This window comes from Eurosta solidaginis, chromosome 5 (genome assembly GCF_040869045.1).
Source record: "Eurosta solidaginis isolate ZX-2024a chromosome 5, ASM4086904v1, whole genome shotgun sequence".
Classification (NCBI taxonomy): domain Eukaryota; kingdom Metazoa; phylum Arthropoda; class Insecta; order Diptera; family Tephritidae; genus Eurosta; species Eurosta solidaginis.
In genome coordinates, this window is record NC_090323.1 from 116,031,471 (window position 1) to 116,608,186 (window position 576,716).

The 576,716-nt window shown below is 39.6% G+C and overlaps 1 protein-coding gene and 4 pseudogenes across 2 annotated transcripts; all 5 read left to right on the plus strand.

Annotated features, from left to right (window-relative positions):
• Positions 1-14,993: 14,993 nt before the first annotated feature.
• eIF2A (eukaryotic translation initiation factor 2A) lies at positions 14,994-323,674 on the plus strand. Of its 2 annotated transcripts, none has more exons than XM_067791560.1 (6): positions 14,994-15,202; positions 15,306-16,106; positions 16,284-16,453; positions 16,540-16,715; positions 135,188-135,462; positions 323,523-323,674. In XM_067791560.1, the coding sequence occupies exons 1-6, from the start codon at positions 15,157-15,159 to the stop codon at positions 323,624-323,626; spliced, it is 1,572 nt and encodes a 523-aa protein (XP_067647661.1). In that variant the 5' UTR covers positions 14,994-15,156; the 3' UTR covers positions 323,627-323,674. The 2 variants fall into 2 exon arrangements, with proteins under 2 accessions (XP_067647661.1, XP_067647660.1); XM_067791559.1 differs by lacking the exon at positions 323,523-323,674 and adding an exon at positions 247,238-248,305 and having other exon boundaries at positions 14,995-15,202.
• On the plus strand, positions 274,599-276,678 carry LOC137252839 (kinesin-like protein Klp68D; annotated as a pseudogene).
• LOC137252841 (kinesin-like protein Klp68D) lies at positions 288,330-289,416 on the plus strand (annotated as a pseudogene).
• LOC137253856 (kinesin-like protein Klp68D) lies at positions 300,845-302,033 on the plus strand (annotated as a pseudogene).
• LOC137253359 (kinesin-like protein Klp68D) lies at positions 313,838-315,504 on the plus strand (annotated as a pseudogene).
• Positions 323,675-576,716: the final 253,042 nt, after the last annotated feature.

Consider the following 576,716-nt stretch of genomic DNA (forward strand, 5'->3'; position numbering starts at 1 on the left):
TTTAAACAAATCCTAGCTATTCAATCGAATATTGAAAAACTAGAGCCAGAGGATAATGCACGGGGTGAAATTGAAGATTTGTATGTGTCAATTAAACTCGAAATTCAATCGCAGTTAGGGGAAGATGTGCACAACATCACTGTATCAGATACAACCTTTTCATATCCTGTGCCACATGCAAAAAAATTACCTCCCTTAGAATTACCGACTTTCGACGGAAAATACTCTAATTACAAAAATTTCATCACTTCATTCAAGCAAATTATCGATCGTGAGATTAGTTTGTCAAATGTCTAGAAATTCAACCACTTGCGCAAGTGCCTCAAAGGTGCAGCTTTAGAGACTTTCAACGCTTTCCAAGTAACTAATGAAAATTATCCAAAGGCTCTTGAAATACTAAGGGTTCGATATGACAACAAAACTTTAATTTTCATGGAAAATATCACTTCATTATTTCAACTCAGTTCAATGTCAAAGCCAAATGCCAGTGAACTACGAAGTCTTCTCGACAATGTCTCTGCGCTCTATAGTTCACTATTATCTTTGGGAAATCATACAGATATATGCAATGCAATGCTTATCTACTTAGCTATGGAAAAGGTAGATGAAGAGTCTCAATGCAAATGGAAGGAGTCTTTGGATTTCCAAAAACGACCCTCCTGGTAAAGCTGCGCAAAAGTGTTAGAAAGTCGCTGTCAGTTTTTAGAGTCAATTGATACATCTCATTCTCTTTGCTGCTAAAATCGTAAAACCGATAATAAAAAAGGTAGCAGCAAAATCAAAATGCAAGAACATAGCTTTTCAATTTCTTGCTCAAAGCGTGTATGCTCTCTCTGCTCTAAGGCTAAGCACACTCTAAACCAATGTCCCCGTTTTAAACAAATGGATGTCGCTGAACGTTTTGCATTTGCTAAGCGCGTCGCTCTATGCATAAACTGCCTATCGAAAAATCATAAGGTAACAAACTGCACTTCCACATTCAAGTGCAAGCTGTGCGCTCAGGCTCACCAAACACTCTTACATCGCAATCAATCACTTGTTGCTGCACCACCCTCTTCGTTGTCATCGTCATCACCGTTCGTCGCACCAAATGAAGTCAGTGCCAGTACCGCCGCTACAGTTCACACTCATTGTGAGCAATCCTCGGCGGAACAAGTGATTCTCGCAACAGCACTTGTACTCGTGAGAGATTCAGCTGGTGGTTATCAACAGTGTTGCCAGGTGATGCAAAAAAAAGAAGCTAGATTGGCAAAAAAAAAGGTTAGAAAAGGCTAAATTTTGAAAAAAAGAAGCTAAAAAAAGGCCAGTAATTTTTGGTTAATTCATTAAATTTTTTTTATATTTTAGTTTACACATTTGTAAATAAAAACTTATAAACATAACTTAAGCATAACTTCCTGTTTCAAAACATATCAGGCACATTTTCTTTGAACAGCACATTGAATTACTTTAAATGATTGCATATGTGTATATACATAAAAAAAATATTACAAACTAATTATTTATATAAAGTATTCCCCATCTGAAGAATCAGAAGAGCTTATGTCTGGGTATAAATTTTCGCTATTTACCATAGATATGAGATCATAGGTAATATCAAAGTCATTACAACATTTAGATAAGCGTTTTAACGAGCATCTAATATTAAGCTGCGCATTAAGCATTTTAATTTTTAGTTTGTTCCTTAATTTAGTTTTCAGAATTTTCATGCCACTAAAAAGTCTTTCAACCTCCGCGTTACTGAGTGGTAATACTAAAAAACTAAATATGAATTCGACAAGTTCTAAAAAAGGAGGTTCGTTTAATGCATTTTTATGTTCTCGGACTTCCGACCAAAATCCCATGGCGGAGTGTACATTTTTCCATTGTATAGTTATAAGTTTTCGCCACTGCAGCTCTATTAATGCTATTTGACTTGAAGAATAAATATACTTCTCTTTTTCAAAGTAAGAAAATACATCTGGCTTTGAAATTTTCAACGAACTTTCAGCAGAAAAAGAATTAATCTTTTGCAGAGAATTCATATTATTAGGTATTAGGTGTTCACAGGAACTATTGAAATTATTTTATTTTAGAAATTTTTAAAAATACATTCGGAGTAAAAAAGGCTAGAAAAAAGTCACGAAGCTAAACACAAAATTTCGAGGCTAAAGGCAAAAAACAAAGGCTAAATCTGGCCTCGAAAAGGCTAACCTGGCAACACTGGTTATCAATTAGGCAGGGCATTGCTCGATTCTCCTTCTCAAATTAATCTCATTACTGAGAAATTTGCACAGAAGTTGAGCTTGCCAAGAGAACAACACTCTATACAAATTAGTAGCATAGGGGAGTCACGGACAAACATTAAGCATAAAATATCTACTTCAGTCAAATCTCGCTTCAATCAGTTACAACTACAACTTTCCTTTTGCGTTACTTCCCATATCTCGTATCAGCCTGAATCTCAAATTGACACTTCTACGTGGAATTTGTCTCCAAATAACCAACTGGCCGATGAAGAATTTTTCAAGTCAAAACGCATTAATCTTTTGCTAGGAACAGAAAGATTCTTTGAAATCTTGTCAGTTGGCCAAATTAAGCTCGGAGAAAATTTGCCGTCCCTACAAAAGACTCTGTTAGGGTGTGTCGTTTCTGGCCGATACGAACCTTCAGTTCCACGCAAATCATCTACGCCAACATGCTTACTCACATATGAAGAAAGAGTTGACCGTAACTTGGAGTATCTTTGGGAAATTGAAGAGACAGATGATAAATCAAACAGAATGACAGGTGAGCAGACAGTCTGTGAAAAAATTTATTTGGAAACAGTTTCTCGAGACACTGATGGTAGAGTTATTGTAAGATTACCCTTTAAGGATAACCCTTCTTCTCTCGGCTTCTCATATCATACTGCATTGAGGAGATTGAAAACAATGGAGCGCTCTTTATCTAAAGATTTGCAAATTATATACCAATATGCGTCATTTTTGAAGGAATACGAAGAGTTAGGACATATGAGCATAGTGAAGTCACCGAAGCTTGATGAACCGCATTATTACATTCCTCATCATTGTGTGCTAAAACCTACAAGCACGTCAACAAAATTAAGAGTTGTTTTTGACGCATCGTGTCCAACAACATCTCAAAAATTTCTAAATGATTATTATTGTTGGTATGGCCAACAGATGATTATTGTTGGTAGGGCCAACTATTCAAACCGAGTTATACATGTTACTCGTTCAGTTTCGCCTTTTTCGCTACGCTATCACAGCTGACATTGTCAAAATGTACCGCCAAGTGCTTGTAGATCCACGCGATCATTGTTTTCAATATATTCTTTGGAACAACTCTGAGGATGAACCAGTTAAAACCTTTAAGTTAAATACTGTGACGTATGGTACAGCAGCTGCACCTTTCCTTGCAGTGCGGAGTCTTCAGTACCTAGCTGATCAATACGAATCGCAGTTCGGTCTTGGGTCGAAGGTTATAAAATCTTCGTTTTATGTCGATGATTTCCTGGGTGGGGCGGAAACCCCGAAGCAACTAGCTCAAATTAAGAAGGAGGTTACTGCAATTGTAAAAGGCGGTTGTATGGAATTAGCGAAATGGCATTCCAATCATCAAAGCTTCAGAGAGGAGAACACCGTCAAGGATTTAAACATAGAGGAATCCTTCGTAACAAGCGCCCCAGGCATACAATGGGATCAAGGCAGTGATTTGTTTATGTTTTCGTTCAACGCGAAATCGACTGTGGATAACAAACGTACGAAAAGAAAAATCTTATCGCTAGCATCGTCACTTTTTGACCCTCTTGGTTTGTTATCGTCTCCCCTTTCGTAGCAAAAACTATTCTGCAAGAACTTTCGCTATTAAAGATTGATTGGGATGAATCTATTCCCCAAAACTTGCATACCGCATAGGAAAAATTTGTACAGGATTTAGCACTACTTTCGTCATTGAAAGTCCCTCGATACTGTTTGGCAGCGAATGCAGTTTCCGCACAGGTACACGGATTCTGTGATGCCTCCATGCGGGCATACGGCTGTTGTCTTTACCTACGAGTAGTCAATTCTCATAACGTCACTTGCGTTAACTTCTCGCAGCAAAATCCAGAGTTGCCCCTACTAAAAAGAAGTCATTGCCAAAGCTTGAACTTTGTGGAGCACATCTGCTATCGCAACTTTACAATAAAATCAAATCTTGCTCTGGTAAATATACGACAGAAGTGTACTTATGGACAGATTCCCAAATAGTTCACTACTGGTTAAAGCAACATTCGTCTACATTATCGGCATTTGTTGGTAATAGGATATCAGATATTCAAGATCTCACAGCGGCATGCCACTGGAGGCATGTCCCAACAAGTAGCAGCCCGGCTGACATTGTTTCGAGAGGCTCAACTTGCGCAGAGCTCGCTAATTCAATATGGTATCAGGGTCCGCCATTTTTATCCCATAGTAAGGAGCACTGCGCACTGGCCCCAAAACAAGATCGATAAGGTTGACTACGCAGAAGTAGATAAAGAAAAAAGAAAGTCGGTGTTCCAAATAGCGACAAGGTTCAACTACATCCTGGAGGTTATAAAAAGATATAGCTCGCATATGAAAATTGTACGCATCGTTGCGGGGATGTTTCGATTTTATTCAAAGGTACATAGAATGGGCTTACGTAAACTAAATGATTCTGACATGCACTCTCTCGCCCCTCAGGAATTGGAAACGACGTTTTTATGCATTGTGTGGAATTTGCAGCAACATTATTTTGAAGAGGATATCCGACAAATACAAAAGAAGTTAGATCTCCAAAGCTCATTAAAATTTCTAAACCCATTTTTGGAGCCTACTGACGACTTTGATTTATTGCGGGTGGGTGGTCGCCTTGAACTTGCAGGAGTCAAGTATGATCAAAAACATCCAATACTCTTACCTAGCACTATCGAGTTTGTTGAAGGATATGTTCGTCATTTGCACATTACGAATTACCATGCCGGTGCAAAGGCTTTAGTGGCACTTATTCGACTGCGATTTTGGATTGCCAACGCAAGAAATCTCACACGCCGTATCGCAAGATCATGCACTCATTGCGTTCGCTACAAACCCCGCCTGTTGTAACAGTTGATGGGCAACCTTCCGGTCGAACGTCTCAACCCTGCTCGCCCATTCTCTCGATGCGCAGTTGATTTTTGTGGACCAATTAATACCTATTTGCGAATTCGTGGCAAGATACCTTACTAAACTTATGTTGCGATTTTCGTGTGTCTATCGTCCAAAGCTGTACATATTGAGGTCGTCTCGGACTTGACCACTGAAGCTTTTATTGCATCGTTGAAACACCTTATCGGTAGAAGAGGTCTTCCAACTGAAATTTTTTCGACAATGGCACTAATTTCGTTGGTGCTTGTAACCAGTTGGCAGAACTAAAGTCTTTTCTTCTCAATCCGAAGAATAAGGACTACATAACTCAATTTTGTTCCAATGAATTCATCAACTTTCGTTTCATACCACCGCGGGCACCTCATTTTGGCGGCTTGTGAGAGGCCGCGGTAAAGCCTGCTAAGGGCCATTTAATTCGCACTGTTAGGAATGCACGTCTAACCTTTGAGGAGGTGACAACAGCCATGATTGAAATAGAAGCCATACTCAATTCGCGACCCATATCGCCGCTCTCTTCCGATCCTAGCGACATGGAAGCACTTACGCCTGGTCACTTCTTTATTGGTAGCTCACTTAAGTCTCTTCCAGAGCGTCAAACAACAAGCAAAGAAATCAGCCAACTAGACCATTATGTTCGAATCAGTGCCATTAAACAGCGATTTTGGCAGCAATGGTCAACCGACTACTTAAATGAGCTACAAAGGCGCAATAAGTGGACCACTGCAAGCGGTGATATCGTTAAAGGCGCACTTGTCTTAGTACGTGAAGAAAATGTCCCTCCTCAACGTTGGGTAATGGGACGAGTAACTGAAGCAATTCCAGGAAAGGATCAACGTGTACGAGTCGTCAACGTAAAAACTGCAAGGGGTTTCATCCGTCGGCTCATACACCAACTTGCACTATTACTATCTTGAAAGGGATCTTTCAAGGTGGCCAGGATGTTCAGTCAGATACTTAAGCTGAGATATATTTACTTTCATTTTTATCCTTACAGATACATATGTACATACAATGTTAAATATCTTGATTATCTTTATTTGAATTTGTAATACTATAGATTAGTGTAAACTTAGCATTAGCATAGTTGCTCAATTTCTACTGAATTTCATTACACCTCTGTATTAACTAAGTTAGCTGTTAATTAAGCTCTCTACATTTTGTATGAAAAGATCTGAATAATAAACTCTCTCGCTCATTTTTCTTTCCACCATTTTTGGATACATAACTTTTTTATAAATTTGGTAATACGTTCTTTGCACTCGCCCTTAAGTATTTTAAGATAATAAGAAAAAAGCTTCTTATCGAACAGTGTCTTCGAAAGTTCTCATAATTAGCTTATCTTTGGGGTTCTGGTTGATTCGTCTTTGGTAGCTAGTGGTTTTTTCAGCTATACTGCTTCTTATTGCGTCCTTACTTTTTTCGTCTTCGATCTTATGTAAACCTTGTTCCAGTTGCGCGATAAGATGTATTGGAGAAAAATTATCTTTTGTGACCGGTAGTGCAAACTTTGTGCCAAGCGAGAGTAATAAGCAGCTTTCTTGAGGTACGTCGATATTCGTTTTGTTTATGAACCAGTCTTCGTTGAATCGTATGCCAAATTTGTCGATGTTTTTTGTTATTTGTGTTTGGATCTTCTTTTGGTGTGTTTTTACCGTGGCTGCTATAGTGACGGGGCTTTGACACTAACCAATGGATCCATTGTGGATCAGTAAAAGTGTGTTGATTTCGTTCTGACAGGCACTCGCTTAAGTTATCATTACGGGAAAATCTGGGTTGCCATTGTTATTTCGGTTGAAAACGGTCAATTAGGGTTCTGTGCAGGGACGTAAAATATTGAAGTAGGGTTTATGTAGTCACAAAAGTGTTGCTCCTGTTCCTCAGCATTATAATTTTTTTCATGGCGAAAATTGTTCAGTTCAGAGTTATTAACATTTATTAAAAATTTAATTTATTATACAAGGTCACTTCTCTAAGTGTAAAAAGCATAGAAAATATAGTTTTTCAAATTATGGGAAAATGACTGGTAACTTATAATAAATCGAATAATAAGTAGATAAAATGTGTTATTGACAAAATACTTTAATTTTATTTTTTTCAAAAAAGGCTTAATTATAAATGCACAGTAATTCTGCGTAGAACGCCCTTAGCCGATCCAACACCGGCTGCGCCATGCACAGTAATTCTACGCAGAACACCTTTCTGCATAGGCGGCCTTCGGCCGCGCTTATAAAAAATAACCCTGGGCCACGCATTGCCAAGTCCGCGTGTGTGGTATAACCGTGGCTACCGCCACGGTGATGTTCTTCTACGTATTAGTGTGGGTGTGTGTACAACAAATCTGACAAACAACAACGGGTTGGCTTTTATATAAGGTACCACGATTTTCAAACTTTTGTTGCCGGGTGTGTGTTATAACCGTGGCTACCGCCACGGTGATGTCCTTCTGCGTATTAGTGTGGGTGTGTATACAACAAATCTGACAAACAACAATGGGTTGGCTTTTATATAAGGTTCCACGATTTTCAAACTTTTGTCGATTTGTAGGGGTAGAGGGGGTCCTAAAAATCACAAAATTATCATCCGCACCTCTAGGAAACTCTTAGTTTATGAACTATAAGCTTTTTAATTTCCCAATTTAGTAAAATTTCAACTTAAGTCCTGCACTTAAAATTCGGGTCGCATATGTCGATAGCGGTATCAACAGACGCGTGTTTGCGTCAAGATTCAAAATCCGAAAGCAGAAACTATATTTTTTATCTCGTTTAAAGGTTATTCGCGAAAAACCCGTCGGTACTATTGTCGATTTTTTCGTTGTCGCAATTAAACAAACGAAAACAATTGAAGGTGGTGAATATAGTTGCCAGCTCTGCAACAATGTCTTTTTATCTTGGTAGAACATTATAAGGTGGGGGCACGTGATGCCTTTCTGCGTAGCACACTTCTGGGCTTAAGTGCAGAATACATACAATTCTTAAATTAAAAAAATTTATATGAGTATCGGTAGTGGTGTTTATGGTGAGTTCAACCGTATAATTTTTTTTGGTGCAAATAATAACTATAGGAGTAATTCCACGTCAAAAGGTACGCAGAAGGGTGTACTACGCAGGACATCACCGTGGCGGTAGCCACGGTTATAACACACCCGGACTTGGCATGGCGTAGCCCAGGGTTATTTTTTATAAACGCGGCCGAAGGCCGCCTATGCATAAAGGTGTTCTGCGCAGAATTAAAATTTAAAAAATTTCCACCAAAAAAGAGCTTTTTAATTGTTTGGTAAATAAAGACTAGAAAAGTTAAAGATATATATACATGAGGTGAAACGTATTTTTATAAGTTATTTTTGGACTTTTTAATTTTTGAAATCCATCCACTAGTTTCCGAGATATTTTGATTTGAAAAATTTTTAATTTCGCCTTTTGACATGGAATTACCCCTAAACCTTTCATTTCACCCAAAAAAGAAATCTACCGTTGGAATCAGCGTAAAAATCTCTATAAAACCCGATTTTTTATTTTTTTTTTTGACAAATGCATGTATTCTGCACTTAAGCCAAAAAATTTTAATATTTACTTAAAAATCTCGCGTTTCGCTAAATTAAATACATTAATTTAAAATTATTCAGAGAATTACAAAAACAAAATACATTGATAGTATATGTTTGTTTGCATTTATGTCGACGTGCCACCACCTTATAATGTTCTACCATGATAAAAAGATATTGTTGCGGAGCTGGCAACACTATTCACCATCTTCATATGTTTCCGTTTGTTTAACTGCAACAACGAAAAAAGCGACAGTAGTACCGACGGGTTTTCCGCGAATAACTTTTAGGCCCGCATTATGTATGTCACCGTGAATATTTGCTTCGCATTCACTCACATTCACATTCACTCAGAATTCGTATTTTATAACTTCTTACGTATTCGCGTTTGTCTTCTTAGGTAGTCACTAAGTATTCACTGAGACTGTCAAACGCAATACGTAGCCAGTATAGCCACTTATTACTTTTGCTATTTCGGAAAACTTTGCAGTGCAATTTTTTCGGAATAACATCGTTTCAACGAGCTGGCAATATTGCAGCGAAGCAGCTGACACCTTGTTTATTTTTCAATATGCTCTTTTATATTGAGCTGTTTTGCATAACTATAGTTTATATATAGTTTTAAATATGGAAAATTCCGTGGGAATTCGAGGCCTTTCAAGTGTGTGTACTTAAACTGGATACGAGTAGCAAATAAGCGGTGGAATTTTGTATGTTTCTTTATCTTCTTCCCAAGAACTGCCGGCAAGCGATTTGTTGATTTTGTTACGACCTTGCACTACAGCTGCAATTTTGGTATCACGCATCCCTAGGCACAGCCTCGGTGCAGTTGTTAACGCTAAACTGTTTGTAACGTTAACCTGTTCTTTCTCATAATATAAAAGCGAAATTTTTTACGACAAACAAAATTTCTGGTAAACATCCAGAACAGGGGTCGACTGCTAATACGCGTCCAAAAATATAGAGAGAGGTGTCAAAAGACGCGTATTGACCTCGACAACAATAATCCGAAGGCGGAAAATAAAATGTTTATCTCTGTCCGTAGATATTTGCAGTTGAAGTTGGCAATTTTCATGTGGTTGTTGTAATTTTGTGTACTGAAAAAAATTGTGTGTACAAAGGGATTTAGCACGCATTTAATTTTGATCCCACCCCATGGGTGGACCGGCCAGAGTAATTTTTTATAAGCGCGTCCGAAGACCGCCAACGCAGAAAGGTGGATGCCATCCCCGGTTTTGGAGGGACCCGGGGCCATGTTTCGATTTTTCGGTAATAACTTTTGAACGAGTTAATATTTTTATTTTCGTTTGACACCTCTCACGATATTTTTGGACGCGTAATAGCAGTCGACCTCTATTCTAGAGTATTACCATTATTATATTATTATAAAATTCGCTCAATGTTCTTTCAAGTTGTATGTCGGGGTTAATTCTAGATACGTAGAGTTTACCCTGTTACAGTACCCAGATCGAAGTTTAGCTAGAGAAACCCGCATTTCCCTAGGAAGAGTGAGTTCCTCCTCTGCTAGTTCTGGGAATTTTTCTTTGAATACTGGATTTGCTGGGCAATTCCTGGCATACAGGTCCGACGCCTGTTTGTCGATATCATGCAGGAGCTGTTTGTGCTTTTTTGCTTCATACGGGTGTGTTCTCAGGAGCCGTATTTCCCCATAATGCTTACGGAGATGACGCTTTAAGCCCCTGGGCGGTATAGACTCACCAATCAGATGTCTGTTGGGATGCCCAGGTTTCTGGGTATTCAACAGGAACTGTTTGGTTAGCATTTTATTTCTCTTCCTAATGGGGAGTACTCTCGCCTCATTATGTAGATGGTGTTCTGGGGACATAATAATACAGCCCGTATCGGGGACACGTAGCGTACACTCGACCGGTCAATTGCTTTGTAAGTGGCAATGAGTGTTTGTCTTTACCACAAATGCTGCCGGAAAGAGAATTCAGGATTTGTATTACGACTCTGTCCTAGATCCTGATCGAACGTCTCACCTAAGATTTTTGGGTGTAAGGCAGTCGGTAGCGTGATGCCATCGACGTGGATGTTCAATATAGTAGACATTTAGCGCATCCATGTTGTAATAAGGAGATGGTTGTTTTTTTTATTACCTAGCTCATCGATGTGTGGCCCGGGACGTGTAGTCATTGGCGTAGGATAGAATGGTAACTCTTTCTAATGGCGAAAGAAGCTTCGATATGTAGAAGTTAAACAGAAGCGAGGATAGGACACCGCCCTGTGGTACCCTTGTTTAATTCTTCTGGGCTTAGATGTTGCGTTCCCGAATTGTACCGATGTTTGCCGATGAGACAGATAACGTGCGATACACCTTTGAGGCTTAATTTACTACATTGTTCGGCAATCAGCAGAATCACTGATTTATAAGAAAATTAAAAAAAAGTAGCACGGAGGTATAATTAGATATTATAATAAAATTATAATTTTTATTTTTCTATTACTCAGAAATAGTTTTTGACATAAATCCAAGAAAATAAGGATCGTGACGAAAGACAGTGACAAAACTATAGTATAACTATTGGTTATAATCAGCGACTCATTTTAATAGGCTTTTTTTTTTTGTTGACTCGTAAAAGTCAGGTGAAAAACTTTTCCTTGGTGAAAGAGTATGGGATTCCGGGGATACCCATAGCATTGTCATGACGAATCATGCACCCTTTTTCATAAAAATCCACACACACAAAAAAAAAATTCGGCCATTTATTTTATAAGGCCGAAAATAAAAGTTATATCCGGACTTCTATTTCTTAAGAACAAAATAAAAGTGCAACCCCATAACTAAGATACTGTAACGAATTTGCTGCAAATCCTCTTATTTGCCCTTCTGCTAAGTTCGAATCACTAAACTGTTGAATAAATAACTCCAATATTGAATAATGGAAAAGTGGCCTTTATTAAAGTACTTCACAATAACACATACTTTGCTACTCGCTGGCTTAATAACCAAACTGATTGATAACTCAAATCAAACTCTACTACTGGCCGCCAGATCGCGTGCTTAATCAATAACTGATTGAGTGCTCAACTCAAACTGAATTACAGCGCCTCTACATCTGTCGCCTTTTATACTCTTTGGTTTCCTCGTTCGCATTTTTCTAGAATCTACTAGCATTGTCCATGAGCTCTCAAACTTCTCAGCTATAACTAAAATTGCACAATTTTATACATCTTTTAGGCGCTTCCAGAATCTACTAATCCAGTAGCTCTCAAACTTCTCAGATATATGCATGTGTTAGTCCATTGACTCTCCGCTGCTCGTATTCGTACATGGTACATATATGCAGACGCAGTTATTGGTTCGCTTATGTAGATACATAATGCTTGAATTCTTGATGTGCATTCACGTCACTGCTTAGCACTGCTTAGAGACGATAGCATCGCTCAGTGCTGCTAACATTCGTGACAATACGGTTCGTTCAAATGAAACGAATTTTTTACCAATCCATTCTCGTAAATATCTGGATTTGAAACCTGTTGGGACACTACAATTTTTCTTACTAACACTAGAATCTTCTTATCAAAAAACCATAACCAATTGCTGTTGTTGTTGTAGCGATAAAGAAACTCCCCTAAGGTTTCGGGGAGTGTTATCGACGTTGATGGTCCTTTACCGGATATATATCCGGTATGTTTCGAAAACAAGCACCATTAAGGTACAAGTTCGACCATCTCGGAAACGATTTAATATGACCACATTGAACCACCAATAATTTTTCCAGAAGGACTTTTATTACAATGGAATAACAGTTTGGGTCCCTGGCTATAATTTTTATAGGTTTCGCTTTTTTTGTATTCCTGTAAAATTTAACGAAATATGCATCCACATTGAATGAAGCTCTAAACATAACCTTTATCGGCTGTCTATGGAAAATTTCAATCTTTTTTTCCACGAAGTGTTAAGATTCTTCAATTTACTCAAAAATGATAAAAAACGATAATAAAAAAGCGAAGTGAATGAAGCAAACGCGACCCAGAAGCAAGTGAATATTTTGACAGCAAAAATGAGTGTTCGTGACACTTTGCGTCGCTATATAATACGAAAAAACGTAAGACAATCACCTGCAGTCACCGATAGTCACTGAAGTGAATGAATGGTCTTATATGATACGAATTTGGTTTCACTTGGGTGAAAGTGACTCCTCGCGTCGCTTTGCGTTATACATAATAACGCCGTTAAAAGATGAAAAATATAGTTTCTGCTTTCGGATTCTGAATCTTGACGCAAATACGCGTCCTTTGATGCCGCTATCGACATATGCGACTCGAATTTTAAGTGTAGGACTTAAGTTGAAATTTTACTAAATTTGGAAATTAAAAAGCTTTATTTCATAAACTAAGAGTTTCCTAGAGTTGCGGATGAGGTAATAGTCTAGTTGAGCGGTCGACTGCTAATACGCTGCCAAAAATATCGAGAGAGGTGTCAAACGACGCGTCTTGACATCAGTATTAATAATCCGAAGGCGGAAAATAAAAATATTAACTCGTTCAAAAGATAACGAAAAACCGAAAAAATACCCGCGGGTACCTCCGAAACCGGGGGTGTGATCCATAGTGTGTTTGCGCAGAACACCTTTCTTTCAGTTTAGGGGCCCCACCCTAAAGTTGGGCCAAGATTTTCGAGTGAAGTATCAAAACACGCGTATTAATCTAGAGAAAAGACAAATTTTATCTCTGTCTGGAGATATTTGCAGTTGAAGTTGGCGATTTTCATGCGGTTGTTGTTGTGTTTGTACCCACAAAAAATGTGTGCATCACCCTGGCGGTAGCCACGGTTATACCACACACCCGGACTTGGCATGGCGTAGCCCAAGGTTATTTTTTATAAGCGCGGCCGAAGGCTGCCAACGCAGAAAGGTATTCTGCGCAAAAATACTATGGATCCCACCCGCGGGCCTTTTTTCGGTTTTTCGTTAATATCTTTTGAACGGGAAAAAAGGTAACTTCCGCTTTCGGATTCTTGATCTAGACGTGAATACACGTCTTTTGATACCTCACTCAAAAAAAAGGCCCTATTTTAGGGTGGGGCCCCTAAACTGCACAATTACCATAAAAAATAACCCTGCGGTACGCCATGCCAAGTCCGGTGGTGTGGTATAACCGTGGCTACCGCCACGGTGACGCACAATCACTATTGGCGATATTCTGCCAGAGGTGATTGTCATTCAAAAGAATCGAATAAAGGAAAATCGCCAATCACTGATATATTTGGGTAGTAGTGCAGTTTACGGTACCCACCGAAATTTGGGCCAAAATTTTCGAGTGAGGTATCAAAAGACGCGAATTAATCTCGAGAACAATACTCCGAAGGCGGAAAAGAAAATTTTAATTTCTGTCCGGACATATTTGCAGTTGAAGTTGGCGATTTTAATGTGGTTGTTGTTGTGTTTATACCCACAAAAAAAATTGTGCATCACCGTGGCGGTAGCCACGGTTACACCACACACCCGGACTTGGCATGGCGTAGCCCAGGGTTATTTTTGGTAATAGTCTAGTTTAGGGGTCGACTGCTAATACGCTACCAAAAATATCGAGAGAGGTGTCAAACGACGCGTCTTGACATCAGTATTAATGATCCGAAGGCGGAAAATACAAGTTTTAACGCGTTCAAAAGATATTAACGAAAAACCGAAAAAAGACCCGCGGGTACCTCCGAAACCGAGGGTCGGATCCATAGTATTTTTGCGCAGAACACCTTTCTGCGCTGGCGGCCTTCGGCCGCGCTTATAAAAAATAACCCTGGGCTACGCCATGCCAAGTCCGGGTGTGTGGTATAACCGTGGCTACCGCCACGGTGATGCACAATTTTTTTGGGGGGTACTAACACAACAACAACCACATGAAAATCGCCAACTTCAACTGCAAATATCTCCGGACACAGACAAAAATTTTTTAATACGCGTCTATTGACACCTCACTCGATATTTTTGGTAGCGTATTAGCAGTCGACCACTTAACTAGACTATTACCTTATTTTTTATTAGCGCGGCCGAAGGCCTCCAACGCCGAAAGGTGTTCTGCGCAAAAATACTATGGATCCCACCCCGGGTGTCGGAGGGACCCGCGGGTCTTTTTTCGGTTTTTCGTTAATATCTTTTGAACGGGAAAAAAGGTAACTTCCGCTTTCGGATTCTTGATCTAGACGTGAATACGCGTCTTTTGATACCTCACTCGAAAATTTTGGCCCAAATTTGGGTGGGTACCGTAAACTGCACTATTACCTATATTTGGATTGCAATAGCTATAGCTATTAGCGATTGTCAATAGCGGCGATGCAATCACCAATAGCGAAATATCGTTCCATCACTATCTATCAATCAATTGACGGAAACATATTTTCAACCAATCCGCCCATTATGTTTGCAGCTTAAAGCAGTTGATCAACAGTTTCTTTGTCTGAATGCGTCCATTATTACCAAGAAAGTCTATGTAGATATTTGATCAGGTTAGGATTTGGTAATGGATCTGGAAGGTTGTACTTTTAGTGTTTCTCCCGCGCTCGCAGGTATGTAAAGAAAGGTTTAATGGGAAGTATACAATACCATTTAATGTTGTCTAAAAAACAAAATTATAAGTAATATTTATATTATTTTTTAACTGTATTTCAGTCCGTTCCAGCGTTGGTGTCGAGGTATGGGCTTGTGAGAAAACGAATTTGCAATATCAGTACAAATCGTTCCTTCCAAAGGAAGAGACTCGCAATTGTCGATCCTTATCATTCAGTTCGAACGGTCGGTATTTCGCATACTCAAATGGAAACGAAATAAAAGTATTTCAAACTTTGGATTGGAAGATCAGATGTACCTTGCACCGTCCTAAAGCTTTTTACCTCAGATTCTCACCCCTTGGAAAGTACCTATGTACATGGGAATTGTACGCTGTTACCAAAGAAAAACCTGAAGGTTCCTCAAATATGTTTGTTTATGAATTGAATTCGGGATCACTAGTGTTTGATATTGTTCAAAAGAATCAAACTGATTGGGAGCCCTCATGGTCATCAGGCGAATCACTTTTCGCTATCGTTGTTGGTGGCGAGGCTTTGTTTTATGATATTTCCGAGGATAGCAAAAATTTCAAACATACTTCCCGTAAGATTGGAGGAAGCCGAGGTGCAGTGGTTTCTTTATCTCCTGGAGCTTATCCGCCGTGGGTTGCAGTAAACACTCCTGGAACTAAAGGGGGGCCGTCAATGTGTAAACTTTTTAAGTATCCCGCACTTTCACAAAACCAAGCGATAGCTTGTAAAAGCTTTTTCCAAGCCGATAGAGTTGACTTATTGTGGAACAATCGCGGTTCAGGAATATTATTGCTGACTTCCACAGACGTAGATAAAAGTGGTGCATCTTATTATGGAAATCAAGCCCTACATTTTATGGCGATAAGAGGGGACACGTGCTCTGTTCCATTGTGTAAGTATTTCGTTCATATATCGATGTATATATAATTTGAGTACCTTATGGACATATCAACAAATTTGTATTGCTTGCGTTCACTTTTCCCATAATCGTTAAGGAACTCGCTTCGCCAATTGTATCAGCTTTGCAAATGCCAATACATGGTTATTTTCCGTTTTTATTAAATTACAGCAAAGGAGGGACCTGTCCACTGTGTTAAATGGAGCCCAAAAGCAACGGAATTCGTAGTTGTTTACGGATTCATGCCATCTAAAGCAGCTTTGTACAACTTGAAGTGTGATGTAATATTTGACTTTGGGGAAGGTCCGCGGAATTCTGTTTACTTTAATGATTTCGGAAATCATATCCTTTTTGAAAATGCATTATTTAATGGAATATTTATCCAAACCTTTATTTATAATTTTGTTATTTCCTTAACAGCAGTTTACTTTTAGCATTAGCAGGATTTGGTAATTTGCCAGGAAATGTTGAAATATGGGATATTAAGAAGAAGGAGAAGTTGACTAATATAAAATGTCCTGACACAACATACTTTGAATGGAATCCTAATGGAGCATATTTCGTTGCAGCAACAACTGCACCAAGACTGCGTATTGGAAACGGGTAGGTAATGTTTTTTACAGATAACCCTTACTCAAGTGAAATTCGAATCGGCATATACAAGCTCGCACCGAGAGGTATTTTGGAAAATGTTATTGAAACAAAATTTCTCAGAAACGATTGGTAAAAGTATAGAACGGCGGTCGGCTGCTACTGTGTTTCCAAGAATTGACCTCACTATCAATAATCCGAAGGCGGAAAACAATGTCTCGTATGTCAAAAGACACTTCGTGTTGTAACGTCGTCGCGTCAAGTTCGTTTCCCCACAACTCAACCGCGTGCTATAAAAGGACGCTATTCATGCGGTTGAGAACAAAATGGCGGATAGTGAGGGCATCGAAATGACAAAAAATGATTAAAAATAGTTGAAAAACTTAAAATTTATCATACTTGGAGTAAACCATTAAATCTAAATATATAATAACCTTAATTACGCAGAAACCTACGCACATGGTTCTGGCCTTAGTGTATTACCTGTGTGTTGGTGGAGCAACTGTACAATTTAAAGACATTAAATTTTGAATATATAACATGGTGTTATGGATTAACACCAATGGAGGGATAACCTGGTGTTTTATAAGCTTAAGCTTTAACCAAGAAACTAATAATCCAAAAAAAAAAAAATATTTCAAAAGATTTTACAAAAAACCGAAAAATTACCCCGGATCTCTTAGAAAGGGTATATTCATGCGCAGGGCACCTTTCTGCATTGACAGCTTGGTTGTTGTTGTTGTTGTTGTTGTTGTTGTAGCAATGCTTGCTTGGTGGATATTATAAAACCGATTTGGATTCAAAAGTAAATCAGCGGAAAACAAATTACAGACAAACACTGTTTCCGCCTTCGGATTAAAGTTGTCGAGATCAAAACAACCCTCCCTGATATATTAAACGCGTTTTAGCAAGAGACCGCTGCCCAAGACTTACGGTTAAAACTAAATCGATGAAACAAAATTAGGCAATTCACAAGAGTGTCGTATTCATGTAAAATTATAAGATTTGAGTTTTTTAGATGGTTTCCAACATAAAATTTGAATACAGCAAATCAAATACGGAAATAGGACACCTAGTGAAACGCCTAAATGCACTTGAAAGTTGCTGCTGTTGTGTTAACAGTGCTTCGTCATCAAAGTTCTCTAACGGAACCCGAAGGATACTGCAGTATCAACAGGGGCAGATCATAGCGAGACTGGTGTTAGAAGCTTCCCAAGGCAGTCGGTTCTACATACCGGAGCGACTCGGTATTTTTCCCGACCACGGACGGGTCCGTCTCCTGACCCCGGTCCTGAGAAATGGTTCTGCTGCGCCTGCCAGAAAAGAATCTTTTTAGGACGCTCATACTCTCGTCAGTGTGTCTCGTGCAAGGGATGGTTGCATCGGACAGGTTGTTCTGGGCTAGATCCCGACGTCCACGTAACTTCTATAATTCTATTGTGGCTCCTTGCTGGGGTTGGATTTTATATAAGGTGCCACGATTTTCAAATTTTGTTGATTTGTAGGGGTAGAGAAGGTCCTAAAAATCACAAAATTATTACCCGCAACTCTAGGAAACTCTTTGTTTATGAACTATAAGCTTTTTAATTTCCAAATTTAGTAAAATTTCAGCTTAAGTCCTGCACTTAAAATTCGGGTCGCATATGTCGATAGCGGTATCAACAGACGCGTGTTTGCCTCAAGATTCAAAATCCGAAAGCAGAAACTATATTTTTTATCTCATTTAAAAGTTAATCGCGGAAAACCCGTCGATACTATTGTCGCTTTTTTCGTTGTTGCAATTAAACAAACGACAACATATGAAGGTGGTGAATAGTGTTGCCATCTCTGCAACAATGTCTTTTTATCTTGGTAGAACATTATAAGGTGGTGGCACGTCGACATAAATGCAAACAAACATACCCTATCAATGTATTTTGATTTTGTAAAACTCTTTGACATGTTTGTTTGGAGGTGAATTTTTATGTTAGTTTTCTTGTTGCCATTGTCGGGTCGGTTAAGGGTAATTTTTTTAAAGGTGTTCTACGCAGAATTACTGTGCATGGCGTAGCCGGTGTTGGATCGGCTAAGAGTTGTTTTTTTAAAGTGCGGCCGAAGGCCGCCTACGCAGAAGGGTGTACTACGCAGAAGGACATTTGCATTTTGAGGAAATACGGCACCTGAGAACCCAACCGTATGAAGCGAAAAAACACAAGCAGGTCCTTGGTGAACTCCATAAACAGGCGTCGGACCTTTATGCCGGGGGTTGCCCGGTGAATCCAGAAGAAAACTATCCAAAACTCGCGGAAGAGGAGCGCATACTCCCCAGGGAAACGCGTGTCACTCCTGCTCAAGTTCGTTCTGGATACTGTAACAGGTTAAATTCTTACCTATCCAGAATCAACCCCGACATACAAAATGTATGCCCCGCTTGCAATGTGTTCGCACATGACACCAACCATCTCTTTAATTGTAATGTGGAACCAACGCCTCTAACACCCCTTTCCTTATGGTCCACCCCAGTTGAAACGGCAAGTTTCCTTTGACTGCCGTTAGAGGATATTGATGACAATTTGTGATCGGTCGCGGCTGTTGGGTGGGGCGAAGCATTGCTACAACAACAACAACGCAGAAGGACATCACCGTGGCGGTAGCCAAGGTTATACCACACACCCGGACTTGGCATGGCGTAGCCCATATACATGATATATATACATCAGATGAAATATATTTTTATAAGTTATTTTTCGATTTTTTAATTTTTGAAATCCATCCACTAGTTTCGGAGATATTTTGATTTGAAAATTCATAATTTCGCCTTTTGAAATGGAATTACCCCCAAACCTTTCATTTGCATCAACACAGAAATATACCGTTGGAATCAGCATAAAAATCTCTGTAAAGTCCAATTTTTTATTTTTTTTTGACATATGTATGTATTCTGCACTTAAGCCCCTTTTTCTAAATTCTTATCACAAAAATTTTAATATTTAAAAATCTCGTGTTCCGGTAAATTAAATACATTAATTTCAAATTATTCAGAGAATTACAAAAACCAAATCAACGTGGCCGCCAGAAAATTGCTTTGTAGAATGAAAGCAGGCAACTCCGGCGGATTTGTGTTATCCCGCCATCTTCTTATTATGCTCCTCTGATGTTGCTGTGACACCAATTCATTACTCATTTCAGTGAATACCACATGAAATGCAATAATGTGCAATGTTTATACCTTATATCTTAATTTCAAACAAATTCTCAACAATAATTAAACTTTTCAATTTTTTAAACAAAATAAGAAATGCGCAACGAAATTTCAATTGACAAAACAGCTGACTTCGAAAATTCGAAATTCCTATTCCCCAATTTTTCTTCTCCCTAGGAGAAAAGAATTGGAGGAATTTTTCTGCGGGAATAAAAAAATCCGCGAGAACAAAATTCCGCGAGAATATTTAGAATTGGTCTGAATATATATATGTATAATTAACTTCAAAAAAAATTTCGGAAGGTCCAGGAAATTGAAAGAGCACAGACACAAATTGTAAATATGAACTTTTCAAGTTTAATAAATGTAATAATTAGTTTCTTACAAAACATGGTTTTCATAAATAGTCCATACATATATTGTTGCAGGGTTGAGTCGTTTTGAAATGAAACAAATCAAAATAAAAAATTATTCATCATTTTAAATTTTTTGATTGATGAATAAAAAGTTATTTTTTATTCAAGCATTTCTTGAATAATGAATAACATTTTCTCGTTATTCAAAATATTCTAATTGATGATAAACGCCCATTCTTATTTTTGCAAATTTTGAATAAAGAGTTGAGTTATTATCCATTATTTACAAAATATGGAATAACAATAAAATTTTAGTTTTTATTCAGTTATTCAAAAATAAAAAAATAAACCATAGAGATGCCCTGAAAATATACCCATATGCGTAACCAGTTGTAGTACCGAAGCTTCTTAGGGTAATATTGAGATGATTTTGGGAGTCTTCGCGGGGTTTTTTGGGGGCCGTTTGGGGGTAATTTCTGGGACACTTTGGCATGGTTTAGGGGAGTACCTCGGGGTCCTCCCGGGGTCATTCCGTGACCTTTTTGGCACTCCCTCGGGGTCATTTGGGGGTCATTCCGGGATGATTTTGGGGACTTCCTCGTGGTCATTTCGGGGTCATTCCGGGATGATCTCGGGGTCATTTGGGGTCATTCCGGAATCTTTTTGGGGACTCCCTTGGGGTCATTTGGTGGTCATTCGTGGGTCATTCCGGGATCTTTTTGGGGACTACCTCCGGGTCATTTGGGGGTCATTCCGGGATGGTTTTGGGGACTCCTTCGGTGTCATTTCGGGGTCATTTGGGGGTCATTTCGGGATGGTTTTGGGGACTCCTTCGGTGTCATTTGGGGGTCATTTCGGGATGATTTTGGGGACTCCCTCGGGGTCATTTCGGGATGGTTTTGGGGACTCCCTCGGGGTTATTTGCGGTCATTCCGGGATCTTTTTGGGGACTCCCTCGGGGTCATTTCGGGATGGTTTTGGGGACTACTTCGGGGTCATTTGGGGGTCATTTCGGGATGGTTTTAGGGACTCCCTCGGGGTCCTCCCGGGGTCATTCCTGGGTCATTCAGGGATCTTTTTGGGGACTCCCTCGGGGTCATTTGGGGGTCATTTCGGGATGGTTTTTGGGACTCCCTCGGGGTCCTCTCGGGGTCATTTGGGGGTCATTCCGGGGTCTTTTTTGGGGCTCCCTCGGGGTCATTTGGGGGTCATTCTTGGGTCATTCCGGGATCTTTTTGGGGACTCTCTCGGGGTAATTTCGGGACAAGTAGACTCGATCACCTGATTTTAAAGGTACTATAACGGTCTCATCCCGCGTCTCTATCACCCACTGAAGATAGCCGTATGATACGACCTACATAACATTAAAAAAGTCTCAAGTGACATAACTTAGATATCTGCGTATTAAGAAAAAATTTTGTTTTAATTTGCATGTTTTCTTCTAGACAGTGCACGCAGAAGCTTATGAAAATCAATATAAGCCATATGTGCAGAAAAAACGGGAAAAGCTGGAGAACAGTACATCTGGTGCTGGAAAAAAATTGAACCGTTCGAGCCGTCAGAAAAAATATGAAGACAATGTTGTTACCTATGTGCTCGAAAGTATGAGTCCCCTTTCCACAGTTGAAATGCCGTCATTGAGAAAATTAATAGATGGTGAATAACTTTAATTGGGAGCGTGTCATTATTCTGTATTACAAAATTCTGGGTGACAAAATTCTGTGAATTGCAAAAAAATTCTGCTTGAACAAAATTCTGCTTTCTAAAATTCTGCTTTTTCAAAATTCTGCATGTCTAATGCGAAAAATTCTGCTTTACTCAAGTTTTGTGATTTTCGTCATACGCAGAAGGGTGTATTACGCAGAAGGACATCACCGTGGCGGTAGCCACGGGTATACCACACACCCGGACTTGGCATGGCGTAGCCCAGGGTTATTTTTTATAATCGCGGCCGAAGGCCGCCTATGCAGAAAGGTGTTATACGCAGAATTTCTGTGCATGGCGCAGCCGTTGTGGATCGGCTTTTTCCAGAATATTGACTTCAATAATATTGATTTCCGGTGTTTCGACTTTCGGAATTATGAATGCATGACCTCTTTAACATTGTTAACATTATATTTTAATACAGAATTTTGCAATACAGAATTTTATAATACAGAATTTTGAAAGCAGAATTTTAGAAAGCAGAATTTTAAAAACGCAGAATTTTAAAAAGCAGAATTTTGTTTTTAGAATTTTGTACATACAGAATTTCGACACCAACCCACTTTAATTCACTTATACTGAGTGTTAAATACTTTTTATTTAATTATTGTTCACAGATATTTTATCAAAAGATGAAAGTGCGCATATGAAGCACTTATCTAGAAGAACCTTGGGAAAGCACATACAAAACAGATTTATTGAAAATATGGATGAACTTCATACCATATTAAAAAATTTTGATTACGTTTGTACAACGGCTGATGTTTGGTCGAGTAGTACCAGTCGATTTTTGGGAGTTACTGCCCATTGGGTAAAATTTCAGAAAATTAAAGCGATTTCAACAACTATACTATTTATGAAATTCCCTTTTAGATTGATTCCAAAACTTTTACAATAAAATCAGCTGCTATAGCGTGTCGAAGATTTTCAGGAAATCATACTTACTTACGACTTACGGCTGAGCTTCTTCACGAAATTCATTTGTCATTTGTCTTGGACAGCAAAAAGTTAGTTTCAACAGTAACAGAAAACGGGTCTAATTTTGTGAAGGCTTTTAATGAGTTTGGAATTAAAATTCCTCTTCTGACGCATGACGGTAGATATTTTTAACATGAAATTAGAAATGAGCGCGTGTATGTATGTGTGTGTGTTTTTCTTTTATAAGCGTTCTTGTGATCACTCGACACACTATAGTCTGAGATATATTTTGAAAAAGTAGGCCGAGTCACGCCCTTCCATAGGAAAAGGCTAAATTCGCTTCAAGGAGCTGTACATATTTGGTGTAGAGGAGTGGGGGTGTGAGAAGGAAATCGGGATAAAGTACGAGATAGAAAAATGTGATGATGTCCTTCTGCGTAGTACACCTTTCTGCGTATGACGAAAATCACAAAACTTGAATAAAGCAGAATTTTTCGCATTAGACATGCAGAATTTTGAAAAAGCGGAATTTTAGAAAGCAGAATTTTTTTGCAATTCACAGAATTTTGTCACCCAGAATTTTGTAATACAGAATAATGACACGCTCCCAATTAAAGTTATTCACCATCTATTAGTTTTCTCAATGACGGCATTTCAACTGTGGAAAGGGGACTCATACTCTCGAGCACATAGGTAACAACATTGTCTTCATTATTTTTCTGACGGCTCGAACGGTTCAATTTTTTTCCAGCACCAGATGTACTGTTCTCCAGCTTTTCCCGTTTTTTCTGCACATTGGCTTATATTGACTTTCATAAGCTTCTGCGTGCACTCTCTAGAAGAAAACATGCAAATTAAAACAACATTTTTTCTTAATACGCAGATATCGAAGTTATGTCACTTGAGACTTTTTTAATGTTATGTGGGTCGTATCATACGGCTATTTTAAGCGGGTGATAGAGACGCAGGATGAGACCTATAGTACCTTTAAAATCAGGTGATCGAGTCTATTTGTCCCGAAATGACCCCGAGAGAGTCCCCAAAACGATCCCGGAATGACCCACGAATGACCCCCAAATGACCCCGACGGAGACCCCAAAAATATCCCTGAATGACCCAGGAATGACCCCGAGGGAGTCCCCAAAACCATCCAGAAAGGACCCCCAGATGACCCCGAAGGAGTCCCCAAAACCATCCCGGAATGACCCACGAATGATCCCCAAATGACCCCGAGGGAGTCCCCAAACAGATCCCGGAATGACGCCCAAATGACGCCGAGGGAGTCCCCTAAAAGATCCCGGAATGACCCCGAGGGAGTCCCCAAAACCATCCCCAAATTACCCCTAAATGACCCCGAGGAGTCCCCAAAACCATCCCGAAATGACCCCCAAATGACACCGAGGGAGTCCCCAAATCCATCCCGAAATGACCCCCAAATGACCCCGAAGGAGTCCCCAAAACCATCCCGAAATGACCCCGAGGGAGCCCCCAAAAAGATCCCGGAATGACCCACGAATGACCCCCAAATGACACCGAGGGAGTCCCCAAAAAGATCCCGGAATGACCCCAAATGACCTCGAGGGAGTCCCCAAAACCATCCCGAAATGACCCCCAAATGACCCCGAGGGAGTCCCCAAAAATATCCCGGAATGACCCACGAATGACCCCCAAATGACCCCGAGGGAGTCCCCAAAAAGATCCCGAAATGACCCCCAAATGACCCCGAGGGAGTCCCCAAAATATCCCGGAATGACCCACGAATGACCCCGAGGGAGTCCCCAAAAAGATCCCGGAATGACCCCAAATGACCCCGAGGGAGTCCCCAAAACCATCCCTGAATGACCCCGAGGGTGTCCCCAAAATCATCCCGGAATGACCCCCAAATGACCCCGAGGGAGTTTCAAAAAGGTCACGGAATGACCCCGGGAGGACCCCGAGGTACTCCCCTAAACCATGCCAAAGTGTCCCAGAAATTACCCCCAAACGGCCCCCAAAAAACCCGGCGAATACTCCCCAAAATCATCTCAATATTACCCTAAGAAGCTTCAGAACTACACGCGAACTGGTTATGCATATGGGTATATTTTCAGGGCATCTCGATGGTTTATTTTTTTTATTTTTGAACAACTGAATAAAAACTAAAATTTTATTGTTATTCCAAATTTTGTAAATAATGAATAATAACTCAACTCTTTTTTCAAAATTTGCAAAAATAAGAATGGGCGTTTATCATCAATTAGAATATTTTGAATAACGAGAAAATGTTATTCATTATTCAAGAAATGCTTGAATAAAAAATACCATGTTATTCATCACTCAAGTTTTCTTGAATAATGAATAAAAATTTATTTTTTATTTTTTGGTCAATGGTTATTCAAATTTGTTGATAACGCCCATCCCTGTATTGTTGTAGCAGTGCCACACACAAAGATGACCACACATATCTTTAGTGTAAGTTGCATCATCGACATTCGTGCTCACTGTGAATTTCTGCGAATGTATGTATGTATGAATTTACAGTGTTCGCGAACGAGAAGAGAGAAAGAATAACATTAGATTAAACGAACTAAAAGAACAAATGAACTAAAAGAACAAAAAGAACCGAAATGGAAGATCTAGTTCACTTGTTCAGTTGAGAGACCCGGTCAATTGAACAAGTTCAGAACGAAACGACCCAACTCTAGAAACTCTTAGTTTATGAAATATAAGCTTTTTAATTTCCAAATTTAGAAAAATTTCAACTTAAGTCCTGCACTTAAAATTCGGGTCGTACATGTCGGTAGCGGTATCAAAAGACGCGTATTTGCGTCAAGATTCAGAATCCGAAAGCAGAAACTATATTTTTCATCTCGTTTAAAAGTTATTCGCGGAAAACGCGTCGGTACTATTGTCGCTTTTTTCGTTGTTGCAGTTAAACAAACGAAAACATATGAAGGTGGTGAATAGTGTTGCCAGCTCCGCAACAATATCTTTTCATCATGGTAGAACATTATAAGGTGGTGGCACGTCGACATAAATGCAAACAAACATACACTATCAATGTATTTTGTTTTTGTAATTCTCTGAATAATTTTTAATTAATGTATTTAATTTAGCGAAACGCGAGATTTTTAAGTAAATATTAAAATTTTTTAGGCTTATGTGCAGAATACATACATTTGTAAAAAACAAAAAAAATCGGGTTTTATAGAGATTTTTATGCTGATTCCAACGGTATATTTCTTTTTTGGGTCAAAAGAAAGGCCTGGGGGTAATTCCATGTCCAAAGGCGAAATTATGAATTTTTTAAATCAAAATATCTCGGAAACTAGTGGATGGATTTCAAAAATTAAAAAGTCCAAAAATAACTTATAAAAATACCTTTCATCTCATTTATATATATCTTTAACTTTTCTAGTCTTTATTTACCAAAAATTTGAAAAAGCTCTTTTTGGTGGAAATTTATAAATTTTAATTCTGCGTAGAACACCTTTCTGCATAGGCGGCCTTCGGCCGCGTTTATAAAAAATAACCCTGGGCTTCGCCATGCCAAGTCCGGGTGTGTGGTATAACTGGCAACACTATTCACCACCTTCATATGTTTTCGTTTGTTTAATTGCAACAACGAAAAAATCGACAATAGTACCGACGGGTTTTCCGCGAATAACCTATAAACGAGATAAAAAATATAGTTTCTGCTTTCGGATTTTGAATCTTGACGCAAACACGCGTCTGTTGATACCGCTATCGACATATGCGACCCGAATTTTAAGTGCAGGACTTAAGTTGAAATTTTACTAAATTTGGAAATTAAAAAGCTTATAGTTCATAAACTAAGAGTTTCCTAGAGTTGCGGATGATAATTTGTGATTTTTAGGACCCCCTCTACCCCTACAAATCGACAAAAGTTTGAAAATCGTAGCACCTTATATAAAAGCCAACCCGTTGTTGTTTGTCAGATTTGTTGTACACACACCCACACCAATACGCAGAAGGACATCACCGTGGCGGTAGCCACGGTTATACCACACACCCGGACTTGGCATGGCGTAGCCCAGGGTAATTTTTTATAAGCGTGGCCGAAGGCCGCCAACGCAAAAAGGTGTTCTATACAAAAAAAACTATGGATCGGGCCCCATATTTCAGACCGTCTCGGGGTCATTTTATGGTTTTTTGTGAATAACTTTCGACAGAAATAAAATTTTAGATTTGCGCTTTCGGATTCTTAAAGCGGAGGTCGAGACGCGTCTTTTGATACCACCTTTGATAATTTCCGATTAAATTAGGTGGTGCACCGTTTTTTTTAAACGTTACCCGAAAAAATTATGTTAAATTTCACTAATTTACTTATAACATATCAACACAAATATTGCAAAAAATTTCTGTCCAAATGACCAGCTCAGCAGGTAATAAAACAAGGTTTTGTTTGATATATAAAACATCTATATTTAGAAGAAATTTCAAAATAAAATTATCTTTTTATGGGAAAATGATTGCTAACTTATCATAAATCGAATAATAAGTCGAAAAAATGTGTTATTGACAAAATACTTTAATTTAATTTTTTTAAAAAAAGGCTTAACTAAACATGCACAGTATTTCTGCGTAGAACACCCTTAGCCGATCCAACACCGGCTGCGCCATGCGTAGTACACCCTTCTGCGTAGAAGGACACCACGGTTATACCACACACCCCGACTTGGCATGGCGTAGCCCAGGGTTATTTTTTATAAGCGCGGCCGAAGGCCGCCTATGCAGAAAGGTGTTCTACGCAGAATTACTGTGCATGGCGCAGCCGGTGTTTGATCGGCTAAGGGTGTTCTACGCAGATGACTTGAGAAAAGCAAGAGTAATTTCTTGTTCAGTTTATTTCTATTATTGCTCATCTGGGAGCACTCTTCACCATCAGGTGTTTTTCTTCAACAACGAATCAAGTGATTGGAGTGTATTTTCTATTTTTATTACCTAATTGCATATTAATTAGAGAAATTAGACAAATTTTTTTCACTAATTCGTGAATATGAAATTGTATTAATCTATCGAAAAACAAATCAGGATGTGATTTGTGCGTTTAAAATATTGTACATGTGCGGGAACAATATTGTGACGACTATGAGTGACACTAAGTGATACTCACATCCCTAGTCTGATGCTAAGTAAATAAAGTCACAACAACAATAAAGCAGACAGTCACTTGTATCTACATAAACGAATCAATCATTATGTCTACACATATGTAGGTACACGCAGCTGAGAAGCAAAACACAACCATATGCAGACATCTTATTTGAGATGCTCCTAAATGTAGGCAATTATAATTGTGGAAGTGTCGCTCACACATACAAGCATGGGGTATGAGAGAAGCTATAAAATCGTGCAATTTTAGTTATAGCTGAGAAGTTTGAGAGCTCATGTACAATGCTAGTAGATTCTAGAAGATGCGAACGGGGAAACCAGAGAGTATAAAAGGCCGCAGATGTAGAGGCGCTGGAATTCAGTTTGATTTGAGTTGTCAAGCAGTTTCGATTAAGACGATATCTAGCGAGCAATAGCAGTATTATTTTGAAAGTCAGTTTCATTTAAGCTATCAGTTTGGTTATTAAGCCAGCTAATTGCAAAGTATAAGTCTTATTGTGAAGTACTTTAATAAAGGCCATTTTTCCATTATTCAATATTGGAGTTATTTATTCAACAGTTTAGTGATACGAACTTAGCAAAAAAGGCAAATAAGAGGATTTGCAAGTAAAATTCGTTACAATATGTACAAGACGAACCAGTTTTTCGCGCATAACTTTTAAACGGGTAAAAAAAGGTCACTTCCGCTTTCCGATTCTTGATCTAGACGTGAATACGCGTCTTTTGATACCTCACTCAAAAAAAGGCCAAATTTTAGGGTGGGGCCCCTAAACTACACAATTACCTAAAAAAGTTTATTGGATACAAAAAAGAATAATTTTCTCGAAAATTGGAAAAAATAGCTAATATCGAAAAATCGGAATAGTTGTCTTGAAGCGGATTCATTGGTGCCGTGCTGTAGTCGCAACCCTAAAGTAATCAGCTGTTTATTGTTACGGCGGAAAACTAAAAACCAACTGGTTGGCTACGATACGGTTACGACCTTAAAGCGGAATCATTGGTACCTTTTGTTGTATCGCTGTAGTCGTATCCCTAACGTAATCAGCTGTTTATCGTTACGACGATAAACCAAAACACAATTGGTTGGCTACGATATGGTTACGACATTAGCGGCACCAATAATCGATTGCATTGATTCCCATAAGGTTGGTCGAATCAGCTGTTGTAAGGACCGATACGATTACCGATAACACACCAATCTCTGCACAACGAAAAAATTTCTCGTCAACAGATAGTGGTAAATAAGGGCTGCTTTTTGTTTTTTTTTTATTATTATTATGTTACTTCATTGCGCGTATATAATAATACCGGATGAAGGTCGAATAAAATTAAAATTATTTGGCAAGCTCGAAAGCTACAACGCCAACGCCAATTCTTTAATGTCCTTTTATAATTAAAGTTTCAATTTTCTTTAAGGAAAATTCGAGAATTTCCTTCTATATAAATTTGTATTGTTCTCCTTATGTCAAAGAGTTTATATTTGTTAAGAGGCGTCACTACTTTGTTGCTGCCAAAGCAACTGTCATGTCGAATGTGATTCTCAAGGAAGTTTTGTTTAGTTTTTTTTAATTGAATCCTATATATTTATGCGGTAAAGTGACTTTGCATAATTACGATTTTTGGAAAGAATTAATTAATTTAATACAATCAATAAAATAAACACAAATACCCCACGAAAATGTATAGAAGGCGTTTTTATAAATACATCTGACAAAAAAAAAACCAACGGCTACCTTGAGAAAACATCGAGTAATTTGCTTTGGCAACAACAAAAGTATCGAGTGACGCCTCTTAACAAATATATACTCTTTGCTTATGTGGCCAACCGCCATGTTTTTTCACTTCGTGTATTGTTCTCCATATGTGGCTAGACGCCATGTTTTTTCATTTTCCCGTTATGTTAAATTTCGAGAATTTTCATTGTATAAATTTATGTTGTTTTCCATATGTGGCTAGACGCCATGTTTTTACAATTTTTTGATTCCTGTTAGGTATGCAAGAATACCACCCTAACTCCGCATCTCCCAACTCCGCCAAAACGCCCGAGGGTAGCACCGAAACCAACCTTGAGGCCTATTTTTATTTTCCACTCAACGCAAAAAAGTCCGAAAATTGACGTTGAGCCGAGGATGACACCGTACAACCGCTCGCGAGAAAAGACAAGATCGGAATACCAGGGCTGTTTTTGTGCAGAGAAATTATGGAAACGGCGAACGGAACAAAGCAAACTTGTGCAACAACAATTTCGACCACGAATAATTGCAAAAAATGGTTTTGCAATGGTCGTGGAAGCACATCTGGATCTCATTCGGTGAGGGCTAAATATAGGGAAGTCACCCTACATTCTGAAGGTCCACTTGGAGAAACAGTACTAAAATGTTACTCGTGTGGCGTACGTAATGTATTTGTATTAGGATTCATTCCAGCACAGGCTGATTCTGTTGTAATGTTGTTATGCCGGTAAGCTGAAAATGGAGTAAATATTAAAAAGTGTATTTAAACGAATAAATTTAAATTTTAGTGAACCATGTGTAGCGCAAAACTTTTCGAAAGATATAAATTGCGATCAGGAACAATGGAAGCCACTTATAACTGGGGCCCTATTCAGTAACTATGAGTTTTGAAATACATATAAATCATACAAATTATATGAAGAAAAAGTGTACATTTTAAAACACAGTTACTGAATAGGGCCCCTGATCGTTCGTTTTTGCCGTGGTTGGTTAAGGTGCCTACCGAGCAAGAGCAGTTGCGTGCACGACAAATATCAGCAGCACAAATAAACAAATTGGAGGAATTATGGAAGGAAAATATTGATGCAACATTTCAGGATTTAGAGAAGCCAGGTATAGATACTGAACCATCACAAGTGCTATTGCGTTATGAAGATGGTTATCAATACGAGAAAGTTTTTGGTCCACTTGTGCGCCTAGAAACAGAATACGATAAAAATTTAAAATAATCGCAAACACAGGAGGGAATAGAAATAAGATGGGATGTTGGCTTAAACAAAAAACAATAGCAGAGCTTGCTAAAACTTATTCGGATATGAAACTAAGGTAACGTTTTACAAGACCTAATTTTTCTCGCTTCACAAGGCCGTCGGTTCTATGTACCGGAGCGACTCGGGATTTTTCCCGACCAAGGACTGCCATTTCAGTGTAACCCCATTTAATTTGTTACGTCCCTCCCACAAATTGCCGTCCTCCCAGCAGCTCCTTGCAGCGGGACTGCTCCATATTCTCTTGCTCCGGGAAGGTATCGAACCCAATCCGGGTCCGTCTCCTGACCGCGGTCCTGAGAAATGGTTTTGCTGCATCTGCCGGAAAAGAATCTTTTTAGGACGGTCATACTCTTGTCAGTGTGTCTCGTGTAAGGGATGGTTGCATCGAACAGGTTGTTCTGGGATAGACCCCAAAACCAGACGTCCACGTAACTTTTATAAATCTTTTGTGGCTCCTTGCTGTTCACGTCCTAGGACGTTCCGTAGTCTGCGCTGTTGCACGCGCCCCACGGCGCTACCAACTCACATGGCTGCTCCCACTAATACCTACAATCTCCGTAGTAGAGTTGGGAAAAATGCCGAGCATCAGCCCCTGCCCCCGTCTTCTTCCCCCCTCTTTTCCGGCAGCAATATGGGGAGGTCAGGGAAACAGACTCTTAGTCCCTACCTCCCTTTGCACCGTTTGCCAGCACAGAATATATACGTTTGCGACATCCGTCCAATGCAGCTCCTGCCATGGACGGTGCCACTTTCCTAGTTCTGGTCTCCGCGGCGGCAACCCCCCGATGGGTTTCATTGCGCCATGTTGCCAGGCCGCATACCCAATTCACCGGGTACCCCAATGCCTACCCAAGGACGTCTGGTCCCAGAGCCTCAACAGCAATCGCGTTCTGGCCTTCCACAACCCAGGAGTAGTCACCCGTCATTTACTCCCAGAGTGACGACGTCTCTCCCTATCCACTTCAGAATTCTGCAGTTAAACTGTAATGGATAACTGGGAAGATCACGGAGATAGTCGACTTCATGAAGCGGCACAACATCCGCATTGCTGCGATTCAAGAGACTAAACTCACAGCAAGATCTGCATTGCAGACATGTTCTGGGTATAATGTCCACAGAAAAGATCGCGAGAGCGGAAATGGAGGCGGCCTCGCGTTTATCATACACCACACTGTGCAATATCATATATTTGATCCCCGACATCGAGTGTCTTAGAACGCCAAGGATTATCTGTCCGGTCAGGCGATCCAAATCTAGAAATCATCAACATCTACATCCCTCCTGTCACCTGTTGCCCCAGTGGATACCGCCCTGATATCAGCGGCGTACTCACTGGAAACAATCGCATTATCTTAGGCGATTCCAATGCCCATCACGATCTATGGCATTCAAACTTGCGGGTGGACAGTAGGGGTGAGATGTTAGCGGATCAAATAGAAGAAACGACGTTCTGCACTATAAACGGAGACGCCCCCACACGTATGGTAGGAAGCTGTCACAGTTCGCCAGATATTTCACTTTCATTAACTTTAAAAAAGGAAAGTGGGACGAATACAAATCCTTTACAGACAGCCGCTTTGCGCTTTGAGCGTGCTTTCCACAAGGTCATTGAATCCGCCTCGGCTCGTTTCATTCCCGCCGGTAGAATTCCCGAAATTCGGCCCCACTTCCCGGCGGAGGCCGCAAGTTTAGCGAGAGAACGTGATCTTATAAGACAGCTCGATCCCGACGACCCCTAAATAAGGGATATAAACCCAATAGACATGCACATAAACACAAATTCAGCGCGTCACCAATCACCATCACCGCTAAAGAGGTTTAGGACGCCATTGGTCGTGCTAAACCATCCAAAGCAGTGGGCCCAGACGGCATAGCCATGCCGATGCTTAAAAGCCTAGGGAAAGAGGGTTTCAAATATTTAGCGCATATCTTCAACCTGTCTCTTTCCACCTTTGTCATACCCGAAAAATGGAAAATGGCCATGGTGGTACCGCTACTAAAGCCTGGGAAACCAGCTAACATAGGAGAGTCATATCGCCCGATATCTCTCCTATCGCCAGTAGCCAAGACGCTTGAAGCCATTTTGCACCCCCACTTCAAAGCAAATTTGCAGCTAGCCTGTCATCAGCATGGCTTTAGAAAACTCCATAGCACCACCACCGCGCTGAATGCCATTAACACCCAAATAAATTGTGGTTTAAATCAGAAGCCCCACCATAGAACAGTACTCGTAGCGCTAGACCTATCAAAAGCTTTTGATACGGCCAACCATGGCACGTTACTGCAAGACTTGGAAGGGTCTACCCTTCCCCCATGTCTTAAAAGGTGGACCGCAAATTATCTGGGTGGTCGGCAGGCATCGGTGCAATTCAGAAACGAAATATCAAAGCCAAGAAGAATTAAACAAGGGGTGTGTCAGGGTGGTGTCCTATCCCCACTTTTGTTTAATTTTTACATATCAAAACCACCTTCGCCACCAGAAGGAGTTACTATCGTTTCTTACGCCGATGTCTGCACAATAATGGCCACAGGCCCGGGCCCAAAGATAGATGAGCTTTGCAACAAAATAAACGGCTACCTCCCTGATCTCTCCAGTTTTTTCGCCCCGCGAAACCTGGCATTATCACCGACTAAATCATACGCGACCCTATTTACAACCTGGACGTCCCAAATGTCGACCATTTTGAACATCCACGTCGATGGCACTACGCTACCGACTGTCCTAAACCCCAAAATATTGGGTGTGACGTTTGATCAGGATCTACATTTTGGTGAGCACGCAGCCGCAATTGTTCCGAAAATCCAGAGCCGTAATAAAATCCTCAAATCCCTTGCTGGCAGTACTTGGGGAAAAGACAAGAAAACGCTCATTACCACATACAAAGCAATTGGCCAGCCGTTTGCGTGCTACGCGTCCCCTATATGGTCGCCAAGCCTAAAAACTACCCACTGGAAGAAGCTACAGGCCTGCCAAAATACTGCGCTGAGAACCGCCACGGGCTGTCTTCTCATGTCCCCAGAACACCATCTACATAATGAGGCGAGAATACTCCCCATCAGGGAGAGAAATGAGATGCTAACCAAACAGTTCCTGTTGAATACCCAGAAATCTGGGCATCCCAACAGACATCTGATTGATGAGCCAGCTCCGCCTAGGGACTTAAGGAGTCATCTCCGTAAGCATTTTGAGGAAATACGGCACCTGAGAACTCAGCCGTATGAAGCAAGAAAACAAAAGCAGGTCCTTGGTGAACTCCACAAACAGGCGTCGGACCTTTATGCCAGAAATTGCCCGGTGAATCCAGTACTCAAAGAACAGTACCCAAAACTTGCGGAAGAGGAACGCATACTCCCCAGGGAAACGCGAGTCACTCTAGCTCAACTTCGTTCTGGATACTGTAACAGATTAAACCCCTACCTATCCAGAATCAACCCCGACATACAAAATGTATGCCCCGCTTGCAATGTGTCCCCACATGACACCAACCATCTCTTTAATTGAAATGTGGAACCAACCCCTCTAACACCCCTGTCGAAACAGCAAGTTTCCTTGGACTCCCGTTAGAGGATATTGATGACAATTTGTGATCGGTCGCAGCTATTAGGTGGGGCGAAACATTGCTACAACAACAACAACCTAATTTTTATCGAAATTTCTCAAAGGTGGTATCAAAAGTCCAGTCTAGACCTCCGTTTTAAGAATCCGAAAGCGAAAATCAAAAATTTTATTTCGGTCAAAAGTTATTTTTTAAAAAATACGTAAAACGACCCCGGGAGGGTCCGTAATATGGGGCCCGATCCACAATTTTTTTGCATAGAACACCTTTCTGGGTTGGCGGCCTTCGTCCGCGCTTATAGAAAAATAATCCCTGGGTGGATCCGACACCGGTTTGGGGATCAAAACTAAATGCGCGCAGAACACCTTTCTGCATTAGTGTGTGTGTGTGTGTACATCAAATGTGGCAAAAAGCAACAACCACATGGAAATTTGAACCGACTTTTTGCTTATATCTCTTGACAGAAATACAAATTTAATTTTCGCTTTCGGATTCTTAAAACGGAGGTCGAGAAGCGTCTTTTGATACGACCTTTGATAAATTTCCATAAAAATTAGGTGGTGCTCCGTCAGGGCCGTAGAGAGAAAATCCGGGCCGGGGACTAAACAATTTACGGGCCCCCTATAAAAAATCCACTAATACATTTGATTCACTTGTGATCGGTCGCAGCTGTTAGTTGGGGCGAAGCACTGCTACAACAACAACAACATTAACTGGAATTAATGACGTCTCATTGATGAATCATTATTGATAGATTACATCAAAAAAATTTTTACCACATCAACTAAATGATTTTTGGACTAAAGATGTCAATAAAATTAACACAGAATATTTTCTATTTATACTATTTTATTGTAACGTAGAAATAAAACTCTTTTTTAACAGCCACATATTGTTTCAAATAATCTTTTCTAATTATTTGGTAACATTTTAAAACATTTCTGATAAATTTAATGATGATTAAAAATTTTAATGCCATAATTCTATACCAAATACGAAAAAAGGGATGAAACATGGTATTTGGATTGGTTTATTGACACAAAATATAACTTTAGAAAAAAACTTTGTAAAATGGGTGTGACACCTACCATATTAAGTAGAATGAAATGCAAAAGTTATGCAGGGCGGAATAAAAAAACCCTTGAAATCTTGGCAGGAATAATCGTGGTATTATATATATAAATAAATTAGCGGTATCCAACATAAGATGTTCTGGGTCACCCTGGACCACATTGTGGTCGATATCTGGAAAACGCCTTCACATATACAACTACCACCCACTCCCTTTTAAAAGCCTCATTAATACCTTTAATTTGATACCCATATCGTACAAACACATTCCAGAGTCACCCCTGGTCCACCTTTATGACGATATCTCGAAAAGGCGTCCACCTATAGAACTAAGCCCCACGCCCTTTTGAAATACTCATTAACACCTTTCGTTTGATACTCATATTGTACAAACGCATTCTAGAGTCACCCCTGGTCCACCTTTATGGCGATATCTCGAAAAGGCGTCCACCTATAGAACTAAGGCCCACTCCCTTTTAAAATGCTCATTAACCCCTTTCATTTGATACCCATATCGTACAAACAAATTCTAGAGTCACCCCTGGTCCACCTTCATGGCGATATCTCGAAAAGGCGTCCACCTATAGAACTAAACCCCACGTCCTTTTGAAATACTCATTAACACCTTTCGTTTGATACCCATATTGTACAAACGCATTCTAGAGTCACCCCTGGTCCACCTTTATGGCGATATCTCGAAAAGGCGTCCACCTATAGAACTAAGGCCCACTCCCTTTTAAAATGCTCATTAACCCCTTTCATTTGATACCCATATCGTACAAACAAATTCTGGGTCACCCCTGGTCCACTTTTATGGCGATATCTCGAAACGGCGTCCACCTATGGAACTAAGGATCACTCCCTTTTAAAACACTCATTAACACCTTTCATTTGATACCCATATCGTACAAACAAATTCTAGAGTCACCCCTGGTCCACCTTTATGCCGATATCTCGAAAAGGCGAACACCTATACAACTACCACTACTCCCTTTTAAAACCCTCATTAATACCTTTAATTTGATACCCATATCGTATAAACACATTCTAGAGTCACCCATGGTCCACTTTTATGGCGATATCTCGAAAAGGCGTCCACCTATAGAACTAAGGCCCACTCCCTTTTAAAATACTCATTAACACTTTTCGTTTGATACCCATATTGTACAAACGCATTCTAGAGTCACCCCTGGTCCACCTTTAAGCCGATATCTCGAAAAGGCGACCACCTATACAACTACCACCACTCCCTTTTAAAACCCTCATTAATACCTTTAAATTGATACCCATATCGTACAAACACATTCTAGAGTCACCCCTGGTCCACCTTTATGGCGATATCTCGAAAAGGCGTCCACCTATAGAACTAAGCCCTACGCCCTTTTAAAATACTCGTTAACACCTTTCGTTTGATACCCATATTGTACAAACTCATTCTAGAGTCACCCCTGGTCCACCTTTATGCCGATATCTCGAAAAGGCGACCTCCTATACAACTACCACCACTCCCTTTTAAAACCCTCATTAATACCTTTAATTTGATACCCATATCGTACAAACACATTCTAGAGTCACCCCTGGTCCACCTTCATGGCGATATCTCGAAAAGGCGTCCACCTATAGAACTAAACCCCACGTCCTTTTGAAATACTCATTAACACCTTTCGTTTGATACCCATATTGTACAAACGCATTCTAGAGTCACCCCTGGTCCACCTTTATGGCGATATCTCGAAAAGGCGTCCACCTATAGAACTAAGGCCCACTCCCTTTTAAAATGTTCATTAACCCCTTTCATTTGATACTCATATCGTACAAACAAATTCTAGGGTCACCCCTGGTCCACCTTTATGGCGATATCTCGAAACGGCGTCCACCTATGGAATTAAGGGTCACTCCCTTTTCAAATACTCATTAACACCTTTCATTTGATACCCATATCGTACAAACAAATTCTAGAGTCAACCCTTATCCACCTTTATGGCGATATCCCTAAATGGCGTCCACCTATAGAACTATGGCCCACTCCCTCATAAAATACTATTTAGTACCTTTCATTTGATACACATGTTATACAAACACATTCCAGGGTTACCCTAGGTTCATTTTCCTACATGGTGATTTTCCCTTATTTTGTCTCCATAGCTCTCAACTGAGTATGTAATGTTCGGTTACACCCGAACTTAACCTTCCTTACTTGTTTTTATACTCAGTTGAGCAGAGTTCACAGAGTATAATAACTTTGATTGGATAATGGTTGGTTGTACAGGTATAAAGGAATCGATATAGATATAGACTTCCATATATCAAAATCATCAGTATCGAAAAAAAATTTGATTGAGCCATGTCCGTCCGTCCGTTAAAACGATAACTTGAATAAATTTTGAGGTATCTGAGGCAACTGTTTTGCATTCGTTTAAAATTGTTTCCCATTGGTTCCTGATCAACTTTAAACCAGCTAATAAGGCATCTAGATGTCGGACCTCAACATCTGTGGTGGCGTCTGTAGCTTGGAGGACCACGTTTCTTTCATTAATGGTAGTCAGTGTTTTGAACCAAATTGAGGACAGCAAGATACATTGGAACTTGTTGATGTACTTGAAAATGCCGGTAATATCGCCGTATGCTTGCGCAGTCAAATTTGGCATTTTGCTATGAAGAGAGCTCGGTACATTTTTTTTTGAGGATATCCCATCGTTGTGGACTGCTGCTGAAAATAGTAAAACATTTTTGTACAACTCCGAAGAAAGTAATTGCAGCCGTACAACATTCTGCAGCATCAACACCACATACATTGAGGCTGTGGGTTGCACAAGGCGAGTAATCAGCATTCAAGTTTTTGTCGAGAATGTGACGTAGTGCTCCGTTGTAAGCTCCTTTCATATTGGCGCCGTTATCGTACCCTTGTGCACGACAATCTTCAATCAAGTATGGCAAATTAGATCAGCGATTTTCTGGCCAGTGTTTTGGTTACAATTCACGAAAGCCAAAAACCGTTCTTGAATTGTAAAATTTGTTGCTTTCAAATTGAAATGGAGTTCGCGCAAAATGAACGTAGTCAACGTGACTAGCATCAGGCATAGCATCAACGATAATAGCAAAATACTTGGCTTTCTTGCCTTGATCTATATAGTTTCCCTCACGTGCTTTGCACAAATTTCTATAAACTCGTTCTGAATGTCTGGGGAAAGATAGTGAACTTGTAAACGTGTGTGCTGCTGTTGTGAAATCCTAACTTTCTCGAAATGATCTCTAAGTATCGGATCATATTGGCTTATGAGATCTTAGATGCCCAAAAAATGCCCATCGTTTCGTTCACTAAGATATATACCTTCGCCTTGAAAGCTAGATCTCTTTTACCCAAAAATAAAATAGTTTCCAAAATTCTATATAAAATTTCTTTCCACTTTTAGGGTTTCAGTGATTAGCTGTTCATTGATAAGTGTATCAATTGTAGTCTCCTTTTGAATTAGATTCTGTAAAAATCGCCTTGAATATAACATTTAATGTGATCTTGAGTATTTTCGTGTGATGGCAGTTTATCGTATAGCTCCTTCCATACCTGGAATTTCGAATATCCGCACAACAAATTTTAGGTCGATTTAAAGTATTGGTGCTTAACAGACGACATGGTAGGCCATAAAAAGCATTGCTACTTCCACTCCACACTAACCAGTCACGCTCCACTTTCTCTCCATTTGGCAAGATTCTGTTTAACAACGAGGTAGGACATGCCTCGTCATGACAATCACGTGGAAAAATGACAGGACACTTTTGATGACCTCGACGAATTATTTCGTTGACTTCTTCAGATCGCAAAAACTCATTATTCACGGTACCGATATCGAAGTCGTTTAAATAGTCTGGATTTTGATACAGAGTTGGTGGTATTGTTGGAAGACTTTTTGAAGATGAACCTTCATCAGTATCACTACGAAAACTTTACGATTTCGGTTTCATGTAAACATAAATTTTTGTTTGATGTTTTTATTGTCTCCTCAGGCCGAGGCAAACAATTATTATCAATATTCGTTGATTTTAAAATTCGGCTTAAAATTTGCACATGGAACAACTAAAGACTCGCCTGAATTAAAAAAAAATGTCTTAGTACCTCTAAATCGGGGGCCCCCAGAGAAACACATTTTTGTTTGATGTTTTTATTGTCTCCTCAGGCCCAGGCAAAAAATCATTATCAATATTCCTTGCTTTTGAAATTTGGCTTAAAATTTGCACACGGAACAACTAAAGACTGTCCTGAATTAAAAAAAAAGTCTTAGTACTTCTAAATCGTGGGCCCCTGAGAAACACATTTTTGTTTGATGTTTTTATTGTCTCCTCAAGCACAGGCAAAAAATTATTATAAATATTCGTCGCTTTTGAAACTCGGCTTAAAATTTGCACATGGAACCACTAAAGACTCTCCTGAATTTAAAAAAATGTCTTAGTACCTCTAAATCGCGGGCCCCTGAGAACAGAAAAATATATCACTCGTCTTATTGTTAACAGATTAACTCAAAATTTAAGTTTTTTGGGATAATGCAATTCAAGCTTTGTCATATGGTTTGTATATGGTTGAATTCTCCGGCTAATTTCTAGTGCACTGAAGTGGGTGGCCAATTTTCTGCTAAAGAATATTTTTATAATAGTTTGAAGAATTTGCTATATTTTTCCTCTGTATTTTTCATTAAAAATTGATTCACTTTACTATACAAATATTATGCAGCCAAATACAACTTTCAGAATAAATTCATACGGAGTATTTCTGAATACATCGGGTTGAATTATCTTACATTTAAAAATCAAAGCATTTTCAATTACTTACTTACTTAATTGGCGCTTAACCGTCTAAACGGTTATGGCCGTCCAACAAGGCGCGCCAGTCGCTCCTTCGCTCCGCCAACCGGCGCCAATTGGTCACACCAAGGGAGTTTAAATCTTTTTCCACCTGGTCCTTCCAACGGAGTGGGGGCCGCCCTCTACCTCTGCTTCCATAGGCGGGTTCCGATAGAAACACTTTCTTGGCCGGAGCATCATCATTCATTCGCATAACATGGCCTAGCCAGCGCAGCCGCTGCGTTTTAATTCGCTGGACTATGTTGATGTCTGCGTATAGATCGTACAGCTCATCATTAAATCTTCTTCGGTACTCGCCATCGCCAACGCGTAGAGGTCCATAAATCTTTCGAAGAACTTTTCTCTCAAACACTCCCAAAGCCGCTTCATCTGCTGTTGTCATGGTCCATGCTTCTGCCCCATATAGCAGGACGGGTACGATAAGTGACTTGTAGAGTATGATTTTCGTTCGCCGAAAGAGGACTGTTTAACCATTGCACTAGACACTTGATTAATAAAAGGAGGGCACACGGGTTTAAGCTATATATACGCGTTTTATTTAAAATTTATACCTTTATAATATTAAACCAAGCTGTATAAAAATTAATTAATTTAAATATTTGACACAAAGTAAAAATGCAATAGTTGCGCGACGGCAGGCGGGCGTTAATAAAAATGAAACGGGCGATGCGATGTGGGAACGATCGATGCGTGTGGGCGATTCGGTAGTTTATGATAAACTAATAAAACTGAGAGTGAGCGCGGTGGTGGTTGGCAAGCCACAGCTGAGCTGCACTGCCTGCGCTTGGCCGCACTGGCCGGGTGTTGCCAGACGGAGGGGGGCGGACTTAGTCCGAAAATTGGATCATGTCTTCAACATGCTCCCCCCCCGCCCGACGCGTTGATGGGTTCAGGGCGGCATCAACCCTATCTAAGGCTGCTCGTGCCTCGGCTACTAATTTACGAAGTTTGTCGTCGCGCTGTCTAGCCGACCGGCTTTGAGTTGCCCGTTGGCGATGTTGGGCTGTTGTTGCGCGCTGTGGGCCGCTGTCAGTGCGACGCTGGTTGGTGGGCGTGCGTCGAGCTCTGTGTAGGAGCGTGTGATGGCCGAGGGAGCATTTTCGGCAGCTGGACGGGGAGTCACATGCCCCGGTGCTGTGTGACACTGCCAGGCAGTTGATGCAGTACCGGTGGTTCCTCGCGCACTCGTAGCGCTCCTCAGGCTTCATTGCGAGGAACGCCCGGCACTGCCTTAGCGCGTGTCGCTGCCCACATAGCCGGCATTTCTGGGTCCCCATAGATTTGCGGGTCCTGTAAAGACAAGAAAAGAAAAAATACGTATTTCTCAAAAAATGGGTTAGAAAAATACGTTGGGGAGAGTAGCTTATATGTAGATTGCTGGGGGCATGAAGCAGAGGGTACCAGAGGTAGGGTTGGAACTGCTAGGCAGTTGGTAGCACGCACAGTTTGGCAATATTTCGGGTTATTAGTCCGTTTTGTGTTTTGAGTTCCACAACTCGAACATGGTTATCCGATCCAGGGTGTAAAGTGATTACCCGTCCCAAACGCCATTCGTTCGGGGGTAGTAAATCATCCTTTACCACGACTAAATCTCCAACTTGAATATTGCGTTGAGGGCATTTCCATTTGTACCGCTTATGCAGCTCCTTGAGGTACTCGTTCTTCCATCGTGTGCTGAACTGGTGGTGAAGCGTTTTTAGTTTCTGCCATTTGTTGACCAGGGTGAGATGCTCTGCAGTTGGCTCCGGCAGTGATAAGAGTGGCGCGCCTCGTAGGAAATGCCCTGGGGTTAGGACTAGGGGATCCATTGGATCTTCGGACATAGGGGAGAGCGGTCGGGAGTTGAGGACCGCCTCTATGCGTACTAAGAGGGTAGTAAGCTCTTCGAAGGAGAACTTCTGGTTTCCTGCTACTTTCGTAAAGTGTATCTTGAAACTTTTCACGGCCGCTTCCCATAGCCCACCCATGTGTGGAGCGTATGGTGGGATGAATTTCCATGAGAATCCGTGAGTTGCATATTTTTCTGCGACGTCTGTAGCGACTTCCTTGAGAAATGTGGTGAATTCCCTTTGAAATACGCGTTGTGCGCCGACGAACGTCTTTCCGTTGTCAGAAAATATCTGATGGGGTAGGCCACGGCGACCAGTGAATCGGGCAAAGGCTGCGTTGAAGGCATTCGTGGTGAGATCAGAGCACACTTCTAAATGAACAGCCTTTGTGGAAAAACAGACGAACACACAAACGTAAGCTTTGACATACGAAGCTCGGCGAAGGGGAGAAGTTTTTACCATAAATGGTCCAGCAAAGTCGACTCCTGTTGTATGAAAGGGTAGGGAATACGTTGACCTCTCGGGTGGCAAGGCTGCCATTATCTGCGTTTTCATCTGCTGTTTATAGATGGTGCAGGTTTTGCAGTGGAAGACGAGCTTTTTGACCTTTTGCTTCAAACGTGGAATGTAGTACTGTTGCTGTACCATTCGGATCATCAGCTGTTTGTCGGCGTGCAGCAAGTTCGAATGGAGGAAGTCTAACAGAAGAGAACAAAATCGAGAGTTTTCGGGTATGATAATTGGGTGCCGCTCATTAAAGCTATAGGTGGCATATGCTAATCTTCCAGAAACTCGCATGATTCCTGAGTCATCTAGCATGGGGTTTAATGTCAGAAGGGTGTTCTTTTTGGGTAAGGGTCCTGACGTTTGAAGCAGCTCTATCGTGTCTCCGTAATGATTCCGTTGAGTTTGAATGATGATTTTGATTTTGGCATCATTCACTTCGGCGTGGGTGAGGTTAAGCGTGGCTGGAACTTCTAGTTTTCTTGCTCTTCGGATAAACCGCAACATATAGGCCACGACTCTAAGTGCTCGAGAAAACGACGAAAACCGGTCGAGTATGTCTATATTTTCTTCCTGCAGGGTGTGGAATACGTCCACATGTCGTTGTTCGGGGGGAGTTGGGTGATGAGAAATATCCTTTGGCCACGAAGTTGATGGGTTGATAAGCCAATTAGGTCCTTCCCACCATAATGGACATTGGACTAAATCCTGAGGCTTGCAACCTCGAGTGCCCAAATCCGCTGGGTTATCCTTACTGGAAACGTGCCTCCAAGTGGCGTTGTCGACGTTCTTAAGAATTTCAGAGGTTCTGTTGGCGACATACGTTTTCCAGGTATGGGGTGGTTTTTCTAACCAGGCCAGTACGATGGCAGAATCGCACCAGAGAATGAGTTCGTGTTGGGGTAGATTCAGCTCACTTCGCAGCTGTTTCACTAACTTGGAGAGTAAAACTGCTCCACAGAGTTCCAACCGTGGAAGACTCACGGTTTGGAGGGGTGCTACTTTGCTTTTAGCAGCTAGCAAATGGGATGAAAACTTATTTTCATGGGTTTGTACTCGTAAATATATACAGGCACAAAATGCTTTTTCTGAAGCATCTGAGAATCCATGCAGCTGGATTAGTTTATCGGGGGAATACTGTACCCACCTAGGGATTTTAATGTCTCTGATATGAGGTAAATTTTCATAAATTGAGGTCCATTTTTGGAGAGCTCCGGGCTTCACGTCTTCGTCCCAATCCGTTCCTTCCATCCAGAGTTGTTGCAGCAACATTTTGGCAAGAATCATTATTGGTGAAAGCCATCCTGCGGGGTCAAACAGTTTTGCAACTGCTGATAAAATCTGCCTTTTTGTAGTCGTGTTTTCTGCTGATGGTGGATCATACGTGTAGGTGAAGGTGTCGGTTAGCGCGTTCCACTGAATTCCAAGGGTTTTTGTGGAACTCGAATCATGGAATTTAAGGAAATCGACGTCTAGCAAATCAGGTTCGGGAACGGGTTTTAAAATTTCAGGGTGATTTGCCGACATCTTCCTCAAAGGGAACCCTGCCGATTTTAAGGCTTCGATAACTTGAGTCATAGAGTTCAAAGTGGACTGTATATTATGACCGCCTGACAAAATATCGTCAACATATGTTTCGTTTAATAAAATGTTTTTAGCGAGCGGATATTCGTCTTGACAATCGTGGGCGAGTTGGTGTAGGGTTCGAATCGCCAAATACGGCGCGCAATTTACACCAAAGGTAACTGTTTTTAGTCGAAAATCTTCTATCGGCAGAGTTGGGTGTTTTCGAAAAACGATTCGGTGAAAATCTTTATCTTCTTCGTGGATGAGTATTTGGCGATACATTTTCTCAATATCGCCGTTGAAAACAAACTTATAAAGTCGCCATTTGAGTATGACGAGCATTAAGTCATTTTGTAGAATGGGGCCTGTATGAAGCACGTCGTTCAACGAGTTGCCAGAATGCGACGTTTTTGATGCGTTGAAGACGACTCGCACTTTTGTGGTTTTGCTGTCGGGTTTTATGACAGCATGATGGGGTAGATAAAATGATAAATATTTACCATCTCTAATTATCTCTTGTTGGGAGGCGGGTTCCATATGATCCATGGTTAAATATTCATTAAGGACTTCAAAATATTTGTCTCTTAATTCGGGTTTTCTTTCGAGGGTTCGTTCGATGCTGATATACTGCTGTTGTGCTGCGGGTCGTGAATGACCGAGTGCCAGATTGGCTGGAAATTCCGATTTGAAAGGTAGTTTTACTCTGTAGCGTCCATCTTCCTCACGAATTGTGGTTGTCCGGTAGAGTGCTTCGCAGTATTCATCCTCTGCTGATCGTTGTTGGGTTTGGTGAACTTCTTCCTGTTCCCAAAATTGTCTCAAAAGTTGATTGATGGGGTCATCGGTGCATTCCGTGACATGAGTGCTGAAGGTTGATACCTTTTCAGCTACAGGGCCGCTTAATATCCATCCGAATATTGTGTTTTGGGCAAGTAATGTTCCACTCACATTTCGTAGGAGCCCCTCGGTGAGTATTTGCGGGGTGATATCGCTGCCGATTACCACATCGATTTTCGATGGTATCGAATACTGTGGATCGGCTAACGGTAAATGGGACAGTTCTTCGAGATCGATGCTTGAAACTCTGACTGTGGGCAAGAACTTAGTTAGCTTCGGCAAAATTATTGCTTGTGCGTCTATCATTTGGGTTAAGTCTGCTGAACAGAATGTTATCTGGCAGACTTTATTGGCATTTTTCACAACCGTTCCACCCATTCCAGATATCTGGTGGAGAGACTCTTTTGTGGGTAGACCAAGAACCTTTTGTATACGGGATGATACAAAAGTTTTTTGTGAACCTTGGTCTATTAGGGCACGAATTTTATGAAATTCGCCAGCAAAGTATACTGATACTATTGCTGTGGGTAATAGGGTGGTTCCATGATTACTCGAGAAGAGTGAAGAAACCGGGTTTTTGTCTTGAGACTGTTGGGAGGAGGTGGGTCTTGCGGCGGCTTTTGACGTTGAGGCTCGCTCGTCGTCCGTTCTCCTAGGGGTGCCGGCTTGGGCATTTTGAGCTCTGGGGTTTGGTTGTGATTGTTGGGGTTTGGGCTGCAAATGCAGTAGCGAATGATGACGCTTTTGGCAATAAACGCACGTGAAACTACTTTTACATTCGTTCTTGGGGTGTGACGTAGACAAACAGTTTTCGCAATAACTATTTTCTCTCACAAATTTGATTCGGTCTGATACCGATAAATTTCTAAACCTAACGCAAGATTTGACTGCGTGGTATTGGTTGCACAATCTACACGAAGCCGTTTTATTGAACTCGGTGTGATATGCATGGGTTTTATTATTGTTGAGTTGGGTCGAGTTTTGATTCACCGTTCGTGGTGTAAAACTCGAAAATTGGGATTTCGCCTTGCCTGGTCTATAGGTACTTATTCTCTCTACTACCTCGTATCTGCTGGTCAAAAATTTATTCATATCCTCCCAAAGTGGGAGTTCTTTTCGGGAGCTGAGGGATTGTTCCCATAGTGAAAGGCTTTCACTTGGCAGCTTGGATGAGCAGAGGTAAACGAGGATTGGGTCCCAGTCCGTTGTCGGGATTCCTTGGGTGTTAAGGGTTGACATGCAGTTGTTGATTGTTGTCTGCATCTTCTGTATTTGTTCTCCGCTTTCTGCGAATATTGTGGGTAGGTTGAACAGCGTCTTCAGTTGGTTGTCGACGAGTATCCTTTTGTTCTCGTACCTAGATCTGAGCGCTTCCCAGGCAAGCTCGAAATTATTATCGCTCAGTGGGTATTGTTTTACAATAAGCCCAGCTTGTCCTTTTGTTTTCAGGCGTAGGTGGTATAATTTTTGAGCGGGTGATAATTTAGGGTGGTTTTTATAGACTGCCGTGAACATATCTCTAAAGGATGGCCAGTCTTCGTATCCACCATGAAATACTTCGGTGTCGCATGGTGGTACTTTTAAATAAAAACCGTTTGCGTCTGAATTGTTTATTGGGTGGGCGGGTATTTGTTGTTGGTTGGTGCTAGCAGTATTAAAAAGCTGTAAAGCTTCTAAAATTCCTGATTTGCATGTTTGGTAAGTTTCCAAGCATTTAGCGAATTTTTGCTCAACCGAGCCGCTAACATCTGTGTAATTATCTGAGAAACTTACTTCTCGATGGGACTCTAGCACCTTTGCCCATATTTTATCAAGGTCTTCTAATTTGACCTTAAGCATACACTCTGATAAATCGGTAGCTTGGGAGGGTGACCATCTTGAGCAGTAAACCTCTACTTGGTTACCGTCATATATGAATTTCTGCAGGCATTTATCTGCAGGGGTCAATTTTTGGGTTTCGTCCGACGATTTCGGCATTATAAATTAGTTTGGTTTCTTAATAGAAATGGGAGCTTTTATTAAGCTGTGAAAATCGAAAAAAAAAAAAAAATTTTTTTTTTTTTTTGAAACCAGCCTAATGTACGCTTGGTTCGTTATACGGGCTTGTCTCAGCGCTTCTGAGTGCAAGTAATGTGGGTATATAATAATTTAAATATTATAATTTTTGTGTTCACTGGGATTTTATTTTTTTTATTTTTTGAGACCGGCCTAATGTGTACCGGCTTTTTGCTTTGTTATATGTACTTGTCTCAGCGCGTCTGAGCACAAGTAATATGGGTATATAGTACGTATGTAATTATTTATATATATAGGTGAAATATATTTGCCGACAAACTGTGGTGTACCAACAACCTTTTGTTTGCCGTGCCAATGCACTTGATCTATTGTTAACAAAGTAAATGTATGCAATATGTGATCGATGATCTTTTTTTGCTTCCTTCTATTATGTAGTTACATATGGTCATGCAATTACTTTGTTGAGGGTGGGTTTTTGGCTTATGCAAAAAGATATACAAGTGCGTGTGGGTATTATGGGTGCATATAATTGTATGTTTGTATGCAAAATTAATTTTGGGTGCACCGGTAAAATAAACTTTAGGAAAAGTGACAAAAATTTGGCAAAGTTTGTTGCTATGGGTTTTTTATAAAATATATATTATGTAATATATGTATATAAGGGTAAACTGGGCAGCGGTGCTTTTCACGCTGGAGAAATATGTAGCTCGGGTAATATTACCGAGCTAAGTGGGTATATACATATATTACATATATACGTATATATTTTTATAATTAAGTAGGTATTTTGCGCAACGAACTTATTGGATATATAGAACCGGGCAATAGATTTTCCGTTGGTACGGGAATGCAAATTTATTTGTTGAAAAATATATGTGTTTTTTGAAGGGACTGTACCTGTTGGTAACAGTGAGTCAGCAAATGGTAATTTTGCCGTTTAGGCTTTTGATGTGGGTTATATACCCAGGGTCCGGATCTTAAGATCGGAGGGGTATATAAATTTTGGGATTTTTTGAATTTGGGTCCGTACTTTAGACGGAGGGAATATATATGGGGGTATATATTGGGTATGTTTATAATGAAGGGGTCCGGATTCTAAGATCGGAGGGATATATATGTATGTATATATATGGGTAACAAAGTACTCACTCTGACATGTTATTTCTTCTTACGTGTTTGTGTCCTGGTTTTTGTAAAAATTCCTCTTTGTTTGTGTAGTTATTTAATGATATTGTAGTATATTTTTTGATGATCTTTGTCTTTGTTGTAGTGTTGTGTTTAAAAAAAATTTCCAAACAAACTTTTTCCAAACTAATTTTTATTTTCTTTTCAAATTTCTATACATATATATATGTATATATTTTTCAAATTTTCAATTTTCAACTTTTTCTTAAAATTTCCGCTTTTTTTCCAAAATTTTCAATTATTCTTTTTTCTGTTTTTCTTTTCCAAGTTTTTATTTGCTTTTTCTCAAAATTATTTCAAAAAACGTTATTTAATTTTGAATGTTACCACAAGAATATTAAATTGCTTCTCTTTTTTTTCAGAACTTAATTTTGTTTAATTCTTTTTTTGTATTTTTGGTAATTCGTATTTTTATTCACTCTAACTTAGCACTTCTTATCAAGTTTTGTTTGTTTGTAAACTTTTTTGTTTAATAAAATTAAATTGTTTCTTTTCTTCCTTTATGTTGGATTTTAGTTTTTTTTCTCAAAAACAACTCCCTTTTTATCAAATAATTAAATTTTTCCAAAATTTATTCTTCTTCTTCTTAAACAATTTTTGTTTATAAAATAAATTTTTCCTTTTTTGTCACACTTAAGTACTTTTTTGTGGCCGTACCGAGCGCGTATTATTTTTTATGTTTTATTTATCATGTAGAATGTATATCACTTTAAATAATTTTTGTTTTATGTTTTTGTCGCTGGTTGCCTTTTTAGCACATAAGGACCATGTTTAACCATTGCACTAGACACTTGATTAATAAAAGGAGGGCACACGGGTTTAAGCTATATATACGCGTTTTATTTAAAATTTATACCTTTATAATATTAAACCAAGCTGTATAAAAATTAATTAATTTAAATATTTGACACAAAGTAAAAATGCAATAGTTGCGCGACGGCAGGCGGGCGTTAATAAAAATGAAACGGGCGATGCGATGTGGGAACGATCGATGCGTGTGGGCGATTCGGTAGTTTATGATAAACTAATAAAACTGAGAGTGAGCGCGGTGGTGGTTGGCAAGCCACAGCTGAGCTGCACTGCCTGCGCTTGGCCGCACTGGCCGGGTGTTGCCAGACGGAGGGGGGCGGACTTAGTCCGAAAATTGGATCATGTCTTCAACAAGGACTTTACTTTTCAATTGCCTACTTAGTCCAAAGTAGCATTTATTGGCAAGATTGATTCTTCGCTGGATTTCAGTGCTGATGTTGTTGCTAGTGTTGATGCTGGTTCCCAAATAAACGAAGTCTTTTACTATTTCGAAATTATGGCTGCCAAGTAGCGTGGTTGCCAAGTAGCGTGGTTGCCAAGGCGCGTATACGCTGACTCTTTGCTGGATGACAGCAGGTACTTCGTTTTGTCCTCATTCACCATCAAACCCATCTTTACCGCTTCTTTTTCCAGTTTGGAGTAAGCAGAACAAAAGCGCGGGTGTTTAGGCCGATGATATCAATGTCATCAGCGTATGCCAGTAATTGCACGCTTTTGTAGTATATTGTTCCAGTGCGGTCAAGTTCTGCAGCTAGTATAATTTTCTCCAGCATCAAATTAAAGAAATCACACGATAGGGGGTCGCCCTGTCTGAAACCTCGTTTAGTTTCGAACGGCTCGGATAAGTTTTGTGGGGAAACCAAATTCAGACAGCGGCATATAGGCAACTCCTTTTCGAAGGCGGCTTTAAAGTCGACGAAGAGGTGATGTGTGTCAATTCTCCTTTCACGGGTTTTTTCCAAGATTTGGCGCATTGTGAAAATCTGGTCGATCGAAGATTTACCAGGTCTGAAGCCGCACTGATAAGGTCCAATCAGCCGGTTCACGGTGGGCTTCAATCTTTCGCACAATACACTTGAAAGGACCTTATATGTGATATTGAGAAGGCTGATTCCACGATAGTTGGTGCATTTTGCAGTATCCCCCTTCTTGTGGACTGGGCAAAGAACACTTAGATTCCAACCGTCGGACATGCACTCGTCCGCCCATATTTTGCTAAGAAGCTGCTGCATGCGCCTTACCAACTCCTCGCTGCCGTACTTGAATAGCTCCGCAGGCAATCCATCAGCGCCCACGGCCTTGTTGTTTTTCAATATGGTTATTGCTATTCTACCTTCGTCATAATCGGGCGGGCGGACATATATTCCATCATCATCGATTGCGGGATCGGGTTCTTCATCTCTGCGCGGTGAATTGCTGCCTCCATTTATGAGAGCAGAGAAGTATCTGACGCAGATGAATGATATATTAAAAAATTTTGCTTTTATTCGGATAGCGGCGAGACGCTCGTCCACAGGCGTGAACGCCAGCACTTGGCGACAAAGTCTCTCCCCCACAACGAATTCGACGCCGAAACTGCGCTTATTCGTATGGCCACTCCAATAGATGTCACAATTTTTGATCTTCTTTCTTCCTTGCTTCGTCCAACGCATTTCTTGGATGGCGGTCATGTCAGATTTTGCTTTGACGAAGACATCAACCAGCCGGGCATCTGCACCAATCCCATTCAGGGAGCGGACGCTCATGCCCTCAATTCATTGTCCTTCAAACATTTGCCATGGTCGTCACCAATAGAGAGTGTATTCATCCGAGGTTTGTTGTTATATTTCATTGGAGTATGGTTTTACGTGGCGGGTCCCAAGCCCAGCGCACAACCCGCTCAGCGGGGGTGAAAATGTTACTTGCACGTTTATATAGCGAGCCGCTTGCTCCAAGACAGACGCCCGCTTGCAGCCGCACCTAGAGGTGTACAGACGCTGCCGATGAGATCTCCCCCGGCTAGCCCTTAAACCGATTATGTTAGAGTGGCCTAGTCAGGTTGTCGCCTTCTCACATTAGCTCACCGCTAAATGGATGTTTAGCGGCTACCCAGAGGATACTTGGCCGCAAGCGACCGGCAGTAGTGAACTGCTTGAACCCCATGCAAAAGAATCGCTCTGGCCATTCCCAGGTGAATGGCGGTCAGAAGCTTTCCCCACTTTCGTGGACCTCTACACACGGCTCCACCCTCCTTGCATTTTCAATTAGCAAAATTTATAAAACAAAGATGCATAGACATCTATTTCAGCTAGTTTCATCTCATTGAGTGTAATACGAGTCTGAACATATTGTCGTCAGCTAGTTAATAATATTGTCACGGATATTAGCATCACTAAGTTATCCCATCACTAAGGCCATGCCAAGCAGTATTTACGTTAATAATCAAATCAAGTATACACATATATAAAGCAGCCCAGAGAGATGTCACACACAGATGCATTTACTTATACGCCTATGTGCGCGCGAGAGACTGTAAACTACAAACATTCACATCAATAATTCAATCTTTATGTATCTACATAAACGAATAAATAATTGCGTCTACACATATGTACCATGTCCGAATACGAGCAGCGGAGAGTCAATGCGCAAACACATGCATATATCTGAGAAGTTCGAGAGCTCATGGACAATGCTAGTACATTCTGGAAAAATGCGAACGAGGAAACCAAAGGGTATAAAAGGCAACAGATGTAGAGGCGCTGCAATTCAGTTTGAGTTGAGCAATCAATAAGTTATTGATTAAGCACGCGATCTGGCGGCCAATAGTAGAGTTTAATTTGAGTTATCAATCAGTTTGGTTATTAAGCCAGCGAGTAGCAAAGTATAAGTGTTATTGTGAAGTACTTTAATAAAGGCCATTTTTCCATTATTCAATATTGGAGTTATTTATTCAACAGTTTAGTGATTCGAACTTAGCAGAGGATTGCAAATAAGAGGATTTGCAAGTAAATTCGTTACAATTGGTGTCAGAAGAGGAATTGTTGAATAAATTACGAAGATTGGGAATACAACTTGGACATGGCAAAGTTCAGTGAATTGAAGATCCAGCAACTGAAAAAGGAGTTGGAGAACCATGGATTAAATACAACCGGCAATAAGATCGAACTTCAAGCACGGCTACGAGAGGTAATGGAGTCGCAAGGAATTGATGTGGACGAGTTTGTCTTTTATCCTGATGGGGACGAAACAACAACAAAAATTGAAGAGAAAAACGAAACATCGCAGACAGTTACAAACACAGACTTGAACATGATATTGGCTGCAATATCGGCACAAATGTCCGAAATGTCATCACAAATATCCACCAAAATGTCATCACAACTGGAAGAACAAAAGACAAATATAACATCCCAACTGGAAGAACAAAAGACAAATATAACATCCCAACTGGAAGAACAAAAGACAAATATAACATCCCAACTGGAGTCACAGAAGACATATATGGCATCCCAACTGGAATCACAGGAGGCACGTATTTCAGAAATGACGTCGCAAGTGTCATCTCAACTGGAAGACCAAAAGACATATATGGCATCTCAATTGGAAGCGCAAGAGGCACGTATATCTGAAATGTCGGCAGAAATTTTTGAACAGGTATCATCAAAACTGGAAGCGCAGGATGCAAAAATGGCTCAATTTCAGGCAGAAGTAGATGATTTAAAAGGTCGTATGGAGCAGTTACAACTAAATCGCCCAGCTGTTTCAGCGAGTAAACCAAAGGTAAAGACACCATCCTTTGACGGTTCTGTTCCTTTTCAGGTCTTTAAGCTACAGTTTGAGAAGACCGCAGCAGTGAACCAATGGAATGCTGAAGATAAAGTTGCAGCTCTGTTCGTGGCACTGAAAGGGCCTGCCGCGGAAATCTTACAGACCATCCCAGAGTACGAGCGGAACCATTACGAAACATTGATGAGCGCTTTATAGAGACGTTACGGAAGCGAGCATAGAAAACAGATATTCCAAATTGAGTTGCAAAACCGCTACCAAAAAGCAAATGAGTCATTGCAGGAGTTTGCTTCAGATATTGAAAGATTGGCTCATTTTGCAAATGCGGACGCACCCGTGGAATACACTGAAAGGGTAAAAATCCATAGTTTCATAAATGGCATACGGGACGTGGAAACGAAGCGAGCTACATACGCAAACCCAAAGCTGACATTTGCTGAAACGGTATCACATGCATTGACTCAGGAAACGGCCTCACTATTGAGTAAGCCAGCATACAAAGCTCATCGTGTAGAAGTAGAAAGGCCAGAGTGGGTAGACACAATTTTGGAAGCACTGAAGGGATCTCAACAGAAGAATGCCGGAGTTATTAAATGTTTCAAGTGCAGCAACCCAGGTCACATTGCACGTCATTGCGATCTTGGTCTTAATAGTTCCAACAATGTGGGTGGCCGTAAACGCAAAGCTGGAGGAGATGAGCAAGAGCGAGTAAGAGGTAGAGAGCTAGATCCGGCTATTGAACGTCCTGTGATATCTGTGTCGCAGATTGGAAGGAAATCAAGCAGTCTTACCATCAGAGGGAATGTGGATGGTAAAGAGCGTGTACTGACTGTAGATACGGGGGCATCTCATTCCTTGATCCGATCTGATTTGGTCTACAGGAGAGTAAAGTCGTTACCTGGAGCAAGGTTGCGTACGGTCACAGGCGAGTTTAATCAAGTCCAATGCGAAGTGGTATGTGAGGTATTAATTGGAAAGGTCGTGGTTCTACACAAATTTGTTGTGGCGGAGATTGTTGATGAAGTTATATTGGGAGTGGATTTCTTGCTTGACCATGACATCAAGATCGATATGCAGAGAAGGGTGATGCATTATGAGAACCAAGATGTGCCACTTAACTTCAGTTTGGAAAAAGAGTTCAGCAGTAAGCGAGTGCTGGTGGAGGAGGTTCGACAGAGACCACGAAAGTCAAGGAAAGTAGATCGAGCAAAGGTTGATGGATCGAATGGGCCAAATAAAGCGAAATCAAAAGGACCTGCGAGAAAAACACTGGCATTGACAAACCCTAATGGACGCACTAAAACGACTGAAAGAATTTTCCAGAAAGAATGCAAGGGTGGTTTCAAGCCAGCGCGTACTACTGTTGTGAAACGTCAAGACGATACTGATGATGCAAAGTCAATACGTCAAGATCAAGCTCTGCGAAGTAGTTCTTCATTGGCCAAGCAACACAGTGCGAGGGAACAATCCAGGATAATGAGTAGTAAGATGAAATACAGGTACGACAACAAGAATAATTCGGAGGGTTTCTTGGAGGGAGATTTGGTACTGTTGTACAACCCTCGCCGGCGGAAAGGTGTTCCTTCCAAATTTTGGTGCAGTTGGGAAGGCCCGTACAAAGTTGTAAAAAGGATCAGTGATGCCATCTACCGCATACAAACAATTGGGAAACCACGAAATAGAAGGGTGGTTCATTTGGAGAGCTTAGCAGCGTTTAGATCGAGAGATTTGTCTGATCGGGACGATCAGACTTAGCTGGAGGGCAGTGTCACGGATATTAGCATCACTAAGTTATCCCATCACTAAGGCGATGCTAAGGCCATGCCAAGCAGTATTTACGTTAATATTCAAATCAAGTATACACATATATAAAGCAGCCCAGAGAGATGCCACACACAGATGCATTTACTTATACGCCTATGTGCGCGCGAGAGACTGTAACCTACAAACATTCACATCAATAATTCAATCTTTATGTATCTACATAAACGAATAAATAATTGCGTCTACACATATGTACCATGTACGAATACGAGCAGCGGAGAGTCAATGCGCAAACACATGCATATATCTGAGAAGTTTGAGAGCTCATGGACAATGCTAGTACATTCTGGAAAAATGCGAACGAGGAAACCAAAGGGTATAAAAGGCAACAGATGTAGAGGCGCTGCAATTCAGTTTGGGTTGAGCAATCAATCAGTTATTGATTAAGCACGCGATCTGGCGGCCAATAGTAGAGTTTAATTTGAGTTATCAATCAGTTTGGTTATTAAGCCAGCGAGTAGCAAAGTATAAGTGTTATTGTGAAGTACTTTAATAAAGGCCATTTTTCCATTATTCAATATTGGAGTTATTTATTCAACAGTTTAGTGATTCGAACTTAGCAGAGGATTGCAAATAAGAGGATTTGCAAGTAAATTCGTTACAATATATATCATAACATCTCAGAAAATTAGAATTTCACATTACATCAGTTTACAATAAAAGGTACATATTTTTTTCTTTTTATTCCAGTTTTGGTTCATATATTCTGTATGTATACTAAATTAAATTAATGTATAACATTCAATCTACTCCGCTAAACAAACTTAAACATTCATTTTTTATATCCAAGTATACAAATAATTGCAGATTCGCTTATTAAAGATAAATTAAAGCGATCGCCATAGCTGTAATTTGGCAGTCGTTGAAGATATCATGATGAAATTTGGCAAGAACGTTACTCCTATTACTATATGTATGCTTAATAAAAATTAGCAAAATCGGAGAACGACCACGCCCACTTTAAAAAAAAGGGATGAAACATGGTAATTGGATTAGTTTATTGACGCAAAATATAACTTTAGAAAAAAACTTTGTAAAATAGGTGTGACACGTACCATATTAAGTAGAAAATGAAAAAGTTCTGCAGGGCGAAATCAAAAGCCCTTGGAATCATGTTAGGAATACTGTTCGTGGTATTACTTATATAAATAAATTAGCCGTACCCGACAGATGATGTTCTGGGTCACCCTGGTCCACATTCTGGTCAATATCTCGAAAACGCCTTCCCATATACAACTACCACCACTCGCGTTTTAAAACCCTCATTAATACCTTTAATTTGATACCCATATCATACGAACACATTCTAGAGTCACCCCTGGCCCACCTTTATGGCCATATCTCGAAAAGGCGTCCACCTATAGAACTAAACCCCATGCCCTTTTGAAATACTCATTAACACCTTTCGTTTGATACCCATATTGTACAAACGCATTCTAGAGTCACCCCTGGTCCACCTTTATGGCGATATCTCGAAAAGGCGTCCACCTATAGAACTAAGGCCCACTCCCTTTTAAAACACTCAACACCTTTCATTTGATACCCATATCGTACAAACAAATTCTAGAGTCACCCCTGGCCCACCTTTATGGCGATATCTCGAAAAGGCGTCCACCCATAGAACTAAGGCCCACTCCCTTTTAAAATACTCAACACCTTTCATTTGATACCCATATCGTACAAACAAATTCTAGAGTCACCCCTGGCCCACCTTTATGGCGATATCTCGAAAAGGCGTCCACCCATAGAACTAAGGCCCACTCCCTTTTAAAATACTCATTAACACCTTTCATTTGATACCCATACCCTACAAACAAATTCTAGAGTCACCCCTGGTCCACCTTTATGGCGATATCTCGAAAAGGCGTCCACCTATAGAACATGGCCCACTCCCTCTTAAAATACTCTTTAATACATTCCATTTGATACACATGCCATACAAACACATTTCAGGGTTACCCTAGGTTCATTTTCCTACATGGTGATTTTCCCTTATTTTGTCTCCATAGCTCTCAGCTGAGTATGTAATGTTCGGTTACACCCGAACTTAGCCTTCCTTACTTGTTTTGTATACTTTCATTGCCCCCAGATATGTTAAATCAATTTAGGAGTTGGGTACAAAATGGCGTAAAACTGGTCAATAGAAATAATAGCCCCTTCTAATTATTCAAGTAGTTTATTATAAAACTATAAAGTCTTAAATCATCTTCATGGTGTTCAAACATAAGATATACAAGAAATAGTACTCCATAGCAGATTTTGTATACATTATAATTGGCTTGATTTTTCTTTCATTAATCGTGTAAGATAAAAAAATTGTAGGCTCTTGTGGGTTGACTGGTTTCCTTTTTACGTATATCTTGCGGATAACTTGCTTATATAAAAGCATAGGGCTCTTGATTATGTAAAGTATTCCAAAAACATGAAGATATAGTCGAATTTTGCTGAAACTTCGCAAATACAATCTATTGCTTTCTTGCTATGTGTCAAAATTTTACTATATGTCCTACTTATTTTGCTATTGTTGTAAAATAGATTATGTAAATGAACACATTGTGCATTGACCAAATAGAGTAAATTGTGAATATTTTTTGTCGATAATATAACAAAACCAGATATTTGAGTTGTAAGTCATTTGTTTTTTTTTTAGCATCCAATATATTTTGCCAACTGTATACATAGAATACATCTAACAAATTTGTAATTTTTTTTAAAGTAATTCATAATTAATTAAACTTAATAAACTTGATGGGCATGGATGGATTGCTATCAGTAGACCATCCATTTTTTAAGAATTCATCAGTGTTGAAGATCTGTGATTGACTTTCTTTTCAGGCGCGTGAAATTAGTTGGTCTTACTGACAGGATTAGAATGAATGGGTTGGGTTGAGCTAGAAGCCTCGTGTTGTATGAAATAGCATACTTTTTGATTTCTTCAGCCATTATTGGGCCTTTAGATCCCGGTGTAGCTGGTTGTTAGTCACATAGTAGGTTGCGTTTACAATCATTCTAAGGGTTTTCGATTGGAATCTTTGGAGAATTTCTATGTTTGAGTTTGCTGCAGTTCCCCACAGTTGTATTCCATATGTCCAAATGGGTTTTATGATGGCTGAGTAAAGCAGGACTTTGTTACCAACTGATAATTGTGAATTTCGATTCATAAGCCAATACAGATTTCTTAGTTTGATACCAAGGGCTTTGCTTTGGTTGAATATGTGGGTCCCCCAGGTTAATTTTCTGTCGAGGTGCATACCAAGGTACTTTGTTTCGTCGCTTTGTGGTATATTAATATCGTTGAGTTTATCGGGTGGGCAAGTGTTACGTCGGGTAGTAAACGTCACTTGAACGGATTTTGATTCATTGGATTTGATCCTCCATTCTTTCAGCCAACGGGTAATTTTATTTAAACTTCCTTGGAGCTTGAATGAAGCCACGCTAGGGTTACGGTCAACGGCCAGCACCGCAGTATCATCAACAAACGTGCCTAAAGTGACGCCTTCTGCTATTGGGAGGTCATTTAAATTTAAATACATCAAAGTACATAGTCTATCGGCGATTTCGTTAGAGCTTCCTAATTCCGAAAATTTCGATAAAATTATGTCTATTTCCATGGCATCGTCCTACAGCGATTCTGGCTTTTTCTATTCACCTCAGTCACCTCCCCAGTTTTCCTTCATATGTGCCACAAAAAAAAATGTTTCATTGGGAGAAACTCTTCAGAGGTTATTAATTTCCCTCCCCACAAAGAGATTGACTGGCTCCATCGGACAACAGTTTTTTAAAGCTGATGTTTGGACAGTGTTTGACGGGATATAAATATAGGACCCGAGTGATTAAGAAGGACCATTAGTCTATATGCCTATTTGCACGGCATTGGTAAAAGATCGAAATTGCTTTGGATGGTTGAATCATATATGTAATACTCCTATATTGCTAATAGAAAATGCACGCAATGTGTTTTGAATTCGAAAACAAAACAAGACAGCCTATAAAATTTTTGTGATTGTAGCAGCATAAGTGTGACAGGCAAAAATTTAAATTTAGGTACATTCGATTATTGAATACAAAAAAAAAAAAAAATGTTTGAACAGCAATATATCGGCACTCTGATGTTTGGGAATGTACCTAGCCTTTTGCAGCAATATAGGAGTATTACATATGTAGAGTTATCTACTTGTAACAAATGTACTAGTTATATTTTAAATTTATTCTTATTATATTATTTATTTTTTATTATCAAAAAATGAAAATATTTGAAGTCATCAAAAATATTTTTTTAAAAAATAAAGTTTAAGTATATTAATCAAAATTAAATAGAAAATTATTATTTTCTATATTGGCGATTCTACCAACGGACCTAAATTTATATAAGTCTATATTTGATACAATTGCTAAATGTGGCGCTTTACGTATCGCAGAGCTACTGACCAATACAATACCGCAAATAGAAGCGCCGCTAAGTGACGTGCTACCAAAGAAAAGTTTTATTAAGTTGCCTGAACCAATTGCAGACTATCTACCGGTTTCGACAAATGTGCACACGTAAAAAAGGTACCTACAAGAACTAGTGAAGAATAAATAGTGAATTCTAAAACGAAATTTATCTAAAATAACTCTGTAGTTGTGCACAAATGTCATGATATATTTATATGAAGTGAACTAAAGAAGTTATTATACTAAAACAAGCATCCAAATTAAAAAATTTATTATACAAAGATATAAATTATCAACTACATATATTTATATATATACAAATATAAATAAACTATCTACGTAAATATGTACAAAAATTCAAAAACTTTATTATCGATATTTAAAACTTAAAATTAAACTACTTACTTAAAAATTAAACACTTTTACAATTGAATATCTACAACAAATAAATTTAAATAACAACAATCAACATTTCTTTGACTACAACAACAAGAATTTGGAACATCATACAATACAATTATTATTATTAACAACAATCAAATTTTTGTTGACACATTTACAACAATCAATTTTTCAAAATTTGGAGTTCGCAGCAAGTGTTAAACATGGTTTATTTATTTGTATTCATTGATTTTTCAGATTATATCTTTTATATTTTCAAATTAAATAATTTACTTTTTAATGATTTAATTTTCAACAATATTTTCATTCTTTAAACAATTTGTTTCTTTACAAAAACAAAGAGATCTATGTATTTGATAAAAATAAAAATGAAATTTAATTGTAAAACAAAAAAAAATCCTATAAATCCTATAAAATTCCGAAATCTTTCGTGAAATCGTTATAGGAGTGAAATGATTAAAATAGTTTACTTACTAATTATTCTTAATTATAAGAACATTAAGTATATTTTAATTTTGTACACCCCTTCTCCAGTTTTTAATATCTATAGTTTATACATATAAGAAATTCAAAAATAAAAAATAGGGCATACAAATTCGAAATAACACAATAACCACAAACCACTACAGAATAAATAAAGTAACAAATAACTTTAAACTTTAGAAATCAAACATATTTCTACAATTTTATAAAAAATTTCCAAAGATTTCTTAAGATAAATTTTAACAGCAAAACTCAAAAATATACTTATTAACATGACAGGAATCAGTAACAATTTCATATCACCCTCAAACAAATAAAGGAATCAACTTTTGATTCCTTACCAACAACTTGGACATACATTATGCAGATTACAATTATATATTGAACATATGTTCTGCATAATACAAATTTTTAATTTTTGAATGATTGCAGGGCCGCCGAGAGAAAATCCGGGTCCGGGGGCAAAAAAAATACGGGCCCCCATACTAAAATGAACATATTCTCAAAATCAAAATTACCATCTTTTACATATTTATATGCATTTGTATATACATGTATATTTAAGCGTTACATGCATACATGTATATTATATTCAATGAATATATAGTTACGAACTTTAATTTATCTACACATTCATACAGAACAACATATGTGTTAGCGTTAAAATGCGGGTTGCGGGTTGTAAGTTTTACTTACGCGAGGATTATAGACGATTATAAAGAACACTTCCACTTGTTTTTCTTTGTTTAATTACTTTGAAGATAAACGGAAGTACCCATTGACAGCTGACAGTCAGTGCTGCCAATCCCACTAATTGACGTTTGATATGATTACATATAGAGATGCCAATTAGGCGCAAACATGCCGGCCGCCCTGAACGACCGTTCAAAATTAGAAAAAGGTACAAAGTATTTAAAGTTTACATCAATAAAATTCAAAGTGAAAAAATGTCTGTTTCTGTTGGTAATAATGATAGCATCGCAATAGGTCTTAACAGCTCTCCTTCGGATGTTCGTAGGTTGACAATTCGTACGCAATCATCTGAGCCGGTGTAGCTGTCGAGAACTCGACCAAGTTTCCATTTAGTGGACGGAGCGTTGTTGTCGTGTATAACTACGACATCATCTCGTTGTAGGTTTTGCGTTGGACGAACTCACTTCGATCGTCGCTGAAGATTCGCGAGATATTCGTTTCGCCATCGCTCCCAGAAGTGCTGCCTTATTGCTGTGATTGCTTGCCACCGCTGATGAAGGTTGCCCTTGAAAGGTTCTGTGTCAAGCTCCGGTAACCCCTTTATTGGTTCGCCGATCATAAAGTGCCCAGGTGTTAGCACTTCGAAGTCTTGTATGTCAGAAGGTATCCAGCAGAGTGGCCGAGAATTGACGCATGCTTCCACCTCGGTTAGGACTGTTGAAAACTCTTCGTAAGATAGTAACGCGGAGTCTAGTACGCGTTTTAAATGATGCTTTATGCGCTTAATTCTAGCCTCCCAATAGCCACCCATGTGTGGAGCGCTTGGAGGGTTAAAATGCCAGGTGACTTGGGTGTTTGCGAAGTAAGATGCCAACTTGTCGTCGTTAACGCACCTTTCAAACGCGGCACGTAGCTCCTTTTCGGCACCGACAAGTTCGTGCCATTGTCGGAGAACATATGCTGACAATGTCCTCTTCGGTTGGTGAAACGTTTGATTGCGGCGATAAAGCTTGCAGACGTAAGGTCTCCGGCCAATTCTAGGTGCATGGCGCCTGTGCTCATACATATAAATGAGCAAATGTACGCCTTTGTTGATTTCGCGCCTCTACAATGAGTAAATTTTACGTTATATGGGCCGGCAAAATCGACCGCACTTTGAAGGAAGCATCGCGCACTCGTAACGCGACTAGGTGGTAGATCGGACATCTGCTGCTGTAGCGGTTTGCGGTTCAAGCGTTTGCATCGTACGCAATGGCGATATGTACCCCGAGCTAAATTGCGAATGCCAGGGATCCAAAATTTACGTTGTATAGCAGCTTGCATCATTTGCGGGCCAGCGTGCAACATACCGATGTGAGTTTCAGCGGCTATTGCTTTAGCGAGCGGTGAATTTTTAGGCAAAATAATCGGATGTTTTATATCGTTCGTGCACGATGCGTTCTTAATTCGACCTCCTACTCGTAAAATGCCTGCGTCGTCTAAAAACGGCTGATGACGAACGAGGCTACTACGTATCGGTATTGGCTTCCCTGACCTGCAATTAGAAATTTCTTGTTGGAAAACGTTAGCTTGGGAATACCTTACCAAGGATAATTCTGCTTTGCGGATTTCAGAGCATGTTAACGGTCCGGACAGCCGTTCGTGTGCACTCGACTTCTGAGCAGATATGCGAGCGTTGTTTATGAAGCGAAGTATATGTGCGGTCACACGTTTGAGTTTGTTGTAAGAGTGAAATTTCGTTAGTAAATCCCAATCTTCGTGCGTTTGCGTTACATGAGAACTAGCTTTGATTGATTTCAGTTCCAAATTCGTAGTATGTTTCGTTATGTGCTGCGTCCAAAAACGATCGGTTTCGGATAACCAGTGTGGCCCCTGCCACCATATCATCATGTCATCGAGGAGTTGTGCAGCTGTGAGACCCCGAGAAGCGCAATCCGCAGGGTTATGCTCTGAGATGACGTGTCTCCAATGCGATGACGGCAAGACTTCTTGTACATCGGCTACACGATTTGCAATGAACGTTGCCCAACGATTTGGATTTGATTGCAGCCATGCCAACGTTATCGTTGAGTCTGACCACGCGTACAGCTTTTCAAGTTTGTGACCAAAACTTTGTTGAATTATGCGGACGAGTTTAGCGCCTAGATGAGCTGCGCAGAGTTCCAGACGAGGTAACGAAGTTGGTTTTAGCGGAGCTACTTTAGTTTTCGCAGCAATGAGCACGACGTTTATCTCGTCGTCCGATGACTGAGTGCGGCAGTAGATAGTGGCTGCATAGGCAGCCTCTGATGCGTCAGTGAAAACATGGAACTCTGTGTCGGCGTTTGGACTAGTACCAAGCAAGCGATTTAGCTTCAGCGATGAAAGCATGGCCAGCTCTTTTCTATGCGTTAACCAATCTGTAGCTATCTCAGGCGGAACTAACTCATCCCAATCGATATTAGAATGCCAAATTCTTTGCAACCAAATTTTTGAGCGAATGGTGCATGGAGATATGAGGCCGAGAGGGTCGAAAATCTTGCTGGTATCGGAGAGAGCGTTTTGTTAATTCGCACTGGAGTGGCTCTATATTGAAGGTTATCGCAGGAGAGTCGGTATCCGTGTTCCAAATACATCCTAGAGTTCGGATATCGCTTCCATCAGCCAAGAGATGGGACACCTGTGTAGACGCATGCGGCATCTGTTGTCTCAATGGCTTGCAATTTGTTGCCCACTTCCGGAGCTCGAATCCACACTGAGATAAGACGTGTGAGATGTTTCGTTGAAGCGCTGTCAGTTCTTGGAAAAAGTCGGAGCCAGAGAGCAAGTCATCCATGTAAAAATCTGACGTAACGATATTTGCGATATTTTGATATAACGCGCCAGCTTGTTGTGCCGCACGATGCAACGATTTGACAGCGAGATGAGAAGCGTATGCTACCCCATCGGTAACCCTTAATAGACGATAGTCGCGTATTGGCTGCGATGAATGCTCACGCCATACAATGCGTTGATAGTCGACGTCCCGTTTATCGACGTAGACCTGTCGATACATTTTCCCGATGTCTGCAATTATACCATAGCGATGGGTGCGGAAGCGGACTAAAATCGGGAAGAGATTTTGTTGGAGCTGAGGGCCAACCATTAGCGCGTCGTTTAACGAATGCCCTGACGACGTCTTCATTGACGCGTTGAATACGACCCTAAGCTTAGTAGTGGAACTTGTTTCTTTTACCACGGCGTGATGTGGCATATAGTATGAGGTTTGCGTTGTTGGAGTAGCTAGCTCCATATGACCCAAGTCAAGAAGCTCCTTCATAAATTTGCAGTACTCTTCATGAAGGTCTTTGTTGGTGGCGAACCTGCTTTACATTCGCAACAATGCCCGAACGGCAGCGTTACGCGACTCACCAATCAACACCTCGGGTTTTAGCGGTAAACGTACAATAAATCGGCCGTCAGGTGCGCGCTGTGTTGTATCGTCGAACAACTTCTCACAATATAACTCTTCGGGCGTGTAAAACTTTCTAGGTGGTAGCTCTTCCAGCTCCCAAAACTTAGCGAGGAGGTCAGTTAGTTGCATATTACAATAATGCGTTGAGATTACGCGTGGTTTTATTTGTGAGGGAGTCGCGTTCCCAAACAGCACCCACCCAAACACGGTATTCTGTGCCATCGGAGTGCCATTTTCACCCTTTTTTAGGCCGTCGAGTAAAAACTTGTCCATTTCGTCCATGCCAATCAAGACATCTATCGGACCAGGTTTGAAATAGTTAGGGTCAGCAAGCGGTAAGCCACCGACATGCGGCCACCGTGATTCGGACGAGGCGTTTGTTGGTAGGTTGTTAGTAATTTTAGATAAAATAAGCGTACTCACGTGAAATTTAGAGTTTAGTAACTTTGGCGCTATGGATAACTTGACCTCACCCTTTGTTCGACCTCCTTGTACGGACCCAATACCCGTGACGCAAGCTGATGACGTATTTCGTGGTAAACGAAGTCGTTGAACGCAGGGCTCCGTGATGAACGAAGCATGTGAGCCGTTGTCGAACAGTGCCCTGGCTGGCTGCCAGCGGCCGGAGTTATCTTGCAATAAAATGTCAGCAGTAGCTAGTAATACTACGCGTTCAGCATCGGCGTAGTGCGACGTTACGTTGTTTTGGACGGCATTTTGCATAGCAGGAGCTGCCTCGTTTGTATTGAGACCAGCATGAAGAAGCGTGTGGTGGCGGCGTTGGCATATGCGGCACGATGACGAGCTGCGGCAGTTAGCGAAAACGTGTCCTTTATTAAGGCAGTTTAGACATGCACCATCTGATTTGATTGTGGATAGCTTTGCTCCCGCGTCGAGTTGGTTGAATTTTTCGCAAGGTTAGATTCGATGCTCACCTTTGCAGTATGTACACGATGTGGTTTTAGCGGTTTTTGATGATGGATGATTTTTTGGTACTAATTGGTTGCATGTTGTATGCAAAACGTTCTTTGCAGTTGTACGTGCGTTTGCGGCAGCGGGCACCATCTCCAAAGAGCGGGCTCGCGTTTCCAAAAAATCTCGAAGCGATGTAAACGATGGCACATCGTCGGCTACAAGCGATAATTCCCACTGTTTTCGCGTTTCATAGGCTAATTTCGAAACAGTCAAATGGACAAGCCAGTCGTCCCAAAATTCAACCGGGCGTTTGAGGGCACGTAGCGCACCAACGTGCAATGTTAAATTTAAAACGTGTTTAATTGTTTTTGCGGAGTCTTTCGATGCCTTTTCGATCGATGATAATGCTTTTATATGGCTGTCCACTATGATACGCATAACTTTATAGCGTGCTGTCAGCATATCCCAAGCTTCACTGTAGTAGTTGTCGCTTACAGCAAAACTACTAACTAATTCTAATGCTTCACCAATTAAACAATTGCGCAAGTATTGCAACTTCTGTCCGTCCGACAAACTTGCATTGGAATTCACTAGTGAACAGAATGCGTCATGAAAAGTGATCCATTTTGTTGGATCGCCACTAAAGGATGGTAACTGCAGCTTCGGTAGCGGCATGCGTGCAGGTGCAGTTGGAGTTACTGTAGGGGTTGGTTGCTTTTGTGGCGCAAAAGTGCGCTTAAAATTTGATTTAGCGATCAAATACCACTCCTCACCTTGAATTCGTGCCTGCTCTTCTACTGCTGTGTTTTCGTCGCCACACGAAACCTCGACTTCTTCTTGTGCCTTGCAGAAACGTTCCCACTGCTCCTCTAGCAATTGCAAATATGTGGTTGCGGCCTCTACACCGACTGCAAGCGAATCGGCTTTGCTCGAACTTTCAAAGAAGACATTTTTTTTTGCGGGTTTTTATGAAATGTTTTAATTAAAGCGATGTGGACTGTATTTTGCGGAAATATTGCGCGATCTGGGTCGATGGACCAAAATGTTAGCGTTAAAATGCGGGTTGCGGGTTGTAAGTTTTACTTGCGCGAGGATTATAGCCGATTATAAAGAACACTTCCACTTGTTTTTCTTTGTTTAATTACTTTGAAGATAAACGGAAGTAGACATTGACAGCTGACAGTCAGTGCTGCCAATGCCACTAATTGACGTTTGATATGATTACATATACAGATGCCAATTAGGCGCAAACAATATGAGTAAATATGTTTACATATATACATGTTCTTCATAAAATACTAATATATTTGTAGAATATAAATTATTATATTGATTGCGAGAAATATTACACTTTAAAAATCGGTGAGGTGTGAAAACTAATAAAAAAATAAGTACAGTTTATTACTTATAGAGTTTTATTTAAATATTGCATTAATTGTATGAAATAAATTTCTTTAAATCGCTGTTTATATACATACACACATACATGTATATCACTGTATAAGAATTTGCATCATACCGAATTTTTCTGCTGCAACAGAAAACGAATTCAACTTTATAAAATTTGTTGAAATTTAAAATGATTGCTATCTACGAAATGTGATTAAAGGTGTGGTTTCTTTATTTTCTGTAAGCAAAAGGCTTGGATAGCATTTTGAGATTCCCGGGCCCCTCCGAAACCCGGGCCCGGGGTAATGACCCCTCAGCCTCTCTCTCGACGGGCCTGAATGATTGTGCACACAAAGTTGCCATCTACTATCATTCAACCTCATTCTAGGTTCTTCAAACGCATCATTATAATTGACAATATTTCACAAACAGCTATTAAGATATTTAAAACCTTTAACAATATAGCAATAACACAACCAAATATTAATCTATATATATAAAAAGATGTGTACATTTTGATTGTCACTCCATAACTCGAGAACGGCTCGACAGATTGCCATGAAATTTTTAGGAAAGATACCGGAATGAGAGATGATGGTTAGTTGATTTTGAAATCCCAAATCGGTTTAGCCATTCTTGAGTTATGATTTTTTTTAGAAAAAATTCAAAATTTGAAAAAAAAGTTTACATTTGGGTCGGACCTAACGAAAAAAATCGATCCAACCTATTACAAGTTAATTTCATTGACAGCATACAAATAAAATAGGATGTATGTATGTATGTTTATATGTTTGTATGTTTGTCTGAGGCTTATGGACTCCGAAACTACCACGCCGATTTTATTCAAATTTTCAGGATAACTTAGTAGGAACCCGGAGAGTGTTCGTGAAAAGTTTTTTTTCTGGGAAGTGGACCAGGGACCGATTTATTCTAAACTATCGTATATATGGCTCGATGTGCCTGAAATTTGGTATGTAGGTAGCGTTATATCTAGAATAAAATGTCGGATAATTTTTCTTCCGGGAAGTGGGCAAGGATACATATTGGTGACTAGGGTCTCGAGATATAGAGCAAAAAGTGGACCCGGGAACCCCTAGAATGTGTATACAGTATGGATATCAAATGAAAGCTGTTGATGAGTGCTTTAGTACAGGGTAGTTTTCATACCTATAGGTGACTAGGGTCTCGAGATATAGGCCAAAACGTGGATCCGGGCACCCCTAGAATGTGTTTAAGTAATTTTCATTGTGATATTCGAATTAGTCGCATCAACCTGGCAAAACTGATAAATATGCATGCGAAGCCGAAATAAAGACATGAATTAATAATACCCACATACCTATTTACATACGTCGTATTCGATTTGCCTGAAATTTGGTATATAAATTTCCCTATATTAGTATTTACGATGCTTTTTCCGGGAAGTAGACCAGAGACGGACTGGGACTGGGACTGAGACTGAGACTCGGAATGGGACTGGAACAAAATACATACCACCTGGGACTGGCAATAAGATATGAAGAAGAATTAGAAAAACCTGAGAGAAGAGAAAAGAGAGAAGGAGACTGAAAAAGAGATATAATGAGATGAAGATGGAGATAGATGAAGCGAAAAATACGGAGGGAGGAGTGAATACAAAGATTAGGAAAAAGTGTAGAGGGACGATGGCAGAGTTAGACGGAAAAAGCTTATTAAAATGTATGCAGATATACCAAATTTAGGGCAGAACAACGTCTGCCGGGTCTCCTAGTATACATATAAATATTAATACAATAAATAAATAATAACAACACTTACCAAAATTTAAAAAATAAAATAAGCTATTAAGTACATCGAATCATCAAAAGATTGAGTACTTACATCAATACCACATTAACTTAACACAATTACATAAACACTTTCTGACATTTAAAAACAAAAAAGTTACAATATATTTACAACACAAAATTCCAACATTTTTCAAACTACAACACAAAATTCTTACAGTAATCAATATACACTGTAAATTAACATTAAAAAAATTAAACTGTTTAATAAATTTTTCGTTTCACTGGAGGGGGAGTATATGTATGTAGAGTTAGTTATCTACTTGTAACAAATATACTTGCTATATTTTAAATTTATTCTTATTATATTATTTATTTTTTATTATCAAAAATTGAAAATATTTGAAGTCATCAAAAATATTTTTTTAAAAAATAAACTTTAAATATATTAATCAAAATTAAATAGCAAATTATTATTTTCTATAACATATATGGGTTGAATTCTATCTTACTTGAGCAGATTTGTATTCAAAGTAAATTCTCTTTGCTATCAAAAAAGCTACAACTACCAATACAGGCTAGGTTAGTTGATTGTAATTTGTAATGTACCATGTCGGTTCGCTAGATGTTACAGCGGCAGTGCAGGTTAGTCCTTTTTCATGCAAGTACCTTTTATGTGGCACATTGGCAACACTTATTTGAAAAGATGACAATTTTCGGAACAGAGATGTTGAAATATTTGTCATTTGCTTTGTTTATTATTAAATTTTTAGAAAAAATTCAGTAAGAATACTTTTCAGTTAACTTCTTTGTGCTTTATTAACATTTAATTATCGAAAAAACTGGTTATAACGGACAATAATTAAGTTTTTGTGTTGATATTTTGAACTGGCTTGAATTAAATGCAACCATGTGATATTTGAAAGGGTTTTGTGCATATACGACATTTTTCATAATTGATTGGTAATAGAAAAGTGTGTGTGCACACTCAGCAAAGGCTGAATTCATTTGAATGCTTATTCTGTGTTGAAAAATGATTGTGTTTCATTCAATACTTCATTCTTTCCTCGAATGAGTTCAGGAATGCAGTCTTTTCTTCTACTACTGAATGAAGAATGGGTTGACTTTTAAGCCACATTCCTTAACAAGGAATGAATGAATGAAGCGCAAGCATTCTTAAATCAATTATTTAAAATTTCAAACGATTGCACACTTTTACAACTCTGCAATGCATTAATCGAAGCAGATCCGGAAACGTTCCAAAAGACTATTGCCGCCGAAAAAGTAAATATAGATTGGGAAAAATGTAGAGTTTTTGATGGCCTTGAGAAACAACAGTGCTATAAATAAAGAGGATTCAACCACAAAGCCGCACAATGTAGAAATGAAGAAATCTGTGTGAAATGTTGAGAAAAACATAGTTCAAGGGATTGCAACCGGGAATTAACAAATAAATCAGATGTAAATATTCTCGCGGATTTTTTTATTCCCGCGGAAAAATTCCTCCAATTATGTTCTCCTAGGGAGAAGAATAATTGGGGAATAGGATTTTCGAATTTTCGAAGTCAGCTGTTTTGTCAATTGAAATTTCGTTGCGCACTTCTTATTTTGTTTAAAAAGTTGTAAAGTTTAATTATTGTTGCCAATTTGTTTGAAATTAAGAAATTAGGTATAAACAATGCACACAATTGCATTTCGTGTGGTATTCACTGAAATGAGTAATGAATTGGTGCCACAGCAACATCAACAGAGGAGCATAAGAAGAAGACCGGCGGGATAACACAAATCCGCCGGAGTTGCCTGCATTCATTCTGCAAAGAAATTTTCTGGCGGCCAAGTCATATGCCAAAATTTATTTAAGCCTTCTTAAAAAATCCTTGCGCAATTTCTGGATGGCTGCATCAAATATGCGAAGAGCTCTTTCGTTGCTTATGATATACTTTTCGACTTAAAATAAAGAATATTGTGGTTGTTGTTGTTGTATTAACAGTGAGAATATTGTGGTATAATGTAAATACATATTTTAGCACAAATTTGTACAAATAAGTGTTCTTTCTTAAAATAACCAATTTCCTTCAACTATTTTGATGCATTCCCTTTAATTTAACTAGTGAAAAAACTCCTATGAAATGGCAGAGAAATCTCCCTCTCCCTCACATTCATAATACCTACTTTTCTCCCATAACCGGTTTCCGCTTTTTCGAACATTGTTCAGAATAGGAGGAAAGGGAGAAGTGAAAAAACTCACAAGGAATTTTTATTTAGAATACGAGGAATGGGAGAAGGGAAAAAACTCGCACGGAATTTTCGTTTAGAATTGGGCTGAATGTATTAACTGCATACGTGCGAAAGAAAGACTAAATATCGATGTGGACATTAATCACGTGACATTTAGTAAAAGTTGTCCACTTTATGTGAATAAACTGGAAGCTAAAAGGAGAAAAAATGGTTACTAGTGTAAATGATAATAATATAAGTCATGCCTGAGTAGAGGCTGATCAACCAAAGTTAACATATGAATCACCTTGTAACGATGGGAGAACAGGCACTTGAATCACCCTGTAAAAAAGGCACGAAGCAGTTGTTGCTGAGTCGTCATCGTGTTAACGTTTTAACAAAATGTAATTGAAATTATCAATCTAATTAAATATCTTTAAATATCCTTTATTACTTTTTAAAAAACAACTATTCAATACAACAATTAAAGAAAGTGAATTAATGTCCATTTAAACTCTAACTAAACGTGTTTGATTTAAACTCGACCATCCGACCACGCCTAATCGTAAGTAATGGACACATTAATCCCTCTTTCAGTTCAGAAGCTGGGAAAATGTATTAGAATATTGTCCACGGGTATCGCGAAAGTTTAAACAAAAAAATCTGCTATGTTAAATATGCAAATTCATACATAATTTGTGCAAAAAAGACATAATTCTGCTAATGCACGTGCCGGAGCGCTAGGGCTCCAAAAAGCAGCGACGCCAACATTGCGAAATATATATATACGTAAAGCCGCAAGTTTAAATAGCTTTGCGCATATATTTGCAAATTCAACGTATGTGAGAGCGAGAAGAAAATATACAACGAGAAATATACGTATACATGAATTGAGGGTTGAAATTCAAATTTCAACAGCGACATCAAGTGGGTAACGGAAGAAAATGAAGTACGAAAACGTCAACGATAAGTAAGAACGAGCAACGTCGAAAACGTAGTAACGAATATAAACGTCAACGAAGTAACGACCAGCGAATGTAAACAAACTTAAACGAGTTTTGAAGTATGAAATCAAAACAAAAACGACAAACGATACGAGCTGTGAAATACATGTATGAGCGTTAGTGTGTGCATTGTTGTGCATATAAAAACGAAAGCGAAGTATTAACAAATACATAAAATAAAACACGAATTTTAGTAAAGAAGAATTTTAAAAATGCCGAAAATAACTGAATTGAAAATTGAACAGCTAAAAGCCATTCTACGTGAAAAAGGGTTAAGCACACTAGGAACCAAAGCGGAGCTAGTAACGCGATTAGGAGATGCAGTTGGCTCAGATGAAGTTGATGTACCAATACCAGTAAATGCTGGGCTACAAGAACAAATGAATGATCTTCGAAGTATGATGGAAAGTGTTATGAGTATGATTGAGCAACGCACAAATAGTACAAATACAAATCAGCCAAACAGAAATGAAAATGAAAATAGTAACAATAACGTAGTAACACCAAGCTACAAGCCAGCTTATAGTTTTCGGTCGATTAAAGAGATTGCGGATATGATACCGGAATTTGACCCTACAAATACTCAAACGTTAACAGTAGAGCAATTTATTGCGCGTATTGGAAGCGTAATGAATGCTTATCAGATAGAAGAAAAGTGTATTTTACTAGCGGTCTCTAGTCGGTTAAGAGGAGCAGCGCGTGTATGGTTGGATTCGTTGCCAACCGTACATACCAGTTGGAATGATTTTTCTGCAGAATTAAAAAGAGAGTTTAGTGTATCTTATGATGAAGCTCAAGTACATCGTATTATGCATGAGTCTGTGCGCAAAACAAGCGAGCGCATATCTGATTATTGTTTCAGAGTATATGCCCTGGGTAAACGTTTTCAATTAAGTGAATCAGCTATCATGCAATACACGCGACAAGGGTTGAATCACCGTGATTTACAAATGGCTATAGCCGCCCAAAGATTTGATAGTGCTAAACAAATGCGTGAAGTAATAGAAGAGTGGTTAACTTACCGTGCTAGATCTACAAATTTTAAGCCAAATGTTGATAGTAAAACTGATTTCAAGAAGATAACGCATCCAAGTGCTAGTAATAGTGAAGTAAAGAAAATTGTATGCTACAATTGTGGTGAAGTAGGCCATATTTCAAGCAAATGTACGAAAGAGCAAAAACGGATAAGATGTGCTGATTGTGGTAAAGTTCACAAACGTGAGGAATCGGTTAATTGTGGTCATAAGCAAACTGCACACAGTGTTCGAAAAGCAGATATGTTACAAAGAGATAAATGTTTTGTAAAGAAAATTAACGTCAATGGCAAAATATTAGCAGCATTAATTGATACAGGAAGCGAGTGTTGTTTAGTGCGTGAATCAATGGCAAATATGTTGAACGTTAAATCAGAAGAGTGCTCTACATATTTAAATGGAATAAGTGGAGGCAGGTACATGATGCGAAAGAAATGTATGCTTGAAATTGCAATTGGTGAAACGAAGTTCAATATGCCAGTGTATATCGTTGCCGATAATATGTTAGATACAGATGTTTTACTTGGTCAAGATTTGATATCGCATAAAGACGTAGTGTTAAAAGTGGAGTATGGGCAATCAAAACTTGAAGCTAAGTGCCGCCGTGGTAATGTAACGCCTGATGATGAATGTTTCAAAAAGTTAACGTGTAATGTAAAAAACGATGATCAACGAAAAGTGCTCGAAGGGTTGCTGTGCGAATACAAAGATGTGTTTTCAGATGGTTTGAACGGCATTGGTAAGTCACATTTGATTGAAATGCAAATTGTTTTAAATTCGAAGAAAGTTGTTTCACAAGCACCGTATAGAGTGCCGGCTCCAAAGCGAGCTATAGTAACGCAAATGATTAGTAGTCTTGAAGAAAACGATATCATAGAAAAATCATCATCGGAGTTTGCGAGTCCTATCGTATTGGTTAGAAAGAAAGATGGTAGTGATAGGCTTTGCGTGGACTATCGCCGATTGAATTTGATTGTAGAAAAAGAAAACTTTCCAGTTCCAAATATCGAGGAACAACTACACCAGGCTAAAAGATATAAATTTTTCACAATATTAGATTTGAATAGTGGGTATTATCAAATCCCTATTGCACCTGAGAGTAGAAAATATACTGCGTTTATAACTCCTGATGGGTTATATGAATTTAAGCGTATGCCGTTTGGTTTAAAAAACGCACCCATAGTTTTTCAACGCCTGATGGCAAAACTTAAAGAGCAAGTTCACGCAGAAGCTTTTATGGTATACATGGATGACATGTTAATAGGTGCTCAAACGTTTGAAGATATGACTGAAAAACTGAAGCTAGTTTTACAAGCCTTACATAATGCGGGCTTAACGTTGAATATAAGAAAATGCGAATTCATGAAAGAAACTATTACATTTCTTGGTCACGAGTTAACACCAGAAGGTATTTTACCTGGAAAAATAAAAACGCAAGCTGTATGTAATTTTGCAACACCGACAAACGTTGCGGATGTACGTAGATTTTTAGGGCTAAGCGGTTATTTTAGAAAATTTGTTCCCGGATACGCTATTATTTCTGAGCCACTTCGCAAATTGTTACGCAAAAATTACAAATTTGAGTGGACCAAGGCACAAGAAGCTGCATTTCAACAATTAAAGTCCAAATTAGTATCACGACCAATATTAGTAGCATATCGAGTAGACACAGATCATGAGATCCACACAGATGCAAGCTCACTTGGTTTAGCAGGTGTGCTGATGCAGCGCGAAAAAGATGTTTTGCAACCTGTAGCGTACTATAGTAGAGCAACAAGCGTGGATGAAAAAAAGTTTCATAGCTACGAGCTTGAGACGTTGGCTGTTGTCGAGTCTCTTGAACGATTTAGATATTATATCTACGGCAAAAAAGTCAAAGTTAAAACAGACTGTAGCGCACTCAAAACGACCATGCAGAAAAGAGAACTCATACCACGAATCGCCAGATGGTGGTTACGAGTCCAAGACTACGATATCGAAATAGGGCATAGACCTGGTAATCATATGGAGCACGTTGATGCTTTGAGTCGGATTCCATATGAAGAAGCACAAACGATTGAGGAAGCAAGTTTACGTACGGATAAAGCTGTTATAGCAAAAGATGACTTTCTTTTCAGTATGCAACTACAAGATGAGCGAATTAAAGAAATTGTAAATGACATTAAAACGAGTAAAGAAATCAATGAAAAGGACTACGTATTAGAACATGGAAGACTTTTCCGAAAAGTTGACGACAAATTACTTTGGGTTGTACCACGAGCATTGCGTAATAAAGTGGTAGAAGATTGTCATGCACAAGCTGGACACATGGGTGTCGAAAAGACATTGCAACGAATAAAAGAGTATATGTGGTTTCCACGAATGCGTAATTTCGTTAAGAGTTTTATTCTGTCTTGCGTGGACTGCGCGTATTACAAACGTAAAGGTGGTAAGCCTGAGATACGTTACCATTACGATGACAGTGAATCGATCCCGTTTAGAACTATCCACATGGATCATTTGGGTCCATTTCCGAAAAGCACTAAAGGTAAAGAACACTTACTGGTAATTGTCGATTCTTTCACGAAATTCACGATGTTGTATCCCGTTAAAAGTACATCAACGAAATATGTGATCGAGGCATTGAACGAAGCAAGCAGTTATGTTGGGATGCCAATACGTGTGGTAACAGACAGAGGGTCAGCGTTTACATCTCACGAATTTGAAAAGTATTGTTTCGAAAACGATGTAAAACACGTACTCACAGCAGTACGAACACCGAGAGCTAATGGTCATGCGGAACGAACAAACCGTACGATTCTATCAATGTTATTGCCGACGAACTCCAACGACAAGAAATGGGACGAAAATATTCGATGTGTACAGTGGTGCATAAATACGATGAAAAATAGTACCACTGGTTGCACACCCCATGAACTTTTGTATGGATATAAGCCTCGCGATATTCTGCGTAATAGAATTATTTTAAGTCTTCAAGCAAATGATGAAGCACTTGACAACGAGCAATTAACTAACTTACGTGAGACAGCCGCGAAAAGAATAAATGAAAAACGAGCAGCAGCAAAATCGCGTTTTGACACAAAATATGCAGCACCGAAGAAGTTTCAAGAAGGTGACTTAGTTTTAGTGGAATACGAAGCACCAAGTACGGGTACGTCTAGAAAATTAGAGCAACGATATAAAGGTCCTTTTGTAATCACCAAAGTCCTTGATAACGATCGATATGTTATCGAAGACTTGCCACAGACCAGACGAACACGAAATCACTATATATCAGTTTATGCAATCGACAAATTGAAACGTTGGTGTTTATTACCGGAAGACGATAGTAATAATGAAGATGCTGAAAACTATAACGAGTTGAGCGAGGGCGCTCAAGGTCGTTAGGAGAGGCCGACTGTAAATGATAATAATATAAGTCATGCCTGAGTAGAGGCTGATCAACCAAAGTTAACATATGAATCACCTTGTAACGATGGGAGAACAGGCACTTGAATCACCCTGTATGATGAAATTACAAAAAGGCACGAAGCAGTTGTTGCTGAGTCGTCATCGTGTTAACGTTTTAACAAAATGTAATTGAAATTATCAATCTAATTAAATATCTTTAAATATCCTTTATTACTTTTTAAAAAACAACTATTCAATACAACAATTAAAGAAAGTGAATTAATGTCCATTTAAACTCTAACTAAACGTGTTTGATTTAAACTCGACCATCCGACCACGCCTAATCGTAAGTAATGGACACATTAATCCCTCTTTCACTAGCAATCAAAGTTATTAATACTTTTTTATGCAAATACAAAAGGACTTATAAATAATAAAGCGGAGTTAGAGCACATTATAGAAGAGCATCAATACGATATAATAATTCTATCGGAAACTCATGTAACTGAAGACATAGAACTTAGTGAAATAAAACTACAAAATTTCAATAGTTTTCAGTGTGTATCAAGCTCTCGAAGAACAGGTGGCGTGATTATATACACGCGTAAAGAAATTAAAGCGAATATTGTAGACTGTCTAGTCAGTGATATGAAAATATGGACATGAACAATAAAGTGCATCGTTGATAACAATGAGCTGTACATTATGGGGCTTTATAGATCGCCACTTAGCTCGCAACGTGAATTTTGCAATACATTTCAACATAAACTGGAACAATAACGGAAATAAGTAAATATTTTATAATAGCAGGCGACTTTAACATTGACTGGTCAAAAGATAGTTTGTATAAGCGGGAATTAGAAAAAATAACAAATGATAATGGTACAATGCAGAAAATGAACGAGAGTACTAGAATAACAAGAAACTCTAAAACCTTGATCGATTATGTTTTAACGAATATACACAATCTAAGAGTAACAGTAACAGCGGCCACCGTGGTGTGATGGTAGCGTGCTCCGCCTATCACACCGTATGCCCTGGGTTCAACTCCCGGGCAAAGCAACATCAAAATTTTAGAAATAAGGTTTTTCAATTAGAAGAAAATTTTTCTAAGCGGGGTCGCCCCTCGGCAGTGTCTGGCAAGCGCTCCGAGTGTATTTCTGCCATAAAAGCTCTCAGTGAAAACTCATCTGCCTTGCAGATGCCGTTCGGAGTCGGCATAAAACATGTAGGTCCCGTCCGGCCAATTTCTAGGGAAAAATCAAGAGGAGCACGACGAAAATTGGAAGAGAAGCTCGGCCTTAGATCTCTTCGGAGGTTATCGCGCCTTACATTTATTTTTTTTTATCAGATCATGAGTCGATAATTATAGAAAAACCTACTCGCGAAAGTGTAATAAAACCTAGGCACAAAGTAATTGAACAATTCCACTACAACCAGCGTGAATTTAATAGAATGCTTATAAATAAAATCCTAAAACATAGTAACGTATATGATGTAAATCAAAACACTGTTATTCTAGAAAAGTGCATACAAGATTTGGTGGTAGCTAATACGAGAAGTAGAACGATTAGAAATAGCTGAAGTCGCAACAAATGGTTTAACTCAACGTTAAAGAAGCTAAAAATAAATAAAATTAGAGCATACCAAGCTGCAAGAGTAAAGGACGATAGTAATTCATGGTTCAATTATAACAGTGCATGTAAAACATACAAACAAGAGATAATAAAGGCAAAAATAAATGCTTTAAGCTAAAAATCAATAGCGCAACAAATCAAAAAGAAATGTGGAGAATACTCAAAAATTTAATACTTAGCAAAGATGTAAACGAAATATGCTCTATAATTTATAAAAACGAAAAAATAAGTGACGAAAACGAAATAGATGATAAGCTCAATAAAGACTTCATTGAGAGCATAGAATTAATAGATCATTCAATTGAAAAAGAAATATATATTAACAATATTGATCATCGTCCTAAAAATTTTCATTCGAAAGAAATACCAATTTGTGAACAACTTAAAAATAAAAAAGATTGGAATAATGTGAGCCCAAATATTATTTTGGAGAACTGGAATGTGCTTGGTCCTATCTTAACAAATTTAATAAATCATTCATTAATGAGCGGAGTATTCCCAAATGAATGGAAGGACTCATTGGTAGTGCCGGTTGAAAAAATCGCTAAAACAAAAAAATTTGAAGAGTTTCGTCCAATAAATACTCTTAATATAATTGAAAAAATAATGGAAATTGTTGTGAAAAATCAACTACAAACGTACCTTGAAACTAATAATACAGTATATTATAAAACCAGTCCGGATTTTGTAAGAATCATTCATGTGAAAGTGCAATAAAGTTCGTTGTAAGTGGGTGGAAGAAGCGGCCACGAAAAACAATAGTAGCAGCGCTGTTTTTTGATTTTAAAAGAGCATTTGAAACAATAGACAGGGGTATTCTTATAAAAAAGCTGTATATGTATGGAATAAGAGGAAAAGAGCTACTTTGGTTTAAGGACTACCTTACAAATCGTAGACAGCAAACAAAAATAAAATCCACAAAAATTAAGTTTTTCATATGTGAATACAAGGGTGCCCCAAGGATCGATTCTGTTTATACTTTATTTTTTATTTATTTATTTACTTGTATGTCTAATATACAGCAGACACTTAAGAATATAGTACAACTAATGTTAATTAAGTATTACTTAAAAAATAGGTTTTTAGTTTGAACTGTATAACCGATTTGGTATACGTTAAATCTAAATCCAGAAAATTTGAGAAATAGTTGTAATTTGACATAATTCTATTCAAGGGAGCGTTAGCGCCATAGACTGTTCTGTTAAGTCCAACACGAAAAACAACAAAATTCTGTAAATTTCTGCCGGGCACATTAAAGTTAACTAGCTGAAGTAAGGAATATATCCTGCTAGAGACAAGATCAATAATAAATGTAACCGATAACAGCATTCTCCTATCGGATAACGATACCAAACTTAATTAATCGACAACGAGCAACGTACGGCGGAATCGGTTCAGTTAAGTTAAGAGAGCGTAAAGCAAAACGAACAAAGCACTTTTGGACTTTCTTCAGACGATTTATATGGACTGAATGGTATGGTCTCCAAATGACAGCTGCGTATTCCAGTTTGGAACGGACAAAGGCCGAGTACAAAAGCTTATAGGTATATGGGTCTGAAAAATTAGAAAGGTGGCGTTTCACAACGGCAAGTGTTCCAAAAGAATTTGTAACTATGTAGTTTAAATGAGTAGTAAAATTTAGTTTACTATCAAAATACGCGTCAAGATCTTTCATTAACCTCAGAAAGGCACGAGTCCGCCAACCAATAGCAAGTATCCAAAGGCTTGACCATTTTAGAGTAAGTTACTTTGAAACACTTGTTAATATTTATATAAAGCCTGTTCATAGCGCAATAATCGAAGAATTTATTAAGTTCACTTTGATGCGCCGATGAATCACGCGAGTCTCCTATTTCAGAATATATTTGAAGATCATCGGCATATAAAAATCCAGACGAGTTGAAACAAAAAGAAATATCATTAATAAACAAGATGAATAATAAGACCTAATATGCTACCTTGAGGCACACCAAATGCAGCAATGAATGGATCCGAGAATACCCCATCTATAGCAACCATGCAATTCCTGTTATGTAAATAAGATTTTATCCATTTGAGGATACTGGAATGAAAACCCAGGAATGCAAGTTTCTCAAAGAGGATTAAGTGAGAAGTTTTGGCAAACGCCTTAGAAAAATCAGTATAAATCGTATCAAGCTGAAGACCATTACGAAAGCACGAATGGCAATCCTCAGTAAAGACTGAATGATTGGTAACTGTCGAGCGTGCTGCCACAAATCCATGCTGGTTTGCGCAAATTAGATGTTTCACATGAAAATAAAGTTTCTCTTTTACAATGCATTCAAATACCTTGGCAACAGACGACAACTTGGTTATGGGCCTATACCTCAAAATATCATTTTTATTGCCACTTTTAAAGATAGAGGTAATAGAAGTGCTTTCCCAATCATCTGTGAAAACCCCTGAAGCTAGGGACAGATTAAAAATAAGCATGAGAGGTTTTACCAGCGAGATACAATTTTTCAAAAGTTTCATGGAAAGCCCGTCAACATGAGTCTGAGAAGAGTCTTTGACACTCTTTAAACCTTCGATGACATCCACTTCAGATAATACCAAAGATATATAGAAGAACACGGTGTATCGTTGAGGCTAACAAGTAACGCATCTAGGTCGTTTTCAGTCAAGTCCTCATCTTATACAAAGTTCGATGAAAAGAAGTTCGCAAATAGATTGGCAGCCTCACTGATTGATGAAGCTGAGACATTGTTGCAGTACACTGTTTTGGGAATACTCGATACATTTTTTAGACTTAACATAAGTCCAGAACTTTTTAGGATTATTAGTGTTTTTTTCAAAGTTATTCAGCCCTATTCTGCATTTCGACTTGGATTGGAATTTTTTCGATTTGGCAATTTTGGTATTCTGTGTTCCAATCTCTTTCGATCCAACTTCGAATCGTTCGATTTTTTGTATTCTGCATTTCGATCGTAGTTCCGTTTTTCGAAGTTGCAAATTAGTTGGCGGAAAAATATTTTCTTTTAATTTTTTTATTAATTTATAACAGAATTTTAACAAAAATGTAAGTAAAACTTGTTAAGAGACGTAAAAGGTTTGATGATGATTGTTTTTTGTATGTTTCCAGGTCAAAAACAACATGTCGATGTCGAAGTCCTTGGACGTATTTGCCCCGCAAAAGTATCTAACACATACTTGAATGCATCCTTGTTAAGTCGAAAGTTTTTTTGAACCTAAATAAGGAAATAAGTCATTAAACTTTACCACTTTTAAGTTCAATTTCTTACAATTCGTCACTCATCTCAAATGGATTACACAAATCTCGCAATATTTGCCTTTCCATTCTCGCCTGGCAATTTTCGTATGCGTTGCTTTCCAACTCAATAAATAATGCCGCGGCTATTGATTCCATTATAATAGACAGCTATAATTTGTGTCTGTTCCTTGGGTCCAGTTATATGCCAAAGCAAGCTGCCGGCGTAGAGGAAGGTGAAGCGAAAACGTAAACAATCCTTGCGGAAAGAATAAATAAACCTTTATAAAGTTTTTTAGGCCAGTGCAATGAAATTAGCATCCTTAAAATTCAGAAAATGTCAACTATATTCGTGCAGGAATCCGTTTTAACAAAACTTGGTGGCCACGGCAGGGAATTGGCCAAAAGAACGACAAAAACACACAATTATGAAACCACTTCACTCAAAAAAATATAAGACTGCGGCAATATATTCTATTGCTTTTTTTTGTACAAAATGGCGTGGATAATATATAATCGTTTTCAGTGTTTTTTACAAATTTTCTTAAATTTATTTTGTTCCAATGTTCACACATTCCGTACCAATAGCTGATTTCGAAAAATCATTTGCTCTTCCTCTTCTCTTTACGATTCCGTCGTAATGCAGAATACCAAACTTCGATTAAAGCGGAGCGTAGAACGGGAGCATAATCGAAATGCAGAATAGGGGTGGTTAATATAATTGTCATAAAAGTTTATTCAAATCATTAAATTTTTTATTATAATAAGCATGCAACTCAAAAAAGTTTACATAAATGATATAGAAAAAGTGATATCAAAATCCAAAGTGGTAATGTATGCTGACGATACATTGGTATATCCAGAAGCAGAAACAGTGGAAGAATGTAAACGAAAGTTAGAATGTGATATAGATGAAATTATGAAATGGCTTAAAATGAATAGGCTCAAATTGAATGAACAGAAAACAAAAGTAATGGTGATGAATACAAATAGCGAAATAAATTTAGTGATAAATAATACTAGTATTGAACAAGTAACCAATATGAAATACTTAGGTGTAATAATAGAAAATGAGCTCAAATTTAACAATCACGTGGACTATTTGTGTAAAAAAGCTGCAAAAAAGATTAACTTCTTTAGAAGAATACGAAATAAATTAGACACAGCAATAAAAATATACAATACAATCATAAAGCCACATTCAGAGTACAGTTCCACAATTCTGTACACATCTTGTAACCAATCACAAATAGGAAGAAAACAGAAATTACAAAACAAATGTATGAGATCCATAATAAAATGCTACAAATACACCCCAATAAGTCTCATGCTTGAAACATTGAAGTGGCTTAATATTGAGCAAAAACTGAAGCTCAATACGCTAATAATGATTTTATAAGCTTTTATTTAGTTTCACTTTTGTTGTCTGTAATGGAATCTTGCAAGTTAAATTTGATACACTTCCCGGTGTCCGATTGAGCTGAAATTTTGCACACATGTATAACTCCGATGACAATGCAATATTACTTTGTTAGAATTCGATAAATTAATCGATAACACAGTTACCGGTAAAGATTTGTATTTACTTTGGCATAACAGCCTAAGTCCCATACAAACCCGCCGGTACCTATCCGTGGATTGTGATATTTGGACGTGGTGAATCACGCGTGTCACGCGTGGTGAACCTCAACGCTTGCGAAAAGCGGAGACACAACCCTCTGTTGTATTTCTGTGTATAACCAACATAGCTGAATTTTTAAGGCTGTTTAACTCTGTAATCTTTTCTGTAATTATTTTGCTTTTGGAAAAATTACGTATTTGAAAAAAACTGGCAGAAAAATATTGGCATAACAGCTTAAGTTAAATCAAGAATGGAAAAACTTGGGAAAATTTGAGCAGATGTGGCAATTACGCGTGCCCGTTGAACGAAATATTGACAATCTATTGATAATCGCTAGGAAATTAGCGACATTCCATCAACTTAGCAGCACTTTAGCAATACTACTGTTATTATTTGGCCGCTCAAACACACCCATATTAATTGTGCATTAAATTTAAAATATACAACTCAAAAGCTGAACTACCAGCGCTACCGCCATCAGCTCTTTGTCATCATTGCCAGTAGCGCCAATAACACCAAACTCGTGCCTGACACACAAAAGTCGTTTCACTCAATAGCGCAAGTGAAATGTACTACGCACTCACTACTAAGTAACGTCAAATATTCGATTGGAGTCATTTCGTCAATGAGCTACCATTGAGCTGGCACCGCATTGGCGCTGGCGCCATGCAATTTAAATCACTAAAATTGCACGAATGTCCACGCTCATGACTTTGTTAATCCAGATGGTGAAAACGAAGACTCAGAGGAATGCAACCTTGCAAACAACAGCCGTCATTTTCAAAGTGTAAAAATTCTGTGATACAACGAACGCTAACGCGGTTAGGCTGTTATCGGTAAGTGTTGCATACTTTTCTGCGCACTTGATTTTGTTTTACAGATTTTTGGCGATGGAATTTTAGCTAAGCGAAAGTAGAATTTTATTTTAAAACAGATTTAACCCACAGATGAGAGATCTGCAATAAGTAGTTGTAAACTGAACGCGGCATAGGCAAAGTTAAGTTATTTAACACTGTTTGACATAATTTTATATGTGCTCTCTGTCAAAAATGCTTCAACTAACTTAGTCACATTTTATTTCGATTATGAATATGCCCCAATATATTCGGATTATGATATAATAAAATTAAAGAAAAAAAACTTTTTTAAAAATAAGCTTTTATTATTGGCTAATAAAATTAACTAAAAAGTATGTTGAAACATTAAAAGAAATGGATATAATGAGAAACGTTACAAATAACTAAGTAAAGATTACGTAACTAATTTAAACAATATTTTACCCTACTAAAAATTTAAAAAAATTCCTATTTAAATTAAATTTAAGAAAACGGCCTTTCTAACAACAAGCTTCTATTACTTGTTAATAAAACGAACTAAAAAGTAAAAAATAAAATTAAAGAAAAAAAAACTTTTTTAAAAATAAGCTTTTATTATTGGTTAATAAAATTAACTAAAAAGTAAACAATAAATTGACTCTAAAGAAATATAACACTTTATAAGTTCATTGTAAGCTTTAACGATAATTAGGCTTTTTCGTCTGCGACAAAAGAATTCTATATTGTACATAATTATATATTTTTAACATTAAAACTTTACACCTAAATTATTAAACCTTACAGTTTATATCACAGTCCTAATTGTTCTAATAAAAGCGTGTTATATTGCGATAGCAAGAAAAGGAGATCCTAAATGTTCTTAATTATACCATCAAAATTCAACACGTTTTTTATTAGAACAATTAGAACTGTGATATAAACTGTAAGGTTTAATAATTTAGGTGTAAAGTTTTAATGTTAAAAATATATATTTATGTACAATATAGAATTCTTTTGTCGCAGACGAAAAAGCCTAATTATCGTTAAAGCTTACAATGAACTTATAAAGTGTTATATTTCTTTAGAGTCAATTTATTGTTTACTTTTTAGTTAATTTTATTAACCAATAATAAAAGCTTATTTTTAAAAAAGTTTTTTTTTCTTTAATTTTATTTAAAATTAAACACAAAATGGCGCCGATGTATTTAACAAGATGCATTCAGTATGCTAGAGATTCACACCAATATGCTGTCCGGAATGTGAATGACTTTCGACTAGGATTACAGCGGACTACTGCAGCCCAAAACACATTATTATATAAGGGCCTTAACATATTTGACCCGTTACCTGATTATATCAAAGGAGAGAATAATATTTTGAATTTTAAACGACTTCGCATAGGTTTTATTCGAGGCTAAAATACTTTTTTATTACATAATATATATACTTTTTTATTACTTAATATATATATATAAATATATTAGGGCGGGTCGACTTGTGGGTAGGCAAAAAAATCGCCCATTCCTCTGTGAAAATCATATTCTAGGGATCCAAATAAGAAACTTTGCCGAAGGAACCATCCCCCCCCCCCCCCCCCCCCCCCCCCCCCCCCCCCCCCACCCATCGAACTTTTGGGTAGGGGAAAATTTTGAAAAATCTCACTTTGACCCATTTAGAGTGCTCCAATCGAGTCCAAATGTATGACCGACCCCACTAACTTTGGAGGCCCCCACTAGCTTTTTTACAACCCTTTTAAAACCAAGGCATCACTGTGATGCATTTGCATGTCGTAAACATGGTTGTGTTGGTTTTTTATTCAACCGTTTTAAAGAATGAAGGTATCACTGTGACAAAATTGCAGATCGTAAAATTGCTTGTGTTGTTTTTTTTAAGCCACCACAAGACACAGCAGGTAGAATTGAAATTACCATTTCATTCTTATTACCTCGTCTCGTAGACCATATATAACGCAACAGTTTTTGTGAATGCATTAAGTCATTGTGAAGAACTCAAAGTGTGAAGTGCTAATTTGAGATAAAACAAGTAAGGAAGGCTAAGTTCGAACATTACATACTCAGTTGAGAGCTGTGGAGACAAAGTAAGGGAAAATCACCATGTTGTAAAAAGAATCTAGGGTAACCCTGGAATGTGTTTGTATGACATGCGTATCAAATGGAAGGTATTAAAGAGTATTTTAAGAGGAAGTGGGCCATAGTTCTATAGATGGACGCCATTTAGAGATATCGCCATAAAGGTGGAACAGGCCTGACTCTAGAATTTGTTTGTACGACATGGGTGTCAAATGAAATGTGTTAATGATAATTTTAAAAGGGAGTGGGCCTAAGTTCTATAGGTGGACGCCTTTTCGAGATATCGCCAGGGGTGACTCTAGAATTTGTTTGTACGATATGGGTATCAAATGAAAGGTGTTAATGACTATTTTAAAAGGGAGTGGGCCTTAGTTCTATAGGTGGATGCCTTTTCGAGATACCGCCATAAAGGTGGGCCAGGGGTGACTAGAATTTTTTTGTACGATATGGGTATCAAATGAAAGGTGTTAGTGAGTATTTTAAAAAGGAGTGGGCCTTAGTTCTATATGTGGACACCTTTTCGAGATATTGCCATAAACGTGGACTAGGGGTGACTCTAAAATGTGTTTATACGATATGGGTATCAAATTAAAGGTATTAATGAGGGTTTTAAAAGGGAGTGACCCTTAGTTGTATATGTGAAGGCGTTTCGAGATATCGACCAAAATGTGGACCAGAGTGATCCAGAACATCATCTGTCGGGTATCGCTAATTTACTTCTAAATGTAATACCACGAACAGTATTCCTTCCAAGATTCCAAGGGCTTTTGATTTCGCCCTGCAAAACTTTTTCATTTTCTTGTACTTAATATGGTAGGTGTCACACCCATTTTACCAAGTTTTTTTCTAAAGTTATATTTTGCGTCAACAGACCAATACAATTAATTACCATGTTTCATCCCTTTTTTCGTATTTGGTATATAATTATGGCATTTTTTTCATTTTTCGTAATTTTCGATATCGAAAAAGTGGGCGTGGTCATAGTCGGATTTCGGCCATTTTTTACACCAATACAAAGTGAGTTCAGATAAGTACGTGAACTGAGTTTAGTAAAGATATATCGATTTTTGATCAAGTTATCGTGTTAACGGCCGAGCGGAAGGACAGACGGTCGATTGTGTATAAAAACTGGGCGTGGCTTCAACCGATTTCGCCCTTTTTCACAGAAAACAGTTATCGTCCTAGAATCTAAGCCTCTACCAAATTTCACAAGGATTGGTAAATTTTTGTTCGACTTATGGCATTAAAAGTATCCTAGACAAATTAAATGAAAAGGGGCGGAGCCACGCCCATTTTTAAATTTTCTTTTATTTTTGTATTTTGTTGCACCATATTGACATAATTTACTTATATACTGTAAAGATATTAACTTTTCTTTTAAAATTTGAATTTGAAAAAAATTTTTTTTAAAAAGTGGGCGTGGTCGTTCCCCGATTTTGCTAATTTTTATTAAGCGTACATATAATATTAGGAGTAACGTTCCTGCCAAATTTCTTCATGATATCTTCAACGACTGCCAAATTACAGCTTGCAAAACTTCTAAATTACCTTTTAAAAGTGGGCGGTGCCACGCCCATTGTCCAAAATTTTACCAGTTTTCTATTCTGCGTCATAAGTTCAACTCACCTACCAAGTTTCATCGGTTAATCCGTATTTGGTAATGAATTATCGCACTTTTTCGATTTTTCGAAATTTTCGATATCGAAAAAGTGGGCGTGGTTATTGTCCGATATCGTTCATTTTAAATAGCGATCTGAGATGAGTGCCCAGGAACCTACATACCAAATTTCATCAAGATACCTCAAAATTTACTCAAGTGATCGTGTTAACGGACAGACGGACGGACATGGCCCAATCGAATTTTTTTTCGATACTGATGATTTTGATATATGGAAGTTTATATCTATCTCTATTCCTTTATACCTGTACAACCAACCGTTATCCAATCAAAGTTAATATACTCTGTGAGCTCTGCTCAACTGAGTTTAAAAATATTTCAAAAAAAATAATAAGTGAAGTGACCATTCCAAATCAAAAATTTTACAATGAATCCACCATCCTCTACACCGCAAGAAGAAGCAACTACATCAACAACTATCGAAAACCCAATGAGTCATATACCCAAGCATGATGTTACTGTTTTTGGTGTGTCTACTGATTTAACTGATCTTAATTTACCAACCCATCTGGATATCTTCAGATATTATTTTTACTTAAGCGAACGTGCTAAAACAGAACAAAAAAAGTTTTCCCATAAATCATTCACTATTCAAGTACAAGATAAGTTGATTGGAATTTGGGAAAAACTTGGTATGGAAATAATGCTGAAAAAAAGTGTATTTAATAAATTGAATAAATTGCTTGACAAGTATCAAGAGAAGAAACAACACCAAACAATTTACAGAGCATGTAAAATCTCTGGAAACAATTTTTTACTTTGGAGCATGTAAATGCGATTTGAAGGCAGCTCCATGTGCATGCGGCTTCCCGAACGCCTCAAAGAGTTCATCCACGATCAACATAATCAGAGAAGACTTACAATGGATGCATTGGATGGAAACTGAAGAGCAAGGAGCAACGTCTATATCATCAATGCCAACATACCAAGATCCCGATGATTCAACATACGCACCGCCACCGGTTCAAGAAGATATGGATAGAAGCACAAGTTCACAATACACAGAGAGATACGATTGTTTTATCTTTGCCTTGGTATGTGACAGATTTGGTGTGCCTGACAGAGTAGCGCCAGCATTGGGAACCGCTCTTTTGCAAGATTTTAAAATTAAAGATAAGCATGGGAAACCTCTCATCATGGATAAATCGAAAGTTCGCAGAGAAAAAGAGAAATGCAGACAAAAAGTGCTCCGCAAACGGTTAGATGATACCAATTTGTTAGCGTTTTCATTCGATGGCAGAAACGATGATACTTTAACGATAGATAAAATTGATGAGAAGCATCATACTAGAATGGTAAAAGAACCTCATCTTGTAGAGAACGCAATTCTGAATTGATTGGTTACGTAAGACTGGAACATGAAACCGCTGAATACAAAACAACCAAATTAAATGGTTTTTTCAACGATAAAAATATATCACTGGATGCATTAATTGGAATATGCACTGACGGTGAGCCAACAAACACTGGCCCACACGGTGGAATTATACGACGATTCGAATTGCTGTTAAAAAGACCATTGGATTGGTTCGTTTGCCTTCTGCACTTCAACGAACTTCCGTTTCGACATTTGTTTGAAGCTTTGGATTAATCAACCAGCACTGGCCCAAGATCGGCAACCGGAAAACTGAGCCGTCAAATCGAAACTTGTGAAACTCTTCCGGTAAGTTATTGCTATCACTCATTTATTATAATTGTCAACCATTTTTAATTATTTTATTATTATATATTTTCAGGTTGTGGACGGCATCCAGAAAATTGAGTTGCAAAATATGCCCCCTGCTCCAGAAAAAATTGAATTTTCCACCGATTTGAAGTACTTATACGACATGGCCCATGCAATTTCCAGCGGCGTGGTTCCGGTGGATCTGGCTAACATCAAACCAGGTAAATTTGTACATTCTCGGTGGCTCACCAAGGCCGCTAGATTATTGCGATTATATGTGACAACGGAAAATCCAGATGCAAATTTAAGAATTCTGGTTGAATTTATAAATAAATGTTATGTGCCAATGTACTTCAATATCAAGTATTACAGCTCTGTCGTGTACGGCAGTGCATTATTTTTCAAGTTCATTGGTTGGTCACGATTTCTAGAACCTCGTTTACGAAAAATTGTCAATGAAGTAATTAAAGATAATTCATATTATGCGCATTCGGAAAATATCTTGTTATCAATGTTGTTTGGTGATAGCAAAGAAAAGCGCGACTGTGCCATCAAGAAAATTCTACGCTATCGAACCGATGTTGACGAGCCAATGGAACTTAGAGTTTATAAAAAACCAGATATAAACTTGAATTGCACAAGTTATACGGTAAGTTAATGATCAATTTGAATGATATAAATATCGTATTTGAACCACCATTCACGCGAAGCATTCCGTACGATACATTGAAACAAAGATGATCCACCGTTTAATGATCCAAAAATTCCATCACACATACAAGGAACGGAACGACATGTTCAATTGCTAGCTAGCGTTTCCAAACGGGTTATACCGGAAAATGTAGAGGCTGTTTTGGCGACGACATTAGAGAGCCGTGCGAAATTGCCCAGACTTGAAAGTAAAAAAGACTTCAAACAATAATTTTTTTTAGTTTCTTTTCTATAACTCACTTAAATAAATTTTTTCATTTACATATGCTCCGACTAAATAAATTTCTTAAGAGAAAAAATAGATATTATTATAAATAAATAATAAATATTATTATAAATAAATAAATAAAAATAAAGAAAAAACATAGCCATTTAGCTGATTTTTTCATGTAAAGTGCAAAACCGGCGATTTTTTGAAATGTTTGTATGGTGAACCCCCAGGGGGTTCCAGGGGGTGTGCCACTGGCATCGGTGGGTCGGGCCTCCAAAGTTAGTGGGGGTCGGTCATACATTTGGACTCGATTGGAGCACTCTAAATGGGTTAAAGTGGGATTTTTCAAAATTTGCCCCTACCCAAAAGTTCGAACCAAAATGGTGGGGCGGGGGGGGAGGGGTATCAGAACTCATTTTAGAGGTATGGTTCCTTCGGCAAAGTTTCTTATTTTGATCCCTAGAATATGATTTTCACAGAGCAATGAGCGATTTTTAAATCGACCCGCCCTAGTATATATCATACACGTTTGTGAAATGAAAATGAAATTGTGATATCTTAAATTTAGTTTGAAATCAAAAAATATGTAAACATATTAATAATAAATATCAATCTAATCTAAAAAAAAAATGCAACGCCCATCACGATCTATGGCATTCAAACTTGCAGGCAGACAGTAGGGGTGAGATGTTGGCGGATGAACACGGTATGGTAGGAAGCTGTCACAGTCGCCGGATATATCAATCGCGCAGGACTCGCAAACTGCGTCAACTGGCAGTCGATGGTAACATTGGCATCCGACCACCTGCCTATACTTATTTCGCTCGAGCGTACCGCCGACTTCATCGTCACAGAAAAACGCACTTTCATAAACTTTAAAGAAGGAAAGTGGGATGAATACAAATCCTTTACAGACAACCACTTTGCTGCCCTCCCTATCCCGACTGATGCTCGCTAAGGGGAACGTGCTTTCCGCAAGGTCATTGAATCCGCCTCGGCTCGCTTCATTCCCGCCGGTAGAATTCCCGAAATTCGGCCTCACTTTCCGGCGGAGGCCGCAAATTTAGCGAAAGAACGTGACCTTATAAGACAGCTCGATCCCGGCGACCCCCAAATAAGGGATATAAACCAACGCATCAGATTGCTTGTGGACAGATTGCTTAACACAAGCGGGCGAAATGGGAGGAGCACCTAAGCAGTTGTAACCTCTCTGCAGGTAACCTCTCTCTGTAACCTCTCTCAGTAAAGTCCCTATCGAATCCGTCCAAGCACAATGACAAAATTTCCATCGCCTTTGGCGATAAAGTGCTGTCGGATACGAAAAAATGCGCGAGCACTTTCTGCCGACAATATATAATGCATTCTACGGTCGATAAAGATAGACGGAGGGCCAACAGACACGCATAAAAATAAAAATATGTGTAGGGCGCGATAACCTCCGAAGAGATCTAAGGCCGAGCTTCTCTTCCAATTTGCTCGTGCTCCTATTTTTTTCTACAAATTGGCGGGATGGTACCTTCTTTATTTAATGCCGACTCCGATCGGCATCTGCAATGCAGGTGAGTTTTCACTGAGAGCTTTTCATGGCAGAAATACACTCGGAGTGCTTGCCAAACACTGGCGGGGGCGACCCCGCTTAGAAAAATGTGCTTCTAATTGAAAGAACTTGTTCTAAAGTTTTTGATGTTGCCGCCAATTCCAACAGACACGCACATAAACATAAATTCAGCGCGTCTCCAATTACCATCACCGCCAAAGAGGTTGAGAATGCCATCGGTCATGCTAAACCATCCAAAGCAGTGGGCCCAGACGGCATAGCCATGCCGATGCTTAAAAGCCTAGGGAAAGAGGGTTTAAAATATTTAGCGCATGTCTTCAATCTGTCTCTTTCCACCTTCGTCATTCCCGAAAAATGGAAAATGGCCAAGGTGGTCCCGCTACTAAAGTTCAAAGTTTATTAATAAATTTGTACATGTGAGACTATTGTCTCTTAACGTACATCAACATTCGGATATTTATCAACAATACAATATTTTTAATTTCTAAATATTTTTAATTTCTAAATTTATTTTTAATATACATTATATTAAATAAATAGATTATGAAAACTAATTCAATCAAAACACTATGAACTATTCTATGTATGTATATTTGTATGAATGCTCAAGAAGGTCTTTGACTAGTTTAGTGAAAAGAAAAATAATAACAAAAATAAAAGAATGAATCTTATTAAAAAAAAAAATAAGAAAAACTATTATGTATGTACATTTTGCAGAAATTCAAATAAAGCCAATTTAAAGCGCCTGGTATTGCGTTAATTTTTAATGTTATTTGGTAGTGAGTTCCATAATTTGATAGCTCTGACATGGAATGTTCTGGAAGATGTAAGATACTTATAATGTGGAACAATAAGGTTGCCAGTTCTGTCTGATTTTGAAAAACATAAATTTCTAAATAGGTATTCCGGTTGCCTTTTATGGATTAAATCGTGTAGGAACCCCAAATTGCGATAATTCAGAAAGCTAACGAGACTGCAGTTAAGTATCTTGGAGGAAAACTCCGATATATGATCAAATTTACGCCTAAAAAATATATATCGAGCGCAGTTGTTTAAAGCCAGGTAGGTAGGTTGAACTGGCCGGTCCATGAGGACCTCACATAGACTGATTGAGTCCGTAGTGTTACCAGAAGTTTGTTTTAACGACCAAACTGAAAAACCCTATCAAAAACCAGGACCTATGTTATAAAATAACTCCGTCCTCTTGGCAAATACTAGAAGCTTCCTAGGACTTAAGCCACTTGCTGCTTCTAGATCTGACAGCTGTATCACTCCTAATAGCTGGAGTCTTAGCCTGGCAAGTGCAGGGCACGAGCACAGAACGTGCTCGATCGTTTCCTCCTCCAACCCGCACTTCCTACACCTGCTATCACTGACCAAGCCTAATTTAAAGGCATGTGACGCCAGAAGGCAGTGTCCAGTCAGAATACCCGTCATGAGTCTACAGTCCTCTCTTTTTAATGATAGAAGCAACTGTGTTAGTCTAAGGTTGTAAGACCTACACATAATCTTCGACACTTTACAGCCCCGCGCTTGAACCCACGCCTTCTCTGCTTGGTCGATCATGTGCACCTCTCGCCTTCGCTTAATCTCGCCCAATCTAATTGGGACGTCTACGGAGCAAGCTTCAAGGGATGCGCCCTTTTTAGCTAATTCGTCCGCTTTTTCATTCCCATCTATTCCCATATGCCCTGGGACCCAATATAGATGTATGCTTCTCCCTGTCCCGATTCTCTCCAGAGACTGCTTACACTCTAACACGCATTTAGATGCTGTGCTATGCGAGATTATTGCCTTAATTGCTGCTTGACTGTCAATATAAAAGTTAACACGGTTGCAGCTTAAGCTATTCTCTTCCAGGGTTTCTACTGCTTTGGTTACGGCTAATATTTCCGCTTGGAAAACGCTACAGTAATCCGGCAGCCTGTAGGATCTGCTTAATTCCGGATCAGCGCAGTATACCGCAGACCCTACTCCTTCCACTATTTTGGAACCATCGGTGTACACATGTATCGCCTCGTCCGCCATTTGCGCACCCTTGCGCCAACCGTCCACCTCTATTGTGGCCTTAAGATCTCCCTCAAAGTGCAGGTAGGGAATCATGTAGTCTGTTCGTCTTGTGACTGAGGACGCTATACTACTATGGCCATATGGTCGGCGCTCAAGCTGCCCCGAAGCACCGAGCCTGGTTGCGGTCGTTAATGCTTTGTTCTTTGCTACCAGGTCTACAGGTGGAATGTGCAGAATGGCATACAGTGCAGCCGTCGGGGTTGTTTTCAGGGCTCCCGTAATGCAAAGCATCGATAGTCTGCATACCCCCTCTAATTTTTTGAGGTATGTTGTTTTTTGTGTGGCTTTCCACCAAACAAGAACTCCATAGTATAGAATAGGGCTTACAATCGCTGTAAAAACCCAATGAGAAAGAGAGGGCGATAGGCCCCACGTACACCCCAGCATTCTTTTACATGCATAGAGTGCCGTTGAGGCTTTCTTGACCCTCTCCTCCACGTTGAGCTTCCATGACAGCTTACTGTCTAGGATGATTCCTAGATATTTTGTGCAAGGTTTCTCCTGTAAGGTCACCGCTCCTAACTTAGGCCTGGTCCAATTTGGGACCTTGTACCTCTTTGTAAACAAGACCATATCCGTCTTCTCCGCATTGACTTTCAGCCCGACATTAGATGCCCAGGTATGAATATCCCGAAGCGCCCGATCCATCAAAGAACTAATCGTTGGAAGGCATTTTCCACTTATGACAATTGCAACGTCATCTGCGTAAGCCGTAAGTTTTACGGGTCCCTCATCGAATTGCCTGAGCAGTTGGTTGATGACCAGTGTCCACAGCAGAGGTGATAGCACCCCTCCCTGCGGCGTGCCCCTGTCCACTGATTTCGTGGCCTCGTACAATCCCCATTGTGATGTAATCTTTCTGCAATTTAACATGCAGCCGATCCATCTGATTAAGGCAGGATGTACTTTAATGTAATTAAGACCATCCATAATCGCCCATTTTGCAACATTATTGAAAGCCCCGGCAATGTCCAAGAATACTCCTAGAGCATACTCCTTATATTCCAGGGATTTCTCTATGCTTATTACCACCCTATGCAATGCGGTGTCTACCGACTTGCCTTTGGTGTACGCATGCTGTGTTGTGGAGAGCAGCTTTCCATCCACGTTGGACTTTATGTACACATCTATCAGCCTCTCAAAGGTTTTGAGCAGAAATGATGTTAAGCTAATGGGTCTATAGTCTTTGGGATACACGTGACCGATCTTCCCCGCCTTTGGTAGAAAAGCTACACGAGCAGTTCTCCAAGAGTGCGGAACATGATTCAGTCTTATGCACCCATCGAATATTATTTTAAGCCATTCCACGACCGCCCTGCTTGAGAATTGTAGCATGGCCGGGAATATACCATCTGGGCCCGGCGATTTAAACTTAGAAAACGTCTTCACTGCCCATTCGATCTTGGTATCGGTCACCAAGCCCGGCACCACTAGCTCCGTGATCGAAGTGTGAGTGATGTCTGCTGGTTCTTCTAAACCGTCTCCCGATGGGAAATGTGTATCGAGAAGCACCTCAAGGGATTCCTCACTATCACGTGACCATTCCCCGTTCTCTTTCTTTATTAGTCCCTGGACTATGTTTCCCTTTGCTAGGACTTTTTTCAACCGTGCTGTTTCACTGGAGCACTCTATGTCCGTACAGAAACTTTTCCATGAGTTTCTCTTCGCCCTGGTAATTTCACGCTTGTAGATCCTCAGTAGATCCCTGTACTCGTCCCGACACGCTTCGCTTTCCGCGGTCTTTGCGAGTTTAAACATTTCTTTTACCTGTCTTCTTAGAAGACTCAGCTCATTGCTCCACCATGGCGGCTTTGCTTTTCCTCTGAATCTTCTTAGAGGGCAAGCTTTGTTATACGCAGTCATAAGCGTCCTTGTTAGGAATTCATTCGACTCCTCCAGTTCCTCTACATTAGCAACCTCTTTGGGTTGTCCCAGTTTCGTTTCTACATGTTTCTGGAATTTAGTCCAATTCGTTGCCCTAGGGTTTCTAAAGGTTCCTCCCTTCTCTACCCTCTTTAGTGGGATGCTGAAGCTTATATACGCATGGTCGGAGAAGGATGGTCTATCGAGAACCATCCAATCATACCTTGATATATCACGCTCGGAGCTCAATGTAATATCCAGAACATTGCTGGATGTTGGACCAATGTATGTAGGAACATTTCCCCTGTTGGCTATCTGCAAATTGGTTTGCAGGATGTAACAAAATAGAGATCCGCCTCTCTCGTTCGTATCTGCTCCTCCCCACGCATTGTGGTGCGCATTTGCATCTGCGCCTATGACCAACCGCCCTTTGCGCCCTTCCTCCTGTACTAGCCTTTTGCACTCCATCGGTGGAACCTCCGCAGCATGGGCCATGTAGCAGGACGCCAGGATAAATGCCTGCTTATTCTTTTGCTCAACGGCCACCGCTACGAGATCCTCGGTGGTGTAATTAGGCAGCATATATGAATGCAGCTGTTTCCTTACCATTACTACAGCTCGCACCCGTCCTTCCGTTTGTGCGTAGTAAACGCCAAACCCGCGCGCGCTAAGTCCAGAAACCTTTCCTCCCGATGAGAGCCACGGCTCCTGGATCAGCGCCACGTCAAACGAACCCTCCTCAAGGGTTAGGAGGAGTTCGCTCGACGCCACTTTACTGTGTTGGAGGTTTATCTGTAGGACTCGCAGCACCATTGGGCTGTTTGTCCCCCTCCAGCACCTTCGTCTTGACGTCGTCGTCCTCCTCTTGCCCTTTTGGTTTAGAGTATTCGAGGCCCCCTTCAGCCCCTCGTGAATGTTGTGCCGTGTGTTCCTCTGTGCGAGTCACAGCACCATTTAGCGGTTGGTCCTCTTCTAGCACGTTCGTGGTGACGTCGGGGACCTCCACCTGTCTTTTTTCCCTTAGGCTTCTGAGGTCCTTTTCGACTTCGCCCACTTCCAGCGTGTTAGGATTTTTATCCTCGGGACTTCTTTTCCTGAGTCGCATGTAAATTTTGCCAGTGCCAAAGGACATTTTGCCAAGCTGCGTGTACAAAATATCCTCCGCCTGCTTGTTTATTTGGAAGATGTAGAACTGACCATCCTCGGTAGGCCGAGATACAGTAAGTACCTTCCAATCCTGTGTCGGTATGTTCGGATTCTGATTCTGCAGAAGTCGCAGTGTATCCTCCGACTTCATCACGCATGGTATCCATACCTTAACTTTTGGTACCGTGGGGATTTGCGCTTTATCCACCACCTCAAACCGCGCGTTCGTGCCTTGCCTTTGGAGGTTTGGAACGACTTCCTCCAGCCACCGCAAGCTCGCGATGTTGTCGCACGCTATCATCTTCACACCATTATACCATCCCCCCGAATCATAGGTTGGAAGGGGCTTACTTGGTTGTTCCCGCATCATCTTAAGCATTAAGCTAATAAGCTCCCTTTCCACAGATCTCCACCTTTCAGTAGTCATTTGTCCGAACGGACTGCTACGATCAACCAGCGCCACAGTCAGTGACTGCTTTGCCACATCACTCATCTTCTCGGGAAAAGCAGGAGTCTTAGTGTTATCTCCCTTTAGAACCTCCGAGAACACCGGAGTCTTCGCGTTAACTCCCTTTAGCGCCTCCGAGAAAGCCGGAGTCTTAGCGTTATCTCCCTTTGGCTTATCTCCTACTTCCGTAGTTGGAACTTCCCTCTGACTGGCAGCTTTCGAGGTAGTTGCTACCTCGCTATTGGAACCCATCTGTCTTACAGCTTTGGGCCTACTTGTCTTGTCTATGCGACTGCCCTGCCTCGCGGCTCTAGGACTGGGTCCTTTCTGCCTCTTGAAAGCAGGCTTGTCGCCTTCTGCCGAACGTTGCCTCTTCATTCTGCCATTCGACGCTTCTTCCTCCTCGTACCGGTTGCAGAACCGAGGGTTTCTCGCAGCAAACCTTTTGAACTGCCTTCGACCTACTTCTACCGCTTCATGGGCCCATTCCAAGCGCTCGATCTCCACTTCTGTTGGGTCGACCACTGCTATGTTTAAAGCCAGCTGCAACTTTTTCTGTGACTCACTGTCGATATTGCCGAAAACGATCCCCCCAAAGGAGATCAGTGGAACTATAAGAGTTCTCACCAATTTCAGTTTCACATTAATTGGAATTAAATCTGCTGTCTGCCACAACTTCTTAGTACGAAGTATATTTTGCTTAAAGGATAGTTTACATGGTCCTTGCATCCGAGGTATGAGTTCAACTTAAATCCAAGGCTAGTAACCACAGACCAGGATTTGAAAATGCTGAACTAATGTTCAGTATTACAAAATTGCTTGAATTTAAATTTGGAAAATATTTCAGCAACAGAAAAAAGCAAAGCAAACAAATTTTTTTTTTCATTTTACTTCAGATATTACTTGAAGGGATGCGAGCTGTCGTCGTCAGCAGAAAAAAAAACATGAATATTTTACTGTGCTTTGAAGCTATAAGTATTTCATGATCAACTATATTTAAGTAAATATTTTTCAGTTTTTTAACAGCCGAAATTCTAGTTTCGAATTACTTGCTGAAAATAAGTAAAAGTAAATTTTTTTATACTATTTCAGCAGAACTATTTGATTTTCAAAGGGACATACAAACAATTGTACGAAGTTTTGATCGTAATAGCCTTCATCTACGAGTAGGTATTTCTTGTTTTTATGTTGTTTTAACCCGCGGCACACATATATACGCATGCTTCTACTGAAAAAAAGACAAATACGTACGTGCAAAATCTGCACCTCCGCCGGTAGCTTGGTATATGTACTGGAGTCACTCGGGGTTTTTTCCAAGACCAAAGCATGGTATTTCAATGTAGCATGGCTCAATTTCTCTCGGATCGTTCAAAATTTGTCACACAATGAGTAGCTCCTTGTGGAGAGACTGTCCTTCGTTCGGTCCTAGAGACTAGCACTGCCCCATCTACCGAAGAAATACATATTTATAAAACGGGCACATATATGTCACATGCAAAACGCGATGTTTTAGGCTAACCCCTAATACTTGTTGTCGACACGATTTCTTTAAAACATGTATGGCTCCTTTCTGTTAACAACCAAGAGCGATTCACACCGCGTTTAAGCGCACCGTTCCTTCCTCATCTATTAGTACCAAAGCTGGTCCGATAGCCAGACAAAATTTTCGTTTGTTGTAGCAAAAAAATTTATCCAGGGACCCATGCAGTTTTAGCGTAAATAAGTGCACCGACCACCTAAGGATTAACTATTTTGACCCGTGAGTTACGCAATGATATCCACTTAACCAGCTTATGGTTTTGAAATAGTTATTCTCTAAGGTATTAAGGCGTTTCTACGGTTATTCGTTTAATCTCTGGAAACCTACGTAGATCGGTAGCATTACGCTGAAGTGGGATTCAAGGGGTTGATAAGCAAAGCTTTACAGATTCAAAGCTTCCGCAACCAAATTGTCAACCTCACCTACGCGAGGGTAATCCTGTTACAAATATGAGTGTATCATACACGTATTTAACAGGCGAGGCACTGGCTACCCCAAGTTCCTCATGGAACCAGGGGGTGGGGAGGGCGGAATGGCCTAGAAGGTTTAATGTTCTTCGGTATACATATGTATGTACACATGTACATCTGTATATGCAAAAGAGAGTTATTATACAATCTTCTACCTTTGATTTTCATATTGCAAATTATGTATCCTTAGCTGAATACCTTGAAATAAAGTTCGTTGTGAAATAGAACTCGGCATGTGCGTTTGAATAGTGAGTACTCTACAAATGTGGTCATATTAATCGTTCCCGAGATGGTCGGGCTAGTACCTTAATGATTCTTTGTTACCGGAACGTACCGAATCTATTTCCGGCAAAGGACCATCAAAATCGATAGCACTCCCCAAAGCCTTCGGGGAGTGTCTATCGTTGACATACGGTGCACACGGTGTGAGTAATCTTATGATCTTGTCTCATGAATGTTGGTGGTCGGGCATTTCGAGCTTGTGAGATTGTATCTCTTAACTTCAGGCGCCTTTTAGCGCTACAACAAACGAGACTTTTGTCTGGCTATCAGACCAGCTTTGGTACTAATAGATGGGGAATGAACGGAGGTGCGCTTAAACGCGGTGTGAATCGCTCTTGGTTGTGAACAGAAAGGAGCCATACATGTTTTAAAGAAATCGCGTCGACATTAAGTATTAAGGGTTCCCCTAAAACTTCGCGTTTTGCATGTGACATATATGTGCCCGTTTTATAAATATGTATTTATTCGGTAGATGGGGCAGTGCTAGTCTCTAGGACCGAACGAAGGACGGTCTCTCCACAAGGAGCTACTCATTGTGTGACAAATTTTGAACGATTCGAGAGAAATTGAGCCATGCTACATTGAAATGCCATGCTTTGGTCCCGGAAAAAACCCCGAGTGACTCCAGTATATATATCAAGCTACCGGTGGAGGCGCAGATTTTGTACGTATTTGTCTTTTTCAGTAGAAGCATGCGTATATATGTGTGTCGGGGGTTAAAACAACATAAAAACAAGAAATACCTACTCGTAGATGAAGGCTATTACGATCAATACATCGTACAATTGTTTGTATGCCCCTTTCAAATAGTTCTGCTGAAATAGTAAACAAAAATTTACTTTTAGTTATTTTCAGCAAGTAATTCGAAACCAGAATTTCGGCTGTTAAAAAACTGAAAAATGTTTACTTAAAAATAGTTGATCTTGAAATATTTATAGCTTCAAAGCACAGTAAAATATTCAAGTTTTTTTCTGCTGACGACGTCAGCTCGCATCCATTCAAGTAATATCTGAAGTAAAATGAAAAAAAAAAATTTGTTTGCTTTGTTTTTTACTGTTGCTGAAATATTTTTCAAATACAAATGTAAGCTGTATACATATATGTAATACTCCTATATTGCTAATAGAAAATGCTGGCAATGTGTTTTGGATGCGAAATCAAAGCAAGACAGCCTATAAAATTTTTGTGATTATAGCAGCATAAGTTTGACAAGGAAAAACTTAAATTTTGATACATTCGATTATTGAATACAAAAACAAAAACATGTAAACAGCAATATATCGGCACTCTGATGTTGGGGAATGTACTTAGCTTTTTGTACCAATATAGAAGTATTATATATATGGCTGTATACAAAAATTCCAAACCGACAAAAAACTCATTGCTGGTAAAACCAAAAATTTGTAAATTTTACTATTTTTCAGTAAGCAATTCAAACCCTGCCACAGACTCATAATTGATAGCAATGCCTACCTGCCGGGAATACGCCAAACACATGGCCTTGGTGTTAGAAGCATTTAGATTTAATTTATTGTCACTTGCCCATGAAGATATGCGCTGGAGGTCTTCATTCATTCTGCACACCAGATCCTCTGATAGGATAGGCCAATCGGGCGAGAAAAATATACTTGAGCATCATCGGCATACAATTTTGAGCATGGCATTGTTACAACTATGGAAGGCTCTGTAACCAGACTTAAATTCGCTCAAGGTTTGTATTAAGATATTCCGTAATTTGGGCAGCAGCTAATTTCTCCCAGACTTTTGACAAGACTGGCAACGATAATCTGTTGAGACAGCAGCCGACGGTTTTTTAGCAACAGGAATGACTTTTGCTATTTTCCAAGCATCGGGTTGACGTTGTAATTGAAAAATTAATTATGTGAGTCAGAGGTGGCAGTATGTATTGTATTATCAGTTCCAAAAACCTAAGACTAACACCATCCTCACTAATTGCATTCGATTTTATTGCAATCATACTTCTCATGACATCGACCTCTGTTACTGCGTTGAACTGAAATTCATTTTCTGGTATATGAAGTAAATTTTCATCAATCTTGAAGTTCCCATAATTTTTTGTTTTGCATGACTGTAGAAAGAAATTGTTCATATCATCTGGATTTAAATGGCATTCTGAATTAATTTTTGCCCCGATACCTAGGGATCTTAAATTTTGCCACAGATTTTTTACCGGCAAATCAGTATCAAGCTGCGTTTTATAAAATTCTCTTTTAGAAATCTTAAGTAGCAGTGTAGCATTATTTCTGGCTTGGCGATAAAACTCCCAGGCTGTTTCCGTAGGGTCACGCTTCCAACGACTATATAACTTATTGCGTGCTCTAATAGCCGACAACACTTGATTCGGGAACCATGGCTGTATCCTGATTTCAGTTTTGGCTTCCTTTAGTGGAACATATTTATGAAACAAGTAAAGTACTTGCGATATAAAAAAATTTAGTTTTTGATTAATATCAGGAAGGACCCACACGCCGTTCCAATGCAAAATACTAGACTCATATGCAAGCTCAGAAAGATTGAATGCTTTAAAATCTAGTAGAACTGTGTTCTATTTGTGCAACTTAGGGCTATGTTATATGAAATATACAACATGTCGTGGTCAGATAATCCAGCAAGGGAGATGATTGGTCATAATGGAGCACTTCGGAACTGTTGGATGTGCACATCAAATCTAGCAAACTAGGTTTACAATTGGGTGAAAATCGCGTAGGATATTTGTTAACGACATATAGTCCTATGGAGTTCAAATCATCCGTTAATTTTAGACATCGTGAGTCTTTATTTAGTATATCCGTGTTGAAATCATCACAAAGTAGTATATGCTCATACTTGTGAGAAAATAGGGCCAATTGCGAAAATAAATTATCTAGCTTAAATGTTTTATTGGGGTTGTATACACATATAATTAAGCATTTATTAAACCTTTTCCCAACTTCGATTAAAATATACTCAATAGGATCCATCTACACTTGACTTAAAAATTATTTTGTGTGGCACCTGTTTTCCTGTCGTTCCTATTCACTTTGTACCCATTTAATGCATACATGTTATCACCAATATCTTCCCTAAACCAGGTCTCAGTCACACATAAAATATCTATCTTTGAATCCTGCAGAATGAAGTTCACGTAATCAAGATTTACCACAAGCTTACGTATTGGGCATGCATTGCTGTCTGAAAAAATCATTAAGATGGACGCACGGACGGACAGACGGACATGGCTAAATCAACTTAGCTCGTCCCTTGATCATTTTGGTATAATTATTGGTGGGTCTAACGGAAACATATACATAAAAAATTATTTGAAGCCTTGAAAATGAAAAAAATCGATTTCGACCAAAAAAAGTCCCAAAAACAAAAAAAAAATTTTTTTTAAAAACTGTCAATGCCAACGTTTTTATCGCATAATTTTAAGTGGGATAGGAACTATCAGACAAATTCGTTTTCATCGGCAACACTTTTGCACGTTTCTGAAGAAACCCTTAAAAAAATGGCTAAAAAATCGCCAAAGTTTTTAGCGGACAATTTTGAGTCGGACAGGCTATACATGAAAATTTTAAAATGAAATGAAAAATTTTTAAGTAGGTCATGAAAAAAACCTTAAAAATCAAAGAAAAAAAGTAAAAAAACTCAAATTTTGCAGGCTCGACAATTATTTTTTTGGGTATGCTTAGTGGAACTTTTTTTCCTGAACCCAAAACCTATCGAAAAAGCGATGGCGCCATATGGGTTAACTTTCGTCCATGCAAATCAACCGAGCTTATTACACAATATTTACGAATCAATCTTTTGCTGCTCTTCCCATTCCGACAGATGTCCGGCAAGGCGAGCGTGCATTCTGCAAGGTCATCGCTTCAGCTTCGGCACGCTTCATTCCGGCCGGTAGAATACCTGAAATCATACCGCATTTCCCGGCCGAATCCGCAAATTTAGCAAGGCACGTGACCTGGCGAGACACCTCAACCCTGGATACCCCCATATTAGGAGTCTTAATTTGGATATCATGCGGCTAGTAAATGAACATAAACGTACCAAATTGGAGGAGCATCTAAAGAACTGCAACCTCTCTGCGGGTGGTGGCAAATTGTGGTCAACCGTCAAATCATGGTCTAATCCAACTAAACACAACGATAAAGTATCTGATTGAAATAAATGCGCGAGCGGCTTTTGCCGACAATTTATAATGCATTCTTCTGTAGACAAGGCCAGACGTCGTGCTAACAGCTCATAAACATAAACACGATGTCCCGCCCATTACCATCACCCCACAGAGGTTGAAACAGCCATCCGCAAGGGCAAGCTCTTTAATTCGATAGGCCTCGACGGAATAGCCATGCATATGCTTAAACACCTTGTCGATGAGGAAATAAAATACCTGACACAAGTTTTCAATCTGTCACTGGACTCCTTCATTATTCCCGAACAATGGAAAATGGCAAGGATAATTCCGCTACTAAAGCCGGGCAAACCAGCTAATGAAGGCGAGTCTAATCGACCGATATCTCTCCCTTTGCCAGTAGCAAAGACATTGGAAACCGTTTTGTTCCCTCATTTCACGGCAAATCTTCAACTAGCCACGCACCAACATGGCTTCCGTAAAAGGCACAGCATCACCACTGCGCTGAATGCCATTAATACTCAGGTTAATTACGGATTAAACCAAGAAAAACCCCATCATAGGACGGTGCTTGTTCCACTTAACCTGTCAAAAGCTTTTGACACAGTCAACCACGGCACGCTACTCCAAGACATAGAAGGCTCACACCTTCCCCCTTGTCTAAAAAGATGGACCGCTAATTATCTGAATGGTCGGCAGACATCGGCTCCATTTAGGAACGAAATTTCTAAACCCAGAAAAAATAAACAGGGTGTTCCACAGGTTGGAGAAGGAGTCACAATCATGACTGACGACTGCACGATTAACAGCACCTGCCCCTTCAATTGATGAATTAGTTTCTAAAATAAACAGCTATCTCCCCGAGTTTCTTCACCTTGCGCAACTTGCCATTATATAAAAATACACAGTGGAAAAGGCTACAGATCTGTCAAAATGCTGCATTCAGAACTGCCACCGGCTGTCTCCCTATGAACGCTGAACACAACCTACATAGTGAGGCCAAAGAGTTCAATATTAAAGATCACAACGAAATGCTGAACAAGCAGTTTTTGCTTAATTGTCACAAACCAGGACATCCCAGCAAAAAACGGCCTCCACGGGGATTAAGGGAACATCTCCTAACACTCTATGACGAGATCCGGCACCTGCCAACAAAGCCGTTTGATCCAGGCAAGCATAAGCAGGCCCTTAGCCAAATCCACACAGAATCGGTAAACGCCTTTGTCAGGACGCGCCCGGTGAACCTCATTGTCAATATGCAATATCCCACCCTTGCAGAAGATGAAAGCACATTACCAAGGGAGACACGAGTCACCCTAGCCCAACTTCGTTCTGGATACTGTAACAGGTTAAACTCCTACTGGTCCAGAATCAACCCCGACATAAGTAATGTATGTCCTGCTTGCGATGTGTCCCCACATGACACTAACCATCTTTTCAATTGTAATGCGGAACCTGCGCCTCTAACACCTATCTCCCTATGGTCCGCCCCTGTTGAAACAGCCAGTTTCCTTGGACTCCCGTTAGAGGACTTAGATGACAATTTGTGAGTGGTCATGCCCATTTAATCGGGCGAAGCACTGTTAATACACCAACAACAAGGAGTTGATAGTGGCTACCGAAAAAATCGGATTTTTTTTTTTTTAAGTTTCCTCCCCCATACAACAACACCTAAATTTAAACAATTAAAATAATGGTTTGTTGTTTTTCACATATTACCGTGTGTAGTTACATAAAAGTGTCTTGTGAAGGTGTGAAAGGTGTTGTTACTAACGTAGTAAATAAATTACTTATAAATTGTTTATAGCAATTGAACTGATTAATGCTCGTTGGGAAACCCCCAGATAATATTTATGCCGAATTTCAGAGGTCAAAGCTCAGTAGTTCCCGAATAAAATGAAATGGTCCCTTAATGTGTAGCCAAACCTTCTATTTTACTTTACTTAGTTTTTTATTTTATTTTAAATTTATTTGTTTGATATTTTATTTCAATTTACTTTATTTTGTTTTATTCTACTTTTGTTATATTTTAATACGTTTTATTTTTATTACTGTAATTTATTTTGTTTTCATATTATTCAATGTGAGCATGGAAATGTTTATACTAAGTTATAAGTGGTAACAGGAAAGTAGGCGTTATTTTCTATAAAAAGGCAATAACGCCCGCGGGCTTTAGCTCCATTTAGAAAAGAAAATAAAGCGCGAGGGCGCTTCGGCAGTGATTTGGCAAGCACTCCGACTGTATTCCTGCCATGAAATGGGAAACAATTCATTATTTGAACAGCAAAAGTAGTCAGAAAAGATTTCAAAAGTAGATTGAAAAATAATGATCAGTTTTTGATCATTTACCATTTATCGCATAACGTTGCTTCATAATAATTTTTCAATGAAAATTGAAAAATTTTGGTTCAACAATAACTTTTTGTCAACGTTTAGTTTTTGTTTTTCTTTTAATAATTACTTGTTAACGTTTATTTTTTACTGACTTATCTTGTTTTTTTGATTTTCCGACAGGGTGGATAAATTATGTACATATATTGGAACGATTTTCCGTCATCCCTTGTCAAATTTGGTTTTGAGACAAACCGGTTTCGGCGTTGTGCCATCATCAGTGCCGATTTTCGTTCTGATCTGTTGTTGTTGTTTGTCCTGTATTTATAGTTCATAGGTACATGAGCAGGTATTGTCAAAATTGATGCTTGTGTACATTTAGTTATGTGTATGTGCTGTGTGTTCATTCAGAACCGAGGGTGGTATACTTATCGATTTGTGTGGCTGACTGGGGTAGGTAATAATCCGTGATTTTAGTCGTTTGACATATATAATATCGCTGAAAACAACGGATATAAAAAAGCACTAGTAGATAAGCTCAGAAGGACAAATGGAGAACCAAAAAGAAATAATGAAAAGGAAAATAATAGATGGACGACTATGACATATACTGGAAAAGCAACATATAAATTGGCAAACTTCCTTAAAAAATACAACATTAACACAGCATTCAAAACATCGAACAACCTAGGGCAAAAACTAAGAACTAACACTAACTCAGAGGATCCGTTTAGCAGCCACGGCGTATACAAGCTTACCTGCGGATGCCAGCATAGTTACATAGGACAAACAGGACGGCACATAAGAACGAGGTTCAGAGAACATATTAGAGATTACAACAAAAAAATACGGAATCCAAACATTATACCCAAGTCTAACTTCGCGAATCACATGGTCGAGAATGAATGTTCCCCAGCAAACATCAATAAAACAGTTAGGGTTCTTCACATACAAGCAAAAGTCCGACGTCTCAACGTACTCGAAAACATGGAAATCTACAAACAGAAAACATTCGACGGTAGAATAATAAACGAACAGATAAACACAATTTCTGACACAATATTCGAGCCTTTAAAACTTGTTTACAAGAAACAAAGTAATCACACAGGTACAACAGACAAACACACAACAAACAAATAAACACAAAACAATTAACACACCAAAACAACAAACCCACAAAGGTCAAACGACTAAAATCACGGATTTTTACCTACCCCAGTCAGCCACACAAATCGATTAGTAAACCACCCTCGGTTCTGAATGAACACACAGTACATACACATAACTAAATATACACAAGCATCAATTTTGACAATACCTGCTCATGTACCTACGAACTATAAATACAGGACAAACGAAAACTACAGATCAGAACGAAAATCGACACTGATGATGGCACAACGCCGAAACCGGTTTGTCTCAAAACCAAATTTGACAAGGGATGACGGAAAATCGTTCCAATATACATCGTTTATTTTTTACTATTGATATTAGAGAAAAATTGTGAAGTTTACAAACGGCGATGGTTACTAGGACATGCTTCTGAATTACACTTCTTCATCAGTTAGCTTTTCGGGAGCTGAGTATTGAACTCGAATCTCCAACATTCACACCAGTGTAAAGGCAGATGCCTTTAACTACGCAACCATATGAATGTCCCGTTGCTCGCTTTACAATTGGTCTTTAAGAATTCCCTTTTTGTTTCTATTCCTTTTATTCACCATTTAGGTACATACACTCTGTATGTAGTTTATTCCTAACAGTGTGGATATGATTTTAGGCGCGCTTATGAAAGCTTATTAACATTTGTTTGGATTTGTACAGTATTTGTTTTTAATACTTCCGCTGTTACTATTATATCAATATGATCATATGTATTTAATTGGCGAGCTTTGCTCATATTGCTTTATACAATGGTTTTTTGTTATTGATATTAGAGAAAAATTGTAAAGTTTATAAACGGCGATGGTTACTAGCACATGATTCTGAATTTCACTACTTCATCAGCTAGCTTTTCTGAAGCTGAGTATTGAATCCGAATCTCCAACATTCATACCAGTGTAAAGGCAGACGCCTTTAACTACTCAGCCATATGAATGTCTCCTTGCTCGCTCCCGAAAATCTAGCTGATGAAGAAGTGAAATTCAGAAAGATGTCCTAGTAACCATCGCCGTTTGTAAACTTTACAATTTTTCTCTAATATCAATAACAAAAAACCATTGTATAAAGCAATATGAGCAATGCTCGCTAATTAAATACATATGTTTATTTTTTACGTTGCTTAATAATTATTATGATCAATAATTATGTTTTTTCGCTGGCATTAAAAGTTTTAATTTTAATACATTTTATAGTTAATATTATCTACAATGCTGGAGAGACGACCTTGTCCATCCATAACAAAGCACCTTTCTAGAAAACGCTGACGCTTATTGATTAGCCGGAAAGCCAAGTTTTTAATAACCTGTTTAACCCAATTCAGTCGAAAATTCCACTGGAGTGTACAAAGATAACTTATACAGCAAAGCCTTCGACTTCTTATTCGCAAATTTGCAGCTAGCCTGCCACCAGCATGTCCTCAGAAAACTACATAGCACCACCACCGCGCTAAATGCCATCAGCACCCAGATAAATTGTTTAAATAAAAACCCTGACCATAGAAAAGTACTCTTTGCGCTAGACCTATCAAAAGCTTTTGATACGGTCAACCATGGCACGTTACTGCAAGACCTGGAAGGGTCTACCCTTCCCCCATGTCTTAAAAGGTGGACCGCAAATTATCTGGGTGGTCGGCAGGCATCGTTGCAATTTAGAAATTAAACATCAAAACCAAGAAGAATTAAACAGGGGATTTTGTTTAATTTCTACATATCTAAGCTACCTGCGCCGTCAGAAGGAGTTACTATCGTTTCCTACGCCGATGACTGCACAATAATGGCCACAGGCCCAGGTCCAAAGATCGATGAGCTTTGCAACAGAATAAACGGCTGTCTCCCTGATCTGTCCAGTTTTTTCGCCTCGCGAAACCTGGCATTATCACCGACTAAATCCTCCGCGACCTAATTTACTACATGGACGTCCCAAATGTCGACCATTTTGAACATCCACATCGATGGCACTATGCTACCGACTGTCCTACACCCCAAAATCTTGGGTGTGACGTTTGATCAGGATCTACTTTTTGGTGAGCACGCAGCCGCAATTGTACCGAAAATCTTGAGGCGTAATAAAATCCTCAAATCCATTGCTGGCAGTACTTGGGAAAAAGACAAAGGAATACTCATTACCACATACAAAGCCATTGGCCAGCTGATTGCATGCTACGCGTCCCCTATATGGTCGCCAAGCCTAAAAATTACTCACTGGAATAAGCTACAGGCCTGCTAAAATACTGCTCTCAGAACCGCCACGGGCTGTCTTCTTATGTCCCCAGAACACCATCTACAAAATGAGGCCAGAATACTCCCCATCAGGGAGAGAAATGAGACGCTAACCAAACGGTTCCTGTTGAATACCCAGAAACCTGGGCATCCCAACAGACATCTGATTGATTGGGGGATATACCAGTTTCTTTGAAACCGCCTTACGAACGCATAACTTTAACACATGATTTCATATGAAGTAAGTACTGTGCATAAAGAAGAAAAATATGCAAAGAAGGCAATTGGGATAAGGTTTACAACAACTAAGGCACGACGTGGCTGAATGCGTTTGTAACACTTCAACCATCGTAGGAGTGCGGGTACAAATCCCACTCCCGGGGGAAAAGGCTTTGAAAAGATTTACAAGGTATAATCGAAACAGCTGTCGCCTTGTCCGTTCTGATGTCACGTTGTTTAAATTATTCCCAAATTATTAAATAAATTATAAATTAAAAATTGCTTCAGATAAATGTTTTCATACATTTAAAGCAATAAGGGCAATCCCGGCTTAACTCTTACAGATAAAGACACTCCCCGAAGGCTTTGGGGAGTGTTATCGATGTTGATGGTCCTTTGCCGCATATAGATCCGGTACGTTCCGGTAACAAAGCACCATTAAGGTACTAGCCCGACCATAAAAATTAAAAATTGCTTCAAATAAATGTTTTCATACATTTAAAGCAATAAGGGAATCCCCGCTTAACTCATACAAATAGACAACATTGGTTAATTCGTTGTAGTTCTATAAATATAACATAAGCAACAACAATACCAGTTTCTTTGAAACCGCCTTACCAGCGCATAACTTTAAACACATGATTACATACGAAGTGTGTACAGCGCATAAAGCAAATATGCAAAAGAAGGCAATTGGGATAAGGTTTACAACAACAAGACGACGTGGCTGAATGCGTTTGTAATACTTCAACCATCGTAGGAGTGCGGGTTCAAATCCCACTCCCAGAGAAAAGGCTTTGAAGAGATTTACAAGGTATAACCGAAACAGCTGTCGCCTTGTCCTTCCTGATGTGACGTTGTTGACGGGTTGAGTCATTTTGAAATGAAATAAATCAAAATAAAAAATTATTCATCATTTTAAATTTTCTCATTGATGAATAAAAAGTTATTTTTTATTCAAGCATTTCTTGAATAATGAATAACATTTTCTCGTTATTCAAAATATTCTATTGATGATAACCGCCCATTCTTATTTTGGCAAATTTTTAATAAAGAGTTGTTATTCATTATTTACAAAATATGGAATAACAATAAAATTTTAGTTTTTATTCAGTTATTCAAAAATAAAAAAATAAATCATCGAGATGCCCTGAAAATATACCCATATGCGTAACCAGTTCGCTTGTAGTTATGAAGCTTCTTAGGGTAATATTGAGATGATTTTGGGGAGTATTCGCGGGGTTTTTTGGGGGCCGTTTGGGGGTAATTTCTGGGACATTCTGGGATCCTCCCGGGGTCTATTGGGGTCCATTCCAGGGGCTCCCACGCGATCCTCCTAGGGTTTTGGGGTAATTTCGGGATGGCTTTTGCGACTCCCTCGGGGTATTTTGGAGGTCATTTTGGCATGGTTTAGGGGAGTACCTCGGGGTCCTCCCGGGTTCATTCCGTGACCTTTTTGGGACTCCCTCGGGGTCATTTGGGGGCATTCCGGGATAATTTTGGGGACTCCCTCGGGTCATTTCGGGGTCATTCCGGGATGATTTTGGGTACTCTCTCGATGTCCTCTCGGGGTCATTTCGGGATCTTCTTGTGGACTCCCTCGGGGTCATTTCGGGATGGTTTTGGGGACTCCCTCAGGGTAATTTGGGGTCATTGCGGGATGATTTTGAGGACTCTGTCGGGGTCCTCCGGGGTCATTTCGGGATCTTTTTGGGGACTCCTTCGTGGTCCTCCTGGGGTCATTTCGGGATCTTTTTGGGGACCCCAGGAGGACCCCGAGGGAGTCCCCAAAACCATCCCGAAATGACCCCCAAATGACCCCGATGGAGTCCCAAAAACCATCCCGATATGACCCCCCAAATGATCCCGAGGCAGTCCCCAAAAAGGTCCCGAAATGACCCCGGGAGTACCCCGAGAGAGTCCCCAAAACCATTCCGAAATGACCCCGAGGGAGTCCCCAAAACTATCCCGAAATTACCCCCAAATGACGCCGAGGGAGTCCCCAAAATCATCCCGAAATGACCCCGAGGGAGTCCCCAAAAAGATCCCGAAATGACCCACGAATGACCCCGGGAGGACTCCGAGAGAGTCCCCAAAACCATCCCGAAATGACCCCGAGGGAGTCCCCAAAACCATACCGAAATGACCCCGAGGGAGTCCCCGAAACCATCCCGAAATGACCCCGAGGGAGTCCCCAAAAAGATCCCGGAATGACCCCGGGAGCACCCGTTTGAATAACGAGAAAATGTTATTCATTAGCCGTGTTTTTTAACACGCGCGTATACGTTTCGTTTGCGCGTGTTAAAAAACGCCTATCTTCGCTTAGATAATGCTTAGGAGACCCATCTAGCGGCTGTGGTAAAACAACTAGCTACAGCAACAGGGTGTACCGAAAAGCGGAGACGCAACGCTCTGATGGCCATAGGGTATAACATATAGCTGAATCAGTTGCGATGAATTGTGGACACACATATAATACATAGAATTAGTGTACAGGGTGAAACAAAGACACATATTTCAGTTACATCTGAGTATAATGCGTATTGAAATTTAGTAGGACAAAATTTATGCGCAGCAATTTCAGAGGTGTATTTATAGTTTGTCTCTTAGCAGTCCATATAAAGTTGAAGCGTAAACGGATATACGCGTGTTAAAAAACACGGCTATTATTCAAGAAATGCTTGAATAAAAAATACCATGTTATTCATCACTCAAGTTTTCTTGAATAATGAATAAAAATTAATTTTTTATTTTTTCGTAAATGGTTATTCAAATTTGTTGATAACGCCCATCCCTGGTTCAAATCCCACTCCCGGAAGAAAAGGCTTTGAAGTGATTTACTAGTGATAATCGAAACAGCTGTCGCCTTGTCCGTTCTGATGTCACGTTGTTTAAATTTTTCCCAAATTATTAAATAGATTTAGATTTCATTCACCAAGCCTAATTTAGAGGCATGTGACACCAGGCAGTGTCCAGTCAGAATACAGTCTTCTCTTTTTAATGATAGAAGCATCTTTGTTAGTCTAAGATTGTAAAACTTACACATAATCTTCGACACTTTTCCGCTTGGTCGATCATGTGCACCTCTCGCCTTCTCTTAACATCGCCGAATCTAATTGGGACGTGTACGGAGCAACCTTCAAGGGATGCGCCCTTTTTACCTAGTTCATCCACTTTTTCATTCCCATCTATTCCCATATGGCCTGGGACCCAATCCAGATGTATGCTTCACCCCATCCCGATTCTTTCCAGGGATTGGTTATACTCTAGTACCCTTTTATATGTTGTCCTATGAGAGATTTTTGCTTGAGCACACTTGCGCCACCCATCCACCTCTATGCTGGCTTCAAGACTCCCTCGAATCGCAGATAGGGAATCAGGTAGTCTGTTCATCCTGTAGTTGATGCTACACTACTTTGGTCGTATGGTCTGCGCTCAAGCTGCCCCGAGGCACTGGGCCTCGTTGCAGTTGTTAGCGCTATGTTTTTTGCTACCAGGTCTACAGAAGGGGAATGTGCAGAATGTCATACAGGGCAGCCGTCGGGGTTGTTTTCAGGGCTCTCGTAATGCTAAGCATTGATAGCCTGTATACCCGCTCTAATCGTTTGAGGTAGGTTCTTTTTTTTGTAGCTTTCCACCAAACAAGAACTCCAAAGTATAATAGGAAAGGGGTAACACCCGCTGTAAATACCAAATGAGAAAAAGAGGGCGATAAACCCCACGTACACCCCAGCATCCTTTTACATGCATAATGTGCCGTTGAGGCCTTCTTCACCCTCTCCTTCACGTTGAGCTTCCATGACTGCTTAGTGTCTAGGATGATTCCTAGATATTTTGTGCAAGGTTTCTCCTTTAAGGTCACCCCTCCTAACTTAGGCTTGGTCCAATTTGGAACCTTGTACCTCTTTATAAACAAGACTTTAGATGCCCAGGTATGAATATCCCGAAGCACCCGATCCATCAAAGAACTAATCGTTGGAAGGTACTTTCCACTTATGACAATTGCAACGTCATCTGCGTAAGCCGTAAGTTTTACGGGTCCCTCAACGAATCGCCTGAGCAGTTGGTTGATGACCAGCGTCCACAGCAGACGTGATAGTACCCCTCCCTGCGGCGTGCCCCTGTCCACTGATTTCGTGGCCTCGTGCAATCCCCATTGTGATGTAATCTTCCTGCAATTTAACATGCAGCCAATCCAACCGGTTAAGGCTGGATGTACTTTAATGTAATTAAGACCATCGATAATCGCCTATTTAGAAACATTATTGAAAGCCCCAGCAATGTCCAAGAAGACTCCTAGAGCATATTCCTTATATTCCAGGGATTTCTCTATGCTTATTACCACCCTATGCAATGCAGTGTCTACCGACTTACCTTTGGTGTACGCATGTTGTGTTGTGAAGAGCAGCGTTTCATCCACGTTTGACTTTGTGTACACATCTATCAGCCTAGCAAAGGTTTTGAGCAGAAATGATGTTAAAATAATATGCCTGTAGTCTTCGGGATACATGGGACCGATCTTCCCCGCCTTTGGTAGAAAAGCTACATAATTCAGTCTTATGCACCCATCGAATATTAAATAAAAAAAAAATAAATGTAAGGCGCGATAACCTCCGAAGAGATCTAAGGCCGAGCTTCTCTTCCAATTTGCGTCGTGCTCCTCTTGATTTTCCCTACAAATTGGCCGGACGGGACCTACATGTTTTATGCCGACTCCGAACGGCATCTGCAAGGCAGATGAGTTTTCACTGAGAGCTTTTCATGGCAGAAATACACCCGGAGCGCTTGCCAAACACTGCCGAGGGCCGACCCCGGTTTGAAAAATTTTCTTCTAATTGAAAAACCTTATTTCTAAAATGTTGATGCTGCTTTGCCCGGGGTGCGAACCCAGGGCATACGGTGTGGTAGGCGGAGCACGCTACCATCACACCACGGTGGCCGCCATCGAATATTATTCTAAGCCATTCCACGACCGATCTACTTCAAACTTGTAGTATGGCCGGGAATATACCATCTGGGTCCGGCGATTTAAACTGAGAAAACGTCTTCACCGCCCATTCGTTCTTGGTATCGGTCACCAAGCCCGGCACTACCCGCTCCGTAGTCGAAGTGTGAGTGCTGTCTGCTGGCTCTTCTAAATCATCTCCCGATGGGAAATGTGTATCGAAAAGCACCTCAAGCGACTCCTCACTATTACGTGACCATTCCCCGTTCTCTTTCTTTATTAGTCCCTCAACTTCCCCTTTGCCAGGACTTTTTTCAACCGTGTCATCGAAGATTAACTAAATAGATGGAGATCAGAACGATGCTCATTTTTATAAACTTTTGTACTTTGCACTACCATATCTCCACTGGTAGTATTATTACGTGCCATAAATGTATATAGTGTATATTTTGTTAAGACTGAAACTGTAAGGCTCTTTTTTTTAAGTAGGCGTGGTCCTTATCCGCTTTTGATCGGATCTATATATAATACTAAGGACCATATTTTCGCCAAATTGCAAAGTGATATCAACGGCTTTTGAACTTTTAAATTGTAATTGCTTGCAAAACTTTAAAATCTTCTTCTGCTTAATGCTGACGGAACCACACCCATTTTACAAAATGTTAATAATGTACATCGTAAACATTTATTTATCTACTCAAGTTTAACCATGGCGTGGATATCATCTGATTTCGACCATTTCGACCATGCTGTAAAAGCTGCCAACTCCATCCACCAAAACTTCACAGTATAACGAAGAAGCTATATTGCATTGAAATCTTATGGAGTTAGCAGCTTTTCATAATTTTTTTTTGGAGTTAGTGAATCTGGACAACAAACACATACTTTTCTTTTACCGCCATATGCGAAATCGCCTTCCATTGCACCAAAGTCGGTTTAAGTTAAATGCGAAGATTTTATCGCATCGTCGACGATATCAGTTTATGCTCAAGTTATGGTTTGTAACTTAGTAAGGTATCGGAGAAAAGTATCGAGGTAAAGCATCGATACTTTACTCAGTACTTGGCAAAAAGCATCATGTACGAAATACTCGAATATTTTTTTGGAAAAGTATCGATACTACTCACTCAGTACTCGTATTGTTCTATCACTACATGGAAGTGCTCCGGATAAACCGTTAATTAAGAATATTTGGAACACTTTCATTTGATACCACCTCACGAGGTCCGAATATTCCAAATAAGCATATACATAATATTCCAAATATAAAGATTCACAAATTCTTAATATACGGAATGAATAAGTACATTCTCAATTAGTACATTTCGTTTTGGCGTCTCCATTATTTACTAATAACATTTTCACGTGAATCGATTCCCTAGTCGAGTTTTTAACGTTGAATTTTTAATTGGTTAAGGTTTCGTGTGTTCATAAGTTTACGAAAGTGCACGATTCCTTGGTGTCCGTAATTTTCATAAAATTAACTATGTTCAGCCGAACTAATAGATCATGGCATAGTTAATAAATTCATCATAAAATTAAAAAAAAATTTCTAAGGAATTATGTAGTTTAGTACGTATCGGGTATTTGTAAACTGATTGCTTCCTATTTCTACTACTAATATTTTGCGAGAAATCGCAAGGAAACAACACAGTCGACGGATGTCAATTCTATTTGGGAGCGAAATGGCTGCAATTGTCAAAAAATGTGTCATTGAATTATGGTAAAAAATAATCGTGGACTTATAACTATTATAAAAAATACTTGTTTTTTCATTTGAAAATTATTACAAAACAACGTTTTTAATGAGTTTTTGAATTTGGGCAACGTTTTCAATTTCAAAATTTCAAATAATAATTAAATTGGGTCTGTCATTTAAAGAACACATTTTTTTTATTCCCTTTGTAAGTTTTGTGAAAACTTGAAATTTTGGTTCCCCAGCATTATTAAGAAATGTGATGTTCAACCATATGGTTGGTCATCTGTACAATAACAAAATATGTCTGTCCAAATTTTCAAAATCTGTGTATTGGTGTTGGTGCGAATGGTATGGAATGGAAACATAAAACTTAGCAGTTTTTGTATGTGTAAGAAAATTTTGCCAATGGTTTGGTTTCATTTTGAGTTTGCCATCTCCTTTTGACAATCCCATCGACCATGTAATGAAATAAATAAAATCAGCTGATGAGATGAGCCAATCATATAATTGAGCCATGTGTGATATCTATAAAAGTAAACATGATATGCAAGGAAGATAATTGGGATAAAGTTTACAACAACTAAGGCATGACGTGGCTAAATACGTTTGTAACACTTCAACCATCGTAGGAGTGCGGGTTCAAATCCCACTCCTGGGAGAAAGGGCTTTGTAGAGATTTACAAGGTATAATCGAAACAGTCGTCGCCTTGTCTGTCCTGATGTCACGATGTTTGAATTTTTCCCAAATTATTAAATAAATTATTAACATATTTGATTATTCCTTCAAAAGAGTAAAAATTATTAAAAAATGAGCCACAAAGGGAAGTCAAATTGTATTCAAAAGAAATTCATCCAAATGCTTAATCGAATATCACAACTGTCTATGCAAATTATCGTCCTCCTACTTTAGGAGGGGTTTTTAAAAAATAATAAGAATTTTGTATGGTTAGTTACAGAATGTAACATTGACACCAAACTCAGAATCCAAACTGACTTTATTTTCCACAATTGCTCTTATTTATAACTTAATTCAATATTTACAATATAAACGTTGCATCGGATTTGCCCTTGAAAACCGATGCGTGAGAAATGGAATGTTTATTCAATGAAATGCCAGTGGCTTGAGAAATATAATATTTGTTTAGTATGCTTACTGAAATGCCAGTGGCTTGAGAAATATAATCTTTGTTTAGTCTGCTTACTGAAATGCCAGTGGCTTGAGAATACAATAATTTGTTTAGTCTGCTTACTGAAATGCCAGTGGCTTGAGAAATGGAATATTTGTTTATGATTGCCATAAGGGCACTGTGGGAAGTGTACTGTTAACTCCCCCCTTTCTTTAAAAGAATCGCCCCGATTCTGTAATTTTGTTTGTAAGTTGATTAATTTTAACGGTTAATTCATTAAAAATTTCCTCTTGTTTTATTGACTGTCTATTTGTTTTCCATCTCTCAACCACTTTGTTGATCTTAAAAAATATATATATTATAATTATAATACATGTTAATACAATGACAATCCAATATACAGGATGTGATTGTATTTCATTTCTTACATAGTTGATCAAATTAATATTTTCAAATTTCAAATTATAGTCTTTTGACTCAATGTAATATACAATTTCAAAATTACTTACTTTACATTCCTGACATACTGCCATATTTTTGAATCTATATTTTCATATGTAACATTATCAATATTTGTTTGATTTTCAAATGTAACTAAATAAATTCCATCTAATTCTTGATTATTGATAATATGCTTCCCTGAAACTAATATAGCGCCCTGTTTTATTTCATCTATTTGTTTATTGCCTTCTTTAATTTTTTTACATTTAGCTTTATTCCCAGTTAAAATATCTGACAAGCAACCATTTGTATTATTAATTTTACAATAGGTGTTTATCAATTCTTTTTTACAATTTTCAACATTAACATATTTGTCGTTAAATTTTGCAATTTCTTTCGCAATTAGTAGCTTACCATCTATTTGGGCAATTGGCCTTACTTCAAACAATTTACAATCAAATATAATTTTTGGATATTTTATGTAAATAACTATTACATCTTCATTTTGCAATATTTTAAAAGTAGATTCGTCTATTATATCTGATATAGACAGTCGTCCGTGCTCATTTTCGGTTATCTTCTCTATTTCATCAAAATGTAAAATTACTGGATTTAAAATTCCTACTTTTGCCATTGCTATAGTATTAACGAGATTTTGTAATTCCGACATTAAAAATTCATTTCTTCGTTTTACAAGCAACTTAACATATTCGTCTCCATTTAAGCTTTTTATGGTTTCAGTTAATCTATAAATTTCTTTAAAAATTTCAGAGTTTGTAGTGTACTGTTTATTATTATTATCCGTTAATTCGTTCAATTTGTTATTTACTAACACCAAATCATCATGGTCTGGTGATCCCGCTATCCATTTCCATATTGTCCCTAATTCATTAATACCCCTTTTATTTCTACCACTCTTTCTTTGTAGTTGCCCCAATAAGGTTTCTATTAAACCGGTTTCAAATTCTATGTCTTAGTTCTTAATATCTGGTGATTCAGACGTTTCCACTAAATTATTGTATCTGAATTTTTTGTTGTACAATTTTTTATCTGCAATTATGAGATTTTCAAAATAAGTCAAATTGGTTATGTGGAAAATTGTTCCAAAGCTGCGGTATAGAGCAACATCACCATCTTCTATCAGTACATAATCCTCCCGTGTATAGTCTACTATGTCTGATATCGCTAGAGCAATTAGTGATACAATTATTACTGGTATCATCTAAAAATGTATAATTAAGATTTTATATTATCTTTATGCACTATTCTATTTCTTTGATTAATCCTAACCCTATTACCTAAATCCTCCTATACCTAGGTCTTAATTTATTCCTCTCTCCTATGATTTTTTCATATATAATATTTTATTTTCCTGTTTTTATTTTGTCTGTCTAACATTTTTTCTTGCGCCAGTACTAATTTTTGTGGCACAGTATCATGTTTAATTTTATTATACAGTACCTCAAAAGGTTTATTCCCAATCACGAAGTGTACAGTTTTGTTATATTGTTGAACCGCTCTATATACTGATTCAGAAAAACTGATCAAATCATATTCCTGCTTCATACATCTCGCAATCTCAATTATCGTTGAATTTATTTATTTATTTATTTATTTATTTATTATTTAAAGTCGACGACAAACTATGGTCGACTGCATAATATAAAAGATATATAAATATACAACTCAAAAGATAAAATTTAAGATATATCGAGATTTCAACAATGTTATATTACAAACAAAGAAATATTAATGAACATTACTATTTAATTTCAAAATATAATAATAATAAGAAATATGAGTAGAAATAAGATCTTATGCCGAAATCTTATACTGGCGGAATGCATTAGATTCCGCTCAGCATGATATCGGAATGCAGTGGATTCCAATCTCCCTGTTGGAATGCAACAAGATTCCAATCAGCATGTCATGGAAATCCGGCAGTGCTAAGAGTAGTGTAATGAGGATACGCCATCACAAGGCATAAAAAAGTAACATGACAGTACTGTCTTGTTCCTTCTTAATGATACATGTTGATAAATGTTCCTCCATCCTTAAGCGAAATAGTTCCTGTTTTTTATCGAAGGAATAAAATGCCGGCAAATTAAATTAGCTTGTATCTCTTAAATTAGATAGTCAAGTATTGCATTACGTATAGTGGCAAAAGTACATTCAAGACTGATGCAGCTATACAAGTCATTGTAGTGCGCACACCAGATAAGAAGAGGATTATTTTTAGCAAAGTTTCGTCGACAAAGGGGTAAATAGAAAGGAACGTAGTGTCTGGATACTCTAGGGGGAACCGCAAAAAACAAGCGGCTGAGGAGGTCCGCGGAATCAATTTCTCCAATAATGAGCTTATGGATGAACAATACCCCCAGTAATATTCTCCGATTTTCCAGAGTGGGTAAGTTAATAAGCAGAAGTCTACTTCTGTATGGAGGAAGGTGGAGACTTGAGTCCCAATTAAGGCCGCGCAATGCAAATATCAAAAATTGCTTTTGAACTGTCTCAAGACGCTTTATATGCTTTTGAGAAACAGGGGACCAAACGCATGAGCAATACTCGAGTATTGGACGAACCAGCGATGTGTAAAGAACCTTAGTGAGGTACGGATCATCGAACTCTTTAGCCCATCTTTTAACAAATCCAAGTAAACCCAAAGCTTTGTTGGCTATAGATGAAATATGCATGTTAAAATTCAATTTCGGATCAAAAAGGACACCTAGATCATTTGCAATAGATATACGCTCCAAAGGCGTACCATCTATTACATAAGATTTCAGTGCTGGCTTCACTCGGTGAAATGTCATATGCTTACATTTAGAGCAATTTAAAGCTAGTAAATTTGTTGTGCACCAACATTGGAACGAGTCCAAGTCGGCCTGAAGAAGATCCAAGGAACTCAAATCGGTAGGACCGTAAGTGTAGCAAAGTTTTACATCATCCGCATACATTATAGTATGGGAATATAATATTGTCTGTGGCAAGTCATTAATGAAAAGGGCCTAGATGACTTCCCTGTGGTACGCCGGAGGAAACTCCGAACGATTCCGACAGATTGCACTTGAACAGGACTTTTTGGGTCCGGTTAGAAAGATAGCTTTTCAGCCACATTAATAGGTGAAACGGAAAGCCCAGTAAATCAAGCTTATGAATAAGCAACTCATGGTTGACGGTATCAAATGCTTTGCTGAAGTCCGTGTAGATGACATCCGTTTGCTTGTTCGCTAAAAATCCTTCCATAACTATAGAGGTGAATACAAGCAAATTTGTAGTGGTTGACCTTTGACGAATAAAACCGTGTTGGCATGCAGATAAAAGACTAGAACACTGATATTGCAGTTGATTGGTGACAAATGTTCAAAGACTTTAGGAATGACTGAAAGTTTAGCAATACCCCTGTAGTTTTCAACTTTTGACCTACTACCTTTTTTATGCAGGGGTATAATAAAAGACTGTTTCCAAAGTGCCGGGAATGACGCAGATCCCAGGGATAGCTCAAATAATTTTAAAATAGGCTCATACATGTTTTCGGCGCAGTACCTAAGCACGCAACTAGGAACACCGTCCGGTCCCGGAGAAAAGGTGGGCTTCAAAGATTGAAGACTCTGAAGAACAATATTACCATCAATAGCAGGATTCCTAATGTAATTTGAGCTATCTAAGTGATAGGGATATTGACCGGAATGAAAACCACTGGATGAATACGTGGACCTAAAGAACTCAGAAAATAGTTCAGCAACGTCGTCATCAGTGCAAGCTTTTTTACCTCCAAAGGTTAATGGGGAAGGATACCCAGAAGTTTTCCGCTTTGAATTTACGAAACTGTAAAACTTTATAACAAAGCTGATTAAGACGGTGAAATTTAGAACAAAGCTGATTAAGACGGTGAAATTTAGAACGAGCTATTAGATATTTAGAGAGGTCTCCAGATGCTCCAGATTTCTTGAACCTCTTATAAAGCCTAGATTTAATGTTATTAAGTCTGATAAGTTGCCTTGAAAACCAAGGGGGCTTATTCAAACATAGGGTATAGCGAGTAGGAATGCAGGTATCAAAGAAGCCATCAAGCGTACTGTAAAATATAGAGATAGCCGAATCGACATCAGTGCAAGCATAGAGATCCGACCAATCATGTGAAGCCAACAGATCATTGAGCATAATGAAATTGGCTTTGTAGAAGCATCTAGATCGGGGACGAGACTGTACTTGAATCCTACGGGGTAGGCTGATATCAAGTGATATCTCTAGCGTAGGGTGAAGAGGGTCTTCTGGAAGGGATAAAGGTGGTATTCGCGTAAGGGCAGTACCCACCGAGCCATCCACAAATACTAAATCCAGCATTTTATTTCCACTATTTGGAACATTGTTAATCTGTAAAAGAGACGAGTCTAACAAGCAATTGAGAAACTCATGTTGAGCAGTGGGAGTTAAAAAGTTTGAATCACTTATATTAACCCAACTAACTGTTGGCAAGTTAAAGTCACCAACAACAACAAGTCGATCGTTATCTCCCAACTGCGAATGCAAATCACAGATGGCCGAGCTATGACTAGCATAAACATCCATATCCGAACGAGGTGGTATATACGAACAGCAAACAATTACGCTATAGCTACCGAATGAAAGCCTAACTGCTATGAATTTGATATGAGAGATATTGTCCAGCGAAATCAACTCAGACGATAGGTTAGATTCAACAGCAATAAGGACACCTCCCGCTCTAGAGATGCGATCACGCCGATAAACAGCATATTTATTTGAAAAAACCTCAGAATTGTAATTATCAGGCTTTAGCCAGGTCTCCGTAAAAGCTGCAACTTGTGCAGAAAAGTTGAAAGAATTAAGGAAGAATGGAACAAGTTTTGATCGTAAACCACGAACATTTTGGTAATTAATGAGAAGACGGGACAGATCAGCAATTACCTTTGTGTTGTTATTACTGTGTTCGTCATACCGTTTTTTGGCTGTAATAAAACAGGTTCGGCCCTCGCCTTTCTCGTGAACAAGTGAACCACAGTATGCTTGGGCCAAAAAGAGGAATCAAGTACCTTATCGAAATATTCATCTAAAAGGGATATTTTAAATGAGGAGATGTCTCTCTCATATTTAAAGTTAAATTTATACACATTGATGTTACTAGTGGGTGCAACACCAAGTTTAGAGCAAACGTAATGAGCAATGTCATTTTCGGTAAGCGAGGCGTGTAATCGGGACACAAATACAGCCCTACGAGGTGGCACGGCAGTCACCTGCAAAGGAGTAGCGGATAGCGCACCAGAGAGCTGGGAAGGTGCGGCCGTTACAGCGTTGGTTATCGAGCCCGTACTATTTTTTTCAGGTACACTTGTATCGTTAGCAACAACCCCAGTATCGGTAACTGTTATTGTTGGAGCTAAAGATACCGGTGGAGGTGTAGGATGAATTGGGGAGTCCAGCGAAATCAACATTGGTGACGTAGAACAAACAGCCGCAAAGGTACCACTATTAGTTCGTGCATCGTTTATTTTGCCAGAGATCGTCTCACAGGAAGTCTCGACACAACCTTGTGGAGATTCTTGTGGAGATTCCTGAGCTGCATTGTTCATAACGTCTTTGGTAAGCCTGTTCGTATCAATCAACGCGGTTGAAGGGACATTCGTAGGAGGACAGCTTTGCCCCTGACTCGAAGGCAAGTTGGAGTTATTGTTGGGCATACATTTCTTACGTTTTGGGGATTCAGATATCACTTTCAATTTTTTAAAGTGAGCCTCCATCGTTTTGAATCTTTCGTTAAGGTCACGAAACCACATAAAAATGTTGTTGAACTCTTTCTGAGTTTGCCTCATAAAAGCTCGCATGTCATTTTCTACGGAACGACAATCATGACATGTCCAGTTCAGTCCAATTTTGCTGGATATTAGGTCAACCACCCGACCACCTATGTGAGAGATACCGGCACAGATAACATGAGCCATATTATCACAGAGCCAACAACAAACATAAGTATCACCACGGGAAATTTTCTTTTGATTGGTGCACTTCTTGACACAGCAATCCAACATAATTGCAAAGTTAAACAAACCCAAAAGAAAAATAGGCAAAAGAAACTATGAGTATAGGATAAATTGAACAGCTGTTCAAAAATTATGGGCGAGAGTTATTTTGGAGCACTGGATGCAAATCGCAAGACAGCATATAGCTAGCAGCGAACACAACACAATGCCAAAAGGGCACACAATGACTTGCTAATAGCAGCTACCAACAAAAAGGTATGCAGTTACACAAATTTTTGTGAAAATCTATGATATATGAACACACAGACTGAATGTTTAAATTACACAAAAAGCCACTATGTTTATTGCACTGTGTAAAGATTTAATACCAAATTAAACTTATAAACTGTTTTCTATTATATGAATAAATATTTATAAACGATAAAACTTGTTTACAAAGTAAAAAGAATAACAATTCGAAGAGCGATCAAAAACACGTCCGCGCACGGCAAGGTTACCAGATACCATATGAATGAACCCTCTCCACCTGTCCATTTTTAGTACTGTGATTTGGGTTACAAAAATAAATCTCAATATGAAGTCTCTCCATCAAGGTTTTAAATTGCACAGTAGTAAATCCTGGTTCATTATCTAGTGTTATTATCTTTACATTAGGGAAACCCTGTAATATCTCCAATACTTTATCTTCCAATTCAGTCTTATCCTCAATTCGTTTAATAATCAAAAACTTTGAATATGCGTCAATACATGTAATAAATTTCAAAGACTGAGCATAAAATATATCCATATGAATCTGTATTCCTTCCTCATCAGGTACAGGAGCCTCTCCAATCGGTATTTTCTTCGGGTGCCTATCATATTTATTTCCATTACAAATATCGCAGCTTCTAATATACTCTCTGAATTGCTTATGCATTTCAGGCCAATAATACATCTTACAAATTTGCTTTATATTTTCTTCAAAACTTCTGTGTGCTCTGTTATGTGTTTGTTCTATTATCGCACCCTGGTCCTCCCTGTTTGTTATATCTATAGGAAAATTCCTGGCATACAAAAATTTATTTGTAAACGTTTCCTTTAACTTAGTTTTAATCTCATAGAGATCTTCTGGTGTACAGTAAATTGCAGTCACAAGACTGGGTTGTATAAATTCCTTTAAAATTGTTATCAAATTTTCCACCGTGTCGTATTCAATAAGATGTCTTGTCCTACCAAAGTTTATCACTGACTCATGTATGGTAAAACGTCCTTTACTCAGCAATATCTGCTGTTTAAACTGATTCAACGGTTTTTTTGTCTCCGGAATTTCCACATTATCTGAGCTTTCCGCAGAATGCTGCGTAGCACGATCCGATGAGTCATCAGATACCTGATTTAAATATTGCCTAGATAACGCATCCGCTACTATATTCACTTTACCTGGCTTATAAATTATTTTTGGAGCATATTCCTCGATTATAGTGTGCCATCTTTTCATTTTAATATTAGGGTTTCTTGGAGAAACCGAAAAAGATAATGGCTGATGATCTGTGTGAATCTCCAGATCTGATACCCCATAAAGGTAATTTCTTAAAGTTTTTAATGCCCAAACTATGGCATAAAGCTCCTTTTCGTTTGTCGCATAATTTCTTTCTGTTGAATTTAATGTTTTCGATATAAAAGTAATGGGCTTTCCTTCCTGACTTAATACTACTCCCAATGCGTCATTTGAGGCATCTGTTGCCAATATAAATTTTTTTGTAAAATCCGGCTGAGTTAGTTCGACTTGGTTTGCAAGTAATTTCTTTAATCTTTCAAAAGCCATAATTGCGTCTTGTTCTAATCTAACCTCAATTTTTTAAACATGTGCTGTGACACATGTCCATTTTTCCCTGATAAATGCTTCGTCAATGGTTTCGCTATCGCTGCATAATCTTTAATAAATTTTCTATAATAACCTGTCATCCCCAGAAAACTACGAAGTTGTCTCACTGTTTTAGGTAATGGATACCTCGAAATCGTTTCAATCTTTTCCGGATCGGTTTTAATAATATTGTTAGCTACAATATACCCTAAAAATTCTACTTCCTTTCTGTAAAATTTCGATTTTTCCAATGAAATTTTCATATTTGCTTTCTTCAACGTATCAACAACCGTCTTGAAATGCTCCGTGTGCTCCGCAAATGTTTTGGAAAACACAATGATATCATCTATATATACGTGACAAAATTTGCCAATGTAATCCCTAAGAACGTTATCCATAGCTCTTTGAAAAATACTAGGTGCGTTTTTCAGTCCAAAAGGCATTCTTAGAAATTCATACTTGCCGTTATTAACCGAAAATGCTGTCTTTTCCACATCACTATCCTTCATCAAAATTTGATGAAATCCCGACTCAAGGTCAATTGTAGAAAAGTATTTAGAACCCCCCAAATTAGACAGTATGACATTGCTGTCTGGAATTGGATATTTATCCGAAACTGTTACTTCATTTAATTTTTTGAAGTCCACAACCATCCTCAACTTTTGTGTACCATCTTCATTTATGCCTTTTTTTGGTACAACCCAGATGGGTGAATTGTATGGGCTTTTACTTGGACGAACCACACCATCTTTTAACAAAACCCTGATCTCCTCATTAACAAAGCTATTTGCACGTAGCGGATATTGATACTGCTTACTCCAAACCGGAGTATTAGTCGTAGTACGAATCTCTGCTCTAACATCTGTCCTAAACGGTAAATTCATATATATTCCAGAATGAATTTTCTTAATTTCCGCTATTATTTCCTTTTCCTTTTCCATAACAATAAATTTATTTGACCCTTTCCTACTACAGGGTTTGTAATTATCTTTTGCATTGGCTGAACATACATCGGCTGGTGCTTCAAAGGATTCTTCCTCCAAAGTAATTGTATTCAACGCTCCCTTTTCACTATTTATTTTCTCGGATAATTCAACGACTGGCTTTTCAGGATCTTCTCCCGAATTTTTTATATTCAAATTATTTTTATTAACGTGTTTTATTTTAAAACTTGCCGGAATTCTCTTCGGCTGGCGTCTCAGGATTTCTTTGTCCCGAGTGTTTTCTTCTTTATCTTCCTTTCTTTTGCCGGTATTACCATCGGCTGGCACTTTAGAAGTCCTTGCTCCCAAAGTATTTTCATTTTCTAAATTTTCCTGTCGCTCGGATTCACTTCCCAAGCTAAATATTTATGCTTCTTTATCGTTATTTATTATCAACTATAGTGTTAACTACTTTGTATTCTTTACTTTAATTTTTAAAAATAATGTTTATTGAGTTTTCGTGTTAACTTAAAATTTTTGAATAACTTCAAAAAAAAGAAAATTCTAATTAGTTTGAAAATATTTAAACTCAAAAGTAAATAAAATAAAAGATTTTTTTAAATATCAACTTGAATGTTGATATATTGGCGATCCTACGAACCTAAATGGTAGTTTGCATATTTAAAGCAAAAGAAAAATAAATACGAAGAAATTAAAATCTGCGAACAGATGAATTGCTTTAACAGTGTTGTAGCAAACTAGAAAAGTGGCGAGACTAATGTAATTTTATCCTGCGATCCTACAATTGCATTTTTTTTTTTTTATGTGTGGTTATTTGATTGACTTTTAAACTGCAACATTATATTTTAAATTAATATTCCTGTGCTACGATAATTTGTGTACCACGACATATTTTAGCGACTCCATTTAAAATAAACATTTTGAGTTAAAATAAACTGCATCGTGCAAATTACTTTAAATGAATATACATTATATATCGTGCACATACATTATACATTATGCTAAATTTTTCGAGTGAATTAAACAAATTATATTATCATTGATATTTACGCCTTATTCGAAGATTTTGAAATGCAACAACAAATATTCAACTACAAGAAATTTAAAGTATATCAACATAATGTAGCGACAATTCAACAGAATATCAACCATCAATTATAACAACTTTATAGCATCAACAACAGATTTTTTTTTTCGACCTTTTTTACCATAACATCAATGTCCATTAAAGAACAGAGCAACAATAACAAATAACAACAATTAAATAAAAACATAAATTACTTATAACAGAAATTTACTAGTAGACATGCTATGAATTTTATGCAACATAAATAAAAATTAAATTTTTCTACGATTTGTTAATTAATAAAGAACTCTTAAAAAACAACATACTACGCTTAAAAACAATGGTTGAGTTATCCGCTTCACTACAACAAGAGCTATTACAACAATTTTATGCACAATACACACAAGAACGGATTTAAAGTATAAGACATCATGATGAAAATGATAAGATTTATAAAGAAAACAACAAAGCCTATGCATAAACAACAACAGCGATGTATTTAATTGTTATCACGTGCAAAAATCGCAATTGATTCCCTTAAAATCTCTACAATCATCAATCAACTACTTATTATTTTTAACATTTTTTATTAAAATTAATTTTATGTAAGTATAATTTTTATATTAATATTAAATTAAAAATTTTTCGATTATAATTAAAATTAAAATTTTAAACCTTTCAAATTTTCAAATTTATTTTAAGATTATTTTTATATTTTAAAAATTCTATATAAATTATTTAAATTTACTTATTTTTTATATAAAATTAAATATTTTATTTAAATTGTTAACTCCCTTTCCAAAAAAAATCTTAAATATTTTCTAATTTTCAAATTTTTCATTAATTTTTTTTTTTTTTTCATATGGTTCTACGTTCACAAATACGAACCCGTAAGTTTACAAATTCGGAAAATCAAAACAACAACTATTCAAATAACACAATGACTCACAATACAACTCAAAATTCTAACATTAATACAACACAAAACAACATCTCTAATATAACACAAGATACTTCAACACAAGATAACTTTACAAATATTTCTTCTACTAAATCTATTAAATTACCACAATTTTGGCAAGAATCTCCCGATGCCTGGTTTTTGCTTGTTGAAGGACAATTTGAAATTAACAATATCAATGATGATAATTTAAAATTTCAAAATGTTCTAATTACTCTTCAACGAGATACTATATCTAAAATTGTAGATGTTATTAACCCTCCTCTTTTTAATAAATATGATACAATCAAAAAAATTCTATGTGAAAGATTTTCTCTTAGCGAAGAAAAACGATTAGAACAATTATTTTCAAAAACTGAACTTGGTGATCGTTCACCATCTGAATTATTCAGATTTATGAAATCACTTATAGGTTCTGACTCCATAGTTAGCCAAGAATTACTCTTTAAATTGTGGATTCGTAAATTACCACAAGAAATACAAATTCATTTGACTTCCAATAATAATCAAAACAGAGATGAAATTATTATTTTAGCTGACAAACTTTTTGATTTAATCAATAAACCTCATTCTTCCAAATCTCCTGTAGTCTCAAGTATAAATAATAATATTTTAGAACAATGCGTTAAAAATTTAACTGAATTAACTACGGCTATTTATCAAAATTTAAATAAAATTTCTAATGATATTAATCAATTACAAATCCGTTCAAGATATAAAGATAGAAATAGATCTAAATCTCAAAATTTTTCAAGATCAAGAAATTTTTCAAACAATCGTAATTTTACTTCACAAACAAATATTTGTTGGTATCACAAAAAATTTAAGAATAACGCTCTTAAATGTATACCCCCATGCAATTTTAATCAAAATCACAATTCAAATTCCGAACAAAATTTAAACTGAAACGATCCATTATGACGGTGACGGATAATGGAACTATTATTAAACCTACTCGTCGCCTATTCATATTTGATAAATTCAATAAACTTAATTTTCTTATCGACACCGGCGCAGTTGTATCAGTTATTCCTTTTTCTAAATTTAAAATTTATAAAAGAAATTCGGATCTTACTTTGACCGCAGCAAACGGTTCTTCAATTGAAACTTTCGGTACAAAACTACTTAAAATTGATTTAGGTTTAAGAAGAGATTTTGAATTTCCATTCATTATTGCGAACATTGATACACCAATTTTAGGAGCAAACTTTTTAGAAAAATTCGGAATTATTGTCAATATTAAAAATAAAGAAATAATGGATTATACTACAAAAATTAAAGTTGCTGGATCTTCTGGATTTTCTGATATTTTCTCACTCAAAATTCCTATTGTCGAAAATAAGTTTTCAAAATTACTTAATGAATTTCCATCTATTACCTGTGAACCAGATTATACTAAAAAAGTTAAACACCATACGGTTCACAGGATAGAAACAAAAGGTATTTTACCATTTTCGAAACCCAGACGTCTTGATCCAATCAAACTTAAAATTGCTAAAACTGAATTTGAATTTTTAGTTAAAACTGGTATATGCAGACCCTCAAATTCTCCTATTGTATCTCCACTTCATCTCGTTCCTAAAAAAGAACCAAATGATTGGAGACCTTGCGGAGACTATCGAAGACTTAATTTTATTACTACACCAGATCGGTATTCTTTACCACATATTCACGATTTAACAATTGATTTAAAAAATAAACAATTTTTTTTCCAAAATTGATCTTGTGCGTGCCTACCACCAAATTCCAATGGCAGAAGAAGACATTCATAAAACTGCAATAACTACCCCTTTTGGAATGTTTGAATTCGTAAGAATGCCCTTCGGTTTACGAAACAGTGCTCAAACTTTCCAACGCTTTATTAATGAAGTATTTTCTGATTTCGATTTTGTATTTACATACATTGATGACATTCTTATTGCCAGTGATAATGAAGATCAACATATAAATCATTTAAAATCAGTTTTCAAAAGACTTGAAGAATATAATTTAAATATTAAACCTTCAAAATGTACTCTCGGTGTAAATAAATTAAATTTCTTAAGTTACGAAATTTCAGGCGAAGGTATTAAACCATCTTTAGATAGAATTGAAATCATAACAAATTTTGAAAAACCAATTTCTATAAATAAATTACAAAAATTTTTAGGTATGATAAATTACTATCACAGATATATTAAAATGTTAGCAACAGAACTTAGTCCTCTTCATGAAATGTTAACACATGCAATTAAAAACAAACTCAAACAATTAAATTGGACAAATGAAACCACAACAGCTTTCGAAAATGTTAAAAAACTTTTTGCTAAAAATACTTTACTTACACATTTCGACAAAAATGGTACTTTATCATTAGCAGTAGATGCATCAAATGTTGCTATTGGAGCAGTTCTTCAACAAACTAGCAATAATATACTAGAACCCTTAGCTTATTTTTCAAGAAAATTAACTACAACAGAAACTAAATATTCAACATTTGATCGTGAACTTTTGGCAATTTATAATTCAATTAAACATTTTAAACATTTTCTTGAAGGTAGAACTTTTACAATTTATACTGATCATAAACCTTTAATTCATGTTCTAAATTCTAAAGTAGATAGATCTCCTCGTCAACTACGGCATCTTGAATATATTGCTCAATTTACAAATGATATTCAATATATACCGTATTCCAGAAATAAATGCAATTTCAACTCAAGAGCAAACAAACTGATACATTTTTACAAAAAACCATTACTGATCCAAATTCTATAAATAATTTAAAAGAAATTCATATTCCAGTTATTAATTTAAACATATGGTGTGATGTTTCTCTATAACCTTTTCGACCTTATGTTCCACATTCTATGAGAAGAATTATATTTGACAAAATTCACTCATTATCTCATCCAAGTATAAGAACAACTAGAAAATTAATTCAAAATAAATATTATTGGCCTAACATGCGTAAAGAGATTAACGATTGGACTTCATCTTGCATCAATTGTCAAAAATCCAAAATTTCAAGACATACTAAATCTCCTATCCAAAAAATTCAAATACCATCAGACCGTTTTGAACATATTCATATGGATATTGTTGGACCTCTTCCAGTTTCAAATGGAAATTGTTATATTTTAACAATTATTGACAGATTTTCACGTTGGCCTGAAGCTTATCCACTTAAAGATATTTCAACAAATACTATAGTAAAAACTTTTATTCAAAATTATATACCACGATATGGTATACCATTGAATATTACAGTAGATCAAGGTTCACAATTCACCTCAAAATTTTTTACGGAATTAACTAAACTTTTAGGTTCTCATAAAATTCATACATCTCCTTACCATCCCCAAGCAAATGGCATGATAGAGAGATTTCATCGAACTTTAAAAGCAGCAATTATAGCATCAAACGACTCGGTTCATTGGTCTGACATTTTACCATTCATTCTACTTGGTTTAAGAACTTCTATTAAAGAAGATTTAAAATGTTCATCTGCTGAAGTTGTTTATGGCCAAACACTTAGAATACCTGGTGAATTAATTATTTCAAATAGTAAGAATGAACATGATTTTTCTAATGACGCTCTCCATAAAATAAGAGAATATTTTTCACTTGTTCGTTCTAAAGTTTTTCATCATAATAAAGAAAATTTTTTCGTTCCTAAACAATTAGAAAATTGTGAGTATGTTTTTGTTAAAGTTCTTCGTAAATCTAATTTAGAATCACCTTATGAAGGACCTTTTAAAGTTATCTCTAAGAAACATAAAACATTTACAATTCAATACAAAAATACTATTAAAAATATTTCAATTGATTTACTTAAACCAGCAAACATACTTATTAACACTAATTTAAATACAAATACATTAAACAATAAAAAACAAAAAAAGGTTACATTTAATATTAATTAATAATTTGTTTGTTTCAAATTTTCTTGGAGGGGGGGTAAATATAGTGTTAACTACTTTGTATTCTTTACTTTAATTTTTAAAGATAATTTTTATTGAGTTTTCGTGTTAACTTAAAATTTTTGAATAACTTCAAAAAAAGAAAATTCTAATTAGTTTGAAAATATTTAAACTCAAAAGTAAATAAAATAAAAGATTTTTTAAAATATCAACTTGAATGTTGATATATCAACCTCCTCTTTTCAAGATTAATTACCGCTTTTATATCTCTCAAGAACTTATATTCGATCAGCAAATCTGCTTCTAAATTTTCAATTTCATAAAAAATCTGCTTTTTACCGAACAAAGTTACAAAATGATAGTAACGTATTGTTGAATAGCCGTTAATTGTTTTAACTCTTTTTTGTATAGCCAATTCATTTCTATTCTTGTAAATACCTGACTTTATATAACAGCTAGTTGCTCCTGTGTCAACTAATATTTTAAAATTTTTACCTATTGCCCTGTCATACAAGAAAATGTATGGCAAAGCTAATTTTGGTCTAAAAAATGATCCTCATTTATATTATTGACACGTAATGTCTTATTGGGTGGTTGCACGGTCTGCTGCGTGCTTCCATGTGGTCTTTTTTCTATATTACCACTTTGATTATTACTTTGGTAATTTTAAGTAGGTTTTAGCTGCGGCCGATTATGTACCCTGATGCTGGAATCAACATCCATTGGGGTCGGTCGTGGTTGCACCCTTTCAACTCTTTGGTCGAAATTTCATTGAGGCTGTTCTTGTGCAAACCTCAGATTATTATTGAAGTTTCTTCTATGGTTATAATTATTTTGCCCATTATTTGTTGAAGGCGAAAAATGGGTCAGCCTACCGAACTGTAAAGCAAAATTTGCTCGCATATTGTTAGACTCCAATTCTTGGGTCTTTGCCAAAGCGTTCGGCAGATCACTTGGTGACAATGAAAACAGGATATTTGATAAATTCCCATTCAATCCGGTTATAAATATGCGTAAAGCATCTCGCCTATTCTTGGCATTAAGTTCCCTAGTGACTGAACTGTCAGTACCGTAGGTCATGATCGTTTTATTTATCAACAACGTTAATTTCTCGTTAACCCTATTATAATAATCAATTATTGAATTAGAGCCTTGTCTCAAAATGCTAATCTCCTGTTCAATAATGTGGGCTGGCCTCTTGTCGGCGTATGCGAAATCTAATCGTGCCAAAATGGCATCAATTTAGCACTGTCCCATGATTTGATAGCAAATCATTGGCTTCCTGTGTAATTTTATTTCTTAATATCGTTAGTGCAGCGAAATACCTACGGCTGCCTCTAACGTATAAACTCATTGTGTTATTAGCGGATTCCCTCCAACTAACATATTTATTTTGCTTTCCCGTGAATTCGGGCAAAGACTTTATTATCTCTAAGGACTCCTCGCACTTTATTTGCTGGTTGATGATCTCAGGCTTGTACTCCGCGATGGTAGCTGCCTGAGTCATCCCCTCGATTTGCCTGCGCAATTCCGCTACCTCTAATTTTAATGAAGCGTTAGTCGCGGCTATTAACCTATCCACTAGGGCTTCATTTTCACTTTCTAACGACATACTTCCAAATACTTGTATCAACAAATCCACACTTAAATATTTTTAGTAATTGTTTTTTTTAAATAGCGTAAGTACAAAAATGAATCTCTATTCACTAAATAGCATAAAAATTAATCTTACTTCACTGCCGTACTGCTGCTCTCACTGGTCCTGTAACATCAAATTTATATACAGCTTCCTTTTTTTCTCTGCTCCTTTTTGAACTGCTCTTCTCCTCTCGTTTACTTCTTCCTCTTATTCAACGTTATGGTTGTATGTTTGTTTTGTTGTTGTTGTGATACGAGTAATTCAAGAATTACGTTTTTAAATTTGCTTTTGTTTTTGCACACTCTATTAAATTTATTTCTCCATGGACTTATTTTGCTGTTAGCTGCTCACTTGTATTTTTCTTGTCAATTTTCAAATTTCAACCCACGAACTTCACATTAAATGATTTAAGTATTCGAACAGCGATTCAACAGATGATTGAAGCTGTTTACTATTGTTAATGTTTTTTTCAAACCACTTGTATGAATTCACAATGGTAGTTAGTTAAAGTTTTGAAAACAATTTTTTGTTGTTTTACTTTTGTGTTTTTGGTTCTTTCTCGTCCAGTGACGATACTTATTTAAAAAATTTTGTTGTTTAACTTTTGTATTTTTTTTGTTCTTTCTCGTCCTTTGACGATACTTATTTAAAAAATTTCGTTGTTTAACTTTTGGGTTTTTTTTGTTCTTTCTCGTCCTTTGACGATATTTTTTTTTAAAAACTTTGTTGTTTAACTTTTGTGTTTTTTTATTTTTTCTCGTCCTTTGACGATACTTATTTTTACAACGCATGCCCCACACGCCGGGCGCCAATTATCGTCCTCCTACTTTAGGAGGGGTTTTTAAAAAATAATAAGAATTTGTATGGTTAGTTACAGAATGTAACATTGACACCAAACTCAGAATCCAAACTGACTTTATTTTCCACAATTGCTCTTATTTATAACTTAATTCAATATTTACAATGTAAGCGTTGCATCGGATTTGCCCTTGAAAACCGATGCGTGAGAAATGGAATGTTTATTCAATGAAATGCCAGTGGCTTGAGAAATATAATATTTGTTTAGTCTGCTTACTGAAATGCCAGTGGCTTGAGAAATATAATCTTTGTTTAGTCTGCTTACTGAAATGCCAGTGGCTTGAGAATACAATAATTGTTTAGTCTGCTTACTGAAATGCCAGTGGCTTGAGAAATGGAATATTTGTTTATGATTGCCATAAGGGCACTGTGGGAAGTGTACTGTTAACTTGCATTCGTTATCAATATATATGCATGTATTATTCTACAATTTTATATTGATAGCGCCTTATTTATATAAGAAGCAAACCTATGAAAATGATAACAATATCACATCTTGTTAAAGTTGTTGGATTCAATATAATTAAAGCTGTTCCCAAAAACATAAGAATGACGTATTATTTTCCTCCAGAAAATGTATTTCTTACAAATATTTTGTACATATTTAAAGTGAACAATGCTTTAAATATTTCAATTAATATGAATTCATAAATTTAATCCTTCAATTAACAAGATTCTAATAGAACACATTGTATTTTTAGATTTAAGATATATCACTATACAGGTGCTTTAGTGCATGAAACAATTTGGCCCCAGGGACAGGAGCTTCTAGGAGTCGAGTGGCAGAAGTATGCTGATAACACTTTCAGTGAGCCAATAATATCAAAAGTAAAACTCGAAGGAATAAAGTCTAGTTTACCAGAAGCCAGTAAAAAGGCGTACACTCCTCCTCATCTTCGAATGCTAAAAGAAGGGAAAGATCCAGACCAATTTATACCACGCCCACAAGTCAAAAGTACCCACACGTCTACTCCAGGTAATTAAAATAAGTTTATTAATGGATGCATGGATGTAGTCTTACCTTATTAAATGCATGTATCGGGTTGTAATTATATTTCTTGTCTTGTAATGTTGTCAGAATTTGACGTTCTAATGGGAAAGTTTTGATATATTTCACCGTTAGTGCACGCAGACGCTTTAAATACGTGCCTTATAAAGGATTTCCTGATAAATCGACCTTAACATAAAGGTCGTAACTTCTCGAAATTTGTTAACAAGGATGTATCTAAGACATTCGCTTAATAAGGTCGTATCTCAGTGAAGTCGTTAAATAAGTCGTATCTCAGAAGGCCGCACAGTTTACTTCGTAGATCATGCTAGATTGTCCATCTAGCATTATTTTATATTATATAACGATATTTTAAGTATAATTAGTCATATTTAGACATTGCCAACAGTTGTTATAATGGTATTAAAACTTTTATCGCATAACGGTGGTTTGTAATGGTATAAAGGAATTGAGTTCGATCGTCCGGATGTTATAAGAGAGGCTCAAATTTTATCGTTGTACCACATTGAGAAAAATTGGTGATGTTTGCAATTTAGTACAATCTTTTATTTGTTACTAGAAGACCCGGCAGACCTTGTCCTGCCCTAAATTTAGCCTATCTGCATACATTTTAATAAGCTTTTTCCGTCTGACTCTGCCCTCCCCCCCTCTTAACTTTTTCCTAATCCTTTTATTCACTCCTCCCTCCGTCTTTTTCGCTTCATCTATCTCCATCTTCGTCTCATTCTATCTCTTTCTCAATCTACTTCTCCTTCTCTCTTTTATTTTCTCTCAATTTCTTCTCATTCTTCTGCATCCCTTATTGCCTGTCCCAGAGGGTGGTATGTGTTTTATTCCAGTCCCAGTCCGTTTCTGGATAATATATTACTCTGTACTAAAGCACTCATCAACAGCTTTCATTTGATATCCATATTGTATAAACACTGTCTAGGCATTCACTGGCCCACGTTTTGGCCTATATCTCGAGACCCTAGTCACCCAGGGGTATGAAAATTACCCTCTATACAACTAAAGACTCTCCTGAATTAAAAAAATGTCATAGTACCTCTAAATCGCGGGCCCCCTCAGAAACCCCATTTCATAATTTCATGAAAATATTTATGTCACTCAAAGTAGTAAAATACAGTGCCTTTATTGAAAATCTACAGCTGGGTGTATAATATTCAGTTTCCACCCGAAAATTTAATTCAAAACCTTAACTTAACCTAATAGTTAATCATCATCAGAGTCTTCTGATGAGTAATATACGGTATTATCGTCACCATATTGTGGTATTGTGGGACAATATGATGACCATTCTTCTGTGCTAAGGCTTGCAATTAGCTTTTGTACTTCTGTACATAATATGGATAGTAAGTCTCTGTTTTTGGCAACACGCGAGCATTTGCGGGTTTTGTATTCCCGAAATCTTTTCGGAAAGCTGGCCAATTGGAAGCAATGCCGCTTTGATCACCTCTGTCCTGTGAATCAGTATTTTATGTACAGTAGCTGGCATATTGTACCACGAATAGAGACTAAGATAATATCGTCTGGCTTCAAGACACAATTTGTTGGGTTCAACAGAGATGTTTCACAGAGATCTGAGAATCACGAAAGTTAATAAGTGTTGTACGAAGAGCACTGATTTCGTCTAACACTTTATTTGTCTCCGATAATGTTAAGTTGTTCGTTTCTTTAGCAAATATAAATTTGATTGGACAATAGTACAACGTTGACGAAGGCCGGGGATTTTGCCAAATGATTTTGGACCCATCAAATAACTTAAGGAAAACTAAAGAAAATACGAAAAGAAACTCGTCCGTGCCTTCAGTGTTCTCAAATCTCTGTTTGTACGTGCTTTAGCCAGAACTTCCATCACATCCCCATTTAGTAACAAGTGTAAATGATGAACTTGTAGGGGGCACACTGCTAATAACTTCGTTCTGGGCTAATACTAGACGTTCCACTAGTTTATTTAATAAGGCTTGCAAATTTATAACAGGCCCGTTTGGACTTTACCAAGCTATAATATGACGAAAAAACATTATGTCCTGCCTTCATTGCCCATTTCCTAGTTTATTTGTATGAATGCGTTCTTGTGGCCGGACGGGACCTACATGTTTTATGCCGACTCCGAACGGCATCTGCAAGGCAGATGAGTTTTCACTGAGAGCTTTTCATGGCAGAAATACACTCGGAGCGCTTGCCAAACACTGCCGAGGGGCGACCCCGCTTAGACAAAATTTCTTCTATTTGAAAAACTTTATTTCTAAAATTTTGATGTTGCTTTGCCCGGGGTGCGAACCCAGGGCATGCGGTGTGGTAGGCGGAGCACGCTACCATCACACCACGGTGGCCGCGTTGTTCACTTAGAATCTGTATAATAAGCTAAAGCTTCGCCACTACTTAACTGCCTAGGATTAATTGAACCACGAAATCTTTTCGAAGTCTTCCAGCAGGATTCACAGCAGCACTTGAATTCGAAGGTTGTGTCACAAAAGTACACACAGTGAACGGTATGCCCTTTTCATCCAGCCATGATTTATTATTAATTAAAAAACGCTCCTTCGACTTGCCTGGAGCCAACCATTTGTCACCAATCTTATTAGAAAAGTTGGGTACCTTTAACTTTATTTCTTTTTGGCTGCTTTCAGTAATGTCGCCGAAGTGCTATTTTGAAGACAAATACTCATATATACGCCATTTTCTCGTTTCTGTGTGTTTTAACCACTCTTGAAACAATTCTACTCTTGAAATAGAGTAAACATGTTCTGAAAAAAAAAAAAACAAATTTAAAGTAAACGTTGTACTGAAGTGTGCGCTAAACAATGCCTGTATTTTAACAAAGAATATAGTTATTCCTACGATATATTTAAAAACTAGCCTGGATGTTGTTGTTGTTGTTGTAGCAGTGCTTCGCCCCATCCAATAGGTGCGATCAATCACAAATTTTCATCAATGTCCTCTAACGAGAGTCCAAGGAAACTTGCTGTTTCAACAGGGGTGGACCATAATGAGAGGGGTGTTAGAGGCGTTGGTTCCACAATACAGTTAAAGAGATGGTTGGTGTCATGTGGGGACACATTACAAGCAGGACATATGTCAGGGTTGATTCTGGATAGGTACGAGTTTAAACTGTTACAGTACCCAGATCGAAGTTGATCTAGAGTGACGCGCGTTTCCCTAGGGAGAGTGCGTTCCTCCTTTGCTAGTTTTGGGTATTGTTCTTTGAGTACCCTATGGCACCTCTTACTTAATTATTCTTGGTTTGGATGTTGTGTTCCTGAACTGCACCGATGCTTGCCGACCAGACAGATAATTTGCGGCCCACCTTTTAAGACTTTGGGAAAGGGGTGACCCTTCCAGGTCTTGCAGTAACGTGCCATGGTTGACCGTGTGAAAAGCTTTTGACAGGTCTAACGCAACGAGTACTATCCTATGGTAGAGGTTTTGATTTAATCCGCAATTTATCTGAGTACTAATGGCATTTAGCGCGGTGGTTGTGCCATGTAATTTTCGGAAGCCATGCTGATGATTGGCTGGTTGCAAATTTGCTTTAAAGTAGGGGAGCAGAATGGCTTCAAATGTCTTGGCTACTGGCGATAGGAGAGATATCGGACGATAAGAATCTCCTATGTTAGATGGCTTCCCAGGGTTTAGTAGCGGGACCACCTTGGCCATTTTCCATTTTTCGGGGATGACGAAGATGGGAAGTACAGGTTGTAGACATGTGCTAGATATTTAGATCCCTCTTTACCTAGATTTTTAAGCATCGACATGGCTATGCCGTCTGGGCCCACTGCTTTAGATGGTTTAGCTTGACCGATGGCATCCTCAACCCTTTTGGCGGCGATGGTAATTGGGGACGCGCTCTATTTATGTTTATGTGAGCGTCTGCTGGCTCGCCGTTTAACTTTGTCAACCGTATAATGCATTATATATTGTCTGCAAAAAGCGCTTTTCCCTTGGCGAGCATCAGTCGGGATAGGGAGGGCAGCAAAGGGATTGTCTGTGCAGGATTTGTACTCATCCCACTTTCCTTTCTTAAAGTTTATGAAAGTGCGGTTTTCGGTGACGATGAAGTCGGCGGTTCGCTCGAGCGAAATAAGTATAGGCAGGTGGTCAGATGCCAATGTTACCATCGGCTGTCAGTTGACGCAGCTCACCAGACCTGCGCTCACGATGGACAGATCCAGAATGCCATAGATCGTGACGGGCATTGAAATCGCCTAAGATAATGCGATTATCACCAGTGAGTAAGGCTCTGATATTAGGGCGGTATCCACTAGGGCAACAGGTGGCAGGAGGAATGTATATGTTGATGATTTCTAGGTTTACATCGCCAGATAAACCGTGACGTTCTAGGACACTGTCCCTGCGGCCGCTGTCGGGATCAAATATGCTGCATTGCACTGAGTGATGTATGATCGACGCGAGACCGCCTCCATTTCCACTCTCGCGATCTTTTCTGTGGACATTATAGCCAGAAAAGGTCTGCAGAGCAGATCTTACTGTGAGTTCAGTCTCTTGAATCGCAGCGAAGCGGATGTTATGCCGCTTTATGAAAACGACTATCTCCGTGATCTTCCAAGTTAATCCATTACAGTATAACTGCAGAATTCTGAAATGCAATGGGGAAGGCCTCTTCACTCTAGGGGTAAGTGACGGGTGACTACGCCTGAGTTGAGGGAGACCAGGATGCAAGTAATGTTGTGGCCCTGGGACAGGACGTCCCTGGGTAAGCATTGGTGTACCCGGTGTAGTTGGGTTTGCAACATGGCGCAATGAAACCCGTCGAGAGGCTGCCGTCGCGGAGACCAGAACATCTAGGAAAGTGGCACCGTCCAAGGCAGAAGCTGCATTGGGCAGATGACGCAAACATATATATTCTGTGCTGGCAAACGGTGCAAAAGGTGGTAGGGACTAAGAGTCTGTTTCCCTGACCTACACGATTGCTAGAGGAAAAGAGGTGAGAACAAGACGGGGCGAGGACTGATGCTCGGCACTGCTACCGACTCTACTACGGAGATTGTAGTATGAGCTGGTGGCGCCGTAGGGCGCGAGCAGCAGCGGGTACTTTTTGTGGCTTGCTGAGCTGCTGGAAAGTAGTGGGAGGGGGGCCGGCGCTGAGGCGTAGAGGCGTAGACTACGGGACGCCTTTGGGCGTGAACAGTAAGGAACCACAAAAGATTTATAAAAATTACGAAGACGTCGGGTCTTCGAATCTAGCCCTGAGCAACCTGCCCGATGCAACCATTTCTTGCACGTGATAAATCCCGGGAAAAATCTCGAGTCGCTCCGGTACATAGAACCGGCTGCCTTGGGAATCGGCTAGCCTGGGTAGAGGTGAAAATCTATATTTTTTGAACTATCAAACTTTCAAATTTTTACCAAAAAATACACTGAAAATTTAATTATTTTGAAAAAGTTACTGAAAAATCATTTTAAAAGATTTAGACTTGAAACATAGTACTAATATAGTGTCGATAAATTTCAACTTTTTTCAATCAATACATAAAGCTTGTTATCTAAACTCTACGGCTCATTAATAAAGAATTTGACAAGCAAATAAATCTCGGCATGCTGAGTTTGGAGGAGTTGTTTACATTTTGCGATGAAAAATTTTTAAAATAATAAGATGAATTTTGTCCACGTAGCACGTTCTAAACGAAATACTGTGGGCCCGTTGAAAAGGCTGTAACAAAAAAAAATTGTTTACACAATGTAATACCCCCAGCGGGTTAGGGGCTTAGAATATACCCGCGGCAGGTAAGGCTGCCGTAAGAGGCAACTAAAATACCAAATTGATTCAAGGGGCTGTGTAGCGCAACGCTTTCAAGGGATTGGCAGCGCAAACTAATTGTCAACCTCACCCAGCTTTAGCGAATCCTGTTTCTTTAACAGCCGAGGCTCTGGCGACCTCAAGTTCCTCATGGATCTATGGGGGTGAGAGGGCGGTATTGCCTAGAAGGTTTCATGTGGGCATACAAAATCGTTCCCGAGATGGTCGGGCTAGTAACTTAATGGTGCTTGTTACCGGAACGTGCCGGATCTGCATCCGGCAAAGGACCATCAACATCGATAACACTCCTTCGGGGAATTTCCTTATCGCTACAACAACAACAACAACACAATGCAATGAATTTAGCAGCAACATAATTATTATAATATAATAATATTATTATAATATTTAATAATTTGTAAGTCAAAAAATAATTATTTAATTTCAGTAAATCTTTGTGACTACCGAAATTATTACTTTGCAATAAAAAATTGTTTATAATAAACTAGCAGACCCGGCAGACGTTGTTCTGTCCTAAATTTGGTCTATCCATTCCGAGTCCCAGTCCCAGTCCCACTCCGAGTCTCAGGCCCAGTCCTAGTCCTAATCTCAGTCCCAGTCCGTCTCTGGTCTACTTCCTGGAAAAAAGGATCGTAAATACTAATATAGGCAAATTTATATACCAAATTTCAGGCAAATCGAATAGGGCGTATGTAAATAGGTATGTGGGCATTATTAATTCATGTTTTAATTTCGGCTTCGCATGCATATTTATCAGTTTTGCTAGGTTGATGAGACTAAATCGAATATCACAATGAAAATTACTTTAAAGCTCTCAGCAACAGCTTTCATTTGTAATCCATATTACACACACATTCTATGGGTATCCGGGCCCACGTTTTGGCCTATATCTCGAGACCCTAGTCACCCAGCGGCATAAAACTCACTCTGTACTAAAGCACACATCAACAGCTTCAATTTGAAACCCATAATGTAAAAACACATCCTAGTGTTACCCTGTACTAAAGCAGACATCAACAGCCTCAATTTGATACCGATAATGTAAAAACAAATCGTAGTGTTACCTTGATCCACGTTTTGACCTATATCTCGAGAACCTAGTCACCAATAGGTATGAAAACTACCCTTACTAAAGTACTCAATTTGATAGCCATAATGTAAAACCACATCCTAGTTACCCTGATCCACGTTTTGGGCTATATCTCGAGACCCTAGCCACAAATAGGTATGAAAACTACCCTGTACTAAAGCACACATCAACAGCTTCAATTTGATAGCCATAATGTAAAAACACATCCTAGTGTTACCCTTATCCACGTTTTGGCCTATATCTCGAGACCCTAGTAACCAATAGGTATGAAAACTACCCTGTACTAAAGCACTCAAAACAGCTTCAATTTGATAGCCATAATGTAAAAACACATCCTAGTGTTACCCTGATCCAGTTTTGGCCTATATCTCGAGACCATAGTTACTAATAGGTATGAAAAAAACCCTGTGGGAGGGACGAAACAAATTAAATGGGGTCACACTGAAATGACAGTCCTTGGTCGGGAAAAATCCCGAGTCGCTCCGGTACATAGAACCGACTGCCTTGGGAAGCGATTTTGTCACCGACTAAATCTTCCGCGACCTTATTTACAACATGGACGCCCCAAATGTCGACCATATTGAACATCCACGTCGATGGCACTACGCTACCGACTGTCCTACACCCCAAAATCTTGGGTGTGACGTTTGATCAGGATCTACATTTTGGTGCGCACGCAACCGCAATTGTTCCAAGAATTCAGAGCCGTAATAAAATCCTCAACTCCCTTGCTGGCAGTACCTGGGGAAAAGATAAAGAAACGCTCTTGACCACCCATATGGTCGCCAAGCCTAAAAACCACCCACTGGAAGAAACTACAGGCCTGCCAAAATACTGCTCTCAGAATCGCCACGGGCTGTCTTCTTATGTCCCCAGAACACCATCTGCATAATGAGGCGAGAATACTCCCCATCAGGGAGAGAAATGAGATGCTGACCAAACAGTTTCTGTTGAATACCCAGAAACCTGGGCATCCCAACAGACATCTGATTGACGAACGAGCACCGCCTAGGGGCCTAAGGAGTCATCTCCGTAAGCATTTTGAGGAAATACGGCACCTGAGAACCCAGCCGTATGAGGCGGAAAAACACAAGCAGGTCCTTGGTGAACTCCATAGACAGGCGTCGGACCTTTATGTCGGGAATTGCCCGGTGAATCCAGTACTTGAAGAAAAATATCCAGAACTCGCAGAAGAGGAACGCATACTCCCCAGGGAAACGCGTGTCACTCTTGCTCAACTTCGTTCTGGATACTGTAACAGGTTAAACTCTTACCTATCCAGAATCAACCCCGACATACAAAATGTATGCCCTGCTTGCAATGTGTCCCCACATGACACCAACCATCTCTTTAATTGTAATGTGGAACCAACGCCTCTAACACCCCTTTCCTTATGGTCCACCCCTGTTGAAACGGCAAGTTTCCTTGGACTCCCGTTAGAGGATATTGATGACAATTTGTGATCGGTCGCGGCTATTAGGTGGGGCGAGCATTGCTACAACAACAACAACAACAAAAAAACCCTGTATAAAACACTCATCAACAGCTTCAATTTGATACCCATAATGTAAAAACACATCCTAGTGTTACCCTGATCCACGTTTTGGCCTATATCTCGAGGCCCTAGTAACTATTAGGTATGAAAACTACCCTGTACTAAAGCACTCATCAACAGCTTTCATTTGGTATCCATATTCTATAAACACATTCTAGAGGTACCCGGGTCCACGTTTTGGCCTATATCTCGAAACCCTGTACGTCGATCGCAACCAAACCTATGTGCAAACCACCACGTGAGGTATACGCAACTTATGTGAAAGTTTGAACAAAATCGACCGGCGCATCTTTTCAAACACCGGCTACCAGCTAACACATATTTTAGCCTTTCTTTTTATATATAAGATATGAGTGAGGCAAAATTGTATAAATAATAATTTTTTTCAGCAAACACTCTTTATAGTAAACACTTGCTTCGAATTATCTTGTTCTTATCATTCCCAAATATTTAAAATGTATTGAACTATTTATACAGCTGGAGTACATGTTCAACTACTGTCACAAATAAAAACTTCAAAAATTTGAATTTTTTGGGAAAGCACAGTATTTTTTTATGAAATGTTTGAACATTTTTTATTTAGCTTTTCATTTGTAATACGAGTTAATTAAAAAACAAACATTTGTTTTCATTCTGCAAAAACTTGGCTTCATTGTTCATACATAAAAACTTTTTACACGGTGTTTTGTGTGAACTAGTGTTTGGAATGGGCAGAATTTCACATTGACAAAACAAAATTACTGAAATACAATGCAGACACAAATTTGTCTAAGTGTCTTCGTTGTGAAAAAGAATTAAAAGGACATATCTTGGGAAACATAAAACGCCATTATGAAACAGTTCATAAACATAATTTTGGCACAAATTTCATCTAAACAGGTCTGGTAAGAAGGCGTCAATTAACGAAGCACCATTAAAGTTAAGCAGGGAGAAGTTTTGGAACTACTACGTTGGCTTAGTAACAATTAAAAACATGCCCTTTAGAATTTTTGACGATGAAAAATACTTTGCTTCAGCCATATAGCGATACCTACTGTTTAACTATAAATTCAAAAAACATTACTGAGGATTTAAGCCTGTGTGCTACTAAAATAAAAAACCAAATAAGACATATTTTAAAAGATAGAATTATAAGTCTTAAAATAGATGTCGCGAGCAGAATGGGTAAGAGCATATTAGGAATAAACGTTCAATACACAAAAGATTATAAAATTATGATCCATACAATTGGTATGATTCAATTACGACAAAGGCATAGCTCAAGATTCATCAAGGATGAAATATCAAAGAGCTTAGATAGTTACGGAATAAAAAAAATATATAAAACAAATATATTCACAACCAGTGATAATGGATGCAACATTATCAAGGCATCCAAACTCTTGCTTCGCGATGTAGAAGAAATGCAAAATGAGTTCTTGCTTCAGATACAGAAGACGAATACTATACAATGTCAAAGCTTAATAAGAGGATGGAATCTCCATTGCCAGTTGAAGATGCGCTGCACACGCGCTTCAGTTGGCTGCATATGACTTTTTTTAAAACTGTGCATAAGGACTTAGAGGCTTGCAGATCAGTTATAAAGAAACTAAGATCATCCATTAAAATTGCCACAACATAGCGAGTATAACGATGCCACCAATAGATACAATAACTCGGTGGAACGCTACATTTGATATGATGGAAGCTTTATTAAATTTAAAAGACTATTTCAATACAAATGATAACGAAATTGAGTTCGATGTTGAGATTAATTGGCATTTTATAGGAAATTTTGTTTCTGCATTTAACCCAATGTCAGAATGCTGTAAACGTCTTCAGACGGAGCAATATATTATTGGCGATTTTTACCCAGACTGGCTGGTATCTCGCATACATAAATTGAAAAAGTGAAAAATGAATACGCTTTTAAGTTGTGGGAGTTCGTGCAAAAGAGGAAAGCAAAGTTACTGGAAAATATCGTATTTCTATCTGCCATGTATTTCGATCCACGCTTAAATTTTCTCGAATCACCGTAATACAATGACGAGCAACGAAAAGTAGCTATGGTAACAACTGCATCATATATGTAATGTAAGGGTAATTTTTTCGCTATTCGTTGTCATTAAATTGACATTGAACAAATGGCCCTGAAAAGTTTAGATCTCCATTCGCGTGTAATCTAATTTAAATACAATTTTTGTAGGCACATATATTGGAGACTTATGCAAATACAATATCAGTTAACAACTTTTCTAATGAAGCATGTAGTGAGTGACACAGCTTCTAGCTTTGTAAATATACAGCCTGATGACCCGTATGGAGATTTAGAGGAAGAATATAATCTACAAAAAAGTGGTACAATACCAACATAAATAACCATTCGGCAGAAACTGGAGAAGTTGGCTTATCATGGGAGGACTCCATTTCATACCAATGTTCTCGAATACTGGAAAGACCCTGCGGTGGACAGGGACATTCGTGCCTTAATGGAGATAGCATTGGCAGTTCCTTCTAGTCAGGTGTATGTTGAGAGAGTCTTCAGTGCTTTACCAACTATCCTTACAAAACAAAGAGCGAGCAAGTGGCGACTCAATCAGCAACCTCTTAACTGTTAAATTGAACGAAAATTTGTTACATATTATCTTCTCTTTGTATAAATTTGCACTATAAACCGCTTAAATGATAGAACACGGGCTTTGGGTAGTTTAAAGTCACAATATATAATATTTATTTACCACGGTGAGAGACTTTACAAAATTAAAATTCATAATACTTCACAGAAGAGTTTACTTAAGATATTGAAAATCTGCGCGGCGGCGGGCAGGCGACAAAATAAAACGGGCGAACGATGCTGCCACGATGCGTGTGGGCGGGTAGTTTATGATAAACTGAAAAACATTATGCGCGGTGGTGGTCGGCAAGCACTGCTGTGATGTGCTGCTTGCGCTTGGCCGCGCTGGCCGGATGTTGCCAGACGGAGTGCGCCGGACTTAGTCCGAAAATTGGATCATGTCTTCAAGATGCGGCATCAATTCTTTACAGGGCCCCCCGTGCCTCTTCGACTAATCTACGGAGCTGGTCATCCTTTTGCCGACCCGATCAGCTTTGCACCGCTCTCTGGCTGTTCTGCGCGCGGGCTCGTGGGGTTGCCCAGTCTCAGCGTCGATTGTCGTTTTGCTGGCATCCCGGGTTGTTGCCCTTTCGAGCCCAGTGTAGTAACGTGTGGTGGCCGAGGGAGCATTTTCGGCAGCTGCTCGGGGAGTCGCACGCCCCGGTGGTGTGGGAAATAATTTTATTCTAATTGAAAAACCTTATTCCTAAAATTTTGACGTTGCTTTGCCCGAGGTGTTAACCCAGGGCATTCGGTGTGGTAGGCGGAGCACGCTACCATCACACCACGGTGGCCAACATTATGTTAATGGTATTAAAAGTCATGATGAGTGGCATGTGCGCGCCTTGAGATTTTCGAGACCATGGGTCTCAAAATTTAGTACTTCGCAAATATCTCGCTTCCTATGTCTTTCTCGAGTTTCGCGCTCAGTTCGAAGTTGAACATCATGAAATTTTCTACAGGTCCAGCCTGAAATAATTTTGGTGGTCGTCTCAACTATTTCCTAGTTAAGGCTCGAGCAGTTGCTGAAATTTTGGATTTACTTATTTTAGATATTAATGAAGGAAACTCGTTCAAATATTGTGTTTGGACTAACCTTTGTGTCGCCAACTTTCAAGCTTTTCGAACATTTAAAAATTTATTTGTATTTCTTAAATACAAAACAAAAAAAAAAATGTCAGTATATATACAATTTCGTATATGTATTGGATTTGCACTTCAATAATCAAACGGAGGGTGGAGCCGTGTGTAGAAGTCCACGAAAGTGGGGAAAGCTTCTGATCGCCATTCACCTGGGAATGACCAGAGCGATTCTTTTGCATGCGGTTCAAGCAGCTCACTACTTCCGGTCGCTTGCGGCCAAGTATCCTCCGGGTAGCAGGGGTGGACCATAATGAGAGGGATGTTAGCGGCGTTGGTTCCACATTACAATTGAAGAGATGGTTGGTGTCATGTGGGGACACATTGCAAGCGGGGCATACATTTTGTATGTCGGGGTTGATTCTGGATAGGTAAGAGTTTTACCTGTTACGTTCCGCTGTGTGCGTTCCTCTTCTGCAAGTTTAGGGTATTGTTCTTTGAGTACAGGATTCACCGGGCAATTCCTGGCATAAAGATCCGACGCCTATTTGTGGAGTTCACTGAGGACCTGCTTGTGTTTTTGGCTTCATACGGCTGTGTTCTCAGGTGCCGTATTTCCTCATAATGCTTGCGGAGATGACTTCTTAAGCCCCTGGGCGGTGTTGGCTCATCAATCAGATGTCTGTTGGGATGCCCAGGTTTCTGGGTATTCAACAGAAATTGTTTGGCTAGCATTTCATTTCTCTCCCTGATGGGGAGTATTCTCGTCTCATTATAAAGATGGTGATCTGGGGACGTAAGAAGACAGCCCGTGAGGGTTCTGAGGGCGGTATTTTGGCAGGCCTGTAGCTTCTTCCAGTGAGTAGTCTTTAGGCTTGGAGACCATATTGGGGACGGGTAGCATGCAATCGGCTGGCCAATTTCTTTGTAAGTGGTAATGAGCGATTTAAGGATTTTATTAAGGCTCTGGATTTTCGGTACATTTACGGCTGCATGATCACCAAAATGTAGTTCCTGATCGAACGTCACACCCAAGATTTTGGGGAGTAAGACAGTCGGTAGCGTAGTGCCATGGATGTTCAAAATGGTCGACTTTTGAGAAGTCCATGTTGTAAATAAGGTCGCCGATGATTTAGTCGGTAATAATGTCAGGTTTCGCGTGGTGAAGAAACTGGAGAGATCAGGGAGGTAGCCGTTTATTTTGTTGCAAAGCTCATTGATCTGTGGGCCTGAGCCTGTGGCCATTATTGTGCAGTCATCTCCATAAGAAACGATAGTAACTCCTTCTGGTGGCGAAGGTAGCTTTGATATGTAGAAGTTAAACAAAAGTGGGGATAGGACGCTACCCTGTGGCATTCCTAGTTTAATTCTTCTTAGTTTTGATGTTTCGTTTCTAAATTGCACTGATGCCCGCCGGCCACCCAGATAATTTGCGGTCCACCTTTTAAGACATGGGGAAAGCTTCCAAGTCTTGCAGTAACGTGCCATAGTTGACCGTATCAAAAGCTTTTGATAGGTCTAGCGCAACGAGTACTGTTCTATGGTGGGGGTTTTGATTTAACCCACGTCAAACCACACTCCAATGAAAAGCAACAACAAGCCTCGGATAAGACGAAAACCCTTTATTAATGACGACCATGGCAAACGTTTGAAAGACAATGAATTGAGGTTATGCACCTGGAACGTCCGCTCCCTGAATGGGATTGGTGCAGATGCCCGGCTAGTTGATGTCCACGTCAAAGCAGAATCTGATATCACCGCCATCCAAGAAATGCGTTGGACGAAGCAAGGAAGAAAAAAGATTAAAAATTGTGACATCTATTGAAGTGGCCATAAAAATAAGCGCAGTTTCGGCGTCGGATTCTTGGTGGGAGAGAGACTTTGTCGCCAAGTACTGGCGTTCACGCCTGTGGACGAACGTCTCGCCACTATCCGAATAAAAGCAAAATTTTTTAATATATCATTCATCTGCGCCCATGCACCGACAGAGGAAAAAGACGATGAGGTAAAAGACGCTTTTTATGAACAATTAGAACGCACATACGGGCGCTGGCCCCGCCATGATATAAAAGTCGTGCTTGGCGACTTTAACGCCAGGGTGGGTAAGGAAGGTGTTTTTGGCCCTACAGTCGGAAAGCTCAGCCTACACAATGAAAATTCTCCTAATGGACTGAGGCTGATTGACTTTGCCGGTGCTCGAAACATGGTCATTTCCAGCACGAGGTTCATGCATATAAAGATACGTCAAGCTACATGGCTGTCCCCGATCGAAATACTCGCAATCAGATCGATCACGTTGTTATAGAGGGACGGCACGCCTCCAGTGTTTTAGATGTGCGCACGATCCGAGGACCTAAAATCGACTCTGAATATTATCTCGTCGCAGCCAAAATACGCACCCGCCTCTGCGCGGCTAAAACCAAGGAACCAAAACAAGGAAAGCTAGACGTCGAAAGGCTGCAATCGCAACAGACTGCCAATGATTTCGCAACTCGACTCTCACACATGCTCTCTGAGAGCTCAACTCAGCCTGAAAGAATGTAGGAGCAGTAGGAGCATATCTCCAAAGCATTTCGTACTGCCGCCGAAGAAAAAATTGGTTACCGGCGGCCACCGAAAAACAACTGGTACGATGAAGAATGCCGCGTTGCAACCGAAAGAAAAGACGCTGCCTACAGGGCTACGTTAAAAGCGAGCGCAACAAGAGGAGTGTGTGAACGCTATCGCGAAGCGAGAGGGGGAAGCGAGACGCCTTTTCAGGAAGAAAAAAGCAGAGACAGAAATGCGTGAGTGCGAGGAGCTTGAGCTGCTAGCCACCAGGAATAACGCCCGAAAGTTTTACCAAAAAATTCGGCGACAGACGGAAAGTTTTAAGACCGGGGGAAACTCCTGTAAAAACGAAAACGGGGACGTTGTAACTGATGTCCAGAAAGTACTTAGATTATGGAGGGAACACTTCTCGCTCTCCTAAATGGAGACCGCGATTTACCGCACAGGGATGACGAACCCGATCCCGTAATCGATGATGATAAAATAAATGTCCCCCCACCCGATTATGACGAAGTCAGAATAGCAATAACCAGATTGAAAAACAAGACCGCGGGCGCTGATGGATTTCCTGCGGAGCTATTCAAATACGGCGGCGAGGACTTGGTAAGACGTATGCATCAGCCTCATCGCCAAATATGGGCGGCCGAGTGCATGCCCGACGATTTGAATCTAAGTGTTCTTTGCCCAACTGTCTTAATATCGCAAATAAGGACCTGTCAAGTGCATTGTGCGAAAGATTGAATCCCACTGTGAATCGGCTGATTGGACCTTATAAGTGCGGCTTCAGACGTGGTAAATCTACCATTGACCAGATTTTCACAATGCGCAAAATCTTGGAAAAAAACCCGCGAAAAAAGAGTCGACACACATCACCTCTTCGTCGGTTTTAAAGCCGCCTTCGACAGCAGCCGCTGTGTCTGAATTTGGTTTCCCCGCAAAACTTATACGGCTGTGCAATGACGTTGAGCAACACCATCAGCTCAGTCATAGTTGGGAAGGACCTCTCCGAGCCGTTCGAAACTAAACGAGGTTTCAGACAGGGTGACCCCCTATCTTGCGATTTCTTTAATGTGATGCTGGAGAAAATTATAATAGCTGCAGAATTTAACCGCTCTGTAACAATATTCTATAAAAGCGTGCAATTACTGACATATGCTGATGACATTGATATCATCGGCCTAAACACCAGCGCTCTTAGTTCTGCTTACTCCAAACTGGAAAAAGAAGCGGTAACAATGCGTTTGATGGTGAATGAGGACAAAACGAAGTACCTGCTGTCATCAAGCAAAGAGTCAGCGCATACGCGCCTTGGCAACCACGCTACTGTTGGCAGCCATAATTTCAAAATAGTAAAAGACTTCGTTTATTTGGGAACCAGCATCAACACTAGCAACAACATCAGCACTAAAATCCAGCGAAGAATCAATCTTGCCAATAAATGCTACTTTGGACTAGGTAGGCAATTGAAAAGTAAAGTCCTCTCTCGGCGAACGAAAATCATACTCTACAAGTCACTTATCGTACTCATCGTGCTATATGGGGCAGAAGCATGGCCATGACAACAGCAGATGAAGCGGTTTTGGGAGTGTTCGAGGGAAAAGTTCTTCGAAAGAGTTATGGACCTCTACGCGTTGGCGATGGCGAGTACCGAAGAATATTTAACGATGAGCTGTACAAGCTATACGCAGACATCAATATAGTCCAGCGAATTAAAACGCAGCGGCTGCGCTGGCTAGGCCATGTTATGCGAATAAAAGATGACGCTCCGGCCAAGAAAGTGTTTCTATCGGAACCCGCCTATGGAAGCAGAGGTAGAGGGCGGCCCCCACTCCGTTGGAAGGACCAGGTGGAAAACGATTTAAACTCCCTTGGTGTGACCAATTGGCGTCGGTTGGCAGAGAGAAGGAGCGAGCGCGCCTTGTTGGACGGCCATAACCGTTTAAACGGTTACGCGCCAATTAAGTAAGTAAGTAATCAAAAATTTGGAGCAACACTGTTTATGAGTGTACTCAGCCTGTACCCAGCAAACATTCGGAGTCATAAAAGATTCAGAAATAAATCCTAAACTGGAGGGTTTACGCTCTTTATAAGCTCATTCTGAAATGAACGCATTTCCCTTCTTACAATGGTCGTCCGATATGAGCCATATTTCACGTGTAGTATGAGGTTATATAGGAGTCATATATATATGACACGTATTGACCTCATAAACAGCTTATTTTCGACATTTATAGGATTCAGAAAAGCCTCTTTTAGGACGATAGTCAAAGGCAAGCATACATAAATATGTATGTATATATGCAGCTCTTACATATTATAATCTTAAATTTTTGGCATTGCAATTGTGGAAGCATGAATGGAATACCGAAAAATAAAGCCGAAGAAACTCCACCATAAGTAGGTCAAACCGATGTCTGGCGGTCAGCACTAATGTGAAATACACACACTACGAAACAGTTTTGCGGTCACAAAATGTTGAATATTCTTACAATGTGAAGGTACAAATTACTAAAGACCTCTAGTGGAAATTAAAGGATAAGCGTACATACTGTGACGAATATCCGTGACACTAAGTGATACTCCCATCACTAATCTGATACTAAGTAAATAAAGCCACAACACAATGAAGCAAGCTGCTACACTTGTATGTACATAAACAAATTAATCATTATGTCTGCACACATACATGCGGGGAAACAGAGAGAGATACTCACAAGCGCACGTCATCATCAGCCGCTCACATATACACACGCATATGGATACAAATTGCAAATATACGTGTATATAGCTCATAAACCAGCATCAGGTTCACGAAATTACTAGACCTTACGAGAAATGGGTGAACGAGGAAACCGAAGAGTATAAAAGCGGCACAGGCTGAGGCATGAAAATCAGTTTTCATTTGAGCTATCAATCAGTTGGTTATTAAGCAAGCTATTCGTTGCAAAGTATAAGTGTTATTGTGGAGTACTTGAATAAATATATGTCATTTTTCCATTATTCAATATTGGAGTTATTTATTCAACAGTTTAGCGATACGAACATTGGCAGAAGATTGCAAATAAGGGGAATTGCAGTAAATTCGTTACAATTGGTGTCAGAAGAGGAATTGTTGAATAAATTCCAGAGTTGCAGAGCACAACAAGGACATGGCGAAGTTAAGTGAATTAAGGATCCAGCAACTGAAAAAGGAGTTGGAGAGCCGTGGATTGAATACAACCGGCAATAAGATCGAACTTCAATCACGGCTACGAGAGGTAATGGAGTTGGAAGGAATTGATGTGGACGAGTATGTCTTTTATCCCGATGTGGAAGAGCCAGCGACTAAATTGGAAGAGAAGATAGAGACTCCGAATCCATTGGCGAGTGTAGACACTAACGCGATACTAGCAGTGCTGAAGCAAATGCCGTCACAAATATCAACCGATATGTCAACACAACTCTAAGCGCAGGAGACACGTATAACATCCAAGATGGAAGAACAGAAGACACGTATTGCAGAAATGTCGTCAGAAATAACAGCGAAGATTGAAGCACAAGAAACACGTATTTCAGAAATGTCGACACAGATTACATCTAAGATGGAAGCACAAGAGGAGCGCTTATCATTGCAGGTGGCACAAATGTCTTCGCAGTTAGAAGCACAGAATACAAAAATTGTACAGCTCGAGGACAAAATGGATGCGGAGATAGAAGCTTTGAGAGGTCATATACAGGAGTTGCAAATAAATCGCCCAACTGTTTCAGCAAGCAATCCGATGGTAAAGACACCATCCTTTGACGGTTCTGTTCCTTTCCAGGTCTTTAAGCTACAGTTTGAGAAGACCGCATCAGTGAACAACTGGAATGTGGAAGATAAAGTTCCCGCACTCTTCGTAGCATTGAAAGGACCAGCTGCCGAAATTTTACAGACTATTCCAGAGTACGAACGGAACAGTTATGACGCATTGATGGCTGCTGTAGAACGGCGATACGGAAGCGAACACAGGAAACAGATATTTCAAATAGAATTGCAAAACCGTTACCAAAAAGCTAATGAGACTTTGCAAGAGTTTGCTTCGGATGTTGAAAGGTTATCTCATTTGGCAAATGCGGACGCACCCGTGGAATACACTGAAAGAGTAAAAATCCAGAGCTTCATAAATGGCATACGAGATGTGGAAACGAAGCGGGCTACATATGCGAATCCAAAACTAACATTTGCTGAAACAGTATCCCACGCACTGACTCAGGAAACAGCGTCACTTTTGAGTAAGCCCGCATACAAAGCTCATCGCGTGGATGTGGAAAGGCCAGACTGGGTAGACACAATTTTGGAAGCATTAAAAGGAACGCAGCAGAAAAACGATGGTGCCGTCAAATGCTTTAAGTGTGGGAAGCCAGGGCACATTGCACGTTATTGCAGTACCAATCCTAACAATTCCAGCAATGTGAGTGGCCGTAAACGCACAGCTGAATGAGACGAGCAAATCTCCAAATCCACTCAATCGTTAAACTAAAGCGAGTCAGCTGCAAGGGGCGACAGCTGGCTCCCTCAATTGAATGCCCCATAATCTCTATCTCGCAAATTGGAAGAAGGTCAAGCAATCTTACTGTCGGAGGACATGTGGATGGAAATGAACGTTTACTGACTGTAGATACGGGTGCATCCCATTCCATCATTCGATCAGATTTAGTCAACAAGTGTGAGGTTCGACGGATATCCGCCAGACATAAGCATTCTATTTCAGGTAGCCATAGGAAATGCTTCTCGTATATCAGTAAGAGGTATAGGAAACCTGTAGCATGTTAACAGGGCAAGCCCTGTTAGATGATTTAACAGCATATGAGCAGTTTCGAAGTTCAAGTTAATGTCACATTAATGAGTCCCAACACAAATTCCAATAACAGAAGTGAGAACAGATGGTAACAGGTATCATAACAGCCGCGCTTACACGGTGGACGTATTGTAGGAAAATGTTGCTGAAATTGTGTGAGAGATTGCTTGTTAAAATAACCGCGGGAAGTATGGGAGAAATATAAATTCTATAGGTTTGAAGAGACTAAAAATATAAAAACTACACAAAGTAAATTAGTTCGAAAACAGCCAATTAACGGGGAAAAATAGCTCGTAAACAATTTTTTGAATAGAAAATAGCTCGCAAACAATTTTTTTGGAGAGCGAATGGCTTAATTGCGGCAGTGACAGAACTTAGAAACGGATAGCAAAAAGTTGGACAAGACAGTTACTGAAGGAGTTGAATCATGATCGGTTGTCCGGAAAAAAGTTAAGGAAATATGGTTTGAAATCCCGCCCGTGAGGAACTGTAAAAGTTAATAAAAATTAAAAACCTTACAAAGTGAAACTTTGGAAACATATAAAAAAAAAAAAAAAAAATTTTTAAAATGTTTCGTTAAAAATTTATCAAAATGGATAAAGAAATTTATGTCAAGAGTGAACCAGTGAACAAAACGTTATAGCAAAAAAAAAAAAAAAAAATAAGTAAACTTGTGCAAAAGAAAGTAAATTTATTAAAATAATTATTTGAAAGTTTATATACAAAAAAAAAAAATAGGATATATTAATCAAAAGTTTATCCCGGCCTTGCACCGCGTCAACTTAAGAAGAATTTTAAAAATTTTAAGGTTAAAAAAATTAAAAACTTACAAGTGACAAACAGAAAAAAAAAAGAAAACATTATAAAAATCGAAGAGAAAAGTTATATCGGTACGGGAAGTGAACCGAAAAATTATACAAAGAAAAAAGGTATATTTGAAAAAAAAAAAAAAAAAAAAAGGAAATAAAAACTAACTATTTGGATTTGTGGTTACAAAAAGTAAGAAATACCAAAATTATACCTAATTTAAAAAAAAAGTTAATTAGTTGGAGAAAAAAAAAATAATTTAATTGGTTGGAAGCCTGAACTTTGGAATCCAATAATAAAAACGAAACCAAAATATTTAAAGATTTTAAAGATTTAAGATTTAGTTTCGAATCAAAGAAACAGCTAAAGTAAACCGAAATGTTATACAAAAAGAGATAAATTCGGAAAGAAAAACGCATTTATTATTTGCAAGCTCAAAGGCGAGAAAAAAAATAAAAATTAAGAACAAAACGAAACTAGTATGTTATTTCGAGAAATATCTACGGAAGTGAACCAACAAGTTATAAAAAAATATAAAAAAAAAAATAAAGAGCGATTTATTGGAAAGCCCCTTTATAAGCGAAAAAAAATATATATATTTTAGAAATTTGAAAACGAAATAACCGGAACGCAAGTGAACAAAAACTTAAAATTTGTAAACTTGCAATATATATAAATAATTTGCATACCTATTACAAAAATCAAAACCAGAGGAAGAAATGTTTTTCAAGGCAATGAGCCAGAATGTCCAGTTGGAGTCCAAGATATGGCCAGGAGAAGGTGCTAAATAAAAAAAAAAAAAAAAAAGTGTTTGTGTGTCCCCCCTCAAAATTTTATAGCAACCAACGTCAACACTCCATCAACTGGCCAGCGGAAGGAGGATGATTCGGTAAGTGCCTCTTCTTTTAACACATGTACGTTTCACAGACTGGTTAAATTATTGATAAACTAGGAAAAAGTTTTATAAATTGATTCGTATAAACCGCCCTACTTATTAATTGGGTAAAAGCAGAGAAATTAACTAATCCATTCAGTTGGTTTAATTGCTTTCTCTGTTAAACCGTCCGTATAATATATATATACTTTGGCATTTTATTTTTGCGATGAAAGTTCGACACATTGTTTTTCTTTCCATTAAAGTGATCACCTTAATGAAAAGAAAAAGTGAGTTATCTTCGTAAAAAATTAACCGGTCTGTATATCAATATTCATTCACCAATTCATGTTTTTATTTGCACCACTTGAGGGGTTAACATCGTCACAAAATTCCAAAAGAAATTTGACGATAAAAATATAGTACGAAAAAAAAAAATGTATTAGTAATAAAGATTTTATTATTAAATTTCGCAGTAGGTTGTGAATTTATTTTGTTTATTTCTTTTGTGTTGCTCTGTTAATTGGGCCATGTAACATCGCTTAAGCAGATTATGTTGCAAGAAGGCTATGTTATAGCGTTCACATAAGTTCGATTTTCTGCTAAAGATTTTTTTTTTTTGCTTCCCTTCTCTTAATTTGAAAGAGAATTTCATTTGCATAAATACGTTTGCTAACTTCCCATACTCAGCTGCTCATTAATTTCAAATTTCTTTCGTTGTTGGTTCTCCATGTACCAACTCAATTAATTCTAAGTGTTGTGAGCATATGAGAGCGCAACTCTAAGAGTTAACATACTGCGTATTAAGTGCAAGCGGTGCTTCTCGCAAACTGTGAGCGATGTGTAAATATGTTTGAAACTATGTTACATATGTAAATACAGAGATCTCAGGTTATACGAATTATGTTGTATGTGAGAGAGATAGTATTGAGAAATAACTTTGTTTTTTTTTTTAATTAATAGAAGAGTACTAAGTGAATTTATATACTGAGCGACTCTTGTTTAAATTGTATGTAGTGAGGAAATCTCAAATTAACATGTTTGATTAGTGATAAGAGATGAGAAGAATTTTGGAGAATGTAAACAAATCATAGAAACCAGAGAAATGTTTTCTTCTTCTCAAGAGAATTAAGTTAAATATATGCTTTTGTAATCTGTGAATTTATTTTTTTTGTTGCCATTGAGAGACTTCGAAATGAAAAATGCAATATAGAGAATTTTGATTTCGATCAACCTGTTGAAATGTAAGCTAACATAAATGATATAAGGAACAGTTTAGGTCGGTTAACATACATGTACATAAATACATATAGCACAAAGTAATAGATAAATATCAAAAATGAGAAAAATGAAGGTGTAACTTCTATTTGATATTTGTGGTAGGGGCAATGGTGAGTATGTGTGGGCTAAAAGAAAAACTTTTACCAATCTTTTAGCAGGTTGGGTGGGTGTAGATGGAAGGGCAACGACAGCTTAGCCTTCCACCTCTGCCGGAAGAACCCCAAACGATGCAACTTGTGGCAGGTAGCGGTATGTATTAGTTAACATATTACTTATTTATTTCCGTAGTAAATTTGACACGTTCTTTTGGGAATTTGTTTGATTGAGATGAGCCTAACCCTTCGACGGCCTCTAAATTTAAATTTTTTTTTGTAAATCTCTGTTTGATTTTTTTTTTATGAGAAACCGAGGTAAAAGTCAGTGTAGGAGCAAGATCCCCCCATATACGCCGTAGACTAGCCGGCTGTAGCAAACAGAGTACCCGCTCCTTAAACCCTATACCCACTCGGAGAGCTACCGCAAAGCAGAACTGATGTTCCCTAATACAGTGCAAAGTAAGCTAAACATTCGTATATGTGAAGAAGTTTGTGGCAGGAAAGACAAACGCTAATGAGGCCAGCTTCTTTGCATAGATGGTGCACTATGAGGGAGCCAACGGAGCCATGAGGCGATTAGTTCATTACACAAGAAGATAAGACCATTGCTTGGAGCAAAATTACGTACAGCTACGGGAGAGGACACCCAGGTAATTGGAGAAGTGGAATGTGAAGTAGCAATGGGGAACGTCGCGGTACTACACAATTTTATAGTGGCAGGTATTGTTGATGAAATCATAATTGGAGTGGACTTCTTAATCAACCAAGGCATCAAGATCGATATGCAAAGCAAGACGATGCGATATAAGAACATGGATGTGCCACTTAATTTCGGCTACGAGAGAGGCTACAGCAGTAAACGAGTGCTGGTGGAAGAGAGTCAGCAAATACCACCAAAATCAGAAGCAGTCATCTGGGCAAAGGTTGATGGAGATTGTGGGACAAACAAATTGTGGGTTGTCGAAGCAGCAAATAAATCAGTACTGTACATACTTGTAGGAAAAACCCTGGCTATGACAAAACAAGATGGACGTATTCCGGTAAGAGTACTCAATGAGTTCAAGTCACCATTCAATTTGACCAAAGGGGCTATTTTGGGAAGATGCTAAGAGGCCGAAGTAGTTATTAACTGTGAACAGCTCCAGGAACACGTTTCATCTAGTAATACTGATCTTTCAAATGACATCACGGCATGGACGCAGGGGCTAGAGGAAGTCTGTCAGAGTAAGGCAAAACAACTGCTCCTAAAGTACGCGAACATATTTGACCAGGATGGTTCCAAACCAGGCCGCACCAATGATGTGAAACATCAAATTGACACGGGAGATGCGAGGCCGATCCGTCAAGCTCCACGTAGTGTTCCACTGGTGAAGCGGGAAGTTGTGTGTCAAATTATACAAGAAATGAGCGACAGCGGCGTCATCGAACCACCAGCTAGTCCATGGAGCTCACCGGTAGTACTTGTAAAGAAGAAGGATGGAAAAATGAGGTTTTGCGTGGACTACCGGAAGTTGAATGACGTTACGAAAAAGGATAGCTACCCATTGCCAAGAATTGACGACACTCTGGACTCGCTATCTGGTACGAGCAAGTTGAGGTGAAGGAGGAAGATAAAGAGAAAACAGCCTTCAGTGTCTGTGATGGTCTGTGGCAATTTACAGTGATGTCTTTTGGACTTTGTAATGCACCAGCTACTTTTGAGAGACTCATGGACCAGGTACTGAAAGGACTACATTGGAAAACATGCTTGGTGTACCTGGACGACATCATCGTATTGCGCAAGAACTTTGATGAACATCTTAAGAACTTGGAGGAAGTTTTCCAGAGAATAGCTGGCGCTGGTCTGAAGTTAAGTCCCAAAAAGTGTGCGCTGTTTAAAAAGGAAGTCAATTATTTGGGTCACAAGGTAACGACAGAGGGCATCTGCACTGCGAACGAAAAAATAGAGGCTGTAAAGGATTGGCCAAGACCACAGAACCTACATGAATTGAGAAGTTTCCTTGGGCTGTGCACATATTACCGCCGATTTTTACCAAATTTTTCCAGCGTAGCCCATAGCCTCCATGAGCTTACAAGAAAAAACAAAGCTTTTGAATGGAAGAAGGAGCAAGAAGTGGCTTTCCAAACATTGAAGGAGCGTTTGTGCACTGCGCCAATGTTAGCATATCCGATTCCAGGAACAACATTTATTATAGATACAGATGCGAGTGGATATGCTATAGGAGGCGTTTTATCACAACTGGTCGATGGACAGGAGAAGGTAGTCGCATATTACAGCCGTTCGATTGGAAAACCAGAGAGGAACTACTGTGTTACGCGGAGAGAGCTGTTGGCATTGGTAGAGTGCATTAAACATTTTTACAAATACCTCTACGGCCAGCGATTCCGTGTCAAGACAGATCACGCAGCGTTGAAATGGCTTCTACAGTTCCGTAATCCGGAAGGACAATTGGCACGGTGGACTACAAAGCTATGACTTTTCCATTGAGCATCGAAAAGGTAGTACCCATGGAAATGCCGATCCAATGTCTCGAAGACCATGTAGTTTGGAATGCAAGCACTGTTCAAAGGCCGAGGCTAAAGAAGACATTATAGATGTTCGGCTAATGACTATAACGTGTACGGATGAATGGGACAAGGAACAACTAAGAAAGTGTCAGCTAGAAGATACAGATCTGTCGCATGTTATGCAAGGGCTCGAACGAAACGAAAGACCAAGCAGAGAGGAGATGTCAGCAGAGAGTCCCATTACGAAGTCGTATTGGGCACAGTGGGACAGTTTAGAATTGATATCCGGTTGCTTGCATCGAGTATGGGAGAGTGAGGATGGTCAATGCAAGAAGAAACTGATAGTAGTTCCCAGAAAGAGGATTCCTGACGTGCTCAGAGAGCTGCACAATGGTCCAAGTGGAGGCAAACTTGGAATCACGAAGACACTTGAGAAAATTAAGCAGAGATTCTATTGGGTTGGTTGCCGTCAGTCGGTCACCGAGTGGATTGCCAACTGCGAGGTATGCAACAGAGCGAAAGGGCCCAAAACCCGAAGTCATGGCCAGATGAAGCAGTATATTTCAGGTGCACCATTTGAAAGTATCGCCATGGATGTCGCAGGTCCATTTCCTACTAGCAACCGCGGAAACAAATACGTACTGGTGGTTATGGATTATTTCAGTAAATGACCAGAGGTATACCCAATCACACACCAAGAAGCAGAAACAGTAGCAGAAGTGGTTAAAAACGAATAGGTTGCAAGATATGGTGTACCAATGGAGTTACATTCTGACCAAGGCAGTAATTTTGAATCAGATGTGTTCCAAGAAATGTCCAAGAACTTGGGCATTCGAAAAACACGGACAACTGCGATGCATCCTCAGTCCGATGGTATGGTGGAACGTTTCAATAGAACATTGGAGGAGCATTTAAGGAAAGTAGTAGACAAGTACCATAAGGACTGGGATACACACATATCATTATTCTTGATGGCCTACCGATCGGCAGTACATGACACAACGGGCCAAACTCCCGCAAAGGTAATTTTTGGCAATGACCTTCGACTGGCAGCTGATTTGAACTATGGGATAGATGCCGATGCGGAGAGGAATGTCAAGAAATCCGCTGGTGTCTTGGAAGAAGAGCTGAGAGATATACACGATCTGGTAAGGCAACGAGCAAAGATTATGAGTGGCAAGATGAAAGCGAGGTACGATAAAGCAATTAATTCGGAAGGATTTCAGGAAGGAGATTTGGTACTGCTATACAACCCACAACGAAAAAAAGGTTTGTCCCCGAAATTGCAGTGTAACTTGCAAGGCCCATACAAAGTTGTAAAACGGATCAACGATGTAGTGTACCGCATACAAACCATTGGCAAACCACGAACCAAAATGAAAGTGGTTCATTTGGAGAGGCTAGCAGCAGTTAGATCGAGAGATTTTGTCGGGACGATCAGACTTAGGTGGAGGGCAGTGTGACGAATATCCGTGACACTAAGTGATACTCCCATCACTAATCTGATACTAAGTAAATAAAGCCACAACACAATGAAGCAAGCTGCTACATTTGTATGTACATAAACAAATTAATCATTATGTCTGCACACATACATGCGGGGCAACAGAGAGAGATACTCACAAGCGCACGTCATCATCAGCCGCTCACATATACACACGCATATGGATACAAATTGCAAATACACGTGTATATAGCTCATAAACAAGCATCAGGTTCACGAAATTACTAGACCTTACGAGAAATGGGTGAACGAGGAAACCGAAGAGTATAAAAGCGGCACAGGCTGAGGCATGAAAATCAGTTTTCATTTGAGCTATCAATCAGTTGGTTATTAGGCAAGCTATTCGTTGCAAAGTATAAGTGTTATTGTGGAGTACTTTAATAAAGGTCATTTTTCCATTATTCAATATTGGAGTTATTTATTCAACAGTTTAGCGATACGAACATTGGCAGAAGATTGCAAATAAGGGGAATTGCAGTAAATTCGTTACAATACCAATATTAGCTGTGTTTTTTTTACATCTGCGTTTACACTTAAACTTTATATGGACTGCTAAGCGTTAAACTTTATCTACTCTTCTGAAATTGCTGCGCATAAAATTAGTACTCTTAAATTTCAATACGCATTATACTCAGATGCCCCTGAAATATGTGTCTATGTTTCGCCTCTACACGACCCCTATGTATTACCTCTACAAATGGTGTGTGCCCGCTATTCATCGCAATCGATTCAGCTATATGTTATACACTATGGCAACCAGAGGTTTGTGTCTGCTCTTTTCGGTACAACATGTTCTGTATCTAGTTGCCGCTAGATGGGTCTCCTAAGCATTATCTAACTGAGGATAAGCGTTTTTTTACGCGCAAACATAAACGTATACGCGTGTAAAAAAAACACGAGCAAGAGCAAGATATGTTGCAAACAATGAACTGATTGAAATGAAATTAAAAAAAAAAGTTTTCAAAATAATATATAAATACTAGCTTTATCCGGCGTACGTTGTAACGCCTGAGATCGAATGAATGTTGTGTAATTTTTTCTGTTTTGTTTGTTGGTAATTTAGTTTATTGTTCTGTAAATTGTATCGAATTATGTACGCATATTTGGTGAAATTTTCATTTAAACCATTTTATTGTTGTATCTTATTTTAATGTAAGTGGGTACACAATATTTTTGGTTTTTTTCGTTCGGTGCAAAGATAAACAAATTTTTTGGCATTCCAACTGTTAGAGCAAGCAACCCAAGCATGATTGGTGGCCATGGGAAAAGCACGGACTCTGTAAATGTAATCCTGCAACAGTAAGCGATTGTCCTTCGTTGCTTCGATTACATTCGGCATTAATTTCTTAGCGCAAAGTCTGGTTCCATTGCACAATTGGTGGGTCTAAATTTCGAAGAAGCATGATTGGTGGTTCTAAAGAGTTTAGAAATTCAATTGGATAATTCACAATTTGATTTTCATCTGTAACTGTGTCGATAGATTTATATTTCATCACTTCACCAGGAATTTGGTTATGAATGCGATCATTGATTTTGTTAACATGATCATTTTTGGGACCTAAGATTGCTCGTTCGCATAGCCAAACAAAATTTCAATTTAAAATTCTTAATTCTGAAATATGAAAAACCTTCGTCTTGATCGAAGAAACCTACAGCCAAAATTTGGTGATGATTGAAGAATGGGAAATACGTTTCCATAGGTAACACACAGATACACAGAATTTGATTTCGATATATATAGATGTAGATAGACTGAAGCTAACAAATTTTTTTAACGGCGGCAGATTACTAAAGCTCCAAAAGGAATAACAGCCAAACTCAACAATGCAGTCAAACTTTAGGTGTTAAAATAATCTAAGTTTGTACGGCAGCCATAGTTCTGAAAAACCTCATTTGTAGGGAAGGTGCCACGCTCCTTTTTCCCAATTCCACATTTTACTTGAGGTGTTAGGACTTAACCTCATATAGCTCCTTATCAATTTTCATTATCCTACCATTACTACATCCAGAGATATGCAGTATGATATATTCCATTTGTATGGGAGGTGCCACGCCCCCTTTTTTCCTAATTCCACATTCTCTTGGTGGTGTTAGGGATTCACTTCATATAACTCCTTACTGAATTTCAATGTTCTGGCATGTATACATTCAGAGTCATGAGTGTCAAAGATTTCATTTGTATGGGAGGTCCACGCCCCTTTTATATATATCGAAATTAATTTTAGCCTAAAACATTATAGTTGATCGAAATTGAAGTGTCGGAAATATGTTTCCATACCGAACACACACATACAGAATTTGATTTTTATATATATAGATAAACACTGTCTAGGGGTACACGGGCCCACGTTTTGGCCTATATCTCGAGACCCTAGTCACACAGGGGTACGAAAAATACCCCGTATTAAAGTGCTCATAAATAGCTTCCATTTGGTACTCATATTGTACAAACACATCCCAGGATTACCTAGGTCCACAGAACGGGATAAGAAGTATCCTATATCCGTCTCCTGGTTTTAAGCTACCTTTCCACCTATTTTCATCTAAATCGGTTCATCCGTTCTTGTGTTATAAATAGTGTAACTAATACCACTTTATTTTATATACATATTATAGAGTTATCCTGGTCCACATTTTGGTCGATATCTCGCAACTATGATGGATATTGAAAGGAAATCAACTCTACATTAAAACCCTCGTCCATACCTATCGTTTGATACCCATATCGCATGATCGCATTTTAGGGTTACCCTGGTCTACATTTTGGTCGATATATCTAAAACGTTTCTAAATCTTTGGAATCTTTTTAGCCTATAACCATGTCGAGCCACCACCAAATCTATGCTCAAAACTTCATCTCAATCGGTTCAGCCGTTCTCGAGCTTTGCGGTCCAGAAAAAAGAGCTTCCAAAATATATATTAAATTTCTCTAAAAAAAAAATCATAACTCAAGAATGGCTAAACCAATTTGGGATTTCAAAATCAACGAACCATCATCTCTCCTTCCTGTATCTTTCCTAAAAATTTCATGGCAATCTGTCGAGCCGTTCTCGACTTATGGAGTGACAATCAAAATGTAAACTTTTTTTTATATATATAGATTTCTTCCAAAGTTGCCTTTAAAAAAAATACTTTTGGGATATCACTCATAATTTTCGTTATATCGGAGTCATAAAGGAATCCTAATGATTATATTTCTGAGTTTCAACTTTTTCACATATTTCGGATTCATTTTTGATTCTTAAATTATGAGGGCTCCCAAAGTGTTTGGGGATTAGTACCAATATAGAAGTATTACATATATGGAAATTTTTGTGATTCTTATTTTCTTTATATTAAGTCGGTTGAATGTTTGTCCGCATATTCAAGACAAATCTTGCAATCGATTTTTAAGTAACTTCACATTGAGCTCCAAACGTGAAACTTCACACATGGTTTAAGACACCGAGACAGCGCAACAAAAGGGGAACAAATTCCGTAATGTGGCGCACGGATCGAAATAATTTGATAAGAGTTTGGAAATTTGAAATTTCTAGATCGATTTCTAAGTAACTTCTCATTGAGCTACAAACGTGAAATTTCACAAATAGGTTGTGACACCGTAAGAAAGGGAAACAAATTCCGTTAGGTGGCGCACATATCGAAATAATTATATGAGAATTTGGAAATTTGAAACCGAATTTAAAGTAACTTCCCGATGAGATAGAGACTTGAAATTTCAAACTTAATTCAAAGGCCGATGACCATATAGGTTAGGTTAGATTGAACTCCGTCCTCTTGGCAAATACTAGCAGTTTTCTAGGACTCAACTTAATTGCTGCCTCAAGATCTGGCAACTCTGCCGCCCTAATAGCTGGAGCCTTGGCCTGGCGAGCGCGGGACATGAACACAGAACATGCTCAACCGTTTCTTCCTGCAGCTCACACTTCCTACACTTGCTGTTACTGACGAGGCCTAACTTGTAAGCATGTGACGCCAGAAGGCAGTGCCCAGTCAGTATGCCCATCGTGAGCCTTCCCTCTTCAGAGATATGCGCCACTTTGTGAGTCTAATATCGTATGATTCGCACATGATCTTAGAAACTTCGCAGCTCCGCGCTATTGTCCACGCCTTTCCTGCTTGATGGATCATATGCAACTCCTGTCTCCTTTTGATTTCTCCCAAACGGATCAGCGAGTGTTGCACACTCCTTTGCCAACTCATCGGCCTTTTCGTTACTTTCTATCCCTTTATGACCGGGAACCCAGTAAAGATGTATGGTCCGGCCAGAGTGAAGTTTTTCCAATGCTTCTTTGCAGAACACTTCTTGATGAAGTACTGTGTGAGAATATTGCCTTAATCGCAGCCTGACTATCAATACATAAATTGACGCGACTGCAGCTTAAGCACGCTTTCTCCAGAATTTCTGCTGCTTTCTTCATTGCTATAATTTCCGCTTTAAAAGCGCTGCAGTAATCTGGCAACCTGTAGGATCTACTTATTTCTGGGTCGACCCAGTAAAGAGCAGACCCAACCCATTCCATTAATTTGGAACCGTCCGTATACACGTGTATAGCATGTTCTGCCATTTATGCACCCCGGCACCAACCCTCCGGCTCAATTGTGGCCCAAATATTTCTTTCGAAGCTCGGGAACGCGACCATCTATTCCGTTTGCCCGATATTAGATGGCGCTATACTGCTGTGGCCATAAGGCCTGCACTCAAACTGCCCTCAGGCCTTAAGCCCTGTTGCCGTTGCTAACGCGATGTTTATGGTCGTTAAGTCTGCAGGCGGTATGTGTAGAATGGCATGCAATGTTGCTGTCGGGATAGTTTTTAAGGCTCCCGTTATGTTAATCATTGATACTCTGCATACCCTCTCGAGTTTTTTGGTATACGCACTTTTTTGTGTGGCTGTCCACCAAACAAGAACCCCATAATACAGTATGGGGTTGACAATTGCCGCAAATACCCCATGAGAGGTTGGGTGATAGGCCCCACGTGCATCCGAGCATCCTCTTGCATGCATAGAGTGCCGCGGAGGCTTTATATGCTCTTTCTTCAACATGAAGTTTCTACGACAACTTACTATCTAGTATAACTCCTAGAAACTATATGCTATATTTTTCTTGCAAGGGTTAACCCTCCAAGCATAGGCTTAGTCCAATTAGGGACCTTATACTTCCTAGTAAATAATACTGGATCGGTTTTTACCCTTTTGCGGTTAACCCGACTCCAGATGACTAGGCATGTCCATCCCGAAGTGCCTGATCTATCAGAGAGCTTAGTGTTGTTAGGCATCTGCCGATTATGATGACAGAAACGTCATCTGCATATGCCGTAGGTTTGACTGCTCCTCCGTCGAACCGCCCAAGCAATTGATTTATAACCAGCGTCCACAGCATTGGTGATCAAACCCCACCCTGTGGCGTTCCTCTGCTTACATATTTCGTTGCTTCGCACAGTCTCCATTGCGATGTGATCATTCTGCAGCTTAACATGGAGCCGATCCAATTTGCTAAAGCTGAATGAACTTCAATCGAGTTGAGACTGTCCATGATTGCTCTTTTCGAGACATTGTTGGAAGCTCCGGCAACGTCCAGAAAAACTCCTGGTGTTCCAAGGCCGTCTCTATATTCATAACCACCCTATGCAATGCAGTATCGACTGACTTGCCTTTGGTGTAAGCATGTTGTGCTGAAGAGAATAATTCCTCGTTCATTTTTGATTTTATATACACATCTATTAATCTCTCTAGGGTTTTGAGTAGAAAAGATGTCAAACTAATAGGCCTGTAGTCTTTCGGGTGCAAATGACTGGCTTTTTCCGCTTTCGGTATGAAGACTACTCCAGCCGTTCTCCAAGATTGCGGGACGTGTTTCAGTTTTATGCAACCCTCAAAGATTAGTTTTAGCCTTTCTATAATCGCTCCAACGGCCATATGCAGCATAGCAGGGAGTATCCCACCTGGTTCCGGCGATTTGAACATAGCAAACGATTTTATGCCTATTCAATTTTGGTCTTTGTCACCAATCCTGGTACACTCAGAGAAAAAATCGTTCTAAAACGAACGAAACAAGTTCAAAATTGAGAACATTCGTTGACAAAAGTCTGTTAAGTACGTTTTTTCGTAACTCGTGACCGATGGGCTTGTTTTAAGAACGGTTTTTCCAAGCACACCGTTCGTATTTCATGACCAGTTTGGTATTGATGTGTGAACCTTCTGTGCTCATTCCAAGCACTACTTGGGCTTGATTTAAAATCTTTCGTTCTCACGCTTCGAGAACGATTTGTGGTTGATTTAACATTTTTCGCTCTCAATTCAAGAACTGTTTGTGCTTTATCTTTGTGTGTGGCGAGGGGGGGGGGGGGGGGGGGGTGGGCAAATTTTTACAGTTAGTACCCATTTCTTTATTTTATTAATATAAATTTTTTTGTCATGTATGTATGTATGTATGTATGTATTTAATATTAATAACAAAAAAATATTATTAAAGTCCAAAAATTAAAAAAACGCATAATATGCATTTTTATGGCTTTCTCTTATTGAGAAATTCTTCTTTTTATTGATGTAATCTGAATATATACTTAAAACATTTCATAACAAGTTTGAGAATTACCCGTGCATATGTGAATAGAACTGAACAAAAAATATGAGTTAAAAAAATATAACATAAAAAAATCGCTTTAAAAAACTTCAGAGTTTGACGGTGTTCGAATTCGCGCCACACAATCGCAATCGCAACATCATAGCTGCTGGGCCACTACGAATGTTTAGTGGCTTGTGCCAAATGTTGTATTTAACATTGTAGTGCGCACGAGTTGTACCGTTTCTTTTTTCTTGGGCTTAATTTAGAACCTTGTTCTTAATTTAAGAATATTCATTCTCATTAATAGAACATTTCTTCATATTTTAAGACCAGCCGTTCTCTTTTCAAGAAAATGGTGTCAGTTCAAGAACAAGGTTGTTGTTTTAAGAACAGGTCGGTCGTTTTTCAAGAACAAAAAAGTAAGAACATGAACAGTTTGAATTGAGTCCGGTGGTTCTGGATTTTAGAACGGCGTTTTTCTCTGAGTGTACCTCTCGCTCCGTATTAGGACTGTAGACGTGGTTACAGAACTCTTCCGCATCGTCTCCTTATGGGAGGTGTGTGTTAAGTAGCGCCTCGAGGGACTCTTCACTACTGTGTGACCATTCCCCATTGTCCTTTTTGTCAGTCCCTGGACTGCATCTCCTTTAGATAGCCCTTTCCTCAGTCTCGCGGTTTCACTGGAGCATTCTATGTCGGCACAGAAATTCTTCCATGAAACCCGCTTTGACCTGTTGATTTCACGTTTATAGATCCTCAACAGATCTCTGTATTCGCCCAGCACTCTCCGCTTTCCGCAACTTTTGCCAGCTAAAAAATCTTTTTTACCTGCCCTCTAAGCAGACTCAGCTCCTTACTCTACCATGGTGGCTTTGCTTTACCCTTGAATCGTCTCAGAGGACAAGCTCTGTTGTACGCAGTTGTCAGCACCTTTGATAAGAAGTTGTTGCACTCCTCCAACTCCTCTACGGTGGCAACCTCTTTAGGCTACCCCAGTCTTCCTGATACATCTTTCTGAAATTTGTACCAGTCCGTTGCCCTAGGGTTTCTAAAGGATTTAGCCTTTTCTCCCTCTTTAGGGGGATTCTGAAGCTGATATATGCATGGTCTGAGAATGATGGTCTGCCAAGGACCCTCCATTCATACCCCGATATATCATGTTCGGAACTCAATGTGATATCAAGCACATTGCTTCACGTAGGACCAGCATATGTGGGCACGCCACCCCTGTTGGCCACCTGTAGACTACTCTGTAGTATGTAACAAAAATGGGACTCACCTCTATCATTAATATCGTCCCCTCCCCATACGCTGTGATGCGCATTCTCATCCGCGCCTATGAGAAACCGAATGGCTGCAGAGAGTTGTTCCAGACCTTCAAAAACAAGAAGGCGCAAGATTGAAGGTGGTGGATAGAGCACTTATCCACACGATACTAAAGGCCAAGGTTTGGATTCCCCGAGTGCTGAAGGCGGAAGACACGCTTAGCATGCTGCAGCGGCAGAACCCGAATATATCAACACGGGATTGGAGGGTACTCCACGTATCCCTACCCGTGGATGGGGGCAAGTACTGCATCCTCCAAATTAATAAGGAATCGTAGGATCTGTTGCACTCACAGCTTGGGAAAATGTCCTGGGACGCAGGTAGTACATTTATGCGCCTTAAAAATAGGAGTCCTCAGGACAATAACCCCAATACGCTAAAAGCAGGGGAGGTGAAAAAGGATCTCGATAACCTGAAAGTCGCGGGAAATGATGGGGGCAAAGGCGCAGTGGCAAAGGTTCACGAGCAAATCAATGTGCTGAAAACCTTAAGAAAAACCTGGTAAACATGGTAAAAGCAGGAGAGGGGGAAAAGGACCACGAGGGCCTGGAAGTAGCAAAAAAAGACAAGGGTATAAGCATAGGGGCGGAGGTATTGGAAGTGGACAAACAGCTTAATGATGCTGCGAGCCTAGCAAAGACGTTTCGAACAGGGGAGGGAGAAACGGACCTCAAGACTCGGAAAACAGCGGGAAAAATGCATTGCGTGAGCGCAGTGACGGATAATTTGGAGGGAGACAAACAGCTCAATGGCGCTGCGAGTCTTACAGATAAACCTCCAACACAGTAAAGTGGCATCGAGCGAGCTCCTCCTGACTTTTGAGGATGGTTCGTTCTATGTGGCGCTGATACAGGAGCCATGGCTTTCATCTGGAGGAAAGGTTTCTGAACTCAGCGCACGCGGATTCAGCGTTTATTACGCAAAGACGGAAAGCAGGGTTAGAACTGCAGTCATGGTAAAGAAATACCTATACTCATGCATGCTATCTAACTTTAGCACCGAATACCTAGCGGTAGTCGCAATAGAGGGAAAGAAAGAACCTTCCCTTATCCTGGCATCCTGCTACATGGCCCATGACGTGGAAGCCCCAGCAGAGGAGTTAAAAAGGCTGGTTGATCAAGAAGGGTACAGAGGACGGTGACAGAATAAAACGCATAACAAAAAGTTTCGCTAAGGGCGCACGGATTGTGATATTTAGAAAAATCGTTCGGAACGGAGGGATATGGTTCTAAGTAACTTCTCATTGAGCTAAAAACGTGAAACATCACAGATAGGTTAAGACACCGTGACAAAGGAACAAACGCAAGAAAAAAATCCATTAGGTAGCGCACGGATTTAAATAATTAGATGAGAATTTGGAAATTTGAAACAGCCTTTTTACTAACTTATCGATAAGCTGGAGACTTGAAATTTCAAACTGAATTCAGAGGCCGATGACAGTATAAAACATAATACATTAAGAATAATAATACAGAAAGAATGGGGCTGCACAATAATCTTATCCCGTTCGTAATCTCCAAATAATCGGATGTTTAAGATAAGAAATATATAGTGAACAGATGTACATACCTTAACTATTTTAAGATAAATCTAAAATAAAAATTGGCAAAAAACCCCCTTATCTGAACGATCGGTTGTATGGGATATATATTGTATATAGCTCCGATCGAAGTGATTTTTACAGGAAATCTTCTATGATATATTGGAATAAATATCACCAAGTTTCACGTTTTTATATTGGAAACTAAGGGAGAAATGGCCAAAAATCTTTCTACCTGAAGGATCGGTTGTATGGGATAGGTATATACTATATACATATAGATCCGATCAAATTGATTTTTTCAGGAAATTTTCTATGATATATTAGAATAAATATCACCAAGTTCAACGTTTTTATATTGGAAATTAAGTGAGAAATGGCTAAAAATCTTTCTATCTGAACGATAGGGTGTATGGGATATATATTATATTTAGCTCCGATCGAAAAGATTTTTTCATGAAATCTTCTATGATATATTGGAATAAATATCACCAAAATTTAACGTTTTTATATTGGAAATTAACGGAGAAATTGCCAAAAATCTTTCTATCTGAACGATCGGTTGTATGGGATATATACTATATATAGCTCCGATCAAAGTGATTTTGTCATAAAATTGTCTATGATATATTAAAATACTAGGGTCTCGAGATATACGCCAAAACATGGACCCGGATACCCCGAGACAATGTTTATACAATATGGATATCAAATGAAAACTGTTGAGTGCTTTACTACAGGGTAGTTTTCATACCTATTGGTGACTAGGGTCTCGAGATATAGGCCAAAACATGGACCCGGATACCCCGAGACAATGTTTATACAATATGGATATCAAATGAAAACTGTTGAGTGCTTTACTACAGGGTAGTTTTCATACCTATTGGTGACTAGGGTCTCGAGATATAGGCCAAAACATGGACCCGGATACCCCGAGACAATGTTTATACAATATGGATATCAAATGAAAACTGTTGAGTGTTTTACTACAGGGTAGTTTTCATACCTATTGGTGACTAGGGTCTCGAGATATAGGCCAAAACATGGACCCGGATACCCCTAGAATGTGTGTGTATTTTGGATATAAATGAAAGCTGTTGCTGAGAGCTTTTAAGTAATTTTCATTGTGATATTCGATTTAGTCGCATCAACTTGGCAAAATTGATAAATATGCATGCGACCCCGAAATAAAGACATGAATTAATAATACCTACATACCTATTTACATACATCCTATTCGATTTGCCTGAAACTTGGTATATAAATTTGCCTATATTAGTATTTACGATGCTTTTTTCCGGGAAGTAGACCAGAGACGGACTGGGACTGGGATTAAGACTGGGACTGAGACTGAGACTCGGAGTGGGACTGGGACTGAGACTCGGAATGGGACTGGAACAAAATACATACCACCCTCTGGGACTGGCAATCAGATATGAAGAAGAATTAGAAAAAGTTGAGAGAAGAGAAAAGAGAGAAGGAGACTGAAAAAGAGATATAATGAGACGAAGATGGAGATAGATGAAGCCAAAAATACGGAGGGATGAGTGAATACAAAGATTAGGAAAAAGTGTAGAGGGGCGAGGGCAGAGTTAGACGGAAAAAGCTTATTAAAATGTATGCAGATATACCAAATTTAGGGCAGAACAACGTCTGCCGGGTCTGCTAGTATTGTATAAACACATTCAAGGAGTTCCCGGGTCCACTTTTTGTCCTATATCTGGAGACTCTAGTCACCAATATGTATCCTGGTCCACTTCCCGGAAGAAAAATTATCCGACATTTTATTCTAGATATAACGATACCTACATACCAAATTTCAGGCAAATCGAGCCATATATACGATAGTTTAGAATAAATCGGTCCCTGGTCCACTTCCCGAAAAAAACCTTTTCACAAACACTCTCCGGGTTCCTACTAAGTTATCCTGAAAATTTGAATAAAATCGGCGTGGTAGTTTCGAAGTCCATAAGCCTCGTACAAACATACAAACATACATACATATGTACATCCTATTTTATTTGTATGCTGTCAATGAAATTAACTTGTAATAGGTTGGATCGATTTTTTTCGTTAGGTCGGACCGAAATGTAAACTTTTTTTTCAAATTCTGAATTATTTCTAAAAAAAATCATAACTCAAGAATGGCTATGCCGATTTGGGATCTCAAAATCAACTAACCATCATCTCTCCTTCCTGTACCTTTGCTAAAAATTTCATGGCAATCTGTCGAGCCGTTCTCGAGTTATGGAGTGACAATCAAAATGTACACTTCTTTTTATATATATGATATGTCACCGAGTTTCACGTTTATACTTTCTAAATTCAGGGAGAAATGGCCAAAAATCTTTCTATCTGAACGATCGGTTGTATGGGAATATACTATATATAGCTCCGATCAAAGTGATTTTTTCGGAAAATCTATGATTTATTAAAATATATATCACCGAGTTTCACGTTTGTACTTTCTAAATTGCAGCAGGAATGACCAAAATCGTCTTATCTGAACGATCGGTTGTATGGGAGATATATGTTATAGTGGTCCGATCCTACCGGATCCGACAAATGTCTAATATAATATAAAAATACATCCTTGTGCCAAATTTCATTGAGATATCTCAAAATTTGAGGGACTAGCTTGCGTTCAAACAGACAGACGGACGGACAGACGGACATGGCTATATCAACTCGGTTCGTCGCCCTGATCAATTCGGTATACTTAATGGTGAGTCTATCTTCTATATTTCTCAACGTTACAAACATCGGATCAAAGTTAATATACCATTTCATGTTCATGAAAGGTATAAAAATCGTACGGCAAGGGGCGAATCTCGCGGCTAATTTTTAAGAGACTTCCCATTGAGCTACAATCTTCATACGTAGTTGAGAAATCGGCTGTAATGGGTTGCCTATAAAAATTAAAGAGCAGCATTAGTTTTTTTAAATATCTCACTTTTTTCGGACTCTGTAAGCTTTTGATTAGATCTACTACCATTTACCATTTTTTTTATTAATGTAGAGATAAAGATAACAGCTGATACGAGGTTGACAGATAATTGAACTAACAGGAAATTTTTTTTTCTTCTCACGTCCGGAAAGAAAAAAAAGACTGGTGAATCACGAGGAAGCTGGACGTAGTGTGCTCTGGCTCCTCTAAAAGAAAGATAAAAGTGGAAGTGATTTTCTTTCGAGCGCTAAGTATTTAAACTCATTGTTATTTCTACATGGCAATATGCAAGTAATCCAGTGTGGGGGTTTCAACGTGTGATCGAGTTTCAACGTGGACAGAGAACTGAAAGCTGGAGTCTTATTGGGATATATTGGCCAGCGGTGGAGTATCAGGCGTAGCCGGAGAGTAACTGGTTCCCTCAAAAATATCTTATCCTTTTTTTTTAGTTTAAACACGCCGTAGGTGTAGAAATTGGTTTCTGCAATTATCCCTTTATGTTCATTCTTGCGCTATATATACACGTATATAATTTAACTTATCGAAGCAAAATTCTACACATGTACAAAGAATAAAATAAAATTAGTCTATACTAAATGAGCCCAAGAGCTGACTGAATTTGTAAAACAATTACCTAGAGAGAATTTCCAAGTCATAACCTGTTTAGAGAATAGCCAGTCCTAAGCGAAACTGAGTTTATTTAGTTGCCATAGTATCACGGCCACGCGCGTTTTAAAGTTATAAGAAAAAAAATATATATATACATAAAAATAATAATATTATGTGATTTGAATAGAAAATTATTATTAATGCGAAAGTCAATTTAGATTCCCGAAATCATATTTGTTAAGCGAAAATAAAAAAAAAGAAAGAAAAAAAAGGAAGAAATATAAGGTATAGATATGTATTCGTAAGAAAACATAAAGAAAAGGAAAATATGATACTTATATATATATGCATAGTTAGAAGTTAAATAAAGGTCAAATAAGTGAAGTGAAGTAGGAAGAATGAAATGAAAATTTAAAACCCGGACAAAATAAATAAATAGAAATAGAGTCAGAAGTGTTTCATACAAAGAAAAAAAAAACAAAAAAAAAAACCTAAGAAGTAAATTAAAAATAAAAATAAATGTAAGGCGCGATAACCTCCGAAGAGATCTAAGGCCGAGCTTCTCTTCCAATTTGCGTCGTGCTCCTCTTGATTTTCCCTACAAATTGGCCGGACGGGACCTACATGTTTTATGCCGACTCCGAACGGCATCTGCAAAGCAGATGAGTTTTCACTGAGAGCTTTTCATGGCAGAAATACACCCGGAGTGCTTGCCAAACACTGCCGAGGGGCGACCCCGCTTAGAAAAATTTTCTTCTAATTGAAAAATCTTATTTCTAAAATTTTGATGTTGCTTTGCCCGGGAGTTGAACCCAGGGCATACGGTGTGATAGGCGGAGCACGCTACCATCACACCACGGTGGCCGCCCAAGAAGTAAATTAATACTTTATTTTATATTTGCACATATTGAGTATAGGCGCATCAATTCGCATACTTATTTAAATATATATAAACTGTCTCTCCACGTCACCTGTAGCAGCAACGAGGGAAGCGCTTCGCCACGTCACTGTATCAACAAAAAAAATGGTGAGTAGAGAAAATATATACTTTTAATTCTATTTAACATACGCATTTTATTAAAAGTAATATGCATAAAATATACAGATGTATATGGATGTTGGAGAATATATGCATATACATTATGTAGTGAACATTTAGCGGGAAATATAAATATAGTTTATTTAAAGAAAGCTATTGTTCTCTTTAAAATAATATGTACATAATCATTTGCACATATGTTGAAATAATACCCATATAAAGTTGATATATATGTATATAGTGATATATGTAGTTATAGGTTATACTTCATGTTAACCTTAAGCTATGTTAGGCGTAAGCAAAGTTACTAACAGAAAATTGATGTTATGTTACATACATTATAACATACATATGTTAAGTTACATACATTGTCATAAAGAGATCAAATTAAATAAGTAAAAAGAAAAGAAGATTACTAAGTTCGAATGTAACGGTTGAAAAATAAAGTTTCAGTTCTTGAGTTGACATCGAAGAGGCATGTTTTACTTACGATACTTGACTGGCGACGAGGAAAACAAATACATAATCTGGCAAGAGTCATTTATGTTAAAGCTAAAGTGCAAATAAAATTAAATTTGTCATCGTGGTGCATGTTTATTATTTAAAGAAAAACAAATTTAATAAAAGACATTGACAAAAACAAAAAACATTTAAAACCAGTTTGAACTATGAACTGAGTGCAAGTATTGAAACTATTAAAACATAATTAATAAGTGGCAAAAATTAAAACTTTACTCTATATCAAGAAAAAGTGAAATAAAAACGTTAAAAGATTATTGACTATTTAAGTAAAAAGAATATAAATAAATCATAAAAATAAGTGAAATTAGAACTTTACCTTAAAGAAAAAAAAGGAATACAACATTTTTTCACTATCCCGTTAGTTGATGGGTGCAAGTTACAACAAAAAAAAAAAAAAAAAAAAAAGACAACAAATTTTTTCTCATGGAGCAGCATTTATTTCGAAATTGCAAAGTATGTACATTTCTGCTCTCGTTATTGGAACTTTGAGAGAATTAATCAAATCATCAGTTATTTTCGAAGAAAGTAAATAAATTTAACGTTATAAAAATACTTACTCCCGTGGAGACAATTTGTATACAAAAACAAAAATTTAATCACAATATTTATTACATCGGAACTTTAAGAGACAGTCAAATAGCAGTACATAAGACAATAACAATACAGAACATCAATTACTTTCAAAGAGAATGAAATAGAATTTTGCTATTCACAAAATCTCTTCAATAATACTCATTCATACATACGTATGTGTGTAGTTTCGAGTTCGAGAAGGGAGCTCTCCACACGTATTAGCAGAGCAGATTGGTTTAAGCAATTAGAGCGAATAGATTTCTCTTTTATTAAGCACAAGGTATAAATAAACCAATATACATATGTATACACATAAATATTTATTCATTTGAATTTGCACAAATAAACACAATAACAATGCTCACACTTTACTACTCATTCATTGTAAATACATTTACATATATGTGTACCCAGCCAGCATTTTCTGAAAATTGTGATCAAAATATATGCAAATATCATACCCCAAGATGATTAAAAAAGTTCAAATTTAAAAGCATTTTCTGTTCGAAAATTAACGTATCGTCGGGAGAAAAATGTACCATAAATGTGATTACTCTTGAATAATCATTTATGATTCATATTTCGAAACACTTTTTGTTCATATTTGGGCTTTAATTGTTTTAGAGTAATATTTGAATGCTCTTCACAGTCATTTTCTGATCATATTCGTGAACCTATTTCAATCATTTTGGTTGAGATTTTTGAATAATTTTTGAAATGCGATTATCATACATTTATTCTTCATATCTCATACAAAATAAGATAGTACATAGTAATCTTATTTCATCAGGGGAAGAAAGCATGCGGAAGTGAGCTATTGAACAAAAGGTAATTCGCAAACAAACTAGACCAATATACACCTGCGACTACAACATCCAGCATCAGCTATGATCGTTAACATCTTAAAATACGATACATATGGTACGGGATGTTGAAGCCATATCCAGGTACATATGTCAAGAGAGTTTCACCGATGGTCGAGAAATGGTTAGGGACATCTTTTGTTAGGAGCAGTATTTACATTATTTCTTGTCTTGAAGAATAAAATTTTAATATATTTTTTCTGAACTTCATGATTGAAAAAATGTGTGTATGTGAAAAAAAAAGATCTTCAATGAAAAGTAAAATTTTAACAGGTATAAAATTCATTATTCAGCCAACAAAGATTGTCAGAAAAGATTCAGAAAGCTGAATGAAAAACGATTAAAATTTTTGATCACCTAAAGTAAACACATTTGATTCAAACATGATTCCAAAATGTGATTGAAAAACTATATTCAGTTTTTGATCATCAAAAGTATTCATATTTGATAATTTCTTTTGTTCAATTGTATGATAACTCATTATTTAGTCAGAAAGAGTAATCAAATTGTATTGATATGTAGGGAAATTCAAAATTTAATCACCTATATGCTGAGTGGGTAAGTAGACATAATTTTATTTTATTCTTTAGTACTTTTAATATAAGCTTAAAAGCGCATTCAAATACATTTTACTTCATATTCTATTTGTTTCTCACAACAACAAACATAATGGACGCTTTAACCATAAGTAGGTTTAATTTAATATTGACATGTATTAAGAATATTGAAAGCTTTGATGGTAATGATCCGAATCAATTGCCGGACTTTATAAAACAGATTGAAAATATTGTTCCGCTATACAATGATTTGAACAGTAATGATAAGAATGTAATTTTCGGTTACATAAAAAATAAATGTGTAGGCAAAACGCGAGAAGCGATTCATAGATACTCTAATGTGGTTGATTGGCCCATTTTGAAAGAAATACTCATTAATAATTTCGGCGAAAAGGAGAGTAGTAATGATTTAATGGATAATTTGAAAACGTACAGGCTACAGGGAACAATTGAAAACTATTACTTTGAAATAAATAAGCTAGCAAATAAAATACATAATCGAAACTTAACACATGGTGATAAAACGTATACAACAGAAGAAGTTAATAGAATTGCTCTCAAGACTTTTAGAGATCATTTACCCGAGCCAACGCGTACACTAATTTTTGCCAGAAATCCCAAAAATTTAGAAGATGCATACAAAATAATACTTGATGCCAGGCATCAAAATTACAGTCAATTCGGACCACCACGAAATGGTAGTTTTAACAATGTAAAAATAAATTTTAGTAACGACCATAGAAATCTTAAACCATTTATTAAAAGCGAAAAAAACAATTGCGAGCGTATGTATCAATATCAAAATGATAATCTCTGTAGGAATTTTGATTCATGTAATAGTTTAAGAGTGAACAATAATCTCCAATAACAATTGCAAGCCAATCCTTTTCGTTTTAATCAAAATAATTTGCATAATTCAAATAATTCAAACAGAACTAGGCAGTCAAATTCCCCACAATATGATAACAGGAATTTTCTCCATAATGCCAACGACCGAAGTTGCAATCAAACTATTCCTTATGGATCAAGACAAGTGCAGGCCTTCAATAGATCAAGTTCTCAGGTCGAACCTATGGAGATTGGCAGCTCGAGTGTAAATTTTCCAAATGCAGTCGAGCAAAACTACCCTATATAATAATAGATAACACCTCAAAAAAATTAAAATTTGTTATTGATACGGGTGCTGAGTTCCGTCTAATTAATACTAAAATTTGTCACCCTAAATGGAAACAAGATATTAACGTAATAGCCAAAGCTCTAGGTAGAGAAACTCTGTTAACGAAACTTTGTAAATTCCCAATATTTAACGAATTTAATTTGAGAGGTTACTATTGCGAGTTTTTAGAATGTAATTTCAATAAAAAATTTGATGGACTAATTGGTAACAATATTTTGAAAGATTTAGGCTGCGTAATCGATTTTCCAAATAGGCAATTAATTACCAAAAATGCTGTAATAACTTTAATTTTATCTGAAGAGGAAGAAATTTATAATGAAGCATCGTATAAAGATAGTAACATTCAATTTTTTAACTGCGAAATTAAAAACTACAATATTTTAAGTTTAATTAAAACCGATCACTTACAGCTGTTTGAAAAATAAAAATTAATGAAATTACTAAATAAATATAAAAATGTGTTTTACGATAAAAATGATAATTTAACATTCACAAATGAAATAAAGCATAGAATAAGAACGAAGCACGACGTACCGGTTTATTCCCGTTTATACAGATATCCAGAGGTACATAAAGATGAAGTTAATATGCAAATTGCAGAAATGCTAAAGCAGGGTATAATAAGAAATTCAAATAGTCCATACAATAGCCCAATATGGGTAGTTCCAAAAGAATTAGACGCTAACAATAAACAAACGTGGCACATTGTAATAGACTACCGGAAGTTGAATGACATTACGATTGAAGATAGGTTTCCTATTCCAAATATGGACGACATATTTGATAAATTAGGAAGAAGCCAATATTTTACGACCCTAGATTTGGCCAAGGATTTTCATCAAGTTGAAATGCACCCCGATGATATTCCGAAGACAGCATTTTCAACGGCTAATGGCCATTATGATTTTTACGCATGCCATTTGGCCTTCGTAATTCACCGGCTACATTTCAACGTATGATAAACAATGTTTTGAAGGAATATATAGGATTAATGTGTTTAGTTTATTTAGATTATGTACTAATGTTTTCAACAAGTATAGAGGAGCACTTGTAAGCCATTGGTAAAATTTTGAAACGTTTAACTGAAGCAAACTTAAAAGTACAATTAGATAAGTGTAATTTTCTTAAAAGGGAAACCGAGTTTTTAGGCCACGTAGTGACCCCTTCTGGCATCAAACCAAATCCGGAAAAAGTAAAAGCGATTGATAAAATAGAGTTACCAAGGACGCAGAAAGATATAAAATATTTTTTGGGAATAACGGGCTATTACAGGCGGTTCATTAAAGACTATTCGAAAATAGCATATTATTTAATAAAATATTTAAAACAAGGCGCAAAGATTAAAGCTAATGATAAAGATTTCAAAGCTGCTTTTGAAAAATTAAAAACGTTAATAAAAAATTGTCCTATACTTATCCACCCAGACTTTAGTAAACCATTTACGCTGGTTACCGATGCAAGCAATTTTGCTTTAGGAGCAGCACTAATGCAAGGAGATAGAGTGGTTTCTTTTGCCAGTCGTACCTTAAATGGACACGAGAAAAATTACAGTACGATTGAAAAAGAATTACTCGCGATAGTGTGCGCCACAAAATATTTCCGTCCATATCTTTTCGGTCGAAGATTCTCAATGAAGACGGATCACCGTGCATTAGTATGGCTGAATAATATAAAGAAACCTAATTCCAAATTACAGCGGTGGAAAATAAAGCTTAACGAATTCGATTTTGATATCAGCTATATAAAAGGTAAGGAAAATGTTATCGCAGATGGTTTAAGTAGGCTAAACGTCGTAAATTCAGAGAATGAAATGGAAATAAATCTTAACGAGATATTTGATGAAGATTTATACACTGTACATAGCGCAGAAAGCGATTATACAGATTACATTAAAATAACCGAACAGCCTGTTAACATTTTTAAAACGCAATTGATAATCTATCCTTCTGATAAAAATTCATGTAAAACCGAAATAATTTTTAGAAATAAAATTCGACATACCTTAAAAATAAAAGAGATAAATAATATTTTAAATTTTATGAGGGAAAAACTTCCAACTAAAGGATTAGCAGTTGTTTATTGCCCACAAATTGAATTATTTAAAGAATTCCAACAGAGATATGTAAATTATTTCTCGAAAAATAAAAATCTTAAAGTACTTAAATCTAACTTAATGGTAGAAGATGTCACTGATAAGCAAAAGCTTTTACAAATAATAGAGAAAGAACATTTAAAAAACAATCATCGAGGCGTACCGAAATATTTTCTGAACTAAAAAGGTATTACTATTTTCCTAAACTTCAGAAGGAAGTTCAGAAATATATTAATAATTGTGAAATTTGTAAATTAGCTAAATACGATAGAGCTCCAATAAAGCATAGTATAAATATAACTCCTACTCCACAAACACATAATGAAATTGTTCATGTAGATATATGGTTTCCCCAGCGCGGGGTGATGTATCTAACAAGTATTGATGAGCTTACAAAATACGCCACAGCTCATTATTTAGACGACAGGACCTGGATTTCTTTAATCAAAGCTTTAAAAGAAAGAATTCAATATTTAGGAAAGCCAAAATTACTTGTAGTAGATAACGAGCTTGATACAATTGCCATTCGAGAGTTTTTGAATGAGCAAAATATTACCATGCATACTACAACTGCTTGCTTGAAGACAGGTAATTCAGATGCAGAGAGATTCCATGGTACCCTTATGAACACATTAGATTGTTTAATGCTGATAAGGAAAACAAAGATGATATTTCCGAAAATGTTTTTAAAGTAATAGTGTCATATAATAACACAATTCACTCAACTACCAAAAATCCTCCTATTGATCTTATAAATAACTTAATTTCAAAAGAAGAGCTATCAAACCTTTCAAAATTAATACATGCCGATAAGACTAAAAAAGTTGAAAATTTAAACAGAAAATTGAAAAAAGTCTCTACTGAAAATTTTGCTAATGAAATTGTTAATAATAATCGTGTAAGTAAATCTAATCCAAAATACAAAAAAGTTACGAACTATGTTCAAGAAGGAAACCATTTAGTATCTAAAGATAAGAAATTTAAGAAAATATATAAAACGCAAGTGAAAAGGAAAAACATATTTGAAAACACATGATTTTTTATGAAAATACACATATATATTTCGATTCAGCAGGGACTGCTTACTCTGGCGGTGGAGGAGTGATATATGTAGTTATAGGTTATACTTCATGTTAACCCTATGTTAGGCGTAAGCAAAGTTACTAAAAGGTTACTAACAGAAAATTGATGTTATGTTACATACATTATAACATACATATGTTAAGTTACATACATTGTCATAAAGAGATCAAATTAAATAAGTAAAAAGAAAAGAAGATTACTAAGTTCGAATGTAACGGTTGAAAAATAAAGTTTCAGTTCTTGAGTTGACATCGAAGAGGCATGTTTTACTTACGATACTTGACTATATACAAATCCATCCCGTACACTCTTTTTCAAGAACAACGATCACTAATCTTTATAGAGAGAGAGAAAGCGAATTTATGTTAAACCGCGATTTTTTTTTGATTCTCCGTCGCTTCACTCTCTTTAGTTTTGATCTTTTATTTCATTTCACTTAAATTTTTTTTTACACATTGTAATAATTAAGCAGACATAATGCATAAGAGAAACTTTGTTAATAAATGAGTTTTGTTAAATGAAGATGAGAATGGAGTGCTAAAGAGTTCAATATGTCCGAAAGCAAAGGCTAGTTATTGCTGAGTAAGTGCGAGGCTACCAATTAAAATTGTGATCATATTAGGTAGCCATGGTTAGGGTGGGCATGAATCAGTTAGTAAACCATACGATGTAACTGCCAATAATAAAACACCAGGGAGACATTTCTTTCTAATTTCTATTATTTTTTTTTGTTGCTATCTGTCTTTGAGTGTACTTACTTTCTTTTCTGTTAGGTGGAAGTGGTATGATGAGTTTTGAATGTTGCTTTTATAGTAAGATCCCACGGCATTGGCTGAATCTCCGGGCTGGATAACAAGCAAGGTGCACACGGGGCAACATAAGAACGAAAATTCAATAATGGAGCTTTACCTCTATAATTTTTTTGTTGTTTTCTCACCCAAGTAGTTACCATCACCCTTTCCTTAGGAAAATGGCGCCCAACGTGGGGCCCACTAAGCGTGAGAGCCCCCTTCAATTCTTCTAACGAAAAGTTGTTTGTACGGAAAGTGATTGAAATTGCTACATGCGTATTAAATCTCCCGTGCAACAGACCGATACTGTTTGTTTAAGTTATTTTTTTTTTTGACGTTGCTGTTTTCAAATCTGGATTGCAGTGAGATAAAAAGTGCTGCTAAATGCTCGCTTTACTGACCGATTGAGAAGGAGCAATGATCTTCTTATTATAGAACTTTGCAGCTTAGAATGAATGTGTGTAGCTGAAGGAATTGTTCCTGATGTTTAAACAATGGGTTCAACCAAGTCACATATTGTTACATAAATCTTTAGTCTAGTAAAGTTCACAATGTTTCGGAATACCCTGGTGTCTATAGTTGTTTTTGCATTACCGTCAATAATAAAGCCTTTGGAAGTAGGACATACATATCTAATTATCGTTTTATCTATTTATCGCCTTAAAGTGTTTTTGGTTAAGTAGCTAACGAAACACATCAGACAGAGTTCATATAATAAACACAGTAGACATTTTTTTAAATATGCCATTGAGACATAGTAATGAGAATTCGCGTAGGCAGTCAGGCCAAGTTTGTATTATATGTGAGGATTATTTTGTTAAAAACCAGGACATACTAAGTACGGCTTGTAATCACACTTTCCATCGCAACTGCTTGTTGACTTGGCTAATACAACACCGAACGTGTCCAGAGTGTCGAGCTACTTGCAGCTCAAAACAATTTCAAATCGCTCAGGCTCCTGGAGTCCAAACACGGTCCCAGACTATGCCTCAAACTGGCACCCCTAACCGTTCTCAGAAACCTACTACATCTCAGGCCGCCATTATGTCACAACAACAACCACAAAATGAGCAACAGCAACCTGTTGCACAGGCACAAAAATTAACTGTGGACGCACAAGCAGCAAACAGGAATTCATTTGCTGCAAAAGCTGACGCAGCCATAAATAATGGAGAGTTTAACGAAAGCCGAATAAGAAGCATCGTAACGGCCGTAGTATCAGCAAGGCAAGCTTCCACTTTAGAAGATCTCGAAACCAGAGTATCACAGCTTAGTGAAAGAAAAATTGAATGTACTCTGAATGCTGTTCTCCACCGAGTACATATAAATGACAACCCAATTAATAACGCCCAGGCTAGTGGCTCTGTACGAAATATAGATAACCAGCCATGGCCACAAGATATGCCCAGTCTCAGTAACCAGCAACCATCTTTGAGAAATGAAAATTTTCGCCCTAGCGAAATGTCCAGTGTGACAAACGCATTTAATATCTAGCTGGGACATTAAGTTCGACGGGTCGAAACGACTTTCAGTAGAAAATTTCATATATCGTATAGAGTCTCAAGTAGTGGACACTCTGGCAGGTAATTTCAATCTACTTTGCGAACATGCGCAGTGTCTTTTTACCAATGAAGCAAAAGACTGGTACTGGCGTTTTCGCAGGTCGGTCCAACGCGTTACTTGGCCAGCACTATGTGAAGCGTTGCGAACAAACTTTGAAGAACATAGGACTGACACCGACATTAAAGAAGCTTTAAGAGCAAGAAAACAAGGCCCTACGGAATAATTTGATGAATATAGGAACGCATTATTGAAAATTGCTGAAAACTTTCACAATCCCGTACCGGAAGGTGAACTTGTCGAAATAATGCAAAGAGGTTTACGTCCGCGGATAAGGCAGCAGCTTTTGTATGTACCCATTAACTCACTATCACAGTTACGAAAATTTTGCTTAAAAGGCGAAAACCTATTGATGGAAATTTCCAAAACAACCGCTCTTAACTCTTCCGTTACCAATAATAGAAACTATCCCATTAAAAAGCAAATTAACGAAATAGAAGACGAACTAGAAGCCCAGCCTAGTGCCCTAATACCTTATGCAGCTGACACTGACGAAGTGGCCGCTATTAAAAAGGCAGAGCTTAAGCTTGTCTGCTGGAACTGTAGACAAGAAGGTCACCGATATGTAGATTGTATTGCAGCTCGTACCATATTCTGCTACGGTTGTGGACTTGTAGGTATTTATAAGCCGAATTGTAATAACTGCCGTTCGGAAAACTCGAACAGCTGCGAAGGCTCGAAAACGAACCTTCGCAGAGATTGAGTCGTGATGATACTCATTCGTTAATCCAAAATTCCAAATTACCTGTCGAATCTAAAGAGAATCAGACTTTTCTTTTTAAAATAATCCCTTATGAAGAACGTTTAAAACAGTATCACGAAACGTGAAACAGAATTTTTAGTAGTAACAATAAGCCAAACTCACTGAAATTATCTAGATCTACGCTGCGTATGAGGAAGTTTTGGGGGAAAGTTAAGAATGAGCAAAAACAAATCCAAGATGTTTGGTTGTTCGATTACAAATTAGGAAAATGACTTGAGACCTTATGCTGAGGTAGTTATTGCTGACCAAAGACACCTTGGACTTTTAGATAGTGGTGCACAAGTACTACCGCAAGTACTCCGTAACTACCGCAGACGGCCGTCAGCAAATAGTTTTTGGAACTATTAGCATGCCAGTCACATTCAAGAATAAGACCTCACCCATAAACTTTTACGTCGTTCAGAGCCTTTCTCAAAATCTTATCCTTGGAATTGACTTCTGGAAAACATTCGAAATTTCACCGAATTTAATCGCCCAGATAAATATTAATACTGCGGGAGAACACTTAGACGACACAAATAAACACATCCTAACTGATGAACAAAAATCTTCATTAGAAAGGATAAAGAACTTGTTTCCGGCTTACGAAAAGGAGAGTCTTGGTAGAACTTCTATCATTGAACATTCGATTGAGTTAGAGCCCAACGTCAAGCCAATAAAGCAAAGGTATTTTCCGATATCACCTGCCATTGAAAAACTAGTGCATAAGGAAATCGACGATATGATAAAGCTAGGAGTTATCGAGGAAGCACCTAACAGCCCATGGGCAAGCCCTATAGTATTGGTCCGAAAACCGAACAAAGTTCGATTATGCCTTGACGCTAGAAAGGTTAATAGCATGACTGTAAAAGACGTTTACCCTCTACCTCATATAGAGGGAACATTAAGTCGTCTGCCGAAAGCCGAATATATTTCGTCCCTTGACTTACGAAGAGCGTTTTGGCAAATCCCTTTGGCTGAAAACCCTCACGATCTGACGTGCTTTACTGTACCAAATCGACCACTGTACAGGTACTGTGTTATGCCATTTGGACTCTGTAATGCCCCACAGGCTCTTTGCCGGCTTATGGATCACGTAATCCCAGCTAATTTAAAAGACGAGGTATTTGTTTACCTCGATGACTTATTGATAATATCTAGTTCTTTCGAAAGGCATATGTCTGTTTTATGTGAGGTGGCTTATCAACTAAGGAAAGCGGGTCTAACTATTAATGTAGAAAAGAGCAAATTCTGCATACGAGAGGTGAAATACTTGGGATTTGTAGTAGGAAACGGCACCATGTGTACAGACTCCGACAAGGTATCTTCGATGTTAAATTTTCCACCACCGACCACAGTGAAGCAATTGAGAAGGTTTTTAAGAATGGTTGGGTTTTTTTTTTTTTTTTTTTGTTTTACGAGGAGGAAGCATCGAAAGCCTCATAGTCAGTGTGGGACTTTAACCGCACTAAACCTCCTACCGTCTGAGTACCAGTTACCCCCCGGTACTACCGTCAAGTATTCCGTCGGGAGGTAGGTTGAGCACTAAGCTCTACGTCTGTCGGGGTCACGTTGCTGTACTTAGATAGTGCCGCGGTATGGTTAACGCTGGGACTGACACGCCCTGCTTACTACCTGAATGTGCTTGACGCATACCACTTCTACGAATATTTGCAAGCCTACCTTAAGCACTGTGCATATAGTGCTTGTGGCATGCTTGTGCGTTCGACTACTTGTATTGTAGGGTTTTGTTTTTTACATATGTATATATGTGTAAATAAATTATATATGTATAAATAGAAATTTTTTTTTTTTTTTGGGTTGGGTGGTACCGACGATTTGTGGACAATTTTGCTACCCTTACCGTACCTCTAACCAATCTCCTAAGGAAAGGTCGAGGTTTTCATTGGAACGAAGAGGCGCAGGCTGCCTTTGACAACCTGAAGCAAAAGCTTGTAACTGCGTCAGTATTAACAAACCCAGACTACAAAAAGCCGTTCTTGATTCAATGCGATGCAAGGAAATTGGGCGTTGGTGCCGTGTTAGCGCAGGTCAATGATAATGGTGAAGAAATGCCCATTGCATACTTTTCAAAAAAATTGAACAAATCCCAATCCAACTATAGTGTTACGGAGCTCGAATGCTTAGCGGCGATTTTGGCTATAAAAAAATTTCGCGCGTATGTAGAAGGCCAAGAGTTTTCGGTAATTACTGACCACGCTAGCCTTAAGTGGGTTATGCGACAACCAGACCTTAGTGGTAGACTCGCGAGATGGTCGCTGAAATTACAAGGAAATAAATTCAATATTAGGCATCGTCGCGGAACACAAAACATAGTTCCAGATTGCTTATCCCGACAGAACTTTGGAGAGATAAGTGAACTTCAATTGCAACCAATAATTAACTTAGATTCCCCAGAATTTGAGTCCGGGGCGTATCAAAAACTTAGAAGTTATATACAGGAACATCAATCACGCTTGCCTGATATGCAAATAGAGGGTAAAAAAGTTTACAAACGGACCGAACACCCCGACGGGAATAATGAAAAAGAAAGATTTAATTGGAAGCTATGGATACCTCAAGGACTAGTTCAAACAGCCATTGAAGATGCTCATAACCCTCCTAACAAATGTCATGGTGGCATTGCCAAGACTTTGCAGCGCCTGCGGTTAAACTTGTATTGGTCAGGAATGATCGTGGATGTCAAAAGAGTAGTTTCTAGCTGCGATATTTGCCAACAGACAAAATCTTCCAATAGCGTTCTGCGTCCTCCGATGGCAAAGAAGTTCGTGGTGCATCGTCCATTTCAACAATTATATATTGACTTATTAGGTCCCTACCCTAGATCAAAAGAGGGCAATATTGGTATGTTGATTGTTGTTGACCACATGACCAAATTTCCGCTGCTGAAGCCATTGAAAAAAACTAACATCGAATGTAATTATAAGTTATCTACGAGAACATGTGATTACTATTTTCGGTACCCCAGAGTCAGTTATAAGTGACAATGGAAAACAATTCAAATGTTCCAAGTTCAATAACTTCCTTGCTGAAAGAAGTATCAACCACATTTATACAGCAGTTTACAGTCCTCAGGCCAGTGCTAGTGAGAGGGTAAACCGATCAATTATATCAGCGATTCGCACCTACGTCTCTAAAGAACAAACTAATTGGGATAGGTACATACCTGAGATTGCTGAATTTTTACGTAGCTCTTACCACCAGACAATCGGTTTTAGTCCGTATTATTCCCTTTTTGGGCAACAAATGGTAACCCATGCTCAAGACTATGGATTAATCAAAAAGTTGCAGTCTTTCGAAGGTGAGGTTCTAAACACGAACGACAAGTTAAAGTTTATCCGAGAGTCTATTGGCAATAACATCACAAAGGCATTCGAAAACTCAGCAAAACGATACAACTTGCGTAGCACAAACACTACTTTTGACGTTGGCGACATAGTATATCGTCGCAATTTTGCGCTGAGTGATGCGTCCAAGAAATTTGCACGAAATTCACACCGAAATTTCTCAAGTGCAAAGTCATAGGCAAAATGGGAAACAATATATATCACTTAGAGGATGTAGATACCCATAGAAAAGAACATTATCATAAAAAAGATATTAAGAAGCAAATAGTTTAACTTGCAACCCTCTCTCAAACCTTGCCACCGAGCAGCAATGTTTGTCGTGTAATGGGTTGCCTATAAAAATTAAAGAGCAGCACTAGTTTTTTTTAAATATCTCACTTTTTTCGGACTCTGTAAGCTTTTGATTATATCTACTACCATTTACCTTTTTTTTTTTATTAATGGAGAGATAAAGATAACAGCTGATACGAGGTTGACAGATAACTGAACTAACAGGAAAGTTTTTTTTCTTATCACTTCCGGAAAGAAAAAATGGAAAAAAAGTCTGGTGAATCACGAGGAAGCTGGACGTAGTGTGCTCTGGCTCCTCTAAAAGAAAGATAAAAGTGGAAGTGATTTTCTTTCGAGCGCTAAGTATTTAAACTCATTGTTATTTCTACATGGCAATATGCAAGTAATCGTGTGATCGAGTTTCAACGTGGACAGAGATCTGAAAGCTGGAGTCTTATTGGGATATATTGACCAGCGGTGGAGTATCAAGCGTAGCCGGAGAGTAACTGGTTTCCGCAAAAGTATCTTATCCTTTTTTTAGTTTAAACACGCCGTAGGTGTAGAAATTGGTTTCTGCAATTATCCCTTTATGTTCATTCTTGCGCTATATATATACGTATATAATTTTACTTATCGAAGCAAAATTCTACACATGTACAAAGAAAAAAATAAAATTAGTCTATACTAAATGAGCCCAAGAGCTGAATTTGTAAAACAATTACCTAGAGAGAATTTCCAAGTCATAACCTGTTTAGAGAATAGCCAGTCCTAAGCGAAACTGAGTTTATTTAGTTGCTATAGTACCACGGCCACGCGCGTTTTAAAGTTATAAGAAAGAAAATATAAAAAAAATATATATACATAAAAATAATAATATTATGTGATTTGAATAGAAAATTATTATTAATGCGAAATTTAATTTAAATTCCCGAAATCATATTTGTTAAGCGAAAATAAAAAAAAAAGAAAGAAAAAAAAAGGAAGAATATAAGGTATAGATATGTATTCGTAAAAAAACATAAAGAAAAGGAAAATATGATACTTATATATATATGCATAGTTAGAAGTTAAATAAAGGTCAAATGAGTGAAGTGAAGTAGGAAGAATGAAATGAAAATTTAAAACCCAGACAAAATAAATAAATAGAAATAGAGAAGTGTTTCATACAAAAAAAAAAAAAAAAAAAACAAACTAAGAAAGAAATTAATACTTTATTTTATATTTGCACATATTGAGTATAGGCCACGTCACCTGTAGCAGCAACGAGGGAAGCGCTTCGCCACGTCACTGTATCAACAAAAAAAAAAAAGGTGAGTAGAGAAAATATATACTTTTAACTCTATTTAACATACGCATTTTATTAAAAGTAATATCCATAAAATATACAGATGTATATGGATGTTGGAGAATATATGCATATACATTATGTAGTGAACATTTAGCGGGAAATATAAATATAGTTTATTTAAAGAAAGCTATTGTTCTCTTTAAAATAATATGTACATAATAATTTGCACATATGTTGAAATAATACCCATATAAAGTTGATATATATGTATATACAAATCTATCCCGTACACTCTTTCAAGAACAACGATCACTAATCTTTAAAGAGAGAGAGAAAGCGAATTTATGTTAAACCGCGATTTTTTTTTGATTCTCCGTCGCTTCACTCTCTTTAGTTTTGATATTTTATTTCATTTCACTTAAATTATTTTTACACATTGTAATAATTAAGCAGACATAATGCATAAGATAAATTTTGTTAATAAATGAGTTTTGTTAAATGAAGATGAGAATGGAGCGCTAAAGAATTCAATTCCGAAAGCAAAGGCTAGTTATTGCTGGGTAAGTGCGAGGCTACCAATTAAAATTGTCATCATATTAGGTAGCCAGGGTTAGGGTGGGCATGAATCAGTTAGTATACCATACGATGTAACTGCCAATAATAAAACACCAGGGAGACATTTCTTTCTAATTTCTATTATTTTTTTTGTTGCTATCTGTCTTTGAGTGTGCACTTACTTTCTTTTCTGTTAGGTGGAAGTGGTATGATGAGTTCTGAATGTTGCTTTTATAGTAAGATCCCACGGCATTGGCTGAATCTCCGAGCTGGATAGCAAGCAAGGTGCACACGGGGCAACATAAGAACGAAAATTCAATAATGGAGCTTTACCTCTATGATTTTTTTGTTGTTTTCTCACCCAAGTAGTTACCATCACCCTTCCCTTAGGTACCACAACACGGTGACAATACATAAAAGGTGAAGGCCTTTAACTTTGAACAAAGCTTAGAGCCCAATAAAGATTCAATACTTAGGATTCGAAGTTAATGTGCCAGGGATAGAGATACTTTGAGATATTTAGACGGGAGGACCCTTCCTAGTCTTGCAGTAATGTACCGTGGTTGCAGTATCAAAAGCTTTGATAGGTCTAGCGCAACGAGTGCTGTTCTGTGGTGGGATTTTTGATTTAATCCGCAATTTATCTGCGTGTTCATGGCGTTTGGCGCGGTGGTAGTGCCATGCTGATGATTGGCAAGAGAGTTGCAGTGAAATAGGGAATCAGAATGGCTTCAATTGTCTTGGCTACTGGCGATAGGAGAGATATCGGATGATAAGATTCTCGTACGTTAGCTGGTTTTCCAGGCTTTAATAGCGGAACGGATGACGAGGGTGGGCAGGGACGGGTTGAATACATGCGCTAGATAACTAAATCCCTCCTTGCCAAGTTTTGTCAACCATAGAATGCATTATATATTGTCGACAGAAAGCGCTCACGCATTTTTCGCATTCGGCAGCACTTAATCGCCGAAGGCGATGAAAATTTGGTATGTTTCCGGATTTCCGGGATTCTTCCGGCGGAAATAAAACGAGCCGAAGAGGATTCAATGACCTTGAGGAAAGCACGCTCCTATTGGCGGACATCAGTCTGAATAGGGAGAACAGCAAATCGATTGTCTGTATAAGCTTTGTAATCTCCTCACTTTCCTTTTTTGAAATTGTTGAAAGTGCGGTTTTCAGTAGTAATGAAGTCGGTAGATCGCTCGAGCGAAAGGAGTATGGGTAGGTGGTCGGATGCCAATCGTCGGCTGCCAGTTGACGCACTTAAAGAGTCCTGCGCAGTGTGGCCAGATGTTTTTTTTTAGAAAAAAGGCTAAATGGACAAACATAAAAAGCTAAATAAAAATTTTTAAGGTTAAGAAAAAAAGCTAAAAGTTTAAGGCAACTTTCCATGCGTTTTATTAATTTTTTTCATAAAACCCATGACAGAATAAAAAATTAAAAAAAAATAATTTTTTACTTCTATTTTATAAAAAAAAAAATTATCCAATGATGCTAACTATGTTTTAACTTAAAAGGGATCCTGATTCGTAAAACTCCACTATAGTCTATTAGTTTTCGTAATATTTTTGAGGAAAATGGGTTTTTTATTTGCAAAATAAGAGCGCCGATAAAACTGTTTTCAATAAGGAAATCTACTTTTTGCCCTTTCAAAGAACCCACGAAAGATGTATATTCTACATTTCACACTGGCTAGGAACCTATTTTTCAAGTTTTTGGTATGTTTTTTACACCGCCTCCAAAAGATACATATATGGGAAATGACATCTGGTAAATTAATTTTTGAAGCAAAGCCTTATAATTAGGTTATACTCTGGTATACTAATCCTTATTCAACCTCGTAACAGTCATATAATCTATTTTTATTTATTGTATTATCTTATTATAACACCTTATGTAAGCCTGATTTTGGATGAGCTACAAGCCTTATATAAAAGGTCCTAATAGAGAAAGTATTATCTTTTAATAAGGCCTAGAGTAAGTAAGCCTTATTTTCTTTGCTCCCTAAGCCTTATAGTAAATTTGTTATATTATACCTTACGGCTTAAATAATCCCTTAAGTAAGTCTTATTTCATATTGGCTTTAAACCTTACACATCATTGCATAGCTTTTTTGTCTACATGCGGACTTAGAAAACCAGTAAAATGTTTCGAAAATCAAACATTCAATTCGCTATGAAGCAGATGAAACAGATAATCGAATCGAGTGGCAAACACACGGAATGAAAATGATATCAGGTTGAGGTTACTTTGATAAAATTACTAAGCCTTGATTTCTGCCTACCATAATGCTAGTATGCATTATTTGTTCCTTAGCCCCTCGAATTTGTATCATCTAGCCCGAATTCATTCAATGTTCTTAACATTGAATCTAGATTTTCTAAAATTTTTAAAAGAAGCTAAAAAGAGCTAAACAAATTCTGAAAAAACCTGAAAAAAGCTTAAAGCTAAATCACAATTTCTCAAGCTAAGCGGAGAAAAAAGCTAAATCTAGCTTGAAAAAAGCTAAAATGGCATCACTGGTCCTGCGCTCACGATTGCAATGTCTGGCGAACTGTGACAGCTTCCTACCATACGCGTGGGGCCGTCTCCGTTTATCGTGCAGAACGTCGTTTCTTCTCCGCCAACATCTCGCTCCTACTGTCCGCCTGTATATAAGAATGCCATAGATCGTAGTGGGCATTGAAATCGCCTAAGATAATGCGATTTTCGCCAGTGAGTAGTGCGGTGATGTCAGGGCAGTATCCACTGGGACAACAGGTGACAGGGGGGATGTAGATGTTGATGATTTCTAAATTTGCATCACCTGACCGGACAGATATGCCTTGACGTTCCAGGACACTGTCCCTGCGGCCGTTGTCGAGATCAAATACAACGATCTACCATCTGAAATAAAACAATGTCCAAATATCAATAAATTTAAGAAATTATTATATAACTATTGCAAAGCACTACCATTTAGATAATGATACATACATGTACATAATTTAAGTCTACAAGACCGTAAATAAATAAATAAATAAATAGATTATATTGCACAGACTACGGGACGCCCTTGGGCGAGAACAGCAAGGTGCCACAAAAGATTTGTAAATGTTACCCGGACGACGGGTTTTGGGCTCGATTGTTCGATACCTTCCGCAGTCCCGTTGCAAGGATCTGCTGGGAGGATGACAATTTATGGGAGGGACGCAACAATTTGAGGTCTTCGTGCTCGCTAACGTTTTATTTCTTATATTGATCATAGAATTTAGGAAGCGACTAACAGGTAATCAAATATGTTAGCAGGTAATCAGATATGTTTTTTACTTTTTTGTTCTCTATTTCGAGCGTTTAAAAAAATGCTACTAACAAAAATTAAAAGGAGGCAGCTTTGAAGGAAGTCCTGGAGGACACACAGTCCCTCGGGTTGGCTTATGCCAAACGTGATTGGAATTACGCTCGTCGATCGATCTTTAGACTTTGGAAAAGCCACACATTTTTTTCTTCAGCAGTGAAATAATTTTCTGCAGATATGTTGTTCTAGGGAAAACGAGATAACGCCAGAAGAACGGGAATATCGGGTTGTAATACATATGTGTATGACGCAGTAGATGAGTGCATTCTGGATATTTTGCACAGTGATTCAGCTGCGGTGGTCTCAGTCTTCCAAAAAGCGACGAAGTGGAAACCCATGTAGTTCCACCAATATCCAATACCGAACCGCAAACAGCAACAACCCGGAAGTGTGGAAATTGTGATGAGAGCGAGGGTTTAAGGGTTGCCTTGATGAAATCCGAGCTGTACAAAAACAAGCTCAAAATTTGTTCCTTTGACATAAGCTTGGGTCTGAAGCGATCGAATTTGCAGAGAGCGTACAAGATGGAAAGCCTATAGAAAGGTAACAAAGTTGAAGTTTCTCTTGGAAATCAAATGAGCAATATTTAAAGAATAGAGAATTTCAAGTTATTTCTTACATTATAACGCATAAAGTCCAGAGTAGTCCGGTTAAATGCAAACATGCATGCATACATATATTTGCGAATATGAAAATTGAAATTTAGTTTAGAACTTGATGTATATTGGAACGATTTTCCGTCATCCCTTGTCAAATTTGGGTTGGAGACAAACCGGCTACGACGTTGCGGCAACATCAGTGTAATTTTTCGTTCTGATCTGTTGTTGTCGTTTGTCTTATATTTATAGTTCGTTGGTACGTGAGCAGGCATTGTCAAATTGAATGTTTGTGTCTTATGTGTTCCTTCAGACACGGGAGTGAATTTTCACTGATGAACTTGTGTTAGCTAGGCAGGTAGAAATCAGCAAATTTTTAAAGACTCTAGGGCAGCGGTCCGCATTTAGTTGAATAATTATTGCCGCCACTTTACACGTATTATTATTCTCTTTCGCCTTTATTCGTATTTAGTTGTCGCTGAACAAGCAGAGTAGCAACATCAGGTAAGGTTATTGTTTATTTGCGCATTTTCGAAAAGATGTTTTGCAAACAAACGCTCATGCGCAGAATGTTTTAATGGTTTCATGTTAACAATTTATTTTGTTTAAATTTTTCCTCAAGCAATAAAGGAGTATTTATATGGCATATTTACGAATTACTTTTTGTGTGCTAACAGACATGCGTACGTCCTACCTCATTGATCTTTCATCAACAACTAAACCACCACCAATAAGATGATTTAATTTTTACTCACCCAGCCACAGTTTGACTTTTGGGGACCGCTGTTCTAGGGAGAGTAATTCTATGTAGTCTTTCTCTACTGCAGTTGGCTGTAATATTGCGGGGATGGCTTCAATTGGCTTTACTTCTAAATTTTGAAAAGTTTGTTGATTTTAGTAGTTGTGTTGTAGTACATTACGACTTGTGTACCGTTTATTTCTTGGGATCGTGCGTTCGTGGGATCGAGCGTTTCCTAGATCGTGCGTCTCCTCAACGTTAGTTTTCCTGGTTTATACTTCACCATGTAGTTGTATTCTTCGAGGATACATTTCCATATCTTCATTATACTCAGCTGAACAGAGCTCGCAGAGTATATTAATTTTGTTCGCATAACGGTACCCCGTAACGCCATAAACTAATCGAGATAGATATAGACTTCTATCAAAATGATCTGGGTGAAAGAAGAAATTCATTTAGCCATGTCCGTCTGTCCGTAAACACGATAACCTGAGTAAATTTTGAGATATCTTAATGAAATTTGGTATGTAAGTTCCTAGGCACTCATCTCAGATCGCTATTTAAAACGAACAAAATTGGACAATAAGCACGCCCACTCTTTAGATATCGAAAATTTCGAAAAACCGAAAAAGTGCGATAATTCATTACCAAAGACGGATAAACCGATGAAACTTGGTAGGCGGGTTGACCTTATGACACAGAATAGAAAATTAGTAAAATTTTGGACAATGGGCGTGGCACCGCCCACTTTTAAAAGAAGGTAATTTAAAAGTTTTGCAAGCTGTAATTTGGCAGCTGAGTATGTAATGTTCGCTTACACCCGAACTAAGCCTTCCTTACTTGTTTTTCCATTGTGATTTTTATTACTCAGTGCAAAAGTGAGAGGCTGGTGATCTGTGAAAATCACAACTTTCACGGATTCATATATGTAAATAGTTTTTAAGCGACTTTAGAGCCAAGGTATTATTTAATGATGGGGATATAAAAGTTATTGGTTTTCTTGCTTGCTTGAGGACGGCTTCAAGATCGTAGTTTGATGCATATGTGGTGAGGAGAAATTCTTGCTTGAAATTTGGGTACGATAATATGACTTCTTTGGATAATAATGTGCATTTTATTTTATTGAAGGCTTCTGAGGCATTTTTATCTAGCACAACTAGCGATTTGCTTGAGGCGGATTGGACACTTGTCCAACTTCCCCCTCAAAAGCGAGGTCGTAGGTTTCGCTAATTTAATCTATAATTAAGCGTTGATAGTAGCCTGACGTACCGATTAAAGATCTTAAGTCCTTCAATGTTTTGGGACATGGAAATTCTTGAATTGCCTTAACTTTCGTGGCATTTGTTTTTATGCCAGTTAGTGATATAATGAAGCCTAGGAAGTCAACTTCTTTACGGAAAAACTCGCAATTGTCCAATTTGACCTTCATGTTCGCTTTTTCTAGTGTGTGGAAAATTTTCTCGACATTTTCAAGGTGGATTTTCTTGTTTTTGCCGAATACTATTATGTAATCTATGTAAACATAACATATTTTTCCTATGTGCTCCCTTAAGATGTTATATAGTTCTCGTTGGAAAATGGTGGGTGTGTTTTTGAATCAGGAAGTCGGGTGAATTCGCATTTCCCGTTATTTACTGGGAAAGCTGTATTTTCAATATCGGATTATTTCAAGGGAATCCTATGAAAGCCTTTAATGACCGGCTAAGAACTGAAAAATATGTGTAGTTGCCGAGTTGCGAGATGACCTCGTTGATTTCTGGAATCGGATATCTATCTGCTATTGTCAGAGTATTGGGTTTTCTGTAATCTATTACTAGTCTGTACTTTTTTTGTCCGGACGCATTTAGTTTTTTGGGTACGACCCATACGGGTGAGCGGGATTGCCTAATAATTCCGTCTTTTAGTAGGTTTTCTATTTCCTCTTTTATGAAGTCTCTCATTGCTAGTAGGTAGGGTAATATCTAGTGTATACTGGGGAGTCTTAGCAGGTTCTAATTCATAATACTACGGTGGTATTATAAGTTAGTTTTGCATTTGGTTCAGTAAATAAGTTAAAATTTTTATTTGTTAGATGGTCAATGTGTTGTTTTTGTGTGGCTGTCATATGGTCGGTCCCTACTTGTATTTTGCTAACTGTTGGGGATGGTTTTTATTAAATTTTTATTTTTATACCGTAGCCTAGTGTAAGGGTATCGTCACGGATGTTAGTTGTTGCACGAAGTTCTTTAAGACTGTCGTTTCCTATTATTTCGTCGAAGGATTTTAGAGTAAGAAGTAAAAAGAATTTTAGTGTTAGTTTATTCATGCGGTGCGTTTTTCTTTTTATTACTTTGCTGTTGTACATTTAGCTTGAGCATTGAGTTATGTTTATGATTTTATTCTAATGGATAAACTTATTTTGTGTACTATAATTTTCTTAATTTATAAGTTTGTATAATAAAAATTTATGAGTGAGTAAAATAAACATTTAGTAAAAATTAAATGTATTTATTCAAATGATTTAAGTCTATTTTTGTGTATTACTATTTTCTTGTTTTCATTGCTTAAAGTATACTTATTATTTCTATCTGTACTTTCTACCTTAAAAGGAATTAAGTAAAATTATTATTTTTATCGATATTTTACCTTATAGGGAATTAATGTAAAATTATTGTTTTTATCGATATTTACTACTCTAAAGGTTATTAATAAAATAACTTTTCCTATTGATATTTTCTATTCCTCAGGTTATTAATAAAATAATTTTTCCTTTTCTACAGGGCCCTATATATTTACTATCTATTTATCTAGATCAAAAAATCCCAATATCTAAAATTATGACCTCCTAGATGAGAACGGTCAAACAAAGCTTTTGTATTGGTAGTCCATTTCAAATTAAAATTGAAACGTCTAGAATAAGATAATGGTTACAGTCATCATAGGTTGAAAATTGACATTGATCGAAAAGCGGGATCTCTGAGCGTATTATATACAGTAGATTGGGTAGATTCAGTTGCTGCTAGAGCGAGAAGTATTTATATAGTGATAAGTGGTTAAACCAGTGGATGCAAACATTTTTCATACCATTTTCATTTTTTCCAGTAATATTTTTTTTTTTTTTTAGATCTTATCTGTCATGCGGTTTCTGGGTGGCCTTCCCAGATGGGATCCTAATGATGTTTATGAAGAATTTCTTTAATTTTTGTCGACATTTGTCACATGCATAACTTCTGGGGTTAATGCAAATATTAGATCTTTGAGAACTTGGGTACCTATTTTATTTTTATTTTTAAATATGCTACTCAAGTACACTCAGAGAAAAAATCGTTCTAAAACGAACGAAACAAGTTCAAAATTAAGAACATTCGTTGACAAAAGTCTGTTAAGTACGCTTTTTCTTAACTCGTGACCGATGGGCTTGTTTTAAGAACAGTTTTTCCAAGCACACCGTTCGTATTTTATGACCACTCACTTCAAGAACGGTTTGTGCTTGATTATTGGTGGGAGTGGGAAGGTACCATTTATTTATTTTTGTTATTAATAAATAATTTTTTTGTCATTAATAAAAAATATTAATAACAAAAAAAATTATTATCAAAATTCCAAAAGGTTTGAAAAAACGCTAATGTGCATCTTTTCATATATTTCTCTTATTGAGAAATCCTTGTTATTTGATGATGCAATCTGAATATATATTTAAAACATTGCATAACAAAATTGAGAATTACCTGTGCATATGTGAATGGAACTCAACGAAAAATAAGAGTTAAGAAAATAGAATATAAAAAAATTGTTTTAAAAAATTTTAGAGTTTGACGGTGATCGAACTCGCGCCACACGATCGCAACCGCAACATCATAGCCGCTGGGCCACTTACAACCGCTTAACAGCTTGTGCCAAACGTTGTATTTAACATTGTAGTACACACGAATTTTACCGTTTTTTTTTCTTGTACTTAATTTAAGAACATTGTTCTTAATTTAAGAACATTGTTCTCATTAATAGAACATTTGTTCATATTTTAAGACCAGCCGTTCTCTTATCAAGAAAATGGTTGTCAGTTCAAGAACAAGGTTGTTGTTTTGAGAACAGGTCGTTCGTTTTTCAAGAACAAAAAAGTAAGAACATAAAAAGCTTGAATTGAGTACGGTGGTACTGGATTTTAGAACGGTGTTTTTCTCTGAGTGTATTCATTATTCTTGACCAATTTGTCTCCTAAGGGACAACTGTTGTTGTTGTTGTTGTTGTAGCGATAAGGTTGCTCCCCGAAGGCTTTGGGGAGTGTTATCGATGTGATGGTCCTTTGCCGGATACAGATCCGGTACCACAGCACCATTAAGGTGCTGCTGGCCCGACCATCTCGGGAACGATTTATGTGGCCACATTAAACCTTCAGGCCATCCCCTCCCTCCCCAACCCCAAGTTCCATAAGGAGCTTAGGGTCGCCAGAGCCTCGTCTGTTAGTGAAACAGGATTCGCCGCGGATGGGTGAGGTTGACAATTGGGTTTGGAGAAGCTATATGTTGCGCTGGCAACCCTAACCCACTGGGGTAGCCGTGGTCGTGGGGCTTCTTATTTTGATTATTAGCGCATAGTGCGTGCAGAAGTTCTGATTTTTAATTTTCAGGCAGAGGTGGAGAGCTTGGCGGATATCTACTGACTCTCTCTCGCTAAGAAGTCTAGGTAAATCGCCTTTTAGTCCTCTTGTGAAGGTGTCGAGGGTCTTATCCCTGTTGTTGTTGATGTATTAACAATGCTTCGCCCCATTCAATGGGCACGACCACTCACAAATTGTCATCAAAGTCCTCTAACGTGAGTCCAAGGAAACTGGCTGTTTCAACAGGGGCGGACCATAGGGAGATAGGTGTTGGAGGCGTAGGTTCCACATTACAATTGAAAAGATGGTTAGTGTCATGAGGGGACACATCACATGCAGGACATACATTACTTATGGTGGGGGTGATTATGGACAAGTAAAAGCTTAGCCTGTTAGAGTATCCAGAACGATGTTGGGCCAGGATGACTCGTGTCTCTCTTGGTACTATGCTTTCTTCTTCTTCAAGGGGGGTGGGGGTGGGTGGGGGGGGGGGGGATATTGCATATTAATAACGGGGTTCACCGGGCTCGTCCTGACAAAGGCGTTTACCGATGCTGTGTGGATTTGTCTAAGGACCTGCTTATGCTTGCCTGAATCAAACGGCGGTGTTGGCAGGTGCCGGATCTGGTATAGTCCTTTAGGAGATGTTCCCTTAATTTCCGTTGAGGCGGTGCTAAATCAAGCAGTTGTTTGCTGGGATGTCCGGGTTTGTGACAATTAAGCAAAAACTGCTGTTCAGCATTTCGTTGTGCTCTTTCATATTGAGCTTGTTGTTGTTGTTGTTGTAGCAATGCTCGCCCCACCTAATAGCCGCGACCGATCACAAATTGTCATCAATATCCTCTAACGGGAGTCCAAGGAAACTTGCCGTTTCAACAGGGGTGGACCATAAGGAAAGGGGTGTTAGAGGCGTTGGTTCCACATTACAATTAAAGTGATGGTTGGTGTCATGCGGGGACACATTGCAAGCAGGGCATACATTTTGTATGTCGGGGCTGATTCTGGATAGGTAAGAGTTTAACCTGTTACAGTATCCAGAACGAAGTTGAGCAAGAGTGACACGCGTTTCCCTGGGGAGTATGCGTTCCTCTTCTGCGAGTTCTGGATATTTTTCTTCAAGTACTGGATTCACCGGGCAATTCCCGACATAAAGGTCCGACGCCTGTCTATGGAGTTCACCAAGGACCTGCTTGTGTTTTACCGCTTCATACGGCTGGGTTCTCAGGTGCCGTATTTCCTCAAAATGCTTACGGAGATGACTCCTTAGGCCCCTAGGCGGTGCTGGTTCGTCAATCAGATGTCTGTTGGGATGCCCAGGTTTCTGGGTATTCAACTGAAACTGTTTGGTCAGCATCTCATTTCTCTCCCTGATGTGGAGTATTCTCGCCTCATTATGCAGATGGTGTTCTGGGGACATAAGAAGACAGCCCGTGGCGATTCTGAGAGCAGTATTTTGGCAGGCCTGTAGTTTCTTCCAGTGGGTGGTTTTTAGGCTTGGCGACCATATGGGTGACGCGTAGCACGTAATCGGCTGGCTAATTGCTTTGTATGTGGTCAAGAGCGTTTCTTTATCTTTTCCCCAGGTACTGCCAGCAAGGGATTTGAGGATTTTATTACGGCTCTGAATTCTTGGAACAATTGCGGTTGCGTGCGCACCAAAATGTAGATCCTGATCAAACGTCACACCCAAGATTTTGGGGTGTAGGACAGTCGGTAGCGTAGTGCCATCGACGTGGATGTTCAATATGGTCGACATTTGGGGCGTCCATGTTGTAAATAAGGTCGCGGAAGATTTAGTCGGTGACAATGTCAGGTTTCGCGAGGCGAAAAAACTGGAGAGATCAGGGAGATAGCCGTTTATTTTATTGCATAGCTCATCGATATTTGGGCCTGGGCCTGTGGCCATTATTGTGCAGTCATCGGCGTAGGAAACGATTGTGACTCCTTCCGGTGGTGAAGGTAGCTTAGATATGTAGAAATTAAACAAAAGCGGGGATAGGACACCACCCTGTGGCACCCCTTGTTTAGTTCTCCTTTGTTTTGATGTTTCGTTTCTGAATTGCACCGATGCCTGCCGACCACCCAGATAATTTGCGGTCCACCTTTTAAGACATGGGGGAAGGGTGGACCCTTCCAGGTCTTGCAGTAACGAGCCATGGTTGACCGTATCAAAAGCTTTTGATAGGTCTAACGCTACGAGTACTGTTCTATGGTGGGGATATTGATTCAAACCGCAATTTATCTGGGTGCTAATGACATTTAGCGCGGAGGTAGTGCTATGGAGTTTTCTGAAGCCATGCTGATGAGGGGCTAGCTGAAAAAGTGCTTGGAAATAAGGGAGCAAAATGGCTTCAAGCGTCTTTGCCACTGGCGATAGGAGAGATATCGGACGATATGACTCACCTACGTTAGCTGGTTTCCCAGGCTTTAGTAGCGGGACCACCTTGGCCATTTTCCATTTCTCGGGTATGACAAAGGTGGAAAGAGACAGGTTGAAGACATGTGCCAAATATTTGAAACCCTCTTTCCCTAGGTTTTTAAGCATCGGCATGGCTATGCCGTCTGGGCCCACTGCTTTGGATGGTTTAGCGCGACCAATGGCGTCCTCAACCTCTCTAGCGGTGATGGTAATTGGTGACGCGCTGAGTTTGTGTTTATGTGCGTGTCTATTGGCTCTCCGTATATCTTTGTCGACCGTAGGATGCATTATATATTGTCGGCAGAAAGCGCTCGCGCATTTTTTCGCATCCGACAGCACCTTATCGCCAAAGGCGATGGAAACTTTGTCTTTGTGCTTAGTCGGATTCGATAGGGACTTTACGGTGGACCAAAGTTTACCTACACCGGTAGAGAGGTTACAACCTCTTAGGTGCTCTTCCCATTTCGCCCGCTTGTGTTCGTCCACAAGCAATCTGATGCGTTGGTTTATATCCCTTATTTGGGGGTCGCCTGGATCGAGCTGTCTTATAAGGTCGCGTTCCCTCGCTAAGCTCGCGGCCTCCGCCGGGAAGTGGGGCCGGATTTCGGGAATTCTCCCGGCGGGAATGAAATGTGCCGAGGCGGATTCAATGACCTTACGGAAGGCACGCTCCCCTTGGCGGGCATCAGTCGGGATAGGGAGGGCAGCAAAGCTGCCGTCTGTTGCAGATTTATATTCTTCCCACTTTCCTTTTTTGAAGTTTATGAAAGTGCGTTTTTCGGTGACGATGAAGTCGGCGGTACGCTCGAACGAAATAAGTATGGGCAGGTGGTCGGATGCCAATGTTACCATCGGCTGCCAGTTGACGCAGTTTACGAGTTCTGCGCTCACGATTGAGATATCTGGCGAGCTATGACAGCTTCCTACCATACGTGTGGGGGCGTCTCCGTTTATTGTGCAGAACGTCGTTTCGTCTATTTGCTCCGCCAACATCTCACCCCTACTGTCCGCCCGCAAGTTTGAATGCCATAGGTCGTGATGGGCATTGAAATCGCCTAAGATAATGCGATTGTTGCCAGTGAGTAAGGCCTCGATATTAGGGCGGTATCCACTGGGGCAACAGGTGACAGGAGGGATGTAGATGTTGATGATTTCTAGGTTTGCATCGCCTGACCGGACAGATAGGCCTTGACGTTCTAAGACATTGTCACTGCGGTCGATGCCAGGATCAAATATATGATATTGCACAGAGTGGTGTATAATAAACGCGAGGCCGCCTCCATTTCCGCTCTCGCGGTCTTTCCTGTGGACATTATAACCGGAGCAGGTCTGCAATGCAGATCTTGCTGTGAGTTTAGTCTCTTGAATCGCAGCAATGCGGATGTTGTGCCGCTTCATGAAATCGACTATCTCCGTAATCTTCCCAGTTAGTCCATTGCAGTTGAACTGCAGAATTCTGAAGTGCATGGGGGGTGACGCCCCCACTCTAGGGGTAAGTGAGGGGTGACTACGCCTAGGTTGTGGAAGGCCAGGACGCAATTGCTGTTGTGGCCTTGGGACTGGGCGCCCTTGGGCAAGCATTGGGGTACCCTGATGATTTGGGTTTGCGACCTGGCAACATGGCGCGATGAAACCCGTCGGGGGGTTGCCGTCGCGGAGACCAGAACATCTAGGAAAGTGGCACCACCCAAGGCAGGAGCTGCATTGAGCGGATGTCGCAAACCTATATATTCTGTGCAGGCAGACGGTGCAAACGGAGGCAGGGACTAAGAGTCTGTTTCCCTGACCTGCACGATTGCTGCCAGAAAAGAGGGGGGGGGAGAAGAAGACGGGGGCAGGGGCTGATGCTCAGCATTGCAACCAGCTCTACTACGAAGGTAGTAGTTATGAGTGGTATCAGCTGTTTGAGTTGTTGGCGCCGTGGGGCGCGAGCAGCAGCGGGTACTTGTTGTGGCTTGCTGAGCAGCGAAGCTGCTGGAAGGTAGTGGGGATACGCTTAGGCGTAGACTACGGGACGCCCTTGGGCGTGAGCAGCAAGGAGCCACAAAAGATTTATAAAAGTTACGTGGACGTCGGGTTTTGGGATCAAGCCCAGAACAACCTGTCCGATGCAACCATCCCTTGCACGAGACACACTGAACAGAGTATGACCGTCCTAAAAAGATTCTTTGCTGGCAAATGCAGCAAAACCATTTCTCATGACCGGGGTCAGGAGACGGACCCGGATTGGGTTCGATACCTTCCCGGAGTAAGAGAATATGTAGCAGTCCTGCTGCAAGGAGCTGCTGGGAGGATGACAATTTGTGGGAGGGACGAAACAAATTAAATGGGGTCACACTGAAATGACAGTCCTTGGTCGGGAAAAATCCCGAGTCGCTCCGGTACATAGAACCGACTGCCTTGGGAAGCGCAGCTCTTTGGCCTCACTATGTAGATGATGTTTGGGGGTCATAAGGACACATCCGGTGGCAGTTCTGATTGCAGCATTACCTTATCGTATGCCTATTAGTGCGTGTAAATAGATGCATAGATTCTGCACCGACTTCCATATATCCAAGATTATTTAAAATACGCGAAATATGGGAATATACGCTTAGGTAAAACTCCTGAATAATCAGGTTACCTTAGACTAGGGAAAGAATTTGGTACTCGGGCGTACCTATATTCCGCTTGTCAGCGTAGTAAGGTGTGAGGTATCTGGAAATAGCTTTCGAGTCTGGAGGTGTGTTATAAGATTCTAGGGCAATGTCGGCATTGCTCACAACTTTATTTTCCATAACTTGGTGTTCCCTTCATTAGCTCGTGGATCTGAAGGATTGGACGCTGTTTCCTCCTTCCTGTTTTATAATATTTTTTACAAGCGCCGTTACTATACCTGTCAATTGGTTCATATTAACTGACACAGTAGAGGAAACTGTGGTTGTGGGGATGAGTTTAGAATAGGTGGTCTGCCTAAACTGGGGTTCGACATTTTAATAAATCATTAAACAAATTTTTTTAATTTTTGATTTGTTTATAATTTTCTGGAAGTCCCTTTGGTAGTGAATTGCAGAGAATTTTAAGTTTATAAGCTTCAATTATATTATTTTATGGGCAATGTCCTAATATCATAGATTGAGTGTTTAGATTTTGCCTAATATTCAAAAAAAAATATCTCTCTTTCTTACTATTCACTTCACTAATATTCCTAAATACGTCTTCTTCCGTTAACTTCACTTTTCTTTTTAAATCAGTTAATATGAAGATGATAATTCATTACTTATACTATTCTTACTCTAGCTTTCTGGCGGTCCGCTAGTGATCCATTTTCCTTTTTGGTATTTTCGTAAATGAAACCAGCACAGGTGAAGGGTTGCGTCTTCCTAATGGAATCCGGTGGGGTTTCGATTGATACCAGATCAGTCCTTAGGGTATTACACTACACCAATATTTTTTGTCTCGGCTGAAACGCAGCGTCTTCCTTTTTTTCCACTACCGGCTGTCCTTACACAGATTACGGACTAAAACTGGTGCTTGCTCGGGCGCCAGTTAAGTTTGTATTATATGAAAAATATTTTTTAAAAATTTGGACTTAAGCCCGCTTGATCTTTATTAAGTTGAATCTAGCTTAAGATTAAATACAATAATACTCTTACTTCTACTTTACACCTATGATTTCTTACATTGCCAAATTTTCCTATTGAAGCTTTTACCAACAATATTGCTGAATGTTGTTTGTCGGTGAAAATTTCTGATCGTTGCTTACCATTATTGCCGCTATTGCTGCGTAGATAGTTTGATCGGCACGTGTTGTGTCGCAAGAATGTTTTGTAACGCAGCGTTACAATAATATAACCCCCCTGTACTTCTTTTCACTTACGCCTGAGCCCCCTGTACTTCTTTCTATAGCATAGCCAACAACCAACAACTGATGGCAGGCGGCAACAAGACAACCATCATATGGTAAATGGTCATATGCAACCAACAGCTGATGGCAGGCCAGTGGTGTATTTTTCCAGCAACATAACATTCATCGCAATAGTGGTGTAATTATTTCTCCAGCATTTTGCAGCACAAACCGTATAAAAGGAGTGAATTTGCATTTTGCCATTCAGTCCTCGCAAGTAAGCCAGCGCGAGTGGATGTCTTTTTAAAGACATACTTTTCCCTCCCGCTAGCTAGCTGAGCGGAAGGGGCGCTGTCATGGCGCGGGACGACGGGGAGGATGCCTTTGTACTACTTTGCCCCTCGCGCCCTCCTAGATGCTGAGCGGCCCGACTCCTTAATGACCATACAACCCCTTCCTCTCAGTTCTAGCTTCGCCTGGCTGAGTGGTAAGGGCACCGTCATGGCGCGGGTCACCCTTCACTTGGTTAAGGACGACGGGGAGGATGCCTTCGCGCTACTTTGCCCCCCGCGCCCTCCTGGGTGTTGAGCGGCCCGACGCCTTCATGACCATACGACCCCTCCCCCTCAGTTCTGGCTTCGGCCGTGAACTGATGCGCCCACGGATCGATCCACGGTGTCTCGGCTGGTATAGTCCCGCCTACCGATCCATCCGATCACACCGATACCGCCTACGACTACGGATCCCACCGAATACCCCAGCCTACTTCCCCTCTCTCCTTCGCCCTGGTACGCCCTCCGTAGCCCACCGCCGCTGCCGTCGCATCGTCGCCCATCTGGTGCTGCCGCTGCTTCCATCCCGCCGGTGCTACGCCGACCGCTGGCCGTCCAGCCGCTGTGCTGATCCCGCTTTGCTGGTACCGCCGTTGCTACGCCGCCCGTTGGCCGTCCGCCATCCTACCGCCGTTAAGCCGCTGCTTCTACGCCGGCCGTTGGCCGCCTGCCGTTAAGCCGCCGCTGCTACGCCGACCGTTGGCCGTCCGCCATCCTACCGGCGTAAAGCCGCTGCTTCCGTCCCGCCGCTGCTACGACGACTGTTGGCCGTCCGCCATCCCACCGCCGTTAAGCCGATGCTTCTACGCCAACCGTTGACCGTCCGCCATCCTACCACCGTTAAGCTGCCGCTGCTACGCCGGCCGTTGGCCGATCGTCATCTTACCGCCGTACCATCCGCCCTGCCGATACCCCCTCTGCTACGCCGACCGTTAGCCGCCGCTCCCCCCTCACCATCTTGGGAGGGAAAGCTGCTGCTTGCCTAATACCTCCAGCCGTGTGTGCGTGCGTTCGTTACACATAAATATTGTGTTTTTATTCAGTAAGGGTTTGTGGGAGCTTTACTCGACACTGGATTGACTGAGCGTTACCCCGGCCTTAGAGAAAAGCCACCTCACAAATGTCGCCCGAGCAAGCACCCTCCTCCGTGGAAAACCAAATACAACAACCACCAACACTACCGGGGCGGGTTCGACGAACACACCACCAGAAACAACAAACACACCGGCTAGCGAAGGTACGATGCCGAATACCGAGTCACTCAATTGGATCTACTTACTGAAACGGGAGAGGCTGATAGAGAAGTGCAAGAAGCATAGGATTCACGTGGAGGGTAAAAGCGTAGCCGATCTGCGCCGCGCACTGAGCACGTACGTGCAAACAAAACGCACTAGGAAATCAAGCGAAGACCTACTGAAGGAGATGGAGAGGGAAATAAAAGAGGACGCAGGGAAACCAGTTAAACTACCAACACCGACAGTAACCGGTATGAATATCACCCCAACAACACCGACCAAGTCAATACACGCCATCCAGGTACAAAATCCCAGCTCGCATGCGCATGAGAGAGAACGCGCACCACCGAAACGAGATGAAATGAGCGCCGGTGAGCTAATGAATACCGTCGGCCACTGTGATCTGCATTTTTCGGGAGAGGAGTCGCTGCATGAATTTCTGGAGAGGATAGAGGAGCTCGCCGAATGTTACCGCATCCCCGTCGACCGGCTCCTCCTAACGCTTCCGGAACTGGTACGAGGCAAAGCGCTCCAATGGTACCGCATCCGTAAGCAACAAATCAACCACTAGAGCGATTTTCGAAGGGAGGTGAAACATTTTTTCCTGCCTAAGTGTCATCTTCGACATTTAGAAGAGGCCATCCGACAACGCTGGCAACAAGGCCGAGAAAAAGCCAAGGACTACGTCCCCGCATTGGAAATGCTGATCCGCCAGCACCCGACAATGTACAAGGAAAACCACCTCGAGCGAATCTACGATGGCCTACGCGTTGAATATCGCCTCTTCGTTAAGCGCAGCGAGTTTAGGACGATCGATGAGCTCCTGGAAATAACGGAGGAATATGAGCTGCTAAAACGCAAGGAAGCGAAACAGGGCAAAGTGGTGGTCCACAACCTGTATCATCTTCAAACGGAGTACGATGGCAAAGAGTGCTGCTGGCCCTGCAAGGAACGCGGACACCGCCGCTTCCAATGCAGGGGCCGCTGGAGAATGTTCTGCTCCAGGTGTGGACAAGACAACATCCTCTCCAGGGACTGCCTTTGCCCTTGGACTAACCAATCCACCGACAAGAACACACCCAGGATGCCGTCAAACTATGCGAGAGGAATCCGCCAAGCAATATTTGTTCAGCCACAGAAGCCAATGGAACCGCCAGCCCGCGAGCCCGCTGCCGAAATGCAAGTAGATGACCGTTTCTACATACCGATAACCGTCGAGGGCACGAGCGTGCGCGTGCTAGTGGACACCGGCGCCACCCTCGATGAGTCAATACGAAATCACCTGGAGAGGAACAACATGAAACCATGTCTTAACAGGCAGACCAGGCGTGTGTCTACAGTTCGAATTCCTACCCAGCAAGGATTACGTACCAAGGACGAACGACTAACGCAATGATGTCCGTCATCCCGAACGTGGCAGAACGGATGATCTTTGGAATGGACTTTCTTCGGGAAAGGGGAATCACCCTCACGCTAGATGGACAAACGTGATCAGGAGATCAGCCGAGCTAGACACACTATGTGCAATGACCAGCCGGGAACAATGGCAAAAATTCGGAGCAGGAAACTTTTAGCGCACCACCAGAAGCGATTGAGCAAAACCGTTGGTCAAATTACCGCAGCTGAACATTCGACCATCCTTAAGCCTAACCGACCACTGAAGCAACGCTTCTACAACTTCTATAAAGAGTACCGAAAAAGAGAGCCGAACGCGATATGCAATGCGCTCTCCCGCCGCCCGTCATAAAAAGCGACTGAGAAGAGCCCCGTGAGATTATTGGCAACCATGCAATATCCGCAGCCATGGGAAATAATAACCGCCGACTTCGTGCCCCCACTACCACGTTCCAAGCAAAGAAGCACTTACCTCCTCGCCATGATCTACAAATTCTACAAGTGGGTGGAGTTAATCCCGGCGCGCCAAACAACAACGGCAAGGGTGCTCAAAGTGCTACAAGAAAAGGTCATATACCGACTTGGTTGTCCGAAAACCTTCCTCACCGACAATGGGAAGCAGTTCAGCGAAAAAGCGTTAGCACCGTTCCTGAGCGACCACCGCACTGGGGATTAGGAGATTCCACAAATGTCATCTGCAGTAAATATAGTCAGCAAAGAGTGTACAAAAGCATCTTCAGCAGACGTAAACTTCTGCGAAATACAGCGACGTCAGAGCGGGTGCACACGGAGGGAGCAGTACAAGAGGCCAGCCAACCGAGCGGAAATTCAAAGAGTACCAATTTTTTCGGGCCATATCTTACAGAATACCTGATGGTCATATTGAAATCGCAAGCCGAGGAAGATGGAAACGAAGAAGAATAAGGTCATGTATTATAATAAATTGTATTAAATATACTCTGTTAGTTTTAAGAACAATGAAATGTAATTATTCTTACGTTATACAAATGAATTAAAAACCTGATATGTACACATTAACTCTGTTAGATATAAGTGGAATGACTCTGTATGCTGTTGAGAGAAAAGAAAAAAATAGTTAATAAAGTGTGTCGCCCACATGCACACCGGCATAATACCTAGGCCATGCCTGGAGATCCATTCTTCCCTACAGCATCTTTCCATCAACGGAAGTGGGAGGGGGACTGCAACGTTGCGTTACAATAACATAAACCCCCTGTACTTCTTCTTTTCACTTACGCCTGAGCCCCCTGTACTTCTTTCTATAGCATAGTCAACAACCAACAACTGATGGCAGGTGGCAACAATACAACCATCATATGGTAAATGGCCATATGCATCCAACAGCTGATGGCAGGCCAGTGGTGTATTTTTCCAGCAACAAAACATTCACCACAATAGTGGTGTATTTATTTCCCCAGCTTTTGCGGCACAAACCGTATAAAAGGAGTGAATTTGTATTTTGCAATTCAGTCCTCGCAGGTGAGCCAGCGGTAGTGGATGTCTTTTTAAAGACATACTTTTCCCTCCCGCTAGCTAGCTGAGTGGAAGGGGCGCTGTCAAGACGCGGGTCACCCTTCACTTGGGTAAGGAGGACGGGGAGGATGCCTTTGTGCTACTTTGCCCTCCGCGCCCTCCTAGGTGTTGAGCGACCCGACGCCTTTATTACCATACAACCCCTTCCCCTCAGTTCTAGCTTCGCCTGGCTGAGTGGAAGGGGCGCTGTTATGGCGCAAGTCACCCTTTACTTAGGTAGTGACGACGGGGAGGATACCGCTGCTTCCATTCCGCTGGTGCTACGCCGACTGTTGGCCGTCCGCCGTCCAGCCGCCGTGCTGATCCCGCCTTGCTGGTATCTGCCGACTTCATCCCCACTGAAAACCACACACTCATCAATTTTAAGAAAGGAAAGTGGGATGATTACAAATCTTATACTGAAAATCGCTTTGCTGACCTCCCTATCCCGACTGATGCCCGCCAAGGGGAGCGTGCTTTCCGCAAGGTCATCGAATCCGTCTTGGTTCCTTTTATTCCCGCCGGAAGAATTCCGGAGATCCGGCCACATTTTCCGGCTGCGGCCGCATATTTAGCGAGAGAACGTGACCTTATAAGACAGCACGACCTCGGCGACCTCCAAATAAGGGATATAAACCAACGTATCAGATTGCTTGTGGATGAACACAAGCGGGTGAAATGGGATGAGCATTTAAAGAATTGTAACCTATCTGCCGGTGTGGGTAAGCTCTGGTCCACCGTAAAGTCCCTATCGAATCCGACTAAGCACAATGACAAAATCTCCATCGCATTTGGCGATAAAGTACTGTCGGAAGAGAAAAAATTTGCGAGAGCTTTTTGCCGACAATATTGTAACGAATTTTGGGAAATTCCGCTTATTTGCAACCTTATACTAACGTTCGAATCACTAAACTGTTGAATAAATAAGTCCACTATTCAACAATGCAAAATCTATTAAAGTACTTCACAATAACACTTCTACTTCTCAACAGATAGCGTGCGTAAATCAAACTGATCGGTCGTGCCTCAGCTGGTGCTGCTTTATACTCTTTGGTTTCCTCGTTGGCATATTTCTAGGAGTTTCTATTTCTAGAATTTACTACTTGTTTACCAGCTATAAAATTACCAGCTATAACTACAGATGCACGTTATAGCTTCTCATATGCGCGTGTATATGTGAGTGATACTTGCACAAATGATTGCCTACTTTTGTGATGCATGTGTCTGTGCGTTTCTCTCCGCCGAGTGTACGTACATATGTGTAGACATAATGATTGATTTGCTTATGTAGATACCAGTGGCTGCTTGCTTTATTGTTGCTGTGGCTTTATTGACTTAGTATCAGATTAGAGATGTGAGTGTCACTAATATTCGTCACAATATGTAATGCATTCTACGGTTGAATAAATAAGTCCACTATTCAAAGTTCGACGGCGGGCCAACAGACGCGCACGCAAGCATAAACACTGCAATTACCATCGCCGCCAAAGAGGTTGAGGATCATCGTACATGCTGAACCATCTAAATCAGTGGGCCCAGGCGGCATAGCCATGCCGATGCTTAAAAACCTAGACAAAGAGGGATTTAATTATCTAGCGTATGTCTTCAACTTGTGCCTTTCCACCTTCGTCATCCCCGAAAAATTGACAATGGCTACTAACTCTGTAGTAACTCGGGTGGCGTGCTGGCAGCCAAACGCCAATATCCACAGGTTGCTTTCGCACAAGACGTCGGAAAGTATGCCTCTGGGAAAGATGGTTATTGAGCGGCCGCTGCCGTATATTTCTTTAATTTGACCACTTGATACCAGCCTGTAACCGGTTCCAATGAAAAACAACCCTTTAGATTTTGCGCAGGCACTTTTATGTCTAATAAGACCGTAGCTTATAAGAAATTTACTTAAAGCAAGCTTATCTCATACAAATTTTAAGAAAGCAATCTTTTGAGCTTGCACAACGCAATAATAATATAATATGAAAAATGAAAGGATTATTTGTAAAGCACAAAAAAATTAACAGCACAACTGCAAATTTTCAATAATAATAAATTTTTATATATACATAACCAAAAGTGATGGTTTTTGACAGGTGGCAATCATGCCGGATCGCCATCCTGCACTTGCGGCGAATTTAATTTGATGGATTTGCGCGGTGGAGGCTGCCACACGGCCAAGGAGATTCCCAATGGGAAATTTAAAGTTAATATAATTAATTCATTGATTTTGGGGGTAATTCAATATAATACAATTCAATATAATCGAATATAATACAAGATACGGGTTATACATAAATTCATAGATATACGTATATAAAAGGGAGGAGATGGGACGGGTGACAGCCTACACCGCGTAAACATCCTGGGCCGCCTAGGCGCACTAAGCGCCTAATGTACGTTTCAGCTCCTGCAAGGCGCGTACTGCTTCCTGGATCAGGATTTTCCCCACCTTCCTTTCGTATGTGGCGGTGCGCAAGCCGGTCGCGGTGCACCGGATGGTACGCTCCCGACGCTGGGTCGCGGGGTTGGCGCGCGAGCAGGCGACCTCGCAGGCTGCTGTTGACGACGACGACGGCGATGTGTAGCGACGCGGCGGCGTGCTTGTGGATGAGACTCCTCTTCGCTGGGTGCTTGGCGGCCTCCGGTGCCGCCATGTAGCAGGGTGTGGTGGAAGCCCCGCAGTCCCGGCATCGTTCAGTAGATGTGCATTGGTTGGTCCGATGCGATAATGCCAAACAGTTGCTACAAAATTGGTGTGCCTTGACGATAACTACCGTTGATGCGTGGGCATTGCCTTGAAGAGAGGGCACACCAAAAGCACGTGATGCTGTAAGCAGAGACGGCATTTGCGGTAATCAGCCACCGCGGGGTTGATGCTTCGTGGCAGGGCTGCGTGTACTACGACTCGCGATTCCAGCGAGCGAAGTGGTGTGGGAACCGGAGGGCGCTGACAATCAATCTGTGAAAGGAGAGGATATGAATGCGTATTAGTGGTATGCCTGATAAGAAACGCCAAGATAGGGACTGCCTGTGAGAGATACGGGATGATTCAGTTATGTTCTGAGATGGTGTCGATAGTTAATCTTAGTGGATTGTAGTTGGTTCGGGAGATGATAGGGAACCATGGGGGGCTAAATCAAGTTCCGCTGGTGGCAGGAAGCAAAATTGTGTGAGGGGCCTGGTGAGAACACCGTTTTGAGTGCGTACGTCGACCACTCGTACGTGTCCGTCTCTACCAGGATGAGTGATCTTCACTCTATCTAGACGCCATTCGGTGGGGGTAACTTGCCTTCCTTAATGATGACTAGATCGCCGATTTTAGGGTGAGGTTGAGCGGTTTTCCATCGGTAACGCTTATGCAGCTCCATGAGATAGTCACTTTTCCAGCGCTTGCTGAATTGGTGATGCAAAACTTTCAACCGTTCCCAACGGTTAATCATAGAGAGGTGTTCATAGTTCGGTTCGGGGATGGAGAGCAGGGGCGCGCCTCGGAGGAAATGACCAGGTGTGAGGGCGGTGAGGTCCGCTGGGTCCTGAGAAAGCGGGGAGATGGGACGAGAATTGAGTACGGCCTCTATACGAATTTATAAAGTCGAGAATTCTTCAAAGGTAAAGCGGTGTGTTCCGGCGACCTTTTTGAAATGAGTTTTAAAGCTTTTGGCAGCAGATTACCATAATCCGCCCATATGGGGTGCGCCGGGGAGTATACATTTTCAATCGATGCCTTGTGGCGCGTACTTTTGGACGATATCTATCGACACTTCGTTGAGGAAGGTGACGAACTCGACTTCGGTAGCTCGCTTGGCTCCGATGAATGTTTTGCCGTTGTCGCTCATCATTTGTTTCGGGTACCCTCGACGACCTACGAATCGGGCGAAGGCAGCGAGAAACGCTTTACTGGTGAGATCCGAGCACAATTCCAGGTAGACCGCCTTGGTGGTGAAGCAACCGAAAACGGCCACATATCCTTTTACTAGAGTTGGAGATCGGAGCATCGAAGCTTTGATGTGAAACGGGCCGGCGAAGTCTACGCCAGTGGTAGTGCAGGTGGGCGCGAAAGTGCATCGTTCGGGAGATAAGGATGTCATTATTTGGGAGTGCGTTTGTTGCTTATGGATGGTGCAGACTTTACATTGGAAAATACATTTTTTTATCGGGGCTTAAGCCGGGCTATGAAGAACTCGTGCCGTACAGCTTGTTGCATGAGTAGAGCTTCCGCATGTAGGGGTAACTCGTGAAGAAACCGTAGGTACAGGGCAGAAAGACGAGACTTTTTGGGGAGGATAATGGGATATCGCTCGTTATACGGCATGTCTCCTTGGGCTAGCCGCACATTCGCGCGGAGTATTCCGCTTTTGTCGAGAAATGGGTCAAGTACCAACAGGGAACTACGTTTCCTTAGGGGTTTCGAGTCCTCTAGGCAGGCTCGTTCTGGACCGAAGTATCGGGTTTGGGCCGCGATGATCAGACGGTGTTTCGCTCGTTTGAGTTCGGCATGAGATAGCGAGAAGGTGACAGGATCATGGATGCCGTTTACTGCATCTTTCGCCCGATGTATGAACGTACGAAAGGACGCGTAGAGCTCGAGAGTAGGAGGAAAACCGATCTAGGATATCGTCAGTCTCCTCAGCCGCATGCAGTGCTTCGACTCGGCGAAGTTCGGGGGGTACAATGTTTCTATCCGTTGGTGTTGGCCAGTCCAGGGGGGTCGGGAAGACCTCTCTGGACCATTCCACCATATCGATGAGTTAGCGAGATCGGCGGGGCTACATCCTCTGGTTCCGAGATCCGCGGGTTGTCTTTGCTTCGCACGTGTCGCCAAGGGACATTTCCTACGAGGTCTATAATCTGCGCTGTTCGGTTCGAGACGTAGGTTTTCCAAGAGTGGGGTGGCCTTTCCAGCCAGGCTAGCACGATTTCAGAATCGGACCACATGGTTAATTTTTTTTTACGTAGGCCGAGATGGGGTTGGACTACTGCGACTAGCTTGGCTAGTAAGACAGCACCGCACAGCTCCAGGCGTGGCAAACTGATTGTTTTGAGAGGGGCCACTTTCCCTTTAGAGACTAGCAGGTGAGTGAAGACTTGTGTGCCTACGGTGGTTCTTACATAAAAGGTCGCACAGTAAGCCTTTTTTTGGAGGCGTCGCAGAAGCCATGCAGTTCGACAGACTGATCAGGGAGGTAATTTATCCAACGTGGGATCTGAATGCCTGAGATATCCGGGAGATTTTCGGCGAACTGCGCCCATTTGATGAGACGTAGGGGTTTTACTTGTTCATCCCAGTCGGTCATGTCTAGCCATAGTTCCTGCATAAGCATCTTCGCTTGGATCATTATGGGCGAGGTCGAAAAGTTTCGCAATGGAGGAGGAGATTTACCGCTTCGTGACTGCAGTGGATCCCGGATTCGAGTCCACGGTATAAGAGAATGTGTCCGTTAAGGCGTTCCACTGGATGTCCAGGGTCTTGGCGGTGCTAGTCTTTTCGAACTCGAGAAAGTTTTCTTCCAGCAGATCAGTTTTCGATAAGGTGACCGTTTTTAACTTATAGTCCTGTATTGGACTGTGTTCGTGGGTTCGGAATATTATCCGTTGGTAGTCTTGTTCATCGGGGTGTAAGAGAATTTGGCGGTACATTTTCTCTACATCGCCTACGTCTACGTCTACGTGACCGGAATCCGACTTTTTAGAGGCGTTGAACACAACTCTGACTTTTGTTGTCTTCTTGTCTGGCCTTAGGATCGCATGGTGAGGGAGATAGAACGAGTAGTATTTACCCAGGGATTCTATTTCATTGCGACTGCATTCTTCCATGTGGCCTAGGGACAGATATTCTTCGAGTACCTGTTCGTACTGCTGTTTGAGATCGCCCTTTTTTGAGAGAGTACGTTCCATGCCATGAAACTGTCGTAGGGCTGCATTACGGGATTGACCTAGGTTGATATCGTTCGGGAATGTTGTTTTAAAAGTGAACCGAACCATATATCGACCGTCACTCATGCGAGTGGTGGTGCTTTGATAAAAGTCTTCGCACATTTTATCTTCTGGGGTTTCCACTCGCATTCTGGGTATTTCTTCGATTTCTCAAAATTGCCGTAGCTGTTCGTTCAGCTGGACATTCGTCACTTCCCACGCTTGAAAGGGGTGTGCTCCCACCTTTTCGCGGGTTTGGCCACTTATTATCCAGCAAATATTGTGTTCTGGGCTAGCAGTGTGGGGGAGATCTTTTCGATGCCATTTAGCATTATTTGAGGGATGAGATCGCTGCCCAACATCAGATCGATTTGGGAGGGATTCTGAGAATTCTGGTCTGCTAGCTTGAGGTGTGACCATTCACGTATTTGGTTGTTATTTAACCTGAGTGTTGGGAGTTGCCTAGTGAGGCGAGGTAGTACTATTGCCTGGGCCTTTATTTTCACCTTATGGTCAGTTGAGACTAGGGTCAGTGAGCACAACTGGTTGGAGATTTGTACTATTCCGCCTCCCATGCACGATATTTCAAATAGGGATTGGGTATATGGGAGGCCTAGCTTGATTTGAGCTTTTGAAGAGATGAAGCTGCGTTCTGACCCTTGATCCACTAAGGCCCTGAGCCTGAAGCAGTCCCCTCGGTGTTCTATCGACACTATCGCTGTGGGGAGAATGATTTGGATATCATATTCTGCATGGAACGATTGGATGCGGGCAGCGTTTGAGGTGAGGGGAAGTTCTTCGTTGGGTTCTGGATTGGTAACGTTCTGACTTGTTGCTACTTCAGATGTTGTTCTTCGAGGGCCATTGGTTTGATGAGATACTCCGGTGACGTGGAGGGTGGAGTTGTGGCGACATTGGCAGTGAAGGCACGTTCTTGTACTCGTACAAGCTTTGAGGAGGTGCGTCTGAGACACACAGTTTTCGCACATATTGTTTTCCTTCACACATTTTCTACGCTCTGGGATTGACAGTTTCTTGTAGAGCAAACAACTCTGTAGCGTGTGCGAAGATTGTTTGCATACTTTGCAAGCATAAATCCTTTGATGTTCTGTCGCGTGAGAATTTGTGTGCGTGAGGGAGTTGCTATTGTACGGGGGGTTGCGGCTTTGGGTTTGGGTTTGAGCATGCTTGAACTGGGGGTTGTTCTGACTTGGGGGAGGCCTTGAGAAATTGGTGGAGGGTGGATTGTATCGGGGTTTGGCTGGTCGCCATTGGTCCACTCTTTCCACTATCTCGTAGCGAGTGGCCAGAAACTGATCCATTTCGGACCAGTTCGGGAGGTCTCTTCGCGAGTTTAACCACTGTTCCCAAATCGCAACAGTATGTTCTGGGAGCTTGGACCTTACTAAATAAATTAAAATGGGATCCCAACTCTCTGTCGAGACTTGTTGGGTTGCCTATATTTGGAGGCAGTTGTTTACGGAGGATTGCAGTCTCTGTATATCCTCGCTGTTTTCAGTTTGAATGGACTTGAGATTCGTTAGGACTTTTATCTGATTATCGGCCAGGACACTTTTATTTTCATATCGGGATTTCAGTGCTTCCCACGCCAGAGCAAAGTTGCCATCACTAATTGAGAATTGCCTTACTATCTGACGGCTTTTCCTTGGGTTTTGTACCTGAGATGGTACAATTTATGGGCGCTCGAGAGTTTTGTGTGGTTGATATAGACCGCAGTGAACATGTCACGGAAGGACGGCCATTGATCATAATTCCCGTAAAAGACTTCGGTGTCACAGCCGGGTACTTTGAGGTGCATCCCGGAACTTTCTTGGGGAGTGGTGGTTGTAGTGGGGACGGGATTGCTTATTACCACGAGCTGGAGTTTATCACCTATTTGTGCATTTGTGTCCTCATATGCTATAAGGCAGGCCTGGTATTTATTGAAAGCTGAAGCCCTAAAGTCGGCAGGAAGGTCGTTATCATCTGACTCTACTACGTCGTATGCGCTCTGTACCCTTTCCCAGAAGCCCTCGATATTTTTATCTTTTATTTTTAGGGATGCCTGGGTGTTATCTTGAATCTGGGTTGTGCCGAACCGAGCGCAGTAATCCGCAAAGAGATCTGTTTCGGATATAAATTTATTTTCGACCACGGTAGCCATTCTAATAATTAATTTCACTTTAGCTATTTTTGGAATTTTTGTGGACTGCCTGGTGTGTATTTACGAGAGAATATCAAAGGCAGAAGCTTTCCTATTGGTCGAAAGTGGTGTAGACTACGAACAGTTAGACTGAATTGGGAGTAGTGTGGGACTAGTTGGACTGAGCTGCAGAATTTACTGCTAGGTATTTCAAGCAATGTGAATGTGGGCGAATTTACTGCTGGGTATCGCAAATAATAATACAGATATGGGGATAAGAATTTAAATTATACCGCAAGGGACACAAGTTAACTTTGTGAAAGTATGAGTAGGATCTGCCGGTTTGTAATGCACCGCTTTTATGTACGTATGTATATGGTGGTGGGAATATACATACATATATATTTTATGGCGGGAAATTTTTATATGGTCGGGAGCTACCAAAATTTACTTGGGAAGTATATATTTAATATATGTATATGATTATACAAGGGGCTGGGTTCGTCATCCGACTCGAAGGACCATTAGTTACACTGGTACGGGCACTCACCTGTTGTCCAGTGGTTTTGCCAATAATGATGTTGGTGCTGATGGTGTTGCTGGTGAGGATGAGGGCGATATCGCCGGCAGCTGACTCTTCATAGACCTCTCGCTGAGTTTTGTGTTATGCCCCCGTCGACGTCGTCACTGGAATAACATTGAAACTGCGGATGTTCTTTGTAGTAACTCGGGTGGCGTGCTGGCAGCTAAACGCCAATATCCACAGTTGCTTTCGCATAAGACGTCGGAAAGTATGCCTCTGGGAAAGATGGTTAGAGAGCGGCCGCTGCCGTATATTTCTTTAATTTGACCACTTAATACCAGCCTGTAACCGGCTCCAATAAAAAACAACCCTTTGGATTTTGCACAAGCACTTTTATGTCTAATAAGACCGTAGCTTATAAGAAATTTACTTAAAGCAAGCTTATCTCATACAAAATTTAAGAAAGCAATCTTTTGAGTTTGCACAACGCAATAATAAAAAAAAAAAATGGCAGAAATACACCCGGAGCGCTTGCAAACACTGCCGAGGGGCGACTACGCTTAGAAAAATTTTCTTCTAATTGAAAAACCTTATTTCTAAAATTTTGATGTTGCTTTGCCCGGGGTGCGAACCCAGGGCATACGGTGTGATAGGCGGAGCACGCTACCATCACACCACGGTGGCCGCCACAACGCAATAATTTAATACGAAAAATGAAAGGATTATTTGTAGAGCACAAAAAAATGAACAGCACAACTGCAAATTTTCAATAATAATAAATTTTTATATATACATAACCAAAAGTGGTGGTTTTTGACAGGTGGTGATCATGCCGGATCGCCATCCTGCACTTGCGGCGAATTCAATTTGGTGGATTTACGCTGTGGAGGCTGCCCCACGCCCAAGGAGATTCCCAATGGGAAATTTAAAGTTAAATACAATTCATTGATTTTGGAGGTAATTCAATAGAATAAAATTCAATATAATCGAATATAATACAAGATACGGGTTATACATAAATTCATATATATTCGAATATAAAAGGGGGAGATGGGACGGGTGACAGCCTACACCGCGTAAACACCTGGGAAACCAGCTGTCATAAGAGATTTTTATCATCCGATATCTCTCCTATCGCCAGTAGCCAAGACACTTGAAGCCATTCTGCTTCCCTACTTTAATGCAAATTTGCAACTAGCCAATCAGCAGCATGGCTTCCGAAAATTACATAGCACTACCACAGCGCTAAAGTCTGTCAAAATCTAATTGGCATCTCTATATGTAATCAATCATTATCGATCAATCATATCAAACGTCAATTAGTGGCATTGGCAGCACTATTATAATCGGATATAATCCTCGCGTAAGTAAAACTTACAACCCGCACGCTAACATTTTGGTCCATCGTCCCGGATCGCGCAATATCTCCGCAAAATACAGTCCACATCGTTTTAATTAAAACATTTTATAAAAACCCGCAAATAAAAAATGTCTTCGTTGAAAGTTCGCGATTTGGCTTTGAATGCATTAAAGCGGCATTTGCAATCGAGCCAAGCCGATTCGCTTTCAGTCGATGCAGAGCACAAGAAGAAGTGGAGGTGTCGTGTGGCGGCGAAAACACAGCAGTAGAAGCGCAGGCACGAATTCAATGTGGTGAGTGGTATTTGATCGCTAAATCAAATTTTAAGCGCATTCTTGCGCCACAAGAGCAACCAACTCCTACAGTAACTCCGACTACACCTGCACGCATGCCGCTACCGAAGTTGCAGTTACCATCCTTTATTGGCGATCCAACAAAATGGTTCACTTTTCATGACGCATTCTGTTCACTAGTGAATTCCAATGCAAGTTTGTCGCACGGACAGAAGTTGCAATACTTGCGCAATTGTTTAAATGGTGAAGCATTGGAATTAGTAGTTTTGCTGTAAACGACAGCAACTACAGTGAAACTTGGGATATGCTATAAAGTTATGCTTGTCATAGTGGACAGCCATATAAAAGCATTATCATCGATTGAAAAGGCATCGAAAGACTCCGCAAAAGCAATTAAACACGTTTTAAATTAAACATTGCAGCACGTTGGTGCGCTACGTGCCCTCAAACGCCCGGTTGAATTTTGGGACGACTGGCTTGTCCATTTGACTGTTTCGAAATTAGCCTATGAAACGCGAAAACAGTGGGAATTATCGCTTGTGGCCGATGATGTGCCATCGTTTACATCGCTTCGTAATTTTTTGGAAACGCGAGCCCGCTCTTTGGAGATGGTGCTCGCTGCCGCAAACGCACGTACAACTGCAAAGAACGTTTTGCATACAACATGCAACCAATTAGTACCAAAAAATCATCCATCATCAAAAACCGCTAAAACCACATCGTGTACATACTGAAAAGGTGAGCATCGAATCCACACTTGCGAAAAATTCAACCAACTCGACACGAGAGCAAAGCTATCCACGATCAAATCAGATGGTGCATGTCTAAACTGCCTTAGTAAATGACATGTTTTCGCTAACTGCCGCAGCTCGTCATCGTGCCGCATATGCCAACGCCGCCACCACACGCTTCTTCATGCTGGCCTCAATACAAACGAGGCAGCTCCTACTATGCAAAATGCCGTCCAAAACAACGTAACGTCGCACTACGCCGATGCTGAACGCGTAGTATTACTAGCTACTGCTGACATTTTATCGCAAGATAACTCCGGCCGCTGGCAGCCATCCAGGGCATTGTTCGACAACGGCTCACATGCTTCGTTCATCACTGAGCCCTGCGTTCAACGACTTCATTTACCACGAAATACGTCATCAGCTTGTGTCACGGGTATTGGATCCGCACAAGGAGGTCGCACAAAGGGTGAGGTCAAGTTATCCATAGCGCCAGTCACTAAACTCTAAATTTCACGTGAGTACGCTTATTTTATCTAAAATTACTAACGACCTACCAACAAACGCCTTGTCCGAATCACGGTGGCCGCATGTCAGTGGCTTACCGCTTGCTGACCCTAACTATTTCAAACCTGGTCCGATAGATGTCTTGATTGGCATGGACGAAATGGACAAGTTTTTACTCGACGGCCTAAAAAGGGGTGAAAATGGCACTTCGATGGCACAGAAAACCGTGTTTGGTTGGGTGCTGTTTGGCAATGCGACTCCCTCACAAATAAAACCCCCGGGTAATCTCAACGCATTATTGTAATACGCAACTAACTGACCTCGCTAAGTTTTGGGAGCTGGAAGAGCTACCACCTAGAAAGTTGTACATGCCCGAAGAGTTATTTTGTGAGAAGTTATTCGACGATACAACGCAGCGCGCAACTGACGGCCGATTTATTGTACGTTTACCGCTAAAACCCGAGGTATTGATTGGTGAGTCGCGTAACGCAGCCGTTCGGGCATTGTTGCGAATGTAAAGCAGGTTCGCCACCAACAAAGACCTTCACGAAGAGTACTGCAAATTTGCGAAGGATCTTCTTGACTTGGGTCATATGGAGCTAGCTACAACAACGCAAACCGCATACTATATGCCACATCACGCAGTGGTAAAAGAAACAAGTTCCACTACTAAGCTTAGGGTTGTATTCAACGCGTCAATGAAGACGTCGTCAGGGCACTCGTTAAACGACGCGCTAATGGTTGGTCCTCAGCTCCAACAAGATCTCTTCCCGATTTTAGTCCGCTTCCGCACCCATCGCTATGGTATAATTGCGGACATCGAGAAAATGTATCGACAGGTTTACGTCGATAAACGGGACGTCGACAATCAACGCATTGTATGGCGTGAGCATTCATCGCAGCCAATACGCGACTATCGTCTATTAAGGGTTACCTATGGGGTAGCATTCGCTTCTCATCTGGCTGTCAAATCGTTGCATCACGCATCACAACAAGCTGGCGCGTTATATGAAAATATCGCAAATAGCCGTGTTTTCTTTTTACACGTAAACGTCTATACGCTTATACTTTATATGGACTGCTAAGCGTCAAACTTTAAATAAACCTCTGAAGCTGCTGCGCATAATATGTGTGCTACTAAATTTCAATACGCATTATACTCAGATGTAACTGAAATATGTGTTTTTGTTTCACCCTCTACACTAATTCTATGTATTCTATTGTGTCCACAATTCATCGCAACTGATTTAGCTATATGTTATATACAGGCATACAACAGAGGGTTGTGTCTCCGCTTTTCGGTACACCCTGTTGTGCACACTTGTTGTTTAACCACTCCTAAGCGTTATCTAAGCGGGGATAGGCGTTTTTTTTTCACGCGCAAACGTAAACGTATACGCGTGTATAAAAACACGGCTAATATCGTTACGTCAGATTTTTACATGGATGACTTGCTCTCCGGCTCCGGATCTTTCCAAGAACTGACAGCGCTTCAACGTAACTTCTCACACGTCTTACCTCAGTGTGGATTCGAGCTCCGGAAGTGGGCAACAAATTGCGAGCCATTGAGGCAACAGATGCCGCATGCGTCTACACGGGTGTCTCATCTCTTGGCTGATGGAAGCGATATCCGTACTCTAGGGTGTATTTGGCTCACGGATACCGACTCTCTTGTGATAGCCTTCAACATAGAGCCACTCCAGTGCGAATTAACAAAACGCATTTTTCTCTCCGATACCAGCAAGATTTTCGACCCTCTCGGCCTCATATATCCATGCACCATTCGCTCAAAAATTTGGTTGCAAAGAATTTGGCGTTGTAATGTCGATTGGGATGATGTAGTTCCGCCTGAGATAGCTACAGATTGGTTAGATAGATAGATAGATAATTAATTGAGGATCGCACTGCGACCATTGGTCTATTGTGCCCTCAACTGCTTCACAGCACCTCATCCAAGCCGACTTCTCTGATGAACCCTAACAGTTCACCTGGCTTGAGTGATTTGATGTGAGAGTGCTCTGGCGATGGTGAGCCCAAAAACTTAGCCCTACGTCTTGAGATTGCGTCACATTCCAGGAGTATATGTTCCGCCTTCTCCGCTGATCGATCACAAAATCGGCATGTGTTGTTCGATAGTATGCCCAGCTTCTGCATTTGGCTATTCAGTCTGCAGTGTCCTGTAAGAATAGCTGTTAGGATCCTCAGGTTATCTTTCGACAGGCCCATTTATGCCCTATATCGAGTTGTGTTGTAGCCCCCCAGCAGTAACTTAGATTGCCTCAAGCCTGGCATATTGCGCCAGTGTTCTTCGCTCTTATCCCTTTCTTCTAATAGTAGATGCCCTCTGATTTCCTGCGGGCCTACTGGCAGGAACGGCTCAGGACCAATAGGTCGTGTCATTGCTGCCTCCCTTGCCAGGCTGTCCGCTTGCTCATTGCCCTCCACTCCCCGGTGGCCAGGAACCCAGGCCAACAACAGTTTGTAGTGTGCTCCTAGTTTATTTAGCTTTTCAACGCACTCAAGTACTAGTGCTGATTTTATTTCAGACGCCGAGATCGCCTTGAGGGCGGCCTGACTGTCACTGAGTATGGCAATTGTCTCGTTGGAGTATTCGCGCTGAAGGTTCAGGTCAGCACACTGGCTTATAGCGAACACTTCCGCTTGAAAAGTGCTCGGGTGTGCTCCCAGAGGCGTTGATATCTTGGCTCTGGGTCCACTGACTCCAGATCCAATCCCCTCTGGTGTCTTCGAGCCATCTGTATACCATACTATTCTATTTAGCTGATGAATGTACACAATTCTGCTTTCCTCCCACGTACCCTTGTCTCCCAATTCTACTTTGTACCTTCTCTCATATACTATCTGCCTGAGGATATCATCCCTCGGGAGTTGAGAGATTGGGATCTTCTCTCTCAATTCCTACATGTTTCGGGACGAAACTTTACCTATGCCCGAGCCCTCCTTAGCAATATTCAGGAGGGTTCGCTTGGCTGACTGCTCTATTGATATATGCAGCGGGGTCAGATCAAGGATAGCCTCCAGCGCTGCTGTCGCCGAAGTTTTGACAGCGCTTGCCTCGTCGTCGCCCGAGTTGTTTTCGATGCCCAGGCTATCGAACCGTATGTTATCATAGGTTTTACTATCATGGTATACATCCATCTTAGCACATGCGGGCTACAGCCCCATGATTTGCCTGCTAGACGTTTGCATATCATGATGGACCTCGTGGCCTTAGCTCTCATGGAGTCGAAGTGCTGTTTCCATAGGAGCTTGGTGTCAAAAGTGACCCCCAAGTATTTCACCGCGGTTCCCTGTTCTAGTGCCACGCCATTTATTGTAATTGCTCTCAGGGCTGGTAGGGCCCTTCTTCTGGTGAAAGGGATGATGGTCGTTTTAGATGGGTTGATGTTAAGCCCCACACTAGCACACCATCCCTTCGTGTGCTCTCTGTATTATGTCACAGAGCGTACTCTCGAACTTACCCCTTGCAATTATGACGATGTCGTCAGCGTATCCCTGGCATCTTATGCCACTGTCAGATAGCTTTTGCAGGAGTTCGTCCACTACTAGGCTCCACAGAAGGGGTGATAGAACACCTCCTTGAGGGCACCCCCTCGTGGTATTTACCTTAACAGCGCTGTTGCCTACATGGACTTCAGCGATTCTTGTGCGGAGTAGATTGTCAATCCATCTCTGGATAGGCATCTGAATTCCTCTTCTCTGCAGTGCTATGTTTACGCTTTCATGAGATGTGTTGTCAAAGGCACCCTCAATGTCAAGGAAAGCGCAAATCACTGTTTCCTCTGTTTCGAACGCCCTCTGTATTTCAGATGTTAATTGGTACAGAGCTATGTCCGTGGACCTACCCGCTCTGTACGCATGCTGGCTATGATGTAAGGGCCAGCTCTTGAGGGCGTTCGACCTGATTTCTTGGTCCAATATCTTTTCCATTGCCTTCAAGACAAAGGAAGTTAGCCTTATTGGTCTGAAGGACTTTGCCTGCGAATAGTCCTTTTTTCCTACTTTTGGTATGAAAACCACTTTTGCTCTTCTCCACATCATGGGTATGTATCCCAGTGCCAGGCTATCTCTCATGATCCTGGCCAGATGTGGGATGATCTGTGTCCCTTGCTGCATTAGCACCGGGTAGATGCCATCCACCCCCGGAGATTTGTATTTCTCAAAGGATTCCACTGCCCATCTGACTCTCGCCTCACTGAAGAGGGAGTTGGCCAGTTGCCAGTCTGGGTTGGTTTCACTCTGGGGAACACAGGTTCCGGTACTTGCGGAGAGGCACCCGGAAATGCGTGTGTAGCAGGGCCCTCGCTCGCTCCTCCACCGTTCCGGTATAGGTACCGTCTGGAAGCCTAATCGCTAAGTTAATCTCCCTCCGCTCTTTGGCTAGGGCCTTGTGGAGCCTTGCCGCTGCAGGTGTGCTAGAAATTCCCTCACAGAAATTTCTGAAACTTTCCCTCTTAGCTTTCCTTATCTCTTTATTGTACTTTGTTAGATTTTGAGTGTATTCCTCGCAGTTGCCGGTTCTTCTTGCCCCGTTAAAGAGTTTCCTGACTTTCTTCCTTAGTAGTGTCAGGTCATGCGACCACCAGGGGGTTGCCTTCTTACCCTTAACTAAGGTGACTCGGCAACTGGAGTCGTAGGCATCTATCATTATCTGATTTGCCCTATCCACTCTGCCCTCTAACTCAGTACAGTTAGTGCTTCTGCTCTTATTTCTGAGACTATCCGCGTTAGCCTCTATGATACTTTTGTGGCTGCCCCAGTCTGTTTTCCTGGGATTTCTTTTAGGGCTGTATTGCCCCGATACAGCACCCAGCTCAAACCTTATGATCCTATGATCCGATAGGGAGGGTTCTTCTGAGACTCTCCATTTCGAGATCATATTCTCAGTCAGGTTGTTGCCAAGTGTTATATCTAGGACCTCTGCCCTGACTCTCGTGACAAACGTCGGTTTGCTCCCGACGTTATATATATTCAAATCGTTGCTAACTATATATTCTAGTAAACACTCACCCCTTTGGTTGGTATCATTGCTGCCCCACTCCGTGTTGTGGGAGTTAGCATCGCTTCCTATGATCAACGGAAGTTTCGCTCTTCTGCAGTGCTCCACTAGCTTCTGCACGTTAACTGGAGGGACTGTGCTGTCGTCCCCCGGGAAGTAGGCTGCGGCCAGCACAATGCTGGTGTTGTCTCCATTCACCTTTGCCTCGATCTGCACCGCCACCAGATCCCGGCTTAAAAATTATGTAATGCATAAATAGTTAATGTTTGACTTAAGATTTACACATGTTCTTGGTCTCTGCTGTGAGAGATCCAAAATAACTTTGTTATTACTTACATTAAGGCCCCTCACCTGTCCCTTGTAAGCCCAATGTTCTTGTATGAGGGCGATGCCCAGATCATCCGAGGCGAACCTCCTCACCAGTACAGCCGAGGCTGCAATGGCGTGATGGAGGTTGATCTGGGCTATTTTTATGCTTGTGCCGGTCATTTTGGCCCGGCCGGCCTCATCGGATCATCTTCATCCGACAATCCGCTCTCGCTTTCGTCCCGCCTATTCAGCTCCAGCTCCTGGAGGTCGAGGCCCTCGATGAGCTCTTGTGTGGTTTCTTTTTCATCCCCAGGCTGCACGATTGTGTCCTTGCTTGCTGCGGTGGGAGGGTTTGTGGTCTCGCGAGCTCTGATGGTATCGGTGCTCGCGTCCGTCATGTTTTCGTCCGACAGCTCGCCTTTGTCGGTGCCCTCTGCTTCCGCCTTGTCTTCCGGCTGCTCACTATTCCCTGGTTGCCTCTTCCTCCAGGGTCTCACTAGGACCAGGCCGTACCTATAGTGCAGCTTAAGCCCGTTCCTGCGTATGATTTGATACGATTCCTCGTCTATGCCTACGTCGAGACGTAGGCCTGTTTCCTCTGCGCTACAATTAATGACGCGCCATCTCTGCGTCCTGAGGCCCTCATTTTGGTTGGCGAGGAGCCGTAACGCAAACTCTTTTGGGCGTTCCGCACTTCTGGGGAGGAACATAGTCACATTATGCGTTGGCGGTATTTCATCCCCGCGTCTCGTGCATAATTGTGGCCCTGTCCACCCCTCAAGCGTCGGTATTACTTCAACGAGCCACTTAACTGTTTTTTCGTCCTCGCAGTCCACGAGGAGGAGCCCTGCTCGGAAGTATACCCCGCAAAAAACTAGGGCATGCCCACATCCCCTGAACACTCCGTCCATTATGAGCTCTTGGAGATTCGTCAGGTGTTCTTGACTTAGGGCCTCCGCCGGGTAGTTACTGGGCAGAACAGCTATTCGGATACCCCTAAGGGCTTCCGAATAGCTCTGCTGCCTTGGTGCCATCCCAGCGGGTACCCCAGTCGCCCTGGCTTGAATCTCCCTGCCCGTGGGTGCAGTGTTCCTGGGAGCGTGGGCCCGTTGCCTTTTTGAGCTCGGAGTTTCCTCCGGCGTAATTTGCCCGATCCTGCGCTTTTCAGCGGGAGCGGGCGCATGCTGGTCAGCTGCCGCTGGCTGTGCTCTCCTTTCTTCTTTGCTTCCACTTTGAGCATTGGCTTTTCTCTGCCCGTGGTCTGATTCATGCCTGCGCTCATCTGCCCTGGCTCTTGCCTCCCTGGGCGACAGGCCTTCCTCTAGATATCGGAGGTATCTTTTTACCCCAGCCCCACTTAGTCCAAAGCGTCTCTTGTCATCCAGCGCTCCTGGACGGCCCCGTGGTGGAAGTGCAGGTTGCCTGCCTCTGTTGTGCCTTCTGTTAGGCCGCTTCCACTCCTCCATGTTCCGCTCTGTATTTTTCCCTTCCTGGGACCTTTCATAGGTGCTCTGTGAGCTGCTACTAGAGTCATGCTCCGACGGTGAACGCCTAGACTTACTCGTCCCTCTAGAGGGACTGCTAGGTGGTGGTTTTCGTGCTTGGATGCACCGTCGTAGCCTCTCTTTGTCAGCTTTTCTCGCTCTCTTGCAGTTAACTCTTTTGTTTTCTCTTTCGGCCCGCGCTGCGCAATGGAGGTACTGGGCCCTCCATGGATCGCGGGTTTGTTTCCTGCCGCCGCCTTCTGCTCACCTTGTTTGACTTGCCCGCGCTGCTCACCAGTGGATAGGGGTCCACTGGGGATCGCGGGTTTCTTTGCTTCTTGGTTGGAGTGCTCTTCGGGCCCGCGCTGCTCTCCTTGGGTTTTGGTGTTGCCCTTGGGGTTCGCGGTTTTGAGAGCCGGTTCTCTGTATACTCCAGTGCTAGTGGAGGGAGATTCATCCCTCTGATGCTCTAAGAAGAGCATTGCCTCCTCTCTCGTGAGGCTTTCCAGGAATTACCTGGAGTACGTGCGTGGCCTGCTGCTTCTCTGCCCGCTGCTCTTCTTGGAGCCCGTTTTTTTTGTTGTGCTTTTATTGTTATTGTTGGTTTTTTTGTTGTTGTTGTTCATCATCTTTTCCTTACGACAACTTGCTTGACATGGCAAGCGTTGTTGTCCCTGCTTTAGTTTGGGGAACTGGGTTGGTCCGCCACGGCAGAGCCCCTTGACGCGGTAAGGCCATGGTTACTCCCCAAGGTGGCCCGGTGTTGGGGAGGCGCCGTTATAATACAGCCGGTGTTGTGGACCTCCTGGCTGCAAACCAGTCCAATGGGCACGGTGACGCATGACACCCTGGATTAGGAGGTGACAGTTCCTGGTTACCGATCGCATTCGACCACATCTGTCAGGTGAGCGCGGTTGCCCCGCTCCCATCTGACCAATTAGTATCGAATGCGATCGGCGTAAGCCCCTGCACCGCTACAAGGTGACTGTCTTCGCAGGAGGAAGATTGGTTAACGCATAGAAAAGAGCTGGCCATGCTTTCATCGCTCAAGCTAAATTGCTGGCTTGGTACTAGTCTAAACGCTGATGCAGAGTTCCATGTTTTCACTGACGCATCAGAGGCTGCCTATGCAGCCGCTATTTACTGCCGCACTCAGTCATCGGACGACGAGATAAACGTCGTGCTCATTGCTGCGAAAACTAAAGTAACTCCGCTAAAAACAACTTCGCTACCTCGTCTGGAACTCTGCGTACCTCATCTAGGCGCTAAACTCGTCCGCCTAATTCAACAAAGTTTTGATCACAAACTTGAAAAGCTGTACGCGTGGTCAGACTCAACGATAACGTTGGCATGGCTGCAATCAAATCCAAATCGTTGGGCAACGTTCATTGCAAATCGTGTAGCCGATGTACAAGAAGTCTTGCCATCATCGCATTGGAGACACGTCATCTCAGAGAATAACCCTGCAGATTGCGCTTCTCGGAGTCTCACACCTGCACAGCTCCCCGATCACCGCTTATGGTGGCAGGGCCACACTGGTTATCCGAAACTGATCGTTTTTGGACGCAACACATAACGAAACATACTACGAAGTTGGAACTGAAATCAATCAAAGCTAGCTCTCATGTAACTCAAACGCACGAAGATTGGGATTTACTAACGAAATTTCACTCTTACAACAAACTCAAACGAGTGACCGCACATATACTTCGTTTCATAAACAACGCTCGCACATCTGCTCAGAAGTCGAATGCACACGAACGGCTATCCGGACCGTTAACATGCTCTGAAATCGGCAAAGCCGAATTATCTTTGGTAAGGTATTCCCAAGCTAACGTTTTCTAACAAGAAATTTCTAATTGCAGGTCAGGGAAGCCAATATCGATACGTAGTAGCCTCGTTCGTCATCAGCCGTTTTTAGAAGACGCAGGCATTTTACGAGTAGGAGGTCGAATTAAGGACGCATCGTGCACGAACGATATAAAACATCCGATTATTTTGCCTAAAAATTCACCGCTCGCTAAAGCAATCGCCGCTGAAACTCACAACGGTACGTTGCACGCTGGCCCGCAAATGATGCAAGCTGCTATACAACGTAAATTTTGGATCCCTGGCATTCGCAATTTAGTTCGGGGTACATACCGCCATTGCGTACGATGCAAGGGCTTGAACCGCAAACCGCTACAGCAGCAGATGTCCGATCTACCACCTAGTTGCGTTACGATTGCGCGATGCTTCCTTCAAAGTGCCGTCGATTTTGCCGGCCCATATAACGTAAAATTTACTCATGGTAGAGGCGCGAAATCAGCAAAGGCGTACATATTAGGCCGGGTCTATTTGTGGGGAGGCAAAAAAATCGCCTATTGCTCTGTGAAAATCATATTCTAGGGATCAAAATAAGAAACTTTGCCGAAGGAACCAAACCTCTAAAACGAATTCTGATGTCGCTACTAACAACATTAAACTAGCCAAATGAACAGCACGGAAATTCTTTCTATTGAAATGTCGGAAAAATAACATAATACCAAAACACATTCTAAACAATGTCAACTGCCTTTTGCAAAGTTTGGAATAAAACACACCATACAACAGATAAATTGGTAAATTGATCTCAGACTTCCGAAGAAAAATCCTAAACGTTGAAATCAAAATCTCTTTCTGGAAAATCAACCTACTCGAAGAAGAAAGAAGTAAGCTGAAATCAACGATCCAAGCCAGCGGCGTGCCGAACACCAACAAGTTCTTCCAAACTCAAGAAACAAGCGACAACAGACACGCGATAACGCAAAATACGCCCGTTTAGAATCATACCATATAAAAACCCATATCACATCCGACAAAACAAACTTTATCTACAAAGCAACAGTCGTAAACATACCCAACGACGTCGTACTTCTAATGGGCTTAGGCCTAAGTTCGGCTTACCAACAACGCCAAGAGAATTACCATCCAAAGAAATCGTAGCCGAAGTAGAGTATATCATACAGAACTGCATAAAACCACAAGACAGAAATGAAAGCAGACAGGCAGTAGCGCAAACAAAACAATTTCTAATACAAAAGCAAAAAAGCTGGATAAAATTTTTCAAAAATAGTCCCGAAATAATTTGTACTAGGACAGACAAAGGCAACAAAACAGTTTTTATGAACAAAAACGAACTTTTAAACGTTGCTAATTAAATGCTCAACGATGCTAATACATATCAAGTAATACCCGACCCAACAAACAAAATACAAAAGAAAAACAACAATTTTGCAAATGCGCTGTTCGTGAAAGAAAAGGTGTGAAACGTATTCACCAAAAGAAAACTTATAACATACAATGCAATACCACCTAGAATATACTTTGTACCAAAACATCACAAAAATACAACCCCAATGCCACTCAGGCCAATTTCCGCTGACTGCGATGGACCAACAACGGCATTATCAAAATATGCAGCAACACTTCTGGCAAATATACCAAAGTCTCAGTACCACCTACGCAACTCATATGATTTTAAGACCTTCATCACAGCACAGACACATGAACCAGGCCAGATACAGGTGTCGTTTGATGTAAAAAGCTTGTTCACCAATGCGTCGGTAGATTCCATTATAAGAGTATTTATCGAACGTTGGAGTGACATACAAACATGTACTAATATGTCACAAAGCGAGTTTATAGAAATGATATCCATCTGTACAAAGAACACCTACTTCCAATTCGACGGAAAATTTTAATCTCAAAAGTATGGTTGTCCAATGGGCTCACCCATAAGCTGTATCTTGGTAGAAATCCTAATGGATAGCGTGTTGCAACGAGCCGTTAAAAAAGTAAATGAACAACTAGGTTTTAATAAAAAAATAAAAAAATGTAAGGCCCGAAAACCTCCGAAGAGGTCTAAGGCCGAGCTTCTCTTCCAATTTGTGTCGTGCTCCTCTTGACTTTCCCTACAAATTGGCCGGACGGGACCTAAATGTTTTATGCCGACTCCGAACGGCATCTGCAAGGCAGATGAGCCTTCACTGAGAGTTTTTCATGGCAGAAATGCACTCGGAGCCTTGCCAAACACTGCCGACCCCGCTTAGAAAAATTTTCTTCTAATTGAAAAACCTTATTTCTAAAATTTTGATATTGCTTTGCCCAGGGTGTCAACCCAGGCCATACGGTGTGGTAGGTGGAGCACGCTACCATCACACCACGGTGGCCGCCAGGTTTTAACATAACCATTATAAAAAAATACATAGACGACTTATACTTGGTAATACCATAAGACATCCTCCCGTCGGTATTTGAAATTTTCAACGATACAGAAAAGGGAATAGAGTTCACATATGAACAGTGACATGATAACATACTACCGTTCTTGGATATTACCATTTATAGGAATACTGAATACGGAAGATTTAATACTGACTGGTATCGTAAACCAGTATCTTCAGGCCTCATATTAAATTATATGTCTATTCGCCCACTGTCACAAAAAATTAGCACCGCCAAAGGGTTAATAAACAGAGTATATAACCTCAGCGATCCAAAATATCACTGCAAAAACAAAAATATAATTGTAGAAATTCTAAAAGCTAATGATTACCCAAATAAATTGATATATAGGCTACTCAACAGGCCCTCACTAGGGTAGGCACCTTGTCGTTGGTGTGAGGGCTTAGCCGAACTCCATAGCGCCCGACTATGAGGCGGAGCTGTTTAGGACTAATATCTACGCCGTTTCGCCTCATAGGAGGGCGGCGGGATGTCGGTGACCAAGAACTGCCAACCCCCTAATCCAGGCTGTTATGCGGACCGTACCTATTGGACGATTTGCAGCCAGAGGATAAATTCGGCTGTATTCGAACGGAGCCTTCCCGATACAGGGCCACCTCGGGAAGTATTGATGGCCTTACCACAGTAAGGGGCGCTGCTGTGGCGGACGGTTCTTTCCCCGTATACAATACAGGACCGCTGAGCCCGCCTTGTCGGCAGGTGGTAGTACGACCAAGATAAACGTTTCATTACCTAATTGCAATAAGGACGACGATAAGTGGAGGACGGAGTCGCAAGCCAAGGACGACAAGTACGCATTAAGCAATGCGTCGGACTCGGGGAGCGAGATTACTTCGGATTCAATGAACTCCGTGTTGGAGAAGCACACAAATGAAAACGGAGTAGAAGAGTGGAGAAGTTTACGGAGCAGAGGAAGTAAAAGAGCTCTCTCGCAGTACCGTGCAGCACTAAGAATTATACAACACTTGGGAGCATTGGTCGACCAAACAGAAGTGGAGATCGAGCGCTTGGAAGTAGGTCGAAGGCAGTTCAAAAGGTTTGCTGCGAGAAACCCTCGGTTCTGCAACCGGTACGAGGAGGAAGAACCGTCGAATGGCAAAATGAAGAGGCAACGTTCGGCGGAAGGCGACAAGCCTGCTTTCAAGAGGCAGAAAGGACCCAGTCCCAGAGCCGCGAGTCAGGGCAGTCGCATAGACAAGACAAGTAGGCCCAAAGGTGTAAGACAGATGGGCCCCAATAGCGAGGTAGCAACTACCACGAAAGCTGCGAGGCAGAGGGAAGTTCCAACTACGGAAGTAGCAGATAAGCCAAAGGGAGATAATGCTAAGACTTCGGTTTTCTCCGAGGTGCTAAAGGGAGTCAACGCTAAGACTCCGGCTCTCTCGGAGGTGCTAAAGGGAGATAACACTAAGACTCCGGCTTTTCCCGAGAAGACGAGTGATGTGGCAAAGCAGTCACTGACTGTGGAGCTGGTTGATCGTAGCAGTCCTTTCGGACAGATGACTACTGAAAGGTGGAGATCTGTAGAAAGGGAGCTTATTAGCTTAATGATGCGGGAACAACCAAGTAAGCCCCTTCCAACCTTTGATTCTGGGGGATTGTATAATGGTGTGAAGATGATAGTGTGTTGCCGCACACACGAGCTTGCGGTGGTGGCTGGAGGAACATGCGACTCAGGAAAAGAAGTCCCGAGGATAAAACTCCTAACACGCTGGAGGTGAGCGAAGTCGAAAAGGACCTCAAAAGCCTAAGGGAAAAAATACAGGTGGAGGTCCCCGACGTCACCACGAAGGTGTTAGAAGAGGACCAACCGCCAAATGGTGCTATGACTCGCACGGAGGAACACCCGGCACAACAGTTACGAGAGGCTGAAGGGGCCTCGAATACTCTAAACCAAAAGGGCAAGGAGAGGACGACGACGTCACGACGAAGGTGATGGAGGGGGACAAACAGCCCAATGGTGCTGCGAGTCCTACAGATAAACCTCCAACACAGTAAAGTGGCGTCGAGCGAACTCCTCCTAACTCTTGAGGAGGGTTCGTTTGACGTGGCGGTGATCCAGGAGCCGTGGCTCTCATCGGGAGGAAAGGTTTCTGGACAAAGCGCGCGCGGGTTTGGCGTTTACTACGCGCAAACGGAAGGACGGGTGCGAAGTGTAGTAATGGTAAGGAAACAGCTTACATGGCCCATGCTGCGGAGGTTCTACCGATGGAATGCAAAAGGCTAGTATGGGGGAAGGGCGCGGTTGGTCATTGGCTCAGATGCAAATGCGCACCACAATGCGTGGGGAGGAGCAGATACGAACGAGAGAGGCGAATCTCTATTTTGTTACATCCTGCAACCAATTTGCAGATAACCAACAGGGGAAATGTCCCTACATACATTGGTCCAACATCCAGCAATGTTCCGGATATTACATTGAGCTCCGAGCGTGATGTATCAAGGTATGGTTCTTGATAGAGCATCCTTCTCCGACCATGCCTATATCAGCTTCAGCATCCCCCTAAAGAAGGTAGAGAAGGGAGGAACCTTTAGAAACCCTAGGTCAACGAACTGGACTAAATTCCAGAAACATGTAGAAACAAAACTGGGACAACCCAAAGAGGTTGCCAATGTGGAGGAACTGGAGGAGTCAAATGAATTCCTAACAAGGACGCTTATGACTGCGTATAACAAAGCTAGCCCTCTAAGAAGATTCAGAGGAAAAGCAAAGCCGCCATGGTGGAGCAGTGAGCTGAGTCTTCTTCGAAGACAGGTAAAAGAAATGGTTAAGCTCGTAAAGGCCGCGGAAAGCGAAGCGTGTCGGGACGAGTACAGGGACCTATTGAGGGTCTACATGCGTGAAATGTCCAGGGCGAAGAGAATGTCATGGACAATTTTCTGTACGGACATAGAGTGCTCCAGCGAAACAGCACTGTTGAAAAAAGTCCTAGCAAGGGGAAAGATAGTCCAGGGACTAATAAAGAAATAGAACGGGGAATGGACACGTAATAGTGAGGAATCCCTTGAGGTGCTTTTCGACACACATTTCCCATCGGGAGACCGTTTAGAAGAGCCAGCGGACATCACTCACACTTCCATTACGGAGCGGGTAGTGCCGGGCTTGGTGACCGATACCAAGATCGAATGGGCAGTGAAAACGTTTTCTAAGTTTAAATCGCCGTGCCCAGACGGTATATTCCCGGACAAGTTTCAAGTATGGCGGTCGTGGAATGGCTTAAAACAATATTCGATGGGTGCATAAGGCTGAATCATGTACCGCACTCTTGGAGAACTGCTCATGTAGCTTTCCTATCAAAGGCGAGGAAGATCGGTCACGTGTATCCCAAAGACTATAGACCCATTAGCTTAACATCATGTCTGATCAACACCTTTGAGAGGCTGATATATGTGTACATCAAGTCCAACGTGGATGAAAAGCTGCTCTGCACAACACAACATGTGTACACCAAAGCCAAGTCGGTAGACACCGCATTGCATAGGGTGGTAATAAGCATAGAGAAATCCCTGGAATATAAGGAGTATGCTCTAGGAGTCTTCTTGGACATTGGGTTTTTACAGCGATTGTAAGCTCTATTCTATACTATGGAGTTCTTGTTTGGTGGAAAGCCACACAAAAAACAACATACCTCAAAAAATTAGAGGGGGTGTGCAGACTATCGATGCTTAGCATTAGCCCTGAAAACAACCTCGACGGCTGCACTGTATGCCATTCTGCACATTGCACCTGTAGACCTGGTAGCAAAGAACATAGCATTAACAACCGCAACCAGGCTCGGTGCCTCGGGACAGCTTGAGCGCCGACCATATGGCCATAGTAGTATAGCGTCATCAACCACAGGACGAACATACTACCTAATTCCCTATCTGCGCTTCGAGGGAGATCTTAAGGCCACATTAGAGGTGGACGGTTGGCGCAAGGGTGCGCAAATGGCGGACGAGGCGATACATGTGTACACAGATGGTTCCAAAGTAGTGGAAGGAGTAGGGTCTGCGGTATACTGTGCTGATCCGGAAATAAGGAGATCCTACGGGCTGCCGGATTACTGTAGCGTTTTCCAAGCGGAAATTTTAGCCGTAACCAAAGCAGTAGAAACCCTGGAATAGAACAGCTTAAGCTGCAACCGTGTTAACTTTTTTATTGACAGTCAAGCAGCAATTAAGGCAATAATCTCGCATAGCACAGCATCTAAATGCGTGTTAGAGTGTAAGCAGTCTCTGGAGAGAATCGGGACAGGGAGAAGCATACATCTATATTGGGTCCCAGGGCATATGGGAATAGATGGGAATGAAAAAGCGGACGAACTAGCTAAAAAGGGCACAACCCTTGAAGCTTGCTCCGTAGACGTCCCAATTAGAGTGGGCGAGATTAAGCGAAGGCGAGAGGTGCACATGATCGACCAAGGGGAAAGACGTGGGTTCAAGCGCGGGGCTGTAAAGTGTCGAAGATTATGTATAGGTCTTACAACCTTAGACTAACTAGACTAACAAAGTTGCTTCTATCATTAAAAAGAGAGGAATGTAGACTCATGACAGGTATTCTGACTGGACACTGCCTTCTGGCGTCACATGCCTTTAAATTGGGCTTGGTCAGTGATAGCAGATGTAGGAAGTGCATGTTGGAGGAGGAAACGATCGATCACGTTCTGTGCTCGTGTCCTGCACTTGTCAGGCTAAGACTCCAGCTTTTAGGATTGATACAGCTCTCAGATCTAGAAGCAGCAAGTGGCTTAAGTCCTAGGAAGCTTCTAGTATTTGCCAAGAGGACGGAGTTATTTTATAACATAGGTCCTGGTTTTTGATAGGGTTTTTCAGTTTGGTCGTTAAAACAAACTTCTGGTAACACTACTGACTCAATCAGTCTATGTGAGGTCCTCATGGACCGGCCAGTTCAATCTAACCTAACCTAATAAAACTATATTTGGATACAACTCACCCAATACAAAAAAATTGTATTTGCTGACTACTTTATTTCTGTAAGATTGTTGAATTTTGATCTGCAGGTAAAGCTACAGATGCTGATCACTATAGATCCCTATGACAAAGCAACATTAGGTAAAAAATGTTCGCTATGTGGTCTAGGGATCGTGAAAATTCAAAAAAACGTCCGAATTTTTGAAATTTCGCTTTCGAGTTTTAAGGAACTTCCCGATTTCTCAGTGACCTAAAACTTTGAATATAGCTTCGGGCTCAATTACGTTATAATATTAGTATATAAAAGTTTCTCCATGGAACAGGCATCGAGATATTTGAAAATCCATTTACAACATGAGGAATCTTGCGACATCTTTTTGAATAACTTCTCGCTCCAGATTCTTGTTTCAGATGAGCAGTAAACATTTTAGCCCCTGCAGAATTACCTAAATTTGAATGAGTTTGCTTATCTCGAATAAAAGTAAGCAGACGAGTAGATGGAATGGCAAAAAGTACGGATTTTCAGCTCAAAAATGTTATAAAAGCATTCCAGAGTTCAGGCAAGACAGGAGGACACATCACAGTCCAGGGCACAGATAGCTTACCCCACACCTTCTACCTAGAGGAGGGCGAATTCGCCGCTGCCAGACCTGGTCATCATGATTGAGGTATCGAAAGGTTGGGGACAACAATCTCTGGCCTTCTGCGGTGTGTATTTTATTAGAGAAATATTGTAATTTTACATTAGAACTCTAATGTAGTTCTCTAATGCATTTTGAATCGAAAAATAGGTTAGAGAACTAGGTTAGAATTCGACTGTAAAACGATTCGAATAACACTAAAAATGCGATGTTATGATTATTGTCACAGTTATCGATTATTTGCACGATCCTCACTGTTATACAAACAAAATAAAAATAGTGAAAAGTTGTGTGGAAATATTATAAGTTGCGAAATAAGTTTTTTTTATTTATAATAATAAGTACTAGTACGTGAAAATAAATCAAAAAAGTTAAAAAAGGAAAGCGAGCAGATTATTGAAGTGCTATTTGAATGATATGAAGAAAACCCTTCCTCATCCGTACCTCAAACCAACGCTGAGCTCAATATTTAAATACGGTTTTAATTTATTATAATAGAAAGAGCCTTTGAAATATGTTCCTTCTTAATACATAAGCTTATATCTAAACAAAAGTATTTGATATAATGAAACAATGCAAATTTCGCGGATTTTAAATAATTGAACTTAATTGCGCATCACTTCAAAATTCTCATTAGAATTTGACGTTAGAATTTGATTAGAATTCTAACCCTTTTGTCGATATCGAGAGCGAAGTCCCCTTTTTGTCGGGAATGCTATAATTCGCGACAGTTTCGCAAATCGTCCTCTAACCTTCTACCTTAGAGAAACACATTAGAATTCGATTCGTCTTCTAATCGTTTTCTAACCTAAATGTTTGTTGGGAATTCTACACAGTTGGGAGAGCCCTGCCCAGCACTCCTACTGCTGAACGCACAGAACACCTTAAATGTTGGGATGTGGCGAATAATCAGCAGTAGTGCCGAGGAGGGAGGTTTACGGCTAAACGTGGCAATTGATGAGGCATCGCTTACCAAAATAAAGGAAGCTGTTTCCAGCTGTCCCCAGCCAGCATGGAACAGATCCGCACATCAAGACAGGTACAGAACACTGGGGAACAAATCGCGGAAGCAGCAACAACATCCAGGGCAATAACATCCAACAAGTGCCTAGCCATCGTCTAGTCAGCCACAGACTCAACACCCGGATTAATCAACAGTCAGGAGTCTACGCAAGCTCCCTCAACACAGGAGCTACCGGACGGTGTAAATTTGGAAGACCTAGGGTTGGAGGACCGACGAGAGGAAACCCTGCGACTGTCCGGTGGGGACATGCAGATAATACTCCAGCACTGACCGGCCTACACACAATGGTTGTCCAGATCAACCTGCACCATGCTAAAGCTGCTTCGGCAGTAATAGCATGCTGGTTCGCCTTAGAAGATCTGGGCATAGCACTCATCCAAGAACCTTGGGTGTATAAGGGTCAGGTAAGAGGCCTACAATAGAGAAACAATAAGGTAGAGCGTGTGTAGTGCTTAACAACTCCATTAACTACTTCAGGCGATGATGGTAATACGGGGGGAGTCCAAGAACACCGTCTTCGCAGCGGATTATTTTGGGGGAGATAACCACGAGGTCCCTACAGAGGCTGTGAAGAAACTGATAGAATGTTGCAGACGGTCAAAATTACCATTAATCATAGGATGCGACGTCAATGCGCACCACGAGTTATGGTATAGTATAGACACCAATTCAAGGGTGAGTCCGTTCTTGAAAATATTATTAGTAATGACCTAAGTATGTATATACAACGTTGGGAATTCACCAACCTTCATCACTAAGTCTAGAGAGGAAGTCCTGGATATAACCCTGGGAAACGATCTGGCTGATGAGCTGGTCTCTGGATGGGGTGGTTTCCTCGGAACCCTCCAATTCGGCTCCTCTTATTTTCCAGTTTGTTATCGTGGCTATCCCTCTAGAAGGACCGCCAAAGGAACACAAACTGGGACATGTTCAGATATATAGTACAGGAAAATCTTTCTATTATAGTTTTTAGGAACAGAGGAACAAGTTATATGGATCAGAGACCAGAGTTAATAACTTCAACCGGGTGATTATTGAAGCGCATAACTCTAGCTGCTGTGAATCAAAGGGCCCCGGGAAGAAACCCCCCTGGTGGTCAAGGAAACTCTCGGAAATGAGGAAAACCGTGCGCAAACTCTTCAACCACGCGAGACGCTCGTGAAACTGGGAGCAGTACGCAGCAAATCTAACAACATATTACAAAGATATTAGAAAAGCTAAAAAAGAGAGCTTCAGGAAATTTTGCGAGGGTAACACGGCAGTTCCAGAGGCAGCAAGGCTTCACAAAGCCCTAGCCAGGGACCAAAGGGAGACACCATTGTCGATGAAACTCCCCGATGGAAACTACTCAAGGACAGAGGAGAAAGAGCACATGCCCTGCTTGCAGCGTATTTCCCGGGCGCATCCTCGGCTACCTCGACGGAGGAGATTCGAGAGGTATGAGCGACACCCACAGAGAGGTATTACCGACTCCCACAGAATGAAACCTCGCCAAATGTCTTCTCAACGACGACGCTGTTAATGCAGTAAGGTCTTTCGAGAGCTACAAACCTCCGGTAGTGAATGGCATACATCCAGCCTTTCTGCAGCAGGGAGAGGAATTGATCCCACACCTGGCCAGGATTATGAGAGATAGCCTCGCACTGGCATACATCCCGACGGTGTGGGGAAGAGCGAAAGTGGTCTTTATACCAAAGGTGGCTACAAAGGACCTGTCACCCCTGCTGTGGAGGCTGGTAGTAGATGAACTTCAACAGAGGCGCTCAGGGAACGGAATTCGATGTCAGGGGTATGCGGACGATATTGTTATAATTTTAGGAGGCAGATTTGAGAGCAACCTTTGTGACATAATGCAAAGGGCATTGAGGTTAACAGAAGAATGGTGTACTGAGTTAGGGTTAAGTATTAACCCGTGGGCATCAAGGAAAACTGTGGCGACCGTACAAAAATCTCTCACTAACCTTCAACGATTGGCATGTGTCTGAATTACGAGAGCCATGCGAGCATGCCCGACGGCGGAAATAGAGATACTGCTTGAATTAACGCCTCTACACATAATAATTGCGCAAGCAGCCAGGAGTACTTTAGTAAACATAGGTTAATAGGGATGTGGAAGAGGCAAAGCGACGTAGTCACGGAACATGGAAAACCTGAAGGAGCAGATTCCACTCATACAACTTCCAAGGGATGACACGAGGAAGCCAATTAAGTTTGAGAAGCGCTTCAAAATAGAGCTGGGGAACAAGTGTACGGGGAACACCTCCCGAATTGAAGCGCTTTATCAGGAACACACTATAATATGGTACACCGATGGCTGGAAGACACCGGAGCGGGGATCTTCGGCCCCCGAACCACAATGTGCCTACCACTCGGAAAAAAATCGAGCATCTTACAAGCCAAAGTTTTCGCCATAAGCCGGTGTGCAGAGATTAATTTACAGCGGGGATATACAAATGAGAGAATCGCTATACTCAGCAACAGTCAGGTGACCCCCCAGATTGTTAGAATATATCCGCGGTAGGTATGCCTGTCGTAAGAGGCGACGAAAATACCCTTTCAGGTTCCCAACGCAATATATAGCTTCTCCAAACCCAATTGTCAACCTCATCTATCCTTGGCGAATTTTGTTTCATTAACAGCCGAGGCTCTGGCGACCCCGAACTCCTCATGGATCTAGGGGTAGGGAGGGCGGTCTGGTCTAGAAGGTCGCATGTGGTCATAACAAATCGTTCCCGAGATGGTCGGGCTTGATACCGGAACGTACCGGATCTGCAAAGGACCATCGACATCGATAACACTCCCTTCTCTTCTGGGAGTGTCCTCATCGCTACAACAATAACAACAGTCAGGCCGCGCTCAAGGCACTATCATGGGTTGAGATTAAATCATCAACAGTCCTTGAGTGGTTGCCAGGTTGGCAGCGGCCGGAAACCCAATAGGACCTGAGCCCATCATGCCGATAGGGTCACACACCATAAGGGAAGAGGTCAGGCAAAAAGAGGCGTGCCTCAGAGAACAACACTGGCGCGAAAGTCCAGGACTTCGGAAAGCAAAGGCACTAATAGGAGGCTACAACTCAAAGCGATATAAAGCCATGATTAAAGCATTATTCATTCATTTATTATTCAAAGACTTAGAGGTTGACAAGTATCATAAGTTCATAACCCGTGAAGCTGATGAGCTTGTCTGCGGGTAGATCGATTAATTATTACATATTATCCTGTTTAAAGTGATAGCTTAATTCATTGTATCCAAATATCTTAAAAACTAAGCGATAACGGGACTGTTAAATTATGGGATTTGATGATTCCTACAATAAGCTTTTTAAATGATTTTTCTGTTAGATGCGTTTGGCAAGCTAAATAGATGGAGTGGCAGTTCGTTTAGGTAAAATAACTGCGAGCGAATTTTTAGAGTAGTTGTTTAGATATTTTGGCACTCTTGGCCCATTTTATGAACGAATTCGTGTGGCGTGGGAATGAGAAATTGTGATTTTATAGTCTGTTCTGTCATAAAATTCGTGTAAGACTGCTAACTTAATTATAGATTTAACGTCTAAGAGTTGTAGCTCTTTGTTAAGCGATATATGCTCTTCGTATATATTTATTTTTTTTTGCAGGGATTTTTAAGTTGTACCTACTTTCTTGAAGTTTTCTACAACCTATCGACGTGCCCCATGCTGTGATACCATGTCTGATGTACGATTCTGTTACACCAGGATATACGCTTCGAAGGACATCAGATGCTTTAAAAAATAAGATACGCTTCGTAATTTTTTCTGCAGATAGGACTACTCCAAGGTATTTGTATGAATCTACGGATTCTATTATTGTTACGCACTGGCAATTTTTATGTTGTTCGTGTAAACACTCATAGCCATGAAACTTGAGGTTGATTGTAGCAGACTTGATGTGTAGGGGTCTGATATGCATTTCTTTTATCTTAAGGGCATTGATTGACAAACCGTTGTCATGTGACCACTTAGCTATTTGATTGAGCTTCCTTTGCATTATCTCAATGGCAGTGTGTGGAACTAGGACCGCCGTATCATCCGCATATGCGTATACTTCGCAGTTTTTCAAACACTTTATCATACTATTGGCATATATTATGTACAAGAGCGGGCCTAGTTTTGATCCTTGCGGGACTCCGTTGGATACATATTTCTCTGTGCTATATTCTCTATCTATTTTGACTCTATATTGCCTTAGTTCTAGATAGCTGTCGAACAATTTCTGCAGGTTCCCTCTAATTCCCGCATTTTCAAGTGCTTTAATCATTTTCGAGTGTGACAAAGTGTCAAAAGCAAAAAGCAGCCTGAGAATTTTAACAGGCATACTCACAGGTCACTGCAGGCTAAAAAGCCACATGCACAAACTAGGTAATTCTCTAGTAGCCTCTGTCGGTTCTGTGATCGCGAAGATGAGACTGCAGAACACATTCTGATGGAATGCGATGTAGTCGCGAGAGGAAGACTTAGGATCATAGGATCGCCAAAATTATAAAGTAGTCACATACACTCTTTGAACCCGAGAACCATTCTGGATTTTCTCAGAGAACTCGGTTTGGACGAGGTGTTGTGAAGAGAATGAGGGTACAATAGACCAATACGTCACAGTGCTTAACCTCACAACATATCTATCTATCTATTCCTAGCAATTTGATTCGCAATTGACGAGAGTACAGACATATCTGACATAGAACAACCAGCACTTTTTATTCGGAAAATTGATGTATTGATGTGTTAAACATAAGCTAAAGGTGAAGATTCTTCCAATGTGTTACCGAATGTGCGGATCATATGGGTGCGTCATGGCGAAAGGTAGTTTGTGTTGCCACAGATGACACAAAATGACCGCGCCAAAGTGAGGCCTAATTGCGTGGATTCGACAAAAGCTTGATAGTGATAATATAGCCAATAATTTCATTGCCTTATACATCAAGAGGCGCTTTGTTCGAAATCATTTTGTTTAAAAAATTCTATGAACGTCGTTGTAAGGTGTGTAAACTTTTTACGCACTCATGGCTTGATCCATCGCCAGTTCAGCGACTTTTAGGAATTTGCTGATAGCAATCATTCGGATATTCCATATTATAGTGAGATTCGCTCGTTAAGTCGTGGTGTAAATCTTTTCTTTGAGTTCCGAAAATATGTATGCGTTTGTGTTTTTGGTTAGTACAAAATTTTCTAGAAAGTTAACCAATCCATATTTTGACTATATAATTGGTTTTATAGGTAGAGAAAGGAAACGAGAAGAGCTCGTGGATCCGGAATGGACGGCCGATTTAGCTTCTATGACAGATGTAACGCCACATTTGAACGCATTAAGTTCTTCCCTTATGGGACGAAAAAACCCAATTTTATCATATGAGTGATGAAATTGAGGCATTCAAGAAAAAAATATGTATGTATATTATTGAAAAGACAGTTAAATAAAAAAAAAACTTTGATTTTTTTCCGTGCCTAAAAACACTCACTGAAACTCAAGACGTAAATGTAACAAAGTATGTCGAGGAACTCGAATCCCTAGAAATAGAAAATCAAGGCATGATTTATTCGCTGCGCCTTTTTCTTTCGATTCTTTGAATCTATAATGTGATACCCAAATGAAAGCTAATTATAAACATTCGGCTTGCATTTTTAAGTTCTCCCAAGGAACTTGCGGTCAAAAATATCCTAATTTGCGACAGTTTTCTGCAGAAGTGATATCAATGTTTAACTCAATATACTTACATATGTATGTGAATCATTTTTTTCATTGATGAAACTTTATACGTGTCGGCTAAGAAGTCAAATATAGGATGTAAATTTCAGGAATGTAATCTGCTACGCAAGAAATATTTCCTAATATAGAGGAACTGGCAAAAAAAAAAAAAAATAAAAAGTATGTTAGGGTGGGGCTGAAATCCTGAAAATTGGTTTTCAAACAATTTGTAGTAGTTACGCCCAATGTTAAGTATTGTAATATTTTCTTACACAATTGTTCGTACAGTGACGTTTTAAGAGTTAAAAAACATCGATGTTAAGTTATTTTTAGCAATAATTTTGGCTTTTATGTTCTTTCGCGTTCTTTTAATGATATTCTATTAAATAATGGTCCTGAATCACTGGGACTGGCAGCGCCTATTTCAAAATATTTTAATTTTCTCCAATTGCATATAAAGGTATTTCGGAAGTAAAATAGCATAGATAAAAGGTTAGTTCCCGAATAGATATTGTCTACTATGACCTTTTATGACTATTTTAAAGATATTTTTTATATATATGTATATCTGTTTATGTTTATATATTTTTAAACTATATTTTATACATAATTGGTGTTTGTATTTTGTTTTGCTTACCTGTCCAGAGGATGAGTTCAGAGAGAAGTCGAAAGATCACATTAAAAAAGTTAATACATACTCGTAATTAAATATATAGTTTTATTTTTCGGCCTCAAACTCGTTAAACATCACAATAAATTTATAAACTTAAATTAAGTAACGTAAGCACCCTGCAAATACATATATTTAAAACATATTTTTCAACGAGGACTGATGTTTTTCTTTATGTTTTTATTCAAGGATTTCATGTCAACAAAAAGGCAAGCGTTGCAAAACCCAATACGCAAAATAATAGGAAGGAACCCGTCGAGTGTGATGGGAAAAATGCTGCAACATCAAATTTTGATCAGCCTCAGCAGCAAAGCCGAAAGACAAATCAAGCTTCAGATAGAGAAGGAAATACCGTAAGGGTTTTAAGTGACAATACTCAGCGTCAAAAACAACAATCAAAAAAATGTGGTAATCCCGAAAAGGAAAAGAAAATTCGCCATGTAGCTAAAAAACTATCGGATATCAAAAAACTTAAGGTGCGTCAAGAACAAGGGGAAACTCTTGAGTTAAATCAGCTCAATAAAATTTCCATGGAGGCTAAGTTTTTGGAAGATTTAAAGGTTTTAAAAATGACTACCTAAACCAGAGTCTAAACTGCAATACCCGAGTAGTTTAAACTGCCACTGAAAACACATAGCAGCCTACATTATTGCAAAATTTTGCCAATATCCTTATATCATAATATTAAGATCACAAATCTGTAAATGAAAAAAAAAAACGCAATTAAGTATTCATTTTTATTTTATATTTACTTTTTGTATAACGGTGTACAAAGCTTTTTAAAGTAGTTCAGAGTTGCGTGCATTTAGTAAAAGAAATCTATGCTATAGATTCGCTGGTCCCATAAAAGACTAGCACGATTTATGTGAAATATGCACAGTTCGTCTGATGTACTTATTAGCAATGAAAAATAAACCAAGTATCCGACAAATTTATTGGTGTACCGCCAAAATGTACTACATAAATCTTTGTTTCACATTTCTTTATGAAGAAATATGAAATTTGTAAATGCAATGATAAACCATTTGCACCAAATCATGAACTATCTTATTGCATTCAAACCAAAAACAATAATCAACCACAAATACTAAGCATCGATAACACATTTATGTATGTAATGGGTTTGTTCTTTAAAATTATGTATTTCGATTAAATATTAAAATAAACACCACTTGTAAAAGAAATGTATAAAAAAATAAAATATGTCTTGGATATGCGCATACAATAAGTAAATATAGCTAGAAAAATTAGCACCGATTAATATTTTTTATTCAACTAATTGCTTTACTTGGATTTGCAGGCGACGCTTTTCAATAGGGTTGCCAGATCTTTATTTTGGGTTCCCGGGAAAAACCTAAAATTTGAGCCAAATTCCCGGGATTTTTAAAAATTTTCCGGGACATTTGAAAAATAAGAATATAAGAAATATATATTTGTATGGGTCGCTCATTTCGGCGAAATAATTTTTAGATAGAATTAAACTTTTTAATTCATTTAATAATTTGGGAAAAATTTAAACAACGTGTCATCAGGACGGACAAGGCGACAGCTGTTTCGATTATACCTTGTAAATCTCTTCAAAGCCTTTTCTCGCGTTGTTTAAATTTTTCCCAAATTATTAAATAAATTATAAAATTAAAAATTGCTTGAAATAAATGTTTTCATACATTTAAAGCAATACGGGCAATCCCCGATGAACTCATACAAACAGACAACATTTGGTTAATTCGTTGTAATTCTATAAACAGAACAAAAACAGCAACAATACCAAGCTACTCTGAAACCGCCGTACAAACATGCATAACTTCAACACATAATTACATACGAAGTATGTGATGTGTAGAAAATTACTATATGTAAAAGAAGGCAGTTGGGAAAAACTTTAAAACAATAAGGCATGACGTAGCTGAATGCGTTTGTAACCATTTCCACTATCGTAGGAGTGCGGGTTGGAATCCCACTCCCGCGAGAAAAGGCTTTGAAGAGATTTACAAGCTATAATCGAAACAGCTGTCGCCTTGTCCGTCCTGATGTCACGTTGTTTAAATTTGTCCCAAATTATTAAATAAATTATAAAATTAAAAATTGCTTGAAATAAATGTTTTCATACATTTAAAGCAATACGGGCAATCTCCGATTAACTCATTAAACTTTTTAAACTCATTTATTTATAACAAATATTTTTATGAAAGAGGCTAATAATTAATACGTTTACTGTGTTTAATGCGAATTCAATATTCTATGGATTCATTTTGCTAACGTTATTTTAAAACACAACACTTCCCCATGCAAAATGAATATTTAGGTGTGCGATATGTCAAAAATTGACTATATTCAGAACCACAGTAGGGATGAATTTTTCTTCTTTAAAGAGTTGCATGCAATATGCTAATGAGCTGAATACAATCGAATCCGCAAATATGGCCATGTTTCGTAGCAGACTATATTTTATTAATTTTGATATTGTGAAAATGCCGGGACATAGCATTTCCCGGCGGGACACTTTAAATTTTATGAAAAATACGGGATATCCCGGCCAATACCGGACATTTGGCAACGCTACTTTTCAAATATTTTAAGATGTATTGCAAATTTACTGAAGTAAAAAATGTGTTTTAGGAATGAAGTTAAAATTTGTGCCGCAAATATATTTTAGGTGATTTCTGAGTCATTTTCTGAGGTTAATATGCATAGTTCACAACGATAAAACAAAAATACAACTTTCATAGTTTTTCCAAATTCGGATTTGTTTTTTACTTATACCTATAAACTTCTAGAGTTTTTACTTGTTTTCTCGACTAGAAGGTGCACCACAAATTATCTGTCTGGTCGGCAGGCATCGATGCAAAGGGGTGCCACAGGGTGGTCTCCTATCCCCGATTTTGTTTAATTTGTGTATATCGAAGCTCCCTTCGACAAAAGTAGCACCGAGGTGATTCCTAAGTAACACCTTTATAATTTTTGACAATAAAGTTCTATACAAAAATTTTGAAAGCGTTATTTCTCATTTGGAACGTTGATATTTAAATCTTTCTCACCCAGCTCAAGGAATTCCAGGACTTTTGTGGTGTAAATCCACGCAAGATACCTGAAAACTAAGTGTGCTGGCACAAGAAATACTTTTACTGCAAGTAAGACAGAAATACTTTTCCAAAATTATTATTAAAAAAAGTATTTTTATATTCAGCTTTTGAAGGAAATGCAAAAGAGATTTGATTTCGGAAGAAGTGTTTTGTGTAAAATTATTCCCGTAGCTGCTTGCAGAACCCCTTAAAGTTCAATAACAACGCTGTTAACCTGTTTCTTGTACCTAATTACATATAATCTGGTTCCGTTATTGCACAGTTGAAACATTCAAGACGCTTGATTTTTAATCAGAGGCCTCGGGCTAGATTTAGAAAATGGGAATTCAAAACTCACACTTTCTGAATCTAAGCTCTGGTATGAAGTTTAAACGTTTTGGGAAAAACCAAGCGTATATAAAAATTATATTACATAATTGTTTAGTTTTATTTACGATTTACTGAGTTTGCCATAACGCAATTTTTTTAACCGTTCCTTACTAAAACCTAACTGGCTATACATTTTATTTCATTGCAATCAAGTAAAACTATTTCCACAACGTTTGGTTGGTGAAAGACATAGACATCCTAGAAATGTTATACCTAAATAATTAACTTATAAATTTCCATATTCGGGTTTTCAGTCAAAATAATTGGAAAAGCGCCTTTATTATTTAATTGCCGAAGTTTCGACCATTTATTGTGGTCTTCTTCAGGGCATAGTTACAAATTTATAAAGAAAATAAAATAGCTTAATTTACAGCCCTATTCTGTGCACTTGACAAATTTACCATCTTGCTTATTTGTCAAGTTTGACAATTTATCATGTAATTGCTATTCTATGTAAAAAATTAAAAGCTTTTTCGTTGACAAATTGTCAATAAGTCAAACGGTCTTGATAATTTAATTTATACGGATAAATTTAAATTAGAATTATGTTATTGTGCGATCGAGTGAAAATGGAAGATTTATTACTTTTGCAATTATTGTGGGAAGATCCTCCTGGGGTTTTTGGGGGTAATTTCGGGATGGTTTTTGAGACTCCCTCGGAGTCATTTGGGGGTCATTCCGGGATCTTTTTGGGGACTCTCTCGTGGTAAGTTGGGGGTCTTGCGGGGTGATTTTGTGGACTCCATCGGGGTCCTCCCGGTGTCATTTAGGGGTCGTCCGAGATGTTTATGGGGACTCCCTCTGGATCTTTCCGGGATGGTTTTAGGGACTCCATCGGGTCCTCCCGGGGTCATTTGGGGGTCGTTATGGGATGTTTATAGGGACAACTTCGGGGTCATTTGGGAGACATTCCGGGATGGTTTTGTCCCCAAATGACCCCGAGGGAGTCTCTATAAACATCCCGGAACGACCCCCAAATGACCCCGGGAGGACCCGATGGAGTCCCCAAAATCATCCCAGAAGACGCCCAAATTACCCCGAGGGAGTCCCCAAAAAGATCCCGGAATGACACCCAAATGACCCCGGGAGGACCCCTAGGGAGTCCCCAAAACCATCCCGGTATGTCCAAATGACCCCGAGGGAGTCCCCAAAATCATCCCGGAACGACCCGAAATGACCCCGGGAGGACCCGATGGAGTCCCCAAAACCATCCCGGAAAGACCCCTAAAGAACCCCGGGAGGACCCCGAGAGAGTCCCCAATATCATCCCGGAAGACCCACAAATTACCCAGAGAGAGTCCCCAAAAAAATCCCGGAATGACCCCCAAATGACCCCGAGGGAGTCCCCAAAAACATCCCGGAATGACCTCCAAATATCACCGAGGGAGTCCTCAAAGCCATGCCGAAATGACCCCCAAAAACCCAGAGGATTATTTTTTCCTATTCCCATTTCGGGGTTAGAAGCGTAAAATGAGACATATCGCTCCAATTGCTCATGCGTAGCACGTTCCACTTTTGATTTCCTTGAAAAAACAATGATTTTAAAATAATTGTTACAAAAAATAATGAACAATATTTAGTTCTTACGTTTTTTCTATTTCGCGATTGTTGCACTAAACAGCTGATTTCTGTTTACTTTATTTAGTTCACGACAATATGGTGAAAAGCACAAGTCGTAGAGCTTTTTTAGAGTTGTCAAGTTTTGCACAAAATAGAAATATTTGTCAGCTTGATACAAATCTTGATTACTTGTGAACTTATTGACAATTTGTCAAGGGCACACAATAGGGCTGTTAGTTTCGCAGCTAAAAGTTACATACATGTTAACATGGCATATGTTAACAATTGCTACAACAATAAATGATTAATAAGCAATAATAAATGCAAGTAAAGTGGATATGCAACTCTTGTTGCACAATATTTCACATAAAAGCTCAAGAGGCAATGTCAGCAAAATTAGCTTAAATTTATTTAGAGCGGAAGTTCAATGCTTTCCCACAAAATTGCCAGACGCGATGTCAGCAAATTAAAGCTCCAATTCATTTAGACAGGAAGCCCAACACGCGCAACTAAAGTCGGGGTATAGTAATTTAAATATGCTAATTCAGGGAATAGCAAAAAGCAGCGGCGACGCCAGCGGAGTCGGCCAATTAATTAAGTTTAGTTGTAAGTTAATAATTTTTGTAAAGTTAGTTCTACTTTTGATGTGACTCAATAAAGGTCGTAAAGACCTTAAAAATATATTTTTTGGAATTCTTAATAAAAGATTCCTTAACTGGCGCCCAACGTGGGGCCTACGGTTGTTCGCGGGTTGCAAAAAGTAGTAGTTAATATCCTTTAGATTCCGTTCCGAAAAACACTGAAAAAAACGAGTAAAATCGCGCGATTAAATAAGCGTGCAATATTCAAGTGGAATACGTAAAGAAGAGAAAAAAACGAAAGAAGCAGCGAAAGCAGCAACCGAGGCCAGCGAATAGGAGCAGCGTAAATCGGCCCGCAGTAGACCGACCAAGGACAAAAAGGAGACGTCCAGTCGTCAGCCGGTACGCGAAGAACCTTCCCCAAAAAAATGGAGAAGCGAGCAATGTAACTTAAGTCTAGAAATACGATAGTGAAATAAATTTGTGAAATAAAAATTTTTAAATCTTAAAAGTAAATGAATAGTAGATAACTAAGGAAATTGTTTGAAAAGTGAAGTTGAAAAAAAAAGTGGTTGAAGTTAAAGTAGAAGGAAAATTTATTTGAGAAATTTTATTAGAAAAACGAGAAAATTGCAAAGCGAAATTGAATATAAATCTGCGAAAAAAGGATTCGCCTTAGAATTAAAATTTTAGGAATAATAACAAGCCTCCATTGAGAGCTACATTGATAAAAAGTAAAGTAAAAGAGTGATGAATTAACCCTTTGTGCATAATTAGTGATAACACTGAGAAAATTTTTAAGATAAAAGTGAATCAATTACCCAAAATTTAAATAACTAAATTTTTTTTTTATACATTAGACTTTCAATTGGTTCGGTTCATTGAATTTTACTATTAATAAAAGAAATTAATTATAACAAATAATTTTAGCAGTCGAAATGAATCCAAACAACCTGATTCGTCCACCAATACTGAGCGCACCACCTGCACCTTCTGGTCAGCAAGCTCCTCGTAACCCCAATACGTTTTCAATAGAAGAACTTACAAATATTATCTCAGGACTAGTAAGAAATATCCTGAAAACTGAGGGACGGAACCTAGTTCAAGCCGCCCTAAACCCCAACGCGAAATTTTCGAACTTTACGTAATGTCCGTATCGATACAAATTTAACCGTAATGTTTCCGAACTTGACAAAATTTCGGATGTCGTAAGATGTCTTTGGGAATTCTCTGGAAACCCAGGAGAATTCACATCTTGGAGGAAAAGTGTGGACCAAATCCTCCAAATATACGAGCCCCAAAGAGGAAGTCCCAAATACTATGGGATACTTAATCAGACCAATTCTTATTTTGTTCTCGCGGATTTTTTTATTCCCGCGGAAAAATTCCTCCAATTCTGTTCTCCTAGGGAGAACAATAATTGGGGAATAGGAATTTCGAATTTTCGAAGTCAGCTGTTTTGTCAATTGAAATTTCGTTGCACATTTCTTATTTTGTTTAAAAAATTGAAAAGTTTAATTATTGTTGCAAATTTGTTGGAAATTAAGAAATAAAATATCAGTATTTATTGCATTTCTTGTGGTATTCACTGAAATGAGTAATGAATTGGTGCCACATCAACATCAACAGCGGAACATAAGAAGAAGACGGCCGCATAACACAAATCGGCCGGAGTTGCTTGCTTTCATTCAGCAAAGCAATTTTCTGGCGGCCAAGTTGAGTTGAATTCGTCCTTCGTCATATGCCAAAATCTACTTAAGCCTTATAAAAAAATCCTTGCCCAATTTCTGGATGGCTGCATCAAATATGTATATCAAGAGCTCTACCGTTGCTTATGATATACTTTTCGACTTAAAATAAAGAATATTGTGGTTATAGTTGTTGTATTAACAGTGAGAATATTGTGGAAGAATGTACATAAATACATATTTTAGCACAAATTTGGACAAATAAGTGTTCTTTCTTAAAAGAACCAATTTCCTTTATTTTGATGCATTCCCTTTAATTTAACAAGTGAAAAAACTCCTATGAAATGGCAGAGAAATCTCCCTCTTCCTCACATTCATAATACCTACTTTTGTCCCATAACCGGTTTCCGCTTTTTCGAACATTGTTCAGAATAGGAGGAAAGGGAGAAGTGAAAAAACTCCCAAGGAATTTTTATTTAGAATACGAGGAATGGGAGAAGGGAAAAAACTCACACGGAATTTTGGTATAGAATTGGGCTGAACGTCATACGGAACAAAATTGTGGGCAACGCCGATGTCGCCCTGGAGTCGTACAACACTCCATTAGACTGGCAGGCCATATCAAAATGCCTAACACTCCATTACGAGGACCAGCGCGACCTTGGTACCCTCGAGTACCAAATGACTTCACCCGTACAGGGTAACCTTACGATCCAAGAGTTTTACCAACGGGTATACTCTCATTTGTCCTTAATATTAAACAAACTAGGCTGCATGGAAGTCGGCACAGAAGCCCACTAACCCGCACTTATAGGGATAAAGCCCTAGACACTGTTGTCCGTGGCCTCAAAGGAGACTTACCCAGACTCCTTGGAACAACTTTCTCTTTTATCGCCGAGATATCAGCTCCCGAATCAACCAGCAGTGCTACTATCTTCGCATTTATCCTTGCTTTTATGAAGTTTGTGGTGGTTCCTTCTCCCAGGAATCCTATGGTCTTTGGTTTTGTGGCCCCGAGTCCTGACGGTTCGGGATATATGAGTTTTCCTTGCCCAAAGTCTGTTTTGGTTGTTGGTGTTTGGCCTTCTGCTTTGGTTTGAACATGTTCTTATTAGTCGAGCTAGGGGTTATTTCACCTGCGATATGGATTGCTTCTATCAGCTTTTTTGGTCTCGCCGCTGCTACTATTGTCTTATGCGGCTCTGCCAAACTGCTTTTGAAAGCTGTTAGACCAATTTGGTCGTTTAATCTAACGATTATTTCCCTGTGTTCACTCCTTTGCTCAGATATTTGTATTTCATGCAAGGAAGCTATTAAATTCTGTATGCGGGAATCAAAGGTGAGGATTGTCTGAGAACCCTTAGAGTTCTAGTGATTTCTGCATGCAAGCCAGAGGCGGTCTTGTATGATCGGAATGCATCGTTAAGTGTTGTTTTCAGCGTTCCCAAGTTGTGAGGTTTACTTCCGTCGAAATTTTATTTTTTACTTGTTTTGTGACTAGTACGAATTTGATGAGGATCGCCTTTTGAGCTTGATCCGCAAGGCTGTCATGGTAGAACTCAATCAGCCCTAAGAAACTGTGGAGTTCTTTAAAGCTTCCCCTGAAGGTTGGGATGACCTTAGTAGCTGTTACCAAAGCAAAGGTCGACATTGTTGCTGCATTTGCTAGTGTTTTATCAATCGGTTTTATTGCCTCTTCTGATGGTAAATCCCTAACGTCTTCCTCATCAAGCGAAATTCCCTCCTATAGCTTTTCAGCGCTCATCTATATATATAAAAAGAAGTGTACATTTTGATTGTCACTCCATAACTCGAGAACGGCTCGACTGATTGCCATGAAATTTTTAGGAAAGATACAGGAAGGAGAGATGATGGTTAGTTGTTTTTGAAATCCCAAATCGGTTTAGCCATTCTTGAGTTATGACTTTTTTTTTAGAAAAATTTAATATATATTTTGGAAGCTCTTTTTTCTGGACCGCAAAGCTCGAGAACGGCTGAACTTTATATATTGTTTCGCATCCGATAGCACTTTGTCGCCAAAGGCGATGGAAACTTTGTGTTTGTGCTAAGTCGGATTCGATAGGGACTTTACGGTGGACCAAAGTTTACCCACACCGGCAGAGAGGTTACTACCTCTTAGGTGCTCCTCCCATTTCGCCCGCTTGTGTTCGTCCACAAGCAATCTGATGCGTTGGTTTATATCCCTTATTTGGGGGTCGCCTGGATCAAGCTGTCTTATAAGGTCACGTTCTCTCGCTAAGTTCGCGGCCTCCGCCGGGAAGTGGGGCCGGATTTCGGGAATTCTCCCGGCGAGAATGAAACGTGCCGAGGCGGATTCAATGACCTTACGGAAGGCACGCTCCCCTTGGCGGGATCAGTCGGGATAGGGAGGGCAGCAATGCGGTTGTCTGTAAGAGATTTATATTCTTCCCACTTTCCTTTTTTGAAGTTTATGAAAGTGCGTTTTTCGGTGACGATGAAGTCGGCGGTACGCTCGAGCGAAATAAGTATGGGCAGGTGGTCGGATGCCAATGTTACCATCGGCTGCCAGTTGACGCAGTTTACGAGTTCTGCGCTCACGATTGAGATATATGGCGAGCTGTGACAGCTTCCTACCTTACGTGTGGGGGCGTCTCCGTTTATTGTGCAGAACGTCGTTTCTTCTATTTGATCCGCCAACATCTCACCCCTACTGTCCGCCCGCAAGTTTGAATGCCATAGATCATGATGGGCATTAAAATCGCCTAAGATAATGCGATTGTTGCCAGTGAGTAAGGCCCTGATATTAGGGCGGTATCCACTGGGGCAACAGGTGGCAGGAGGGATGTAGATGTTGATGATTTCTAGGTTTGCATCGCCTGACCGGACAGATAGGCCTTGACGTTCTAAGACATTGTCCCTGCGGTCGATGCCAGGATCAAATATATAATATTGCACAGAGTGGTGTATGATAAACGCGAGGCCGCCTCCATTTCCGCTCTCGCGGTCTTTCCTGTGGACATTATGCCCAGAGCAGGTCTGCAATGCAGATCTTGCTGTGAGTTTAGTCTCTTGAATCGCAGCAATGCGGATGTTGTGCCGCTTCATGAAATCGACTATCTCCGTAATCTTCCCAGTTAGTCCATTACAGTTTAACTGCAGAATTCTGAAGTGCATAAGGGGAGACGCCGCCACTCTGGGGGTAAGTGACGGGTGACTACGCCTGGGGTGTGGAAGGCCAGGACGCAATTGCTGTTGTGGCCCTGGGACTGGGCGTCCTTGGGCAAGCATTGGGGTACCCGGATGATTTGGGTTTGCGACCTGGCAACATGGCGCGATGAAACCCGTCGGGGGATTGCCGTCGCGGAGACCAGAACATCTAGGAAAGTGGCACCACCCAAGGCAGGAGCTGCACTGGGCGGATGTCGCAAACCTATATATTCTGTGCTGGCAGACGGTGCAAGCGGAGGTAGGGATTAAGAGTCTGTTTCCCTGCACCTACACGATTGCTGCCGGAAAAGAGGGGAAAAGACGGGGGCAGGGGCTGATGCTCAGCATTGCTACCAACTCTACTACGAAGGTAGCAGTTATGAGTGGTATCAGCTGTTTGAGTGGTTGGCGCCGTGGGGCGCGAGCAGCAGCGGGTACTTGTTGTGGCTTGCTGAGCAGCGGGGCTGCTGGAAGGTAGTGGGGGGGGGCGCTTAGGCGTAGACTAAGGGACGCCCTTGGGCGTGAACAGCAAGGAGCTACAAAAGATTTATAAAAGTTACGTGGACGTCGGGTTTTGGGATCAAGCCCAGAACAACCTGTCCGATGCAACCATCCCTTGCACGAGACACACTGAACAGAGTATGACCGTCCTAAAATGATTCTTTTCCGGCAGATGCAGCAAAACCATTTCTCAAGACCGGGGTCAGGAGACGGACCCGGATTGGATTCGATGCCTTCCCGGAGTAAGAGATAATGGATCAGTCCTGCTGCAAGGAGCTGCTGGGAGGATGACAATTTGTGGGAGGGACGCAACAAATTAAATGGGGTCACACTGAAATGACAGTCCTTGGTCGGGAAAAATCCCGAGTCGCTCCGGTACATAGAACCGACTGCTTACGGTCGACAAAGATAGACGGAGAGCCAGTAGACACGCACATAATCGCAAATTCAGCGCGTCACCAATCACCATCACCGCTAAAGAGGTTGAGGACGCCATTGGTCGCGCTAAACCATCCAAAGCAGTGGGCCCAGACGCCATAGCCATGCCGATGCTTAAAAGCCTAGGGAAAGAGGGTTTCAAATATTTAGCGCATGTCTTCAACCTGTCTCTTTCCACCTTTGTCATACCCGAGAAATGGAAAATGGCCAAGGTGGTCCCGCTACTAAAGCCTGGGAAACCAGCTAACATAGGTGAGTCGTATCGTCCGATATCTCTCCTATCGCCAGTGGCAAAGACGCTTGAAGCCATTTTGCTCCCTTATTTTCAAGCAAATTTGCAGCTAGCCCCTCATCAGCATGGCTTCATACTCCATAGCACTACCACCGCGCTAAATGCCATTAGCACCCAGATAAATTGCGGTTTAAATCAATACCCCCACCATAGAACAGTACTCGTAGCGTTAGACCTATCAAAAGCTTTTGATACGGTCAACCATGGCTCGTTACTACAAGACCTGGAAGGGTCTACCCTTCCCCCCCATGTCTTAAAAGGTGGACCGCAAATTATCTGGGTGGTCGGCAGGCATCGGTGCAATTTAGAAACGAAACATCAAAACTAAGGAGAATTAAACAAGGGGTGCCACAGGGTGGTGTCCTATCCCCACGTTTGTTTATTTTCTACATATCTAAGCTACCTTCACCACCGGAAGGAGTCACAATCGTTTCCTACGCCGATGACTGCACAATAATGGCCACAGGCCCAGGCCCAAAGATCGATGCGCTATGCAATAAAATAAACGGCTACATCCCTGATCTCTCCAGTTTTTTCGCCTCGAGAAACCTGGCATTATCACCGACTAAATCTTCCGCGACCTTATTTACAACATAGACGTCCCAAATGTCGACCATTTTGAACATCCACGTCGATGGCACTACGCTACCAACTGTCCTACACCCCAAAATCTTGGGTGTGACGTTTGATCAGGATCTACATTTTGGTGAGCACGCAGCCGCAATTGTTCCGAGAATTCAGAGCCGTAACAAAATCCTCAAATCCCTCGCTGGCAGTACCTGGGGAAAAGATAAAGAAACGCTCATGACTACATACAAAGCAATTAGCCAGCCGATTACGTGCTACGCGTCACCCATATGGTCGCCAAGCCTAAAAATTACCCACTGGAAGAAACTACAGGCGTGCCAAAATACTGCGCTCAGAATCGCCACGGGCTGTCTTCTTATGTCCCCAGAACACCATCTGCATAATGAGGCGAGAATACTCCCCATCAGGGAGAGAAATGAGATGCTGACCAAACAGTTCCTGCTGAATACCCAGAAACCTGGGCATCCCAACAGACATCTGATTGATGAACCAGCACCGCCTAGGGGCTTAAGGAGTCATCTCCGTAAGCATTTTGAGGAAATACGGCATCTGAGAACCCAGCCGTATGAAGCGAAAAAACACAAGCAGGTCCTTGGTGAACGCCATAAACAGGCGTCGGACCTTTATGCCGGGAATTGCCCGGTGAATCCAGTACTTAAAGAAAAGTATCCAAAACTCGCGGAAGAGGAACGCATACTCCCCAGGGAAACGCGTGTCACTTTTGCTCAACTTCGCTCTGGATACTGTAACAGGTTAAACTTTTACCTATCCAGAATCAACCCCGACATACAAAATGTATGCCGCGCTTGCAATGTTTCCCCACGTGACACCAACCATCTCTTTAATTGTAATGTGGAACCAACGCCTCTAACACCCCTTTCCTTGTGGTACACCCCTGTTGAAATGGCAAGTTTCCTTGGACTCCCGGTAGAGGATATTGATGACAATTTGTGATCGGTAGCGACTATTAGGTGGGGCGAGCATTGCTACAACAACAACAGAACGGCTGAACCGATTGAGATGAAATTTTGAGCATAGATTTGGTGGTGGCTCGACATGGTTAGAGGCTAAAAAGATTCCAAAGATTTAGAAACGTTTTAGATATATCGACCAAAATGTGGACCAGGGTAACCCTAAAATGCGGTCATGCGATATGTGTATCAAACGATAGGTATGGACGAGGGTTTTAATGTAGAGTTCATTTCCTTTCAATATCCATCATAATTTGCGAGATATCGACCAAGATGTGGACCAGGATCACTCTATAATATGTATATAAAAGAAAGTGGTATTAGTTAAACTATTTATAACACAAGAACGGATGAACCGGTTTAGATGAAAATAGGTGGAAAGGTAGCTTAAAACCAGGAGACGGATACAGGATACTTCTTATCCCGTTCTGTGGACCTAGGTAATCCTGGGATGTGTTTGTACAATATGAGTACCAAATGGAAGCTATTTAGGGGCACTTTAATACGGGGTATTTTTCGTACCCCTGTGTGGGCCCGTGTACCCCTAGACAGTGTTTATCTATATATATAAAAATCAAATTTTGTACGTGTGTGTGTGTATGTGTGTGTTCGGTATGGAAACATATTTCCGACACTTCAATTTCCGTCAACTATAATGTTTAGGCTAAAAGTAATTTCGATATATATAAAAGGGGCGTGGCACCTCCCATACAAATCAAATCATTGGTACTCATAACTCTGAATGTATACATGCCAGAACATTGGAATTCAGTAAGGAGTTATATGAAGTGAGTCCCTAACACCACCAAGAGAATGTGGAATTAGGAAAAACTGGGTGTGGCATACAAATGGAATATATCATACTGTAGATCTCTGGATGTAGTAATGGTAGGATAATGAAAATTGATAAGGAGATATATGAGGTTAAGTCCTAAGTAAAATGTGGAATTGGGAAAAAAGGGGCGTGGCACTTTCCCTAGAAATGAGGTTTTTCAGAACTATGGCTGCCGTACAAACTTAGATTATTTTAACACCTAAAGTTTGACTGCATTGTTGAGTTTGGCTGCTATTCCTTTTGGAGCATTAGTAATCTGCCGCCGTTAAAAAAATTTGTTAGCTTCAGTCTATCTACATCTATATATATCGAAATCAAATTCTGTGTATCTGTGTGTTACCTATGGAAACGTATTTCCCACTCTTCAATCATCACCAAATTTTGGCTGTAGGTTTCTTCGATCAAGACGAAGGCTTTTCATATTTCAGAATTAAGATTTTAAATTGAAATTTTTTTTGGCTATGCGAACGAGCAATCTTAGGTCCCAAAAATGATCATGTTAACAAAATCAATGATCGCATTCAAAACCAAATTCCTGGTAAAGTGATGAAATATAAATCTATCGACACAGTTACAGATGAAAATCAAATTGTGAATTATCCAATTGAATTTCTAAATTGTTTTAGAACAACCAATCATGCTTCTTCGAAATTTAGACCCACCAAAATTGTGCAATGGAACCAGACTTTGCGCTAAGAAATTAATGCCGAATGTAATCGATGCAACGAAGGACAATCGCTTACTGTTGCAGGATTACATTTACAGAGTCCGTGCTTTTCCCATGGCCATCAATCATGCTTAGGTTGCTTGCTCTAGAGTTGGAATGCCAAAAAATTTGTTTATCTTTGCACCGAACGAAAAAACCAAAAATATTGTGTACCCACTTACATTACAATAAGATACAACAATAAAATGGTTTAAATGAAAATTTCACCAAATATGCGTACATAATTCGATTCAATTTACAGAACAATAAACTAAATTACCAACAAACAAAACAGAAAAAATTACACAACATTCATTCGATCTCAGGCGTTACAACGTACGCCGGATAAAGCTAGTTTAGAATGAAAATAAATTTAAACGTTTTTAAAAAATTTTCCAAGCGAATACCTTATAGCCTACTCCAACGAAGAAGCAACTGCATAGCTTCATTAAGTATGCCTTATTGACAACTTCCCCAAAAGTGAATTCGTCATATTAAGAACAAACCAAAGGAATCCAAAATTCGACATGAAAAATCTTTCATTCCTAGATTCGGTTTGCAGGATCGCCATGTAAAAGACCTAGTCCATTGATAAGGATTGAATGGAGTATTATCCTATCTCTCCTCTAAAGGACCTTGTCCAAAGGAAAGGATTAAAAAATAAAAAAAATAAAAAAAGGAAAGGATAAGATTGAGTATTATCTTAGCTCTTCAGCCGCATTTATTCAAGCATTAAAATGCCCGACTTTATTCGAGAATAAGGACAAACACCTGGTTTAAGTCCAAAGTCAAAAATAATTTATTTTGGCTTATCGCCAGCTTGTATATGTTTACTGTCAAATTCTTAATTCTAATCATTAATACAAAATTGCTTACTTGCTAAATTGAATTTGGAACAATTTTCATATTCGATTTCCGAATGCAATACGAGAGCTTCAATAATACTGTGACGAATATTAGCATCACTAATTGATTCATAGCACTAATCTGATACTAAGTAAATAAAGGCACAACAACAATAAAGTAAGCTGCCACTGTGTACATCAAATCAATCATCATTTACTCACATGCATACAAGGCAGCAGAGAGATACTCACAAACGCATGCCATCATCAGCAGAAGTAGTGCTTACATAAACACACGCATATGGATACAAACAACAAATATACATGTACATATATGGATGGTAAACAAGCATGAATTTCGAGAAGTTAGTAGACCTTAGGAGAAATGGGTGGACGAGACAACAGAGAGTATCCAAGCAGCGAAAGCTGAGTAGTTCAGTTTGATTTAAGCACGCTATCAGTTGTGAAGTTAAGTGCTATTGTGAAGTACTTTCAAAGTAGCCTAATAAAGACCATCTTGCATTATTGAATATTGGAGTTATTTATTCAACAATTTAGAGATACGAACGTTAGCAGAAGGTTGGAAATAAGCGGAATTTCACTAAATTCGTTACAATTGGTGTCAGAAGAGGAATTGTTGAATAAATTCCGAAGATTGCGAATACAACTTCGACATGGCAAATTTGAGTGGATTGAATATCCATCAACTGAAGGAGGAGTTGGAACCCCGTGGATTGGCTACTACTGGAAATAAATCCCAGCTACAAAGACGACTAAGGGTAGCTATGGTATTTGAATCAAAGCTGACGAGTATGTTTTTCATTCTGCTAGCGACAAGACAACAACAAAAATGGAAGAAAAAAACGAAACACCGCATACAGTGCCGAGCACAGATTTTAACATGACATTGGCTACAATATGTACACAAACATCGACAATGGCATCTAACCTGGAGTCACAGGAGGCACGCATTTCAGAAATGTCGTCGCAAATGTCATCTCAGTTGGAAGAACAGAAGACATATATGTCATCTCAACTGGAAGCGCAAGAGGGACGTATATCTGAAATGTCGACACAAATTCGGAACAGGTATCATCGCAGCTCTTTGCGAAACTGGAAGAGCAGGATGCAAAAATTTTACAACTCGAGAACAAAATTGATGCCGAGATAGAAGCGTTGAATGGTCTTATGCAGCAGTTATAACTAAATCGCCCAGCTGTTCCAGCGAGCAATCCGAAGGTAAAAACTTCATCTATTGACGGCTCTGTTCCTTTCCAGGTATTCAAGTTTCAGTTTGAGAAGACGTCCGCAGTGACCAACTGGAATGCGGAAGATAAAGTTGGTGCACTGTTCGTGGCATTGAAAGGGCCTGCAGCTGAAATCTTACAGACTATTCCAGAGTACGAGTGGAACAGTTATGAAGCATTGATGGCCGCTGTCGGGAGATGTTACGGAAGCGAGCACAGGAAACAGATATACCAAATTGAGATGCAAAACCGTTACCAATAGGCGAAAGAGACTTTGCAGGAATTTGCGTCGGATGTTGAAAGGTTGGCTCAGTTGGCAAATGCGGACGCACCCGTGGAATACACTGAAAGGGTAAAGATTCAGAGCTTTATAAATGGCATACGGAATGTCGACACAAAGCTACATACGCAAACCCAAAGCCAACATTTGCAGAAACGGTATCACATGCATTGACTGAGGAAACTGCCTCACTATAGAGTAAACAAGCTTTCAAAGCACGCCGTGTGGAGGTTGGAAGGCCAGATTGGGTAGACACAATTTTGGGGGCACTGAAGGGATCACAGCAGAAAAATGTCGGAGTTATGAAGTGTTTCAAGTGCGGTAACCCAGGTCACATTGTACGTCATTACAGCTCCGGTCCTGGTTGGTCGTAAACGCAAGGCTGAAGGAGATAAGCAAGAACGAGTCAGATGTAAAGTTCGAAAACATGCCCCAGCTATTGAATGTCCTGTGATACCTATCTCGCAAATTGGAAGGAAATGGAGCAGTCTTACCGTCAAAGGAAATGTAGATGGCAAGGAGTGTGTACTGACTGTAGATACGGGCGCATCTCATTCGTTAATCCGATCTGATTTGGTCAACAGGTGAGTAAAGCCATTACCTGGAGCAAGATTGCGTACGATTACTGGCGAGTATAACCAAGTCCAGGAAGAAGTGGTATGTGAAATCTTAATTGGGGAAGTCATGGTTCTACACAAATTCGTTGTGGCAGAGATCGTTGATGCAGTCATATTGGGAGTGGATTTCTTAGTTGACTGTGAGATCAGGATCGATATGCAAAGAAGGATTATGCAGTATAAGAACAAGGATGTGTAGTGAGTGTAAGGGAACGGTCCAGGATAATGAGTAGCATGATGAAACACAGATACAACAAGAACAATAATTCGGAAGGTTTCTTGGAGGGAGATTTGGTACTGATATACAACCCTTACTGGCGGAAAGGTCTTCCATTCAAATTTTTGTGCAGTTGGGAAGGCCCGTACAAAGTTGTGAAGAGGATCAGTGATACCATCTACCGCATATAAACCACGAAATAGAAGAGTGGTTCATTTGGAGAGGCTAGCAGCGGTTGGATCGGGAGATTTGTCTGATCGGCACGATCAGACTTAGGTGGAGGGCAGTGTGACGAATATTAGTATCACTAATTGATTCACATCACTAATCTGATACTAAATAAATAAAGGCAAAACAACAATAAAGTACGCTGCCACTGTGGTGTACATCAAATCAGTCATCATTTACTCACATACATGCAAGGCAGCAGAGAGATACTCACATATGTATGTCATCATCAGCCGAAGTAGTACTCACATATACACACGCATATGGATACAAAATACAAATATACATCGGTCCAATGCCAAAGTCACGAATGTGCATATTTGATGTGTTGAGAAAAACGCGTAAGACAATGTTAAAAATAGAGATTTATTTAATAGAGATTTAATTTTGCTTTTTCAACCACTATTGGATAGTTTACTTTTATAAACCACTAAGTAATGTTAATTGAAAAATGATTTTTTAATTTTTTTTCAAAAAAAATGCACATTTGTTGTTTTGGCTTTGCAAAATTTGACATATAAGTTAAGCCTCCCGGTGGGCGAGGCGATAAAAAATTAAAATTGCAACACGAATTACAAATAACACGAGAAATATGTTAACGTTATAAAATTTATTCAGTGATCTTGCACGATCCAAACTGAACTAACTCGAACAAAGTATTTTACATAGCAGCTAAGTTCCTGTTAAAGTAATTATGCTATGCTAACCAATTATTGTATAAAAAACAGTTTACTTAACTAAAACTAGATTATGCTGTTCAATCACAATTTCTGCAACTACACCAATCGTTGTCCCAATTAAATTCCGCTTATTCTACGCGCATGTCGCGTCAGCGAAACCTCAACACGCAACATAGCGCGGTCACATGCTCAGCAACGTGAGTAAATGGGTCAACCGCTGGATACTGCTGTTATAACTCCTCCCCCTTTAAAGATCTGCGTCCCGCAGATCGAAGCATAAAAAATGTGAAGGGGATATATTTTTTATAGAGTCGATCTGGCTACTTGGCGTAATTTTGATTCTGACTGGCTTGACTGGTGCGCTGTCGTCCAGGTTAGGGACTTCATGAGCAGATTGGCCCTTGAAGATATTTGTGTTTGTGGCCCATTGCATCGGAATTTGAACTGGTGGAATATCTAGCTTCCTAGTATATCATTTCCGTAGCATGGTGACGATAAGGGCTATTGACTAACGAGAAGTTAGTTCTCCCATTTACATACCCTAGATATCTAACGTTTTCCATCGTGATATCATGAACGTACTTCAGATTGATCTTTGTAGTGTGGTTTTGACGTTTGCTAGTACGGCTGGCAAGGTTTGAGCTGTGATTGCTTCGTTGCTGGAGAACACTCGGTTGCCAATTTTTATCGTTTCGTTACTTAACTCGATAACGTAGGTGCCATTTATATTGGTAGTATCGTTACTACTGGAATTCGGTTTAAGTAAGTCACACAACTCCTCCATGTAAATTTCCAACTAACTAACATCCACAAGAAATTGAAAGTTTTACGTACGATTGACGTGCAACCATATTTGTTCAAATGTTCTTGGTATTATACCCATAAGCTCTGTGTGACCACGTACACCCTTCATCGTATGTGTTTTACCTGTACCAGTTTGCCCGTAAGCGAATATACAACCATTAAATCCTTCAATCACTGAACTTACTAATGGGAACACTATTTTATGGTAAATATTAATTTGTGATGCACTTGCATCGTATGCGGCATCATATCTAAACGTTTTTGTCTGTTCCTTATTTGCATCTGTTAGGTTTGTAAGCTCGACGACGCCACGATTTGGATAAACAGCTACGACTGCCTCTGATCCTTCATTGCGTTCACGATTGCTCGTAGGACAACAACGTACTACCACTTGTGCGCACTCATTGGGTGTTTGGCTTCCAGCCATACCCGGACGTCGTGATCGTGCACTCACTTTGTTGTGCTCTATTACTTCAAAAGACTTGGTGGAGTCAGAGAAGGTCAAATAATGTGTAATATATTCGATTTTCTCTGGTGGAGTGCAAAGTTTGTTGTATTGAACTTTACCAATTTTTTGTTTATTTTTCTTCTTTTAATAATGCATTATTTGTGATCTATATCTGCTGAGGCAGAAACAATGTTCGGCCTGAGTGCGTCGTAAACCGGCAGTGGGTAGGCGCACAAGGGTCGATCTCGGGAAGGTTCACTCAGAAATACAATAAAAGAGAACACAAAGAGAAATTTCCTCGTTATTATATAATATTTAATTCAGAGTGAAGGAAAATATACAATGTTGATACTAGCCGTGTTTTTTAACACGCGCGTATACGTTTCGTTTGCGCGTGTTAAAAAACGCCTATCTTCGCTTAGATAATGCTTAGGAGACCCATCTAGCGGCTGTGGTAAAACAACTAGCTACAGCAACAGGGTGTACCGAAAAGCGGAGACGCAACGCTCTGATGGCCATAGGGTATAACATATAGCTGAATCAGTTGCGATGAATTGTGGACACACATATAATACATAGAATTAGTGTACAGGGTGAAACAAAGACACATATTTCAGTTACATCTGAGTATAATGCGTATTGAAATTTAGTAGGACAAAATTTATGCGCAGCAATTTCAGAGGTGTATTTATAGTTTGTCGACTAGCAGTCAATATAAAGTTTAAGCGTAAACGGATATACGCGTGTTAAAAAACACGGCTACTATTACCTTTGTGTTTAAAGTGACGATGGTGATCCTGGGCGATGTGAACTGCTTGGCGGTCGATCATAAAAGAGGCCGGTTGTCCCGTTGAGGACAACCGCTAAGCCGAGAAAAAGGCCTCTGGTGTTAAGGAGGGGAAAGGCCACACATACAACCACCTCCACATATACGTGCATGGGTGCTGACAACCTGCACACACACACGTGCATGTGTATGAAACGCATGCATGTGTATGCATGCACACAAATGCGGCGTGAGTGTGGGTGGCTGGAAATATCATTGAAACGTTAGGGAGGGGCACCGTCAATCAGGTAAAAGTTAGGCATTGGGCCTATACATGCCGCCCCCCTTGCGGTACGCAACGTCACAGTCTGCCAAGGATCACCGACCGTGAAGAAGAGGAAAAAAATAAAAAACTTATAACTAATTATATCTAACTTAACATAACGCCGGCCAGTCCGCCGGCTTGGCGGCACGCAAGATGATTTTCGCAGTGTGCGAGCTTGGTTGCTGATGCCTCGGTCATTTGGCACTTTTCCCGTTATGGTTCAAGGCCTGAGCCAGGTTTGCCTAGAGCTAGGGATTGCGAAGAAGTAAGAAGATATGCGTGTTGATATTTCTTGCCGTTTATTACAAATTCATTGGAAAGGAACAAACAAAGGATTTTGTATGAAGAAAAATTCAATAAAAAATAACTTATTCTAATGATAAAGGAGTGTAAAAGCATACCTTCATTGTGAATTCATACAAGTGGCAAATGTTTGATAAAGGCGTTCACAATAGTAAGCAGCCGCGATCACCTGCTCAATCGCTGTTAGATTACTTAAATCACTAGCTCAACCGTGGTTCTCAAACATTTTTGTAGACGACTGGTATATTGCTTTATTTACATATTTTAAAATGCCTGCGTAGATGGTTGCTCAAATTTAATCTAAACTTGCTTTTAGAAATGAATATTCGTATGTAGTCTGATTTTCTGTGTACACATTTAAAGAATGGCTGATTTGAAACACAAATGTTCAATTCATGGCACTTCAATTTAATAACGGCGAGCAAAAAACAAACCCTTCTTCCATTCTCTGGCCATTCGCATTTTCCCGGACAGCTATTATTTGACAGGTAGGTATGGCACTGGAGGAATAGAAAGATTTGTCGCTTGTACGAATTCACAATGCACACCTCTCGCAACTGTGTACAACAGAAATTCAATAAAATAACAAAGTATAAAACGTGTAAAAATGCATGTATTTCGGTCGTTACCGAATATTTTGATGTTAGGCCTTCGTTGTGCCCGAGAGTACCCAACCGAAGATGGTACTCTGAGCTAGCAAAGGGCCAAACGTGGTGGGCAGAATCCCTGGTAGCATTATTTCCGTATATACGTCTGTCCCTAGTACGAGGCGGATCGGGGCGGATGAATAAATGTGCGGATCCGCCAGACGGAGATGTATATACGGGGATGCGATGGCGCTATCGACGCTAGTCGTGAGGGCCATTCGCCGAAAATTGGACACGACCGCTGCATGGGATGCAATTCGTTTGTTTTGGCCGTGTCTTCCTCGTATGCGTAGTAGGCATCCTGCTTGCCCGCCAATGGTGCTGGTAGGGAGTTGGAGCTCCCGGGCGAGCTCATCTGCGATCACGGTGGTGGGGGAGCATCCGTCAATTAAGGCACGGGCGAGGTGTAGCCGCCCCCCAGCTTCTATCGTCACGACCGCGGAGGGTGTGATCGCTACCGTTGGTATCATGGTGGCGGTGGCAGCTGAATGCTGGGCTACGAGCCCTGACCGGAAGGCGGACACTGTGGTGAGCTGCAGCGTGTTCCATCCGTGGCTGCGATCTTGTGGCTGATGTCGTTGGCGAAGAGACCGGGTCTCCGCTCGGCCGTTATATGTATGGCGCTGTGCTGTCGCTGTTCCTTGTTGGAGCCGCTTCCTCTCGTGCTGCAAAAGTGGTCGAAATGATTTGGCTGTAGGCGGTATGGTCGGGCGAAGAGACCGCGTCTCCGCTCCGGTTTGGCTGACATCTCGGTTTCGGGGTGGACGAAGAGGTCCAGTCTCCGTTCCAGCGTCCGACGCATATAAAGAGATTGAGTCGTCTATCCGCTCCATGGCTTGGAGCGGGCTTCTCGTAATAGCTGCTCTTCTTCGTCGATCGAGGCGATGTGCAGCATCGTGTGGTGCTTCTCGCCGTTTCGGCGTTTCAAAGCAGCAAAACGAGCCATTTTCCTGAAAGTAGTGAAATAGGTTTGAATGGGTCGGGTCATTGTCAAAGTGCAGGGGCGAGTGGTCCCTAATTGTATTATTGAGATTTGGGAAATTTTATTAGCGCGTTCGTAGGGGAAAAATATCTGTAGCAGCGTAAAAATATTCATATTTGGGGCACATTATGTACATGGCCTCTTTCCCCACACGTTATGTGCCTGGGTATTTAGTGCCTTATTTGTCTATTTTTTTTTTTGTGTCACCCGGTAGCGTTTTAGTTAGCCACGAGCACACTAGTGCTGCAGAAAAATTAGCATTTACGATTTTCGGTTCGCACATTCTGGTACCGAACCGGGTAGAGAGTGTATAGCATGGGTTCTTTTGAGTCGCTGTTATTCGTGTTGTTGGTGCTAAAAACCAACAACTTTCCTGCCCGCCGCAAAAAAAAAATTTTGGACAGCAAAATTGTATGCTATATAAAGAAAAAATAAAAAAAAATGTTCGTTTTGGAAGAGGGGAGAGATTTATAAAATGTATAATTTTTTATTTGTTTGCATTGCCCTTCGCTTATTTGTTCAACCTTTCCCCAATTAGGCTTGGAGTCCTGCTTAATAGAGGGCCTTTAGCAAATGATTACGGTTCCCGAAGGGTATTTGGCTCCGATACCGATTTGTCAGAAACGGGTTTTTGGGTACCCGTTTGCCTCCTTTTATGCATCCCTAATATAATGTACATTTAAACTCGGCATATATATGTCCATACGTTGCTATAAGCATATTAACAGCCAGTGCACGGACTTTGCCGCATTGGTAGATTTGCCAAACTTTTTGACCCATTTTCCTTTCCTACTACTCCTACCACCAAACCCAAAAAATCTAACACCATTTCAATATTTCGCATTAAAACCAAATATTGTAATCATTTAGTATTGAATTGTCGCGCACATACAAATGACATTAAGGGGTGATGCGGACCAAACCAATCACATTTTGAAACATTTGTGAACAGACTTTAAAGACAAGAAATGAATTTGGTATTAAATGAATGTAGTGAATGCGCACGCATATATTGTCCTGCTCTATTTTCATCAGTTTGTGTGCAAAATTTTGAACGAAAATAAAGTGTAAAGTAAGAGAACATGTCTGTGGTTTTATGGCAGTATTTTTGGCACATTGGAAAAATCTACCACTACCAACATTTTCATTATTTAAAGTACGCGCACTGGTATAAGCATACCAGCGGCAAGGGCAAAAACGAAAAAATACTCGTGAACATTGATACAAAGCTATGTATATAACGTAAATACCACAGAATTGAAGCAAACGGTAGATTGCTTCATTCTTTTCATTTTTACGAGTGGTTGGAGAATGGTGACTTTTTTTGTGAACGGTCCCAGTGGCATCCACAACGTTCCGTTACTCTTAAAACGTTAAAATGTCGGGAGGACTGGATATTCTGTCCCTCAAAGAGGATGATATCACTAAAATGTTGGTGGCTACAACAACAATTTATACTGAAGTCACTAATCAATCCTTTGTATAATAAGATAATTCGTAAAATAATTGCCTAAATTTGACTTGGTCGCAATATAAGCCCGCGAATTTAACATAAACATATTTTGTATACGAAAACACGAAACTTCAATAGCTACAAAGGTAAACATACCGACACAACCGCGGCGTGTACAATTGCTGTTGACGTTTGAATCTAGTGTAAACGCACAAATAATGCATTATTAAAAGAAGAAAAATAAACAAAAAATTGGTAAAGTTCAATACAACAAACTTTGAACTCCACCAGAGAAAATCGAATATATTATACTTTATTTGACCTTCTCTGACTCCACCGCGTCTCCGCTCCGGTTTGGCTGGCATCTCGGTTTCGGGGTGGCGAAGAGGTCTAGTCTCCGTTCCAGCGTCCGACGCATATAAAGAGATTGAGTCGTCTATCCGCTCCATGGCTTGGAGCGGGTTTCTCGTAATAGTTGCTCCTCTTCGTCGATCGAGGCGATGTGCAGCATCGTGTGGTGCTTCTCGCCGTTTCGGCGTTTCAAAGCGACAAAACGACCCATTTTCCTGAAAGGAGTGAAATAGGTTTGAATGAGTCTGGTCATTGTCAAAGTGCAGGGGCGAGTGGTCCCTAATTGTATTATTGAGATTTGGGAAATTTTATTAGCGCGTGCGTAGGGGAAAAACATCTGTAGCAGCGTAAAAATATTCATATTTGGCGCACATTATGTGCATGGCCTCTTTCCCCGCACGTTATGTGCCTGGGTCTTTAGTGCCTTATTTGTCTATTTTTTTTTGTCACCCGGTAGCGTTTAGTTAGCCACGGGCACACTAGTGCTGCAGAAAAATTAGCATTTACGATTTTCGGTTCGCACATTCTGGTACCGAACCGGGTAGAGAGTGTATAGCATGGGTTCTTTTGAGTCGCTATTATTTGTGTTGTTGGTGCTAAAAACCAACAACTTTCCTGCCCGCCGCAAAAAAAAATTTTTGGACAGCAAAATTGTATGCTATATAAAGAAAAAAAAAATGTTCGTTTTGGAAGAGGGGAGAGATTTATAAAATGTATAATTTTTTATTTGTTTGCATTGCCATTCGCTTATTTGTTCAACCTTTCCCCAATTAGGCTTGGAGTCCTGTTTAATAGACGGCCTTTAGCAAATGATTACGGTTCCCGCAGGGTATTTGGCTCCGATACCGATTTGTCAGAAACGGGTTTTTGGGTACCCGTTTGCCTCCTTTTATGCATCCCTAATATAATGTACATTTAAACTCGGCATATATATGTCCATACGTTGCTATAAGCATATTAACAGCCAGTGCACGGACTTTGCCGCATTTGTAGATTTGCCAAACTTTTTGACCCATTTTCCTTTCCTGCTACTCCTACCACCAAACCCAAAAAATCTAAAACCATTTCAATATCTTCGCATTAAAACCAAATATTGTAATCATTTAGTATTGAATTGTCGCGCACATCCAAATGACATTAAGGGGTGATGCGGACCAAACCAATCACATTTTGAAATATTTGTGAACAGACTTCAAAGACAAGAAATAAATTTGGTTATTAAATGAATGTTGTGAATGCGCACGCATATATTGTCCTGCTCTATTTTCATCAGTTTGTGTGCACAATTTTGATCGAAAATAAAGTTTAAAGTAAGAGAACATGTCTGTGGTTTTATGGCAGTATTTTTGGCACATTGGAAAAATCTACCACTACCAACATTTTCATTATTTAAAGTCCGCGCACTAGTATAAGCAAACCAGCGGCAAGGGCAAAAACGAAAAAATACTCGCGAACATTGATACATACCTATGTATATAACGTAAATTCCACAGAATTGAAGCAAACGGTAGATTGCTTCATTCTTTTCATTTTTACGCGTGGTTGGAGAATGGTGACAGCGGTAAGTATAGTAAATTCTTGAATAATATAATATAAAATAATAATCATAAATATTTCTTTTATTTCATGTTATTAATTAAATTTCTTTTATTTCTAGGTGGCTAGTTGTATAGGTCCAGGAGACGTTTTGTATCAGATTTCGTTCTGATTTTACATATACCGGCATCGCAAAAGGGGTGTTCCAACTGCGGCGTCGGCCGCGCCGTCAGTTGTCACCTTTTTTGCGATGCGCATTTATACATTTGTATGAATGGATTTTCTTTTTTTTCTTTGCAGGTTTTGGTCCCAAAAAAATCCATCACGGTCGCATTTTAATCACTATCTCTTTGAAACGCTATCACTGGCAATAAAAATCGTGTGCACAACAGAGCCAGCAGCAAGTTAGTTCCTATGAAGAGACATTATTTCCTATTTTCCAGGGCATATTGCAACAAGACATATTGGAATTTATGCCTTATGGTTTTCAAATGCTTTCGCTATTGTTAGAAATACGCGAGGGCAGCGGCACTATACCCGAGCCATACTGGGCACTTCTTCCTTTCTCGAATGCAAAGTTTGGCGTAACCCATTGAACTTATATCGTGGAACTGAATACCAACGATTTTTTTTGTTTTTTTTTGTGAACGCTCCCAGTGGCATCCACTACGTTCCGTTACTCTTAAAACGTTAAAATGTCGGGAGGACTGGATATTCTGTCCCTCAAAGAGGATGATATCACTAAAATGTTGGTGGCTACAACAACAATTTATACTGAAGTCACCAATCAATCCTTTGTATAATACGATAATTCTTAAAATAATTGCCTAAATTTGACTTGGTCGCAATATAAGCCTGCGAATTTAACATAAACATATTTTGTATACGAAAACACGAAACTTCAATAGCTACAAAGGTAAACATACCAAAACAACCGCGGCGTGTACAATTGCTGTTGACGTTTGAATCTAGTGTAAACGCACAAATAATGCATTATTAAAAGAAGAAAAATAAACAAAAATTGGTAAAGTTCAATACAACAAACTTTGCACTCCACCAGAGAAAATCGAATATATTATACATTATTTGACCTTCTCTGACTCCACCAAGTCTTTTGAAGTGGTAGAGCACAACAAAGTGAGTGCACGCTCAGGACGTCCGGGTATGGCTGGAAGCGAAACACCCAATGAGTGCGCACATGTGGTAGTACGTTGTTGTCCCATGAGCAATCGTGAACGCAATGAAGGATCAGAGGCAGTCGTAGCTGTTTATCCAAATCGTGGCGTCGTCGAGATTACAAACCTAACAGATGCAAATAAGGAGCAGACAAAAATGTTTACATATGATGCCGCATACGATGCGAGTGCATCACAAATTAATATTTACAATGAAGTAGTAAGTTCAGTGCTTGAAGGATTTAATGGTTGTATATTCGCTTACGGGCAAACTGGTACAGGTAAAACACATACGATGAAGGGTGTGCGTGGTCACACAGAGCTTATGGGTATAATACCAAGAACATTTGAACAAATATGGTTGCACATCAATCCTACGGAAAACTTTCAATTTCTTGTGGATGTTAGTTAGTTGGAAATTTATATGGAGGAGTTGCGTGACTTACTTTAACCGAATTCCAAACATTTAGAAGTCCGCGAACGTGGCTCAGGAGTTTATGTACCTAATTTACATGCAGTTCATTGTAAAAGTGTGGATGATATGTTGAATGTTATGCATATTGGCAATAAAAATCGTACTGTCGGCTGCACTAATATGAACGAGCACAGTTCGCGGTCACATGCTATATTTATGATACGCATTGAAATGTGCGACATTGAGACGAATACCATAAAAGTAGGTAAATTGAATTTAATCGATTTGGCGGGTAGTGAGCGTCAGTCGAAGACAGGAGCTTCAGCAGAACGTTTAAAAGAGGCAAGAAAAATTAATCTAGCATTATCCTCATTAGGTAACGTTATCTCTGCGTTGGCTGAAAATTCACCACATGTGCCCTATCGTGATTCAAAGCTAATACGTCTATTACAAGATTCGCTGGGGGCAATTCAAAAACTATCATGATAGCCAACATAGGTCCATCCTCGTATAATTATAATGAAACGTTAACAACTTGCGTTACGCTTCACGCGCTAAAACAATACAAAATAAAAACTGTGAAAAATGAAGATCCACAGGATGCTAAGCTTAAGGAGTATCAAGAAAAATAAACAAATAATATATATTCATACGAAATGGAGAATGTCGACTCTGGCAATGTATCGTCTGGTGATGAGGGTGATGAAGATTTCGATATGGAAGTTGATATACCTTCCTGTCACGATCGTCAAATGGAAACAGAAGAGTATCAATATGAAGTGATAACCACAGATGAAACAGTACTGCACCAGCGTGAAATAATCGACGAGGTTAACAATGTGCTCAAGCTACCGCCCAAAATCATCCGCATACTCCTTAATCACTATAAATGGGATAAGGAGAAGCTACTAGGGAAATATTTTTATGGCAATATAGAGGAATTTTTTAAGGGCGCACACGTAATAAATCCATTCAACAAAGCTACCAATCCAAGCCGACTTAAGGTGTATAAAAATCCAGTGGAGGAATGTGAAATTTGCTTTTCTTTGCTATCACCAGCACCAAAGGTGAATTTACTACTCGAAGGGATACGTAACTAGACGTGAAAGTTGCTGCTTTGCGGAAGAATGCACGAACTCGCTCATGCCCTGGCAGCGCCACAAGGAGATAGTGCGTCACTGGATGATGATTTTGTTTGAAGGTATATGGCGATGCCATGACCACAATGGAGTAATTTGTGCAGTGTTCGGAATTGATGTGGTCAACAAGGATGCCCACGATTTGATGCCGCTAGTTGAAGAGTGGGGTGCAGCAGCAGTAACCGTGAGTTATAAAAGTTGTAAAACTGAAGGTGTTTTAATTTTATACAATATTTTGTTTAATACATTTAGTTGCATGAACGTTCACGCGAGCAACGTTATACTAGGAATGCAATTCGGCAGTATGTAGAAGAGTGTGCAGCTAAAGTTCATGAATCGGTCTGGATGTAATTTTGTGCTAACTAATTCAGACATATATTGTGGTAAATCGCTTTTCAATTTTTTGATATGAATAAAGGTATGTAGTTCAAATTCAGTTCATATTAAATAATTATTTAAAATTACGGAGCACTTTTCCCACCCACTAAGATGCCAACATCACAAACATTGTAGAGTGTTGGATATTTCGGTTATTTTGTTTGTCGAGACCCTCGTATGAACACTGGTATTTGGAGGGTTCTGGGGTTCTCGCTCTGGGGAGTGAGTGAATTTGGAATTTTTTGGTGTCCTCGCTCGGGGTGAGCGAGTGAATGTGGGGTTTAATTTTTGAAAATTCAAAAAATGAGTGTTTTGTGGCAGAGGGGGGATCTGCATTAGGGTTGTTGGTTGGGCTCGTTCCGGGTGAACGAGAGCTGGGTTTTGAAATTTTGAAAATTTAAAAAGATTATGGGCCGAGTGCCTTTGTTTTCTGTGGCAGACCGAGGGTCTGCGTAAGGGCTTTTCTGGTATACTCGCTATAGAATAACGAGTGAGTGGGGAGATTTCTGGTGTCCTCGCTCGGGGTGAGCGAGTGAATTTGTGGGATATTTTTTTTGAAAGGCGAGATGTGGAGGAACGGGCGGATTGTTAAGAGAGGCTCTTGGTCCTCTCACAATCTATCTCCGTGGGAAGAAAGATCAGTTTGACCAAAGGTCGTCTGACTTGACCCTTCTCGGTTATGGGGTCGACTACACGTACTCGGTTATCTTCGCCGGGGTGTACGTTGACGACTCTACTAACCTCCATTCGTTGGGAGATAAGTTGTCCTCTTTGATGAGAACTAGATCATCCACTTCGATGTTGCTTTGACTGTTTCCACTTCACTCGTTTTTGTAGTTCGGAAAGGTATTCGGTTTTCCACCGACGACAGAAGGTTTAATGGAGGGCCTTGAGCTTCTGCCATCTGTTTATTATGGAGGCCGGGCTTTCATTCACGCCCAGTTCTGGCGGCGCCAGAAGATGGCTGCCCGTGAGGAAATGTCCTGGGGTTAGTGGCTCCAGGTCCGTTGGGTCATTGGACGCCGGGCTGAGAGGCCGTGAATTTAGACATACCTCGATCCGGCACAAAAGGGTTTGGAACTCCTCCATGGTATATTTATGGAGAGAAGCGACCTTTTTGAAGTAGCTTTTGAAGCTCTTCACTCCGGCTTCCCACTGGCCGCCCATATGTGGAGCGCCGGCGGGAATAAAATGCCAAGTTAATGCTTGATGGCTATACTTGGAGACTGTTTTGTCTCGGCTTTCTGCCAGGAAGGCTTTAAATTCGGATCGTAAATATCTTGACACTCCGACAAAGTTTGTACCATTGTTGGATTAGATGTTTTTCAGACATCCTCTTCTCGCGATAAAACGCGCAAAAGCTGCGACAAAAGCATGGAGTACTAAGGTCACTAGTGGCTTCTAAGTGGATGGCCTTAGTGGAGAAACAGACAAAAAGGCATAAGTAGCCTTTCGACAGTCGACATCCCCTACCGCGGTAGCTTTTGATGTCGAAAGGTCCCGCAAAGTCTACCCCGGTATTGGTGAACGCGCGGGAAAAGTAGTCCGTTCGCAGGGAAGGATCCCCATAAGTTGGGACTGCGCCGGCTTTCGGTGAATAATGCAGGTTTTGCAATTGTGGATGATGGCTCTGATCATGGTCTTGACATTCGGTATCCAGTATTGGGTTCGGACAAGACGACAAGACGAGTCTCGCCATGAAGGGAGTCATGATGAGCCATCATAACTGTAAGGCGAGACAGCCTACAATTGTAAGGCAAGGTGATCGGATGACGCTCGTTGTATGACATGTCTTTTGAAGCCCCTATACGCCCCTGTTCTAATAATATCATCTTTGTCGATGTATGGGTTGAGTGACAGTATTTCACTCTCTCGATCAATTTTAAATATTCTGTACCGTAAAATTGTTCCTGGCAGACTCGTATTAATGCTTGAGTCGTTGCCTTAATCTCATCGGATGAGATTATACACGCCTTTTCGTGGAACGAGGCTTTTGTTCTTGGGTGAGTTCTTTTATAAAACCTCCTAACATAGGATAGAACCTTCAAAGTCCTGGGTAAATTTGGAAAACGGTCGAGAATATCTACATGATCTACCCTTGTCGTGGCATATGTGTGTGCCCTCTTCTCCTCAACGGACGTTTTGTATTCGGTATCTTGTGCTGGCCAGTGGGAATAGTCTTCTTGCAGCCAAGAACGTCCCTGCCACCACAACGAATTGTTGACCAACTCTGATGCAAGTAGTCCTCTGCTTCCTAGATCCGCTGGATTAGATTCCGAGTCCACGTGAAGCCAGTCCTTGCTACCGACCATATCGATGATCTTAGTGATTCGGTGTGCGACGAAGGTTGCTCGGAAGCTTCACAGAAGCCGTGGACTTCTATGTCGTCTTCCGGTGAAAAATTTACCCACCGCGGTATCCTAATGTTATCTATTTCGCTATAGTATTGGGTGAAATTTTCCCACCGTTCTAAGGTAGTTGGGGAGACAGGCTCGTCCCACCCGGTGCCCTCTAACCAGATATTCTGCATTAGTATTTTTGCCACTATGACCATTGGTGCAAGCCAGTCTAAAGGGTCGAAAATTTTGGCTATAGCGGATAGGATTGCGCGTTTGGTGATGTTCTCGCCATTCTCTGAAGCTCCTGCGGTGAAGTAAAACATGTCTGAATGCGCGTTCCATCGTATTCCGAGTGCCTTCACCGAGCTAGCCTCTTCAAACGCTAGGAAGTCCTCGCTGAGCAGATCCGTTTTGGGGATGTCCTGAAGGATTTCCTCACAATTTGATGTCCACTTGCGCAATGGAAAGCCAGCTGAGTGTAATGCTTCGCGAATCTCGTTTCTTGCTCTGCTCCTCCAGATAAAACGTCGTCGACATACATACTTTCTCGTAAGATACCCGATGCTATTGGGTGGGTATTTTCTACATCATCAGCCAATTGTAGAAGTGACCGTATCGCGAGGTAGGGGGCGCAGTTTACACCAAATGTTACAGTCTATAGTTCGTAAAGACTGATGGGTTCGTTGGGGGATGTTCGATGGACAATTCTTTGAAATTTGGTGTGATTATCGGTCACCCAAATTTGCCTATAAATCTTTTCTATGTCACTATTAAAGACAAAGTGGTAGTCTCCAACGTAGAATTAAAATGGGCAAGTCTGCTTGGAGTACTGGACCTGGGTGGAGTATGTCGTTTAGACTAATGCTATTTGCCGTCGGACTTGACGCGTTGAAGACGACGCGCACCTTGGTAGTGGTACTTTCCCCCTTTACAACGACGTGGTGGGGCAGGAAATAATTATCCGAAACGTCGGATGGTATATTATTCTTGATTTTTCTCATATGTCCAAGTGTTTCGTATTCCGACAACACCCGAACATACTCTTTTCCTAACTCGTGGTTTTTCAGTAATCGCCCCTCATTTCTGAAGAATTGTGAACATGCGCGATTTAGGGACGGTCCTAATTTAATATTCTCAGGGTAATCCTGCCTGAATGGCAGCGAAACTGTATACCTTCCATTTTCATCACGTTTTGTCGTTTCCTTAAATAACTGTTCACAATACATTTCTTCTTCATTAAGCATTTTATTTTTGGGAACATTTTATACCTCCCAGAAAGCTTTTAATTGGTTGTCCAACGCAACTTCGTTGTAGAATGACATGATGCTCTTCGTTGGACTCGGTGCTTCGATGAGACCGGTTAGTATCCAACCGAACACTGTCTCTTGGGGCCAAAGTGTATTTAGTACATTCATTTTCAGACCGCTCAGTATAATTTGGGGATATATGTCTCCTCCAAGTATGAGGTATACGTCTTTGTTGATGTAGAACCTCTTGTCTGCCAAAACTAAGTCTGGGAATGCCCGCATAGTCATGGCGTTGATATGGCAGGATGGAAGATTCCCGGTGAGTTTGGCTAGGACTAGAACGGGTGTAGTCAGGCTGAAGCAGGCATCCACTGGTGAACGTAATTCAATTTTGGATGCTTCTTTCACCTGAGCTGACACCGCATTTGTGATGCCTGAAGCTTGGGCATGTATTTTTCTCGCTGGCAAATTGATTCTACGTTTCAGTCTTTCAGTTATAAAGGAACATTCAGACTCTGAATCAATTTATGCCCGCGTGGTGAAGTCGGTACCATTATGGCGAATGTGTACGCGAGCAGTTCCTAATAGCACGCCTGTGCTGGAATTGGCATGACAGGATTTTACATTCTTGTTCGCAGATTGTCGCGCCTGTGCTGAAGTTGTTGGGATATTATCCGCATCTTTGAAAGGATTGCGCAGAGCAGTTTGCTGAGAGGTATCCGTATGCAGGAGCGTGTGGTGGCGAGAGCGGCATATGGAACAGTTGTAGGAACTGGTGCACTTCGTCACGGTGTGTCCTGGGGATAAACAATTCAGGCAGCCACTTGTGTATTTTATAAATTTAATCCTTTCTACTGGGGTTAACTCGCAAAAGCGTGAACAGTTTCGTAATCTGTGCTCAGGGGATTTGCATATTTTACAAATTGATATTATTGTTTGTTTGGATACTATTGTTTGAAAAGCACCAAGTCTTTTCGTAGGGGTTTCTGTCGATTGTCGCGACGCGTTTTGTTTTTGCACTTTCGAAGTGGCATGCCCTGCAAACCAAACACTGTTTCAAGTGTCTGAAACCGATTAGACAGGAATTTATCCATATCCTCCCATTTGGATATGTCCATTTTATGGTCTATACTTTGCTCCCAAAGAGCCAACGTGCTCTCTAGTAACTTCGTTCAGCAGAGATAAGTCAGGATTGCATCCCAATTGGAAGTGTCAATTTTGTGGCATTTGAGGGACGAAATACAATTATTTATATCATTTTGCAGCTTTTTTATTTAACTGCCACACTCACTTTCTACATTTTTTAAGTTGAATAAAATTTGTAATTGTGTGTTAACTAAGATACGTTTGTTCTCGTATCTTTCACACAAGTTTTTCCAGGCCATCTCGAAACCTTCATTTGTGAGAGGGCATTTTTTAACGATATCTTTTGCTTCGCCCTGCGTTTTGTTGTTGAGATGGAATAACTTTTCCACCCCTTTCAAGCTAGAGTTGTTTATATAAAATGCCGTGAACAGGTCACGAAAAGTTGGTCAAGACAGATAATCCCCTTTAAAGACTTCCGTGTCGCAAGCAGGGAGGCGAATTTTATGCCCATGAGTTTCTTGCTCAGGGTTGACGTTCTTTTCATCCTTCTTGCATTTTTCTTCCTCAGCAGATATAGACGCTGAACATCGCATGTAGATTGCGTATGCTGCCTTTTGCTTCTTTGTGACCGCCATAACGTCATCCGCTGACACCTCATCAGATCCCAATAGCGAATCAAAAGCAGACTTTACCTCCTTCCACAAGGACCGCAACTCTTCCTGCTGTATTGCAAGGGTGTGTTTGCTATGGTCGCTTTCCCGAATAAGGTTGTAATGTTTATCAAACTTTGCGATTGATTCTGCTAAACGGATGTAGGTTTCCATTGTTTTATTTACGTTTATTAACGAGAAAATTTCCGATTAGAAAAATAGAACTCTTCAGAGTTAAAATACCTGCCCAGCCCTAAATAAAAACTATTGAACTTCGAAGTTTATTATTTATTTTGTTTGTTGCAGACTTCGCCAGAGTAGCGACAACGAAAAGGGCTTATGTTATAGACTTTTTGTCTCGGTAGCGACAAAACTGAGGTTTATTTTTCCAAACTTTTGGTCCCAACAGTGACAACAAGAAGGGTTTATTTTTGGACTTTCTGTCTCAGTAGCGACAACAACAAGAAGGGACCACTCGCCACCTCCACAGTCAATGGGTTAAATGTGAACAAGGATAAGAAAGTGCGGGCGATATTGCTATTGAAATCGAAAATAAGCGGAAAAACAAAGGTGTAACAAGTGTTTAAAGTGAAGTGCGCACCGAATTAATTAAATTGAACTTAATTTCGTGTTTGTGATGTGCAAAAAAAAACAAACAAAAAACCTATTCAATATAGTGCGGAAAGTGAGGTTAGGTTACCTCTTCCTTATGTTGTGTCTGGAAAACCTTACCACTGGTGGGGGGATAAACCGGATAATCACAAGGACCGAAATAAATTAACAAACCGAGTGATTTAAATTTTAAAATGGAACGGGAAAAATGGTGCTCACTAAATAATTTCACTTTTTACACTTCTTTTCGATTTCAATTTTTCGCGCACAACACGGGTGTTTTCTTTATTTTTCTTTAATAACACTTAAAAAAAAGTGGCAAGAAATATAACACTTACTTCTCGTTTAAGCTGTGGCTCCGGCGGCTCTGGTATTTATATATAGAAACACTCCTTTCTGTGTTTTTGGCTGTTGGGGCAAATAATCCTCTAGACAAAAAATTTTTCTCGCCAGATTGTGCTTACACGTTGATTATCTGTATGAAGTAGTGGACTGTATTATAAAGGGTGCTTTCCGTTCTCGGTGAGGGGGACCAATGTTCGGCCTGAGTGAGTCGTAAAACGGCAGTGGGTAGGCGCACAAGGGTCGATCTCGGGAAGGTTCACTCAGAAATACAATAAAAGAGAACACAAAGAGGAATTTCCTCGTTATAATATAATATTTAATTCAGAGTGAAGGAAAATATACAATGTTGATACAATATTACCTTTGTGTTTAAAGTGACGATGGTGATCCTGGGCGATGTGAACTGCTTGGCGGCCGATAATAAAAGAGGCCGGTTGTCCCGTTGAGGACAACCGCTAATCCGAGAAAAAGTCCTCTGGTGTTAAGGAGGGGAAAGGCCACACATCCAACCACCCCCACATATACGTGCATGGGTGCTGACAACCTGCACACACACACGTGCATGTGTAAAAGCATACCTCCATTGTGAATTCATACAAGTGTCGAATGTTTGATAAAGGCGTTCACAATAGTAAGCAGCCGCGATCACCTGCTCAATCGCTGTTCGATTACTTAAATCACTAGCTCAACCGTGGTTCTCAAACATTTTTGTAGACGACTGGTATATTGCTTTATTTACATATTTTAAAATGCCTGCGTAGATTGTTGCTCAAATTTAATCTAAACTTGCTTTTAGAAATGAATATTCGTATGTAGTCTGATTTTCTGTGTACACATTTAAAGAATGGCTGATTTGAAACACAAATGTTCAATTCATGGCACTTCAATTTAATAACGGCGAGCAAAAAACAAACCCTTCTTCCATTCTCTGGCCATTCGCGTTCTCCCGGATAGCTATTATTTGCCAGGTAGGTATGGCACTGTAGGAATAGAAAGATGTGTCGCTTCTACGAATTCACAATGCACACCTCTCGCAACTGTGTACAGCAGAAATTCAATAAAATAACAAAGTATAAAACGTGTAAAAATGCATGTATTTAGGTCGTTACCGAACATTTTGATGTTAGGCCTTCGTTGTGCCCGAGAGTACCCAACCGAAGATGGTACTCTGAGCTAGCAAAGGTCCAAACGTGGTGGGCAGAATCCCTGGTAGCATTACTTCCGCATATACGTCTGTCCCTAGTACGAGTCGGATGAATAAATGTGCGGATCCGCCAGACGGAGATGTGCATACGGGGATGCGATGGCGCTGTCGACGCTGGTCGTGGGGGTCATTCGCCGAAAATTGGACACGACTGCCGCATTGGTTGCAATTCGTTTGTTTTGGCCGTGTCTTCCTCGTATGCGTAGTAGGCATCCTGCTTGCCCGCCAATGGTGCTGGTAGGGAGTTGGAGCTCCCGGGCGAGCTCATCTGCGATCACGGTGGTGGGGGAGCATCCGTCAATTAAGGCACGGGCGAGGTGTAGCCGCCCCCAGCTTCTATCTTCGCGACTACGGTGAGTGTGATCGCTACCGTTGGTATCATGGTGGCGGTGGCAGCTGAATGCTGGGCTACGAGCCCTGACCGGAAGGCGGACACTGTGGTGAGCTACAGCGTGTTGCATCCGTGGCTGCGATGTTGTGGCTGATGTCGTTGGTGCAGGCGAAGAGGCCTTGGTTCCGCTCTGCGGTCGCGCGAATGTCGTCTCCGTTGGGGGTTCCTGGTTTGCCGGCGAAGAGACCGGGTCTCCGGTCGGCCGTTATATGTATGGCGCTGTGCTGTCGCTGTCCCTTGTTGGAGCCGCTTCATCTCATGCTGCAAAAGTGGTCGAAATAATTTGGCTGTAGGCGGTATGGTCGGACGAAGAGACCGCGTCTCCGCGCCGGTTTGGCTGGCATCTCGGTTTCGGGGTGGACGAAAAGGTCCAGTCTCCGTTCCAGCGTCCGACGCATATAAAGAGATTGAGTCGTCTATCCGCTCCATGGCTTGGAGCGGGCTTCTCGTAATAGCTGCTCCTCTTCGTCGATCGAGGCGATGTGCAGCATCGTGTGGTGCTTCTCGCCATTTCAGCGTTTCAAAGCGGCAAAACGACCCATTTTCCTGAAAGGAGTGAAATAGGTTTGAATGGGTCTGGTCATTGTCAAAGTGCAGGGGCGAGTGGTCCCTAATTGTATTATTGAGATTTGGGAAATATTATTAGCGCGTGCGTAGGGGAAAAACTTCTGTAGCAGCGTAAAAATATTCATATTTGGCGCACATTATGTGCATGGCCTCTTTCCCCGCACGTTATGTACCTGGGTCTTTAGTGCCTTATTTGTCTATTTTTTTTTTGTGTCAGCCGGTAGCGTTTTAGTTACCCACGGGCACACTAGTGCTGCAGAAAAATTAGCCTTTACGATTTTCGATTCGCACATTCTGGTACCGAACCGGGTAGAGAGTATATAGCATGGGTTCTTTTGAGTCGCTGTTATTTGTGTTGTTGGCGCTAAAAACCAACAACTTTCCTGCCCGCCGCAAAAAAAAATTTTGGACAGCAAAATTGTATGCTATATAAAGAAAAAAAAATGTTCGTTTTGGAAGAGGGGAGAGATTTCGCTTATTTCTTAAATCTTTCCCCAATTATGCTTGGAGCCCTGTTTAATAGGCGGCCTTTAGCAAATGATTACGGTTCCCGAAGGGTATTTGGCTCCAATACCGATTTTTCAGAAACGGGTTTTTGGGTACCCGTTTGCCTCCTTTTATGCATCCCTACAATAATGTACATTTAAACTCGGCATATATATGTCCATACGTTGCTATAAGCATATTAAAAGCCAGTGCACGGGCTTTGCCGCATTGGTAGATTTGCCAAACTTTTTGACCCATTTTCCTTTCCTGCTACTCCTACCACCAAACCCAAAAAACCTAACACCATTTCAATATCTTCGCCAGGCATGCTTAACCAACGAACCGATATCATTTCGTTACGATAATTAACGTTAATAAACGAAACAAAGTCATTTCGTTTCGTTTATTAACGTTAAGAACGTCAAATTAACGAAATGATTTCGTTTCGTTTTCTGCCATATCAAAACGAAATCAAATCGTTTATGTTGATTATTAATTTCAAGCTATGCTGGCAAAGCTGATTGATGGCGGAGTCATTAAAGGTGAAAGCATTAGCCAAGCTGATTGCAACTTTTCTCATTAATTTTGACAGTACGAACATTTCTCAGAGTATTTTGACATTACCACCAACGAACTACACAAACAAATTACATGGAGTTTGTGTGTGTATGTCCGCTCGCTGTTGCCACCTTACGGCTTCATCATGGCTATAGCATTGCCAGCACAATTCAAACATAAAGTATCACGTTTTTGTTAACGTTTTTAACGTTAACGAAAGCTTTTCGTTTCGGTTAAAAACGAGATACAATTTATCTTGATAATTTCTTTATCGATAATATTTCGAAGTGTTTCAACGGAAACGGTGGAAATTTTTTGATAAACGATTAGCTTAACGTTAAGGTGCATCCCTGATCTTCGCATTAAAACCAAATATTGTAATCATTTGGTATTGAATTGTCGCGCACATCCAAATGACATTAAGGGATGATGCGGACCAAACCAATCACATTTTGAAACATTTGTGAACAGACTTCAAAGACAAGAAATAAATTTGGTTATTAAATGAATGTTGTGAATGCGCACGTATATATTGTCCTGCTCTATTTTCATCAGTTTATGTGCACAATTCTGAACGAAAATAAAGTTTAAAGTAAGAGAACATGTCTGCGGTTTTATGGCAGTATTTTTGGCACATTGGAAAAATCTACCACTACCAACATTTTCATTATTTAAAGTCCGCGCACTGGTATAAGCATACCAGCGGCAAGGGCAAAAACGAAAAAATACTCGCGAACATTGATACATACCTATGTATATAACGTAAATTCCACAGAATTGAAGCAAACGGTAGATTGCTTCATTCTTTTCATTTTTACGCGTGGTTGGAGAATGGTGACAGCGGTAAGTATAGTAAATTCTTGAATAATATAATATAAAATATTAATGATAAATATTTCTTTTATTTCATGTTATTAATTAAATTTCTTTTATTTCTAGGTGGCTGGTTGTATAGGTCCAGGAGACGGTTTTGTATCAGATTTCGTTCTGATTTTAGATATACCGGCAACGCAAAAGGGGTGCCCAACTGCGGCGTCGGCCGCGCCGTCAGTTGTCACCTTTTTTGCGATGCCCATTTATGTATTTGTATTAATGGATTTTCTTTTTTTCCTTTGCAGGTTTTGGTCCCAAAAAATCCATCACGGCCGCATTTTAATCACTATCTCTTTGAAACGCTATCACTGGCAATAAAAATCATGTGCACAACAGAGCCAGGAGCAAGCTAGTTCCTTTGAAGAGACATTATTTTCTATTTTCCAGGGCATATTGCAACAAGACATATTGGAATTTATGCCTTATGTTTTTCAAATGCTTTTGCTATTGTTAGAAATACGCGAGGGCAGCGGCACTATACCCGAGCCATACTGGGCACTTCTTCCTTGCCCGAATGCAAAGTTTGGCGTAACCCATTGAACTTATATCGTGGAGCTGAATACAAACGATTTTTTTTTTTTTTTTTTTTTTTTTGTGTGAACGCTCTCAGTGGCATTAACAACGTTCCGTTACTCTTAAAACGTGAAAATGTCGGGAGAACTGGATATTCTGTCCCTCAAAGAGGATGATATCACTAAAATGTTGGTGGCTACAACAACAATTTATACTGAAGTCACCAATCAATCCTTTGTATAATAAGATAATTAGTAAAATATTTGCCTAAATTTGACTTAGTCGCAATATAAGCCTGCGAATTTAACATAAACATATTTTGTATACGAAAACACGAAACTTCAATAGCTACAAAGGTAAACATACAAAAACAACCGTGGCGTGTACAATTGCTGTTGACGTTTGAATCTAGTGTAAACGCACAAATAATGCATTATTAAAAGAAGAAAAATAAACAAAAAATTGGTAAAGTTCAATACAACAAACTTTGCACTCCGCCAGAGAAAATCGAATATATTATACATTATTTGATCTTCTCTGACTCCACCAAGTCTTTTGAAGTGGTAAAGCACAACAAAGTGAGTGCACGATCACGACGTCCGGGTATGGCTGGAAGCCAAACACCCAATAAGTGCGCACAAGTGGTAGTACGTTGTTGTCCCATGAGAAATCGTGAACGCAATGAAGGATGAGAGGCAGTCGTAGCTGTTTATCCAAATCGTGGCGTCGTCGAGATTACAAACCTAACAGATGCAAATAAGGAACAGAAAAAAATGTTTATATATGATGCCGCATACGATGCGAGTGCATCACAAATTAATATTTACAATGAAGTAGTAAGTTCAGTGCTTGAAGGATTTAATGGTTGTATATTCGCTTACGGGCAAACTGGTACAGGTAAAACACATACGATGAAGGGTGTGCGTGGTCACACAGAGCTTATGGGTATAATACTAAGAACATTTGAACAAACATGGTTGCACATCAATCCTACGGAAAACTTTCAATTTCTTGTGGATGTTAGTTAGTTGGAAATTTACATGGAGAAGTTGCGTGACTTACTTAAACCGAATTCCAAACATTTGGAAGTCCGCGAACGTGGCTCAGGAGTTTATGTACTTAATTTACATGCAGTTCATTGTAAAAGTGTGGATGATATGTTGAATGTTATGCATATTGGCAATAAAAATCGTACTGTCGGCTTCACTAATATGAACGAGCACAGTTCGCGGTCACATGCTATATTTATGATACGCATTGAAATGTGCGACATTGAGACGAATACCATAAAAGTTGGTAAATTGAATTTAATCGATTTGGCGGATAGTGAGCGTCAGTCGAAGACAGGAGCTTCAGCAGAACGTTTAAAAGAGGCAAGCAAAATTAATCTAGCATTATCCTCATTAGGTAACGTTATCTCTGCGTTGGCTGAAAATTCACCACATGTGCCCTATCGTGATTCAAAGCTAATACGTCTATTACAAGATTCGATGGGTGCAATTCAAAAACTATCATGATAGCCAACATAGGTCCATCCTCGTATAATTATGATGAAACATTAACAACTTGCGTTACGCTTCACGCGCGTTAGTACTGCACCAGCGTGAAATAATCGACGAGGTTAACAATGTGCTCAAGCTACCGCCCAAAATCATCAGCATACTCCTTAATCACTATAAATGGGATAAGGAAAAGCTACTAGGCAAATATTTTGATGGCAATATAGAGGAATTTTTTAAGGGCGCACACGTAATAAATCCATTCAACAAAGCTACCAATCCAGGTCGACTTAAGGTGTATAAAAATCCAGTGGAGGAATGTGAAATTTGCTTTTCTTTGCTATCACAACACCAAAAGTGAATTTACTACTCGAAGAGATACGTAACTAGACGTGAAAGTTGCTGCTTTACGGTAGAATGCACGAACTCGCTCATGCCCTGGCAGCGCCACAAGGAGATATTGCGTCAGTGGATGATGATTTTGTTTGAAGGTATATGGCGATGCCATGACCACAATGGAGTAATTTGTGCGGTGTTCGGAATTGATGTGGTCAACAAGGATGCCCACGATTTGATGCCGCTAGTTGAAGAGTGGGGTGCAGCAGCAGTAACCGTGAGTTATAAAAGTTGTAAAACTGAAGGTGTTTTAATTTTATACAATATTTTGTTTAATACATTTAGTTGCATGAACGTTCACGCGAGCAACGTTATACTAGGAATGCAATTCGGCAGTATGTAGAAGAGTGTGCAGCTAAAGTTCATGAATCGGTCTGGATGTAATTTTGTGCTAACTAATTCAGACATATATTGTGGTAAATCGCTTTTCAATTTTTTGATATGAATAAAGGTATGTAGTTCAAATTCAGTTCATATTAAATAATTATTTAAAATTACGGAGCACTTTTCCCACCCACTAAGATGCCAACATCGCAAACATTGTAGAGTGTTGGATATTTCGGTTATTTTGTTTGTCGAGACCCTCGTATGAACACTGGTATTTGGAGGGTTCTGGGGTTCTCGCTCTGGGGAGTGAGTGAATTTGGAATTTTTTTGTGTCCTCGCTCGGGGTGAGCGAGTGAATGTGGGGTTTAATTTTTGAAAATTCAAAAAATAAGTGTTTTGTGGCAGATGGGGGATCTGCATTAGGGTTGTTGGTTGGGCTCGTTCCGGGTGAACGAGAGCTGGGTTTTGAAATTTTGAAAATTTAAAAAGATTATGGGCCTTTCTGTGGCAGACCGAGGGTCTGCGTAAGTGCTTTTCTGGTATACTCGCTATAGAATAACGAGTGAGTGGGGAGATTTCTGGTGTCCTCGCTCGGGGTGAGCGAGTGAATTTGTGGGATATTTTTTTTGAAAGGCGAGATGTGGAGGAACGGGCGGATTGTTAAGAGAGGCTCTTGGTCCTCTCACAATCTATCTCCGTGGGAAGAAGGATCAGTTTGACCAAAGGTCGTCTGACTTGACCCTTCTCGGTTATGAGGTCGACTACACGTACTCGGTTATCTTCGCCGGGGTGTACGTTGATGACTCTACTAACCTCCATTCGTTGGGAGATAAGTTGTCCTCTTTGATGAGAACTAGATCCTCCACTTTGATGTTGCTTTGACTGTTTCCACTTCACTCGTTTTTGAAGTTCGGAAAGGTATTCGGTTTTCCACCGACGGCAGAAGGTTTAATGGAGGGCCTTGAGCTTCTGCCATCTGTTTATTATGGAGGCCGGGCTTTCATTCACGTCCGGTTCTGGCGGTGCCAGAAGATGGCTGCCCGTGAGGAAATGTCCTGGGGTTAGTGGCTCCAGGTCCGTTGGGTCATTGGATGCCGGGCTGGGAGGCCGTGAATTTAGACATGTATCGATCCGGCACAAAAGGGTTTGGAACTCCTCCATGGTATATTTATGGAGAGAAGCGACCTTTTTGAAGTGGCTTTTGAAGCTCTTCACTCCCGCTTCCCACAGACCGCCCATATGTGGAGCGCCGGCGGGAATAAAATGCCAAGTTAATGCTTGATGGCTATACATGGAGACTGTTTTGCCTCGGGTTTCTGCCAGGAAGGCTTTAAATTCGGATCGTAAAGATCTTGACACTCCGACAAAGTTTATACCATTCTCGGAGAAGATGTTTTTCGGATATCCTCTTCTCGCGATAAAACGCGCAAAGGCTGCGAGAAAGCATGGAGTACTAAGGTCACTAGTGGCTTCTAAGTGGATGGCCTTAGTGGAGAAACAGACAAAAAGGCATACGTAGCCTTTGGACAGTCGACATCCCCTACCGCGGTAGCTTTTGATGTCGAAAGGTCCCGCAAAGTCTACCCCGGTATTGGTGAACGCGCGGGTAAAAGTAGTCCGTTCGCAGGGAAGGGTCCCCATAAGTTGGGACTGCGCCTGCTTTCGGTGAATAATGCAGGTTTTGCAATTGTGGATGATGGCTCTGATTATGGTCTTGACATTCGGAATCCAGTATTGGGTTCGGACAAGACGACAAGACGGTTCTCGCCATGAAGGGAGTCATGATGAGACATCATAACTGTAAGGCGAGACAGCCTACAATTGTAAGGCAAGGTGATCGGATGACGCTCGTTGTATGACATGTCTTTTGAAGCCGCTATACGCCCCCTGTTCTAATAATATCATCTTTGTCGATGTTTGGGTTGAGTGACAGTATTTCACTCTCTCGAGCAATTTTAAATATTCTGTACCGTAAAATTGTTTCTGGCAGACTCGTATTAATGTTTGAGTCGTTGTCTTAATCTCATCGGCTGAGATTATACACGCCTTTTCGTGGAACGAGGCTTTTGTTCTTGGGTGAGTTCTTTTATAAAACCTCCTAACATAGGATAGAACCTTCAAAGCCCTGGGTAAATTTGAAAAACGGTCAAGAATATCTACATGATCTACCCTTTTCGTGGCATATGTGTGTGCCCTTTTCTCCTCAACGGACGTTTTGTATTCGGTCTCTTGTGCTGGCCAGTGGGAATTGTCTTCTTGCAGCCAAGAAGGTCCCTGCCACCACAACGAATTGTTGACCAAGTAAGTAGTCCTCTGCTTCCTAGATACGCTGGATTAGATTCCGAGTCCACGTGAAACCAGTCCTTGCTACCGACCATATCGATGATCTTAGTGATTCGGTGTGCGACGAAGGTTGACCAGGAACAGGGCGGCTTTCTAATCCATGCGAGTACGATGGTTGATTCCGTCCAGAGGTGAACTTTTGCTGGTCCCAAATGAATGTTTCGGAATATTGATTCCATGATTTCTGCAAGCAGCACGGCGCCGCAGAGTTCTAAACGTGGTAGCGAGATGGTTTTCACTGGAGCTACTCTGGTTTTTGCTAAAAGTAAGTGTATGAAAACCTGATCGTCACTTTTCACGCGCATGTATATCGCTGCCGCATATGCTTTCTCAGAAGCTTCACAGAAGCCGTGGATTTCTATGTCGTATTCCGCTGAAAATTTTACTCACCGCGGTATCCTAATGTTATCTATTTCGCTATAGTATTGGGTGAAATTTTCCCACCGTTCTAAGGTAGTTGGGGAGACAGGCTCGTCCCACCCGGTGCATTAGTATTTTTGCCACTATGACCATTGGTGCAAGCCAGCCTAAAGGGTCGAAAAAGTTGGCTATAGCGGATAGGATTGCGCGTTTGGTGATGTTCTCGTCATTCTCTAAAGCTCCTGCGGTGAAGTAAAACATGTCTGAATGCGCGTTCCATCGTATTCCGAGTGCCTTCACCGAGCTAGCCTCCTCAAACGCTAGGAAGTTCCCGCTGAGGAGATCCGTTTTGGGGATGTCCTGAAGGATTTCCTCACAATTTGATGTCCACTTGCGCAATGGAAAGCCAGCTGAGTGTAATGCTTCGGAAATCTCGTTTCTTGCTCTGATATTTGACGCTATTGTATGTCCTCCAGATAAAACGTCGTCGACATACATACTTTCTCGTAAGATATCCGATGCTATTGGGTGGGTATTTTCTACATCATCAGCCAATTGTAGAAGTGACCGTATCGCGAGGTAGGGGGCGCAGTTTACACCAAATGTGACAGTCTTTAGTTCGTAAATACTGATGGGTTCGTTGGGGGATGTTCGATGGACAATTCTTTGAAATTTAGTGTGATTATCGGTCACCCAAATTTGCCTATACATCTTTTCTATGTCACTATTAAAGACGAAGCGGTAGTCTCCAACGTAGAATTAAAACGGGCAAGTCTGCTTGGAGTACTGGACCTGGGTGGAGTATGTCGTTTAGACTAATGCCATTTGCCGTCGGACTTGACGCGTTGAAGACGACGCGCACCTTGGTAGTGGTACTTTCCGCTTTACAACGACGTGGTGGGGCAGGAAATAATTATCCGAAACGTCGGATGGTATATTATTCTTGATTTTTCTCATATGTCCAAGTGTTTCGTATTCCGACAACACCCGAACATACTCTTTTCCTAACTCGTGGTTTTTTAGTAATCGCCCCTCATTTCTGAAGAATTGTGAACATGCGCGATTTAGGGACGGTCCTAATTTAATATTCTCAGGGTAATCCTGCCTGAATGGCAGCGAAACTGTGTACCTTCCATTTTCATCACGTTTTGTCGTTTCCTTAAATAACTGTTCACATTATACATTTCTTCTTCATTAAGCATTTTATTTTTGGGAACATTTTCTACCTCCCAGAAAGCTTTTAATTGGTTGTCCAACGCAACTTCGTTGTAGAATGACATGATGCTCTTCGTTGGATTCGGTGCTTCGATGAGACCGGTTAGTATCCAACCGAACACTGTCTCTTGGGCCAAAAGTGTATTTAGTACATTCTTTTTCAGACCGCTCAGTATAATTTGGGGATATATGTCTCCTCCAAGTATGAGGTTGATGTAGAACCTCTTGTCTGCCAAAACCAAGTCTGGGAATGCCCGCATAGTCATGGCGTTGATATGGCAGAATGGAAGATTCCCGGTGAGTTTGGCTAGGACTAGAACGGGTATAGTCAGGCTGAAGCAGAACGCACTGGTGAACGTAATTCAATTTTGGATGCTTCTTTCACCTGAGCTGACACCGCATTTGTGATGCCCGAAACTTGGGCATGCATTTTTCTCGCTGGCAAATTGATTCTACGTTTCAGTCTTTCAGTTATAAAGGAATATTCAGACTCTGAATCAATTTATGCCCGCGTGGGGAAGTCGGTACCATTATGGCGAATGTGTACGCGAGCAGTTCCTAATAGCACGCCTGTGCTGGAATTGGCATGACAGGATTTTACATTCTGGTTCGCAGATTGTCGCGCCTGTGCTGAAGTTGTTGGGATATTATCCGCATCTTTGAAAGGATTGCGCAGAGCAGTTTGCTGAGAGGTATCCGCATGCAGGAGCGTGTGGTGGCGAGAGCGGCATATGGAACAGTTGTAGGAACTGGTGCACTTCGTCACGGTGTGTCCTGGGGATAAACAATTCAGGCAACCACTTGTGTGTTTTATAAATTTAATCCTTTCTACTGGGGTTAACTCGCAAAAGCGCGAACAGTTTCGTAATCTGTGCTCAGGGGATTTGCACATTTTACAAATTGATTTTATTGTTTGTTTGGATACTATTGTTTGAAAAGCACCATGTCTTTTCGTAGGGATTTCTGTCGATTGTCGCGACGCGTTTTGTTTTTGCACTTTCGAAGTGGCATGCCCTGTAAAACCAGACACTGTTTCAAGTATCTGAAACCGATTAGACAGGAATTTATCCATATCCTCCCACTTGGATATGTCCATTTTTTGGTCTATACTTTACTCCCAAAGAGCCAACGTGCTCTCTAGTAACTTGGTTAAGCAGAGATAAGTCAGGATTGCATCCCAATTGGAAGTGTCAATTTTGTGGCATTTGAGGGACGAAATACAATTATTTATATCATTTTGCAGCTTTTTTATTTAACTGCCACACTCACTTTCTACATTTTTTAAGTTGAATACAATTTGTAATTGTGTGTTAACTAAGATACGTTTGTTCTCGTATCTTTCACACAAGTTTTTCCAGGCCATCTCGAAACCTTCATTTGTGAGAGGGCATTTTTTAACGATATCTTTTGCTTCGCCCTGCGTTTTGTTGTTGAGATGGAATAACTTTTCCACCCCTTTCAAGCTAGAGTTGTTTATATAAATTGCCGTGAACAGGTCACGAAAAGTTGGTCAAGACAGATAATCCCCTTTAAAGACTTCCGTGTCGCAAGCAGGGAGGCGAATTTTATGCCCATGAGTTTCTTGCTCAGGGTTGACGTTCTTTTCATCCTTCTTGTATTTTTCTTCCTCAGCAGATATAGACGCTGAACATCGCACGTAGATTGCGTATGCTGCCTTTTGCTTCTTTCTGACCGCCATAACGTCATCCGCTGACACCTCATCAGATCCCAATAGCGAATCAAAAGCAGACTTTACCTCCTTCCACAAGGACCGCAACTCTTCCTGCTGTATTGCAAGGGTGTGTTTGCTATGGTCGCTTTCCCGAATAAGGTTGTAATCTTTATCAAACTTTGCGATTGATTCTGCTAAACGGATGTAGGTTTCCATTGTTTTATTTACGTTTATTAACGAGAAAATTTCCGATTAGAAAAATAGAACTCTTCAGAGTTAAAATACCTGCCCAGCCCTAAATAAAAACTATTGAACTTCGAAGTTTATTATTTATTTTGTTTGTTGCAGACTTCGTCAGAGTAGCGACAACGAAAAGGGGTTATGTTATAGACTTTTTGTCTCGGTAGCGACAAAACTGAGGTTTATTCTTCCAAACTTTTGGTCCCAACAGTGACAACAAGAAGGGTTTATTTTTGGACTTTCTGTCTCAGTAGCGACAACAACAAGAAGGGACCACTCGCCACCTCCACAGTCAATGGGTTAAATGTGAACAAGGATAAGAAAGTGCGTGCGATATTGCTATTGAAATCGAAAATAAGCGGAAAAACAAAGGTGTAACAAGTGTTTAAAGTGAAGAGCGCACCGAATTAATTAAATTGAAATTAATTTCGTGTTTGTGATGTGCAAAAAAAACAAACAAAAAACCTATTCAATATAGTGCGGAAAGTGAGGTTAGGTTACCTCTTCCTTATGTTGTGTCTGGAAAACCTTACCACTGGTGGGGGGATAAACCGGATAATCACAAGGACCGAAATAAATTAACAAACCGAGTGATTTAAATTTTAAAATGGAACGGGAAAAATGGTGCTCACTAAATAATTTCACTTTTTACACTTCTTTTCGATTTCAATTTTTCGCGCACAACACGGGTGTTTTCTTTATTTTTCTTTAATAACACTTAAAAAAAAGTGGCAAGAAATATAACACTTACTTCTCGTTTAAGCTGTGGCTCCGGCGGCTCTAGTATTTATATATAGAAACACTCCTTTCTGTGTTTTTGGCTGTTGGGGCAAATAATCCTCTAGACAAAAAATTTTTCTCGCCAGATTGTGCTTACACGTTGATTATCTGTATGAAGTAGTGGACTGTATTATAAAGGGTGCTTTCCGTTCTCGGTGAGGGGGACCAATGTTCGGCCTGAGTGAGTCGTAAAACGGCAGTGGGTAGGCGCACAAGGGTCGATCTCGGGAAGGTTCACTCAGAAATACAATAAAAGAGAACACAAAGAGGAATTTCCTCGTTATAATATAATATTTAATTCAGAGTGAAGGAAAATATACAATGTTGATACAATATTACCTTTGTGTTTAAAGTGACGATGGTGATCCTGGGCGATGTGAACTGCTTGGCGGCCGATAATAAAAGAGGCCGGTTGTCCCGTTGAGGACAACCGCTAATCCGCGAAAAAGTCCTCTGGTGTTAAGGAGGGGAAAGGCCACACATCCAACCACCCCCACATATACGTGCATGGGTGCTGACAACCTGCACACACACACGTGCATGTGTAAAAGCATACCTCCATTGTGAATTCATACAAGTGTCGAATGTTTGATAAAGGCGTTCACAATAGTAAGCAGCCGCGATCACCTGCTCAATCGCTGTTCGATTACTTAAATCACTAGCTCAACCGTGGTTCTCAAACATTTTTGTAGACGACTGGTATATTGCTTTATTTACATATTTTAAAATGCCTGCGTAGATTGTTGCTCAAATTTAATCTAAACTTGCTTTTAGAAATGAATATTCGTATGTAGTCTGATTTTCTGTGTACACATTTAAAGAATGGCTGATTTGAAACACAAATGTTCAATTCATGGCACTTCAATTTAATAACGGCGAGCAAAAAACAAACCCTTCTTCCATTCTCTGGCCATTCGCGTTCTCCCGGATAGCTATTATTTGCCAGGTAGGTATGGCACTGTAGGAATAGAAAGATGTGTCGCTTCTACGAATTCACAATGCACACCTCTCGCAACTGTGTACAGCAGAAATTCAATAAAATAACAAAGTATAAAACGTGTAAAAATGCATGTATTTAGGTCGTTACCGAACATTTTGATGTTAGGCCTTCGTTGTGCCCGAGAGTACCCAACCGAAGATGGTACTCTGAGCTAGCAAAGGTCTAAACGTGGTGGGCAGAATCCCTGGTAGCATTACTTCCGCATATACGTCTGTCCCTAGTACGAGTCGGATGAATAAATGTGCGGATCCGCCAGACGGAAATGTGCATACGGGGATGCGATGGCGCTGTCGACGCTGGTCGTGGGGGTCATTCGCCGAAAATTGGACACGACTGCCGCATTGGTTGCAATTCGTTTGTTTTGGCCGTGTCTTCCTCGTATGCGTAGTAGGCATCCTGCTTGCCCGCCAATGGTGCTGGTAGGGAGTTGGAGCTCCCGGGCGAGCTCATCTGCGATCACGGTGGTGGGGGAGCATCCGTCAATTAAGGCACGGGCGAGGTGTAGCCGCCCCCAGCTTCTATCTTCGCGACTACGGTGAGTGTGATCGCTACCGTTGGTATCATGGTGGCGGTGGCAGCTGAATGCTGGGCTACGAGCCCTGACCGGAAGGCGGACACTGTGGTGAGCTACAGCGTGTTGCATCCGTGGCTGCGATGTTGTGGCTGATGTCGTTGGTGCAGGCGAAGAGGCCTTGGTTCCGCTCTGCGGTCGCGCGAATGTCGTCTCCGTTGGGGGTTCCTGGTTTGCCGGCGAAGAGACCGGGTCTCCGGTCGGCCGTTATATGTATGGCGCTGTGCTGTCGCTGTCCCTTGTTGGAGCCGCTTCATCTCATGCTGCAAAAGTGGTCGAAATAATTTGGCTGTAGGCGGTATGGTCGGACGAAGAGACCGCGTCTCCGCGCCGGTTTGGCTGGCATCTCGGTTTCGGGGTGGACGAAAAGGTCCAGTCTCCGTTCCAGCGTCCGACGCATATAAAGAGATTGAGTCGTCTATCCGCTCCATGGCTTGGAGCGGGCTTCTCGTAATAGCTGCTCCTCTTCGTCGATCGAGGCGATGTGCAGCATCGTGTGGTGCTTCTCGCCATTTCAGCGTTTCAAAGCGGCAAAACGACCCATTTTCCTGAAAGGAGTGAAATAGGTTTGAATGGGTCTGGTCATTGTCAAAGTGCAGGGGCGAGTGGTCCCTAATTGTATTATTGAGATTTGGGAAATTTTATTAGCGCGTGCGTAGGGGAAAAACTTCTGTAGCAGCGTAAAAATATTCATATTTGGCGCACATTATGTGCATGGCCTCTTTCCCCGCACGTTATGTGCCTGGGTCTTTAGTGCTTTATTTGTCTATTTTTTTTTTGTGTCAGCCGGTAGCGTTTTAGTTACCCACGGGCACACTAGTGCTGCAGAAAAATTAGCCTTTACGATTTTCGGTTCGCACATTCTGGTACCGAACCGGGTAGAGAGTGTATAGCATGGGTTCTTTTGAGTCGCTGTTATTTGTGTTGTTGGCGCTAAAAACCAACAACTTTCCTGCCCGCCGCAAAAAAAAATTTTGGACAGCAAAATTGTATGCTATATAAAGAAAAAAATGTTCGTTTTGGAAGAGGGGAGAGATTTCGCTTATTTCTTAAATCTTTCCCCAATTATGCTTGGAGCCCTGTTTAATAGACGGCCTTTAGCAAATGATTACGGTTCCCGAAGGGTATTTGGCTCCAATACCGATTTTTCAGAAACGGGTTTTTGGGTACCCGTTTGCCTCCTTTTATGCATCCCTAATATAATGTACATTTAAACTCGGCATATATATGTCCATACGTTGCTATAAGCATATTAAAAGCCAGTGCACGGGCTTTGCCGCATTGGTAGATTTGCCAAACTTTTTGACCCATTTTCCTTTCCTGCTACTCCTACCACCAAACCCAAAAAACCTAACACCATTTCAATATCTTCGCATTAAATCCAAATATTGTAATCATTTGGTATTGAATTGTCGCGCACATCCAAATGACATTAAGGGATGATGCGGACCAAACCAATCACATTTTGAAACATTTGTGAACAGACTTCAAAGACAAGAAATAAATTTGGTTATTAAATGAATGTTGTGAATGCGCACGCATATATTGTCCTGCTCTATTGTCGTCAGTTTATGTGCACAATTCTGAACGAAAATAAAGTTTAAAGTAAGAGAACATGTCTGCGGTTTTATGGCAGTATTTTTGGCACATTGGAAAAATCTACCACTACCAACATTTTCATTATTTAAAGTCCGCGCACTAGTATAAGCATACCAGCGGCAAGGGCAAAAACGAAAAAATACTCGCGAACATTGATACATACCTATGTATATAACGTAAATTCCACAGAATTGAAGCAAACGGTAGATTGCTTCATTCTTTTCATTTTTACGCGTGGTTGGAGAATGGTGACAGCGGTAAGTATAGTAAATTCTTGAATAATATAATATAAAATATTAATGATAAATATTTCTTTTATTTCATGTTATTAATTAAATTTCTTTTATTTCTAGGTGGCTGGTTGTATAGGTCCAGGAGACGGTTTTGTATCAGATTTCGTTCTGATTTTAGATATACCGGCAACGCAAAAGGGGTGCTCCAACTGCGGCGTCGGCCGCGCCGTCAGTTGTCACCTTTTTTGCGATGCCCATTTATGTATTTGTATTAATGGATTTTCTTTTTTTTCTTTGCAGGTTTTGGTCCCAAAAAATCCATCACGGCCGCATTTTAATCACTATCTCTTTGAAACGCTATCACTGGCAATAAAAATCATGTGCACAACAGAGCCAGGAGCAAGTTAGTTCCTTTGAAGAGACATTATTTTCTATTTTCCAGGGCATATTGCAACAAGACATATTGGAATTTATGCCTTATGTTTTTCAAATGCTTTTGCTATTGTTAGAAATACGCGAGGGCAGCGGCACTATACCCGAGCCATACTGGGCACTTCTTCCTTGCCCGAATGCAAAGTTTGGCGTATCCCATTGAACTTATATCGTGGAGCTGAATACCAACGATTTTGTTTGTTTTTTTTTTTTTGTGAACGCTCCCAGTGGCATTAACAACGTTCCGTTACTCTTAAAACGTTAAAATGTCGGGAGAACTGGATATTCTGTCCCTCAAAGAGGATGATATCACTAAAATGTTGGTGGCTACAACAACAATTTATACTGAAGTCACCAATCAATCCTTTGTATAATAAGATAATTAGTAAAATATTTACCTAAATTTGACTTAGTCGCAATATAAGCCTGCGAATTTAACATAAACATATTTTGTATACGAAAACACGAAACTTCAATAGCTACAAAGGTAAACATACCAAAACAACCGTGGCGTGTACAATTGCTGTTGACGTTTGAATCTAGTGTAAACGCACAAATAATGCATTATTAAAAGAAGAAAAATAAACAAGCAATTGGTAAAGTTCAATACAACAAACTTTGCACTCCGCCAGAGAAAATCGAATATATTATACATTATTTGATCTTCTCTGACTCCACCAAGTCTTTTGAAGTGATAAAGCACAACAAAGTGAGTGCACGATCACGACGTCCGGGTATGGCTGGAAGCCAAACACCCAATGAGTGCACACAAGTGGTAGTACGTTGTTGTCCCATGAGAAATCGTGAACGCAATGAAGGATCAGAGGCAGTCGTAGCTGTTTATCCAAATCGTGGCGTCGTCGAGATTACAAACCTAACAGATGCAAATAAGGAACAGACAAAAATGTTTATATATGATGCCGCATACGATGCGAGTGCATCACAAATTAATATTTACAATGAAGTAGTAAGTTCAGTGCTTGAAGGATTTAATGGTTGTATATTCGCTTACGGGCAAACTGGTACAGGTAAAACACATACGATGAAGGGTGTGCGTGGTCACACAGAGCTTATGGGTATAATACCAAGAACATTTGAACAAATATGGTTGCACATCAATCCTACGGAAAACTTTCAATTTCTTGTGGATGTTAGTTAGTTGGAAATTTACATGGAGAAGTTGCGTGACTTACTTAAACCGAATTCCAAACATTTGGAAGTCCGCGAACGTGGCTCAGGAGTTTATGTACCTAATTTACATGCAGTACATTGTAAAAGTGTGGATGATATGTTGAATGTTATGCATATTGGCAATAAAAATCGTACTGTCGGCTTCACTAATATGAACGAGCACAGTTCGCGGTCACATGCTATATTTATGATACGCATTGAAATGTGCGACATTGAGACGAATACCATAAAAGTAGGTAAATTGAATTTAATCGATTTGGCGGGTAGTGAGCGTCAGTCGAAGACAGGAGCTTCAGCAGAACGTTTAAAAGAGGCAAGCAAAATTGATCTAGCATTATCCTCATTAGGTAACGTTATCTCTGCGTTGGCTGAAAATTCACCACATGTGCCCTATCGTGATTCAAAGCTAATACGTCTATTACAAGATTCGCTCGGTGCAATTCAAAAACTATCATGATAGCCAACATAGGTCCATCCTCGTATAATTATGATGAAACATTAACAACTTGCGTTACGCTTCACGCGCGTTACGCTTCACGCGCTAAAACAATACAAAATAAAAACTGTGAAAAATGAAGATCCACAGGATGCTAAGCTTAAGGAGTATCAAGAAAAATAAACAAATAATATATATTCATACGAAATGGAGAATGTCGACTGTGGCAATGTATCGTCTGGTGATGAGGGTGATGAAGATTTCGATATGGAAGTTGATATACCTTCCTGTCACGATCGTCAAATGGAAACAGAAGAGTATCAATATGAAATGCTAACCACAGATGAAATAGTACTGCACCAGCGTGAAATAATCGACGAGGGTAACAATGTGCTCAAGCTACCGCCCAAACTCATCAGCATACTCCTTAATCACTATAAATGGGATAAAGAGAAGCTACTAGGGAAATATTTTGATGGCAATATAGAGGAATTTTTTAAGGGCGCACACGTAATAAATCCATTCAACAAAGCTACCAATCCAAGCCGACGTAAGGTGTATAAAAATCCAGTGGAGGAATGTGAAATTTGCTTTTCTTTGCTATCACCAGCACCAAAGGTGAATTTACTACTCGAAGAGATACGTAACTAGACGTGAAAGTTTCTGCTTTGCGGAAGAATGCACGAACTCGCTCATGCCCTGGCAGCGCCACAAGGAGATAGTGCGTCAGTGGATGATGATTTTGTTTGAAGGTATATGGCGATGCCATGACCACAATGGAGTAATTTGTGCAGTGTTCGGAATTGATGTGGTCAACAAGGATGCCCACGATTTGATGCCGCTAGTTGAAGAGTGGGGTGCAGCAGCAGTAACCGTGAGTTATAAAAGTTGTAAAACTGAAGGTGTTTTAATTTTATACAATATTTTGTTTAATACATTTAGTTGCATGAACGTTCACGCGAGCAACGTTATACTAGGAATGCAATTCGGCAGTATGTAGAAGAGTGTGCAGCTAAAGTTCATGAATCGGTCTGGATGTAGTTTTGTGCTAACTAATTGAGACATATATTGTGGTAAATACCTTTTAAATTTTTTGATATGAATAAAGGTATGTAGTTCAAATTCAGTTCATATTAAATAATTATTTAAAATTACGGAGCACTTTTCCCACCCACTAAGACGCCAATATCGCAAACATTATAGCGTGTTGGATATTTCGGTTATTTTGTTTGTCGAGACCCTCGTATGAACACTGGTATTTGGAGGGTTCTGGGGTCCTCGCTCTGGGGAGTGAGTGAATTTGGAATTTTTTGGTGTCCTCGCTCGGGGTGAGCGAGTGAATGTGGGGTTTAATTTTTGAAAATTCAAAAAATATGTGTTGTGTGGCAGGTGGGGGATCTGCATTAGGGTTGTTGGTTGTCCTCGTTCCGGGTGAACGAGAGCTGGGTTTTGAAATTTTGAAAATTTAAAAAGATTATGGGCCGAGTGCCTTTGTTTTCTGTGGCAGACCGAGGGTCTGCGTAAGGGCTTTTCTGGTATACTCGCTATAGAATAACGAGTGAGTGGGGAGATTTCTGGTGTCCTCGCTCGGGGTGAGCGAGTGAATTTGTGGGATATTTTTTTTGAAAGGCGAGATGTGGAGGAACGGGGGGATTGTTAAGAGAGGCTCTTGGTCCTCTCACAATCTATCTCCGTGGGAAGAAGGATCAGTTTGACCAAAGGTCGTCCGACTTGACCCTTCTCGGTTATGAGGTCGACTACACGTACTCGGTTATTTTCGCCGGGGTGTACGTTGACGACTCTACTAACCTCCATTCGTTGGGAGATAAGTTGTCCTCTTTGATGAGAATTAGATCATCCACTTTGATGTTGCTTTGACTGTTTCCACTTCACTCGTTTTTGAAGTTCGGAAAGGTATTCGGTTTTCCACCGACGGCAGAAGGTTTAATGGAGGGCCTTGAGCTTCTGCCATCTGTTTATTATGGAGGCCGGGCTTTCATTCACGCCCGGTTCTGGCGGCGCCAGAAGATGGCTGCCCGTGAGGAAATGTCCTGGGGTTAGTGGCTCCAGGTCCGTTGGGTCATTGGGCGTCGGGCTGAGAGGCCGTGAATTTAGACATACCTCGATCCGGCACAAAAGGGTTTGGAACTCCTCCATGGTATATTTATGGAGAGGCGACCTTTTTGAAGTAGCTTTTGAAGCTCTTCACTCCCGCTTCCCACTGGCCGCCCATATGTGGAGCGCCGGCGGGAATAAAATGCCAAGTTAATGCTTGATGGCTACACTTGGAGACTGTTTTGTCTCGGCTTTCTGCCAGGAAGGCTTTAAATTCGGATCGTAAATATCTTGACACTCCGACAAAGTTTGTACCATTGTTGGATTAGATGTTTTTCAGACATCCTCTTCTCGCGATAAAACGCGCAAAGGCTGCGAGAAAGCATGGAGTACTAAGGTCACTAGTGGCTTCTAAGTGGATGGCCTTAGTGGAGAAACAGACAAAAAGGCATAAGTAGCCTTTCGACAGTCGACATCCCCTACCGCGGTAGCTTTTGATGTCGAAAGGTCCCGCAAAGTCTACCCCGGTATTGGTGAACGCGCGGGAAAAGTAGTCCGTTCGCAGGGAAGGATCCCCATAAGTTGGGACTGCGCCTGCTTTCGGTGAATAATGCAGGTTTTGCAATTGTGGATGATGGCTCTGATCATGGTCTTGACATTCGGTATCCAGTATTGGGTTCGGACAAGACGACAAGACGAGTCTCGCCATGAAGGGAGTCATGATGAGCCATCATAACTGTAAGGCGAGACAGCCTACAATTGTAAGGCAAGGTGATCGGATGACGCTCGTTGTATGACATGTCTTTTGAAGCCCCTATACGCCCCCTGTTCTAATAATATCATCTTTGTCGATGTATGGGTTGAGTGACAGTATTTCACTCTCTCGATCAATTTTAAATATTCTGTACCGTAAAATTGTTTCTGGCAGACTCGTATTAATGTTTGAGTCGTTGCCTTAATCTCATCGGCTGAGATTATACACGCCTTTTCGTGGAACGAGGCTTTTGTTCTTGGGTGAGTTCTTTTATAAAACCTCCTAACATAGGATAGAACCTTCAAAGCCCTGGGTAAATTTGGAAAACGGTCGAGAATATCTACATGATCTACCCTTGTCGTGGCATATGTGTGTGCCCTCTTCTCCTCAACGGACTTTTGTATTCGGTATCTTGTGCTTGCCAGTGGGAATAGTCTTCTTGCAGCCAAGAAGGTCCCTGCCACCACAACGAATTGTTGACCAACTCTGATGCAAGTAGTCCTCTGCTTCCTAGATCCGCTGGATTAGATTCCGAGTCCACGTGAAGCCAGTCCTTGCTACCGACCATATCGATGATCTTAGTGATTCGGTGTGCGACGAAGGTTGCCCAGGAACAGGGCGGCTTATCCATGCGAGTACGATGGTTGAATCCGTCCAGAGGCGAACTTTTGCTGGTCCCAAATGAATGTATCGGAATATTGATTCCATGATTTCTGCAAGCAGCACGGCGACGCAGACTTCTAAACGTGGTAGCGAGATGGTTTTCACTGGAGCTACTCTGGTTTTTGCTAAAAGCAAGTGTATGAAAACCTGATCGTCTCTTTTCACGCGCATATATATCGCTGCCGCATATGCTTTCTCGGAAGCTTCACAGAAGCCGTGGACTTCTATGTCGTCTTCCGGTGAAAAATTTACCCACCGCGGTATCCTAATGTTATCTATTTCGCTATAGTATTGGGTGAAATTTTCCCACCGTTCTAAGGTAGTTGGGGAGACAGGCTCGTCCCACCCGGTGCCCTCTAACCAGATATTCTGCATTAGTATTTTTGCCACTATGACCATTGGTGCAAGCCAGTCTAAAGGGTCGAAAATTTTGGCTATAGCGGATAGGATTGCGCGTTTGGTGATGTTCTCGCCATTCTCTGAAGCTCCTGCGGTGAAGTAAAACATGTCTGAATGCGCGTTCCATCGTATTCCGAGTGCCTTCACCGAGCTAGTCTCTTCAAACGCTAGGAAGTCCTCGCTGAGCAGATCCGTTTTGGGGATGTCCTGAAGGATTTCCTCACAATTTGATGTCCACTTGCGCAATGGAAAGCCAGCTGAGTGTAATGCTTCGCGAATCTCGTTTCTTGCTCTGCTCCTCCAGATAAAACGTCGTCGACATACATACTTTCTCGTAAGATACCCGATGCTATTGGGTGGGTATTTTCTACATCATCAGCCAATTGTAGAAGTGACCATATCGCGAGGTAGGGGGCGCAGTTTACACCAAATGTTACAGTCTATAGTTCGTAAAGACTGATGGGTTCGTTGGGGGATGTTCGATGGACAATTCTTTGAAATTTGGTGTGATTATCGGTCACCCAAATTTGCCTATAAATCTTTTCTATGTCACTATTAAAGACAAAGTGGTAGTCTCCAACGTAGAATTAAAATGGGCAAGTCTGCTTGGAGTACTGGACCTGGGTGGAGTATGTCGTTTAGACTAATGCTATTTGCCGTCGGACTTGACGCGTTGAAGACGACGCGCACCTTGGTAGTGGTACTTTCCCCCTTTACAACGACGTGGTGGGGCAGGAAATAATTATCCGAAACGTCGGATGGTATATTATTCTTGATTTTTCTCATATGTCCAAGTGTTTCGTATTCCGACAACACCCGAACATACTCTTTTCCTAACTCGTGGTTTTTCAGTAATCGCCCCTCATTTCTGAAGAATTGTGAACATGCGCGATTTAGGGACGGTCCTAATTTAATATTCTCAGGGTAATCCTGCCTGAATGGCAGCGAAACTGTATACCTTCCATTTTCATCACGTTTTGTCGTTTCCTTAAATAACTGTTCACAATACATTTCTTCTTCATTAAGCATTTTATTTTTGGGAACATTTTATACCTCCCAGAAAGCTTTTAATTGGTTGTCCAACGCAACTTCGTTGTAGAATGACATGATGCTCTTCGTTGGACTCGGTGCTTCGATGAGACCGGTTAGTATCCAACCGAACACTGTCTCTTGGGGCCAAAGTGTATTTAGTACATTCATTTTCAGACCGCTCAGTATAATTTGGGGATATATGTCTCCTCCAAGTATGAGGTATACGTCTTTGTTGATGTAGAACCTCTTGTCTGCCAAAACCAAGTCTGGGAATGCCCGCATAGTCATGGCGTTGATATGGCAGGATGGAAGATTCCCGGTGAGTTTGGCTAGGACTAGAACGGGTGTAGTCAGGCTGAAGCAGGCATCCACTGGTGAACGTAATTCAATTTTGGATGCTTCTTTCACCTGAGCTGACACCGCATTTGTGATGCCTGAAGCTTGGGCATGTATTTTTCTCGCTGGCAAATTGATTCTACGTTTCAGTCTTTCAGTTATAAAGGAACATTCAGACTCTGAATCAATTTATGCCCGCGTGGTGAAGTCGGTACCATTATGGCGAATGTGTACGCGAGCAGTTCCTAATAGCACGCCTGTGCTGGAATTGGCATGACAGGATTTTACATTCTTGTTCGCAGATTGTCGCGCCTGTGCTGAAGTTGTTGGGATATTATCCGCATCTTTGAAAGGATTGCGCAGAGCAGTTTGCTGAGAGGTATCCGTATGCAGGAGCGTGTGGTGGCGAGAGCGGCATATGGAACAGTTGTAGGAACTGGTGCACTTCGTCACGGTGTGTCCTGGGGATAAACAATTCAGGCAGCCACTTGTGTATTTTATAAATTTAATCCTTTCTACTGGGGTTAACTCGCAAAAGCGTGAACAGTTTCGTAATCTGTGCTCAGGGGATTTGCATATTTTACAAATTGATTTTATTGTTTGTTTGGATACTATTGTTTGAAAAGCACCAAGTCTTTTCGTAGGGGTTTCTGTCGATTGTCGCGACGCGTTTTGTTTTTGCACTTTCGAAGTGGCATGCCCTGCAAACCAAACACTGTTTCAAGTGTCTGAAACCGATTAGACAGGAATTTATCCATATCCTCCCATTTGGATATGTCCATTTTATGGTCTATACTTTGCTCCCAAAGAGCCAACGTGCTCTCTAGTAACTTGGTTCAGCAGAGATAAGTCAGGATTGCATCCCAATTGGAAGTGTCAATTTTGTGGCATTTGAGGGACGAAATACAATTATTTATATCATTTTGCAGCTTTTTTATTTAACTGCCACACTCACTTTCTACATTTTTTAAGTTGAATAAAATTTGTAATTGTGTGTTAACTAAGATACGTTTGTTCTCGTATCTTTCACACAAGTTTTTCCAGGCCATCTCGAAACCTTCATTTGTGAGAGGGCATTTTTAACGATATCTTTTGCTTCGCCCTGCGTTTTGTTGTTGAGATGGAATAACTTTTCCACCCCTTTCAAGCTAGAGTTGTTTATATAAATTGCCGTGAACAGGTCACGAAAAGTTGGTCAAGACAGATAATCCCCTTTAAAGACTTCCGTGTCGCAAGCAGGGAGGCGAATTTTATGCCCATGAGGTTCTTGTTCAGGGTTGACGTTCTTTTCATCCTTCTTGTATTTTTCTTTCTCAGCAGATATAGACGCTGAACATCGCACGTAGATTGCGTATGCTGCCTTTTGCTTCTTTCTGACAGCCATAACGTCATCCGCTGACACCTCATCAGATCCCAATAGCGAATCAAAAGCAGACTTTACCTTCTTCTACAAGGACCGCAACTCTTCCTGCTGTATTGCAAGGGTGTGTTTGCTATGGTCGCTTTCCGGAATAAGGCTATAATCTTTGTCAAACTTTGCGACTGATTCTGCTAAACGGATGTAGGTTTCCATTGTTTTATTTACGTTTATTAACGAGAAAATTTCCGATTAGAAAAATAGAACTCTTCAGAGTTAAAATACCTGCCCAGCCCTAAATAAAAACTATTGAACTTTTGTTTGTTGCAGGCTTCGTCAGAGTAGCGACAACGAAAAGGGCTTGTGTTATAAACTTTTTGTCTCGGTAGCGACAAAACTGAGGTTTATTCTTCCAAACTTTTGGTCCCAACAGTGACAACAAGAAGGGTTTATTTTTGGAATTTCTGTCTCAGTAGCGACAACAACAAGAAGGGACCACTCGCTACCTCCACAGTCAATGGGTTAAATGTGAACAAGGATTAGAAAGTGCGTGCGATATTGCTATTGAAATCGAAAATAAGCGGAAAAACAAAGGCGTAACAAGTGTTTAAAGTGAAGTGCGCACCGAATTAATTAATTTGAACTTAATTTCGTGTTTGTGATGTGCAAAAAAAAAACAAACAAAAAACCTATTCAATATAGTGCGGAAAGTGAGGTTAGGTTACCTCTTCCTTATGTTGTGTCTGGAAAACCTTACCACTGGTGGGGGGATAAACCAGATAATCACAAGTACCGAAATAAATTAACAAACCGAGTGATTTAAATTTTAAAATGGAACGGGAAAAATGGTGCTCACTAAATAATTTCACTTTTGACACTTCTTTTCGATTTCAATTTTTCGAGCACAACACGGGTGTTTTCTTTATTTTTCTTTAATAACACTTAAAAAAAAGTGGCAAGAAATATAACACTTCTCGTTTAAGCTGTGAATCCGGTGGCTCTGGTATTTATATATAGAAACACTCATTTCTGTGTTTCTGGCTGTTGGGGCAAATAATCCTCTAGACAAAAAATTTTTCTCGCCAGATTGTGCTTACACGTTGATTATCTGTATGAAGTAGTGGACTGTATTATAAAGGGTGCTTTCCGTTCTCGGTGAGGAGGACCAATGTTCGGCCTGAGTGAGTCGTAAAACGGCAGTGGGTAGGCGCACAAGGGTCGATCTCGGGAAGGTTCACTCAGAAATACAATAAAAGAGAACACAAAGAGGAATTTCCTCATTATAATATAATATTTAATTCAGAGTGAAGGAAAATATACAATGTTGATACAATATTACCTTTGTGTTTAAAGTGACGATGGTGATCCTGGGCGATGTGAACTTCTTGGCGGCCGATCATAAAAGAGGCCGGTTGTCCCGTTGAGGACAACCGCTAAGCCGCTAAAAAGTCCTCTGGTGTTAAGGAGGGGAAAGGCCACACATACAACCACCCCACATATACGCGCATGGGTGCTGACAACCTGCACACACACACGTGCATGTGTAAAAGCATACCTCCATTGTGAATTCATACAAGTGGCGAATGTTTTATAAAGACGTTCACAATAGTAAGCATCACCTGCTCAATCGCTGTTCGATTACTTAAATCACTAGCTCAACAGTGGTTCTCAAACATTTTTGTAGACGACTGGTATATTGCTTTATTTACATATTTTAAAATGCCTGCGTAGATTGTTGCTCAAATTTAATCTAAACTTGCTTTTAGAAATGAATATTCGTATGTAGTCTGATTTTCTGTGTACACATTTAAAGAATGGCTGATTTGAAACACAAATGTTCAATTCATGGCACTTCAATTTAATAACGGCGAGCAAAAAACAAACCCTTCTTCCATTCTCTGGCCATTCGCGTTCTCCCGGATAGCTATTATTTGACAGGTAGGTATGGCGCTGGAGGAATAGAAAGATGTGTCGCTTGTACGAATTCACAATGCACACCTCTCGCAACTGTGTACAGCAGAAATTCAATAAAATAACAAAGTATAAAACGTGTAAAAATGCATGTAATTCGGTCGTTACCGAACATTTTGATGTTAGGCCTTCGTTGTGCCCGAGAGTACCCAACCGAAGATGGTACTCTGAGCTAGCAAAGGTCCAAACGTGGTGGGCAGAATCCCTGGTAGCATTATTTCCGCATATACGTCTGTCCCTAGTACGAGGCGGATCGGGGCGGATGTATAAATGTGCGGATCCGCCAGACGGAGATGTGCATACGGGGATGCGATGGCGCTATCGACGCTAGTCGTGGGGTCCATTCGCCGAAAATTGGACACGACCGCCGCATGGGTTGCAATTCGTTTGTTTTGGCCGTGTCTTCCTCGTATGCGTAGTGGGCATCCTGCTTGCCCGCCAATGGTGCTGGTAGGGAGTTGGAGCTCCCGGGCGAGCTCATCTGCGATCACGGTGGTGGGGAAGCATCCGTCAATTAAGTCGCGGGCGAGGTGTAGCCGCCCCCCAGCTTCTATCTTCACGACCGCGGTGGGTGTGATCGCTACCGTTGGTATCATGGTGGCGGTGGCAGCTGAATACTGGGCTACGAGCCCTGACCGGAAGGTGGACACTGTGGTGAGCTACAGCGTGTTGCATCCGTGGCTGCGATCTTGTGGCTGATGTCATTGGTGCAGGCGAAGAGGCCTTGTTTCCGCTCTGCAGTCGCTTGAATGTCGTCTCCGTTGGGGGTTCCTGGTTTGCCGGCGAAGAGACCGGGTCTCCGCTCGGCCGTTATATGTATGGCGCTGTGCTGTCGCTGTCCCTTGTTGCAGCCGCTTCCTCTCGTGCTGCAAAAGTGGTCGAAATGATTTGGCTGTAGGCGGTATGGTCGGACGAAGAGACCGCGTCCCCGCTCGGGTTGGCTGGCATCTCGGTTTCGGGGTGGACGAAGAGGTCCAGTCTCCGTTCCAGCGTCCGACGCATATAAAGAGATTGAGTCGTCTATCCGCTCCATGGCTTGGAGCGTTATTCTCGTAATAGCTGCTCCTCTTCGTCGATCGAGGCGATGTGCAGCATCGTGTGGTGCTTCTCGCCGTTTCAGCGTTTCAAAGCGGCAAAACGACCCATTTTCCTGAAAGGAGTGAAATAGGTTTGAATGGGTCGGGTCATTGTCAAAGTGCAGGGGCGAGTGGTCCCTAATTGTATTATTGAGATTTGGGAAATTTTATTAGCGCGTGCGTAGGGGAAAACCATCTGTAGCAGCGTAAAAATATTCATATTTGGCGCACATTATGTGCATGGCCTCTTTCCCCGCACGTTATGTGCCTGGGTCTTTAGTGCCTTATTTGTCTATTTTTTTTTTTTTTGTGTCAGCCGGTAGCGTTTTAGTTAGCCACGGGCACACTAGTGCTGCAGAAAAATTAGCATTTACGATTTTCGGTTCGCACATTCTGGTACCGAACCGGGTAGAGAGTGTATAGCATGGGTTCTTTTGAGTCGCTGTTATTTGTGTTGTTGGTGCTGAAAACCAACAACTTTCCTGCCCGCCGCAAAAAAAAAATTTTGGACAGCAAAATTGTATGCTATATAAAGAAAAAAATAAAAAAAAATGTTCGTTTTGGAAGAGGGGAGAGATTTATAAAATGTATAATTTTTTATTTGTTTGCATTGCCCTTCGCTTATTTCTTAAACCTTTCCCCAATTAGGCTTGGAGTCCTGTTTAATAGACGGCCTTTAGCAAATGATTACGGTTCCCGAAGGGTATTTGGCTCCGATACCGATTTGTCAGAAACGGGTTTTTGGGTACCCGTTTGTCTCCTTTTATGCATCCCTAATATAATGTACATTTAAACTCGGCATATATATGCCCATACGTTGCTATAAGCATATTAACAGCCAGTGCACGGACTTTGCCGCATTGGTAGATTTGCCAAACTTTTTGACCCATTTTCCTTTCCTGCTACTCCTACCACCAAACCCAAAAAATCTAACACCATTTCAATATCTTCGCATTAAAACCAAAAATTGTAATCATTTGGTATTGAATTGTCGCGCACATCCAAATGACATTAAGGGGTGATGCGGACCAAACCAATCACATTTTGAAACATTTGTGAACAGACTTCAAAGACAAGAAATAAATTTGGTTATTAAATGAATGTTGTGAATGCGCACGCATATATTGTCCTGCTCTATTTTCATCAGTTTATGTGCACAATTCTGAAAGAAAATAAAGTTTAAAGTAAGAGAACATGTCTGTGGTTTTATGGCAGTATTTTTAGCACATTGGAAAAATCGACCACTACCAACATTTTCATTATTTAAAGTCCGCGCACTGGTATAAGCATACCAGCGGCAAGAGCAAAAACGAAAAAATACTCGCGAACATTGATACATACCTATGTATATAACGTAAATTCCACAGAATTGAAGCAAACGGTATATTGCTTCATTCTTTTCATTTTTACGCGTGGTTGGAGAATGGTGACAGCGGTAAGTATAGTAAATTCTTTGATAATATAATATAAAATATTAATGATAAATATTTCTTTTATTTCATGTTATTAATTAAATTTCTTTTATTTCTAGGTGGCTGATTGTATAGGTCCAGGAGACGGTTTTGTATCAGATTTCGTTCTGATTTTAGATATACCGGCAACGCAAAAGGGGTGCTACAACTGCGGCGTCGGCCGCGGCGTCAGTTGTCACCTTTTTTGCGATGCCCATTTATGTATTTGTATTAATGGATTTTCTTTGTTTTCTTTGCAGGTTTTGGTCCCAAAAAATCCATCACGGCCGCATTTTAATCACTATCTCTTTGAAACGCTATCACTGGCAATGAAAATCGTGTGCACAACAGAGCCAGGAGCAAGTTAGTTCCTTTGAAGAGACATTATTTCCTATTTTCCAGGGCATATTGCAACAAGACATATTGGAATTTATGCCTTATGTTTTTCAAATGCTTTCGCTATTGTTAGAAATACGCGAGGGCAGCGGCACTATACCCGAGCCATACTGGGCACTTCTTCCTTTCTCGAATGCAAAGTTTGGCGTAACCCATTGAACTTATATCGTGGAGCTGAATACCAACGATTTTTTTTGTTTTTTTTTGTGAACGCTCCCAGTGGCATCCACAACGTTCCGTTACTCTTAAAACGTTAAAATGTCGGGAGGACTGGATATTCTGTCCCTCAAAGAGGATGATATCACTAAAATGTTGGTGGCTACAACAACAATTTATACTGAAGTCACCAATCAATCCTTTGTATAATACGATAATTCTTAAAATAATTGCCTAAATTTGACTTGGTCGCAATATAAGCCTGCGAATTTAACATAAACATATTTTGTATACGAAAACACGAAACTTCAATAGCTACAAAGGTAAACATACCAAAACAATCGCTGCGTGTACAATTGCTTTTGACGTTTGAATCTAGTGTAAACGCACAAATAATGCATTATTAAAAGAAGAAAAATAAACAAAAAATTGGTAAAGTTCAATACAACAAACTTTGCACTCCACCAGAGAAAATCGAATATATTATACATTATTTGACTTTCTCTGACTCCACCAAGTCTTTTGAAGTGGTAGAGCACAACAAAGTGAGTGCACGATCACGACGTCCGGGTATGGCTGGAAGCGAAACACCCAATGAGTGCGCACATGTGGTAGTACGTTGTTGTCCCATGAGCAATCGTGAACGCAATGAAGGATCAGAGGCAGTCGTAGCTGTTTATCCAAATCGTGGCGTCGTCGAGATTACAAACCTAACATATGCAAATAAGGAGCAGACAAAAATGTTTACATATGATGCCGCATACGATGCGAGTGCATCACAAATTAATATTTACAATGAAGTAGTAAGTTCAGTGCTTGAAGGATTTAATGGTTGTATATTCGCTTACGGGCAAACTAATAAATAAAAATAAATGTAAGGCGCGATAACCTCCGAAGAGATCTAAGGCCGAGCTTCTCTTCCAATTTGCGTCGTGCTCCTCTTGATTTTCCCTACAAATTGGCCGGACGGGACCTACATGTTTTATGCCGACTCCGAACGGCATCTGCAAGGCAGATGAGTTTTCACTGAGAGCTTTTCATGGCAGAAATACACTCAGAGCGCTTGCCAGTCACTGCCGAGGGGCGACCCCGCTTAGAAAAATTTTCTTCTAATTGAAAAACCTTATTTCTAAAATTTTGATGTTGCTTTGCCCGGGAGTTGAACCCAGGGCATACGGTGTGATAGGCGGAGCACGCTACCATCACACCACGGTGGCCGCCTTACGGGCAAACTGGTACAGGTAAAACACGTACGATGAAGGGTGTGCGTGGTCACACAGAGCTTATGTGTATAATACCAGAACATTTGAACAAATATGGTTGCACATCAATCCTACGGAAAACTTTCAATTTCTTGTGGATGTTAGTTAGTTGGAAATTTATATGGAGGAGTTGCGTGACTTACTTAAACCGAATTGCATACATTTAGAAGTCCGCGAACGTGGCTCAGGAGTTTATGTACCTAATTTACATGCAGTTCATTGTAAAAGTGTGGATGATATGTTGAATGTTATGCATATTGGCAATAAAAATCGTACTGTCGGCTTCACTAATATGAACGAGCACAGTTCGCGGTCACATGATACACATTTATGATACGCATTGAAATGTGCGACATTGAGACGAATACCATAAAAGTAGGTAAATTGAATTTAATCGATTTGGCGGGTAGTGAGCGTCAGTCGAAGGCAGGAGCTTCAGCAGAACGTTTAAAAGAGGCAAGAAAAATTAACCTAGCATTATCCTCATTAGGTAACGTTATCTCTGCGTTGGCTGAAAATTCACCACATGTGCCCTATCGTGATTCAAAGCTAATACGTCTATTACAAGATTCGCTGGGGGCAATTCAAAAACTATCATGATAGCCAACATAGGTCCATCCTCGTATAATTATGATGAAACATTAACAACTTGCGTTACGCTTCACGCGCTAAAACAATACAATATAAAAACTGTGAAAAATGAAGATCCACAGGATGCTAAGCTTAAGGAGTATCAAGAAAAATAAACAAATAATATATATTCATACCAAATGGAGAATGTCGACTCTGGCAATGTATCGTCTGGTGATGAGGGTGATGAAGATTTCGATATGGAAGTTGATATACCTTCCTGTCACGATCGTCAAATGGAAACAGAAGAGTATCAATATGAAATGCTAACCACAGATGAAATAGTACTGCACCAGCGTGAAATAATCGACGAGGTTAACAATGTGCTCAAGCTACCGCCCAAAATCATCAGCATACTCCTTAATCACTATAAATGGGATAAGGAAAAGCTACTAGGCAAATATTTTGATGGCAATATAGAGGAATTTTTTAAGGGCGCACACGTAATAAATCCATTCAACAAAGCTACCAATCCAGGTCGACTTAAGGTGTATAAAAATCCAGTGGAGGAATGTGAAATTTGCTTTTCTTTGCTATCACAACACCAAAAGTGAATTTACTACTCGAAGAGATACGTAACTAGACGTGAAAGTTGCTGCTTTACGGTAGAATGCACGAACTCGCTCATGCCCTGGCAGCGCCACAAGGAGATATTGCGTCAGTGGATGATGATTTTGTTTGAAGGTATATGGCGATGCCATGACCACAATGCAGTAATTTGTGCGGTATTCGGAATTGATGTGGTCAACAAGGATGCCCACGATTTGATGCCGCTAGTTGAAGAGTGGGGTGCAGCAGCAGTAACAGTGAGTTATAAAAGTTGTAAAACTGAAGGTGTTTTAATTTTATACAATATTTTGTTTAATGCATTTAGTTGCATGAACGTTCACGCGAGCAACGTTATACTAGGAATGCAATTCGGCAGTATGTAGAAGAGTGTGCAGCTAAAGTTCATGAATCGGTCTGGATGTAATTTTGTGCTAACTAATTGAGACATATATTGTGGTAAATCGCTTTTAAATTTTTTGATATGAATAAAGGTATGTAGTTCAAATTCAGTTCATATTAAATAATTATTTAAAATTACGGAGCACTTTTCCCACCCACTAAGATGCCAATATCGCAAACATTATAGCGTGTTGGATATTTCGGTTATTTTGTTTGTATTTGGAGGGTTCTGGGGTCCTCGCTCTGGGGAGTGAGTGAATTTGGAATTTTTTGGTGTCCTCGCTCGGGGTGAGCGAGTGAATGTGGGGTTTAATTTTGAAAATTCAAAAAATAAGTGTTTTGTGGCAGATGGGGGATCTGCATTAGGGTTGTTGGTTGGCCTCGTTCCGGGTGAACGAGAGCTGGGTTTTGAAATTGTGAAAATTTAAAAAGATTATGGGCCGAGTGCCTTTGTTTTCTGTGGCAGACCGAGGGTCTGCGTAAGGGCTTTTCTGGTATACTCGCTATAGAATAACGAGTGAGTGGGGAGGTTTCTTGTGTCCTCGCTCGGGGTGAGCGAGTGAATTTGTGGGATATTTTTTTTTGAAAGGCGGGATGTGGAGGAACGGGGGGATTGTTAAGAGAGGCTCTTGGTCCTCTCACAATCTATCTCCGTGGGAAGAAGGATCAGTTTGACGAAAGGTCGTCCGACTTGACCCTTCTCGGTTATGAGGTCGACTACACGTACTCGGTTATCTTCACCGGGGTGTACGTTGACGACTCTACTAACCTCCATTCGTTGGGAGATAAGTTGTCCTCTTTGATGAGAACTAGATCATCCACTTTGATGTTGCTTTGACTGTTTCCACTTCACTCGTTTTTGAAGTTCGGAAAGGTATTCGGTTTTCCACCGACGGACGGGGGGATTGTTAAGAGAGACTCTTGGTTCTCTCACAATCTATCTCCGTGGGAAGAAGGATCAGTTTGACCAAAGGTCGGCTGACTTGACCCTTCTCGGTTATGAGGTCGACTACACGTACTCGGTTATCTTCGCCGGGGTGTACGTTGACGACTCTACTAACCTCCATTCGTTGGGAGATAAGTTGTCCTCTTTGATGACAACTAGATCATCCACTTTGATGTTGCTTTGACTGTTTCCACGTCACTCGTTTTTGAAGTTCGGAAAGGTATTCGGTTTTCCACCGACGGCAGAAGGTTTGATGGAGGGCCTTAAGCTTCGGCCATCTGTTTATTATGGAGGCCGGGCTTTCGTTCACGTCCGGTTCTGGTGGCGCCAGAAGATGGCTGCCCGTGAGGAAATGTCCTGGGTTTAGTGGCTCCAGGTCCGTTGGGTCATTGGACGCCGGGCTGAGAGACCGTGAGTTTAGACTTACCTCGATCCGGCACAAAAGGGTGTGGAACTCCTCCATGGTATATTTATGGAGAGAAGCGACCTTTTTGAAGTGGTTTTTGAAGCTCTTCACTCCCGCTTCCTACTGGCCGCCCATATGTGGAGCGCCGGCGGGAATAAAATGCCAAGCTAATGCTTGATGGCTATACTTGGAGACTGTTTTGTCTCGGCTTTCTGCCAGGAAGGCTTTAAATTCGGATCGTAAAGATCTTGACACTCCGACAAAGTTTGTACCATTGTTGGATTAGATGTTTATCGGACATCCCCTTCTCGCGATAAAACGCGCAAAGACTGCGAGAAAGCATGGAGTACTAGGTCACTAGTGGCTTCTAAGTGGATGGCCTTAGTGGAGAAACAGACAAAAAGGCATAAGTAGCCTTTCGACAGTCGACATCCCCTACCGCGGTAGCTTTTGATGTCGAAAGGTCCCGCAAAGTCTACCCCGGTATTGGTGAACGCGCGGGTAAAAGTAGTCCGTTCGCAGGAAAGGGTCCCCATAAGTTGGTACTGCGCCTGCTTTCGGTGAAGGTTTTGCAATTGAGGATGATGGCTCTGATCATGGTCTTGACATTCGGTATCCAGTATTGGGTTCGGACAAGACGACAAGACGGTTCTCGCCATGAAGGGAGTCATGATGAGCCATCATAACTGTAAGGCGAGACAGCCTACAATTATAAGGCAAGGTGATCGGATGACGCTCGTTGTATGACATGTCTTTTGAAGCCGCTATACGCCCCCTGTTCTAATAATATCATCTTTGTCGATGTATGGTTGAGTGACAGTATTTCACTCTCTCGATCAATTTTAAATATTCTGTACCGTAAAGTTGTTTCTGGCAGACTCGTATTAATGTTTGAGTCGTTGCCTTAATCTCATCGGATGAGATTATACACGCCTTTTCGTGGAACGAGGCTTTTGTTCCTGGGTGAGTTCTTTTATAAAACCTCCTAACATAGGATAGAACCTTCAAAGCCCTGGGTAAATTTGAAAAACGGTCAAGAATATCTACATGATCTACCCTTTTCGTGGCATATGTGTGTGCCCTCTTCTCCTCAACGGACGTTTTGTATTCGGTCTCTTGTGCTGGCCAGTGGGAATTGTCTTCTTGCAGCCAAGAAGGTCCCTGCCACCACAACGAATTTTTGACTCTGATGCAAGTAGTCCTCTGCTTCCTAGATCCGCTGGATTAGATTCCGAGTCCACGTGAAGCCAGTCCTTGCTACCGACCATATCGATGATCTTAGTGATTCGGTGTGCGACGAAGGTTGACCAGGAACAGGGCGGCTTTTTTATCCATGCGAGTACGATGGTTGAATCCGTCCAGAGGCGAACTTTTGCTGGTCCCAAATGAATGTTTCGGAATGTTGATTCCATGATTTCTGCAAGCAGCACGGCGCCGCAGAGTTCTAAACGTGGTAGCGAGATGGTTTTCACTGGAGCTACTCTGGTTTTTGCTAAAAGTAAAGGTATGGAAATCTGATCGTCTCTTTTCACGCGCATGTATATCGCTGCCGCATATGCTTTCTCGGAAGCTTCACAGAAGCCGTGGACTTCTATGTCGTCTTCCGGTGAAAAATTTACCCACCGCGGTATCCTAATGTTATCTATTTCGCTATAGTATTGGGTGAAATTTTCCCACCGTTCTAAGGTAGTTGGGGAGACATGCTCGTCCCACCTGGTGCCCTCTAACCAGATATTCTGCATTAGTATTTTTGCCACTATGACCATTAGTGCAAGCCAGTATAAAGGGTCGAAAATTTTGGCTATAGCGGATAGGATTGCGCGTTTGGTGATGTTCTCGCCATTCTCTAATCTCCTGCGGTGAAGCAAAACATGTCTGAATGCGCGTTCCGAGTGCCTTCACCGAGCTAGCCTCTTCAAACGCTAGGAAGTCCTCGCTGAGCAGATCCGTTTTGGGGATGTCCTGAAGGATTTCCTCACAATTTGATGTCCACTTGCGCAATGGAAAGCCACCTGAGTGTAATGCTTCGCGAATCTCGTTTCTTGCTCTTATAGTTGACGCTATTGTATGTCCTCCAGATAAAACGTCGTCGACATACATACTTTCTCGTAAGATACCCGATGCTATTGGGTGGGTATTTTCTACATCATCAGTCAATTGTAGAAGTGACCGTATCGCGAGGTAGGGGGCGCAGTTTACACCAAATGTGACAGTCTTTAGTTCGTAAAGACTGATGGGTTCGTTGGAGGATGTTCGATGGACAATTCTTTGAAATTTGGCGTGATTATCGGTCACCCAAATTTGCCTATACATATTTTCTATGTCGCTATTAAAGACAAAGCGGTAGTCCCCAACGTAGAATTAAAATGGGCAAGTCTGCTTGGAGTACTGGACCTGGGTGGAGTATGTCGTTTAGACTAATGCCATTTGCCGTCGGACTTGACGCGTTGAAGACGACGCGCACCTTGGTAGTGGTACTTTCCGCCTTTACAACGGCGTGGTGGGGCAGAAAATAATTATCCGAAACGTCGGATGGTATATTATTCTTGATTTTTCTCATATGTCCAAGTGTTTCGTATTCTGACAACACCCGAACATACTCTTTTCCTAACTCTTGGTTTTTCAGTAATCGCCCCTCATTTCTGAAGTATTGTGAACATGCGCGCTTTAGTGACGGTCTTAATTTAATATTCTCAGGGTAATCCTGCCTGAATGGCAGCGAAACTGTATACCTCCCATTTTCATCACGTTTTGTCGTTTCCTTAAATAAATGTTCACAATACATTTCTTCTTCATTAAGCATTTTATTTTTGGGAACATTTTCTACCTCCCAGAAAGCTTTTAATTGGTTGTCCAACGCAACTTCGTTGTAGAATGACATGATGCTCTTCGTTGGACTCGGTGCTTCGATGAGACCGGTTAGTATCCAACCGAACACTGTCTCTTGGGCCAAAAGTGTATTTAGTACATTCATTTTCAGACCGCTCAGTATAATTTGGGGATATATGTCTCCTCCAAGTATGAGGTCTACGTCTTCGTTGATGTAGAACCTCTTGTCTGCAGGGCCGTCTTTAACCTATTGGGGGCCCTGGGCACATTAGGATAATGGGGCCCCTATGACTTTGACGGAACCCTATTTTGGTAGAATAGACAAAGAAAGTAGGTAAACCAGGTTAAATATTTATTTTGATTAACAATCTCATGAAACTAATAAATAAATGTAATATAGTCCACAAAAGTTACTGTTTGAGTATTTACAAGTTGGTGTTTAAAAATCTATGTTATTTGAAGAGGAATCTTTCTAGATTTCAGATGGGCAAACTCGTTAATAACTTCTTCAAAATCTATGCTTTTTAGTATATCAGATTATATGGACGTCAGCGATAAACTGGTTAATCTCTCTTGAAGCATTGTACTTCCTAATTCATTTTTAATTCTTTTTAATTTGGAAAAGGAGCGTTCTCCACTGCAGTTAGTTACCATCATGCTTAAAAAGATTCTCGAAGCGATTTCTACATTTGGAAATGTGTCTTCAATTTGGTTTTCTATCAAAAGCTGATATATTTTTAATATGCAATCCTTATTTTCACTGTCATCAATTTTCAAGTATTCTTTTAAATGCAAACATTCTATTTCTAACTCCTTCTCATTAACGTCTTCATAATAAAATTCAGCAAATTCTTTGCAACATTGTCTCAACTCTTCAGGATTCAGAGTTTTCAGGCGAAAAAATAAATCAAAACGTTTACTAATATGCTGATACGAACTTAATCGCTGTTTTAGATGAACGCTGAGGGTATCAATTAGGGGAAGAAAGGTTTCTATTCTAAATTTCTCTCTTCCATTCAGTTTGACTGACGGTGCAGAGCTATCAAAAAAACTCTGGCGAGAACTTCTGCGTTTTTTTTTTCTTTGAGATAGGTCCTTGTAGTCAGATTCCGGGTTTCTTTCTTTGGCAGACGATTCGAAGTAATCAAATTTATCCCTGAGGCTAATAAAAAAATCATCAAGTGAAGTTAACATATTAGTTGCAACGTTCAGTGTTATTGTTTCTTTTTGAAGATAATTACTTATTTTGTCTATTCTTTTCAATACACTGTTCCAAATTTCCGTTAGTATAATATATTCTAATTTTTCCATTTTTCTGGACAGACTGAGCGCTTCGTCTCTAGTTTCTCGTACCTGTTCTGTATCGTTTTCGATGGATATCAAAGCTTCTATAACTTGTTCATGACCTTCATGCAAGGCGCTTACTGCATCTGCTCGGGCTGACCATCTGGTTTGTGAAAGACTTTTAACAACTTTTTTTGATCCTAAATGTTCTGTCAATATATTCCATCGATGAGTAGAGCCCGAAAAAAAGTTATACACTTTCTGAGCCATTTCAAAAAACTTTATTGCCTCCGATACACACACAGCAGCATGTACACCTACTAAGTTCAATGAATGTCCCGCGCATGGTACAAAGGTGGCAAGTTCACATTTCTCCTTGATCCTTGCTTGTAGACCAGTATACTTCCCCGACATAATTGAAGCATTGTCGTAGCTTTGTCCTCTGCAGTCTTTTATGGGAATATCATGGTTATCTAAAAAATGCAAGATGATTTCCGCTAAATACCCAGATTTATGCTCTTTAATAGGAATAAACGTCAGAAACCTTTCAACAGGAACACTGCCATGCACGTATCGAATTATAAAAGTTAGCTGGCCAACATGAGACAGATCGGGCGTACTATCAACGCTAATGGAAAAATATTTTGCTAATTTAACCTCATTTACAATTTTTTTTAGAACCTGTTTTCCCATTGCGTCAATAAACTCGTTACAAATATTCGCTGATAAATAAGAAATGTTACCTTTTCCAGGATTCCCAAAGTTTTTTAAGTGATCTGCTATAAATGGATCGAATTCACTCAATAATTCCACACATCCCAAATAATTTCCATTATTAGGAGATCCTAGGATTTCATTGTCACCCCGAAACGGAAGCCCTCTCGATTTCAAAAATTTTACAATAGCTACAATCCGTTTAAGTACATTTTTCCAATAATCCACTTCTTTTTGATGTTGAGATATTAAGTCAATATCTGCTCTACCAACCGCTTTACTTCGTGCTAGATAAGTTATCATAGATTGCCTATGTGCTGGGTTATTTTCATGTGCTAATATTATGTGATTAATGTGCTTCCAATCATTACATCCACTCGAAGAGCTTAGATTTAAATCAGAGGGGTTAAACAAGGAGCATGAAAAACAAAATACAGACTTTTTGGATGGCGAGAACAACAACCATTTTCTTTCGACGCTTTCATTGTTTTTCAATTTGCGAATAAACAATGATTTGTTGAAATACCTAGTTACTGACCTATCACCATCTGTGTAGGTTTTGGATGTATCAGAAAAGTCAGAATCTTTGTTTTGAAAATATGCAGGTCCCTTACGAATCAATATTTCGTGACTTTTTTTTTGTAAAATTTTCATGAAAATAATCAGCGATATCGTGTGACATTTCTTCTGCGTTGGAAAACTGTTGTTGTTCTACTGACATAGTTGTCGATATTTGTGAAATCACCGAATTTGTTACTCTTTCGTCATAGGGACGGTCGCTTTCTGATTCCATGTCTTTTCCAAAGTTGGTGGAAATTGTTGAAGAACATGGGGATTCAAAAATTTCCGCAATTTGTGAACGACACGACTCATCATGTAGAAGATTTTCGGTTTGGTTGCTACTTACAAAAGTTTCTCCAGTAGTAGTAGTAGTAGTAAAATATGATGTTAATTTTGGAACTTTTCAATTACTTCCTTCTGATGTACAGCTTTTTTCCTTTTTTCAGATCCACTAGGATATGACCGCTTCGGCATTATAATATATTTCAGCAGGTATTTACTTTTACATCGAAAATCGTCGCTAACACAAAAAGAAACAAGCCAACGATGATTTAATAAAAGAATACCTCAGAGCAATCAATAACAACTGCAAACAAAACAAACGTCACAACACCGCATACAAATACAGGGGAATTCCCGACAGCCAAATCGGTTTATTTAAATCGTTCGGTGACTTTCAGTTTCATGTCGTTAATTCAAACTTGGAGCTTGATGCTTTGCTTCGTTCGCTTGTGTTGGCTGAATGAAATTTATTATCGACAATGCAGTTAAATGGAATTGTCGCATTATTTGAACGCGTTAAGGTGAATCTACATCTAGCGGCACTACACGACACGACAAAGTTGTTGCCTATTTGATCAACTATATCGTGTCGTGTGGTGCTGCTGTCGCTAGGTGTGATATGCTCCATAAGAATACATGCAAAGAATACTTTGTCGTATAGTGTAGTGCTGCTAGATGTAGCCTCAGCTTAAATGGAGCGAGTCACACTGATGAGTGTAGATAGATTTTAACTCTTTGTTTCGAGAGAGTGCTGTTAAAATGCACATCTTTTACTGCTGCCAGTCTGTGAAAAATGAATAAAACTGAAGAAGGGGGGTTTTAACATAAGTTTTTGGGGATTTTGCAGATTTCTATTTAATTCGACTTATACATTTTTTCGACTTACATTTTCTTCACCTTATTTTTCAAAAATATGATAATAAAAGTAAATCGATACATAAATAAAGAAAAATAGATACGGCCACTCACAAAAATAAGTACGCACTTGGTTTTTGTTGAAAAAAAAATCAAATGCAGTGGCTCACAGCTTAATTGATAATTTTCATTTAAAATATCGGAAATTCCCTAACAGAAATCATATTACAAAAATGTCTAAGGTCAGGAGAGTTAATAAAAATTTGAAAAATGGCCATCCAAATTTTCAAATCTTGTTTCAGAATTTCTAGAAAATTGTTGAGTATGCAGTTTTGTAGCCAATTCAATTTTAGTATAATAATGTGCAAATCTTTCCGCAATTTTCAGAATTTTTTTTTGGCGAGGGTGTTGAGCAATTTCTTCCATACATCGCATAAACAAAAATACATTTTGTATGGGGGAAATTGCTCAACATCCTCGCCAAAAAAAATTCTGGAAAAATTTTGAGCTTCTAACTTGCACATTATTATACCTACTAAAATTGATTGGGCTATAAATCTGCATACTCAAAAATTTTCTAGAAATTCTGAAACAAGATTTGAAAATTTTGATGGCCTTTTTTCAAATTTTGATTAACTCTCCTGACCTTTGACATTTTTTTAATGTGATTTCTGTTAGGGAATTTCCGATATTTTAAATGAAAAATTTCAATTAAGCTGTGAGCCACTGCATTTGGGTTTTTTCAGCATGAACCAAGTGTATACTTAATTTTGTGAGTGACAGTATGTAAATGCAGGTTACAGTAACATATGTATAATACGACCATGGACTGACAGTGAAATTTTGAATTTATTAAGAAATATAATAAGAAGAGGACTGATCTCCCGTTTCCGAAGTTCTGTCATTAAAAGCGATGAAAATGGTCAAAATAAAAAATGTAGCTAACGTTTTTTGTTGAGAACTTTTGAATTGCTTATATGTAGTATTTATCTTTCGCATCCGGATTATTATTAGGAACACTGAACCGCGCGTTTTGATACCTCGCTCAATGTTTTTGATCACTTCTACCTGTTTCCCCGTAAACTACAGAACTACCGAGTATTTTGGGAACTTTTTCGTTGTTACAATCTGGCCTTCTGTCAAGAGGGTTTTATTTTGACTCTATGCTGGCAAATAAATTCCCGGTGAGAGCGAAAATATAAGAGAGTAAAACGAAGCTGGTGAGTACTACTGATGATTTTTCTTTAAAATGTGTATGTATTTAGTATACCAGCTTTCCAGGTCATTCTAGAACTTCTTCCCCTAGATATAGAAAGGTACCGAGCAGCGGCGACATCAGCCCTGCGCCTACGGGAATCGTCCAGCTGGAACACACGCACCAAAGGACATTCTAGACGGCGTCGCCTGGGAGTTCCCTTCCTGGAGAACATTTGCAAAATTGTGGAGTATCACATCAAGGACTTGATGGCCTTCCTTAATTCTTCAAATTGGTTCGAAGATGAGGTGTAACAGTGTCTTTACAGGGTATCAAAACGCGCCTTTTATACTGGCCTAAGTGTGCCCTTTTGGTAGCCACTTTAACCTAACCAAACCTAGCATACCATTATATATTTAAATTTATCAAAGCATGCTGAACTCAGAAATCCAAATTTTTGGGCGAGAGTAGAATAGCTTCGCGGATGTAAAAGCTTGTAAGTTTGTCTTGTATTCAGTAATTTAGGTTCGATTTCTTCGAATTGTATACGTTTTTTGGTAATAAGGGCCTTATTCTCTATTGCGAACGAAAGCTCAGACGAACGATTCGTCTCTTATCAATTTCGTCTAGCGACCATATTCTTGAACATTTTTGTTCGCCTGCTACCTTTCTTACGTTAAAATAACAGAAGAACGAAAATGATACAGAATATGACTACTAGACGAAATTTATAAGAGACGAATCGTTCGTCTGAGCTTTCGTTCGCAATAGAGAATAAGGCCCTAAATATTGGTTATCATTTGGTGATTTGACACGAACTAGGGACTTTATATTTGATCCGAGGGGGCATCTGTCATCGCGGGGCCCTGGGCAACTTCGAATTATATAAGTTCTTTGGTAATAAATATTGGTCATCGTTTGGTGATCTGACATGAACTAGGGACTTTGTATTTGATCTGAGGGGGCCCCTGTCATCGTGGGGCCCTGGGCATGTGCCCACTGTGCCCAGTGGCAAAGAGGGGCCTGCTTGTCTGCCAAACCAAGTCTGGGAATGCCTGCATAGTCATGGCGTTGATATGGCAGGATGGAAGATTCCCGGTGAGTTTGGCTAGGACTAGAACGGGTGTAGTCAGGCTGAAGCAGGCATCCACTGGTGATCGTAATTCAATTTTGGATGCTTCTTTCACCTGATCTGACACCGCATTTGTGATGCCTGAAACTTGGGCATGCATTTTTCTCGCTGGCAAATTGATTCTACGTTTCAGTCTTTCAGTTATAAAGGAACATTCAGACCCTGAATCAATTTATGCCTGCGTGGGGAAGTCGGTACCATTATGGCGAATGTGTACGCGAGCAGTTCCTAATAGCACGCCTGTGCTTGAATTGGCATGACAGGATTTTACATTCTGGTTCGCAGATTGTCGCGCCTGTGCCGAAGTTGTTGGGATATTATCCGCATCTTTTAAAGGATTGCGCAGAGCAGTTTGCTGAGAGGTATCCGCATACAGGAGCGTGTGTTGGCGAGAGCGGCATATGGAACAGTTGTAGGAACTGGTGCACTTCGTCATGGTGTGTCCTGGGGACAGCCACTTGTGGATTTTATAAATTTAAACCTTTCTACTGGGGTTAACTCGCAAAAGCGTGAACAGTTTCGTAATCTGTGCTCAGGGGATTTGCACATTTTACAAATTGATTTTATTGTTTGTTTTGATACTTTTGTTTGAAAAGCACCAAGTCTTTTCGTAGGGGTTTCTGTCGATTGTCGCGACGCGTTTTGTTTTTGCACTTTCGAAGTGGCATGCCCTATAAAACCAGACACTGTTTCAAGTGTCTGAAACCGATTAGACAGGAATTTATCCATATCCTCCCACTTGGATATGTCCATTTTATGGTCTATACTTTGCTCCCAAAGAGCCAACGTGCTCTCTGGTAACTTGGTTGAGCAGAGATAAGTCAGGATTGCATCCCTATTGGATATGTCAATTTTGTGGCATTTGAGGGACGAAATACAATTATTTATATCATTTTGCAGCTTTTTTATTGAACTGCCACACTCACTTTCTACCTTTTTTAAGTTGAATAAAATTTGTAGTTGTGTGTTAACTAAGATACGTTTGTTCTCGTATCTTTCACACAAGTTTTTCCAGGCCATCTGGAAACCTTCATTTGTGAGGGGGCATTTTTTAACGTTATCTTTTGCTTCGCCCTGCGTTTTGTTGTTGAGATGGAATAACTTTTCCACCCCTTTCAAGCTAGGGTTGTTTATATAAATTGCCGTGAACAGGTCACGAAAAGTTGCCTTTAAAGACTTCCGTGTCGCAAGCAGGGAGGCGAATTTTATGCCCATGAGGTTGTTGCTCAGGGTTGACGTTCTTTTCATCCTTCTTGTATTTTTCTGCCTCAGCAGATATAGACGCTGAACATCGCACGTAGATTGCGTATGCTGCCTTTTTCTTCTTTCTGACCGCCATAACGTCATCCGCTGACACCTCATCAGATCCCAATAGCGAATGAAAAGCAGACTTTACCTTCTTCCACAAGGACCGCAACTCTTCCTGCTGTATTGCAAGGGTGTGTTTGCTATGGTCGCTTTCCGGAATAAGGCTGTAATCTTTATCAAACTCTACGATTGATTCTGCTAAACGGATGTAGGTTTCCCTTGTTTTATTTACGTTTATTAACGAGAAAATTTCCGATTAGAAAAATAGAACTATTCAGAGTTAAAATATCTGCCAAGCCCTAAATAAAAACTATTGAACTTCGAAGTTTATTATTTATTTTGTTTATTGCAGACTTCGTCAGAGTAGCGACAACGAAAAGGGCTTGTGTTATAGACTTTTTGTCTCGGTAGCGACAAAACTGAGGTTAATTCTTCCAAGCTTTTGATCCCAACAGTGACAACAAGAAGGGTTTATTTTTGGACTTTCTGTCTCAGTAGCGACAACAACAAGAAGGGACCGCTCGCCACCTCCACAGTCAATGGGTTAAATGTGAACAAGGATTAGAAATCGAAAATAAGCGGAAAAACAAAGGTGTAACAAGTGTTTAAAGTGAAGTGCGCACCGAATTAATTAAATTGAACTTAATTTCGTGTGATGTGCAAAAAAAGCAAACAAAAAACCTATTCAATATAGTGCGGAAAGTGAGGTTAGGTTACCTCTTCCTTATGTTGTGTCTGGAAAACCTTACCACTGGTGGGGGGATAAACCAGATAATCACAAGGACCGAAATAAATTAACAAACCGAGTGATTTAAATTTTAAAATGGAACGGGAAAAATGGTTCTCACTAAATAATTTCACTTTTTATACTTCTTTTCGATTTCAATTTTTCGCGCACAACACGGGTGTTTTCTTTATTTTTCTTTAATAACACTTAAAAAAAGTGGCAAGAAATATAACACTTACTTCTCGTTTAAGCTGTGGCTCCGGTGGCTCTGCTGGGATGTGTTGTGGCAAATAAATTTTAGTAGGCAAATGTGCTGTGGCTCTGGTATCTATATATAGAAACACTCCTTTCTGTGTTTTTGGCTGTTGGGGCAAACAATCCTCTAGACAAAAAATTTTTCTCGCCAGATTGTGCTTACACGTTGATTATCTGTATGAAGTAGTGGACTGTATTATAAAGGGTGCTTTCCGTTCTCGGTGAGGAGGACCAATGTTCGGCCTGAGTGCGTCGTAAACCGGCAGTGCGTAGGCGCACAAGGGTCGATCTCGGGAAGATTCACTCAGAAATACAATAAAAGAGAACACAAAGAGGAATTTCCTCGTTATAATATAATATTTAATTCAGAGTGAAGGAAAATATACAATGTTGATACAATATTACCTTTGTGTTTAAAGTGACGATGGTGATACTGGGCGATGTGAACTGCTTGGCGGTCGATCATAAACGAGGCCGGTTGTCGCGTTGAGGACAACCGCTAAGCCGCGAAAAAGTCCTCTGGTGTTAAGGAGGGGAAAGGCCACACATACAACCACCCCCACATATACGTGCATGGGTACTGACAACCTGCACACACACACTTGCATGTGTATGAAACGCATGCATGTGCATGCATGCACACAAATGCGGCGTGAGTGTGGGTGGCTGGAAATATTATTAAAACGTTAGGGAGGGACGCCGCCAATCAGGTAAAAGTTAGGCATAAGGCCTAAACAAATTGTGTTATCCTTTCAGCAACCGAGGTAGGTAGGTATTCTCTTCCAATTTGGTCAAGGACTCTGATTCACATACCGTAGATGAACTGATTGTCAAGCAATTTTCCTTGAGTCCATATGTTTCTTCCTGGTTGATGAGCATCTTATCGAACGGAAGGCCCAGTTGTTTGCCTTCGTAGATACGGGCGCGAGTAACCAGTAGGTTATACTTCTTCTCTGTTTCTTTCGGTATTGATAGAACGTAGAGGGGCATAGTCCCATTTGTATATATTGATGGTTTTCCGTATTCAATTGCCTCAATATTATTTTGGTAAGGTAGTGTTTCTATTTCTGACAATATCTGATTAACTTCGTCCATGTCGAGTAGGTTAGTGTTAATATTTCCACGTTTAGCTCGTTGACATGCCCGTACTACTTCATTGACTTCTTCTCGGGCGAGCACGATATTATGATGGGCACTCTGCTTGAATTGTTCTGCCTAAGCTTCCTTCATTACCGAATGGTGCGGCTTACAATTTCATGAATTTTTTTTTGAAATTTTTAAAGTTGCCGTGAATAGATCCTTGCTTACTTTGTATTGGTGATTATTGTTTTCTATGATTTCACCCTGGCTGTGGAGGATATTGTCCTAATCACTGGTATCGGGTGATTCTGCTAGCCATTTCCACGCAGAGCCTATCCAGTCAATAGAGCAGGAGGGTCTGATCGTTTCGCGATCCCCGTCAGCTCTTCGAGGTGCTGCAGAGTTTGGTTGATATAGACTTGCGCTAGGAGCTGGTCGTCAGTTCGTTTTAGTAGTTGGTAAGCCAGTTTTTCCATCTTCGATATGATAGTAGCGTGCTGATGGATGTTGATAGCATGTATAAGTTTGAAGGATCCGCTGATGATCCACCCATTTCCGCTCTAGATACTAACGATTGGTGCATTATAGTGGAAAATGTGGAGGCCGCTGATGGCCGACGCCAACAGCGGGAGTTTGCAATTGGAAAGATCATACCTTACGTTATTGGTGTTAGTAGGTTAGTGGATGTTAGAAGTTATTTTGTGAGACTAAATGTTATTGTGAGTTTAGGAGATTAGTGGGAGTGAAAAAATTGTTAGAAAAAAGGAATGTTTTTTCGTTTAAATAATTTTTTTTCCAATTTTTCTTGTACATATCCTTTGGGTTTCTTGCATATTTGGTTTTCGTTGATTTTGTTTTTGTGCTACATAGTAATATCTAATAATTTCAATGTTTTAATATTTAAGTTTGTATTTTTTTTTTTATTTGTTGGAGCAAGTAATAACTGAATTCAGAAATACATTTCTTGGGTTATGTTGTTTTTGTTTTGTTTTTTTTTCTTAGCACGCTTTGATTAGCTTGGCCTGTATCTATCTATGTATGCGTGTAACGGAATCTTTGACCTTAATTTTCACCGGTTTCTAGAAGTCTCATTAATCTGAAACTTTGCATACGTATCAAGGACCGATGACAATGCATTAATGTGATGGTGTGGTGACATAAGGCATAAGGTCAAGGGCCATAAGGTCAATTGGCCTTATTACCACTTTGAATAGCCATAAGTTTGATTGAAACTTTGCAGACGTATCAAGGCTCAATGACAATGCATTAACGTGATGGTGTGGTGACATAAGGTCAACGGCCATAAAGTCAATTGGTCTTATTACCACTTTGAATTCCTTTAAGTTTGACTGAAATTTGGCACACGTATCAAGGCTCGATGGCAATGCATTAATGTGATGGTGTGGCGGCATAAGGTCAACGGCCATAAGGTCAATTGGCCTTATTACCACTTTGAATGGCCATAAGTTTGATTGAAACTTTGCACACGTATCAAGGCTCGATGACAATGCAATAATGTGATGTTGGGGTGACATAAGGTTAACGGACATAAGGTCAATTGAACTTATGATCACCCCAAATGGCCATAGATTTGAAACCTTGCACATAATGCGAAAAAACGCATTCCATTATTAATGATAGAAGTGGATGCATGGCACATCTACGAAAGAGCAAACTGGAGCCCTTTTTAACACGCTTTTATTAGCTTGGCTTGTATCTATCTATGTATCTATGTATCCATGTATGTATGTAACGGAATCTGAAGTGGGGCCGAGAGCCCCGGTAATGCAGAGCTCCGAACTCCGTTGCACCTTTTGAAGCATTTTAAGATAGGTACTTTTAGCTAGTGCAGGCCGCCAGACAAAGGCACCATAAAGAAGAATCGGGCGCACAATGCCTGGGTAAATCCAGTTGGTAACCTTAAGGTAGAATCCCAGGAGGTGCCAATTGCCCTCTTGCAGGTGAACAGCTCTGCTACTGCCTTCTTGGATGTGGAGCATCTCCACTATATGGTCACTCCATAATAGCTTCCTATCCAGTATGACTCCCAAATACTTGACTTGATCGCTAAACGCTAAGAACGTACCCCCAATTCTTGGCGGTGTAAGATTTGGTACTTTGTACCTCCTCGTGAAGAGGATAAGCTCGGTTTTATCCGGGTTGACTTCCAAACCTGTGGCTGTGGCGCAGTGCGAAATACCACCTTGAGGCGCGCGCCCGGATATACCACCCCTATCATCGTGACGGCGGCCCTATAGAGGTTTACCGACCTGGCGTCGTCACAGGCAATTAGCTTGACATTGCCCTGGAACCACCCTGCATCGGTGTAAGATGGCGGTGGACCAGGGTTGTCATTCTTAACCTTAACGGCCACCGTAGCGAGCGCGGCCTCGATCCACTTCCACTGTTGTTTCTGGATCCTGCCATCTTCGCTGCTCTCGTCTATAATGCCAATGATCTGCCGACCCTTGGCAATTTCGGCGAAAGACCGCGTCCAGCCTCCCTTCGTCTTGGCCCTTCTCGGTGCCGTGGGATTGGATTCATCTATGGACCGCTGGCGTTTCGAGGTTTCTTCACTCTCGACTAAAACTTTTAAAATTACTTGAACTAAAAAATTAAAAATAAATAATAGTTTAAAAAAACTAAAAAAACACGCTTTTATAGCTAACCGAACTAAAAAATAGAAAATAATTTTCAATTAAAATATCTCGATCGGTACTGAGGTGGGTAATCCCTGTTGCTTTGCTGCAAATGACGCGATTGATATACATCAGTGAACATTCTCTTATTTCTGTTAAATGTTTGTGGGACTCTATAAATGGCATTTCTGCTATCCACTTTCAAGAATGCGAGGCATGGTGAGTATGCATCTGGTAAGGATTTTGGTTTCTGTATGAGGAGCAGCGTCGGCAAGTCTCCATTTAGACCTCTTATAAAGACGTCGAGTGCCCTTCTTCGGTGCATCTCCGCCAAACTTAACTGTTTCCTTATGCTCGTATTTTTCTGTATTGAAAGAGTTTATCATTAGAGATAATTGCTTGTTGATTTGAGTGTAAAATTCGGAGACTTCTTGCCGTACTTGAGTCATGTGGGTTAGTTGTTGATCGAGCGTTTCAATGTCTCTGGCATCGGCATAGTGCAGGGAAAGGATTTCCTTAATACATACTTGTCCAATCAGAATCCAGGATATTGTGGGATACCAGTGCAGCGTCTGCTGCCCTCCTAATCTTATACCTAATATGCCTTAATATGGCCCTGTAGATCGGCTTGTGCCGAACAATCTGATAATCCCTAACGATTTGGATGCGCTATTTACTCACACATAGCAAAATTTCATTTGGCCGCTGTTGGTGATTTGGTTCTTGACACTCTGGTACTTGTTGTTATGATTTCGGTTTCCCTCTGTTTTTTCTGAGTGCTCGATTTATTAATTTATATTTTCCTTAGTACTTATTATTTTGTTTCACTTTACTTTCACTTTATTTTTGTGTCGTTTTAAATATTTTTTTCCTTAGTACTTATTATTTTGTTTCACTTTAATTTCACTTAGCTTTTTTTTGTGTTTAAATTAATACTTTTTTTGCTAATTGCTTTTTTTCCAAAATTTTTATACACTCTGCACCGAGAACTGCTCGGGCGCCAGTTAAGCCTCCCGGTGGGCGTGGCGATAAAAAATTAAAGTTGCGGTGAACTGCCCGTTCACCGAATTACAAATAACACGAGAAATAGGTTAACGTTATAAAATGTATTCAGTGCTCTTGCACGATCCAAACTGAACTAACTAGCTAAGTTCTTATGTTAAAATAATTATGCTATACTAACCAATTATTGTATAAAAAATAGTTTATTTAACTAAAACTAGATTATGCTGTTCAATCACAATTTCTGCAACTACACCAATCGTTGTCCGCTTATTCTACGCGTGTGCCGCGTCAGCGAAACCTCAACACGCAACATAGCACGGTCACATGCTCAGCAACGTGAGTAAATTGGTCAACCGCTGAATACTGCTGTTATAACTTATATAATAGCCGTGTTTTTTTTTACACGCGTATACGTTTCGTTTGCGCGTGAAAAAAAAACGCCTATCCTCGCTTAGATAATGCTTAGGAGACCCATCTAGCGGCTGTAGTTAAACAACTAGCTACAGCAACAGGGGGTACTGAAAAGCGGAGACACAACGCTCTGATGGCCATAGGGTATAACATATAGCTGAATCAGTTGCGATGAATTGTGGACACACATAGAATTAGTGTAGAGGGTGAAACAAAAATACATATTTCAGTTACATCTGAGTATAATGCGTATTGAAATTTAGTAGGACAAAATTTATGCGCAGCAATTTCGGAGGTGTATTTAAAGTTTGTCGCTTAGCAGTCCATATAAAGTTTAAGCGTAAACGGATATACGCTTGTTAAAAAACACGGCTAATATTTCATTTAAACAAAAATGGCTCATTCGTGACTTTGGCAGTGTACCGACGATATGGATGGTACCCAGGCATCAATTTAGAGAAGTTACTAGACGTTAGGAGAAATGGGTGAACGAGACAACAGGGTATAAAAGCAGCGAACGCTGAGTAGTTAAGTTTGATTTAAGCACGCTATTGGTTGTGAAGTACTTTCAAAGTAGCCTAATGAAGACCTTCTTGCATTATTGAATATTGGAGTTATTTATTCAAAAATTTAGTGACACGAACGTTAGCAGAAGGTTGCAAATAAGCGAATTTCACTAAATTCGTTACAGTACATAAAATGCTTAATTGCTAATTGTTTTTAGAACGATATTAATAAGTGTGTCGCTTGCAATGCGATCACACTTTGTTAAGCTATGTGTGTCACAGGTGTCCCCTATGTAAAGTTATGTCGAATGCGATTGAGCCATCAAACTTGTTGACTCAGCAATGTGTATCGCGTGCATTAGCGTGGTCAGGCACACTACAGGTAACTTACTTGCAGAACGAACATCTTCTTCTGTCTTTGGCGACATTTCTTTAGACAGTTTTATGCTTGAGTTGGCGGGCGTACTGACTAATTTGCAGTCATTCATCTCGAACCTTTTTAGTAAGTGTGCGACGTATTTCGATTGGCTCTTTTATAGTTGTACTACCCTCATTGTAATAGTGTTCGATTTTAAGCATTGGTTGAATTCGATTCCGAGGCAAAACTTTATCGGCCCTAAATCTTTCATTTCAAACGTGGAGGCGAGTTCAGCTTTTATTTGTATTAACTTTTGCCTACTGGTCGAGGTCACGATCAGGTCGTCAACGTATATGGCGATTAGGGCATTGGTGCCGTTGGCGCCATGTATGTACAGTAGGGCGGGTCGATTTAAAAATCGCTCATTGCTCTGTGAAAATCGTATTCTAGGGATCAAAATAAGAAACGTTACAAGCCTAGCCTTACTGCTGTCAATGCTTCCATCTGACTTGTATTTGGTGCGTAGCGCCCACTTTGATTCTACGACCTTCTTCCCAACGGGACGATCTACTATTTCCCATGTATTTTTTGCGAGGAGTGTGCGATATTCTTTTAGCATGGCCTTCTTCCATTCGGTTGCTTCGGGACTAGCAAGTGCTTCTGCGTGGTTGCGTGGATCTGTACTTTGTACCAATGCTGTGCTATATGGACTATCTTTGATTTGTACATTTTCATCATTTGCCGAAATTTCGTCACTCGAGGGTATTTCGATGACCGGTACCATGTTGTGCTCTAACCGTGGTCTGCCACGCGACTTGATCCGTACATTCTTTCGGCGACCTCTCCCTCGTTTTATTGCTGCTCTGTTGGATATACGTCGATCTGTGCATCTGTTTTATTCGGGTTCGGTTGCAATTGCATTTCGATATCGTTTGTGTGAAATTCCTCGTACGTATCTGCTTATTCTGCGAAGTAAATACGATGTCCCTGCTGCGACGTATCTTTCTAGATTTGGGATCCCACAGGCGGTAACCTTTCAACGTTTCAGAATAGCTTACGAATATGCATTTTATCGACTTTGATTTAAATTTACATTTGTTCGTCGTTTTGTCTAGCATGTGTGCAGTGCAGCCAAATTTTTGTAAGTAACCACCATGTGGGGTCTTCCCATGTACTTCACCATTTAAACTTTGCGATGGATAACGATTGCGCAAATAGTTCGCCGTGTTGACGGCTTCTGCCCAATAAGCCGGTGGGACCTCAGATTGGATTAACATGCATCAGACATTTCTAAAATGGTTCTGTTTTTGCGCTCAGCTAGTCCGTTCTGCAGTGGCATATACTCAATAGTAAACTCTTGCCGTATGCATTCGGCTTTCAAAAAATCTTTCATAGCGTTACATGCGTACTCGGTACCATTGTTGATGCGCAAACATTTTATACTTTTGCCTGACTGGGTTTCGACTAAACTTTTGTACTCTTTGAATTTATCTATGACTTCGCTTTTGTGCTTCAAAAAAATATTGTACAACATTTGCTCTTGGCATCGATAAACGTGACGAAGTATCGCGACCCAGCGAACGATTGTGTTTTCATAGGCCCGCATACGTCGCTGTGCACTAACTCTAGAATGTCTTTGGTAGTGCGGTTCGTTTTTTGAAATGTTTGCTGGTTGGAATTTGCGTTAACGCCGAGAACTTTTCTTTTTTCGATGATTGCTTTGAGGTCTTTTTCGTTTAGGTGGCCGAATGCTTCATGCCAATTCTGGAGGGTCGTTTTTTTAGGGCTGGCTACCGCTGCCGATTCAGATTGTTCTTCGACGTAGTACAAGTTGTTTTCACGCTCTGCTATGAAGACCTGTCGATTTGTTTGTTAGGATGGCTTTTGTTCCCGTAAATTTTACGTCGAGACCGTGCTGAGTCATTTTTGACACTGACAATAAGTTTGTACGCAGGTCCGGTACGTATAGAGTATCTTTAAGTGTAACGTTGCAGCCTGTATTTGACGTGACCTTTACTATTCCGTGACCTGCTATTTTCGTGAGACTATTATTGGCTATAGCTTATGTCTTACAGGTCGATTCTTCAAGGGATTGGAATTTCGCTCTAGGCGAGCACATATGGGACGATGCACCCGAGTTGCGTGAACGTTGCTTGCGCCTAAAACCACTTCTTCTGCATTACACGTTGAATCTTTCTGGTTTCGTTTCTGACCTTTGTTTTTAAATGCCTTAGATTTGCACTCCCTAGCCTTGTGCCCAATTTTTCCGCAAGTATGGCATACCTTGTGGCCCTTTGTTGGTCTGAATTGTGTGAATGCTGATAATGCTGGGTTTCTTGCTTCCGCTGCTTCTATTCGCGTATAAGACATCTTCATTCGTTGCAGTGCCATTTCTGTTGCGTGCCTCAAACTCTTCAAGCAATTTCGCTTCAAGGATTTCTAATTTTTGTAGCTTTTCCTGGACTCGATGACAATTCTAAAAGTTTCAAATTCGTTTGGAACTCTGTAAATGATCAGGATTGTCAAAAGCTACTCCATGACAACTAAATCCATTTCTACTAGCTTGTTCCCGAATGTCATCATTAGGGGACATTTTGTGCAGTATGAGTGACTTAAGTAACATAGCTTTTCGCGCTGGCCCGCGCGGTTGATAGACAGAATGCAGTTTGTCCCAAATGTCTTTTGATGTGCGACCGTGCTTTATTTGCTGCAATTCGGATGTGCTCATTGATAGCACCAAGTCAGACTATGCTTTGGCATCGTTGTCTTCCCATTCACTAACTGCTTCGGGTGGTGACGCTGGCTTGACACAGCTACCATTCACATACTTCCAAGCATCATTTTTGGTCAATATGGCATATACCTGCATTTTCCAGGTGTCAAAGTTATCTTACAGAGTGGTTCAATTTTCACTGTCGTAAGGCTCATTTTGGATTTCTGCACCGGCGTTGAATTTGACACTGATATTTGCTGAGATTCGATTTTTTCACGATTTGCTTCTTCTGGTTAGCTGTTTTGTTTTGGTTCCTCGTTTCTTCACTCTTCATTTGCTTAGTTTTTCGCCAAATTTTTCGTATTTTTCTTCTATTTTATTTCTATACTTTCACCTTCACTTTGTGTTTGCTATGATGTCTTTGAAATTATCTTTGTCGTACAACTGTGCTACTTTTCTGCACACTTCTATTAGCTATCCATTTGTTCTATGTTTTTAGCGATTGATTTTGTTCTTGCGAAGGAGTGAGATTTTTCTATGTGTATGACACTTTATTTTTAACGCGTGCGCAGTTAAACGGTATGAGCTTTCAAAAGCTCTCGGGTGCTTGCGTAAGACAAATTATGTGCGCCAACGTGCGAAGCTCAAAATGAATACGTATGTACCAATGACTGATCGAAGAATAAAGATGTTGCAGGGACGAAAAATAGTGTGAAACAAGCTTCACAAAACCTCTAGTAGATCACATTCACCACTCACCACAGCAGAATTTGTTAAACTACCACTGTCTATTTATTATTTAACAATTATTTGTACACTTTTAATTCAGCTATGTGTTTAGAATTTACATTTTTATACTCTTAACCTCCAATCAGTGTATTTTGTGTGCTTAAATTATGTTAAAAATTGTGTTAAAGTTTTTGGTGTGGTGAAAGTGACCTACTAACATTTTGTTACGCTCCGCTGCTTTCCACCGAAGTTCGCGCATGCAACATCTTTATTCTTCGATCAGTCTTTGTATGTACTGTAGGAAAAAATTTCAACTTACGACTCTGCTTTATGAATAATACTTAGAGGCTCAATTTTGTGGTTGCGGCTTTATGTGCACTTCCAACGCGCTGTGGAAGCGTGCTGGGGGTCAACTCACGTTCTATGAAGTGATGAAGCAAAAAAAAAAAAACATTCATGCTCGCTGAGAAATTTATTTTTTCATTTTATCACATCACTTTTTCATATTAGGCGATTCGTGTTCTTTGCAATACTCGTTGTGGAAATCTAATAACGAGCACTGTGGTGAGTAAAAGAAATTAAATTTTCAACTTTTCAATAAGAAAAGAAGAAAATGTCCAATATTCGCCTTTCTTTGAATTCTCATCTCTCTCGCGCTGCATCGCATTAAATCAGGATGTGTTCTGCAGTCTCATCTTCGCGGTCACAGAATCGACAGAGGCTACTAGACGATATAGCTAGTTTATCCATGTGGCTCTTTAGCCTGCAGTGACCTATGAGTATGCCTATTAAAATTCTAAGGCTGCTTTTTGGGAGCTTAATGGTGGCTTTATATCTCTTATCCTCCTATCCTGGACTTTCGCGCCAGTGTTGTTCTCTGAGGCACGCTTCTGTTTGCCTGAACTCTTCCCTTATTGTGTGTGACACTATCGGTATGATGGGCTCGGGTGCTATTGGCTTTTCCGCCGCCGCCAACCTGGAAAGCTCGTTACTATCCACTCCTCTGTGTCCAGTTACCCAGGCTAAACGGATGCTGTTATTGGCCCCTAGACTGCTTAACCTCTCTACGCACTCAAGGACTGTTGATGATTTAAGTCAACTGTAGATAGTGCCTTGAGCGCAACCTGACTGTCGCTGAGTATAGCGCTTCCCTCGTTTGTATATCCACGCTGTAAATTTATTATCTCTGCACACCGGCTCTTGTCGAAAACTTCAGCTTGGAAGATGCTCGGAAATTTTTCGATTGGTAGGGACATTTTGGTTCGGGGGCCGAAGACCTCCGCTCCTATGCCCTCCGGTGTCTTCGAGCCATCGGTGTACCATATTATAGTGTGTTCCTAGTGAAGCGCTTCAATTCTGGAGGTGTCCTATGTACGCTTGTTCCCCAGCTCTATTTTGAAGCGCTTCTCAAACTTAATTATCTTCCTCGTGTCATCACTGGGAAGTTGGATGAGTAGAATCTGCTCCTTCAGCTTCTCCATGTTCCGTGACTGTATCACTTTACCTCTTCCGCATCGCTCTTTAGCTATGTTTACTAAAGTACTCCTGGCTGGCTGCTCAATTATTATGTGTAGAGGCGTTAACTTAAGCAGCACCTCTATTGCCGCCGTCGGCCATGTTAGCATAGCTCCCATAATGCAGACACATGCCAAGCGTTGAAGCTTCGTAAGTGACTTTTGTACGGTCACCATGGTTGTCCTTGATTCCCACGCAACTGCTTCATACACTATGATAAGTCTCACTATAGTAGTGTACATCCATCTTAGGATCTTTGGGCTGCATCTCCAGGATCTTCCTGCAATACGTCTGCACACCACTGGTTGTCTTGTTAGGGTTGATACTTAGCTCTACCTCAGTACACCATTCTTTCGTTACCCTCAATGCCCTTTGAATTGAGTCGCAAAGGCTGCTTTGGAATCTGCATCTTAAAACTATTCCACTATCATCCGCGTACCCCTACCATCGGATTCCATTCTCTGAGAGCCTCTGTTGAAGTTCATCTACTACCAGGCTTCACAGCAGGGGTGACTGGACGGCCCCCTTGTGGACATCCCTTCGTTGTCTTGATCTCTACTTTACCGTCCCCACTCGAGGGTTCGACAATCCTCGTATGCAGTAGAGCGTTTATCCACATACGGATTGGACATTGTATCTCTCTTTTCTCGAGTGTCTTATGTAGCTGGCTTTCAGTGGTAAGACAGAGGTGGCGTGTGGCACGGTGGCAAGCCCCTGCTAGCTTGTCGGACGGGGTGGGGTTTTGCGCACCAGCCTTACCAACAACGACACTAACAAAAAAAGTAGAGTTCATGCCAAGTGCTAAAAAGAAAAGGGGAAAGCTGAAAGAGATACAATAGACGCAAGGGGAGAAGAGAGAGAAAGGAGGGGGAAATCAATAAAAAAGGGGAAAAGGGAGGAGGCCTGTCAAGTCAGGTGGAGTCTACCCACCCTCTTCGCGTATCTTACGCGAAGCCATGGGCGTCGTGCTGACTCCTCTAATTTTACGGCGCCCCCAAACGTGACTCAAGTCTGTCTGTCTACAAGTCTTTTAGGCCATCACCCCTACGTCCCCTCTTAAGCCCAGAGCAACACCCACACCAAAGATCCTAAAATCAGCCCTCCGTTGCAGTGATCAACAAAAAGCTCAACTCGTAAAATTCCAAATCGTTATAAGCATGTCTTTATTTATAATTTTCAAAGTTAAACCTATCTCCTACTAAGTGTGATTCCTCAGGTATTTTCACAAAAAAAGGAAATATATAAAAAGCTTACATTCTAACAATTCCTTAATATAAAAATTCCAAAAATAGGAGTTATCCAAAAAAAAGAAAATAAAAAAAAATTAAAAATTTGAAAATTAGTCGAAACAAAAATATGCTAATCAAAAATCCAACGTTAGCTATCGCTTTAACAACCGATATACAAGCAAAAACCCGTATATTATCTTAACTTGGAATTTGATACCAAAAAGCAAGAAAAATATATTTGATCAAAAAGAAGTTAACGAGAACCATAATCTGATGTACGCGAACAGGCACACCCTAATGGTTGCCGTATCTATCTATGTCTTTTAATATCTTTAAAATTGCAAGAAAAAAAAAAACAAGTTTATGTATGTGGAAAAAATTCAAACGCTAAGCAAAAAGTAAAAGTATATCCCTGACCTAGGCTAAGGCATTAGGTATATCGGTCATTGACATATATGTAAAGAAATGGAACACAAATAGTATTGCCAATTTTCTCACTCACCTGATCTCAGCACATCAGCATTGTAGGCGCCTTCAAGCTGCGGGGACCTGTGAGGAAGGGAAATTTACATACATATGTCTTTGCCTACTCATAGAAAAATACCATTTACTGCCTGAGCAAAGGTTCAATGAAGTTTTTAAATGTCACCGCGATCACTCACTCGCGATAGCGGGCGGCGAGTGCGTAAACACGCAATTTTAACAAAATAAAAAAAAACCAAGAGGAAAACGCGAAAACTATAAGTGACAAAGAAATATAGTATAAAAAAAAACCGAAAAAAAAATAGAAAGTTTAAAACGAGAAAGAAAGAATTACAAAAAAAATTGAGCAGGGAAGCTCCAAATCGGCAATTAAATGCTAGTGCTAGTGTATTTTTGAATATAACCTAATTAGGAAAACTTAAGAAAAATTACTACGAACTAAATGTAAAAAGAAATGCTGGAGTGAACAAAATAAATGAATATGTGATATGAAAAAAAAACTATTGACAAAAATTAATAAAAAAAATTACAAGAAAATTCCAAAGTTAATACTAATAATAATAATCAAAAAAAAAAGGTTGAGGCTAAATAGTGCAAAAGTCCATACAAAAAAAAAAGGAAAATTCCAATAAAAAATGTGTATTCAAATGCTCTTTCATGCCCTCCTTGGGCGTTCGATGTTGATGGCGTCGGCGATGGTGACGTCGCTGTGTTGCTGCTGCTGTTGTCGCTTCTTGACGTGGCGTGGGTGCTGGCGGCGTCGCTGTCGTCGCTGCTGCTGTGTACCGGCCACTTTCGGTCACTTTGGCCGATCCTCTCTCTTGCGCTCTCTCTCTTCCTTCTCCGAGCTCTACTGATCGGCGGTCCCAATATTCCGCCGTTCCTGCGGTCGCTCTGGGTAATGATGTATGCGGGTAAGTATTCTGGCCCGTTTCCTTGGTCCCGCCAGAGAATTCTGCAAAAGAAAAAAACCAAAATGACAAAAATCAAAATTTACAGCTGATGTCTTTGTACATATGTATATACCTCACATAGCCATATTTTCTCAAGTTCGGTTGAGTATCTTCGATACTGAACTTTGGCTTATATGTCTTTATGTCGGTATGTATCAAACGCAAAAAAAATTTTAACTTTCATATTGGCTAAACCTCTTGTCCCTTTAATTTTAGCTGAATATTATTTAATATGCATTTTTAGGAAAAGTTTATTTAGGCTTAATTCTCAGTTTTATTTTAAATTAATTTAATTTAGTTTAACTCCAATTTCATTTCAAAAACAAAGCTTTTATCTATTTCAATTTCAAATTTATTTCTAACCGGTGTTTTGTAATTTACTTTCGATTTCACTTTTAGCAAGTTTACTTCAAATTAATATCGATGTTATTGTAATTCAATTTAATTTTTGATCTTACTTTAAATAAATTGAATTTAATTAATTTTGGATTTTATTTTAAGAAACTTTATTTCAATTTACTTTTCGTTTTTAATTAAATACTTTTTATTCGGTTTAATTTTGCTTTTATTTTAACTAAATTTATTTTAATTAAATTTTGTGATTTTATTTCAAATAAAGAACTTTAGGTTACCATTGCTTTTATTTCGAACTAATTTAATTGAAGCTACTTTTGATTTAATTTTCAACACATTAGGTTTATTTAAATTAAGATTTTATTTTAGGCAAGTTTAGTTTAATTTCTTTTTGCGCTAATTTTAAATAACTTTAATTTAATTTAATTTTGATTTTACTTTAACTAAATTTAGTTTAATATAAATTTTATTTTTCTTTTTGTATTAATTTTATTTTTAATTTAATTTACATTTTTTTCCAAATAAATTTTATTTTTGGTTTAATTTTGAGTTTTTTCTTTTCTTATCTTTAATGCTATTTTTAGTTTTTTTTTTCTATTTTCATTTATTTTGTTTTTATTTTAAACACTTCAATTTTATTTATTATTTAATTTTATTTTTATCTTGCGTCGGTTTTATTTGCTTTTATATTTTATTTTAATTAAATTGTAATTTTTAATCAAAAATTTATTTTATTTGCAATTAAATTTCATTAAATTTCCATTTGATCACAATTTTTTTATTAATTTTGATTCCCAATTTAAAAATGCTTCTAGTTTACAACACCTTTTGGTTCACACACATGCATTAGTTTATGCACAAAAATCCGCTGTATTAAAAAAGGGAATTTAAAGATGAAAAAAAGGTTTATATAAAAGTGTTTAATTTAAGTGCGAATTTAATTTATTATCAAACTATTTAAAACCAAGATACAAAAAGGAAATTTACGATTTATTTTTATACTTGGTTGAAATCTGAGTGTCTTAAATTCATGCAAAAAAAGGTTTTATTTAAATTTAAAGAGAATAACCAAAAAAAATTTTTTTAACAATTTTTAAATAAAAAGAATTTTTATAACTGTGTTACACTTACCGGTGGCAGGATGTTGGAGGGGTTTTTTTTTCTTCTTCCCTGGGTTTGCGGTTTCTTTAATAAAGTGTTTAAAAAGCCGCTAAAACGGTACGACCGTATCGGTATTTTTTTTTTAAATAAAAATATATATATTTAATTATTTTTTTTTCTCTTTTTTGACTTAACTGCTTTCACACCCGACTTTTCCGCAGCACGACAATGCACTATTGAGACAACTTTTCTAATGCATTTCTGAGTTTCGGTTAAATCTTCACATAGCCTATCTAAACGGAATTCCCTACATTTCACTCAAACACACCACACACACATACGTACTTTGCTTTCGTTTTTCCACACGCACACACCCATGCATGTGCTTTCGTTTCATCGCTTGTACACGCCCACGCATGCGCGTAGCAGCATCCTTCCACTAATGCTGCGCAACCCGTCTAGATACCGGGATTAAGATACTTTTGTGTAGAATGCATATGGTTTGGTTGCTAGTGATGTTTTTGCCCTTAAGGCTGGCGTAACAGGCTCGTATCCGCCGTTGGGTCCTGCTCTATGGAGCGTGCGTAAAAAAGTTTCATACGCCACCTTTCCGTTTTGTCTTATCTCTTCTAACAGCCTCGACCCACGCCTCCATGCCGGGCAAGTAAAAACGTTTAAAAAATGTAAGTAATGTAAGTGTCTACCCACTACTCTATTACAGATCCACTTTTGGTCCTAAGCATCTAATTAATAAAATATCGCAGTGTTAAAAAAAACTAAGGGTCAAGATTTGTTAGGATAAATATCACAGATAGGGTTAAGGTCAGAGAAGGAATAAAAACATCACAGTGGGCTATGTATAAATACGTAAATAATCCAAAAACCAAAACTAGATAATAGGGAATAAATAATTGCAACAATAATTCAAAGCGGGTATAATAACCACTAAATGGTCAGGAAGGTGTATCCATATAAAATAAAATCACTGGGTGTTTAGGCAGGATGCCTAACTTTTTCCGCATCTGTCTGCGATCACCCCAATGCAACCCTGCGAATCGATACTCGATACTCGAATTAATTTGTAACCACCCACACCCTCACCGCCACATGCATGTGCATGCATGTACATGTACGTGTATGTGTGTTTTTTGTCAGCACTCATGCATATGCATGTCGGGGTTGATGTGTGGGTGCCTTCCCCTCCAAAACGGAGGATTTTGCGGGTCAACGGTTGTAGCTTGCTATACAACCGGCCTCTTTGATTTCAACAGCCGTACCATACGCATCTGCCGCCAGCGATCTCTGCCGTGTTCCAGCATATTCAGGTAATATTGTCACAAGTTTATTTTACCTCTACCCAATAAAGTGCATTTTTATAACGAGGAAACTCCTCCCGTGTTCTTCTTTCTTTTCTATTGAGTGAATCATCCATTGAGCGAGATCGACCCTTGTGCGCCTACCCACTGCCGGTTTACGACGCACTCAGGCCGAACATTTGGTCCTTCTCACCAGGAATTAGAACAGAGCGCCTATATACAGTCCACATACACACAAAATCTTCTATATACACTTTGATGGTAAAATTCTTTTAAGAAGCTGAAATACACGTTTGGTGGTACACTTTGGTGGTAAAATTCTTTTGGTGACACTAAAATCATAGCTGATCGCACACACTTAAAAATTCCTCATAAAAAATTTATCCGGGAAAAAAGTATTATTTTCACATCAGCGTCAATCACTGAGCAATCGACAGCGAGCGGAAGCCACTGCAAGACATCAAGCCATCTTACCATATAATAATATATATACTATACAAATCGCCATAAAAAGCCAGAGTAAGTGCAATATTTCTTGCCACATTTTTTTGGTTGGTTAAAAACAATAAATAAAAAGTGCGAAAAATCATTTAAAGTGCCATACGTGATTGCAGTTAACCGCGAAAAGTGTGAAAAAACTGTGTAGTGCCAAAAAAGAAAATAAGTGCAAACGCGTTGCATTAACGTCGGTTAAGATTCCTTGTGACTATCTGGTCTGTCCCCCCACCAGCGGTAAGGCTCTCCAGACACAGCACAGGGAAGAGGTGCACATAACCTCACTTTCACAAAAATTTCACGCCATTTGACTGCGGCAAAATTTAATTTCTTTTGCGTCACTAATTTCCTTAATCAATCTTGTTACACAGTTTTTTGTTCTTTGTTGCATAAGATCTATTTCACGATTTCACACTTTTCGTCGAGTTTTATATCAACGCGCGCACTTAATAAAATTAAAGATTGAATTGGCGAGTGGCCCCCTTTGCCTCACACAGCACACATTGGTGTTATTCCCCCTGCTCTCTGTCTGACAGCACAAAATAATCTGCAAATTTATTTACACACACCGATACATACATACATATATATAAGTGCGGGTGGCAATAGGTTACACCATTGCCTATCTTCCCCTTGTCAAAAAATAAATCAGACGAGTCGGCCAAATCTGAAATAAATAAATAAAAAGCGACTTTTCAAAGCATTGTTTCCTTTTTGTTCAAAGAATTAGTTGGGTTTTAGTTGAGAAAATGGAAAATTATATCCGATCAGCTGAGTTAATCTCAGAGTTTGAACAGCAGTACAGCCTTATTCCAGAGGAAAGTCATAATAAGCACACTCTTGCGATACAGCAAGAAGAGTTGCGTGCCTTATGGAAGAAGGTTAAGTCTGTGTTTGACTCACTGATGGGATCAGAAGATGTCGACGCAAATGATGTGTTGGCCATCCGGAAAAAACATATGTCTACCTACGCAATATATATGCGATGCTTATCCACAATATCTGCTGAGGCAGAGAAATTTAAAAAAGTAGAAGATAGTGCTATCTCGGAGCAAGGACCCCCAGCCGCACCTCGCGGGCATAAGATCCGCCTCCCTCCTTGCGACACGGAGATTTTCAAAGGTGACTATTTGTCATGGCCAACCTTTCGCGACCTGTTCACTGCTATATACATAAATAATTCCGACCTACAGGGGGTGGAAAAACTATTCCATCTGAACAATAAGACACAGGGCGAGGCCAAAGATATTGTAAAAAAATGCCCTCTAACAAATGATGGGTTCGATATGGCCTGGAAAAACCTGTGCGAAAGGTATGAAAACAAGCGTATACTAGTCAACACGCAATTACAAATTCTGTTTAATTTAAAGAAGGTAGAGAGTGAGTGTGGTAGTGCGCTAAAGAAATTACATAGCGATATAAACAATTGTCTATCGTCCCTCAAGTGTCACAAAATCGACACATCCAATTGGGATGCAATACTAACATATTTGTGTTCGACAAAACTACCGGAAAGTACCTTGGCTCTATGGGAACAAAGCATAGACCATAAAATGGACATATCTAAATGGGAAGATATGGACAAATTTCTATCAAATAGGTTTCAGACACTGGAAACAGTGTCTAGCTTCACCGGCACTAACGCCCAAAAGGGACAAAAGCCAGCCAATACTCGGCATACAACCGAAACCCCCATAAAACGACTTGGTGCCTTCCAAACGAAGGTATCAAAACCGACCTCCAAATCGACATCAAGAGTTTTTTGTAAAATGTGCAAAGCTGAACACAGGTTACGGAATTGTCCCCGATTCTGTGATCTGACCCCAGTGGAGAGAATCAACTTCATCAAATCCACGGGGGGATGCCTGAACTGCTTATCCCCAGGACACACTGTGACGAGGTGCACCAGTTCGTACAACTGTGCCAAATGCCACTCTCGTCACCACACACTCCTGCATGCGGATACAGTTCAGCAAACTACGAGGCGCAATCCTTTCAAAGATGCGGATAATATCCCAACAACTTCGGCACAAGCACAACGAAGACAGGAATCGGGGCAACCAAACTCTTCTGCGAACCAGAATGTAAATTCCTGTCATGCTAATTCCAGCACAGGCGTGCTATTAGGAACTGCTCGCGTACACATTCACCATAATGGTACCGACTTCTCAGCGCGGGCATTAATTGATTCAGGGTCTGAATGCTCCTTTATAACTGAAAGACTGAAACGCAGGATCAATTTGCCAGCGAGAAAAATGCATGCCCATGTTTCGGGCATCACAAATGCGGTGTCAGCTCAGGTGAAAGAAGCATCCAACATCGAATTACGTTCACCAGTGGATCCCTGCTTCAGCCTGACTACACCCGTACTAGTTCTAGCGAAACTCACGGGGAATCTTCCATCCTGCCATATCAACGCAATGACTATGCAGGCATTCCCAGACTTAGTTTTGGCAGACAAGAGATTCTACGTCAACGAAGACGTAGACCTCATACTTGGCGGAGACATATATCCCCAAATTATAATGAGCGGTATAAAGAAGAATGTGCTAAACACACTCTTAGCCCAAGAGACAGTGTTCGGTTGGATAATCACCGGTCGTATCGAAGCACCGAATCCAACGAAGAGCATTATGTCTTTTTACAACGAGGTTGCGTTAGACAACCAACTCAAAGCGTTCTGGGAGGTAGAAAATGTATCAAAAAACAAAATATTAACTGAAGATGAAAGGTATTGCGAAAAATTATTTAAAGAAACAACGAAACGTGATGAAGATGGAAGGTACACCGTATCACTACCATTCAGGCAGGATTACCCTAATAACATTAATTTGGGACCGTCCCTGAAACGCGCATGCTCTCAATTCTTCCGGAATGAGGGGCGACTAATAAAAAATCCAGATTTAGGGAAAGAATATGTTCGAGTGTTGTCAGAATATGATACGCTCGGACATATGAGAAAATTAAAAAAGAACATCCCATCCGACGATTCGGATCATTACTTCCTGCCCCACCACGCCGTTGTAAAAGCAGAAAGTACAACCACCAAGGTACGCGTAGTCTTTAACGCCTCGAGCCCTACGGCCAACGGCAATAGCTTAAACGATATTCTCCTCCCAGGCCCAGTTCTACAAGCCGATCTACCCATACTTATCTTACGATGGAGGCTATACCGCTTCGTATTCAATAGCGACATCGAAAAGATGTATCGACAAATTTGGGTGAACGAAAATCACACCAAATTTCAACGTATTGTGCATCGCACCTCCCCGAATGACCCTATTAGTCTTTACGAATTAAAGACGGTTACCTTCGGAGTGAATTGCGCTCCATATCTCGCGATAAGAACGCTCCTACAACTAGCAGACGACGTCTCAAACTCGCACCCTACAGCGGCTAGCATACTGCGAGAATACATGTATGTAGATGATGTGTTAGCGGGTGGACATACGATCACATCGACTATTAAAGCCAGAGATGAAATTCGTCAAGTCCTACAATCAGCGGGCTTTCCACTTCGCAAATGGACCTCCAACTCAGAGGACATTCTAAGGGACATCCCCAAAGCAGACCTGCTCAATGAAAAATTCCTGGCGTTCGAAGATACCAGTTCAGTGAAAGCATTAGGTATTCGATGGAATGCCCACTCCGATTTATTTTATTTTAAAGCAGGGACGCTGGACAACCCGGAAAACATTACGAAGAGAGCAGTCCTATCTGCTATAGCCAAACTTTTCGATCCTTTAGGCTGGCTTGCGCCAATGGTTATTGTGGCAAAAATACTTATGCAGAGTATTTGGCTAGAAGGCACCGCTTGGGACGAACCAGTATCGACCAGTACGTTGGAACAATGGAGAACTTTCACCGACCAATACCATGAGATCGATAGAATCAGGATACCTAGATGGGTCAACTTCTCTCCAGGAACCGACATCGAAATTCATGGATTTTGTGACGCATCCGAAAAGGCTTATGCAGCAGCCGTTTACATGCGTGTCAAAACGGATGTTGATGTCTGCACAAACCTGCTTCTATCTAAAACGCGAGTAGCCCCAGTGAAAACTCTCTCTCTCCCACGTCTGGAACTTTGCGGAGCTGTGCTGTTAGCGGAAATCACCGAATCACTTTTCAGGAACCTCAAATTGGGACCAGTGAAAGTGCACCTTTGGACGGATTCAACTATCGTCCTCGCATGGATAAGGAAACCGCCGTGTTCCTGGTCCACTTTCGTCGCACATCGGATCACCAAGATCATCGACATGGTCGGAAATAAGGACTGGTTGCATGTAAACTCAGAATCTAACCCAGCAGATTTAGGTAGCAGAGGATTACCTGCGTCTGAATTGGTCAACAATTCGTTGTGGTGGCAGGGACCTTCTTGGCTGCAAGAAGACACTTCCCAATGGCCAGCACAAGAAAGTGACTACATCACCTCCGTAGAGGAAAAGAGGGCGAAGACCTGCGCAACAACAACAGTAAATACTATCGATGTTCTTCAACGCTTTTCAGACCTACCTAGGGCTTTACGGGTGCTCTCATACGTAATGAGGTTCTACCGAAGAACTCACCCCAAAACAAAAAAATCATTTCAGGTCGAGTCACCTTTAATCTCTCCTGATGAGATCAAATCAGTAACCCAAATCTTAATTAAAATCTATCAGAAACAACATTATAGTTCCGAATATAATGATCTAAAGGCCGGAAAACCAATTGGAGGGAAAAGTGTAATACTCTCACTTAATCCCTACTTAGACCAAGATGGCATCATTCGGGTAGGAGGGCGACTCGGGGCGTCAAGGGACTTAGCTTTTACTGAACGCCACCCAATCCTCCTCCCATACAACTGTCGGTTATCCCGGCTGACAGTCCTAATGTTTCATCAACAAAGTTTGCATGGGGAGAACCAACTCATGTTGCGTCTGATACGCACCCAATACTGGATACCTAACATCAAAACTATGATTAGGGCTACAATTCACAATTGCAAAGTTTGCACTGTACACCGAAAGCGTGCTCAGACCCAACTTATGGGTATTCTCCCTCGCGAACGCACGACATTCAGCCGTGCATTCACGAATACTGGAGTCGACTTTGCCGGACCCTTCGACATTAAAAGTTACCGCGGCAGAGGGTGTCGACTATCCAAAGGCTATGTCTGCCTTTTCGTGTGTTTTTCCACACGAGCGATTCATCTGGAGGCCACTACTGACCTCAGCACCCCATCATTTCTTGCGGCTTTTGCCCGTTTTATATCTAGACGCGGATGTCCCAAAAACGTCTACTCCGACAACGGTACAAACTTTGTCGGAGCTTCACGATCCCTACGATCGGAATTCAAAACTTTCATGGCACAAGCCCGAGACAATGCTGTCTCGAAGTACAGCCACCAGTCACTCACTTGGCATTTCATCCCTGCGGGCGCTCCCCACATGGGAGGGCTGTGGGAGGCTGGAGTGAAAAGCTTCAAAAGCCACTTCAAAAAGATAGCCTCACCACACAAATTTACATTCGAGGAATTCCATACACTCTTGTGCCGCATCGAGGCATGCCTGAACTCGCGGCCCCTCAGCCCGGCATCCAATGACCCAACGGACCTTGAGCCGCTTACTCCAGGTCATTTCCTCACTGGCGGCCATCTACTGGCTCCGCCAGAGCCGGATGCTAGTGAGAGCCCTGCCTCGATGATCAATCGGTGGCAGAAACTCAAAGCCCTCCATCACACTTTCTGCAAGCGATGGAAAACCGAATATCTATCCGAACTTCAAAAAAGAGTGAAGTGGAAGCATCCCAAACAAAATATAAAAGTGGGAGATCTAGCTGTCCTCAAAGAGGACCACTTATCTCCCAACGAATGGAGGTTAGGTCGAGTTGTCAACGTACACCCCGGCGAAGATGACCGAGTACGCGTAGTCGACCTCAAAACCGAGAAGGGTCAAGTCAGACGACCTTTGGTCAAACTGATCCTTCTTCCAACGGAAGAGACGGATTGCGAGAAGGCTAAGTGCTCCTCCTAACAATCCCTCCGTTCCTCCATACCCCTCCCTTCAAAAAAAAATCAAACCCAAAACACCATTTCCCCCGACTACCTACAATTAGAGGCCCACGGTTGTAATAGCATAGAAAGCAAATTAAGGAACCTGCGTCTTCGTGTCTCTCTACCCCTAAGCCTGCGTTTCTCCCGAGCCATATATTATAATCAACCCCCCGGTCTCGTGATGGTGCGAGTCTACCGGAGGGGAATCCTAAAACGTACTACGCGATGGCAATGGGGAAAGGGAGCGCGGGACATGAAGACGCGTTTCAACCACGCGCCGTGATGCCCCGCTATCCCTAAGCTTGTGGCTATGCCCTAATCAACCCCCCGGTCTCGTGATGGTGCGAGTCTACCGGAGGGCGATCCTACATCTTCTCTTTTTTTTCTCTACCTCCGGTCTCGTTTCGAGTCTGCCGGAGGGACTCCTACACCTGAATGAGGAGCGAGACGCACGAAGACGCGGGAGAGCGTACAAAAAGCTCGCAAACAAAAAAAAACATTTTTTTCGATCTAAGTTTTTTTAACAAGACTAACCGGGAGCCCCCTGAACAGAAAACCCCATAATTCACTCGCTCACCCAGAGCGAGGACACCAGAAAATCCCCGAATTCACTCGCCCGCCCCGAGCGAGGACACCAGAAACCATCCCATTCACTCGTTATCCCATAACGAGGACAACAAAAAAACCTACCGCAGAAGGGCAAACCAATCTGCCACAGAACCTAAAGGCTTTCAGCCCATCATCTTTAAATTTCCAACAAATCAAACCCAGCTCTCGTTCCCCTGAACGAGGCCAACATACCCCAACGCAATTGCAAAATTCCTCAATGTTTTCGCGTGTTTGCTATAAATGCCACATTGCGCCCGGAACCGCTTGTGCTTAAATGTATAGTTTCTTTTTCACCTAAATGAGTACACAAACGTATTTGTATTTGTTAACAACAATTAAATAAAATGAAATACATTTGTATACTGAGCCATTTTATCTGGGTACTTTGAGATAAATTCACATCTAATTAAGTTGGTATTCATAATGGGATTCTAGCGTAAATTTTTATAATCACCAACCATTTAGACACAAACTGATGTGCAGATACGGTTTAAAAACAAGCTACGTAAATATCTAAGACGCTCAGCCATATTTGTATCCAAATTAAGTAATTTTAAATTAATATAATTATAGTAAATTAATATAATTAAAGTTGGTGACAAAGTCACGTCCCATGCATATCTGCTAATGATTTTAGTTTACCATGCATCGCAGAACTCTTAGCATGTTACATTAAACCAGCCAAGAACAAGTTTTAGTCATTAGTACAACACGTTAATTTAAAATAATTTTACCAACAATTTTTTTTTGTTTTCGATTTCAACGGACCTTAAAATATTTTCCAGTAAAAGGCTCGACCCCAATTATGGCAAGATTTGCTACAATATTATACACACCAGTAGCATATTGAAGTGGGACGGTGTAGCTTGAAACAATGATTCACAACGACCTTTAAGGTCGAAACATGATGACAGCACCATCGTCAGTCATTATAGTCGAACACATGATGGCACGTTGTATAAGCAATGAAGATTAATGAAATAGTGGCACATTAGCGGTGGAACCGCCCCCCCCCCCCCCCCCCCCCCCCCGCAAACATCAAGCGCGTTTTCTTTAACCATTAGACAAGTACAGATGGATAGTTACACATAAATAAATACAGAGCTCATCTCACATTTAATTAATGTTTTTTCTCTACTTTACGTGCTCTTCATCTCACTCCTTAACTAAAATCACAATTCGTTAATATCATTGGTCCAACCATATATAGTGATTCCAAGCCAACTGGATATTATTTTAATCCACATCAAGCAGCACCAAAGCAAATCAAAAATTTCAATCCCCCAAAATTCATTTTGTATATGAGAACGTGGGTCGCGAGAGCTCTTCACCCACAATATTATCAAGGCCATCAGCGTAAAGAAACAGGCCAAACCGAAACATAAACGATATACAGCGTATTCACAATCAATTTATAGACTACCAGTTTAAGAAAGAGCTTTGGCGCTTGAGTGTGTCCTGTATTCCGGACGGAAGTGCTATGGCGCCGGAAACTGTACCCACCAATAGCATGAAAGCGTACATGAAACGCGACGAAGTGGAGCTTGCATGTTGGGCAAGCACTGCAGAAGCAGCTTGCCACGGTGCCTGTGCAACACAAAGCACTCTATACACCGAATATTGCAGATTATTGATTTTTAAAAATTCAATACATTCGAACATATTTGAATTATCCCTTGTTCAATTGCTTACGCATGAAGTGAGTTTATTAATTGGGAGTTCAGTAGAAAATCGATAACATTATCACCCTTACAAAATGAAACTTACCTACCAAATCGTATTTTTTCTTTGAATTGCATTTCCCATTCTCGAACAGAATCCATTTCCATGGCACTTAGATCACTTAAATCCTCATAATCTTCCTTATTATTGGGCCCAACATTGAATGTTGCCAAATTTCGCGATGCATCTCGACCAGAGAAACGTTTTGCCTTTGTGACGTCATATACACTTCCATTCACAGCCTTTAGAATACGCCCATCAAAATTATTTCTATCGCCTCACTCGCTTTTATTAAACTGCTTGTTGAATTTTTTTTAAGAAAATGACAGAAATTTCCATGCGCTCTTCCTACAATAAGTAAAAGAATGCGTATTGACAAGTGTTTTTGTTGATGATGGTGAAACAACATTCTAACCCTTTATTTTCCTTGATTCAATTTAATTTATTCGAAAACGAGGCACCACAAGAACAACCTTGCTTCGACTGTGGAATGTAAAACGTTACGTGTCCACGAATTGGACACATCATGCACTCAGGCCGAACATTGCATACAGGCCATAACATCTGCATGGTGAATTGCATGTCTGTGAGCCGTGTTAAAGCTTTGTTCGAGATGATAGCGTTTCATCTCATTTGGAGTGACAAGACCAGGTGTGTCATAGAAGATTAGCTGGGTAAGCCCTGTAGTGGAAAGGGCCCTGTAGTGGAAAGGGCCCTGTTGGCTTTTCGTGTAGTGTTGCAGCCGGTGATACATGTTGTAAATGTCGTGAAAAAAAAATAATAGAAATGTTGGCTAAATTATAGGCTTTATCAAATGAAGAACAATGTACAAGTTTGACGACACGTGGCTGCAGAAACAAAAGATAATTTCACATTCGTCTATCTTTCATTCCTTAGAAGTAATAAAAAACACGCAAAAAATATACGTTGTCAGCGCGTTGACGTCAGCTGCTTATCCACAAAACCAAAAATTATTGATAGCTGAGATAGGGTAAATCTTCAATTTGTTTTGTTAATCTAACTTTTGGTTATGTTACATTAGAGTACTTAAGTTAAGTTAGGTTAAAGCAATTATGCAATGAAGGATCAATTTTGGTAGCATTAAAATTAAAATTTAGTTCACGAAGTAAAGATTTTAGGGTGAGATGACATTCCAGCAGAAGCAATTAAAGAATGCTGTATATCTCTCAAGGACAGACTGTTTCACGAACCATGAAAAGGTCGGAAGCTTTTGTTAACTGGTAAGGGCATAGAAGACCAGAACTTGCCACCAGCCTATCGACCGCTATGCATCCATCCACGACACAGCCGAAAACCTTTTTGAAAGGCTCATTAAACTACGTATCGCAGACGCCGTAGCACAGGCATAGTTTTAGGCCCAGCAAATGCACTTTAGGCGAAATTGAAGACGTCCTTACAAGCGTAAAAATATCGCAGCGAGGTAATGCGTGGTGTCCGCCTTGCAACGTTCGACGTAAGAAACACTTTCAACGGCCGCTTTGGAGCAGCGATTCCAAATACCATGCCACCTACAATGCGTCATCAGAAGTACCTCAGTGATCGTATCGTTACATATCAAACCTCAGCGTATCATGAAAGTCATATGCAGAGCAGCAGAGGAATAAATTCTTGCCCATGAACTGGGGAACGCCAGTTACGGTGAAATTTTCAATTTTGAAATGCTTTATTCATGATTCCTTTCTTCGTTGGACACGCAGACGATTTTGCTGCATTCATAACGCCCAAGAACCACAGAACTTAGCAACGCATAATACAGCCACCAAATTTGTAGCTGTGAACCTGAAATGAAATAAAAGAATAAAAAATTAGGAAAACTTACAAAAGAATAAAAAAGGGAACGATACATCAAACCCATCCATTGTCCTAAATCTCCACCACCAGTCACCTGAAAAAGAAAAGAAAATGTATTAACAATCTGAAATAACATAAGAAATATTTATTTCAGTAAAATGATTGAAAAATATTTCACCACTTACCTTCTTGTCCAGCAATGCGTAAAATTCCACATGAATTGAAGCAAAAACGGTAAAATAAATCTTTCGATTCATTTTTTGTTTTTGCTTCGTTCTCTACACTGGAATGTTAAACCAACGTAGGTATGTATGTATGATACATACAAGAAAACGAGAATCGGCAGAGTTGCCATGTTACCTAAGGCGACCACCAAATGGACCATTTCACAACGCCTCTGTCAGGTTTCAGATAATCACTTTTCCTTTACCCAGGAAGACCACGTTTCACAGAAAACGATCGACCATATTTGTGCACCATTAAAATTTATTCAGCAGATAGCGCAACTTAACTATCCCATTCAGGGATAGAAAACAAAACCTTAAAATTTCAACAACTCATAAATACAAAAAAAAAAACCAAATTCAAATGTCAAAAATTGACTGGTTAATGCATCCGTTTGCGGTGCAGGGATAACGCAGCCGAAGACGTATACCGCTTTAGACAATCCCCGCACCGGTACGGGAAAAAGCCCATATGCCCATTCAAATGGGTAACTAAGCACGCGAACGAGCTTAGTGCCCGCTGGCACACCCGGCAACTAAACTTCCAATGAGGCACTGGATCCTGGTGCGGCCGCCGCACCCATAACACTCCCTCACACCCGCGGTAAAACGTGGAGTACCACGTCGTGGCCCTCCCGCGCACCCTCACGACAATGGGCGTCCGCCTAGCACGGAGCACCCGGGGTCGGCGCACCGCAGCGCCTCCCTCACTGCATGCTGCAGAACCTCGACCGGCGCAAAACATGGCCAGGAGCCCCTTCGCCGCTCCGTATAGCGGATGTCCGCGACCACCTCAATGGGCTCCGCACCCTCATCCGCTGACTCCAGTGTCACATAGATGTACTGCCTTGGGTCCATTTGAAACTAAAAAAAAAAAGGAAAGAGAAAACCAATTAAAAAAAAAAAAAAATATATAAAAATTAAAATTATTAAAAATCCGTTAGGAATTTGTTATACTTACATTTTACCAGCTTGAAAATCCTTTTCCAAATAACAATGTGGTGAGGGTAATTTATCCACCACAATCCGACAATTAATGCATCCTGAAAAATTCCTGTTACGGGAAATCAACTGGATGGCAACCCGCAACATACCAACGGCAGCCTCATTAGTGCTGGCCAACCAAGGGCGAATACCGAACACTCAATAGACAAAATCAGTACCGAAAATCGCAAAACTTCAAAATCGGGACTGACGTGTTTTTTCTATTTTTTCACTCATATGGGCATCTCATGCAGTACCAACCAGGCATACACAACCAAAAAAAAAAAAAGGGAAAAAAAAACAAAAAAAACCTCTCTTTACACAAAAATTTCACATTTTTTTACAAAGAATGTTTTTGATTTTTCCACCCTTTCCGTTTTTTGGGTACGGTTTTCTGGCGGGGGGCAGGACTTGTTGTTTTTCAACAACAAACAGTCATTATAAGGGCTCGGTACAAAACAATCCGAGTCCCGAAATAAAACAATCCCGACACGACAAAATCCCGAAATGGGAAAAGTCAACTGTTTCTACCGGCCTAGTGTGCTACTGCCCCAGTGACCTAGTTTTTTTTCAAGGGCAAGCAAATACATATATGTATATATATTTACTCGCACACCACAAATTCACCATACCAGCTGTCAGCTAACCAAGAAATACACGACAGAGTTGCATGGTACATTTAGCATAATGGTACGTGCAGATAGAACGCGTCGTGAAGAACGCATCGCCAATCCGGATGCAAGCACCGGCAGTTGGTACACTTTCAAGTTCAATTACGATTTTCGCTATTCATCATGTGCTGTCGCACAAAATTAAATCCATACCTTCGTGAGCCTCGCCGCTTCGATTTAAACTCGGTTTATTCCCCTATTTTAACGTACGTTTGTTAATAAAATAACACGCGTATCACGAAAACAGGTAATTTTGCGCGGGTGGCTTGGAATCACGTCCGCTCCAACCCCCCACACACCGCAATCTTGCTGGTTATGTTGAAATATATAAGCTGCTCGAAATCACAGCACTAACTACTTTGCAAAAACGCTCTCATCACTCCACGTTATTTGACTAGTCATTTTACGGTGACAGGTTATATTCGTAGTCACATTTGCATGGGCGTGGGTAGGTGTGACCAGGTGTTTTGTAGGGTAATAATATAATACACAACTGACGAAATACATGCGCTGCAGTGAAAAAGCGCATCACCCAACCAACCTCACGGCCACTCGCCCTGGCACATCCATAAAATGCCACAGTCGCCCTGAGAGCGACACGATACATTAGACGCTGGAACGGAGACCTCGGCCTCTTCGTCCAGTCCAGAAAAACCTAAACCAAAATAATGCGAGTCTGGAACGGAGACTTCGGCCTCTTCGTCCAACCAAACAAAAACAATGCGGATCGGGAACGGAGACCTCGGCCTCTCCGTCCAACAAAAAAAAAATTTTTTTTCTGCCAGTCTGGAACGGAGACCTCGGCCTCTTCGTCCAGCACTATTGACCTTCTACGTCATATCACTTATGGATCCTATCTATATCTAAGAATTATGTATGACCAAAGGCAAGAAATATTCACTTTCCTCCACTTCTAATGTTTATTTTTATCCTAGCTTAGGTGGCATGCTGCGCAAGTCGGGCAGGACTCCCGGCCACCCGCGACGCTGGCGAACTACGCGATTTTAGGTTAAGTTTAGTTTTAATGCACACGTTTTTTTTTTCTCGTTGCTTTTCAGCGGTCGGAGATCGGTGGGGGTAAAAACGATGTTGCGTATCGCAAGGGGGGCCGGCATGTTTAGGCAGGATGCCTAACTTTTTCCGCATCTGTCTGCGATCACCCCAATGCAACCCTGCGAATCGATACTCGATACTCGAATTAATTTGTAACCACCCACACCCTCACCGCCACATGCATGTGCATGTATGTACATGTACGTGTATGTGTGTTTTTTGTCAGCACTCATGCATATGCATGTCGGGGTTGATGTGTGGGTGCCTTCCCCTCCAAAACGGAGGATTTTGCGGGTCAACGGTTGTAGCTTGCTATACAACCGGCTTCTTTGATTTCAACAGCCGTACCATACGCATCTGCCGCCAGCGATCTCTGCCGTGTTCCAGCATATTCAGGTAATATTGTCACAAGTTTATTTTACCTCTACCCAATAAAGTGCATTTTTATAACGAGGAAACTCCTCCCGTGTTCTTCTTTCTTTTCTATTGAGTGAATCATCCATTGAGCGAGATCGACCCTTGTGCGCCTACCCACTGCCGGTTTACGACGCACTCAGGCCGAACACTGGGTTTAAAAAAATAAATACTAAATTAATAAGGAACATTTTTGTCAGGTACGTCAATAAATAATTACATCGTCAGGCATGCTAATAAATAGGTATAAATAAACAAATGTTAGTCAAAAGTTATTCAGACACAACGACACTTAACATATAACATTTAACATATATCTACTACTCTACTTCGCAAAAATGCCTTTAGCATGGTATACCCCTATCTTTTTCCCACTTGAATCACCCATACATCGAATTTCCAATTGCCCTTAGTACTATACATTTGACTTGCTTGGGGCAAGCTTGGCATTATAATGATCAATCTGAGAACTCTGTTTAAAATTTCGGCGGTATACCACTTTTCCAATTTGAAACCTAACATCTCTACCTCTTGTATCATATACCTTTCTACTACACTCGTGTGCTAACTTCAGCTCTTTCTTAATTTTTTCTCTAATCAATTGCAACCTATCGCCGTTTGTCGCCACTTCGCAGTCGACATCCTTCAGTAAGCCCAACTTCCGGTATAGGTCATGCAGTATCATTGGCATACCGAAAGTGGCCTGACATGTCACCCTAGTTGATTGCAGAGTGGACGGCACTTCGCAGAGCAAACGCCGCATCGCTAATGTGTCGGTCCCAGTTCTTTTGGTTTTCATCGATAAATGATCTTACGATCTGTAGGACTGACCGATTCACTCTTTCTGCGGCGTTTCCCTGCGGTGAATAAAACGCTGTCTTGATATGTTTAGTACCATATTTTTCTAGGAGGGTGGCGAAAGTTCCTGAAACGAATTGTCTTCCATTGTCCGAATGGATGTATTCGGGTACCCCGAATATATGGAAGACTTCTCGTTCCAGAAATTTCACCACCTCGGCTGAAGTAGCTTTCCGCATGGGTTTCAAAAACACAAACTTTGTAAAATGATCTAAACATACAAACACGAAGACATTACCATCAGACGTACGAGGATAAGGACCCATAAAATCTACAAACAAACGTTGAAAAGGCCGTTCGGTTACATGTTGCTTTCCCATTAGCGGTCTGTGAAAAGCATTTTGCGTTTTACTTTCCGCGCAAACTTCACATCCCTTTACATAACTACATACTTCAGTGACCATTCCTGGCCAGTAATATCTTTCCCGTAACCGTGACAAAGTTTTATGTGTGCCCCCATGTCCCGCTGAAGGACAGCTGTGAGCTGACTCTACCAACCCCTGCCGTAGTTCCGACGGAACCCAAAGCTTCCAGGCATGGTCCGCTTGAGGAGCGTCTCCCCGGTCAAACTGAGTCCGTTTATATACGTATCCGTCAGATACGCATAAGTCTGGCAACTTGTCCTTGTATCTGCCACTGTTTTTCGCAGTATTCGTCGAAGTCAAAATATGGCGAGTCTAGACATACGTCCATCACTCTATCACCGGGTATTATTTCTTCCATACCCATTCGAGAAAGGGTATCCGGTACAACGTTCTGCGAGCCTTTTCAATGCTCTATATCAAAGTCGAAGCTTTGGAGTTTTAAACTCCATCTAGCGAGTCGTCCTGCAAGATCCTTTTGATTCATAAGTCATTTTAAACTTGCATGGTCTGTTATTATGGTGAAGGGCAAGCCCTCCACGTAAGGTCGAAATCTTTTTACGCTTAGAACCGCTGCGTAACACTCCAGCTCGGTGACGCTATAATTTATCTGAGCCTTGTTTAGTTTTGCTGACATGTAGGCGATAGGTCTCTCGTCATTGTCTTCGTCTAGTTGCAAAAGAACCCCGCCCACTCCGTCTGTCGATGCATCACATTGAATATAAAATCATCTGTTAAAGTCCGGATGAGTAAGCACTGGCGCCGATATCAAACTTTGTTTGAGTTTGTCAAATGCAATTTTGGCGTCGTCAGTCATTGTAAATTTTTTAATCTTTTCCTTAGTGAGGCAGTCGTGCAGCGGCGCTGCAATAGTCGCGTAATCTTGTATGAAGCATCGGTACCATCCTGACATGTCCAAGAACCGTCGCAACTGCTTCGGGGGTTTTTGGTTCAGGAAAGTCCCTCACAGCTACTACCTTGTTGGCATCCGTACGGATACAACCATCCCCTACAACATATCCGAGGTATCGGACCTCTTTATAGCAGAATTTACTTTTTCCAACATTTATCGTTAAGTTAGCTTCGCGCAGACACCGAGCGAACTTTTCTAACAAACATATATGGGACAAAAAATCTTCAGAACAAACTAACAAGTCATCAAAATATTCACGTAACACAGAGAGTATAACCTTGTCCATTAAACGACACATTTTTTGTGCCGCGTTGCACAGTCCAAAGAGCATTACTGTAAACTGATAGAGGGGTCTCCCTGGCACAGTGAACGCTGTCTTCTCTCTGGACCTTTTTTCCAACGGAATCTGCCAGAAGGCGTCCTTCAGGTCTATGGCTGATATATACCTCGCATTTTGCAGCCGGCTAAGAATTACGTCGATATGAGGGAGTGGATAGGCGTCCTTGATTGTACGCTCATTAACCTTACGCGCATCAAGACCAAGACGATTTTTGGTCCCTTTTATAACGAGGGATACTGGAGAATTCCAGCTACTATTTGATTCTTCTATTACACCCATGCTAAGCATTCGGTCTAGTAGTGCGTAAACTAGTTTTTGTATCGCTGGTGAGATGGGGTAATGGCGTTGTTTGACAGGAAGGTTCTCATCGCGTATTTCTATTACATGTTCTTCTAATCCTGTTCGACCTAATCCTAAGACAGCGAACGACGGGAATTGTGTCTTTACCCTCTCTAGAGCTACTGTTTGGTCGGGGTTCAACATATGTTGTACTGCATCAAAAGACAAATCCCCCTCGGCGGGTACGAGTTCTGCTACGGTCGTGTGGGTTGGTCGAGCTACAGGGCCTCTGCCTACTAAATTTAACTCAAACACCCTCCAAAAATCGATTCCGAGGTAAACCTCTTGTTGAAGTCCTGGCAATATCAAGAACTCTAGGTCCCTACACATCTCATTCCACATCACTGATAACGTGATAACTCCTTCCACTGGAGTCTCTCCTGCGTTAGCTGTTTTAATCGATTGGTTGGTGATGGGTCGATATTATTTTATGCTGAATTATCCTAAACATTTTCCGCTTCTCCCTTATTTTCTGTATTTTGTTAAAGTTTTTTGTTTTACTTTTATTTTTTATTACTTCGCAAAATATCCTCCTACGTGCTTCCTCATACTCCATTTTCCTGATGTGTAGGCTCTTCAAATCCCATTGCTTTCTCTGATCTAAACTACTCTCAGCTTTTATACTTCCTTCCCTTTTTAAAATTTTTACTGGTTGTTGTCCGGGCGATCCTTCTCCTGACTGAGTGCCCCGGTCATCTCCGCCAGGTTGTCGTTTCCCTTAGGCGGCTTATTTATTTATTTATTTATTTATTCATTATTTAAAGTCGACGACAAACTATGGTCGACTGCATAATATAAAAGATATATAAATATACAACTCTAAAGATAAAAGTTAAGATATATCGAGATTTCAACAATGTTATATTACAAAGATATATAGCAGAAATAAGATCTTATACCGAAATCTTATACTGGCGGAATGCATCAGATTCCGCTTAGCATAATTTCGCAATGCAGTGGATTCCAATCTTCCTGTTGGAATGCAACAAGATTCCAATCAGCATGTCAGGGGAATCCGACAGTGCTAAGAGTAGTGTAATGAGGATACGCCATCACAAGGCATAAAAAGTAACATGACCTGTGTTGTTGGAATGCACCGGATTCCAATCAGCTCGATGCCTGACCCATAAGATTATACTGCCGGAATGTATACGATTCCGGTCAGTGACTCATGAAAAAGCATGTTTTTTACGTTGTTGGAATGCACCAGATTCCAATCAACACAGTACTGTCTTTTTCCTTCTTAATGATACATGTTGATAAATGTTCCTCCATCCTTAAACGAGATAGTTCCTGTTTTTTATGGAAGAAATAAAATGCCGGCAAATTAAATTAGCTTGTATCTCTTAAATTAGATAGGCAAGTATTGCATTACGTATAGTGGCAAAAGTACATTCAAGACTGATACAGCTATACAAGTCATTGTAGTGCGCGCACCAGATAAGAAGAGGATTATTTTTAGCAAAGTTTCGTCGACAAAGGGGTAAATAGAAAGGAACGTAGTGTAGATCAAAGAGCGCGCGATCACACTATCGATGACATAGCTGAGACATATCCGACGCTCTTCAACCTTCTCTATACCGTACATGAATACAAAAATTTAATTATAACTTTATTGAAAGATTTGCATAACTTTATTGAAAGATTTGCCTGATATAGTAGGTAATGATGTAGACGACCTAATTAATAAGTATACAGACAGACCCATAATGATGAGTAAGTGATGCATATCTGTTGGAAAGCCCAAATAAATCCTACGAAGCATGTAGTTTTGAGGTATCTGGCTAAAATGTTATGTTCAAACCACTTTTATAAGGTAGCGATAATTTTATGGAACCAAAAACATCGGACCAATATGATATTTTTCTAATGCCAACTAAGGGTTTTGACAAGGACGTCCTTGATTGTTTTGTTAAATATTGCAGTTTTCTTTTTTTCTATAACAACATAATACAAATGTACATACAAACATACATGGGTGCAGAATACCTGCTTATAGTTTTAATAAAAACAATGAGTTCGAGACCGCTAAATCGGATGACTGTACCGTTGTTCACATAACTAAGAAGGCGTCGAAAAGAAGAGGCTAGCATAGCAGAGGGAGAGCATTTGGAAAAAGAAGCAAGTTTTGATGAGATTTTCTTGACCAACGGAGTTGCTGGACAGCTAGTTAAAGCTGCGCGGTCTGCGAGTCGAGTCGAAAAAAAAACAAAAAAATAGCTTTAATTGCTATGTAACATAAAATAGTGCGGTACTTGAATTGTCCGTCGTTGTGTAAAAGGTCGATTAAAATTATAAAGACTTTAAATAGAATTTCAAAGGAGTGCCAAGCCTGTGCGTCGAGACTTATAAAGACATATAAAGGCACATATTATAAACCCAAATTATAAACGACTATGAAAAGTTAATCTAAATTAACATACACTGTTTGTGTAAAGTGCGATGAAAGGACCAGAACACGTAGATTCCGTGTGTCCTTAGTACGGAATATTGTCCAAGGCTCAAACGTAAACTATACCTATCACCTGACATCAAAGCGAAAGGATAAGTATCGAGTGGTAAAGAAAATGCGGTTCCAATCATATTCCTGTTTGCCGGCGGAAATAACCTATCGACGAGGAGTGATGTACAAGCTGAAACAGAGGCCGTTCTAATCTTTTTACTTTTAAATCATAAGATTGCAAATGTAAAAAAAAAAAAAAAACAGAGAAAGAAAATTGTGAGGATGAACTATTAGAAGTAGTTCTTTTGTAGAATAGAAAATAGAAGTTACGCTAAAAATGGTAATGGAGAATTACACTACAGTACAATAATAATATTTACGACAAAAATAAAAAAAAAAAATTTGTTTTCAAATAGGAAAAGAAAGAATTGGTTTTTGGCTTAAGGTAACTAATTTTTTTTTGCGTAGAGGCATTGTATGTTCACGGAATGTGTATATGTAGAAGGTTTTACAAATTGTGCAAAGCCCGTATGCTAAAAGTGTGTAAACCTAACATCACTATCGAACTTCTAAATTATCATTACACCTACCGATCAAACATGTTCAACGTAACATCAACATCATCATCGTCGTTGGGCCCTTCGCTGATGCTGCTTGTATGATGGTAAGTGAAACGTAAGAATTTCATATAATTGATCATATAGTTTTGCTAACAGATATGTGTGTATGTATATACATGCCTAATCGTTGGTAAATTTTTGCGCCAGAGCATTACGCAAGTACGTACATATGTGCACCTTCTTAGATGCCTTTTATTATGAGGGTACGAGGTTGGATAGTGAAATGTGTAATTCGCCTTTAGTTTTATTTTAACTTTGTGCGTTCGGGATAAAATTTCTAAAACCCTTTATAAATGTACAAGGAACTTACTGTAGGCTCATTTCATGAAATTTTGTTTGAATTAAAACTTATAATAGTAGAAACTTTATCGAAACAAACAGGTTAAGCTTAGACTTACGAAAAGGGGATAATAGGCTATGTAAAATTTAAATTATAATAAATTCAAATTATCTATATAGTGAAATCTGAAGTAGGTAAATTTCTAAGTTAATGACTTACAATTGTTGTTCCAGTCGGATTCAGAAATATATAAAGCATGAACTTAAACTTTCGTATAAGTAAAATCATAAATATATAGATTTTGATGGTAATGAATTTAAGATTGTCAATATAAGTATAATCAGAAATGTATAGATTCTAATGATAATGAATTAAATATTGTCTCTATAGTAAAATCAGAGATATGCCTTTTGAGTAATTTATTCAATTGATGGCGAAACGTAGAGATTGGCTATGGTAAGTTAGAGGGGATTTGACTTGGGTTAATGGAACAAAATGCGAACCATTAACAGGTAGGGTGGGTTACGACCGAGGGAGCATCTACACCTTCTGCTTCCCTCATCGAAATATTGTTGGAGTTGGCTTCCGGAATTCTTTTTTTGTTAGGAACCACATTTAGTAAGTATATCCTTGTCGCTGCGTAAGTTTTGGTTCCCTGTGTTTGTTTTTTTTTCTTTCGCTGGATATCTTTTCAACCCTGCATACATTTATATTTTTTGTATGGCTTTCGCTGCGTGCTACAGGGCAAGCCCACGACCATTTTCCCTGAGCCACGCTGAAGCAACGCTAGGTATGCAGACCCGCTTTGAACGCATGCACCTACAATTTAATCCCTCTTATTTAGCAGCCATTTAGGAGAGAGCCGTTACATAAAAATATTGGCGCCCAACGTGTGGGGCCTAAAAGAACTAGATGACTTGAAAACAATAGAAGTGAATCGCTATGTCTGACCAAATTGGCTAAACATGCGATAACATCTAACCTATTCTTTTCCCCACATAATATTCACAAATAATTTTCGCGCTTAGTGAAAGAAGCCAGGATATGAGGATTTCGGATTATTTCGAATTCTTTCCGCGGATTTTGCTAAGTCAAACGTTTTGTTATCGTTTTATCGTTTTGAATGCCGAATAGGCTGGACTTTATTATATCGGGAGTTCTTGATTAATTACGGCTTTGTTCGCATTCGAAATAAACTTTCATTTTTACTATCATAAGTTCTCAGTAAGTTAAGTGGATAGCTTTTTTTGATTCGATCTCTTTTGAATCATACCCTTTGCTGTACTGAAAACATGTTTCATATCTCAAACTGACTTTATTATATAGCGAATTGTTGAGCTGTAATCCTACAAAGTATTGAAGGTAAAGCAGTGAGAATTTTTCTTTCCCGACAGCATTAATGTTTTTTCTACGGAAGGAAGCAACAACAACAACGTTTAGTAAAAGTAAAATTTTTTTTCAGGTTACCCGCCATATCATTCTCTGAAGAGTAGTCCATCAAATATCTTTTTATTAACCTTTTTTTGAAAATTTGAAAACGTGTAAGCATAGGTATTTAGCCTTTGTCGTACAAACCTTGAGTTTCCTTCGTCGGATTAAAATACAAAAATCATTTAAACTTTAATATACATATATATCGAATTCTTTTTGCTGTAAATCTAACCATGCCGATTACGCACAGTCCCGACAATGCTACTGGTGGTACAGACCCCGCTTCCATGAATGTCACGATCTGTACAATATGTAGCGAAAACTTTCATACTAGCTCAGATAAGATAGAGACCACCTGTAAGCACCAGTTTCATTTGACCTGTATTCGTACATGGCTAGAAAATAACCAGACATGCCCTGTTTGTCGTCAAGCATGTACTTTACCTGATTTGAAACCCATTACCGAAACCGTTAATAGAAGCACTGGCGCAGTTTCCAGGGATCGCCCTAATACGCGAAGATATCCTCAAGGAAATCAACAGCTTCGTCTAACTACAGCGAATGCACGAACGTCTGAGCAGACTCATAGCCCTAGAAACCCGCGTCGGACTAACCACCAACATATTAACGTTAACCAATTAACGGAACACAGAGTTCAGGAAATAATTGCTTTTTCCATGAATGACCTTCGACAGGAAATTACGAGCACTCTCGCCAATGAAATGCAAAGTATGTTGCAAAATTTACATCTAAATCGACGAAGATCTCCGTCACCTAACCAATCGCGACACCAAGAGGCAGATTGGTCACGCCAAATCCCGTTTGAGGAACGGAGCTCTAGACGCTTGTTAAATAACCCACGAAGGAGAGAATCCTTAGGTATTGGCAATATTACATTGGCCAGCGAAAAAATCTCTAACCTTATTCGAAATTGGCAAATTCACTTCAATGGTTCCACCGATAGTATGTCGGTTGATCAGTTTATATATCGTATAAACACTCTAACGTCCTTACACCTAAACGGAAATTTTGATGTTTTATGCAAACATGTTCATTCAATTTTTGAAGGGAAAGCTCTTCAGTGGTTTTGGAGATATCGCCAACATATAGATACTCTCGAGTGGTTCGAGTTGTGCGATGCAATGCGTCGAGAATTCAAAGACTACTCTACAGACTCCGAAATCAAAGACGATATTAGGCGACGAAAACGAAAACCTACCGAACTGTTTGACGAGTATTTCGATGCGGTCATGTTAATATGCGACAGGCTACGATTTCCACTCGGTGAACATGAACTTGTAGAGATTCTTTTACGAAACTTAAAACCCGGTTTAAGACACGAATTGTTACACCTTGATATAGAAGACATTCATACGTTGCGAAAAGAGGTCCGTAAACACGAGAAATTCTTCCGCGATTTCCATACCTCTGGTCCACGTCAATGCCCTATTCGGAAGCAAGTCTTCGAGGTGAGGAACGAATCGAACGACGAAGGACAACTAGCAGTAGTGGAGGAAGATCCCCAAATGGAGATTGATGCGTTAGTTTCAAGCGAACAGAAATGCTGGAATTGCGAAGAGATAGGTCATCGGTACCAGGATTGCCTAAACGCGCGAAGGATTTTTTGTTATGGATGCGGAGCAGTAAACGTCTACAAACCCAACTGCACCAAGTGTAAGACCCTTTCGGAAAACGGGAGGAAGGATGTTCGTCTGACATCAGACGGACGTCCTGCGAATCGTTCTCGGAATTAGGTGAAAAATCAAAACCGGATGATCCTGTTTAAGTAAAGGAGTTTTAGGCAGTGTAAGAACAGCAGACGGTAAGAAACAAAGCGTTGTAGGAACCATCTCTATTCTATTGTCCTTTAACAATCAGGAGAAAGAATTTGAATTTTTGATAGTACCTTCAGTAACCAATGATGTAATTTGTGGCATGGATTTTTGGCAAATTTTCGGTTTAAAAGCTACTACTGATCCCTTAAATTATCAGATAAATTCTTTAAATTTAGACGCCGAGTCCTTACCCCTTTCCTCAGAGCAGAGCTACAAACTAGAAATGACGAAAGCCGTATTTCCCTCATACGAAAAGGAAGGACTAGGGTCAACTACTCTTGTTGAGCATACAATTAATACAGGTTCTGCAAGTCCGATAAAACAGAGATATTACCCTATTTCCCCTGCAATGGAGAAGATACTCTGTAAGGAACTTGACAGAATGCTCGAACTAGGAGTTATTGAAGAAGCTGGAGAATCGCCCTGGTCGTCTCCAGGTGTGCTTATCGTTAAACCGGGGAAATCAAGGTTCTGATTAGATTCCAGAAAGCTTAATGAAGTTACTATCAAGGACGCTTATCCGATACCTAATATTGAGGGGTTACTTTCACGTTTACCACCTGTGTACTGCATTTCGAAAATTGATTTAAAAGACGCCTTTTGGCACATTAGTCTTTCGCCAGAGTCATGTCCCAAAACTGCATTCACGGTTCCCAATCGGCCAATGTATCAGTTTACACGTATGCCATTCGGGCTGTGTAATGCTCCACAAACAATGTGCCGTTTGATGGACAAAGTAATACCGTACCATCTAAAAACTCACGTTTTCGTATACCTGGATGACATTTTTATAGTATCTCAATCTTTTGATGAACATATTAGCCACCTGTTAGAAGTAGCAAGTCAGTTACGAAAAGCAGGGCTGACGATTAATGTTAGCAAAAGCGCGTTTGCGTTACGCAAAGTGAAGTATCTTGGATTTGTTGTGGGCAATGGGACGCTAGCAGTCAATGATGACAAAGTAAAAGCAATTACAGATTATCCGGCTCCGAAAAGCGTACGCCAGATAAGACCATTTCTGGGTATGACCGGATGGTATCGTCGATTCATCCCAGATTATGCTAGCCTTACATTTCCGCTAACTGAGCTTCTGTCGAAGAGGAAGAAATTCGTGTGGAGTACAGCCGCACAAGAGGCCTTCGACTCAGTAAAGGCTAAGTTAACATCAGCTCCCTTACTAGTTCATCCCGATTACTCTAAACCCTTTATTGTACAATGCGACGCAAGCCAATGTGGCGTAGGCGCACTCTTGGCCCAAGCCGATGAAAATGGTGAAGAAAAACCAATAGCGTACATGTCCCATAAGCTTAATAGCGCTCAACGAAATTATACTGTCACGGAGCTGGAATGTTTGGCAGTAGTGATGGCCATAAAGAAGTTCAGACCGTATATAGAAGGGCAAGAGTTTAAGGTAGTAACGGACCATGCCAGTTTAAAATGTCTTATGCGCCAGAAAGACCTGAGTGGTAGATTGGCCAGATGGGCATTGAAACTCCAGGGATTCAGCTTTTCAATTGAACATCGTAAAGGTAGCGAAAACAAAGTAGCCTATGCACTTTCGCGACTTGAAAAATGAGAAAATGAAGAGTTAGATATTGCAGAAATAGAGTTAGAAATTATGCCAGAAGTCGACTTGGAGTCAGAGTTTTTCGAGTCCGCTGATTATAAAAGCCTTAGAGAAAATTATGCTCAGTCAGACCTGCCAGACTACAAGGTAATAGACAGATATATTTATTATCGCGCATCGTTTAGCAGTGACGAAAGGATAGAAGAAGATACATGGAAACTATTCGTACCAGTTGAACTACGAGAAAGCGTAATGTATTCTGCTCATAACCAACCTGCATCTGCTCATGGAGGAATTGCAAAAACTTTAGAGCGAATTCGCAGAAATCTCTACTGGCCAGGAATGGTAATATATGTACGCAATTATGTACTAAATTGCGATCTATGTAAAACATCTAAAAGCCCCACTTACACCCTTAGACCTCCAATGGGACAATTGGTGGAAACAGATCGTCCATTCCAACGTCTATACATGGATCTTATCGGACCCTTTCCGAGGTCTAAACAAGGACATATCGGACTGTTTATAATATTAGACCATTTTTCTAAATTTACTTTTCTAAAACCGCTTAAAAAGTTTACGTCGAACTTGATGATACAGTACCTGAAAGAAAATATATTTGATTGCTTCGGAGTACCTGAGATTGTACTTTCGGATAATGGAAGCCAGTTCGTTTCGAAGGAATTTACGAATTTTCTAGGCAAACATGGTGTCAAGCACATACGAACTGCTGTCTACGCTCCCCAATCTAATGCATCTGAACGAGTTAATCGTTCAGTAAACGAAGCGCTAAGATCATATATCCGTAGAGATCAACGAGATTGGGACAAGTATATAAGTAGTATAAACTCATCGCTAAGGAATGGGTTACATCACACTCTTGGAAAATCCCCATACTACGTTGTTTTTGGTCAAGACATGTTGACACATGGCAAAGACTATAAAATGTTACGGAACCTTAGTTTACTAAACGAAGGTAGTGCCAAACTAGCGAGAGAAGATGAATTTAACTTTATTCGTGAAGACGTCAAAAGCAAAATTAAAATGGCTCATGATAAGAACACCCGCATGTATAATTTGTGATCACGGAAGCGAGAATTCCAAATTGGTCAAGAGGTTGTACGCAGAAACTTTGCACAAAGTAATCTCCTAAAACACTTCAACGCTAAATTAGCTCCGAAAGGCATCCGTTCCAAAGTAGTAGAACGAGTGGGAAACTCTTATTATGTGCTCGAGGATATCGAAGGAAAAGGTAAAGGTACTTATCACGCCAAAGACATATGGTGACCTCGTAAAAGCAAACCAAAATAACATGTTGTAATTTTTTTTTGCTCAAAACGGAATAAAAGCGTACGCGTGCGCAAACGCTAACTTCCGCAAGCCATCGTTAGGCTTTGTCTGGGTGGGGGAGTTTATGAGGGGTATATGCTCCAAGTGAATTTACACTGGGTATGCGGATACCAAATTAGTTATCATTTATGATAATGATAATTGGTCTTGCCAATGTAGATCAAAGAGCGCGCGATCACACCATCGATGACATAGCTGAGACATATCCGACGCTCTTCAACCTTCTCTATACCGTACATGAATACAAAAATTTAATTATAACTTTATTGAAAGATTTGCATAACTTTATTGAAAGATTTGCCTGATATAGTAGGTAATGATATAGACGACCTAATTAATAAGTATACAGACAGAACCACAATGATGAGTAAGTGATGCATATCTGTTGGAAAGCCTAAATAAATCCTACGAAGCATGTAGTTTTGAGGTATCTGGCTAAAATGTTATGTTCAAACCACTTTTATAAGGTAGCGATAATTTTATGGAACCAAAAACATCGGACCAATATGATATTTTTCTAATGCCAACTAAGGGTTTTGGTGCTTTCGTGAAGGGCATAAAGTACATAACCCAGCCGAAGACAAGGACGTCCTTGATTGTTTTGTTAAATATTGCAGTTTTCTTTTTTTCTATAACTACATAATACAAATGTACATACAAACATACATGGATGCAGAATACCTGCTTATAGTTTTAATAAAAACAATGAGTTCGAGACCGCTAAATCGGATGACTGTACCGTTGTTCACATAACTAAGAAGGCGTCGAAAAGAAGAGGCTTTAAAAGGGGAGCATTTGGAAAAAGAGGCAAGTTTTGATGAGATTTTCTTGACCAACGGAGTTGCTGGACAGCTAGTTAAAGCTGCGCGGTCTGCGAGTCGAGTCGAAAAAAAAAAAAACAAAAAAATAGCATTAATTGCTATGTAATATAAAATAGTGCGGTACTTGAATTGTCCGTCGTTGTGTAAAAGGTCGATTAAAATTATAAAGACTTTAAATAGAATTTCAAAGGAGTGCCAAGTCTGTGCGTCGAGACTTATAAAGACCTATAAAGGCACATATTATAAACCCAAATTATAAACGACTATGATAAGTTAATCTAAATTAATATACACTATTTGTGTAAAGTGCGATGAAAGGACCAGAACACGTAGATTCCGTCTGTCCTTAGTACGGAATATTGTCCAAGGCTCAAACGTAAACTATACCTATCACCTGACATCAAAGCGAAGGGATAAGTATCGAGTGGTAAAGAAAATGCGGTTCCAATCATATTCCTGTTTGCCGGCGGAAATAACCTATCGACGAGGAGTGATGTACAAGCTGAAACAGAGGCCGTTCTAATCTTTTTACTTTTAAATCATAAGATTGCAAATGTAAAAAAAAAAAAAACGGAGAAAGAAAATTGTGAGATGAACTATTAGAAGTAGTTCTTTTGTAGAATAGAAAATAGAAGTTTCGCTAAAAATGGTAATGGAGAATTACACTACAGTACAATAATAATATTTACGACAAAAATAAAAAAAAAATTTGTTTTCAAATATGAAAAGAAAGAATTGGTTTTTGGCTTAAGGTAACTAATTTTTTTTTTGCGTAGAGGCATTGTATGTTTACTGAATGTGTATATGTAGAAGGTTTTAGAAATTGTGCAAAGCCCGTATGCTAAAAGTGTGTAAACCTAACATCACTATCGAACTTCTAAATTATCATTACACCTACCGATCAAACATGTTCAACGTAACATCAACATCATCATCGTCGTTGGGCCCTTCGCTGATGCTGCTTGTATGATGGAAAGTGAAACGTAAGAATTTCATATAATTGATCATATAGTTTTGCTAACACATATGTGTGTATGTATATACATGCCTAATCGTTGGTAAATTTTTGCGCCAGAGCATTACGCATGTACGTACATATGTGCACCTTCTTAGATGCCTTTTATTATGAGGATACGAGGTTGGATAGTGAAATCTGTAATTCGCCTTTAGTTTTATTTTAACTTTGTGCGTTCGGGATAAATTTTCTAAAACCCTTTATAAATGTACAAGGAACTTACTGTAGGCTCATTTCATGAAATTTTGTTTGAATTAAAACTTATAATAGTAGAAACTTTATCTAAACAAACAGGTTAAGCTTAGACTTACGAAAAGAGGATAATAGGCTATGTAAAATTTAAATTATAATAAATTCAAATTATCTATATAGTGAAATCTGAAGTAGGTAAATTTCTAAGTTAATGACTTACAATTGTTGTTCCAGTCGGATTCAGAAATATATAAAGCATGAACTTAAACTTTCGTATTAGTAAAATCATAAATATATAGATTTTGATGGTGATGAATTAAAGATTGTCAATATAAGTATAATCAGAAATGTATAGATTCTAATGATAATGGATTAAATATTGTCTCTATAGTAAAATCAGAGATATGCCTTTTGAGTAATTTATTCAATTGATGGCGAAATGTAGAGATTGGCTATGGTAAGTTAGAGGAGATTTGACTTGGGTTAATGGAACAAAATGCGAACCATTAACAGGTAGGGTGGGTTACGACCGAGGGAGCATCTACACCTTCTGCTTCCCTCATCGAAATGTTGTTGGAGTTGGCTTCCGGAATTCTTTTTTTGTTAGGAACCACATCTAGTAAGTATATCCTTGTCGCTGCGTAAGTATGGCTTTCGCTGCGTGCTACAAGGCAAGCCCACGCTCATTTTCCCTGAGCCACGCTGAAGCAACGCTAGGTATGCAGACCCGCTTTGAACGCATGCACCTACAATTTAATCCCTCTTATTTAGCAGCCATTTAGGAGAGAGCCGTTACAAAACGCATGAGCAATACTCGAGAATTGGACGAACCAGCGGTGTGTAAAGAACCTTAGTGAGATACGGATCATCGAACTCTTTAGCCCATCTTTTAACAAATCCAAATAAACCCAACGCTTTTTTGGCAATAGATGAAATATGCATGTTAAAATTCAATTTCGGATCAAAAAGGACACGTAGATCATTTGCAATAGATATACGCTCCAAAGGCGTACCATCTATTACATATGGTTTCAATGCCGGCTTCACTCATTGAAATGTCATATGCTTACATTTAGAGCAATTTAAAGCTAGTAAATTTGTTGTGCACCAACATTGGAACGAGTCCAAGTCGGCCTGAAGAAGATCCAAGGAACTCAAATCGGTAGGACAGTAAGTGTAGCAAAGTTTTACATCATCCGCATACATTATAGTATGGGAATATAATATTATCTGTGGCAAGTCATTAATGAAAAGGGCAAAGAGCAAAGGGCCTAGATGACTTCCCTGGGGTACGCCGGAGGAAACTCCGAACGATTCCGACAGATTGCACTTGAATAGGACTTTTTGGGTTCGGTTAGAAAGATAGCTTTTCAGCCACATTAATAGGTGAAACGGAAAGCCCAGTTAATCAAGCTTATGAATAAGTAACTCATGGTTGACGGTATCAAATGCTTTGCTGAAGTCCGTGTAGATGACATCCGTTTGCTTGTTCGCTAAAGATCCTTCCATAACTATAGAGGTGAATACAAGCAAATTTGTAGTGGTTGATCTTTGACGAATGAACCCGTGTTGGCATGGAGATAAAAGACTAGAACACTGATATTGTAGTTGACTGGTAACAATCTGTTCAAAGACTTTAGGAATGACTGAAAGTTTAGCAATACCCCTGTAGTTTTCAACTTTTGACCTACTACCTTTTTTATGCACGGGGTATAATTAAAGACTGTTTCCAAAGTGCCGGGAATGACGCATATCCCAGAGATAGCTCAAATACTTTTAAAATAGGCTCATACATGTTTTCGGCGCAGTACCTAAGCACGCAACAAGGGACACCGTCCGGTCCCGGAGAAAAGGTAGGCTTCAAAGATTGAAGACTCTGAAGAACAATATTACCATCAATAGCAGGATTCCTAATGGAATTCGAGCTATCTAAGCGATAGGGATATTGACCGGAATGAAAACCACTGGATGAATACGTGGACTTAAAGAACTCAGAAAATAGTTCAGCAACGTCGTAATCAGTGCAAGCTTTTTTACCTCCAAAGGTTAATGAGGAAGGATACCCAGAAGTTTTCCGCTTTGAATTTACGAAACTGTAAAACTTTTTTGGATTTCTAAAAAATTGGGCTTTACAACAACTCAAGTAATTTTTATAACAAAGCTGATTAAGACGGTGAAATTTGGAACGAGCTATTAGTTATTTAGAGAGGTCTGCAGATGCTCCAGATTTCTTGAATCTCTTATAAAGCCTAGATTTAATGTTATAAAGTCTGATAAGTTGCCTTGAAAACCAAGGGGGCTTATTCGAACATAGGGTATAGCGAGTAGGAATGCAGGTATCAAAGAGGCCATCAAGCGTACTGTAAAATATAGAGATAGCCGAATCGACAACAGTGCAAGCATAGAGATCCGACCAATCATGGGAAGCCAACAGATCATTGAGCATAATGAAATTCGCTTTGTAGAAGCAAATGCAAAAAGAGCTGTCCCCCCACACGAAAAGCAGACCATATTATGAAAGCTGGACTTGCATCGCGTGTCCTTACTAACTTCCGCTGGATTCTTTGCAAAATGGTCAACCGGCATTCCACACGAGAAGCACAACATCAAGTGGAAGGGTGAGGGGCAGAAAGAGTTGATGGTTGGCTTGGAGCCGGCTGCAGGCGCTGTGACAGGTGCATTACGTGATGCCAAATTTTGTGTCCTGTTGTCAGGAAGTTGGCCACTGTTCGACCTATTTTTAAACTTCCAGTTGCTTGGAACTACCCCCTTCCTCTGGGAACGTAACGCCGGGGTAGACCAGCTCACTTACACCCCCTTTGGACCTACTCTTATTCTCTTTAATAACCTTTTCAGCTCACCTGCAATCAGCTTTTAGCTCCGCTAGCGTGTCCATTTTTGACGAGAAGGTCAGGTTAGTCAGGTATGGTTTGAGGTTCCCCTTAACCGACCAGTTCCTTCTCGAGTATTCGTTTCCTCAGCCTAAACGTCAAATTGTGCACGTCTCCATAAAATTCATCAAACCCCCCATTCGCCAACTGTTTACGCTCCATAATTTGCCGAATCACCTCGTAGTCGGTCTCTGCGGTTTTGAAATTAGGCTAGCAGTTCTGCCTTCAGACCAAGATACCCGAAGGTCGGATCTACGGCATGATGCTCCAACACCTGCCAGTACCATTTCAAAGCCGCTCCTGACACGAGGCAATGGAAATCGGTAAACAATTGATGATGAGAGATTTGCTGTTGTTCCCTCATCTTCTCTATCCTAAAGAGGAAGCTCTCGGCCGAAATCCCCTTGTCCGTGCCGTCAAACTTTATATGCCATTTCTCTAAGTCCATTTTCTTCCAACGTAGTGGCTGTTGTGCCCTTTGGGTTCCTCCGTCGTTTCGTGGCTCTCCTCCGTTGGCCTGCATTGCTGCTCCATCTCTACCTGGTCCTCTATTGTTCGAAGTGGACGCTTGATTGGAGCGATGATCCAATCCTTCAGCTGCAGAGGTTTCCATGTCGGTGACACGGCCGCTGAGGTTAACTACACAATTTTTTATAGTTCCTAGCTCATTATTCCACTAGGCCATTAACTCCCCTTGCTGTTCTATAATTGCCATAAGACGGGTCAGTTGCTCGGTGTTGCCTGCTGCCGTCGCAACCTCAGCTGCCGTGGCTCCCGGCGCCTGCTGCTCCAAAGGATCAACGCCCCCCTGTGATCCACGCTGTTCGTTGGCGGACATCTCGGCAAGGATTTCGTCGAGCTTGTGAGAGAAACTCAGACTGGCATCGGCTTGATCCGCTATTACCCTGGACCCTCTAACTTCGCGCACGGCCTCCTCTTCTAGCGAGCTAAAGATCCTGGTTATACACCGGTTGAAATAGTCCGTGGGAAGGGAATCTACCCTGTGTTCAATCCCTGTATCTATTTGGTTGAACAGTGAGCCAACCACCTGATTTTCAAGGGCACGCGTAAAAGCACGTGTAAACGGCCTGTCTCTAGCAAACAGTCCCAAACCACCTAGTACTCTTTCCTCCCTGTTTTCCTCGTCAGTCATGAACTCAGACTCACGCAACAAACGCACTCACACACACACAGTCAGTCAAACAAAACCGGCGAATTCCGAACTCAATTTAAAATAAAAAAAATTCAACCCAATAATTGGAACCGCAAACAAAAGCAAGCGAAACTTTCGAAATTAAATTAAAATTCAAAACAAAGATTAAAACTTGGGTTTAGATTAAATGAAAAAAATCCAACCAAATAATAAAAAAAATTAGAAATGATAAGATGAATAGAAAAAGATTTTTGAATTTAAATTAAAATTCAAAAAAGCAAAAAAACACAAAAAAAGGTTACCAATTAAAACTAAGATTTGAATTCAAAGTAACCAGAATCGACCCAATTATTAAAAAAAGATAAAAAAAAATAATAAAGATAATGTAAAATTCTAAATGAAATACAAGAATTTAATTAAAAAAAATAATAATAACAATAAAAAGATTAAATTAAAAATTCAGGAATATATATTAAAAAATTGGTTTTTTTTTTATCGGCCTATTGATAAATCATTCAAGGTTCGAATCGAGCTCAAGGCCAGAACAATATTTTTTTTTTCTAATGATAATTATTGTTATTTTTTAATTTTTCTAAATTAGAAAAATTGTATTTTGTTTTTGGAATAGTAAGTAGAAAATTTTTCAGACAACCTGCCATAGCTGCGCAGATAGATCCATTTCGAAGGGTGCTAAGCCTTCATCATCAGTACGCTTTAGGCATGCTGCGCTAACCAATTACCTATACAGTGGTGGTTTGTTTGACTGGCAAATTTGCTACTTCTATTCCTTTTTACCAACTATATTTATTCAGTGTTACGCCACCTGGTGCAAATCACTGATAATGCTGGATTTTTGTTTATTGTCAATTACTTTGTTTGACATTCCCAAGTGCTCATGGTTTATTAACAATTGTTTTTGTTTTTATCGGCCTATTGATAAATCATTCAAGGTTCGAATCGAGCTCAAGGCCAGAAAAATAATTTTTTTCTAATGATAATTATTGTTATTTTTTAATTTTTCTAAATTTGAAAAATTGTATTTTGTTTTTGGAATAGTAAGTAGAAAATTTTTCAGACAACCTGCCATAGCTGCGCAGACAGATCCATTTCGAAGGGTGCTAAGCCTTCATCATCAGTACGCTTTAGGCATGCTGCGCTAACCATTTAGCTATACAGCGGTGGTTTGTTTGACTGGCAAATTTGCTACTTCTATTCCTTTTTACCAACTATATTTATTCAGTGTTGCGCCATCTGGTGCAAATCACTGATAATGCTGGATTTTTGTTTATTGTCAATTACTTTGTTTGACATTCCCAAGGGCTCATGGTTTATTAACCATTGTTTTTGTTTTTAATAAAAAAAATTTTCTACTTACTATTCCAAAAACAAAATACAATTTTTCAAATTTAGAAAAATTTAAAAATAACAATAATTATCATTAGAAAAAAATTATTGTTCTGGCCTTGAGCTCGATTCGAACCTTGAATGATTTATCAATAGGCCGATAAAAACAAAAACAATTGTTAATAAACCATGAGCACTTTGGAATGTCAAACAAAGTAATTGACAATAAATAAAAATCCAGCATTATCAGTGATTTGCACCAGATGGCGCAACACTGAATAAATATAGTTGGTAAAAAGGAATAGAAGTAGCAAATTTGCCAGTCAAACAAACCACCGCTGTATAGCTAAATGGTTAGCGCATCATGCCTAAAGCGTACTGATGATGAAGGCTTAGCACCCTTCGGAATGGATCTATCTGCGCAGCTATGGCAGGTTGTCTGAAAAATTTTCTACTTACTATTCCAAAAACAAAATACAATTTTTCAAATTTAGAAAAATTAAAAAATAACAATAATTATCATTAGAAAAAAATTATTGTTCTGGCCTTGAGCTCGATTCGAACCTTGAATGATTTATCAATAGGCCGATAAAAACAAAAACAATTGTTAATAAACCATGAGCACTTGGGAATGTCAAACAAAGTAATTGACAGTAAACAAAAATCCAGCATTATCAGTGATTTGCACCAGATGGCGCAACACTAAATAAATATAGTTGGTAAAAAGGAATAGAAGTAGCAAATTTGCCAGTCAAACAAACCACCGCTGTATAGCTAAATGGTTAGCGCAGCATGCCTAAAGCGTACTGATGATGAAGGCTTAGCACCCTTCGAAATGGATCTATCTGCGCAGCTATGGCAGGTTGTCTGAAAAAATTTCTACTTACTATTCCAAAAACAAAATACAATTTTTCAAATTTAGAAAAATTAAAAAATAACAAAAATTATCATTAGAAAAAAATTACTGTTCTGGCCTTGAGCTCGATTCGAACCTTGAATATATTAAAAAATTTAATTAAAATTCAAAGGCAAATGGAACCAAATACTTGGGAAGAATGTGAAAAAAAAAACTTTCAAAATAAAATAAAAATTCAAAAATAAAATTTATACCCTAGATGTAAAGAAAAGGATAATAAATTTTTGGAATTAACTTAAACTTCAAACAAACCAAAAAAGGATAAAAATAGAACCTTAACTCTAAGTTAAAGAAAAACCTCCACCAATATATAAAAAAAAACAACAAGATTCTAATAACTTAACTTAAAATTCAAGGTAGGAACTTTCAACCGAATAATTGGAAAAAGTATTAGGAGTAACCAAAATAGTTTTTAAAGTTAGATTAATGCTTACAATTACAAACTAAGACTTAAATTAAAATTCAAGGGTAAAGGTAACCTAAAAATTTTGAGACAAAAAAAATTCAAAGGAAGAAAAAAAGAAAGGCTAAAATTAGAACTTAAACATCAATTCAGGGTTAGAGTTCAAGGGATTAGGTTTCGAAGGCCGCAGCTTCGACGAAACAAAAATGACTGGGATTAAATTTAAATTCCAAATAGAAAAAACAGATATATAGAACCAAAAATGAAAATCAAATCTTCGAAATTTAATTAATACTTGAAGACAGCAAAATTAAAATTATGTTTGAATTCAAGGCCGCAGCTTCGACGAAACAAACATGACTGGGATTAAATTTAAATTCCAAATAGAAAAAAAAAAGATATATAGAACCAAAAATGAAAATCAAATCTTCGAAATTTAATTAATACTTGAAGACAGCAAAATTAAAATTATGTTTGAATTCAAAAAAAAACTACAACAATTCACGAAATTGAACTTTGGATTTCAACAACAAATTTATAGCCTTAAGTTTAAATTAACCGCAACGTTCTCTAAATTAATTCGAAAATCCAAGTAATGCGAGAAACTAACAATTTTCGAAATTACGATAAATTCCGAAATAAAAGTACAAAACTTGAACTGAATTTGAAACTTAACTTTCACAAAATAAACGTCAGTTACTGCGAGAAATTAATTTCCAAAACAAAATTCCGCAAAAACCAAGGGAAAATTCCAACCAAGGCACTGCTGAAAGTCGTTGACTACTAAATTTCTAAATCGATTTAGAAGTCCCTTGACCGCAGCCTAAAGAAATGTTCCACTAAACTCAAAATATTTGTAGATTTCAGATTTTATATACATATATGCATGTATTTATATGAAAAATGTGTTTATATGTAAATATACGTGTGTTCAAGAATGGATATGGATATATGTATATGTTTAACTACAGATACGTACAACAAAATTATATGATGAATAGTAATATGAAGAAAATATGTTTCTTTATGGCTTCAAAAACGAATTTTTAACTACTATTTTCCATCTCTCCAAAAAAAGGAATTAAAAAAAAAATTGTATTTCTAATTTCTTGAAAAAAAATATATTTATTTGCTTTGGTGTGTAATGGGTGTTGCACTTGGCGAGTTCATTGTGGGGTGATTCGTACGTCCGTATGTCTCTAGCGTCTAGTCAGTCTTCATGCAGTCCGTGGAAGTGTGGCCCGACACGCTCGGGGACTGATCCCAAAGTGTGGATGCCACACTTCCTGTTATGTCCTATAAAGGAATAAATGCACGCGCTTGATTTTAGTTTATACTATATAATAAAAACTTCAATTTATTTGTATGAGGGATGTTACATCATAGCTATAGCAGTTGTAATTATATCACTATATGAAAAAGAGAAAGAGTATATATATATATAATAATAATGATAGTAGGAAAAGGAGGGCTGCCAACTGTTGGTAAATACATAACACTTCCCTAATCCTCTCTTTCGTGGTGACGTCTCAAACCTCAGTCATCGGAAATGCTGGATCTCCGATGACGTAGCCTGGGCATTTCGCCACGATCCTCTACTAAAGTCCGTCTTCTAGCTACGTGCCATATCAGGTACCACCTAATCAAATCGTACCAAATCCGAGAAAGGAACCCTGATATGGTCACCTAGCTAATCTCCTATCCTCATGTCATGATAGCACTTTTCGACCAGGCGAACTGAATCGACGATGCTGTCATGACGGTCCCTGTTCAAGTCGGTAGGAGGAAATTAGGGTCGGGATTACCGAAATAACAAGATAGGAAACATGGTAAGCTAAAGACGAAAAAGTAGTAAAAGTGGGAAAAAAGAAAAGTGGTAAGTTAGAAGAAATTATGGTAAATTGAAAAGATTATTGGGCTATGCCGTTGGGCGCCATTGTTATGTAGCTGGCTTTCAGTGGTAAGACAGACGTGGCGTGTGGCATGGTGGCAAGCCCCTGCTAGCTCGTTGGACGGGGTCGGGTTTTGCGCACCAGCTTTACAAACAACTACACTAACAAAAAAAGTAGAGTTCATGCCAAGTGCTAAAAAGAAAAGAGGAAAGCTGAAAGAGATACAATATTCGTAAGGGGAGCAGAGAGAGAAAGGAGGGGGAAATAAAAAAAGGAGAAAAAGGTGGAGGCCTGTCAAGTCAGGTGGAGTCTACCCACCCTCTTCGCGTATCTTACGCGAAGCCATGGGCGTCGTGCTGACTCCTCTAATTTTACGGCGCCTCCAAACCTTACTCAAGTCTGTCTGTATACAAGTCTATTAGGCCATCACCCCTACGTCCCCTCTTAAGCCCAGAGCAACACCCACACCAAAGATCCTAAAATCAGCCCTCCATTGCAGTGATCAACAAAAAGCTCAACTCGTAAAATTCCAAATCGTTATAAGCATATCTTTATTTATAATTTTCAAAGTTAAACCTATCTCCTGATAAGTGTGATTCCTCAGGTATTTTCACAAAAATGGAAATATATAAAAAGCTTAAATTCTAACAATTCCTTAATATAAAAATTCCCAAAATAGGAAATATCCAAAAAATAAAAAAAAAATAAAAATTAGTCGAAACAACAATATGCTAATCAAAAATCCAACGTTAGCTATCGCTTTAACAACCGATATACAAGCAAAAACCCGTATATTATCTTAACTTAGTATTTGATACCAAAAAAACAAGAAAAATATATTTGATCAAAAAGAAGTTAATGAGAACCATAATTTGATGTACGCGAACAGGCACACCCTAATGGTTGCCGTATCTATCTATGTCTTTTAATATCTTTAAAATTGCAAGAAAAAAAACAAGTTTATGTATGTGGCAAAAATTCAAACGCTCAGCAAAAAGTTAAAGTATATCCCTGACCTAGGCTAAGGCATTAGGTATATCGGTCATTGACATATATATATATATATTATTATTAAAGAAATGGAACAAAAATAGTATTGTCAATTTTCTCACTCACCTGATCTCAGCACATTAGCATTGTAGGCGCCTTCAAGCTGCGGGGACCTGTGAGGAAGGGAAATTTACATACATATGTCTTTGCCTACTCATAGAAAAATACCATTTACTTCCTGAGCAAAGGTTCAATGAAGTTTTTAAATGTCACCGCGATCACCCACTCGCGATAGCACGCAATTTTAACAAAATAAGAAAAACCAAGAGGAAAACGCGAAAACTATAAGTGACAATAAAATATAGAAAAAATAGAAAGCTTAAAACGAGAAAGAAAGAATTACAAAAAAAATCGAGCAGAGAAGCTCCAAATCGGCAACTAAATGCTAGTGCTAGTGTATTTTTGAATATAACCCTAATTAGGAAAACTTAAGAAAAATTACTACGAACTAAATGTAAAAAGAAATGCTGGAGTGAACAAAATAAATGAATATGTGATATGAAAAAAAACTATTGACAAAAATTAATAAAAAAAAAATTACAAGAAAATTCCAAAGTTAATATTAATAATAATAATCAAAAAAAGGGTGAGGCAAAATAGTGCAAAAGTCCATATAAAAAAAAAAGAAGGAAAATTCCAATAAAAAATGTGTATTCAAATGCCCTTTCATGCCCTCCTTGGGCGTTCGATGTTGATGGCGTCGGCGATGGTGACGTCGCTGTGTTGCTGCTGCTGTTGTCGCTTCTTGACGTTGCGTGGGTGCTGGCGGCGCCGCTGTCGTCGCTGCTGCTGTCTACCGGCCACTTTCGGTCACTTTAACCGATCCTCTCTCTTGCGCTCTCTCTCTCCCTTCTCCGAGTTCTACTGATCGGCGGTCCCAATATTCCGCCGTTCCTGCGGTCGCTCTGGGTAATGATGTATGCGGGTAAGTATTCTGGTCCGTTTCCGCCAGAGAATTCTGCAAAAGAAAAAAACCAAAATGACAAAAATCTAAATTTACAGCTGGTGTCTTTGTACATATGTATATACCTCACATAGCCATATTTTCCAAAGTTCGGTTGAGTAATGTGAGGACCCCAAAACCGAGGGTTTTGTACCCTCACAACATATACCTATTTTTCATTTTTTCTTACATACATGTTATACAAGAATTGAATTTAACTCTGAATTTAACATTTATACATTTTTATGACATGAATTATACCTTTATGAATTACACGTCAAAACAAATACATGCGGTCGCATATTGAATTATTATTTACTAAATTGAAGGATAAACCAGACTTGCGCACTTTTCCACGCAAGCACAATATTTACATTTTTCGCCCACATAAGTTTCAAATATAGTTCACCCTAACATACACTAAAACATTTGGAAGGAAAATAGAAATGCACAAAAACATAAAATTATGCCGGTCAACCAACCCTTTGCGCATCCAATGCACTCAGCCACAAATACAACATACATAATAATTTGGATAAACAAAGATCAGCAATAAAAGTCGCCAAACTAAGCGCTGCTACTAATTGGGACTTTTCTCTACATACTTACGTACAAGCATACGACACACCAACGCACGCGCTAAGCAGAAGCCGAAAGCATCAAACGAGGCCAACGCACCATCAAAACCAAGTGACAGCGAACATACGCATAAACACAAATGATCGAATTCGATAGGTAAAGCAAAGACTGGAAAACACGGCAGGCATACAACAAGCGTACGTACGAGATTTGGCACATTGTTCGCTATGTATATTAGGGCTCCCTAAAATTGGGATATGAAATGCCGGGATAGCGAATCGCCATACATGATCGAAAATATGCATATATGTATATATACCGATGTACCACCATATGTATGATAATGGAAAGAGAGAAAACGCATGTTAGCATGTAAGCGTATGTATGTACCAATAGAATACAGCGAAAGTAGCGTTAAACTAGAATTCGATTTTTGCATTTCCAACTTTTATAACTGTTATTGTAAAATTACTGACTGCCTGCGTGCAGCCCTACAAAATTTTATAACTGATGAATTATTACAATGAATTGTTTTTAGGAAATAACTGTCCACCGGCGTACAAAATCGTATATAAGGGCGGAAAATTAACTTGTAAGATCAGAAGCTAGGAGATAGGCATACGAGTCAGTGGGCTTCTACCACTGACCAACACGACCTGAAGGTTTCTACTTCATTTCGTGAATTATTTTATATTCAGTAGGAGGTTTCTACTCCAACTGACGGAGAGCTAGCAGATGGGTTCTACCTCAGCTACTCTTATTTAGACAGGGACAAAGGATAGGAGTAGCTCTTAAGGGCATTGAATTTTTTAAATAAACTTTATAACGTTTTTCAGAACTCCTTTGTCTATTTGTTTTCATCGAAATAGGTTCTCCCATCAAATATAGGAACCCTGGACGGACTGGGCATACCTCAGCAGGAACAAGTCCGTCACATATGGCGCCCGAGCAGGCTTATAAATAAAATCACATATGGCGCCCGAGCAGACTTAAATAAAATCAAGGAAATCATCAAGGCTTTACATAAAGGAAGGTAACAAGGATATACGGAAAGCAAAACAACGAAGACTAAGCACACAAACTAACAAGGAAAGGATACGCAAATAAGAAAATGGTAAAGGTATCATGGGTATATTATCTGACCCTAGAGGAGCTGGTAAGTTACCACTCGGAGTTCGAGCTGGATGATACGGGAACGGTAGACGAACTAAGGAAGCGATTGGTGGCGTTCGTACAGGCAGAAAAGGACAACGAGAAATGGCGTGATCGGCTTACAGAACTAGCTCTACAACATGCAAGGACGACATCTAATCTAAACAAACCACGGCAAGTAGTCGGTCGACATCTCCAAGTGCTACGAGAACGGACGACGAGAATACAACCGGCGCACCCATCCAACACGAGGTCCCACAACCACCACTATATGCGATGCAACGGCCAGGCACATACGCAACCACTATGGACCGGGTAAGAAAATGGGGTTTGAAATACGACGGGGGCAAGGATCCTCTAGGGTTCATAGAACGCGTGGAAGAACTTGCAGAAGGATACGAAATAAACGTCAACTCGATGCCAAGAGCATTGCCGGAGCTACTCAAAGACAAAGCCTTGGTTTGGTACCGAAATAACAACCGGAGTTGGAAAGAGTGGCACTCATTCAAGAAAGATTTCCTAAAATTTTTCCTCAGCTCCAGATATTTTGAACAGTTGGACCCACGAGATAAGGGCGCGCATGCAAAAACCAGGAGAGAAGTTCAAGGATTATGTGCTAGCACTACAAGGGCTGATGCGACATGCCGCCTACACCGAAGACAAAAAGCTAAACCGCATATACAGGAACTCCCGCAGAGAAATCCAGCTGTATGTTAAAAGAGGCGAGGTCAGCAGCCTGGAAGAATTGGTAAGTTTGGTAGAAGATTATGAAAATATTACCCCTGACAGAGATCCGATGCGACCAACGGCAAGATCATTTGTACCAAGGCGCCCAGAAGAACGTTACCAATATATACAGGCAGAGGAGCGGGAACAGCAGACAGAGAAACAACCATCCCAGAAATCAGACCCGGCACCAAGATACATCGATATAAACACGGCGTGCAGACGATGCGGAGGAGGCGGCCATGTCGCATACGGTTGCCGTAGCGCTCGCATCGAATTCTGCTGGACATGCGGAAAAGTAGGCACACTCACACGAAATTGTTGTAGACGAACGCAGGGAAACGGCCAGAGACCTCATTGGCACCGAGGAGTGGGGTCTCGCCAAACGCAACCTCGGGAAAACTAAACACGTTAAGACATACAAAGGGCCGGATCTTGGCGAATATTACGGTGAATGGCGAAGAGGTAGTAGCAGCAATCGACACAGGGGCGACGCGAAGCTTTGTGAGTGGAACATTGGCAAGAAGGCTGAAGACAGGTATATTCAAGGCGATAGAAACACGAGTGATACTGGGAGATGGCAAACCTAAGACGATCATAGAAGCGGTAGATGTAGAAGTGAGAATGAGTAACCAAGTGCTGCGAAATGAAATGCTAATCCTATCAGGACTAGTCGACGAAGTGGTGCTTGGAACGGATTACCTAGCGAAGGTGAACATGGAGATGAGATGCGGAGAACAAACGCTAACCTTGAACACAAACAATCAGGAGGAGGATGCGGTCACTTGTACAACAATGGTCGAAAGTAGAAATGAAAGTAGTCACAAAGATAACAGCCTAAAAGTTGCGAACACAGACGAGTCGGTGAGTAAATTTCTCAACAAAGAATTACAGATGTTCCAGGAAATGTCAGGTGTATCCAACGTGGCCACGCACAAGATAGTGATGAAAGACGACCGCCCCATAAAACAAAGATATTACCCGAAGAATCCCAAGATGCAAGAGATTATTAATAAGGAAATCGATGAGCTTATCGAGAAAGGTTGCATCGAACCTTCTAGAAGCCCGCACAGCGCACCAATAGTTTTGGCAAGGAAGAAAAATGATAAATGGAGACTGTGCGTAGATTACCGCCAACTAAACGCAAGGTCAGTACCAGACGCATACCCGTTACCCCGTATCCAACACATCCTGGATAGATTGAGAAGTGCTCGGTTTATCAGCAGCCTCGATTTAAAAAACGGATATTGGCAAATCCCCATGGAAGAAAACAGCAAACAATACACCGCATTCACTGTACCCGGACGTGGGCTATATTAATGGAAAGTAATGTCGTTCGGTCTGCACTTAGCCCGAGCAACTTTCCAGAGGGCACTCGATCACGTTATAGGACCAGAGTTGGAACCTTACGCATTCGCATATCTAGATGACATCATCATTACGAGCAAACATTGGAAGAACACATAATACACCTGGCGGACGTATTTCAACGGCTGCGAAGAGCAAACCTTAAGATAAACCTGGAAAAATGTGAGTTTTTTAAGAAACGTTTAAAGTATCTAGGTCATGTCGTTAGCGAGGAAGGCATCCACACGGACCCGGACAAGATAGCAGCCATCAAAGAGTTGACACCGCCAAACAATTTACGCGAACTACGAAGATTCCTAGGAGTGGTATCGTGGTACAGGAGATTCGTCTCAGACTTTTCACAAGTTTCACACCCGTTGACGTCAATGCTAAAGAAAGGAAGGAAGTGGAAGTGGTCGGAAGAGCAGCAGTCGGCATTCGAAGCATTAAAAGCCGCACTCACCCAAGCACCTGTACTAGCTTGTCCAGATTTTTCGAAGAAGTTTTGCCTACAGATGGATGCAAGCGATTTTGGCCTCGGAGCAGTGCTCACCCAAGGATCAGGCAGCGAAGAACGAGTGATTGCTTATGCGAGTCGCCGACTTAACAAGGCAGAAACAAATTATTCCCCGACAGAGAAAGAATGTTTGGCAATAGTGTGGGCGATAAGGAAGATGAGACCCTACCTAGAGGGATACACGTTCACGGTAATCACAGACCACCTAGCTCTAAAATGGTTAAACGCAATAGACAGTCCGACGGGACGGATTGCTAGATGGGCACTAGAACTACAACAATACTCATTCGACGTACAGTACCGGAAAGGAAAGCTAAACGTGGTGGCAGATGCACTTTCGAGACAGCCGATGGACGAGCAACTAACTACGTTGACAGTAGAGCAAGGCAAAGTCGAGTGCAAGTGGCTAAAAGCGAAGATTACAGAGGTAAGAAAGGCTCCAGATAAATTTCCAGACTATGTGATCGAGGACAGAAAGCTCTACAGGAGAATAGAGAGTCAAGTTGATGGTGAAGACGCAGTACCGTGGAACCTATGTGTACCGACCCCACAGAGAAGCAGAGTGCTGGCGGAAATTCATGACACACCAAGCGCAGGACACATGGGCGTTCGAAAATCTATTGCACGAGCGACGACACGATATTACTGGCCCGGAATGTTCAGAGACGTAAGAAAGTACGTACAGCAATGTCATGGATATCAGGTATACAAACCTAGTCAACAACAGGCCGCGGGTAAGATGTTAACTAAAATTCCAGAAGAACCGTGGGCAACAGTGTGTGCAGACTTTGTTGGTCCAATGCCACGCTCAAAACATGGTAGTACAATGGCATTCGTTTTCGTTGACAGATTTTCAAAATGGGTGGAGATAATGGCAATTAGAAAGGCAACAACAGAAAGCGTAGTACGAGGATTTAGAGAGAGAATTTTGGCACGATTTGGCATTCCAAAGGTATTAATCACAGACAACGGAGCGCAGTTCGTGAGCAAACGTTTTAAGAAGTATTTGGAGGAGCTTGGCGTAAAACACCAGCTGACAGCACCATACACACCGCAGGAGAATCCGACAGAAAGAGCGAACCGCAACATCAAGAGGATGATAGCACAGCTTTCAGGGAATGAGCAGAGAACATGGGACGATCTAATACCAGAGAGAACACTCGCATTAAACACAAGCGTATGCGAATCGACAGGGTACAGTCCAGCGTATGTAGTACAAGGCAGAGAACCAAGGATTCCCAATAGCCTTTACGACGAGCATACATACGGTACAGGTGAGAGAGTAGCTAATCTAGCCTAGAAATCAATGAAGATGAAGGAGATATTCGAGATGGTACGACGGAAGCAAGAGCGAGCATCAGCAGAGCAAGCAAAGCATTATAATTTAAGAAGAAGTCAATGGCGACCGGCTATAGGCGACCTAGTGCTGGTGAAGGAGCATCAGCTGTCAAAAGCGGTGGATAACTTTGCAGCCAAACTAGCGCCCAGGTACAGTGAACCCCACCGGGTAACGAACTTTGTATCACCAGTGATCGTAGAGCTAGACAAAGTTTTCAGAGGAAGGAGGAGGACAGCCCACTTAAGTGAGCTGAAAGCATACCACGCAACAGACGCCGCCGACAATAATGAATCCATAAAGCAAAGGAATGAACAGGGTAACAAGAAGAACGCTAGTGAAGATCAAATCCCGTCAACATCGTCCAATCGAACAACAAACAATATCCCCGAGGTACAACAACAGAGAGAGAACAGCGAGGTAGCCATCTGTGGTACGCTCACACGAGTCAGCGAAGAGACCGAGAGACAACACGAAGAGGACCAAAGTCCGAGCCAACAACTGATAGTATATAAAGACGCTCAAGTGCAAAACAATACGGAGAATCAGGCACGAACATTTCCAGAAAATCAGGTACAGGTCGCTCGAGGAACCCAAGTACAGATCGCCAAAGGACCGATACCTGTAGCAAGATTACACCTAGGAAGACAGTTTGCTATAGCAGCCCTAAATGAACACACACCCAGAGACAGCTCCGGAATAACGGATTATTACGTGAGATTCTACTGCAACTCGAATCAAATCGGTAGTAACGTACACGCCCAACCGCAACAGTATCAAATCATACACCAAGAAATTTCATTTCAAGGAGTACCCGGACTTCGAATCAACCACTAAAGCCCGGTAAGCTCTAACCACAACTACATAATCACATAAATGCACTCCTTACTAGGCTTATTACATACCACGTTTTTACGCAAAAAAAAAAAAAGAAAAAAATCCACCATATACGGTGGGAACACCCTAAGGAAAATCCACCAGTTTTTCATTTAAAATACAGGCTGGCATCCTACATACCACCAACTGGAAGGGCAGCGCCGAGCAACAACATAGCAACATCCTGATGAAAGTTACAATAACTAATTTGGTAAGAAGGATTGGGTGATACCCGCTGCCAGGAAAAGTACCGTCTAGCGCGTCAGAAGAAAACATATATAAGCCCGGCCGCGGCAGTCCAAACCTCAAAGTATCGTAAAGCGAGTAATAATGAACACACATAAGTATTCCGAAGAACAAAGTGAAGGGTGCGAGTGGGCCCCATTGAAGATGCGGCTGCGACGAACGGCACCGGCTGCCACGTACGAAGAGGAAAGCAACGACAATAGTACCGAAGAGTATAGGTCCGAACCCGAGGAGTGGGCCGTCGTTCGGGACCTTACACCAATCCCCGTCTCCTCAGAGAGCGAGGACGAAGATGTCAACGAGCCACCACCAAAGCAGCAGGGTGAGCTCTCGATACGCCAGAACGATGAGGAGGTACAGGGCCGGGGGTTCGTCGAGTACAAGCGGCACGTCACCCTCCGAATGCGGATATACGACCCCAACACAAGGATGGAACCCCCGACCAAGGTGAGGATCGCGGAGGCGATAGGAGAAGCACCGAACCAAGACGACAGGAAAATATTAAGCCGTAAGGCCAACGGGGTCAACGGCAGCCCCAATGACAACAACGAGGACGATAACAAAGGATTTAGCCGTACGGCCAGCGGGGTCGACGGCAGCGCCGAAGACAGAGATAGCGACACATTGAGCATAATGGCCAGCGAGGCTGACGAAAACCACGACGACGCAGGCAGTATCGCAAGGGAGATAAGGCGCTGGCTGAACGAAGCCCAAACCAACCCACCGACATGCTGGGACGACCAATCCGGCATTGACGCACTACCTCAGGAACTCGTAGAAGAAATACAAAGGCACCTGGACCAACCAGGGCGACGTACCCGACAATCCTTCCGACGCAGTGTGGGCAAGCACTGCTTCCGAGTACGGATCACACGCACCGGCACGGTGACCGTAAGCTTCGCTGCGGTAGGTGAGGGGGGAGTGTGAGGAACCCAAAACCGAGGGTTTTGTACCCTCACAATATATACCTATTTTTCATTTTTTCTTACATACATGTTATACAAGAATTGAATTTAACTCTGAATTTAACATTTATACATTTTTATGACATGAATTATACCTTTATGAATTACACGTCAAAACAAATACATGCGGTCGCATATTGAATTATTATTTACTAAATTGAAGGATAAACCAGACTTGCGCACTTTTGCACGCAAGCACAATATTTACATTTTTCGCCCACATAAGTTTCAAATATAGGTCACCCTAACATACACTAAAACATTTGGAAGGAAAATGGAAATGCACAAAAACATAAAATTATGCCGGTCAACCAACCCTTTGCGCATCCAATGCACTCAGCCACAAATACAACATACATAATAATTTGGATAAACAAAGATCAGCAGTAAAAGTCGCCAAACTAAGCGCTGCTACTAATTGGGACTTTTCTCTACATACTTACGTACAAGCATACGACACACCAACGCACGCGCTAAGCAGAAGCCGAAAGCATCAAACGAGGCCAACGCACCATCAAAACCAAGTGACAGCGAACATACGCATAAACACAAATGATCGAATTCGATAGGTAAAGCAAAGACTGGAAAACACGGCAGGCATACAACAAGCGTACGTACGAGATTTGGCACATTGTTCGCTATGTATATTAGGGCTCCCTAAAATTGGGATATGAAATGCCGGGATAGCGAATCGCCATACATGATCGAAAATATGCATATATGTATATATACCGATGTACCACCATATGTATGATAATGGAAAGAGAGAAAACGCATGTTAGCATGTAAGCGTATGTATGTACCAATAGAATACAGCGAAAGTAGCGTTAAACTAGAATTCGATTTTTGCATTTCCAACTTTTATAACTGTTATTGTAAAATTACTGACTGCCTGCGTGCAGCCCTACATAATTTTATAACTGATGAATTATTACAATGAATTGTTTTTAGGAAATAACTGTCCACCGGCGTACAAAATCGTATATAAGGGCGGCAAATTAACTTGTAAGATCAGAAGCTAGGAGATAGGCATACGAGTCAGTGGGCTTCTACCACTGACCAACACGACCTGAAGGTTTCTACTTCATTTCGTGAATTATTTTATATTCAGTAGGAGGTTTCTACTCCAACTGACGGAGAGCTAGCAGAGCGGTTCTACCTCAGCTACTCTTATTTAGACAGGGACAAAGGATAGGAGTAGCTCTTAAGGGCATTGAATTTTTTAAATAAACTTTATAACGTTTTTCAGAACTCCTTTGTCTATTTGTTTTCATCGGAATAGGTTCTCCCATCAAATATAGGAACCCTGGACGGACTGGCCATACCTCAGCAGGAATAAGTCCGTCACAGTATCTTCGATACCGAACTTTGGCTTATATGTCTTTATGTCGGTATGTACATATGTACATCAAATGCAAAAAAAAATTTAACTTTCATATTGGCTAAACCTCTTGTTCCTTTTAATTTTAGCTGAATATTATTTAATGTGTATTTTTAGGAAAAGTTTATTTAGGCTTAATTTTTAGTTTTATTTTAAATTAATTTAATTTAGTTTAACTCCAATTTCATTTCAAAAACAAAGCTTTTATCTATTTCAATTTCAAATTTATTTCTAACCGGTGTTGTGTAATTTACTTTCGATTTCACTTTTAGCAAGTTTACTTCAAATTAATATCGATGTTATTTTAATTCAATTTAATTTTTGATCTTACTTTAAATAAATTTAATTTAATTAATTTTGGATTTTATTTTAAGAAACTTTATTTCAATTTACTTTTCGTTTTTAATTTAGATGCTTTTTATTCGGTTTAATTTTGCTTTTATTTTAACTAAATTTATTTTAATTTAATTTTGTGATTTTATTTCAAATAAAGAACTTTAGGTTACCATTGCTTTTATTTCGAACTAATTTAATTTAAGCTACTTATGATTTAATTTTCAACACATTAGGTTTATTTAAATTTAGATTTTATTTTAGGCAAGTTTAGTTTAATTTCTTTTTGCGCTAATTTTATATAACTTTAATTTAATTTAATTTTGATTTTACTTTAACTAAATTTAATTTAATATAAATTTTATTTTTCTTTTTGCATTAATTTTATTTTTAGTTTAATTAACATTTTTTTCCAAATAAATTTTATTTTTGGTTTAATTTTGATTTTTTTCTTTTCTCATTTTTAATGCTATTTTTAGTTTTTTTCTATTTTTGTTTATCTTATTTTTATTCTAAACACTTCTATTTTATTTATTATTTAATTTTATTTTTATTTGCGTCGGTTTTATTTGCTTTTATATTTTATTTTAATTAAATTGTAATTTTTAATCAAAAATTTATTTTATTTGCAATTAAATTTCATTAAATTTCCATTTGATCACAATTTTTTTATTAATTTTGATTCACCATTTAAAAATGCTTCTAGTTTACAACACCTTTTGGTTCACACACATGCATTAGTTTAGGCACAAAAATCCGCTTTATTAAAAAAGGGAATTTAAAGATGAAAAAAAGGTTTATATGTGCAAATTTAATTTATTATCAAACTATTTAAAACCAAGACACAAAAAGAAAATTTACGATATATTTTTATACTTGGTTGAAATCTGAGTGTCTTAAATTCATGCAAAAAAAGGTTTTATTTAAATTTAAAGAGAATAACCAAAAAGATTTAATTTAACAATTTTTAAATAAAAAGAATTTTTATAACTGTGTTACACTTACTGGTGGCAGGATGTTGGAGGGGGTTTTTTATTCTTCTTCCCTGGGTTTGCGGTTTCTTTAATAAAGTGTTTAAAAAGCCGCTAAAACGGTACGACCGTATCAGTATTTTTTTTTACATAAAAAATATATATATTTAATTATTTTTCTTTTTTTTCTTTTTTGACTTGACTGCTTTCACACGCAACTTTTCCGCAGCGCGACCACGCACTATTGCGACAACTTTTCTAATGAATTTCTGAGATTCGGTTAAATCTTCACATACCCGTATCTAAACGGAATTCCCTACATTTCACTCAAACACACCACACACACATACGTACTTTGCTTTCGTTTTTCCACACGCACACACCCACGCATGTGCTTTTGTTTCATGGCTTGTGCACGCCCACGCATGCGCGTAGCAGCATCCTTCCACTAATGCTGCGCAACACGTCTAGATACCGGGATTAAGATACTTTTGTGTAGAATGCATATGGTTTGGTTGCTGGTGATGTTTTTGCCCTTAAGTCTGGCGTAACAAGTGCCCGATTCACACTCTCGTGGACCGTGTTGTCGAGTGCCCCCTCTATGTCCAAAAATGCGCATAGCGCAACCTCTCCGCATTCGAACGCACTCTGGATTTCTGAAAGCTGATACAATGCAGTTTCTGTCGACCTGCCTGTCCTATATGTATGCTGATCTCGATGTAGTGGTATTCTATCGAGAGCCTTTGATCTAATTTCGTGGTATACAATCTTCTCCATTGCTTTCAGAGCAAAGGATGTCAGATGCTGTAGTGACCAGCCAACTTAAATTTGCGGCTTACATTTAGCTCTTGACAAAAGTTCCAACCAACCTTTCCGTCCATATTCGACCCATCCGTGAACAAGTAAACCGGTCCCCTTCCCCGGATGAGTCCTCTTCCCCATTCCTCTCCCGGGGAATGACTGGGGTGAAGGTTGCACAGGAAGCAGTTATCGGCATTCAATAGTCCGTCCTGTCAGGGATAAAGTAGAAGGCTAGAGTGTCCAAAGTCAGAAAGCCCATAGCCCATATCAGTGGATCCCCTAGTAAATAATAAACTACTTTTTAAAGAATTTTGGCAATTAGTGCGTCTAATTTATTATTTGTTTCTTTTTGGGCCTCATTCTTATGGCTCTTCCTCTTCCCCATCTTTTTATATCCCTCCCTCTCATTCTCCTTCCCCTCGGCCTCCCCCTTTCCCTCCACCTTTCCTCTCCTCTCCCTTTCTTTTCCCTCATCCTTCCCCCTTTCCTTTTCCGTTCCGTTTTTCTTCTCTTTTCCTTCCCCTTCTTTTCGTTTCCCTTTTCCTTCCCCTTTTCCTTCTCTCTTTCCTTCCCCTTTTTCCTCCCCTTCTCCTTTTCCCTTTCTTCTCCTTTACATCTCCGTCCCCCTCTACTTCTCTTCCATCTTTTTATCCCTCTCCTTCTCAGCCTCTCGTTCGCCCTCCCGATCTCTTACCCTTCTCCATCTCCTTTTCCCTATACTTTTTAATTTTCGTTTTCGTTTTCGTTTCCGTTCCCTTTTCGTTCTCCTATGCCTTCTTCCTCTCCCTATTCTATCCTTTTTCTACCCTTATCTGTATTCTTGTATCTATTCTTATTCCTCGGATAGGGACCACTCCCAAGAAGTGGGTTTACCTCAAGTGGTATGCATCACTACTATATATATTATACTAGCCTTTACCCGTGGCCTCGTCCGCAAGGAGAAAATAAAATATATGGACTATTTACGTTAACCTGCTTATCAAGTTATTTGTTTTAAAAAAACTGTCTGCCTAATATATTTAATTTTTGTAATAGAGAAAAAAAATAACTACATGAGCGGATAACCTGATAGGATCCCCAAATGATCAAAATTATCCAGAAAAAGCCACGAAATGACCCCGACCGTATCGCGGACGAATCCCGAAAACCATCCAGAAATGCTCCCGTAAGGGTCTCCAAATGGTTCCAGAATAGTCCCAAAAAAGACAACGACGCGATTCTAGACTGATAAATAGAACCACACAGAACTGATCCCTGAAGGGTACCCAAAATATCCCGAAATAGTCTCGAGAACGTTCCGAATTGACCCTGACGGGCTCCCGGATGGACCCCAAGCACCATCCGGAAAAAGTCCCTAAATTATCCCGAAATGTCCCGAAATTACCCCGACGTGATCCCGGACGGATCCCGAAAACCATCCAGAAATGATGCCTGAAGGATACCGATAATGTCACGAAATAACCCCAACGGGATCCCAGCTGGATCCCGAAAACGATACAAAAATGATCCCGGAGGGATCCCCAAATAACCCTGACATAGTCCCGAATAAGTCCCAAAATAACCCCGACGGGATCCCGGACGGATCCGGAAAACCATCCAGACGGGATAAAAAGTATTCTATGTCCGTCTCCTGATTCTAAGCTACCTCTCGCACCAGTTTTCAGCCACATCGGTTCATCCGTTCTTGAGTTACAGTAACTAACACCAGTTTCTTTTATATATATAGATTTTTCACAGGCAAATTCAACGGTGAAAAAATATTCGTTAAATGAAAAAAATTTGACAATTAAATATAAATTTTTTTTTTCAAACTGAATCGCATATCAGATGAAGTGGTGAAAGATGCTTTCACTTCACAACTTCATAGAACGTGAATTGACGCCCTGGGCCCATAACCTGTGATGGATTCCATATGAGTCGCAGTGAAACGCAAAGGCTAAATTCAATGTGTTCTTCTTTATTATAATTCACCGGAAGAATAAAGGGAAAAATAGACACAGCATAGAGTGGAGACAATTTAATCTATACAACATGGTGATGCCAGATCTGTATTATGAAAATTAGTTTTAACACCGTATTTCTTCTACATAATTATTTTGTTGGTATTAGTTTTGTTTAAAATAATACTGTTTGTTAAAAAACGTCTAAATAATAAAAACGTTTAAATAAATGCGTTTCGATATGTTAGATAGAAAATCCTTTATAACAGCGACAATTATTTAAAACTGAGCGTTGGTAAAATTTTATAAAATTCAGTTGTGAGAGCCGTTGAGCAAAAATAGTGCGGTGATGTTTTGTTCTAAATATAATTAATTTCAACTATTTTAAAATTTTAATGAGCTCAAGGCCGATTTTAAATAAAACAAATTGTATTAATTGCACTATGTGGGGAATGTGCACTGAGGGAGTTAAGGGGAAAGCACTTCACTGCAAAGGAAATCAAAAACGCGGCAACTTTCGTTTTAAATATATAACTATAAACTTTATTATTTATTATTTAAGTATTAAGAATTTTCAGTATTAAGAATTCTCAGTATTAAGAATTTTCACACATGCAAAGATAAATTTATTTAGTTTTAGAGGCGTTTGTATAGTTAGGCGGATGACGATTAACTAACTTAAAAGCGGTCCAGTGCATTCCATTGGACCGCTTACTTCTTAGCTAAAAGAGAGAGAAAACGGTAAGTATATAAATACGTACGTAGTATGCATTTCTGAAATATGCATATTTTATGCAAACGGTAACTTAATAAATTGATACAGGGTGAATGTAAAGTATAAGTATGGGTATGTAAAGATTTTATACAATGTAAGTATTTCAAAAAGGTAAGTATTTTAATGTAAGTATTGTATATGTATATTAATATTTGTATCTGTATATATGTTGGTCCTGGTACTTGATGGAATTTGATTCATGTCTTCAACACAAATGAATATGTTTTTGTTTTAATTTATTATCACTCGATATTTCGAACTCAGTCTGAATTAATCATCAGGAGCTAGAAATACACAAAACGAAAAAAGCTCTTTTTTATACACAAACAAAAAATGCTTAACCCTCCTATGAGTGACAGTTCTGAAATTGACGGCCGTGTGAAAAGGTCCCTACGGACCTTTTTTTGTAAATCATGTTTTATTCATATAAAAAATTTTGTTTTGATTTTTTTTGTTTTTATTGTTTATAACTAAATTCTACATACAAAAATAATTTTTTCAATTTTTAAAATTTGTTTTTTTTTTTGCTTGAATTTTCTTAAGACTATTATAAAAAAGTTTAAAAAATTATTGTTGTTGAGCGTGTACTTCTTGTCCCCCGCCCTGTGCGCAAGTGTTGCAGCGATGTAAAAGTGTGCTATGTACTCCGCAAACAGCGTTGCCGCAGCCGAATCAGTATGCCCGCGTTTTCCGCTGCCGCCCGTACACAGAACGGCAAAGGCGACATGACGGTCTACTTGACCTAGCCGCAAACGACGGTGCATTGCTTTCCATCGATCTTGGCAATATCTGAAATGAAAAGAAAAATAAAAAACAAATAAATATATATTCTTTTCTTGAATTTGAAGATGTTTTTCTTACCCTGACATCGAATGCTTCCATCGCATTGCGTATCCTTGGATATGAGGTTATATGGTTGTTCAGGGCACGTTCTTCGATATTTGTTGTGGCCAATTGTTTCGTTAGCAGTAACAAGAACGACTTTTATAGGCTTCATTTCGTTGTAAATCGTAAAAGCAGCCAATGCAGCGACGTCCAGCATATTATAAAACATGGCCAACGGCCATCGTTGTGTTGCTCTTTTGCAGCTGTAAGTGCCTAGCATTTGATCCATGGTATCAACGCCTCATTTGTTGGCGTTGTAATCCAATATGACATAGGGCTTCCGATTCTCGGTTTGCTCGTCAACGCGGCAGGTGTAGTGCATTGTGGAGAGCACGTTCACCACTTTATTTGTTTTCGGCACGTATGAACATAACGCTATATCCCCTTCGTTGAACCCAAATAATGTACTATTAATGGCGCGCTTCGGGTTCTTTTTGAACTCCTGTGGAATGATTGTTTTGTTGTAGCGCACTGTACCAACATATGCGGTCTTCCTCCTCATCAAAATACGCGCCACGTCAAGAGTGGTAAAGAAATTATCCGCGTTTATAGTAAGGCCAGCATCTAAATATTTTTCCACAAGATCTTGCACTACGTTCTGCCCTTGGTTTCTCTCCCGTTTTTGGTTTGGCAGTTTTCCAGAATATATCATTCCCTTCAAAGGACAATAACTCTGCGAGTCGCATAACCACCATACTTTCAAACCATACTTAGCTGGCTTCGGCGGAATATATTGTGTGAAGCGGGTGCGGCCTCTTGTAGCATTATGCGTCATACCCACCTATGTAATACACTTGCGGCATTACGCATAATGAACTTCTATGCCAAATAAATTTTAGTAATAATCATATTACAATATTATACAACATAAATTACTGAACTAACCCAGCGGTCAGCTAACATCAATGGAATGCCGAGTATGAAACCCTTGTACGTTCACTGCTAATAAATTCTGTTTATTATTTACATACAACCAATAATGGGAATTAACCAAATTACTCGCATTGATCTGCTGACGTTGCAAACAGGCATACAAATCTACATGTATGCAAGCAGGCATACAAATCTACATGTATGCAAGCATGCATACAAATCTACATGTATACAAACCTACATGTATGCATACCCCATTATCAAAGTACATATTTTTAGTTTATTAGTATTAAGATAATTATGAATATATAGGTTAAGTAAATAACTATAAAAGGGAAAGAATTTATTTAATAAAATGAATTAATGTTTGACTACCAAACCTTTCACATCTTTTATTCCAAATCAAACATTTCATGGCGATCCTGCCAGCTTAGTCAAGAATTAGCAAAACTGCTGAAGACCTTGCTGGAGGAAAATCCTGGATATAAAATAAGCAGGATTCGCCTTCAAACATTTCATGGCAAAAAGGAAGATAAACTAATCCTAAGACCATATGATTTTCCCCAAACAATCACAATATACCTAACAAATTATCTGTCTGCCAACACAATTACGATCCCTGCTAGATCTGAAGTCATTAGACAAGTAACAGTAAACACTGACAATAAAACCATCTTCATACCCCATCAACAATTATCTGAAGGAATTTTCAAAGCGAGCACAATTACAAATAAAGAACAAACTTTTGTCAGAATTATAAACACCACACATAAAAACAACTATTCAAAATTACAAAATACATACTGAAAATTTAGATGACTACAATTTAATTAAAACAAACACACACAATAAACAGAGTAATGACACAGAAAAGTTAAAAAGATCAACTAAAAATTTCCCAAAATTTGTGAATTCAGAATTAACCTCATTATGCACAGAACTCATAGACATATTTGCACTAGAAACAGAACCGATTTCCTCTAATAATTTTTATAAGCAAAAATTACACATGAAAGATGACACTCCAGTATACATAAAAAATTATAGATTGCCCGAAACACAAAAAGGGGAAATAAGCAAACAGGTTAATAAATTGATCGAAGATGACATTATAGAACCTTCAGTATCAGAGTACAACAGCCCAATTTTACTGGTGCCTAAAAAATCACTACCAGGTAATACTGAAAAAAGATGGAGACTGGTAGTTGACTACAGAAAAGTAAACAAAAAACTAGCAGCGGATAAATTCCCACTTCCAAGAATTGATGATATTTTAGACAAACTTGGAAGAGCAAAATATTTTTCATGCCTTGACCTTATGTCAGGTTTCCACCAAATAGAATTACACAAAGATTCTAGAGATATAACCTCATTCACAGCAGAAAATGGTACATATAGATTTAAAAGACTACTCATTCCAAAGAATGATGACATTGGTATTTGCAGGCCTCAAACCATCACAAGCATTTCTATATATGGATGATTTAGTTGTATTAGGGTGTTCAGAAAAACACATGCTGAAAAACTTAAGAGATGTTTTCTCTACCTGTAGGAAATACAACTTAAAATTACATCCAGATAAATGCTTATTTTTCAGCGAAGAGGTAACTTATTTAGGACATAAATGTACAAGCGAGGGAATACTACCCGACCCAAGCAAATTTGAAACAGTTCAAAATTACCCAAGACCAAAAACAGCAGATGAAGTTAAAAGATTCGTAGCATTCTGCAATTATTACAGAAGATTTGTACCGAATTTCGCAGAATACTTAAGAAAATTAACTAGGCTTTGCAAAAAGAATGTTTCCTTCGACTGGACATAAGAATGTTAAAAAGCTTTTGTCTATTTAAAAGAAGCATTAATCAGTCCAATACTTTTGCAATACCCCGACTTCAATAAAGAATTCTGCATAACAGCAGACGCGAGTGGGTATGCTTGCGGAGCAGTCCTCAGCCAAGAACATGACGGCAAACAGTTACCAATTGCTTACGCTTCTAGATCCTTTACAAAAGGCGAAACAAATAAAGGTACAATAGAAAAAGAACTAGCAGCAATCCATTGGGCCATAACCTTCTTCAGACCATACGTTTATGGCAGAAAATTCAAAATTAAAACCGACCATCGCCCTTTAACATACCTTTTTTCGATGAAGAGTTATTCATCTAAGTTAACACGAGTAAGACTCGATTTAGAAGAGTACGATTTCGAAGTGGAGTACATAGCTTGAAAAGAAAATCACGTCGCGGACGCATTGTTTCGCATTAACATAACAAATTTAAAAGAAATGTCAGTGGAAGCATGCAAAATAATGAAAGTCACAACTAGATCATCAGCTAAAAATATAAAAAAAAAAAATGCTAAAATTCAAGAAAGTCACACTGAGAACCCCAAAATATATGAAGCGCTAAATAAATTTGAAGTAAAAAGACATGTCAGGCTCGTTTTCAATCCCCCGAAATTATATTTCAAAAAGGGAAAGAAAATTTGTAGCACTATAAATACAAGCAACCTAATTGTAGATGATAAAATTGACTTAGGACAATTCTTTATCAGGCTCGAAAAAGAAGCCGCCAATTTAGGACTTGAAAAGATACAGTTGTCCTTAGGGGACAAATTGTTTAAAAGTAATTATACTCGAGTAGGCAAATTTATTGAATTAGGAAATAGGGTTCTCAAAAAATTAACAATTGCACTAACCGCAGAGGTTGTGTACGTGACAAGTCCTGGGAAAATTAGAGAAATTCTGCAGAAATATCATGACGATCCTATTAGTGGTGGCCACCCAGGAATAAATCGCATGATAAAGAAAATCAAAGAAAACTATTGCTGGAAAAATATGCGAGGTGACATAAAGAAATACGTAAATAACTGCATCCACTGCAAGAAGAATAAAACAAATAAGCATATAAAAGAGCCAATGACAATAACGGAGACACCTCCGAGAGCTTTCGATATAGTACAGATAGATACGGTCGGCCCATTGCCAAGGTCAATAAACGGAAACGAATACGCAGTTACCATTATATGCGATCTCACAAAATACTTGGTAACAATCCCAGTCCCGAGCAAACATGCGTTAACAGTTGCTAAAGATATATTCGAGCATTTCATTTTGATTTATGGTCCCATGAAAACAATCCTAACAGATATGGGATCCGAATACAAAAATAAATTATTCGAAGAGCTGTGCAAATTGCTAAAAGTTGAGCACAAAAACTCAACACCATACCATCATCAAACTTTGGGCACTGTAGAGCGTAGTCATAGAACGTTTAATGAATATGTACTTTCATACATATCCAGTGACAAAGGTGATTGGGATGAATACCTAAAATATTTCGCGTAGTGTTACAACACGACCCCATCGACCGTACACAACTATTGCCCTTACGAGCTTATATTTGCGAAAAATCCCCCCATGTACGAATCCCTAAACGAGAATCAAATAAGCCCAGTATATAATCGCGAGGCATATGATAAGGAAATTAAATATAGACTTCAAATAGCACAACAGAGAGCTAGAAAATTAGTGAAAGAAGCTAAGGAAAAACAAAAAGTCACTTACGACAAAAGTAGCACCAGTAAGGAAATAAAATTAGGAGATTTAGTATTAGTAAGAGAAGAAGCTAGCCATAAGCTAGATAATAAGTACAAAGGAAGCTATAAAGTAAAAAGTATAGACAAAAATAATAATTATACGTTAATATCTAATAGTATAGGAAATAGAGATAGTATAAACAAAATAAAAGAAATAATAGTCCATAAGAATAGACTTAAACCATTTTAAATATATTTTTTAAAACAAATGATCATTCCAATTTACCCGATTAATTAATAAAAGCAATTGAAAACAAATCTTTTTTTTCTGCTTCATATTTCCATATAAATATTAGAAAATAATTTCAAAAAAAAAAAAGCTGATTTTAGACGGGTCGACACATTTAATATGCGGCTATAAAATATATACAATAAATACAATAAGTAAAATAAGTAAAATAGTCATTAAACTTAAAATTTTGAAAAAAAGGGATATGCATAAAATGTAAACAATAAAAATATCAAGGTCAGCAAATCAGAAGCAAAGCAAACAACATCTTTCACTACAATATCAAGTTACAGTAAAATATCAAAATCATTGAAAATACGACAAAAAGTCTTATACAATTGTTCACAAAACAATTATATAACCCTCTTTTTCTAAGGCGGATGGTGTAGCATTATGTGTCATACCCACTTATGTAATAAACTTGCGGCATTACGCATCATTAACTTCTATGCCAAATACATTTTAGTAATAATCATATTACAATATTATACAACATAAATTATTGAACTAACCCAGCGGTTAGCTAACATCAATGGAATGCCGAATATGAAACCCGTACCCGTTCACAGCTAATAAATTCTGCTTATTATTTACATACAACCAATAATGGGAATTAACCAAATACTCACATTGATCTGCTGACTTTGCAAGCATGCATACAAACCTACATGCATGAATAGCATTAACCAAATTACTCGCATTGATCTGCTGACGTTGCAAGTATACATGCATACAAAGCATGTATACAAACCTAAATGTATGCATACCCCATTACCACTGTACATATTTTTAGTTTATTAATATTAAGATAATTATGAATGTATAGGTTAAGTAAATAACTATAAAAGGGAAAGAATTTATTTAATAAAAAGAATTAATGCTTGACTACCAAACCTTTCACATCTTTTATTCCAAATCAAACATTTCACTCTGTAAGGGAACAACTGCTCATCAACTGTTAGTGCTTCATGAGGAGTGTTAGCTGCTGTCACGTTATGTTGCAACATTGCCCAATATCGTCAATAGCCGCAGTTTCGCTGTTGATCACTCGCTGTTGTCGAGTATTTCCATTGTCGAATCGAATAAATTGCTTTATACACATGAAGCGATAATACGACAACGCAGCTTTGTATATTGGGCAACCCGTCGCGCCCCATAATTCCATAGCTGGTTCGTGGTTTGATTTTGTGAGTCCAGCATACAAAAGAATAGCTACAAAGGCGTCAAACTCTTTCACTGTCACTGGCTTCCACTCCTTTTTCTTCGTGGGATTCGCCAAATTCCATGCAGCTGTAACCTCCCTGCCTTTACGATTTGTTTCACGTAGCACTAAGTGTATTATTTCCTGTGTCATGGTTGAAGACATTATTGTATAGGGGTCGTGTATATTTCCTGTTGGTCCTGGTTTCTTTCTTGTGAAGTCGACCACGTCATGATTACGTTCATACGGACCTATTCACACGTCCGCGTACTATTCTCACTAAAACCTCAATAACTCCTAAAGTAATGATCCGATCGGCTTGATTTTTTCCCCAAAAGATGGGCAACAAAATATTCTTGGAACACAGAGTAATTTTGGGGGGGGGGGGTTGTAGTGGCCGAAGTAGGAGTAATTTCAGTTTGAAAAGGCAAAAAGTTCCCTAGGGACCTTCTCACTCATCGGAGGGTTAAAACAAAATATCACTACTTACTTATTCAACTGTGATTCGAAGACTAAATCATTTAACAATGTAATGTAACAAAGGTATTGAATATAATAAAACAGAAAATATAAACAAATTAAAGAACAGTTTTTGTAAACAAACAAGTAAGGACGGGACTGTCTTCGGCTGTGCCGAAGACTTCATACCTTTCATGAATGGGGCTGAACAATAATCTTATCCCGTTCGTAATCTCCAAATAATCGGATGTATAAGATAAGAAATATAGTGAACAGATGTACATACCTAAACGATTTTTAAGATAAATATAAAATAAACAAGTAAGTACGGGACTGTCTTCGGCTGTGTGGACCAGGGGTATCAAATGAAAGGTGTTAATGAGTATTTTAAAAGGGCGTGGGCCTTAATTCTATAGGTGGACGCCTTGTCGAAATATCGCCATAAAGGTGGACCAGGGGTGACTCTGGAATTTGTTTGTACGATATGGGTATCAAATGAAAGGTGTTAATGAGTACTTTAAAAGGGAGTGGGCCTTAGTTCTAGAGGTGGACGTTGTAGTGGCCGTAGTAGGAGTAATTTCAGTTTGAAAAGGCAAAAAGGTCCCTAGGGACCTTCTCACTCATCGGAGGGTTAAAACAAAACATCACTACTTACTTCTTCAACTGTGATTCGAAGACTAAATCCTTTAACAATGTAATGAAACAAAGGTATTGAATAAAATAAAACAGAAAATATAAACAAATTAAAGAACAGTTTTTGTAAACAAACAAGTAAGGACGGGACTGTCTTCGGCTGTGCCGAAGACTTCATACCTTTCATAAATGGGGCTGAACAATAATCTTATCCCGTTCGTAATCTCCAAATAATCGGATGTATTAGATAAGAAATATAGTGAACAGATGTACATACCTAAACGATTTTTAAGATAAATATAAAATAAACAAGTAAGTACGGGACTGTCTTCGGCTGTGTGGGCCACGGGTATCAAATGAAAGGTGTTAATGAGTATTTTAAAAGGGTGTGGGCCTTAGTTCTATAGGTGGACGCCTTGTCGAAATATCGCCATAAAGGTGTACCAGGGGTGACTCTAGAATTTGTTTGTACGATATGGGTATCAAATGAACGGTGTTAATGAGTACTTTAAAAGGGAGTGGTGCAGTGTAAACAGCCAACAATTTAATCCCAAATATTTAAATCAGTCTAATATGCTAACCTGCTACAAAAATAGTCTAAATGTTCATCAACACATAAATATGCATTTGAGAATTAATGCTGACACAGCCATTAAAGCAGGTATGTACAACATATAACCAAACCAATTTGAATTCCAGCAAATTTGTGTTCCAGCAAATTTGCAAGGTTTGCATTTCCCATAGAAGTCGCAGCTCAACACAAATGTGTAGGTACATATTTTGTGTCGAGTTGTATGTAGGTATGCAAACATGTATGCTTAAGGTAGATATGCATGTAAGTATGTATGCTTAAATGTAAATAGGTATGTAAGAATATGTTTAGAATAATTTAATATAAATAAGCTGAAATATTTGAATAAGACAATTCGAAATTCATTCATCAACGTCACAGTTATTTTAATTACATTTGAACCTTTTATATGGCGATCCTGCCTATGATGCTACTGGCTGAATTTTCAGCCTAATGTCATAGCTGGCAAGGATTTTACTGGCTGGTTACAGCCTAAGCCTAGTAAAAGAAGCAAATGATGTTTAGCAATTTTTACGATAATTTACGGGCTTTATAATCGAACTGATGCAGGAGCACTAGATATGACCAATTTGGAGCACTCAAGAATGACACCATTTAGCAATTTATGGACTTTATAATCGAACTGATGCAGGAGCACTAGATATGACCAATTTGGAGCACTCAAGAATTACACCATTTAGCAATTTATGGGCTTTATAATCGAACTGATGCAGGAGCAGTGAATACGACCAATTTGGAGCACTCAAAAATGACGCCGTTTAGCAATTTTTATGATAAATTACGGGCTTTGTAATCGAAATAATGCAGGAGCAGTGGATATGACCAGTGAAAATATTGATATTACCTTGGAAGGAACTGGCCACATCAGGAATAAACTGGCAACTTAAGTATAATATGTATATTAGTTTTAACTATTTAAAAATTATTGTTAGGCAGCAAAATATTCGGGCAACCTAACGGCTGCCTATTGACAAGCAAAAATTATATTTTTGCTGTAAACAATTTTTTTCTCTCCTACTTATTGAATTATGTTCCCAGAAGAGGACATACAAAATCAAAATCAGTTTGACCAAATTTTTGATAAATTAGTTAGATTAAATTTAAATTTGCAAGGAGATGAAAAGAAAACACCGGAGAAAATCAAGCAAGGCCCTAGGCCAATAACAATTGAAGAATATAGACAGAGAAATAAGATTCAAAGAAATGAGGAACCTAAAGTTCCAAAACCGATAAAATTGAAAAGAAAAAGAGGAGGAAAGCAATTTGCCATTCGAAAAACAATAGTCAAGATTTATGAAAAAATTAATTTAAGCACAAATCAGGCAGAAAAAATTAAACTACAAAAATAAATCAAAGAATTAAGGAAAACTAGTTACAAAAAGGGTGTTGAAAAAGAAAAGACAAAAAAACCACAAAAAAAGGAGGCCAAGAATCAGAAATTAAAAAACCAAAGGCAAACGTTGTAAACTCAGTCCAAGTAGTAGACCATACTGAGGCACTAGATACTATCAAAATCATGCCTTTAATAATCTGCGTAGCCAGTTGTATCAGTTTGTTTCTAAAACTCTACTCAACCCATAATAAATTCCTAACAAAGCGATATGCTAGCTGCGCAGACGGTTTAGATAAGGTTTAACTAAATTTTAACTCCCATCACCATTGGGCAAATGGGAAGATATCGTTAAACTACTCATAGAAGAAAAAACGATAGGAGAAAAATCTTACAAATGTATTAATAAAAATAAAAAAGTTAAGGCATAAGCAGTAGTAAAGCATCTTAAAATAATAGTTGAAGCATTTAACAAAATAGGAAAAATAATTCAACAGTTAAATGGTAAACTCGACAGCAATCGAAAAGACCAAACATATCAAATCTTTTCCAGCATTAGAGACAAATTGGTGTCCTCACTGGCAAGATATGATATAGACTTCATAGTACCAACGAGTTTCAAGAAGGAAATAGAAATAGACTATAGCACATTCCTTCTGGAGTCAGCATCCGATTTAGAAGAAGAACCAAAAGTAGAACAAAAAGAAGAAAAAAAACAGGAATAAAAAGAAATTTTAACAGAGACGCCAAAGTACCAAACAAGAAAAGACAAAATGGCTCAAACCACAGTAGAATTCTTAAAAACGGCTTCGTCAATTCTACCTGAGTTTGATGGTAAACATGAGAACTTACATAGCTTCTTAGACGCACTAGATATCCTAGAACAAATTAAGGATACTCACGAGACCATAGCAGTCTCAATGATAAAAACAAAGCTCACGGGAACAGCTAGAAACCTTTTGAGCACTGAAAATTCAATACTAGCAATAAGGCAAAACTTGAGTTCAGCAATTAAAAGTGAATCTGTAAAAGTTTTGACGGCAAAACTCCTAAACATCCAACAGTGCAGTAAAACAGCTAACCAGTACACTGCCGAAATTGAAAAATTAACAAAATCGTTGGAAGGTGCTTACATATCAGACGGTCTCGCACCTGATGTGGCAACCAAATATGCCACACAGTCAGCTGTAAAAGCCATGTGTAAAAACTCGGCTAACGAAAGAGTAAAACTGATAATGCAAGCAGGAACGTTCACATCTATGAACGAGGCTATTTCAGAATTCACGAATAGCTGTACTGATGTCACGGGTAACCCAAATACAGTGTTACGCCTGACGCGTTCACAAGGTAATTACCGAGGTAACTTCCGAAGAAGCTACCAAAATAATAATTATCGAAGTAACCAAAACCGAAGATATTACGGTAGCACTAACAGATATAATAGCAACAATAGTAATAGACAAAATAATAATATACAAGGACGTAATTTTGGAGGTCAGTCAAGATCATCCAATCAGAGTAACACAAGAAATCTCCGTAATATAAACCAACAGGAAAACTAGCAAACTCCACTCCAACAGTAAATGCTAACGGTAAAAAAATATGCACATTCAACTTGCATCTAAACAGCTACATATCTTTCAATACTACCCTAAATAAGTCAACTTCAACGTTCCTGATAGATACAGGAGCGGATATCTCAATAATAAAGAAGGGTCAAATTGACAGTAATGTCACAATAAATAACTCACAGTTCACAGATTTAAAAGGTATTGGCCGAGGCATAACAAGCACACTTGGAACAGTAAAAGCAGGTCTAACAGATGATAGTCTTTTAAGACGACATAAATTTCACATAGTAGAAGACAATTTCCCAATCCCATGTGATGGAATTTTGGGACTCGACTTCATTAAAAAATATAATTGCATTTTGGATTATAATAAAAATGGGGACAGCCTAATACTACGACCATATGACTACCCAGAAGATATAGTTATACAAATGACAAACAAACCAACAATTAATAGCATTACAATACCCGCAAGAGCCGAAGTAATTAGACAGGTTCATATCAATAGCCACAATAAGGAACTATTAGTAGCTCATCAAGAATTGACTAATGGCATTTTTGTAGCCAACACGATAGTGAACTCAAATCAAGCTTTAATAAGAATAATAAATACAACAGATAAACATGCAATCATTCAAGATTATGACATCAAAACAGAAAGTTTAGAGGATTATGTAATAATTGAAAATACACCTCAATGTAAAGCTAATAATAAAGAAAATTTAGAAAGATTGAATAAAAATTTCCCACCATTCGCTAGTAAATCACTCAACAAATTATGCTCAGAATTCGTTGATATATTCTCATTAGAAACAGAACCAATTACGACCAACAACTTTTACAAACAAAAGTTGCATCTGAAGGATAACACTCCTGTGTATATTAAAGATTATAGACTACCCCAAGCACATAAGAATGAAATAAATAAACAAGTAAATAAACTAATTCAAGATGATATTGTTGAACCATCAACCTCAGAGTACAACAGCCCTATTTTATTGGTACCTAAAAAATCTCTCCGGGCAAAGAAGAAAAAAGGTGAAGATTAATTGTTGATTTCAGACAAATAAATAAAAAATTAACAGCTGATAAATTCCCTTTGCCTAGAATAGATGATATTCTGGATCAATTGGGAAGAGCGAAATATTTCTCATGCCTAGATTTAATGTCAGGATTTCACCAAATAGAACTCAGCCCAGAATCAAAAGATATCACATCCTTTACAGCAGACAACGGTACTTATCGTTTCAAAAGATTACCCTATGGCCTCAGCGCCAAACTCATTCCAGAGGATGATGACATTGGCATTCGCAGGTCTAAAACCATCACAAGCATTCTTATACATGGACGATTTAGTCGTATTAGGATGCTCTGAAAAACATATGATTAAAAATGTACGGGATGTATTCTCCACATGCAGAAAATATAATTTAAAATTACATCCGGACAAATGTCTATTTTTCAGCAAAGAAGTCAGTTATCTTGGACATAAATGCACAAGTACTGGAATTTTACCAGACCCAAGCAAATTTAAAATTGTTCAAAATTACCCAACTCCCAAAAATGCCCATGAAGCAAAAAGATTTGTCGCATTTTGTAATTATTATAGAAGATTCATACCAAATTTCGCGGAATTCGCCAGGATTCTAACAAGACTTAGTAAGAAAAATGTAATTTTCAATTGGACAGACGACTGCGAGAAATCTTCTAATTACCTAAAAAATGCATTAGTTAGTCCAAATATCCTACAATATCCCAATTTTGATAAGGAGTTCTTTATTACAACCGACGCAAGTGGTTATGTGCGGTGCTGTGCTAAGCCAAGAATATGAAGGAAAACAATTACCCATTGCCTATGCCTCAAGATCATTTACAAAAGGCGAAATAAACAAAGCCACGATCGAAAAAGAATTAGCGGCCGTACATTGGGCAATTATATATTTTAGACCATATGTTTATGGCAGAAAATTCACAGTGAAAGCGGATCATCGACCTTTACGTATTTATTCTCAATGAAAAACCCTTCATATAAATTAACTAGAATCAGGTTAGATTTGGAAGAGTATGACTTTGGGGTGGAGTACATAACCGGAAAAAAAATTACGTAACAGACGCTCTGTCACGAATAGATATCAATGATTTGAAAGAAATGTCAGTACAGGCATGTAAAATAATGAAAGTCACGACAAGATCACAAACTAAAAAGAATTCCAGTAATAACAGTAATAGAAATGAAGAGAAGGAAAGTCACAAAGAGAACCCTATAATATACGAAGCGCTTAATAAATGTGAAGTAAAAAGACTAGTCCAGCTCGTTTTCGCTCCTCCGAAATTGCATTTCAAAAAAGGAAAGAAAATTTGTAGTGAAATAAATATAGAAAATCAAATTGTTCAGGCGAAGATTGACTTAGGCCAATTCTTTACCAGGCTTATGGGAAAAGCCGGCAATTTGGGAATTAAGAAAATACAGTTGTCCTTAGGAGACAAATTGTTTAATTATACTCGAGTAGACACATTTAAGGAAATAGGTACCAAAGTTCCCAAAAACTTAACTATTGCATTAACTCCGCAGGTTGTGCATGTGACGGAAAATGATAAAATTAAAAAGATTCTTCAAAAATATCACGATGATTCTCTTAATGGTGGCCACCCAGGAATCAATCGTACAACTAATAAAATAAGACAAAAATATTACTGGAAAAATATGAAAAATGATATAAGAAAATATATAAAGAAATGCGATACTTGCAATAAAAATAAAATTTATAAAAATTTAAAAGAACCAATGATTTTAACTGAAACACCACCAAAGGCGTTCGAAACAGTACAAATAGATACAATTGGACCTTTACCAAGATCATTAAATGGAAACGAATACGCTGCCACTCTAATATGTGATTTGACTAAGTACTTAGTTGCAATTCCTATACAGAGCAAACATGCAAAAACAGTAGCCAGAGCCATATTCGAGAATTTCATATTAATTTATGGAAGTATGAAAACAATAATAACGGATATGGGATCTGAATATAAAAATAGCCTGTTTGAAGAACTATGTAAACTTCTCAATATTGAGCACAAAACATCTACGCCGTATCACCACCAAACTTTAGGCACTGTTGAACTTTCAATGAATATGTGCGCTCATACATATCCATTAACAAAGTTGAATGGGATGAATATCTCAAATATTTTGCATACTGTTACAATACTACCCCATCTACAGTCCATAACTATTGTCCATTCGAATTGATCTTTGGCAAAAAACCCCAGACTTACGAGTTTTTACAAGAAAATACGGTAAGCCCATTGTACAATTATGAGGCTTACGATAAAGAAATTAAATATAGGTTACAAATAGCACAGGATAGAGCCTTTAAATTAGTAAAAGAGGCTAAAGAAAAACAAAAAATTTGTTATGATAAAAATATTCACTATAAGGAAATAAAAATAGGAGATGTAGTGTTAGTAAAAAACGAAACAGGTCATAAGTTCTACTATCTAAAGGGGCCTTTAGAGTAGTAAATATCGATGAAAACAACAATTTTACATTAATTCCCTATAAGGTAGAAGAAATAGATGAAAATAATAATGCTGACACAGCCATTAAAGCAAGGTTTGCATTTCCCATAGAAGTCGCAGCTCAACACAGATGTGTAGGTACATATTTTGTGTCGAGTTGTATGTAGGCATGTAAGTATGTATGCTTAAGGTAGATATGCATGTAAGTATGTATGCTTAAATGTAAATAGGTATGTAAGAATATGTTTAGAATAATTTAATATAAATAAGTTGAAATATTTGAATAAAGGCAATTCGAAATTCATTCATCAACGTCACACTTCTTTTAATTACATTTGAACTTTTATAGTGGGCCTTAGTTCTATAGGTGGACGCCTTTTCGAGATATCGCCATAAAGGTGGACCAGGGCGACTCTAGAATTTGTTTGTACAATATGGGTATCAAATGAAAGGTGTTAATGACTATTTTAAAAGGACGTAGGCCTTAGTTCTATAGGTGGACGTCTTTTCGAGATATCGCCATAAATGTGGACCAGGGGTGACTATTTGTTTGTACGATATGGGTATCAAATGAAAGGTGTTATTGAGTATTTTAAAAGGGCGTGGGCCTTAATTCTATAGGTGGACGCCTTGTCGAGATATCGCCATAAAGGTGGACCAGGGGCGACTCTAGGAGTTGTTTGTACGATATGGGTATCAAATAAAAGGTGTTAATGAGTATTTTAAAAGGTCGTGGGCCTTAGTTCTATAGGTGGACGCCTTGTCGAAATATCGCCATAAAGGTGGACCAGGGGTGACTCTAGAATTTGTTTGTACGATATGGGTATCAAATGAATGGTATTAATAAGGGTTTCAAAAAGGAGTGGCCCTTAGTTGTATATGTGAAGGCGTTTTCGAGATATCGACCAAATGTGGACCAGGGTGACCCAGAACGTCATCTGTCAGATACCGCTAATTTATTTATATATGTAATACCACGAACAGTATTCCTGCCAAGATTCCAAGGGCTTTTGATTTCGCCCTGCAGAACTTTTTCATTTTCTTCCACTTAATATGGTAGGTGTCATACCCATTTTGCAAAGTTTTTTTCTAAAGTTATATTTTGCGTCAATAAACCAATCCAATTACTATGTTTCATCCCTTTTTTCGTATTTGGCATTTTTTCATTTTTCGTAACTTTCGATATCGAAAAAGTGGGCATGGTCATAGTCGGATTTCGGCCATTTTTTACACCAATACAAAGTGAATTCAGATAAGTACGTGAACTGAGTTTAGTAAAGATATATCGATTTTTGCTCAAGTTATCGTATTAACGGCCGAGTGGAAGGACAGACGGTCGACTGTGTATAAAAACTGGGCGTGGCTTCAACCGATTTCGCCCTTTTTCACATAAAACAGTTATCGTCCTAGATCTAAACTTCTACCAAATTTCACAAGGATTGGTAAATTTTTGTTCGACTTATGGCATTAAAAGTATCCTAGACAAATTAAATGAAAAAGGGCGGAGCCACGCCCATTTTGAAATTTTCTTTTATGTTTGTATTTTATTGCACAATATCATTACTGGAGTCGAATGTTGACATAATTTACTTATATACTGTAAAGATATTGATTTTTTTGTGAAATTTTGACTTAAAAAAAATTTTTTTTAAGTGGGCGTGGTAGTTCTCCGATTTGCTAATTTTTATTAAGCATACATATAGTAATAGGAGTAACGTTTCTGCCAAATTTCATCATGATATCTTCAACTAATGCCAAACTACAGCTTGCAAAACTTTTAAATTACCTTCTTTTCAAAGTGGGTGGTGCCACGCCCATTGTCCAAAAGTCTACTAATTTTCTATTCTGCGTCATAAGGTCAAACCATCTACCAAGTTTTATCGCCTTATCTGTCTTTGGCAATGAATTATCGCATTTTTTCGGTTTTTCGAAATTTTCGATATCGAAAAAGTGGGCGTGGTTATAGTCCGATATCGTTCATTTTAAAAAGCGATCTGAGATGAGTGCCCAGGAACCTACATACCAAATTTCATCAAGATACCACGAAATTTACTCAAGTTATCGTGTTAACGGACAGACGGACGGACGGACGGAAGGACATCGCTCAATCAATTTTTTTTCGATACTGATGATTTTGATATATGGAAGTCTATATCTATCTCGATTCCTTTATACCTGTACAACCAACTGTTATCCAATCAAAGTTAATATACTCTGTGAGCTCTGCTCAACTGAGTATAAAAATAGGTAGGTACTTTGTGCGAGGATGCAAAGTTTCAGGTTTTTTGTGGTCTGCGTGTAAAAGCTATGACTACGAATCACGTATTTCAACAATATATGACGTGAACGTAACTATTTGATGAAATTTGATGAATTTTGAAGCTTCTAGCCGTAAAAAAGGGACAAAAATGAGGGTTTATATGGGGTATATAATAAATATACCACCGATCTCTATGATTTTTCAAGACAACAATATATGCTATATATACGTAAGCATTTGGTGAAGTTTGAAGCTTCTAGCTGTTAAAATGGGGCAGAAATTGCGCAAAGTTTCTTATCTTAACAATCGGTTGTATGAGATATATACTATATATACCACCGATCTCAATGATTTTTTCAGACAACAATATATGCTATACATGTAAGCATTTGGTGAAATTTGAAGCTTCTACCTCTAAAAATAGGGTAGAAATTGCGCAAAGTTTCTTATCTGAACAATCGGTTGTATGAGATATATACTATATATACCACCGGTCTCTATGATTTTTTCAGACAACAATATATGCTATACACGTAAGCATTTGGTGAAATTTGAACATATCTAAACGATTTTTAAGATAAATAAAAAATAGGTATGTACTTTGTGTGAGGATGCAAAGCTTCACGTTTTTTGTCTTCTGGATGTAAAACTATGACTACGAAAAACGTATTTCAAAAATATATGACGTAAACATAACTATTTGATGAAATTTGATGAATTTTGAAGCTTCTAGCCGTAAAAAAGGGGCAAAAATGACATATATGGGGTATATAATATATATACCACCGATCTCTATGAATTTTTGTGAAATTTTAAGCTTCTAGCTGTTAAAATGGGGCAGAAATTGCGCAAAGTTTCTTATCTGAACAATCGGTTGTATGAGATATATACTATATATACAACCGATCTCTATGATTTTTTCAGACAACATAATATGCTATATACGTAAGCATTCGGTGAAATTTGAAGCTTATAGCTGTTAAAATGGGGCTGAAATTGCAAAAAAAAAATATATGTATACTATATACATATATTATATACCATCATATATATATTATATATATCACCGATTCTATGATTTTTTTACACAACAATATATACTATATACGTAAGCAATCGGTGAAATTTGAAGCTTATAGCTGTTAAAATGGGGTAGAAATTGCGAAAAGTTTCTTATCTGAACAATCGGTTGTATGAGATATATACTATATATACAACCGATCTCTATGATTTTTTCAGACAACAATATATGCTATATACGTAAGCATTCGGTGAAATTTGAAGCTTCTAGCTGTTAAAATGGGGCAGAAATTGCGCAAAGTTTCTTATCTGAACAATCGGTTGTGTGAGATATATACTATATATACAACCGATCTCTATGATTTTTTCAGACAACAATATATGCAATATACTTAAGCATTTGGTGAAATGTGAAGCTTCTAGCTGTTAAAGTGGGGCTGAAATTGCAAAAAAAATATATATATATTGTTACGAATATTAGCAAAACTAAGGGGTGCTGCTATATCTGGGCCGATGCTAAGCAGTGACGTGAATTCACATCAATAATTCAATCATTATGTATCTACATAAACGAAACAATAATTGCGTCTGAGATACTCCTGAAAGTATGCAATGAGAGAAGTTATAAAATCGTGCAATTGTAGTTACAGCTGAGAAGTTTCAGAGCTGATGGCAACTAGTAGATTCTGGAAGCGCCTAGAAGATGCGAACATTGAAATCAGAGAATATAAAAGGCAGCAAATGTAGAGGCGCTGGAATTCAGTTTGAGTTGAGCTATCAAGCAGTTTCGATTAAGACGCTATCTAGCGAGCCATAGCAGTATTATTTTGAAAGTAGAGTTTCATTTAAGCTATCAATCAGTTTGGTTGTTAAGCCAGCTAGTTGCACAGTATAAGTGTTATTGTGAAGTACTTTAATAAAGGCCATTTTTCAATTATTCAATATTGGAGTTATTTATTCAACAGTTTAGTGATTCGAACTTAGTAAAAGGGTAAATAAGAGGATTTGTAAGTAAGATCGTTACAATTGTTTTCAGAAGAGGAATTATTGAATAAATTCCAGAGGACAACAAGGACATGGCAAAGTTCAGGGAATTGAAGATCCAGCAACTGAAGAAGGAGTTGGAGAGCCGTGGATTGAATACAAGCGGCGTTAAACTTGAACTTCAGGCACGGCTACGAAAGGCAATGGAAGCAGAAGGAATTGATGTGGAAGAGTATGACTTTCATCTTGATGGCGAGGAAATAACAAAAATGGAAGAAAAACCGCAGACAATGGCGAACACAGACCTGAACTTGATATTGGCTGCAGTATCGGCACAAATGTCCCAAATGTCATCACAAATATCTACCAACATGTCATCACAATTGGAATCGCAGGAGACTGGCATAACATCGAAGATTGAAGCACAGGAAACACAAATTTCTTCACAACTGGAAGAACAGAAGACGTATATGGTATCCCAACTGGAATCGCAGGAAACCCGTATAACATCCCAATTGGAAGAACAGGAGACATATTTGGCATCTCAACTGGAAGCGCAAGAGGCACGTATATCTGAAATGCCGGCACAAATTTCGGAACAGGTATCATCTCAGCTCTTTGTGAAACTGGAAGAGCAGGATGCAAAAATTTTACAACTCGAGGACAAAATTGATGCCGAAATAGAAGCGTTAAAAGGTCGTATGGAGCAGTTAAAACTAAACCGCCCAGCTGTTTCAGCAAGCAATCCAAAGGTTAAAACACCATCATTTGACGGTTCTGTTCCTTTCCAGGTCTTCAAGCTACAGTTTGAGAAAACCGCAGCAGTGAACAACTGGAATGCGGAAGATAAAATTGCTGCACTGTTCCGAGTATAAAAGGCAGCAAATATAGAGGTGCTGGAATACAGTTTGAGTTGAGCTACCAAGTAGTTTCGATTAAGACGCTATCTAGCGAGCCATAGCAGTATTATTTTGAAAGTAGGGTTTCATTTGAGCTATCAATCAGTTTGGTTGTTAAGCCAGCTAGTTGCAAAGTATAAGTGTTATTGTGAAGTGATTTAATAAAGGCCATTTTTCCATTATTGAATATTGGAGTTATTTATTCAACAGTTTAGTGATTCGAACTTAGCAGAAGGGCAAATAAGAGGATTTGCAAGTAAGATCGTTACAATATACTATATATATATATATATAATATATACCATCATATATATATTATATATATCACCGATCTCTATGATTTTTTACACAACAGTATATACTATATACGTAAGCAATCGGTGAAATTTGAAGCTTATAGCTGTTAAAATGGGGTAGAAATTGCGAAAAGTTCCTTATCTGAACAATCGCTTGTATGAGATATATACTATATATACAACCGATTTCTATGATTTTATCAGACAACAATATATGCTATATACGTAAGCACACCGGATAATTTCGGGGATTTCGTGAGAGCGGCAAATCAACGAAACGATTTCATCCTACTCGGAGGCGACGCCAATGCCCATCACGCCCAGTGGGGCAGCAGTGATACAAATGACCGAGGCGAGTCTTTATTTAACTATCTGTTATGCACTAATCTAAGTATATGTAATAGGGGAAATGATCCCACTTTCATTACGAGGAACCGCGAAGAGGTCCTTGACATAACCCTGGTCACAGACTCTTTCAGTGACCTGATCGTTTCATGGAGAGTTGTAAAGGAGCACTCCTTTTCTGACCATAGATATATAAGGTTTTCTATATCACAGGCGCACACAAGTCCTAAGTACATACAAAATATTAGAAGAACGAAGTGGGGCAACTATAAGAAGATAATAGGTATAAAGCTATGTGAAGAGGTGCGAGCCCCAGAAAGCGAGGAGGAGCTAGACGTGTTTGTAAATAATTTCAGTGAAAAATGTAGTAATGCTTTAGATAGGGCTTGCCCGACTAAAAAGGTTTTGGAAACTCACAAACCACCATGGTGGTCGTCCGATCTTGATAAGCTTAGAAAGTCATGTAGGGCGGCCTTTAATAAAGCAAAGCATGATGGACATGAATCCTAATGGGCTGCTTATAAAGCGATAAATATATATAAAAATTTTTTGTTGTTATATCGGCCTACTGATTCTAAAATCGCGGGTTCGAATCGAGCTCAAGGCCTAACAATAATTTTTTATCATTATTATTGTTATGATACATTTTTTCTATAACAATATAACAATAATAATGATAAAAAATTATTGTTAGGCCTTGAGCTCGATTCGAACCCGCGATCTATATATAAAAAAGCAATGCGAAATCTAAAGCGATCCTCCTGGAGGGATTTATGTGGCAGGATTGAACCCACATCCGCGGCCTCCCGGTTAAGGAAGGTGCTATCGAAATCTCCAACTCAGCTAAGTTACGTCCAAAAGCCGGATGGGCACTGGACGGACTCCAGCGCTGAAACCATAAACTTGCTAAAGGATACGCACTTCCCAGCAAGTGCGGGCGTGTCTTCAAGTATTGTCAGCGGAGGGTCACCTAATGATCAGCTGATAAGCGAAATCACAGACGATAAAAGCATAGATTGGGCTTTACAAACCTTCAAGCCCTATAAATCGCCGGGTCCAGATAGAATTTTTCCGGCTCAGCTACGGTATACTGCCGAACTTATAAGGCCCTGGATTAAAGGGATGTTTATAGGTTGTCTTAGGCTCAATTACGTACCAGTATCGTGGAGGGAAGTCAACGTGGTCTTTATCCCCAAGTCAGAAAACCCTCTCACTCTAAACCAAATGATTATAGGCCTATAAGCTTATCTTCTTTTCTGCTCAAAGCAGTCGAAAGACTCCTAGAGGACTACATCAGGAGGAGGGTTGAGCCCTCGCTTCTTTAGCAAGCTCAGCATGCCTATACTAAGGGCAGGTCAACTGACACGGCCTTGCACTCACTGGTATCCGTTATCGAAAGGTCACTAGACCTCAAGGAATACACATTGGTGGCATTTCTAGATATAGCGGGTGCCTTCAACAACGTTCTCCCGGAGGCAATCACCTCGTCGCTGACCGATCTGGGGGTGGACGCGTGCCTGGTGGAGTTTATATACAATCTGCTTACGCGTAGGAAGATTGAAACTGAGCTAGGTGGATGCGTGATCCGCAGACCGGTCGGAAGAGGCACTCCGCAGGGAGGTGTTCTCTCTGCGCTACTTTGGGTGGTTACCGTCAACCAACTACTACGCCTCATGGGGTCAGAAGGTCACCAAGTGATCGCGTATGCAGATGACATCTGCGTCACCATGCGGGGGAAATTTCCGCAAACTCTTTGCAACCTAATGGAAGGGGCGCTATCCAAAATTTCGCACTAGGCCACAGCCACAGGTTTGGAAGTCAACTCGGATAAAACCGAGCTTGTGCTCTTCACGAGGAGGTACAAAGTACCAAATCTAACACCGCCAAGAATTGGAGGTACGTTTTTAGCGTTTAGCGATCACGTCAAGTATTTGGGAATCATTCTGGATAGGAAGCTATTATGGAGTGACCATATAGTGGAGCGATGCAAGAAGGCAGCAGCAACGCTGTTCACCTGCAAGAGGGCAATTGGCACCTCCTGGGGATTCTACCCCAAGGTGACATACTGGATTTATACAGCAATTGTGCACCCGATTCTTCTTTATGGTGCCTTGGTCTGGTGGCCTGCACTAGCTAAAACTACCTATCTTAAAACGCTTTAAAAGGTGCAACGGAGTTCGGAGCTCTGCATCACCGGGGCTCTCGGCTCCACTCCATCTGAAGCACTCAACACAATGCTATACCTTCCACCTCTTGACCTGGTGGCGAAGGAAGGGAAGCACTTCTCTGGTCAAGTGGATCTAGTGGATACGCAACAATCCTGGGCACGAAGGCCCTGTCCCAATACCGGTGAGCACTGACTACTGCACGCCAAAGAACGTCTTCGTTAAAAACTATAGTATATATATACCATCGCGACAGGACTGGAATACCAGGCAACATACGGTACCGGGTGCCATCAACATATTCACGGGCGCGCAGGCCTCTTTTCGCCGGATCTGGGTCTAGAAGTCTCTTTTCGCCTACCAGATCACTGTAGTGTTTACCAAGTGGAAATGCTGGCATTACACAGGGCTGTGAACCATCTCGGGTCTATGCCTAAGGATGGTAAACGGGTGTTTATTTTCTCAGACAGCCAGGCCGCATTAAAGGCCCTGGACTCATTCGTCGACAACGCAAAGTCGGTCACTGAATGCCGCAGATCTCTTAACGAAATGGCTCAGCACTTCAGTATCAGCCTTATATGGGTACCTGGGCACAGGGATATTGAAGGCAATTGCAGAGCAGACGAGCAGGCCAGAAGAGGCACCACCGACCATATCCTTCCGGGAAATGATTCGGTAGGTATACCCATGGCCACTTTCAGGCTTCGTGTGAACACAAGCACTATAAGAATTGCAAATGGACTATGGTCAGCCATGCTATGATCATCGTGTGAGATATCCAGGCAAACCTGGCCCTCATATGACAAGGGGCGCATATCAGTTCTATCGTCCCTGATAAGGGTTCTAACAGGGCATTGCTTAATAGGCACGCATGATGCTAGAATGGGGGTAACGACCTTCGAATATTGTCGCAGCTGCAGATGTACAGAATAGGAAGAGAGTGTCCAGCACCTTCTCTGTCATTTTCCAGCGCTTAGTAGGCGTAGGTTGGCCATCCTTGTAAACATTTTCTACATGACCTCGCTGAGGTCTCTAGCTATGAAGTAAATGCTCTATCAAAATTTATAATTTCCACGAGGTGGTTAGACCCTCTTTAGGCAGGGTAGGGGTCCTCTTTGAGAACGTATAGGGTATTACAATGGGCCCATTGGTGGCCTAAGTAGTGAGCTGTTACCATAGTGTCAAGCTCAGCCCTTGCAACCTAACCTAACCTAACCTAACACGCGCATATGAGAAGCTATAAACGTAGTAATTTTATAGCTGACAACCAACTAGTAAATTCTAGAAATGGAAGCGCCTAGAAGTATGCGAACGAGAAATCACAGAGTATAAAAGGCAGCAACAGTAGAGGCACAACAATCAGTTTGATTTAAGCAAGCTATTAGTTGCGAAGATAAGTATTATTGTGAAGTACTTTAATAAAGGCCATTTTGCATTATTGAATATTGGAATTATTTATTCAACATTTTAGTGATTCGAACGTTAGTAGAAGGTTGCAAATAAGAGGAATTGCAGTAAATTCGTTACAATATGTAAGTTAACACGCTGCGGCACCCCAAGGCAGCAGAGCAACAAGTCTATATAAGGAAGCAGCGCGCATAAAAGTGGCAGTTGCATCGTGGACTACTAACCCGCTTGTTCTATTTCAATAAATTACTGTAAATCTAACTTTTCTGTATTTCATTGCAGGGCAAGTTGGCCCTTTAATTTTTTTATTGTTCAAGGACCTTAAGTCCTTTACTGGCGCCCGAGCAGGTACCAGTAATTAAGTGAATTGAAGTGAAGTGGAAAAATTAGCTAAATTAAAGCTATATTTAAAAAAAGAATTAAAAGCCAATAAGTGAAAGAAAAAATTAGCTAAATTAAAGTTATATTTAAAAAAGGAATTAAAAGCCAATAAGTGAAAGAAAAATATTAGCTAAATAAAGGCTATAAATTAGAGTGAACAGTTTAATGCTAATCCTGCTTACGTGAGTAATACTTCTTGTTGTTTCCATATTTCTTCTTTTTCGTCTTCCAGGATGGATTCACTCCAGGTTACAGTTACAAATTTGACAGGTGCCGTGAATGCACTTATGGACCAAATAAATGGTCTGGAGAGGCGTGTATCGTGCTTGGACACACTCCAAGGCAGAATCGCTTCGATAGAAGCTGCTACCCCGGTGCGAGAAACCGTAGAAGCTCCACCAACTGAGGCGGAATTAAAGGATACCTGGAGGCTTCCGGACTCCGTAAGAGTTACAAATTTTTTGCGGTAATCCAACGATGTTTGTGTCGTGGGTGCACGCTATCGAAAGCATCCTTAAGGACTTCGAGCGAGTGAAGAAACAGCCCATCGATCGGGCAATTTTACAACACGTTCGCCAAAAGATACGAGGGCCCGCCATTATTGCCCTCGTTTCCTATAGTATTTTTGACACTGACTGGGCCGCCATGAAAGAACGTCTATCACTCCATTATGCGGACAAACGTGACATCTGCACCTTGGAGTACCAACTCCACCGACTCTCTCAAAAGGATTCACGGCTTGATGACTTCTTCGGAGCCGTGAATCACCAATTTGCTCTAATAATTAATAAACTTAAAACTGAGAAATATTCTCCGGAGACAGTGCGGGTACTTATGGACACGTACAGGAACCGCGCGCTGGATGTGTTCATCCGCGGATTGAATGGCGATCTCTCGAAGATGCTCCTGGTTCAGCGTCCAAAGGCTCTACCCGAGGCATATTCAAGGTGCCTCGAATTACAAAATACAAACTTAAGAAATTACACGGTGCATACTACGCGATTCAATAATCGCATCATCGCATCATCGCACCAATGAACACCATGCCAGAACGCATGCATGGCCTAGAGCGCAACAAGGCACCTCCGCTACCACCTAGAACGACATACTGTCCCCAGGAGCGTCGATATCCCTTTGAAAAACGAGGTAGATACACCGTACCAAAACGAGATCCTCCAAAAACCTCTCAGCCACCCATTGAGAAAATGGACGTAGACGAATCTACCCAGTCCCGTAAGGCAAATTATATAAATAGACCAATCCTTTTAAACGAGGTGCAAAGTCAGACAATCTTCCGCGGAAACAGCAAAGGCTGTTCAACATAGAAACAGAAAGCACCAACGACGAAGAGAATAACTACCTACAGAGGGTACAAGATGCACAGGAGGAGAATTTTTTATCCGATGGCCATCTAGCGTACCTTACATAGATTACGTACTCCCTGACGGCCGCATCCTAGATTTTCTCATCGACACCGGTGCCAATAAAAATTTCATCAGCCGAACGGTCGTAAAGCAAGGTAATCCGGTCGAAAACCCTTTCTCCATAAAATCAGCTGGCGGAAATATTCTCATAAAAGAAAAAATTTATTTAAAACTATTTAAAGACATAAGTAATTACTCTGAGACAATATTCTTTGTGCTCTCAGGATTGACGTCATTTGATGGGATCATAGGAGACGACACACTTAGGGATATAGGCGCTATAGTTGATATGAAATCGAACATCCTGAAAGTAAACAAATACAAAATTCCATTGAAAGCTCGCACATCTACGCAAGAGAATTATACGTTGTCTAAAGATTTCCCTCCTGAGACAGAAGGAAAATTGTGTAACCTTATTGATAAATTTAGCGATATTTTCTTACCCCTTAACGAGACGGAATTAGTAGACACTTGCGTACGAGTTGAAATTAAGGCAACAACCGCCGAACCCATTTATCGCAAAAGCTATCCCTATCCCTCTTGTATGAGGGAAGAGGTCGACCGACAAGTGTACGAGTTGTTAGAAGAAGGAGTTAGGCGACCATCCAAGAGCCCATATAACTCTCCTATTTGGGTGGTTCCTAAGAAACAGTACCGAATGGTGATAGATTACAAAAGGCTTAACGCTGTAACGATCCCTGACACCTACCCTATTCCGGATATAAACGCCACCTTGTGTAGTCTTGGCAACTCTCGCTACTTCACAACTATTGATTTGACTTCTGGGTTCCACCAAATCGCTATGAAGGAATCCGACATACCAAAAACTGCTTTGTCAACGATGAACGGAAAGTATGAGTTTTTGAGATTACCTCTCGCCCTTAAAAACGCACCGGCCATTTTTCAACGCATGATCGACGACGTATTGAAACAATATATCGGCAAAATCTGCTACGTATACATAGACGATATTATTGTGTTTGATAAAGATGTTGATGATCATTTGAAGAATGTCGAAATGGTATTTTCTCAATTGCTACGATCCAATCTTAAAGTGAATTTAGAAAAAACACATTCCATGCAGACTGAGGTTGAATTTTTAGGGTACATCATCACTCCCGAAGGAGTTCGTCCCGATCCAAAAAAGGTGGAGGCCATGAACTCAATTTTGCCACCATGCAATTTGAAGGATCTAAAAAGTTTTTTGGGAATGGCCTCCTACTATCGGAAGTCCATTCGGGACTATGCCAGAATAGCTAAGCCATTAACAAACCTAACGCGTGGGCAGAATGCACAAATAAAGGCCAGTGCATCGAGGAAGGTAGCAATACAACTTGACAGCGCTGCTTTGCAAGCTTTTACTGACCTAAAGCGTGTGCTGACCTCCGCCTATGTTCTGTCATTTCCTGATTTCGGCAAGCCTTTTAACCTAACAACTGGCGCATCGAACTACGCAATTGGTGCAGTTCTATCACAGGGGGATATAGGTACGGATAAACCAATTGCATATATTTCTCGTTCCCTAAACCAGGCTGAAGGAAACTACGCCACCAACGAAAAGGAGATGTTGGCTATTGTATGGTCATTAGACAATTTGCGATTGTATTTGTACGGTGCCAAAAAGATAAGGATATATACCGATCATCAACCTTTAACCTTCTCCTTAAGCTGCCGTAATTATAATGCGAAATTAAAAAGGTGGAAGGCACGAATCGAGGAGTATAATTGCGAAATAATTTATAAGCCAGGGAAGGCTAATGTGGTTGCCGATGCTCTTTCACATCTGAAGACCGAAGTAAACGCTTTAACGGATTCTGTGGTGGCTCAACCGTCAGGAAGCGAAATTGGAAACAATGATGAAGATGCTGCATCGGAAGCAACGATGCACTCCGCTGAACAAGATAATTCCGATCTAGTACCGGATGTAGAGGTACCCATAAACGTCTTCAGAAATCAGTTAATATTTAGGGTAGGTCAAGAATATCGATGCCATGAGCAACCGCATCACGGTTACCGCAGTTATTTTATTTCTTTACCAAACATCGATAGATCGAACCTCATTCCAATTCTTAAGGAATGCCTTGATACTAATGTCATAAATGGCATAAAAATCACTGAGGAATTCATCCAACTGTTGCAAAACGCGTATATGGATAATTTCCACAGGTATAAAATCAGGAAAACTCAGCTCCTAGTGGGAGATGTAACTATCCCTGACAGAATTTTCAATATAATCCAGGAAGAGCATCGCAGGGCACAAAGGAACGCGAAAGAAAATCGGGAACAGGTTTTAGAAAAATACTACTTCCCAGGTATGTAAAAACAAATTAGGGATTACGTTAAGCAGTGCGAAGTCTGCAAGCTTGACAAATATGACAGGCACCCGGCTAAGCCTCATCTCCAACCGACACCGATTCCCAGCCACCCATGTGAGATCATTTACATGGATATTTTTGAAATCGAAAAACAAAAGTTCCTTAGTTGTGTAGACAAATTTTCGAAATTTGCCAAACTGTTCTCAAGAATAAGTCGTCCATTTATATCCGAAGGAAACTTACCGATGTTTTACATTATTTTTCCGTGCCAAAAACCTTGGTCATGGACAACGATAGGGGATTCCTAACACCACTCGTTCTCAATTATATTAGGTCTCTCGGGATTGAAATCTACCAGACGCCTACACAACGGAGCGAGACCAATGGCCAGGTGGAAAGGCTAGATTCAACCCTGATAGAAATTTATCGATGCTTGTCTAAGGATCTTCCCAGAATGACTCCCAAGGAGAGGGTGGCGATTTTTGTAGATAGATACAACAATACTATCCACTCTATAACAAAAAGAAAACCGTTGGATGTATTCTTTAATAGAGCGGCTAGAATAAACTATCAAGGCCTAAGAGACTTTAGGGACCAAACGCACGCAAATATCAAGGCTCTCTTATTCCACGAACAAGAGAGTAGAAATGCAAGGAAAAATATAACCCGCTCACCCCCTCGGAACTTTAATAGTGGGGATGAATTATTCATCGCCAACAAACAAATAAAAGGGAAACAAAAGGCACTCTATAAAAAAGAAGCCGTTGCCGAAAACAGAAATGTTACCATTACCACGGAAAGTGGAAAAAAATTCCACAAAGTGGATGTAAAGAATGTATAAGATAACATTGGTCAAGAGGTTAATGAGAAGCTTAAGATCATTAGAATCCGGGGGTCCGGATGCGAGCGTTAATGCGCCTGTAGCCGTTGAAGTTATAGTGGTTCAATTCCCTTTTTCTCACTGGTGTGGGATAACTGATTCGGAGGGGTTCAATGCCCCCAAAATGATCTTCTGCTTACTTGCGTGAAGGCATGCCATGAGTAGGTCGTTTGCAATTATAAACGCTTACGAATAAAAGAAATCACCTTCCATAGTCAAGTTAACACCTATATTCCAATGCAAATGAAAAAATATGCGTCACAAAACATAAATTGCAAAATATATGCAAGTATAAGCTGCGAAAAAGGCGGCAAACATGCGTAAAAAGAAACGCCAAAATAAAAAAAAAAAATAAAAAGAAAAAAATTAAGAAAAAATATAATAAAAAAAGGGGAATGGAGATTCTCTCTCAAAAAAAGAAAAAAAGAAAAAGAAAAAAATTCTTTTGCATGAAATTTACTAACAAATTAACAATTCTAAATTTTTCCGTAACCAATAACACTAGTCGAATTAGAAACTTGCAACTAATATAACCAACTACTTCACTACTGGGTTCCCAACTAATGCAAATAGAAAAACTTCTTAACATAATAGACTTCACCAACTTTTACTAATTCACCTTCCACTATGCAACTCGAATTAGGATAAGTTCCTAGAATATTCTTAAAAAATTTATTGTATGACTGAACGACTGTTTGAAATTTCATAGACTAGCTTAGCAAAATAGACACTAAGATTATACAATTTTTACTAACATTACTATAATTTATAGCATCTGCCCCTGCGCAACCGCGCACTCTTATGAGATATTTAAAATAGACTCACCATTGGCTTCTATACGAGATGGGTACGGTTGGATCATCGATGGACACTTTAAGCTAATTCACATAATAGATCTGGAGCGCTATCACTTGGCAACGGCTCAACTGGAGCGTTTATTAATCAACCTCAATGAAACAACAACAACAAAGGAGGTACTACTGTTCCAACTAAATAGAATTCACATGCATTTAAACGAGCTAAGAGGGCACAACCTTGCGAGATCGAAGCGATCCATTAATTGGATAGGGTCTGCCTGGAAATGGGTAGCTGGATCACCAGAGCCACCGACTGGGATAAGGTACTCAGCAACGAGAACTCCCTTAATCAAAATAATAACAGACAATACAAGGTAAATAACGCAATCTTCAAGAAAACTAACGAATTATTGCAGAAGCTAAACACCATTGTGACGATCAAAAATGACATCATTGAGCGGAGAACCAGGGAAAGGCTCGAACAAGATGTCCAAAGTAAAATAACCATCCTGAAGGAAGATATAAACGAGCTGATACGCGCCTGCCAAATGGCCAAGGCTGGCATCGTCAACAGTAATCATTTAAGCAAGGAAGAAGTTAACCAGCTTGTTGGCGAGATCGACATCCTTCCATACAGTAATGTCATAGAAGCCATCGAGTATAGTAAACCCTCGATCTACACTAACAACACGCTATTGCTGTATGTTTTATCTCTGCCTAAAGTCACAGAAGAAAGATTCGACCATCTTATCACACGAGCTAATATTCGGAGGGGCCACCGGTTAGAATTGGCCTACAAAACTATTCTTACAAGCAAACGGGAGAAGTATGGCATAAATGGCGATTGTTTGCACCAATCCTCTGCAATGTTATGCGAAAGGAAATCCTTGGAATTATTACCGGAGGCCGGTTGTTTGGCGCGCCTCCTCAAGGGCGGAGAAACAAGTTGCCCTTACTTAACAAGCAACGCATCCACTATCGAAATAATCAAAGAGGATACAATTTTCCTGGACAATTTAGTTGGCACCATAAGTTCAGGTAAAACCACTGCTAATCTTAACGGATCCTATATTCTACAGGTAGACAATGAGACGGTAGTGATCAAGAACCAGACATATTCAAGCATTACAACCTCAGGAGTTCAGGTGCTCCCACCAATCCTAACTAGTGTCACGAATCACACCATGGCTTTAAACCTCGATCTGGTACATGGAATGGCAATAGACAACTTGAAAATATTGAAACTCCTTAAGTCTGAGACGAATTGGTTCATGCTATCCGAGGGATCAGGACTACTACTACTTATGATACTAATTTGGTTTATCTGGAGGAAACTCACAGCAAGTATCCACTTACCCGAAATAAAAATCGAGAACCGACTTAGTCCAAGGATCGAGAAACCCCCTTCGCCATCTAATCTTCGGGACGCAGATATTTAAGGGGGGAGGAGTTAACACGCTGCGGCACCCAACACATTCCATTCCCACACTCTACCTGTACGCGTGCTGCTGTATCAGCATAATTGCAGTCATACCATTTGCAACCCTACATCCTAATTCAAGGCCAATGATATTTCACCATAGACACCTGTGGGAAAGCAGGTTCATGATTAGTACCACGTACTAATGTTTACGCAATAAGAACCATACCAACAGGGCCAGACAGTAGCTTCAGCAAATTATGTTTCACACGATTGTGAAATACTTGCACATCAACAAGAATCATACCAACAGGGCCAGACAGTAGCGTCAGCAAATTATGTTTCACACGATTGTGAAATACTTGCACATGCCCTCAGTGCATGTCAACCGTGAGAAGCTAGGGCCTAAGCCAGCGTACCAAATACTGCGCACCCCAAGTCTATATAAGGAAGCAGCAAAAGTGGCAGTTGCATCGTGGACTACTAACCCGCTTGTTCTATTTCAATAAATTACTGTATATCTAACTTTTCTGTGTTTCATTGCAGGGCAAGTTGGCCCTTTAATTTTTTTATTGTTGAAGGACCTTCAGTCCTTTACTTGTATGTATATAGCTTATGAAGACATGCATATTTGAAATGCAATCGATAAAAAAAACTTGAAATTAAGAGAAAATAAAATGAAGAGGCGGTATGTTGCGGGAGGCTAGTTAACATGTACTCTTATTATAAAATACAAAAATATTATTCTAATTAGAATTTGTTTTCATTTTTGATGATTAACCTAATTAAGTTTTCTTTAAAAATTCATTATCAATATGTGGCAAAAGGGCACTTCGATACGAATTCGAATTGAATTAATCTTTTTTTCTTTTTATTTAGGGAAAATATTTGAATGTTATTTCTTATATGTTTGCTTTTACCTATAAGTATTTATATACCCGAATTAAGTATTATACCAATTTAAGATATTTTCTCTTAAAATTGAAATGAACGAATTATTATTTTTATGCATGCTAATGGAAAACAAAAAAAAATTATTAGGAGAAGCAAAATGGTTTTCTATATTAAAATAATAAAAAGTTAAAGCATATGTAGGATTCTAACTTCTTTTTGATCTACATAAATAAAAGGTTGAATTTGAGGTTATAGTTTCCTCTTAACTCAGTAAAATTTCAAATTGTTAAAAAAAAATGTTAAAATTTTGCAAAAAAAACTTCACCAAAATGATGGCCGGCTGGATGGGAGGAAATAGTCACCATGTCCGATGCGCTGGGTATTCCGCTGATCAGGATGCATGCGTCTCGTTTCAATATGGACTTGTTGCTGAAGGTAATTTTATTTGTGAGCCAGCAGAGATTATAAGCGCGAACAAGAACTAAGTATATAGAGTTTTTTTTCTGTACAAAACTTTGTTGCAAATTAATTTTAAATTTACGGAAATAACCACGTACATATACTGAAATCGTGCGATTAAAAAGGTTGGTTGACGAATTTTCACGTAAAAAAGAAACCTCTGCTGGTCTTACCACGTTCGAAGCTCGTTCCAAAAAGAAAGATCGATTTACACCGGAAACTTAGCTGAGGTTTTTTTTTACAGCCGGTCAATCAGCTGTTTCTTAAATGGTATAAAAGGAAGTTTTCGGACAGAGGGAGGATGGGTTGCGCTTCAGTATGATTGAAGGAAAATATACCCGAAAGCACATACATACATATGTATATGAAAAATGCATTAGGGGTGTCTGTTGTTTTTTATAAAGTTGCGGTATGCATATGCACAATTAATTTAAAACAATTAAAACAAAAATATATTCATTTGTTTTATTTAAACCCGGCCTTGACCTCATTAAAATTTTAAAATAGTCTATATTGACGGCCAAAATCATTCTACATTATGTTAAAACGGAGAGCACACCGAGAAGTCTTAGACACTTCAAACGTCTACAAAAACATCAAAAAGGGTTATAGCATCAAAGCCAAGAAGCACATAAAACAATACCAAGCTACTACGCATCAGATTACAAGAATTTCAGAATCGATTAAGTTTCTGAAGGGATGTAGAAGAAATGGAGTAACGCCTAATTTCATCAATAATGCAACTAAAAACATTTTGTACATCATCAACAACAACACCTATAACAAGAAACTGCCAGCAAAAGTTTTGAACGTGGTAAATACATATATGGAGAAAACTAAGATGAAGCTTTTGCATCTCCTGATCACCATCCAACATATGTATCTTCGGCAAAAAGGAACCGAGGTAAATATACTAAAGACATACATACAATGTGAGGACCCCAAAGCGGAGGACTTTGTACCCTCACAACATACACATATCTATACATTTTTTTAAAGAACATACATTTTGAAATAACTTGGAATTTATAATAATATTTGAATTTATCACTTATACATTTTATATGAAGCACCAGAAATATACATATGTTATGAATTATACCCTAAATACATATATTCTGTTGTACATTGAATTGATAATTACTAAATTTAAGTACAAATAGACTTGCGCACTTTTGCATGCAAGCAAAATATTTACATTTCCGCCCACATAAATTTTAAATATAGGATTACCCTAACATGCATTGAATATTTGGAAGGGAGATAGATACGCACAAAACATAAAAATGCAGCGGTCAATCAACCCTTTGCACACTCAAAATCCAATACACCCAACTACAAATACAACATACGTAATAACTTAAGCAGCAAGTCGTCAAAAATAAGCGCCGCTACTAATTGGAATTTTGCTATACCTACTTACGCACTAGCATACAACACACCAACGCACGCCATACAACAGAAGGCAGAAGCATTGGGCAAAGCAAAACACAACGTTAGAATCAGGTGACAACAAACAAATTTACAAACACACAATAGTTAAAGCGAAGGATGGAAAGCACGGTATGCGGGCAAATACAAAGGCATTGTATTCAATAAGGAGCATTATGGTGCATGGATATTTATGGAAAGAAATATTCACCGGAATAAGTGTTGTTTTACATTGTTAATATTATGAATTATAAATTGTTATTATAAAGTAACCGTTTGCCTGCGTGCAAAAATAAGTATATAAGGGCGACGAATTCGCATTAAAATTGAGAGATTAGGAGACAGGCATACGAGTCGGTAGGTTTTATGACTACCGACCAAGAGTACACCTGAAGGTTTTGACTTCATTTGTACTAAAGCATATTCGTGTGAAGGCTTTTTTACCCATTCTACCACAGAGGTTTGCCGAGGGCTTTATTACCTCAGTCACCTCTTACAAAGCAAGGGAATAAGTTAGGAGTAGAAATAGAATTTTTATTAAATAAATATTTATAACGTTTTCTACATGAATTAAACAGGGTTATTCATTCAGAAGGACCGGTAGGGATCTTTACTTTCAGGAACCCTGGACGGACTGAGGGTAACCCCGGCAAAACCAAAGGAAAAGTCCGTCAAATTTTGGCGCCCGAGCAGAGACGAGTCAAATTTATGACTCGCGAGCAGATTTAAATACAAATTTTAAGACATACTTTCAGAGCTTCAGCGAGGAAGAGGTGAATATGGATTTCACATTTCTGGGTTAATACTACGAAGATATACAGCAGAAAAATGGTAAATGATAGACAGGCAAATGGTGCATCCAATCAGCTGGAGGCCGGACAACTACCGATACATTACATTCAGCAGCCTGGCAAATATGCAACGACCATGGACAGAGTAAGGAAGTGGGGATTAAAGTAAAACGGAGGCAAAGATCCCCTAGGAATCATCGAAAGAGTGGAGGAGCTAGCAGATGGGTATGAAATCAACCGCAACACAATTCCGAAAGCGCGGCCGGAATTGTTGAAGGACAACGCGTTGGTATGGTACAGGAATAACAACCGGTATTGGCAGGAGGGAGACGCCTTCAAGAAGGACTTCCTGAAGTTCTTTCTAAGGTCCCGATACTTAGAGCAATTGGAAGATGAAATTCGAATGCACGTACAACGACAATGTGGGCTATTTAAAGATTATGTCTTAGTACTACAAGGACTCATGCGTCACGCGGGCTACGCCAAGGAGCAGAAACTAACCCGCATCTACAGGGACTCGCGCAGGGAGTACCAACTATATATAAAGCGAAGCGAGGCAGCAATCTTGAAGAGCTGGTAAGTTTAGCTCAAGACTATGAAAATATTACTCCTGACAGGGAACCAATGCGATCAACCACAAGGCCATTCATACCACGGCGTCAAGAAGGTCAGTACCAGTGTCTCCAGGCAGAACAAAGACAGGAGGAGCGAATAGAAGTCCAACAATAGCAGAGGTCAGAGCCACAACAAGAATATGTAGACACAAGAACGGCCTGCAGACGATGCGGAAGAGGTGGTCACTTTTCATACGGGTGCCGAGGCATAAGAAGAGAATTTTGCTGGACATGTAGTAAGATAGGCGTGCTCACTCGTGATTGTTGTAGGAAGCCACAGGAAAACGATCAGAGACCACATTGGAGCCGAGGGATGGGGTCTTCGGAGGTGCAACCTCGGAGAAATTAGACATGTTAAAATACACAAAGGGCCGCATATTGGTAACAACGTATGTGAACGGAGAAGAAGTGGTAGCAGCGATTGACACGGGAGCGACGAGGAGCTTTATAAGTGATGCAATGGCGAGAAGATTAAAAACTGACAAATTCAAGGAAGTAAAGACACGAGTAAGAATGGGCGACGGAAGAGCAATAATAATCAAAGAAGCGGTAGATGCAGAATTAAGAATGGGTGATAAACTAGAGAGGAACGAGATGCTAATCGTACCGGGACTGGGCGATGAGGTGGTAATTGGCACGGACTATCTGGCGAAGGTAAACTTGGATATGAGATGTGGAGGTCTAGAAATAACGTTGAGAGTATACGAACGGAAGCAAGAGTTAGTGACATGTACAACTATGGTCGAAACGAATAGCGAAGATTTCAAGGAACACAACCCAATGGCGGCGATAGTAACTAGAAAGACAGAGGATTCGGTTAGTAAATTTCTCAGCAAAGAATTACAGGTGTTTGCAAAGATGTCAGGAGGAGTATCCAACGTGGCCACACACAAAATAGTTATGAGAGATGAACGTCCAATTAAGCAAAGGTACTATCCGAAGAATCCGAAAATGCAAGAAATTATCAACAAGGAAATCGACGAGCTGATCGAAAAAGGTTGCATCGAACCATCGAATAGCCCGCACAGCGCACCCGACGTTTTGGCAAAGAAGAAGAATGGCAAATGGAGACTCTGCGTAGACTACCGTCAACTAAACGCAAGATCAGTACCAGACGCATACCCTTTACCACGTATACAATATATCTTGGACAAATTAAGAAGCGCGAGATTTATCAGTAGCCTCGACTTGAAAAGAGGATACTGGCAAATCCCTATGGAAGAAAGCAGCAAGCAATACACCGCTTTCACAGTACCTGGGCGCGGACTATACCAATGGAGGGTAATGCCATTTGCCTTGCACTCAGCCCCAGCAACTTTCCAGAGAGCACTTGATCGTGTCATAGGACCAGAATTAGAACCATTGCTTATCTTGACGATATTATCATTACAAGAAAAACATTGGAAGAGCACATTGCACATTTAACAGAAGTATTTCGAAGACTGCATAGATCGAACCTGAGGATAAACCCGGAAAAATGTGAGTTTTTTAAGAAAAGTTTGAAATATCTAGGTCATGTCGTTAGCGAGGAAGGCATCCATACCGGCCCAGACAAGATAGCAGCCATCAAAGAACTGGAACCACCGAAAACCATACGAGAGTAACGACGTTTTCTAGGGGTTGTGTCGTTGTATAGAAGATTCGTGCCAGATTTCCGACAAGTCGCACACCCGTTAACATCGATGCTTGAGAAAGGAAGCAAGTGGAGTTGGTCTGAAGAGCAGCAATCAGCATTCGATGCACTTAAGGCAGCACTGACGCAGGCACCGGTACTCGCTTGTCCAGATTTTTCGAGGAAGTTTAGTTTACTGACGGATGCAAGTGATTTTGGGCTTGGTGCAGTACTTACGCAAGGTTCAAGCGACAAAGAGCGAGTAATAGCATACGCAAGCCGCAGGTTAAACAAGGCAGAGGTGAACTACTCACCGACAGAAAAAGAGTGTTTGGCAATAGTTTGGGCAATACGAAAAATGAGGCCGTACGTAGAAGGATACACGTTTACAGTAATAACAGATGACCTAGCGTTGAAATGGTTGAATGCGATAGAGAGTCCGACTGGTCGGATAGCGAGATGGGCGCTCGAACTACAGCAATACTCATTTGACGTACAGTACCGAAAAGGAAAGTTGAACGTGGTGGCAGATGCATTATCAAGGCAACCGATTGACGAGCAGTTGGGTACGTTGACGATGGATTACGGAAAAGCCGAGTGTAAGTGGCTTAACGCAAAGATGGCTGATGTAAGAAAGGCCCCGGAGATATTCCCAGAGTACGTTATCGTGGATGGAAAGTTATGCAGACGCATAGGAAGTCAAGTGGATGGGGACGATGCAGTGCCATGGAAGCTATGTGTGCCGACCCCTCAGAGACGCAGAGTGCTAGAGGAGATTCACGACACACCGAGCGCAGGGCATATCCGAAAGAGTCGATAGCAAGAGCAACAACACGTTATTACTGGCCAGGAATGTTCAGGGATATAAGAAAGTACGTACAGCAGTGTCACGCATGTCAAATATACAAACCGAGTCAACAGCCAGCCGCGGGTAAGATGCTAACGAAGATTTCAGAGGAGCCTTGGGCATCAGTCTGTGCAGACTTTGTTGGTTCAATGCTACGATCGAAGCATGGCAACACGATGGCACTAGTATTCCTAGAAAAATTTTCAAAATGCGTAGAGGTAGTACCAATCAGAAAGGCAATGACAGAATGTTTAATAAGAGGATTTCGGCCCGGTTCGGCGTCCCAAAAGTATTTATTACGGACAACGGAGCGCAGTTTATCAGCATACGTTTTAAGAGATTTTCAGAGGTACTTGGTGTGAAACACCAATTAGCACAATATACCGGAAAAGGGCAAAAGACATGGGATCAGTTGTTACCAGAGATAACGCTGGCATTGAATACAAGTGTATGTGAATCGACCGGTTACAGTCCAGCATACATAGTACAAGGGAGGGAACCGAGAATTCCCAACAACCTTTGCAATGAGCAGACATTTGGTATAGGTGAGAAATTAGCGAACCCAGGAGAGAAGTCAACGAGGATGAAAGAAATATTAGAGATGGTACGACGGAAGCAAGAGAGAGCATCTATAGAGCAAACGAAGTATTACAATTTAAGAAGAAGGCAATGGCGACCGGCGATAGGCGACCTAGTGCTGGTAAAGTAGCATTAGCTGTCAAAAGCAGTGGATAACTTTACAGCCAAACTAGCGCCCAGGTACAGTGGAACTTACCGGGTAACGAATTTTGTGTCACCAGTTATCGTAGAGCTTGACAAAGTCTTCAGAGGAAGGAGGAGGACAGCCCACCTAAGTGAGCTGAAAGCATACCACGCAACCGACGCCGCCGACAACAACGAATACAGGAAGCAAAGTCATAAACAGAGCAACAAGAAGGACGCTAGTGAAGATCAAACCGCTTCAACATCGTCCAATCGAACAGCAAACAACAATCCCGAGGTACAATAACAGAGAGAGAAGAGCAAGGTAGCCATTTGCGGTACGCTCACACGAGTCAGCGAAGAGACCGAGAGACAACACGGAGGAAACCAAGGTACAAGTCAACAGCTGATAGCATACAGAGATGGTCAAGTACAAAACATTGCGGAGAATCAGGTACGAATATTTCCAGAAAATCAAGTACAGATCGCCACAGAACCGACACATGGATCAAGGTTACACCTAGGGAGGCAGCTCGCTATATCGGTCTTAAACGAACACACATCCCGAGACAACTGCGGAATAACGGAATATTTTGTAAGATTCTACTTCAACCAGAGTCAAACCGATAACAACGTACACGCCCAACCGGAACAATGTCAAATCATTCACGAAGAAATTTCATTTCAAGAAGTTCCCGGACGTCGGATCAACCACTAAAAGCCCGGTAAACTCTAACCACAATCGCATAATCACCTTAATATACTCTTTAAGTAGGCTCATGATATACCACTTTTTTCTTAAAATCCACCATATACGGTGGGAACACCCTAAGGAAAATCCACCAGATTTTCATTTGAAGTATAGACTGGTATCACACACACCACCGACTGGAAGGGCAGCGACAGCAACAACATAACAGCATCCTGATGAAAGGCACAAAAACTAAATTGATAAGAATGATCGTGTGATACCCGCTGCCAGGAAAAGTACCGTCTAACACGCCAGAAGAAAAACTATATATAAATCGGGCCACAGAGGGCCAAACCATAAAGTATTTTGAAGCAAAGCAAGATGAGTACACCATACCAATCTTAAGAGCAGTACTCCGCCGAAATAACCAACTCTGGATCCCTACGAATGAACAGCAAGGGAGTTAGCGACGCCACCGAGGAATTCGGCTACCTCACAGAGTCGGAGTTAGAGGCAGAAGAATGGGCCGTGGTACGGGACCTGTAGTGTTCATATTTTCTTGATAACTTGTTCAATTTAAAACTTGCTAAAAATATATAAAATAATTTGTAACTTATGTGTTTAAAATCAAATTGTTGAAAAGAAAATTTTTATAAAATAAAATAAATTTGACCTGAAAAGATATATTAAATTGAAGCTTATTGAGCTTCATTTTTGGCGATCCGGCCTTGCAGCTTTTTGCCGTGTCTAGTGTTGGATATACGAATATTTTCAACAAAGCGAATTTGGAAAAGGGATTAATTCAGTAAAAAAGTGAACATGTATGCGAGTAGGAGCAGCGTTGGATGTATGAATATTTTGGACAAAGCGCGTTTATAAAGCGGATTGATTCAGTAAAAAAGTGAACGTGTATGTATATATGTATGTATGCGCAACAGCAACAACAATAACAGCAGTCAAAGAATAAGAGGATAAACCAAATCAAATCACCAAAAGTTTGTCATTGCGCAGACGTAGCAAACGTGTCTTCAAGGTAAATTGTGTAGTTCGTCATTGTTGTAGAGCAGAAGGGCGGCATTTTTTTTTAGTTGCAGCACACATCAACAGTTAAAGCCATTTAAATACGAAGAACGCATAAAAACAGAAAAACTACAAAATTGGAAAATTCCCTTTGGTATTATAAAGAGATCTTTAGAGAAGTTAAACAACGACATTTAAATTTTATGCAACAAAAATGTATCAAATAATTTCGTTTTGGCATATATAATTTGGATTGGATTAATTTTTAAACAAATCGTATTTGAATCGACAACGTGGAAGAGATTCTGTGCAGCCTCAGGCTCAGCCATTACTGCAGCACAAACAGCTGATGCTAAAGTAACACCAATAACAATACCAACAACAATAACAAGTATCCTGAAACTAATTATATAATAATATCTATTTTTTTTTAAATATTTTTAATATATTTATATACATATATATATACATTTTGTTGTTTTTGTAATTGAATTTGTATAAACTCCCTTTTCATTAATTCTCACGATGGTTACGAGTACTCTCACCCGAGATCCTTTATCATTAATCGATTTCACACATTCAAATAATACCAACAATATTCAACATTTGCCACAAACATCAGACGGTTTTGATACACATCAACACTCTGAAATAGCAGCAACTTCGGTAAAATTACCAACCTATTGGAATGACCATCCCGAAGCATGGTTCATTCATATTGAAGCGCAATTCGCATCCAAAAATATTACCTCGGATAGTACCAAATACGAATATCTCATAATTTCACTTCCTCAAGAGGTGATTATGACAGTATTATGACAATATTATTCAAAATCCTCCTTTGGAAAATAAATTTGAAAACTTAAAAAGACATCTAATAGAACGTCACTCACTAAGTGAACGTAAAAAACTAGATCAAGTGTTATCTGTTTCAGAACTCGGAGATAAAATTCCCTCTGAATTATACAGATCGCTGTTAGTGTTATCTAGCACTAATTTTAGCTTTGATCTATTAAAGAAACTTTGGCTACGAAAATTGCCCAAAAATCTAAATGTAGCTTTAACAGGGTTAAATGCTTCAAATATTCAGGATATGCTTAAATTAGCTGATGATATGTGGGAGGTTATGAGTAAAAATGAAATTTGTACTACTAATATAGCAACTACAAATTCTCAATTTGAAAAAACTGTAGAAAACTTAGTAAAAATTACTTCTTCAATGTGTGAAGGTTTTGCAAAGTTGTCTACGGAAGTTTGTTCTATGAAGCGGGCCATGGAAAATAGGTCAGTAAGAGCTTCCAGATCATTTAGTAGGAATCATTCACGAAATAGATCAAATTCTCGAAATTGGGTTTGTAGATATCACTACCGTTATGGCAGTAAAGCGAAAAAATGTGTCAAACCTTGCTCTTACAAACCACATGAATGGCGGCAAGTAATGGGTTGGATGAAATTTCATCACGTCGCCTCTTTGTTTATGATAAAGACAATTTTGATCGATAGTGGCGCAGAAATTTCCGTAATTCCTTTTTCAAAATTCAAAAATAATTTAAAATGTTCAGATCTATTTTTGACGGCAGCCAACGGTACTCCTATAAAGACGTATGGTAAACAATTATTAAATGTTAATTTAAGACGGAAATTTCCGTTCAGTTTCGTTGTAGCAGATATACTTACTTACTTAATTGGCGCTTAAGCGTCTAAACGGTTATGGCCGTCCAACAAGGCGCGCCAGTCGCTCCTTCGCTCCACCAACCGGCGCCAATTGGTCACACCAAGGGAGTTTAAATCGGAGTGGGGCCGCCCTCTACCTCTGATTCCATAAGCGGAACACTTTCTTGGCCGGAGCATCATCTTTCATTCGCATAACATGGCCTAGCCAGCGCAGCCGCTGCGTTTTAATTCGCTGGACTATGTTGATGTCTGCGTATAGCTCGTACAGCTAATCATTAAATCTTCTTCGGTACTCGCCATCGCCAACGCGTAGAGGTCCATAAATCTTTCGAAGAACTTTTCTCTCGAACACTCCCAAAGCCGCTTCATCTGCTGTTGTCATGGTCCATGCTTCTGCCCGATATAGCAGGACGGGTACGATAAGTGACTTGTAGAGTATGATTTTCGTTCGCCGAGAGAGGACTTTACTTTTCAATTGCCTACCTAGTCCAAAGTAGCATTTATTGGCAAGATTGATTCTTCGCTTGATTTCAGTGCTGATGTTGTTGCTAGTGTTGATGCTGGTTCCCAAATAAACGAAGTCTTACTATTTCGAAATTATGGATGCCAACAGTAGCGTGGTTGCCAAGGCGCATATGCGCTGACTCTTTGCTCGATGACAGCAGGTACTTCGTTTTGTCCTCATTCACCATCAAACCTATCTTTAACGCTTCTTTTTCCAGTTTGGAGTAAGCAGAATAACAAAAGCAGATATAACAAAACCAATAATTGGTGCAGACCTTTTAGCAAAGTATGGTCCATTGGTTGATTTAAAAAATAAATGTTTGGTGGATCCTTTGACAATTTTTCCGTAAATGCAATATCAGGTTTTTCTAAAATTTCTTTGCCAAAAATATTTCCGGTAGACGACAAATATACAAAATTACTCAAAATGTTTCCATCACTAATATCTGATCCTGACTACAATAAACCAGTTAAACATTCCACGGTTCATCGTATTACTTGCAGTGGTAAATTACCTTTTACGAAACCCAGAAGACTAGATCCTATTAAATTTAAAGTTGCATTTGTCGGCCATCTCATTCACATTGCGCTTCCCCATTACATTTAGTTCCTAAAAAGGAGTGCAATGATTGGCGTCCATGTGGCGATTATCGACGATTGAATTTTGTAACAGTTCCTGATAGATATCCGCTGCCTCACATACATGATTTAAATTAACGTTCGAAACATGTTTTTACAAAAATAGATTTAGTACGAGCCTATCATCAAATACCAATGGCGGAAGAAGACATTGGTAAAACTCCCATTACCACACCTTTTGGTCTTTTTGAGTTCGTTAGAATGCTTTTGGCCTAAGAAATTCTGCAGACATTTCAACGTTTTATTAATGAAGTGTTATCAGGCTTAGATTTTGTTTTTGTGTATCTAGATGATATACTTATAGCAAGTAGCAACGAGGAAGAACATATGCAACATCTAAAAATAGTATTTCAAACTTTAGATGAATACGGCTTAAACATCAAGCCTAACAAATGCATTTTTGGTACGTCACAAATAGATTTTCTAGGATACAACATTTCTAATGAAGGCATTAAGCCAACTAACGAAAAAGTCGTGAGTTTGAACGTCCGAAAACAGCTAAGCAAATGCAAAAGTTTATAGGAATGGTGAATTATTACCATCGCTACATACCTAGATTAGCAGAATACTTAAGCCCGATACACACAATGGTAACATTTGCTTTGAAAAAAAGAGTCATAGTTTGAATTGGAACAATGATGCGATACAAAATTTTGAAAAGGTTAAAGAAATTTTTGCATCAAATATACTCTTAAATCATTTTGATAAGAAAGCAGATCTTTCCATATCTGTAGATGCTTCAGTCGTTGCAATAGGAGGTGTTCTAGAACAACATGTTGGAAGTAAAACAGAACCTTTAGCTTTTTACTCAAAGAAGTTAACAGCTCCCGAAGCTAAATACAGTGCTTTTGATAGATAATTATTAGCAATATATGCAACTATTAAACATTTTAGATACATTTTGGAAGGCCGAACATTTAGAGTTTATACAGATCATAAACCTTTAACGTATGTTTTAGATTCAAAAGTCGAGCGCAGTCTTTATCAGACAAGACAGCTTGAATATATTTCTCAATTCACCAGTGACATAAAACATATTTCAGGTAAGAAAATATTGTAGCTGATTTGCTTTCGCGCATTCCAGAATTAGAACCTTTAGATACTGGTGAGTTTAATCTTAAAATATTATATGAAGAGCAGAAAAAAGATGCATTTTTAAAAGAGTTTTTAAAAAACCCAGATGGTATTTATAAATTAAAAAAAAATAGATGTTGCGATTCTCAACTTAAACATTTTTTGTGATGAATCGAAAGGAATTACTAGGCCATACATACCACAAAGTCTCCGTAGAGAAGCATTTTCTAAATTACATAACGTAACTCATCCTGGAACTAGAGCTACACGACATTTAATAAAATCAAAATATTTTTGGCCATCTATAAATAAAACCATAAATGAATGGGTAAAGCTTTGCACAAGTTGTCAAAAATCCAAAATATTTAGACACACCAAAGCCCCTATTAGTAAAATAGCCATTCCGAAAGGGAGATTTCAACATCTTCATACAGATATTGTTGGACCTTTGCCAATTTCAAATGGTTACAGGTACATTTTAACTATAATTGATAGAAATACTCGCTGGTCAGAAGCTTACCCTCTCTTAAAGAAGCAACGGCTAAATCAGTTGCTTCTGTTTTCTTTAAAGAATACATTCCCCCTTTTGGAGTACCTTTACAAATTACAAGTGATCAGGGTGTTCAGTTTACATCCAACATATTTAAAGAGCTAGCTAAATTTGTAGGATGTCAATTGGTCACAACAACTGCATATCATCCTCAAGCTAATGGCATGATTGAACGTTTGCATAGACAGTTGAAAGCTTCTATTTTAGCAAGGGGAAATTCTATAAATTGGTCTGATGAACTTCCTATAGTTTTGTTGGGTTTCAGATCTACATTTAAAGAGGACATTAAATCTACAGCAGCTGAATTAGTTTATGGGCAAAATTTACGTTTACCTAGTGAAATAGTAGTACAGTCTGAAGACAATTTTAATTTTAACGAGTTTCTTACAAAAATTAGGCTTAATTTTTTCATTCGGGTATATCACATCATAAAAATTCAAATAAAATTTATGTACCAAAGGATTTGAAATCATGTAAACAAGTTATTGTACGAGCTGATAACAATAAAGCGGGATTTAAACCTCCATATGAAGGACCATACGAAGTCGTTGAGAAGCACCCAAAATATTCTAAAATACAAATACATAACACTTACAAAAATATATCAATTGATAGAATTAAACCAGCATTTATAGAGAATAATTTTAAAAATATTCAAACAAAACCTAAAAAGAGAGTTACATTTTGTTTAGTTTAAATAACTATAACGCCGAATTTTCAGTGATTATTTTTTAATAATAATAACTATTATATTATCATCCTTATTTCTTTTGAAGGGGGAGTATATGTAGTGTTCATATTTTCTTGATAACTTGTTCAATTTAAAACTTGCTAAAAATATATAAAATAATTTATAACTTATGTGTTTAAAATCAAATTGTTGAAAAGAAAATTTTTATAAAATAAAATAAATTTGACCTGAAAAGATATATTAAATTGAAGCTTATTGAGCTTCAGACCCCACACCGATTCCCACGACGACGACAACGAAGCATTAAGCCATATAGCCAGCGAGGTCAACGGCAGCCTCAACGACGACAACAAAATATTAAGCCCTCTGGACAGCAAGGTCAACGGCAGCCTCAAAGACAGCAGCAGCGACGTGCTAAGTCTGACGGTAAGGAACGAGGATATCGGTGACCACAACAATAACGACGAAGACGGCAGCAGTGTGATAGGCGAAATACAACAATGGCTGAACAGCGCCCAAACCAACACGCCGGAGACTTGGGAGAATCGCTCCGGTATTCAGCCACTGCCAGAGGAACTCACCAAGGACATCGAACGACACCTACACCAGCCACAACAGCAGCCACAGAAACGACGACAGCAGTCTTTTAAGCGCTTTATTGAGGGTCATCTCTACCGCGTACGCATCACTGGTCTGGTCACGGTGATTCTCGTTGCGGCAGGTGAGGGGTTGGTGTGAGGACCCCAAAGCCGAGGACTTTGTACCCTCACAACATTTTGAAATAACTTGGAATTTATAATAATATTTGAATTTATCACTTCTACATTTTATATGAAGCACCAGAAATATACATATGTTATGAATTATACCCTAAATACATATATTCTGCTGTACATTGAATTGATAATTACTAAATTGAAGTACAAATAGACTTGTGCTTTTTTGCACGCAAGCAAAATATTTACATTTCCGCCCACATAAATTTTAAATATAGGATCACCCTAAAATGCATTGAATATTTGGAAGGGAGATAGATACGCACAAAACATAAAAATGCAGCGGTCAATCAACCCTTTGCACACTCAAAATCCAATACACACAGCTACAAATACAACATACGTAATAACTTAAGCAGCAAGTCGTCAAAAATAAGCGCCGCTACTAATTGGAATTTTGCTATACCTACTTACGCACTAGCATACAACACACCAACGCACGCCATACAACAGAAGGCAGAAGCATTGGGCAAAGCAAAACACAACGTTAGAATCAGGTGACAACAAACAAATTTACAAACACACAATAGTTAAAGCGAAGGATGGAAAGCACGGTATGATGGCAAATACAAAGGCATTGTATTCAATAAGGAGCATTATGGTGCATGGATATTTATGGAAAGAAATATTCACCGGAATAACTGTTGTTTTATATTGTTAATATTATTAGTTAGAAATTGTTATTATAAAGTAACCGTTTGCCTGCGTGCAAAAATAAGTATATAAGGGCGGCGAATTCGCATTAAAATTGAGAGATTAGGAGACAGGCATACGAGTCGGTAGGTTTTATGACTACCGACCAAGAGTACACCTGAAGGTTTTGACTTCATTTGTACTAAAGTATATTCGTCTGGAGGCGTTTTTACCCCATTCGACCGCAGAGGTTGGCCGAGGGCTTTATTACCTCAGTCACCTCTTATAAAGCAAAGGAATAAGTTAGGAGTAGAAAGAGAATTTTTGTTAAATAAATATTTATAACGTTTTCTACATGAAATAAACAGGGCTATTCATTCAGAAGGACCGGTAGGGATCTTTACTTTCAGGAACCCTGGACGGACTGAGGCCAACCCAGGCAAAACCAAAGGAAAAGTCCGTCACAACAACATCAACTGAACTCAGACGACTCTGCTGCCCTCTTCAATAGCGAAGAACTCTTGAAAAACAAACTTAAAACGACCACCAAAAACACACAAGTGAATAAATACGAAAGTCTTAAACATAAACAAACACAACTCCTGAACATTACGGTGGTACCAAAATGGATATGCAACACAACGAATATACAAGTACCCACCAACATTCGGTGGCTTCTTTCCCTAGGCCCTAAGTACGCACTTCCCACAGATATTAATAAATTCCCACTTTTCAAAACGACAGCTGATGGAGAAAATTATATTCAAAAAATTAAGGATAAAGAGAAACAAGAGGTTGCAAGGAACAATTTAACAACGCTTATAAAAGATAACCTAAAAAAGGTAAAAACTCAAAATTTCACCGCCCAACGCTTTTATTTAATTGTGTGATCAACGCCCTAGATTGAAGAGGAGTGTGATGACTAGTACCTAGGACCTACATAATTATTTTCTAGCTTTTAGTATTATTATTATTTCATGTAAGTATTGTTTTCAATAAAATCGTTTAATTTAAACATTTTTTTTTATTATTTTATATTATATTCAATACCTTTGTTACATATAATTAGTGTTAAACGATTTAGTCTTCTAATCATAGTTGATGAAGTAAGTAGTGATGTTTTGTTTTAATTGCTTTAATGACAAAATAACGTAAGTTTATGTTGTTAAATGTTGAACTATTTACCAAATTGTTTTTCTTTGTTGTTTTCATGTCTGCTTTGTGAAACTAATTGATAATTTTTATATATTGTTTGTAACAGATAAATTAATAAATATTCCCCTGATGATGCTAAAAATAAAAATATTAGCGAAACGTTGGGAAAACAGTGGGATAATTTAGTTTTATTCGCACATAAAAAATATAGATTGGAAAGCTTACTTACATATATATTTAATAAAAATTTTTTGTTTGTGCACAAAAAAGAGCTTTTTTCATTTTGTGTATTTCTAGCTCCTGATAAATGCGAAATATCGAGTGATAATAAATTAAAACAAAAACATATTCATTTCTTTTATTTAAAACCGGCTTTGAGTTCATTAAAATTTTAAAATAGTCTATATTGACGGCCAAAAACATTCCACATTATATTATTAATTTCAGAGTTTCGTTTCACACATTATATAAAATTCAGACGAAATGACGCAAAAACTATGTAGGGTAGATGTACCAGTAACCAGACACCCGCCAGTAACCGGACATTTTTCAATTTAATCGTTTGAAATAAGCAAACCGTTGACTTATTTTAAAATTCGAAAAATTTATTGGAAGAAGCCGCTTGTTGTTGTTGTTGTTGTAGCGATAAGGTTGCTCCCCGAAGGCTTTGGCGAGTGTTATCGATGTGATTGTCCTTTGCCGGATACATATCCGTTAAGCTCCAGTAACACAGCACCATTAAGGTGCTAGCCCGACCATCTCGGGAGCGATTTATATGGCCACATTAAACCTTCAGGCCATCCCTCCCTCCCCACCCCAAGTTCCATGAGGAGCTTGGGGTCGCCAGAGCCTCGTCTGTCAGTGAAACAGAATTCGTCGCGGATAGGTGAGGTTGACAATTGGGTTTGGAGAAGCTGTATATTGCGCTGGCAACCTGAAGGGTTGCGCTACATAGCCCTTTGAATCTGGTATTTTAGTCGCCTTTTACGACAGGAATACCTACCGCGGGTATATTCTGACCCCCTAACCCGCTGGGAGATTATACAAAAGTCTTGAATTGGGGTATCTGATAAAGCGTAGTTATTCCAGTATTAAGAATACAAACACGGGTTCTAAGTTTTTCTACCCGTTCAAAAGTTCTCCCCGGAAAACAGTTTGAAACCGAGGTCGACTGCAATAACCCGTCCAAAGATGTGGAAAGAGAAATGAAAATACGCGTTTTGTCCTGTTATCAATAGTCCAAAGGCGAACAAGTTTTCGAATTATTGGAAGCGAGGCAAAAACGCGTCTACTAATACCTCCCCCGACGGTTTTGGTCGTGTTTTAGCAATCGTCCCCGGTAATAAAGTAGCACAATTTGTTAATTAAAATTGTCCAAAACATATGGATTTTAAGGAGAGATGTAATTAAGTGCTCGTTTAAAAGTAAATAAGGATATTTCTTTGTAATCTTACGATACACATTTTACGCAGTTTTCGTTAGCAGCTACTACACTTTTCTTCGACCTAAGAAGTACAACAGTGCCAAATAGCATCCACAAAAAAAGCGAACAAGAACAAGCATTTTATCATTTATTATGCGTGCTGCTACATATCCTACTTGTAGACCTTTACAATGCAAGCAGGAAAATACAAATACGAAATACAAACTTTTCTCTGATTTTCGAAAGAAAGAAGACCGACATGTATTTTATAAACCGTTATAGTAGCAAACATATCCTCTTGTGTAAACACAAAAACAATCAACATATTGATGCAACTAAATTTACGCATTACTTAAATCATTTGTAGCAAGTATGCGCGCTAAAATGTACATCGTACATATGTACATATGTATGTTGATACGTGTTTTCGCGAATTGTCTACTGGCTTGAAACTAAAATCCCGTCACATAAGCAGTTTTTCATATCGATGCGTTTAACTCAATCTTAAGCATTATGCGTACAAAATATGTTAGAAAGTAAATTTCTTGTATAGTGAGAATGTTTATAACAGTTATTCGCAAAATTTTGAATGTGATTGGGCAAGGCGAAATAAACTTCAATTGCCAAGTCTTTCCTTCATATTGTGACAAATATTAGTAACACTAAGTGATACTCTCATCACTAATCTGATACTAAGTAAATAAAGCCACAACAACAATAAAGCCAGCTGCCACACTTGTATGTACGTAAACAAATTAATCATCATGTACACACATCCATGCAAGCAGCAGAGAGATACTCACGAACGCATGTCATCATCACCTACTAGTTCGCTCACATATACACACGCATATGGTTACACACTACAAATACACAGCGTATGGCTGGTGACCAGGTAGAGGATTCTAGAAGAAGAAACGTCTAGACATTTGGGCAGAGAGTAAAAAAGCAGCAGACGTTGAGTAGTCCGTAATCAGTTTGATTTAAGCACGCTATCAGTTTCGAAGTGAAGTTTAATTGCGAAGTACTTTCAAAGTAGTCTAATAAAGACCATTTTGTAATACAGAATATTGGAGTATTTTATTCAACAGTTTAGCGATACTAACGTAAGGAGAAGGTTGCAAATAATCGGAATTTCACTAAATTCGTTACAATATTAATAAACGCAAAATCTTGTATGATTGTCGCGATGTTACTGGAATGCACAAGCTTGTGTAAAACGCGTCTATATAACAAATTTAATTGTGTCGCGGACTTTTCTCGGAACCGACGCAGCTATTTTCCAATTTCGTTAACATGGGAAAAATATTTTTTGTTCTAACTTGAATTTTACGCAACTTTTTACGAAAATCTTTTATTTCCGCAAAGTTGAGTTTTTGAAATTTACGAAATTCTGAGGAAATGTATAACACAGGTCAACATAGTTGTGTAACAACGAATTTATATATCATTCCGAAGTAACTTGCTGTGCAGCGACTCCTGCACGCACGGTATTCAAAACTTCTCGAAATAAGATTTTTCACTGATTTTCGAAAGTTATAATTTATGTTTATTGGGGTCGGCAAAATATAAAAAATTTAATTTTTCCTTTTGGTATAGTGAATATATTTTTCGGGACAACGAAACATTTAGGCAACAATTAAAGTATAAATTATTGTAGTCGTTATGGAGCTGTACGTCGTGTTGTCACAAAATGTCTGCTGGCATGAGTCTTAAGCTAGCAGACACTCACTCTTCTTGGAACCGGACGCAGCTATAAATTTTAGTTTGTGGTAATAAATTGAAAATAAATGTAATATAAACTATTCAAGTCGTTCGGAAGCTGCACGTCGTGTTTTCACAAAGTGTCTGCTGGATTGAGTCTTAAACTAACAGACACTCACTTTTCTCGGAACCGGACGCAGCTATACATTTTTTTGTGACAATAAATTGCCAATAAATGTAATATAAAATATACAAGTCGTTCGGAAGCTGTACGTCGTGTTTTCACGAAGTGTCTGCCGCCTTGGGTCTTAAGCTGGCAGACACTCACTTTTCTTGGAACCGGACGCAGCTATAAATTTTTTTTTGTGGTAACAAATTGCCAATAAATGTAATATAAACTTCTCAAGTCGTTTCTCAAGCTGTACGTTGTGTTTTCCGATGTTTCTGCTGGCTTGGGTCTTACGCTAGCAGACACTCACTTTTCTCCGAACCGGACGCAGCTATACATTTTTTTTGTGGTAAAAAATTGCCAATAAATATAATATAAACTATTCAAGTGGTCCGGAAGCTGTACGTCGTGTTTTCGCGAAGTGTCTGCTGGCTTGAGTCTTGAGCTAACAGACACTCACTTTTCTCGGAACCGGAAGCAGCTATAAATTTTTTTGTGTTAATAAATTACCGATAACTGTAATAGAAAATATTCAAGTCTTTCGGAAGCTGTACGTCGTGTTTTCACGAAGTGTCTGCTGGCTTGAGTCTTGAGCTAACAGACACTCACTTTTCTCGGAACCGGACGCAGTTACACATTTTTTTTTTGGTAAAAAATTGCCAATAAATGTAATAGAAACTATTCAAGTCGTTCGCAAACTGTACGTCGTGTTTTCGAGAAGTGTTTGCTGGCTTGAGTCTTGAGCTAGCAGACACTCAGTTTTCTCGGAACCGCACGCAGCTATATATTTTTTTGTGGTAAAAAATTGCCAATAAATGTAATATAAACTATTCAAGTCGTTCGGAAGCTGTACGTCGTGTTTTCACGAAGTGTCTGCTGGCTTGAGTCTTGAGCTAGCAGACACTCACTTTTATCGGAACCGGACGCAGTTATAATTTTTTTTGTGTTAATAAATTGCCAATAAATGTAATATAAACTATTCAAGTCTTTCGGAAGCTGTAGGTCGTGTTTTCACGAAGTGTCTGCTGGATTGAGCCTTAAGCTAACAGACACTCACTTTTCTCGGAACCGGAAGCAGCTATAAATTTTTTTGTGGTAATAAATTGCCAATAAATGTAATATAAACTATTCAAGTCTTTCGGAAACTGTACGTTGTGTTTTCACGAAGTGTCTGCTGGCTTGGGTCTTAAGCTAGCAGACACTCACTTTTCTCGGAACCGGATGCAGATATAAATTTTTTTTTGTGGTAATATATTGCCAATAAATCTAGTATAAATTATTCAAGTCGTTCGGAAGCTGTACGTAGTGTTTTCACGAAGTGTCTGCTGGCTTGAGTCTTGAGCTAATATACACTCACTTTTATCGGAACCGCACGCAGCTATACATTTTTTTTGTGGTAAAAAAATTGCCAATAAATGTAATATAAACTATTCAAGTCGTTCGGAAGCTGTACGTTGTGTTTTCACGAAGTGTCTGCTGGCTTGGGTCTTAAGCTAGCAGACACTCACTTTTGGGCAGAGAGTAAAAAAGCAGCAGGCGTTGAGTAGTCCGTAATCAGTTTGATTTAAGCACGCTATCAGTTTCGAAGTGAAAATTTAATTGCGAAGTACTTTCAAAGTAGTCTAATAAAGACCGTTTTGTAATACAGAATATTGGAGTATTTCATTCAACAGTTTAGCGATAATAACGTAAGGAGAAGGTTGCAAATAATTGGAATTTCACTGAATTCGTTACAATATTAATAAAGGCAAAATCTTGCTTGATTGTCGCGATGTTACTGGAATGCAAAAGCTTGTGTAAAACGCGTCTATATGAAGAATTTCATTGTGTCGCGGACTTTTCTCGGAACTGACGCAGCTATTTTCCAATTTCGTTAACATGGGAAAAAATATTTTTTGTTCTAACTTGTTATGGTCCACTTCGGGGATTCAACCTTGGAACGTACCAGTTGGCTAGTGATAGGGAAGAATGTAGGATTCACCCTCACTCATGTCTGCCTGGGGTGGTCAAAACAAAATTTTGTTAGTTTCGTGCGGGTGGCATCGCCAAAAATTCCCATGATATTGCCGAACTTTCAATAACACCTGGTTCAATGGTGTAGGTGGCTCATCTCATCAGCTGATTTGATTCGTTTCGTTGTACTGACTTAGAGATTGTCAAAAGGAGATGGAAAGGGCAAAATGTAAACAACACATTGGCAATTATTTAACGCGTGGTGATCAATTTTTAGCTAACTAAGCGCACAAATTTCCCACAACACACAAATTTGCGAAATTGTACGCTTTCTGTACATTCCTTTCGCCTAACATCAACGCGAAGATTTTGACAGCCTGGGAAAAAAGTATGTGTTGCGGTAGAGATGGGCCAACCATATGGTCGAACCATACAATAATGGCAGTCACAGTTAAATAAAAACTGAGCCTTTCCATGGCGCAGCCGCAATAAGAAGTGGAATTTTTTCTCTCTTTTTATCGGCTTGGTAGGCCATTTTGAATGATTATAAAGTTAGTGGCAAGCGTCGGTGATGGTTGAAAAAAAAAGAAAACTTTTCAAAGAAGAAGTGAAGTATCAAAACGAAATTTGTGCCAATTTTGGTCATCGTCAAGTGATTGGAAGGAAACTAAATTTCTAGTAGAAAGGTTATTTCAATCGTTGTAATCAGGTAATAATTTTGGCTTAGAACGAAAATTGTAATTTGGCAGGGCACACGCCACATCGCAAAAACTGAGGTAATGATTATATTTCTATTTCATAAAAGGCGTCCCCAAATACTACGTGGCTGGCGAAAGTAAACCGATTCAATAGTAGAGGACCTGCTGGACATTATACACCCACGACTGAACCATTTGAACGCGACGAGTTTCTGGTGAAGTGGAACCTGTGCAAAATATACCACTGCCTTTAATTGATACACCTGAATCGCATGAAGGCATATAGGGCGGAGGAGCTATTATTAAGGATTTTCATGAGCTTCAACGATTGAAGCATTGTGGTCGCGAGTGGTTGCGAGCAACACGCTGGCACTATAAAGCGAATTCCTAGACCGCATACTTCACCACCAAAGAAATAAATTGCTAATAATCCGAAATAAATTGTGCAAATCATTTGGTGTATGCTATATAACTAAGGTGTAATTTTATTTTTAAATGAATGTTTCGAGATGTGTATTCAACACAAAATTCTGGGTGTTTAGCATATGAACTGCATGGGAAAACTCCATTCATAGTGTAACCAAAATGGCTCCGAGGAACTGATTACATAAAGATATAACTAATCACAAAACAAAGAGATACTGTCGAAGGCGTGGGGTGATATTAAACATAATTGAGGAAAATTAATGGTGAAGCTGAGAAGCGCCAAACACTAAATCGTAACGTGGCCAAGACACCTTATATTCGACGCTGAGTTTGCCACCACCACCAATAACGTCAACACGGCAAGACCGCGCGCCACAACCACCAACAGCGCCAACACCGCGCGTCAAGGCCGCGCGCCATAACTACCAACAGTACCAACCCAGCGCGCAATACCGCACGCCACCGCTATCAACACCGCGCGCCATAACTACCAACAGTACCGACCCAGTGCGCCAATACCGCGCGCCACATCCACCAACAGCGTTAACACCGCACGCCAAGGCCGCGCGCCATAATCACCAACAGCGACGACTTCATCAGCAAAAACAACATCACCAGTAACCACGGTACGGACTCTTGCCGGCTATGTAAGTACCAGCCACCGGGTGAATCGCCGCCAAGTAGTTAGTAGCATATATATATCTTGCAAATTAAAATAAGCCGAAAAAGGAAGTCAGGAATAGACCACTATGATATATGAGTGGACTTAAGCATTTAAATAAATTTGTTCTTTTTTGTGTTAATTTTAATACTTAAGGCGAGTTTTTTTTTCCTTTTTCGGATTTATTTGCACATTCAACTTTCTTTCTATTCAATTTAATGAATTTATGACAAATTTTGAAATAACACCATTTAAAATATACATCCATTTAAAATATACATAAATGTATTTATATGCAAAATCGTAGAAAGGGAAGTATATCAAATTATATGAACTGCATTTAATCTTTTTGCATAAGAATTGATTCTTCATACACTACGTACGTATATGACGCCTAGGGCGTATTCATTTGAATATACTTAAATTATAAGGAAGCGCACTTTTGAAAGGCGAACACTATTGCCGCTGACGGCCAATAAGTATTGAACTTTTTTCCGCTATCTAGTTATGAAAATATAAGCGTAAATATTTACGGTATACCGAATTTGAAAATCTCGGATTATTAAATTTTAAACCAAAGTAAATATAATTAAAGAATGGATGTCAAACGCTGAAGCATGATAATTATATTAGTACGTAAATATACATAAACTTTAAACGTAACTTAGTAATAAAAGGAGTAGCTAAATGCTGTAAAAAGGCGTAAGGAACGTTGATGAGCTTAAAGTCTATAGCACTTGCGTTATACGCATATAGACCGATATGCATATATACATGAAATTACACACCTATAAAACTGCCTTTGTTTACATGCATTCATCCATACAAACCGTATTATACAATTCAAAGACAGGATATTTCCGCGTAATTCTTCAACTAAAAATGTTGCTTTAGCTGTTATGTTACAACATTCAAAACTGATTATGGAAGATTAATTTGTACATTTTTTTTTGTTATCGATAGCTTTTAGTTTTTTTTGGGAATATATATTATTACCTAACGTTTTAAGTGGATCCAAGTTAGGTTTAAATTTAATTAAAAGAAAGGAATACAAATAACTAAGAGATAAAAAAAAATACTGAATTATGATGAAAGATCATAAGTTAACTTGAAAACATTATTAGAAAGAAATATGCGATAAAATAATGATAAAAATAAAATAATAAATAAAAATAAAAACAAAAATAAAACAAAAAAAGTTTTTCAAAGAAAAGGTTTAAAAATATTAATAAAAAATAGAAATACTTCACCTTAAAATTGAAACCAGAGATTTTCTAGCTTCAGCCCAGTTAGGTACAGTTCACACATACAATTTCAAAAAAAAAAGGATACACATATTTTTCGCTTTTAATCCTTATTATATATAGCTATTATTTGATAGGGTAAGATATTTGGTTTCATTTATATCGGCATATATACAAATTTTATTATCTATTTTTGGCTGAGGTGAAAAATGTAAATGCAAGCGTTGGAGGAGAAGCAAAGAAGAAGAGAAAAACAAAATTTTTAACTTTTACCGATTGTCGTTTTGAATGACTAATTCGCAAAGTCATGAATAGTTTGTTTTGAGACTTCGACAATTTTTTGTAAGACAACTTTGGTTTATAAAAGCTGAAACCGTAACAGTAAAAAATTGTATAATTAAAAATTATAAATTAGCACACGTTTTTTCTCTTTTTGTTTTATAATTAAACTTTCATTTATAACTAGATAAACTTCATATGACTACGTCAAAACTTACACTAAATAAAAATTTTTTTTTTTTTATAAAGTTAGTTAGTCTTAGTATATATATTGCCTAAGTCTTCATTGAAATGAATTATAAATAAATAAGTATTTAAAATGGGAATGCTGGCGTCGCCATTTATTTAGAAGGCACTTAGGGAAACAGGTAAGGGGCCACCGAAAAATAGGTGCGTCGGTGGCCATGGATTTTGAGGGTGGGCAAAGCACCGGGCGTCGCAACACCACCCGCGGCGCCCCTATATATATTCGGCCCTTTTCTTCTTTATTTTAATTGTTCAGCTTTTTTTTATTGTTTGATTTTCAGAGTGGTAACCGGTTGCTTCCGGTTCGGTATTTTTTTTTGCGTTATTTTTTTTTTGAATTTGAATTTAAATTTTTGAATGTTAACGGTCTGTCCGTGACATCCGGTTCGGCCGGATGTTGTTTTATTTTGAATTATAAGCGTTTTGAGTCGTCTCTGCGCTTCTGTCAGTTTATTTTAAATTTCACAGCTGCTAGTTTGATAGGCATGATAGGAACTTTTTTCTGTTTATGGCGCAGGAACAGTAAGGTTGGCAAGGACCCGCCCCAGCCGACAATGACTAGCCACTGTGCACCAACACATCATGCCGACCGCCTTCCTTGCTGCTTCCATCGAAAGTGCGATTCCATAACAGATGGCGCCCAACGTGGTTCCTGAGGCGCCGGGTGCGAGGCTCACCCCTGGTCAAACTATGAAGTTGACCATCCCACCAGTCCGGGGTGAGCACCCGCAGAAGCAGCCACCTGCGTTGCGGTGGGATGGTTAGACGGATCAGGGTGTCCGGAGTGATCATCGTCTCCGGTAGCTGAGGGATCCAAGGACTTTACGTCAAGTTATCCGGATTTTTATATTCACCCGGTGAGGCAGTGTTGAACGCACTTAGTTTCTTTGTAGAATTGGGGTTTTTATTTTCCCGGAATGTGGTCCGTTAGTCGGCTTTGGAAAATATACGTCCGCTAAATTGGGTTTTTTTTTCTTTTCATGTTTAAAAAAAAATTTTTTTCCTGCCCAATTTGTGTCGTTGGTATGAGTGTGTGAGTGAGTAAGTTGTAGGACCCCAGCTCATCCCACGTCTCAGGTGGCAACCCATAGTGCCACCTGGATTGTGTCGGGTTGAGCTGGGATTCAAAGTGGCACTCCGTCCTGTTTGTTCTAACTTGCTATGGTCCACTTCGGGGATTCAACCTTGGAACGTACCAGTTGGCTAGTGATAGGGAAGAATGTAGGATTCACCCTCACTCATGTCTGCCTGGGGTGGTCAAAACAAAATTTTGTTAGTTTCGTGCTGGTGGCATCGCCAAAAATTCCCATGATATTGCCGAACTTTCAATAACACCTGGTTCAATGGTGTAGGTGGCTCATCTCATCAGCTGATTTGATTCGTTTCGTTGTACTGACTTAGAGATTGTCAAAAGGAGATGGAAAGGGCAAAATGTAAACAACACATTGGCAATTATTTAACGCGTGGTGATCAATTTTTAGCTAACTAAGCGCACAAATTTCCCACAACACACAAATTTGCGAAATTGTACGCTTTCTGTACATTCCTTTCGCCTAACATCAACGCGAAGATTTTGACAGCCTGGGAAAAAAGAAGTATGTGTTGCGGTAGAGATGGGCCAACCATATGGTCGAACCATACAATAATGGCAGTCACAGTTAAATAAAAACGGAGCCTTTCCATGGCGCAGCCGCAATAAGAAGTGGAATTTTTTTCTCTCTTTATCGGCTTGGTAGGCCATTTTGAATGATTATAAAGTTAATGACAAGCGTCGGTGATGGTTGAAAAAAAAAAGAAAACTTTTCAAAGAAGAAGTGAAGTATCAAAACGAAATTTGTGCCAATTTTGGTCATCGTCAAGTGATTGGAAGGAAACTAAATTTCTAGTAGAAAGGTTATTTCAATCGTTGTAATCAGGTAATAATTTTGGCTTAGAACGAAAATTGTAATTTGGCAGGGCACACGCCACATCGCAAAAACTGAGGTAATGATTATATTTCTATTTCATAAAAGGCGTCCCCAAATACTACGTGGCTGGCGAAAGTAAACCGATTCAATAGTAGAGGACCTGCTGGACATTATACACCCACGACTGAACCATTTGAACGCGACGAGTTTCTGGTGAAGTGGAACCTGTGCAAAATATACCACTGCCTTTAATTGATACACCTGAATCGCATGAAGGCATATAGGGCGGAGGAGCTATTATTAAGGATTTTCATGAGCTTCAACGATTGAAGCATTGTGGTCGCGAGTGGTTGCGAGCAACACGCTGGCACTATAAAGCGAATTCCTAGACCGCATACTTCACCACCAAAGAAATAAATTGCTAATAATCCGAAATAAATTGTGCAAATCATTTGGTGTATGCTATATAACTAAGGTGTAATTTTATTTTTAAATGAATGTTTCGAGATGTGTATTCAACACAAAATTCTGGGTGTTTAGCATATGTACTGCATGGGAAAACTCCATTCATAGTGTAACCAAAATGGCTCCGAGGAACTGATTACATAAAGATATAACTAATCACAAAACAAAGAGATACTGTCGAAGGCGTGGGGTGATATTAAACATAATTGAGGAAAATTAATGGTGAAGCTGAGAAGCGCCAAACACTAAATCGTAACGTGGCCAAGACACCTTATATTCGACGCTGAGTTTGCCACCACCACCAATAACGTCAACACGGCAAGACCGCGCGCCACAACCACCAACAGCGCCAACACCGCGCGTCAAGGCCGCGCGCCATAACTACCAACAGTACCAACCCAGCGCGCAATACCGCACGCCACCGCTATCAACACCGCGCGCCATAACCACCAACAGTACCGACCCAGTGCGCCAATACCGCGCGCCACATCCACCAACAGCGTTAACACCGCGCGCCAAGGCCGCGCGCCATAATCACCAACAGCGACGACTTCATCAGCAAAAACAACATCACCAGTAACCACGGTACGCACTCTTGCCGGCTATGTAAGTACCAGCCACCGGGTGAATCGCCGCCAAGTAGTTAGTAGCATATATATATCTTGCAAATTAAAATAAGCCGAAAAAGGAAGTCAGGAATAGACCACTATGATATATGAGTGGACTTAAGCATTTAAATAAATTTGTTCTTTTTTGTGTTAATTTTAATACTTAAGGCGAGTTTTTTTTTCCTTTTTCGGATTTATTTGCACATTCAACTTTCTTTCTATTCAATTTAATGAATTTATGACAAATTTTGAAATAACACCATTTAAAATATACATCCATTTAAAATATACATAAATGTATTTATATGCAAAATCGTAGAAAGGGAAGTATATTAAATTATATGAACTGCATTTAATCTTTTTGCATAAGAATTGATTCTTCATACACTACGTACGTATATGACGCCTAGGGCGTATTCATTTGAATATACTTAAATTATAAGGAAGCGCACTTTTGAAAGGCGAACAGTATTGCCGCTGACGGCCAATAAGTATTGAACTTTTTCCGCTATCTAGTTATGAAAATATAAGCGTAAATATTTACGGTATACCGAATTTGAAAATCTCGGATTATTAAATTTTAAACCAAAGTAAATATAATTAAAGAATGGATGTCAAACGCTGAAGCATGATAATTATATTAGTACGTAAATATACATAAACTTTAAACGTAACTTAGTAATAAAAGGAGTAGCTAAATGCTGTAAAAAGGCGTAAGGAACGTTGATGAGCTTAAAGTCTATAGCACTTGCGTTATACGCATATAGACCGATATGCATATATACATGAAATTACACACCTATAAAGCATGCATTCATCCATACAAACCGTATTATACAATTCAAAGACAGGATATTTCCGCGTAATTCTTCAACTAAAAATGTTGCTTTAGCTGTTATGTTACAACATTCAAAACTGATTATGGAAGATTAATTTGTACATTTTTTTTTGTTATCGATAGCTTTTAGTTTTTTTTGGGAATATATATTAATACCTAACGTTTTAAGTGGATCCAAGTTAGGTTTAAATTTAATTAAAAGAAAGGAATACAAATAACTAAGAGATAAAAAAAAATACTGAATTATGATGAAAGATCATAAGTTAACTTGAAAACATTATTAGAAAGAAATATGCGATAAAATAATGATACAAATAAAATAATAAATAAAAATAAAAACAAAAATAAAACAAAAAAAGTTTTTCAAAGAAAAGGTTTAAAAATATTAATAAAAATAGAAATACTTCACCTTAAAATTGAAACCAGAGATTTTCTAGCTTCAGCCCAATTAGGTACAGCTCACACATACAATTTCAAAAAAAAAAGGATACACATATTTTTCGCTTTTAATCCTTATTATATATAGCTATTATTTGATAGGGTAAGATATTTGGTTTCATTTATATCGGCATATATACAAATTTTATTATCTATTTTTGGCTGAGGTGAAAAATGTAAATGCAAGCGTTGGAGGAGAAGCAAAGAAGAAGAGAAAAACAAAATTTTTAACTTTTACCGATTGTCGTTTTGAATGACTAATTCGCAAAGTCATGAATAGTTTGTTTTGAGACTTCGACAATTTTTTGTAAGACAACTTTGGTTTATAAAAGCTGAAACCGTAACAGTAAAAAATTGTATAATTAAAAATTATAAATTAGCACACGTTTTTACTCTTTTTGTTTTATAATTAAACTTTCATTTATAACTAGATAAACTTCATATGACTACGTCAAAACTTACACTAAATAAAAATTTTTTTTTTTTTTATAAAGTTAGTTAGTCTTAGTATATATATTGCCTAAGTCTTCATTGAAATGAATTATAAATAAATAAGTATTTAAAATGGGAATGCTGGCGTCGCCATTTATTTAGAAGGCACTTAGGGAAACAGGTAAGGGGCCACCGAAAAATAGGTGCGTCGGTGGCCATGGATTTTGAGGGTGGGCAAAGCACCGGGCGTCGCAACACCACCCGCAGCGCCCCTATATATATTCGGCCCTTTTCTTCTTTATTTTAATTGTTCAGCTTTTTTTTATTGTTTGATTTTCAGAGTGGTAACCGGTTGCTTCCGGTTCGGTATTTTTTTTTGCGTTATTTTTTTTTTGAATTTGAATTTAAATTTTTGAATGTTAACGGTCTGTCCGTGACATCCGGTTCGGCCGGATGTTGTTTTATGTTGAATTATAAGCGTTTTGAGTCGTCTCTGCGCTTCTGTCAGTTTATTTTAAATTTCACAGCTGCTAGTTTGATAGGCATGATAGGAACTTTTTTCTGTTTATGGCGCAGGAACAGTAAGGTTGGCAAGGACCCGCCCCAGCCGACAATGACTAGCCACTGTGCACCAACACATCATGCCGACCGCCTTCCTTGCTGCTTCCATCGAAAGTGCGATTCCATAACAGATGGCGCCCAACGTGGTTCCTGAGGCGCCGGGTGCGAGGCTCACCCCTGGTCAAACTATGAAGTTGACCATCCCACCAGTCCGGGGTGAGCACCCGCAGAAGCAGCCACCTGCGTTGCGGTGGGATGGTTAGACGGATCGGGGTGTCCGGAGTGATCATCGTCTCCGGTAGCTGAGGGATCCAAGGACTTTACGTCAAGTTATCCGGATTTTTATATTCACCCGGTGAGGCAGTGTTGAACGCACTTAGTTTCTTTGTAGAATTGGGGTTTTTATTTTCCCGGAATGTGGTCCGTTAGTCGGCTTTGGAAAATATACGTCCGCTAAATTGGGTTTTTTTTTCTTTTCATGTTTAAAAAAAAAATTTTTTTCCTGCCCAATTTGTGTCGTTGGTATGAGTGTGTGAGTGAGTAAGTTGTAGGACCCCAGCTCATCCCACGTCTCAGGTGGCAACCCATAGTGCCACCTGGATTGTGTCGGGTTGAGCTGGGATTCAAAGTGACACTCCGTCCTGTCCCACCAGACTGGGGGAGCGGTTCCGAAACCGCTCCACCCATTGCGGCGGAGGCAGGGGGGATGTCCAGTGAGAATTGACGGGAGGCCTCAACACCCCCAACTAGTCCCAGGGGCGAGCCCCTAGAGACTGCCCCTGCGTTGCGGCTGGGCGTGTTGAGACCAACCCGTGTGTGCCTGGTACCGACCCTAGTGACCCCAACCAGTCTCGGAGGGGGGCCTTAACACCCCCTCGCAATGCGATTGGGAGCACTAGGGACAAGTATGAATGAATTTCTGTGATTTTTTTTTCTGTAGCCCGAGTGCCTTCGGGGAATGCGATGTCAGCGTTCCCATTGACTACCCAAATATTTTTTTTTTGCCTTCTGTGGGGGCGATAACCACTAGCCTTTCGGAGTTTGGACGAGTTCTCATTTATCAAAATGTCTACCCAAATATTTGTTTTTGGCCTTCTGTGGGGGCGATAACCACTAGCCTTTAGGAGTTTGGACGAGTTCTCCATATCAAAATGTCTACACCTTTTTTTTTTGTTTTGCCTTTCTGTGGGGGCGATAACCACTAGAAATCATCTTTCGGAGTTTTGACGAGTTCTCCATAACAAATTTCTAATTGTCGCAAAGCCCTTTTAAACTAGGAAACAGAATTAATTCCCGATTTGACTAAACTTTTTTGTTGATGGACCTATGTTGCCCGGCTAGCTTCGTAGTAAGACTTTGAGACTCTTATCTCAGGGGTGAGTCGTGCCCCACGTTGATTGGCATCGGAGGTTCCCGGTAGTGGCTTCCCACAGATGAACCGGTTTCCTGTTCGCTTCATCGTCAGGTCTTCCAAGCGAAGCAGGTTTGTTATGGTCCACTTGGGGGATTCAACCTTGGAACGTACCAGTTGGCTAGTGATAGGGAAAAAGGTAGGATTCACCCTCACTCATGTCTGCCTGGGGTGGTCAAAACAAAATTTTGTTAGTTTCGTGCGGGTGGCATCGCCAAAAATTCCCATGACATTGCCGAACTTTCAATAACACCTGGTTCAATGGTGTAGGTGGCTCATCTCATCAGCTGATTTGATTCGTTTCGTTGTACTGACTTAGAGATTGTCAAAAGGAGATGGAAAGCGCAAAATGTAAACAACACATTGGCAATTATTTAACGCGTGGTGATCAATTGCTAGCTAACTAAGCGCACAAATTTCCCACAACACACAAAAGTTGCGAAATTGTACGCTTTCTGTACATTCCTTTCGCCTAACATCAACGCGAAGATTTTGACAGCCTAGGAAAAAAGTATGTGTTGCGGTAGAGATGGGCCAACCATATGGTCGAACCATACAATAATGGCAGTCACAGTTAAATAAAAACTGAGCCTTTCCATGGCGCAGCCGCAATAAGAAGTGGAATTTTTTCTCTCTTTTTATCGGCTTGGTAGGCCATTTTGAATGATTATAAAGTTAGTGGCAAGCGTCGGTGATGGTTGAAAAAAAAAAGAAGAAGTGAAGTATCAAAACGAAATTTGTGCCAATTTTGGTAATCGTCAAGTGATTGGAAGGAAACTAAATTTCTCGTAGAAAGGTTATTTCAATCGTTGAAATCAGGTAATAATTTTGGCTTAGAACGAAAATTGTAATTTGGCAGGGCACACGCCACATCGCAAAAACTGAGGTAATGATTATGTTTCTATTTCATAAAAAGCGTCCCCAAATGCTACGTGGCTGGCGAAAGTAAACCGATTATATGATTGCTTTTTAAATGAATGTTTCGAGATGTGTATTCAACACAAAATTCTGGGTGTTTAGCATATTAACTGCATGGGAAAACTCCATTCATAGTGTAACCAAAATGGCTCCGAGGAACTGATTACATAAAGATATAACTAATCACAAAACAAAGAGATACTGGGGCGTAGGGTGATATTAAACATAATTGAGGAAAATTAATGGTGAAGCTGAGAAGCGCCAAACACTAAATCGTAACGTGGCCAAGACACCTTATATTCGACGCTGAGTTTGCCACCACCACCAATAACGTCAACACGGCAAGACCACGCGCCACAACCACCAACAGCGTCAACACCGCGCGCCAAGGCCGCGCGCCATAACTACCAACAGTACCAACCCAGCGCGCAATACCGCACGCCACCGCTATCAGCACCGCGCGCCATAACCACCAACAGTACCGACCCAGTGCGCCAATACCGCGCGTCACAAGCACCAACAGCGTTAACACCGCGCGCCAAGGCCGCGCGCCATAGCCACCAACAGCGACGACTTCATCAGCAAAAACAACATCACCAGTAACCACGCCGGCAGGTGCCCACGGTACGGACTCTTGCCGGCTATGTAAGTACCAGCCACCGGGTGAGTCACCGCCAAGTAGTTAGTAGCATATATATATCTTGCAAATTGAAATAAGCCGAAAAAGGAAGTCAGGAACAGACCACTATGATATATGAGTGGACTTAAGCATTTAAATAAATTTGTTCTTTTTTGTGTGAATTTTAATACTTAAGGCGAGTTTTTTTTTCCTTTTTCGGATTTATTTGCACATTCAACTTTCTTTCTATTCAATTTAATGAATTTATGACAAATTTTAAAATAACACCATTTAAAATATACATCCATTTAAAATATACATAAATGTATGTATATGCAAAATCGTAGAAAGGGAAGTACATCAAATTATATGAACTGCATTTAACCTTTTTGCATAAGAATTTATTCTTCATACACTACGTACGTATATGACGCCTAGGGCGTGTTCATTTGAATATACTTAAATTGTAAGGAAGCGCACTTTTGAAAGGCGAGCACTATTGCCGCTGACGGCCAATAAGTATTGAACTTTTTCCGCTATCTAGTTATGAAAATATAAGCGTAAATATTTACGGTATACCGATTTTGAAAATCTCGGATTATTAAATTTTAAACCAAAGTAAATATAATTAAAGAATGGATGTTAAACGCTGAAGCATGATAATTATATTAGTACGTAAATATACATGAACTTTAAACGTAACTTAGTAATAAAAGGAGTAGCTAAATGCTGTAAAAAGGCGTAAGGAACGTTGATGAGCTTAAAGTTTATAGCACTTGCGTTATACGCATATAGACCGATATGCATACATACATGAAATTACACACCTATAAAACTGCCTTTGTTCACATGCATTCATCCATACAAACCGTATTATACAATTCAAAGACAGGATATTTCCGCGTAATTCTTCAACGAAAAATGTTGCTTTAGCTGTTATGTTACAACATTCAAAACTGATTATGGAAGATTAATTTGTACTTTTTTTTTTTGTTATCGATAGCTTTTAGTTTTTTTTGGGAATATATATTATTACCTAACGTTTAAAGTGGATCCAAGTTAGGTTTAAATTTTAAATTTAATTAAAAGAAAGGAATACAAATAACTAAGAGATCAAAAAAAACTGAATTATGATGAAAGATCATAAGTTAACTTGAAAACATTGTTAGAAAGAAATATGCGATAAAATAATGATAAAAATAAAATAATAAATAAAAATAAAAACAAAAATAAAACAAAAAAAAAAGTTTTTCAAAGAAAAGGTTTAAAAATATTAATAAAAATGGAAATACTTCACCTTAAAATTGAAACCAGAGATTTTCTAGCTTCAGCCCAGTTAGGTACAGCTCACACATACAATTTCAAAAAAAAGGATGCACATATTTTTCGCTTTTAATCCTTATTATATATAGCTATTATTTGATAGGGTAAGATATTTGGTTTCATTTATATCGGCATATATACAAATTTTATTGTCTATTTTTGGCTGAGGGGGCAAATGTAAATGCAAGCGTTGGAGGAGAAGCAAAGAAGAAGAGAAAAACAAAATTTTTAACTTTTACCGATTGTCGTTTTGAATGATTAATTCGCAAAGTCATGAATAGTTTGTTTTGAGACTTCGACAATTTTTTGTAAGACAACTTTGGTTTATAAAAGCTGAAACCGTAACAGGAAAAAATTTTATAATTAAAAATCATAAATTAGCACACGTTTTTGCTCTTTTTGTTTTATAATTAAACTTTCATTTATAACTAGATACACTTCATATGACTACGTCAAAACTTACACTAAATAAAAAAAATTTTTTTTTTATAAAGTTAGTCTTAGTATATATATTGCCTAAGTCTTCATTGAAATGAATTATAAATAAATAAGTATTTAAAATGGGAATGCTGGCGTCGCCATTTATTTAGAAGGCAATTAGGAAAACAGGTAAGGGGCCACCGAAAAATAGGTGCGTCGGTGGCCATGGATTTTGAGGGTGGGCAAAGCACCGGGCGTCGCAACACCACCCGCGGCGCCCCCTATATATATTCGGCTCTTTTCTTCTTTATTTTAATTTTTCAGCTTTTTTTTATTATTTGATTTTCAGAGTGGTAACCGGTCGCTTCCGGTTCGTTATTTTTTTTTTTGAATTTGAATTTAAATTTTTGAATGTTAACGGTCTGTTCGTGACATCCGGTTCGGCCGGATGTTGTTTTATTTTGAATTATAAGCGTTTTGAGTCGTGTCTGCGCTTCTGTCAGTTTATTTTAAATTTGACAGCTGCTAGTTTGATAGGCATGATAGGAACTTTTTTCTGTTTATGGCGCAGGAACAGTAAGGTTGGCAAGGAACCGCCCCAGCCGACAATGACTAGTCACTGTGCACCAACACATCATGCCGACAGCCTTCCTTGCTGCTTCCATCGAAAGTGCGATTCCATAACAAACTTGAATTTTAAGCAACTTTTAACGAAAATCTTTTATTTCCGCAAAGTTGAGTTTTTGAAATTTACGAAATTCTGAGGAAATGTATAACACAGGTCAACATAGTTCTGTAACAACGAATTTATATATCATTCCGAAGTAAATTGCTGTGCAGCGACTCCTGCGCGCACGGTATTCAAAACTTCTCGAAATAAGATTTTTCACTGATTTTCGAAAGTTATAATTTATGTTTATTGGGGTCGGCAAAATATAAAAAGTTTAATTTTTCCTTTTGGTATAGTGAATATATTTTTCGGGACAACGAAACATTTAGGCAACAATTAAAGTATAAATTATTGTAGTCGTTATGGAGCTGTACGTCGTGTTGTCACGAAATGTCTTCTGGCTTGGGTCTTAAGCTAACAGACACACACGGAACCGGACGCAGCTATATATTTTTTTTGTGGTAAAAAAGTGCCAATAAATGTAATAGAAACTATTCAAGTCCTTCGGAAGCTGTACGTCGTGTTTTCACGAAGTGTCTGCTGGCTTGAGTTTTGAGCTAGCAGACACTCACTTTTATCGGAACCGGAAGCAGCTATACATTTTTGTGGTAGTAAATTGCCAATAAATGTAATATAAACTACTCATGTCGTTCGGAAGCTGTACGTTGTGTTTTCACGAAATGTCTGCTGGCTTGGGTCTTAAGCTAGCAGACACACTCACTTTTCTCGGAACCGGACGTAGATATAAATTTTTTTGTGGTAAAAAATTGCCAATAAATGTAATATAAACTACTCAAGTCGTTCGGAAGCTGTACGTTGTGTTTTCACGAAATGGCTGCTGGCTTGGGTCTTAAGCTAACAGACACTTACTTTTATCGGAACCGGACGCAGCTATAAATTTTTTTGTGGTAGTAAATTGCCAATAAATGTAATATAAACTATTCAAGTCGTTCGGAAGCTGTACGTTGTGTTTTCACGAAGTGTCTGCTGGCTTGGATCTTAAGCTAGCAGACACTTACTTTTCTCGGAACCGGACGCAGATATAAATTTTTTTTTTGTGGTAATATATTGCCAATAAATCTAATATAAATTATTCAAGTCGTTCGGAAGCTGTACGTAGTGATTTCACGAAGTGTCTGCTGGCTTGAGTCTTGAGCTAATATACACTCACTTTTCTCGGAACCGCACGCAGCTATAAATTTTTTTTGTGGTAAAAAATTGCCAATAAATGTAATATAAACTACTCAAGTCGTTCGGAAGCTGTACGTTGTGTTTTCACGAAATGTCTGCTGGCTTGGGTCTTAAGCTAGCAGACACACTCACTTTTCTCGGAACCGGACGTAGATATACATTTTTTTGTGGTAAAAAATTGCCAATAAATGTAATATAAACTACTCAAGTCGTTCGGAAGCTGTACGTTGTGTTTTCAGGAAATGGCTGCTGGCTTGGGTCTTAAGCTAGCAGACACTCACTTTTCTCGGAACCGGACGCAGATATAATTTTTTTTGTTTGTGGTAATAAATTCCCAATAAATATAATATAAACTATTCAAGTCGTCCGGAAGCTGTACGTCGTGTTTTCACGAACTGTCTGCTGGCTTGAGTCTTGAGCTAACAGACACTCACTTTTATCGGAACCGGAAGAAGCTATAAATTTTTTTTGTGGTAAAAAATTGACAATAAATGTAATAGAAACTATTCAAGTCGTTCGGAAGCTGTACGTTGTGTTTCCACGAAGTGTCTGCTGGCTTGGGTCTTAAGCTAGCAGACACTCACTTTTCTCGGAACCGGACGCAGATATAAATGTTTTTTTTTGTGGTAATATATTGCCAATAAATCTAATATAAACTATTCAAGTCGTCCGGAAGCTGTACGTCGTGTTTTCACGAAGTGTCTGCTGGCTTGAGTCTTGAGCTAGCAGACACTCACTTTTATCGGAAACGGACGCAGTTATAATTTTTTTTGTGGTAATAAATTGCCAATAAATGTAATAGAAACTATTCAAGTCGTTCGGAAGCTGGACGTCGTGTTTTCACGAAGTGTTTGCTGGCTTGAGTCTTGAGCTAGCAGACACTCAGTTTTCTCGGAACCGGACGCAGCTATAAATTTTTTTTGTGGTAAAAAATTGACAATAAATGTAATAGAAACTATTCAAGTCGTTCGGAAGCTGTACGTCGTGTTTTCAAGAAGTGTCTGCTGGCTTGAGTCTTGAGCTAACAGACACTCACTTTTCTCGGAACCGGACGCAGATATAAATTTTTTTTTGTGGTAATATATTGCCAATAAATCTAATATAAACTATTCAAGTCGTCCGGAAGCTGTACGTCGTGTTTTCACGAAGTGTCTGCTGGCTTGAATCTTGAGCTAGCAGACACTCACTTTTATCGGAAACGGACGCAGTTATAATTTTTTTTGTGGTAATAAATTGCCAATAAATGTAATAGAAACTATTCAAGTCGTTCGGAAGCTGGACGTCGTGTTTTCACGAAGTGTCTGCTGGCTTGAGTCTTGAGCTAGCAGACACTCAGTTTTCTCGGAACCGGACGCTGATATAATTTTTTTTGTGGTAATATATTGCCAATAAATCTAAATTAAACAATTCAAGTCGTCCGGAAGCTGTACGTCGTGTTTTCACGAAGTGTCTGCTGGCTTGAATCTTGAGCTAGCAGACACTCACTTTTATCGGAAACGGACGCAGTTATAATTTTTTTGTGGTAATAGATTGCCAATAAATGTAATAGAAACTATTCAAGTCGGTCGGAAGCTGGACGTCGTGTTTTCACGAAGTGTCTGCTGGCTTGAGTCTTGAGCTAGCAGACACTCAGTTTTCTCGGAACCGGACGCAACTATAAATTTTTTTTGTGGTAAAAAATTGACAATAAATGTAATAGAAACTATTCAAGTCGTTCGGAAGCTGTACGTTGTGTTTCCGCGAAGTGTCTGCTGGCTTGGGTCTTAAGCTAACAGACGCTCACATTTTTCGGAACCGGACGCAGCTATACATTTTTTTGTATGGTAATAAATTGCCAATAAATATAATATAAACTATTCAAGTCGTCCGGAAGCTGTACGTCGTGTTTTCACGAAGTGTCTGTTGGCTTGAGTCTTGAGCTAACAGACACTCACTTTTATCGGAAACGGACGCAGTTATAATTTTTTTTGTGGTAATAAATTGCCAATAAATGTAATAGAAACTATTCAAGTCGTTCGGAAGCTGGACGTCGTGTTTTCACGAAGTGTCTGCTGGCTTGAGTCTTGAGCTAGCAGACACTCAGTTTTCTCGGAACCGGACGCAGCTATAAATTTTTTTTGTGGTAAAAAATTGACAATAAATGTAATAGAAACTATTCAAGTCGTTCGGAAGCTGGACGTCGTGTTTTCACGAAGTGTCTGCTGGCTTGAGTCTTGAGCTAGCAGACACTCAGTTTTCTCGGAACCGGACGCAACTATAAATTTTTTTTGTGGTAAAAAATTGACAATAAATGTAATAGAAACTATTCAAGTCGTTCGGAAGCTGGACGTCGTGTTTTCACGAAGTGTCTGCTGGCTTGAGTCTTGAGCTAGCAGACACTCAGTTTTCTCGGAACCGGACGCAACTATAAAGTTTTTTTGTGGTAAAAAATTGACAATAAATGTAATAGAAACTATTCAAGTCGTTCGGAAGCTGGACGTCGTGTTTTCACGAAGTGTCTGCTGGCTTGAGTCTTGAGCTAGCAGACACTCAGTTTTCTCGGAACCGGACGCAACTATAAATTTTTTTTGTGGTAAAAAATTGACAATAAATGTAATAGAAACTATTCAAGTCGTTCGGAAGCTGTACGTTGTGTTTCCGCGAAGTGTCTGCTGGCTTGGGTCTTAAGCTAGCAGACGCTCACATTTTTCGGAACCGGACGCAGCTATACATTTTTTTTTATGGTAATAAATTGCCAATAAATATAATATAAACTATTCAAGTCGTCCGGAAGCTGTACGTCGTGTTTTCACGAAGTGTCTGCTGGCTTGAGTCTTGAGCTAACAGACACTCACTTTTCTCGGAACCGGACGCAACTATAATTTTTTTTGTGGTAAAAAATTGCCAATAAATGTAATAGAAACTATTCAAGTCGTTCGGAAGCTGTACGTCGTGTTTTCACGAAGTGTCTGCTGGCTTGAGTCTTGAGCTAGCAGACACTCAGTTTTCTCGGAACCGCACGCAGCTATACATTTTGTTCGGCGTGGTACATTAAGCGAAATCATGTATTTAATACTAATGGTCAATAATTGTAACCACAATCATACTTTTGCATACTAGTTATACCTAAGTACACATCATACTTTGCATACTGGTTATACCTATGTACACATCATATTTTTGCATCCTAACTATACCTATGTACATTTACCTTTTCATACATCTCAAGTAAGAGAGTACAATTTTCATACAGTTAGAGAGCAATCTAGCAGTATCATGTCATGAAATGTTAAATTGTAAGAATCATAGTTGTACTTGAACAAGCAAATAAAGAAGTCACAAAATTTAATTATCGTCGTTTTTACTTCTGCTTGCTTCACTCGCGTCATTGTTGGGTGGGGTCTCGCCCGCTTACCAATGACGCGAGTGAAGCAAGCAGAAGTAAAAACGACGATAATTAAATTTTGTGACTTCTTTATTTGCTTGTTCAAGTACAACTATGATTCTTACAATTTAACATTTCATGACATGATACTGCTAGATTGCTCTCTAACTGTATGAAAATTGTACTCTCTTACTTGAGATTTATGAAAAGGTAAATGTACATAGGTATAGTTAGGATGCAAAAATATGATGTGTACATAGGTATAACCAGTATGCAAAGTATGATGTGTACTTAGGTATAACTAGTATGCAAAAGTATGATTGTGCTTACAATTATTGACCATTATTATTAAATACATGATTTCGCTTAATGTACCACGCCCAACATACTCCCTCCGTTGAAAGGGCTCCCTTTCAAGCATCTTCGGTTTCCGGTAGTGGGGCTAGTCGATGGATAGCGCGTCGAATTGTACCTTTAGTCGTGCGTACGTCAGCTACCCGCACCTTGCCGTCTTTCCCTGGAATTACGCTGATAACTCGAGCTAATAGCCATTGCTGTTGGGGAAGGTTATCTTCCTGCACGAGCACCAATTGCCCGATCTTTATATTTGGCTCAGCTTTGGTCCATTTCCCTTTTTGTTGTAGTGTATGCAAATAATCACGGGTCCACTGCTTCCAAAATTGATTTTTTATATAAGTAATTCGTTGAAAATATGTTAAGTATGAAATATTTTTATCAACATCGAACTGCATATCAGGCAAGGACTTTAGTGACGTTCCAATCAGGAAATGAGCAGGCGTAATTGCCTCAGTATCGTTTGGATCATTTGAGACCGGAGTAAGCGGGCGAGAATTCAGCACAGCTTCGATTTCGATGAAAAGAGTTTGAAGTTCTTCGTATGTAAGATTAGCTTGAACGAAATTCTTAAGCAACAATGTTTTAGCTGACTTCACAGCGGCTTCCCAAAGTCCTCCAAAGTGGGGTGCCCGTGGGGGTATGAATCGAAAGTCAATCCCAATTTCGTTACTGTAGCTGATCACTTCGTTCAACGCCGTGTCATTTAAGTATTTTTCAGTAAACTCCTTAAGTCGCGAGCTAGCGCCAACGAAATTAGTTGCATTGTCACAAAACAAACGTGAAGGGATGCCGCGTCGACCAATGAAGCGCTTAAGACAAAGCAAGAAGGAATTGGTTGACAAATCTGAAACCAATTCGATGTGAACAGCTTTCGATGAAAAACACACAAATATGGCAGCGTAAGTTTTGTAGGGTGGCTTGCCTCGTAAGCGATAAGATGTGAGAAATTGGCCGCAAAAATCCACTCCTGATACAAAAAATGGTCGTTGCGCCTTAACACGATCTGCAGGAAGGTCACCCATTATTTGACCGATAACCTTGGGCTTGTAATGAAAGCAGTGCGTACACTTGCGCACAACCTTGCGAACGATTTCGCGTCCATTCACGATCCAAATTCGTTGACGCAGTAACGAAAGCAATACTTTCGGTCCGGCATGAAGATTGCTACGATGCAAATATTCAATATAAAGACGAGTAAATCTATGTGATATGGGTAAAAGTGCGGGATGCTTACCATCATAGGGAACTTCAGCATTTTTCACTCGTCCGCCGACTCTTAGAATAAATCTGACGTTGCCGTTTGTGCTTATTGGTTGTAGAAACGGTAAAAGACGTTGGAGATCCGATTTGAGAATACCGCCAGATTTAAGGCAATTTATCACAGTGCTAAAATGAATTCGTTGTATATCAGATACTATTATCCAAAAGATATAATCCAATTCGGTGGCTGGAATGTGTATCACGGTTTTCGGGTTAATATGACGATTTGGAGGAAATTTGTTGAAGGTGCGATATACAAAGGAAACAATTCTTAAAATTTTGAAGAACGAAGAAGTGTTTTCAATTATGTTTTGAATAATGTCCACAGTACTACTACTTGTGTTGCATGTGAATGCGATTTTTCGCCTGCGCTCGAGATCTGTTTGTGTTTCAGTTTGATTTTCGACTGGACGCCAGTTCTCCGCTTCCTTTTGCAAAAAACTTGGACCTGTAAACCATATAGTACTGGCAAGTTCTGACGCGCTGTGGCCGCGAGAAACAATGTCTGCTGGGTTGTCTTTTGTAGGGACATGTCTCCATTCAACTCCTGCGGTATTGTCTTGTAACTCAGAAATACGATTGGCTTACAAAGCAAGTCAAAGTGAAAGAATGCATTTTCAACCACTGTAAAACGATTTTGGAATCTGTCCAAAAATAAATGTGTTTTACGTATTTCAAAACCTTACATTTTATTTTTGTCCATGTCCTACTGAGGAGCGCAGCTGCACATAACTCCAATCGAGGTATGGATATAGCCTTAATTGGTGCCACCTTTGACTTGGCGATGAGAAGAGTGGTTTTAAAAGTTCCGGCGAATGATTGGCGAATGTAAATGGCGCACCCATATGCGCGAGATGAGGCATCTGCGAACCCATGTATTTGACCACTGTCCTGAAGACACGTGAATACATAACGCGGAACTCGTATACCATTTATGTAATTTAAATCATTTTTTATTTGCAACCACATTGAGTACAGATCCTGTGTGAGTGGTTCATCCCAATCCATGTGTTGTATCCATAGCTCCTGAAGTAAAATCTTGCAACGAGTTGTAATAGGACTTTGCAAACCCAAAACATCGTAAATTTTTGCTACAGTTGACAAGATTGTTCGTTTGGTTGCAATAGAGCATTCATTGGATTCAAAGCTAAAGCAGATTTCGTCCCTCATAGGTTTCCATACCATACCCAACGCTTTGGTAACATTGTCATCACTTACTTTTATCTGAATATCTTCTGCTGATTTTTCTATTAGTTGTGGGCAATTTGAGTTCCATTTCGCACGCTGTAGACCAGCATGTGCCAGTAAAGTAGTAATTTCGTCTTGTATCTCTAGCAACTCCTTTACACTGTTGGCTCCAGTCAATAGGTCGTCAACGTAAAGATCCTCTCTCAACACTCTTGCTCCGACTGGATAGCGATTCCCATACATGTCAGCAAGGTGGGCTAAACAGCGTATGGCTAAAAATGGTGCAGATGACATACCGTAGGTCACGGTGTTTAGTTGAAATAATTGCAAGGGAGCACTTGCAGTTTCTCCCCATAAGATTAGTTGGAAGTTTCGATCGTTTTCTTCAACAAGAAACTGTCGATACATTTTTACTATATCGGCTGTGAGTGCGTACCGATGCAGACGAAATGTTAATAAGGTTAAAATCAGTTCTTGTTGAATGGTTGGTCCAACCATTAAAATTTCATTTAATGCTTTATTCGACGAAGTACGCATTGAAGCGTTGAATACCACCCTTAGCTTTGTTGTGGTACTTTCGGGGCGTAGCACGCAATGGTGAGGTATAACGTAATGTAGACTATCAAGCTGAGTATCTGAAACTGCTGTCATGTGACCTATAGTTTGATACTTTGCCATGAATGCGCAGTACGACTGATGAAGCCTAGGATTGAGATAGAGGCGGCGTTCAAGTGCAAAAAATCTTTTACGCGGACCGTCAATGGAATTTCCAAGGGCTGCTGGAGATTCCTTAAATGGTAGGCGCACTTGCAATCGGCCGTCGGAGTGTACAAAAATATTAGATTGAAAATGTTCTTCACATGCTTTCTCTTCTTCGGATAGTTGCGGTGGCAGCGAAGTAATCTCTTCTACTTCCCAGAATTTGCGCAGTAATGACTCGACAGATTCCACTTCTCTCACCACATTGCACGTTAATGACTGAGTTATTGGTTCTTCACATTGTCCGCCTACAACCCATCCTAGAGAAGTGTTGACTAAAAAAGGCAAACCGTTGCCTAGAGTTACCTTTTCTCCGCGCAAAATATCAAAGAAGACCTCACTGCTAATCAGTACATCGATTTTTTGAGGTTTGTAAAACAATAGATCAGCAAGATTAATTCCTTCGGGAATAGTCCAATTTTTTGAAAAAATATATTCGCTAGGCTGCATTGACGATATTTTATTAGTTACCGCAAACTGTGTAGAACGTTCAAAAGTTGAAAAACGAGAGCGAAATGTAGCATATACTGCATGCTTTAACGTTGTTTGAACGTCACCGATTCCGGAGATTTCCTGATTCGATGTTTGTCGCTTCAGCTGCAAGCGTTTAGCGGTTTCTTCAGTAATAAAGTTTACTTCGGAACAAGAGTCTAACAGAGCCCGAACGGGTTGGAAAATCCCAAAACTGTCTTTCATTAGAATTATGGCTGTTGGGATAATAGCTCTTTTTTGTGATCGTATCACCATAGCGACTGGTGGATTTGACTCAGAAGACTGCTGAGCAGTGCTAGGCTTTGCATCGGAACTCGGTGAAAATATATGTAAGTGTGTATGATGCATGCCTTTACAAACTCGACATTTAAATTTGGAAGGGCATTTTGCTACAGAGTGGCCTTTTCGCAAACAATTTATGCAAAGACCTGAACGCTTCACAAATTCAAATCTACTTGACACAGGAAGAGCTAAAAACGAGGTACAATTTCCCAATGTGTGTTCTGCTGTTTGACAATAAGCACACGTTGAATGAGAATTCACAAATGTATGTGAAGCCTTTTTTGAATGCAACCTTTGTTACGAGTCACGATTATGCTCAGTAGACTCCGTGGGTTTTGCATGACTCTCTAAAAATTGGCACCTCCTATTTAAAATTTTATAACATGCTTCCCAAGTTGGAAGCGAGTCATAGTCTTGTTTTTCCTTATAGGATGCTTGAGAACCCTTGTCTACTTTTGAAAGAACGATGTGAATGAGAATAGAACTCAGAATTTCAGTTTCTGAACCCAACGATAATAGTGATGCACGTATAGCTGAAACCTTATCAATGATGAGACGTAACGAGTTAGAATCTGCATTCTGCATGGGTGAAATATTAAACAAAGTTGAAATGTTGTCGCGAAAGATTAAGGTGTTATTATCAAAGCGATCCTTCAAACGTTTTAGGGCTTTAGTGTAGTTGTCTTCAGTGATTTGAAACTGCTCCACAACTGACAATGCCTGACCTGAGAGGCAACCCAACAAATAATTGAATTTGTCAATTGTTGGAATTGTAGGGTCTTTGTCGACGAGGTTAGAAAACGTAAGCGAAAATCTTTTATACTCGGCATATTTGCCGTCAAATTTAGGCAATTTTTGAGCAGGGAGACGGGTATGATGTAATGTACTGAGTGTAGTCGATGTATTTAAAAAACTTGTTTCTGCTGCACTCGCACGACGAATGCTATTTAGCAATTGCATAATCTTTGCCTTTGCGGTGATATAACTCTCTTCGATATCACTCCTGGCACTGTCTGTTGGACTAAGTTTTTCAATTTGTCCCTGAATATGGCATTGTTGCTTAAAATAGGACTCAAGGATTTGAAGGTGACATTCTAAAATTGTGGGGTCCGTTGTTTCCCCTAACTTGTCTATTTTGGCCTTCATATTGCTAATATTCCGTTTCATAGTGGATCGTGGCTGTTTGAGCGACGATAATTGTTCTTCGTCTTCTCCCGCCATCGTATTACAAGTTAAAGTGGACGCGCAAAGGCTTAATAATTGAATTGACCAGCAAAAACCAACAAGTGCAACTACAGTATAAGAAACTAACGGCGATTGAGATTCACTGCCTGATTTTTACTTTTTACCTTGTAAGCGACAGAAATGTTAAATAAGGGTACGAAAACACTGTAGCTGCGGTTGACCTTCGATTGACTTTCCACGCTGATGCAGAAAACGTTACCAAACGAAGTTTTTGCAAAAAATTATTACGAGAGTATTGTATGTTGGGTGGGTGCTAACAATTGAACTATACCGTCTATTTTACTTTAAGCACAGTAATAAGCAAATAAATAATAATAATATGATTACTAATACATATGTTTGTATATTGGTAATATCTTACAATTTATATGTGCTTAATCTTACGCCCTTTGATTTGCTTAACACCAGACTTGATGAACGGTGTAAATGTTGCTTGTTGTTAGCTGCTCGCCCATGTACATAAGTACGTTTGTTGATTTTACCGCTTCAGTGAAATGTTTGGTCAAATTACAATTTGTTTAAAAATTCGATTTAATGACGTTGATCGTATGTTAAATCACGAAAACTATAAATTTTGACTTTTTTGGACACTTAATAAAAGTCCTGTCACGGTCGCCAATGACGCGAGTGAAGCAAGCAGAAGTAAAAACGACGATAATTAAATTTTGTGACTTCTTTATTTGCTTGTTCAAGTACAACTATGATTCTTACAATTTAATATTTCATGACATGATACTGCTAGATTGCTCTCTAACTGTATGAAAATTGTACTCTCTTACTTGAGATGTATGAAAAGGTAAATGTACATAGGTATAGTTAGGATGCAAAAATATGATGTGTACATAGGTATAACCACTATGCAAAGTATGATGTGTACTTAGGTATAACTAGTATGCAAAAGTATGATTGTGCTTACAATTATTGACCATTATTATTAAATACATGATTTCGCTTAATGTACCACGCCAAACATACTCCCTCCGTTGAAAGGGCTCCCTTTCAAGCATCTTCGGTTTCCGGTAGTGGGGCTAGTCGATGGATAGCGCGTCGAATTGTACCTTTAGTCGTGCGTACGTCAGCTACCCGCACCTTGCCGTCTTTCCCTGGAATTACGCTGATAACTCGAGCTAATAGCCATTGCTGTTGGGGAAGGTTATCTTCCTGCACGAGCACCAATTGCCCGATCTTTATATTTGGCTCAGCTTTGGTCCATTTCCCTTTTTGTTGTAGTGTATGCAAATAATCACGGGTCCACTGCTTCCAAAATTGATTTTTTATATAAGTAATTCGTTGAAAATATGTTAAGTATGAAATATTTTTATCAACATCGAACTGCATATCAGGCAAGGCCTTTAGTGACGTTCCAATCAGGAAATGAGCAGGCGTAACTGCCTCAGTATCGTTTGGATAATTTGAGACCGGAGTAAGCGGGCGAGAATTCAGCACAGCTTCGATTTCGATGAAAAGAGTTTGAAGTTCTTCGTACGTAAGATTAGCTTGAACGAAATTCTTAAGCAACAATGTTTTAGCTGACTTCACAGCGGCTTCCCAAAGTCCTCCAAAGTGGGGTGCCCGTGGGGGTATGAATCGAAAGTCAATCCCAATTTCGTTACTGTAGCTGATCACTTCGTTCAACGCCGTGTCATTTAAGTATTTTTCAGTAAACTCCTTAAGTCGCGAGCTAGCGCCAACGAAATTAGGTGCATTGTCACAAAACAAACGTGAAGGGATGCCGCGTCGACCAATGAAGCGCTTAAGACAAAGCAAGAAGGAATTGGTTGACAAATCTGAAACCAATTCGATGTGAACAGCTTTCGATGAAAAACACACAAATATGGCAGCGTAAGTTTTGTAGGGTGGCTTGCCTCGTAAGCGATAAGATGTGAGAAATGGGCCGCAAAAATCCACTCCTGATACAAAAAATGGTCGTTGCGCCTTAACACGATCTGCAGGAAGGTCACCCATTATTTGACCGATAACCTTGGGCTTGTAATGAAAGCAGTGCGTACACTTGATGTGTACATAGGTATAACCAGTATGCAAAGTATGATGTGTACTTAGGTATAACTAGTATGCAAAAGTATGATTGTGGTTACAATTATTGACCATTAGTATTAAATACATGATTTCGCTTAATGTACCACGCCCAACACATTTTTTTGTGGTAAAAAATTGCCAATAAACGTAATATAAACTTCTCAAGTCGTTCGGAAGCTGTACGTCGTGTTTTCACGAAGTGTCTGCTGGCTTGAGTCTTGAGCTAGCAGACACTCACTTTTATCGGAACCGGAAGCAGTTATATTTTTTTTTTGTGGTAATAAATTGCTAATAAATGTAATATAAACTATTCACGTCGTTCGGAAGCTGTAGGTCGTGTTTTCACAAAGTATCTGCTGGATTGAGTCTTAAGCTAACAGGCACTTACCTTTCTCGGAACCGGACGCAGCTATAAATTTTTTTGTGGTAATAAATTGCCAATAAATGTAATATAAATTATTCAAGTCGTTCGGAAGCTGGACGTTTTGTTTTCACGAAGTGTCTGCTGGCTTGGGTCTTAAGCTAGCAGACACTCACTTTTCTCGGAACCGGGCGCAGATATAAATTTTTTTTTTTGTGGTAATATATTGCCAATAAAACTAATATAAATTATTCAAGTCGTTCGGAAGCTGTACGTAGTGCTTTCACGAAGTGTCTGCTGGCTTGAGTCTTGAGCTAATATACACTCACTTTTCTCGGAACCGCACGCAGCTATAAATTTTTTTTGTGGTACAAAATTGCCAATAAATGTAATATAAACTATTCAAGTCGTTCGGAAGCTGTACGTTTTGTTTTCACAAAGTGTCTGCTGGCTTGGGTCTTAAGCTAGCAGACACTCACTTTTCTCGGAACCGGGCGCAGATATAAATTTTTTTTTTGTGGTAATATATTGCCAATAAAACTAATATAAATTATTCAAGTCGTTCGGAAGCTGTACGTAGTGCTTTCACGAAGTGTCTGCTGGCTTGAGTCTTGAGCTAATATACACTCACTTTTCTCGGAACCGGACGCAGCTATACATTTTTTTGTGGTAATAAATTGCCAATAAATGTAATACCAACTATCCAAGTCGTTCGGAATCTGTACGTCGTATTTTTACGAAGTGCCTGCTGGCTTGAATCTTAAGCAGCAGACGCTCACTTTTATCGGAACAGGACGCAGCTATAAATTTTTTTTGTGGTAATAAATTGCCGATAAATGTAATATAAACTAATCAAGTCGCTCGGAAGCTGTACGTTGTGTTTTCACGAAGTATCTGCTGGCTTGAGTCATGAGCAAGGAGACACTCACTTTTCTCGGAACCGGACGCAGCTATACATTTTGTTTGTGGTAATAAATTGCCAATAAATGTAATATAAACTATTCAAGTCGTTCGGAAGCTGTACGTTGTGTTTTCACGAAGTGTCTGCTGGCTTGAGTCTTGGGCTAGTAGACACTCACTTTTCTCGGAACCGGACGCAGCTATAAATTTCTTTTTGTGGTTATATATTGCCAATAAATGTAATATAAACTATTCAAGTCGTTCGGAAGCAGTAAGTCGTATTTTCACGAAGTGTCTCCTGGCTCGAGTCTTAAGCTAGCAGACACTCACTTTTCTCGGAACCGGACGCAGCTATACATTTGTTTTGTAGTAAAAATTGCCAATAAATCTAATATAAACTATTCAAGTCGTTGGGAAGCTGTACGTCCTGTTTTCACGAAGTGTCCGCCGGCTTGAGTCTTGAGCTAGTAGACAGACACTATTCTCGGTACCGGACGCTGCTATAATTTTTTTTTGTGGTAATATATTGCCAATAAATGTAACATAAACTATTCAATCGTTCGGAAGCTGTACGTCGTGTTTTCACGAAGTTTCTGCTGGCTTGAGTCTTAAGATAGCAGACGCTCACTTTTATCGGAACCGGACGCAGCTACAAATTTTTTTCGTGGTAATAAATCGCTAATAAGTGTAATATAAACCATTCAAGTCGTTCGGAAGCTGTACGTCGTATTTTCACGAAGTGTCTGCTTTGAGTCTTAAGCTAGTAGACACTAACTTTTCTCGGAACCGGGCGCCGCTATAAATTTTTTTTGTGGTAAAATATTGCCAATAAATGTAATATAAACTATTCAATCGTTCGGAGGCTGTACGTCGTGTTTTCACGAAGTGTCTGCTGGCTTGAGTCTTAAGCTAGCATACGCTCACTTTTATCGGAACCGGACGCAGCTATAAATTGGTTTTGTGGTAATAAATCGCCAAAGGGAGCGTAACGTTTGCCTGTCTTAGAAAATTCTACCTCGCAAAATCCTGAAAAATGTTGAGAAATCCTGCATAGGTAAAATCCTGGTTTTCTAAAATTTTGCTTTTCCAAAATTCTGCTTTTGCTCAATCCGGCTTGACAAATTCTGCTTTTAGTGTACTTACCCTTTAGATAAACTTTCTGAACAACGAAATGAACCGACATAGGCAGCGAAAGTATTCAAACACATACACTGCGATTTTAGAAATCAAATAAACTTTATTGGTAATATGTTTTTATGTATGTATGTATATGTATACGTATGTAAATATTTTAGTGTAGTAAATTGAAAAATTTTTTGCACTTCACTTCAAATAACTTGGTTGATTTAATTCATTCCTTTTTTAATAACTCTTCGTAGTTGCTTGTTTTTTTTTTAATTATGTTTCTTTTCTTTCTTATTATTTCTCCATTTTCCTTTTCTTTGTATTTGAGTTTTCGCATAAATAAGCTCTTTTTGTAAATTTTATACGAGTTTATAAAATTGTGAGGTACTTTCATCTACAATGACTTTAGTCTATGATGTATAACGGTATTTCTAGTTCCAGCAATTCGTCAATGAACATATGTACATACATACATATGTATGTTCATATGGGTGGAATAATAAAATAAAAATTATGTGTACACAGTGTTGTATTTAAATGTAATATAAAAAATGTTAAAGTGGACATGTCATTACTGTGAAAAGTGCGCACTTTTCAAAATAATGACATGTCCACTTTAACATTTTTTATATTACATTTAAATACAGAATTTTCTAATGCGGGATTCTGAGAAGCAGAACTTTAAAAAATCAGGATTTTAAAAAATAAGGATTTTAAAAAAGCAGGATTTAAAAAAAACTTGATTTTAAAAAGCAGGACTTGGCTTTCGGGATTTTGCAAAAACAGGATTTCCTTACCCACCCATCGGCAATAAATGTAATATAAACCATTTAAGTCGTTCGGAAGCTGTACGTCGTATTTTCACGAAGTGCCTGCTGGCTTGAGTCTTAAGCTAGTAGGCACTAACTTTTCTCGGAACCGGACGCCGCTATAAATTTTTTTTGTTGTAATAAATCGCCAATAAATGTAACATAAACCATTGAAGTCGTTCGGAAGCTGTACGTCGTATTTTCACGAAGTGTCTGCTGGCTTCAGTCTTAAGCTAGTAGACACTAACTTTTCTCGGAACCGGACGCCGCTATAAATTTTTTTTTTGTAATAAATCGCCAATAAATGTAATATAAACCATTGAATTCGTTCGGAAGTTGTCCGTCGTATTTTCACGAAGTGTCTGCTGGCTTCAGTCTTAAGCTAGTAGACACTAACTTTTCTCGGAACCGGACGCCGCTATACATTTTTTTTGTGGTAAAAAATTGCCAATAAATGTAATACAAACTATTCAAGTCGTTCGGAAGCTGTGCGTCGTGTTTTCACGAAGTGCCTGCGGGCTTGAGTCTTGAGCTAGCAGACACTCGCTTTTCTCGGAACCGCACGAAGCTATACATTTTTTTGTGGTAATAAATCGCCAATAAATGTAATATAAACCATTCAATTCTTTCGGAAGCTGTACGTCGTGGCTTGGGTCTTAAGCTAGCAGACACTCATTTTTCTCGGAAGCGGACGCAGCTATGAATTTTTTTTGTGGTAATAAATTGCCAATAAATGTAATATAAACTATTCAAGCTGTTCGGAAGCTGTACGTCGTGTTTTCATGAAGTGTCTGCTGGTTTGAGTCTTATGCTAGCAGACACTAAATTTTCTCGGAACCGGACGCAGCTATAAATTTTTTTTGTGGTAATAAATTGCCAATAAATGTAATATAAACCATTCAAGTCGTTCGGAAGCTGTACGTCGTGTTTTCACGAAGTGTCGGCTGGCTTGGCTCTTAAGCTAGCAGACACTCACTTTTCTCGGAACCGGACGCAGCTATACATTTTTTTGTGGTAAAAAATTGCCCATAAATGTAATATAAACTATTCAAGTCGTTCGGAAGTTGTACGTCGAGTTTTCACGAAGTGTCTGCTGGCTTGAGCCTTGAGCTAGCAGACACTCACTTTTCTCGGAACCGCACGCAGCTATACATTTTTTTGTGGTAATAAATCGCCAAAAAATGTAATATAAACCATTCAAGTTGTTCGGAAGCTGTACGTCGTGTTTTCACGAAGTGTCTGCTGGCTTGGGTCTTAAGCTAGCAGACACTCACTTTTCTCGGAACCGGACGCAGCTATACATTTTTTTGTGGTAAAAAATTGCCAATAAATGAAATATAAACTATTCAAGTTGTTCGGAAGCTGTACGTCGTGTTTTCACGAAGTGTCTGCTGGTTTGAGTCTTATGCTAGCAGACACTAAATTTTCTCGGAACCGGACGCAGCTATAAATTTTTTTTGTGGTAATAAATTGCCAATAAATGTAATATAAACCATTCAAGTCGTTCGGAAGCTGTACGTCGTGTTTTCACGAAGTGTCGGCTGGCTTGGCTCTTAAGCTAGCAGACACTCACTTTTCTCGGAACCGGACGCAGCTATACATTTTTTTGTGGTAAAAAATTGCCCATAAATGTAATATAAACTATTCAAGTCGTTCGGAAGTTGTACGTCGAGTTTTCACGAAGTGTCTGCTGGCTTGAGCCTTGAGCTAGCAGACACTCACTTTTCTCGGAACCGCACGCAGCTATACATTTTTTTGTGGTAATAAATCGCCAAAAAATGTAATATAAACCATTCAAGTCGTTCGGAAGCTGAACGTCGTGTTTTCACGAAGTGTCTGCTGGATTGGGCCTTAAGCTAGCAGACACTCACTTTTCTCGGAACCGGACGCAGCTATAAATTTTTATTTGTGGTAAAAAATTGCCAATAAATGTAATATAAACTATTCAAGTTGTTGGGAAGCTGTACGTCCTGTTTTCACGAAGTGTCCGCCGGCTTGAGTCTTGAGCTAGTAGACACACACTTTTCTCGGTACCGGACGCAGCTATAATTTTTTTTTTGTGGTAATATATTGCCAATAAATGTAATATAAACTATTGAATCGTTCGGAAGCTGTACGTCGTGTTTTCACGAAGTGTCTGCTGGCTTGAGTCTTAAGATAGCAGACGCTCACTTTTATCGGAACCGGACGCAGCTATAAATTTTTTTCGTGGTAATAAATAGCCAATAAGTGTAATATAAACTATTCAAGCCGTTCGGAAGCTGTACGTCGTATTTTAACGAAGTCTCTGCTTTGAGTCTTAAGCTAGTAGACACTAACTTTTCTCGGAACCGGACGCCGCTATAAGTTTTTTTTGTGGTAAAAAATTGCCAATAAATGTAATATAAACTATTCAATCGTTCGGAGGCTATACGTCGTGTTTTCACGAAGTGTCTGCTGGCTTAAGCTCAAGCCAGCAGACGCTCACTTTTATCGGAACCGGACGCAGCTATAAATTTTTTTTGTGGTAATAAATCGGCAATGGGAGCGTAACGTTTGCCTGTTTTAGAAAATTCTACCTCGCAAAATCCTGCAAAATGTTAAAAAATCCTGCATAGGTAAAATCCTGGTTTTCTAAAATTTTGCTTTTCCAAAATCCTGGTTTTCCAATATTCTGCTTTTGCTAAATCCGGCTTGCCAAATTTTGCTTTTAGTGTACTTACCCTTTAGATAAACTTTCTGAACAACGAAATGAACCGACATACGCAGCTAAAGTATTCAAACTCATACCCTGCGATTTTAGAAATCAAATAAACTTTATTTGTAATATGTTTTTATATATGTATGTTTTAAGACTCAAGCCAGCAGACGCTCACTTTTATCGGAACCGGACGCAGCTATAAATTTTTTTTGTGGTAATAAATCGGCAATGGGGCGTAACGTTTGCCTGTTTTAGAAAATTCTACCTCGCAAAATCCTGCAAAATGTTAAAAAATCCTGCATAGGTAAAATCCTGGTTTTCTAAAATTTTGCTTTTCCAAAATCCTGGTTTTACAATATTCTGCTTTTGCTAAATCCGGCTTGCCAAATTTTGCTTTTAGTGTACTTACCCTTTAGATAAACTTTCTGAACAACGAAATGAACCGACATACGCAGCTAAAGTATTCAAACTCATACCCTGCGATTTTAGAAATCATATAAACTTTATTTGTAATATGTTTTTATATATGTATGTATATGTGGACGTATGTAAATATTTTAGTGTAGTAAATTGAAATATTTTTAGCAACTCACTTCAAATAACTTGGTTGATTTAATTCATTCCTTTTTTGTAATAACTTTTCGTAGTTGCTTCTTTTTTTTTTAATTATGCTTCTTTTCTTTCTTATTATTTCTCCATTTTCCCTTCTTTGTATTTGAGTTTTCGCATAAATAAGCTCTTTTTGTAAATTTTATACGAGTTTATAAAATTGTGAGGTACTTTCATCTGCAATGATTTTAGTGTACGATGTATAACGGTATTTCTAGTTCCAGCAATTCGTCAATGAACATGTGTACATACATACATATGTATGTTCATATGGGTGGAATAATAAAATAAAAATTCTGTGTACACAGCAGGCATGCTTAACCAACGAACCGATATCATTTCGTTACGATAATTAACGTGAATAAACGAAACAAAGCCATTTCGTTTCGTTTATTAACGTTCAGAACGTCAAATTAACGAAATGATTTTATTCGTTTTCTGCCATATCAAAACGAAATCAAATCGATAATGTTGATTATTAATTTCGAACTATGCTGGCAAAGCTGATTGATGGCGGAGTCATTAAAGGTGAAAGCATTAGCCAAGCTGATTGCAACTTTTCTCATGAGTTTTGACAGTACGAACATTTCTCAGAGTATTTGTGACATTACCACCAACGAATTACACAAACAAATTACATGGAGTTTGTGTGTGTATGTCCGCTCGCAGTTACCACCTTACGGCTTCACCATGGCTATAGCATTGCCAGCACAATTCAAACATAAAGTATCACGTTTTTGTTAACGTTTTTAACGTTAACAAAAGCTTTTCGTTTCGGTTAAAAACGAGATAAAATTTATCTTGATAATTTCTTTATCGATAATATTTCGAAGTGTTTCAACAGAAACGGTGGAAATTTTTTGATAAACGATTAGCTTAACGTTAAGGTGCATCCCTGGTACACAGTGTTGTATTTAAATGTAATATAAAAAATGTTAAAGTGGACATGTCATTACTTTGAAAAGTGCGCACTTTTCAAAATAATGACATGTCCACTTTAACATTTTTTATATTACATTTAAATACAGAATTTTCTAATTCAGGATTCGGAGAAGCAGAATTTTAAAAAATCAGGATTTTAAAAAAGCAGGATTTTAAAAAAGCAGGATTTAAAAAAAACAGGATTTTAAAAAGCAGGATTTTGTTTTCGGGATTTTGCAAAAACAGGATTTCGTTACCTACCCATCGCCAATGAATGTAATATAAACCATTCAAGTCGTTCGGAAGCTGTACGTCGTATTTTCACGAAGTGTCTGCTGGCTTGCGTCTTGAGCTAACAGACACTCCGTTTTCTCGGAACCGGACGCAACTATAAATTTTTTTTGTGGTAAAAAATTTACAATAAATGTAATATAAACTATTCAAGTCGTTCGGAAGCTGTACGTCGTGTTTTCACAAAGTGTCTGCTGGCTTGAGTCTTAAGCTAGCAGACACTCACTTTTATCGGAACCGGACGCAGTTATAATTTTTTTGTAGTAATAAATTGCCAATAAATGTAATATAAACTATCCAAGTCGTTCGGAAGCTGTAGGTCGTGTTTTCACGAAGTGTCTGCTGGATTGAGCCTTAAGCTAACAGACACTCAGTTTTCTCGGAACCAGATGCAGTTATAATTTTTTTTGTAGTAATAAATTGCCAATAAATGCAATATAAACTATTCAAGTCGTTCGGAAGCTGTACGTCGTGTTTTCACGAAGTGTCTGCTGGCTTGAGTCTTAAGGTAGCAGACACTCACTTTTATCGAAACCGGACGCAGTTATAATTTTTTTTGTAGTAATAAATTGCCAATAAATGTAATATAAACTATTCAAGTCGCTCGTAAGCTGTAGGTCGTGTTTTCACGAAGTGTCTGCTGGATTGAGCCTTAAGCTACCAGACACTGACTTTTCTCGGAACCGGACGCAGCTATAAATTTTTTTGTGGTAATAAATTGCCAATAAATGTAATATAAACTATTCAAGTCGTTCGGAAGCTGTACTTTGTGTTTTCACGAAGTGTCTGCTGGCTTGAGTCATGAGCTAGCAGACACTCACTTTTCTCGGAACCGGACGCAGCTATACATTTTTTGTGTGGTAATAAATTTTCAATAAATGTAATATAAATTATTCAAGTCGTTCGGAAGCTGTGCGTCGTATTTTCACGAAGTGTCTGCTGGCTTGAGTCTTGAGCTAGTAGACACACACTTTTCTCGGAACCGGACGCAGCTATAAATTTCTTTTTGTGGTAATATATTGCCAATAAATGTAATATAAACTATTCAAGTCGTTCGGAAACTGTAAGTCGTATTTTCACGAAGTGTCTGCTGGCTTGAGTCTTAAGCTAGCAGACGCTCACTTTTATCGGAACCGGACGCAGCTATAAATTTTTTTTTTTGTGCTAAAAAATTGCCAATAAATGTAATATAAACTATTCAAGTCGTTCGGAAGCTGTTCGTCGTATTTTCACGAAGTGCCTGCTGGCTTGAGTCTTAAGCTAGCAGACGCTCACTTTTATCGGAACCGGACGCAGCTATAAATTTTTTTGTGGTAATAAATTGCCAATAAATGTAATATAAACTATTCAAGTCGTTCGGAAGCTATACTTTGTGTTTTCACGAAGTGTCTGCTGGCTTGAGTCATGAGCTAGCAGAAACTCACTTTTCTCGGAACCGGACGCAGCTATACATTTTTTGTGTGGTAATAAATTTTCAATAAATGTAATATAAATTATTCAAGTCGTTCGGAAGCTGTACGTCGTATTTTCACGAAGTGTCTGCTGGCTTGAGTCTTGAGCTAGTAGACACTCACTTTTCTCGGAACCTGACGCAGCTATAAATTTCTTTTTGTGTTAATATATTGCCAATAAATGTAATATAAACTATTCAAGTCGTTCGGAAACTGTAAGTCGTATTTTCACGAAGTGTCTGCTGGCTTGAGTCTTAAGCTAGCAGACGCTCACTTTTATCGGAACCAGACGCAGCTATACATTTTTTTTGTGGTAAAAAATTGCCAATAAATGTAATATAAACTATTCAAGTCGTTCGGAAGCTGTTCGTCGTATTTTCACGAAGTGCCTGCTGGCTTGAGTCTTAAGCTAGCAGACGCCCACTTTTATCGGAACCGGACGCAGCTATACATTTTTTTGTGGTAATAAATTGCCGAGAAATGTAATATAAACTAATCAAGTCGGTCGGAAGCTGTACGTTGTGTTTTCACGAAGTGTCTGCTGGCTTGAGTCATGAGCTAGCAGACGCTCCCTTTTCTCGGAACCGGACGCAGCTATAATTTTTTTTGTGGTAATATATTGCCAATAAATGTAATATAAACTATTCAATCGCTCGGAAGCTGTACGTCGTGTTATCACGAAGTGTCTGCTGGCAAGAGTCTTAAGATAGCAGACGCTCACTTTTATCGGAACCGGACGTAGCTATAAATTTTTTTCGTGGTAATAAATCGCCAATAAGTGTAATATAAACCATTCAAGTCTTTCTGAAGCTGTACGACGTATTTTCACGAAGTGTCTGCTTTGAGTCTTAAGCTAGTAGACACTAACTTTTCTCGGAACCGGACGCCGCTATAAAGTTTTTTTGTGGTAAAAAATTGCCACTAAATGTAATATAAACTATTCAAGTCGTTCGGAAGCTGTACGTCGTGTTTTCACGAACTGTCTGCTGGTTTGAGTCTTGAGCTAGCACACGCTCACTTTTCTCGGAGCCGGACGCCGCTATAAATTTTTTTTTGTGGTAAAAAATTGCCAATAAATTTAATATAAACTATTCAATCGTTCGGAGGCTGTACGTCGTGTTTTCACGAAGTGTCTGCTGGCTTGAGTCTTAAGCTAGCAGACACTCACTTTTATCGGAACCGGACGCAGTTATAATTTTTTTTGTAGTAATAAATTGCCAATAAATGTAATATAAACTATTCAAGTCGTTCGGAAGATGTAGGTCGTGTTTTCACGAAGTGTCTGCTGGATTGAGCCTTAAGCTAGCAGACACTCAGTTTTCTCGGAACCGGACGCAGTTATAATTTTTTTGTAGTAATAAATTGCCCATAAATGCAATATAAACTATTCAAGTCGTTCGGAAGCTGTAGGTCGTGTTTTCACGAAGTGTCTGCTGGCTTGAGTCTTAAGCTAGCAGACACTCACTTTTATCGGAACCGGACGCAGTTATAATTTTTTTCGTAGTAATAAATTGCCAATAAATATAATATAAACTATTCAAGTCGTTCGGAAGCTGTAGGTCGTGTTTTCACGAAGTGTCTGCTGGCTTGAGTCTTAAGCTAGCAGACACTCACTTTTATCGGAACCGGACGCAGTTATAATTTTTTTTGTAGTAATAAATTGCCAATAAATGTAATATAAACTATTCAAGTCGTTCGGAAGCTGTAGGTCGTGTTTTCACGAAGTGTCTGCTGGCTTGAGTCTTAAGCTAGCAGACATTAACTTTTCTCGGAACCGGGCGCAGTTATAATTTTTGTTTTGTGGTAATAAATTGCAAGTAAATTTAATATAAACTATTCAAATCGTTCGGAAGCTGTACTACGTGTTTTCACGAAGTGTCTGCAGCCTTGGGTCTTAAGCTAGCAGACGCTCATATTTTTCGGAACCGGACGCAGCTATACATTTTTTTGTGGAACTGATTGCCAATAAATATAATATAAACTATTCAAGTCGTCCGGAAGCTGTAGGTCGTGTTTTCACGAAGTATCTACTTGATTGAGCCTTAAGCTAACAGACACTCAGTTTTCTCGGAACCGGACGCAGCTATAAATTTTTTTTGTGGTAAAAAATTTACAATAAATGTAATATAAACTATTCAAGTCGTTCGGAAGCTATACGTCGTGTTTTCACGAAGTGTCTGCTGGCTTGAGTCTTAAGCTAGCAGACACTCCTTTTATCGGAACCGGACGCAGTTATAATTTTTTTTGTAGTAAAAAATTGACAATAAATGTAATATAAACTATTCAAGTCGTTCGGAAGCTGTAGGTCGTGTTTTCACGAAGTGTCTGCTGGATTGGGCCTTAAGCTAGCAGACACTCACTTTTCTCGGAACCGGACGCAGCTATAAATTTTTATTTGTGGTAAAAAATTGCCAATAAATGTAATATAAACTATTCAAGTTGTTGGGAAGCTGTACGTCCTGTTTTCACGAAGTGTCCGCCGGCTTGAGTCTTGAGCTAGTAGACACACACTTTTCTCGGTACCGGACGCAGCTATAATTTTTTTTTTGTGGTAATATATTGCCAATAAATGTAATATAAACTATTCAATCGTTCGGAAGCTGTACGTCGTGTTTTCACGAAGTGTCTGCTGGCTTGAGTCTTAAGATAGCAGACGCTCACTTTTATCGGAACCGGACGCAGCTATACATTTTTTTGTGGTAATAAATCGCCAAAAAATGTAATATAAACCATTCAAGTCGTTCGGAAGCTGAACGTCGTGTTTTCACGAAGTGTCTGCTGGATTGGGCCTTAAGCTAGCAGACACTCACTTTTCTCGGAACCGCACGCAGCTATACATTTTTTTGTGGTAATAAATCGCCAAAAAATGTAATATAAACCATTCAAGTCGTTCGGAAGCTGAACGTCGTGTTTTCACGAAGTGTCTGCTGGATTGGGCCTTAAGCTAGCAGACACTCACTTTTCTCGGAACCGGACGCAGCTATAAATTTTTATTTGTGGTAAAAAATTGCCAATAAATGTAATATAAACTATTCAAGTTGTTGGGAAGCTGTACGTCCTGTTTTCACGAAGTGTCCGCCGGCTTGAGTCTTGAGCTAGTAGACACACACTTTTCTCGGTACCGGACGCAGCTATAATTTTTTTTTTGTGGTAACATATTGCCAATAAATGTAATATAAACTATTCAATCGTTCGGAAGCTGTACGTCGTGTTTTCACGAAGTGTCTGCTGGCTTGAGTCTTAAGATAGCAGACGCTCACTTTTATCGGAACCGGACGCAGCTATAAATTTTTTTCGTGGTAATAAATAGCCAATAAGTGTAATATAAACTATTCAAGCCGTTCGGAAGCTGTACGTCGTATTTTCACGAAGTCTCTGCTTTGAGTCTTAAGCTAGTAGACACTAACTTTTCTCGGAACCGGACGCCGCTATAAGTTTTTTTGTGGTAAAAAATTGCCAATAAATGTAATATAAACTATTCAATCGTTCGGAGGCTATACGTCGTGTTTTCACGAAGTGTCTGCTGGCTTAAGCTCAAGCCAGCAGACGCTCACTTTTATCGGAACCGGACGCAGCTATAAATTTTTTTTGTGGTAATAAATCGGCAATGGGAGCGTAACGTTTGCCTGTTTTAGAAAATTCTACCTCGCAAAATCCTGCAAAATGTTAAAAAATCCTGCATAGGTAAAATCCTGGTTTTCTAAAATTTTGCTTTTCCAAAATCCTGGTTTTCCAATATTCTGCTTTTGCTAAATCCGGCTTGCCAAATTTTGCTTTTAGTGTACTTACCCTTTAGATAAACTTTCTGAACAACGAAATGAACCGACATACGCAGCTAAATTATTCAAACTCATACCCTGCGATTTTAGAAATCAAATAAACTTTATTTGTAATATGTTTTTATATATGTATGTTTTAAGACTCAAGCCAGCAGACGCTCACTTTTATCGGAACCGGACGCAGCTATAAATTTTTTTTGTGGTAATAAATCGGCAATGGGAGCGTAACGTTTGCCTGTTTTAGAAAATTCTACCTCGCAAAATCCTGCAAAATGTTAAAAAATCCTGCATAGGTAAAATCCTGGTTTTCTAAAATTTTGCTTTTCCAAAATCCTGGTTTTACAATATTCTGCTTTTGCTAAATCCGGCTTGCCAAATTTTGCTTTTAGTGTACTTACCCTTTAGATAAACTTTCTGAACAACGAAATGAACCGACATACGCAGCTAAAGTATTCAAACTCATACCCTGCGATTTTAGAAATCAAATAAACTTTATTTGTAATATGTTTTTATATATGTATGTATATGTGGACGTATGTAAATATTTTAGTGTAGTAAATTGAAATATTTTTTGCAACTCACTTCAAATAACTTGGTTGATTTAATTCATTCCTTTTTTGTAATAACTTTTCGTAGTTGCTTCTTTTTTTTTTAATTATGCTTCTTTTCTTTCTTATTATTTCTCCATTTTCCCTTCTTTGTATTTGAGTTTTCGCATAAATAAGCTCTTTTTGTAAATTTTATACGAGTTTATAAAATTGTGAGGTACTTTCATCTGCAATGATTTTAGTCTACGATGTATAACGGTATTTCTAGTTCCAGCAATTCGTCAATGAACATGTGTACATACATACATATGTATGTTCATATGGGTGGAATAATAAAATAAAAATTCTGTGTACACAGCAGGCATGCTTAACCAACGAACCGATATCATTTCGTTACGATAATTAACGTTAATAAACGAAACAAAGCCATTTCGTTTCGTTTATTAACGTTAAGAACGTCAAATTAACGAAATGATTTTATTCGTTTTCTGCCATATCAAAACGAAATCAAATCGATAATGTTGATTATTAATTTCGAACTATGCTGGCAAAGCTGATTGATGGCGGAGTCATTAAAGGTGAAAGCATTAGCCAAGCTGATTGCAACTTTTCTCATGAGTTTTGACAGTACGAACATTTCTCAGAGTATTTGTGACATTACCACCAACGAATTACACAAACAAATTACATGGAGTTTGTGTGTGTATGTCCGCTCGCAGTTACCACCTTACGGCTTCACCATGGCTATAGCATTGCCAGCACAATTCAAACATAAAGTATCACGTTTTTGTTAACGTTTTTAACGTTAACAAAAGCTTTTCGTTTCGGTTAAAAACGAGATAAAATTTATCTTGATAATTTCTTTATCGATAATATTTCGAAGTGTTTCAACAGAAACGGTGGAAATTTTTTGATAAACGATTAGCTTAACGTTAAGGTGCATCCCTGGTACACAGTGTTGTATTTAAATGTAATATAAAAAATGTTAAAGTGGACATGTCATTACTTTGAAAAGTGCGCACTTTTCAAAATAATGACATGTCCACTTTAACATTTTTTATATTACATTTAAATACAGAATCTTCTAATTCAGGATTCGGAGAAGCAGAATTTTAAAAAATCAGGATTTTAAAAAAGCAGGATTTTAAAAAAGCAGGATTTAAAAAAAACAGGATTTTAAAAAGCAGGATTTTGTTTTCGGGATTTTGCAAAAACAGGATTTCGTTACCTACCCATCGCCAATGAATGTAATATAAACCATTCAAGTCGTTCGGAAGCTGTACGTCGTATTTTCACGAAGTGTCTGCTGGCTTGAGTCTTGAGCTAACAGACACTCCGTTTTCTCGGAACCGGACGCAACTATAAATTTTTTTTGTGGTAAAAAATTTACAATAAATGTAATATAAACTATTCAAGTCGTTCGGAAGCTGTACGTCGTGTTTTCACAAAGTGTCTGCTGGCTTGAGTCTTAAGCTAGCAGACACTCACTTTTATCGGAACCGGACGCAGTTATAATTTTTTTGTAGTAATAAATTGCCAATAAATGTAATATAAACTATCCAAGTCGTTCGGAAGCTGTAGGTTGTGTTTTCACGAAGTGTCTGCTGGATTGAGCCTTAAGCTAACAGACACTCAGTTTTCTCGGAACCGGATGCAGTTATAATTTTTTTTGTAGTAATAAATTGCCAATAAATGCAATATAAACTATTCAAGTCGTTCGGAAGCTGTACGTCGTGTTTTCACGAAGTGTCTGCTGGCTTGAGTCTTAAGGTAGCAGACACTCACTTTTATCGAAACCGGACGCAGTTATAATTTTTTTTGTAGTAATAAATTGCCAATAAATGTAATATAAACTATTCAAGTCGCTCGTAAGCTGTAGGTCGTGTTTTCACGAAGTGTCTGCTGGATTGAGCCTTAAGCTACCAGACACTGACTTTTCTCGGAACCGGACGCAGCTATAAATTTTTTTGTGGTAATAAATTGCCAATAAATGTAATATAAACTATTCAAGTCGTTCGGAAGCTGTACTTTGTGTTTTCACGAAGTGTCTGCTGGCTTGAGTCATGAGCTAGCAGACACTCACTTTTCTCGGAACCGGACGCAGCTATACAATTTTTGTGTGGTAATAAATTTTCAATAAATGTAATATAAATTATTCAAGTCGTTCGGAATCTGTGCGTCGTATTTTCACGAAGTGTCTGCTGGCTTGAGTCTTGAGCTAGTAGACACTCACTTTTCTCGGAACCGGACGCATCTATAAATTTCTTTTTGTGGTAATATATTGCCAATAAATGTAATATAAACTATTCAAGTCGTTCGGAAACTGTAAGTCGTATTTTCACGAAGTGTCTGCTGGCTTGAGTCTTAAGCTAGCAGACGCTCACTTTTATCGGAACAGGACGCAGCTATAAATTTTTTTTTTGTGCTAAAAAATTGCCAATAAATGTAATATAAACTATTCAAGTCGTTCGGAAGCTGTTCGTCGTATTTTCACGAAGTGCCTGCTGGCTTGAGTCTTAAGCTAGCAGACGCTCACTTTTATCGGAACCGGACGCAGCTATAAATTTTTTTGTGGTAATAAATTGCCAATAAATGTAATATAAACTATTCAAGTCGTTCGGAAGCTATACTTTGTGTTTTCACGAAGTGTCTGCTGGCTTGAGTCATGAGCTAGCAGAAACTCACTTTTATCGGAACCGGACGTAGCTATAAATTTTTTTCGTGGTAATAAATCGCCAATAAGTGTAATATAAACCATTCAAGTCTTTCTGAAGCTGTACGACGTATTTTCACGAAGTGTCTGCTTTGAGTCTTAAGCTAGTAGACACTAACTTTTCTCGGAACCGGACGCCGCTATAAAGTTTTTTTGTGGTAAAAAATTGCCACTAAATGTAATATAAACTATTCAAGTCGTTCGGAAGCTGTACGTCGTGTTTTCACGAACTGTCTGCTGGTTTGAGTCTTGAGCTAGCACACGCTCACTTTTCTCGGAGCCGGACGCCGCTATAAATTTTTTTTTGTGGTAAAAAATTGCCAATAAATTTAATATAAACTATTCAATCGTTCGGAGGCTGTACGTCGTGTTTTCACGAAGTGTCTGCTGGCTTGAGTCTTAAGCTAGCAGACACTCACTTTTATCGGAACCGGACGCAGTTATAATTTTTTTTGTAGTAATAAATTGCCAATAAATGTAATATAAACTATTCAAGTCGTTCGGAAGATGTAGGTCGTGTTTTCACGAAGTGTCTGCTGGATTGAGCCTTAAACTAGCAGACACTCAGTTTTCTCGGAACCGGACGCAGTTATAATTTTTTTGTAGTAATAAATTGCCCATAAATGCAATATAAACTATTCAAGTCGTTCGGAAGCTGTAGGTCGTGTTTTCACGAAGTGTCTGCTGGCTTGAGTCTTAAGCTAGCAGACACTCACTTTTATCGGAACCGGACGCAGTTATAATTTTTTTCGTAGTAATAAATTGCCAATAAATATAATATAAACTATTCAAGTCGTTCGGAAGCTGTAGGTCGTGTTTTCACGAAGTGTCTGCTGGCTTGAGTCTTAAGCTAGCAGACACTCACTTTTATCGGAACCGGACGCAGTTATAATTTTTTTTGTAGTAATAAATTGCCACTAAATGTAATATAAACTATTCAAGTCGTTCGGAAGCTGTAGGTCGTGTTTTCACGAAGTGTCTGCTGGCTTGAGTCTTAAGCTAGCAGACATTAACTTTTCTCGGAACCGGGCGCAGTTATAATTTTTGTTTTGTGGTAATAAATTGCAAGTAAATTTAATATAAACTATTCAAATCATTCGGAAGCTGTACTACGTGTTTTCACGAAGTATCTGCAGCCTTGGGTCTTAAGCTAGCAGACGCTCATATTTTTCGGAACCGGACGCAGCTATACATTTTTTGTGGAACTGATTGCCAATAAATATAATATAAACTATTCAAGTCGTCCGGAAGCTGTAGGTCGTGTTTTCACGAAGTATCTGCTGGATTGAGCCTTAAGCTAACAGACACTCAGTTTTCTCGGAACCGGACGCAGCTATAAATTTTTTCTGTGGTAAAAAATTTACAATAAATGTAATATAAACTATTCAAGTCGTTCGGAAGCTATACGTCGTGTTTTCACGAAGTGTCTGCTGGCTTGAGTCTTAAGCTAGCAGACACTCCTTTTATCGGAACCGGACGCAGTTATAATTTTTTTTGTAGTAAAAAATTGACAATAAATGTAATATAAACTATTCAAGTCGTTCGTAAGCTGTAGGTCGTGTTTTCACGAAGTATCTGCTGGATTGAGCCTTAAGCTAACAGACACTCACTTTTCTCGGAACCGGACGCAGCTATAAATTTTTTTGTGGTAATAAATTGCCAATAAATGTAATATAAATTATTCAAATCGTTCGGAATCTGTACGTCGTATTTTCACGAAGTGTCTGCTGGCTTGAGTTTTGAGCTAGTAGACACTCACTTTTCTCGGAACCGGGCGCAGCTATAAATTTCTTTTTGTGGTAATATATTGCCAATAAATGTAATATAAACTATTCAAGTCGGTGGGAAGCTGTAAGTCGTATTTTCACGAAGTGTCTGCTGGCTTGATTCTTAAGCTAGCAGACGCTCACTTTTATCGGAACCGGACGCAGTTATAATTTTTTTCGTAGTAATAAATTGCCAATAAATATAATATAAACTATTCAAGTCGTTCGGAAGCTGTAGGTCGTGTTTTCACGAAGTGCCTGCTGGCTTGAGTCTTAAGCTAGCAGACGCTCACTTTTATCGGAACCGGACGTAGCTATAAATTTTTTTGTGGTAATAAATTGCCAATAAATGTAATATAAACTATTCAAGTCGTTCGGAAGCTATACTTTGTGTTTTCACGAAGTGTCTGCTGGCTTGAGTCATGAGCTAGCAGGAACTCACTTTTCTCGGAACCGGACGCAGCTATACATTTTTTGTGTGGTAATAAATTTTCAATAAATGTAATATAAATTATTCAAGTCGTTCGGAAGCTGTACGTCGTATTTTCACGAAGTGTCTGCTGGCTTGAGTCTTGAGCTAGTAGACACTCACTTTTCTCGGAACCTGACGCAGCTATAAATTTCTTTTTGTGGTAATATATTGCCAATAAATGTAATATAAACTATTCAAGTCGTTCGGAAACTGTAAGTCGTATTTTCACGAAGTGTCTGCTGGCTTGAGTCTTAAGCTAGCAGACGCTCACTTTTATCGGAACCAGACGCAGCTATACATTTTTTTTGTGGTAAAAAATTGCCAATAAATGTAATATAAACTATTCAAGTCGTTCGGAAGCTGTTCGTCGTATTTTCACGAAGTGCCTGCTGGCTTGAGTCTTAAGCTAGCAGACGCCCACTTTTATCGGAACCGGACGCAGCTATACATTTTTTTGTGGTAATAAATTGCCGAGAAATGTAATATAAACTAATCAAGTCGGTCGGAAGCTGTACGTTGTGTTTTCACGAAGTGTCTGCTGGCTTGAGTCATGAGCTAGCAGACACTCCCTTTTCTCGGAACCGGACGCAGCTATAATTTTTTTTGTGGTAATATATTGCCAATAAATGTAATATAAACTATTCAATCGCTCGGAAGCTGTACGTCGTGTTTTCACGAAGTGTCTGCTGGCAAGAGTCTTAAGATAGCAGACGCTCACTTTTATCGGAACCGGACGTAGCTATAAATTTTTTTCGTGGTAATAAATCGCCAATAAGTGTAATATAAACCATTCAAGTCTTTCTGAAGCTGTACGACGTATTTTCACGAAGTGTCTGCTTTGAGTCTTAAGCTAGCAGACACTCACTTTTATCGGAACCGGACGCAGTTATAATTTTTTTTGTAGTAATAAATTGCCAATAAATGTAATATAAACTATTCAAGTCGTTCGGAAGATGTAGGTCGTGTTTTCACGAAGTGTCTGCTGGATTGAGCCTTAAGCTAGCAGACACTCAGTTTTCTCGGAACCGGACGCAGTTATAATTTTTTTGTAGTAATAAATTGCCCATAAATGCAATATAAACTATTCAAGTCGTTCGGAAGCTGTAGGTCGTGTTTTCACGAAGTGTCTGCTGGCTTGAGTCTTAAGCTAGCAGACACTCACTTTTATCGGAACCGGACGCAGTTATAATTTTTTTCGTAGTAATAAATTGCCAATAAATATAATATAAACTATTCAAGTCGTTCGGAAGCTGTAGGTCGTGTTTTCACGAAGTGTCTGCTGGCTTGAGTCTTAAGCTAGCAGACACTCACTTTTATCGGAACCGGACGCAGTTATATTTTTTTTTGTAGTAATAAATTGCCACTAAATGTAATATAAACTATTCAAGTCGTTCGGAAGCTGTAGGTCGTGTTTTCACGAAGTGTCTGCTGGCTTGAGTCTTAAGCTAGCAGACATTAACTTTTCTCGGAACCGGGCGCAGTTATAATTTTTGTTTTGTGGTAATAAATTGCAAGTAAATTTAATATAAACTATTCAAATCGTTCGGAAGCTGTACTACGTGTTTTCACGAAGTGTCTGCAGCCTTGGGTCTTAAGCTAGCAGACGCTCATATTTTTCGGAACCGGACGCAGCTATACATTTTTTGTGGAACTGATTGCCAATAAATATAATATAAACTATTCAAGTCGTCCGGAAGCTGTAGGTCGTGTTTTCACGAAGTATCTGCTGGATTGAGCCTTAAGCTAACAGACACTCAGTTTTCTCGGAACCGGACGCAGCTATAAATTTTTTTTGTGGTAAAAAATTTACAATAAATGTAATATAAACTATTCAAGTCGTTCGGAAGCTATACGTCGTGTTTTCACGAAGTGTCTGCTGGCTTGAGTCTTAAGCTAGCAGACACTCCTTTTATCGGAACCGGACGCAGTTATAATTTTTTTTGTAGTAAAAAATTGACAATAAATGTAATATAAACTATTCAAGTCGTTCGTAAGCTGTAGGTCGTGTTTTCACGAAGTATCTGCTGGATTGAGCCTTAAGCTAACAGACACTCACTTTTCTCGGAACCGGACGCAGCTATAAATTTTTTTGTGGTAATAAATTGCCAATAAATGTAATATAAATTATTCAAATCGTTCGGAATCTGTACGTCGTATTTTCACGAAGTGTCTGCTGGCTTGAGTTTTGAGCTAGTAGACACTCACTTTTCTCGGAACCGGGCGCAGCTATAAATTTCTTTTTGTGGTAATATATTGCCAATAAATGTAATATAAACTATTCAAGTCGGTGGGAAGCTGTAAGTCGTATTTTCACGAAGTGTCTGCTGGCTTGATTCTTAAGCTAGCAGACGCTCACTTTTATCGGAACCGGACGCAGCTATACATTTTTTTTGTGGTAATAAATTTTCAATAAATGTAATATAAACTATTCAAGTCGTCCGGAAGCTGTACGTCGTATTTTCCCGAAGTGCCTGCTGGCTTGAGTCTTAAGCTAGCAGACGCTCACTTTTATCGGAACCGGACCCAGCAATACATTTTTTTGTGGTAATAAATTGCCGGTAAATGTAATATAAACTAATCAAGTCGGTCGGAAGCTGTACGTTGTGTTTTCACGAAGTGTCTGCTGGCTTGAGTCATGAGCTAGCAGACACTCACTTTTCTCGGAACCGGACGCGGCTATACATTTTTTTTGTGGTAATAAATTGCCGATAAATGTAATATAAACTATTCAAGTCGTTCGGAAGCTGTACGTTGTGTCTGCACGAAGCGTCTGCTGGCTTGGGTCTTAAGCTAGCAGACACTCACTTTTCTCAGAACTGGACGCAGCTATAATTTTTTTTTTGTGGTAATAACTAGCCAATAAATGTAATATAAACTATTCAAGTCGTTGGAAGCTGTAAGTCGTATTTTCACGAAGTGTCTGCTGGCTTGAGTCTTAAGCTAGCAGACGCTCACTTTTATCGGAATCGGACGCAGCTATAATTTTTTTTTGTGATAATAAATCGGCAATGGGAGCGTAACGTTTGCCTGTTTTAGAAAATTCTACCACCAAAATCCTGCAAAATGTTAAAAAATCCTGCATAGGTAAAATCCTGGTTTTCTAAAATTTTGCTTTTCCAAAATTCTGCTTTTGCTAAATCCGGCTTGACAAATTCTGCTTTTAGTGTACTTACCCTTTAGATAAACTTTCTGAACAACGAAATGAACCGACATACGCACCGAAAGTATTCAAACTCATACACAGCGATTTTAGAAATCAAATAAACTTTATTTGTAATATGTTTTTATATATGTATGTATACGTGTACGTATGTAAATATTTTAGTGTAATAAATTGAAATTTTTTTGCAACTCTCTTCAAATAACTTGGTTGATTTAATTCATTCCTTTTTTTAATAACTCTTCGCAGTTGCTTGTTTTTTTTTTTATTATGTTTCTTTTCTTTCTTAATATTTCTCCATTTTCCCTTCTTTGTATTTGAGTTTTCGCATAAATAAGCAAATAAGCTCTTTTTGTAAATTTTATACGAGTTTATAAAATTGTGAGGTACTTTCATCTACAATGACTTTAGTCTACGATGTATAACGGTATTTCTAGTTCCAGCAATTCGTCAATGAACATGTGTACATACATACATATGTATGTTCATATGGGTGGAATAATAAAATAAAAACTATGTGTACACAGTGTTGTATTTAAATGTAATATAAAAAATGTTAAAGTGGACATGTCATTACTTTGAAAAGTGCGCACTTTTCAAAATAATGACATGTCCACTTTAACATTTTTTATATTACATTTAAATACAGAATTTTCTAATTCGGGATTCTGAGAAGCAGAATCTTAAAAAAGCAGGATTTAAAAAAAGCAAGGTTTAAAAAAAAAGGATTTTAAAAAGCAGGATTTTGCTTTCGGGATTTTGCAAAAACGGGATTTCGTTACCAACCCATCGCCAATAAATGTAATATAAACCATTCAAGTTGTTCGGAAGCTGTACGTCGTATTTTCACGAAGTGTCTGCTGGCTTGAGTCTTAAGCTAGTAGACACTAACTTTTCTCGGAACCGGACGCCGCTATAAATTTTTTTTGTTGTTGTTTTGTTTAATATTTCGTTAAGACTGTTTATTTGATGCTCTGATGATATTATATATACATGTTTTACTTTACAGAGTAACGGAATGTATACTTATGAGTAATTGATAAGGGGAAATAATAGATAACTGAGAATCTCTTATACAAATATGAGAACACAGAGTGTATGTACATATGCATGAAGAATATGTAAAGAATGTAACAACATATCATCTCTCTCTCCCCTCAAAATTTACTGATTCTTGTTCTGTTTTTTTTTTTTTTTTTGCTATGTATCATTATTTCAGTGCTCTTAAAATTAAATGTGAAACATTATGAAAATGAAGAAAATGAAGAGTTTAATATTTGTGTATATGATGTAAATGAAATGATTTAAGAAATAAATATTTGTATTGTTCTGCTTTTTCATAAACGCTCTGGTTTTTTGCGCTGTCGCTGCGAACGTCGCAACTGAGGGTTTTGCTCTGCGTCAGTGGCTGGTGTCTGCTGAACTTCGGCCACATCTTTATTGGCCGATGTTGTTGCCAATTCTTTCGGCTCCGTGGTTTCTTTAGAATTTGAAATATGAGATGAGTTGTCGCATTGGTGTGCTAATGTTGGTTGGTTTTCGAGTAGTGTATTTTCATTTGGCGTTACTGTTTTGCTTGTTATCTGTCTTTCGTCTGAAGTTGTTGCTTGCTCTCTGAGCCCTACTCCCGATTTTCTCACCTGATCTGTATGCCTTGTCCAAACGCGACCATCGTCAAGTCTCACGTTGTAGTGCGCATCGCCTTTGCACGATTCGATTACTCCGAACTGCCAATTGTTCTTTGAGAGGTAATCTCGTACTTCAACTCTATCACCACTCGACATTCTCTTTTGTGTCGACCTCATAACTTCATGGTAGTTTCTGGGGTTATTATGCGGTAATAGTAAGTCTAATCTCGATTGAATTTGTCTCCCTAGCATCAGCATCGACGGTGATTTGCTCGTTACTGGATGAATGGTACGCCTATAAGCTAGTAATATTTTTGATAATTCCGCCTTGAGTGAATGTGCAGTGCATTTCGCTGCAATGAGCTTGTTTTTGATTGTCTGCACATAACGTTCAGCTTGACCGTTTGTAGCTGGGTGGTATGGTGCACCTTGTTTGTGGATAATTCCATTTTCCTTCAAAAAATTTTGGAACTCGTTGGAATTAAATTGCCGCCCATGGTCACTCACCAGAATGTTCGGAATGCCGAATTGCGAAAATATTTAACGACATTTTTCTATCGTAGTTTCTGTGGTTATATTGGGAGTTACATGTACCTCTGGTCACTTGCTGTAGGCGTCGATTAGTACGAATAAATATTTACCCATTATTGGACCGGCATAATCTACATGGACCCGCTCGAACGCTTTAGTAGGCGTTTTCCAACTGTGTGTGTTTGGCTCCTTTTTGGGGTTAGGTCTTGTAATTTGACACGATACACATTTCTGTATTAGCTCCTCGATATCTTTGTCTAATTGGTTCCACCAAACATAAGCTCTGGCTAGACTTTTCATTCGAACTATGCCGAAATGTGCTGTATGCAATTCCTCTAGTACCCTTGGCCTAAGGCTCTTAGGAATATGGACACGCATTCCACGTAATAAACATCCATTATGTAGCGTAAATTCGTGCTGGTCGATACCAAAACGATCTTTAGGTTCACAGACTCGGCCATACTTCAAACCTTCTACTAACGATTTAATTGATTTGTCCACCTTTGTTTCTTGTTGCAGGTCAGTAACTGTTATTGGCAATTCCTGTAGCAATTCTTCTTCAACCATATAAACCTCCTCTATGGAATTGCGCTCATCCATGACTGGCACCCTTGACAGTGCATCCGCGTTACCATTGTCTTTTGAGCGCTTGCACTTAATGCCATAATCATGCTGTTCGAGAAATAATGCGTAATGTTGCATGCGAGTTGCTGAGTGGATAGGTATCCCTTTACTTAGTGAAAATATTTGAGAGATTGCCCTGTTATCTGTAACGAGAATAAACTTTCTACCGTACAGGTATTGGTAAAACTTACGTATGCCAAATATTATTGCGTAGGCCTCTTTGTGCAGCTGTGAGTAGCGTTGTTGTACCTTGCTTAAAGTCTGTGAAGCAAACTGAATCGGCCTCTCAGAACCATCATCATATACGTGACTTAGTACTGCACCGACTCCAATGGGGCTAGCATCAACTGCTAAGGTTACAGGTAACTTTGAGGCATAGTGTGTTAGTATAACATCCGATTGCATATGTTTCTTTATAGCATTAAACGCTCTTAAGCACTTGCTATCGAAAACGAATTTCACGTTGTTTTGCAGTAAGCTGGTTAATCGGGTACACTATGTCGCTCAAATTTTTCACAAATCTGCCGTAATAGTTAACGAGGCCCATAAACGCTCTGACCTCCTCTCGATTCGTAGGCACTTTCATGCTTTGAATCGCCTGAATCTTACTTTTCATTCTCCGAATGCCCTCTTTACTTATTATATATCCACATTATTCTATGCTCTCCTTGAAGAACTCAGACTTTTCAAGATTAACCCGCATGTTGCAGCGATCCAGTCTACTTAGTACTTCTTCAACGCGCTGTATGTGCGTACCATCATCGGGTGCCGTAATTTTAATATCATCTAAAAATACGGATACACCGGGTATATCGCCTAGTAGTTGTTCCATCAGTCCCTGCCATTTTGCAGGAGCGCTAGCAATTCCGTACATCATTCTCGTTGGTTCATATAACCCCTTGTGCGTGCTCAATGTTAATAGATGCCGATCTTCCGAATGAGATTCTAAATATGCTGTGGACAAGTCAATTTTCGAAAACTTTTTGCCTCCAGCCATCTTGCTAAATAGTTCCTCAACTGTCGGTAATGGATGTTCGTCAACGAGGAGTACTGGATTGAGGGTTACCTTATAATCCCCGCATATTCGAATGTTGCCGCCTTTCTTACGTACAACGACAATAGGTGTAGCCCATTCGCTGGCTTCCACTTTCTTCAGCAGCCCTTCGGGACTTGCTCGTCTAATTTTCGCTCTACTGCTTCGAGTAAAGGAAAAGGTACTCGTCGATGTTTAACAAATTTTGGTATAGTATTGGGTTTTACATATAATCGAGCTTGTAAGTCGCGTATTTTCCCCGTTGTTTTGGAAAACAAGTTCGGATATCTCTTAATAAAATTATCTATCTTGCACAAGTTCTTGTTGTCTTCAATTTTATTAATACGAGACATGCTGTGTGATTCACTACCCAGAATCTCATTCCAATCGAGTTTTATTTCACGGAGCCATTCTCTGCCCAAAAGTGGATTGCGATTTGATCGCACTATATACAATTTCAGTGTTTTCTCATTCATCTTATTCGCAACACTTACCCAGAGATAACCCAAGCATTACAATGGTGTGCCACAATAGCTCACCAGCTGTATTTTAGTCTCTTTCACCTGCGATTTTGCGAAATGCCTTTTGGCATCTTCCAAATTGATAATCGAAACTGGGGACCCCGTGTCCACTTCAAATAATATTGGTACATTGTTCACTGACAATTTGCATTCGATTTTTCTTGCTATGCTATGGACTTCACCGTGCATATCTACTTGAAATAATTCTTCGACCAATTGTACGTTGTCTTCCTCATCAATTTGGTTCACGCGCTTTTTCTGTGATTTCTGTTTTAAGCACATTTTCTTTAGGTGACCCTTTTTGTTGCAAAAATGACAGGTGAACTCTTTGTATTTGCATTTGTCTGTGAGATGTGTGGAATTGCCACACCGAAAACATTTTTTATTATCACCCTTCTGTTTCTCTTTCTTTTCTTTCTTCTCTATTTTGTTCTTATAACCTACTTTATTCACACTTTCTCTGTCATTTCCGCCTTGCAATTCTACACCCCCTTTTTCTGCCAATTCGTATGCTGTAGCCATAGTGATCGCTTCACTAATGCTTAACGACTTCTTTTTTAGTAAATTACTCTGAATGTTCATGTCTAGCAAACAAAATACGAATTGATTTCGCAAAGCCTTTTCTAGGTGCAATCCAAAGTTACAGCTTACCGCCAATCGTCGTAGTGACACAGCAAATTCGGAAATTTTCCAAGATCTCATTTGGAGTGGGGTCGAAGTGATCGTGCAATGCGGCTGCTATTCGCTCGTATGTCATCTCCTCCGTCCTCAACGGCATGACTTTATCGCACAATAAATTGTATGTAGCTGATCCCATAAAATGAAGGAGCAGTTTTGTATGTTTCTCCGTCTCGCAATCGTATTAATCCAATGCGGTTTTGAAACGTTCAGCCCAACGTGACCATGATGTTTTATTTGCATCGAAAGGCTCGAAATTAAAAAATGGAGCAGCAGCCATTGCCTTTAGTTACGTGAGTCGTTTTAGCTCTCGTCGCCAATATGTTGTGTTTAATACTTCGTTTATTTGATGCTCTGATGATATTATATATACATGTTTTACTTTACAGAGTAACGGAATGTATACTTATGAGTAATTGATAAGGGGAAATAATAGATAACTGAGAATCTCTTATACAAATATGAGAACACAGAGTGTATGTACATATGCATGAAGAATATGTAAAGAATGTAACAACATATCAGTTGTAATAAATCGCCAATAAATGTAATATAAACCATTGAAGTCGTTCGGAAGCTGCACGTCGTATTTTCACGAAGTGTCTGCTGACTTCAGTCTTAAGCTAGCAGACACTAACTTTTCTCGGAACCGGACGCCGCTATAAATTTTTTTGTGGTAAAAAATTGCCAATAAATGTAATATAAACTATTCAAGTCGTTCGGAAGCTGTGCGTCGTGTTTTCACGAAGTGCCTGCTGGTTTGAGTCTTGAGCTAGCAGACATTCACTTTTCTCGGAACCGCACGCAGCTATAAATTTTTTTGTGGTAATGAATCGCCAATAAATGTAATATAAACCATTCAATTCGTTCAGAAGCTGTACGTCGTGGCTTGGGTCTTAAGCTAGCAGACACTCACTTTTATCGGAACCGGACGCAGTTATAATTTTTTTTGTAGTAATAATATGCCAATAAATGTAATATAAACTATTCAAGACGTTCGGAAGCTGTAGGTCGTGTTTTCACGAAATATCTGCTGGCTTGAGTCTTAAGCTAGCAGACGCTCACTTTTATCGGAACCCGACGTAGCTATAAATTTTTTTCGTGGTAATAAATCGCCAATAAGTGTAACATAAACCATTCAAGTCTTTCGGAAGCTGTACGTCGTATTTTCACTAAGTGTCTGCTTTGAGCCTTAAGCTAGTAGACACCAACTTTTCTCGGAACCGGACACCGCTATAAATTTTTTTGTGGTAAAAAATTGCCAATAAATGTAATATAAACTATTCAAGTCGTTCGGAAGCTGTGCGTCGTGTTTTCACGAAGTGCCTGCTGGCTTGAGTCTTGAACTAGCAGACGCTCACTTTTCTCGGAACCGCACGCAGCTATAAATTTTTTTTGTGGTAAAAAAGCGCCAATAAATGTAATATAAACCATTCAAGTCGTTCAGAAGCTGTACGTCGTGGCTTGGGTCTTAAGCTAGCAGACACTCAATTTTCTCGGAACCGGACGCAGCTATACATTTTTTTGTGGTAAAAAATTGCCAATAAATGTAATATAAACTATTCAAGTCGTTCGGAAGCTGTACGTCGTGTTTTCGCGAAGTGTCAGCTGGCTTGGGTATTACGCTAGCAGACACTCACTTTTCTCTGAACCGGACGCAGCTATACATTTTTTTTGTGGTAAAAAATTGCCCATAAATGTAATATAAACTATTCAAGTCGTTCGGAAGCTGTGCGTCGTGTTTTCACGAAGTGTCTGCCGGCTTGAGTTTTCAGCTAGCAGACACTCACTTTTCTCGGAAACGCACGCAGCTATAAATTTTTTTTGTGGTAATAAATCGCCAATAAATGTAGTATAAACCATTAAAGTCGTTCTGAAGCTGTACGTCGTGTTTTCACGAAGTGTCTGCTGGCTTGGGTCTTAAGCTAGCAGACACTCACTTTTCCCTGAACAGGACGCAGCTATAAATTTTTTCTGTGGTAAAAATTGACAATAAATGTAATATAAACTATTCAAGTCGTTCGGAAGCTGTACGTCGTATTTTCACGAAGTGTCTGCTGGCTTGAATCTTGAGCTAGTAGACACTCACCTTTCTCGGAACCGGACGCAGCTATAAATTTTTTTGTGGAAATATATTGCCAATAAATCTAATATAAACTATTCAAGTCGTTCGGAAGCTGTACGCCGTGTTTGCACGAAGTGTCTGCTGGCTTGAGTCTTAAGCTAGCAGACGCTCACTTTTATCGGAACCGGACACAGCTATACATTTTTTTTGTGGTAATAAATTGCCAATAAATGTAATATAAACTATTCAAATCGTTCGGAAGCCGTACGATGTGTTTTCACGAAGTGTCTGCTGGCTTGAATCTTGAGCTAGCACACACTCACTTTTCTCGGAACCGGACGCATCTATAAATTTTTTTGTGGTAAAAAATTTACAATAAATGTAATATAAACTATTCAAGTCGTTTGGAAGGTGTACGTCGTGTTTTCACGAATTGTCTGCCGGCTTGAGTCTTAAGCTAGCAGACACTCACTTTTCTCGGAACCGGACGCAATTATAATTTTTTTGTAGTGATAAATTGCCAATAAATGTAATATAAACTATTCAAGTCGTTCGGAAGCTGTAGGTCGTGTTTTCACGAAGTGTCTGCTGGCTTGAGTCTTAAGCTAGCAGACACTCACTTTTATCGGAACCGGACGCAGTTATAATTTTTTTGTAGTAGTAAATTGCCAATAAATGTAATATAAACTATTCAAGACGTTCGGAAGCTGTAGGTCGTGTTTTCACGAAGTGTCTGCTGGCTTGAGTCTTAAGCTAGCAGACACTCACTTTTATCGGAACCGGACGCAGTTATAATTTTTTTTGTAGTAATAAATTGCCAATAGATGTAATATTAACTATTCAAGTCGTTCGGAAGCTGTAGGTCGTGTTTTCACGAAGTGTCTGCTTGCTTGAATCTTAAGCTAGCAGACATTAACTTTTCTCGGAACCGGGCGCAGCAATAATTTTTTTTTTGTGGTAATAAATGGCCAGTAAATTTAATACAAACTATTCAAATCGTTCGGAAGCTGTACTATGTGTTTCACGAAGTGTCTGCAGCCTTGGGTCTTAAGCTAGCAGACACTCACATTTTTCGGAACCGGACGCAGCTATAAATTTTTTTTGTGGTAATAAATTGCCAATAAATATAATATAAACTATTCAAGTCGTCCGGAAGCTGTACGTCGTGTTTTCACGAAGTGTCTGCTGGCTTGAGTCTTGAGCTAGGAGACACCCAGTTTTCTCGGAACCGGACGCAGCTACAAATTTTTTTTGTGATAAAAAATTTACAATAAATGTAATATAAACTATTCAAGAAGGTTCGGAAGCTGTACGTCGTGTTTTCACGAAGTGTCTGCTGGCTTGAGTCTTAAGCTAGCAGATACTCACTTTTATCGGAACCGGACGCAGTTATAATTTTTTTTGTAGTAATAAATTGCCAATAAATGTAATATAAACTATTAAAGTCGTTCGTAAGCTGTAGGTCGTGTTTTCACGAAGTGTCTGCTGGATTGAGCCTTAAGCTAACAGACACTCACTTTTCTCGGAACCGGACGCAGCTATAAATTTTTTTGTGATATTCTATTGTCAATGAATGTAATATAAACTATTCAAGTCGTTCGGAAACTGTACGTTGTGTTTTCACGAAGTGTCTGCTGGCTTGAGTCATGAGCTTGCAGACACTCACTTTTCTCGGAACCGGACGCAGCTATACATTTTTTTTGTGGTAATAAATTTTCAATAAATGTAATATAAACTATTCAAGTCGTTCGGAAGCTGTACGTCGTATTTTCACGAAGTGTCTGCTGGCTTGAGTCTTGAGCTAGTAGACACTCACTTTTCTCGGAACCGGACGCAGCTATAAATTTCTTTTTGTGGTAATATATTGCCAATAAATGTAATATAAACTATTCAAGTCGTTCGGAAGCTGTAAGTCGTATTTTCACGAAGTGACTGCTGGCTTGAGTCTTAAGCGCAGCTATAATTTTTTTTTTGTGGTAATATATTGCCAATAAATGTAATATAAACTATTCAATCGTCGTGTTTTCACGAAGTGTCTGCTGGCTTGAGTCTTAAGATAGCAGACGCTCACTTTTATCGGAACCGGACGTAGCTAAAAATTTTTTTCGTGGTAATAAATCGCCAATAAGTGTAATATAAACCATTCAAGTCTTTCGGAAGCTGTACGTCGTATTTTCACGAATTGTCTGCTTTGAGTCTTAAGCTAGTAGAAACTAACCTTTCTCGGAACCGGACGCCGCTATAAAGTTTTTTTGTGGTAAAAAATTGCCACTAAATGTAATATAAACTATTCAAGTCGTTCGGAAGCTGTACGTCGTGTTTTCACGAACTGTCTGCTGGCTTGAGTCTTGAGCTAGCAGACACTCACTTTTCTCGGAACCGGAAGCCGCTATAAATTTTTTTTGTGGTAAAAAATTGCCAATAAATGCAATATAAACTAATCAATCGTTCGGAGGCTGTACGTCGTGTTTTCACGAAGTGTCGGCAAGGTTGAGTCTTAAGCTAGCAGACGCTCACTTTTATCGGAACCGGACGCAGCTGTAAATTTTTTTTGTGATAATAAATCGGCAATGGGAGCGTAACGTTTGCCTGTTTTAGAAAATTCTACCTCGCAAAATCCTGAAAAATGTTAAAAAATCCTGCATAGGTAAAATCCTGGTTTTCTAAAATTTTGCTTTTCCAAAATCCTGGTTTTCCAAAATTCTGCTTTGTCTAAATCCGGCTTGACAAATTCTGCTTTTAGTGTACTTACCCTTTAGATAAACTTTCTGAACAACGAAATGAACCGACATACGCACCGAAAGTATTCAAACTCATACACAGCGATTTTAGAAATCAAATAAACTTTATTTGTAATATGTTTTTATATATGTATGTATATGTGTACGTATGTAAATATTTTAGTGTGATAAATTGAAATATTTTTTGCAACTCTCTTCAAATAACTTGGTTGATTTAATTCATTCCTTTTTTAATAACTCTTCGTAGTTGCTTGTTTTTTTTTTTTAATTACGTTTCTTTCCTTTCTTACTATTTCTCCATTTTCCCTTCTTTGTATTTGAGTTTTCGCATAAATAAGCTCTTTTTGTAAATTTTATGCGAGTTTATAAAATTGTGAGGTACTTTCATCTACAATGACTTTAGTCTACGATGTATAACGGTATTTCTAGTTCCAGCAATTCGTCAATGAACATGTGTACATACATAAATATGTATGTTCATATGGGTGGAATAATAAAATAAAAAATATGTGTACACAGTGTTGTATTTAAATGTAATATAAAAAATGTTAAAGTAGACATGTCATTACTTTGAAAAGTGCGCAATTTTCAAAATAATGACATGTCCACTTTAATATTTTTTATATTACATTTAAATACATAATTTTCTAATTCGGGATTCTGAGAAGCAGAATTTTAAAAAATCAGGATTTTAAAAAAGCAGGATTTAAAAAAAACAGGATTTTAAAAAGCAGGATTTTGCTTTCGGGATTTTGCAAAAACAGGATTTCGTTACCAACCCATCGCCAATAAATGTAATATAAACCATTCAAGTCGTTCGGAAGCTGTACGTCGTATTTTCACAAAGTGTCTCCTGGCTTGAGTCTTAAGCTAGTAGACACTAACTTTTCTCGGAACCGGACGCCGCTATAAATTTTTTTGTGGTAAAAAATTGCCAATAAATGTAATATAAACTATTCAAGTCGTTCGGAAGCTGTGCGTCGTGTTTCCACGAAGTGCCTGCTGGCTTGAGTCTTGAGCTAGCAGACACTCACTTTTCTCGAAACCGCACGCAGATATAAATTTTTTTTGTGGTAATAAATCGCCAATAAATGTAATATAAACCATTCAAGTCGTTCAGAAGCTGTACGTCGTGGCTTGGGTCTTAAGCTAGCAGATACTCAATTCTCTCGGAACCGGACGCAGCTATAAATTTTTTGTGTGGTAATTAATTGCCAATAAATGTAATATAAGCCATTCAAGTCATTCGGAAGCTGTACGTCGTGTTTTCACGAAGTGTCTGCTGGCTTGGGTATTACGCTAGCAGACACTCACCTTTCTCGGAACCGGACGCAGCTATACATTTTTTTTGTGGTAAAAAATTGCCCATAAATGTAATATAAACTATTCAAGTCGTTCGGAAGCTGTACGTCGAGTTTTCACGAAGTGTCTGCTGGCTTGAGTTTTGAGCTAGCAGACACTCACTTTTCTCGGAACCCCACGCAGCTATAAATTTTTTTGGTGGTAATAAATCGCCAATAAATGTAGTATAAACCATTCAAGTCGTTCAGAAGCTGTACGTCGTGTTTTCACGAAGTGTCTGCTGGCTTGAGTATTACGCTAGCAGACACTCACTTTTCTCGGAACCGGACGCAGCTATACATTTTTTTTGTGGTAAAAAATTGCCCATAAATGTAATATAAACTATTCAAGTCGTTCGGAAGCTGTACGTCGTATTTTCACGAAGTGTCTGATGGCTTGAATCTTGAGCTAGTAGACATTCACTTTTCTCGCAACCGGACGCAGCTATAAATTTTTTTGTGGTAATATATTGCCAATAAATGTAATATAAACTATTCAATCGCTCGGAAGCTGTACGTCGAGTTTTCACGAAGTGTCTGCTGGCTTGAGTTTTGAGCTAGCAGACACTCACTTTTCTCGGAACCTCACGCAGCTATAAATTTTTTTGGTGGTAATAAATCGCCAATAAATGTAGTATAAACCATTCAAGTCGTTCGGAAGCTGTACGTCGTGTTTTCACGAAGTGTCTGCTGGCTTGGATATTACGCTAGCAGACACTCACTTTTCTCGGAACCGGACGCAGCTATACATTTTTTTTGTGGTAAAAAGTTGCCCATAAATGTAATATAAACTATTCAAGTTGTTCGGAAGCTGTACGTCGAGTTTTCACGAAGTGTCTGCTGGCTTGAGTTTTGAGCTAGCAGACACTCACTTTTCGCGGAACCTCACGCAGCTACAAATTTTTTTGGTGGTAATAAATCGCCAATAAATGTAGTATAAACCATTCAAGTCGTTCTGAAGCTGTACGTCGTGTTTTCACGAAGTGTCTGCTGGCTTGGGATTACGCTAGCAGACACTCACTTTTCCCGGAACAGGACGCAGCTATAATTCTCTTTGTGGTAAAAAATTGCCCATAAATGTAATATAAACTATTCAAGTCGTTCGGAAGCTGTACGTCGAGTTTTCACGAAGTGTCTGCTGTCTTGAGTTTTGAGCTAGCAGACACTCACTTTTCTCGGAACCTCACGCAGCTATAAATTTTTTTGGTGGTAATAAATCGCCAATAAATGTAGTATAAACCATTCAAGTCGTTCGGAAGCTGTACGTCGTGTTTTCACGAAGTGTCTGCTGGCTTGGGTATTACGCTAGCAGACACTCACTTTTCTCGGAACCGGACGCAGCTATACATTTTTTTTGTGGTAAAAAATTGCCCATAAATGTAATATAAACTATTCAAGTCGTTCGGAAGCTGTACGTCGTATTTTCACGAAGTGTCTGCTGGCTTGAATCTTGAGCTAGTAGACACTCACTTTTCTCGCAACCGGACGCAGCTATATATTTTTTTGTGGTAATATATTGCCACTAAATGTAATATAAACTATTCAATCGCTCGGAAGCTGTACGTCGTGTTTTCACGAAGTGTCTGCTGGCTTGAGTCTTAAGCTAGCAGAAGCTCACTTTTATCGGAACCGGACGCATCTATACATTTTTTTGTGGTAATAAATTGCCAATAAATGTAATATAATCTATTCAAGTCGTTCGGAAGCTGTGCGTTGTGTTTTCACGGAGTGTCTGCTGGCTTGAGTCTTGAGCTAGCAGACACTCACTTTTCTCGGAACCGGACGCAGCTATAATTTTTTTTGTGGTAAAAAATTGCCAATAAATCTAATATAAACTATTTAAATCGTTCGGAAGCTGTACGTCCAATTTTCACGAAGTGTCTGCTGGCTTGAGTCTTGAGCTAGTAGACACTCACTTTTCTTGGAACCGGATGCAGCTATAAATTTTTTTTTTGTGGTAATATATTACCAATAAATGTAATATATAAAATTCAAGTCGTTCGGAAGCTATACCTAGTGTTTTCACGAAGTGTCTTCTGGCTTGAGTCTTAAGCTAGCAGATGCTCACTTTTCTCGGAACCGGACGCAGCTATAAATTTTTTTGTGGTAATAAATCGCCAAAAATGTAATATAAACCATTCAAGTCGTTCGGAAGCTGTACGTCGTATTTTCACAAAGTATCTGCTGGCTTGAGTTTTGAGCTAGTAGACACTCACTTTTCTCGGAACCGGACGCAGCTATAAATTTTTTTTGTGGTAATATATTGCCAATAAATCTGATATAAACTATTCAAGTCGTTCGGAAGCTGTACGTCGTGTTTTCACGAAGTGTCTTCTGGCTTGAGTCTTGAGCTAGTAGACACTCACTTTTCTCGGAACCGGACGCAGCTATACATTTTTTTTGTGGTAATATATTGCTAATTAATGTAATAAAAACTATTCAAGTCGTTTGGAAGCTGCACGTTGTGTTTTCACGAAGTGTCTTCTGGCTTGGGTCTTAAGCTAGCAGACACTCACTTTTCTCGGAACCGGACGCAGCTATACATTTTTTTTTGTGGTAATATATTGCCAATAAATCTAATATAAACTATTCAAGTCGTTCGGAAGCTGTACGTCCTGTTTTCACGAAGTGTATTCTGGCTTGACTCTTGAGCTAGTAAACACTCACTTTTCTCGGAACCGGACGCAGCTATACATTCTTTTTAGTGGTAATATATTGCCAATAAATCTGATATAAACTATTCAAGTCGTTCGGAAGCTGTACGTCGTGTTTTCACGAAGTGTCTGCTGGCTTGAATCTTGAGCTAGTAGACACTCACTTTTCTCGGAACCGGACGCAGCTATAAATTTTTTTGTGGTTATAAATTGCTAATAAATGTAATATAAACTATTCAAGTCGTTCGGAAGCTGTAGGTCGTGTTTTCACGAATTGTCTGCCGCCTTGGGTCTTAAGCTATTAGACACTCACTTTTCTCGGAACCGGACGCAGCTATAATTTTTTGTGTGGTAATAAATTGTCGTTAATGTAACATAAACTATTCAAGTTATTCCAAAGCTGTACTTTGTGTTTTCACGAAGTGTCCGCTGGCTTCATTCTTGAGCTAGTAGACACTCCCTTTTCCCGGAACCGGACTCACTTTTCTCGGAACCGCACGCAGATATAAATTTTTTTTGGGTAATAAATTGTCAATAAATGTAATATAAACTATTCAAGTCGTTCGGAAGATGTACGTCGTGTTTTCACGAAGTGTTTACTGGCTGAGTCTTAAGCTAGCAGACGTTCACTTTTATCGGAACCGGACGCGCCTATAAGTTTTTTTTGGGAAAAAATCGCCAATACATGTAATATAAACCATTCAAGTTGTTCGGCAGTTGTGCGTCGTGTTTTCACGAAGTGTCTCCTGGCTTGGGTCTTAAGCTAGCAGACACTAAATTTTTTCGGAACCGGACGCAGCTATACATTTTTTTTTGTGGTAATAAATCGCCAATAAATGTAATATAAACTATTCAAGTCGTTCGGAAGCTGTACGTCGTGTTTTCACGAAGTGTTTACTGGCTGAGTCTTAAGCTAGCAGACGGTCACTTTTATCGGAACCGGACGCGCCTATAAGTTTTTTTTGGGAAAAAATCGCCAATACATGTAATATAAACCATTCAAGTTGTTCGGCAGTTGTACGTCGTGTTTTCACGAATTGTCTGCTGCCTTGGGTCTTAAGCTAGCAGACACTCACTTTTCTCGGAACCGGACGCAGCTATAAGTTTTTTTTTGTGGTAATAAATTGCTAATCAATCTAATATAAACTATTCAAGTCGTTCGGAAGCTGTACGTCCTGTTGTCACGAAGTGTCTGCTGGCTTGAGTCTTGAGCTAGCAGACCCTCAATTTTCTCGGAACCGGTCGCAGCTATACACTTTTTTGTGGTAATAAATTGCCAATAAATGTAATATAAACTATTCAAGTCGTTCGGAAGTTGTATGTTGTGTTTTCACGAAGTGTCTGCTGGCTTCAGTCTTGAGCTAGTACACACTCACTTTTCCCTGAACCGGACGCAGCTATAAATTTTTTTTTGTGGTAATATATTGCCAATAACTGTAATATAAACTATTCAAGTCGTTCGGAAGCTGTACGTCGCGTTTTCACGAAATGTCTGCTGGCTTGAGTCTTAAGCCAGCAGACGCTCACTTTTATCGGAACTGGACGCAGCTATAAATTTTTTTTTGTGGTAATAAATTTCCGATAAATGTAATATAAACTACTCAAGTCGTTCGGAAGCTGTACGTTGTGTTTTCACGAAGTGTCTGCTGGCTTGAGTCATGAGCTAGCAGACATTTACTTTTCTCGGAACCGGACGCAGCTATAAATTTTTTTGTGGTAATAAATTGCCAATAAATATAATATAAACTATTCAAGTCGTTCGGAAGCTGTACGTCGTGTTTTCACGAATTGTCTGCCGCCTTGGGTCTTAAATAGCAGACACTCACTTTTCTCGGAACCGAACCCAGCAATAATTTTTGTTTGTGGTAATAAATTGCTAATAAATGTAATATAAACTATTCAAGTCGCGCGGAAGTTGTATGTCGTGTTTTCACGAAGTGTTTTCTGGCTGAGTCTTAAGCTAGCAGACGCTCACTTTTATCGGAACCGGACACAGCTATACATTTTGTTTGTGGTAATAAATTGCCAATAAATGTTATATAAACTATTCAAGTCGTTCGGAAGCTGTAAGTTGTGTTTTCACGAAGTGTTTGCTGGCGTGAGTCTTAAGCTAGCAGACACTAACTTTTCTCGGAACCGGACGCAGCTATATATTTTTTTGTGGGAAAAAATTGCCAATAAATGCAACACAAATTATTCAAGTCGTTTGGAAGCTGTACGTCGTGTTTTCACTAAGTGCCTGATGACTTGAGTCTTGAGCTAGCAGATACTCACTTTTCTCGGAACAGCACGCAGCTATAAATTTTTCTTGTGGCAATAAATTGCCAATAAATGTAATATAAACTATTCAAGTCGTGCGGAAGCTGTACGTCGTATTTTCGGAATCGACGCAGCTATACATTTTTTTGTGGTAATAAATTGCCAATAAATGTAATATAAACTATTCAAGTCGTTCGGAAGCTGTACGTCGTGTTTTCACGAATCGTCTGCCGCCTTGGGTCTTAAGCTAGCAGACACTCACTTTTCTCGGAACCGGACGCAGCTATAAATTTTTTTTGTGGTAAAAAGTATTCAAGTTGTTCGGAAGCAGTACGTCGTGTTTTCACGAAATGTCTGCTGGCTTGGGTCTTAAGCTCGCAGACACTCAATTTTTTCGGAACCGGACGCAGCTATAAATATTTTTTGTGGTAATAAATCGCCAATAAAGGTAATATAAGCCATTCAAGTTGTTCGGAAGCTGTACGTTGTGTTTTCACGAACTGTCTGCTGGCTTGGGTCTTAAGCTTGCAGACGCTCACTTTTCTCGGAACCGGACGCAGCTATAAATTTTTTTTGTGGTAAAAAATTGCCAATAAATGTAATGTAAACTATTCAAGTCGTTCGGAAGATGTACGTCGTATTTTCACGAAGCGTCTGCTGGCTTGAATCTTGAGCTCGTAGACACTCACTTTTCTCGGAACCGGACGCAGCTATACATTTTTTTGTGTGGTAATATATTGCCAATAAATCTAATATAAACTATTCAAGTCGTTCGGAAGCTGTACGTCGTGTTTGCACGAAGTGTATGCTGGCTAGAGACTTAAGCTAGCAGACTCTCACTTTTATCGGAACCGGACGCAGCTATAAATTTTTTTTGTGGTAAAAAATTGCCAATAAATGTAATGTAAACTATTCAAGTCGTTCGGAAGATGTACGTCGTATTTTCACGAAGCGTCTGCTGGCTTGAATCTTGAGCTCGTAGACACTCACTTTTCTCGGAACCGGACGCAGCTATACATTTTTTTGTGGTAATAAATTGCCAATAAATGTAATATAAACTATTCAAGTCGTTCGGAAGCTGTACGTCGTGTTTTCACGAATTTTCTGCTGGTTTGGGTCTTAAGCTCGCAGACACTCGATTTTTTCGGAACCGGACGCAGCTATAAATTTTTTTTGTGGTAATAAATCGCCAACAAATGTAATATAAACCATTCAAGTTGTTCGGAAGCTGTACGTTGTGTTTTCACGAACTGTCTGCTGGCTTGGGTCTTAAGCTAGCAGACGCTCACTTTTCTCGGAACCGGACGCAGCTATACATTTTTTTTTGTGGTAAAAAATTGCCAATAAATGTAATGTAAACTATTCAAGTTGTTCGGAAGATGTACGTCGTATTTTCACGAAGCGTCTGCTGGCTTGAATCTTGAGCTCGTAGACACTCACTTTTCTCGGAACCGGACGCAGCTATACATTTTTTTGTGTGGTAATATATTGCCAATAAATCTAATATAAACTATTCAAGTCGTTCGGAAGCTGTACGTCGTGTTTGCACGAAGTGTATGCTGGCTAGAGACTTAAGCTTGCAGACTCTCACTTTTATCGGAACCGGACGCAGCTATACATTTTTTTTGTGGTAATAAATTGCAATAAATGTAATATAAACTATTCAAGTCGTTCGGAAGCTGTACGTTGTGATTTCACGAAGTGTCTGCTGGCTTGAGTCTTGAGCTAGCAGATACTCATTTTTCTCGGAACCGAACGCAGCTATAATTTTTTTTGTAGTAATAAATTTCCAATAAATGTAATATAAACCATTCAAGTTGTTCGGAAGCTGTACGTTGTGTTTTCAAGAAGTGTCTGCTGGCTTGGGTCTTAAGATAGCAGACACTCACTTTTCTCGGAACCGGAGGCAGCTATACATTTTTTTTGTGGTAAAAAATTGCCAATAAATCTAATATAAACTATTCAAGTCGTTCGGAAGCTGTACGTCCTGTTTTCACGAAGTGTCTGCTGGCTTGGGTCTTGAGCTAGTAGACACTCACTTTTCTCGGAACCGGATGCAGCTATACATTTTTTTTTGTGGTAATAAATTGTCGATAAATGTAATATAAACTATTCAAGTTATTCCAAAGCTGTACTTTGTGTTTTCACGAAGTGTCTGCTGGCTTAAGTTTTGAGCTAGCAGACACTCACTTTTCTCGGAACCGGACGCAGCGCTAAATTTTGTTTGTGGTAATAAATTGCTAATAAATGTAATATAAACTATTCAAGTCGTTCGGAAGCTGTACGTCGTGTTTGCACGAAGTGTCTGCTGGCTTAAGTCTTGAGCTAGCAGACACTCACTTTTCTCGGAACCGCACGCATCTATAAATTTTTTTTTGTGGTAATAAATCGCCAGTAAATGTAACATAAACCATTCAAGTCGTTCGGAAGCTGTACGTCGTGTTTTCACGAAGTGTCTGCTGGCTTTGTTCTTAAGCTAGCAGATACTCACTTTTCTCAGAACCGGACGCAGCTATACATTTGTTTTGTGGTAAAAATTGCCAATAAATCCAATATAAACTATTCAAGTCGTTGTGAAGCTGTACGTCCTGTTTTCACGAATTGTCTGCCGCCTTGGGTCTTAAGCTATCAGACACTCACTTTTCTCGGAACCGGACGCAGCTAAAATTTTTTTTTGTGGTAATAAATTGTCGATAAATGTAATATAAACTATTCAAGTTATTCCAAAGCTGTACTTTGTGTTTTCACGAAGTGTCTGCTGGCTTGAGTCTTGAGCTAGCAGACACTCACTTTTCTCGGAACCGCACGCATCTATAAATTTTTTTGTGGTAATAAATCGGCAGTAAATGTAACATAAACCATTCAAGTCGTTCGGAAGCTGTACGTCGTGTTTTCACGAAGTGTCTGCTGGCTTGGGTCTTAAGCTAGCAGACACTCAATTTTCTCGGAACCGGACGCAGCTATAAATTTTTTTTGTGGTAAAAAATTGCCAATAAATGTAATATGAACTATTCAAGTTGTTCGGAAGCTGTACGTCGTGTTTTCACGAAGTGTCTGCTGGCTTGGGCCTTAATCTAGCAGACACTAACTTTTCTCGGAACCGGACGCAGCTATAATTTTTTTTTGTGGTAAAAAATTGCCAATAAATGTAATATAAACTATTCAAGTCGTTCGGAAGCTGTACGTTGTGTTTTCACGAAGTGTCTGCTGGCTTGAGTCATGAGCTAGCAGACACTCACTTTTCTCGGAACCGGACGCAGCTATACATTTTTTTTGTGGTAATAAATTGCCAATAAATGTAATATAAACTATTCAAGTCGTTCGGAAGCTGTACGTCGTATTTTCACGACGTGTCTGCTGGCTTGAGTCATGAGCTAGCAGACACTCACTTTTCTCGGAACCGGACGCAGCTATACATTTTTTTGTGGTAATAAATTGCCAATAAATGTAATATAAACTATTCAAGTCGTTCGGAAGCTGTACGTTGTGTTTTCACGAAGTGTCTGCTGGCTTGAGTCATGAGCTAGCAGACACATCTATACATTTTTTTTGTGGTAATAAATTGCCAATAAAGGTAATATAAACTATTCAAGTCGTTCGGAAGCTGTACGTTGTGTTTTCACGAAGTGTCTGCTGGCTTGAATCATGAGCTAGCAGACACTCACTTTTCTCGGAACCGGACGCAGCTATACATTTTTTTTGTGGTAATAAATTTTCAATAAATGTAATATAAACTATTCAAGTCGTTCGGAAGCTGTACGTCGTATTTTCACGAAGTGTCTGCTGGCTTGAATCTTAAGCTAGTAGACACTCACTCTTCACGGAACCGGACGCAGCTATACATTTCTTTTTGTGGTAATATATTGCCAATAAATGTAATGTAAACTATTCAAGTCGTTCGAAAGCTGTAAGTCGTATTTTCACGAAGTGTCCGCTGGCTTGAGTCTTAAGCTAGTAGACGCTCACTTTTATCGGAACCGGACGCAGCTATACATTTTTCTTTGTGGTAAAAATTGCCAATAAATGTTATATAAACTATTCAAGTCGTTCGGAAGCTGTACTCCGTATTTTCACGAAGTGCCTGCTGGCTTGAGTCTTAAGCTAGCAGACTCTCACTTTTATCGGAACCGGACGCAGCTATAAATTTTGTTTGTGGTAATAAATTGCCGATAAATGTAATATAAACTAATCAAGTCGCTCGGAAGCTGTACGTTGTGTTTTCACGAAGTGTCTGCTGGCTTGAGTCATGAGCTAGCAGACACTCACTTTTCTCGGAACCGGACGCAGCTATAAATTTTTTTTTTGTTGTAATAAATTGCCAATAAATGTAATATAAACTATTCAAGTCGTTCGGAAGCTGTACGTTATGTTTGCACGAAGTGTCTGCTAGCTTTGTTCTTAAGCTAGCAGATACTCACTTTTCTCAGAACCGGACGCAGCTATACATTTGTTTTGTGGTAGAAATTGCCAACAAATCCAATATAAACTATTCAAGTCGTTGGGAAGCTGTATGTCCTGTTTTCACGAAGTGTCCGCCGGCTTGAGTCTTGAGCTAGTATACACACACTTTTCTCGGTACCGGACGCAGCTATAATTTTTTTTTTGTGGTAATATATTGCCAATAAATGTAATATAAACTATTCAATCGTTCGGAAGCTGTACGTCGGGTTTGGACGAAGTGTCTGCTGGCTTGAGTCTTAAGATAGCAGACGCTCACGTTTATCGGAACCGGACGCAGCTATAAATTTTTTTCGTGGCAATAAATCGCCAATAAATGTAATATAAACCATTCAAGTCGTTCGGAAGCTGTACGTCGTATTTTCACGAAGTGTCTGCTTTGAGTCTTAAGCTAGTAGACACTAACTTTTCTTGGAACCGGACCCCGCTATAAAGTTTTTTTGTGGTAAAAAATTGCCACTAAATGTAATATAAACTATTCAAGTCGTTCGGCAGCTGTACGTCGTGTTTTCACGAACTGTCTGCTAGGTTGAGTCTTAAGCTAGCAGACGCTCACTTTTATCGGAACCGGACGCAGCTATAAATTTTTTTTGTGGTAATAAATCGACAATGGGAGCGTAACGTTCGCCTGTTTTAGAAAATTCTACCTCGCAAAATCCTGCAAAATGTTAAAAAATCCTGCATAGGTAAAATCCTGGTTTTCTAAAATTTTGCTTTTCCAAAATCCTGGTTTTCCAAAATTCTGCTTTTGCTAAATCCGGCTTGACAAATTCTGCTTTTAGTGTCCTTACCCTTTAGATAAACTTTCTGAACAACGAAATGAACCTACATACGCACCGAAAGTATTCAAACTCATACACAGCGATTTTAGAAATCAAATAAACTTTATTTGTAATATGTTTTTATATATGTATGTATATGTGTACGTATGTAAATATTTTAGTGTAGTAAATTGAAATATTTTTTGCAACTCTTCAAGTAACTTGGTTGATTTAATTCATTCATTTTTTTAATAACTCTTCGTAGTTGCTTGTTTTTGTTTTAATTATGTTTCTTTTATTTCTTATTATTTCTCCATTTACCCTTCTTTTTATTTGAGTTTTCGCATAAATAAGCTCTTTTTGTAAATTTTATACGAGTTTATAAAACTGTGAGGTACTTTCATCTACAATGACTTTAGTCTACGATGTATAACGGTATTTCTAGTTCCAGCAATTCGTCAATGAACATGTGTACATACATACATATTGTTACGAATATTAGCAAAACTGAGGAGTGCTGCCATCTCCAGGCCGATGCTAAGCAGTGACGTGAATTCACATCAATAATTCAATCATTATGTATCTACATAAACGAATCAATAATTGCGTCTACACATATGTACACATTCCGACGAGCAACATTTACATACAAGGCAGCGAGAGATGAGATGTCACCCACCGATGAATTTACTTATACGCTTATGTGTGTGCGGGAGACTGTAAACTACAAACACTTGCATATATCTTATCTGAGTTGTCACAAGAGAGAACAATAATTTGTGCACGTAGTTGTGGCTGGCGATTTTGTAGCCGAAGAGCCTAGAAGTATGCAGCGTAAACTATAAAAACGCGGCAAGCGAGTAAGAAGTAATTCAGTTTGATTTGAATTGTCAAGCAGTTACGAGTAAGACGATATCTAGCGAGCAATAGCACTATTATTTTGAAAGTCAGTTTCCTTTAAGCTATCAGTTTGGTTATTAAGCTATTCGTTGCACAGTTTGAGTGTTATTGTGAAGTATTTTAATAAATGCCATTTTTCCATTATTCAATATTGGAGTTATTTATTCAACAGTTTAGCGATACGATCCTAGCAAAAGGGCAAATAAGAGGATTTGCAGCAAATTCGTTACAATTGGTGTCAGAAGAGGAATTGTTGAATAAATTCCAGAGGACAGCAGGGACATGGCGAAGTTTAGTGAATTGAAGATCCAGCAACTAAAGAAGGAGTTGGAGAGCCGTGGATTGAATACAAGCGGCGTTAAACTTGAACTTCAGGCACGGCTACGAGAGGCAATGGAAGCAGAAGGAATTGATGTGGAAGAGTATGTCTTCCATCTTGATAACGAGGAGACAACAAAAATTGAAGAGAAAAACGACACATCGCAGACGGTTACCAGCACAGACTTGAACATGATTTTAGCTGCAATATCTGCTCAAACATCGACAGTGTCATCTCAACTGGAAGAGCAGAAGACATATATGGCATCACAACTAGAATTGCAAAAGACAGATATAACATCCAAGTTTGAAGCACAAGAAACGCGTATGGCAGAAATGTCGCCACAGATTACATCAAAGATTGAGACACAACTGAAAGAACAAGAGGCATGCATAACAGTACAACTCGAAGCACAAGAGGCGCGTATATCATCAAAACTCGAAGCACGTATGGACGAGAAAATAACGCAGTTTGAGGAAAAAATCGAAGCCGAGGTGGATGCTTTGAGAGGTCGTATACAAGAGTTGCAATTAAACCGCCCAGCTGTTTCAGCAAGCAATACAAAGGTAAAAACACCATCCTTTGACGGTTCTGTTCCTTTCCAGGTCTTTAAGCTACAGTTTGAGAAGACCGCAGCAGTGAACCAATGGAATGCTGAAGATAAAGTTGCAGCTCTGTTCGTGGCACTGAAAGGGCCTGCCGCGGAAATCTTACAGACCATCCCAGAGTATGAGCGGAACCACTACGAAACATTGATGAGCGCTTTAGAGAGACGTTACGGAAGCGAGCATAGGAAACAGATATTCCAAATTGAGTTGCAAAACCGCTACCAAAAAGCAAATGAGACATTGCAGGAGTTTGCTTCAGATATTGAAAGATTGGCTCATCTTGCAAATGCAGACGCACCCGTGGAATACACTGAAAGGGTAAAGATTCAGAGCTTTATAAATGGCATACGAGATGTGGAAACGAAGCGGGCTACATATGCGAATCCAAAACTAACATTTGCTGAAACGGTATCGCATGCTCTGATTCAGGAAACAGCGTCGCTTCTGTGTAAGCCAGTTTTCGAAGCACGCCGTGTGGAAATAGAAAGGCCAGATTGGGTAGACACAATTTTGGAAGCACTGAAGGGATCTCAACAGAAGAATGCCGGAGTTATTAAATGTTTCAAGTGCGGCAACCCAGGTCACATTGCACGTCATTGCGATCTTGATCCTAATAGTTCCAACAATGTGGGTGATCGTAAACGCAAAGCTGGCGGAAATGAGCAAGAGCGTGTCAAATGTAAAGAACGGAAACTTGCCCCGGCTGTTGAATGTCCTGTGATATCTGTGTCGCAGATTGGAAGGAAATCAAGCAGTCTTACCATCAGAGGGAATGTGGATGGTAAAGAGCGTGTACTGACTGTAGATACGGGGGCATCTCATTCCTTGATTCGATCTGATTTGGTCTACAGGAGAGTAAAGTCATTACCTGGAGCAAGGTTGCGTACGGTAACAGGCGAGTATAACCAAGTTCAAGGCGAAGTGGTATGTGAGGTATTAATTGGAAAAGTCATGGTTCTACACAAATTCGTTGTGGCGGAGATCGCTGATGAAGTCATATTGGGAGTGGACTTCTTGGTTGACCATGACGTCACGATCGAGATGCGGAGAAAAATTATGCGCTATAAGAACCAGGACATACCACTTAACTTTAGTTTGGAAAAAGGGTTCAGCAGTAATCGGGTACTGGTGGAAAAGACTCGACAAAGACCACGAAAGTCAAAGGCAAAGGTTGATAGATCGAATGGGCCAAATAAATTAAAATCAAAAGTACCTGCGAGAGAAACACTGGGATTGAAAAAATCTAAAAGACGCAGGAAAACAAAGCAACGAATTTCCGAGAAAGAATGCGAGGGTAGTTTCAAGCCGGAGCGCACTACTGTTGTGAAATGTGGGAACGATACCGATTATGCAAAGCAAATCCGTCCAGCGCAAGCTCTACGAAGTGGTTCATTGACCAAACAACAGAGTGTGAAAGAACGACCCAGGGTAACGAGCAGTAAGATGAAACACTGGCATGACAAGAATTTTAATTCGGAAGGTTTCTTGGCGGGAGATTTGGTACTGTTAAACAACCCTCACCGGCGGAAAGGTGTTCCAGCCAAATTACGGTGCAGTTGGGAAGGCCCGTACAAAGTTGTGAAGAAGATCAGTGATACCATCTACCGCATTCAAACCACTGGGAAACCACGGATTAGAAGGGTGGTACATTCGGAGATGCTAGCGGCGTTTAGGTTGGGAGATTTGTCTGATCGGGACGATCAGACTTAGATGGAGGGCAGTGTTATGAATATTAGCAAAACTGAGGAGTGCTGCCATCTCCAGGCCGATGCTAAGCAGTGACGTGAATTCACATCAATAATTCAATCATTATGTATCTACATAAACGAATCAATAATTGCGTCTACACATATGTACACATTCCGACGAGCAACATTTACATACAAGGCAGCGAGAGATGAGATGTCACCCACCGATGAATTTACTTATACGCTTATGTGTGTGCGGGATACTGTAAACTACAAACACATGCATATATCTTATCTGAGTTGTCACAAGAGAGAGCAATAATTTGTGCACGTAGTTGTGGCTGGCGATTTTGTAGCCGAAACAACTAGTAAGTTCTGGAAATCGAAGAGCCTAGAAGTATGCAGCGTAAACTATAAAAACGCGGCAAGCGAGTAAGAAGTAATTCAGTTTGATTTGAATTGTCAAGCAGTTACGAGTAAGACGATATCTAGCGAGCAATAGCACTATTATTTTGAAAGTCAGTTTCTTTTAAGCTATCACTTTGGTTATTAAGCTATTCGTTGCACAGTTTGAGTGTTATTGTGAAGTATTTTAATAAAGGCCATTTTTCCATTATTCAATATTGGAGTTATTTATTCAACAGTTTAGCGATACGATCCTAGCAAAAGGGCAAATAAGAGGATTTGCAGCAAATTCGTTACAATATGTATGTTCATATGGGTGGAATAATAAAATAAAAATTATGTGTACAGAGTGTTGTATTTAAATGTAATATAAAAAGTGTTAAAGTGGACATGTCATTACTTTGAAAAGTGCGCACTTTTCAAAATAATGACATGTCCACTTTAACATTTTTTATATTACATTTAAATACAGAATTTTCAAATTCGGGGTTCGGAGAAGCAGAATTTTAAAAAATCAGGATTTTAAAAAAGCAGGATTTAAAAAAAACAGGATTTTAAAAAGCAGGATTTTGCGTTCGGGATTTTGCAAAAACAGGATTTCGTTACCAACCCATCGCCAATAAATGTAATATAAACCATTCAAGTCGTTCGGAAGCTGTACGTCGTATTTTCACGAAGTGTCTGCTGGCTTGAGTCTTAAGCTAGTAGACACTAACTTTTCTCGGAACCGGACGCCGCTATAAATTTTTGTTGTTGTAATAAATCGCCAATAAATGTAATGTCACGGATATTAGCATCACTAACCTATACCATCACTAAGGCGATGCTAAGGCCATGCCAAGCAGTATTTACGTCAATAATCAAATCATATATACACATATATAAGGCAGCCGAAAGACATGTCACACACAGATGCATTTACTTATGCGCCTATGTATGCGCGAGAGACTGTAAACTACAAACATTCACATCAATAATTCAATCATTATGAATCTACATAAACGAATAAATAATTGCGTCTACAAATATGTACGTATACGAGCAGCGGAGCGGCAATGCACAGACACATGCATATATCTTATCTGAGTTGTCACAAGAGAGAGCAATAATTTGTGCACGTAGTTGTGGCTGGCGATTTTGTAGCGAAAATAACTAGTAAGTTCTGGAAATCGAAGAGCCTAGAAGTATGCAGCGTAAACTATAAAAGCGGGGCAGGCGAGTAAGAAGTAATTCAGTTTGAGTTGAGCTATCAATCAGTTTGATTAAGCACGCGATCTGGCGGCCAATAGTAAAGTTTCATTTGAGTTATCAATCAGTTTGGTTATTAAGCCAGCGAGTAGCAAAGTATAAGTGTTATTGTGAAGTACTTAATAAAGGCCATTTTTCCATCATTCCATATTTGAGTTATTTATTCAACAGTTTAGTGATTCGAGCTTAGCAGAGGATTGCAAATAAGAGGATTTGCGGCAGATTCGTTACAATTGGTGTCAGAAGAGGAATTGTTGAATAAATTCCAGAGGACAACAAGGACATGACAAAGTTCAGTGAATTGAAGATCCAGCAACTAAAGAAGGAGTTGGAGAGCCGTGGATTGAATACAAGCGGCGTTAAACTTGAACTTCAGGCACGGCTACGAGAGGCAATGGAAGCAGAAGGAATCGATGTGGAAGAGTATGACTTTCATCTTGATGGCGAGGAAATAACAAAAATGGAAGAAACACCGCAGACAATGGCGAACACAGACCTGAACATGATATTGGCTGCAATATCTGCTCAAACATCGACAATGTCATCACAGATGGAATCTCAAGAGACACGTATAACATCAAAGATGGAAGCACAAGAAACGCGTATAACATCAAAGATTGAAGCACAAGAAACGCGTATGTCAGAAATGTCGACACAGATTACATCGAAGATGGAAGCACAAGAAACGCGTATATCCGAAATGTCGTCGCAAATGTCATCTCAGCTGGAATCGCAGGAGAACCGTATAACAGCGAAGATTGAAGCACAAGAGGCACGGATATCCGAAATGTCGGCTCAAATTTCAGCACAGATATCATCGCAGATCTCTGCTCAACTGGAAGAGTAAGAAGGACGTATTTCCTCGAAGTTGGAGGCGCAAGATACAAAAATTTTACAGTTTGAAGAAAAAATCGAGGCCGAGGTGGATGCTTTGAGAGGACGTATCGAGCAGTTGCAACTGAATCACCCAGCAGTTTCAACTAGTAATTCAAAGGTAAAAACACCATCCTTTGACGGTTCTGTTCCTTTCCAGGTCTTTAAGCTACTGTTTGAGAAGACCGTAGCAGTGAACAACTGGAATGTGGAAGATAAAGTTGCCGCACTCTTCGTAGCATTGAAAGGACCAGCTGCCGAAATCTTACAGACTATTCCAGAGTATGAACGGAACAGTTATGACGCATTGATGGCTGCTGTAGAACGGCGATACGGAAGCGAACACAGGAAACAGATATTTCAAATAGAATTGCAAAACCGCTACCAAAAAGCTAACGAGACTTTGCAAGAGTTTGCTTCGGACATTGAAAGATTGGCTCATCTTGCAAATGCGGATGCACCCGTGGAATACACGGAAAGAGTGAAGATTCAGAGCTTTATAAATGGCATAAGGGACGTCGAAACGAAGCGAGCCACATACGCGAACCCAAAGCAAACATTTTCTGAAACGGTATCCCATGCATTGACTCAGGAAACGGCGTCATTATTGAGTAAACCAGCATATAAAGCTCTTCGTGTGGAAGTAGAAAGGCCAGAGTGGGTAGATACAATTTTGGAAGCTCTGAAGGGATCACAACAGAAAAATGCCGGAGTTATGAAATGTTTTAAGAGCGTGAAAACCCAGGTCACATTGCACGTCATTGCAGTAGCAATTCCAATAGTTCCAACAATGTGTGTGGCCGTAAACGCAGAGCTGAAGGAGACCAGCAAATCTCCAAATCCACTCAATCGTTAAACTAAAGCGAGTCAGCCGCAAGGGGCGACAGCTGGCTCCCTCAATTGAATGCCCCATAATCTCTATCTCGCAAATTGGAAGAAGGTCAAGCAATCTTACTGTCGGAGGACATGTGGATGGAAAGGAACGTTTACTGACTGTAGATACGGGTGCATCCCATTCCATCATTCGATCAGATTTAGTCAACAAGAAGATAAGACCATTGCTTGGAGCAAGATTACGTACAGCCACGGGAGAGGACACACAGGTAATTGGAGAAGTAGAATGTGAAGTAGCAATTGGGAACGTCTCGGTACTTCACAATTTTATAGTGGCAGGTATTGTTGATGAAATCATAATTGGAGTGGACTTCTTAATCAACCAAGGCATCAAGATCGATATTCAAAGCAAGACGATGCGATATAAGAACATGGATGTGCCACTTAATTTCGGCTACGAGATAGGCTACAGCAGTAAACGAGTGCTGGTGGAAGAGAGTCAGCGAATACCACCAAAATCCGAAGCAGTCATCTGGGCAAAGGTTGATGGAGATTGTGGGACAAACAAATTGTGGGTTGTCGAAGCAGCAAACAAATCAGCACTAAACATACTTTTAGGAAAAACCCTGGCTATGACAAAACAAGATGGACGTATTCCGGTAAGAGTGCTCAATGAGTTCAAGTCACCACTCAAACTGACTAAAGGAGCTATTTTGGGAAGATGCCAAGAGGCTGAAGTAGTTATTAACTGTGAACAGCTTCAGGAACACGTTTCAGCTAGTAATACTGATCTTTCAAATGACATCACGGCATGGATACAGGGGCTAGAGGAAGCATATCAGAGTAAGGCAAAACAACTGCTCCTAAAGTAGGCGAACATATTTGACCAGGATGATTCTAAACCAGGCCGCACCAACGTTGTGAAACATCAAATTGACACTGGAGATGCGAGGCCGATCCGTCAAGCTCCACGTAGTGTTCCACTGGCGAAGCGGGAAATTGTGAATCAAATCATTCAAGAAATGAGCGACAGCGGCGTCATCGAACCATCAGCTAGTCCATAGAGCTCACCGGTAGTACTTGTAAAAAAGAAGGATGGAAAAATGAGGTTTTGCGTGGACTACCGGAAGTTGAATGACGTAACGAAAAAGGATAGCTACCCATTGCCAAGAATTGACGACACTCTGGACTCGTATCTGGCACGAAATGGTTTTCCACGCTGGACTTGAAAAGCGGCCACTGGCAAGTGGAGGTGAAGGAGGAAGATAAAGAGAAAACAGCCTTCAGTGTCGGTGATGGTCTTTGACAATTTACAGTGATGCCTTTTGGACTTTGTAATGCACCAGCTACTTTTGAGAGACTCATGGACCAGGTACTGAAAGTACTACATTGGAAAACATGCTTGGTGTACCTGGACGACATCATCGTATTAGGCAAGAACATTGATGAACATCTTAAGAACTTGGAGGAAGTTTTCCATAGAATAGCTGGCGCTGGTCTGAAGTTAAGTCCCAAAAAGTGTGCGCTGTTTAAAAAGGAAGTCAATTATTTGGGTCACAAGGTAACGACAGAGGGCATCTACACTGCGAAGGAAAAAATAGAGGCTGTACAGGATTGGCCAAGACCACAGAACCTACATGAATTGAGAAGTTTTCTTGGGCTGTGCACATATTACCGCCGATTTGTACCAAATTTTTCCAGCGTAGCCCATAGCCTCCATGAGCTTACAAGAAAAAACAAAGCTTTTGAATGGAAGAAGGAGCAAGAAGTGGCTTTCCAAACATTGAAGGAGCGTTTGTGCACGGCCCCAATGTTAGCATATCCGATTCCAGGAGCAACATTTATTCTAGATTCAGATGCAAGTGGATATGCTATAGGAGGCGTTTTATCACAACTGGTCGATGGACAGGAGAAGGTAGTTGCATATTACAGCCGTTCGATTGGAAAACCAGAGAGGAACTACTGTGTTACGCGGAGAGAGCTGTTGGCATTGGTAGAGTGCATTAAACATTTTCACAAATACCTCTACGGCCAGCGATTCCATGTCAGGACAGATCACGCAGCATTGAAATGGCTTCTGCAGTTCCGTAATCCGGAAGGACAATTGGCACGGTGGATCGAGCGACTTCAAAGCTGTGACTTTTCCATTGAGCATCGAAAAGGTAGTACCCATGGAAATGCCGATGCAATGTCACGAAGGCCATGTAGTTTGGAATGCAAGCACTGTTCAAAGGCCGAGGCTAAAGAAGACATTATAGATGTCCGGCTAATGACTATAACGTGTACGGATGAATGGGACAAGGAACAACTAAGAAAGTGTCAGCTAGAAGATACAGATCTGTCACATGTTATGCAAGGGCTCGAACGAAACGAAAGACCAAGCAGAGAGGATATGTCAGCAGAGAGTCCCATTGCGAAGTCATATTGGGCACAGTGGAAGAGTTTGGAATTGATATCCGGTTGCTTGCATCGAGTATGGGAGAGTGAGGATGGTCAATGCAAAAAGAAACTGATAGTTGTTCCCAGAAAGAGGATTCCTGACGTGCTCAGCGAGTTACACAATGGTCCAAGTGGAGGCCATCTTGGAATCACGAAGACACTCGAGAAAATTAAGCAGATATTCTATTGGGTTGGTTGCCGTCAGTCGGTCACCGAGTGGATTGCCAATTGCGAGGTATGCAACAGAGCGAAAGGGCCCAAAACCCGAAGTCATGGCCAGATGAAGCAGTATATTTCAGGTGCACCATTTGAAAGGCTCGCCATGGATGTCGCAGGTCCATTTCCTACTAGCAACCGCGGAAACAAATACGTACTGGTGGTTATGGATTATTTCAGTAAATGGCCAGAGGTATACCCAATCCCAAACCAAGAAGCAGAAACAGTAGCAGAAGTGGTTAAAAACGAATGGGTTGCAAGGTATGGTGTACCAATGGAGTTACATTCTGACCAAGGCAGGAATTTTGAATCAGCTGTGTTCCAAGAACTGTGCAAGAAGTTGGGCATTCGAAAAACACGGACAACTGCATTGCATCCTCAGTCCGATGGTATGGTGGAACGTTTCAATAGAACATTGGAGGAGCATTTAAGGAAAGTAGTAGACAAGTACCATAAGGACTGGGATACACACATATCATTATTCTTGATGGCCTACCGATCGGAAGTACATGACACAACGGGCCAAACTCCCGCAAAAGTAATTTTTGGCAATGACCTTCGACTGCCAGCTGATTTGAAGTATGGGATAGATGCCGATGCGGAGAGGAATGTCAAGAAATCCACTGATGTCTTAGAAGAAGAGCTGAGAGAGATACACGATCTGGTAAGGCAACGAGCAAAGATTATGAGTGACAAGATGAAGGCGAGGTACGATAAAGCATTAATTCGGAAGGGTTTCAGGAAGGAGATTTGTCCCCGAAATTGCAGTGTAACTGGGAAGGCCCATACAAAGTTGTAAAACGGATCAACGATGTAGTGTACCGCATACAAACCACTACCAAACCACGAACCAAAATGAAAGTGGTTCATTTGGAGAGATTAGCAGCGTTTAGATCGAGAGATTTGTCTGATCGGGACGATCAGACTTAGGTGGAGGGCAGTGTGACGGATATTAGCATCACTAACCTATACCATCACTAAGGCGATGCTAAGGCCATGCCAAGCAGTATTTACGTCAATAATCAAATCATGTATACACATATATAAGGCAGCCGAAAGAGATGTCACACACAGATGCATTTACTTATGCGCCTATGTATGCGCGAGAGACTGTAAACTACAAACATTCACATCAATAATTCAATCATTATGAATCTACATAAACGAATAAATAATGGCGTCTACACATATGTACGTATACGAGCAGCGGAGCGGCAATGCACAGACACATGCATATATCTTATCTGAGTTGTCACAAGAGAGCGCAATAATGTGTGCACGTAGTTGTGGCTAGCGATTTTGTAGCGAAAACACTAGTAAGTTCTGGAAATCGAAGAGCCTAGAAGTATGCAGCGTAAACTATAAAAGCGGGGCAGGCGAGTAAGAAGTAATTCAGTTTGAGTTGAGCTATCAATCAGTTTGATTAAGCACGCGATCTGGCGGCCAATAGCAAAGTTTCATTTGAGTTATCAATCAGTTTGGTTATTAAGCCAGCGAGTAGCAAAGTATAAGTGTTATTGTGAAGTACTTAATAAAGGCCATTTTTCCATCATTCAATATTGGAGTTATTTATTCAACAGTTTAGTGATTCGAACTTAGCAGAGGATTGCCAATAAGAGGATTTGCGGCAGATTCGTTAGAGTAATATAAACCATTGAAGTCGTTCGGAAGCTGTACGTCGTATTTTCACGAAGTGTCTGCTGGCTTCAGTCTTAAGCTATTAGACACTAACTTTTCTCGGAACCGGACGCCGCTATAAATTTTGTTTGTGGTAAAAAATTGCCAATAAATGTAATATAAACTATTCAAGTCGTTCGGAAGCTGTGCGTCGTGTTTTCACGAAGTGCCTGCTGGCTTGAGTCTTGAGCTAGCAGACACTCACTTTTCTCGGAACCGCACGCAGCTATAATTTTTTTTTGTGGTAATAAATCGCCAATAAATGTAATATAAACCATTCAAGTCGTTCGGAAGCTGTACGTCGTGGCTTGGGTCTTAAGCTAGCAGACACTCAATTTTCTCGGAACCGGACGAAGCTATAAATTTTTTTTGTGGTAATAAATTGCCAATAAATGTAATATAAACCATTCAAGTCGTCCGGAAGCTGAACGTCGTGTTTTCACGAAGTGTCTGCTGGCTTGGGTCTTAAGCTAGCAGACACTCACTATTCCCGGAACAGGACGCAGCTATAAATTTTTTTTTGTGGTAAAAAATTGCCAATGGCTTGAGTCTTAACCTAGCAGACACTCAATTTTCTTGGAACCGGTAATAAATCGCCAAAAAATGTAATATAAACCATTCAAGTCGTTCGGAAGCTGTACGTCGTATTTTCACGAAGTGTCTGCTGGCTTGAATCTTGAGCTAGTAGACACTCACTTTTCCGGACCGGACGCAGCTATACATTTTTTTTGTGGTAATATATTGCCAATAAATCTAATATAAACTATTCAAGTCGTTCGGAAATTGTACGATGTGTTTTCACGAAGTGTCTGCTGGCTTTAGTCTTGAGCTAGTAGACACTCACTTTTCCCGGAACCGGACGCAGCTATAAATTTTTTTTGTGGTAATATATTGCCAATAAATGTAATATAAACTATTCAAGTTGTTCGGAAGCTGTACGTCGTGTTTTCACGAAATGTCTGCTGGCTTGAGTTTTAAGCTAGCAGACGCTCACTTTTATCGGAACCGGACGCAGCTGTAAATTTTTTTTGGGGTAATAAATTGCCAATAAATGTAATATAAACTATTCAGGTCGTTCGGAAGCTGTAAGTTGTGTTTTCACGAAGTGTCTGCTGGCTTGAGTCATGAGCTAGCAGACACTCACTTTTCTCGGAACCGGACGCAGCTATAAATTTTTTTGTGGTAATAAATTGCCAATAAATGTAATATAAACTATTCAAGTCTTTCGGAAGCTGTACGTCGTGTTTTCACGAAGTGTTTTCTGGCTGAGTCTTAAGCTAGCAGACGCTCACTTTTCTCGGAACCGCACGCAGATATACATTTTTTTTGTGGTAATAAATTGCCAATAAATGTAATATAAACTATTCAAGTCGTTCGGAAGCTGTACGTCGTGTGTTCACTAAGTGTCTGCTGGCTTGAGTTTTGAGCTAGCAGACACTCACTTTTCTCGGAACCGCACGCAGATATACATTTTTTTTGTGGTAATAAATTGCCAATAAATGTAATATAAACTATTCAAGTCGTTCGGAAACTGTAAGTTGTGTTTTCACGAAGTGTCTGCTGGCTGGGGTCTTAAGCTAGCAGACACTCAATTTTTCGGAACCGGACGCAGCTATAAATTTTTTTTGTGGTAATAAATTGCCGATAAATGTAATAGAAACTACTCAAGTCGTTCGGAAGCTGTACGTTGTGTTTTCACGAAGTGTCTACTGGCTTGAGTCATGAGCTAGCAGACACTCACTTTTCTCGGAACCAGACGCAGCTATAAATTTTTTTGTGGTAATAAATTGCCAATAAATGTAATATAAACTATTCAAGTCGTTCGGAAGCTGTACGTCGTGTTTTCACGAATTGTCTGCCGCCTTGGGTCTTAAGCTAGCAGACACTCACTTTTCTCGGAACCGAACGCAGCTATAATTTTTTTTTGTGGTAATAAATTGACAATAAATGTAATATAAACTATTCAAGTCGTTCGGAAGCTGTACGTCGTGTTTTCGCGAACTGTCTGCCGCCGTGGGTGTTAAGCTAGCAGACACTCACTTTTATCGGAACCGGACGCAGTTATACACGTTTTTTGTGGGAAAAAATTGCCAATAAATGCAACATAAATTATTCAAGTTGTTTGAAAGCTGTACGTCGTGTTTTCACTAAGTTTTTGCTGGCTTGAGTCTTGAGCAAGTAGACATTCACTTTTCTCGGAACCGGACGCAGCTATAAATTTCTTTTTGTGGTAATATATTGCCAATAAATGTAATATAAACTATTCAAGTCGTTCGGAAGCTGTACGTCGTGTTTTTACGAAGTGTTTACTGGCTTAGTCTTAAGCTAGCAGACGCTCAATTTTATCGGAACCGGACGCAGCTATAAATTTTTTTTGTGGGAAAAAATTGCCAATAACTGCAACATAAATTATTCAAGTCGTTTGGAAGCTGTACGTCGTGTTTTCACTAAGTGTCTGCTGGCTTGAGTCTTGAGCTAGCAGACACTCACTTTTCTCGGAACCGCACGCAGCTATACATTTTTTTTGTGGTAACAAATTGCCAATAAATGTAATATAAACTATTCAAGTCGCTCGGAAGCTGTATGTCGTGTTTTTACGAAGTGTTTACTGGCTGAGTCTTAAGCTAGCAGACGCTCACTTTTCTCGGAACCGCACGCATCTATAAATTTTTTTTGTGGTAATACATTGCCAATAAATGTAATATAAACTATTCAAGTCGTTCGGAAGCTGTACGTCGTGTTTTCACGAAATGTCTGCTGGCTTGAGTTTTAAGCTAGCAGACGCTCACTTTTATCGGAACCGGACACAGCTATAAATTTTTTTTGTGGCAATATATTGCCAATAAATGTAATATATACTATTCAAGTCGCGCGGAAGGTGTACGTCGTGTTTTCACGAAGTGTTTTCTGGCTGAGTCTTAAGCTAGCAGACACTCACTTTTCTCCGAACCGGACGCAGCTATACATTTTTTTGTGGTAATAAATTGCCAATAAATGTAATATAAACTATTCAAGTCGTTCGGAAGCTGTACGTCGTGTTTTCACGAATTGTTTGCCGCCTTGGATCTTAAATAGCAGACACTCACTTTTCTCGAAACTGAACGCAGCTATAATTTTTGTTTGTGGTAATAAATTGCCAATAAATGTAATACAAACTATTCAAGTCGTTCGGAAGTTGTACGTTGTGTTTTCACGAAGTGTCTGCTGGCTTGAGTCTTGAGCTAGTAGACACTCACTTTTCTCGGAATCGGACGCAGCTATAAATTTTTTTGTGGTAATAATTTGCCAATAAATGTAATATATACTATTCAAGTCGCGCGGAAGGTGTACGTCGTGTTTTCACGAAGTGTTTTCTGGCTGAGTCTTAAGCTAGCAGACGCTCACTTTTATCGGAACCGGACGCAGCTATAAATTTTTTTTGTGGTAATATATTGCCAATAAATGTAATATATACTATTCAAGTCGCGCGGAAGGTGTACGTCGTGTTTTCACGAAGTGTTTTCTTGCTGAGTCTTAAGCTAGCAGACTCTCACTTTTATCGGAACCGGACGCAGCTATAAATTTTTTTGTGGTAATAAATTGCCAATAAATGTAATATAAACTATTCAACTCGTTCGGAAGCCGTAAGTTGTGTTTTCACGAAGTGTCTGCTGGCTTGAGTCATGAGCTAGCAGACACTCACTTTTCTCGAAACCGAACGCAGCTATAATTTTTGTTTGTGTAATAAATTGCCAATAAATGTAATACAAACTATTCAAGTCGTTCGGAAACTGTACGTCGTGTTTTCACGAATTGTCTGCTGCCTTGGATCTTAAGCTAGCAGACACTCACTTTTCTCGGAACCGGACGCAGCTATAAGTTTTTTTTTGTGGTAATAAATTGCTAATCAATCTAATATATACTATTCAAGTCGTTCGGAAGCTGTACGTCCTGTTTTCACGAAGTGTCTGCTGGCTTGAGTCTTGAGCTAGCAGACCCTCAATTTTCTCGGAACCGGTCGCAGCTAAACACTTTTTTTGTAGTAATAAAGTGCCAATAAATGTAATATAAACTATTCAAGTCGTTCGGAAGTTGTACGTTGTGTTTTCACGAAGTGTCTGCTGGCTTCAGTCTTGAGCTAGTAGACACTCACTTTTCCCGGAACCGGACGCAGCTATAAATTTTTTTTTGTGGTAATATATTGCCAATAAATGTAATATAAACTATTCAAGGCGTTCGGAAGCTGCACGTCGTGATTTCACGAAGTGTCTGCTGGCTTGAGTCTAAGCTAGCAGACGCTCACTTTTATCGGAGCCGGACGCAGCTATAAATTTTTTTTGTGGTAATAAATTGCCGATAAATGTAATATAAACTATTCAAGTCGTTCGGAAGTTGTACGTTGTATTTTCACGAAGTGTCTGCTGGCTTCAGTCTTGATCTAGTAGTCACTCACTTTTCCCGGAACCGGACGCAGCTATAAATTTTTTTTTGTGGTAATATATTGCCAATAAATGTAATATAAATTATTCAAGTCGTTCGGAAGCTTTACGTCGTGTTTTTACGAAGTGTTTACTGGCTGAGTCTTAAGCTAGCAGACGCTCAATTTTATCGGAACCGGACGCAGCTATACATTTTTTTTTGTGGGAAAAAATTGCCAATAACTGCAACATAAATTATTCAAGTCGTTTGGAAGCTGTTCGTCGTGTTTTCACTAAGTGTCTGCTGGCTTGAGTGTTGAGTTAGCAGACACTCACTTTTCTCGGAACCGCACGCAGCTATACATTTTTTTGTGGTAATAAATTGCCAATAAATGTAATATAAACTATTCAAGTCATTCGGAAGCTGTATGTCGTGTTTTACGAAGTGTTTACTAGCTGAGTCTTAAGCTAGCAGACGCTCACTTTTCTCGGAACCGCACGCATCTATAATTTTTTTTTGTGGTAATATATTGCCAATAAATGTTATATAAACTATTCAAGTCGTTCGGAAGCTGTACGTCGTGTTTTCACGAAATGTCTGCTGGCTTGAATTTTAAGTTAGCAAACGCTAACTTTTATCGGAACCGCACGCAGCTATAAATTTCTTTTTGTGGTAATAAATTGCCGATGTAATATAAACTACTCAAGTCGTTCGGAAGCTGTACGTTGTGTTTTCACGAAGTGTCTGCTGGCTTGAGTCATGAGCTAGCAGACACTCACTTTTCTCGGAACCGGACGCAGCTATAAATTTTTTTGTGGTAATAAATTGCCAATAAATGTAATATAAACTATTCAAGTCGTTCGGAAGCTGTACGTCGTGTTTTCACGAATTGTCTGTCGCCTTGGGTCTTAAATAGCAGACACTCACTTTTCTCGGAACCGAACGCAGCCATAATTTTTGTTTGTGGTAACAAATTGCCAATAAATGTAATATAAACTATTCAACTCGTTCGGAAGCTGTAAGTTGTGTTTTCACGAAGTGTCTGCTGGCTTGAGTCATGAGCTAGCAGACACTCACTTTTCTCGAAACCAAACGCAGCTATAATTTTTGTTTGTGGTAATAAATTGCCAATAAATGTAATATAAATTATTCAATTCGTTCGGAAGTTGTACGTTGTGTTTTCACGAAGTGTATGCTGGCTTGAGTCTTGAGCTAGTAGGCACTCACTTTTCTGGTAATCGGACGCAGCTATACATTTTTTTTTTTTGTGGTAATATATTGCCAATAAATGTAATATAAACTATTCAAGTCGCGCGGAAGGTGTAATAAATTGCCAATAAATGTAATATAAACTATTCAAGTCGTTCGGAAGCTGTACGTCGTGTTTTCACGAAGTGTTTACTGGCTGATTCTTAAGCTAGCAGACGCTCACTTTTATCGGAACCGGACGCAGCTATAAGTTTTTTTGTGGGAAAAAATCGCCAATAAATGTAATATAAACCATTCAAGTTGTTCGGAAGCTGTACGTCGTGTTTTTACGATGTGTCTGCTGGCTTGGGTCTTAAGCTAGCAGACACTCAATTTTTTCGGAACCGGACGCAGCTATACATTTTTTTTGTGGTAATAAATCGCCAGTAAATGTAATATAAACTATTCAAGTCGTTCCGAAACTGTATGTCGGGTTTTCACGAATTGTCTGCTGTCTTGGGTCTTAAGCTAGCAGACACTCACTTTTCTCGGAACCGGACGCAGCTATAAGTTTTTTTTTGTGGTAATAAATTGCTAATCAATCTAATATAAACTATTCAAGTCGTTCGGAAGCTGTACGTCCTGGTGTCACGAAGTGTCTGCTGGCTTGAGTCTTGAGCTAGCAGACCCTCAATTTTCTCGGAACCGGTCGCAGCTAAACACTTTTTTTGTAGTAATAAAGTGCCAATAAATGTAATATAAACTATTCAAGTCGTTCGGAAGCTGTACGTCGTGTTTTTACGATGTGTCTGCTGGCTTGGGTCTTAAGCTAGCAGACACTCAATTTTTTCGGAACCGGACGCAGCTATAAATTTTTTTTGTGGTAATATATTGCCAATAAATGTAATATATACTATTCAAGTCGCGCGGAAGGTGTACGTCGTGTTTTCACGAAGTGTTTTCTGGCTGAGTCTTAAGCTAGCAGACGCTCACTTTTATCGGAACCGGACGCAGCTATAAATTTTTTTGTGGTAATATATTGCCAATAATTGTAATATAAACTATTCAACTCGCGCGGAAGGTGTACGTCGTGTTTTCACGAATTGTTTTCTGGCTGAGTCTTAAGCTAGCAGACGCTTACTTTTATCGGAACCGGACGCAGCTATAAATTTTTTTTGTGGTAATAAATTGCCAATAAATGTAATATAAACTATTCAAGTCGTTCGGAAGCTGTAAGTTGTGTTTTCACGAAGTGTCTGCTGGCTTGAGTCATGAGCTCGCATACACTCACTTTTCTCGGAACCGGACGAAGCTATAAATTTTTTTGTGGTAATAAATTGCCAATAAATGTAATTATAGGCGGCCACCGTGGTGTGATGGTAGCGTGCTCCGCCTATCACACCGTATGCCCTGGGTTCAACTCCCGGGCAAAGCAACATCAAAATTTTAGAAATAAGATTTTTCAATTAGAAGAAAATTTTTCTAAGCGGGGTCGCCCCTCGGCAGTGTCTGGCAAGCGCTCCGATTGTATTTCTGCCATGAAAAGCTCTCAGTGAAAACTCATCTGCCTTGCAGATGCCGTTCGGAGTCGGCATAAAACATGTAGGTCCCGTCCGGCCAATTTGTAGGGAAAAATCAAGAGGAGCACGACGCAAATTGGAAGAGAAGCTCGGCCTTAGATCTCTTCGGAGGTTATCGCGCCTTACATTTATTTTTTTTTTTTTAAGTCGCGCGGAAGGTGTACGTCGTGTTTTCACGAAGTGTTTTCTGGCTGAGTCTTAAGCTAGCAGACACTCACTTTTCTCGGAATCGGACGCAGCTATAAATTTTTTTGTGGTAATAAATTACCAATAAGTGTAATATAAACTATTCAAGTCGTTCGGAAACTGTAAGTTGTGTTTTCACGAAGTGTCTGCTGGCTTGGGTCTTAAGCTAGCAGACACTCAATTTTTTCGGAACCGGACGCAGCTATACATTTTTTTTTGTGGTAATAAATCGCCAATAAATGTAGTATAAACTATTCAAGTCGTTCGGAAACTGTACGTCGTGTTTTCACGAATTGTCTGCTGCCTTGGATCTTAAGCTAGCAGACACTCACTTTTCTCGGAACCGGACGCAGCTATAAGTTTTTTTTTGTGGTAATAAATTGCTAATCAATCTAATATATACTATTCAAGTCGTTCGGAAACTGTACGTCCTGTTTTCACGAAGTGTCTTCTGGCTAGAGTCTTGAGCTAGCAGACCCTCAATTTTCTCGGAACCGGTCGCAGCTAAACACTTTTTTTGTAGTAATAAAGTGCCAATAAATGTAATATAAACTATTCAAGTCGTTCGGAAGTTGTACGTTGTGTTTTCACGAAGTGTCTGCTGGCTTCAGTCTTGAGCTAGTAGACACTCACTTTTCCCGGAACCGGACGCAGCTATAAATTTTTTTTTGTGGTAATATATTGCCAATAAATGTAATATAAACTATTCAAGGCGTTCGGAAGCTGCACGTCGTGATTTCACGAAGTGTCTGCTGGCTTGAGTCTAAGCTAGCAGACGCTCACTTTTATCGGAGCCGGACGCAGCTATAAATTTTTTTTGTGGTAATAAATTGCCGATAAATGTAATATAAACTATTCAAGTCGTTCGGAAGTTGTACGTTGTGTTTTCACGAAGTGTCTGCTGGCTTCAGTCTTGAGCTAGTAGTCACTCACTTTTCCCGGAACCGGACGCAGCTAAAAATTTTTTTTTGTGGTAATATATTGCCAATAAATGTAATATAAGCTATTCAAGTCGTTCGGAAGCTGTACGTCGTGTTTTCACGAATTGTCTGCCGCCTTGGGTCTTAAGCTAGCAGACACTCACTTTTCTCGGAACCGAACGCAGCTATAATTTTTTTGTGGTAATAAATTGCCAATAAATGTAATATAAACTATTCAAGTCGTTCGGAAGCTGTACGTCGTGTTTTCACGAATTGTCTGCCGCCTTGGGTCTTAAGCTAGCAGACGCTCACTTTTATCGGAACCGGACGCAGTTATACATTTTTTTTGTGGGAAAAAATTGCCAATGCAATTGCAAATGCAACATAAATTATTCAAGTCGTTTGGAAGCTGTACGTCGTGTTTTCACTAAGTGTCTGCTGGCTTGAGTCTTGAGCTAGTAGACACTCACTTTTCTCGGAACCGGACGCAGCTATAAATTTCTTTTTGTGGTAATATATTGGCAATAAATGTAATATAAATTATTCAAGTCGTTCGGAAGCTTTACGTCGTGTTTTTACGAAGTGTTTACTGGCTGAGTCTTAAGCTAGCAGACGCTCAATTTTATCGGAACCGGACGCAGCTATACATTTTTTTTTGTGGGAAAAAATTGCCAATAACTGCAACATAAATTATTCAAGTCGTTTGGAAGCTGTTCGTCGTGTTTTCACTAAGTGTCTGCTGGCTTGAGTCTTGAGCTAGCAGACACTCACTTTTCTCGGAACCGCACGCAGCTATACATTTTTTTGTGGTAATAAATTGCCAATAAATGTAATATAAACTATTCAAGTCGTTCGGAAGCTGTATGTCGTGTTTTACGAAGTGTTTACTAGCTGAGTCTTAAGCTAGCAGACGCTCACTTTTCTCGGAACCGCACGCATCTATAAATTTTTTTTGTGGTAATATATTGTCAATAAATGTTATATAAACTATTCAAGTCGTTCGGAAGCTGTACGTCGTGTTTTCACGAAATGTCTGCTGGCTTGAATTTTAAGTTAGCAGACGCTAACTTTTATCGGAACCGCACGCAGCTATAAATTTCTTTTTGTGGTAATAAATTGCCGATGTAATATAAACTACTCAAGTCGTTCGGAAGCTGTACGTTGTGTTTTCACGAAGTGTCTGCTGGCTTGAGTCATGAGCTAGCAGACACTCACTTTTCTCGGAACCGGACGCAGCTATAAATTTTTTTGTGGTAATAAATTGCCAATAAATGTAATATAAACTATTCAAGTCGTTCGGAAGCTGTACGTCGTGTTTTCACGAATTGTCTGTCGCCTTGGGTCTTAAATAGCAGACACTCACTTTTCTCGGAACCGAACGCAGCTATAATTTTTGTTTGTGGTAATAAATTTCCAATAAATGTAATATAAACTATTCAACTCGTTCGGAAGCTGTAAGTTGTGTTTTCACGAAGTGTCTGCTGGCTTGAGTCATGAGCTAGCAGACACTCACTTTTCTCGAAACCAAACGCAGCTATAATTTTTGTTTGTGGTAATAAATTGCCAATAAATGTAATATAAATTATTCAAGTCGTTCGGAAGTTGTACGTTGTGTTTTCACGAAGTGTATGCTGGCTTGAGTCTTGAGCTAGTAGGCACTCACTTTTCTGGTAATCGGACGCAGCTATACATTTTTTTTTTTTTGTGGTAATATATTGCCAATAAATGTAATATAAACTATTCAAGTCGCGCGGAAGGTGTAATAAATTGCCAATAAATGTAATATAAACTATTCAAGTCGTTCGGAAGCTGTACGTCGTGTTTTCACGAAGTGTTTACTGGCTGATTCTTAAGCTAGCAGAATCTCACTTTTATCGGAACCGGACGCAGCTATAAGTTTTTTTGTGGGAAAAAATCGCCAATAAATGTAATATAAACCATTCAAGTTGTTCGGAAGCTGTACGTCGTGTTTTTACGATGTGTCTGCTGGCTTGGGTCTTAAGCTAGCAGACACTCAATTTTTTCGGAACCGGACGCAGCTATACATTTTTTTTGTGGTAATAAATCGCCAGTAAATGTAATATAAACTATTCAAGTCGTTCCGAAACTGTATGTCGGGTTTTCACGAATTGTCTGCTGTCTTGGGTTTTAAGCTAGCAGACACTCACTTTTCTCGGAACCGGACGCAGCTATAAGTTTTTTTTTGTGGTAATAAATTGCTAATCAATCTAATATAAACTATTCAAGTCGTTCGGAAGCTGTACGTCCTGGTGTCACGAAGTGTCTGCTGGCTTGAGTCTTGAGCTAGCAGACCCTCAATTTTCTCGGAACCGGTCGCAGCTAAACACTTTTTTTGTAGTAATAAAGTGCCAATAAATGTAATATAAACTATTCAAGTCGTTCGGAAGCTGTACGTCGTGTTTTTACGATGTGTCTGCTGGCTTGGGTCTTAAGCTAGCAGACACTCAATTTTTTCGGAACCGGACGCAGCTATAAATTTTTTTTGTGGTAATATATTGCCAATAAATGTAATATATACTATTCAAGTCGCGCGGAAGGTGTACGTCGTGTTTTCACGAAGTGTTTTCTGGCTGAGTCTTAAGCTAGCAGACGCTCACTTTTATCGGAACCGGACGCAGCTATAAATTTTTTTGTGGTAATATATTGCCAATAAATGTAATATATACTATTCAAGTCGCGCGGAAGGTGTACGTCGTGTTTTCACGAAGTGTTTTCTGGCTGAGTCTTAAGCTAGCAGACACTCACTTTTCTCGGAATCGGACGCAGCTATAAATTTTTTTGTGGTAATAAATTACCAATAAATGTAATATAAACTATTCAAGTCGTTCGGAAACTGTAAGTTGTGTTTTCACGAAGTGTCTGCTGGCTTGGGTCTTAAGCTAGCAGACACTCAATTTTTTCGGAACCGGACGCAGCTATACATTTTTTTTTGTGGTAATAAATCGCCAATAAATGTAATATAAACTATTCAAGTCGTTCGGAAACTGTACGTCGTGTTTTCACGAATTGTCTGCTGCCTTGGATCTTAAGCTAGCAGACACTCACTTTTCTCGGAACCGGACGCAGCTATAAGTTTTTTTTTGTGGTAATAAATTGCTAATCAATCTAATATATACTATTCAAGTCGTTCGGAAGCTGTACGTCCTGTTTTCACGAAGTGTCTGCTGGCTTGAGTCTTGAGCTAGCAGACCCTCAATTTTCTCGGAACCGGTCGCAGCTAAACACTTTTTTTGTAGTAATAAAGTGCCAATAAATGTAATATAAACTATTCAAGTCGTTCGGAAGTTGTACGTTGTGTTTTCACGAAGTGTCTGCTGGCTTCAGTCTTGAGCTAGTAGACACTCACTTTTCCCGGAACCGGACGCAGCTATAAATTTTTTTTTGTGGTAATATATTGCCAATAAATGTAATATAAACTATTCAAGGCGTTCGGAAGCTGCACGTCGTGATTTCACGAAGTGTCTGCTGGCTTGAGTCTAAGCTAGCAGACGCTCACTTTTATCGGAGCCGGGCGCAGCTATAAATTTTTTTTGTGGTAATAAATTGCCGATAAATGTAATATAAACTATTCAAGTCGTTCGGAAGTTGTACGTTGTGTTTTCACGAAGTGTCTGCTGGCTTCAGTCTTGAGCTAGTAGTCACTCACTTTTCCCGGAACCGGACGCAGCTATAAATTTTTTTTTGTGGTAATATATTGCCAATAAATGTAATATAAGCTATTCAAGTCGTTCGGAAGCTGTACGTCGTGTTTTCACGAATTGTCTGCCGCCTTGGGTCTTAAGCTAGCAGACACTCACTTTTCTCGGAACCGAACGCAGCTATAATTTTTTTGTGGTAATAAATTGCCAATAAATGTAATATAAACTATTCAAGTCGTTCGGAAGCTGTACGTCGTGTTTTCACGAATTGTCTGCCGCCTTGGGTCTTAAGCTAGCAGACGCTCACTTTTATCGGAACCGGACGCAGTTATACATTTTTTTTGTGGGAAAAAATTGCCAATGCAATTGCAAATGCAACATAAATTATTCAAGTCGTTTGGAAGCTGTACGTCGTGTTTTCACTAAGTGTCTGCTGGCTTGAGTCTTGAGCTAGTAGACACTCACTTTTCTCGGAACCGGACGCAGCTATAAATTTCTTTTTGTGGTAATATATTGCCAATAAATGTAATATAAATTATTCAAGTCGTTCGGAAGCTTTACGTCGTGTTTTTACGAAGTGTTTACTGGCTGAGTCTTAAGCTAGCAGACGCTCAATTTTATCGTAACCGGACGCAGCTATACATTTTTTTTTGTGGGAAAAAATTGCCAATAACTGCAACATAAATTATTCAAGTCGTTTGGAAGCTGTTCGTCGTGTTTTCACTAAGTGTCTGCTGGCTTGAGTCTTGAGCTAGCAGACACTCACTTTTCTCGGAACCGCACGCAGCTATACATTTTTTTGTTGTAATAAATTGCCAATAAATGTAATATAAACTATTCAAGTCGTTCGGAAGCTGTATGTCGTGTTTTACGAAGTGTTTACTGGCTGAGTCTTAAGCTAGCAGACGCTCACTTTTCTCGGAACCGCACGCATCTATAAATTTTTTTTGTGGTAATATATTGCCAATAAATGTTATATAAACTATTCAAGTCATTCGGAAGCTGTACGTCGTGTTTTCACGAAATGTCTGCTGGCTTGAATTTTAAGTTAGCAGACGCTAACTTTTATCGGAACCGCACGCAGCTATAAATTTCTTTTTGTGGTAATAAATTGCCGATGTAATATAAACTACTCAAGTCGTTCGGAAGCTGTACGTTGTGTTTTCACGAAGTGTCTGCTGGCTTGAGTCATGAGCTAGCAGACACTCACTTTTCTCGGAACCGGACGCAGCTATAGATTTTTTTGTGGTAATAAATTGCCAATAAATGTAATATAAACTATTCAAGTCGTTCGGAAGCTGTACGTCGTGTTTTCACGAATTGTCTGTCGCCTTGGGTCTTAAATAGCAGACACTCACTTTTCTCGGAACCGAACGCAGCTATAATTTTTGTTTGTGGTAATAAATTGCCAATAAATGTAATATAAACTATTCAACTCGTTCGGAAGCTGTAAGTTGTGTTTTCACGAAGTGTCTGCTGGCTTGAGTCATGAGCTAGCAGACACTCACTTTTCTCGAAACCAAACGCAGCTATAATTTTTGTTTGTGGTAATAAATTGCCAATAAATGTAATATAAATTATTCAAGTCGTTCGGAAGTTGTACGTTGTGTTTTCACGAAGTGTATGCTGGCTTGAGTCTTGAGCTAGTAGGCACTCACTTTTCTGGTAATCGGACGCAGCTATACATTTTTTTTTTTTGTGGTAATATATTGCCAATAAATGTAATATAAACTATTCAAGTCGCGCGGAAGGTGTAATAAATTGCCAATAAATGTAATATAAACTATTCAAGTTGTTCGGGAGCTGTACGTCGTGTTTTCACGAAGTGTTTACTGGCTGATTCTTAAGCTAGCAGACGCTCACTTTTATCGGAACCGGACGCAGCTATAAGTTTTTTTGTGGGAAAAAATCGCCAATAAATGTAATATAAACCATTCAAGTTGTTCGGAAGCTGTACGTCGTGTTTTTACGATGTGTCTGCTGGCTTGGGTCTTAAGCTAGCAGATACTCAATTTTTTCGGAACCGGACGCATCTATAAGTTTTTTTTTGTGGTAATAAATTGCTAATCAATCTAATATAAACTATTCAAGTCGTTCGGAAGCTGTACGTCCTGGTGTCACGAAGTGTCTGCTGGCTTGAGTCTTGAGCTAGCAGACCCTCAATTTTCTCGGAACCGGTCGCAGCTATACACTTTTTTGTGGTAATAAATTGCCAATAAATGTAAAATAAACTATTCAAGTCGTTCGGAAGTTGTACGTTGTGTTTTCACGAAGTGTCTGCTGGCTTCAGTCATGAGCTAGCAGACACTCACTTTTCTCGGAACCGGACGCAGCTATAAATTTTTTTGTGGTAATAAATTGCCAATAAATGTAATATAAACTATTCAAGTCGTTCGGAAGCTGTACGTCGTGTTTTCACGAATTGTCTGCCGCCTTGGGTCTTAAATAGCAGACACTCACTTTTCTCGGAACCGAACGCAGCTATAATTTTTGTTTGTGGTAATAAATTGCCAATAAATGTAATATAAACTATTCAAGTCGTTCGGAAGTTGTACCTTGTGTTTTCACGGAGTGTCTGCTGGCTTGAGTCTTGAGCTAGTAGACACTCACTTTTCTCGGAATCGGACGCAGCTATAAATTTTTTTTTGTGGTAATATATTGCCAATAAATGTAATATAAACTATTCAAGTCGCGCAGAAGGTGTACGTCGTGTTTTCACGAAGTGTTTTCTGGCTGAGTCTTAAGCTAGCAGACGCTCACTTTTATCGGAACCGGACGCAGCTATAAATTTTTTTTGTGGTAATAAATTGCCAATAAATGTAATATAAACTATTCAGGTCGTTCGGAAGCTGTAAGTTGTGTTTTCACGAAGTGTCTGCTGGCTTGAGTCATGAGCTAGCAGACACTCACTTTTCTCGGAACCGGACGAAGCTATAATTTTTTTTGTGGTAATAAATTGCCAATAAATGTAATATAAACTATTCAAGTCGTTCGGAAGCTGTACGTCGTGTTTTCACGAATTGTCTGCCGCCTTGGGTCTTAAGCTAGCAGACACTCACTTTTCTCGGAACCGAACGCAGCTATAATTTTTGTTGGTGGTAATAAATTGCCAATAAATGTAAAATAAACTATTCAAGTCGTTCGGAAGTTGTACGTTGTGTTTTCACGAAGTGTCTGCAGGCTTGAGTCTTGAGCTAGTAGACACTCACTTTTCTCGTAATCGGACGCAACTATAAATTTTTTTTTTGGTAATATATTGCCAATAAATGTAATATAAACTATTCAATTCGTGCGGAAGGTGTACGTCGTGTTTTCACGAAGTGTTTTCTGGCTGAGTCTTAAGCTAGCAGACGCTCACTTTTATCGGAACCGGACGCAGTTATAAATTTTTTTTGTGGGAAAAAATTGCCAATAAATGCAACATAAATTATTCAAGTCGTTTGGAAGCTGTACGTCGTATTTTCACTAAGTGTCTGCTGGCTTGAGTCTTGAGCTAGCAGACACTCACTTTTCTCGGAACAGCACGCAGAGATAAATTTTTTTTGTGGTAATAAATTGCCAATAAATGTAATATAAACTATTCAAGTCGTTCGGAAACTGTAAGTTGTGTTTTCACGAAGTGTCTGCTGCCTTGGGTCTTAAGCTAGCAGACACTCACTTTTCTCGGAACCGAACGCAGCTATAATTTTTGTTTGTGGTAATAGATTGCCAAAAAATGTAATATAAACTATTTAAGTCGCGCGGAAGGTGTGCGTCGAGTTTTCTCGAAGTGTTTTCTGGCTGAGTCTTAAGCTAGCAGACGCTCACTTTTATCGGAACCGGACGCAGCTATACATTTTTTTTGTGGGAAAAAATTGCCAATAAATGCAACATAAATTATTCAAGTCGTTTGGAAGCTGTACGTTGTGTTTTCACTAAGTGTCTGCTGGCTTGAGTCTTGAGCTAGCAGACACTCACTTTTCTCGGAACCGCACGCAGCTATAAATTTTTTTTTTGAGGTAATATATAGCCAAAAATGTAATATAAACTATTCAAGTCGTTCGGAAGCTGTACGTCGTGTTTTCACTAAGTGCCTGCTGGCTTGAGTCTTGAGCTAGTAGACACTCACTTTTCTCGGAACCGGACGCAGCTATAAATTTCTTTTTGAGGTAATATATTGCCAATAAATGTAATATAAACTATTCAAGTCGTTCGGAAGCTGTACGTCGTGTTTTCACGAAATGTCTGCTGGCTTGAGTCTTAAGCTAGCAGACGCTCACTTTTATCGGAACCGGACGCAGCTATAAATTTTTTTTGTGGTAATAAATTGCCAATAAATGTAATATAAACTGTTCAAGTCGTTCGGAAGCTGTAAGTTGTGTTTTCACGAAGTGTCTGCTGGCTTGAGTCATGAGCTAGCAGACACTCACTTTTCTCGGAATCGGACGCAGCTATACATTTTTTTTTGTGGTAATATATTGCCAATAAATGTAATATAAACTATTCAAGTCGCGCGGAAGGTGTACGTCGTGTTTTCACGAAGTGTTTTCTGGCTGATTCTTAAGCTAGCAGACGCTCACTTTTATCGGAACCGGACGCAGCTATAAATTTTATTGTGGTAATAAATTGCCAATGAATGTAATATAAACTATTCAAGTCGTTCGGAAGCTGTAAGTTGTGTTTTCACGAAGTGTCTGCTGGCTTGAGTCATGAGCTCGCAGACACTCACTTTTCTCGGAACCGGACGAAGCTATAAATTTTTTTGTGGTAATAAATTGCCAATAAATGTAATATAAACTATTCAAGTCGTTCGGAAGTTGTACGTTGTGTTTTCACGAAGTGTCTGCTGGCTTCAGTCATGAGCTAGCAGACACTCACTTTTCTCGGAACCGGACGCAGCTATCAATTTTTTTTTGTGGTAATATATTGCCAATAAATGTAATATAAACTATTCAAGTCGCGCAGAAGGTGTACGTCGTGTTTTCACGAAGTGTTTTCTGGCTGAGTCTTAAGCTAGCAGATGCTCACTTTTATCGGAACCGGACGCAGCTATACATTTTTTTTGTGGTAATAAATTGCCAATAAATGTAATATAAACTATTCAAGTCGTTCGGAAGCTGTAAGTTGTGTTTTCACGAAGTGTCTGCTGGCTTGAGTCATGAGCTAGCAGACACTCACTTTTCTCGGAACCGGACGAAGCTATAAATTTTTTTGTGGTAATAAATTGCCAGTAAATGTAATATAAACTATTCAAGTCGTTCGGAAGCTGTACGTCGTGTTTTCACGAATTGTCTGCCGCCTTGGGTCTTAAGCTAGCAGACACTCACTTTACGCAGCTATAAATTTCTTTTTGTGGTAATATTTTGCCAATAAATGTAATATAAATTATTCAAGTCGTTCGGAAGCTGTACGTCGTGTTTTTACGAAGTGTTTACTGGCTGAGTCTTAAGCTAGCAGACGCTCACTTTTATCGGAACCGGACGCAGCTATAATTTTTTTTTGTGGTTATAAATTGCCAATGAATGTAATATAAACTATTCAAGTCGTTCGGAAGCTGTAAGTTGTGTTTTCACGAAGTGTCTGCTGGCTTGAGTCATGAGCTCGCAGACACTCACTTTTCTCGGAACCGGACGAAGCTATAAATTTTTTTGTGGTAATAAATTGCCAATAAATGTAATATAAACTATTCAAGTCGTTCGGAAGTTGTACGTTGTGTTTTCACGAAGTGTCTGCTGGCTTCAGTCATGAGCTAGCAGACACTCACTTTTCTCGGAATCGGACGCAGCTATGAATTTTTTTTTTTGGTAATATATTGCCAATAAATGTAATATAAACTATTCAATTCGTGCGGAAGGTGTACGTCGTGTTTTCACGAAGTGTTTTCTGGCTGAGTCTTAAGCTAGCAGACGCTCACTTTTATCGGAACCGGACGCAGTTATAAATTTTTTTTGTGGGAAAAAATTGCCAATAAATGCAACATAAATTATTCAAGTCGTTTGGAAGCTGTACGTCGTGTTTTCACTAAGTGTCTGCTGGCTTGAGTCTTGAGCTAGCAGACACTCACTTTTCTCGGAACTGGACGCAGCTATAAATTTTTTTGTGGTAATAAATTGCCAATAAATGTAATATAAACTATTCAAGTCGTTCGGAAGCTGTACGTCGTGTTTTCACGAACTGTCTGTCGCCTTGGGTCTTAAATAGCAGACACTCACTTTTCTCGGAACCGAACGCAGCTATAATTTTTGTTTGTGGTAATAAATTCCCAATAAATGTAATATAAACTATTCAAGTCGTTCGGAAGTTGTACGTTGTGTTTTCACTAAGTGTCTGCTGGCTTGAGTCTTGAGCTAGCAGACACTCACTTTTCTCGGAACTGGACGCAGCTATAAATTTTTTTGTGGTAATAAATTGCCAATAAATGTAATATAAACTATTCAAGTCGTTCGGAAGCTGTACGTCGTGTTTTCACGAACTGTCTGTCGCCTTGGGTCTTAAATAGCAGACACTCACTTTTCTCGGAACCGAACGCAGCTATAATTTTTGTTTGTGGTAATAAATTCCCAATAAATGCAACATAAATTATTCAAGTCGTTTGGAAGCTGTACGTCGTGTTTTCACTAAGTGTCTGCTGGCTTGAGTCTTGAGCTAGCAGACACTCACTTTTCTCGGAACTGGACGCAGCTATAAATTTTTTTGTGGTAATAAATTGCCAATAAATGTAATATAAACTATTCAAGTCGTTCGGAAGTTGTACGTTGTGTTTTCACGAAGTGTCTGCTGGCTTCAGTCATGAGCTAGCAGACACTCATTTTTCTCGGAACCGCACGCAGCTATACATTTTTTTTGTGGTAATAAATTGCCAATAAATGTAATATAAACTATTCAAGTCGTTCGGAAGCTGTATGTCGTGTTTTACGAAGTGTTTACTGGCTGAGTCTTAAGCTAGCAGACGCTCACTTTTCTCGGAACCGCACGCATCTATAAATTTTTTTTGTGGTAATATATTGCCAATAAATGTTATATAAACTATTCAAGTCGTTCGGAAGCTGTACGTCGTGTTTTCACGAAATGTCTGCTGGCTTGAGTTTTAAGTTAGCAGACGCTCACTTTTATCGGAACCGGACGCAGCTATAAATTTCTTTTTGTGGTAATAAACTGCCGATGTAATATAAACTATTCAAGTCGTTCGGAAGTTGTACGTTGTGTTTTAACGAAGTGTCTGCTGGCTTGAGTCTTGAGCTAGTAGACACTCACTTTTCTCGTAATCGGACGCAGCTATACATTTTTTTTTGTGGTAATATATTGCCAATAAATGTAATATAAACTATTCAATTCGCGCGGAAGGTGTACGTCGTGTTTCCACGAAGTGTTTTCTGGCTGAGTCTTAAGCTAGCAGACGCTCACTTTTATCGGAACCGGACGCAGTTATAAATTTTTTTTGTGGGAAAAAAGTGCCAATAAATGCAACATAAATTATTCAAGTCGTTTGGAAGCTGTACGTCGTGTTTTCACTAAGTGTCTGCTGGCTTGAGTCTTGAGCTGGCAGACACTCACTTTTCTCGGAACCGCACGCAGATATAAATTTTTTTTGTGGTAATAAATTGCCAATAAATGTAATATAAAATATTCAAGTCGTTCGGAAGCTGTACGTCTTGTTTTCAAGAAGTGTCTGCTGGCTTAGGTCTTAAGCTAGCAGACACTCAATTTTTTCGGAACCGGCCGCAGCTATACATTTTTTTTGTGGTAATAAATCGCCAATAAATGTAATATAAACTATTCAAGTCGTTCGGAAGCTGTTCGTCGTGTTTTCAAGAATTGTCTGCTGCCTTGGGTCTTAAACTAGCAGACACTCACTTTTCTCGGAACTGGCAGCTATAAGTTTTTTTTTGTGGTAATAAATTGCTTACTTACTTACTTAATTGGCGCTTAACCGTCTAAACGGTTATGGCCGTCCAACAAGGCGCGCCAGTCGCTCCTTCGCTCCGCCAACCGGCGCCAATTGGTCACACCAAGGGAGTTTAAATCGTTTTCCACCTGGTCCTTCCAACGGAGTGGGGGCCGCCCTCTACCTCTGCTTCCATAGGCGGGTTCCGATAGAAACACTTTCTTGGCCGGAGCATCATCTTTCATTCGCATAACATGGCCTAGCCAGCGCAGCCGCTGCGTTTTAATTCGCTGGACTATGTTGATGTCTGCGTATAGCTCGTACAGCTCATCATTAAATCTTCTTCGGTACTCGCCATCGCCAACGCGTAGAGGTCCATAAATCTTTCGAAGAACTTTTCTCTCGAACACTCCCAAAGCCGCTTCATCTGCTGTTGTCATGGTCCATGCTTCTGCCCCATATAGCAGGACGGGTACGATAAGTGACTTGTAGAGTATGATTTTCGTTCGCCGAGAGAGGACTTTACTTTTCAATTGCCTACCTAGTCCAAAGTAGCATTTATTGGCAAGATTGATTCTTCGCTGGATTTCAGTGCTGATGTTGTTGCTAATGTTGATGCTGGTTCCCAAATAAACGAAGTCTTTTACTATTTCGAAATTATGGCTGCCAACAGTAGCGTGGTTGCCAAGGCGCATATGCGCTGACTCTTTGCTCGATGACAGCAGGTACTTCGTTTTGTCCTCATTCACCATCAAACCCATCTTTACCGCTTCTTTTTCCAGCTTGGAGTAAGCAGAACTAACAGCGCGGGTGTTTAGGCCGATGATATCAATGTCATCAGCATATGCCAGTAATTGCACGCTTTTATAGTATATTGTTCCAGTGCGGTTAAGTTCTGCAGCTAGTATAATTTTCTCCAGCATCAAATTAAAGAAATCGCACGATAGGGGGTCACCCTGTCTGAAACCTCGTTTAGTTTCGAACGGCTCGGAGAGGTCCTTCCCAATTCTGACTGAACTGATGGTGTTGCTCAACGTCATTTTGCACAGCCGTATAAGTTTTGCGGGGAAACCAAATTCAGACATAGCGGCATATAGGGAGCTCCTTTTCGTGCTGTCGAAGGCGGCTTTAAAGTCGACGAAGAGGTGGTGTGTGTCGATTCTCTTTTCACGGGTTTTTTCCAAGATTTGGCGCATTGTGAAAATCTGGTCGATGGTAGATTTACCAGGTCTGAAGCCGCACTGATAAGGTCCAATCAGCCGGTTCACGGTGGGCTTCAATCTTTCGCACAATACACTTGAAAGGACCTTATATGCGATATTAAGAAGGCTGATTCCACGATAGTTGGTGCATTTTGCAGTATCCCCCTTCTTGTGGACTGGGCAAAGAACACTTAGATTCCAACCGTCGGGCATGCTTTCGTCCGCCCATATTTTGCTAAGAAGCTGCTGCATGCGCCTTACCAACTCCTCGCCGCCGAACTTGAATAGCTCCGCAGGAAATACATCAGCGCCCACGGCGTTGTTGGTTTTCAATCTGGTTATTGCTATTCTAACTTCGTCATAATCGGGCGGGGGGACATATATTCCATCATCATCGATTGCGGGATCGGGTTCTTCATCTCTGCGCGGTGAATTGCTGCCTCCATTTAGGAGAGCAGAGAAGTGTTCCCTCCATAATCTAAGCACTCTCTGGACATCAGTTACAAGGTCGCCGTTTTCATTCCTACAGGAGTTTGCCCCGGTCTTAAAACCTTCCGTCTGTCGCCGTATTTTTTGGTAGAATTTTCGGGCGTTATTCCTGGTGGCTAGCAGCTCAAGCTCCTCGCACTCACGCCTTTCTGCTTCTGCTTTTTTCTTCCTGAAAAGGCGTCTCGCTTCCCTTTTCAACTCACGATAGCGTTCACACACTCCTCTTGTCGCGCTCGCTTTTAACGTAGCCCTGTAGGCAGCGTCCTTTCTTTCGGTTGCAACGCGGCATTCTTCATCATACCAGTTGTTTTTTCGTGGCCGCCGGTAACCAATTTTTTCCTCGGCGGCAGTATGAAGTGCTTTGGAGATATGCTCCCACTGCTCCTGTATTCCTTCAGGATGAGTTGTGCCCTCAGAGAGCAGGTGTGAGCGTCGAGTTGCGAAATCATTGGCAGTCTGTTGTGATTGAAGCTTTTCGACGTCTAGCTTTCCTTGTGTTTTTTGTTCCTTGTTTTTAGCCGCGTTGAGGCGGGTGCGTATTTTGGCTGCAACGAGATGATGGTCCGAATCGATGTTAGGTCCTCGGATCGTTCGCACATCTAAAACACTGGAGGCATGCCGTCCGTCTATCACAACGTGATCGATCTGATTGCGAGTATTTCGATCAGGAGGCAGCCATGTAGCTTGATGTATCTTTTTATGCATGAACCTCTTGCTTGATATGACCATGTTTCGAGCACCGGCAAAGTCAATCAGCCTCAGTCCGTTAGGAGAAGTTTCATTGTGTAGGCTGAACTTTCCGACTGTAGGGCCAAAAACACCTTCTTTGCCCACCCTGGCGTTAAGGTCGCCAAGCACGACTTTTATATCATGACGGGGGCAGCGCTCGTATGTGCGTTCTAATTGTTCATAAAAAGTGTCTTTCACCTCATCGTCTTTCTCCTCTGTCGGCGCATGGGCGCAGATGAATGATATATTAAAAAATTTTGCTTTTATTCGAATAGCGGCGAGACGCTCGTCCACAGGCGTGAACGCCAGCACTTGGCGACAAATTCTCTCTCCCACCACGAATCCGACGCCGAAACTGCGCTTATTCGCATGGCCACTCCAATATATGTCACAATTTTTGATCTTCTTTCTTCCTTGCTTCGTCCAACGCATTTCTTGGATGGCGGTGATGTCAGATTTTGCTTTGACGAGGACATCAACCAGCCGGGCATCTGCACCAATCCCATTCAGGGAGCGGACGTTCCAGGTGCATGCCCTCAATTCATTGTCCTTCAAACGTTTGCCATGGTCGTCATCAATAGAGAGTGTATTTATCCGAGGCTTGTTGTTATATTTCATTGGAGTATGGTTTTACGTGGCGGGTCCCAAGCCCAGCGCACAACCCGCTCAGCGGGGGTGAAAATATTACTTGGCACGTTTATATAGCGAGCCGCTTGCTCCAAGACAGACGCCCGCTTGCAGCCGCACCTAGAGGTGTACAGACGCTGCCGATGAAATCTCCCCCGGCTAGCCCTTAAACCGATTATGTCAGAGTGGCCTAGCCAGGTTGTCGCCTTCTCACATTAGCTCACCGCTAAACGGGTGTTTAGCGGCTACCCAGAGGATACTTGGCCGCAAGCGACCGGCAGTAGTGAGCTGCTTGAACCGCATGCAAAAGAATCGCACTGGCCATTCCCAGGTGAATGGCGGTCAGAAGCTTTCCCCACTTTCGTGGACTTCTACACACGGCCCCACCCTCCAATAAATAATAAATTGCTAATCAATATAATATATACTATTCAAGTCGTTCGGAAGCTGTACGTCCTGTTTTCATGAAGTGTCTGCTGGCTTGAGTCTTGAGCTAGCAGACCCTCAATTTTCTTGGAACCGGTCGCAGCTATACACTTTTTTGTGGTAATAAATTGCCAATAAATGTAACATAAACTATTCAAGTCGTTCGGAAGTTGTACGTTGTGTTTTCACGAAGTGTCTGTGGCTTCAGTCTTGAGCTAGTAGACTCTCACTTTTCCCGGAACCGGACGCAGCTATAAATTTTTTTTGTGGTAATATATTGCCAATAAATGTAATATAAACTATTCAAGTCGTTCGGAAGCTGTACGTCGTGTTTTCACGAAGTGTCTGCTGGCTTGAGTCTTAAGATAGCAGACGCTCACTTTTATCGGAACCGGACGCAGCTATAAATTTTGTTTGTGGTAATAAATTGCCAATAAATGTAATATAAACTATTCAAGTCGTTCGGAAGCTGTACTTCGTGTTTTCACGAATTGTCTGCCGCCTTGGGTCTTAAGCTAGCAGACACTCACTTTTCTCGGAACCGAACGCAGCTATAATTTTTTTTTGTGGTAATAAATTGCCAATAAATGTAATATAAACTATTCAAGTCGTTCGGAAGTTGTACGTTGTGTTTTCACGAAGTGTCTGCTGGCTTGAGTCTTGAGCTAGTAGACACTCACTTTTCTCGGAACCGGACGTAGCTATAAATTTCTTTTTGTGGTAATATATTGCCAATAAATGTAATATAAACTACTAAATTCGTTCGGAAGCTGTACGTCGTGTTTTCACGAAGTGTTTACTGGCTGAGTCTTAAGCTAGCAGACGCTCACTTTTATCGGAACCGGACGCAGCTATACATTTTTTTTGTGGGAAAAATTTGCCAACAAAAGCAACATAAATTATTCAAGTCGTTTGGAAGCTGTACGTCGTGTTTTCACTAAGTGTCTGCAGGCTCGAGTCTTGAGCTAGTAGACACTCACTTTTCTCGGAACCGGACGCAGCTATAAATTTCTTTTTGTGGTAATATATTGCCAATAAATGTAACATAAACTATTCAAGTCGTTCGGAAGGTATACGTCGTGTTTTCACGAAGTGTTTACTGGCTGAGTCTTAAGCTAGCAGACGCTCACTTTTATCGGAACCGGACGCAGCTATACATTTTTTTTGTGGGAAAAAATTGCCAATAAATGCAACATAAATTATTCAAGTCGTTTGGAAGCTGTACGTCGTGTTTTCACTAAGTGTCTGCTGGCTTGAGTCTTGAGCTAGTAGACACTCACTTTTCTCGGAACCGGACGCAGCTATAAATTTCTTTTTGTGGTAATATATTGTCAATAAATGTAATATAATCTATTCAAGTCGTTCGGAAGCTGTACGTCGTGTTTTCACGAAGTGTTTACTGGCTGAGTTTTAAGCTAGCAGACGCTCACTTTTATCGGAACCGGACGCAGCTATACATTTTTTTTGTGGGAAAAAATTGCCAATAAATACAACATAAATTATTCAAGTCGTTTGGAAGCTGGACGTCGTGTTTTCACTAAGTGTCTGCTGGCTTGAGTCTTGAGCTAGCAGACACTCACTTTTCTCGGAACCGCATGCAGCTATAAATTTTTTTTGTGGTAATAAATTGCCAATAAATGTAATATAAACTATTCAAGTCGTTCGGAAGCTGTACGTCGTGTTTTCACGAAGTGTTTACTGGCTGAGTCTTAAGCTAGCAGACGCTCACTTTTGTCGGAAGCGCACGCAGCTATATATTTTTTTTGTGGTAATAAATTGCCAATAAATGTAATATAAACTATTCAAGTCGTTCGGAAGCTGTACGTCGTATTTTCACGAAGTGTTTACTGGCTGAGTCTTAAGCTAGCAGACGCTCACTTTTCTCGGAACCGCACGCATCTATAAATTTTTTTTGTGGTAATAAATTGCCAATAAATGTAGTATAAACTATTCAAGTCGTTCGGAAGCTGTACGTCGTGTTTTCACGAAGTGTTTACTGGCTGAGTCTTAAGCTAGCAGACGCTCACTTTTCTCGGAACCGGACGCAGCTATAAGTTTTTTTGTGGGAAAAAAGCGCCAATAAATTCAATATAAACCATTGAAGTTGTTCGGAAGCTATACGTCGTGTTTTCACGAAGTGTCTGCTGGCTTGGGTCTTAAACTAGCAGACACTCACTTTTTTCGAAACCGGACGCAGCTATACATTTTTTTTTTGTGGTAATAAATCGCCAATGAATGTAATATAAACTATTCAAGTCGTTCGGAAGCTGGACGTCGTGTTTTCACGAATTGTCTGCTGCCTTGGGTCTTAAGCTAGCAGACACTCACTTTTCTCGGAAACGGACGCAGCTATAAGTTTTTTTTTTGTGGTAGTAAATTGCTAATCAATCTAATATAAACTATCAAGTCTTTCGGAAGCTGTACGTCGTGTTTTCACGAAGTGTTTACTGGCTGAGTCTTAAGCTAGCAGACGCTCACTTTTCTCGGAACCGCACGCATCTATAAATTTTTTTTGTGGTACTAAATTGCCAATAAATGTAATATAAACTATTCAAGTCGTTCGGAAGCTGTACTTCGTGTTTTCACGAAGTGTTTACTGGCTGAGTCTTAAGCTAGCAGACGCTTACTTTTGTCGGAACCGCACGCAGCTATAAATTTTTTTTGTGGTAATAAATTGCCAATAAATGTAATATAAACTATTCAAATCGTTCGGAAGCTGTACGTCCTGTTTTCACGAAGTGTCTGCTGGCTTGTGTCTTGAGCTAGCAGACCCTCAATTTTCTTGGAACCGGTCGCAGCTATACACTTTTTTTGCGGTAATAAATTGCCAATAAATGTAATATAAACTATTCAAGTCGTTCGGAAGTTGTACGTTGTGTTTTCACGAAGTGTCCGCTGGCTTCAGTCTTGAGTTAGTAGACACTCACTTTTCCCGGAACCGGACGCAGCTATAATTTTTTTTGTGGTAATATATTGCCAGTAAATGTAATATAAACTATTCAAGTCGTTCGGAAGCTGTACGTCGTGTTTTCACGAAATGTCTGCTGGCTTCAGTCTTAAGCTAGCAGACGCTCACTTTTATCGGAACCGGACGCAGCTATACATTTTTTTTGTGGGAAAAAATTGCCAATAAATGCAACATAAATTATTCAAGTCGTTTGGAAGCTGTACGTCGTGTTTTCACTAAGTGTCTGCTGGCTTGAGTCTTGAGCTAGTAGACACTCACTTTTCTCGGAACCGGACGCAGCTATAAATTTCTTTTTGTGGTAATATATTGCCAATAAATGTAATATAATCTATTCAAGTCGTTCGGAAGCTGTACGTCGTGTTTTCACGAAGTGTTTACTGGCTGAGTCTTAAGCTAGCAGACACTCACTTTTCTCGGAACCGAACGCAGCTATAATTTTTGTTTGTGGTAATAAATTGCCAATAAATGTAATATAAACTATTCAAGTCGTTCGGAAGTTGTACGTTGTGTTTTCACGAAGTGTCTGCTGGCTTGATTCTTGAGATAGTAAGCACTCACTTTTCTCGGAATCGGGCGCAGCTATACATTTTTTTTTGGGGTAATATATTGCCAATAAATGTAATATAAACTATTCAAGCCGCGCGGAAGGGGTACGTCGTGTTTTCACGAAGTGTTTTCTGGCTGAGTCTTAAGCTAGCAGACGCTCACTTTTATCGGAACCGGACGCAGTTATAAATTTTTTTTGTGGGAAAAAAATGCCAATAAATGCAACATAAATTATTTAAGTCGTTTGGAAGCTGTACGTCGTGTTTTCACTAAGTGTCTGCTGGATTGAGTCTTGAGCTAGCAGACTCTCACTTTTCTCGGAACCGCACGCAGATATAAATTTTTTTTGTGGTAATAAATTGCCAATAAATGTAATATAAACTATTCAAGTCGTTCGGAAGCTGTACGTCGTATTTTCGCGAACTGTCTGCTGGCTTGGGTCTTAAGCTAGCAGACACTCATTTTTTTCTCGGAATCGGACGCAGCTATAAATTTTTTTGTGGTAAAAAATCGCCAATAAATGTAATTCAAACTATTCAAGTCGTTCGGAAGTTTTACGTTGTGTTTTGACGAAGTGTCTGCTGGCTTGAGTCTTGAGCTAGTAGACACTCACTTTTCTCGGAATCGGACGCAGTTATAAATTTTTTTTTTGTGGTAATATATTGCCAATAAATGTAATATAAACTATTCAAGTCGCGCGGAAGGGGTACGTCGTGTTTTCACGAAGTGTTTTCTGGCTGAGTCTTAAGCTAGCAGACGCTCACTTTTATCGGAACCGGACGCAGTTATAAATTTTTTTTGTGGGAAAAAGTGCCAATAAATGCAACATAAATTATTCAAGTCGTTTGGAAGCTGTACGTCGTGTCTTCACTAAGTGTCTGCTGGCTTGAGTCTTGAGCTAGCAGACACTCACTTTTCTCGGAACCGCACGCAGATATAAATTTTTTTTGTGGTAATAAATTGCCAATAAATGTAATATAAACTATTCAAGTCGTTCGGAAGCTGTAAGTCGTGTTTTCACGAAGTGTTTACTGACTGAGTCTTAAGCTAGCAGGCGCTCACTTTTATCGGAACCGGACGCAGCTATACATTTTTTTTGTGGGAAAAAATGGCCAATAAATGCAACATAAATTATTCAAGTCGTTTTGAAGCTGTACGTCGTGTTTTCACTAAGTGTCTGCTGGATTGAGTCTTGAGCTAGCAGACAATCACTTTTCTCGGAACCGCACGCAGCTATACATTTTTTTGTGGTAATAAATTGCCAATAAATGTAATATAAACCATTCAAGTCGTTCGGAAGCTGTACGTCGTGTTTTCACGAACTGTCTGCTGGCTTGGGTCTTAAAGCGCCAAATACACGACACGAACATTTCCGCGAACATTCCCGTTATGTCATGTTTCTGCGACCTTTTCTGTCGTGTATGGTGGTGTTTACCAGTTCGCGCAAATGTTCGCCAAAAATCAAAATATTTAAATTTTTGGCGAACATTTGCGCGAACTGTTCTTGTGTGTATGGCGGAATAGCTCATAATCGTAGTAATTTCTGAACGGAACAGACGTCCGCGGAAAAGTAAAATGGACAATAAAAAATTTCTGAGTGAATTTATTGAAATATATAAACCTTTGCCATCATTGTGGCAAGTAAAAAGCAAAGGTTATTGTAATAGAATTAAAAAGAATAATGGTTATGCGACTTTAATCGCAGCACAATTGTTGTCCGTATTCATCGCTGTCTGAAAGAGAACTAATGTTCGGCCAAAATTTCGTATGGTGTATGGCCAAAGCTGCGAACAAGAATGCGGAATGTTCGCGGAAATATTCGTGTCGTGTATTTGGCGATTAAGCTAACAGACACTCACTTTTCTCGGAACCGGAAACAGCTATAAATTTTTTTTGTGGTAAAAAATTGCCAATAACTGTAATATAAACTATTCAAGTTGTGCAGAAGCTTTACGTCGTGTTTTCACGAAGTGTCTGCTGGCTTGGGTCTTAAGCTAGCAGACACTCAATTTTTTCGGAACCGGACGCAGCTATAAATTTCTTTTTGTGGTAATAAATTGCCAATAAATGTAATATAAACTATTCAAGTCGTTCAGAAGCTGTAAGTTGTGTTTTCACGAAGTGTTTGCTGGCGTGAGTTTTAAGCTAGCAGACACTAACTTTTCTCGGAACCGGACGCAGCTATATATTTTTTTTTGTGTGAAAAATTTGCCAATAAATCCAACATAAATTATTCAAGTCGTTTGGAAGCTGTACGTCGTGTTTTCACTAAGTGTCTGCTGGATTGAGTCTTGAGCTAGCAGACAATCACTTTTCTCGGAACCGGACGCAGCTATAAATTTTTCTTGTGGTAATAAAGTGCCAAAAAATTAATATAAACTATTCAAGTCGTTCGGAAGTTGTACGTCGTGTTTTCACGAAGTGTTTACTGGCTGAGTCTTAAGCTAGCAGACGCTCTCTTTTATCGGAACCGGACGCAGCTATAAGTTTTTTTGTGGGAAAAAATCGCCAATAAATGTAATATAAACCATTCAAGTTGTTCGGAAGCTGTACGTCGTGTTTTCACGAAGTGTCTGCTGGCTTGGGTCTTAAGCTAGCAGACACTCAATTTTTTCGGAACCGGACGCAGCTATACATTTTTTTTGTGGTAAAAAATCGCCAATAAATGTAATATAAACCATTCAAGTTGTTCGGAAGCTGTACGTCGTGTTTTCACGAAGTGTCTGCTGGCTTGGGTCTTAAGCTAGCAGACACTCAATTTTTTCGGAAGCGGAAGCAGCTATACATTTTTTTTTGTAGTAATAAATCGCCAATAAATGTAATATAAACCATTCAAGTTGTTCGGAAGCTGTACGTCGTATTTTCACGAAGCGTCTGCTGGCTTGAATCTTGAGTTCGTAGACACTCACTTTTCTCGGAACCGGACGCAGCTATAAATTTTTTTGTGGTAATAAATTGCCAATAAATGTAATATAAACTATTCAAGTCGTTCGGAAGCTGTATGTCGTGTTTTCACGAATTATCTGCTGCCTTGGGTATTAAGCTAGTAGACACTCACTTTTCTCGGAACCGGACGCAGCTATACGTTTTTTTTTTGTGGTAATAAATTGCTAATCAATCTAATATAAACTATTCAAGTCGTTCGGAAGCTGTACGTCCTGTTTTCACGAAGTGTCTGCTGGCTTGAGTCTTGAGCTAGCAGACCCTCAATTTTCTCGGAACCGGTCGCAGCTATACACTTTTTTGTGGTAGTAAATTGCCAGTAAATGTAATATAAACTATTCAAGTCGTTCGGAAGCTGTACGTCGTATTTTCGGAATCGACGCAGCTATACATTTTTTTGTGGTAATAAATTGCCAATAAATGTAATATAAACTATTCAAGTCGTTCGGAAGCTGTACGTCGTTTTTTCACGAATTGTCTGCCGCCTTGGGTCTTAATCTAGCAGACACTCACTTTTCTCGGAACCGGACGCAGCTATAAATTTTTTTTGTGGTGAAAAGTTGCCAATAAATGCAACATAAATTATTCAAGTCGTTTGGAAGCTGTACGTTCTGTTTTCACGAAGTGTCTGCTGGCTTGAGTCTTGAGCTAGCAGACCCTCAATTTTCTCGGAACCGGTCGAAGCTATACACTTTTTGGTGGTAGTAAATTGCCAGTAAATGTAATATAAAGTATTCAAGTCGTTCGGAAGCTGTACGTCGTATTTTCTGAATCGACGCAGCTATACATTTTTTTGTGGTAATAAATTGCCAATAAATGTAATATAAACTATTCAAGTCGTTCGGAAGCTGTACGTCGTATTTTCACGAAGCGTCTGCTGACTTGAATCTTGAGTTCGTAGACCCTCACTTTTCTCGGAACCGGACGCAGCTATAAATTTTTTTGTGGTAATAAATTGCCAATAAATGTAATATAAACTATTCAAGTCGCTCGGAAGCCGTATGTCGTGTTTTCACGAATTATCTGCTGCCTTGGGTCTTAAGCTAGCAGACATTAAATTTTTTCGGAACCGGACGCAGCTATACATTTTTTTTGTGGTAATAAATCGCCAATAAATGTAATATAAACTATTCAAGTCGTTCCGAAGCTGTACGTTGTGTTTTCACGAAATGTCTGCTGGCTTGAGTCTTGAGCTAGCAGACACTCACTTTTCTCGGAACCAGACGCAGCTGTGGTAATAAATTGCCAATAAATGTAATATAAACTATTCAAGTCGTTCGGAAGAGCTGTACGTTGTGTTTCCCCGAAGTGTCTGCTGGCTTGAGTCTTGAGCTAGCAGATGCTCATTTTTCTCGGAACCGGACGCAGCTATAATTTTTTTTGTAGTAATAAATTTCCAATAAATGGAATATGAACTATTCAAGTCGTTCGGAAGCTGTACGTTGTGTTTTCAAGAAGTGTCTGCTGGCTTGGTTCCTAAGCTAGCAGACAATCACTTTTCTCGGAACCGGACACAGCTATGCATTTTTTTTGTGGTAAAAAATTGCCAATAAATCTAATATAAACTATTCAAGTCGTTCGGAAGCTGTACGTTCTGTTTTCACGAAGTGTCTGCTGGCTTGGGTCTTGATCTAGTACACTCACTTTTCTCGGAACCGGATGCCACTATACATTTTTTTTGTTGTTGTAATATATTGCCAATAAATGTAATATAAAAAATTCATGTCTTTCGGAAGCTGTACCTCGTGTTTTCACGAAGTGTCTTCTGGCTTGAGTCTTAAGCTAGCAGACGCTCCCTTTTATCGGAACCGGACGCAGCTATAAATTTTTTTGTGGTAAAAAATTGCCAATAAATGTAATATAAACTATTCAAGTCGTTCGGAAGCTGTACGTCGTGTTTTCAGAAAGTGTCTGCTGGCTTGAGTCTTGAGCTAGTAGACACTCACTTTTATCGGAACCGGACGCAGCTATAAATTTTTTTTTTTTTGTGGTAATAAATCGCCAATAAATGTAATATATACTATTCAAGTCGTTCGGAAGCTGTACGTTGTGTTTTCACGAAATGTCTGCTGGCTTGAGTCTTGAGCTAGCAGACACTCACTTTTCTCGGAAACGGACGCAGCTATAATTCTTTTTGTGGTAATAAGTTGCCAATAAATGTAATATAAACTATTGAAGTCGTTCGGAAGATGTACGTCGTATTTTCACGAAGTGTCTGCTGGCTTGAATCTTGAGCTAGTAGACACTAACTTTTCTCGGAACCGAACGCAGCTATACATTCTTTTTGTGGTAATATATTGCCAATAAATCTAATATAAACTATTCAAGTCGTTCGGAAGCTGTACGTTGTGTTTTCACGAAGTGTCTGCTGGCTTGAATCTTGAGCTAGTAGACACTCACTTTTCTCGGAACCGGACGCAGCTATAATTCTTTTTGTGGTAATAAATTCCCAATAAATGTAATATGCACTATTCAAGTCGTTCGGAAGCTGTACGTTGTGTTTTCACGAAGTGTCTGCTGGCTTGAATCTTGAGCTAGCAGACACTCACTTTTCTCGGAACCGGACGCAGCTATAATTCTTTTTGTGGTAATAAATTGCCAATAAATGTAATATGAACTATTCAAGTCGTTCGGAAGCTGTACGTTGTGTTTTCAAGAAGTGTCTGCTGGTTTGGGTCCTAAGCTAGCAGACAATCACTTTTCTCGGAACCGGACGCAGCTATGCATTTTTTTTGTGGTAAAAAATTGCCAATAAATCTAATATAAACTATTCAAGTCGTTCGGAAGCTGTACGTTCTGTTTTCACGAAGTGTCTGCTGGCTTGGGTCTTGAGCTAGTACACTCACTTTTCTCGGAACCGGATGCCACTATACATTTTTAATTTCTTGTATTCCGGCCTTTTAGTTAATATATTCAAAGTATGTTTGAGCTCTAGGCCACCAGGTGCAGTCATAAGTTCCTGAAGATGACTTCAGATTGAAGTCGAAATATTGGCAAGACAAACCATTCGACAAATAAATATACATTGTTTAACACATTTGCTGTATTTTAATAAACATATGTATATATTGGCCTAGAGCTCAAACATACTTTGACTATACATTTTTTTGTTGTTGTAATATATTGCCAATAAATGTAATATAAAAAATTCATGTCTTTCGGAAGCTGTACCTCGTGTTTTCACGAAGTGTCTTCTGGCTTGAGTCTTAAGCTAGCAGACGCTCACTTTTATCGGAACCGGACGCAGCTATACATTTTTTTGTGGTAAAAAATTGCCAATAAATGTAATATAAACTATTCAAGTCGTTCGGAAGCTGTACGTCGCGTTTTCACAAAGTGTCTGCTGGCTTGAATCTTACGCTCGCAGACACTCAATTTTTTCGGAATCGGACGCAGTTATAAATTTTTTTTGTGGTAATAAATCGCCAATAAATGTAATATAAACCATTCAAGTTGTTTGGAAGCTGTTGGTTGTGTTTTCACGAACTGTCTGCTGGCTTGAGTCTTAAGCTAGCAGACGCTCACTTTTATCGGAACCGGACGCAGCTATAATTCTTTTTGTGGTAATAAATTGCCAATAAATGTAATATGAACTATTCAAGTGGTTCGGAAGATGTACGTTGTGTTTTCACGAAGTGTCTGCTGGCTTGAATCTTGAGCTAGTAGACACTCACTTTTCTCGGAACCGGACGCAGCTATACATTTTTTTTTGTGGTAATATATTGCCAATAAATATAATATAAACTATTCAAGTCGTTCGGAAGCTGTACGTCGTGTTTGCACGAAGTGTCTGCTGGCTTGAGTCTTAAGCTAGCTGACGCTCACTTTTATCGGAACCGGACGCAGCTATAAATTTTTTTTGTGGTAAAAAGTTGCCAATAAATGTAATATAAACTATTCAAGTTGTTCGGAAGCTGTACGTTGTGTATTCACGAAGTGTCTGCTGGCTTGGGTCTTGAGCTAGTACACTCACTTTTCTCGGAACCGGATGCCTGTATAAATTTTTTTTTGTTGTAATATATTGCCAATAAATGTAATATAAAAAATTCATATCTTTCGGAAGCTGTACCTCGCGTTTTCACAAAGTGTCTGCTGGCTTGAGTCTTGAGCTAGTAGACACTCACTTTTCTCGGAACCGGACGCAGCTATACATTTTTTTGTGGTCATAAATTGCCAATAAATGTAATATAAACTATTCAAGTCGTTCGGAAGCTGTACGTCGTGTTTTCACGAATTGTATGCCGCCTTGGGTCTTAATCTAGCAGACACTCACTTTTCTCGGAACCGGACGCAGCTATAAATTTTTTTTGTGGTAAAAAGTTGCCAATAAATGTAATATAAACTATTCAAGTTGTTCGGAAGCTGTACGTTGTGTATTCACGAAGTGTCTGCTGGCTTGGGTCTTGAGCTAGTACACTCACTTTTCTCGGAACCGGATGCCTGTATAAATTTTTTTTTGTTGTAATATATTGCCAATAAATGTAATATAAAAAATTCATATCTTTCGGAAGCTGTACCTCGCGTTTTCACAAAGTGTCTGCTGGCTTGAGTCTTGAGCTAGTAGACACTCACTTTTCTCGGAACCGGATGCAGCTATACATTTTTTTTTGTGGTAATATATCGCCAATAACTGTAATATAAACTATTGAAGTCGTTCGGAAGCTGTACGTCGTATTTGCACGAAGTGTCTGCTGGCTTGAGTCTTAAGCTAGCTGACGCTCACTTTTATCGGAACCGGACGCAGCTATAATTCTTTTTGTGGTAATAAATTGCCAATAAATGTAATATGAACTATTCAAGTCGTTCGGAAGCTGTACGTCGTGTTTGCACGAAGTGTCTTCTGGCTTGAGTCTTAAGCTAGCAGGCGCTCACTTTTATCGGAACCGGACGCAGCTATAAATTTTTTTGTGGTAAAAAATTGTCAATAAATGTAATATAAACTATTCAAGTCGTTCGGAAGCTGTACGTCGTGTTTTCACAAAGTGTCTGCTGGCTTGAGTCTTGAGCTAGTAGACACTCACTTTTCTCGGAACCGGATGCAGCTATACATTTTTTTTGTGGTAATATATCGCCAATAACTGTAATATAAACTATTGAAGTCGTTCGGAAGCTGTACGTCGTGTTTGCACGAAGTGTCTGCTGGCTTGAGTCTTAAGCTAGCTGACGCTAACTTTTATCGGAACCGGACGCAGCTATAAATTTTTTTTGTGGTAATAAATCGCCAATAAATGTAATATAAACCATTCAAGTCGTTCGGAAGCCGTACGCCGTGTTTTCAAGAAGTGTCTGCTGGATTGGGACTTAAGCTAGCAGACCCTCAATTTTCTCGAAACCGGTCGCAGCTATAATTTGTTTTATGGTAATAAATTGCCAATAAATCTAATATAAGCTATTCAAGTCGTTCGGAAGCTGTACGTCGTATTTTTACGAATTTTCTGCCGCCTTGGGTCTTAAGCTAGCAGACACTCACTTTTCTCGGAACCGGACGCAGCTATACATTTTTTTTGTGGTAATATATTGCCAATAAATCTAATATAAACTATTCAAGTCGTTCGGAAGCTGTACGTCGTGTTTTTACGAATTTTCTGCCGCCTTGGGTCTTAAGCTAGCAGACACTCACTTTTCTCGAAACCGGACGCAGCTATAATTTGTTTTGTGGTAATAAATTGCCAATAAATCTAATATAAGCTATTCAAGTCGTTCGGAAGCTGTACGTCCTGTTCTCACGAAGTGTCTGCTGGCTTGAGTATTGAGCTAGCAGACACTCACTTTTCTCGGAACCGGACGCAGCTATAATTTGTTTTGTGGTAATAAATTGCCAATAAATCTAATATAAGCTATTCAAGTCGTTCGGAAGCTGTACGTCCTGTTCTCACGAAGGGTCTGCTGGCTTGAGTATTGAGCTAGCAGACACTCACTTTTCTCAGAACCGCAGGCAGCTATAAATTTTTTGTGGTAATAACTTGCCAATAAATGTAATATAAACCATTCAAGTCGTTCGGAAGCTGTACGTCGCATTTTCACGAAGTGTCTGCTGGATTGGGACTTAAGCTAGCAGACCCTCAATTTTCTCGGAACCGGTCGCAGCTACACACTTTTCTTGTGGTAATAAAATAAATGTAATATAAACTCTTCAAGTCGTTCGGAAGCTGTACGTCGTGTTTTCACGAATTGTCTGCCGCCTTGGGTCTTAAGCTATCAGACACTCACTTTTCTCGGAACCAGACACAGCTATAATTTTTTTTTGTGGTAATAAATTGTCGATAAATGTAATATAAACTATTCAAGTTATTCCAAAGCTGTACTTTGTGTTTTCACGAAGTGTCTGCTGGCTTGAGTTTTGACCTAGCAGACACTCACTTTTCTCGGAAGCGGACGCTGCGCTAAATTTTTTTTGTGGTAATAAATTACTAAAAAATGTAATATAAACTAGTCAAGTCGTTCGGAAGCTGTACGTCGTGTTTTCACGAAGTGTCTGCTGGCTTGAGTCTTGAGCTAGCAGACACTCACTTTTCTCGGAACCGCACGCATCTATAAATTTTTTTTGTGGTAATAAATCGCCAGTAAATGTAACATAAATCATTCAAGTCGTTCGGAAGCTGTACGTCGTGTTTTCACGAAGTGTCTGCTGGCTTGGGTCTTAAGCTAGCAGACACTCAATTTTCTCGGAACCGGACGCAGCTATAAATTTTGTTTGTGGTAAAAAATTGCCAATAAAGGTAATATGAACTATTCAAGTTGTTCGGAAGCTGTACGTCGTGTTTTCGCGAAGTGTCTGCTGGCTTGGGCCTTAATCTAGCAGACACTCACTTTTCTCGGAACCGGACGCAGCTTTAATTTTTTTTTTTTTTCTGGTAAAAAATTGCCAATAAAGGTAATATGAACTATTCAAGTTGTTCGGAAACTGTACGTTGTGTTTTCACGAAGTGTCTGCTGGCTTGAGTCTTAAGCTAGCAAACGCTCACTTTTATCGGAACCGGACGCAGCTATAAATTTTGTTTTTGTGGTAATAAATTGCCAATAAATGTAATATAAACTATTCAAGTCGTTCGGAAGCTGTACGTTGTGTTTTCACGAAGTATCTGCTGGCTTGAGTGATGAGCTAGCAGACACTCACTTTTCTCGGAACCGGTCGCAGCTACACACTTTTCTTGTGGTAATAAAATAAATGTAATATAAACTCTTCAAGTCGTTCGGAAGCTGTACGTCGTGTTTTCACGAATTGTATGCCGCCTTGGGTCTTAAGCTATCAGACACTCACTTTTCTCGGAACCAGACACAGCTATAATTTTTTTTTGTGGTAATAAATTGTCGATAAATGTAATATAAACTATTCAAGTTATTTCAAAGCTGTACTTTGTGTTTTCACGAAGTGTCTGCTGGCTTGAGTTTTGACCTAGCAGACACTCACTTTTCTCGGAAGCGGACGCTGCGCTAAATTTTTTTTGTGGTAATAAATTACTAAAAAATGTAATATAAACTAGTCAAGTCGTTCGGAAGCTGTACGTCGTGTTTTCACGAAGTGTCTTCTGGCTTGAGTCTTGAGCTAGCAGACACTCACTTTTCTCGGAACCGCACGCATCTATAAATTTTTTTTGTGGTAATAAATCGCCAGTAAATGTAACATAAATCATTCAAGTCGTTCGGAAGCTGTACGTCGTGTTTTCACGAAGTGTCTGCTGGCTTGGGTCTTAAGCTAGCAGACACTCAATTTTCTCGGAACCGGACGCAGCTATAAATTTTGTTTGTGGTAAAAAATTGCCAATAAAGGTAATATGAACTATTCAAGTTGTTCGGAAGCTGTACGTCGTGTTTTCGCGAAGTGTCTGCTGGCTTGGGCCTTAATCTAGCAGACACTCACTTTTCTCGGAACCGGACGCAGCTTTAATTTTTTTTTTTTTTTGTGGTAAAAAATTGCCAATAAAGGTAATATGAACTATTCAAGTTGTTCGGAAACTGTACGTTGTGTTTTCACGAAGTGTCTGCTGGCTTGAGTCTTAAGCTAGCAAACGCTCACTTTTATCGGAACCGGACGCAGCTATAAATTTTGTTTTTGTGGTAATAAATTGCCAATAAATGTAATATAAACTATTCAAGTCGTTCGGAAGCTGTACGTTGTGTTTTCACGAAGTATCTGCTGGCTTGAGTCATGAGCTAGCAGACACTCACTTTTCTCGGAACCGGACGCAGCTATACATTTTTTTTGTGGTAATAAATCGCCAATAAATGTAATATAAACTATTCAAGTAGTTCGGAAGCTGTACGTCGTATTTTCACGAAGTGTCTGCTAGCGTGAGTCTTGAGCTAGAAGACACTCACTTTTCTCGGAACCGGACGCAGATATAAATTTCTTTTTGTGGTAATAAATTGCCAATAAATGTAATATAAACTATTCAAGTCGTTCGGAAGCCGTACGTTGTGTTTTCACGAAGTGTCTGCTGGCTTGAGTCATGAGCTAGCAGACACTCACTTTTCTCGGAACAGGACGAAGCTATACATTTTTTTTGTGGTAATAAATTTTCAATAAATGTAATATAAACTATTCAAGTCGTTCGGAAGCTGTACGTCATATTTTCACGAAGTGTCTGCTGGCTTGAATCTTGAGCTAGTAGACACTCACTTTTATCGGAACCGAACGCAGCTATAAATTTTGTTTATGGTAAAAAATTGCCGATAAATGTAATATAAACCAATCAAGTCGCTCGGAAGCTGTACGTCGTATTTTCACTAAGTGCCTGCTGGCTTGAGTCTTAAGCTAGCAGACGCTCACTTTTATCGGAACCGGACGCAGCTATAAATTTTTTTTGTGGTAATAAATTGCCGATAAATGTAATATAAACTAATCAAGTCGCTCGGAAGGTGTACGTTGTGTTTTAACGAAGTGTCTGCTGGCTTGAGTCATGAGCTAGCAGACACTCACTTTTCTCGGAACCGGACGCAGCTATACATTTTTTTTGTGGTAATAAATTGCCAATAAATGTAATATAAACTATTCAAGTCGTTCGGAAGCTGTAGGTTGTGTTTGCACGAAGTGTCTGCTGGCTTGAGTCTTAAGCTAGCAGACGCTCACTTTTATCGAAACCGGACGCAGCTATACATTTTTTTTGTGGTAAAAAATTGCCAACAAATGTAATATAAACCATTCAAGTCGTTCGGAAGCTGTACGTCGTATTTTCACTAAGTGCCTGCTGCCTTGAGTCTTAAGCTAGCAGACGCTTACTTTTATCGGAACCGGACGCAGCTATACATTTTTTTTGTGGTAATAAATTGCCAATAAATGTAATATAAACTATTCAAGTCGTTCGGAAGCTGTACGTTGTGTTTGCACGAAGTGTCTGCTGGCTTTGGTCTTAAGCTAGCAGATACTCACTTTTCTCAGAACCGGACGCAGCTATACATTTGTTTTGTGGTAAAAATTGCCAATAAATCCAATATAAACTATTCAAGTCGTTGGGAAGATGTACGTCCTGTTTTCACGAAGTGTCCGCCGGCTTGAGTCTTGAGCTAGTAGACACACACTTTTCTCGGTACCGGACGCAGCTATAATTTTTTTTTTTGTTGTAATATATTGCCAATAAATGTAATATAAACTATTCAATCGTTCGGAAGCTGTACGTCGTGTTTTCACGAAGTGTCTGCTGGCTTGAGTCTTAAGATAGCAGACGCTCACTTTTATCGGAACCGGACGCAGCTATAAATTTTTTTCGTGGTAATAAATCGCCAATGGGAGCGTAACGTTCGCCTGTTTTAGAAAATTCTACCTCGCAAAATCCTGCAAAATGTTAAAAAATCCTGCATAGGTAAAATCCTGGTTTTCTAAAATTTTGCTTTTCCAAAATCCTGGTTTTCCAAAATTCTGCTTTTTCTAAATCCGGCGTGAAAATTCTGCTTTTAGTGTCCTTACCCTTTAGATAAACTTTCTGAACAACGAAATGAACCGACATACGCACCGAAAGTATTCAAACTCATACACAGCGATTTTAGAAATCAAATAAAATTTATTTGTAATATGTTTTCATATATGTATGTATATGTGTACGTATGTAAATATTTTAGTGTAGTAAATTGAAATATTTTTTGCAACTCTCTTCAAGTAACTTGGTTGATTTAATTCATTCCTTTTTTAATATCTCTTCGTAGTTGCTTGTTTTTTTTTTTTAATTATGTTTCTTTTCTTTCATATTATTTCTCCATTTTCCCTTCTTTGTATTTGAGTTTTCGCATAAATAAGCTCTTTTTGTAAATTTTATACGAGTTTATAAAATTGTGAGTTACTTTCATCTACAATGACTTTAGTCTACGATGTATAACGGTATTTCTAGTTCCAGCAATTCGTCAATGAACATGTGTACATACATACATATGTATGTTCATATGGGTGGAATAATAAAATAAAAATTATGTGTACACAGTGTTGTATTTAAATGTAATATAAAAAATGTTAAAGTGGACATGTCATTACTTTGAAAAGTGCGCACTTTTCAAAATAATGACATGTCCACTTTAACATTTTTTATATTACATTTAAATACAGAATTTTCTAATTCGGGATTCTGAGAAGTAGAATTTTAAAAAATCAGGATTTTAAAAAAGCAGGATTTTAAAAAAACAGGATTTAAAAAAAACAGGATTTTAAAAAGCAGGATTTTGCTTTCGGGATTTTGCAAAAACAGGATTTCGTTACCAACCCATCGCCAATAAATGTAATATAAACCATTGAAGTCGTTCGGAAGCTATACGTCGTATTTTCACGAAGTGTCTGCTGGCTTGAGTCTTGAGTTAGCAGACACTCACTTTTCTCGGAACCGCACGCAGCTATAAAGTTTTTTTGTGGTAACAAATTGCCAGTAAATGTAATATAAACCATTCAAGTCGTTCGGAAGCTGTACGTCGTGTTTTCACGAAGTGTCTGCTGGCTTGGGTCTTACGCTAGCAGACACTCACTTTTCTCGGAACCGGGCGCAGCTATACATTTTTTTTTGTGGTAAAAAATTCCCCATAAATGTAATATAAACTATTCAAGTCGTTCGGAAGCTGTACGTCGAGTTTTCACGAAGTCTCTGCTGGCTTCAGTCTTGAACTAGCAGACATTCACCTTTCGCGGAACCGGACGCAGCTATACATTTTTATTGTGATAATAAATTGTAAAATTAAATGTAATATAAACTATTCAAGTCGTTCGGAAGCTGTACATCGTATTTTCACGAAATGTCTGCTGGCTTGAATCTTGAGCTAGTAGGCACTCACTTTTCTCGGAACCGGACGCAGCTATACATTTTTTTTGTGGTAATATAGTGCCAATAAATCTAATATAAACTATTCAAGTCGTTCGGAAGCTGTACCTCGTGTTTTCACGAAGTGTCTTCTGGCTTGAGTCTTAAGCTAGCAGATGCTCACTTTTCTCGGAACCGGACGCAGCTATAATTTTTTTTGTGGTAATAAATCGCCAAAAAATGTACTATAAACCATTCAAGTCGTTCGGAAGCTGTACGTCATATTTTCACGAAGTATCTGCTGGCTTGAGTCTTGAGCTAGTAGACACTCACTTTTCTCGGAACCGGATGCAGCTATACATTTTTTTTTTGTGGTAATATATTGCCAATAAATGTAATATATAAAATTCAAGTCTTTCGGAAGCTGTACCTCGTGTTTTCACGAAGTGTCTTCTGGCTTGAGTCTTAAGCTAGCAGATGCTCACTTTTCTCGGAACCGGACGCAGCTATAATTCTTTTTGTGGTAATAAATTGCCAATAAATGTAATATAAACTATTCAAGTCGTTCGGAAGCTGTACGTTGTGTTTTCAGGAAGTGTCTGCTGGCTTGAGTCTTGAGCTAGCAGACACTCACTATTCTCGGAACCGGACGCAGCTATAATTCTTTTTGTGGTAATAAATTGCCAATAAATGTAATATAAACTATTCAAGTCGTTCGGAAGCTGTACGTCCAGTTTTCACAAAGTGTCTGCTGGCTTGAGTCTTGAGCTAGTAGACACTCACTTTTCTCGGAACCGGATGCAGCTATAAATTTTTTTTTGTGGTAATATATTGCCAATAAATGTAATATATAAAATTCAAGTCTTTCGGAAGCTGTACCTCGTGTTTTCACGAAGTGTCTTCTGGCTTGATTCTTAAGCTAGCAGATGCTCACTTTTCTCGCAACCGGACGCAGCTATAATTTTTTTTTTGTGGTAATAAATCGCCAAAAAATGTAATATAAACCATTCAAGTCGTTCGGAAACTGTACGTCGTATTTTCACGAAGTGTCTGCTGGCTTGAGTCTTGAGCTAGTAGACACTCACTTTTCTCGGAACCGGACGCAGCTATAAATTTTTTTTTTTTTTGTGGTAATATATTGCCAATAAATCTAATATAAATTATTCAAGTCGTTCGGAAGCTGTACGTCCTGTTTTCACGAAGTGTCTGCTGGCTTGAGTCATGATCTAATACAGACACACTTTTCTCGGAACCGCACGCAGCTATAATTTTTTTTTTGTGGTAATAAATCGCCTATAAATGTAATATAAACCATTCAAGTCGTTCGGAAGCTGTACGTCGTGTTTTCACGAAGTGTCTGCTGGCTTGGGTCTTAAGCTAGCAGACACTCAATTTTCCCGGAACCGGTCGGAGTTATATTTTTTTTTGTGGCAAAAAATTGCCAATAAATCTAGTATAAACTACTCAAGTCGTTCGAAAGCTGTACGTCGTCTTTTCACGAATTGTCTGCCGCCTTGGGTCTTAAGCTGGCAGACACTCACTTTTCTCGGAACCAGAAGCAGCTATAATTTTTTTTGTGGTAATAAATTGCCAATAAATCTAATATAAACTATTCAAGTCGTTCGGAAGCTATACGTCGTGTTTTCACGAAGTGTCTGCTGGCTTGAGTCTTGAGCTAGTAGACACTCACTTTTCTCGGAACCGGATGCAGCTATACATTTTTTTTTGTCGTAATATATTGCCAATAAATGTAATATATAAAATTCAAGTCTTTCGGAAGCTGTACCTCGTGTTTTCACGAAGTGTCTTCTGGCTTAATTCTTAAGCTGGCAGACACTCACTTTTCTCGGAACCGGACGCAGCTATAATTTGTTTTGTGGTAATAAATTGCTAATAAATCTAATAAAAACTATTCAAGTCGTTCGGAAGCTGTACATCGCGTTTTCACGAAGTGTCTGCTGGATTGGGACTTAAGCTAGCAGACCCTCAATTTTCTCGGAACCGGTCGCAGCTATACACTTTTCTTGTGGTAATAATTTGCCAATAAATGTAATATAAACTCTTCAAGTCGTTCGGAAGCTGTACGTCGTGTTTTCACGAATTGTCTTCCGCCTTGGTTCTTAAGCTATCAGATACTCACTTTTCTCGGAACCAGAAGCAGCTATAATTTTTTTTGTGGTAATAAATTGCCAATAAATCTAATATAAACTATTCAAGTCGTTTGGAAGCTATACGTCGTGTTTTCACGAAGTGTCTGCTAGCTTGAGTCTTGAGCTAGTAGACACTCACTTTTCTAGGAACCGGATGCAGCTATACATTTTTTTTTGTGGTAATATATTGCTAATAAATGTAATATAAACTATTCAAGTCGTTCGGAAGCTGTACGTTGTGTTTTCACGAGTTGTCTTCTGGCTTGGGTCTTAAGCTAGCAGACGCTCATTTTTATCGGAACCGGATGCAGCTATAATTTATTTTTGTGGTAATAAATCGCCAATAAATGTAATATAAACCATTCAAGTCGTTCGGAAGCTGTACGTCGTGTTTTCACGAAGTGTCTGCTGGCTTGAGTCTTGAGCTAGGAAACACTCACTTTTCTCGGAACCAGACGCAGCTATAAATTTTTTTTGTGGTAATATATTGCCAATAAATCTAGTATAAACTATACAAGTCGTTCGAAAGCTGTACATCCTGTTTTCACGAAGTATCTTCTGGCTTGACCCTTGAGCTAGTAAACACTCACTTTTCTCGGAACCGGACACAGCTATCAATTTTTTTTTGTGGTAATATATTGCCAATAAATCTGATATAAACTATTCAAGTCGTTCGGAAGCTGTACGTCGTGTTTTCCCGAAGTGTCTGCTGGCTTGAGTCTTGAGCTAGTAGACACTCACTTTTCTCGGAACCGGACGCAGCTATAAATTTTTTTGTGGTAATAAATTGCCGATAAATGTAATATAAACTATTCAAGTCGTTCGGAAGCTGTACGTCGTGTTTTCACGAATTGTCTGCCGCCTTGGGTCTTAAGCTAGCAGATACTCTCTTTTCTCGGAACCGGACGCAGCTATAATTTTTTTTGTGGTAATAAATTGTCGATAAATGTAACATAAACCATTCAAGTCGTTCGGAAGCTGTACGTCGTGTTTTCACATATTGTCTTCCGCCTTGGTTCTTAAGCTATCAGACACTCACTTTTCTCGGAACCAGAAGCAGCTATAATTTTTTTTGTGGTAATAAATTGCCAATAAATCTAATATAAACTATTCAAGTCGTACGGAAGCTGTACGTCGTGTTTTCACGAAGTGTCTGCTGGCTTGAGTCTTGAGCTAGTAAACACTCACTTTTCTCGGAACCGGACGCAGCTATAAATTTTTTTTGTGGTAATATATTGCCAATAAATCTAGTATAAACTATTCAAGTCGTTCGAAAGCTGTACGTCCTGTTTTCACGAAGTATCTTCTGGCTTGACCCTTGAGCTAGTAGACACTCACTTTTCTCGGAACCGGATGCAGCTATACATTTTTTTTTGTGGTAATATATTGCCAATAAATGTAATATATAAAACTCAAGTCTTTCGGAAGCTGTACCTCGTGTTTTCACGAAGTGTCTTCTGGCTTGATTCTTAAGCTGGCAGACACTCACTTTTCTCGGAACCGGACGCAGCTATAATTTGTTTTGTGGTAATAAATTGCTAATAAATCTAATATAAACTATTCAAGTCG

Bases quoted from the DNA above. Each gene is read 5' to 3' on its own strand.
- eIF2A (XM_067791559.1), top strand. From the start codon at position 15,157: ATGGATCTGGAAGGTTGTACTTTTAGTGTTTCTCCCGCGCTCGCAG. The intron at 16,107-16,283 runs GTAAGTATTTCG...ATTAAATTACAG, and splicing joins CACGTGCTCTGTTCCATTGT to CAAAGGAGGGACCTGTCCAC. The intron at 135,463-247,237 runs GTAATTAAAATA...TTTTTATTCAAG, and splicing joins TACCCACACGTCTACTCCAG to GATTTCATGTCAACAAAAAG.